General features: G+C 45.4%; 2 protein-coding genes across 2 annotated transcripts; one reads left to right on the top strand and one right to left on the bottom strand.

Annotated features, from left to right (window-relative positions):
* The first annotated feature begins 97,587 nt into the window (after positions 1–97,587).
* On the top strand, positions 97,588–194,975 carry MYOC (myocilin). Its single transcript, XM_086957593.1, has 3 exons — positions 97,588–98,499; positions 146,551–146,676; positions 192,937–194,975. The coding sequence occupies exons 1-3, from the start codon at positions 97,947–97,949 to the stop codon at positions 193,719–193,721; spliced, it is 1,464 nt and encodes a 487-aa protein (XP_086813719.1). The 5' UTR covers positions 97,588–97,946; the 3' UTR covers positions 193,722–194,975.
* A 73,972-nt stretch (positions 194,976–268,947) lies between these two features.
* Positions 268,948–576,431, bottom strand: FAM234B (family with sequence similarity 234 member B). Its single transcript, XM_086957605.1, has 13 exons — positions 576,230–576,431; positions 476,726–477,121; positions 472,926–473,021; positions 472,229–472,417; positions 467,247–467,377; positions 415,101–415,248; positions 376,244–376,385; positions 322,143–322,286; positions 312,947–313,028; positions 312,206–312,361; positions 285,541–285,652; positions 282,264–282,493; positions 268,948–269,778 (listed from the first exon to the last, which is right to left on the bottom strand). Exons 1-13 carry the CDS (start codon positions 576,264–576,266, stop codon positions 269,773–269,775), a joined length of 1,869 nt encoding a protein of 622 aa, XP_086813731.1. The 5' UTR covers positions 576,267–576,431; the 3' UTR covers positions 268,948–269,772.
* Positions 576,432–576,716: the final 285 nt, after the last annotated feature.

Below are 576,716 nucleotides of genomic sequence, written 5' to 3'. Positions count from 1 at the left end.
GCTTCCATAGACTTAGCATGTAGTATGCTGGGGCTTTTAATGTTTACATGCTCTGTACACGTGGACTCTAAAATGTAAGCTGCCAGCCCTGCTGCACTTTTTAAGCACTGGCGCTTTAATTGTGAGGCGTCCCACCATCACTGGACAATCCCTGTGACGGCGGCCACTGCCCACTACCTGAATAAACAACCAGCTGGTACAGTACTTATCATCAACTGCCCCTTCGGTACCTTCAAGGCCAGTACTCTCAATCAGTTAGCACAGTTAGTAGAGACTTGAAATTAAATTAAAAGACCATTTGTGTAGCGCGGTAGCTACCCTCAGGCGTCCTAGTGCTCAGACGTCACACTTGGTTAACAGCAATCAGAGCTAGTCAGGTTTATTAAACAGCCAGGTTTTCAACAGTTTGCGAAAAACAAGCAATTTGGGTTCCGATCTGAGTTGGAGGGGAAGGGAGTTTCAAAGCCCGGCCGCATTGTAAGGGAAGGAGTGATCTCCACATCTGGACCTCTTTATCTTAGGTATGAGGGCCAAAAAAGCCATGCTTGATCTGAGCTGTCTGGTTGGGTGGTAGGTGGTTATCAAGGGTTGGTTGATAGTAGCACCTGTCCCCCAAAAGGATCGATGCGTAATACACATTGCTTTAAACTGGATCCTTTCCCTGACTGGGAGCCAGTGTAGGTCCCTGAGTCTGGTTTTGACAGAGGAGCTACAAGGGATTTGAAGGAGGGTTCTTGCGGCACAGTTTTGAATTATTTGCAGTTTGTTTAGAGTAGTCTGGGGTGCATCCAGGTACAGAGCATTTCCAAAATCCAGACGGGACAAGATTAGCCCCTGGACCATATTCCGTCTTGCGTGGAAAGGTAGAAGGGGGAGGATTTTACGCAAGAGCATTAATAGGCCGAAGCAGTTGGCGGAAAGCCTGGCCACCTGGCAGTTAAAGTTTAAGGGCTTACCAAAACTTGACCAAAAAGGTTTTCAAAAGGTCCCCTTAGACTATGTACATGTTTGTTGCCTACTGATGTTACCTTTTTGTTTTTTAACCCATTGTTTTTATCATGTAAGAGCTCTAAATAACTGTATCTTGATTAAGAAAATCTATTACATTGTTCAATACCACTCACAAGTCACATGACTTTCCAGGGAGTGTGGCTGGAAGCCTGCAGCTGACTCAGGTCCCCAGACATACTTTTGGAAAATGTTATGGATTGTTCGAGTGGAATGACCATGGACTCCAAGCTGTCCATGAATGCCCAAGTGTATAAACTAGCAAGATCAAGCTTTGCTACTATAAAGACGCTGCAACAAATTTCCCCTCATTTAGGATTTCCACACAAGGTCCAAGCTACCATTTTCCTTGTTCTTTCCAAACTCGAATACGCCAATAGCCTCTACCACGGATCACCTTTAACCCCTTTGCCGCGGGGTGTTTTCCCCCCGCTGTGCGGAGGGGGGCACGACTAGCGCCCCATGCTGGTGCCGAGCTGAGCTCGTCATGAGGCACAGCGAGCTGCCCTCATCACGGCCGCACCCGTTTTTAAAACGTTCAGCACAGCAGGGAAATTAGCCCCGCGTGCGAACGTTCCAACGGCCGCGACGAGCTGAGCTCGTCACCAGCATGGATGGTGTTAACAACCATGAAAAGACTACAACGGATTCAGAACTCGGCTGCCAGACTACTCTTGCATATCAAACCGTGAGACCACATCTCCCGTGCCTTGAAAGCCCTGCATTGGTTACCGGTTGCAAGAAGATCCCCGTTCAAACTGCTTAGCAATACATGGAATGGGAATACTCTTCATCAGGAATAAAATCACCAAACACATTCAACAAAGGAACCTCCGCTCTAAAGGAGCATCTCGCCTCAAAATCCCACCGTACAAGAAAAAAACCATGGGCGGCACATCCTTCTCTGTTCAAGCAGCCAAACTATGGAACTCTTTACCCCCAACATAAGATCCACCAACAACCACCTTATCTTCAGAAAACTACTCAAGATTTGGCTCTTCCCCACATAAGCACCATACGCAAACAGAAATTTACAGCATATTCCTCTGTATACAAGCATCTTTTTCACTATAGATATGTACCTATCTTTGTGTATTACTTTGTATAAACATGTAAAATAATTATGTTGTTGAGAGAAAAAAAAAAATAATAATAATAATAAATAAATAAAAATCATCTTTGGTCTACATGTACATACTTCCATTGTGCATTTATGTACCTTCCATGTACTTGGATCTGTGTGTCTGTTACTTTTCTCCTGAAAAAGCATATCCAATGCACTACCCTATTTCTCATCCTGTGCCTCTATCAATATCTTTAATCTACATATACTTACCTCCTTTATGTATCTATATACTTTTAATGTAATTATGAATCTATATATTTATCACTTTCTTCTAATTTAGCATTTCCAATGCACTACCCTATTTCTCAGCCTATACTTCACTCAATATATCTTCTAGCCCAATCATCTCACTCATCTCAAACTTCTTCTACTACTCCTTCTAATGCACTACCCTATCTCTCATCCTATAAATCTATCAATATATCCTCTACATCAACTCTCTCATTTATCCCAAACCCCATACCACTACTATGATTGCCAAAATAACCCTTTCTAGACTCTCTCCTACTCTACCCCTCCTTGCATCATCTGACACCTCTTTTACTATACCGATCCCCTAAAACAAACCTTTCTAACCTCTTCCCTCTCAGTCCTCCCCTCCAAAACTCCTTCTTACTCACCCAAAAGCCTCCTCCTACTGCTAAGACCTATAAAAAACAAATCCTTCACTGTTATCCTTTCACTATCGTTTTCAATTGAAATGAACAGACTAACATGTTCACTTCTCAATTTCCATATTAAACTATACTAATATACTACCCAAAAAACTGAATAACATATCCACTACTCAAATTACTTCATATTTTTTTTACTATACTAATTTTCAACAGTAATCCTTTATGGGTTCCGGAGTGGCGTGCTACTCGCCAGAAAAGCGATTCAACACCCATCAGGGGTAACAAGTGCTATATGAATGCAAATCTTTCTTCCCCTTTTATCCCCCGCTAACCTTCTCACTCCAAGTAACTGACTAATATCCACCACTGAAATTACTTCATATTTCACCATATTAATTCACCACTAATCCTTTGTAGGCTTCCAGAATAGCGTGCGTCAACAAGCGCTATATAGATACAAACCTTTGTCCTTATTTATCCTTCTGCTATCATTCCAAATCCAATTAACTGACTAACCTATCCACCCCTTAAAATGTACTTGCATGTTTCACTATACTAATTCAACAGTAATCCTCTATGGGTCCCGGAGTAGCGTGCTACTCGCCGAAAAAGCGCTTCAACGCCTCGTCAGGGGTAGTAAGCGCTATATAAATGCAATTACAATACAATACAAATACATTATAGAAAGACAGCATGGTGGAGATGAAAGCTAGAACAGCGCCGCAAAGCTTTACTAATAGGATTACGCTAATGGTAACGTCATGCCCTGGGTTACCTGCAACAGGCATATTATAATAATAACACCTCCAATATTTCTAAAAATAGTACTAGAAATAATACAGAAGGAAGAAAACATAAAATTCCAGCGAACGTATCGCAGATAAAAACGATACTACAGCTAGTAATCTTTACAATGACACTAACAAGTAGGTGCAGCAATAAACGGTCTAAAATTAGTTTTGAAAGCTCTATTGTTTAGGTGACAACAAAAATCAAACTCGTAATAGCGATAACAAAAAGAACAACAATTATAATGACAGGGTGTTGATATAAACTGTGAAGAGGTGCAGCTTTCAAGTGGGAGAGGGTGTGGCATAACGGCCAGAGCTGCCGACCTTAGAAACGTTTTTTTAAATAAAAAAAAGAGGGGGGAAGTGTTGTGTTATTACATTAAGTGTTGCTCGCTGGAGCGGTATCGCACATGTTGAATGTGCATGATGCACAGCGACGTGCTCGCTTCACGCCATGCAAGTGCAAGCATGTCCAGGGCCTGGTGAGCTCCGCTGTTAGTTGGCTTCCTCCGCCAGGGGGCACACTGACTCACTTCAGTGTCAGCCTTTGTCGAACGTCTACAGTGGCAAGGCATGCTTCCACCTCTACAGGGAGGGCAAATTCACAGTAAATAACCAGACCAGAGCAGCATCACAAAAATATTTTAATCTCGCCTCACAGGACAGATGCATGATACCAGCGATGCCAGATAAGGGGCTGTCTCTTTGAAAGGAGTCCAGAGTTTGGAACGCTCTCTCGCTGTGCACGTGTGGGTGCCCTGCAACGTGACAAGACAGTAACATATCCCCCCCACACACACACACACACACACACCCCTGCTGTGTTTATACAGACACGCAAAGGTGTCAGACAGACACTGCCAACATTCGGCTGCCAGGTGTACACAAGCTCGAGACACTGCTGTTCTCCTTCAGATGTAGGGTGACCGGAATTTTAAATTTAAAAACGGGACATTTCACAAAAATTGAAGAAGGACTATAACTTTACGTCAAGCGAGCGCACAGAATGACAGCGCTCCTCAGCAGAGAATTACAAAACAGGGAGTAAGAACATACATAAGACGCAATTTTTAAACCCAGTAGATTGCCTATGAATTAAATTGCTTTCTTGGAACAACTGCTAACTATCCCTGCTTTGTAAAACATAAAAAAACATCTCCCCTCGTTTTTAGTCAACCCTCTCCAAAAACTGGGACATGAGCTAAATTTCTCGAAATCTACCCGGACAGCTGGGGAAAAACGGGGACCGTCCTGGCAAATCCGGGATGCCTGGTCACCCTATTCAGATGGCACGAGCGTCAGAGGCAGCCACCCCCACCCCCCACCACCTCGCGAACACACACACAAGTAAACCTGTCTCTGTGGAAACCATTAATAACCGTCCCCAGCAGCAACCGTAGCCAGTCTTTTTAAAATAGGTCCGAGTTGGTCAGTGAATACTCATTACACTTTACTGTAGTAAAGGTAGTGCCACACCGTTCACACTCATCATGGGTTGAAGGGAGAGTAGGTGTGAGCTCGCAGGCCGCGATAAGGAAACTGTGCAGCCATTCAACTATTTTAAGTCTGGCTTTATGTTTCCATTCCAAGTAGTTGCCTTTCATTTAGGTGCTTCCCTGTGAAATGGATCCAAAAAAGACAAGCGTGCGCGCCTCTCGCTGATGAGGAGAGGAGAAGGCAGCAGGGGGAGGGGAGAGAGGAGGGGGCCAGCGGCTGTTTCCCATGCGGGAGCCAGCTTTAAAACCATCGGTTAATTACTAACAGATGTTTTTAAAGCTCGCTCCCGCAAAGGAATCGCCAAACGCGCAAACGTTGCCATTAAAAGCAATGCAACGCGTGCACGTTTTTGCCTGAAAAAGGGAATGTATGGCTAAAAGTCTTTTGTTTTCTAGGCAACGCATGCGCGCTGCTAGGCAAGACCTAAAAACATTTGGCATCTCAAGCGTAAGGCATTGTGGTACACGGGTCGACTGCGCGTTGTGAGTCACACTGACTCTGCCTGTGGTGAAAACCCCAAAGATTGAGATATGCACATCGGATGTCTTTTATGGGATTGGATGGCAGAGGGCCGCACGGTGTGTCAATCTGAAATATCCTCAAGCTTCAAAAGTATTTTTGCAGGTATGTATAGCTTTCTGTGTACACTGACTCAGCCCTTCATCCTTCCGAGGTCAGTCAAACGAGCACCAATTACAATTCGATAATAATTGCTTCCACACATATATTATATGTAAAGTGCTATGGATGAGAGTGCTATATGAGTAACATATTATTAATATTGCTGCCTCGTGCTGTACAACAGAAAAGGATACAAATCCAGCACTACCTGCATATAAGTTTCATATAACACACATTGGGCCTGATTCCGATTCCGTAAAAAATGCCTTCCTAATGCCATTTGTAGACTTACCTTCCGACCGAATCGTATCTCGAGCTTTTTCCTACAAACTAGCAAGTACGATGCGTTTTCATGGAAAATTCTGACTGAACCGTCGGGTTCAATTCGTCCACTATGTCAGTACCTAACAGGCTCAGGAAACATGGAAATTGAGTTGTATGGAGGCTCAGCCTACAAAATATCTGGACACGCAAGTACGATGCATTTTTCATACGCGTCGTACAGGGCAAACGTTCCAGCACCTCGCAGCATTTGGACGTAGTGTATTTAAGCTCCGAATTTCACCATAACATGTTCAAGGGAGACGAGACGGAGTCTGTCACGTCGTGTATGTTCCAGGCTCTGTAGAATCGTTTGCGTACGTGTCTAATGGGTTGTATTAATGCTGGACTATGTGGCATCGTTCACGTACGAGTCTGTTGTGGTGAGTTGATGCTTGGCTACATGGAGTCGTTCGTGTACGAGTCTATCGCGTCAGGCTCCTTTCCGGCCTTCAATATTTTTTCCGAACTATTCAGTTGAAAATTACATGATTCGCATCGTACTTGCTCATTCGGAAGGCGTGTGTACGATTCGGTCGGAAATTCTAACGGGTCTGTGTCAGTAGAAACGATTTACTGCCGAAATCGGAATTGACCCCTTAGTGTCAGTGTTTGTCAGTGTCAGTAGTCCCACAAGATAACGTTATGGTGGAGGACCGGCCCTTTTGCTTCGGTTGTTACATGGTCGTCTTCTTTAGTCTGTAAGCACTATTTTCTTTAATGAGTTGTGAAGGAGGGCAGGAGGATCACGCATTTGGAATGCAATAGGTCTCGCATTTGGAGAGTTTCAGCTATTGGACTTGTGAATGACAATGCCTTTTATTTATGTTTTTAAAACCAAAACCTAAATAAAAGGCATTGTCATTTACAATGTCAATAGCTCAAACTCGCGTAAATGCGAGACCTAGTGCATTACAGATGCTTGTTTTTATTTTATCGCTGTTCTTTATTACATTTTTTGTTCAAAAGTACATAAACATTGAATAACTTACACAAAGCAGTACAAAGAGAGAAAAACATTTTGTTTCTGTATAAAATGTGCAGTAATAAAAAAGCAAAAAAGCCCAAAAATTCAATACCAGAATCACGATTTTAAACATTGATAAGGTGAATAATACGGCAAACACAGAAAATGTATAATCACAAGAAATATATACATTTAAGACTAAAATCCCTAGTGTTAACCCAAAGACATCAAAAGTATAAAACCTAATCGAAATCAGTGTAAGCCACTCTCAACACGCGTGGGTACTTACAGGGCCGTGGCTGGCATTAAATAACATTACTCCCTCAGCATCATGAGGATTGATGGGCTCCTTGAAGGAGGAAGTCAAAGGGCTGTACAACTTAAAACACAAATTTTGAAAAAGGCAAACACAGAATCATTGCAACTAGGTCATGTATCGTCAATGAAACTCCGGAGATAGAAGCCCTGCACATGCCAACCCAGCCTTATACATCCAACAAAAACCTTCACACCCAGGGTCAGACTGGCCTATAGGGCAATCAGAAAACAAAGGGAAGCGAACAATCAGTCTCCCATCAGAGAGGCAAGATATTTTTTTAAAGGGAAAGGACACGTCCTCCCAACACTATCAAGCATATACACAGAAGGTATCCTCACCCACAGTTTATTCATCTGGCATACCTAGTTAGTTACCGTCTGCTCACGAAATATGATGATTTCTTTCATAGGACCCTCACCCACTCTAGTAGTGGCATGTTTCAAAACCGGGATGGGCTCAGCCATATTGCATGGATCAATTTGAATTTTTTGTAGCAGCCAGGGTCATAGAGAATACAAATATCTTAAACAAACCAGATTTCCCCTTTATTACTGGTTGCTCAGGAAAAAACTAAAGGGTGGGTACAGAAAGGGGATAATGGCCCTATTACCCTATTCATCTGTTGACATGTTTCATCCCGTAGAGAGTGGCTACTAAGGGTCCTTGAGCTTTTATCAGGGCAAATTCCTGCCCTGGATGTCATAAATGGGGAACAGCCATTACAACATGGTTGTTACTACTCAATACCATTACCATGCATCCCTAACAATGTATAAGTCTTTGCAAAATTTTACCACGCATATACCTTTACCACACATGCCTTTACAATTCAAATGTCAGTATTTCACAGGTAAGTATAACCCAGTAACACTGTGGTGGAGGATCATTAGCTCCACCACCGTCCCCCAAGCCTGGGCAGACCCTGTCAGCCAATTGACCCTATACCCGCCATCCTTCCACGGCCCCAGCTCTCATACACCTCCTGCACAGTCAGAACTTATAAGTCTACTCCAGAAATTACAGCTCTCTGTCTCGTAACGTAATCAGGCCTTTAAAATTATAAAAAGTTGATTTTAATGTAAACTTACAAATATTAATGCATGGAACCTAGCCATACAATTTGCGTAGAAACTGCTTCCATTGGCCCTGCTCCTCCATCCACCTCCCACGTCTGTGCTGGAGCGCTGCTTGTCATAAGTGACCCCGTGGTAAAAACATAAAGACACCAGCAACTTAAGTAGTTGGGCACCCTGTTAAATGAAATACCAATCAAACTTCAACTTGGAGACCCTGTCTACCCACACTCAAAGTCATTGCTAAAGAGCTGGTGCTATGCACCATCACTCACCCATGTGCTGGTAAAGCTTAACAATCAGCAGGCTGCTCAGGCCCGCCTCCACTTTCTTCTGTTTTTGTCTTTTCCAACTTTGATGTACAAAACACAAACAAGACCTTCGGGATTTCTACCTAATATTGACCACCATTTGAGACCTTGCATCTGCGCCCTTGGGACCATGCTGAACAATACAGACACATGATAGACCACAGTAAGCTGGTAGCAGATGCTTGCTGGGAGAGTACTGCTTGAGGCCACTGCAGAAAGCTGCCTTATGACACCACCACAAATGACCACAAGAGAGTGCCAGATTGCACCCAACGGTCTCAAGATTGCACTTGTCACTAGATATTGAGAGCACACACAATTCATTATCATTTGAAAATTCTTTTACTGGACCTCCATGCCAGACACATAGGGGCAGATCTACAAGGAAGTGCTGCAGCATGGCAATGCAAGCCCTTTCGCTGCGTCACGCTGCGCCCTTCCCCAAGCACAGGAATGTGACATATTTACAATAATATGTTGCATTCCTATGCTCTCCCCTGCGCTGGCACACAAACTGCAGCCATGTCCCGGCGCAGGCACCCTTGCACCATGGTGCAAGAATGCCTGCGTCATGGGGAAAATGTTTTATGTGCAGGAAGGGGCAACTTCCTCTTTCAATGCGTGCTGTAGAATGCAGCATGCTTTGAAAGAGGAAAAAACGAGGAGAAATGAAAACATTTCTCCTCGTTGCGCCTCGCTACCCCTTCCTTGAGGAGGTGTAGCATTGACACGCATTTCCAGATTCATGATTCCTCGTTAATCTGGAAATGTGTCTTGTTCCATGGGTGTTGATTTGGACCTCCCACAGCAACACCCATGGAACGCCCCTTCCACGCAAAGTTCTGTGAGTGAAGGGGCCATATTTACAAAGAGAGGAAAAGTCATGCAGGGTGGCTTTTCCTTTCCTTGTAAATATGGAGAAGTGAAATTTGCCTCCAGTATGTCACAAAAAGTGATGTACTGGTGGCGCAGGGTGCTTGTAAATCTGCCCTTTTGTTATTATTTCTAATGGAATAACTGGAACCTTGTCTTAGGGGCTGGGGCAGCCTATGTGCTGTGTGCCACCTAGGCTTGTCAGTGCAGAAGAGGCATTTGGCAGTTGTGCTGTAACCAAGGTCAGAAGGATATTTGTGATAAATTGTCCCTGGGGAGGAACCAAGGGAGGCAGGGCAGCAAGAAGACCCAGGGCGTGCCACGTCTGACTTTAGCAAATCAGCTCAGCCCAATCAGTATGGGAAATATGGGAGCAGGGGATCCGGTTCCAAAACAAGGAAGCATTGAGTTCCATATGGAAGAGCGGGATAACTTCCCATATATGAACATGTGATAGTGTTCACACACCCACACCACTGCTGGGCTTTCTTTTTCTGGTTTGGAGCACGCCCCTCTATGTCAGACAAACTGTTGCTTATATACTCAACAATCTTTCTTAGTGAATCTCCCCCCAGCAGGTGCTGCGCTAGTATGGCTCCCAGTCCGACTGAGCTGGCGTCTACCGTCAGCTCAGTGCATAGCAAAGGGTCAAAGTAGGCAAGATGATCTACAGTCATTACGGGCTTTCTGATGGCTTCAAACGCCCAACTGCATTCCTGTGACCAGAGGAACTTCCGACCTTGATTTGTTAGCTCTCGGAGCGGTGTGATCACCATGGTGAAGTCCGTGATTTAGCGAGCACAGTAGCTGGCAAGCCCCATAAATTACCTTACTTTGGCGACATCTGTCAGAGGATTTGCGTTTTTCAGTGTCTCTACTTTGCTGGGATCTGGCCTCATTCCTTTCTTGGAGAAAATGTGTCCAAAGAATATCAATTCACTTCTCCCCAGCTCGCACTTGTCTGCGTTCAATGTTACTTCCGCTTGTTCCAGCTGTAGGCATACTTGAGGCAGGGCCCTATCATGTTCCTCATCTGATTGCCCAAACACTAGAATGTCATCACTATAGTTTAGGCTGTTCTTCACCGGCCTTATCACCTGCCTTATCGACTCTTGAAATATCTCTGCAGCCGATGAAATGCCAAAGCTCAGTCGCTTGTAGCAAAACAGACCCATGTGCGTCAAGAACATGGTGATGTACCTTGACTGTTGGTCCAGCTCTAGTTGATGGTACCCTTTGCACAAGTCTAACTTTGAGAATCGGCAGGCCCCAGAGAGACAGCTGATCATCTCATTTAGATGTGGCCCCGGGTGGTGTTCTCGCTTAATTGCTGTGTTCGCTACACTCATGTCCACACATATGCGGATCTTGGAGGTGTTCTTTTTTTGGAACCACCACTATTGGAGACACCCATGGCGTCAGCCCTTCTTCGGGCTCAATGATGTCCTGGGCCAGTAAACTTTTAATTTCCTCTTCAACTTGTGGTTGTAGGTGTATGGGCACCCGTCGATGATGTTGTGCTACCGGCTTGATCGCCTCATTGTTGTGCAGCGTTATTTGTTTCCCTTTCAGTTTTCCTAGGTCTTGCAGTAGGGCCGGATGTTCCTGTAGAATGTTCCGTTTCTCCGGCATGTGATATGCCATTGCTAGTAGACCCATCACCTGCGCCATGACCTTGCTTAGCAGGCATTGTGCTGGGATGTCACCTCTCAGCACATGTATCTCTGCTTGGCAGGACCTGTCCCTGTACGTAAAGTCTCTCTGAACTTCCCCATGTTCTCTACCGGCTTTTTGGAGCCCCACGTGAACACATCAACAGTGGACGATGATAGCGGTGTCCTCACTTTCATTTTCTCATATCCCGACATGCACATGGTGTTGCATGTGGTCCTGCTGTCAAGCACGAACTATGTATTATGTCGCCCTACTTCAATGTCCACGTTTGCGCTTTTCTTCATTTGATGCTTTTCCACGAGATGAATGTGCTCTGGTCTACTGTCATCCTTGGGGGCATCTGACATTAGATATAGTCGTGCCACCCTCACGGGTGCTGCCGTTTCTTCTGGCTCATCAGAGGAACTGTGATTCTCTGTTTCCATGTGTTTGGCAAACCGGCTGGTGGTGCTGGTGGTCATTCTTGGTCTTGCAACTCTGTCTTGCTCGCTTCTGAACTGCCTTGCAAAGTGGTTGTCTCTGTTGCATTTCCTGCACCTCTGGCCCATCACCGGGCATGCACCGACATGCGGAAAGTTGAGCCTGCATCTATAGCACGTTTGTTCGTTCTTCTTGGGTGTTTAGGGCGCCGGGTATTCTTTCTTCTTGCCGTTTCCCTTAATACGATTTGCTTGTTCCACTCTTTTTTCTTTCACCAGCTCCATTTCTTTGGCATGTGCCGTTGCTCTCGCTTCTGAGCGGGCCATGGTCAATATCTTCTCCAGCGTCGTTTGTTCTTTCAGAACACGTGCACGGAGCTCTACAGACTGACAGCCTTCAATGATGCGCAGTCGTATCGCTTGCTCATTGTCAAACTTATCAAACTCACAGTATGTGACCAATTTTCGCAGTCGTGTTGCAAAGTCGTCAAGGGACTCCTCTGTTCACTGACAGGCCATGTTGAAGGTGTATCTCTCAAAGTCAACGTTTCTTTGCGGGTCGAATTTCGCTGTGAGGCACTGTTTCACCCCTTTGTATGTCGCTGTTTGATCGCTGGGAAATGTAATGAGTAGGTCCTCCACTTCATCCCCTGCGATATTCAGAAACAGGTAACATGTACCGCTCGAATTGCTGAATCCACCTTTCCCACCGGATGCCAGCTTGTGGATCCGATAGGCTGAATGGCAATGGTCTGCGAAATATTGCTTGTGGACCCTTTGTGTCACTTTCTGTGTCAATCACTTCACTGACCTGCAGCTTCTGTGCAAGCCTTTTTTCTCTGTAATTGCTTTCTTTCTACAGCAGCAATGGCACTTCTGTTTCTATTTAATGTATTTGGTCCCACATTCACTTTTGCCTTTAGTTTGTTTTTTATCCCCTTAAATTACACCTTTGTGTTTATTTAGCTGTCCGTAATTTCTGTTGTTTCTGTAATTTATCAGTCTTTCTGCCTCTTTATTTATCTGTAATATGGCCTCCTGGCCTTGAATTCCACTTTTGCACTCTATTTTCTTTGCTGCCTGGCTTCAAAATGGCCACCTGGCCTTCCTCTTCCCCTATTGGCTTGATCAGCCTGTCTTTAAAATGGCCGCCAGGTCCCGCGAGACCGAGATTTCCAGACTTCTGGTACCTGACCCTTTAAATGGCCGCCAGGTCTCCCTGGCTGCTGATAGGCCGCTCCCGCGTGACTCCAAAATGGCCACCTTGTTCATGCGAGATTTGCCTTTAAATCTACGCGTGAAACGAGCTCTTTGGGACTTCGCAGGCGGCTGGGACACAGTCAAGTGCACCACTGAAAGGCACGCAATGCTCCCACTCTGAGATGGTGTAGCGCTTGCTGTCAGGCAGGTGGGGGGGCCTCTTACCCCGTTACTGCGTCTTCGCTGAGGCCAGGTGGGCTCCCGTGCTGATGCTCCAATCCTCAGCACTCGGACCAGGGTGAGCTCCTAGCTCCGTTTCTTCCTGCGACCGGGTGGGTTTCGGACATCACAACTATTCCTCTCCTGTTCTTTTCAGGCAGCAGGCGGACCAGAGTGGGCTCCTGGCCCCGTTTCTGAGTCACGAGGGACCCCGGTGCATGCATCTGGTGTCAGCTTAATATCCCACCTTGCTCATCGCCAGTTGTCATGTCTGTCCCAAGGAACCACGCAGGAATCAGGTAAGATTGCTTCATTCTTTATTTGCTTCTCTGCCCACTTGCACCTCTATCCTCGTGCCCTCTTCATCAGTATCTGCCCCTGCTCACTCCCCTGACCGAAAGTGGTGTCCAGTTCTTTCCTGCCTTGTTGTCCGGTCCAGGGTCCTAGTGCCCTTCACCCCAGACACTATAGAGCACTATACCATGTTTACAGCAGTAGACCCTGTGATATGCAGAAAAAAGGCGTTGCCGACTAGTTTGTAAAAGGCAGGAAGTGTTACCCGTTAATTCTACGCCTAGACATCGCTCATTTTGAATCCCAAGCAAGTGGTCTTAAAACATTTTTATTTCTAATCCTTATTCACGGAAATAAATCGGGTCAAATGTTCCCTGGTGAATGTTAAGTTCTGCCAGCGTAGTATTGTAGAAGATAAGTGTTGTTGTTTGTTTGGGATTAAACTTGAAAGATTGCGCAGGACAAGTATAATAATTACAGGCTCAAACCCCTGCTCTCAAACCTAAAATATAAAGTGCACCATCAATATAAATAAAAGTCTATAAACGTGCCCAACAGTGCATGCAGCTAAGGCAGCAACCCTAGAACAAGCTTCACTCACACACATTGAAGCTGCACAGCATGGTCGGGAGAAATCCAAGCTTTCCCTCAAGCAAGAAACAGGGGCACTGCAAGTTTATTTCACCGATTGGCCAAGGTATGGCATGGGGAGCAAAACCTCAGTTGTGAGGGTAGGAGCCTGCTGTGAGGACAGCCTGACCCCTGCAGTGTTATTTTGCAGTTTTATAGGACGCGGACTAGACCTGAAGTTATTGAAAGCTTTACATGAGCACCAGTTGCGTTACACAAGGACACACTCATTTTTGTAGGCTCGGGAAGATTAATTGATTTGCCCAGAATCACAGTATGTTGAGCCGACGCCGAGACTTGAACCTGGTTCCCCAGCTCCAAAGTCAGCAGCCCTGCCGTTAGTACACATCCTTTGAAGGGCCTTGAGGCCCCTGCCAGTATTTGCAGGCACAGAGGTTTTTCCTAGGATCCTCCTAGTTCCATAGGTCTATGTGGTTGTGAGGGCAGGGCAGGAACTTGCTTAGGAGTTAAGACACATCCCTGCTCTATGGGGCCTTTTTGATTCCCAAGAAGAACTCTGTCATTCTTCCAAGTTTGTCCACAGGGCATCCAGCCCCATTGACTGCTTCTTTAACCCTTTCGATGCTGATGACGAGCTCAGCTCGTCATGATGCACGGTTGAGCTGTGCTGATGACGAGCTGAGCTCGTCATGAAACCATAGCAATGATGAAATATCAGCACAGGAGGGGAAAACACCTAGCAGCCAAGGTGTTAATCCCTTGTAGCCCCTCAGCCTTCCCCGGACCACCTTCAGATGACTTTTACCACCAACCTGTGCTAGCTATTACAGATACCCTGCTGACTCTTGGAGGCCCTTAGTTGGCCGGAACTTTTCCCAAATTAATACAAAACACAGGGAGAGGGAAGTGCACCTGAAGGACAGTTGTCTCGTTTTCCCCAAACATTAGTTAAACAACGCTAAAGGAGAATCAGCACTCAAACTGATCTGCTCATCAGGCAATTGCTTGAAGTTCACAAAGGACTCATACAAACTTTGGAACATATGTACAAGGAAATGGCGTAGCGAGGGGTTGCGGCAAATTTTGCTGCGCCATTTAAAGAAAGCAGGGATGTGTCGTTTTTACAAGAATATGATGCACCCCTGTGTTTTCCCTTGTGCTGGCACTAAAAATAGCTGCCTAGTGCCAACTCATAACACCCTTGTGCTATAGTGCAAGGGTGTCTGCGTTGCAGTATTGTTTATGTGCAGGAAGGAGTCCCTTGCTACACATAAACAATAATGGTGTTTTGCTCTTTCTATATGTGCTGCAGAATGCAGCACACATTTAAAGAGCAAACACGAGGGGAAATAAAAGTATTTCTTCTTGTTGGTCGAATCGAACGCCTGCTTTTGCATGGCGTAAGTTTTTGGAGCTGCCTCAGATTTAAACATCCTTGTAAACCTGGGGTAGCATCCAAAAGCAATGGGTCTTGCGGTGGAACGCCCACAGCAACACCCATTGCATGCCCCTTTCACGCAGATACCTGCATGAAAGGGTACCATATTTACAAAGCGGCATTAAGCCATGCAAAGTGGCTTAACTCAGCTTTGTAAATGATGGTGCAGGGCATTGGTCACTGGAATTTCAAGAAAAGTGACATTCTGATGCTGCAATCCCCCTGTACATATGCCCCTTTGTGTGGCATGCTTTTATTATTGGGTCAACTAACATTACCCAGCCAGCTCTCAAAGATCCTCATCTGGTCCTCTAACACCCTCATCCACTTCAAGGAATTCTGCACTAAACTCAGGCCAGTGATAAGCTAGTCCTCAGTCGTCCTTTGAGACCCCTTCTCACTACTGAGACACCCTCAGGTGGCCCTCAGGCAGTTCTCCGGGGCCAATGACTGGCCATCAGAAACCATCGGTAGACACTTAGGGGCATACTTATGGGATTTTGGGGCAGGGCAGCAAGTCACCTTGCTGCGCTGCCCTGCATCACAGGGAAAGTACAAGAATGACCCATAGCTATCTAATTCGGTGCATTCCTGTCCGTTCCTCTTGCGATGGCGCCGATTCTGCAGCATAGCGCCAACAGGGACACCCTAACACCATTGTGCAAGGATGCTTGTGTTGTAGGCAGGATTGTTTGTGTGCAGTAAGGTCACCTTTCTGCACAAAAACAATCCATATAGGTGTGTTCCTCTTTCTTTGTGTGCTGCTATTCAAAAGAGGAGGTAAAAGCAATTTCTTTATTCCTCCAACTACGCTCCCTAACCATTCGCCTATCTTAGCAAATCCTCTTCCAATGGATCCAAATACTAAACCTAGTTCTTCGCAGGCACCTGTCTCTTCCAATTCAGTCAGCTAATGCATGATCATTATTTTTGTGATGTTAGGGACACAGCTATTAAGCTGGTTATCTATTTTTGGAAAGTATGCACAAAATTACCTTGCATGAATTACCTTGCAGACTTCGCCTTCCTTCATGAGCTGTAAATCTAACGCAAGGCTATTTTGTATGATCATAGGTCTCATAGAAAGTAATTCTCCTTACTAATAACTGTTAAAACACACGCGCTATTAGTGGCAAGTCTATCTACCAAAATCAACAGTTTGGTAATCTTAATGTCATTTAATGCAATCCCTACTGAGGGTATGAGTGCTCCAAAGATATTGCTACGGATCTGCGTAAAGTCTCACTTACTTCTGTTTATATAACGGCCAAGGTGTGAATCTAACTCAATATTGTGATAGATTCTGGGAAAGACCAAAGCTGCATAAGAACTACAATTGTGTGATAACTAGAAATTAGCTGATTTACCACATACATAATAGATATGTTTGATACCTCTAATTCAGCAAAGATTCTACCCTTCACTAGATAACTATGCTCACATTCACTCCAACCCACTATCTTGTCATTCTCATTCACGTCCTGTGTCCTTATCATGCACAAAGTTTTCTTTGTGGCAATGTCAATGCTTAATGTTGTGGGAGGCTCCTTCAAAATGTCCTTTCCCCTTCCTATAACGTGCTCTGTATTAACCTTCTTGCTCGCTTTCTCTTCATCTAGTCTTGTCCTTTTATTTAGTTCATCTACAAAGATCCTCTCATCCTTGCTAATTTTGCAAGTTAAATCATGAATGCTGTGGTTAGCAGCGCTTGAGTTAATCATGGGGGAAAAAGAATTCAGTCATATACTCACGCTGATCCCTTGCTTTAAAGGGATGATAAGCATGATTCCACAAATACATATTTGCATCAGTTACTGTCAGTACATTTTCTAAGGATTTTCCTGGACAGTGTGGAGCAGTATAGAGCAGCTTAATGAAGTTTTCCTGATAGAATAGATTAAGGAAAACAGCACATGAGAAGGAATATGAGAAAGATATATGTAAATACCAACAATCCTCTACCTTCATGATTTTCACATATTCAGCTAATGTCCAAAAATAGACATTATAGCTATATACACTTTTGGCCTAAGGAACTTCACAACTTCTTTCTTTTGTGTCAAATCAAATCCACATTCGTATGCCACTCTCTCCATCTTTGCATATGTCTCTTGTGCCACCCTCGCAACTTCCTTGCTCATGTAAAGTAACTCACTCTCATAATAGTGCCCTAGGAGGTCCATCCTACATAACGCTTTATCAATTTTATCAAATTCAGCTTTCGATTGGGTGACATTTAATCTTTACGTGGTCTGTCCCTTCCTTTGTGGGTTGAATGGTAGAGTCACAGTGGTCGAGTGACCTCCCCCACAGGGGTTGTCACAGCCTCTCCCTGGGGTGGACAATACGCTATCACACTGGACACGTCTGTGAGGTCCTGAGGAATGCTCAGAAGGGTTAGACTCTGGGTTGTGCTAACAGCAGTCACAATAGGGGACACAATCAGGGTTACTGATGAGAGTGAAATACCCTTTGCTATGGGGGTTGAGGTCTAAGCAGGAGGTGAAGCAGTCTTTGAGTAACCTGGGGGTGTGCTAAGTTCTGGACTGGTCACAGTGTTTATTTATGTCATCTGCTTGTGCTGAAGCACTTAGTGCAGTTGCCACATTTTATGGTGGAGGTATTAATCAAAGGAGATCTCCTATGAAGGCATTTTCCTCCTTGCTTTCTACTTCTGCCTCGTCCCGAGATTTCTTTTTCTCATTAGGTTTTTCCTTTCCTTTCTCCTCGCCCTTTATTAGTGGGTAAGTTCTAATTGTCTCAATCACTTGCTCCCTGCACTTCTTTTGTCTCTCATCTCCTTGGGCATTTATCCTCAAATAAGCCTTATTGCAAATGTTTGAGGCTAACTTCTTCCTATTTTCTCATTCACGATTTGTTCACAAAGATTCAGGGCCTCAAACGGTGTGGTTCAAGGCTGAGGTCTTATGTCATACATTCTCTATCTGAAATTTTTGATTCTGGGAATGTGAATAGTCCCACTCAAAGGGAATTGTAATTCTCCATCTTTGGACGTGTATTCAATACGAAAAAGGATTTCTCATTCTCTCCTTAGCCCAATTTCACACACACTCTGCACGATTCCATTCACAATCTGCCTACCAACACAAGCACATCTCCGTAAGAGGTCACCCTATCGCAGCGCAGCTTCAAAGTTCGCCAGTCAGTCTGTGCACAGCATCAAATGACGTAATAACCTGAATACTGCCAAGTTCTCCGGAACTCTTTTCGCCACATTTAGCATTCTGTCTGCTTCACCTAATCAGACACCTCTACAGTATCAAGAAGAGTAATACTTCTACACTCCACCAGGCTCTTGACCAGCTGGGAGTCACTGTAGTCAGCGTGCTCACTCCCGTGCACCAAGGAATGAACAGCCACTGTGGAATGCACTCACACAATGGAAATGTTACTTCCCTATTTAAGCTGATAGTGCCTCACAGAGCATCTCACCTTAGAAGACAGTTCAACAATTCAACAAATGTGACTGAGGTGCCTTTCTTCAACTTTATCCCGAACACATCAATTAAATCCAAAATCGAAATATATTATCAAAAATACAATAACTGCCATCCTCACAAGTCCAAGAACTAGTGCCATATGGTAATTAAATTCAAAGTCAATCCACTGGATTCCACCACAAAGCACCTACTACAAATCGCAACATATACTACCTTAAGGCTTGCTTCTCATTCCCTGACCACATAAGCATAAGTCCCTATTCAGTCAGTCAGTCAAGATTAACTTTATTTGGTTTGTCACAACCATAAAGTATACATATACAAATTACAATTAGTAAAAAAAGATAAAATTCATTTTCTTAAAATGTATTTCTATTTTTTCGGTTCTTAAAAAGTAAAATATTATTTTACAGTCCCCACTCTTAAGTTAATTCGGCCTTTGAAAGCAAAGTCTCTACTTTCTTCATAAATTTTCCCCGCGGCATATTAAAATGTTCGAACCCGCACCCATCCAGCTGGTGACAGCCTGCCTGCAGGTGCGGATCTGAAGGGCATTTAGAACTGATTTCAGCAAAGTTATTCTCTCATCTTTTATTGACTCGCACGTACACAATAGATGGCATAAGGTTTCTGTGTGGTACCCGCATAGTCTACATCTTGTTTTTTGTTGTGTGTTTTTCCAAGATCAAATCAAATCTTTAGAAAAATGGTCGCCCACTCTAAAAGCCATAAATTTCATTTTTAAAGATAGCCGAAAAAGTGCCACGAGGTAAGGTTGCGGTTTTAATCGGTTATATGAATTTAATACGGTCCATGTGTGTCGACATTTGGCCAAGGTCTTTTTGTCTTCTACCAGAGATAGAGCTTTTGCGTTTAATTTGCAAATCTTTTTAAAAGACGTTTTTTCCAGTTGGCTGTTCCAGATTTCCTCTATTTTAAGGGTTTCTAAGGATGTACGCAAATCATCACCCCAAGAGTTTGATTCGTATTGATCATATTGTTTCTTGATTTCCAGCCAACATAGGTTATTTAGTGATCCTGGTTCTGCTGATCTAAGCTTCCAGCACTATTTCGCTAAGACTGCTTTACTTTGGTATGTTTGATTTTGCAGGCCAAATTCCAATCTTATTTGTGCTGGAGCTGATCCTTTATAAAGATTAAACACTGATTTATATATTTTTGTCTGGAGTGTGTTTAAAATGTCGATTTCTTTCCCGTGCCATATTTCTAGCCCATAGGAGAGAGATGGTAATACTTGGGCTGCCATTACTTTTAGAAGATGGTCGTATGACAGGCATTGAAGTTTCTTTTGGAGTGTTCTGTAGGCGAAACTCAGTCACTGGGCTTTAGCAATGATGTTTCTTTTTTTGATGTAATATGGACATGTTTTTGCTTAGTGTGACCCCTAAGTATTTATATGATGTTGTTTCCTCAATATGTTTGTCCTTTGTATACCATTTAAATGATCGTCTACTTGAGCCCGCCAATCTCACCACTTTCGTTTTTTTGATGTTTAATTCCAGACCTTCGAAGTCAAAGTACTCCGTTAATTTAGTTATTACTCTTTGGAGGCCTATCGGTGTTTGACTTAAAACCACAATGTCGTCTGCATATTGTAAGAACTGGATGCATTCGTTAGCTAATTTTGGTGGGTGTCCGTTCACATTCTGCAGATGACTTTCTAAATCTGCCAAGTATATGTTGAAAAGGCTTGGAGAGAGCACACAGCCCTGTTTAAGGCCATTTCTTATTTTTAATTCTGCGGATATTCGTCTCCCATCACCAAGCTTTAATTTTGCCCATGTTCCGCTATATAAAGCTATTATAATGTCAATTAATTTCTGCGGCAGACCCCATGTTTCAAGTTTTTTCCACAGGCGGTCTCTTGGAACTCGGTCGAAAGCGGATTTCAAATCAATATAACACGCTAGTAGTCCGGTCTTCTTTTTACTTGCTCCTTCGATTAGCAGTGCCAGTGCTGAGAGATTAGTTGTACAACCCGTGCCTTCCATAAAACCCGTTTGGAATTTTGGTACTATTTTGTATTTATTTATCCATTGTCAAAGGTGAATCAATATACAAGATGCGAAGAGCTTTGCCTCAACGTCAATTAGGGCTATCAATCTGTAATTCCCGGGTTCCATTCTACACCCGTTTTTGTATATTGGGTGGAAGATGTTGCCCTGCCAGGACTGCGGTATCTTTTTTTCCAAATATAGATGGTTGAATAATCGTGTGAGGTACTTTGCCCAAAAATCGGGATCGTATTTGAATAGAGCGTTTGGAAGCCCATAGGGGCCTGCTGCTCCTTCCGCTTTCAGTTTTTTTTATCATGGTGGTTGTTTGTTTTACTGTTGTCAGCAAAGTTAGATCTTCTAGGTCACCATGGAAAGAATTTTCATGCTGATCATCTTATCCGTGTCCGGTTGCTGCTTCTCTCTGAACCATTCCTTTTATAGAATCTTTATGTATTTCTTTGTGGGGTTGATACCTGTGTGTGTTATACAGGCTTTCAATATAATGTAGCCATGTAGTTTCACTAATTCCAATGTTGTGCTGTCCGCCCGTTCCTTTTAATAATTTATTTATTATGCTCCAGAATTCACTACCATTTGGTAGTTTGCTCGTCCGTAGCAGATCTTCCCAAATTTTCTCCGTGTGCGATCTTTTCGCTTTTCTGCATTCCTCTTTGTATTCTATTCTCATTTTCAGTATTTCGTCATTATCTACTTCTTTTCCCAACCTCTTGTCTGCAGCTTTCATTCTTAGTTTTTTCGCGATTTCCCTTTTTTATCTCTTAATTTAGTAGTGTACCATGGATCTTTGTTAGAATCTTGTCCATATTTTACTAGTGTTTTTACCGAAATTTTTCTAGCACAAGCTTGTGTAAGTTCTCCCATTTTCTTTCGAGCGATTGGTTTCCAAAGGCCTCCATGATTTTTACTTGTTCGAACACCATTTCCATTATCTCGTTTTTTATGGGACCCCTCCATTTGAGTTTCTTCAGGTTGTATATTTCCGGAATAAAAGCTAATGATGCTATCTTCGTTTTTTCTTCGGTGTTTATACTCAATATGGTCTCTTGTGGGAAGTGATCACTTTCCGGTTGAGTTATTATTTCTAAATAATCAACCATCTTTATTAGATCTTTACTGATTAGTGTGAAGTCTAGTATGGAATTTTTCTTTCCACTCGAGAAGGTGATTCTTGCAGGTTTATCTCCCTTCATATTTCCATTTAAGATCGTTAATCCTAGTGATTCCAGCTCGTCCCTATTGATACTCACGTCGTCCTCCTCCGGGTTACCGCTTCCTTGTGCTTAGGAACTAGGATTGGGTTGGGGCAGGGTCAATTTGAATCTCGGGGAGACACTGCCCAAACCACGAAAGTACACTAATCAGTTCTATAGTTAATGAATTCATTTAATTCTGACTGGATCCAATTGGAACCATCCTCTTCTACCAGATCTGTCAGCACACAAATCCATTTTCACCTTCTTACCCTGAGTGCACCAATGCTCGTACCAAGAGCTGTGTTGTTCCTATACAGACATTGGTGCTCCCCGATTGGACCAATCTCTATCTCCTGTATAACCCAGTAATGAAATAAGTTTGTGACATTCACAATAAGAATGACACTGAATGACACACAAGGACTAAAGTTTCAAGACTTTATATTAAGAATAATTTAGGAAATACAAGAAATATATCATCAGCAAGGATAGCAGCAAAGAATACAGATCATAAGTACAAAGAACTCATTAAAGTTCAATAGTAAATCCAACATAGATTTACCTTTTAAGAGTGGGAAATTGGGGGTTCCGTCAATGAGCATAATTAAACTCCTTTTATAATACTTTGAACAAAGGATTTCTCATATTACTACACAAGCACATGGTTCTCAGTATATGCACCAATGAGGAAAGGGCAAAAAGAAACATTTTACTACAAAACTGATTTGAAGCATCTCTCATAATACTATTACATTGGATTCCGAGGTTGCCAGAGTCTATTTAGGTGATGAGGATTGTAACACTGTATACAGAGTGGTCTGGGACATCTAGGTTGTCCTGGTTAGGTACATCTTAATCCTAAAACTGGAAGGCTCTCAATTCTCCTTTAGATAATAGGCAACAACAATGTACAGATGGTGTACTGCAACATCATTTCAAAATTGTAGACAGTACACTTTTGGGTGTTAGCATCAGCTTGATTTAAAAACATCTTAGACGCTAAAGAAAAGGTAAAACAACATTCACACGAGCATCTGGTAGTTTCCGTAAAAGGGGTTGGTATTCGCCATGCCAGCATTTAGTACTGGCAGTGGGCTTCAGAGCAAAATGTTTGGCCCATCACTTATTTCTTTTTTACAAATCAAGCACTGGATCTTAGCCTTTATTTAATTTAATCTCAATTGACTGGCTGTTGGTGGGTTGGAATGGTTGGGGGTTGGATGCAGATGGGGTATGGCTGGAGTAGCCCACTGAAGGAGGGATGTGTGCTCCCAGCGCACGAAAAGTGCCCTGTGCATTGTGTATTTGGAACGAGAGGCAACTGTGGAGGTGAACAGTGCGGTTTGTGATGTGCTTGCATCTCAACTCCACTTTCAGTCCAGAGGACCTTCCTTGTTTTGACCATAATCTATTGCAGTCTATAGGGGGCTCAGCTTGAAGGATTTTTACACTAACAATCGAGTGGAAGTAGTCAGTTCCTCCTTTAGGAGACACCTCTTCTCTCTCACATGGGCAGGTGATGGACTACACCCTACCAGATGTAGACATTGACTCTCTAAAGTATTTACCATGTTCCAAAACTGACACAGCGATACCACAGAGAATCCATGTCCCTCCCCCTCCTAGGGAGACACTTGCTCTTTTCAAAAGTAGTTCACTTACACTTGGGGACCTGTTGCATACCCCGGAGCTCCAATTAAACTCTAGTGTTCAAAATCCAGGTGATTATGAGGTTATATATGAAGCCCCTGTTTTCCTACAGGCCATATTGGACTCAAAATTAAAATTCTTCTAGAAAACCACCATAAACCTCAACCATATCTTGGAATCGGCGGCTCGTCCATGGGGGGGTTTGGGTGCCGCCCACTGCTTTCTCGCCGTGCGAGAAGGCAGAAACAAATGGTAGTTATTACTGTAATAACTACCATTTGTTTCTGCCTTCTCGCACGATGAGAAAGCAGAAGTTCCTGGTTGAGATAGTGGGCGGTGTTACTCGAGGGCAGGGGGGAGCGGCTTGCCCACTGTTGTTAATACTGTCTGTTTGGGCGGCCTCGAGTAACACCTCCCACTCTCCCTGTTCTCTCTGTATGCTGCAGCATATAGAGAGAAATGACGCGGGTGGGGCGACCGGCCGCACCAATCAAAGACGCCACGGTGGAGGGGAGGGAGGCTGCCTGCAGCCTTCCTGTTGACGAGCAGCATCCTGGGAATTCGAAAGGCAGACGGTGGGAGCCGGGAGTCTGGAGTCTCAGAACTAACTTAAAGGCGGGAAGGTAAGTTTTACAATTACTTTTGTCCTGTGATTTTAAGACAATATTCTGAGGGAAATGTATTGCTGCACTTGCAATGGAAACAATAGCAAGTGTGCCCTGAAGGCATCTTTTAAAAGACTGACTTACATAATTTAATCCGTCTCATTACCGTTGACCTTTCATAACTCCTCCCTGGCCCCGGTCTGCTCCACGAATCTCAGGCTAATCAGTAACTACTAACAAATGGATAAATGATGCATGCTCAGATATCCTGTGTGGTGTCCTCGATTTATTAGTGTGGCTTATTTCGTTACCAAGCTCATTTGAGAAGGCAATTGATAAATGAAATTACAGCAGCAAATGGACTCTGTCCAAAACCTCTCTTCGCCCTACCTCATGCTTCATATCTGAATCTAGGGGGTGTGATATGACGTTTACACTTGTATTATCGCAAATGATGTTAGTTCATACCCTATCTCGCCCAACTACCTCTTTTCTGGGTGTCTTCCGTTTTCGTTTTCCAAATGAAAGCGCAGAGTCCTCTAAAACGCATTTAATTTTTTTCCCATGGTATAAAATGTATCCCATCGGAAGGTCTTGTAATAAGGTTGAATATTCAACAGTGGCCCACTGATAAATCCTGGAAGGCTTGCGCGCCAATTTATTTAATTTTGTTTTCTTTCCTGACAGCGTTGACTATTATTTATCCCGCCTCCCCGCCCATCCCCTCCGCAGCGCGACAACACCATTTCCATCCCCCTACACCCCACCTCCCTGCAATGCCGGCCGCGACTGTAAACAAAGCATGGTACACTGCACAGCTTTCCATCCTTGTGGGGCCAGCACAAAGTCTCACTCTCTCGCGCACTCTCTCTCCTCCAGTCTATAAGTGCCACTGACTAATAATGTTATTTGAAAGCATTTTGTGTATATTTCATCCCCTTGTCACTCCTTATATTTGATTGTTTTCCTGAGACGAGTTTGGTTGATATTGCTGACTACTGCACCCAACTCGTTATTTGTGATATCAGACATGTATTAGGAAGTGGGTACATATGAGGACTCATGTGAGTTGCTTTCATGAGTTGCTTAGTATGACACTAGTATCTAGCGAGAAAGATTTAAGTGGGTGCTTGGCCTCTCATGGCTAGTATGCATGGTTAGGGGTGGCTGCTATTGACTGTAGGCATTTCCAACCAGTACAGAGAACAATAGAGTGGTCAGTTCAAACTGTTGACACAATACAAAATTGGTGACACTCATACTGAACTTTTAAGCCGCACTACTTTCAAATGTCACCAGCCGCCACTGCCTGTCAGCGATACTCTTAGCGTTAATTCAGAAAGACGAAGGGGCTTCTGATCTAAAACCATCCTCACATGAACTAATATCTGTAGTAGAGTTTTCTATATGCCCTAAAATTTAAAGTGGCAAGACAACGGGACCGGCCGCCCCCTCTCCCCCCTGCTCCTTGAGACCCTCACAGGTGAGTAGCCGTGCTTTAGAAGCCCCTGGTTGATTGATTGAAAGACACAGCAGTACAGTTGGGGATTCCTTTGCGGAGGAACGAAGAGAAGGGGGTAAAAAAACAACATGAAGTTATCTACTCACTAAGGCACAGCTTCAAATTAAGCCAAAGGGAACAATTTGAAGATCATGGAAATGACCATGGTTTGTCCACTCTTCCATAAGAGAAGGGTCCTACCACACTATGCACTATATTTGATTAAAAAAAAGGGCTAAGTCTATAAAAATTGCACTTATTCAGGCAGAAAGTACAACTGGATTTACAAAAATAGAAAATGCGGACTTCGCTCTTGTGATTAGGAAAAAGGTGAAAAAGCTGAGAAGAAAGAAATTACTAAAAAGAAACTGGAGGGAAATAACTTTCATTGAACAGGCTGCAAGACGGTCGATTACAGATAACATTGTGGTATTGTTGACTTCATTAGGCATATGTGTTATAAGAAACAAGTCATTATTGCATGCAGCTTTAATTTGCTTTTGCACTGCATTCGATACGGATTGATCGGCCTTATGGGGAAAGCTGTGAGCACTGGGTATTCCGAACAGCCTATTATGGCTATTCGTTTCTCGTTACTCCTCAACATGGTGTAAAATTTTATAAGGGGGGTACTAAAGGTCTTTCTTACCCTATACCTATTCAAAATGGTCAAAAACAGGATTGTGTGCAGGCTCTATTGTTATTCTAGCAAATTGTTCACAGCAATTCCTGGATGTACAAAAACTCTCCACTGAAACCACGATCGAAGCAGCTGCACATCATCCATGCATGAGAATTATATAATGTTGTTTGACCAGACACCTATAGGTCTTCGAAGAAACCTGAGAGTGTTATGCAACTACACTTTAGGCACTGTTTTAAAGAGTAATATAACTAAGAAAAGAGTTTAGAAATATAACTGGTATCCTGACTAGAAAAGGGGGAACATAGTAAACAAATACTGCTACTTAGGTAGAACCTTTTCTAGTAACTTAAAGGATGCATGGCACTTTATAAATCTGGGCAACAATACCACAGCCCACAAAGCGCATGCCAGCATTTTTATAATTCCTTGGGGAGAGGGCATTTTGATAATTTAATCCAAATTTGTGATATTAAAAATCACCCCCACATAAATATACGCCTTGGAGGATAACCCAATAGGATCCTGGTCATTCGTAAATGTTTGTGTGGAAAATATTGGTTTAAAAAAATTGCACTTTAAGCTCTGCGGTTACAGTACAATTAGATTGATTGGAACTTAGTTTAACCGTAGCCTTTGTTCAGGCCCTCGACAATGTGATTCGATGGGGTGCAAATTGCTCCAAGCTTCTAGCTCCTCTTGGAGGTTTTTCATTAAGGAAGAGATTACTCAAGATTCTAGCAAATTATATAATCTTCAAGAAAACCTTTAACAGAGCATTGGGTTACTTGGATTGTAAATTAGTGCACAGACCCCTAGACACCTCCGATTATTTCCTAGATCCTAGTCTGTGCCATTAAGCCCCTTGCTGGATATGGGTCACTGTACATCTCTGAAATTGAATAAATCAATATGTTCTGATAACTATTTTGGCTTGGTGCAAGCTTATCTTTCCTTTTTAATTTCTCACAATTTCAGAGGATGTATTATATCCCTTTGTATAGAGAATGTTCCTTTAAATATTATAATGGTGAGATGGAGAAATAATACCTTAAAATCTCCTCTCTGTAATCTTTGTCAAAAAAGGATCCAAAATATGTTTCAGTGGCTGCACTTATGCCCTGCATTAAGAGAGTCTAGATCAAGATATTTAACTTCAATAATAAATAGATATAACACCGACACCCATCAAGCTCTGATGCACTTGCTTAGGAACCCTACTTACGAACAAATCAGTTCTAAAGTATACATTTTTTTTAATGCTTCTTATATATATTTTGAAGGAAAAAGAAATGTTTGTCAAATAAGCTTTTCTTAATCATGCACTGTTCTTAACATTTACTTCTATGATGATTTTAACTTGTTTTGTTGATGAAGATTGTTGACCTCAAAGGAGGTCAAAAACAGTTTGAAAAATAAACTGAAACTTGCCAGCGGTTGTCAAGCCTCAGGACCCAACTCGGTGTAGTCCCAGTGGGCACATAAGGTCCTTCATGCTCCATTCAACAGAAAAAGCCAAACAGCTGCACTTGGCTTTACAAATTATTCTACATGGGAATCAAGAGTCAAGTGCAGGAGGAACATACAGGGACAAGGGGGTGCAGTGGAGACTACTGCTAAAGTCTAGGGTGCACCCTACAATCTTAGAACTAAATGTCCCTTGGGCACAAAACCCAGGACCCGCTTTCATGAACCAAAACCTCTGATGTCCAAACGAAACAAAAAATGGGAAATGAAGACCAGTTCTGACATAATACACTTATAGACTAGTGAGCGTTAGTAGGCAACGCCCCCATGCATTGTTAAAAATGCCTAGACCCCATTATTATAATCAGGTATCACCAACATTTAGTAGCCTCATGGCCTGGTCATAGGAAGGTACCAACGCATGTTATAAGGCTACTGGAATAGGGCACGTTTTACCCTACATCCATCCACACAGAAAGCCACCCACACAAACAATCTGTAGTTGTGTTATTTTTGATAACATCATGATGCCAAAGTCTTTCCCTTTAGTTATATTGTTAATGTCTCTTCTGCCCAGATCTGCCTGTAAACCTGCCAGATTAAAATCTTAGTTAACACCTTATTGATTTTAGACAGATGTTGCAAAAATCTGTGTGCATCTTCAGGGTCGCTGGGTATGATTATGCAGCTGCTGCAGCCCTCTCCCTATGTGATGAAGAGCTAGGCTGCTTGCTCCTTGGATATTGATTGAGTGCTCTTGAGTCGGCTAGCACACCTGCCAACTCACACAGGGCGACCGTGTGTCACCTGATATCAGCTCCCTTCACACTGGCCCCCAGGGGATAGGTGATAGATGGCAGAGAAAAGCAGCTCTCGGAGAGGGCTTCCAGGTCATCTTTGGAGGCTCTGAACAGCTGATGCCCATTAAAGGCTGGGAAAACATCCCAGCACATGCGCAATGGTGACAGCCTCAGCAAACTTTTTGTTTTTGTTTTTTGGAGGGGGTGGTTGGTGGGGAGAGGTGACAGAAGTGCTTTTTAGGTACCCCACCTGCCAAGGCCCATCCCACTCCTCACACAATAAAATATTTTTTTAAGGTAACGGATCCGGGGTAGTAATATTAATAAAGGCCAAGAGAATGTGTTTTCCATTTTACGTTTTTTTCTGTCAACAAAACATTGTACGTTTTATTGTGCATTTGGCCTAGTAGGTCTTTGCTCACAAAAAGGATGGCAAAGGAGAAGAAAGGGGTGAATGATGATAGAAATGGACTGGTGACAGGTTTCATAATAAGGTATAATATTCAAATTCACCGTTATAAGTATTCTGTACAAAACCTCTCATGTCATCCATCCCCTTGGAAAGGCTGCAGCCAGTGAAACATACAGGGAGATGCACACAAAACGGAATAAAGTCAGAGTCTTTGAGTACCAAAGGGGAGCAACTGAGGGCCCAAGTTGGGAAAACAGGAATGCCACTCACCGGTACACAGATTAGATTCTGTGTCTGAGTTATGTGAAGAGCTCTCTACAGCTATGGTTCCCTGAGACGACTTTAATCTTGATGGGTTACCTCTGACCACCACCACCTCCTCCCAGACCTTCAAAACTGACCTCAAAGTTCTCCTCCTTCAAAGACACTTCCAAGTTTAATCCACGCCCTCTCTATTATCTGAAGGAAGGCCTTCCATTATAGAAAATTCTATTCTCCATGACTATGGAAGTGCCTTCCCAGTGTGTTCTTGTGGTTTGAGTGTCTGCCAAATATTGCAGCATTATCCTTCTACCTGTGTTTGGTACTCTTTTGTAACATGCACATGTCACTTTTCTCTTGTAACACTCTGTTTGCTACCTCTTACATTTTGTTTGCTTTAGATACTTGCACAAGTGCCACCATTGCCTACGTAACGTTTATTCTTGTGTTTGATTGAATACCATTTATTGCAGTATTATACCTCTACTTGTACTTTGTATGCCTTTGTAACTTGCACACATGTCACTTTTTACTCCTGTCATGTACCGTTTGCTACCTCTTGTATTTTGTTTGCTCCCATTTGTCACTTTTGTCTCATGCAACTTAACGTTTGCTTTTGTAATTTGTTCGCTCATAATTTTCTCCTCATGTATTATTACTGTTCCTATTGTGAAGCGCTCTGACACCTTTGGGTAAAGTCCACACTATATAAAAACGCATAAATAAATAATAAATAAATTAACAGCAGCTGGGACTTTGCGGGAACATGCCTTCACAACTTTCCAGTCGACGTTTTAAGGTATGGGAAAATTGGGCAAATGCCCACGTCTTCCGTCTTCCAAGGCGTCACATGGGAAAGGGAACTCTCTATGTCACCTGCATTTCTCAATCTCGACATATTTATCTGTCTGCCTACCTCTACATCTGACTCTGTCTCTGCCTACTCAGTGGCATTTTAAGGATCATTCAGCCCTTTGGCAAGACATAGTTCAACTGTTTTGAGTGACCCTGTTTCTGAAAGTTTAACTGTATTTCAGTATTTTCACCCTCTTAACATCATAGCTGCTGCAGCAATTCTCCTCATATGCTGACTATTATGTTTTCCCATCGTTCATGACGAGCTCAGCTCGTCATCAGCACAGCTCAACCGTGCCTCATGAGCAGCGATGGGGTTAATCAGACTCTCTAAATGAATCCAACGATCAATGTAGGCTAAAGGAAACAACTCTCGGACTCCATCCTAGTTGGTAGGGGCATGAGACAGGGATGTCCCCTGTCCCCCTCCTCTTCACTCTGGTGATGGAAACCCTGGCTGCCTGGGCTCTGCAGAGTTTATGGATTGGGACATACCCCTTACGGACACCCCATACATCATTTCGCTTTATGCTGACTAAGTTTTATTTTACCTTAAAGATGTCTCTACTGACCACTGCCCAAATGTTCGGCTTTTAACCAAGTTTGGCGATCTATTGGGCTGCGGGTCAGCTGCCACAAATCCTGCATATTTCCCTTATCCCCAGTGGTGCGACCAGTGCACTTTGACCTACCTTGATCCGGTTCTTCACCTACTTCTCCAAACCATATATGACGTAGGGGATGGCCGCAGCTAGCCAGCTGGCTCGCCAAAGCATTCATTGACTAGTCCCAGGTCTCACTGCAGACACTAAGGGATATGTAGTTTGACAGGGCCCTCCATGTGAAGAAGTGGGCCAGGGCTCTGGCCTACCCGAGGAGGGTCTCAAGTAACACCCTCCACCAACTGATTCAGCTGTATGTGCTCCACAGAGCTTAATTCTCTCCACAACATATCTCTAGGATTTCTCCAGGAGCCTGCGCCAGATACTCTTCCCCAGCTGCAGATTCACCTATGCTGGGACAGAGTATTGCACCGTCTCGAGGCGGTCACGGGTATAACGGAGGCCAATTTCTAGGAGGTCTACGCCTCAAGGGCCATATTATGGAAAGTGCCCCGGAGTGTAACTGGTATGTGTGCCCTCTTTTTTCACCACAGGGGCACTTTGATAATACAGAAAGGACCGCAGATATGTTGCCCCTGAGGTAATCTCTTTGTCGCTGAGCCAGCGCCGTATTAGAGGTACGGCGGAATGATAAAGAAGCTGTCAGGAGGTTCACTGACAGTGAGCCACCTAAAAGGTGGTGCACTGTCAGTGCCACCCCTGATAGCAGCCCTCTAGAGGGAGGAATGGCGGTCCTAGGAGCCCCCAGACTTTCCCTTACAGGCAGGGGCAGTCACTCACTGCACCCACCTGTAAGGGGATCTCTAATCCCTATTAAAAGTGCAGGCGGGTTGCCACCTGCACAGTGAAACATGGAGCGACTTCTTCAAAGCTGCTCTGTATTTCACTTGACTGTGCTGCTCCCGGACAGGATGAGTTCACGGCTGCACTCAGGGCAGTGCATTCAATGCAATAGGCGGACTTTCATTGTTAGCACCGGACTCACCTTTGGAAATGTGCTGCATTGTATAATATGGCTCCAGGTATTCTTAAACTCCTTCAGAGATGTAAGATGGCAACTCACTTTCAGTACTTGGCCCTTATACTGGCTAATCGATCCATAACAATGAAATGGAAACTTTCTTTGCCCCGTCTATAGAGGCCTGGGAATGCACCATTATCATCACGTTGGCAAGAGCCGAGGCTACGTCCCACCGCCGAGAAGAGGCAGGCGGCCTATGCCATCATCCTATGGCACACATATTGTCCCGACTGGCCAACCCTCGACCCCTACTTTACCCTCATTTTCTGCCACTAGACCTTATCCTCCCCTCTCTCTGGTTACTGCAGTACACTCCCAGTAAAATTGGAAGCAGGTAACATGGCAACACCCCCACCCTGGCCCCCTGGCCTTGATAGTTACCCTTCTCGCCCAGCCCACCTCCATGTTACTGATGACCTTATTGCTCATCTTAGTGCTCAACATTTCGCCTTAGTGCGGGCTCACCCCAACACCGCCCTTCGGCCGACCTTCCCGCCCTCCTGGTGTCCTTTCCAACCACCAGCACGCATTCTTAACTCTTTGGCAGGTCGTCCCGGTGGGTCCTCCAGAACTCACAACTTTGCACATGTTGGCCCCATCCAACTCCCTGTATCAACAGCCAGCCAGCAACTTTGCACTATACCGCCCCCATTGCAGCGATAATGTACTCCAGCTTGTCAATGTACTACGTGATCGGGGTCCTCAGCTTGAAAGCTGGGGTGTGGTTGGAACTGCACTGACCCTTCTAACGAAATGAAATAAAGTTTGTTTAATATATATATATATATATATATATATATATATATATATATATATATATATATATATATATATATATATATATATATATATATATATATATATATATATAAGTATGGTGTGGCACCACCATTTGGGCTTGAAATGGTAGAAAATGAATAATACAATTCAAGGTTGTTCCGGAAAGGGACCCTCAAAATGTGTCTAGTGCGGGACCCCAAAATCCTTAATGAGACACTGCTGCTTGGAACAGCCCTTAGGAAAGAGCCTGAGGTGCTTCGAAACTCCATCAGGCACTAGTGCTATCTCACGGCTCCAGGCCCGACTCAATTGCTCTAATACTTTTCTCACCCCTAGGTGCCTGTCCGCACCCGACCACGCAAGCTACACAGACTTCCTCTGGGCATGCTCATGTGTCCATCGGGAAAATGCCCTCACCCCTCAAGGCCAGTTCGGTATTCAGACAAAATATCGAGTTGGAAATATTGAGTTATAAATATAGTGACACAGAAAAATCGACAGCAAGAATATCGTGGTCAAGTATATTAAATTTAAGGAAAGAAATATCGATGTAATAAAAATAGAAGTCATTAATATCATTTGCAAAAATATAGTTGTTTAAAATATCGATCTTTTAAATTAGTGTTATGTATTTTAGTATATATTTTAAATGTATGTGATGTATTTTTTTAGTATAAGTATTGTTTTTGTTTTTGAATGTATGTGTTACATTTTTAGTAATTATTCATTTTATTTTAATTAAATTTTGCATTTTTTAGTTCTGTAGCAGTTTGTGGGTTTATAGGGGAATAGGGTGGGAAGTAATTTAATTATAATAAATTAATTATTATTTTTTATGTATTAATATTTTTTTATTGAGATTTTATAGTGTTAATTGTGTTTTTTGGGTAAGTTTTATATGTGAGTTGTGGGTTTTATAGGGGTATAAGTATTTGTTTTATTAATTATTAATTGGTTGTTAGTTAGTATTAATAAATGAATTGGTAATTAAGTATGGTAATTGTGTAAAAACTTTTAGGTGCGGGTTGTGGGGTTTATAGAGGTAAAGGGTGGGAAGTAATTTATTTGTAATTAAGCAATACATTTAAAAAAAATGTTATTAAGAGTTTTATTGCTTTCCATAAAGCACATATTACAACGTAACACACAAACGAAAAAAAAACTTCCAGGCAATATTGACTTTCGTCACAACATTGCGAATGACTGATAACTGACATATAAAGTACAGTACTGTATGCACATATAGGTTGGCCCATCAATACATTGATCATTACAGAGTGGCAGAGTTTAGAATATCTGGGTGGTTCCGCCAGAAGTCTGTTAGGGGTGTCCAGTAATCCCTTCGTTTTGAGCTTAGTTTCTAATCTTGTACCCAATATTGTAGTTACCTACTCCCAATATTTCCTAATTTTTACACAGTGCCATGCTAAATGGATAAAGTCAGCATTGTCCTTCCCGCACCTCTTACATCGGACGTCATCTCTTAGTCCTCATTTCTGTAATTTTGAGGGAGTATGATATGTTAGGTGCATATATTTATAATGTAACATTCTCAAGTAGCTGTTAGGAGTCAGCATTTCAGTTAGTGCACAACAATTATGCCAATCTTCTTCACCTAGCAGTGCATCCAAATGTATATTCCATCTGTCTCTAGCTTTTTCTGTATTCCCGGCTATATCGTCTTGAAATAACTTATATCGTTTGGAGATTAGATGCACATTATTTGGAATGCTAATGATCATTTGGAGTGCGAACAGTGTCAGTGGTCCATTGGGACATCCCGGGTTTAATTGTCTAATCACCCCTCTTAGTCTATGATAGGCAAATTTGAATAATAGAGACTGATTACTAATATAACTTAGATCAGTGCTGTCCAGGAACATGTTGTTATTATATAGATCCCCCATTGTATCTATTCCTACTTGTTGTAGCATATTGATACTTGCTTCCTCTTGTGCCACTGAGATAGCCGGGTGATGCCTCAAAGGCAAAGCTTGTGCACATAGCGGTGTTTTATGTGTTAACTTTCCCATGTGCTGCCACAACAAATTAGTAGTACATATGGTATTTATTTATTTTCTTGCTATATGAGGACAGTGGTGTGTAAGAATGCTACTGAGTGGTATGGAGTGTGCATCTTCATCTTCCATCACTACGTGTGTCATATACGGCACTGAATGATATCAGTAGTGGGCAAATTGCACTTGTGCACATAAAGTAGGAAATCTGGGACCACGAATCCCCATTTGGGGTAGGGTAAAGTTAGCATTTTGAGCTCGATATGTGCTTGCTTACCAGCCCAAATCAATTGTGTTACAATTGCCTTTAGCTTGTGAAATACTGGCACTGGGGGCGTGATGTGAATATTGTTAAATAAATGTACGACCTTGGGCAGTATCACCATTTTTATGATGGCCATTCTGTCCGCTAATGATAGTCATACGCGAATCCAACGTTCAACCTGATCCTCTAATTTCCATTTAGTAGTTCCATAATTTTTTGTATTACTTTGTCTGAGTCTCGATGATACCACATCCCTAGGTATTTAACAGGTGTTTCTTGCCATTCTAGTGTATTATCTATTGGATGGGGTTTAGTTATTTCTGCTAAATGGAATGATAATGGATTTGTTCCAGTTAATCTACAGACCTGAATGCCTTCCAAATTTAATATATTCCCTTAAGAGGGGTGGTAGGTTTACCTGAGGTTCACGCACATACAGGACCATATCATCCGCGTAAAGTGAGATATTTATTGGACGCTGGGAGAATTGAAGTGCTGTGGCTTTATGTTGTTGTTGGATTTTTCACGCCAGTGGTTCCAGCGCTATTGCAAACAATAGAGGTGATAATGGGCACCCTTGTCTTGTCCCACAGGTTATTTGGATCGGGTCAGGTATGTGCTTATTCATTTTGATGCATGCCACAGGTTTGGTGTACATGATCTTCAACCATCTCAATAGACTAGGGGGCATACCCATTTTAGTCAGAATAGTGAAGAGATACTCTCACTCAACCGAATTGAATGATTTGGCAGCATCAATCAATACCGCCGCCACCTCCAACTCTGGAGTAAGTTGGTGCGTTACAGCAAATAGGTAGCGTATATTGTGTGAAGTGGATCTGTTAGGTATGAAACCTGATTGGTCGGGCAATATAATGTTTGTCATTAGAGGTTGTAATCTCTTTGCAATACTTTTCGCTAATATTTTTGCATCTGTATTAATTAACGATAGTGGGCTATATGATTCGCATACATCCGAATCATTGTCCGGATTTAGAAGAGCTATTAGCAATGCTTCTCTCAGCGTAGGTGGGAGTATATGCTTATCATGAGCATCATCATACATGTCAACCAGGTAGGGACATAGGGCCCGATTCACAGAAGTAATCTGAGACAAAATCCTAAACTTACTACTTTTGGTATTCACAAAAGGCATTTAGTAGTAGTAAAGTTAGGATTTTGTCTTAAGTCTGTCTTAAGTCTGTCTTAAATTTGTCTTAAGTCTGTCTTAAGTCAAACTTGAGACAAAAGCCTAACTTTACTACTACTAAATGCCTTCTGTGAATACCAAACGTAGTACTTTTAGGATTTTGTCTCAGATTAGTTCTGTGAATCGGCCCCCTATTGTTTCTATATATTCTTTATAAAATTCACCAGTGAACCCATCTGGTCCTGGGCTTTCCCATTTGACAATGTTTTTATAGCTTCCTGTGCATCTTCTTCCATGATAGACTGTGCCAAGTATTATCTTTGGTTATACGATAGCCATGCTATAGCTATGTCCTCTGAATAATGCATGACTTCACCAGCATGAGCTGTGTCCCGGGATGTGTACATGTCACCATATCTGTCCATAAAAGCGTTTAGTATGCCTGCGGTACTTTATTGCATATTACCCTGGGAATTTCGTATTTTAATTACTGTGTGGGGTTGACGGTCTTTGCATATTTTTTGTGCCAATACACTTCCAGATCTGCCACCTTCACCATATGCTCTGGCAGTGTGCCTATTAGTTATATATTTAATTTCGCTGTCTGTATATGTCTGATATTCAGATAGTGCCTAACTAATTGTGCCTAGGATAGTTGAGTCGTGCGTAAGGTTGTATTCTTACAGTAGTTGTTTACATTTGTTTTCACATCTAATGAGTAGTTGTCATATATCTTTCAGTATCCCAGCATTTGTACTTATGCAGATCCCGCATATTGTGGCTTTAAAGGCTTCCCACAACAGGCTAGCGTCGTCTACCGAGTTTTTATTTAGACAGAAGTAGTCTTCTACAGCTTCCCTAATCGTATTGTTATATAATCGGTCCAGCAGTGCTTTGTCATTAAATCACCATATATATGGTGGTGGTAAGTAATTGGGGAGTTCTAGTGATAATAGTACTACATTATGATCCTAAAATGTCTTTGGCAAGTGTGTGACACTATGGGGCTTATTAAGATATCTGGCGGATTGGCGATGTTCCTGCAAAAAACCACAGCCCGCAGAAGAAGACCCCCTGCCACATTACCATGGCGGGGGGACCCCAGCGTACTGGAAGACCGCCCGCCGGTTTTCTGCCAGTAGGCAATCCGCCTAATTGCCTACCGGGTGAAAAAGCAGTTTATATGGTGGCGGTGTCTGGTAGACACTGGCATCCATATTAGTATGCAGGTGGGTTGTTGCCTTTCCATGGTGGCAACGCCGCCACGGAATGGCAGGCGATTTTCGCCATTGGGGGCCCGTAGCGGGCCCCAGATATTCTGGGGGGTGGGGGGGTGCACAAGTGGGGCACCTATGGTACCCCTCTTTAGTTCCATGCACAACATGGCACACGTTGTGCATGGAACTGCACGACATGCCTTCTTGGCATTGCAGCGGGCGGTGCTGGGAGCACCGCCCGCCACAATGTCAAGAATGCAGGATGCGCCCGCCAGTGTGGCAGGTGCATCCTAATGTTACCAACAGGACCCCCGCACCAATGTGGGCGGTCTCGTTCCACGTAAGGATGGCAGGCAGACAAAGTCCACCCGCCATCCTAATGACCCCCTATGTGTCCAGGTGCTGGCTACCTCTGTTGCCAGCCAATAATCAATTTGGGACCAGCTATTGTGAACTGTGGACGTGTGTGTGCTTTCAGACTGTTGTGGATGGCGCAAGGACCACACATCCACCATCCTGAATTCGGACATGCCATTGTGTATTGCTTTAACCGCTTTCCTGTGTGGTTCTGTCGTGGTACCTGACTATCCCCTCCCCAGAGTAGCTCCATGTTTTTAAATATCTTTATTGCATTTTTTATCATTTACATGAGACAAACAAATCAAACAATCACGTGGTATGCTTCCTGTAAAAAAAAAAAGAAAAATGAGCGCTACGTCATCGTGTGCATCCTTCTAGGTATTATCTCTTAGGAATCATAGCGTTATATGCATCTACATTACAGGAGTCGACGTGTTGTAGTAAACTAATACTGGTATTTAAAACCTGCACGTATTTTCACCTCTAATTGAGGGGCAGGAATTGTCCATCACATGTTCCCCAGAGTAGCTCCATGTCTGGTAATTCTCTTAATTTCCTCCATATGCTTTGGAAAATCTCTGGGTCATCTATTTTCAGACCATAGACATTAATGAGTACTATGTAATGACCTTGCAGGTATCCCGTAACAATGAGATACCTCCCCTACTCGTCTACGATAGAGTGCTCTATGATAAACTGTCCCCCTTTTTTAATTAGTAGTAATACCCCGCTCGAATAGGAAGAGTAAGATGATGCTAATATTGCTTCTGCCCATCTGCTACCAATCTTACACATATCAGTTTTTACCAAGTGGGTTTCTTGTATCATAGCGATTTCAAACTGGTGTCTGTCTAAATAAGCAATCATCTGCCGTATTTTCTTTGGATTATTGAGAACCCTAATGTCCCAGGTTAGCAGCCGGATCTGTGCAGTCCCTTTGTTACTATTCATAGCCTTGTTTTTACTCTTCCCCTGATCAATGATCAAACAACATTATTGCAGCTGTAAATGATCTTAATAACTATCACATATAGTACTGTATCTTGCACAAGATTGCCTGTTAAACCAAACTTTCCCCGTGTCCCCTCACCCACTTTAGGTTCCCAATCATGCCAAAGACATACCTGTTCTAAGAAAACATTCAACAGCATTACTGATTCTGGGAGCACCCATAGGGGGGCCGCTAGGTGTCTGAGTACTCATCCGCATGGAGGATGTGGCCAGAATCTACTTTCACATTTTGGCCTATATCCTACTCATTAACGTGGAGAAAATACTGTAGAGGAGTGCAGAGTGCCGATAAGTTCACTCTGTCTATAGTGCGCATGGAACATACATAGTATGCTTTACTGTACACATCATTTCTACTAAACAGTGCAGTAGATGTAGCTTATATTTTATATCATAACAATATTTCCAAACCAAAACGTAACTATGCAGATATACTGCATTAAGGCTGTATGAGTTTATAGAATGTGAGAGTTCCGCACACAGTAGGTAGAACAGTGTCCTGTTGTCCATGCACAGCTTTCAGCACCCCAGCCATTTGCAGCATAGCACAGATCCTACCTTACATAGTCTCCTGCATCCATCTCACTGTTGTTACATCCTGTAGGCATGTGTCCATTAGTCTCTGTTCTCTGCTCTACCCTATACCATTGCCTATCTCTTACTTCATTCAGACTGTGGAAATAATTGGGTGTGTTCCCGAGATTTCCGTCTTGTGGAGATTTTCTTTAGGTATTCTTGCACAGCTTTCGGTGTTGTAAAAATGTTTGTTTGCTCCTCATGCACGACCTTCAAGCTAGCTGGGTACAACATTGCGTAGTCGATTTCCATGTTGCGTAGCTTTTTCTTTACTGCCATGAATTCCTTTCATTCTGTTTGCACTGCTATTGTAAAGTCAGGGTAAAATAAGAAGGTGTTGCCTTGATATTTTATGCGCTGCTTATCACATGCTAATCTCAGGATCATATCGCAATCTCTATAATTCAGGATACCGGTTATAATGGGCCATGAGGGTGCACCTGGAGGAGGTTTTGTCGCCAACGAACGGTGTGCCCGTTCGACGATCAGCACGGGTGGGAATTTTTCAGCTCCAAATATATTGTGCAACATGCCTTCCACATAGGTTTCCAGTCGTCCAGTATTTGTACTTTCAGGCACGCCCATTATGCCTATATCATTGTGGCGAGACCTCACTTCTAAGTCCTCATTCTTGAAAGTCTCTAGCAGTTTCGCCATATCCGCACATTGCTTAGCTGTTGCTCCTGATTAGTCTTCCACAGCTGAAAGTCTTTGTTCTGCTGCAGCTGGGCATTCCCCTTGCTTATCAAGCTTAGCCAACAAGTTATCTACGCGGATAGTTAAGGAGTCAATCTTACCATCCCATCTGTAGCTTCCAGACTTTGTTGAATAGCTTGTAGTGTGGCTTCCATGTTTGCGTCTTCAGTGTGTGCGGTATCCAGTTCAGTGTCTGAAAGCGCGGAAGTTGCCTTATTTGTGCGGGGATTATCAAAAGAGATTTCCAGCTGTTGCTTATCGTCTTGGCTAATATGGTATGGTTCCGGCGTGCGAAGTGCATGGCAAGATATATGCTGCACAGAGTAGGTCTTGGCTCGCACGTATTCCTGCATTGTGCATCTGGTATCAAGACACAGTATACTGGGCACTGATTCACTTGGACAGCTCTGGTGGCGGGGTTGTATATACTTCTAGCTTGAAAGCCGTGTGATCACGTTGCTCTACTGTGTTTTTTTTGGTTATTTTTTGTTCAAAGTGATGGGCGCAATTTAATTTACACGCCTCCCTACGGGAAAAGTTTGTTCCTGTATATTCACAGACGCCATTTGCCGTTGCGTCCCTTGGTGCAGCGAGTCGTCAGAATCAGGGCACAGGCCCGTGCAGAGACACTCGTACTCTGATTATGCCCGGTAATACTGAGCGCTGTTATAAGAGAGGCAGTGCGTTGGACATCCTACCACATTACAGCAAGGCGCCAATCTGTGTGGTCCAGCCTGTCGTTTTAACGCTGACACCTTCTTGGATGGTATTGCGGTCAGGATAGTCAGGGCTTCACAAATGTTCCAATCTGTGCATCCGGAGTCAAGCTGGCTGAGGCTGTGCCACAATTCCTATTTTATGCTGTGGACATCCTGTCTATGAAACAAAAAAGTTGCCAGTACTGCTCCAACACTTTTATCATAGATTCAAGAGGCTGAGTTAATGATTCTCAACTTTAAATGACCACTCTTTCAGTCAAATGTATCAAAAAAGAAATTTTTTGTATAAATTTATTTTCATTTCTACTTCGCAATTTTTTAGAATTTTTTGAAATTGTTTCTTATTTCTATATGTCAACAAAAGACATTCACAATTAAGAATTTAAAGTAGCATCGAAAAAGAAGAATGAAACTTTAAGAAAAATTTGTAGGTGTGTATAATTAGATGTGGTGGGGGGTTGTGTAGGCAAAACAGGGAAGACTAACTACATGTAATTCAAACGTTCTCTCTTCAAACGCACTGCACTTCACTCAATACACAAGCATTCTAAACAATACCAAGTATGTACAAGTAGTGGGGGGAGGGGTTGGAGAAGTGTATGGAAGGATATGTGAAAAGGAAAGAAAGAGTATTATTAATAAGGCCCCTGTTAGAATATATACAATTTGAGTGGGCCTAGGGAAACTGAAATTCATATCAAATTTTTGTCAAATTTCAACACTAATTCTATAAATCAAATGCACTACATGCAAACGTCCAGTTGCAGATCAATGAATCTAGTAGCAAATAGTAATTGACAAAGTCATTACAATCCGAACAAGTGAAATATGTACAAGTGATGAAAAGGTCAAAGGTCGACACGTTTCGAATCCCATTAATCTGTGGGATTCTCCTCAGGACCGAAACAGAACTAATCTGAAAAACATAACATTGACAAAAAAGGAAAGTTCAGTCAGATCTCAACTCACAAAAGTGGCTCTCAACTTAACATTCAGCACAACATTCACACTCGTAGTACCTGTAGGGGTTTCTAGTAGGTTTCTTTAGTGAAAACTGTGGACAAAAATGAAATAAATCTGTAAGTCGCTATCTCCAAGTATATATGATGTAAAACTGTTCCAAAAAATGTCAGGTGAACTTACTGGGTCTGTTCGTTTATGCTCCTAGAACAATGGCGTCCTTATGCCGGTCTCAGTAAATGAGGAACAAAGCATCCAGTCTTGTTTTTCTGGAACAACAAAACAAGGGAGGGAGAGCTCAATAAAAGTAATCGCTCTCTTGTGGACGCTTAATACAGTCTCCGTGGTTTTTTTAACCATTAAAAGAGTACAAACGGAGGAAGGGCGTCTCCGTATGTTGCCTAGTAATTTGCCAGAGGTATGGTTACGAGTTCGGTAAACTCCGGTTTGGTAAGAAAGTGATTACGCTGCATCAGAAGATCAAGCGTGCAGATTTTAGTTGAAAAAGCCTATACGAGGGACGGAGTTCCTTCTGCGCTCTTACCGTTGTTTTTGTCTTGATACCACGGACCACTTCTGGCAATCTCCTTTGGCGCCGTGCTAATGCGTCATAGGACCGATGTTTAATAGTGTCGCAGTCGGAAAACCCATGGGATGATGGGATTTGTAGTTTTTTCTATATTTAAACTCACTTGGATTACGTTTGAACTGGGTACTCCATGGTGAATTATAAAGTAGTTGGCGCTTACTCGGATATTTAGAAAAAGATTTTAGAATTATCCTTTAATGACAATTGGAGTCTCGTGCTGGTCAAATCAAAAAATGGTAGAATTTAACGGAAGCACAAAAATGCAGTGTAACTCCGTATATAAATGGCACAGATGTCGGAGTCCCGTGGAATGATAGGGTACATAGTTTTTTTCAGTGAATCTCGTTTTGATGTATCCCTGAGTTTATGTTTGAACCGGAGGAGTGAAAAAATGTGTGTTCGTGGGTTTTCCTAGATCGCGAGTGCTCAACTCAATAACAACTTAAATTAACCAAAGCAAATACTGCAATATCGCTTTGAAATTAGTCTAAGAATGAAATGGAACATTGAATCAAAAAGTAACAAGCGTCTTTGGTGGTTGGAATAGCGAAGTCGCTGTCCTTGGAATGGAGAATGTAAGTGTGGCATTAAGGCCTACAGATTATAGAGTTCTGACATTTCATTGAGTCCATTAGTTGCAGAATTAAACTTGAGTATCAACATAGCTTCTCTCTGTTTTAATTTTGCTTCCAAGTCACCGCCTCTTTTGTCAGGGTCAATTTTGGAGATGACCGTCCATTTCATGTCGGTGTCATAATGTCCTTTGTCTAACCAATGCTGTACTAATGGTGCTGTGAGTAACTTCTTTTTAATTCTTGATTTATGTTGTGAGATTCTTTGTCGTACCTCTTGATTTGTTTTTCCAATGTATAGTTGGTTGCACGGACAAATTATCCCGTACACAACATTGCGGGTTTTACAGTTAGTGAAACTGTCATGTTTCCAAAAGGTACAGTCATGTTTGAATAGTGATCCTTCCATTGTTGATGGACAGTTGACACATGTCCCACATTTATGATGTCCTTTAATAGGTGGTAAGCCTACATAATCTCTCACTGTCGGATTTTGAGCTTTTGGTACTGTAGCCCGAACTATCTGATTGGCAATGCTCTTATCTTTTTTAAAGGCAAACAGAGGTTCACTGTTGAATTGGGGGTCCAGTTCCTTTAATAAATGCCAATTTTGATGGACGGTCTTTATTAGCCAGTTTGATGAGGGACAGTAAGTGGAGACACAAACAATTCTTAACTGTTTTTCCCGTTCTCTCTTTCTTAGCAGTTCTTCCCGTGGAGTCCACCAGGCCCTTTTCTGCGCTTGTTTCAAGAGTTTAGAAGGATAACCTCTTTGTAGTAGTCTTTCTCTCAGTGCGTTGGCGTGCTCTGTATATTCCTCTTTGAATTTTTCCAATTCTCCTAATTCGGAGGAATTGTCCCACCGGTAGATTCTGTTTAAGGCTTCTCGGGTGATTACTTGAGAAGTGAAGCGCTTTATTTCTATCAGATTTTTTCCGGTATAAAGTTGTCACCTCTTTTTGTGCTTTAGAGAGGTTTGGTTTGATGTAATTCCGCCTCTTTTTTTCTTCGGATGAAATGGCAGAGAGTACTGTTTTTTCAAAGATAGTTACTTCCTTTGGAACCTTGTATGCTGGTGGACAGAAATTAGATTTTTTCCCTAATCCTGTTGTTTCTGAGCTTGTAGTTGAGTCCGGTTCATAGATGACATTTTTTTGACCTGGACAGGAAATGAAGAGCAACTTAGCGACTTCCACGGATGGCTAAACAATAGAACCAGAGACATTCAATTTAGCATCCAGTTCTCAAAAAACCAGACTCACCTTCTTGGATGTAGAAGTCTATTGCACAAATGGCCAATTGGTGACAACTTTATACCAGAAAAAATCTGATAGAAATAAAGCGCTTCACTTCTCAAGTAATCACCCGAGAAGCCTTAAACAGAATCTACCGGTGGGACAATTCCTCCGAATTAGGAGAATTGGAAAAATTCAAAGAGGAATATACAGAGCACGCCAACGCACTGAGAGAAAGACTACTACAAAGAGGTTATCCTTCTAAACTCTTGAAACAAGCGCAGAAAAGGGCCTGGTGGACTCCACGGGAAGAACTGCTAAGAAAGAGAGAACGGGAAAAACAGTTAAGAATTGTTTGTGTCTCCACTTACTGTCCCTCATCAAACTGGCTAATAAAGACCGTCCATCAAAATTGGCATTTATTAAAGGAACTGGACCCCCAATTCAACAGTGAACCTCTGTTTGCCTTTAAAAAAGATAAGAGCATTGCCAATCAGATAGTTCGGGCTACAGTACCAAAAGCTCAAAATCCGACAGTGAGAGATTATGTAGGCTTACCACCTATTAAAGGACATCATAAATGTGGGACATGTGTCAACTGTCCATCAACAATGGAAGGATCACTATTCAAACATGACTGTACCTTTTGGAAACATGACAGTTTCACTAACTGTAAAACCCGCAATGTTGTGTACGGGATAATTTGTCCGTGCAACCAACTATACATTGGAAAAACAAATCAAGAGGTACGACAAAGAATCTCACAACATAAATCAAGAATTAAAAAGAAGTTACTCACAGCACCATTAGTACAGCATTGGTTAGACAAAGGACATTATGACACCGACTTGAAATGGATGGTCATCTCCAAAATTGACCCTGACAAAAGAGGCGGTGACATGGAAGCAAAATTAAAACAGAGAGAAGCTATGTTAATACTCAAGTTTAATTCTGCAACTAATGGACTCAATGAAATGTCAGAACTCTATAATCTGTAGGCCTTAATGCCACACTTACATGCTCCATTCCAAGGACAGCGACTTCGCTATTCCAACCACCAAAGACGCTTGTTACTTTTTGATTCAATGTTCCATTTCAATCTTAGACTAATTTCAAAGCGATATTGCAGTATTTGCTTTGGTTAATTTAAGTTGTTATTGAGTTGAGCACTCGCGATCTAGGAAAACCCACGAACACACATTTTTTCACTCCTCCGGTTCAATCATAAACTCAGGGATACATCAAAACGAGATTCACTGAAAAAAACTATGTACCCTATCATTCCACGGGACTCCGACATCTGTGCCATTTATATACGGAGTTACACTGCATTTTTGTGCTTACGTTAAATTCTACCCTTTTTTGATTTGACCAGCACGAGACTCCAATTGTCATTAAAGGATAATTCTAAAATCTTTTTCTAAATATCCGAGTAAGCGCCAACTACTTTATAATTCACCATGGAGTACCCAGTTCAAACGTAATCCAAGTGAGTTTAAATATAAAAAAAACTACAAATCCCATCATCCCATGGGTATTCCGACTGCGACACTATTAAACATCGGTCCTATGACGCATTAGCACGGCGCCAAAGGAGATTGCCAGAAGTGGTCCGTGGTATCAAGACAAAAACAACGGTAAGAGCGCAGAAGGAACTCGGTCCCTCGTATAGGCTTTTTCAACTAAAATCTGCACGCTTGATCTTCTGATGCAGCGTAATCACTTTCTTAACAAACCGGAGTTTACCGAACTCGTAACCATACCTCTGGCAAATTACTAGGCAACATACGGAGACGCCCTTCCTCCGTTTATACTGTTTAATGGTTAAAAAACCATGGAGACTGTATTAAGCGTCCACAAGAGAGCGATTACTTTTATTAAGCTCTCTCTCCCTTGTTTTGTTGTTCCAGAAAAACAAGACTGGATGCTTTGTTCCTCATTTACTGAGATCGGCATAAGGACGCCATTGTTCTAGGAGCATAAACGAACAGACCCAGTAAGTTCACCTGACATTTTTTGGAACAGTTTTACATCATATATACTTGGAGATAGCGACTTACAGATTCATTTCATTTTTGTCCACAGTTTTCACTAAAGAAACCTACTAGAAACCCCTACAGGTACTACGAGTGTGAATGTTGCGCTGAATGTTAAGTTGAGAGCCACTTTTGTGAGTTGAGATCTGACTGAACTCTCCTTTTTTGTCAATGTTATGTTTTTCAGATTAGTTCTGTTTCGGTCCTGAGGAGAATCCCACAGATTAATGGGATTCGAAACGCGTCGACCTTTGACCTTTTCATCACTTGTACATATTTCACTTGTTCGGATTGTAATGACTTTGTCAATTACTATTTGCTACTAGATTCATTGATCTGCAACTGGACCTTTGCATGTAGTGCATTTGATTTATAGAATTAGTGTTGAAATTTGACGAGAATTTGATTTGAATTTCAGTTTCCCTAGGCCCACTCAAATTGTATATATTCTAACAGGGGCCTTATTAATAATACTCTTTCTTTCCTTTTCACATATCCTTCCATACACTTCTCCAACCCCTCCCCCCACTACTTGTACATACTTGGTATTGTTTAGAATGCTTGTGTATTGAGTGAAGTGCAGTGCGTTTGAAGAGAGAACGTTTGAATTACATGTAGTTAGTCTTCCCTGTTTTGCTTACACAACCCCCCACCACATCTAATTACACACACCTACAAATTTTTCTTAAAGCTTCATTCTTCTTTTTCGATGCTACTTTAAATTCTTAATTGTGAATGTCTTCTGTTGACATATAGAAATAAGAAAACAATTTCAAAAAATTCTAAAAAATTGCGAAGTAGAAATGAAAATAAATTTATACAAAAAATTCTTTTTTGATACATTTGACTGAAAGAGTGGTCATTCAAAGTTGAGAATCATTAACTCAGCCTCTTGAATCTATGATAAAAGTGTTGGAGCAGTACAGGCAACTTTTTTGTTTCATATAGATGTGGCGTAGCCTTACTGCGCTCAAGCCGAACCCGTCTTTGTTCTCAAGGAGTGGACATCCTGTCGACACCCAACACAACACTAGATACACGTGAGTCCAGCAACCCGATCCATTAAGTGGTGATTCGGCACTGTGAGACGAGAGCAGGGTAAGTGCGGTGTGTCTATAAATCTCCCTATACGTGCACCAGGTAAATTTCCGACGTGCGGGGCTTTAGCCCTGGCGTATTTTACTGCCCTGCTCTTTATAAAGCCACTTAGCTGGTATTCAGCAAGCCTTCCGCATGTAGATTGTTCCGCTGATATCACAGGTTGTGCGCAATGACTTCCACCTCCCCGCAGGTCTTGGGAACGGTTGGGTTTTTCAGCGCCTCTGCATTCTATGCAATGTCTTGCCCCGCCATCTTGTTTCGGCCGGGAAGCACAGAGTCGCACGAGGTTCACACAGTGTTGCTCCTGATTTAGCGTGCCCTCATACCACCAACTGATTACTTGAAAGCTGATGTAATGCCATTAGGTCTCCAAGTTCGAAACATTCCTGGTATCTTCACAGATAATCCTAAGTATATAGCTAACTTCAGCTACATAGGTACCACATGCTCTAGGCATTGGCTAGTCCTGGAGATTGATATAGCAACAGAGACACTCAAATCACTTCAAGCAGAGATTGCAGACATAGAGAAACAATTAACAGAGGCAAACCCCACCACTGAAGTCAATAAACTCTTGGAACAGCTAGAAAAAACCACAGCTGACTTCTATAGAATAGAACAAAATAAAAAAGCAAACAAAGTCAAAAAGGATATTAAAGCCTACAGTACTGAAAATACTTATCCATATCTTCAAAAAGATTTTTACAGTAACAAAGCCTATTCTAACCCACAAATTAATAAACCTTGGGGACGGTACAACCGTCGCCAGAATATTGTCGGCTTTTCCGACACATCGGCTGAGTCCTCGGATAGTTCAGATCCAGGCGAAGGGTCCAGCTTGACCAACAGACGTGGCAGTGGCCACCCTAATTTTTTAGCCAGGGGCCAGCCCAACACCCCCCAACGAGGGCGAGTAAAGAAAGCTCAAAGATGGTACAATCCTCCTGGAGAACAGAAAACCAGGAACAATTTCTACCAGTGGTAACCAATACATCTACAGAGGTGATTCCCATATTTAATCTCTCTAAACATACCCTACTAAATACAGTACTCAAACTCCTTAAGAAGGGTCTATCCTGTGTGCCAACCATCCGCCCCAACTTCATGGAATTACAAACGGAATTACTGAGATTTTTCAGAACAATCCATTTAAAAGCATTCTTTCAACTACACCCAAGCCCAGTGCATGATTCCTACACGCCATTCAGACATTCTTCAACTTTCTCACCGACATCTGCAATGATACCTCCTGAGATTGTGACATTCGAGAAACTGGTACTCAATGACCTAGCCACCATGCAGAACAACAGACTGTTCACTCCCTATAACATCTCCCTACAAGAAAAAAACGCTATTGAAACATTAAAATGCAATAATAGTGTAGTTATTAAAAGTGCAGATAAGGGAGGTGGAATTGTTATTCAATAAACGGAAGCATATAAGGCAGAAATTATGCGGCAATTGAATAATACTAATCATTACCAAAGGCTCCCTGGAAATCCCACTAAACAAATCCAAGAGACTATCACGGTATTGATATCCCAAGCTTGTAGGGATGGATATTTAAGCAAAAAAGAATATAATTTTCTTAACACAAAATCCCCACTTGTACCAGTAATATATACATTGCCCAAGATACACAAAAGCCTAACAAACCCACCAGGACGACCGATTGTATCGGCCTGTGGCTGAACCATTGGGTGCCTATGTAGACTTTTTTATCAAAGATTTTGTCCCTTCCACGGCATGCTATGTTAGGGATAGCATGTTTATGATTAATCTGGTGGAACACCAAGAATTTGACCCTCTGCATGAAACACTCTGCACAAACCACAGCCTTGCTTGTTATCCAAAAGATTCTTGAGTGCCCACTTTATTCATTCTCCAATTGCTCGAACTCTGCTTGACAAGGATTTTTTTCTGTTTTGATAACACCTACTATCAGCAGATCAAGGGCACTTCCATGGGGGCTATTTTTGCCCCCAACCTGGCCATATTGTTCATGGACCAATTGGAAACAGGATCAATTTTGATGCCTTCAAATCCCTTCTTCTCTGGCATTAAAATATGGAGGCGGTATATAGACGATATTTTCCTCATTTGGAATCAAACCAATGAAACACTATACCAGTTCCTACATTGGTTGAACAATAATTGCTGTGGACTTACCTTCACCCTAACCCATGACAAATCCTCAATAGCATTCTTGGATCTCACCATTTATCACGCAGAAGGTGAGCTCCTTACACGATTGTTCCGGAAACCCACAGAGCGCAACACGCTCTTGAGCTATAAAAGTAACCACCCCAGGGCCCTCAGAGACTCATTACCATACTCTCAGTTTCTCAGGATTAGACGCAATTGCTCATGTAAAACTGACTATTTTAGAGAGGCAGCAATACTCTCTAACAAGCTCAAAGAACGAGGCTACCCCAAAAGGATAGTGAAACAAGCTTCAAAACGTGCATGGTACTGTCCACGTGAAGTCTTGCTGTCCCCCAAAGATAAGAACCAAAGTGTGAGAATTGCCTGTGTAACAACTTTCTCACCGATTTCCAATAAGATTAGGAAATCAATCTTAAAACATTGGCCCACAGTGAATGCTGGCAATATTAAAATAGAGAGACCGCTATTTGCATTCCGCAAAAACCTAAAAGACCACCTGGTACGGGCAGCCTTGCCAGTCACAACACAAGGAACCACACTTGAGACTGCTTGGGGCTTACCCCCTATCACAGGCCATGTTAAATGTGGATGTTGCAATGTGTGCGAGTACACAGTGGAGGGAAAGAAATTCACTCACAACAACACCACGGTTGAAAGACGCTCATTTTCTAATTGTAATTCATCTAATGTGGTTTATGTTATTGAATGCCCCTGCCCAAAACTCTATGTTGGGCAAACTACACAGAAAGCTAAAACCCGCATCTGCCAGCACAGGAACCGCATTAGGTGCAAAACAGCAAACGCCCCATTGGTGGACCACTACGTCGCGGCTGGACACGATGAAAATGATATGAAATGGACTATCCTGAAAGTAGTAAAACTACCCGCCAGAAGTGGCAATATTGCTCAGTTGCTCAACAGGGAGGAATTGAAGACAGTGATACAATTTGACACCACCCAGAACGGCCTGAACCGCGCGGAGGACTGGACAAGTCTACTATAATCACACGTGAGCATTTGCTGGGACTTCATATGTTCAAAGTAGATATGACATTTGTGGTTAGGACATATGACTCCAATGCTCATCAAGTTGTTCCTTGTCTATGGTAAAGAAATATTTAATACGTTTTATCCACTGGAGCTCTGTCACTGTCAGCACAACTGAACACACTCAGTATACTTTTATTACACCTCACTAAATGTATATAATGCACAAATTTCACTTGTATCCTTTCACAGCAACACCACCCCCCATGAATAGCGAAATACAGTAATTGGTCACAGTGCCAATGTATTAGTCACTTAATGCGCCCTAAGAACCCTCTCATCTTTGCAGTAAGCTGTTCCAAAATGCCGGACGATCTCGTCTGACTAATCCCAAACCTAGATGGCAGCCGAAATGGACCCTCCTTCCTTTCCATTAGCATTGTGCATGCTTTAACTAGCGTTCTGGCACCGAGGAGAGTCGTAGCTGCGATTCTGGCAGTATACAGAAGTGACACCGCTCCCCTGGCTCTCTCACCCCAGATTGATGCACCGTAGAGCTTCCTCGCCTAAAGGTAAGCGCCATCATAGCAGCTACTTGTCTTGCCACTTTAACTTAATGAAACAGCTTACAGGTTCTTTTACCCACTAAGTAACATCCTCCCCTTACCAACAGTGAACACCACCCGGTGAATTCCAACGTGGCCCCGCAGTCCCAACTGTAATGGTCTGGACCCTAACAGTAATCAGACGCTACAACCCGTCCCTACAGGTAAACCCGTGAGCTGCGTAAAGTTTCTCTCGACTTGCTTTTAATGAACCCAATTTTCATTCCGCTATCCTTCCCTCAAGGCGAGTACTAGTAAATCGACCACCCTCACTCCCAGGGGTCCCCGCTCTGCCCAACCTGGTAGGTCATACAACCTAAACCACGAAGTTAACCCCTTTTTCATGGAAAAACGTCCCACCTTTTTTTATCCCAGTACACGCAATGAATGTCACACGTATGTACACTGAATGTTCGCGCGCCGGATTGATTCAAATCACAATCAACTATGCTCTCTGGGTTTTAAAAAGAATGGACCGACAGTGACAATGTATGCAACATGTTCTGATCTACCAAGAGTAACTCATGAGGCCAAGTAAAAACCGGTTCAAATATAAGGAATGACTCAGAGCGATTTGAATGCTTATTCCACCAGTCACAGATACACCCTTGGTTGATGGTCCATTCCCTTCACGAGTGAAGCACATCAACTAGAGCACTTTAAGTCGAATCTGAATACATGTTCTGTACACTAAAAGCGTATTAGGACTTTCAGGTTTTTTAATTCAGCTATCTGCTTTTTTTCCCTTCTTTTCCTTCTTCCACTAGACTTTCAGGTTTTTTAATTCAGCTATCTGCTTTTTTTCCCTTCTTTTCCTTCTTCCACTACATACAGGTGGTTGTTCAATTATTTTAATAATTCAGGCAGGCAAATGTCGTTAAAATGTCAGTCCTGATGATGGTCCCATAAAAATTGAGCATAAGGGATCGAAACGTCGACTAATTACAGTGCCTTCACGACTTAACTACTATGTTGAATCCTGTTGTGTCTGGCACTTCATTGGCATAACTTTAATTTGACACTGAGTGAAAAGTGGCCAACAAATGCTCGTTTTGTGCCTGTAAACCCTTTCCTAATTGTTGTCTGTTTTCCCCAATATGGTACAGGGTTGTGCCTTATTACCAGTTGTCTAATTTCTTTACATTGTTTAAAATAAATATCCTGTCCGGCTGGGCAGTGATTAATATAGTCTCCTATTATGGTCAATATTTTATTCTCTTTTTTGATCTTGAAAAGCTAAGGACCTTTGTCTTCAATAGCATTGTTCACCCACGGTCCTCAGCAAACTGTTTGGGTCCCCTTGTTGTATAAAAAAACTCATACCATCAAAGCACATCTCCTGCTGGCTTACATATTCCGACGTCGATTTTTATGTTTTTGCAGGGAACATTTCAGCCAAATTCGCTATTTTTGATCGGATTTGTGTTGCAGCCATTCCACAGCGCGTCCTCTAGCACCCCCAATTAAGTAATAATTAGTTGATAATAATACATAAATAATAATTAATGTTGTTCATTTTTTATTATATTTTTTGGGGTGTGGGTTTTGGGTTTATAAAGGTAAAAGGTGGGAAGTTGTTGCTTTCTAATTACTTAATAATTAGTTGGAAATTAATATTAATTAATTAATTGACAATCAAATATGGAAATTGTTTAATTTATTTTAGGTGTGGGTTGTGGGTTTTATAGGGGTAAAAGGTGGGAAGTAATATATTTGTAATTAATTAATAATCAGTTGATTATTAATATTAATCAATTAATTGATAATTAAGTAGGGTCATTTTTTATTTGTGTGTGGGTTTTGGGTTTATGGGGGTAAAGGGTGGGGAGTAAATTAATTATACTTACTTTATAATTAGTTGTTAAATTCTATTAGTTATTTAATTGAAAATACATTTTAATTGTGTAATTATTTTTTTTACAGTTTCATTTTAGGTGTGGGTTGTGGGAATTATAGGGCGATAGGGTGGGACATTAATTTTTATGTGTTTTAATTTGTTTTTTAATTAATATTTATTTAATTTATAATTATTTTTTTTTAATGCAAAATCATTTGTGGGAAATTTTAGATGTGGGTTGTGAATTGTGTGGTGTTAAAGGGTTGGGTGTAAGTAAACAAAATGTATGTAATAATTCATGTTTTTGTTATTAAATAATTTCTAAATAAAAATATTTCTTTGTTTGAAAATAATTTTTTATGTTATTTAATATAATATTTGTAGTTTCTTTATATATATTTAACATTATAATATGGTTTTATTTTTTTAATTGTAATATTAAATATTTGTGTATTTTAATTTTAACATATTATATGTTTTATTTACTTTATTTTTTAAATATTTTTATTTTGTTGATGATATTTTGTTTGTTTTTAATTTTGGACTGAATGGAGTGGGAATAGTACATTTTACCCCTACGCAAGCCAACACTTTCCCTATTGTTACCCTGACTGGAATGGGAATAGTACATTTTATCCCTCTGCTAGCCAACACTTTCCCTACTGTTGCACTGACTGGAGTGTGATTAGTAATTTTTACCTCTCCGCTATCCATCACTTTCCCTACTGTTGCACTGACTGGAGTGGGAATAGTACATTTTGTCCATCCACTATACAACACTTTCCCTACTGTTGCACTCACTGGAGTGGGGATAGAAATGTGTATCCCTCTGTTATCCAACACTTTTCCAACTGTTGTACTCACTGGAGTGGGAATAGTAATTTTTATACCTCAGTTATCCAACTCTTTCCTTACTGTTGTATTCATTGGAGTGGAATAGTCATTTATACCCCTCTGCTATCCAACACTTTCCTTACTGTTACACTCATTGGAGTTAGAATAGTAATTTCTACCCCTCCGCAATCCAACACTTTCCCTACTGTTGCACTCATTGGAGTGGTAATAGTCATGTATACGCCTCAACAATCCAACACTTTCCCTACTGTTGCACTCATTGGAGTGGGAATATTCAATTCAATAATTTCAATTCAATAATTTATTTGATTTAGTTCTCTTACGAGAACAACAAATTATACACGATACAAATTCAATTTTTGCTAAAAGAGATTATCACATCAATATAATTTTAAAAAAGACTTTAAAAAATTGTACAGGTTAATACACACAAATTCATTGGGTGGAGCATTGGAGAGGGAAATCAACATCTGGACCGAGTTTATATTACATTTTGTTTTGATCGGGGTAATGTATCTGTTCCTAGCTGCTACCACGATCTCGCTAGGACATACAAACAGAACATGTTCTAGATCTTGCACCCCACCTTTGCATAAGTCACAGAGATTCGTCTCTCCTTGATTTGATGACCACTTAAAGGTGTATGATTTCAGCTGTAATATTCCTAGCCGTATTTGAAGTATAGCTCGCCTTACTCCATGATTTAGGTTAAAAAAGATATATGGTTGCGTTTTTTAAAAACTATTGTGTCCGCTAGCTGTTTGTACATTGAGAGCCTGGAGCAGTGTTGAATATCCAATTCCATGCTTAGCCTCGTGTTAAGTGCTTCAAGCAGAGTTTCAGCTGGGCTGGTGTCCAAGATATTAACATTTCTAGAGAGACTGATGATAATTTAAAAGCATTACTTAGGTTTTTTCCAAATATATACTTTCAATAGTCTTGCTCCAGTGTCTCTATTTTTAACAGTGCTCTAAGTGTTCCTGGGTCTGCATGAGCCAGGTTATATGCCCATCTAAGTATGTTTATGATCCCTCTGGAGTGGGAATAGTAATGTTTACCCCGCCGCAATCCAACACTTTCCCTACTGTTGTACTGACTGGAGCGGGAATATTACATTTTACCCCTATGCTCTTTATTAGTTTCCTTGGTGTTATATTGAGTGGAATTGGTGCAGTAAATATTTTCTATGTGTAATTTATAACTTTTACTGCTGTAGCATTTATTGGAGAGAGATTTGTCAATTTTATTTTTATCCAGTCTTAGGGGTCACTTACGATGTCTGTCAGAAAGCATTTTGACTGAATCGGTCCCGGAATGGTTTCCAACCGAATCAGATTCGGGGAGTCCGACCAACCCATTACGATGCTTCCGGATACGGTTCGGTCGTTCTCCCATTGACTTCACAGGTATCCAGTGTTCAGACTGAATACACAGGCTCCAATTGCAGGAAGGGGTGGTTGGGGAAAATTGGGCACCTTGTGGTCGGCACCCCTTAGTGCCTGCCACCCTGTTCATGGTCTGAAAGGAGGATTCCCTTGGGTACCCCGTCTGGCTACATAATGAAGGCTCCGGGTGAAGGGGAGCCTGCTACAGTCCGCTCCAAAGTCAGATTCCGACAGCTGATTCATGTTGGAACAACCGATTTGGAAAGGCTGTCCAAATCTGTCATCGTAATCACTCCGTTAGAAATCATTAGAGGCAATTTCCTCTTTCAATGTGTGCTGCTGAATGCAGCACATATAGAAAGAGGAAAAAATGAAGAGAAATAATGTTATTTCTCCTCGTGCCTCCCCTAAGTCACCTCTATTGAGTTTTCTCTGATGCATTCCCAGGTTTGATGAATTCCCAGGTTTACAGCATGTTGCAAATCTGGGAATAGGTCCCTATATATATAAAACATGTAGTAAATAGAGAAAATATAGTAAAATGTTTTTCTACAAATACTATGAGAAATTCTATACACAAACAATTAAAACAAATAACAATAAACAACAATATCATAAAAATTAAAAATGCACTCTAAGCAACAATAGGGAAAGCGTTGGGCTTCAAAGGGGTTAGATTTACTCCTCCCCACTCCACTCTACTCCAAGCAATAGCAAGGAAGTGTTGGCCTTGAGAAGGGCAATATTAACTATTCACACTCCAGTCTAACTAACAATAGAGAAAGTGTTTGAATTTTAGAAAATTACATATAATAATAAAACTTCACAACATTTAATGAAACTATTTAATACATAATAAAAGATAATAAATCATAGTACATAGAAAATATGAATGCTATATTATTTAAGAAAAATATATAAAAAGTGATAACAAAAATTTAAATTATAAAAAACAGAAAAAAAATTAAATCACATTAACGTACCTAAGGGGCTCATTAGGATGGCGGCGTTTGGCACATCCTCAGGTTTTGGCGGAAAATGTCCTTTTCCGCACTCCAGCTGTAGTCCTTGCGTCCGCCATATTACAATTGGCAAAGACAGCCCATTTCAAGTCCCCTGTGGAGGTTTGGAATCCGCCTGGAATTTCCTTCCGCAACGGTGGCAGCAAATAGAGAAACACCATTGTGCAGAATGCCGTCTCGACCACTTGACAAATCACGATGCCTCAAATAGCCCTTCACAATGCCAAACCAGCCAACCAGAGACGGTGGAAGCACTACTGCAGCGAGCGAAACTAGAATCCCGTCACCTCCACATGTGCCTGACCGCTATGGATCCAGCTCTTCAAGCCCTTCCGCTGCTGTACCTCATCCACTACCAGCAGATAAGACGTGGCCAACACCACAGGGACATAATTAACACATCTCCGCACACAACCACAGCACACAACTCCTGTGCCAAATACGGTTCCTGTCCACATCAGACACTCTGGTGGAGACAGGAACATATCCCCCAGTCTACTCACACATGTCCTGCCTACCAGAAATCCACACCTCTGCATCGGGGTCACCCACTAACAGCAAAATCACTGCAATGTCCCGGTCAGGTCACCGCAGCTGTGAAGACGTGGGAAAACCTGCCCACAATGTAGTAGGCAGGGCCAGCGACAGGCATGGGCAGTCTGGTCAGCTTCCCAGGGCCCCACCTTCACCCTACATGGTGGGCTGCATCAGTTGGCCACAGCCCACAGCACGCTTCACACATCCACTTCTGCACATGCTGTGTGCCCCTTTTGTGCCACCCCCCAATGCACCATTTAGCAGCCAGGTGTGGCTCAACCTCATACCTCACACATCAAAGGGAAATGTAGATTGGCTGGGAAGGTTGGGGTGAAGATGAACACCCTGCACAGAAGGTCAGGGGCTGGACAACCCTCCTTCTCACACCTACCTACCTACCACTCATGTGAATCAAGCTGATTAAAACAAGAACTGAAGACTCACACTGCATATTAACAACCACTGAACTGTTCACACTGCATGTCAAGTCCCTCAGAAAGATCCCACACTGACACTCTGCCACATACACATACCATAGGTCAGCAGCAATGTATGACAAGAAATGGACTAGCCCAAAGTGGAGTGCACAGTGCTGGAAAACCATGGAGCAAGCCACGTAGCATTTATACATGACATGCAAGAGGAGGAACAGATCACACAACTGTTAAGCCATCAAATTAGACATGGGTGGCACAATGATTGCAATTAAACCTAAATGACATCTGTGCAATAGCTCTGGGGTACAGCAGTGCAAGGTATGCATAGGCACAGGAATGGTAGGAAGTGTCAGAAACCATGTAGTGACCAGTCCCACATCTGTGTCAACTACCTTGACATGTGTATACCACCAGCACAACACACACGGCTAATTGTAACACTCCCTGACTGTCAAACCCAAGTAGGACCTTCACACATACACCTCATCTACCCATCTCACACTTGCAACACCTGTGAGAAACACACATAAAGGTGCAAATAAGATCCTGTGATTTCCCAGACAGCCAATGACACACCCTGGTGTGTATCTACAAATGTCAGACTTACACTTAAGTATGTATGAACCAATGCTGACCAAAAACCAATAGCCAAACACAAATCTCACAATCAACATCCAAAGAAGTTCAGCAAGCTCAGCCATGTGCAATCTGACCCAGACAGAACATGAATACACAACAATTTTACTCTGGCCAAATGTACAGACACCATACCCCAACCCAAACAAGAATTGCATCATTGAATGCCAATCATGAACACTAACTGGGATCAATGGGTCAAATCATCTAACACAGACATAGACACCACACCGGTTATCAAGTGAGCATGGTGTCAATGTGTACCACAAGCATGCACATGCACAATCCTGACAAGTGACAGGTCAAATATAGGAGGACATAGCACAATTGTGCACTCAAAAGAAGCTTATAATCAAGCATACACAGTGCAGCATGTGACATTCACACAAGAAATGCACACTACAAATCCAACACACAGCAGAATGTATTATAAAGCACAAACTACTCTCACACTATGTCATGCAATTAGAACATCACACACACACATGCACCTGTCAGTAGAAAGAGCCAACACAGGCTAAACACTGCATCCATCAACAACAAAAACATAATATATTCACATACCAATACATCACATAGTCAACTCTGCAGGACATCAGAGGGATGCACACCAGGCAAGTACAAGCCAACATACACTGACAGCAGTACATGCACAGTAAGCACTGTGTGAACACCAACAAAACCAGTGTCACACATATCTGAGTGCTCCACCATGGACTTCCACAACACAAATCATCACAGCACACAGATCACATCATACTCAGGAAGGGTAGCAGTACCTCAGTAGACACGCATACACCCTAGCCATCACCCACAACTGCACAACTCAGGAAACCCCAGATGCATACAACATGACTAGAGGATTGTGTTGGCCAAACATATGCACTGCACATGAGCAACCATGACTGCAATCAAGTAGAAGAATATACAACATAACTCTGAGTGGCACATTGGTCCTGTACACAGATCATCTTCCCACAATATAGTGTCACACTATGAAGTGGTGGGGATGGTCACACACTGGCAAGGTATGGAGTGGGGTGGAAGAGATGAGACTGTAGTGGTATGTACATCAGTATTGGACTAGTGAGGAGTGTACAGTGCAAACACACATAGAGGAGTAACTCACAATGTGTAGGCATCAGAAGCACCTATAAGGGATGCTATGACTCTTCATACCACATACTATACTTGTCCCATAAATGTGTCAAGTGACAGTAATGCATGAGAAAACTCACAAATAATGCCAGTATGGCTGAGCAGGTCAGCACAGTGAGCACAAACTTAAACAAGGCCTATGGCTGATCAATAAAACACAACACAGACTTTGCAGTGACACACTCTGCATACTCACAACTGACAGCAACAACAAGTAGGTGTACCCCAGGAGTGCAAGGACACACCGATACACTGCACAGTGCTCAACATACAACTCCTACATGTGCCCACAATCTGAAGCACATGACCGACAATGTAAACAAACAGGAACTCATTACCTGGATCATACATGTGTGTAGTTGGCATGTGCAGGGGCATCTACACCTCAATACTACTGACAATGACAGGCCAATCACACTGTATGACTACTCAAGTACACACATTCAAATGTTCCCATGTGACCATGAAGACAGGCCTACACAAGTTGACTACACATCAACACTGCTGTTCACACATCAAGAAAGATCCCACATATATGAGAAACCCTGCCCCCCCGCAAGTAATCCTGGGGATAGAATCCACCTCTGTTGTGGGTTGTGGGATTGCATTCTAATATGACATGTCTACAATTTAGCAAACCTGAACATAGAATGATTAGGATAAGAGTAGATCATCACAAGCAACCACCATTGCACCCTCAAGCCTCAGAGTCAAGAAAAAGAAAAGTGCCTGGGACCGGTGGCAACCTATGGAAAAGTAAACCAAGTAATTGCCAATGTGGAAGTGGCATACAGAGCATTTGCCACATGAACATATACCCATACATAAAACACTTTTCATTTAGCAAGGGCAGCGACAAAGCAGACGACAGGATAACAGTCTTTATTACATAATATCCAGATAGGCATCAAAAGTGCAAACCGTCAAGGCCATTGGCCATTACATATTCCTAGCATGCACATGTGTACATGACAGACTGCACAGGAAATGGGCATCAAAAGTAACAAACAGCAAGGCCATTGGCCAGTCCACAGTTGTAGTCCGCACATGTGTGCATGAGAAACTGCACAGGAAATGAGTATCAAAAGTAACAAACACCAAAGCCATTGGCCATTCCATATTTCTAGTCCGCATATGTGTGCATGAGAAACTGCACATGAAATGGGCATCAAAAGTAATAAACTGCAAGGCCATTGGCCAGTCCATAGTTCTAGTCCGAACATGTGTGCATGAGAAACTGCACAGGAAATGGGTATCAAAAGTAACAAACTGCAAGGCCATTGGCCAGTCCATAGTTCTAGTCCCCACATGTGTGCATGAGAAACTGCACAGGAAATGGGCATCAAAAGTAAGAAACAGCAAGGCCATTGACCAGTTTATATTTCTAGTCCGTACATGTGTGCATGAGAAACTGCACAGGAAATGGGTAGCACCGTCCACTGCCAATAAAATCACCACAGCTCAGGGGCTACATATGTGCAGTCCAGGCACCGCTGTTGGGGAAATGGTGTGGGGAGGAGGACATGGCTTAAATATTTGGCCTTAAGTTGAACTAGGAGAGGACTGATTGTCGGGCCAGTTGGAGAACTGGACCTGGGAGAGAGAGAACCGGCTGAGGTAGAGGCATCCATTGCTGTGGGAGCCTGAGGACTGCTTGGACTGGGTGGAGTGGTGGCACGGGGAGGTGGAGACATGCTGCGTGGAGGCACAGTATTTGAGGGAGAATGTAGAGGGCTGGGTTTCAACTGTTTGGGTATTCGATAGCCCACTAGTGTCTTGGCCAGAGTAGGAAGTGAGGTGAGCGCAACAGTCTCACTCTTCACCAAAGGTGTTTCAGGTGCAGGTGGCTCTACCCGTTGGGATTTGCTGGACCTGGTGGTACGCTTGAGGTGGCTTTGCCTATTCCCTTGCATCCCCTGTTGTCGAGGTAAACTCCCCACTTTACTCTCTTGTCCCTGCTTCACAGGAGTGTGGGTGGGAGTAGACGTTTTAAGCGAATCTGTCTGTGACATGTGCTTGGGCTTGGTCGTGGCAGGCACCAGGTTCACAGCAGGCAGGGCAAGTGTTTGTGGGCCTTTTGGGAGCAGGTGTGGGGATGGGATTGTCCTTGCTTGGTGGTGATTTTGATGAATGTGATGTTGATGCTTGCTTCTTGCCCTGATGCTTTTGGTTTTGCGCTCATGTGTGCCCTTTTTGTGTTGTAATGATGGTGTCTGTGGTCTGGTACGCTTTGAGTGCTGCTGTTGTGTATTGCATGTGAAGGAATTGGTGCCTGAGGGCTCTGGTATGTAGGCACTCTCGTCAGGTGGTGCCACTGGCAGGGTGGTTGCTGAAGGGACAGGAGCTGGACTGGGAGCATGTGACTGCTGAATGGCTACCGTCACTGTGGAGGACAAACACTGGACAGTACGGTGTAGGTCACCCACGTCAAAATTAACGCCCTCCATGAATGAAACTACTTGTGTCAACTTCTTGTCATGATCCTGAAAGGCATTCAGGAGAGCAGTCTGACCCACACACAGCTGGCGCAAAAGGTCAACCGCTTCCACACTGAGGGCAGCACGGGGGGCAGGAGCAGCAGTGCCTGGGGGGAAGGAGACTCTACCCTTCCTAGGGCTGTGTGCACGAACAGCACTAGTGGGAGCATCCGGGAGGGCGGGCACTGGATGAGGTCTGGCAGAAGAAATGGCAGATCTGGAACATCATGAGCCCGCCAACATCGAGGAGTCCCTGCTGTAGTCGGAAGACGTTGAGGTTGGATTTCCCGGGCGCGATTAATCCAGGGCACTCCTGTCCTCCTCTGAGGGGCTGGCCACATCAGTGTCAGTGAACTCATGTGTAGAAGTCCAAAAGCTTTCCCACTGGTGTCCGTCCTTCGTCCTTCCCTGTCCTTGGTAGATTCTGCAAGAGACAGAGACATAGGTTCACTATAGTGCTATACTCACAAACATCATATGCAAACAGAGCACAATACTTTTAAATGATACTCCCATGTTGAACTCCTCCATGTACATTCAGCATGTGCTACATTTATGCAATCATCAGAAGATGCATGGAAATGTGGTGTTGATACAGCCAAATAGCTGTCCCTGTGCCTCCCTGTAACCACACATACTATTACGTGTAAGCATACCTACGTGCCTGTAGGTGAGATAGCTAGACATCAAAACATGTTGTCTCTGTCATATATGGAGTATCTTTAAGAGAACACCGCTGAGAAATACAAAAAAAAAATCTTTTTCCAATGGCTACAAGCTCAGGATATCCACCATGTTGTGCTTTGAAGCACAATTACAGTTATACATTGGTGTCAACTGTGTAGATGTCACAATGTATCTGTTGTGCACAGCACACATCTATGAATGCACACTGCTGTTCATGGCCAGGTGATGTCTATGACGCTCATACTGCCGCATATGTCACAAGGCCGCATCTGGCAATGACAAGGCTCATGGTTTTAAACACCTGAGAAACCACATGTTGAAGAAATGCAGAACAGCTGCACTCAACACTGAGGCCACTTAGAAGCCATTGCATCACACTAGAGACATCACAGAGCTTCACACTGGCTCATGGTTGGGATTCATGCAGTCACTCACGCCCAAAGTCACAGTTCGCACAATTCTCACCCTCAACTTGCTGCTGATGGGCCCTCAAGCGCCCATCCAGCTCTGGCTGTGTTACTGCCAAGATGCGGGCCATTAGTGGTGTCATGCTCCTGCGCACCAACCTGCCACTCCGAGGGAGCACCCCCAACATCATCTCTGCCACGTTTTTGCTCAGCCGGCACATGTCATCCCACCTCTTGTGACAGTGTGTGTGCCGTAGGTTGGAGACACGCAGAGTCCGCACCTTCCGTTCAATGGCCCTCCATATCGCCTTACGCTGGTGGACCTGAGGCTGCAGGCATGGGAGGCAAGAAGAGGAAGTTTCAGTGACACTGTGTTATGTTCCAATGTGTGTCAGTACAGGAGCATTAAAATACATGGCACACTAATACATAAATGTTGAGCAGAGGCCATACAGCATGGCACGTGGTACACTTGCATCAAATATTCTCAGATACGTGTATATATGTATGAGGATGGACACGGTACATGGCCATCTCATTCACACGCAGAGTGCCAGCACAGTAACGAATGTGAAAACGACCCTCATCTGTGATGCAGTATGTGAGTGAGCATGACATACAATACATTTGAAATGATGTGTCGGGACAGACTCACTGTGTCCAACACTACACACCCATCAGTGTCCTTGCACAGTGCATGGCTACATGTATCATGGTGGTCATATTTAGGGCAATGAACTTAAATTCTCACACTCTTCTCACAAGGTGGAGTCCTGTCTTGTGCAATCCTTAGGCCTAAGATAGCTCATTGAGAAATAGGGTGGTGGACAAAACATATGTTTTACTCAGTCCATTTAGTGATGGGTCCTTGTATCATTGGGCAGTTTCTGTGCAGGCCAGAGGGACTCACACTGAGGTTAAACGTGGGCAATAGGAGAAATCACATGCATGTACAATATGAGAGGGTAAACAGTGCCTACACATGCAAGACTAAACACATAACGAAATCTATAGAAGGATGACATCTCCAAATCACCTTTATCTGATGTGTCATAGGTGAATTACCACCAAGAGAGTTACACTCAGGCATTGTACTCATGTGCATAATGCGCACATCACCATAGGGGCATTTTGAGCATGTGAAGAATTAATGGACTATGACATCACACAGCACAGGCAATGTTTGTTCTGACTTCGACTGTCTCAAGCCAGCAGTGTAACTGTATGGCAGCAAAACCACAGCATGTCACTCCCATCCTTCAGTGCAGTCATGGATCTGTGGAAACAAGGCTACACACCCCATTGACACGAAGTTGGCATGCTAGGCAGTGTAGCACACATTTACATTACCTAGTCTCAGACAAATGTGTGTTTCTTTTTGCTTAAGGAGAGCTGGAGAAATGTCCATGTTGATATCCTCCCCACATACTCAATTGCAATTCTTATTAGGCCATGTATATAGCATGCTATAGGAAAAAATGGAGTCATGGACTTTGACTTGCACTCACAGGCACACACTACTGTAGAGCAACATCATGTGAACATTCTGAGCACTCTCAAACTTTTACTCAGACACTTGCCAGTACATTTGGTGCACCATATAGCCTTGCATACTGTGAAAGGACCTCGTCCACCAGGACCTCCAGCTCCTCTGTGGTGAGGGGACGGGCCCTGATGTTCTCAGTTCTTGCCATCACTGGGTCCAGAATACAGGAACAGCAGCAGTTGGTGGTGAAGAATGGCAGGCAGCAGTGTCTGAATGCAAGTGAAATGTGTGGCTCTGTCACAGACTTTATAGGCCCCTGAGGTTGCTTCAGTGGTACTCTGCTGCTGCAATTGGTCTGCATGGTTTGCATTTTTCACTTGCATCCAATAACCGGGACCGCCGTAGCGGAACATCCCTATAGCAAGTTTCAAAATTGTATTTGCACTACCACGATTGCATTTCCCATTGGCTGCAATGGCATTGGCATAGGCGGTGTCACACCGCGGGGGCCAGGTGGTCGCTACCTCAATCGTGCATCTTTCAATTGTACCCAATGACCGGGCCCGCAGTAGCGGAGCACGCCTACCACGAGTTTCAAAATTGTATTCCACTACCGCAGTTCCCATTGGCTGCAATGCCATTGGCATTACAGTGGCACACCGCAGGGGTCAGGCGGTCACTACCGCAATCGTGCATCTTTCAATTGTACCCAATGACACGGCCCGCAGTAGCAGAGCACGTCTACCGCTGGTTTTAAAATTGTATCACGGTTCCCATTGGCTGCAATGCCATTGGCACTGGTGGTGGCACACCGCGGGGGCCAGGTGGTCACTACCTCAATCGTGCATCTTTCAATTTGATCCAATGATCAGGCCCGCGGTAGGGAAGCACGCCTACTATGGGTTTCAAAATTGTATTCCGCTACTGCAAACGTGGTTCCCATTGGCTGCATTGGCAGTGGCACACCGCGGGGGCCAGGCAGTTACTACCGCAATCGTGCATCTTTCAATTTGATCCAATGGCCAGACCCGTGGTAGTGGAGCACGCCTACTGCGGGTTTCAAAATTGTATTCCACTACCTCGATCGCGGTTCCCTTTGACTGCAATGCCATTGGCATTGGCGGTGGCACACTGCGTGGGCCAGGTGGTCACTACAGCAATCGTGCATCTTTCAATTTTATTGAATGACCGGGCCAGGGGTAGCAGAGCCCACCTACTGTGGATTTCAAAATTGTATTCCACTACCGCAGTTCCCATTGGCTGCAATGCCATTGGCGGGGGCACACCCCGGGGCCAGGCTGCCACTACTGCTGTTTGGCATTTTTCAATTGTGGACAATGACTGTGATCGTGGTGGCAGAGCATGCATACCGCACCTATGGCCACATTAAGCAATGGCAATGACCAATTCTCATCATAGAACTCTACACCTTTACAATGTATTATAGCACCTGATTGCTAAATTCGATGCTAGTGTGACATTCAACTCACTGATGACTACACATGCCATGTCAGTGCACATGATTACATGCATTGGCATGTACTTCCTCACATGTCAGAAATTATATTTGTGTGAATGTACACAAATTTGGTGTGTAATGGACTTTCATATTTGTGAACATGTCAATGTGTGAGATGGCTAATCAATCCACAGTAATGATGGACTGACCACATAATGTGCCTATTTCACTGTGTAGATTGCTGTATTCATTTTGATAGTTGAACAGCGTACACACACTGTGCTCATTGTGTAGAAAAGTTGTGCTCTGTGCAACTTAAGTAAGAAGGTGCGGCAGGTACAGCAGCTATGTAGAAGTCAGCAGTGTTGCTGTTTCAAACATGTGCTGTGTCAACTACTCCCAGAGCTGGTGACACAAGATGTAGGAGTGTACCATTTACCATTCACAAAGTCAGATTATGTTTTGGAGGTAGTCAGTATGTACATACAATAGTATGTACATACTGACCACATGTACGACTACATGAGATCAAGGTGTCTCAGCATGTGACTTGTGCTTTTATCTGTTGTTTCAGTCCAGTCATTGTTAGCGCTGTGTCAGTCAAGATGTAAGATATTTGTCACATCTCATAGGGGAATAAAATTGACATGTGTCCCCTTTCATTTTATGTAGGAGACGACCAAATGTGCATTGTCCGTTCCCAGTGCTGGTGACCATGAGAATGAGTACATCATAAGGAAATGTTGGCTGAATCGGATCGCCTTACCCTTCAAGACCTATGTGCTCAGTTGGAAGCCCATCTGAGGCCTCACAGAACCTATCCCACTGCTTTGACACCAACAGTTAAGGTGATGGCGGCCCTGCATTTCTTTGCAACTGGTTCGTTTCAATACACAGTGACTATTGCCGGTGGGATGTCAACCTATGTTTGGCATGGTGCTACGTGATGTCCAGTTCGCAATGATGAGATACAAGGACCGCTACATCCACTTCCCAATGAGACATGAATTGGCAGGTGTGAAGGGTGATTTCTATGATCTTGGACACATACCTAATGTTGTTGGCGCCATTGACTACACACATGTTGGCCTCATTCCACGACAGGCATGTGTGCATATCTACCCGAACAGGAAACATTTCCATTCCATTAATGTGCAAGTGGTATGCCAAGCTGATATGATTATCTTGCATGTATGTGCCAAATTCCCCGGGTCTGCACATGACTCCTACATGTTGCGTAGCAGCATCATCCCACAACTGATGGCTAATCTGCATTGGGAGCGTGTGTGGCTTGTTGGTGAGTACGCAGAGTCAAGTAGTGTGCTGTATGTGTGACATGCTGTTCTCAGCTACTGCTTATTTTAGTAAATTGCTCCCTGTATCTCACACCTAGGTGACTCTGCGTATCCCAACCGGCCTTGGTTTCTGAGCCCACTGAGGAATCCAAGGACCCCGGGGGAAGTTTGCTACAATGATGCACATGGGAGGACACGTTGTGTGGTGGAGCGTACCTTTGGGCTTCTGAAGCCTAGATTCCGGTGTCTGGACAAGAACGTAGGTGCACTACTCTACTCTTCCCAAAAGGTGTGGCAGAACATAGTTGCATGCTGCATGCTCCACAACCTGGCCTTGCCCAAAGATATCCCCCTGCTCCTGGACGATGATGAGCAGCAGTTGCCCCCCTGCAAACCCACACAAATGCCAGTGACGACGATAGTGGAGAAGAGGAAGGTGTTGGCCTGTGTCAACAGCTCATCATCAACTATTTCCCTTGAGTGTACGTGACATTGTACAACAGTGACATTGTCTGTTGTCTTTGATGGTAGTGGCAAGGCATAGATGATTTTTTGACTGCTGCCTGTTGGCTCTGTGCAAATGGCTGATGTGTGTGGCACAGGGTATATTTATCCAGGTACCTCATGTCTTTGTTGAAGTTTTTGCTCATTGTTATGTGTGCTGGTTTGTGTGAGTTGATGACTAGTGGTGTGTTCTAGCTGTAATGGCATCACCTGATAAGTAAATCTCACTCTCTTGTGTCTTTCTAGATCCCTTCACCCTCTCAATACCATGTCACAATCAGAGCTTGTGGTATATTGGAATCTGAGTTGACATTGTACATACTGTGATAAACATGGAGCTGACACAAAGACATAGGTGTGTAAAGAGTGTTTATTTACAATAATTATTTGTGACAGAGAAGTGATTATTTATGAAATTGTGCTAAGTGAATTTATGAGTTGTCAGTGATGTTAAATGGGAAAAATAGAGTAGTCACCACATTGGTGTAGTCAAACATGCCAACAGACTCCTGCCATCAACAATGTGGGTAAGGATAGTCAACAAACTCAATGTCAAGGGGAACACAGGTGCCATCATGTCTGGCTCAGCGACTAGCGTTTGGATGGTGTATTGCCACGTGATCCTCCCCTGATGTTTCTCGGACTTCACCTAGTGAATTTGGCAGGGGGGCCTCTGCTGCAGGCTCAGCAATGTCGGAGGAGTAATTTTGTTGCAGCTCACCCCTCTCTGTGGCTGCAACTGAGGTGGTGGGAGTATCAGCATGCGGGCCACTGGAGGGGGGTTGAGCTGTTATTTGGGCCTCATGTCTGTCCCTCAAAACACCCACAAGCTGGCCCATGAGGTTCACAATTTGCCTCATACGCATGTCCATGGACCCCGGCAGAAGGCGGAGCTCATGCACTTCTTCCGCATCCTGGCCCATCTGTCCCTGGGTCGGCTCATATGCCCCAAGGACTCTGGCAATGGTGGCCAGGGCTTCGGTCCTAGTGTCCTCCTGTATTGGTCCCCCAGTTGCCCTCCCACCTGCCCTGCTGACCCGGACCTGTGGCTTTGGCACTCAACGCACCTGCACACTCTCCCTGGCATCTTCTGATTGTGTTGTGGTGTTGGTGACCACTGAGGCAGGGAGAGTGTTGCAGGCAGCCAACGTAGGGATTCTGCATCAGAGAGTTCATGTTCCGGGGGTGAGACAGGCTCTGCAGGTTGGTGGGGTTTTCTGCTGCAGTTACTAGTGTATCTCCTGTTGAACAGAGGGCAAATGGTCATTGAAGTGCACTCTACAAGCTTGGTGTTAGACGTTTGGATGATACATGTGATGCACCAAACACTTTGCATTGCAATCACTTGGTATGGCTGCAAGATACTGAGCATCATGGCATGATGTTGCAGCACATACATTACTTGTCCATGGTGTGACATGTAAATAGAAACCATGTGTCACATTCAGATTGTGTGTTTACAAGGACATGTTGTCATCTGACAACTTGAGGCGCATTGACTTTATGTGATGCGTCTTTTGGGTTTGCTCTGCACGAAATCACTTTCAGATACGTAGAACTAGCCATTATCTTGTTATACATATGTTTTTCATATCATGTACTTTACTTTGTTTGTCCCATTGACCATGCATGTTTTGTGTTCATATGGGCACCATGGCACTTTCACATTGCATTCTGTGCTGTGCACGATTGAGCCCAGAATTTCTTAAACGTGTGATTTAGTGAGTAAAAGTAAATTTTCTGTGACAGTTACGTACGCTTAGCTGTCTGCACACTGGATGCGGCTTTTGGATCTATGCCAAGTTGGCTGACATGTGAGTGCTGGTGTGGTCATATGGCTCCATGCATTTTGAGAAGGATGGCAGGGTGCATGCACAGACTAACTACCTGTTTGGTGACACACTGGAGGGAAATAGCTACCACATGGTTATGAGTGGGAGGAGTGCTCCATCCTGCTGAAGTGTGCGAGTAAAGGGGGCCTGGTGGGAGTTGTAATGCAGGCTTCCCTCCCACAAACACCCCTCCCTGTTGAGAAGGCTGCCTCCCTGTGAAATGGAGCAGAGGAAGGGAATAGGTTACATGGCTCTTGGGTGGGGGGAGTGTTCCATCCAACTCAGGGGAGAGACAAGAGAGCTCGAGAAGGCTACCTACCTGTAAGTTAGAGCAGAGCAATTAAATGGCTGCCACATGGTTGTGGGTGTGGGGAGTCCTCCATCTTGCTGAGCTGTGGGACAAGTGGGTCTGTTGGGGGTTAGAATGCAGGCTTCGTTCCCACAAACACCCCTCCCTGTTTAGATGGCTACCTACCTGTTAGTTTGCGGAGTGCAATGGAATGGGTGGCAACTGGTTGTGGGTGTGGGGAGTGCTCCATCTTGCTGAGCTGTGCGACAAGGATGCCTGGGGAAGTTGTAGTGCAGGCTTCACACCTGCAAACACCCCTCCCTGTTAAGATGGCTACCTACCTGTTAGTTTCAGGAATACAATGGAATGGCTGCCACGTGGTTGTGGGTGTGGGGAGTGCTCCATCCTGCTGAGCTGTGGGACAAGAGGGCCTGGTAAGAGTTGTAGTGCAGGCTTCCCATCCACAAACACCCCTCCCTGTTAAGATGGCTACCTACCTGTTAGTTTGAGGAGTGCAATTGAATGGCTGCCACGTGGTTCTGGGTGCGTGGAGTGCTCCATCCTGCTGAGCTGTGGGACAAGGGGGCCTGGGGGAGTTGTAGTGCTGGCTTCCCATCCACAAACACCCCTCCCTGTTAAGATGGCTACCTACCTGTTAGGTGAAGGTGAGCAATGAAATTGCTGCCACATGGTTCTGGATGTGGGGAGTGCTCCATCCTGCTGAGCTGTGGGACAAGGGGGCCTGGGGGGAGTTGTAGTGCAGGCTTCCCACCCACAAAAACCCCTCCCTGTTAAGATGGCTACCTACCTGTGAAGTGGAGCAGAGGAAGGGAATAGGTTACACATGGCTCTTGGGTGGGGGAAGTGTTACATCCTGTTCAGGGGTGAGACAAGAGAGCATGAGAAGGCTAACTACCTGTAAGTTTAATGGGAACAATGAAATGGATGCCACATGATTGTGGGTGTCGGGAGTGCTCCATCTTGCTCAGCTGTGGGATAAGGGGGGCCTGGTGGGAGTTGTAGTGCTGGCTGCCTGTCCACATGCTGGCTGCCTCTCCACATGCCCCCATGGAAATATTGCTAGCTACCTTTGGGGTGATTCAGAGGAAGGAAATGTTGGATCTGTGAGACATGTGTTGGGAAGAGTGTGTTATACGTAAGTGCATTTGTGTTTAGGAAGTGTAGCTTTGTAGTTGTGCAAGACAGTACTTGGCAGTGTAATGGTAAACATTTGTTGGTACTTACCAGCCTCCACTCCCCCGGGTATTCCTGTGAGACTCTCTGGATGCAATATGGAAAGCACCTTCTCCTCCCATTCGGTGAATGTTAGTGGTGGAATGGGAGGGCCACCGCCCGTCCTCTGAGCCGGCTCATGGTTCTTGTTGGCATGCTCTTTCACCCTGCTCTTGAGGTCATGCCAACTTCTCTTGATGTCCTTCATGGTGCGAGGGGTATTCCCTACTCATTGACGTTGTTGACTATCCTCTCGCACATTTGATGTTTTATGGCTAATGGTGTCTGTTGGACCATGCTTCCAAACAAATGTGGTTTTACTCTGATTATCTTATCTACCATCATTGACAACTCATTGTCAGTGAATTTGGGCGTCTTCTTCTGTGACATGGTGTGTGATGTGCAAATGGGTGAAAGGTGCAGGTGTGAAGGTGGTGGTGGTGATGTGTGTGGTTGTGATGGTGTGATGTGTGCTGATTTGCCTCTTCTTTGTACTGTGGGGTTGGGACCTTCAGTTCTGGAGTTGTGCAAAGGATTCTGGGTAGGGAAGGGGCTGGTCTTATACTCAGCTATGTGGGTGGGTCAAAACGGAGTATTCCTGTCAGGTGTGTTGTGTGGGTTGACCTGGCATTTATATATTTTAGTTGCCATAGGGATGTGTCATTGATGTGTGTTAGGTGTTTTTTTAGGCTGAGCCAGATACACAGCCACACTTGTTAGCCTTGTTGTATGGTTTCTTTGGCCGCCATTACTCTTCTGGTGCAACCGGGGTGATCGGAATGCAACAGTCCTTCTGCTGGCTCTCCCATTCATCATTTTTTGCGATCGAGGTGGTGGGAAACAACTGATCGTTCTGCTGGCACCGCCATCGTATCGTAATTTAACCTCATTCCGCTGGTTGATCGGCGCTTTTTGGTCTTTCTGCAGCACATTCGACCGCCGCAGACAGATTTTCAGCTTTTCCGGAAGGTCCCGGAGTACTTTAGTGTAATCTGTCCGCCACGGTCAGATTTTTCTGGCGATTCATCCTAATCTGACTGCCGTTTTTTTCGCAGTACATACGGATGGTTAATTTCCACTACCACGGCGGTCGGACTGCATTTCCGACCGCCATCCTAATCGACCCCTAAGTGCAAAGATATTACAAAAGTTTAAAAGAAATCCAAATGTATTTAATTTAAATTAATGCTGAAAACAATTATTACAACAACTGACATAATTATTAAATTGAAAACTGAATAATAATTACAATAATTTACAGCAGTAAAATTAAACATAATCAATTATCACTTAATCAATCACATTTAAAAAAGAATCTTTAAAATAACATCATAACTTTAACATTTGCCCACCCCATACCCCTTAAAAAAATGTAAACGGTAAAAAGGATGCACAATAAATATATGAAAACCACATAAAAAAAGAAAAACATAAAAAAAGTATGGAAAAATATTCTATTAGATAATTCATGGACATAAAAAATACTATTAATTTTAAATACGTTTTAATTAATTAACATCCCACCCTATTCTTCTACAAATCAAACAACCTAGTCCCAATATATAACATGCTATTATTATTCATAAAATGTAAATATACATTAAAATTAACAAAATAAATCAAAAATATAATATACCAATTAAGCAATAAACGTAAGTAATAATCAATTAAATAATTAATTTACGATAAAAATACTTATCAAAAATGTAAATTCAGTATTATTTAATTAGCTTTCCACCCGAATCACCTGCAAACCCAACAACCTGCTCCTAAAATATGGCATACTATTAGTAATAATAGAATTTAAATATGCATTAAAATTAACAAAATAAGATGAAAATTATAATTTAACATATAAACAATTAATATAATTAATAACCAATTAACACATTTATACACAATTTCCATTACTTTAAAATTCATTATAATTCAATTACCTTCCTACCCTATTCCACTACCACCCCAACAAAATTTGTACAACTATATTAATAAAAATACTAATAAAACAACAATATTTTTTAAAACAATATGTCTTACAAAAAAACAATTTTCTTGACAACTATATTCTGTACCGCAATATTTTTGTAGGATCGATTTTTTTTAACAATATTTTATGTATCATGATATTCAAAACTCAATATTTACTTTGTTATAAAGGCTTTATTCTGCTGCTTGCCCATCCTAAGTGCTGACAAGTCATATTTCAGAATCAAGTGTTTGTCTCAATGAGCTATCTTTCTGGCATTGCACCAAGATGTTTCAAACATCAAGGATAAATAGCATTAGCATTTAGCAATGTCTAAAGATGCCCTTTAACCCTCACAGCTCACAGTATTTCAGTCAGATCACAGTGATAGAAATGCCTGATTGTGCATTCTTATACAAAAGTCAGTGGGATATCTGAGAATGCAGTTTAGTTGTCTTGGACTCCTTTTTAGGTCGAGTCTAGCGCAGCACACATTCGCTACTCTATGGGAGGCTTCTTGTGAGCACTCCAACTTCCCCTAAACTTGTCCCGGTGATTTTGGTAACTCCCACATATTTCATTGGTCATTGCGTGTGTCTTTCAAAAATGAAAGCACGCAAATGGCCAAAGGCATGTGTTTGTCCCACCTTTGGTCTAAATGTTTACTCCCAAAGTGTTTTGGTGTTGGGAGCGAGCACGTACTGTGGCATCTGCATTCTTCCCTTGGATCATGTTACTAATGAAAGACAACGTAGTCGCTTTCACTTTCGCTGGCACGTTTTTTTTTGTTTCTAAGTTTCTTGTCCTTGTTTTTTTTTACAATCTAAGCGGCGGCACAATCTAAGAATTCAATATAAGAAATCAGGTAATATTTCGGGAGTTACATAAACGTGGTCTTCAATCCCCAATGATTTGAGGGTAATTGTGCTGGGAGTGATTTCAATGCCAAATTGTGGGAAAGCCTTGTTTACATCTGACTTACCTGAGAACGTGTTTCCACGCCTCAGGAATAGGGTCTCCTGGTTACGCGGGTTGGCATCCGAGGGACGGTGAGGTGAGGCAGACTCCGACCTGCCGCAGTGCTCACAGCCCTGGCGAGCAGTAACCATGTCTGGCTATGTCGTTCTGAGGCGCAAGAACACAGACCAGTCGCCCCCTGACCCCACCGTCATGTCGGACCCGGAAGATGCCTACAACGAGTGGTGGAATGCCCTGGAGGCCCAACGGGTCATGCCGATCGGCGTCATCGACCTCACGCACAAGCATCACCCCCTACCTGTGCCAGTGTGGGGTGCTGAACCGCGACATCGAGGAGCAGGTCTTCAACGACCCCTGCCTGGTCATTCACCAGCGCAAAGTGGGTGAGTGCGGCCGAGAGTCTTTCTCCAGACTTAAGTGTTCATGAAATGATCATTTATTTGCTATATAACGCCTAATAGTAGAGTTCCCTTTTCTAAGCGCTGTATGTACTGTCTATCACTATTTTCCTCATGTAATAGTACTGATATGTTCATCTTGGAAGGCTGAGTTGCATCTCCATTTCACTGAATATCCGCAGCTTAATTGACCACGCCCTGCTGGCATGTAGTGTTACAAATGAGTGTCTTTCATGGCTGATGGCCTTGCATTTGGTGCGTAAAATCCTGTACAGCTACATTCACTGTTTAAAGTGGACGTGTGAGGTTGCCAGATACAACTTGTCACCAGGGGCAATATTTAACAACCTCATGAATTATGGGAGTTGCAGTTTTGGGGCATTTCAACTGAACCAATTAGACTAACAAACCTGAGTACAATGACTTGTGAATGAGTAGCCATGTACATGGTGTTCATGGTGACATGGGGGTAACAGCATGCAAATGTGGCTTTACTCTGAACTTTGTAGTTAGGTTTATAAATGTCATATTTTTATGTTCGTACAAATGCAAACCAGGACAAGAGTGAGGCAGCTCAGCAAGTGGCGTAATGCTTTTTAATGTGAGTTATTAAACAAATGTCAACTGCGCTGCACCGCCAAATCGGAACCAGGATGAAATGCATCTGTATGTTTTAAACATCTTTGAGAATGATGTGTATTGCTGGCTGATAAATTCACTTTTAAAGTGGAACTGTCTTTCAGCTGTAACATTAGAAGTATTCTAGTGGTGACCTTTAGCTCACAAGTGTTCTAGTATGGTGATCTTTACTCCATTCAGTGTTCTAGTGATGTCAGGGGGATTGAAATGCCTGAAGGGCATCCCCGGACAAGAGCACTGTGGAGTGGTGTGGCTCACTGGTTAGAGGCGGCAGACTCGGAAGCAGAGAGCGGCCCGGGACCAGGGTTCAATTCCCGACGCGGCAGGGTTGTGGACAAGGGTCAACGGACTTGATAATTCTCACCTCGGTGCCTACTCTAACCAGGAATCACACTTGGCAACTCTGGGCATTAAGCTTGCCTCATCTCTACAACGGCCCCCCACAGACGCCGGGGATGCCTGGTTTTACCTTGGAGATACCCAGAAGGGACCATCTCACAGGGAAAGCCAGGACGGGTTCCCCAGCGGTCTTCAGCGCCAGGAACCCCGAGATGGGGTAACAGTGCGCTTTACAAGTATCATCATTACATTACATTAGAGAGGAAACAGGGCCGGACTTGGAACGAAAACGGGCTCCGGCAAAGTGCTCGGCCGCCCCCCATCATCATGAATAATAAAGTAATATGTAGAGCGCATAGTTACTTCTAGCTAAGTGTCCCGGCGCTAGGGCCTCACTCAGCAAGAATCATGAATGATACAGCAGGCAAAATAAGAGGACACAGTCAGGCCTACCTAAGGAGCCAGGTTTTAAGATTTTTGTGGAACAATGATTCAATTTTTCCTTCTTGATATTAAAAGGAAGAGATTTCCACTACATGGCAGCTAAAAAGCAAAAAGAGCAGCCCCCAATGTTGGCTTTCTTTACAGTGGGGATCCTGTGTTTCTTAGGTTTCTTGTGGGAAAATAAGGCTTGGAAAAAGGGTGCAGGTAGCGAAGACACTTATCCACTTAGCCAAGACTGTGAAACTCATAGGGACAGGACATTGCAATAGTCCAGCCTTGACGTAACCAAAGCTTGGACTACTGTCTTCCGGGCAGCTTCAGGAAGAAGACCAAGGATATTTTTCAGAGTTTTTAGGATCTCAAAACACTTGCTTTCTAACGCTACGATCTGACTGTCAAAAGTGAGCTTAGCAGCTAGGTTCTTAACCTTAGGCTTAGGGGCAGGTTAATGACCAAGTGAGCCTGGCCTCCAGGCAAAGGACCACATTGAAGGCTACTTGCCTGAGACAAGGACCTCTGTTTTTTTGGCATTTAGTTTCAGACAATTGAGCTCATCCACTAGGCCACCTCCTACAGACAAGCCCTTTGCCCTTTACTGAGCAGCCACATTGACACCATTCTGTGGCAGGATGATGAAAAGCTGCGTATCACTGGTGTACAATACGATATTGAAACCGTAAGGCTTGCTGATGTTAGCCAGGGGGAGCATATACAGATTGAATAGAGTAGGGCTCAAGGAGGAGCCCTGAGGCACCGCCTGCTGCAGCGGGAAAACCTGAGATTTAAAAGGTTGTTGTGCCACCTAAAAGGTGCGGTTCTGCAAAAAAAAGGGAGCCATTGCAAGGCCTCGTAGCTGACATCGCAGCTCCACAACCATTTAATTAGGAGGTTGTTGGATATGGTGTTGAAGGCTGCGCTGAAGTCGAGCAACAGCAGTGCTGCACTGTCACCCCTGTCTACAATTTGGTAGATGGACTCAGAGGCCAGAAATAAGGCAGACCCTGTGCTATGAAAAGGGTGGAAAACCCACTGGGTCCTATGAAGAAGCTCCTTCACCTCAATAAAGGTCGAAAGCTGCTGGCTTACATATTCCTCTGCGACCTTGGAAAAAAACGGAAGCAGAGAAATAGGCCTATAATTTTCAGGCTTAGCTGGGTCTAAAATGTAATTTTGTTAAGACGTGGGACCACTGTAGCATGTTTTCCAGCGCTGTGGCACCTGGCCCACCTTAAAGGAGCTATTAAGTGGATCACCAAGCCCAGGTAGTGCAACTGACATTCCTCGTTCCAGGACAGTGGGAGACAGGGACAGTTCCTCAGGATCAATGGATTTTAAAAATGCCAGCCCCGAATTATCCAGGTAGACTGTTTATGACAATTTAATGAAACTGAACCTTAGACTTGAATTCCAATTATTTATTTTAGAGAAAACAAGATTATACCATTCGTTTCATGTCATCTTGTCAGGCAACACTTATTTTCAATTGACATTGGTATGTGAAAGCTTTCATATACAGACAAATTATATTACAACACAGTGAAAAACGATAAAGTAACACATTAAACGTACATAACATTTCAAAATAAGGTAAAACGTCTTAGAGTTAATATGACCAGTCCCTTATTTTCTTCATAAACACTGGGCGGACAAAAATAGTTAATCAACAGAAATAACCCAGAAGTGACAGAAGCAGTGACCTGCGAACAGTAGATCTCTTCAATACAAGAAAGAAGACGGAGGATGGAATAAAAGAAACATACCATCTATGAAGACCAACTTTCCTGCACTGTTTACCCGCACCTTCAAAAGGCAAAATATACAATGTTCAAAGATTCGTTCTCCTTTGAGCATCAATTCAACCCTCTGGTACTTCCACAATAAATTGTCAAGACCAAGTCCACGTCCTGAAGAGAACCCCCTAGCAAGAAGGGGCTCGAAACATGCTGACTCCAGCTCTTGGGAAATGGCACTTAGGGTGTGCCACAAGGGAATATCTACACCAGCACTTCCCCATACAGACAACACCCTTCAAAATCATATAATCACAGAGCGATTGACACTGGCAGGACAGTTGTAAAAACCTCTCTGTTGATGAACTATTTTTGTCCGCCCAGTGTTAACAAACAAAATAAGGGACTGGTCATATTAACTCTAAGATGTTTTATCTTAATTTGAAATGTTATACACATTTAATGTGTTACTGTATAGTTTTTCACTGTTTTGTATAATAATTTGTCTATATATGAATGCTTTATAGTGTTGATCACATACAAATGTCAAGGTGGATCACAAGGACCTAAAGAACTTCCGACCCATCTCCCTGCTCCCGTTCCCGGTGAAGGTCATCGAAAAGGCCGTCAACAAAAAACTGACCAGCTTCCTTGAAGAGAACAGCATCCTACACCTGTCCCAATCCGGATTCCGTAGCAACCACAGCACCTTCATCGCTGCCACCGACTACATCAGGATCCTGCTCGACAACAGAGAAACCGCGGCCCTCATCCTCCTGGACCTGTCAGCCGCTTTCAACACAGTCTGCCACTCCAAGCTAAAAACACGCTCCACGACGCTGGAATCCAAGAAAAGGCCTTGGACTGGACCACCACCTTCCTCACTGGGAGAACCTAGAGCGTTCGCCTCTCCCCCTTCCGCTCCAATGCCACCGAGATCATCTGCGGCGTACCCCAAGGATCATCCTTCAGCCCAACGTTGTTCAACCTATACATGGCACCGCTCGCCCAATGACACAACCTAAGCATCATCTCCTACGCTGACGACACCCATCTGATCCTCTCGCTCACCAAGGACCCCCCACATTGCCAGAACCAACCTCCATGAAGGAATGAAGGCCGTCGTCGACTGGATGAGGAGCAGCCGTCTAAAGCTAAACTCGGACAAGACGGAGGTCTTGTCCACCCCCTCAGCCAGGGACGACTCCTGGTGGCCGACGGCACTAGGAGCACCCCCTACACCCACCGACCACGCACGAAACCTGGGGGTCATCCTCGACTCCACACTCTCCATGACAAAGCAGATCAACGCCGCCTCCCCCTCCTTCTTCAACACCCTCTGCATGCATCGCAGGACCTTCAAGTGGATCCCCACCGAAACTAGAAGGATGGTCACCCAAGCCCTCGTCAGCAGTAGACTGGACTACGGCAACGCACTCTACGCAGGAGCCCCAGCCAAACTCCTGAAACAGCTCCAACGCATCCAGAACGCACGCCTGATCCTCGACATCCCACGCTGCAGCCACATCACACCCCACCTGAGAGACCTGCACTGGCTCCCCATCAACAAGAAGATAATCTTCAAGCTCCTCACCCACGCACAGAACGCACTCCACGACACCGGACCAGCGTACCTCAACAGCCGACTCAGCCTCTACACCCCATCCCGCCAGCTCCGCTCTGCAGACCGCGCCCTCGCCACCGTCCCCCGCATCCGAAGAGTGACTGCTGGCGGCAGATCATTATCCCACCTCACGGCCAAGACGTGGAAAACCCTCCCCATCTGCCTACTGCAGACCAAAGACCTCCAAACCTTCAGGAGACTCCTCAAGACCTGGCTCTTCGAACAGTAGCAGCGCGCCTCCCCAGCGCCATGAGACCCTCACGGGTATGTAGTGCGTTTACAAATGCTATGATTGATTGATTGATTGAATTGAAAATAAATGTTACCAGACAAGATGACATTAACCCCTTGCATGCTGATGACGAACCCCAGCCGTCATGCACTACGGTGCTCGTGTGCTGATGACGGCTGGGGTTCGTCATGGCCCGCCCCTGTTCATTTGTTTACAGCACAGGGGCGGAAACGGGCCAGCAGTCAAGGGGTTAAACCAATGGTATAATCGTGTTTTCTATATAAACAAATTAAAAAGAAAAAAAGTGAAATAAATCAGTACGGGCTTTGGAATTCAAGTCCAAAGTTCAGTTTCTTTAATTTGTCATAAATTATCTACCTGGATATCCTGTTTGTTGAAAACTACTAAAGGAGTCTAATCCAAGTAGTACAAGGACCCAAACCTCCTTTGATTGAACTGCCCCAAATTATCAGCAGGAGGCTTGAACCATAAATCCGGAAAGGGGGCGTCTCTAGAAGTCTCAGGAAAGGAGGAGTAGATAAAAGTCACTTTATCAAACAAGAACTGAACTAAGACATTGCAGCGCTCCTCTGAAGGCAGAACAGATGCTAAAACTCGGTCCAGAGAGGATAGAGACTTGACAATAGAGAAAATTCTCCAAATGGGTCCTTGGCTGCTTTGATCTTGATTGTGTAAACTTGCGGCAGGTAAGCTAATATAGCTGTGGTACATCTGGAAGGCCAACCAATAGTTGGCCTTGTCACTGGCTCAACATTTCTGCACCAAACATGCTCTAGGCACTTACAGTTCTTTTTTAGAGCAAGCATTTTGTCACTGAACCATTCTGCCGAAGGTTTAGGTCTTCTAGTAGTATGAACCGCCAAAGGTGCAATTTGATCAAGGGTGCCAATTATCCATCCTTCCATTTGAGAGTCAACAGTGTCTACGAGGCTATCGAAGATAGGATGATTTCCACCCAAAACCTGGTTAAATTGGCACAGGTCACCCTTGCCCATTTCCATGCCCATATCAACTGACCAGGGACAATGTGGGCAGCAGTTTGGCAATAGGGACCTGAAAAGATATCACAAAATGATCAGACCACAACAGTGGGGTGGGGGAGGGGGTGTCACCAGATAATGGTTTCTGCAAAGGGTTTTGGAGTAGCAGGTGAGTGGCGCTCAGGCAGGTAACAATTCAGGGTTCTAACAAAGGGAAGAACAAAAGCTTATGGTGCTGCCAGGTCAGAGGAAGACCCAAAACCCCTGAATGTGGAATGAGCTAATAGCCCATAGCCAGACAAACATGTATAGATCCTGGGCACACGTGTATTTTCAACAGTTAATACAAAACTGAAAATTATGATACAGTTGACACCAGTGGTTTTCTTAGGGGTTGTTTATGTAGGAATGTTCATGAGACGTGTTTCGTCAACAGGTCGATACCTGTGACTCTTCAGGGCTGGGAACAATATAATATGACAAAATCACAATTTAAAAGCAAATCACAGGGTACATCAATTTAAAATAATTATAAATCAGGTGACACAAGTGGGGTGACTACTAAAACACCACTCTTAGCGTGGACACCCTATTGAGACCTGCAGTGGAGAAAAGACCAAAAGGAAAACTGGCAACAGGGAGTAACCTGGCCTTCTTGTAAGGTCGCGAAAAGGAAAAGAAAAACACAGCAGAAAATGGTGCAATTCACTTGGAGAGCATACAAAGCGTAGTGCTTCTCAAGGAATGTGGTTGTTGACAGAAAATGTATATTCTCTTGGAGAGCATACACCTGGTATTTGGAAATTGGGAAGGTGGAAACTAAAACGGGCTCCGGAACCTCACAAAATGGTGAAGGTAAGTACCTGATAGTGCAGGGTCCAGCAGTTGCTTGTCTCGCTGAAGGAGTGAATGGGAGACCGAGCTGTGGCAGGAAGTGTGCTTTATCCAAGAGTATCGGAAAAAGGCTGGAACGCTAACTTCCGTGCAAAGGTGGTGTGCACAGGAAGCGATGTTTTCGGAAAAAGTGAGTGGCGGTCAGAATGATGAGTGCAATAATATGCGGGTGCTCAAGACAGAAAAGTAGCAAATTGAGTTGGCAGCTAGTAGTTCACATAATATAATCTGCAATCAATAAAATAAACTTCACAATCTAGTAGTCGGTAGTGGCATCTCTATGTAGTACATTACAATAGTATTGTCCACAGGGTGTAATGGCATGCAGTGGGTCAGAAAAGGGAAAAGTAAATACTAAATAGACCAGCATCATAGAACAGTGGTCGGTGGTGACATAATATGACAGTACATGGCAGCGGTGACGCATGGCTTGAGATAGTATGAAAACAAATTAATATAGAAGCAAATGGCAATATATCAAAACAGCTGTGAAGGAGCAAGAAAAACGAATGAGTGTCTGTAGAGGCATAATCACACACAAGCAGAGCCAACACATTACTGTTAATTACACAGCCAATGTGCGCAGAGCGTTACACAAGGTATACAATCCATATACATTGGTGACATTGTAATGAAACAGATACATTCAAAAGTCAGTTAGTATAGACAGAAGGGGTGGCTGAAAAGCAGATAATGTCGACATAGATATAGGATAGTACAGTCTCACTAGGGAGGTACCCAGGTGGGGAGATACCCAGAAGGCCAAACAAGAATACTCTGTGTACAATTGGATCAAAACAGAAAGCACCTAAAATAGAATACATGATGTTGTGGTATACAGAAGCATTTTAACTGCCCAGGAAGTAATGTAGTTCATGGTCAGTGTTCTGGCCAAGTTCTACAGTGTGAAAGCGCATGATCCATGTCGCCTCTAGTCGTCTGAGTCTGAGTTCACGGTTTCACCCCTTATGTTGGCTTGGGCAACGTCAATGCCATAGAAGGAGAAACTTTTGTGAGAACCTTGTGAGGGACATGAAGCTACATGTAGAGCCATAGGATATCTAGCATCCTGTTGGTGGATGGCTCTGGCATGTTCACTGATGCGTTCTTTCTGAGCCCTGATGGTACTGCCAACATATTGGTTCCGGCATGTGCATTGAAGGACATACACCACAAATTTGGTGTTACAGTTAATGTTCACTTTAATCTCGTAGTGCCTGTTGTTGTGACCATCAAACTTTTTGACTCCATTCCTACATAAACAACCCCTAAGAAAACCACCGGTGTTGACTGTACCATAATTTTCAGTTTTGTATCAACTGTTTAATATACACGTGTGCCCAGGATCTATACTTGGGTGTCAACAGATGATAACCTGGTCAGATTAGAAAAAATAGGGTCCAAAGTGTGACCCAACCTATGCATAGGGGACAAGACCAATTGAGAAAGCTGAAGAGCTTCCAAGTCTGCAACTGTAGGACAGACAGTGTCCTCAAAGTGGAGATTGAGGTCCCCAATGACAGTGAAATTGGAATAAGGCAGAACAAACGGTGACAGCGTGTCTGCTAAAGATGCCATAAAACTCGATGCCAGGCCCGGTGGTTAGTAGATCAAGAATCCTGGTATGGTGAAATGGCCCGAAAAGTTAAGAGACAAAAAGGCTGCCTCACACCCAGTAATAGCTACCTTAGTAAACGTGCACAGAACAGAATGTTTAAAAAATCATGGTCATCCCACCACCTCATCTGTAATTGCCTATCTAATCCAACAATTGCACAGTCTTGGGGAATGGCTGTAAGTACATCTAGGGTGTAGTTTTCGTAGTAGTGCTATGCATAGCTACGCGAAGTGCACTTCGCACTAGGCACGCTAAGCGTAGCTACGTGAACGGCGTAGTGCGGTAGGGGAAATGCTGTTTGCACTGATTGCACAGTGCCGTATGCTTGTCTGCACTGTGCAATCATTGCAAACGGCATCTTGCACAGTGCAAGCGGACGTTTTCTACTGCTCGAGTGGTTTTGTACTCGAGCGGCAGCTTTCTCAACGCAGACTGGTAGTTTCTCATTGCGAGTGGTCACGTATGCTCGCGACTGAGAAATCTGACCACCCCACGTTGAGAATTTGTGTGTTTTTGCACTGTGCTATGTGCAATTCTTGTAGTGCGTAGTAGCACAAAGATACGCTAGGGATAGTAGGAGGTAGAGTCAGTAGCTCTGTGGAAGAATACTGTGTGTGGGCTGATTCAGAACTGCCAGAGGTCCTGGCCCCTGGTGCCGTCCAGGTGCGGATGGGGGCAGAGGGACGCATCTGCTGCGAGCATCCGCTGCACGCTCACGCCAGTATATATAGTTGAAACACATCTCTCTACATTATAATGTGCACCTTTCAGCAATTGCTGGTGGCACTTTGGTCACTGTGGGGTGCAGTAGATGAAGAACTGCCTACTCGTGTGGATAAAGCATACCTTATACATCATGGAGGGGTGAGACCTCATCACATGGCTATACAAAGCTATCAGGGAACACACAGGAACCCCATTGACACACCTTTGATGCCTGTGGGAAGAGGACTTGGTGAGACCTCTACATGACACTGAATGGTCCGGAGGCCTAGAGTCTCCCTAATTTATTTCCAGGAACGCACATTCTAAAACATCCAATATATGATATTCCACAAAGCATATCTCATGCCTTCACAGTTGAACTGTATGTTCCCCAGGGCCAGTCTCGCCTGCCATAGTTACCAAGGCAAGACGACCAACCTTCAGCACATGCTTTGGTCATGCCCCGGTATAGCCAGCTACTGGCAAGTCATACAAGCCTCAATGGCTACTGTCACAAAACGCTCAACATCAAACTCCTGGGAGGCTACGGCCCTGGGTATCTTCCCTAGGAGGAAAAATCACAAGGTGCGAGCGTGCTTTGCCAATCTTGATATTTTGCCAGCTAAATGTCTTCTCACTGTGCACTGGAGGGCCCAACAGACGCAGACTCTTCTCCAGTGGCACAGGGGCCTGCTCCATTGGGGACAGGCAGAAAACACAGCACTAAATTGGGAAGAAGCTCAATGGATCTGTGGACGCCCCATAGCTGCATCCTGGGATGCTGTGCTTGAACAGTTCAAGGGACTGACTGATGGAGACCCCCTGCCACCCTAGCTCTTCCACCTCCCTAGCTCCTAGCAAAACTATTGGCTTACAGAGGCCCTTGCTGCTGGGTCTGCGCAGCTCACAAGCCCCTTGTACTTTGTAGACACCGCTCCAGACCCCCCTTGTGCTGAAGCGTGCCAGAGGGTGTGAAGCTCATGTGTCCGCTTCCTCCCCCTCCCCTGTCTCTTGTGATTTCCACCTCACATCTCTCTCATCTCACCTGTGCACCAACTTGCTGATCTCGCTCCTGCCCTACCTTGTCACCTCCCCTACCCCAAATTTCTCCCCAGCCACTTGTCTCCCCTACTCATTGATGGAGGTTTATTTATTTATTCATGTATCTCTTCCTACTGGCAATATTCCACTTTTACAGGACACCCTGCCAGAAGTCTAGGTTTTGTTGTTACACAATGTGAATGCACGCAGCTAAACGTCCCACTCCTCATAGTTCAAACCGAGCCACTGTACCTTCGTTTTGTTTGTGAAAAATGTCTTTCTGAACATGCTTGTCATTCTCTGCACCAACTGTCATGTAACCATGTCCCGTAAGTACCCGCTTTTTACCAATGCTGAACTGTGACTGTCGAGCGTTGTTTTCACTCCCTTCCTGTACGCTGTACCTAAAATTGTTATAAAACCTCAATACAAATTGTTTAAAAAAAGGTCACCTCTCAAAAGCTAAATTAATACATCTACACCTCCCCAAACAGTTTTTACTGTGTAAACATGGTGTAGATTAGGTTTACAAACATTAGTACACTTAGAGACACTTCACGAAAAAGATTTTAAAATATATTATTAATTACCTCAATTTGAAGTTATTTATTAAATGCACATGAAGATACCAGTCTCTTTCAGCTCCACATAGATGCACTTCTGCTGAGCACAACTTTTAAACAATTTTTTTTATACACTATTACATTTTTTCCTTTTTTCCTTGTGCGGTAACAGCAAAATTAATACATACATGCATATATATTTATCGGTGCCTTGCAAATAGTAGTAGAAAACGTGGCCAACAAACAGTACTTAGTGACTAGCCATTGGTGTCAAACATCTACAAATTAGGTTGTGTTGCATGTACATGTTAACCTTATTACTTGGTATAGTAAAATCATACATAAGTGTTTAAGTATAAACTTAACTTCCCTACAACCTAACCCCCCTCCCCTCCCTTTACTGGCTATTCCTCGGACAGGACAGATAATATGTGTCTGTCAACCTTAGTGTCTACCCTGTACCCATATTGACATATCTGTATATGCTACAAAGTGCAGCAAATCATGTTTTATAGTCATGTGGTTCTGGGGTCAATAATAATGTGATAATTGCGGGTCAGTGATGATAACAATATTATGTATCATCTACTCTGGGAGCATGCGCAGGTTCTATGGCTTTAAATGCTTCCATTAACAGGTCCCATTCCATCCATATTGGGGTCTGACGTAGGCCTCGGGTCTCTTCTCGTCTAATGGCAGAGCATTCCGCAATTCCCCAACGCATTACCTCATTGTGCCAAGTGCATACTAATGGGGCCCTCACCGATTTCCAATGCATAGTGACGGCGCGTTTGGCAATCAGTACCGCCAAATCAATAAAACAGGTTTGCCCCTTCTGTGATTTAGGGCGGCGCCGCAAGCCAAGTACGCTGCTGTCTGCTCTATAGGGACGTCGGTTGTGGTTTTCAGACTCTGGATCACCTCCGCCCAGAATTTAGCCAGTTTTGGGCATGCCCATATCATACGTAGAATGTCGGCATTTGCTAGCCTGCATCTAGGGCAGTGGTGTTCAGTGTCCGGAAACATATGTTGTAATCAGTGTGGGGTTAGGTACGCCCTATGTAATATCATACATTGCATGAACTTACATTTGGCATTGCGAGACACCTTCTTGGGGTACTCTAGTATGGTGACCCACTCCTTATCGGTTAGGTCTTTTCCTAGATCCTCAGACCAATTGTTACGGAGGACAGTGAGGGAGATCCCAGCTTGTGCCCTGGTGGCACGGTATAACCACCTAGTGAGGTGACGCCCATTACCCATGAGATAAAGTGCCTGCGTTAACTTGTGTGTTTGAGGTTCTTCTCTAGTTGGGGCCCAGTGTTTCTTAACATAAGCAAGGATTGCCACATGTGTCATATATAGGTTGCCCGAGATCCCATTTTCTCTAGTGAAATTCTCATGATCCATGAGGGTACCATTATTAAAGAGTGCCCCGACCTCAGTAACTCCTTCCACCGCCCAACAGGAAATCTTACGGGTAGTACTTAAACGTGTGAATGTAGGGATACCCAGCAGTGGTATATTAGTCGTGTATGGGACATTCCTGTGTTTATATTGTAGTGCCCTATGCCAGTATAGAAGTGTGGTGTGTAACAGTGTCGGTGCATGCTTTGGTATTTTTGTGTGGGGCAGCATTAAAGTGTGTAGAACTCCACAGGTGAGCACAACTCAAATCCATTTCTTTCTCCAACAAAGCACCAGGGACAAATTGAGCAAGCTATGGTTCTGCACCCAATCACATCACAGCATTTCTTCAATCATGTAATAAGAATGGCAACTATTGGTTGAGACTTGGCACTTTTTTTTTTCTCCCCAGATGATCTCTTGAAACTCTCACAGGATCGTAAAACACCTTGTGGCAGGATCAGTAATTTTTCATGCAGGTCCCGCAAGTGTCTCGTGGGATTAATTGAGCCTCATGTGGCTAGCCTCATTCCCTGAAGCTTGCACTCTACTCTTGTGGGATCGCAACACAATTGTAGGGAGATAGTACATGGGAAGCACTAACCTCTCCACTAAGAAGCCACTGTTGGATGATAGGTGTGCATACTGGAGTATGAGAAGGTACTACCATCTGCTTTCAAACGTCTCTCAAATGGCAACTATGCATAGTAGGGCATGTGCAGGAACTGGCCTGTCTGCCAAGACCCCTCTTTTGCATAACAAGTGTATATTTTTGATTTGATTTGAATTGAGATTTATGAAGCGCAGCAGTCACCGAAAGGCATCAAGGCGCTAGAGACCAACCATCCATATTGCGGAACATAGAGGAAGACAGAAACTCCAGCTAGATGCTAGGCTGGGAAAAGCCAGGTTTTAAGAGCTTTTCTAAAGGGGAGGAAGAGGGGGATAGATCTAAGAGCAAGGGGTAGAGAATTCCAGAGCTTACTTGCTGCCACCAAGAATGCTCTGTCTCCCCACTTCTTCTTCTTCGTTCGTGGGACAACCAGTTGCTGTTGCAGCGAAGAACGCAGAGGTCTGCTGGAAGAATGCCAATTCGACATAGTCTTCAACCTTGACGGGTAGAGAGCATGTAACGATTTATGAACCATACAAAGTAGGGTGTGTGGTGGGACTGGCCTCTTCGTTGAGACCTCTCGCTCAGATAACAGGTCTGCGTAGTAGGGTGTGTGGATGGAGTGGCTGCTCCACTGAGATCTCTGTCTCAGATTGCGTGTGTGTGTAATAGGGTGTGGGAAGTGAGACTGACCTACTGATTGAGATTTTTCTCTCAGATGATGGGTGGGTGTAGTAGTGAATGGAGACAGACTGCCCTTTCCTCTCAGACCTCTCTCTGTGATGTCTGGTGTCTATAGTACTGAGTGGGGAGATATTGACCACTCCATTGAGATCTCTCTCTCAGATAACAGGTGTGCATCGTAGGGAGTGTGGATAGACTAGCCTTTCCTTTCAGACCTCTGTCTTAGATGACGAATGTGTACTGTAAAGTGTGTTGAGAGCCTGGCGTCTCCACTGACATCTCTCTCTCAGATGACGGTGTGTGTAGTAGTAAGTGGCGAGGGACCGTACTCATGCTAACACCCCTCTCTCTGATAATAGCTGTGCATAGTAGGGTGTGGGAAGAGATTGTACTCTGGAGAAGTGTGGCTCAATGGTTAGAAGCGGCAGACCCTGAAGCAGAAGTCGGCCCGGGACCAGGGTTCAATTCCCGACGCAGCAGGGTTTGGGTCAATGTCCGCGGACTCGATAATTCTCGCCTAGGTGCCTACGCTATTCATGGGCCCCACTCTGCAACTCTGGGCAATAGCTTGCTTAATCTCCACAACGGCCCCAGCAGCGCCGGGGATGCCTGGCTTCACCTTGGGGGTGCCCTCTCACAGGGAAAACCAGGACGGGTTCCCCAGTGGTATGCAGCGCCAGGACGCCACGTAACGAGGTAACAGTGCGCTTTACAAGCATACATACATTACATTACATTCACAGCTCTTAGCAAGCCAATGGGTGTAAATACAATCTCCTGTAATACTCACCTACTCCTTTCTACTTTTTATGATCCAGCGAGAGTTGGAAAATAAGAATTAACCATTTAATCATCACTGTACTTATCTCCTACACACTTCCTCTCAAAAACTAGGACCACAATTTGTATTCCTACTAACACAGTATATTGAGAACTCATCTACTCGTTTTTACTATTCACAATCCTGCAAAAGTCCTGCGAGATAGTAAAAATTAGTTTAAAACAATATACATTTATTATCTTCACAGTAGTTATCCCTTAGACTCCTTCTCTCTAATACTAGTTGGACAGCATGCCTTTCTGCTGCCCTCATATATAGCTTTTTTACTTCATCTCCACAAAACCTCAATTTTTTCACAGTAAACAGTAATTGTGTCTATTTCATTTCTAACATTCCAACAACCAGCCAATCAGCTCAATCTTGCAGGACTCGCGGGAGCCTCACACTCCCACAAGAGCATGAAAGGTCACTGGAAAATTGGCCCCTCAACCAGTCAAAGAACACCACTTTTTATTTCACACTCTTGAGGGAGGCTTCCGAGACTCACTTGGGCCCAACTGCCAAAATATACATTAATTTTTCACCCTTAATTTCTGAAAAACTACTGAAATGGTGTACACCAAATCAAAAAAGGGAAAGCCGCAAACCAAGCTCAAGCTTCCTGATGAATTTGGTGTAATTATGTTCAGCAGTTTTTGCTAAAACCTGTCTAAAGAAGTCTATGAAAAATGCATGGGGAATTAGCATTTTGGGATTCTCGTTCTTGATCCCGCTTGATAGATCACCCTGAAACATTCCAGGGCAGAGCTGAGGTGGATGAACATTTTTTGGGAACATTTCATAAAGATTAATCAAATGGGGCCAAAGTTATTAGCAAACCAGAAATCGCTCTATGGAAAAGAGACCTAACTATAACTACCTAGTGGCCATCACCACTAGGTAAGATATCTATCTATCTATCTATCTATCTATCTATCTATCTATCTATCTATCTATCTATCTATCTATCTATCTATCTATCTATCTATCTATCTATCTATCTATCTATCTATCTATCTATCTATCTATCTATCTATCTATCTATCTATCTATCTAAAGTTGTGACCTATATTTTGGATTGTGCTTCCATAAAAATAGCTTTTTTGGTTTGCTCATAACTTTAGTGCCATTTCAAGAATCGTGACAAAACTTTACAAAAAAGTGCTCTTTTTTGCTTAGCTCCTTACTGGAAAGTTTTGGTGTGATCCGTCAATAGGGGAGGTTCCAAAATGCAATTTACCCATGCCATTTCCATAGGGATTTTTGGAACATGCTACAGCCAAAACGACTGAACGGAATAACATCAAATTTGGCATTAAGCTAGATCTTTGTCCAGAAATAGAGGATTTTTTGATTTGGTGTAGATCCAAAAATATTTGTGTATCTGGATTGTTGGTCAAAATTAAAACATTTGTGCCATTCCAAAATGAATACCCTTCCCCCCTGCTATTGTGGGGGTCGTCCTGGATGAATTATATTAGTGCCATAGTTTTTTATTGAACTATGTCCCTGGGAGCTAAACTATTTTTTTAAAAACCTTATGGGGGTGGTGTGTGCGCCTCCTCTCTGAGTGGATTCAGGTCCCAGGACCCATGCTTTGGAACCCAATTTATTTATAAAGAGGAGGGGCCTCGACTGGCTCTGGGACCCCTTTTCTTGAAGCTGAAACATAATTATAGGGGAGGGGTGCAATGCCGACCTCCTCAATCCTAGAAAGACCAGGCAGGGGAACCTAATCCCAGGGTCTAAACATAATTATAGGGGGGGGCTCCGCCCACTCCTTAAACCTTGAAAGGCCTCAGGACCCCACCCCCCGGAGCCGAAACATAATAATAGGGGGGGAGCACTTGGTCCCCCTCCTCGAGCCTAGAAAGGCCCCTGCCATCCCATCACCCCGGGGCCAGCTCAATTGTTGTGCCCAAGGAAGACCACCCCCGGGACACTATTTCCCTGCCCATGAGACCTCAGACAGGGAAAACTTTTATGCTCCCACCCAGCGGAAGCTTAAAAAATGCTACCACCAGGTGGGAGCAAATTTATTTCCTTGCCCGTGCACTTGCAGGTAGGAAAACTGCGATTTTTACGGCCAGGTGGGAGCAGAGAAAATAATTTGCTTCCGCCTAGCTGGAGTAGGCCAGCTCCTGCTGCACCCAGAATGGGTGCATACATGGACCCAGCAGTGCCACAGGGGTCCTGGGGCTCTCCCAGAAGCCCCCAACATTCTGTGTTGTGGGTGCCCCTGGTGGACACTGAGGCCCTCACCTTAGACTTGGGGATGGGTTTCCAAGGGCCAGTATTAGAATGCATGTCCCCTCTCCTTTAAAATTATTTTGGCCCAGTAGGAGGGGGTCCTTGGAGCCAATGGTGGCTTGGGGAGGGAAGCTGCATGCCCCCTCCCTAGCAAATTAAGTTAGGCCCAAGGAAAAGCGGTCCCTATGACACTATTGGCTAGGGGAGGAGGGCTCACACCTAAAATATGATTTTTAAAAAGTATGAACACTAAATGAATGGCAGAAGCTGCTCATTTATTATTCACTATTCCTTGCAAGGTTTGCCCCATAATGCCTGCAAGTTTTTTTTTAACATTTCTTTTGTCTGGTGCTGTCCCTAGCAGAGGCAGGGGCCCTACCAAGTATTTTTTTCTAATGTTGTGAGGGCTGCAGATAGTGCAGCAACCCCCAGCAACATTAAAAAAAACAATAAGTCTCATAAATCGTTAAATCCATAACCCCATGGGAGCTTCCCATATTTTTTTATCACTCCTAGCTGGAGCTCTATGCTTTTCAGCTGGAGTGCAGAGGCACCTTGTGGTAGATTCTATGGATGCAGTTTGTAGCTTCAAATTTTTTCAAAAGGATTCAAAGACGTGTTGATGTTTTTTTTTAATAGAGCTTTATTACATTTTTTATGATAATCCCTTTTTTTTAAACAGTGAATTAATGAAATATACATTTCATTATAATTATTGGCCATTTTCTGACAACGACAATACATGTGCTTTCTATATGTTGATATTACTATTATTAACTTTTATAAAGTGCATAGCTACCCCTGGAGGTTTCCTGGCGATACATGTCAGGCAAGGTAATGTATGAGGAAGCAGCTCAGAACAGCCATGTTTTCAGTTGCTTGCAAAAGATCCGTAGTGAGGTAAATTGTCTCAACTGTTCTGAGAGGGAATTCTAAACTTTAGCATAAGCAAACGACCGTCCTCCTATGCGTGCCCGTTTTACTGTTGGGACCATAGACAGGGATAAGCCACTAGAGTGCAGTGACTGGCAGGATGATATGGTTTAATAAAGTCCTTCAAATAGCAAGGACTAAGCCCAGCTTTTGCTCTGTACACATAGCACAGGGTTTTAAATGTAAACATTTCTCAGTTGGGAGCCAGTATAGCTCCCGTAGTAAACCTTTTGCCGAGGTCCCCCCTGGAAGCCTATACAGCATCATTACTGCAGAGTTTTGGACCACCTGCATCCTTCTAATGGATGATTGGTCTGCCCCCAAATAGGGCATTTTGCCATTATCCAATCTTGACATAAAAGACTGTACCACTGTCCACTGTGCTGAAAATGGAAGTAGCCGGTCAATCTTCTGCTACCATTTCAAAACAGCAAAACAAGTGGCTGCCACCTTTGTCACCTGAGGCTTCATTGATAACTTATTGTCGAGCAGGAAACCCAGGCTTTTGGCCTTCTGTGCTGGATCAGGAAGAGAGTCCAGGGACAGATTCGTTCCCATCACCAACATCTCTGTCTTCTCTTCATTTATTTTTTGTGAATAGTGGTTCATCTATTCTGCCACCTTACTCAAACAGGAGTTCAAGGCTTCTGAGTTGGGGTCTTGTGCAGATGACAAGGAAAAGATAATTTGTGTGTCATCAGCATAAGAAAATAGCATAACACCACAGCTTTCCATCAAGTCCGCTAATAGATGCACATAGATGTTAAAAAGTGCTGGGAGGAACCTTTAGGAACTCTGGAACTAAGAGCATGCTGCTCCGAAAAATCTGTGTTGGAGATCACCTGGACGACCGATCTTCTAAAAGGGATGTCAGCCAGGCAAGGGTCGTACCTTAGATGCTTAGCCCACCCAACCTCTCTATAATTAACACCATCGATGCTCATGGTATTCTCCTGCGGTGCTGAATAATTGGAAATCCCATTGTTCATGACGAGCTCAGCTCGTCATGAGTGTGTGGAGCTTTACATCATGACGAGCTGAGCTCGTCATGAGCGTCCAAGGAGTTAAAGCATGGGATACAGTGTCAAAGGCTGCGTGGAGATCGGGAAGAAGAATCAGCACAGCTGTTTCACCCTCATCTAGGAGCCGTACGATATGTTCCGAGACTCGTAGGAGGGCTGATTCCATACTGTGTCCTTCCCTGAACCCCCACGGAGAGGGATGAACAAACTCTTGGGACTCTATGAAATTATAGAGTTGTCTGTTTACATGCTTCTCCACTATTTTTGCCATAATAGAAAGTATTGAGACAGTCTGTAATTGGACCAATTCTTAGGGTCCAGGTTCTCCTTCTTTGGGTGTGACCAAACCAAGGCATGTGTCCATACCTGCAGGATCTTTCCTAGCTTAGAGATATGTTCATGAGTCCTACTACCACTTGCAAAATATCAGGCTATGAGTCCCTCGTCTTAGCTGGAGGCAGAGGATCTCCAGGCAAACCCGACCTAATTGAGGTCAATAATTCCAGAAACAAAGGCAGATCCAGATGTCCCAGCTATTCAGATTCGCCTGGGCTTATACCAAGATCTATCCTTTCTGATCCTTGATCTCCAATGGGCCATCACTAGTACTAGGTGACCCAGTGTTTTTCTCTCTGATCTTGAGATAAACTTAAATATCTGTCACCTATTCAATGAAGAAACCTGCTAATTTGTCACACTGAGCCTGGGAAAAAACTGGTGGAGCTACTATTTTTTGGAGCCGGAAAGCACTTTCACCACTCTGAAAAAGAGTGTTAGAGCAATTTTGAGCAGTGTTAATTTGGTCCATGTAGAGTGTAACACAAGCCACGATACAAAGCCCATGATAATTTCTGGGAGCGTTTTATATCTGGATTTACTCTCCTTATTTAAGCCCATCTCCAGGATCTCTCTTAGGCTGTACACCTTCACTTCTCTGCCTGTAGCTCCTTTGTAAACCAGGAAGCTGTTGGATGAAATCTAGCTAGGCGACTGACTTTAGGTGGCCAAACTATATCCAAAGCTTCCCTCAGCCAGCCATCGTCCTACGTTGGCCTAATTCTACTCCTTGATTTCGTTCCGGCAGTGTATACCTTGATAGGCTTACTTTTTATAATTTGGTGTTCTGACACTTTGACAAAGTCAGTATCTCTGCTTTACTTAAAATGACACCCCTTATATTCAGCCATGTGTACCTGCAGGAATTTGGCATCACATCCTGCGCCCAAACCGCCCCCCCCCCCCCCCCACCCCCACATGGCTTGTGCACATATCTGCCCACCACGCAGTACATTGGGCACCAGCAGGGATTAGGCACAGGGTCTGGCCTGCAATCAACCCCATGTTGCACATGGCCAGAGGTTGAAGTGACATTATAGTCAGGTAAAAATGTCAGCTAAAACATTCTGTTTTAAACCAACAAAACCATTGAAATTCCCCAGTTATAGTTATCTCAAGAAACTGTAACTCGTGCCCTAACGTAACAATAACTCACACCCTCGCCATGCACTGCTAATGACCTCACACATTATCTCATTAAATATACTGTGGCATTATTAATAACATCATTGCAATATCTGAAATGATATCATTGATGACAACATTGTGCACGGCAAGGGCACGAGAGATAAAATTGGAAAAAATTATACAACTATGTAGGGTATTTTTTTAAACCCTTGTGATTTTGCAGAAGGATAAAGGTAAACATGATGGGGTTGTTCTTGGTAAGCCACTGGGTTGCCTTACATTTCTTTACAAAGTCACACAAGGCTGTGCAAATCGCTTCTTTCTTGGGTTTGTAAATATTACGGAAGCCACAAAGCAAAGAGGCTTGATAAATTTGGGCCTACATGACCAGCATGTTTCATGGTCGTAGGCTGCAGGTGGTGAGCCTCAGCACTCATTTTTGGGAAGCAGGACTTATTTTTTAACAGCAGACTTGGACACAGAGCAAGTGAGAAAAAGGAAAAAAATAGAGCGAGAAGGAGGAAGAGAAAGATAGGAAAAATGGGCCAGATTTACTAATATTTTCATGCAAAGACAGCAAGCAGAGTTGCTGTATTGCGTGAAAGGGCGACAGCAGAAATGCACCATAGCTACAAAGATATGGCATATTTCTGCTGTCTCTTAGTGTTGGCCACTGTGTGCTGCCAAGCGCTAATGCAGGCACTCTAGCACCATGGTACAAGAGTGTCTGCGTTACAGGCAGGATTGTGTTTGTATAGGAAGGGGCACCTTCCTGCCCAAAAACAATCCTCACAGGTATTTCCCTCTTTCTATGTATGCTGCATAATGCATCATGCATAGAAAGAAGAAGTAATGAGGGAAATAAAGATATTTCTCCTCATTTCGCCTGTTTCAGGGAGGCGTAATACTGTGGCGCATAATCATGTTTACTTGTCTTAGTAAATCTGGGACGGTGTCAAAATCAAAAGGGTATTTGCAGGGGAACGCTAATTCCCCACCCATTGAACGCCTACCTAGTGCAAATAACGCAAGGCAGCGCTATCCGCTGCCTTGCATTACTTTTTGGTAAAATCCCAAGTAAAGCCATGCAAATCTGACTTATGTGGCTTTGTAAATCTCAGCTAAACTTTTTCATTGTGGCTGCGATAAACAAGTAAAAAAAGACAAGAGCAACCCATTATGTCAAAGTGAACTTGGGTATCAATGTAGCAACTGAAACATGTGTTCACATGGAACTCATATATAAACACAATCTATTTACAAAGGCATCTGTGTAGATTTAATCTACATACATAAATTTATAATAAAACAGAAATTTTTCTGTAAAAACTTGATCTTTTTTTCCTATTCAAGTGACAAAACACCAGTATCTCATTATCCCATTCGATTCAGGCGAATCAAAGTTTATTTCGAGCCACACGTTATATAAATTATATCATTTGCAATAAAATAAATGGTGAGAATATTTCAGGAAGCACCCCAAGTGGAACAAGCATTGGCAAATGCAATAGGTTTTGTGTATGTGATTAATAATTAGTTGCAAGTTGTAGCTTGGAGAGCAGTTCTCCAATATAAGTTATTGAAACTCCGTTTTTGGCTTTGTCAATGTTTTTTGCATGGCTGAAAGCAAAGTAAAAAAAAGCGCTATTGGCTTTGCCAATGCTTTTTTAGCTTTCTGTTCATTATTGTGGGCCACTTTTACTTTGATTCCCGGCTTTGCTTTTTGGCCCAGTCTGACCCTAGACCCCTACAACAACAAAACAGCTCAGCACATTTATAAACATCAAATGTGAACAATCCACAATGAGATAGATTTATGACACCATTCTTTTCGGGCCAGACGACCACGTGGAAAGGGGTGCATTTATTCACCGACACACTTCTTATTGAGCCTTTTGAATCGGTACAATTTCAGTGCTTTGATACACGTATTTTCAAATCAATTGGTCAAACACACTGGCAATGGATATGTGAAAACACTTAAGCTTACATTGTGAGCCCTGAAGAAGTCTGATTGTGGACGAAACGTGTTGGCGGTTGCAAAGAAATGGGAATAAAGGATGAATTTCAATATCAAAAGAACAAATCGACTCTTTCTTGGGAAAACAATTGTGTCATAAATCTATCTCATTGTGGATTGTTCACATTTGATATTTATAAGTGTGCTGAGCTGTTTTGTTGTATGGTACTAGAGAGACCAGATAGGTTTCTTCTGGTTTCTCTATATTGGTACCTAGGGGATTGTGTCCCAAGCTCTTTGCACCTTGTTTTGTGTTTAAACCACAGGGAGGTCAAGACTGGTGCGGGTATCTATGCTTTGATCCCCAAACTCTTACGATTGACCCTAGACCCCTTATTGTGCGTTACTCTTCTACATATAACTTGACATGCATGTGGTCATGTGCTTTAAGTGTGCCAGCGCTATTGGTATTACTGAGGGGATGCACAAGCATCTGCGCCCCCTTCTGTAATACCAAAGTGCCCTGAGGGCGCCCAAAGCAGGCACAAACGCCCGTTGCACCCCCAGGGCACTTTCTGAAATACAGCACCATGTGGTCTTAAGGGCCTACTTGGAACACAAACCAGCCTTGGCGGTCAGGCCGCTGGAGGGAGGGGGGCTGCTGAGAAACACTGCTGCTTTTGGTATTTTGGTACGGGGGGATATTGTAGCGCAGCTGCAAAACCGGCCCCCACCAGTCCAAAACCGGCTTGCACCAGTCTGAAACCGGCCCTCACCCTCACGGTCCATGGGGATAATACCCAGTGCCCGCTACCTCCAGTCCGGCCCTGGTGGTCATCTTCCAGGGCCGGGCTTCTTTGTCACATGCATTGCATTATAATTGTAAGGGTCCTCACATCCCCACAGGTCTAGGGGTAGCAATGCTAAAGAAGGTGCATGCTAAACTAGGGGAGCCTTCCTGCTTGCACCGCAGGGTCCCAATAAAAAGTCTCCGCCCGGGCACTTGTGTGTTTTTACAAATAAAGCACTGGAGAAAGTACTCCGCTGCAGTGTGTTGGAGATGTTTCATTAGCCAGCGAGAGACCAGGGAGAGTTTATTTTATTGCTTGTGCGTCTGGTGTCATATTTCCGACTGGCCTGGCTTTCTGAGAGGAATGTGGAGGCGCGGTAAAGTCTTGTTCCATCTCTGCAAACAGCAGCCTCGTGGCCTGTGCGCTCTCTTCTGTATGCAAGGCTGAGCTGCGTCTGTTAGAGCCCGCGCGCAGGCTGGAGGGGGCGCTGTCACCGTAGCTGCCGGCAGAGGGCAGACCTGGCACCCCTCTCGCAGCTCTATAAGGGCTGCCTCTCAATGCGGTCCAAGACACTGGCGGGGCAGAGCCAACAGGAGCACGATCACAGCAAAGCAATGCGAACGAGCGCCTCTGCGCAGCCACATAGCAGCACACGGGAGCTTCAACAGGCACTTAACTCTCACAGGAACACCAACACAGAGAACACTTACACTAGCGCAACTGCTAACGTGCGCACCTGCGCAGATACATACGCAGGAGCACACGGGAACTTCACGGATATTTGCATAGGAACACGCTTCCACGGGAGAACTCTCACACGAGGACACCTGCGCAGCCACATAGGAGCCCACGGGAGCTTCAACGGGCACTTAACTCACACAAGAACACCCTCACACAGCAGCACACTTCCACGAGCGCAACTGCTAACAAGCACACCTACGCAGCAACACAGGGGAGCTTCAATAGACATTTATATAGGAACACTTTAACACAGGAGCTCTCTTACAAGGGCGCAACTCCCAGGGAGCACACCTGCGCGGACACACAGGAGCACAAGGGCACTTCAACAGACAGATCCACAGGAGCACACTCACAGGCGCGCAAACGTAGAAGCACTCGGTAACTGCAACAGAAAGGCTCTTCCACCGGAGCACATAGGGGCACTGATATACAGGGGCACATGTACAAGGGACACTAGAGAGGTACGCATACTTGGAGCCAGACTTACACGGTTACTCGCTCACATAGCACCGCGAACTCCTAGGGGCACACACGGCCTTTCACCCTTACATATAGGAACACCTGTGCACACTAGATCAGAAGGGCACAGCTGCAGTGCTGAGAGGCCGTCCTCGCACAGGATGACTCTGCTCCGACCCCTGCTGCCCCTGCTGCTCTGGGCCTGCCTGGCATGTCCGGCTCTGGCCAGCACCGTGCACCTCCGCCGTGCCAACGACCGCAGCAGCGGGCGCTGCACCTACACGTTCACCGTGCCCAGCCCGCACGAGGCCAGCTGCCCTGACCCGGGCCAGGCCGGGCCCGCCGTGCAGGAGCTGCAGCGGGAGCAGAGCGCGCAGCGCGCCGAGCTGGGGGCCCTGGCCACCCGCCTGGCGCTCCTGGAGCGGCTCCTGGGCGGGCAGGGGCCCCCGCCGGAGCTGCAGCGGGAGCTGGAGGCCCTGAGGAAGGAGAAGGCCGAGGCTGAAGCGCAGGCCGCCAGGGCCGAGGCTTCCTACCGGGACCTGCTGAGGGACAAGGGCGCCCTGGAAGAGGAGAAGAGGCGGCTGGAGCGGGAGATGGCGAGCCTGGGCCGGAGCCTGGAGAGCAGCAGCCGGGAGGTGGCACAGCTCAGAAACAGCCAGTGCCCCCCCAGCCGGGAGACCCCCGTGCGGGATGGCCAGTCAGGGGGCAGCCAAGGTGAGTGCTGCTGGGCTGGCTAACTGCTCCCTCACGCACGCATTCCATTCACTGACACAGGGTGACAAGAGGGAAAGAAATGTCAGCCCTTTTTTTATGCGCAGAGGTGTAGTTATCAATAGCGCAGCAGGTGCAGTGGCACCGGAGCAGAGGGCCTTGCGCACCAATTAAAACGCTTCTTCCCTTCCAAACCTTGGGGGCAGATGTACAAGCCACTTGCGCCACCTTTGCTTCACTTGTCCCATGTTAAAAGTGACGCAAAAGTGGCGCAAGGGGCTTGTAAATCTGCCCCCAATTATTTTCCCTTGATCGCATTAAGCCCCATGGTATCTTTGCTACACAATCAATAAGAGGCGCACACGTGAATATGTGCACTTTATGCAAGCATGGATACAGGGTGAAAGAAAGAACAGACGTGTCTGGAGGTGCGTTGTGCTCAGCGAGGGTGTACAGTGTAATAGCAGGAATATGCATTTGTGAAGATGCCCCTAGTCTAAGAGAGGCTGCACTCTGGATGTCTAGCAATATTTCTCAGGAGAAGCTCTTTACTCCATGCTGGGTTAGAGGGCATTAAATGTATAGCCAGATTTCAGGATTTCCTGCAGAACACGCATAGATATTGTGCAAAAGAAAGAACATGCTTCTCTGGGGATAACCTTTATTAAGTGCAGTATTAGAGAAAGATAACCGTGTAAAATGCCTGGATTTGCACTGTAGTGGTAGACATTTTTTTAAATGTCTTTGGTCCATGCAACGATATAGAATATGATGGAAGGGCTCGAAATGACCGGTCATGTCAAGTCAAAGAAACTTTAGTTCGGCTTTATTAAAATCGGCCATAAAAGTACATAAAACAGATAACATATCATACAATTAAAAACACCTAGTAAATGCCCTTTTAAAACATTCTAGTCATCATGACATTATATCCATGTAATGGTAAAAAAAGTACATTAAAAGAAAGATTAACTGCCTCTTCCTGATATAGATTGCTTTGCAGATAAATGAGGCAACCCTAAAACGAATGACTGGAGATTCCCATGCAGACACAAGGCGCATAGCAATGTTGCAGTGCATTATGTTATGTACAATAAATAGGGATTTAAAAAATGTATTTCTTAAATCATCATAAAACTGACAAAAAACCATGACATGCAAAGTGCATTGTTTGGAACTGCTTAATTCGCCTTAAAACTGGTGATGTATTTCAGTACATGCTTGTGGACAGCGCGATGAGAGCTCCAGCTGTCTGGAGATTCCCTAAAGCCAGGGCCACTAAAATGATGTATCATGGGAGGACAACGTTATATGCAGAGTGGACGAAATTATGCGGCAAGAATAGGCAATTTATGCAGCTTAATTTGGCACATTTGGTGACAGCATTTCTGCATTATTTTGCCTTTTTTTTTTACACGTTAACACTGCCTGGCCACAGGTTCCATCACATAGTAAGAGTTTAACACTAAAATGCAGCAATATGCACTTGAAAGGTGACCAGGCAAGTTTTGCGAAGGGCCTTCCACTGTGCGGCAACATGAGTCGCTGCGTTTTTAGTAATATTTGATGAGATAACGCTATATGCCTGGAGATGCCCTTTACTTCACACCTACTTATAGCCTGATAAAAGGGTTACACCTTGCTGGAGATATGCTTTAGTCCATGCTTGTGTACAGTCTGATGGGACTGGAGACTATAAATGTCTGGAGATGTTTTCAGAACATGCCTGGGTACAGTATGATAAGATGTTCACATATGTCTGGAGATGCAGAGTCTGATAAAAGGGTTACTGATTGCTGGACTATGCTTTTGTCCATGATTTGACACAGTGTGATGGGAAGGCCACAAATATCTGGCCATGCATTTAGCACATGTCTGGGTTCAGTGTGACAAGAGGTTTAGACATGTCCGGAGAGGCCCTTTAATTCCCTCACACCTACAGTGTGATAAAATGGTTGCACAGTTCTAGAGACATCTTTTAGTCCATGCCTGGATGCAGTGTGATGGGGGTGGGGGGGGGGGGGAGTACAAATGTCTGGGGTGCACTGCATTCCATGACGTCCATTTGTCTGTGCGTACATTCGTGATTATGGAATCCATAGGAATGGCTGGAAGTGCCCCATAAAAGCAAGGAGTGGTATAGAAGATTACTATGCCATGCACGGATGGTGTGAGGTGCAAGAGAATGAGATATCTAGGAATGCTGTCCATACCACACTGTATTGTGGTGAGATGGGGGGGGGGGCACCGATGTGTGTGGGCACGCCCTTAATTGCATGTACCCATACCCTGTGATGAAACGGTCTGGGGATGCCCTCCATTCCATATAATGTGGCAGTGAAAGGGATAGAGATGCAGGGTATGCCCTTTGCTCAACCGACTGATTCAGGCAATTATACAGCTGTGGATGCCCTTGATCGGTGCACTCATTCAGTGCAGTGAGTGGAATGGACCGCCTTGTGATATTCATTATTCCCAGGGTAACTGGAACCATCCAATTTTGTGGCCACATCATTTTCCAGATAACTGTAGTTTTGACAAATTTTCTACATAATCCATCACCTGCTGCATAATTTGCAGAGTTTAACAAAAAAAGTTCCTATCCCAAATGTGTCATGTTACTAAAATACAGTGACACGTGTTTCTGCACAGAGGAAGGCCTTCCACAAGGGTTGACTAGTCACCTTTCAGTTGCTTATTGATATGTTTGGGTGTTACATGGGGTACTAATGAGGTGAAAGATTGGTCCATATGATGTTAATTTGCAAAAATGACGAAATAAATAAGTAATGCAAGTATACAATGTCCTGCATTATGCAACATTATTTCTCTCTTTCCTTATAATTTAGTTAACCTTGCCATAGTTTGCCCTTCCCTGCTGCATAATTTCAACGGCCCTGATCATTCAATGCAGTTATAGTGAGAGATGAGAGGAATGGAATTGCAGAGGGGCCCCCTTTATTTAGTGCACTGACCCTCAGAGCAGAGGGTCAAGACTATTGCAGCACACTTTATTTCATGCACTGATGCTACAGGACGAAAAGGGATAGGGGGCCCCTTGCGCCACTTTTGCATCACTTTTAACATTGGAAAAGTGAAGCAAAAGTGGTTCAAGGGGCTTGTAAATCTGCCCCCAGGTATATAGGAATGTGCTTTAGCTTATAAAACGTATAGCAGGGTAACGTGTTATATATAGTTAGGACCACTGGATTTATTCGACCCTTCAACTTTGGCGGTTTCTGTATAAATATTGATGCATCGCATTTGCTACATAGCCCACCATCTGTTGCAGAATTTGCATCTTTCAACAAATAATGGTTTTCAGCTAAAACAGATAAAACGTTTTTTTTTTTTTAAAAAGAGCCACAGTCGCTGCTGTGCAGTGGCATGCCCCCAGGTTAACTGGTCACCTGTCTGTTGATTTCTGTGGTCCAGTGTTCAACTCTTGCTAATTAGGTGATGCATTTGGAAGACAGTTTTAATGGATGTTAAATTAACAAAATAGTGAAATAGAGTGTATCACTTTGCACTGAATAATTTGCCTTTTCTCCACTGCTTATTTTAGTGAACCTTGCTCCATAATTTGGTCCCCCATTACTGCATAATTCCAGTATACCTGGTTGGATGAGACAAAATGTCACAATTATTGCTATAAAACGTATTACATTGTCCATGGTATTTGTTTATTTCATGCAGACAACTTTCTTGTAATTTGTGTGTATTATTACTTGAAATTTCAGAAAAATGATGTGAAATAACTCGTAAATCTGTTAAATGTAAAATTGTAAATTGGCACTATATTTTACTGGGTAATGCATCCTTATGCCCTTTTTGGGCGCGAGGACACATTTTCTGCCAAACAATAGCACAAAAAAAACACCAGTGCATCAAACAGCAGCTGATAATGTTGTGGTCATTCCCATTTTTTTTCTGTGGGCTTGCACAACATTTTTGCCACAAACTCTGCGTAATTATGCACATGGCATAGTTACGTAATTATGCAACTTGTCATAATTACACAATTTAGGGAATTTTACATTGAAAGCTCAATGTGAAGTTACCAAAACTACATGAGATTGCTCTGTCGTAACAGAAATGTATCTGTGGCTTAGTGTTTATAAACTGAAAGAGAGAGGCCAGGCATGTCTGAGAATGTTGGTTACTCTATCAAACAATATATTAAAACAGCAAGAAAAGAAATAGTCACAATTTCAGGTTGTATATTATACAGGATAAAGTACCCTAACTCTACATTATGAGGATTGTGAGATTCACAAAGGAGCTCTGGCTGCAAATAGAGAAGCTAGGCAACGCTCTTTTATAAAGTCACAGAACACCGAGGTGACTTGCAATATCATCTTTACAGACCACTCTGAAATTTCAGCCATTCCAGTCATGCTTCTTCTAACTTCATATTTGTTCTGGATGAACCAGTGCAAAATAAACGTGGAACCCATATATTAGAAACAAAATAAACCACTGTGTAATTTACCAAAAGAATGCGTGTAAAGACATTTAGGCAGGTTGCTTGTGTGTTTTTTTTAACATGTAGGGACAAGCAGAGTCCATGTGTCGATTGCTGACAGCCACTAGAAACAGAGAAGAGGGCATTAAAAACTTCCTCGTCAGCTAATGACTGTCAACAAGAAAGGAATGTGAAAAGTGAGCCGCTTGCTATTTTTATTTTGACTGGAATATGATTTCAGAGCTCAACTGTGATTAGTTATTAAAGGCAAACATCTGATGTCAGTGGTAGCCTGATACGAGAACATGATGGTCAGGAATTATAAATGGGTGTCTGGTATTTAATGTTTAAATAGGGGTTGGCTTGATGACTGGCTGTGCCTGTGACATGTGGGGAGGCAGGGAACTCCAAGGGGAGGCATTCCCCGGCCTGTGCTCTATTCCAAGGAGAGGCGCTCTGTAAGAAACAAGCAGTGTCCCTGTAAGAGTGAGCCTTTGAGGACTGGGGCAAGAGAAAGGGCAGCTGCTCGACCTGGAACAGGAGCTGACCCTCCCCTCTGTAGGGACACCCCTCTCCTGGTGTCCGGTATGACTTACTACTGGGAGTTCTACTGAAGCCCCTCTCACCCATGTGACTGGAATCTGTACTTGGACACAGAAAACCCCTCTTCCAGAGTGATCTGTAAATGTAATTAATCCGGATCCTCCCTAACCCTCATTGCCTGCATGGCTTGCGTTACTGTGATCTCTGCAGGGACTCTCCAGCCATCTTTCACTGAGATCTGTGTTGCAGTAACTTAAGCGTGGAGCTCCCTGCCGCATGCATTTATGGCATGTGTTGTATTCTCTGCACACACCCTCATCCATCATTCCAGCTGATCTGAGTAACTGTAATGGAATCCGGGAGCAGTTCAGCCCCCCCGGGCCTGTATGTTGCAATCTCCCCTCACCCGTCTCCCTGTAAAACCTGTGTTAAAGTAATGTAAAAAGTCACACAGGCACATGATTGAGGGGAGCTCCCTGTGGAGCTTACAGTTGCACAGGTCATACAGGCACAGAGGCTGAGAGAGTTCCCGGGTTACATTACAGTAACACAAGTCATACAGGAGCAAGGGGAGAACAAGATGCATACTTACATTACAGTAGTAGTAAATATGTATTGTGTGATTTAGATTAAAAACCAATACAATAAAATACAGTAAGTAATAAATAAGTAAGTAAATAAGTACCATGGGGCTTATTTACAATTCGCTGTTGCGTCCCTTTTTGTGACACTGCAGCGGCATAAACAATGCACCAGGTTGCGCCCTATTTAAAAAGTGATTCATCTAAGCAGATGCGTCACCTTGTAAACCCCTGCGCCACATTACACTAGCGTCAGGTATAATGTATGCAGGGTGGGCGTTCCCACGCCAAAAAGCTTTGTAGAAGTGACGTCGTGAAATCTACAAGATTTCACTGCGCCACTTCTAGGATGCCACTGTGTCAAAACTATACGCCTGCTCCAAGCAGGCGTAAGGAGTGACGCAGTATAATAAGAATAGGCCTCCCCCATGCATTGCTGGAGTTGCATCATGCTTACGACACAACTCCAGCAATGCGTGAGTTTTGCGCATACAGATATGTCAGAATTTCTAAAGCATCTGTTAATCCTTGCACCATGTTGTGCCTTATTGTAAATATGGTGCATCAATGGTGGTGCAAGAGTTTCTCTCACATGCGCAAGGAAACTAGGGCATCGCGGCTGTAATGCAGCAATGCGTCCGTTTTTTGTAAATAAGCCCCCAAGTACATTAAAAGGGATACATATTAGTGATCAACTAACAAAGAACCAATTCATAAGTAAATACATTTATCATTGTTTAATACTTTAAAATTCATTTTGATCAGTTTTAATTATTTAAACTGGTCATTTAGATCCAACCCCTTGAGTGAAAGAAATTTAGTTGTACCCCCAATTGTTTTGTTTGTGGCCCTAGAAAATCATAACATTGTTGCGTCTTTGAATGTTCTTATGCCTGCTTCGCGAAAAGCGAGTTTATGTACTTGATCCTCAAACTCTGTGCCAGTGGACAAAAACAAATGATATGGTCTATAGTTTCAAAGGACAAATTACAAAATCGACAGATTATTCTCCTATAGGCTCTCTCCAACCCTTTATTAATACAGTTGCCCCCGATAGGCGGATCATGATCACTTTCTGTTCTTTCGATGATTTGGAAATCTAGACATGTATGGAAGCTTGACACATGAATCAGCGGATAGTCAGTGATTGAACTATTTCCTGCTGACGAGAATGTGGGCATTGCAGGTTGATCAGTACTAAACCTTTCATTTAATTGTCAAAAGCCCAAGTTCTATAATAAATTATGAATATATATATCCCAGTATTAGAGATGTTATTTTTCCTAAAAACCTTATGTGGAATATGGAAAAACTCCTCTTCCTCGGCTATCTGCTAATAGGTTTTAATTATAGTCTTCTGTTAGTAGAAAGAAGCCTAGTGATGTAGCATCTCTAATGGATTCTAAATGTAATATAGGTTGATGGATTAGATGCTTATTCTTAGCAGAGGTAGTTACATTACAGTAACGTGAGTTTTACAGGCACAGGAGGAGACAGGGCTCTCATCTTTCGCAATGATCTGCGTTACTGTAATGTAACCTGGAAATCCCCTCTCCTTCTTTGCCTACACGACTCACTTGTGTTACTGTAATGTAAACATGGCACTCCCATGGTCAGTGACGGCTACCGCCCCTCTCCCTGTATGCCCACATCCACCCAGAACACAACGAAACGGAACAGGATTTGTCTTTGGAAGGCGGGGGGTCGCAAAACCCCCTGGCCGTATTTATTAAGATACAAAATAATAAAATTGTTAAACAAAATAAACAATTGTTATGCAAAAATATTCAGACACATTTAGATACATTTATATCGACAATTGTGATCGGCTAGCCTTAACAAGATTCTAATACAGCTTGTTTCCTAACCGAATCTAACATCCTCACCTGAAAATGTTTGCATACTAACATTTATGGCGATATGGCAAGGTCACTAACCGGTGTCAAGTCTTAAAAGCTGCGCCCTTACGCAGATGCGCATGCGCAGCCGGGCCCGTTAATCACCCGGTCCACCCCTGCAGCCGAGCCCGTTAATTACTTGGTCCACCTTTGCAGCCGAGCCCGTTAATTACTCGGTCCACCCTTGCAGCCGAGCCCGTTAATTACTCGGTCCACCCCTGCAGCCGAGCCCGTTAATTACTCGGCCCACCCCGTGAACTTCATTTAACCAGTGAAGGAGGGCCCTAACTTGCGTTACCAGCTGCCCCTGAAGTTCTAGGAGGGGTCAGTGACCCCTCCTCCCCCTGGGCAGACACCTCCAAAGGATGATGCCTCCCCCTAAGACCTTAAAATAGCTGCTCACCGGTCATGACCTTACCGCATGTCCAATACCCTAATAAATACGACGGCCTGTGGAAAAAAGGAACTAAAGGACAGCTACACTATCTACAACACATGTCATGACATACCATCATCAAGCTACTATGGGAAAAAAGGCCTAAACAAAACAGCAAACATTAATAATTACATTTTAACATTTCTCCCCAAAACGGGAAGCCAATACTTTAATACACAAGAGATATACACAACTCCAGTCTACATCAAACAGTCTACTGACATTTCTGCTTCAATTATACATCCTAAAAGGAAAACAACTTAATCAATAACAAAACAGGTATACGTAATGCACAACACAGCTTTGTTCCAGGGATGGTGGGTGGGGAAAATTAGGAGAGCCCGAGCGCGGGGCACGACCAGTGTGGGGGAGCGTCAGTCTACAAGAAGGGCCAACTGAGCGCTCCCCCCTCCTTTATTCCCAGGGACGTGGGGAGAGGGCGGGCCGCCCCCTCCCGTCAACCCTCGACGCCCGCCCCTTTGACCCGGAAGACTGCACCACGCCTCCGAGTCAGGGAATGGGCGTCGGCCGACCGGTGGTGTGGCGCACACCTCCCGCGTAACCATTGGGCGCCGGGAGATTACGCCCCCACACCACCGGGAGGCAAGGGGAGAGGGGATCGCCGCCCCGCCATGCGGGCGGGGGGGCCAAAGGCCCCCCTTTTTCACATGGTCAGTGACGGCTACCGCCCCTCTCCCTGTATGCCCACATCCACCCAGAACACAACGAAACGGAACAGGATTTGTCTTTGGAAGGCGGGGGGTCGCAAAACCCCCTGGCCATATTTATTAAGATACAAAATAATAAAATTGTTAAACAAAATATACAATTTTTATGCAAAAATATTCAGACACATTTAGATACATTTATATCGACAATTGTGATCGGCTAGCCTCAACAAGATTCTAATACAGCTTGTTTCCTAACCGAATCTAACATCCTCATCTGAAAATTTTTGCATACTAACATTTATAGCGATTTGGCAAGGTCGCTAACCGGTGTCAAGTCTTAAAAGCTGCGTCCTTACGCAGGTGCGCATGCGCAGCCGGGCCCGTTAATTACCCGGTCCACCCCTGCAGCTGAGCCCGTTAATTACTCGGCCCACCCTTGCAGCCGAGCCCGTTAATTACTCGGTCCACCCTTGCAGCCGAGCCCGTTAATTACTCGGTCCACCCCTGCAGCCGAGCCCGTTAATTACTCGGTCCACCCATGCAGCCGAGCCCGTTAATTACTCGGTCCACCCCGTGAACTTCATTTAACCAGTGAAGGAGGGCCCTAACTTGCGTTACCAGCTGCCCCTGAAGTTCTAGGAGGGGCCAATGACCCCTCCTCCCCCTGGGCGGACACCTCCAAAGGATGATGCCGCCCCCTAAGATCTTAAAATAGCTGCTCACCGGTCATGACCTTACCGCCACAGGCCAGCATTGTTACCCGACGATCTGGCCTCCCCCTTCCTAATCCTCAGAAAGGTCATGTTCCCCTCACAAATCCCTCCAGCCATGCTAATATATTGTTCGACCACAGAACGTTCCCTGCCTCAGTCAAGTGCACCCCGTCCCGCAGGTAGAAATGCTCGCCCCAAATACACCAGTGAGGAATCGTCTGCAACCGGGGGGCTCGAAACAACTTGTCCAACTGAGTGTTGATCCTCTTTACCGAGTGATTCAACGCCTTAACCGAGTCCCCCCCTCGCCACTGCCAACGAGGAATAAGTTGCGACCAGACTATCTTGCAACCCGCGCATGTTCTAGACAGTGGATATGATTTCATCTATCAGGATGCGTCTCCCCAGTTTGGTCAAATCATTCTCCCCTAGGTGAATTATCACCACTGACAGTCGGGCGGGTTGCTGAGACAATAGTTCCAAGAAGTAGTCCTTGAACTGCCTAATACCCAAGCCTCCCCTCCCGAAGAAGGAGACGGAGAACCCCTCTTCCTCAGCCCTTCTCATCCTATCACCTGCAAGAAATACATTTTTCGCGCGCCGAACATAAGAGTGGCCCACAATCCAAGTCACCATTGTCCGACGATCCTCTTGTTGCTTGTGTTGCGATGCTGATGCTTCCTGACGACATTCGGCAAGTTCCTCTCCCGCGTGACAGGTTCGAGAAACTGCAAAACCAAGAGATACCAAGCCTGAGTCATCTGGCCATGTCACAACATGTCAACACGTACATAGCATTTGTAACACTCAGAAGACCACCTCCCAATCCTTTGAACCTTTTCGGCTGGGAGTCCCCTTACAACTGCCTCAGTTGCCCCCCGGATTCTAAAAGAGTGGGAGCCAAATTCCGTGGGATCCAGGCCTGCTTTTGCGACCGTCGGGTCCAGGACTTTCCTAAACTGATACCTGGTCAAAGGAGTACCATCCATGTGACACAATAGTGCCCCCCCCCAGCGTACCGTCCCGCTGACTTCTAAAGGCTCTACATGCGAGACTGGGCAACAAGGGTTGGTCCGAGCCCGGTGAAGCACGTGGTATCCCCCCTTCCCTCCTGGTCGGTCTTCGATCTTTGAATCGTTACCCACATGGTATCACCATGGATCACCACACCGCCCACTTGCAGGCCGCCTATTTTGTCAACTTTGGACGCGGCTACTAGCTCGCCTAATCTTAGGGCCCCATAAAACGCTAGTGTGAACGCCGCTTTGAAAAGCAGCACCTCCCATGACGAACTACAGACACCCTGGAGTGCTAACAAGAGGGCTGTAAGCCTTACCAGCCCAATCGGCTTTCTCGAATCTGTCGAGTGTCCCTGAATGCGATGCCAGCCCCTCAACGCTTTGCGCACTACAAACGTGTTCGTAGGGTCCTTCACGCCCTTGGCCTGTGCAAAGAAGGAAACTGCCGCCCTGTGCCTGTTTGCGGCTGCCACCGAGCGCCCTTCCTTGTGCATCAGCTCTAGGTATGCAACAAAACTGTCCTCCAGTGCCCAGCTAGCCTCCCAACTATGCCCTAAGAAAGTACAGTAAGACAAGAACGCCCCTTCGTATGCTGTCTTGGTCCTGGGAGCTAAGCTAGATGCCACGAGGTACGGTAGTCTGGGGCACCAATCCGCCAGAGAGCAACCGGGAAAGGTGCTGGCGATGGGTCTGCTGCTGGAAGCTGCTCCCTGAACACCTGCATTTTGAAGCGAGAAAGGGCATCAGCTGCATTATTGAGAACACCTGGCACATGTTTGGCCCTGAAAGTCACATTCCATTTTAAACATTGTAGCACAATCTCCTTTACCAAGCGCAGTATGAATGGATACCGTGCCGCTTGCTGGTTAATGCATTCTACCACGCTCATGTTGTCCGACCAGAACACCACTGACTGTTTGATAAGGTGCTCTGGCCAGACCATCAGTGCTACCCATATCGGGAATAATTCCAGGAATCCGATGTTGGTGGTCAATCCCCACGACCCCCATTCCTCAGGCCACTTCTGGGCGACCCACTTGATGCCCAGGATGGCGCCGAAGCCCACGCTACCAGCAGCGTCTGTCCATAAACCCAACTCTGCTGATGTCGTCGGGGGGGCCCGGCCACACTACCCTGCCATTGAAATCCTCCAGCAATGCCGCCCATATCCGCATATCCTGGGGAACCTCAGCTGACAGCCTAGTGCAGTGATGTTTCTCTCTCAAACCCTTCATAGCTTGGGCAATCGACCGAGAGAAGGGGCGTGCCATTGGGATAACTCGCAATGCAAAGTTCAATTGACCCACCGTCTCCTGTAGCTGCTGCAAGGTAACCTTCTCCTTCAGGAGGCACTGGCGCAATGCCACCCTTAATTTCAATACTTTGTCTTTGGGTAACCTGAAGCACCCTTCCAATGAATCAATCTCGATACCCAAAACTCTAAACAGGTGGTCGGGCCAACCGTCTTCCCGGGCGCAAGTGGAACCCCGAAAGCCCGCATGAGCACGCAAAATTCCTGCAATGCCCAGGCACACTCCCGAGTCCCCACGCTCCCAGGAAAAGGAAGTCGTCCAAATAATGAATGACCTGTTTGTGGCCCGTGGCCTGTCTCATGACCCACTCCAGAAAAGAGCTAAAAGTCTCAAAGTACGCACAAGAGATTGAGCAACCCATAGGCATGCATTTGTCCATGTAAAACATTCCCTCAAAAGCGAAACCAAGTAAGTGGTGGTCCAAAGGATGCACCGGCAACAAACGAAAGGTGAATTCAATATCCTATTTGGCCATGAGAGTGCCCCACCCCAAACCCCCGCAATAGCTCCACTGCTTGGTCAAAGGAAGCATACTTTACACTACAAATTCCTTTGTCTATCGCAACATTCAAGGACGCCCCTCTCGGCGCCGATAAGTTGTGGATCAGTCTAAACCCGCCCTTCTCTTTCTTGGGGACTACGCCCAATGGTGAACACACAAAATCGGGCACAGGGACTTCCTGGAATGGCCCCGCTATCCTGCCCAAAGACAGTTCCTTTTGGATCTTAGCCATAACTACGGCAGGATTATGTTGTACTGATAACTGATTCCTACAGTGCGCATTGCCGGTGTATCCCCCAGCCGGGATCCGGAAACCTTGGGAGAAAACTTCCTGTAGTAAAGCAGCTGCAACGTGGTCTGGGTATCTATTCAACCATGGGATCATTGCCAGGACATTAACAGGGGGGGGGCTAACCGTGCATCCAGCGCTACTCTGGTTTCTTTCCCCCTCTCTGACTTTGGTTACCACTTTTAGATCTGCATGTTGTCTTGGGATGGGAGGTGTGACCACAGATTGCGCATGCATGTCTGAATCGACATGTGCCGGCCGGCCGGCCTTGTACACGAACGCTTATTAAAGTCCCAACACACACCCTTCCTTTCCCCGCCGCTTCCCATATTCTTCCCTGGGAACTCATTCCCCGGCGCCGCACGAAAGGGCTGCTGGGTTTTAGCGGGGAACACACTGGCTACGGTCCCGGGCTGGGCAGGGGCCGTGCTCCCTGCGAACTGTTTATGCCACGACAGCGAGTCCACCTTGTCCCATGATAACGACAAGTCGAACTCCTTCGCTTTCCTAAAATTAACATCATATTCCTTCCATACGTCCCCAGTATACTGTTTGCTCCAACCTACAATCCTGCTCTGATAGCAAGCCATTGCCGCATGCACATTTGGAGGGCGTTCAGCAGTGATAGCCGTAAGGATGGAGAAGGCCCTGATCCAATTGCGCAGAGTTTCCTCCACCCTAAACTTCGCACACTGTACTCTCCATTCACTAGGATGCATCCATTCTTTTAGCATTTTGGCATTTTCCATTTCCCTATTGTCTAATAGCAAAGAGAAAATATATATGTAATTTCCCACCCAAATCATCTCTTTCACCGCCCGAGAAACATGTTGCGCTAAATCTTCGCTCCGAGACGGGATCGTACCGTCCCCTAAAAGAGAGAGGGCTACCTCCTTACCATTACCGGACACCGGGGCCAGTCCCGCGTCGCTTCCATTCGGTCGAGAGGCATCCAAACCAGCAGAAGAAGGAGAAACAGAGGCCGCAGCCGCACTTGCAACTGTTCCCGCTCTAATCTTTTCCACCATCTCGGCTGCCTCAGCGGCATGGTCTAGTGTTGAGGGCATCATACCCCCCTTCTGCAGCCAAGGAAGTATAGCCGCTATCTGCGCCGTTAACTCGGGAGGGATCTGAGGTTCGCAATCCGGTACTGCTGCCGGCACCACCGGCGGGGGGGGGGGGGCGCCATGGGTGCCGGCACGGGAGGCAACGGAAGTGGGCCAACTGGTGCAGGCGGCGCCGGCCTGACAGGAGTGGCCCCTGCTGGCAAGGCGGGAGCCGGTGCCAAGGTAGCCGGGAGTACCGGCTCCGGGGTAGTGGGCACCGCCACAGGTGCATGAGCGGGTGCATTGCGCCTTGGTCTTTTGGACTTGCCCCTTTTAGGCGAGGAGTCGGAATCTCCCTCCAGTAAAGGCACATCAATCTGCCGCTTGGGTCTACCGCGTGGGCCTGCGATATCATCCATCCTTTCCATCATACGAGCCTCTAGGCCGTCAACCTTATTCAATCTCTTATCCATGGCATTCATTTTACGCATCATGGCCTGCAACATCAACTCCATTTTTGACCCCTTAGCACCCTTGGCTCCCGGCATTTTGACTATTGATCGATTCGCTTACAGCTCGGATTCGCAACCCGTGCGCCCTGTACCTTCACGAGACGGAGGATGCGCAGGGGGCTATGAGCACCACGCAACTGCGACCGCAACACCGGCTATTCCAAGTGTTAGGGGTGGCCAAACTCTAATGTAGACCCACCCGGCGGCCACACGAAGCGATGAAATGCAAGCCCCCCGCTTCCTCTTACTGTCGATGACTTGCGTGTCCTGTACTCTACCGATCCACCATACACCGGGTGTAAGGGGTGGCCAAACTCTAACGTAGACCCACCCGGTGGCCACACGAAGCGATGAAATGCAAGCCCCCCGCTTCCTCTTACTGTCGATGACTTGCGTGTCCTGTACTCTACCGATCCACCATACACCGGTATACCGCGTGAGCACTTCGATCTTTACGGTCAACTCTCCGTCTGTCTACTTCCAACATCGCGCTACCACACACTCCAAGCAGCAATCCTTGACCTGAAAGATAAAACAGAAAATTAGGAGGCCCGAGCGCGGGGCACGACCAGTGTGGGGGAGCGTCAGGCGACAAGAAGGGCCAACTGAGCGCTCCCCCCTCCTTTATTCCCAGGGACGCGGGGAGAGGGTGGGCCGCCCCCTCCCCTCAACCCTCGATGCCCGCCCCTTTGACCCTGAAGACTGCACCACGCCTCCGAGTCAGGGATTGGGCATCGGCCGACCGGTGATGTGGCGCACACCTCCCGCGTAACCATTGGGCGCCGGGAGATCACGCCCCCACACCACCGGGAGGCAAAGGGAGAGGGGATCGCCGCACCGCCATGCGGGCGGGGGGGCCAAAGACCCCCCCTTTTCATTCTACTTTCACCCATATGTTCATATCGCCTGTTATAATAATCTCTGTAGGTAGCCCTCTCTAAACCATGTTCAATCTCTTACTGTAGACTCTCTGGGATTCCAGGCTCATAGTTGGGTTGAAGTGAACTCCAAGGTTTTTAGCTGATAGTGTTGGGGTGAATGTGTCATGGGGAAACAAACAAGAGTTATTAAGGTCTTTTTTATAACTCCTGTATGTTTTAAGTCCAGGATAACAAGTACAGATGAAACGTTACATTTTATAAGGTCTCCCCCAAATTAATTTGTGTGTTATAATGTAAATACATTAAAAAAATCTTTTTTTAAATGGTTTTCAATGTTTTATGGATCTTTACACTTGGTTTTACAGTTTGATTACGGAAATTTAATTTCATTTTATATTGTTGATCCCTGTTGGTGTCTTAATCAATATAAATGTTTTGACTTGAGATATGAAGGTGAAGGAATGCCAATTCTTCCTGAATGTAAATGACTCCAGTTTCAGACGATTTGAGCATGAAGGAACAGATTGTCCTGCTGTGAGGGATAGCTAGGGGGCAGTCAGAGACTTTGGGCTGAAAGTGAGGAATGACATTTGGAAAGAGATGTATGCGTTGTCTGCATAGATATGATAGGAGAACCCAAATGATGAACTTCCTCCTAAAGATGTGCTCTAGAGAGAAGAGGAGCAGACCTGGCACTGAAAGCTGCGGGACTCCATCAGGTAGAGGAATAGGGGTGGACAGCAACGACCACCAGGATACTGAAAATGATCAATCAGATACATCTGCGGAGAGCGAGTTGAGTTCTTGGTTTGTGATACCCAAGGTGGTGAGCATGGCAAGGAGAGGAGAGTGATTAATGGCACTGGATGTGTCTGAGCAATGGAGAATTAATATGGAAGAGAGTTTATATTGATGAGAAGATGTGAGAAACTTGGCAGATGCTATTTTCATCCAGTTTAGAGTGTGATAGCCAGATTGAATGAGGTTGATTAGGTGATATGTGCTGAGGAATGCAGTGAGGTTATTAAATATAATGCATTCTAGGATTTCAAAGAAGAGAGGAAGTTAAGTGGCAGGTTGATAGAAGACAGCATTGCTTCATTTCTGCCATAGTTGCAGGTGATGAGCGCCAGCACTCATTCATAGTTTTCTCCTACCGGCCGCTTTTACCTGTCTGTGGTTTAAGGCCTATTGTGGACAACACCAAAAGTTCCAGTGGCTTTGAATGCAACCCAGAGTGTGTGTGTGGGGAGATACCAGGGGAGGTATTGAGAGTAAAGTATTTGTGTATCCCATTAAGAATTGCAGCTCTGTTCTCCGGGTATTTCAGTCTTTGGGGGTTTAAACGGCAGTGGTCGGAGGGCTTCGGGAGGAGTGAGGTCCTTCCTCCAAGTCAGCTCCAGATGCATATGATCAGATATAGATATATCGGAGAGCCCGACTCCAGAATGCCACGGAGGGAGTGTGTTATGGAGATATAGTCGATGCATGAGTATGAGGAGTGAACATGTGAGAAAAAAGATACAGATTAGCTCAGCACACACCTATGATCAAAAATAGTTTCAAGAAGTACAGTAATATATCATAATTAATGATTAAAGAACGAGAAAAAATCTCCCAAGTGAATCCAATGAGTCTTCAGAATACTGGAAAAAATATCCCTCCTTTATTCTTTTGTGTTATTATTCTTCAGACTTCATTTGTTAGAAACACAATACAAGATTCATAGCCGACACAACGCGTTTCATCCCAACGGAACTTCTTCAAGGCTGATTGTGTTTTTATGCAATCCACACTAACAGTTTACAACGTCAATTCTTGTCACAAATGTTTTTCTTAGTAGAATGAAAAATACACCACTCTTATAAAGTGTGGATGTTAATGTAGAAACGGGTATAGTCACCCAAAATCTTAGTGAAAGAGAAAAGCGCACCACTACTGTAAGTTGTGGGTGCTGATGTGCAATGAGAGTACGGTCACCCAAAATTAGTGCCATGACGCATAACGGCGTGGTCCGAAGTCCGAGTCTGAAGGATCATGTCAGAGAAAAAAAAGTAGTCTCTAAAATCTGGGTGAAGGATGTGCCAAATGTCTACCAGCCCTAATTCAGTGATCTCTTTTTTTAAAAAGGTGGACATCGCCATTATCCCCTGGTAAGTATTAATGGTAAGTATTAATATTTCTATCTCTGGGTCTCAAGTCTGGTAAAAGTCCTCCCTTACAGTGATGTTCCCTTTGGCATCCTGCAGCTGCTTTCCCAGTGTGGAGTGTAAGAAAGCATCTTGAGAGGTGGTTGGGGCATACAGATTAAGCATTGTCAGAGTAGTTTTCCCCCTTGGTACTGTTAGCTTTAGGAATCTGCCTGCAGGGTCTCTTGACTACTGAGAGTTTTGGTGGGAGGGGACAGAAAGAATTTGTGCAGACAGTGCTGGTGGCTCATACAATTGTGATCTTTCTTGAGTAAGTTCATTTCTTGGATAAAAATGTAATTGAGGTCATGATGGAGCAAATAACTCCAGACCTGCTGACACTCGTTAGGGGAGCTTAAACCCCGTACATTCAGTGAGAGGAGTTTAAACATACATGGGACATTAGTTATCAGTTTAGAGTCGTGTACCAGGAGAATAGGACTGCGGGAAGACTCAGCACCCCAAAAAATGATTCTAACAATGTAGGAGCGCCCCCACCAACCCAGGCACCCAGACTCAAAGGTCATAAAGAGACAAAAAGAGAGATAGAAAACCAAGGACACCAATAGGACAACGGGGTTACCCAAAGCACCTTTTCCATTAGTACACTCTTGCAAGACATTTGTCCAACAAGAGGAGCAAACCTCTGTGTGAAAACAAATAGAGCAACATTTGGGGGGGTTCAAGTTTGGTAAGATGGAGACTGTGCTTCATCGACCTCTCTCGACCTCCCAGACAGGCCCACTTGGAGAAACTAGAAGGCCCTGACGCCATAGGTGTCTCTGGAGGTCTCGATGTGGAGATTCCTAGTTCATCTTTAGGAAGTGAGGGATCACATCTGCTTTGGCGTCGTTGGAAGAGCTGGTTCTGTGCATCAAGGTCTACGTCATTGAGTTTGGGTTTGCAACTCCAGGCGACATGCCCACAATTGAATCTGAGTGATTCCTCCGGTGCCAAATCTGGGTTGAGCCTCAGCATTGCCTTCACCTCAGTCAGTGATCGAGCTACTCATTGTCTCCCAGTCCATTGGAAAACCGAACTGAAGAGATGATCCCATTGATATTTGCAATGCAGTAAGTCTCGCATTTGCAAGAGTTTGAGCTATTGGCTTTGTAAACGACAATGCCTTTTATTTATGTGTTAGGTTTTAAAACATAAATAAAAGGCATTGTCATCTACAATGCCAATAGTTTAAACTCTTACATATGCGGGATCTATTGCAAATCTTGTTTGTAAAAGCGCCCCATGCCACACTTTCACTTTAATGTCTGCCACGCCCATTTCTTTAGACACGGTTTGTCTAAAGAAAGTTGCGCGGTTGCCATTAAAGTGAAAGTGCGGTATGAGGCACTTTTACAAAAAATAGCATTTGTTAAGCAACATAGCGCGTGCAGAAGTGCAGCGCTGTGCAGGGAGCATTTTTCAAAGATAAAGTGCAGAGTTCATGTTCAGGCACCACGCTGTCAGGAAATCAGGGTGGGTTAGGGAGAGCATGAAGTGCCTGCAATAGCAGTTAGAGTAGTTTAGTTGGCTTTCTGGCTGACCTGCATCAGGGGCTGGAGGCCTCAGTTAGAGTAACTAGGGACGGTAGGTGTACAAAACCCTTTAGCTCCGAGAGAGGTGTGAGGCAAGGATGCATCCTTGCTCCTCTCCTCTTCACCTTGTACATAAACACCTTGGAGCCGGTACTCTCCGCCCTGGGCGCCGACGTCCCGCGTGCAGGAGAGACTAACATTCCAGTCCTCCTGTACGCGGATGACGCGGTCCTCCTGGCAAGAACTGGTGTTGCCCTGAACAAACTTTTGGCCTCCTTTGGGGAATTCATGACCTCATTAGACCTAAAAGTGAATACATAAAAATCCCACGTCATGATCATGGGACTAAGAGGGATAAGGAGGAAACCAATAACCATGGTCTGCACAGGAAAGGAGGTTCAGAGGGTTCCCTCTTTCACCTACCTGGGCGTCCTATTTGATGATAAAGGCACGTGGGGTCCCCAACTCAAGGCCAAATCCAATGCACTAAGTAGATCGGCAGGAGCCATCCTGAATTTTGCTAGAAAACTGGGTTCAAGACCGACGAGCGCGATCCTCAAAGTATATAATGCCAAGAGCATCGCAATCGCCAATTACGGGGCCTCAATCTGGGGATACATAGAGCCTGTCCTTATTCAAAGGGCAGAGAACAGGTTTTTAAGATCATTACTTTCTGTTCCCCAGTCCACCCCCACTTTCACTATTCACTCAGAACTGGTGGTTGGGTATGTTTCTGGCGTTATAAAATCTGCCCCTGTTATTACCTGGTTAAAAACCTGGTTAAATGAAGAGATTTCTTTAAATCATAAAATTCTAGTAGATTGCTTAAATTTGGATGGAGCACTCAAGATCCCATGGATGTTGTATGTAAAAAATATGTTAGCACAGGTAGGACGTATCAACCTTTTTAATTCCCCTATGAGTATAAAGAAAGAGGATGTTAAAACAATCAAGGACTCACTGATGAACCTTTTTATCTCAGAGCGAGAGGAAATTGAACTTAAGAAAATTACTTTGAGAAGGAATTTTACACTGAAAACTGTCCCAGGCCCAGAACCTTACCTGGTATTTGTAAATAACTCATTCCACCGCTTTCTTTTAATTAGATTTCGTTTGAATTTAATTCATTTTTTATTGGGCTCATACTATAGATGGGAGACCCCTGATAATAACAAACCTTGTGATTGTGATAACTTCTCACCCCAGGACACTTTACATTTTATTATGTTCTGTGATCACTATGATAAAATCAGAAGGAAATATCTTGTCCCCATCCTTAGAGAGGCCCGTTTCTCACAAGTGAGGCCTGCACTCTTATTCCTGCAACTTTTGCACAATGCACACGTCACTTTCCATGTTGCAAATTTTCTAGTAGCAGGAGTACGCATTAATAAGAAGCGCAGCAAAAGCAATAATGGACTGATTATAAACTAAATTTTTTTAAAAATGTAACCGTTCTAAAAAATGTAGATATAGTGATGTTTCAAATGTCTTTAAGGTACTTTTTAATCTTTTTGATTGTATACATAAACTGCTTGCGCACATGTCACTTTACATTCTGATGTTATGAATTATGAATTATTATGTATATATATTGTGTAAATATTTTCCCTGTGATCATTTTTTTTTTTTGTACGTGTAATTCTTGAAATGTATCCTGTGTCTTTTTATGATTTTTTAAAAATCGAATAAAAGTGATTGACTGACTGACTGACTGACAGTTAGAGTAAGTACATTAAAGAAAATAGTGCACACAGACTGTAGATAAAACAGACCATGTAACAACACAAGTAAAAAGTCCAGTCCTCATGAGAGGTTACAAATGCAGACAAGTGGGTACCAAGAATTGGGACTACTAAGCCTATTCATGAATCAAAAGCAACCATTTAGAAAGCACATTAACAGGAGCCAATTGAAAAGATGGGCGGAAAATGGACAGAGCTTTAAGTCCATACCTGAATACAGCATGCCTCGCAGAGCAGCTCGTGCACTGCCCAGGCTCGACCTAAAAAATACAGATTTCCCACAAAAGGATCAAACTAGTCACAGGTTTCAGATAGTTAAATACTCCACTGCTGATGGCGCACATGTGTGATGTGCTAGTCCCAAGTTCATAGCCCAATAGGAAAGAGTCAAGCCTTTAACCTTCACAGGGCGTAAACTGAGTTCGAAATAATGCTTGGGACTGGAACACAAAGCATTTTTGACAGACAATATTTGACGTAGTTGTTAATAAGTTATGGCAGTGCTTGCTCCAAACTTCTTTCACCACTATACTATGAAAAGTGGATTCTAGAGGTGGTACTGGGTGACAGGAACATTTGTGCATGTTTGTTGTGTGGTATTTTGTTGTTTTGGTGATGAGTTCATTTGTTTTTTATGCTGTTTGTTTTGTGCTGCTTTATTGCAGTGTGACTTTGTTCATTGGTACTGCAGTAGCTGTGTTGTGAGCTCTTTTGACTGTTTGTTGTGATGTACCCTGTTATGTTTTAAATGTGTTGTTATGCTGCTCTGTTAATGTTATTGGGTCATGTTTTGCTGTTCACTCCAGATATGTAAAAAATGTTACTACATTTTAAGTCAAAAGAGAAAGGTTACTTTAAAGTTCCTGTGACAGGCAACCATTTACCATTTTCTAAGGCAATAAAATAGCTCTTTGCCCCCACTTCAACTACCTAAGACATCAGTCAGCCTAAAAATGTGGCATAGACTAAGGGGCATACTTATGAGCCGGTTTGCATGCCGTTTGCACCATGCAATGTGGTACATGTGTGACACAAACATTGAATGCCATTTATGATGCCATGCTAAGCCACTTTGACTGACCCTGAGTGGCTCCATAAATCTGGAGTAAAGCAACGCAGCACAAATAGGTGCCTTGCCTTGCTCTGCACTAGGGAAGCATTCCATGCGCGTTGCATGGGTGTTTCCACGCAACTCCCATTGTTTTGACGCATTCCCAGATTTATCAGAACTGGTAAACCTGAGAATGTGCCAAAAAGATACGCCTTCCCAGGAGAGGCGTGACAAGGAGAAATATCTTGATTTCTCCTCGTTACTTCCTCTTTCAATGTGTGATGCATTCTGCAGCACACATAGAAAGAGGAATATGCCTCTCAGGATTGTTTTTGTGCAGGAAAGTGCCCCTTCCTTTCACAAAAACAATCCTGCATGCAAATGAGGCGCCCTTGTACTATTGTGAAAGGTTGACTGTGTTGGCGCTAGGCTGCTAAAAGGGCACCAATGCAGGGGAAAAGGCAGGAATGCGCGTTTTCTTCTAAATATGGCACATTTGACTTGCTGCACTGCATGGCAATCTTGTAAATCTGCCCTGAAGCCTAAACTTAGCACTCTCAGTGCTCGCTTTATGTGATACAGCCCGTTATTTTACAATGCCCTGAAACTGAAAACTGTGCTGGTAAGTGCTAAATCAAAAACAAGTTATTACCTGCCTGCTTCAAACCCTGGGTAGTTTAACCTTAGAGTGTGCCCCCAGTATAGAATATACACTTTTCCTAGTCTACTCACCTTTCTACACCTGCTAGGGTGCTAGTCGGATCCTGAATGAACTACCACACATCTCCCTCAGCAGTTCTAACTCTCTTCCGATGAGAGACTTGGTAGGTTTGCCCTAAATTTTGAAATTCTCCTGGCAAGCGATTTAGAAATGAATGAGAGACAGAGTATAAGTAGAGCTTTGGATGTTATGGTTTTTATTTTTCACATTTCTTTTGTAATTATCCACATTTATTTTTAGGTTTTTTAAAATCTGTTTTTAGCTATATTTATTTCATGTTTTGAGAAAAATTGTGCTGCAGCTAGTATTTTTACACATTTATTTAATTAGTCAATGCACTTGCATCTCCTGGTTTTAGCACTGTGTGTCTCCACAAATACCACATCAATACCTTTTAGAATTCAGCTGTCCAATCCATGTTAGGGAACTTTGTCCTTCTGTTTTTTTTTAACTCCACCACATATCAATGCAAGCAGCTATTATCCTTTCAGATACGATTAACAGCATTGAGAATCATTCAAAAAGTTGTATTCCCTTTTTATGCACACTAAAAGAAAATTGGGAAGTAGTGTAGATGGCTTTCTGCCTTTATTTAGCTGTAAACATCAGTAAAAATGGAATACTGGGGGTCATAATTATAAAGGGATTGTTGTGGGAGGGGCAGGGGTTCTTGGAGAGTAGGACCACAGGATGCCGTAGAAGAGAAAAAGAGCAAAGCTGCAAGGCAAAGAAGAAAAGACACTGCAAGAGATAGGACGCGGACTTTGAGGTGATAACAGAAGGGAGTTACCAGTAGAGAGATGGGAGGAGGTGAATGAGAAAAATAAAAACTGAGGATCGAAAGGCAGATAAGGATAAGAAGGCACTGTGTTACAGATATGAAATATTTATTTATCTGAAGGCACAGCAGGCTTGGGTTCAGAAGAGAGAACACCAAAAAGAGGAGGCATCTGCAGCATCCGTGGGCAATATCCCCTCACCAAGCAGGGGACTAGCAGTCCTTGTCCCCCAGTCCGGGTTACAGGCAGAAGTCATGAAGCACACAGTCCATCTGGCTGCTTGGCAAATGTCAAATTTTTGGGGACTCAACCTCCCCTCCTTATAGTCCTTTTTCAGACATCAAATGTGATTTAGGGTTTGAGTCTTTGAAGTTTAATGTGGGGGTTCTGCTCCTTTTGATGTGGACACTTCTCTCTTCTTTCCTCATGAAAGATGTACGTCACAGCAGGCATGACTCCAAAGCTGATTGGCCCACAACACAATTCATTGCAGTACCCAGAGTTCACACCTGGATGCCAGCCACAGTGACATGTGCATCAAATAGTGAATCCCATGCTCACAACACTACTCTTTATCCCTTATTAGCCCCATCTACCTTCCTGAGATTGTGTCCAGGCCCGTGCCTTATGACCTATCATTGAATCAAAGAGCAACCTCTTAAAGTGCAAATGAAGTCTCTCCCTTCCCTCCTGTTTGTGTCCTCACCCAGCTCACAGGAATCCAGCAATCCACAAATTTGTCTGGGGGGATAACTCTCCACCTCATATCTTCACCAGGCTGTCCTAGGCACCCCAAAATGGAACACAGGGTCCTCCATATAATGTACCATTGCAGGCACACTCTAGTCAGTGTACATTCACAGCACACTTACTATCCAGCACTAGTACCTCCATGCATTGTACCTTTGCATGTATGGATGCATCCAGTACACATACTCAATCTATGTGCACTGTTCAGCACTGACGCTTTTGCTATCTTTACCCAGGGAGTGTTACTTACAAACACACACACTGCCAGCACTCTCACTCAGCGTGTGCACGCTGCACAACACTTCACTCTTCATGTGTTGTACATCACGTAAGCACACATACATTCAGCACATGCTTTTAATGCACACACACTGCACAGCAGTACATCTTTCATGTCATGTATTCCTCACATGCATAAATACACTCAGAACACGCACTCATCGCACATGTGCTACATAGTACTGCTCTATCCCTGTACTGTGCCCTTGCCAGGCCCACATACAACCAGCATAGAGTCACTAGTCTTGTACTATGAAGTACCACACATCTACCGGACGGAGGTCAAGGGTGAAATATGCACACAGCAGCAGGCCTTTTAAAGGGTGACTGAGCCTGTAGGCTCAATCCAGTGACACAGGGTAAAAGGTCCTGTTCACTACTACTGATCACCTCACGGTATTCTGTCACCACCGTGCCTGTGCTGCCTAACTGTTGGTAAAGGCAGTTACCTTCCATCACTTTGCGGGTAGTGAGTTGGGCACCCCTCCCGATCCAACAACACCACAATCCATGGGATAGGCCTATGTCATGATGCACACGCATAATCCATGTTCGCCTATGAAAAAATAATCTGCGTTAGGGGTCCAGACAACAGTACAGTTGGGCACTCAGGCCATGGGTACACGTCTTTACCAGGCAGAGGACTTTTCACTTCTGGATGGAGGTGCCAACATATGAAGGACCAGCATTTGATCATACAAGTTGTGTAGCAGTTTCTGGGTGAAGGAAGATTCTGCCATAAAGATTTCAGGATATCTAAGTGCCCCTGGAAACTGACACCTCGAGGATCGGGCAAATGGGTACAAAGAGTTTCAGGAACAAGGGCTGTGAAGTTACATAAAATATACAGTTACAAAAGACAATCCTCCTACAATAATTGACTTGTATGGTGTTGTCCCATGGATCAGTCCCACGTGGAAGTCAAAAAGATGAATAGAGCTTTTGAGGAGGTCATTTTTTCAATGCAGAATTTTAGAGCCTGACAATCATCAGCATTTTAATACAGCCTCAGCAGTGCATATGTAGTATTGTGTTAAAGAATATTTGGGATAACAGTAACAATCTCATAATATCTTCTGAACAAAACGGGGGGGGGTGCAAAGACTCACTTTATGTATGTGAAGGGCGATGTGTTTTTCTCCAGTCAACAAGGCCTGGAGTGTATTGTTCCTCCTTGCTTATATAATAGCAATAAAATCCATCTCCAAGGACACAGTATGATCTCACGGAAGGAAGACTAGGGAATCCCCTACTCTACCAGCTTCAGAGGAGCCTGCCACTGAGTATGGTGAACTGGATCCCACTTAAACATTTATTAGTTGCTTATGGACCTTTTCTGGCTGCAGACACAATGCTTATAATTAATACTTAGGGAACACAATGAAGGAAGGTTGTGGGCATTGGACTCCCACACAATGAAGAAAAACAAAATGAGAAATATTGAGAAATAATTCAAATGGGGGAACACACAGAAAGATAAAACAATAGAAAAGCAAGGGGCATGAAAAACAAATAAACATGAGAGAAGAAAGGATAAATGGGTGGAAAAGTACTGGAGGAGGAAGAAAGGGCAACTGGAAGGAAATGTGAAAATAAAAAAAAGTAAAAATGTAGGATGGAAGAGTGAATGAATGCATAGATGGAAGGGTGAAAGGATGGATAGATGCAAGGGTGAAAGGTTGGATGGAAGAGTGAAAAGGTCGACAGGTGAAACAGTGAAGGGATGGGCGAATAGATACCTGAATGTACGCTGGGTAGATGGGTGAAAAGATGACAGTATATTGGGTTGGATGGATGGATTGAAAGATGGGGAAGGAATGAACAGATAGATGGGTGAATAGATGGACTGGTGAATGGATGGCTAGATGGATCTGAGGACATTGGAAGGATGAAAAGAACTCTTCTAAAGAAACTCGGACTTGCTTGCTTGTTGTGCTCGGTGTGATTACAAGTATGCATCAATTAAGGGTATTTTAATGTTATGGCTTCTCCCTTGATCAGAGGATGTAATTGGGTCTTATGGCTTGTTTGTGGTGAAAGGTAAACCTATTCTGGGATTCTCCTGAAGTCCCTAATAAGAGGGGGTAAGAACACATGGTCTTATCTTTTTAAACTTGCATAGGTCTCATTAAACGGTTCAATAAAAAAATCATGACAGATATATTTAAGCAAGCATCATTAGCACAGATAATATGTGAATATGTGCAGAAGTTCTTGCACGACTTGGGCCTAGAAAAATATTACCATAATCCCCCATTAATTGCAGAGCTGTCAAGAAAAAAGTTAAAAACTCAGGGGCATATTATCAAGGGGGTTTATCTCTGCTTTTTTGGCTTTAAAAGCCAAGAAAGCGGAGATAAAATTATCTCCCTATTACCAAGCTGTCGCTAACACCAGTTAGTGACAGCTAATAGGAGATAGCGACCATCTTGGGCCCCGCTTTGCATGTCAGTGATATTTATCACTAATGACATGCAAAGTGGGCGTGCCAAGATGTTAGCGACTGGAAACAGTCCCTAACATCGCTATCTCCTATTACCAACTTTTGGAGATATTCGCGCGAAGCGCGAATATCTCCAAAAGCTAACACCTGCCCTGAGCAGTTCTTAGCCATGTTATCCAATGGGAGGTGGATAACATGGCTAAGAGCATTTGCTCGATAATGCATGAATATCGCTGACTTTTCAGCGATATTCATGCATTGCGGCCGTTTTTTATCGCATTTGCGATAAACCTTGCTAATAGCAAGGTTTATCTGCGATAAAAATCGCCGATGTGCGGCGATAATTTTTGTCTCTAAACAAGTTAGAGACAAAAATTATCGCTTGTTGTTGGTAATATGCCCCTCAGTGCCTGTGTCATCTAGCGGACCTACGTTTGGCTTCTGAAGCCAACAAACCCTCGTTGCAACACTGTTTGTTGATTCAATCCTCCGTGGCCATTCAGCCCTATTTAGTTTGGAATTTGAATGGCTATGACAGGTTTCTGTTGACCCGATTCAGGTTTAACATCTTCCACCGCTTGGTTTCCTTTCCAAAAATTAACGATTGGTCAAAGTTGCTACCTCCTTGCCCCTGTGATGACATGTCAACCCAATCTTTAATTCATTTGACCCTTTTTTGTAAATTTTATACAGCACCGAGAAAAAGTTGGCTAGTTCCAATTTTAAAAGGTTTAGGTTTATGCCAATGCCGCTCTGCCTTCATGGTCCTTCAACTTATGGATTCTGATTGGTTTGCACTAAATATTGTGAATTTTTTTAATTTTGTATTCGTCATAAGAGTAACCTATAACACCAGCACCATGCACTTTCAACTCCGTTTTGATGTATATTAATTCTGTATTTTAAGATTTGTAATGGAATCATGGTGACCTTTTTAGAAAACTTTTTTAACTGTCATAACTGTAACCAGTTTATCTTTATGTACTTCTATGGTTTTTCTTAAGTGAAACCAAATAAAGTAATTTTGAATTTGAATTTGAATGTGCAGACTCCGACAACTTCCACATTATTGAGTGATCTAGCTGTTCTCAAGGGATTTGTAGAGTGCAGCAAAGCACCAGTGAGGGTCTCAAGGTGCTGGAGTTGGTAGCTCCTTCGTTGTGGGCCGTTCATCAGAACAGCCAGGTCTGAAGTCCTTTACTGAAATACGGGAGCAATGAGATGGTTCTGAGGTGCAGGGAAGGTCGTACCAAGCCCAGGCCCAGGTGTGAGAAGGAGCGTTCTCTGCTGTTGATGTGATGGATCGAGTGGGTGTCTGAGAGGAATAGGAAGGCAGATCACAGGTGTCTGGTTGGTTGGTGGATGGTCATGTGTTTGTTGATGTATGGTGGCCCTTCGCTGTGCAGGGCTTGCTATGCGTGGGTCAACATCTTGAACTGGGAGCCAGTTTAGCTTCTTGAGGTGGGGTGTGATGTGGGTTCGTCCTGGGAGGTCTAGGAACAATCTGGTCATTGAGTTTTGTATTGTATGTAGTCTCTTTAGAGGGTGTGCAGAGATTCCTACGTAGAGTGTGTTCTCATAGTCCAGCCTGCTAGTGACGAGGGCCTACATGATGGTCCTTCTGCTGTTGACTGGGAGCCATCTGAAGGTCTTGTGGCGCATGCGATGAGTGGGGAAGCAGGTGGATGAGACTGTGTTTACCTGTTCCTTCATGGATAGCTTGGTGTCCAAGATGATGCAGAGGTTGCAGGTGTGGTCTGACAGCGGGGGGAGAGCCGGGTTCCACAGGCTAACATGAGTCATTCAACGGCGACGTGGTTTTATCAAAGATGCAGACTCCTGCCTTGTTTGAGTTGAGTTTGAGACAGTTGTTCTTCATCAAGTTGGTGACGTTGATCATGCATCTGTGGAAGTTGGCTCTGGCCGTGGAGGGGTCTTCTGATAGCGAGAGGATGCACTGGGTGATGTTGGCATAGAAGATGATGTTCAATCCGATCTTATGGTGTTGGCCAGGGGGGTCATGCACATGTTAAAGAGGGTGGGGCTGAGAGGAGGAGGCAGATTCTTTGCCCTCTTCCTGTGAGGCCTCTTCCTGTGAGGTATGAGACAATCCATTTGAGGGCTTCTCCCTGGATTCCGATTTGATGGAATCTGTTGATAAGTATGTGGTGGGAGATGGTGTTGAAAGCAGCTAACAGGTCCAGATGGATGAGGACGGCAGTGTCCAGGAGAGCTCTGATGTTATTGGTGGCTGCAATTAAGGCTGTCTTGGTTCTGTGGTTGGCTCGGAATCCAGATTGATAGGTGTCCAGGAGGTGAGTTGCAGGTTGATAGCCTTTTCGAGGATCTAATCTGGAGAGTGGAGCAGAGACATGGGGCAGTTGTTCTATGGATCAGCTGGACCGGCAGCTGCTTTTTTCAACAGGATCCTCATTTCAGCATGTTTCCAGACCTCAGGGAAGGAGGACAAAGTGATGGAGCTGTTCAAGATTTGCTTGAGCTTGTTGCATATCATCTTGCTCCCAAGGTTGAAGACGTTGCGGGGGTAGGGGTCCCCGAGTACATAAAGTTCATAAGGGAGATTGTGGTCTGTGTCATGAGGGGGTCCTGCTAGGAGAGCAGGTGTACTTGGTTTGAGTTTGTGGGTGTGAGCAGGCTGATGCTGTCTGCAGCGGAGGATTGGGGTTCAAAGCTTTTGTAGATGACTGAGACCTTGTCATGAAAAAAACCTGCTAGGGTGTCGCACAGTTCTTGGAAGGGGTGATGTTGTTTCCGGTGATAGCAGGGTAGGAGAACTCCTTTACGATGGCAAAGAGTTCCTTGCTGTGGGTTGAGCTGGCATCTAAGTTGTCTGTCAGGGCATTAGTCTTTGTTAATCTAAGGAGGTGGTGGTAATGTTTGGGTGCTGTCTTGCAGGTGAAGTGATCTCCTGACTCTTTACTGGTGCGCCACATCCTTTCTAGTTGCTGGCAGTTGCATTTTGTGGATTTTAACTCTGCGATGAACCAGCTGTCTCTCCTGGCAGATCCATTGGACTTGATTGGTTTGATGAGGGCAATTTTTTTGGCACATCCTGTGATCCATTGGGAGAGGTTTGTAGCGGCCTGATCTGCGTTGGGTGTTGCTTCTGGGAGGTGGAAGTTTAGAGCATTGTTCCATTGATCTTCTGATAACTTTTTACAGTTTCTTTGCGTAGGGGAAGGGGGAGTGGGGCTGGAGTTGGTTGGTCCTGAGATGGTGAATTGGGCGCTGTAGTGGCCGATCCAAGTAAGCTGTGAGACATGCGTATGCTGGCTCTGTAGCTGTACGTGAAAATGGGGTCGAGCATGTGACCTGCAATGTGGATAGGGTCGGTGACAAGTTGCTTGAGGCTGATGTTGTTCATGCTTTCCAGGAGGTCTGTTGAGTAGGTGTCGCTGGGGTCATCATGGTAGATGTTGAGATCTCATCGTAATATGTAGTATTTAGAGTCAATAGGGATTGGGCCGATGAGGTCAGGGATTGCTTTGCAGAAGCTGGGTCATGGTCCTGGTGGTCGGTAGGTGAAGATGCTTCTGATGGTGCTTTTTTCACCGTGTGGAGTTGGAAATTGAGGTGCTCTATTATTGGGGTTGATTCATCCAAGGAGGTCGTGCAGGGGAGGGTGTCCTTGTAGTTGATGGAAATTCCACCTCCATGATTGTGGGTTCAGTCCCTGTTAATTATCTTGCAGCCTTCAGAAGTGGCGGGGAGGCAAGGTTTAGTCAGGTCTCAGTGAGGAAGATGGCATCCGGAGTGAGAGATGATTTCAGTGGTGTGTTTGCTGAGTTATTGTGTTCTGAGTAGGATGCACTGGAGTTGTGCCATGTTGGTCTTGGTTGGTGTTGGAGTTGTTCTGTTGTAGGTGTTTCTGGCATTGATGATTGCTTCGGTGTTGCAGGTGAAGCAGCAGTGCTGGCAGGATAATGGTGCTCTGGTGGTGCAGGGAGATATCTGGCAGCAGTTGATGTGCCTGGGGTTGAGAGCTTGGAGGTCTGCAGCAGTGTTGCTGTGCGGGGAGAAGAACCAGGGATCCTGGTGCTGGCTGTTGTCCGGGCACGTATGAATACAGGTGAGCTTGCCTTTGGCAAGCCTTTTGGTTGCCCGCTGTGTGCGTCTACTGCACAGCCACACTGCAGCCTCCATTAAGTATGTCCTGGGAGGGCGAAGGGGCACTGGGAGGCGACAGAAAGTGGAAAGTTAAAAAATCGGGCGGTGAGGGGGCACAGACAACAGGAGGACAAAACAGTAATAAAACGGACAAAAGAAGAATGTACAGAATAAAAGAAAGGAGACAATGAAAAAAAGGAGAAAAAAAGAACTTACCTACAGCCTGCCGCTACGCTGGTCTTCTGCTCCTCTCGTGGCTCCACTCCAGGCAAAAGCACCCACACTCCCCGCGGACAGTCCTGAAGCTGCTCTCATGCATGTGAGAAGCTTCAGGATTAGCCCGAGTACCCTCGATTTGCACTCCCTGGGAGACTGGGAGCCTGTGCTTCGCTGTCTCCAACCCAGCAACGCAGCTGGGTTGGAGACAGCTACAGTGCGCATGATGGTTTGTCCGGCCTGAGACGGCCGGTCAAACTGTCGTGCACACTGATAGTAGTGCACACCATTCCCCATTGGTGCCTGTCATTCCCCTAGCTCCGCTTCCAAGACTCAGCTGCAAAACAAAATAAAACGATAATAAACCTGAGTTTATTGTCTTGTTTTTTTTTACCCTGCTGGCAGAGGTGACACTCCTCTGCCATAGCGGAGGAGCCGCTGTTGACCGGAAAGCTTGAAATGCAGGAGTAAACTTAAAAAAAATACTATAGAAATAGAAAAACAATTGAAACGTATAAAACAAGTTTTTATCAGTGACCTTAAAATATATCATTTTTCAGTGTGGACTCTTTGTCTTCTTTAATTTTGTGATATTTCTTTGCCTTCTATGCCTTGTATTCATTATCCTTTTTCATGAGGCACCATTTATATGATAACAAAATGATGGAGAAAATTTGTGAATTAATTAAGAGAGTTCCTTTTCAGTTTGGGTGCAGTGGTTTCCAGCACCATTCAAAAAATCCTTTGCATTCCTAATGCATGAAAGTAGACCCATTGCAGGAAGTACAAAATGCATCATATATGCTTCATTCACTTCTTGCCCTTAGAAAAGAGTGCTCCCATTGCAGTGTATCATGCCACAGTGTGCATTGTTGTAAGCATGTTGAAGTGATCCAGTATATTCAAATTGATGCTTCTTCATGTTGGAATGTATTCTCCTAGCGGTGGTACTGCTACAAGCTGGAAGTATCGAGATCCACAGAGCTGCACGTTTCCCAGTTCCGTGTGTGCCTCGCTAGTCCAGTCCCGGTTTTTTCTTAGAATTTTGGGACTTATAGTCTTATCTAGCCCTGGTTTTATACTTGTTTAAATAAGACATATCTCAGAGTTCCAAACAGGGGCTGGCTTAACGAGTTATACAAGGACCTGGGGAACTCAGCAGCTATGGATCCAGTGATCAAGGTTGCAAGCATGAGTTCACCCAAGTACTGTTACTGTATCACTTACCCAAACTCTCAAAACATTCCCGGAATACTGAAAATGACTCAGTACACTGGGGGCCCCTAGATATAAATGTAGAGGGAAATGGGACTGTTGTAAAGTGCCCTTTTTGGAAGGTCAACCCCCCACGTTTTGCTGCTAGATGCAGTGGTAATTGACCTGAAATTCTGCTAGGCCCTCCTAACCAGGCACCAGCACCAGTGCTCTTTGCCCTTAAATTGTAAATGTGAATTGGTACACCCAGTTGGCAGAGTAATTTTACACCCCTGCAAGGCCCTAGTATATGGTAACAGTGGTACCCAGGGCAGGGATGTAAAGAGGGAACAGGACTCCAGCCCATATTGTGCCACCCTGAGTGGCCAGAGTGAAACCAAAGGCTGCATGCCTGCCATGTCAGCCCTGCATGAGCAGCTTGCCTGTTCAAGTTTGACACTGTACACACCATGTGTGACAGGGTCCCCTCACTGCATTTAATATATGTCAAGTCACCCCTAAGGAAGGCCTCCTATGGCCCATGAGGTAGGGTGAATTATGATATATGTGTGGAAATATATGTGCGAGCATATATTGCCCTGTGGTAGCATTCTAAAGGTAATTCTATTGCAAGTGACCGACCCTCCATATGATAACATGGCTGGACACTGGTCAACACCAGAGGTCCAGCTCCATTATGGAATGGTCACTTTCCTTAGTATTTGTGTCAAACACAGTGCTTTTTAACCCCTGACCCAATGCTGGTGTCGAGGTTTAGTAAACAAGGAGTGTACTGTTCCTATGTACACATCTAGGTCAGGAGAATGGTTAGTCACGGGGAGTGCACCTTTTGGGAGCAAGGACCCTCACACACACAGAGAACTTCTTGGTCCTGACGAAATGCCATGACTTGCTAGGGACTCCTATAGGCATGAAACATGTTTACCTTTGTACTCACACCTATTGCAGCTAAATAGACTATTATATATATTCCATGCTCAAACCACATTTTTATCATTGACAAAGGGATCCTACCATTTAAATTTAGTTATTGCTTGAATCCCCTTAGTCAATTTTTGATGCACATAACTATCACCCATTCTACACACACCTTGTCACTCACTCATGCATATCACATCGGCGGAAAAGAAAAGATCTCCCCGTAAAGAGCCCCCCAAGGGGCCCATTGAGCATTGCAGCACTGGCCCAACGAGGAGCTGCCTGATGATGAAGCATGACACGTCCGGGGTGTGTGAGGACCCTTGCTCCTAAAAGGAGCACTCCCCTCCGCTAACCAATCTCCTGACCTAGATATTTACATAGAACAGTACACTCATTGGTCACACAACTGTAAGGGGCCTGTGTGCTGGAACTTCAAAAAAGCCCCAGCCTGTCCACCCTTGTTTTGGGTGTCGAGTTTAACCAGCATGCACCTAGGTTGCACTTTATACAGTGCCCATCAAGTTAAACCAGTGTTCTCGTGCTATGGCGGGCTTTTTTGAGGGTTTGCCACCAAGAAAAAGATCTGATCTCATGCTGGGGAGTATGCGCTGCTCCCAGAGGTCAGAAGACCTGTGTGTTCAGGATGTGATACCTCCGCCCACACAGGAGGCCTAGTGAATGGAGCCATCCCGGCGGTGAGCCTCAAAGGCTTCACCATCGCTGCTGGACAAAGAAACATATCCCCCACTTGAGGACAAAGCCTCCCCCTGCCCCAGGCATAGTTTTTCACGGACAGGTGGGAAAATGAGCTATTTAGGAGGTCTACATATAAACAAGACTGGCCACACCTCTAGGGTGCTGCAGCTGAAGTAGACAGCAGAGGATGGTTTTTACAATCTTGAATTTAGTCCAAAAAGGTAGGTTCTGACTAGATTAGGTACATACACCCGCAGGATGTGGTCACTACCGGGGCGTATTGGTAGCAGGATTAGATGTCCATTAGCTACTAGTCCTCACACACATTAACACCATCTAAACTCAGGATTTAAGGGGCACCCTGAACACCAGAACCTTTGATTCGATGTGATGCCAAGAAGAGACCTGTTTCCCCGACAAGGCAGGACCCAATGAAGAGAGGCGCTAAGCTCTGCACTTGTGGCAGCCACCCTTAACCCCCTAGGTTTCGGCTTGACCAAAGCAAGAGACCGGTTCCAAAAGGAAGGCGAACCCCTCTACAGACTCCAGACTTTACAAGAACTCCCTTAGGGTAGAGGAACTAGTGCCCTGAAGTCGACGGGCACAAACAGCTAAATCCACTACGTTAAAGTACTGTCCACTGAGCCATCCGGCATGGCTGCTCGAAAGTCACTGAGCAGGTGGCTCCTGGGAACTGTAGTCCCAACCCTCCGCAAGGCTCAGCTTTCTACAAAGTTCCCCTGGCACTCTGGAGGAAGATTTCCTCAACCGCTGTACTTGCTGGTAACAAGCCTTGTTGGTGGTCAGTCCGATTATTACCTGCTTTATTTGACACTCCAAGAAAAGTGATCCACCTGGATGAGCAACCAACCACCCTTCTGGCTCCATCATAAAGATTATGCATTTGTGTTCACCCTCTCTTGGCACACCTGCCAGCACCAGTTGCTGTGGATCCTGTTCAGCACCACGGATAGTGAGTAGCACATCTGCACCTGAGTTCTCCGAGCCAGGTTGATCCGATCTGCCTGGAGACTCCTGCTTCAAGGCAAGATCCTTGCTTAGGTTCCAAAGGCTTTTGCTCAACTCGCCCCACAAGTACCTTTTTGCTAAGGTAGCCATTTAAAAATGGCGAGCCTGATTGACAGCTCCGTTTGACAGCAAAAGTGCACCTCTGAACCCCGCTCCCCTTAGCAAGGTCAAATTGGGCTAGCTGTCGTGAATTGGTCTAGGAACTCACAAGACCTTAACACTGAGTGGGTTCCGTAGAACTTACTCTCAAAATAACCAATTGCAAAACTGTGTTTTTCCCCATTGACGCAACATAAATATTTTACACTGCCAAGTACTGATTTACATAATGCTTGAAAATTGATAACTTCAGTTATCCTTTACATATCGACCTCGTTCTGGTCTCTAAAAATATATAAAAATCAGCTCTATTTTTATAAATTGGTGTTGGGTTTCTCTCGGGTCGTGTCAATTGCTTATCATCCATATTAGTGATATGAAATGCTTAACACATGTTCCTCTAAGTAGCCTGCCAGCTCTTTGCCACTCTTCCAGGACTGAGAGTAGGTGTAGGAGAGAGTACCTGTGGTCCATCTTTGTGCGTTGTGCTAGTATTACATGGTAAGGCACCTGTGCCATACCACATAATACTTTTGCCTTGCAACAGGGACCCTGAAACCAGTCAGTACTTCAAGGGCCCCACTTATCTCAACGCATAGGGAGATGGGACATTACACACATTAAATGCCAAGGACCCATAGCATTGGAAATGATTGAGCTCACTGGTGACCCCAGAGATATCAAGGTATGAGGAAACGGGACACTCCACTCATTGAACGCCAAGGATTCAGAACACTGGAAATTACTCAGTACGCTGAGGGCCCTCATATATCAATGTATAGGGAAGTGGGACACTACATCCATTGAATGCAAAGGATCAGGAACACTAGAAGGCAGTCATACATCAGGGGCCCCACTGATCTCAATGCACAGGGTAATGAGGCATTACACTCCTTGAACCTGAAGGGCCTGACTCATTCCACTCTCTATCACACCTTTCACTCCTTACCCAAAGTGATGCCATGACTCTGTGATGAACAGACACAGAAAGTACTGAGCGCTAGGGAACACTTGTGTGAAAAGCATGTACGGTGGGAATCGCAGATTCTAAAATTTACTAGGGGTAGATTTTCAAATATTTTGTGCTCGGTTAGCGTCACAAAAGTGGTGCAAGCCAGCACAAACTGTTTTTGGGGGAATTTACTTTCCCAAGTTGTGCGCTGGAAAGTACCCTAAAAGTAGCTCAAAGCAGCACAAAGCACTGCTTTGTATTACTTAGTGCCAAAGGGGCGATACATGGGTGGTACATGGATGTTCCCATGCAACCACCCTTGCCTTTTGATGCAAAACCCTATTTACAAAGAGTTGTACACAGGGTTTAGTGCCAAAAGTTAGCGCCACTTCAAAGGAGGTGCTAGCAGGAGAAATATTTTTATTTCTCCTTTCTATCCCGGCTTTGCATGTGTGCTGCATGCACTGGGCAGCACACATACAAAGTGGGAAACGCTTTTAAACGTATCTAGGCATGGAATTTGGTACAGGAAAGCTATCCTTCCTGTAGAAAACCTATGCTAGACTCACGCACACATCCTAGCGCTATGGAGTTAGGTGTGTGCTTCGCACTCGAAAGCTGAAATCAGCGCCGCCGCTAGGAAGAGGGGACGAAATTGCCATATCTCTGTAAATAGATACTTGTATAGCGCACTACTCACCCGCAAGGGTCTCAAGGCGCTTGTACGAATACCGCTGTGGAACCCATCCTGGCTTTCCCTGTGAGGCGTCCACTCCTGGGCACCCCCAAGGTGGAGGCCAGGCATCCTTAGCGTTGTGGGGACCGTTGTGGAGATTAAGCAAGCTGTTGCCCAGTTGCAGAGTGGGACTCCATGATTGGAGTAGGCACCGAGGCGAGAATTATCAGGTCCGTGGAGTTTTTGAGCCCAAGACGCGCCGAGGCGGGGAATTGAACCCTGGTCCCGGGCTAGACCTCTGCATCAGGGTCTGCTGCTCTAACCATTGTGCCACACTTCTCCACAATAAATATGGCGCTCTTCTGCTTCCTCCGTGTCATTCAACGCAGTGCATCCTCTTTGGGTGCTGTGCTGCGTTGCATGTATTTTTTGAAAATCTGGCCCCTAGATAATGTGCCTGCATCAGGTCCTTGCCTCTGGACAACACTGCCACAGGAACCTTCCCTTTCCAAACAGTAGGCCGAACTTCCAGTTACATTTCTGTGTGCGTGCCCTCCCACAAGGTGCAGAACTATTAGGATCCCTAAAAATTCTTTATTCTCCAAGGGTTAATCATGTTAAAGCGTATTCTGTCTGTAAACATTGTTTACAACTGTGGACTCCATTGCTCAATACTTGGGTTTTCATAAACCTTATCCATTATTCTTCAGATGTCTGATTATCTTGTTTTGTTAGAATAGAGACACATAGAAGCAGAATGTTGCCTTTCTAAAACATATTGGCCCTTTCTTGACATGAACTTTTTGCAAATGTGATCACTGCCCTACTTCCCCGAGGACCCACCCATCCGCAGAGTGGCCTCCTCACTGCATAGTACAGGCCTTTTGTGCGCTAGTCAACTGCTTTGTGGGAATTGTAGTCTTGTTTTATCTCCATTGAACGAATCTATTCAAAGTATCATACATGACAGCAGGGATTTGTATATTGAAAACCCATGGCTGGAAGCAGTGTTGGTGATGACATGAAGTGAGGTGGCCGCCCCACCCATCCGCCTCAAGCACGCCAAACAGCTGTGCTTCAAAGGGCCTTGAACTGTGGTTAACCCCAACGTTTGAACACGTTTACTGTTTAAATGAAGGAATGGAAGATTTGTAGGTTGAGTGACCGCAAAGGAGTTCTAGATATTAGCCCGACATACACATTCATCTGCACGGACTGCTCAGCTGCCACAGAAAAAATAACATTTTGTTTTCAAGTATTATTTCATTTGAAAAGTGTACGTGGGTAAAACAATCTCTAATGAACATAAGACCATATATTTACCTAACTAAAGAAGCTGAGAATAACATAAAATCATTCCAAGGGCTCCAATATCACCTATTTTGGGGCATTGTTTAGGGATGCATTAGTTACAAGGCCCACTCTCATAAGATCGCTGCATTCACTTTGTGATAGCAAACTACATACATCATTTTTTTGTCTTATAGTACGCGTCAGCGTGTCACGCGCTTCAACAAGGCCTATATGTTTATGCATGCCTCGTGTGCTTCAAGGGGAATTCCACACATATTTGAAATATGTGAATTCCTCTGAAAACTTATCAGGCTATGTTTTGTATTTTTTAAAGGCTAGTGAGGTTCAAAAAGCAAAGTGCTATATTGGGGTGCGGTGCCCTCGTCACGCTGCTCGTCCGCCACAACCTGCCCCTGCCTGTGTCCTGTCCTTCCCCCATCATTGTTGTTCCTTATGTTGACCGGTGCATTTTGTATCAGGTAAGCTGCACTTCTGTTGGTTGTTGCCCCGGAGCTGCTGCTCGCCATGGGGGCATATTTATGAGACGTTTGCGTCATGCTTGCATCACGCAACATGGTACATGTGTTACGCAAACCTCTACAACAGATTTATGAAGCCACGCAAAGTCACTTTGCATGACTTTGAATGGCTTAAAATCAGGCAACGCAGCGCAAATCTCTGCATTGCCTTCCTCTGTGCAAGGGAGCTGGTCCATGGGCATTGTGGTGGGTATTACCACGCTACTCCCATGGTTTGTGACTCATTCCCAGATTTACAAGGACTTGGATTGCGCCAAAAAGATACACCTCCCCAGGGGAGGCATAACAAGGAGAAATATCTTTATTTCTTCCAGTTTTTGCCTCTTTCTATGTGGCTACAGCACACATACAGCACAAAAACAACCCTGGCTACTACACAGCACCCTTGCACCTTGGTGGAAGGGTGCCTGCATTGGCGCTAGACTGCCAAAACAGTGCCAGCACAGGGGGAACGGACAAGAAAGCACCGTATTGGATAAATACTGGGCATTCCTGCCCTTTCCCTGTGATGCAGGGCAATGCAGCAAGGTGATTTGCTGCGCTGCCCTGCGCCACAGATTTCGTAAATATGGCCCATGGTATATAACTGATTTGTGTTGGGATGTATATGCTGCAAGTAAGCGTGCACTGCTGCAACCCATTTTTTGTCCCAGCGCGGTGTGTGAGCGAGGTTCACTCTTGTACCACTACTCCCCCCTCCTATTAATTCCAGTACAATGCACCGCCGCTGTTGCGTCTCTCCACGTGTTTCCTGCATGAGGGAAGCTTGCACCGCTGTTGCTGCCGGCATCGTTCCAGTGATATTTGTGTAGCGAAGCGTGCACTGCTGGAGGCCATTCTTTGTATCAGTGCTGTATGTGAGCGAAGCTTACATTGCTGCTGGCTGATGCACCTCTCCAGTGTGTTTATGACCCTTCCACTGTTGTTGTTGGGTCTGTCCACTTGTTCTCTGTAGAAAGGAAGCTTGCACTTCTGTTGCTGCCAGCACAGTACCCGATCTGCTATATATCCTGGTTTCATGTGTGTGAGGGGAGACTGCACCCCATCTGCATATGTCCTACCTGTTCTGTGGACGTGTGTGGGGTTGAGGAAGCGTGCACTGTCTCTATCAACCTGTACCTCTTGTATGTAAGATGGAAGCTTACACTGCTGCTGCCTATCTGTAGCTGCTCTGAGTGGTGTAAGTCAAAATGAAGGGGCCTCCTGCAGAATGTGATGAGGCGGCCCTGAGTCACCCATATTGCACAGATATTCATGGGCCTTAGGATGAATGGCCCCCCTGTAGGGATGCTCTCACTGTGATTGACATGTGTGGTTGGTTCTTGGAGCACCTGATCCTAGGGTAGTGGGGGGGGGGAGAGAGAGAGAGTATGTGTGTGTGTAACTTTTAATTCTACAACCACTTTTTGGACCCTTCTGTGTACATTAGTCTAGTATGAACAACTTCCTTTTCCCTACTCAAAAATCCATGACGATTGGCTTTGGCGATCCATCTAAGTGCTTCTTGCTCTGCAGTGGGTGTGGGGCTTCTGCAGGGCTGGCGTGTTCTCCCCAGCCCGCTGGCACGAGGGAGGGACGCCTCACACATACCTCCCGGCTCCAGGCACATCCCCAGCTCCCGTTTAAGCAACCACATTCTCGGTGATTGGCAGTAAACAGAAATAAGGCTGCATGGGGTGGGTGGTGTTCAGTGGCATGGGAGTATTTTTGGCTTCCTCAGTTCTCCCACATGCGTCAGCACACACACCAGGCACGAATGTAAAAGAATGAGTGACTTCCTGTGGGTATGTCAACATTTGTCCAGTTCATTAATATATCAACAGCTGAGACGGCAAGACTCCGCCCCACTGGTATTTAGTCACGTGCGTCATTACTGGAACGCTCTAGAATGGTTGGCGGTCTCTATTTGTAATTAACAGTTATTTGTTTGCTAGGGAGTTTGAGGTGCAGCTCAACTGTTGCCTTAAAGCTGCTTTAGTCTCTTAATCCTGCAGAAATGTCAAAGCAAATGTGAGATGCAGGCAGTGCCAGTAAACTGAAGGAACGTCATATTGTCTAAGAGCGTGCGTTCTGGCATAACCCCTCCCCCGCCGCTCTCCATGGCTACTGAGGGGTATATTTATTAAAATATCACGCAGCACCTTGCCCGCTGCGTGATACGGAAAAGGCAGGAATACGTTGGGGCAGATTTATGATAACTGGCGCATCCCCAGGGATGCGCCAGTTATTTTGCGCCGCAGCTCCGCCACCCATGGTGCAAAAACGGCACAGATGCGTGATGCATCTATGCCGTAAAGTTGGCGCATTGCTGAAGTTGCGTCGCAAGCGCGACGCAGCTCCAGCAAGGCTCGGGGTGCCCTTTCTGTCCAATGCTGTATCAAGCCTTACGCCTGCTTCAAGCAGGCGCAGGGTTTTGACGCAGCATTGGCCTGTATGTGACTGAGTGAAATCTTATAGATTTCACTCAGCCACTTTTGCGAGGCGCACCTGCCCCGGAACGCCCACCCTGCGCCGGAACGCCCACATGTGGCGCAGAGATTTTCAACGTGACGCATCTGTCTAGATGCGTCACGTTGTAAATTGGTTGTAGGGATGCACCACGTTTACGCCGCAGTTGCGTAAAGCAAAAGTGGCGCATTACCAACATAAATCTCCCCGTTGTATTTAACATTGTACCCTGTGCTGGCGCCAACGTGTGCACCCTAGCACCATGGTGCAAGGGGGCCTGCGTTGTAGGCGGGGTTGTTTTGTGCGGTAAGGAGCACCTTCCTGCACAAAAACAATCCTCAGAGGCATTTTCCTCTTTCCATTTGTGCTGCAGAACGCAGCACCCTTACAAAGAGGAAACAACGAGGAGAAATAAAGACATTTCTCCTTGTTGCACCTCTTGAGGGAAGGCGTACAATTTGGAAGCATTCCTTGATCTACCACCCTTGGTAAATCTGGGAATTCATCGGAATACATGGCTGGATGCGTGGGAACACCCCTGCTCCACTTATGGAACGCTCTCACCATGCAGTGTAACACGAGGCAACAACTTCAGCTGCCTTGCTTTACACTAGATTTACCAAGCCACGTAGGGACGCACAGGATGGCCTTAATTGGCTTGATAAATATCATTGTAGCTTTTGCGCCACCTTGCATGGAAATATGCCCTGAGTGCCCGACTCGAAGCATATGAGGCTAGTGACGCAAAGGGGGGTGGGGTTGAGACTCCACTTAGCCATGAGTGCTTAAGTGACATGTCCTTGAATGTCCAAGAACATCATTTGGAAGGGGGGGGTCGATCACTATTATCACCTTTAAACTAATAATGAGGAAAAGTGAGTAGATTTCTGTTTGAGAAACTAGAGCCCTGGAATGCTGGATTAAGTAACAATCATGACAACAGGAATCCTGTATTGAGTGAGATGATGTTGAAGTGCATGACAACGGGAATCACGGATTGAGTGAGATGATGTTGAAGTGCATGACAACAGGAATCCTGGATTGAGTGAGATGATGTTGAAGTGCATGACAACAGGAATCCTGGATTGAGTGAGATGATGTTGAAGTGAATGACAACAGGAATCCTGGATTGAGTGAGATGATGTTGAAGTGCATGACAACAGGAATCCTGGATTGAGTAAAATGATGTTGAAGTGCATGACAACGGGAATCCTGGATTGAGTGAGATGATGTTGAGGTGCATGACAACGGGAAACCTGGATTGAGTGAGATGATGTTGAAATGCATGACAGCAAGAATCCTGCATTAAGTGAGATGATGTTGAAGTGTATGACAACGGGAATCACAGATTGAGTGAGAAGATGTTGAAGTGCATGAAAACGGGAATCCTGGATTGAGTGAGATGATGTTGAAGTGCATGACAACAGGAATCACAGATTGAGTGAGAAGATGTTGAAGTGCATGACAATGGGAATCCTGGATTGAGTGAGATGATGTTGAAGTGCATGACAACAGGAATCTTGGATTGAGAGAGATGATGTTGGAGTGCATGACAACAGGAATCCTGGATTGAGTGAGATGATGTTGAAGTGCATGACAACGGGAATCCTGGATTGAGTGAGATGATGTTGAAGTGCACGGAAACAGGAATCCTGGATTGAGTGAGATGATGTTTAAGTGCATGACAACAGGAATCCTGGATTGAGTAAAATGACATGGAAGTGCATGACAACAGGATTCCTGGATTGAGTGAGATGATGTTGAAGTGCATGGCAACGGGAATCCTGGATTGAGAGAAATTATGTTGAAGTGCATGACAACAGGAATCCTGGATTGAGTGAGATGATGTTGAAGTGCACGGAAACAGGAATCCTGGATTGAGTGACATGATGTTAAAGTGCATGACAACGGGAATCCTGGATTGAGTGAGATGATATTGAAGTGTGACAATAGGAATCCTGGATTGAGTAAAATGATGTTTAAGTGCATGACAACAGGAATCCTGGATTGAGTAAGATGATATGGAAGTGCATGACAACAAGATTCCTGGATTGAGTGACATGATGCTGAAGTGCATGACAACGGGAATCATGGATTGAGTGAATCTCTGTTGAGATATTGCAGAAGTGGATTCTTAGAATGAGAGAGACTACTTTGAATTGTTGGAGGAGAGCAGTCTTGGAATGAGTGAGCCTGTTGAGGTGTTGGAGAATAGGCACTTTGGATGGTGTTGAACTCTATTGAAGTAATGAGAAATATAAATCTTGGATAAAGTGAGATTTTAATAAAGTTTTGGATATCAAAAATATTGCATTGACTGAGGCTTCATTAGAGTGTTGGAAGCGAGGCTCATTGGTTTAAGCCAAACACCACTTTTATTGGAGAACAGGAAACTTGATGAATGAAATTCTATTGAAGTTTTACAGATCAGGAATCTTGGGTTTAGTGAGTCGCCAGGAGAGAATTAGAGAACAGGATTTGAGTTTGGAGTGGATCTGTTGAACTTTTGATGTACAGGAATCTAGGATTAAGTGAGATTCTATTACAGTGTTTTTAAACCAAGAATGTTAGACTGAGTACAGCTTTGTTAGCGGATTGGAGACCAGGGGTCCAATTTATCAAGGTAAATCTACGGGCTGAAATTTTAACACATAGATTTACTCTTCAGCCTGAGACGGCCGACCAGACCCTCATGCGCACTGAATAGCAGTGCAGCCACTCCTCCACCAACCTGTCATCCCCCTGGCCCCGCCCCCAAGCCTCGGCTCCTAGAGCAAAAATAAAACAATAATAAACAAGAGTTCATTATCGTTTTACTTTTCACTTTTTTGGCTGCTGGCATGTGGGCGGCGCTCCTCAGCCATAGCGGAGAAGCCACCGGTGCTAGGCATGTTGGATTCAGTGAGACCGCTTGGGGTGAGACCAGTGTGTTGGATTGAGTGTGGCTCCGTCAAAGTGTTAAGACCAGGTATATTGTATTAAGTGAGTTTCCTTTGAAGTGTTGAGACCAGAAATATTGGAATCAGTCAATTAAGGTGTGTGAGGGCAGGAATGTTAGACAGAGGAACTCTCCATTGAAGTGTTTAAGACTCTATTGAAGGCTTTTTGACTGAGAATTTGCAGAAGTTTCAGAGACTAGTAATCATCTTGGAATGAGCACAACTTCATTGCAGTATTGTGGACCACTAGTCTTGGGTTGAGCGAGACTCAATTTAGGTGTTGAAGACTATAGGCCAGAGGCGCAACTAGAGCCAGTCGGGGGGGCGGGGGGGGGGGGGCTAAGAGAAAATGTCATGGGGGGGGGTGAACCTTTAATCAGTAGGCAGAGTGGAGCTGCAGGGGCTCTTAGACGGGGTGAAACAACAGCAAGGCCTAATTACCATTCAAATGGTCTTTTAAAGACCTGTGAAACGTTCGGGTGCGGCTCTGTGTGTGCCCGGGATCTGTCTCATCCCGGGCTGCCACACACGACGGGGGGGGGGGGCTGAAGCCCGGTGAGTCCAATGGGTGTTGCGCGCCTGCTATAGGCCATATTACATGCAGGGCACCTGGGGTGCAATAAACGTGTGCTCCATGTTCTATGTCCCTGTGGCATTGTTGTATTATAGAAGGGGGCACTGATACTTTAATGGCCCCTTCTGTAATACACATATTGCGTCAATGCTATCTTAAGGTGGTGTTTCCTCATTAGCATGGGGCCAAGACTTTGCTGCTGCACCGCAGCATAATATGGATGTGGTAGCTGAGGCAAAGAAAGAACCAGATGGGGCACTATCTGTGTGGCACTAGAGGTGGTACACAGTCAGTGCACCCCTGAGAGACCCCTCTGAAAGGGAACAAGGGGATCTCATGGACCCTCCAAACATCCACCTGCTGACAGGTGCAGGCACTCACTACAACCGCCCTCTGGGGATCTCCCCCGCCCCCCCCCCGCACCCGCCCCCCTCCCCCTGTTGAAAGTGCAGGGTGGGTGCTGCCTGAACTCTGACAAATAAGGGGTGGCTTGAAGCAGCGACTTTGCCTGACACTAATGGACTACCCTGAGTGGAGGCAGTGCTTAATTTTTTAAGAAATATAAGTGCCAGGGCCCTTGTCAAGAGACCACTGCAGTTTGCACCACCCATTGCCCCTGCCAGTGCCTCTAGTGACAGAACTAACACAACTACTACCCATCACACTCCACAAGTGTGACAATTCAGACTATTCCAGGTCTCCAAAGCTAATAGAATGGATTAAGTGGAGGTATTAATCATTTTAAATGTATATTGAACTAATAAGCACCTGTTGTTGTCTTCATCTGTAATTTAGACAAACATCGCCACCATGTCGAAGACTGTCATAAGTGCTGATGTTGGCAATTAAGTGCAGGTGCTGAAACTACCGGCTCAAATTAAGTGGAAAGTATTGTTTTTAATAGGGTGCACTGTCCATGTTCGCATTTGGCGTCCCTGGTTAAAGTTGCACCGCAGTGCAAACAGGAACAAGGCACCCACAAAGTAAACTAATACCCCCTGGAATGTTAGCTTGAATGAGAATAATGAATAGCATCTGCACAACAGTTCATTACATGTGCTGTCTTGTGAGCATGCCATATTCGCACAGTACAGAAACAGAAATGTGTTTCTAGTAATAATGGGCGTAATGCGTCTGCACAATGGGCGCAAACTTATGCACAATGGGCACATCCGCCTTAAGGAGGGTTCCCTTCAGTGCAAGGGCTAGTTGGCAGATGAGTTATTTTTTGCCTGTAAAAATGATTTGTATGTTATGTCTTCATGCTTGTCTACTTTTTTCGTTTAAAAAAGAACAACTTCCCCTCGTTTTCTTTCGTGAACCTTTATGTTGAAAATGTAATTACATAACACAGTATTGTTCCTACAATGTTCCATTAATTCACTTAGTAACTTGCGCCCTCTAGTGGAAAAGAAAGAACTCGCACTCCTCTGTAAGCAAGTGTACACGCTTCATTTAGCAGCCTGCAAAATGTAGCAAAGCTCCCATCTACGTCTGTCTTATTTAGTAGTTAAAAACTGGGCTGGTTATTGGCACGTGTTTTTCCTGAAATGCTAGGCTGTGCTGACGTTTCAATTATACCTCACGCAGTCACAGGGAAGTCATGAGAATGGACTTTATTAAAACCACTGTGAATTCTGGCCGCCCTGCAGAGACCCGACTGCTTAAATACATCCGATGGATGGCTAAACCTGGAGTCCCAATGCCTTTACGCAGTTCAAGCAGAGGGCAACTGAATGGACTGGAAGTAACTCAATCAGCTACTAAAAAAGAACCGCACTTTAATTGCTATTTTGAAAATAATGACCAAAACCCCTTTGCATGACTGAAAATACTACAGTAAAAAAACTATGCAACGAAGTTTGAGGGAAACTGTTTAAATGTAATGCTGGTGTAGAGAGGCAGAGGGGTACATTGCTGCCTGCTCTACCTTTGAATGCTTGCACTGTCAATGACATGTGTGATTGGTTCTTGGAGCACCTGATCCCTCCCGCTGCTGGAAGAAGCAGCTCTGATGGAACGATTGAGTCCAACCAGCGAATAACAGAGCTCCAGTGGAGGATGTGGCACATTGGCTGGTATTCACGGCCTGTTCTGCGAAATCCCGTTACCTGAGCGCGCGCGCACGTGCATTCGTGTGTAGTATAATGGCGAATTTTTCACGGAGGCATGCAGGGTATTTCTGGAGTCTGAGAGGAATTTGTACATGGTCACTCGAGCTGTTCATTCTCGAGTACTGCTATGCGGAGTAATTTATTCAAAGTTCTCTTGAACCTCTTTGTTTCGCCATTGGCCTATTGCCGCTTGCACACGACTTTCCACGGTTTGATGTTGATGGAGGTTCCCAGCCACCGAGCATCGGATCTCCCATTCTGTGCATCGCCACAAGCATATTATCTGAACTGACGATTAGGGGTTGCTGAAAACTACTGATTCACGTCACCAACTTATCCCCAGAACCATCTTAACTATGGCTCCAGCCCTCCTTGAGCCCGCGTACGGATTGCTGAATACTACCGATTCACGTCACCAATTTATCCCCAGAACCATCTTAACTATGCCTCCAGCCCCACTTGAGCCCGCGCACGGCTCTTCCCTGGAAGCACTATCCAGGATATTTTCATTGATTCAGCCTTGCAATTTAACTGTCCTGATGATGATCCTGTTATTGTTGTAAAGGATCGAAACGTCGTCGACTAATCTAAACAGTTGTCACGTTAATCGCACTTGATAAAAGAAGTCAAATTACTGTTTCTCTAAGCTTGTCAGAAATTGTGCTTAATATTCAACTAGCTACACCGTCTTGCCTGATATGTTTTCGTCCTAAATGTATTTGTCATGTGTTCATGTAGGATGCAGGATTGTGCCCCACGTTATTGCTGTGTTTTGTATTTTTGTTCGTTGTCATTTTTGATTTATTAAATTGATTGTCCGGCTGGACCCTCGCAATATAGTACCGATTCAAGTCTATATTTATCCTAATTACTTCACTGTTTCGTTTAAGAACCACTGTTCTAATACTAAGATGGAGATAACTATGTCTTGATCCAGGAATGGGAGGAGGAGGGGGGATCAGGCGTTGTCAGATTTGATTTTCTGTGGGACACCCTGGGTTGCAAACATTTTCCTCAAATTTCGGAATAACTTCCTCTGCTCTGCTGATGTGGTCTGGAGCTCTTCCACTTCTGGAAACTGACTGTAGTTGTGCACCACGACTAGGATGGTTAATTGCTCAGCAGCAGTGCAAAGTCTGCACTAAAGAGAGCCATGAATGGAATGGTGGGTCATCAGAGGGGATGGGCTATGGTGTGGCCGGTTGTCCTACTGCTTTGCACAGTAGGCAACTGGCAAAGGTCAGTTGTACCTGTGCACCTCGCTCTGGAAACCAGACCTTCATTTTATTCTCATCTTCGTTTTCACAATTCTTTTGCATGGCTTCCATCACTTGCTTGAGGCAATCATCTTTTCTAGATGTTTGCGCAATTTCAGTAATGACACAAGGATAACACGCAAAGTCCATTGTGTGATTCCAGATAAATCCTCATATTTTCTATAATTGTTCCCAAAACTCTTTTTACTTCTTGTCTGCACATGTTTCATCTTATGGCTGTGTAAACCTGAAGACTTCCCCAGGTCTTGCTCATGACTTGGCTTATATGACAATATCTGAAAAATTCGCTCAATGTGATACACTTTAGGTTATGTGCTATGGCATCTCACTGTAAGTATCTTGCTTGTTTATTAATGCAAACAGGACAATGCAACAGGAATGGCATAAGATGAAAGGGAAAGAGAGTGGTGTGTTCATGTTTGGGGTGTATTTGAGAATAAAGTGTTGAGCTCTTCTGAAATCACTTCCCGCAGAGAGATCTGCCTTCAAACTATAAAAATAAAATAGTATTTTATTCCAAGCAGCCCATTTTCAGTGGTTTCCAGACTCATCTAATGCTGCCAACCCTTTTTCACAGTATCAAAGTGGGACACGGATGGCACCGGGTACCAGGAGCTGAAGTCGGAGCTGACAGAGTTTCCTGCTGCCAGGCTGCTGCCAGAGGCCTCCTCCTCCCCCAAGAGCACCGAGGACTCTGATTCTGGTACATTTCCATTTCACTGATCTTAGCACTTCATGGATTGATGTCTCCCTACCCTTGCACGTCTGATGCATGCACTAGGATATTAATAACATGTGCAAGATCTGCCACTGGCTGGGGGAAAAAAGACTAATAGATCCAGGTTGTGAGCAGCTTTATCAGTGTCAATAGAGGTTTCACCATTGCTCTTCCTATCTTTTATGAAGTATGCAAAAGAGAAGGCTTGGGACTTATAAAGTCTGATTTTCTGTTTATTAGTTGAGTCTCATTAAATGCAATAGTTATACCCAAACAATAATTGTTATGCATTTTCTATAAAAGATCAGGCATTTGAAGCCTACAGGGTTTGCAAGTAGGTATTAGGAAGGGGCGTTTCAAGAGTGTCGCTTCCTAATAGCGAGTCGTAGGGGGCATTTATAAGTGTTCATATTTTGCTGACTTTGTGAAGGAGGCGGTAACCTATTCGCAAGGAACCCCTTTCCCTTTGTGTATATGGGTGCCAACATTTTTTAAGAGCGGGTAGTGGTCTTCTCTTCAAAAATGAAAAGGAAGCTTTTCATTTTTAAATGCATCCCATTTTCCTTTTAGGAAAACATCTGCATTTCAAAAACAAAATTCCTTTTTTAAAAAGCAACCACAGGTTTGGTGATCTGCTGACCCCAGCAGGCCACCATCTCTGTGATTACCGGCCATTCCCAATGGGTCGCAAATTGCGAACTCTGCCTTATGATTATTGATGAGGCAGGTCAATTGTGACCCCATTGGTGATCGCAAGCAGTGTCTAAAACTCTGATGTCTATAATGCATAAAATTAATATATGTAAAAATGGAATCCAAGGGTCAAAATCACAGCCAATGTTCCTTGTGCATCTCAAATCGCGCGTTCTCCAAAGCGGTCCCTCATTCGGACTCCCTTGAGCCCTTGGATTCCATTTTTACATATATTAATTATATGCATTAGAGACGTCAAAGTCATTTGAAGGACACTTTGGGTCCTGTGCAGACATACCTTGTTATTTGGAAAACTGGGATTACGAATGTGCTGATTATCTTTGTTTTTTACCTTGGCGTTTATGGAATACTTTTCAAACGTGGATCTAATTGATTATTGGACTTCTTTAAAGACACAATAGCCCTGACGAAAAAAAGGCATGAAAAAAGCAAAAACTAGAAGAAATAATGCATTTCTCCTCATTTCGCCAACTTTAGACCAAGATTTACCTGGTCTTAATTTTGGCGCTGCATCCTATGTACGCCACCCTTGTACATAGGGGGCAGCGTCAAAATGAATGGGTGTTGCGGTGAAACGCCCATCACAACACCCACTGCCCAACCCTTTCACGCTAAGCATAGGAAAGGGGGCCTTATGTACAAGGCAGCATTAAGCCACATTAAGTGGCTTAACGCTGCCTTTTACATAAGGCACAGCCCCTATCGCCACCACAACGTCAGTAAAAGTGACGTTGTGGTGGCGTTAGGGGCTTGTACATATGCCCCTATGTTGGTTTGCACTCTTTAGGTAATTATAAAAAAGTTAGAATTTTTCTGCATGTTTGTACACATTCTGAGCTACTTCGTGTTTAAAAAAAACACAAATTGATTGGTATTGAACAGATTCCAATACCTTTCTGCAACAAATATCTAACAGCTTTTTTGATGTGTTTAAAACACTAGAGATTGTATTTTTATGCTTCACAATTGCAAACATGTTCTCTCTTTCATATGAAAAAGCTGCACATCAATGGGCATATTTATGGGATTGGTGGTGCAAGGCAGCGCAGCATGTCACCTTCCTGCGCTGCCCTGCACCACAGGGAAAGGGCAGGCATGCACTGTATTTACCCAAAATGGTGCATTCCTTTCCTTTTGCCCTGTTCTGGTGCCATTTCGTGAGCCTAGTGCCTACACAGGCACCTTTGCACTATGGTTCAAAGGTGCCTGTGTTGTCGGCAGGTTTGTTTTTGTGCAGAAAGGGGCAACTTCCTACACAAAAACAATCCATAGAGGTGATACTATGTGTAGTGCAGAATGCAGCACATATAGAAAGATGAAAAACTAGGAGAAATAAATATATTTCTCCTTGTTACGCCTTACCTGGGGAGGCGTAAGATTTTGACGTATTCCCAGGTTTACGAGTCCTTGAAAATGTGTGAATGTGTCAAAAACCATGAGAGTTGCATGGGAACACCCACCGCAACACCCATGGAAGGCCTCCCTTGCGCAAGGTAAGTAAGGCAACGTAGCAATCTGCGCTGTGTTGCATTGCTCAATCATTGAGAAGCCATTCAAAGCCATGCAAGGTGGCTTGGTGTGACTTCATAAATATGACTTAGGGCTTTGCATTGTGCGTGTACCACTTTGTGGGGTGCAAGCATGGCCCTCATAAACATGCCCCCAAGGATTTAGTGGTTTGTGGGAAAGGTGATAATGTGACCATGTATTATGAGGAATAAAGAACTACCTGCCATGCTTGTTAAAAATAATGCAAGTCACCTCGGAGTTCCATGACCATATATAGGAACACAGTCCTCAACCTCGGTCCTCTATACGGCCATGGAACTCCTCTGTTGAGTTCAATATCTGAGTATGTACGGCAGAGGTTACTTTACGCCACATCTAGTCTCACATGCAGAGGGCCAGTAAAATTAGGTAGAAGAAAAATGTGCCTAAGTAAATGTATCTATCCAGAGGGACAATTTCTCTCGAAATGCAAGGGCGACACAAAATGTAAATAACATTTACCAATCCTGTGGTGCTTGGCAAACCTGCAGTAACGCAAGGCAGCACAAGTCATGGGTGGAGCATGGGTGTTCTCAGGCATCCGCCCATGGATTTTGACACATTCCCAGATTTACCATGAGTATAAAGCTGGGAATGTGTCAAAATGCTACGCTTTTCCAGGCAAAGCATAATGAGGAGAAATATCTTTATTTCTGCTAGTTTATTTCTCTTTCTACTTGTGCTGCATTCTGCAGCACATGTAACATTAGGAAAAAGCCTCAAAGGGTTGTTTTTGTGCAGGAAGGTGTCTTGCTGCATTGTATGAAATATGAATAAATCAGCCCCTTAGCCTTTAAATGGACCCATTGTTGCTTCAGTGAGCCGTGATTGGAAAGCCATACTCCAAGGTAGGAGTATTTCCTTTAGGGGTGGGCGTATAATTCCACTCCGCCAGCAGAGTTTGCAGAGTTTTGCCCAGACTGCATTCTGCTTGGAAAGCAGGTTTTTTTCTCACACGCAGCAAACCAGCTTTAAGTTGGGAAGCGCAAGCAAAAATTTACTTCCCATAGCACAACTTTTGGGCCCTAGATTACCTCCCAGCGATATTTCTCAACGCGGGCGGACACCGCAGGTCGCGACCATGTTCTTTCAGAAAGCTGCCGCTTGAGTACAAAATCTACTCAAATGAGAAAAAGAAGCAGTGCCCTCTGGCGCGCCGCATGGTGCTGTTTGCGCTGATTTTACAGCACGGAAAAGCTCCCGGCGCAAAAAAACACTGCTCGGTATGCGATACAGTGAATTTTACCCACTTGCGGAACTCCATGGAATCTCACAGTGTTTTTATTTAACTCCACAAACTTCTGTGGATTGAAACTCCATGAGTTCGGCCCACCCCAAATTTCTTTTGAGTCTCTACCAAGTGCCAACTATTCATCCTTCATTTTATAGTGCTAGACACTAGAACTGATGATTTGTTTGCATTCATTTTTAATTTTATTTATGGCATTAAGACTATGCAGTGTTCTCGGGGGTTCTGCACGGCAGTTGTTGTGCAATCTAAAATGATAGTGAGGAGAATTTGGCTTAACTGCTAAAGTGGCCGCCCTTGAAACAGGGGAACAAGCCTCTAGACTGGCGGGAAGCTCAAGCATCCTGTGATTCTGGGCAAATCACTTAATCTCCCCATGCCTAAAAAAATGTAATGCAACTGGTGCTCATGTAAAGCGCTCTGATCCCTTCAGGTTGAGACTGTGCTATATAAAGCTGCAAAAAGAAAATAGTGTCATCTGCTTATTACAAAGACTGGAGAGTGTGTGTTCCTAACATGGAGGATGATTTAGCTGGCTTTTAAAAGCTTCAGGCAAATCTAGTATAGATAGTTTAAAAAGCAGTGGGGTCTACACGCTGCCCAAATTTACCCTTCTATTAATCTTTATCTTTCTTGATGTGTGACAAATATGTGCTAGTATGATTTGTACACATGTATTCCAGTAAAAGCTGAATACCCCTCAACAGCGGCTGATGAATTGCCCATCTATTTATCTTTGACCATAACATTGAATGGTTTACCCCATCAAAGGTTCTTCAGTAATAAATAAAGGAGACAAACAAAGTACACTTCTTCATCTTCAATGTCTCATATATTATCATTGAAGAACCTAGGATATTATTTGTTATATCACTGGTATACCTGTGAAGCCATTTGTGCCACTGGGATTAGGTTAGTAGACTCAGTCCTAAATTCTACCTCCTTCAACAAAGATTTTGTGTGATACTTCACTTCCACATTAAGTAAGACTATATTCTATGGTTTGTTGGTAACACGGGATCATTAATTTTTATATAGGGTGTAATACGGATCCTTGCCAAGATGAAGGTACAATCTGAGTTCAACAGAATAAAGTTGCGAGGTCAGTGATCTAAAAGTCATTGTGCTTGTAGAGCATATCTGGAAGGGACATTAGAGCCAGGTACCCCGTCAGATGTTAAAAATTTAATTATGTTTCAAATTAAAATAGGGTCAGCGGAGGTTACAGCATGAATTGAGCCGTAAGGGGCAGTCCCACCCTGCACATGTACCAGTGTACAGCACCTCAATTTGAGCAACCAAATTCATTCTGGATGGAGTTGTGCAACTCAAATGAATAGTCGGAGTTGAGGGTATTTATGAATTGCAAGAATTTTAGTGAGGATCTGGACCTGGTAATTTCTGTTATTTTTAGTAATTCGTCCTTTTTAATAAGCCCCCTTTGCTTCCCAGACATGCTGTTTATATTGTTTTCATAGACATTTGACCTCTGTCATGTGTTCCGGATTAAAAGAGAGGCCTTTAGTTTTTCATAGGACCCTTATTTAGGGTGCTTTTCTGAGTTCTTGAATCATGATCATACGAGCACTTTTGACCTACACCACCACAAAAGGGACTAGTATCCCCCAACTAGTGGTTTGGAGAGAATAATTCCCCACAAAAGGAAAGAAACCTTCTTTATATAGACTGAGGTAGCTGCTTAAAAATCTGACCAGGCTCTTTACTGTGGATAATAACCACGTTTAAAAACTCGGGGGCATATTACCAAGGCAGGCGAAATGAAATTATCACCGCTTTTGCAGCCGTTTTCTGTCGCAAAGAAGCGATAATTTCAATCCCTATTAGCAAGCTGTCGCAAACATCAGTTAGCGACAGCTTTTAGGTGATAGTGAGCGGTTTGGGGCCCGCTTTGCATGTCAGCGATATTTATCGCTAATAACATGCAAAGTGGGCGTACCCAACCTGTTAGCGACTGAAAGCTGTCGCTAACATCGCTATCGCCTATTATCAATGCAGGCGTAGGAATTAAAATATTCATGCTAAGCTTGAATATCGCTAGATCCTAATGTCTGCTCAGACCACTTCTTAGCCTGTATATCCAATGGGAGGTGGATATTCAGGTTAAGTCCCTATTAGCGATAATGCCTGAATATCGCTGAATTTCCAGCGATATTCACGCATTTCGCCGCTATCACCGGATATTTTATCGCTGTGGAGATAAACGTTGCTAATAGCGCGTTATCTGTGCGATAAAATCCGGCGATGCGCGGCGATAAAAAAATGTTACTAAGCTTATTTAGCGAAAAATATCACAAGTTGTTGATAATATGCCCCTCAGTTCCTTCAATGTCATTTGTGTTCAGACTTTTCAGCTCATGAAGAGAATGAAATATCCTAAGGATATTCCCAATATTTAAAATGTCCTCCTTATGACTGGCCTAACTACTCCCGGCACTAAGAGTCCATTGGGGCTGCTGCTGTAGTCCCTACTTATCTGCATGTTGCCTGGCATGCCCCTGCATGCCCTTGAATCTAGCGGCATTGTGGGGACGGTTAGTGGGGCATGGATGGGCCACCTTTCACCCCTCCAACAGAAAAGTAACAGCGGTGGATGATTTACACCTGCCCAGGTGACCGGAGGCCTGTTTGGACTGCAGTCTCTCGACCTATGTGCTACTCAGTTGTCAGTTGCTGATCCTTAGATACCCCTCCAGAGCATGCTTTGAAGTTCCATCACGGAATTGAAAACACTCACTGGAGACAGCTGCCGCTGGGTTGTGAGCACTGCATTTAAGGAGCTGCCACTTGCTGCCTCTGGGGGATTAAGTGTGTCTAGATTGTAGACAGGGGCAGCTCCTACATTTCACGTGAACTACACAACTCCCCAATATGACATGGACACAGACAGGCCCACCAGGGGCACCCAACAAATAAAAATAGACCAATTCCCTGCCCAGGGTGTGGGTGGCGGCCTACAAACGGAAAATGGCAAAATTCCACAGAGCACAAATGAGCAATTAGGGGCCTAGATCCTGGCAGCTATTGAGGCTTTCAGCCTGGCGGTACAGGCAAAGGTTAAGGCCATGTTTATTGACGTAAATCTGCTCAGAACCGACCTACGCAAGGTAGCTGGGGAAACGTCCAGGACCGAATTTTCTTCCGGTTGAATATTTCCAGATATACTCAGTTTCCCTCCTTCCTGTGCTCCTCGAAACATTATGGGAGGTGCACGAGGCTGGCAAATTGCCGGTCCATATGCCTTCAGCCCATATAATCATGCTCCCCAAGCCAGGAAAAGTTTGACCCTGGCTCATACAGGCTGTTCTCCATGCTTAACGTTGACGTTAAATTGTTGGCTAAGGTATTGGCTATGCAGTTAAGTCAAGTGGTTATGCCTTTGGCCTAGGATGACCAATGCAGCATTATGCCAGGAAGGAAACCCGAGATACAGATTTGCAAGGGGTGCTAATAGTCTTAGATATAGAAAAGGCGTTCGACACCTTGTCCTGGAAGTGTCTTTGAGAGGTCCTCTGACACATGGGCTTGGATGAGGAATTTTTACCATGACTGCAGCTCGTTTATACAGCACCAACTATGAGGGTGTGCACTGGCAGGGAGGTCTCCAACGTAGTTCGCATTGAGAGAGGTACTCGGCAGGGCTGCCCACTGTCGCCGCTCCTGTTTGTACTCCAGTGGCAGCTGCAAAAACAGAGGGTGGTGGGATAGGTGGAGGGAGCGCAAGGGGGCTCAATGGTTAGAGCAGCAGACCCTGATGCAGAGGTCTAGCCTGGGACCAGGGTTCAATTCCCCGCCCCGGCGGGTCTTGGGCTCAAAAATTCCACGGACCTGATAATTCTCGCCTCGGTGCCTATTCCAATCATGGAGTCCCACTCTGCAACTCTGGGCAATAGCTTGCTTAATCTCCACAACGGCCCCCACAACGCTAAGGATACCTGGCCTCCACCTTGGGGGTGCCCAGGAGTGGACGCCTCACAGGGAAAGCCACAATGGGTTCCACAGCGGTATTCGTACAAGCGCCTTGAGACCCTTGCGGGGGAATAGTGCGCTATACAAGTATCAATTTACATTTACATTTACCGTGGGAGGAAGGGAGCACAGGAGAGGGTTGAGCGGGGGTGTTAGTAGTGATATATTAAAAAAAAAAGAACTTACCTAAAGCCACCAAGCGCCGGCCACCTTCTGAGTCGTGTTGCGCCTCCTGTCCTCTTCCTGGTCCCAGCAGCCCTTGGGATAGACTTCCATCCAATCCTCGTGCTGCAGAGCAGCGTGGGGATTGGCCTGAGCAGGCTGGAAAGACGCTCCGCTCAGACCAGGGAGTCTGTGGGGTTTCTCCAGCCCGGATGTTCAATGCAGCCGGGATGGAGAAACCTAAGTGTGAATGTGTGTTTGGCCGGCCTGAGACAGCAGGCCAAACACATATGCCCACATAAGGAATATACATAGCACTCCTCCTCAGCCCTTCCAAGCCTCGGCCCGCCCCTCCCTACAGTGCTGGCTCAGAGCATCAAATGATTAATAAAACAATGCCAGAACATCATTTTAGTATTTATTTCCTGGCTCTGAGCCAGGCAGTGGGGCAACGCTCCTCCGCCATTGCAGAAGAGCCGCTGCTGTTGCACTCTGTAGGAAGGGGGAGGCTCTAGTTGGCGCAGTGTAGCACTAGCGACAAGCAGGGACTCTCTCTTCCTCGTCAGGGCTGAGGGTTACCTTCCAGACAACCTCTGCTTACCCTCTAGGTAGTATGGCTTAAGCAGTCTTAGGCTAATCTTTGGGGCACATAGGGTTAAACATTTGCAATATCACACCATCACAACCAACCCACCACACAATGACACCAAACTGTATTTGTAAAAATATATATCTTTATATAAATTTCAAGCAGGCTTGTGAATACAGTTGTAAAACTTTCAATAGCGGTTCCAGGTTACTTAAGTTCAGGTTGCCACAGTTCTCTTTTAGCAATAAGCAATCTTTTGGGCCTTCTGCCCAGATTCAACAAGGTTCAGTGTCTCGTAGCGCCTCAATGCGCTCTCTGCGTGGGCCTCGAGGGCCAGGAGCCGTGCAAGCCTCGGTTTCAGAGGCGGCTCGCGTTGGGAGCAGGTGGCGCGGTGCGAGCTCGAGTTGCAGGACGCTCGCACCGTGAGGAGACAACACAGTACCTTTCAAATTCTTGTGGAGCGGGCGGCTTCCAGGGGAGCTGTCCCACGTCGCGTTGCTTTTCCGGGGTCGCTGTTCGCTGCGGCTCTCAGCCGGGCAGGTCACGGGTCATCCGGGGCGGCGGTGCTCTGTGGCGGCAGGGTCCTTTCCTCGTCGTTCGCTCCGACCCTGGAGGCGGCGGCTGTGTGGTGGCGGCAAGTGGCAGTACGGTCCCCAAGTGCAGGACGTACCCAGCCAAAGTGCCGGTTGCAGCTGTGCGCTCACAGCTGAGCTGTCGGGCAGGCTACCGACCAGAGGGGGGTTATCACAGGGCGGCTGTCCGTCTTCGCAGGTGGATTGACGGCTCGAAGCGCAGTCAATTCGGTAACTTGGACCGGACGGGTCCTCCTTCACTTTGCTCTCGGGCTCCCGGTGCAGTTGCGGTCACGGTGCTCGGGCCAGCGGCGGCTGGACCTCACGTTGCTCTCGCTGTTGCTTTGGGCCCCGGTCACGGTGCTCGGGGGGTTGTCGATGCCTTGGTTACGGGGAGCGTGGCAGGCTTGCCCAGCGCTCCCAGACCCCTCTGTCAGTACTGCAGCGATAAGCAGCACACACAGTCGCTTTCTTCAGGATGTAGCGCCCACTGGTCCTGGGGCGCTGGTCAGGGGGCAAGTTCAACAGCAAGCCCTTGGAGATCTTTCAGCAGAGTTTGGCACAAAGTTTCTCAAAGCAAAAGTCTTCTTGTAGTCTTTTCTTTTCTTGTCCTCTCCTTCTGCAGCAAGGCACCAGACACAGGCAAGAGTCAGCACCCTTCCTTGTCCTTCCAGGTCCTTCTCGTCGGGCAGAGTTCCTTCTGTAGCACAAACAGGATCTAAACAGGATCTAATTTACAAGGAGCAAGGCTCCTTCTTTTATACTGCATTTCTTTTGTTCTCGCAGGCCAGGGGGGCCTTTGCATAGCCACTTTCAGTCCTTGAGTACTCCGGTGGGTGTAATCCGGCTTCTGCTTTCAGTGTGAGGGGCAGGCGCATCAGACGCCCCACAGGAGGTGGAGCCAGCATTGTGCGGACAGGGGCAGCCAGAGTACCTTGTTGATGGGGCTTCGCCCTTCCTGGGCCAGGTGTCGGCTGAGTCATCAGTCGCTCCCCAGGAGGGTGGAGCCAGCATTGTGGTGGCAGAGCACAGCAAGATCCAGAGTTAAGAGCCACTCCTACCTCCCACTAAGGTGTAATCTGCGCATTCACCACCTGTCATCCCCCATCCTGTCACTCACACATCCCAGACAGTCAGATACACATACCAGCAGAGACGGGCTGAAATGGTTAGGCAAGCAAATGCTAACTTTCTAAAAGTAGCATTTGCAAACACAGTATACTAAAATAAACTTTACTAAAAGAAATATTTTGTCATCCTGAGTTCAGGCATACTAAACATGACTCTCTACCATGCTCCTTGGGCCTGCGGGGATTATAGGGTGTAATAATTCCAGCAGCCCATCCTGGCCTAAAGGAAGCAGGTAGCCTTACAATGACCCTGCCAAGAGGCCCAGGTCCAACACAACCCCCTTCCAGCCAAAACGCAGGGTAGACCAATCACCACTGTGATGGGCTTCCCTGCTTAGGGCGATAGAACATGGACCTGGCCCGCAACAGCAGGGGCACATTCCAGTTCTAAGCCAATCAGAACCTATTTTAAATCCTCTGTACATACTCTCAGGGTCCACCCAGCTACTCCATGGGGCACCCTTCTCTTCCTCTGTGGACACCACCTGTGCAGCCTCTAACCTTAACTTGCTCACAGGTGTGTCCCAACAGACAGTCATCAAATCACAGTGGCCACTGACAGTAGTCAGGGCTGAGACCCAGGCCTCATGCCTCTCAGGGCTCCCAAACCTCGGTGGCCTCAGAGAGCGGGGGGCAGTAGCCCCAGGTGCTTGGCACCCTTTGTCCACTCTCCCTCCTGTCAGGTCAGGTATGTCATCCTGGCACTGACCCACCAGCTCCAGGCCTGTACCTGGCAGCTGAACCAAAAACTGGGGTGGGCTCTCCCACACCCAGTCCTCCTCCTTGGGGCTCTGTCCCCTCCCACCTGGAGTGGTACCCCCTTCCAGAATTGTCAGGGCACCTGTGGCAGGTGATCTGCACAATTCGCCCACCAGTTCAGGGGTGCTATCCTGCAACTGGGGCACCAGGTCAGGGGGGACACCCTGCACCTGGCCCTTCAACCTAGGGTCTAGACCCTCTAGTTGAACCGGGGTCAGAGGCGAGGACTTCCTCCCTCTGCACCCCCTTCCAGATTACTGCCCACTCCCAACTGGAGTGGTACCCCTAGAAGTGAAATGGGCCAGGACACTGATTACAGTGGTCCTGCCCTCCAGGTCAGACAACACCTGAACCTGGCTCTCCAACTCAGGGACCCAACCCTGCAGTTGAACTCTTGCCTGGCGCACCAGGACTTCCCGGGGAGCACGCATGCCCCCCCTGAGGGTGGCACATAGCTCATGTGCCGTGCGACAGTCTGCCTGGCGCAGATCTCCCAACCCCTGTCCATCTGACAGTGCGGGAAGATCCCCCAGGACAGAAGTGGTGTCCCCATGGTCATTCACTGGGGACGCAGCCCTGCTGGCTGGCCCCTGACCCACTGGTTCTTCCACTGGGGACTCCTTCCCCCTCTCGCCCCTCCTTCTGGACTTCTGCACTCTCCCAACTGGAGTGGTACTGCCAGACACCAGAACTACTGGAGCTCTGTTTACAGAGCCTCCACGTTCTCTAGCCACTGGGGGATTCCCCTCAGCGGGTGACTCATCCGGACAGCCTAGGCTCCCCACCTGGTGTTCCCTTAAAGAACCATCCAGGCTCTGAGACTGAGGTTGGGTACTACCAGGACAAAACCCATTCTCACTCCTTCCCCTCAAGGACAGGACGTGAGGCCCTACACCCCTCTCATTACTACAGGACCTAGCTGGGCTACTCTGCGCCACTTCCACCACTCTGGGCTGGAAGATACCTGAGCCACTCCCCACAGGATCACACCCCAATGCCTTTCCAGACCCACTGGAATCCACCACAAGGTCTGCCTCCAATGTGAGCTCCCTGGGGTCAGAGAACTCACTCTCAAACAGGTGTTGGCATAGCTCTGGAAAACTGGGACTTAAAGTATGCTCTCCCACAATTGGATTACACAGCCCCCTAGTAGGGTTAACCAAACTATCCTTCACCTCACCATCCAGCGCCTCACACACATACTGCACACCATCCTTCTGAGACTGGCCAGACAGTAGCGGACTGTCTCTGTCACACAACCCACACTCTTCTGGGCGGTCCTTACACTCACCCACCAGGACCTCAACCATGGGGGAATCCCTCCCACCACTAGGACCATGAACTCCTACGCCAGCCACCCTATTCCCTTCAGGGTCGCTGCGCACTACTGGAGCTACCTCATGCCCTTGAACCTCCTGGGGTAAGTTAACCCCCTCCAAGTCAGGTGCCATATCTCTAGGTGCGCGCACTATGCTGTCAGCACTAGATACCTTAATGTTGCTGCCACCATCTGAGCTGGACTCCACCTCCAACTCAGCAAAGCTCAATCTCTGAGCTACACATATTTCTTGTTGCTGGGCGGAAGCCCTCCTTGCCTCAAGCCCCTCGAGCTCCATGTCAAGTTTCCTCATTCTTAAGTCATGGTCAAGCTCCATTTTCATTTCTTCCAGGGCTAACTTCTTGGTTTCAAGTTCCAGTTGGATTTTTAATTCTGCCAGCTTCCTTTCATGATCTCGGGCGGCCTGTCTGTCCGCCAGCTCCTCTGGTGACAGACCTCGGCCAGAAACACTGCTACCCAATGGGGAGGTTGCACCCCTCCACTCTGGAGTTAGGGGTCCCTCCAGCTGCTGTTCTGCATCCTCAAATTCAAAATCCTTCCCAGGGGCATTCCTTGCCTTGGCCCAGGCCCTCAGCGCCTTGTGGAACTGCTCCCTTCTGGAGAGTCCGGTCATGGAAATGTTCAAATTTTTGCAGAAGCTCTTGAGCTGTTTCCCGGTATAGTTTTCTAGTTTCTCCCAATCACAGTCAATAGAAGAAATGGATGGTGCCTTTTCCATTTTCACTGACACAGGCATGACTTCAAAAACACATGGATATCTCTTCTAGCAACACATAAATCAAAAAAAAGTCTGTGGCTAAGTTACCGGACTGTAATCACTGTGCAATGGTCAGAAGCTAAGGTATAAACACTGCAAATGTAAATTCGAGATCCTCACCGCTGCGTCCAATGTAGGAAGGGGGAGGCTCTAGTTGGCGCAGTGTAGCATTAGCGACAAGCAGGGACTCTCTCTTCCTCGTCAGGGCTGAGGGTTACCTTCCAGACAACCTCTGCTTACCCTCTAGGTAGTGTGGCTTAAGCAGTCTTAGGCTAATCTTTGGGGCACATAGGGTTAAACATTTGCAATATCACACCATCACAACCAACCCACCACACAATGACACCAAACTGTATTTGTAAAAATATATATCTTTATATAAATTTCAAGCAGGCTTGTGAATACAGTTGTAAAACTTTCAATAGCGGTTCCAGGTTACTTAAGTTCAGGTTGCCACAGTTCTCTTTTAGCAATAAGCAATCTTTTGGGCCTTCTGCCCAGATTCAACAAGGTTCAGTGTCTCGTAGCGCCTCAATGCGCTCTCTGCGTGGGCCTCGAGGGCCAGGAGCCGTGCAAGCCTCGGTTTCAGAGGCGGCTCGCGTTGGGAGCAGGTGGCGCGGTGCGAGCTCGAGTTGCAGGACGCTCGCACCGTGAGGAGACAACACAGTACCTTTCAAATTCTTGTGGAGCGGGCGGCTTCCAGGGGAGCTGTCCCACGTCGCGTTGCTTTTCCGGGGTCGCTGTTCGCTGCGGCTCTCAGCCGGGCAGGTCACGGGTCATCCGGGGCGGCGGTGCTCTGTGGCGGCAGGGTCCTTTCCTCGTCGTTCGCTCCGACCCTGGAGGCGGCGGCTGTGTGGTGGCGGCAAGTGGCAGTACGGTCCCCAAGTGCAGGACGTACCCAGCCAAAGTGCCGGTTGCAGCTGTGCGCTCACAGCTGAGCTGTCGGGCAGGCTACCGACCAGAGGGGGGTTATCACAGGGCGGCTGTCCGTCTTCGCAGGTGGATTGACGGCTCGAAGCGCAGTCAATTCGGGAACTTGGACCGGACGGGTCCTCCTTCACTTTGCTCTCGGGCTCCCGGTGCAGTTGCGGTCACGGTGCTCGGGCCAGCGGCGGCTGGACCTCACGTTGCTCTCGCTGTTGCTTTGGGCCCCGGTCACGGTGCTCGGGGGGTTGTCGATGCCTTGGTTACGGGGAGCGTGGCAGGCTTGCCCAGCGCTCCCAGACCCCTCTGTCAGTACTGCAGCGATAAGCAGCACACACAGTCGCTTTCTTCAGGATGTAGCGCCCACTGGTCCTGGGGCGCTGGTCAGGGGGCAAGTTCAACAGCAAGCCCTTGGAGATCTTTCAGCAGAGTTTGGCACAAAGTTTCTCAAAGCAAAAGTCTTCTTGTAGTCTTTTCTTTTCCTCTCCTTCTGCAGCAAGGCACCAGACACAGGCAAGAGTCAGCACCCTTCCTTGTCCTTCCAGGTCCTTCTCGTCGGGCAGAGTTCCTTCTGTAGCACAAACAGGATCTAAACAGGATCTAATTTACAAGGAGCAAGGCTCCTTCTTTTATACTGCATTTCTTTTGTTCTCGCAGGCCAGGGGGGCCTTTGCATAGCCACTTTCAGTCCTTGAGTACTCCGGTGGGTGTAATCCGGCTTCTGCTTTCAGTGTGAGGGGCAGGCGCATCAGACGCCCCACAGGAGGTGGAGCCAGCTGTGAGAAGTTGGCCTGGTATATATTGCTCACTAATTCTAGTGATCACTTTGTACCATGCCAAGCAACCCTTATGATGATGGTTGTAATTCAACCTTGTAGACCAGTTATCCTAGTGGTAACGTGGACAAAGCAGTCTTAGGCTAAACTCTGAAAGGCATGTGAAGCCAGCTGTTATACCATACACAACCCCCTTGAATACCAAATGAAAGGGACACCACACAGATATATATTGAAAATATATATTGATTTATTAACTATTACAATCCCCTGGACTCTTTATGAGCACAGAAGCACAAGCGTTAAATCACAAGACAGTTTAAAATACACAAAAGTTGCACAATATGGATGAGCCCTAGGGGCCACCTAAACCATATACTAAGAAAGTGGTATAAGAGATACCAGGAGGAAAGTGAAGAGGCCTAGGGCCTTGGGAATCGCTGGAGCTATTGGAGACTGGCAATGACTAAGTCGGGAAAGGCCCACGGGACTCGGGTGCAGTGTTCAAAGTGCACGCACTTTTCAATACCAAGTCTATGGTGTGTAAAAAGTACAAAGTTAGTTTAAGGGCACTTCCGCTGAACCTAGAGGAACAAAACTTAAGACACAGACCCTAGAGGTGTGTACCAGTGTAGGGACACCGGCTTTGCAATGTTACCTCACCCACAGGAAGTGGGTGCACAGGGTCGAAGTGGCGTTGGGTTTTGACTCGCAGGTTCTTGGCGCTTGAAGCTGAAGATGCTGCAGGCGATGTGAAGGAGAAGTGTCCGGTGGATCCAAGGGTGGATCTGAAGTGGTGAAGACCTGAAAGCAGAGGGGACAATGTTCAAAGTCACTGACCAGTGACCACCGTGGAACCAGATTGGAACCAGGCAAAGTCGGGTGCAAACAGGTGATGAGGTGTTGCTTCTCTCTGCAGCCACGTGGACACGAAGAGGTCAAGGACGTCCAGGAGTCGGTCACGAGCTGTCTCTCAAAGGCTCTAGCTGATGGCGGTGTCGGCAACTCGATTGAAGCAAACAAGCCTTGGCTAATGCAAACCACGGGGAAAGTGAAAAAGGCTTATTACTCGGACCAGCAAGGTCAGAGCGGGTACTCCTTTCTACAGGAGCGAGGGCAGGTCTGGAGCAACCAGACCCACAGTGTAAATTGTAGGTTTAGTCGCCAAGATGGCCGCTGACCACGTAACAAGCGGCCGGGATGGCGAGTCGAGTGGCACAAAGCAAAAGGGCCCCACGCAGATCGTGGAGATGCTGGAGGGCTGATCTTTGGTGCAAATGCTGCTCGGTTGTGGGGCTTCCCAAACCCCAAAGCACAGAGTCGAGGGTGCCTCGGGTGCTGCGCAGTCAGCGTCTCAGGGGTCTTTCAAGATGGCCGCTCCCACGTCTCTCAGTGCCTCCACGGGTCCCTTCTTTGCAGGGACTGTGGATCGGGCTGTGAGAAGTCTGGGAAGCTGGGTCTTGTCAGGCTCTGGGCTCGGGCTCTGGCGGGAGGCGGCGGCAAAGCAGACGTCGAGGTGCTGGGTGGTGCCTGTGTTCACAGGGTGGCCCTTCCTAAGCCACAAGGGAGATGCTCTTCAGTTTTCTATTCATCAGAAAGTCAAAGTCCAGTCGTCTTCTTAGTTTAAAGTTGATTTCAGGATGATCTGCTGTGCAATGGCACTGCTCCCTCTCTTATTCCCATCTGAGGGGTGGATCTCCTGCTAGGTCCCTCCCCTATGGGTGGGACCAGGAAGGGGGGTGGTTACACCCCCTCTCCTTTGTCCAGCTCCTCGCCAGGACTGGGGCTGGAAAGCCCCAGAACCGGTTTGGGCTGGCTTATGCACAGGGACACCTTGTGTGCCCCAGGCATGTCTCAATCTATTCAGCCCTGTCCTACCCAATACACAAAACCCTGTCTGGGGTGGTGCTCGCACCTCCCCAGGCAGGAAACCCTTTGTCCAGGCCCTCCTCGCTGGAAGGACTCCCAGCAGCAGGAGGTCAGACATGTGTCTGTGGTGGCAGCATCCATTTTGTGATGCTGAGGCTCTGTTTAACTTTAACCAGGGTTAAGGCTACACACATGTCGTGTCCCTCTAGAAGGGTGGAATGCTATCCCCGTCGCCAGAATTGGCGAGGGGATAGTATTCCAATTCGTATGACACCTTACTCGACATGTTTTGATAAAGCCAAACCAAAGATAGCATTTAACCGCGAGGATTATAATGCACTTAAGAGTATATGGTATGGCAATATCCCGGAACAGCTTAGGGAGTGGTTCCCGACAGCTGCAGACAGGCTCAGCTCATGCTAGAGCACCATCTCACATATTTCCAAGCACTCTGCCTCCAGGATTGATGAGGCCTTCCATTGGAGTGGCTGATAGGAACATATGTGTCCAGTTTAGGGTTAGGCACAGACATACTGCACCTAAGTAAGAGGTGATTACACCAACTTACCCCAGCTGAGTGATCAGCCAGTTGTGTCAAATATGGAGGCCAGGCCAGGGGTGGCACAATACATGCTGCAGCCCCTGGCAGGCCTTGGCTACACCTATGCCCTGGGTACCTATGGTACACTGTTACAGGGGCCTATAAGGTGAACCAATTCCAATTGTGTTATGCACCTAAGGTACATGGAGTCCATTTTAAGGAGAGAGCAATCAGCCTGGGGCCCTGAATAGCAGGATCCCAGGCCAACTAAGTCAAAAACCAGCTAAACACCAGGCAAAAAGTTTGGGGGTAACCATAGTCAGATATCCACCTTCCTACACCAGCATTGTGCGGACAGGGGCAGCCAGAGTACCTTGTTGATGGGGCTTCGCCCTTCCTGGGCCAGGTGTCGGCTGAGTCATCAGTCGCTCCCCAGGAGGGTGGAGCCAGCATTGTGGTGGCAGAGCACAGCAAGATCCAGAGTCAAGAGCCACTCCTACCTCCCACTAAGGTGTAATCTGCGCATTCACCACCTGTCATCCCCCAGCCCTGTCACTCACACATCCCAGACAGTCAGATACACATACCAGCAGAGACGGGCTGAAATGGTTAGGCAAGCAAATGATAACTTTCTAAAAGTAGCATTTGCAAACACAGGATACTAAAATAAACTTTACTAAAATAAATATTTTATCATCCTGAGTTCAGGCATACTAAACATGACTCTCTACCATGCTCCTTGGGCCTGCGGGGATTATAGGGTGTAATAATTCCAGCAGCCCATCCTGGCCTAAAGGAAGCAGGTAGCCTTACAATAGTGAAATACGAATTTAGTTGTAATTCACTACTAGGACATGCCCCCCACACCAGGGCTTGTCCTACCTTACACTTACAATGCACCCTGCCCTCAGGCCTACCAGAGGGGTGACTAATATGAAGTCAAGGGAAGGTTTCGGGGCTGGCAAGTGGTTGCACTTGCCCAGCCAGCATGACAGTACGAGACTGCACGCGGGTTCTGCGGTGGCAGTCCCCAGACACATCTTACGGCTGCTTCTGTGGGTGGCGCAACCAGCGCTGCAGGCCCACTAGCAGTATTGGCATTCACAAGCCCTGGCACTCCTAGTGCACTTTACTAGGGACTAACAGTAAATCCAATGAGCCAATCATGGATATCAATCACATGTACAATTTACAGTAGGGAGAGCATATGCACTTTAGCACTGGTCAGCAGTGGTAAAGTGCCCAGAGTCAATAAACCAAACAAAATAGGTCAGAGAGAGTATTGGAGGAAGGCAAAAAGTTTAGGGATGACCCTGCCAAGAGGCCCAGGTCCAACACACTCACTATGGAGTCACTAGCGATATATCTTAGAACCGAACTGCAAGAATGAGGCTTGCGGGTGAGAGCTGTGACACGTATAATGTACACTGATGACATGCTGATATCTGCAATGAATTTGGAACACACAGGGGCATATTACCAAACTACAGCGATATTTATCGCTAAGTAGGCTCAGCGGTGATAATATTATCGCCGCGGTTCACCCGTTTTTATGTTAAATGTTAAATGTTGTATACTTGTAAAGCGCACAGCTGCCCCGGCAAAGGGGCGTCCCGGCGCTGTATACCGCTGGGGAACCCATCCTGGCTTTCCCTGTGGGAGGGTCCCTACTGGGAATCCCCAAGGTGGAGCCAGGCATCCCCGGCGTTGATGGGGCCGTTGTGGAGATTAGGCAAGCTAATGCCCAGAGTTGCCGAGTGGGACCCAAGGTTAGAGTAGGCACCGAGGCAAGATTTGTCGAGTCCTCTGACCCTGGTCCATGACCCTACTGCGCCGGGAATTGAACCCTGGTCCCGAGCTGACTTCTGGTCTCGGGTCTGCCGTCTCTAACCAGTGAGCCACACCAATCCAGCTATCGCAGAGATAACTTGCTATTAGCAAGGTATATCTCTAAAACGATAAAAAGCAGGCGAAATGCCCGAATATCGCTGTATATACAGCGATATTCACACATTATCGTGACAATGCTCTTAGCCATGTTATCCAACTTCCATTGGATAACATGGCTAAGAACTGCTCTGGGCAGGCGTTAGCTTTTGGAGATATTCGCGCTTAGCGCAAATATTTCCAAAACTAAGCCATTGTTGGTAATAGGAGATAGCGATATTAGCGACTGTTTCCAGTCGCTAACATCTTGGCACGCCCACTTTGCATGTCATTAGCGATAATTATCGCTGACATGCAAATCGGGCCCCAAGATAATCTCTATCGCCTACTAGCTGTCGCTAACTGGTGTTAGCGACAGCTGGGTAATTGGGCGATCAAATTATTAGCGGGAAAAAGTCCTGATAAAGCGGCGATAATGGCCCTTGGTAATATGCCTCTGAGTGCCTTCTCTCTTGCAGCTAATGGCAGGCTTCGGAGCGGTTTCAGGTCAAGGCTGTGTTAACAACCAAAAGACAGTACTGTTCCTCCTGGCGGCACTGGCTGATGTGGATGTACCTGATTTTCCTACAATGGGGCTGCCATGGGAGACTATGGGGCATGTTTACAAGAGAATGGCCGAGCGTGGCGTTTAGCACAAAATGCTAATGCCACGCTCCGCCATTCCAAAAACGCAGGGATGCACCGTATTCACAAAGATACGGCACACCATTGCATTTTCCCTAGCGCTGGTGTTAAGTTAAGCCGCCCAGCTCCAATACAGGCACCTTTGCACCACAGTGCAAGGGTGCCTGTGTTGAGGGCATGATTGTTTATGTGCAGGAAGGTCTCCCTTCCTGCACAAAAACAATCACATATGGCCATTTGTGACTTCTATTTGTGCTGCATTGTGCAGCACACATAGAAGTTGCAAATTGGCATGTCTTTAATGATTGTTTATGTGCCGGAAGGGAGATCTTCCTGCACATAAATTATCATTCATGGCGTTTTGCTGTTTCCATGTGTACTGCACAATGCAGCACATATAGAAACAGCAAAAGCGAGTCTAAACTAAGCATTTCTTCTCATATTGCCATGTTAAGATCTGGTTTTCCCTCGTCTTAATTTTAGCGCTGCCACATACTTAAACCACCCTTGTAAATAGGGGGCAGAGTCAAAATGAATGGATGTTGCGGCAGAACGCCCACCGCAACACCCATTGCCCATCCCTTTCACGCTAAGTGTAGCCAGAAAGGGTGCCTTATTTACAAGGCGGGAAAACAACTACGGGTTGGCTCTGATCAGCAAGGCTGAGCCAGACTAACAATAAACAAAAGTGGGGTGCCAGTGCTGATATGAATAGTTTAAATAAACAATTAACCAAGCAGAACTTGAAAAATTATTCAAGAACGGGAATTACTACTTAATAGCTTTTTTATTTTCACATTTTTGAAAGAAAAAACTTATATTTTTTACATCATCCAAAAGAGCATATTCAAAAAGGACACACAAAAATAGGGAAACTGGCTACTAATCATCAGTCATTCAATTTTGCAGACATATCACAGGCATTCAAAGAGCATTCAAACCACTTGGGAAAGGGGACTACAAAAACATATAATACAGTCTTTAAAATATGTACAGTCTATACTACAAAAAGAAACAAGAAGCCACAGTCTGCGACCACAGTTTTACAATACTAACAAGGGAAAAATTTCTGTAATGTACATTCCTATACAATAAATTCGATCTTCAAAGGAAATTTTTCAAAGAAATGGTTCTCGGTAATGTACGAGCGGCAGGAAGAAGTTAATTTATTGATCCTGTCGCTCTTGCAGACACTGTGTGGCAAGAGCCTACGCGTTTCGAATCCCACTGATTCTCTTGGGATTCTCTTCAGGGCCTCGTGTAGTATCACTAAGTGAGAGCGCCAGATTTTAGGAGAACATCGGAGTGAACGGTGAAATCTGTAGTCTATATCTCATATACAGATAGTGCTGGTTATTGTCTTTTAAGTAGGAAACCAAAAGGGTGATGAATGAGTGAGGACGGCAGTGGTGGATATATCTGCCAAGCAAGGAGGGTCGTCAAAATCAGAAGTGTGAGCGAGACGGAAAATTCATCCGCAACTGGAGCGGTCAGTCAAATAACAACGCCATGTCGTTGATTCAAGGTTTAAAGACGACCGTCAGTCCGCTCGCGTACTAGTCGGCACTACCCCTGGGCGCATGCGCCCAGGGGTAGTGCCGACTAGTACGTGAGCGGACCGCTCCAGTAAAGTAAAGGTCTGCGTCAGCATACATGACGGTACTCAAATGACGTATTCACCCTCACCTGCCCCTGCCGTCTATAATTAAATAAAAGCGATCCCAATTAATTTCTATTCCTGTGATAGCTACCACACTTCCGAGCATTGGATTAATACCGACTTAGACGACAGTTGCGAATGAATATTCCGTCTCGCTCACACTTCTGATTCCGACGACCCTCCTTGCTTGGCAGATATCTCCACCACTGCCGTCCTCACTCATTCATCGCCCTTTTGGTTTCCTACTTAAAAGACAATACCCAGCACTATCTGTATATGAGATATAGACTACAGATTTCACCGTTCACTCCGATGTTCTCCTAAAATCTGGCGCTCTCACTTAGTGATACTACACGAGGCCCTGAAGAGAATCCCAAGAGAATCAGTGGGATTCGAAACGCGTAGGCTCTTGCCACACAGTGTCTGCGAGAGCGACAGGATCATTAAATTAACTTCTTCCTGCCGCTCGTACATTACCGAGAACCATTTCTTTGAAAAATTTCCTTTGAAGATCGAATTTATTGTATAGGAATGTACATTACAGAAATTTTTCCCTTGTTACTATTGTAAAACTGTGGTCGCAGACTGTGGCTTCTTGTTTCTTTTTGTAGTATAGACTGTACATATTTTAAAGACTGTATTATATGTTTTTGTAGTCCCCTTTCCCAAGTGGTTTGAATGCTCTTTGAATGCCTGTGATATGTCTGCAAAATTGAATGACTGATGATTAGTAGCCAGTTTCCCTATTTTTGTGTGTCCTTTTTGAATATGCTCTTTTGGATGATGTAAAAAATATAAGTTTTTTCTTTCAAAAATGTGAAAATAAAAAAGCTATTAAGTAGTAATTCCCATTCTTGAATATTTTTTCAAGTTCTGCTTGGTTAATTGTTTATTTAAACTATTCATATCAGCACTGGCACCCCACTTTTGTTTATTGTTATTTACAAGGCAGCATTAAGCCACGTTAAGTGGCTTAACACTGCCTTGTAAATAATGCGAAGCCTCCATCGCCACAGGAACATCAGAAAATGTGATGTTCCTGTGGCGATAGGGGCTTGTAAATATGCCCAAAGGAATTTCCACTATCTCAGAGTGCAGATAACACATGACCACCACTTGCAATATGAACTAAACAAGGGCAGAGTGATTGATGAACTTACAGCCTTAATTCGGTTCTGGACCACCCTGCCACTATCAGTCGTGGGTAGAGTAGTGTTAGGCAAAATGGACCTTGCCCCACTGCCTGCACGCAAAACTCGCTTTATATATTTCCACCCTCGATATTCCGGAGGAGCAATGGGCTGCTAGTGTCCCTGGTGTAGACAGGGAGGAGAAGCAAGGTCTGCCTTGAGATCCTTAAGGTGGGTCCTAGCCAGGGTGGTCTTGGTCTTCATAGACGGTCTACTACAGTACCCTACTCTATGGTGTGAAGATGGCAATAATTGTGGAAATAAACTGTTATCAGGCTCCACAATGGTAGGTGAGCTCCTAAGGTTACTTCTGTGCAGAAGGAGACGTCCGGCGGATACTCCCTTTGTTGTCACATAGGTGGCACAGGCATGGGAGAGGGCTGTCAGGCAGGTGTTGAGGTGGGCGGCCTATGCCAATCTACTACCGGTTTAGTGGCTGCACCCGTTTGTTCAAATACAGTACTCCATGGATGTGAAGGACCGGGTTTTAGAACCCAGCGGCGTCAGGGAGAACGCCCGATGCCTTCGAGTTCCCCTGTCTTGGCAAACAGAGACACGGGATACTTCTTGATGACGTCAAGGAGCAAAGTTTATTGGCTGCAACCAGGAACAGAGATCTACGAAGCACACACGGGTAGTTCGCTAGAGGAGACTGCACAATTTCAATGAGCGGAGCATGGTCTTTTATGCCAAAAATCAAACCTCAGGCAATATTTCAAATTAGCATTGGGTGCATACAAACTGACCAATAGCAATGTCACAATTTAAGAGTAGCGTATGACGACAATCTCAGACAATCCCATTCTCCGTTGTCCAGCCCACCAGAAATGACCAAGCACATTCCAATATCCTGTTCGATCAGGCCGGACAAACCCATCATAAAACCCTCCACCCAAATCAGTGATTATGTGGTAAAGGAAAGGCAGAAACAGATTGGAAGTGAGATAGAAAGGTGGGAGCAGTGTACCATAAACTCGGGCATGTCCTGCTCTTTGATCTTTATCAGACCAGCTGTTTAACAAGGAACTGGCTCAGCGAGGTCGGCCTCGGGCAAGGAGTCAGTTCGGCCAGGTCATTCAGAAGTCAGCTAAGGCATACGTGTCTCAAGGACTCATTCGCCCACAGTCATCGGGCCTATGTGAGGGCAACCATACAAAAGGGCTGCCGTACACAAAATGGAACCCGAAGTTTCGAACTAAATCCTTGAATACGGAGTGTTCTCATATATCGACTCATGCGAAAACACTCAGACGCGCTACACTCGTTATTTACGGTCTGCTGACACCAAAATCGTCTATTTCCGACGACCTTTATTGAACGGGTTCGGAACCTTCGAACCTCATTTGCAAACCACAGAACTACAGACCTTACATAGGCAACAAACCCAAACCCACGTCAATCTGAATCTGGATCTATTTTCATCAAATCATCGATGTGTTGCTGTAGCATCATCCTATTACTTAGTACCTTTCTCTGGACAGGTCTCCCTGCACACGAAGTAGCACAGAGGCCACAAATTGCAGGAGCACACTGTACACAGAGACAGAACATGAAAAGGATAGCTAAGACCATCCCGATGACCATCAGAATCTTCCAACCCCAAGTGGATATCAATCCCCATAACCATCCCATCAACGACCAATCTCCTCTGTCCAAATGGACAGAATCGGAGATCTTATGTAGCTTGGAAATGGCCTGGAAGACTGACGGAGCGTTGTCTGGAATGAAAATGCAGCAGCTTGATTGAATCAGCTTACAAACTCCACCTCGATCTGCTAGTATGACATCAAGAGCAACTCTATTTTGGAGGGTCATAAGTCTATCCGACTGGAGCTCAGCAGTCAAGTTACCAAGGGCACCGGCAGTTTTGACTATGGTGGACTCAACCACTCTCGTCAACTGGCGAATATTCCTACTGTTAGCCATCAGTCCCCAGAACGGCAGAAAACCCTTAAAGAAATCTCCGAACTCTTGCCCTGCAGTGTCTTCTTGACTAAAGATACCTCTAGCAACTCTCATCTTATGGTAATCTGCCGCAGCTGTAAAAGTGGGAGGTAACAGAAAGGAAACAAAACATGAGCCCGAAAAATCAGGGGGCAACCATGTATATGCTTTGTCGTAGCAGACAAAGTAGGTACCCTTAGCAGCTAAAAATGCTGGGGAAGACTGAGACGAAAATACGTAAGTCTCAGTACAAACGCTCTTCCCTAACTGAGCTCTCGGATTCTTGCCATTACCCTGCAGACAATAGCGACCCTGATGGGGCACTATCCAAATCGGTGGAGAACTCTTCGCTCGCTGGTTAACACTCAGAATAACTCCATATCCAGTAACGTTCCAACCAATGTAGGCTAGTGTCTCATCTCTCGGAATAGTCTCATACGAGCTAATCCCTCTAATCATATCGACTATACCCTTGACTAGAGCACTATTCTTCGGGTTGTCTTTCACTGAACGTTGGGGATAGACACTATGGGCATAGATAAACATCGTTCTATAAGCCCAGATCGAACCATTTAAACTAAAAGGCAGAACTAAGTAAGGAATACCCTTATCAGTCGTATGGGGCATTAAGCCACAAATCCAACAGTTTGTCGTGTTCATCACTAACTGGTGTTGGTGCAAAAGTTGGATAAAGGAATTATTTGTAAATTCCAATCGTCTAACTACCTCGTGTTCAGACAAAGGGTGAAAAGAATGAGAAGAAATAGTAGGTGGAGGTGTGGGTTGGACAGTGGGATTAAACATTACTTTAAAAGAGAATGTTACATAACCAATTATGAACGTCATCAGGCTCAATAGCAAAAACAAACATGGTATCAAAAAACTTTTCTTCGATATTATTTTACATATCTTCTCTCTAAAAATCATTGTCCGTGCAGGTCTCTCCAACTCAAATAAATCCATCCTAAACTAAATATGTTGCCCGCGGTGGTAGGTTGATTAATGCCTCTGTCAACCCAGGGCAACTCCCTTAGGCCAACCAGAACCCTCAACCTAGTGTCTCAGGCTTGCTCTCCAAAGACTTACGGCAACCGCGACCCTAGCAGCTGGAACCGGATCGCGGTTCGGAAAAAACAAAAATGAGTAGATCCTCGGTGGAGAGCTAACCTGCAAACAGAAAAAATCATAAAACTTTATTGGTCTTTATTTATTTGTCCATGACTCTCGATCACAAATTATAGTGGCTTCTTCCAGGCACTTCTTGATCTGTAAATAGGAGTTCAGGCTCAGTAGTGTTCAAGCGATTCACAGGAGGCACTGCTTCTTGTAAAATATCATTACTTTCCTTCTCAGTGTTCGTACCAATCAGACGAGCATCGCTGAATGGTAGAAATCGTGGAACAATGTCTGTTTCAGAATCTGCAAGTCCCTCCTGGACCCACTTATCATATGGTAAGGGCAAAGGTGCCCGCTTAGTATGCACTCCGTGGATCCAGTTTCACTTGCCTCGCACTCGGACCGCAGATCGTGTCGACAGAAGTACTTGATAGGGTCCCGTCCAGCGGGGCTGATCGTTCTTGCTCCGCTGAAAGTTGCGCACGAAGACCCATGAGCCAGGTTCGATAGAATGGCCTGGATCCTCTGAAGCTTGTGGAAGGCTATCATGAACCTGTTGGTGTAAAACACGCAATTTAGTCGTCAGTTAACGCAAGTAGTCAAGCAGCACTGGATATTCGAGGTCACTAAACCTCGTTGGTCTTCGTACGCCCCAAATATTCGCCGGGTGACCAAACACAACCTCATACGGACTCAATCCCATTCGCGAATGCACAGTCATTCTCGTGGACAAAAGCGCTAAAGGCAAAGCATCTGGCCACTGTAGACTAGTGCTCGCTTGGATTTTGGCCAATTTCAATTTAAGAGTACCATTATAGCACTCGACTAAACCAGCTGATTGGGGGTGATTTGCAGCATGAAATTTCTGCCGGATTCCTAGTCCCTCATACACTCTCTTCATAACTTGACCCACAAATTCACTCCCATTATCACTCCAGATAAATCTCGGCATTCCAAATCTCGGGAAAAATTCTTTTATCAAAACTTTCGCTGTGGACAAGGCAGTATTGTCCTTAAGGGGATAAGCTTCTACCCATCTAGAAAGGGAGCAAACAACCACTAAGACATATTTCAAGTTGTTACATCTTTCCATGTGGATAAAATCTAGCTGCAAAGCCTCGAACGGATACGTAGGAGGAGCAAAATGACCAGCTGGTGTAGAAGTTCCTCTACCAGGATTGTACATCAAACACACCATACAATTCTTAACCGAATTCTCTGCACATTGTGGAATACCAGGATTCTGCCAAACCGGAGCCAACAACTTGGAAATCCCTTTCACACTGATATGTGCCATTCCATGAGCCATTGTAACAACCGGAAGCACATACGCATTAGGCAACAACCATCTCTGATGCTCTGACAAATCAGTCCAACAACCATCCGAATCCAATCTACCCTTTCTTTCTCTCCATTCATTCAATTCTTCCTCTGTAGCTTCAGCTTGAATGGATTTCACACTCTCAATCGTATCTTCACACATACTCTTCTCCTGAACCCATCTCGCCGGACCCGCAACATACATTCGATTCATCACATTTCACGTAGTTTCTTTCGCAACTTCATCCGCAAACGCATTACCACGGCCTACATGATCCGTAACTTTCTTATGGGCACTGCATGTCACGATCGCTACTTGTAATGGCAAAGTAAGAGATTCGAGAAGTTCATTCACCAATTGTCCATGCTGGATCTTCGTCCCATGCGAAGTTAAAAATCCACGTTCACGCCACAAACGTCCAAAACTATGAGCCACGCCAAAGGCGTATTGGCTATCAGTATATATGGTCACTTTCATTCCTTTCGACAACACACACGCTCTCGTTAATGCAATCAACTCCTCTGCTTGTGCTGAATTATGTGGGATACGTGCAGTTTCAACAATCGTATGCAAAGTCGTAACAGCATATGCCGCAGTCGTATCACGATTCGGCAACTTAAAACACGAACCATCAACCCACAAAGTACCATCACATTCAGGAAGAGGAGTGTCCCTAAGGTCTACTCTCCCTTTCGTCTCTTCTTCAGTTCTCAGAAAACAGTCATGATGCTCTTCACTATCATCATCTGTCTCAACTGAAATCGGCAACAACGTGGCTGGATTTAACGTGTTGCATCGTTTAATGTGTACATGACTCGCTAACAACGTCAACTCATAACCCGACAACCGAGCACTAGTTAAATGCTGTGTCTTCGTACGGTTCAACAAGGTATCCACTGCATGTGGAACCATAACCACTAGCGTGTTGTCCATAACCAAACCAGCAGACTGTCGAATTGAAACAGCCGCTGCCGCCGTGGCTCTCAAGCAACTCAGCAACGCTCTAGCTACCGGATCTAAAGTCTACGAAAAGTACGCACATGGGCGTTGCTTATCGCCAAACTGCTGAGTCAGCACTGACAATGCACATCCCTCTCTCTCGTGAACATACAATGTGAAAGGCTTACTGTAGTCAGGAGTACCCAACACAGGAGCCGAACACAACGCATTGCGTAATTCAGAAAAGCTCGTTTGACATTCGTCAGTCCAAGCAATAGGATTTGGAGTATCCTTAACAGTAAGAGCTATCAAAGGCTTCGCTAGTAACGAGAAATTAGGGATCCACTGTCTACAGTACGACGTAATACCCAAAAACGCACGTACTTCTCTCTGTGTCGTAGGCACACTAATTTTCGCAATAGCTTGAATTCTTTCTGGGGTCAGTTTCCTTCCCTCCTTCGATAAGAGGTGACCTAAGTAGGTTACCTCTTATCGACAAAATTGCAACTTGGAGAGAGAAACTTTATGATGACAATCAGACAAGTGACGTAGTAACGACAAAGTGGCTTCCCTACAAATCTCTTCAGTATCAGCTGTAACTAGCAAATCATCAACGTATTGAATAAGGGCTGCACCATCAGGTAAAATCAACAGATCAAGTTGTGTCTTCAAAGCTTGACTATAGATCGATGGACTCTCACAATAGCCTTGAGGAGCGCGTTTAAAGTGGAAACTGCGACCTCCTAGAGAGAATCCAAAGATGTCCCTACTCTCTATGGCAATCGGGATGCTGAAGAAAGCATTCTTCAAGTCAATCACCGAAAACCAGGTAGCAATAGCCTGAATCAGAGTCAGCAATGCTGTAATATCAGGCACAACAGGAAATTGTGGAATAACAATTTTGTTCACTTCGCGAAGATCGATGACAAGCCTATAAACAGAAAGCTGTGAAGGATCAGTTCTCTTCAGAACAGGCAAAACAGGACTATTGCACACATTACCTCTCGTTTCCTCAATGACACCCTTATCAATCAAGTCATAAATAATCGCTAAAAGTGCGCGCTCACCATCACTTGAGATACGATATTGTGGAATGCGCGGTAACTTAGCATTCGCCTTCAGTGTCACAACATATGGGGGAATGTCCAGTAGGCCCACATCATTTGGACCAGTAGCCCACAATGAATCTGGTAACAAAGACAATTCAGATGGAAGACTATCTTTCGACAGGTACATTGGAGAGATCACTCTCTCACCCAAAATAAGATGAACTCCTGATGGAGAACAATACAATGTCGCATACAATCTCTTCAACAAATCCAATCCCAGCAAATTCTCATTACAACCTGTAGTCAAAAGAAGGGGTGCTTCAAACTTACGAGGACCAACAGAAAGAGACAATGGAGCAGAAATCGGATTCGTAACGGGGGCGCCAGAAAAACCTACAGAAACATTATCAAAGCCAGACAAAGGTGCGCCAGGGAGTTTAGAATGCATAATAGAACTCTTTGTAGCACCAGTATCTAGCAGAAAAGGCTCTGACACACCTGATGCAAACACTTCAACATAGGGTCCACTCTGATCTACTGGAACTGAAACAACTCCCTCTGTTTGTCCATGGCTGTCCTAACAGTTATCATCATTTGCTTTGTCACCTTCAACATAGTAATCATCCACATAGTATTGTGCTGTCCTACCAGACAAACTCTGCTGTTGATCAAAACTATTCATCGAGTTCTGCGGAGGCAAAGGACGTACGTTCTGTCCGCGACCTCTACCTCTAGGTGCTTGTTGAGCACCTCTACCTCGTACAGCAGAAACACCATTCGTGCGCTGTAATAAAACCGGACATCTATTCTTGTAATGGCCCTCTTCTTTACAATACGCACACTGATTAGGCCCATACGGGAAACGCTGTTGAGAAGACTCGGTCCTTTGCGAGTTTCTCGAATACTGCTGAGGTTGCTGATAATCACGCTGACTATTAACACGGAGTGGATAAGCTTGTTGTAGAAGAACTTTAGTCTTCAATTCCTTAGTCTTCTTATCCGCTTTCTCTAACTCATCCTTGCGCCTATTTTCATAGTACTGAGCCGTAGCTAAAATCTGTGCTGACGTAGAAACGGGCCAAGCACTCTCAGAATCCTTCAACTTATTGCATAGTTCGGGAAGTAGATTATGTACAAACTTGTCAACGAACAATCTCTGACCACCCTCGGTAGCCATATCCTGTCCACTATGATCTACAAAAGTTTCTTCAAAACGCGTGAAGAAATCAGACACAGTCTCGTCTTTCTTCTGTTTACATGCGGACAACTTGTCCCAATTAACACGCACTTCGCGCATCAAGGTCTTCATGAAAATAATTATCCTACCAGGAAGTTCAGTAATAGATCTTCAGGCTTGGCACCTCCAACTTGTCTGTCATTCGCAGCAACAAGATTAACCCATGTATCACCCAATTCGTGATCATGATCCGTATGCCGAATCACATTCCAGATAGGCTGTGGAACACCATTACCAAACAACATGTCTATGTCCGCTAAATTCATAACGCACGAACCCACAGTTTGAGTGAGCTCTTTATAATATCCCGCCGGACTTTTCCTCGGATCAGGTAAAGTCTGCTTAAGTGCTAGAACTTCAGCACGCTTCCAAGGAACATGTACCCATACTCGCTGAAAGTGCGCAACAACAGGTGGAACAGCATTTGCATCAGCAGGTCTCCAAACTGGAGGAACTTCACGCAACCTGACGCGCTTTTCTCCTAACTGATGTATCAGGATCCAACAATCGTTCAGAAGGAGCATTATTAGGAAACGACAATAACGTCGACACCGCTCTTTCGATGTCGAGAAGACTCACAATCGTTCGTTTCGCAAACTCGGAACGCACTCGATACAATTCTTCAGGTGCTCTACCCACTTCGTCCATCGATTGTTCATGGAGGAACACATACATCATTTCAAAAACGTATCGTTGCTTAGGTGCTTTCCATTGCTGAAAAACATCCATAATACCCTCAAGATCATACTGGGAGGTATACGTAACCCATCTACGTGCCATGTGATCCAATACTACACGCTCATTGGTATCAGGCAACTGACTACGTAATTGTCTATCCTCATGCACCGGAGACATACCCAATTGTCCCAACAAAGGAGAAAAGAAACCAGAAACAGCAGCAGTCACACGCTGCCTAGTAGAAGGAGAAGATGGAAAAATAAGGGAAGACGGAAGAACAGTAGAAGAATCCAGAGTCGGAGCAGAAGGAGCATTAAAAGCAGACGTAGAAGTAGCAGACGAAGGCAAAGTTGGCGGCCCCTGAGGAGGATGCGCCAAAGGAGCAGTAGGCAACGGAAGAGGAGCTAACTGTGGAGGAATTACGGGTGGTACAACAACCGGAGGTTGCACAGCCACAACTGGCGGCGGTGGTGCCGTAGCATTCTGCACATAAGGAGGTGGTGACATTAAAGGATCCTTCGCAAGATCTTTCTTTTCTTCCTGTTCTTTACGCGGTAAAACTGGGTAGCATCTATCTACCGCTAACTTCTTCACCCTGAGCATCTGTTCACTTTCTTGCTCTTCCTCATTATCCCTAAACGCAACAGCAGCTTGTACCATTGACATACCTCGTTCTCACTTATTCTTCTTCGCTAATGTAATTTCTTTCTGTTTGGCTTCTTTACGCCATATGCGGAAAGAGTCAAACATTGCCGGCCGGGCTTTCTTTTTGAACAATTTCGCTTCGAGATTATCTAAAATCTCAGTCTCAAAACTACCGTAACGGGGCCACTGTAGGACACCGTCTTTCCTCGTATATTTTACCCAGATCTCATTATAGCTAATAGGGCCCACACCATGCTTCACGTAAAATTCATATGTAGGAGTTCCAATTGGAGGAACCGGACACGAATCCTCTAACTGGGAATCCTTAGAACAAACACAACCAAACAATTTTCCAAGTCTGCTAAAACCAGGCATCGTGCACACTAGTCTAGCTTCAAACAACAAGGGAAATCTCAAAATGATAGTCTTGCGAATACACGAGTCCCTTGGCTTTGGGGCCTGCAGGTACCAAATCAAAGCGATCCACTAAAGGGATACCAAAAACAAACTAAGAACTAGGAGACACTCCACTCATACTTAACTGAAATGTCGATGGCGTCACCAGAAGACCCGTCAATCGTCTCGCTCTACAAACGTCTACGGCTCCAAAACAGGGCGACAGTCAGGGCAGCAGTCCTTCGTAGCCGTCGGAAAGCGGGAAACCTCGCAGCAAAGTCTTTCGGACAACGCCGACATCCAGAATTTTCACACGAAGCTTCTCACGATCTTCGGGCTTGGACCGGTACCGCTGAAGTCGCCCCACATTGGGCGCCAACTGAGAGACCGGGTTTTAGAACCCAGCGGCGTCAGGGAGAACGCCCAATGCCTTCGAGTTCCCCTGTCTTGGCAAACAGAGACACAGGATACTTCTTGATGACGTCAAGGAGCAAAGTTTATTGGCTGCAACCAGGAACAGAGATATACGAAGCACACACGGGTGGTTCGCTAGAGACTGCACAATTTCAATGAGCGGAGCATGGTCATTTATCCCAAAAATCAAACCTCAGGCAATATTTCAAATTAGCATTGGGTGCATACAAACTGACCAATAGCAATGTCACAATTTAAGAGTAGCGTATGACGACAATCTCAGACAATCCCATTCTCCGTTGTCCAGCCCACCAGAAATGACCAAGCACCTTCCAATATCCTGTTCGATCAGGCCAGACAAACCCATCATAAAACCCTCCACCCAAATCAGTGATTATGTGGTAAAGGTAAGGCAGAAACAGATTGGAAGTGAGATAGAAAGGTGGGAGCAGTGTACCATAAACTCGGGCATGTCCTGCTCTTTGATCTTTATCAGACCAGCTGCTTAACAAGGAACTGTCTCAGCGAGGTCGGCCTCGGGCAAGGAGTTAGTTCGGCCAGGTCATTCAGAAGTCAGCTAAGGCATACGTGTCTCAAGGACTCGTTCGGCCACAGTCATCGGGCCTATGTGAGTGCAACCATACAAAATGGCTGCCGTACACAAAATGGAACCCGAAGTTTTGAACTAAATCCTTGAATACGGAGTGTTCTCATATATCGACTCATGCGAAAACACTCAGACACGCTACACTCATTATTTACGGTCTGCTGACTCCAAAATCGTCTATTTCCGACGACCTTTATTGAACAGGTTAGGAACCTTCGAACCTCATTCGCAAACCACAGAACTACAGATGTCTCGAAATGGCTGGGGAGGGATTATCAGAGGGCAGGAAATCTATTTCTGAATGGTGATTTTTTGTCCCTGGAGGAGATTGGAACTTATTTTGGAATAGATCGGGACAGTTCTTACAGTATGCGAGCACATCACGCATGGTCCAAGAGATCTAGACATCATTCCCAGAAGAGCCGGGAGAATCTCATGTGTTGCCGGTGATTTTGAATACTGACTCCACAAAATGCATCATATCCTGACTAAATGTAAAAAGTGACAGACAAAAAAATATTGTACCATAACGCGCCACCTGGGATAGAGATCTAGGGCCAGATGTAGGTAGGCCGTTACCGATCGGTAACGGCCGAAAATACCGATTTTGGGCCCTTACCGATCGGTATACAGCCATCGAGATGTAGGGCAAAGAAAAAAGTCAAAATCGGAGCGAAAACCGAATCGGAATGAGTACCGAATGGAAAAGAATCCGATACGTACATACCGAAAATCGGATATGTAACGAATCTGTAACACACCGAATCGGATGCAAACACCGAATCGGTCCATGTACCGAGTCGGTAGTGACAACGATTCGGAAAATAACCGAATCGGTCTATGTACCGAATCGGTAGTGACACCGATTCGGAAATTATCCGAATCGGTCCATGTACCGAATCGGTAGACACACCGAATTGGAATAAAGCCGATTCGGTCCATGTACCGATTCGATAGATACACCGAATCGGACATGAGCCGAATCGGAGAACCTACCGATTCGTCTGAATCACCGATCGGGAAATTCCCCGATTCGGACAGATGGGGAGATGTAGGGAGGCACAGAAACACCGATTTCGGCTCAAATTCGGTAGAATTCACTCGGTATTTACCATGGATTACAATCAGGTGGTAACCAACTCCAACCCATAAAAACAGCCCCAAAATGCATTGCAACTTGCAGGATGGCAGCTTTTTATGTCATTGCGAGGCGGCTACGGCTACAGCAGGAAGGACAGAGGGAATGGCAAAGAAATGAACAGGTCTACAGACAGAGGATAACCCTGTTCATGCTCACAGAGGCAGAGATCCTACAGAGATACAGGCTGGACTCTGACACCATTCTTGAGCTCATCAGGGACCTCAAACCATTGTTGGACCACCACACCCCAAGGGCACACGCCATCCCAGCACACGTCCAGGTGCTATGCAGCCTACACCTGCTTGCGTCTGGCAGCTATCAAAGTGGAGTTGCAGCGGCAGGAGGGGTGACCCAGAGCAGCCTGTCAAGGTTCTTCCACACATTCCTTGACGCCATGATACACAGGATGGACCAATACATCTCTTTCCCTGCCAGGAAGCCAACCCACCCTACCATCAGCTGACCATCTTCCCCCCGTTAACACCCTTACAGCCTGGAACCCAATCTCCACTGAGGACCCCATCCGCCTGATGAATTCCATCCACTCTGGATCCCCCACAGACCCATGCCCTCACCACATCTTCAACAAAGCAGACTATGTCATAGCTCCGCACCTCCGAGACGTCATCAACTGCTCCTTCAATTCCGCTACCTTCCCAGAAGACTGGAAACACGCTGAACTCACCGCCCTTCTGAAAAAACCAACAGCAGACCCCACCGAACTCAAAAACTACCGCCCCATCTCGCTTCTTCCATTCCCGGCCAAAGTCATCGAGAAAGCTGTCAACAACCAGCTCGCCGCCTTCCTCGAAGCCAACAAATCACTCGACCCCTCACAATCTGGCTTCCGAGCCAAACACAGCACTGAGACCGCCCTCATCGCAGCAACAGACGACATTCGAACTCTACTGGACAATGGAGACACAGTCGCCCTCATCCTCCTCGACCTCTCTGCAGCCTTCGACACAGTCTGCCACAGCACCCTTTTACAACGCCTCAGAAACATCGGAATCCAAGGAAAGGCACTGGAATGGATCACCTCGTTCCTCACCGGAAGAACCCAGAGAGTCCGCCTCCCACCATTCAAGTCCGAGGCCTCTGAAATCATCTGCGGCGTACCACAAGGATCCTCACTCAGTCCCACCCTATTCAACGTATACATGAGCCCCATCGCGACCATCGCCCGCCAACACAACCTCAACATCATCTCTTACGCGGATGACACTCAACTGATCCTATCCCTCACCAAGGACCCCAGCACCGCCAAAACTAACCTACACGAAGGAATGAAAGAAGTCGCCGAATGGATGAAACAAAGCCGTCTGAAACTGAACTCAGACAAAACAGAAGTCCTCATCTTAGGTAAATCCCCCTCTGCATGGGACGACTCCTGGTGGCCGGAAGCCCTCGGAAATGCACCCATCCCGACAGACCACGCACGGAACCTTGGCGTCATCCTGGATTCTTCACTCTCAATGAACAGACAAGTCAGCGCCGTATCCTCTTCCTGCTTTAACATTCTTCGCATGCTCAGAAAAACATTTCGCTGGATCCCCTCCGAAACAAGGAAAACAGTCACCCACGCTCTAGTCACGAGCCGACTGGACTATGGAAACACCCTCTACGCAGGTACCACCGCTAAACTCCAGAAGAAACTACAACGAATCCAAAACGCCTCAGCCAGGCTCATATTAGACATCCCACGCAACGAACACATCTCTGGTCACCTCAAAGACCTCCACTGGCTACCCGTCAATAAGAGGATTACTTTCCGTCTGCTTACCCACGCACACAAATCACTCTACGACATCGGACCAGAATGCCTCAACTCTCGACTGTCCTTCTACACCCCCTCCCGCCAACTTCGCTCTTCCAGCCAAGCCTTCGCCACTGTACCTCGCATCAACAAGACCACCATGGGAGGCAGATCCTTCTCATACCTGGCTGCCAAAACATGGAACTCACTCCCCGCTCACCTTCGCCTCACCCAGAATCACCTAACGTTCAGAAAGCAGCTTAAAACGTGGATATTTGACAAATAATCCTCCTCCCCTTCCTAAGCGCCTTGAAACCCTCTGGGTATGTAGTGCGCTATACAAATTTTATGACTTGACTTGACTTGACTAGAACTGCTACAAACTAAAGCTGACTTCTACCAGATGGCACAATTTCCCCAAATCATTGGCTGCATAGATGGCACGCACATTCCGATTTGCCCACCAGCGGACACAGAATACATATACCGCAATCGGAAGTCTACGCACACCATCAACGTGCAGGTGATCTGCAATGCGAAGTGCACCATCACAGACCTGGTTGCAAAATTCCCAGGGAGTACCCACGACTCCTATATTTTCCAACCGAGCGGCATCTATGCACGGCTGATGGCTGGCGAATTTGGTGAAGGATACCTCCTAGGTGAGACACATCATCAGACCCCCATAACACAAAGTAGCTAGGTGTAATACATGTATGCATGTGTGTAATGTTACCCCTTTCCCTTCCAGGCGACAGTGCATATGCCCTCCGCTCATTCATACTCACCCCCTACCTCAACCCCTCCACACCCAGCCAAAGGAGGTATAACCGGGCCCACAAAAGCACAAGGAATGTCGTCGAACGGACCTTTGGCATCTGGAAAAGTAGATTCAGATGCCTGCACAAGAGTGGAGGTGCAAGGCAGTATACCCCCATCACCTGCTGCAAGATCATAGCTGTATGTGCAATGTTACACAACCTTGCGGTGAAGAAGGGCACTGAGGTGGAGTTGTCTGACTACGAGGACCATGACGACGACGAAGCTGTGCCACTAACACAGCCAGCTGGGGTGTCTACGCCAAGTGATGGCAGATACAGACGTGAGGAGATTACAGAAAACTATTTCTGAGTGAGTACAGATGCACAGACAGGTAAATGGTTGTGGTGAAAAGAAAATTTTAATACTGTTGCAACACAGTTACTGCACTGATGTGCAACAAAAAAAGGTGTAATAGCTAAGAAAACAAAAGCCTAAGGTCCAGGTTGCCTCACCCGCCCTTGCAAGCCTATTTCTTTGAGCGCTTGGCAGCCCCACTGGGGTGTCCCTCACCCCCTTCAGAATGTCCAGCGGCTTCTGCGGAGCGCCTGGTGCTCCTGCGTGGCTCTGACGCAGCGCTGGCCGGGCTGCTGCGGCTGCTGCTGTCCCCAGCATCCCCCAGGTCCAGGGCAGGATTTGCGGCAGTGTTTGAGATAATCATGGCCTCCATTGCTGTAGTGATGCGGGCCATTCCCCTTGTTATCTCGGCAGTATTTTGGGTGAGACTTGACTCCATGTTGGCACCGCGCTGACAGAGTTGTGCCGTTGCAGCTGCAAGGCGGCTTATGGAGCGGTTTTGCACCCGGGCATCCCGCCTGCGCGACAGCTCATGCTCCTCTAGTCTGCCACATAACTGGGTAATGGCAGTGGTTAGCCTGCCTAGACCTGCTGCTACCTCCTTGTTGGTATCTACAAAGGCCTTGAAACCTTTCACCATTTCCCCCATCTGCAGGTTGTGCTGCAGGAGCTGGCGTTGGCAGGCCATGATGGACTTCGCCTGCTGCCTTTGGATTTTCACCATATTCCCTTCAAGGCCCAGGAAGACACTGCCCTCCGGTGCTGGCGCTGCAGTGCTGGGAATGGCACGGCGCCGGGTACTGCTGCTGCCGGCCTGCTGAGTGGGCTGGGGTGCCACTGGTGGGGGTGTGGTGCTGGCCGGGGCCTGAGCCCCTGCTCCCAGGACAGGGTTTACTGGAGCCACAGCTATAATCGTGGCAGGAGCTGGTGTAGGTGGATGGAGGACCCTTGTCGGGGAGTTCTCTGGGGAGAACAGCAAGGGTGGTGTGCTCGGCATTTGTGGGGAGTGAAGTAAATCATAGTCAATTGCCAGGTCTCCCTCAATACCCAGCCCTATGGTGTTTTCCTCCTCCTCCTCGGCAGCCTGACTCGTGCTCGGGCCTGCGACTGCACTGGTGGTTGGTGCTGCTGCCTCTGTTGTCAGTGGTTCTCCGCCTGATGGTGCCCCTAGGTACAAAGAAGCATTTGTAAATTGAGTGCCGATGTATTACAGTCAGTACAATTAAAGCATTCCACATGTCCTTGCATCTCCTTAGAATGTGTTCCACTGTTTCCTATCTTGTGATTCTGCACTGCCATATTTTGCTAACTTCTGCTGACTACATGTACCATGATGCTTGTCTCTTGTATGTTGGTTACAGTACTGTACTGGGGTTTGGCTGTGCATTGTGTCTAATGGGGAGGTGTCTGGTAGGGTGTGTCATGATGCGCATGCTTCTTACCTGTAGCTGTAGCTCTGGCTGAGCTGTCCAGGGTCCCAATTCCGGTCACGCTCTCCCTCTCAATGGTGCTGGAGACCAGTTCCTCCAGCTCGGTGAGGGGTGGCGCCGGGTTCCTGCCTCCACCTGTGACTCCAGCTTGCCTCTGGATCTCAGCCATCTTACATTTGGTCAGGCTGCGGATATCATAGAAGCGCTTCTTCAGCTCATCAAGGGACCTGGGGGTGACACCTACAGCATTGACCTTTTGGGCGATTTCACTCCAGAGCCTCCTCTTGGTGCTGTCCGGCACATTGAGGGACAGCTTCCCAAATAGCTGCCTGTGCACCCTCACCACCTCCTCAACCAACACCTGCAGCTCGATGCTGCTGAACTTTGGCTTCCTCTTCTGGCTGGACTTCTGGCTCTCACTCTGGTTTGCCATCTTGCTCTGAACAGTTCTCTACCTCCTACTCCCACTGCTGCTAACTGTGAGTGTTCAGCTCAGGCTGGCTCTCCAGAAAGTTCTTAATTAGCTGCACCTGCCAGGGTTGCCACTCCCTGTTTGGGTGGGGGAGGGGGGATCCACCTCATTGGCTGAATCGGCTTTTACCGAATCGGCTTTTACCGATTCGGATTTTACCGAATCGGATTTTAACGATTCGGTAAAATCCGATTCGGATTTTACCAATTTGGTTTCTTCAATGCATTCCTATGGGCTTTTTGCCCATGGGTGTGTTTTCATGCCTCCGATTCGGTAATTGCCGATTCGGATTTTACCGATTCGGCTATTTCCGATTCGGTGGTAGCCGATTCGGCCATTTCCGATTCGGTGGTAGCCGATTCGGCTATTTCCAATTCGGTGGTAGCCGATTCGGTACTTTCCGATTCGGTCCGTGCCGAATCGGTACGTAGCGATTCACATTACCGATGCCGACCGATTCGGTATTATTTCGCTGTTTGTTTGCTACATCTCGTTTTCCGATTTCAGAATACCGATTCGGCCCGCCTCGGTATTTTGAATTCGGAAAATCCCTATTACCTACATCGGGCCCCAAGAGACCCCACTCACAGACAGAAAATGGAGAACACCCCTGGTGGGAGGTGGCCAGTAAAGGCGAGTTTAAACGGACACAGTTCTATTATTTATATAGGGCTACCCTAACACCGCAATGCCGACATAGATTTTAGGTGGCACACCCCACGAGTTCCAAAGTGTGGTGCTGCTGGGAGTGCACCACACTGCTGGGAGTGTGGTGTACTCCCAGCAGATTTTGGACACGTCACATGGGATTGCCCACAGCTACAGCCCTTCTGCGGTGAGATATTGCAGGAGGTGCACAGAGTGACTTAAGTGAATGCGGAGCTTACAATCCAACACTGCCTCCTGGGGCTACTGCCTCTTCCCAAGGAGGGTAAATACATCATGTACAGATTTGCTGAGCTGGGGTTGCTGCTGGCTAGAAGTCTAATAGCCATAGACCTGGGCTAGCCCAACCCTCCCATATCCCTTTCCCCTGATAAAGGCCAAATGGCTGGTTGACCTTCTGGAGTGGTCAGTAGCAGAAGAGTGCTGGCTGTGGAGTGTCCATACCGACAACAATGCGGAGCCGGATCTAGAGTTCTGGGGCAATATGATCGATAGACTGATTGACCAAAACACCGAACGAGATGACAACTTCGATGCCAACTCATCGGAGGGAGGGAAAGTCCCCCTACTCTAACTGCAGCTCAGACAAAACTGGACAGACTGAGGGAGCCCTTCGCCCTCCCCCGAGACTTCAATTGAAAATAGACAACATTAGTGACAATTGAGCTACAGCCTGCAGTAGGTCCTGGGATCTTCCATGTTCAATGTGTGAGAGATGCAGTCCTCCCTTCCCTTGATTCCACCCCGCCTTGTTCACCCCCTCTCCCTCGATGGAGATCATGTATTGGGCTCCTACTGCTTTCATACACACAGCGCAAAGATATGGGACAACGCTAATGTTGTACTCTTTCATTTTGTGCTGTATTCTGTTTTTCATAAGGTCATTGATATGCAACGTTTGGGTGGTCCCTGCAGAGACACCGCTCATGTATTTTATGATTCCATGCTATTTATATTGTATGACCTGTATTGTCTTGAACAAAAATTAAATAAAAAGATTTCCAAAAAAGATATAAAAATACAACACAAATTACTCTTTTGAATCCACATATATTAGGGTGCTGACATTATCTTTGAAAGTGATGAGGTATATGCAGTACATTACTTTCCCTAAATTATACTGAGCAAAGTGAATGAACCAGAGCTCTTTTGAATAGGTTCAGGGGTAACGGGTTCTCCCCACAAGAAAATGATGAATAAAAATGACCAAATAGTGCATTTTAAAGCAAACGTTTCACATAAATCTGTTAAAAAGCCACGAGCAATGAAAGGGCACTTGTTAAAATATATAAGTCCTTTTATGGTGTGCCAAGCGAATGAAACCTGAAGTATCACAGGAGTTGACCCACTTTTTTCAAAATTTACTATGGTGCCCCCATATGCAAAAATAATCTCAATTGTACTAGAACCCACATTTTGCAGTGGGTGCTCCCTTATGCTAACACTTACATATAATAAACAAGTTCTGGAATGTTGCAATTAATGTCACCATATACCATCTGTGACCCTTAAGTCAAGCTTTACCTCTAGTATGATATCCTTTATGACAAGAATCACATACAGGATGCTAGGTCAAGAATTTTGCCATTGGTGTCCCGTACTAAGAATTAACTTCAGTTAATCTGTTGTTCTTTTGCCAAAGACGTCCCATATATCAAGTATTATCTCTTGTTAGATTTGTGAGTCTCTAGTTGGCATAGGTAGGTACCTGTGACAAATAGAGACCCTTGCGTCTAGTCAGGGTAAGTGGGTACACTCCTAAAATAACCCCTGCTCACCCCCTTGGTAGCTTGTCACAAGCAGACAGGCTTATCTCAAAGGCAGTGTGTAAAGCATTTGTGAACAAATACAGTAATCAAGTGACAACACTAAATATGGACAACACACAAGTTGTATATTAAAAATATCTTTTATATAGATTTAACACAAGACCACAAACGACAAAAATCCACAATACTGTACTTAAAATGGTAGAATTCGCTCAGGTGTCTCTTAATGTAAATTGCGACACTTTGAGTCAATGTACCTGAAAATGATTGACGCAATACAACGAAAGTGTTGCAGGGAAGGTGATGCGTCGGTTCCTTACACGCAAGAACGGTGATGCGTTGATTCCCAAGTGCTGCGTAGGGCATGGTGATGCATTGGTTCTTCTCTGCAAGGGGAGGTGATGCGTCGGTTTTTTACTGCGCTTCTGTGGCCATGTGGCGAGCAACGCCGTGATGCAATGAAGATTTGTTGCAAAGAAATAAAGATGTCGTCTTCTTCTTGGTGCGAAACGATACGGACCGCGACAGGCCCTGTGAAAAGCTTCCCTGTGATGTGGCGGCGTCTGCTGCAACGTCTATCTTCTTCTCCGGCGATGTGCGATGCTTCAAAAACGATGCAAGCCACGACAGGCCCTGCGACACGCTTCCCGGTGATGCGGCGGCATCTGCTGCGACATCGATCCTCTTCTCCGGCAATGCGAGGCGCTTTGGGGGCCCTGCGATGACTCAGCTGTTCTTGGGGGTGCGATAGGCCCTGCAACACGTTTTCCGTGGATGCGGCGGCGTCTGCTGCGATGTCGATCCTCTTCCTCGGCTGTGCGGGGTGCTCTAACAACGATGCGAGTCATGACAGGCCCTGCGACACGCTTCCCGGTGATGCGGCGGCATCTGCTGCGACATCGATCCTCTTCTCCGGCAATGCGAGGCGCTTTGGGGGCCCTGCGATGACTCAGCTGTTCTTGGGGGTGCGATAGGCCCTGCAACACGTTTTCCGTGGATGCGGCGGCGTCTGCTGCGATGTCGATCCTCTTCCTCGGCTGTGCGGGGTGCTCTAACAACGATGCGAGTCATGACAGGCCCTGAAACACGCATCCCGGTGATGCGGCGGCGTCTGCTGCGACATCGATCCTCTTCTCCAGCGATGCGATGCGCTCTCAGAAAGTCCAACACAACTGCAGGCACTTCCAAAGAACTTCTTGGGGAGCTGGTGGGTGAAGTCTGTTGTCCCTGAGACTTCAGCAGGAAGCAAGCTCTTTTCTCAAGCCCTTGGAGATTCTTACAAGTTGATGAAAGTACACACAAAGTTCCTCTCTCCTTTCTTTGGCAGTCTGGCAACCACTGCAGGCCAATCCCCCAAGTAGCACTTCAGCTTAGGGATATTCTCTCCTCAGTCTTCTCTGGTTCCGCTCCTCAGCAAAGGTTTCTTCTTGGTTCCCAAAAGTGATCTAAAGTTCTGGGGTTTGGGTCCCCTCTTTTATACAGAGTTTCTCTTTGTTCTCTGAAGGCAGAGAGGCCTTTGCCTAGTCCAAACCAGTTCTGGTCAGTCCTGGAGCACTCTGTTTACATGACTCCTTCTTTCCTTTCACAGTGTAGGGCAGAGACATCAGACGCACCACAGGAGGTGGAGCCAGAATTGTGGAGGGAAGGCACAGTCCTATATAGGTCCCAGGTGCAACTCCTCCCACCCATCTAGATGTAGATCTCTCTTTTCAGCACTGTGCTGACTCACCCTGTCTCCTGGAATCCCTCAGCCCCTGTCACTCAAACTCCAGACAAGTAATAGACAACCTAGCAGAGGCAGTCTTGGATAGTTAGACAAGAAAATACCTACTTTCTAAAAGTGGTATTTTCAAACACAGAATGTTAAAACCAACTTCACTAAAAGATGTATTTTATCATTCGGAGTTCAGGCATACTAAACTCGAATTTCTACCTAGTTCCCTGAGTCAGTTAGGATTATAAAATTTAATAATCAAAGTGCCCATTCTGACCTATGGGGAATATGTAGCCTTGCAATAGTGAAAATGGCTGTAATTCACTATTAGGACATGTCACACACATCAGGGCTTATCCTACCTTATACTTACAATGCACCCTCCCCTTGGGCCTACCATAGGGGTGTCTGACATAAAGGGAAGGTTTAGGGGCTGGCAAGTGGGTGCACTTGCCCAGTCAACATGGCAGGCCCAGACTGCACACAGGCTCTGCAATGGCAGACCTGGGACACATTTTTACAGGCTGCTTCTATGTGTGGTACAACCAGTGCTGCAAACCCACCAGCAGCATTTGGTGTACAACCCCTGGGCACACTCAGTGCACTGTACTAGGGTCTGACAAGTAAACCAAACCAGCCAAACATGGAATCACTAAACCAGACATCAATTTCCAATAGGGAGCACTTGCACTGTGGCACTGGACAGCAGTGGCAAGTGCCCAAAGCATCTAACACCAGCAAAAACACATAAGGCAACAGCAAAAAATGGAAGGGAGACCCACGCCAAGGTGCCAGGTCTAACATCTCTAGTATGTCAGGTTATCTTGTGCTCAATCTTACACTCACTCACAGATTGTCACTCATTCTTACTGTTTGTCCGTGATTATTTGAGGCTTGCCCGTCACCAGAATGTTCCACCTCTAGGCGCCACCAAGCCTTTAGTGCCGTTATGGCGCAGATTAATGGAGTGGCTCTACCTAAACAGGACTAACCTTGATGATGAAAGCAAGACAGGCCAAGACAAGCCATCGACCCACTGAGGCATGGTGGGCTGCTTCTAATTGTCTTGCCACATGCACAACTACTCCCTTCTGACCAGGAGCGGCAAGGGCAACCCACACTCTGGCGTTGTAGCGATGTTACCAAGTGCAAAGGTAGGTTCCAGGTTGATTACTGGCTCCTTGCAAATCCCTCTGCAAGAAGTGCTTGTTGCCGGGGGTTGCAAGTGCAGCTGGAAAGCCAACCTGCTAGCGAACCTCAGGATACACTACGGTGTATAGAGGGGTCCGAATACAGTAATACTAGTCGAGATTACGAAACATTACCAGGGCACTTGGGCTGAAGTAAAAAATCACGTTTTTAAAGGTCCCTCACAGGGAATGCAATGAGAGCACAGGTAGTGGGAAGGAAACAACAAAGCAGCATACTGTGGTCGGGTACGAGCATATGAATGAGTAACAAATCCATTGCTAAATTACATCAGTCCATTGCTTCGAACAAAAACTCATTTTATGCATGCTATATATTTTGCCATATATTTTGCCAGAGGTTTAGAAATAAGCTCCCATAATCCATTGTCTAGTAATCCAGTCAGTGTTTAAATGGGCATGTACTCTCAGGTACTGATTTCTTATGCTTCTGTATTTTGAGATGGGGAGTACCAGTACATCTCAATAGCTCTGTAATACTTTCACTTGGAGAGTACCAGCAAACAGGTTCTCTGGAGTAGGGTATCTGCACGTTTTTTTCACCATCTGAAACACTGAACTCAATTATATAATTTAAGATGCCATATTCTGTGCTGCAGCCATTTTACTGACCTTGTGCTTTTGTACGACCTTGAGACATTGTCCTATAGCCATATGGGCAATGAGAACACAGACCCCTAATAATGTCTCCTACGCCTCCAGTACCATTCATAATTCACATCCAGTAATACAGGTTTCAACATCTTCCTCCTTTCAGCAGTATTTGAGAGTTATGAGGCTTCGGCTTAGCAGAGGATTATAAGAAGCATTGGCAAAGTAAATAGGTCTGACCTTATGATGATGCAATGGGTAAATGTTTTTTTGTTATTATTTCCTGAAGCTGTTATATGCAACAAATGGAAAGAAAAGAAAGCAGACTGCCACATAAATGTGGTCACCATATGCTTACAATAAAACTGTTACATTAAAGAAATTAACTTGTGTAGCTGTTTTATTAATGATGTTAAAATCCGTTTAGTGGTGCCAAAGCATTTTATCATTGCTTTTTAGGAAGACGGCAGGAAGTATCCTGTCATCATTCCCCAAAGAAACTCTAAAATTGCCCCCAAGTACAATATCACAATGTTTTATAAACACTTCATAACAGTAAGTTTAAAAAGTAGACAAGGTAAACCACCATCTAAATGGGTACCTGGAAAGCAAGCAAAAAAAAAGTAGCAATTCTTTTAAATATAATATAAAAAACTATTAAGAAGCACACTTTAAAAGAGCATTCTGACTAAAAAGAAATGAATTATTTTTATGTGGATGTGAACAACTTACTCATGCTTTCTGCAGTCACTAATGCTGCATGCTGTGATGAGTGGAAGCACAATTTAAATGAAAATTTGACAGATAAATGGATGGAGACTGCTGACCAAAAGCCCATTTAGGGCCATAATTATATTTGCCGGGCTATCTTCTGATCCATATGCAAACGTGTCTGCACAGGCATCAGAATTACGAGTTGTGTGGTAGTTATCACAGTTTTGCGGTTTTCCCTTGATAAATTCTGGCCGGTCAAACCTGCCAAAATGTATTGGAGAAAAATGCCTGGAAAAAGGTGAAACATGAAGAAATTGGTGTGTTAAATACCACTTCCGCATGTTATGCCTCATTTTCCCGTTAAAAAGTCAGAACAGGAGTGATTTACCACATGTGGTAAATAACTCATTCCAGGGTAATGTATTGACCAGGTATGGTAAATACCTCACTTATTCCGGCTAACTTGTAGTGAGAGACTTAAATATGGATATCATATATGTTTCGTTTTGGAAAATATTAATCTAGTGAGACAGCTAAACATGTCTCAAAGGCCAGACCTAAAAATACAAGTTGTTTCAAGCTACCAATACAAAGAGGACAACCAACAGTACATGTTTTAGTTAGATGTTTATTAGGTAATTTAAACAAAAATAATAATGCTAACAGGACTGGTAGGGGTAATCCAAATGTTCAAGCCCCAGGCTAAAACGATGATATACCAGTATAACGCCTTTCATCTGTAAACATAGTACCATATTTCTTAACTCAATAAACTGCATTGAATAAAGTGAAGATTTAGGATTATTTGAAAGCTCCACATGAGAATTTGTTGTGTTTTGAAGGAACAGATCCACTGTCTGTGTTTCAGAGAATGATTTTGTGAATGTGAAGCCACAGTGGTGTCATAAAAACTGAGCAGGAGGTGATGGTAAATGTTTCTATTGAGTCCCGAGGTAAAAGGATCCTATTTTTCCTTTTCTTGCAGGCTGTGGAGACTTAGTCTGGGTAGGAGAGCCTGTCAGCTTCCGCAGGGCAGAGAACATTGCTGGCAAGTACGGCGTGTGGATGAGAGACCCGGAACCCATGGCTCCCTACACATTGGACACCACCTGGAGGATCAACGCGGTGGGCACCGACATCCGGCAAGTCTATGAATACAATGACCTGGACCAGTTCATGAAGGGCTACCCCGCTAAGGTGCATGTCTTACCAAGGTCCATGGAGAGCACAGGAGCAGTTGTCTACAGAGGCTCCCTCTATTTCCAGCGCCGGAAGTCGAGGATCCTCGCCAGGTATGATCTGAGATCTGAGAGCTTACGTGTTCAAAAAGAGCTCCCAGGCGCTGGCTACCATGGACAATTCGCTTATTCATGGGGAGGGTATACAGACATTGACCTAGCCGTTGATGAGACCGGACTCTGGGCAATCTACAGCACTGACAAAGCCAAGGGTGCCATAGTCCTCTCCAAGCTGGACCCTAACACCCTGGACGTTCTGCAGACCTGGGAGACCATTCTCCGTAAACAGTCGGTTGCCAATGCATTCATGATCTGCGGCAGCTTGTACACCGTCAACAGCTACTCTTCCCCTGATGCTGTGGTCAACTTTGCCTACAATACCAACACTGGGTCCAGCAGGCAGCTAAACATCCCTTTTGAGAACCGCTACCGTTATAATAGCATGATCGACTACAATCCCACTGCGAAGAAGATCTTTGCTTGGGACAACTTCAACATGGTCATGTACGACATAAGGTTGTCCAAGATGTGAATGAATAATAATGGCACACCTCATGAACCTGGGGATTAGTAAACTCACCATCAAAACAAGGAGCAAAGAGCTGAGAGAAGAACCATAGACACCACCACCTCATTCCTGCTCTCTGTGCTTCAACAAGCAAATGACAATGCGTCCCTGATTGTATTACAGGGCTCTGGGAAGGAGAGAAGCAGTTATTGGCTAAAGTGAATGCCATCCGAATGACTTACTTTCAGGAGTCAGTCAAAGTATCAGGAATACAGTCGAGGTGTAAACAGCTTGGCCACAGTTGGCATTAGTGCAGTTTTTTCAGCATTATTACTATGTATTCAAGAAAATATTACTATTCCTTTTTATGTGTTTATTTTTTACTTTGCATTATACAATATTTCTCGCATCAAATGTTAATGCATTAGTTTGCCAACAGCCTGGATGCCCGAATGAGGGTTGGAGTTAAACTAGAAGCATTTTAATAGCATTGCTCTGGCCAAGTCCATAATGCAATGATTTTTAGATCATAGAAACAGTAATACATGCAGGTGATGGCAGCTGAGTACACTCGGCTGCCAACCTTGCTGCTGCTGAGATGAGTACATTTCAGATGGGCTCCATCTCTTCCCCTCACATGCTTTTTGGCAGATCCTATAGCATTTCCCTGTGTCTTCTTAATTTTTAACCTTGATATCTGATGTCCAATTTGCCCAAAACATTTACACCACTTATCTGCAAGTATTTTCCTAACTCTCAATGGAGTTTCATCAGCTCAAGTTTAAAGTCCTTTCTCCTGGTCAACAAACATCTTTAGACTGACCCACATTTGCACATTGATATTCCGGGGAAGGAATTCAGTACATTGACCATACCATATCACCCATATTGTCGTTATTCTGCATGCAAAATATGTTAAGGTCATATTATCAATTCAGTGGACTTTTCTCGACTCTGCATACTTTCACATCCATGTTCTTCACAACCTTGCCTTGCAGAAGCAGATGTAACACTGATGGTCTGTAGACGGTTGCCTCCACTCAAAGACAAGGCACACCATCAGTAACTTCACCAATGATACAACTAGAGGAGCCACAACTTGCTATTTCTTCATGTTAGCACCTGCTCCAGTGCATACCTGGATGCTTACCACAACCAGGTGTGCCCTACAGGCGCCAGGATGCCCGTAGGGTTGCGGCGCGCTCTATAAATGATATAAATAAATAAATAAACTGCCGTTAAGCTGTTTGCATACTTTGCAGCATTAGCTTTTGATTAACAGAGGTCTCTGTTTGGTAAATGCCAGGACTTTGCTCGCATATTGATCATATCCTATTGGTAGTTTATCGTTCAGGTCCCCACTTGAAAGCTCATGCAACTAACCTTCGTACTCACCAGTGCTGGTCTTGGGTCCCAGTTACAAGTGAAACGTTAATCCCGTTCCGGGTGAAAGGAGATTACAGGTTCCTAGGTATTACTTCAGGAAAAGCAGAGAGTTTTTAATGTATGGGCAAAGGGGGCAATTGACCAGGGCCCCCTCCTTCCAAGGGCCCGCCTGGGAAAGTGAACTTTCTCTCTATTTGACCTCTGTCTAGTCTACTTTTTTTGTCTAAACCTCTCTCCCTCTCTACCTCCGTCTGTCTATGTTATGTCATCTTAAGCATGTTTGGGGTCACAGGAAAGACATATTTCACCTGATTTTGCATGACCTTGTGAAAGATTAACAGAATTTAGCATTGTTTGGCATCATGCAGGCTTGAATTGGCAGAACATGTGTAATAAAGTTCTAAATTGTTCTGTACAGGGGCCCCCAAAATATTTTTTGCCTGGGGCCCACAAAATCCTTGAAATAACACTGTGAAAAGTATAGTTCCACCTGTCCAAGGCAGATGGAATTTATTGCTGGTAATGGGGAAAACATGCCGAGATGCACACAATCATTTTTCAATCCTCGTGTAGTTCACCCTTTTCCGAGTTAAAAACCAGTAATGGCACAGGACACCTTCCTGCACAAAAGCAATCCAGAGAGGCATTTATCTCTTTCTTGTACTTCAGAATGCAGCACACATGAAAAGAGGAAAAAACAAGTAGAAATAGGAACATTTTTCCTCGTTATGCTTGCTCTGGGCAGACGTAAGGTTTTGATGCTGCCCCAGTTTTACGTGATTAATTAAATCTGGAGTAGCGTCAAAATCCATGGGTGCTGCGTGGGAAAACCCACTGCACTGCTCCCTTGAAGCAGAGCAAGGCAACACAGCTTGCTCCAGATCTATGAGGCCATGCAAAGCCACACAGGTATGATTTAGAGGCTTGCGCCGACAGAGCATCAAAAAAAGTGATGCTCTAGCGGTGCAAGCCGCTCATAAATAAGTGCCTTAGTTCTCCTCTGTGGTGTTCACAAAGTTAGTCAGTCTAAGCGCCAGAGTCGTCACTTGGATTTTCCCCTATAGGCAAAATTACATTTTGCCAACACTATTCGCTGGCAATGGGGTGATACTTGACTATTCCAAGGGCAAAACCATTATTCCAGCCCTACAGGCTACTGATGGATTTGCATTGCCGTGACCTATGCCTGTCAAGGATATAGTTGTGGTACCTGCCGTGGTTGTAGGGACTTTTTATGTCTGGATTTAGCCAACACATTTTACTTTTACTTCAATCAATGTTGCAAAATATAATTACTTAGAGGGATTTTCAGCCACCTCCCTTCATCTATCCACATCCACAATACTGCCAGCGACTTCTATGGAAATAGGTGCTTTTTGAGACCAAAAAACATATATTTGCTTCTAACCATTTTATTTCTTTTTAATATTGGCAGAGCCCTGCTGATCCCCATTCCTGCTACAATAAAGTTTTCTAAAAAAAAAAGTAGACAGAACAAAATAAGCTTTGGCAAAACCCAAAAGATAAGTAGCCTATTGACCTATTGACCTATTGACTTTGCCAGTGCTTGTGTTCCTTAGTTTCAGCTCAACGGCCATGCGCTGCGCAGACATGGCACGAAAATGAGGCCTAATTTTTGTGAAGTGAGTAACACAATAAAAAAAAGATTACAGGGCAGTGCATGAGTTGCAGGTAATTGCCTGATCATGGTTTTCGACTTTCTCTGAAAACTCCCCACTGCTGCTCTCAGAAGAACAGATGATCACAAAGTTACCTATAATATTTTGCTGGATGTACAAAGGCAGGAAGTCGATTAATGAGCAAAGGTGGTACATTTTTAGCTGCAAAGTCGTCAAACCATTGTAGATCAAAAGTGGCATCTCCGAGTTAATGGAAACAATTTACAAACAGAAGTATTTTCCCCTTACAGTGGATTTTTCTTCTTCACCCACCAGGTCATTCATCAACAACTTCCTAACTTCCATCTTCATTCCTAGTGCCTCAATTATACTAAAGGACTTTGATGTTTCTCCTGACACTTTTTCTTAGGGTCAGTTTACGCCTTAATTTAAATTATATACAGTGGCGGCTCCTCGAGGGAGTGCTGCGGGGGCGGTGTGGGGGGGGGGCAGGGTGGGGGTTAGTCAAATCCGGCATACGGCCGAACTGAGCCCCACCGCCCCGCAGCACTACCTCGAGGAGCCGCCACTACTTAAATATCGGATCCTCGCAAGGTTTTCCACACAATAGGTTTGCAAGCAAAGCTTCCGATAACTTTCTTTTTCTAGACAAAATCATAACATATAGGGTCGATAAAATTATTGCCGCTTTAGCGGCAGCAAACTGCTGCTAAAACGGCGATAATGGGCTTGATAATATGCCCTTGTGAATTTCCATAGAAGCCCAGGTTCTGGTGTGAACCTGGGCTTCTATGGGAATTCACAAGGGCATATTATCAAGCCCCTTCGCCGTTTTAGCAGCAGTTTCCTGACGCTAAAGTGGCGATAATTTTATCGCCGTTCTTGATAATTCCTAAAACTGTGGATGTCATCCCAGATTATAAGAAGTCTAGCTGCTTGCATAATTAACATTTGGGTATAAATGACATCCACAATAAGCAAAAATGGAAGGTAAATATTTGAGTGAGGTGTCGTGTAGCATCCTTGTGCATTTTTATTTTTCAATAGAGAGAAAAACATAGGGCAGAGCAAGCAATCAGATTTGTAGGGGCCACAACCTGGGCAAAGGGAGTGGAGCCGGGGACAGCTGGAATCACTGATGGGAGGAAACTGGACACAGGGCTTAGGCTCTAAACCTGGAAATTAATAAATATCCAGATAAATGCATATTTGACCACCTGGCTCATATTTTTGGAGGGGTTGTATATTAGAATATCAAGCTCAAGAATATTATTGTGCACTTATATCTACAATACAATATTTCTTTCCAACACTTGGTCAAGAAAAGCATACCTAATGGAGTGGTGACTTTTGATTCCAACTCCATGGGTACTCACTTTGAGAACATGTGCACGTTGATAGGAGGATCTCATTGTTTTCTTAGGACATCTTTGGAGGTTTTGGGGCATTTCTATATAAGTGTATCATAGAGACCAACCCTGTCTATTTAGCAATAGAACGCAATACAAACTGATGCAAGGATGAGATAAGTGGAAAATCAAAAGTGTTACAGGGGAGAAGTGTTAAGTTACATGCCTTCATGAGGAGAGGGAAGCGGTGGGCTAAATAAGGTTGTTCCCTTTCAGTAGGGACCCAAATAATCTGATGATTATGCAGAGATGTGGTGTTGCTTAAGGAGATGATTCTTCTAGGGCCTCGTTTACAAGAAACGGACACATTGGCATCTATGTGTCAGTTTTCTTGCGCCTGCGCCAAATGTCCTTGCAACACTGTGGATGGCCTGTTTTTAAAATACAGGGCTCTATGGCAAAGGATTATGATGCATCAGAAATTCTGACACATCTGATGGCACAAAAATGATGCATTGTTGTAAAACAGATGCAACTCCAGCAATGCATCAGAACACATAGGCGAGTACCATTGTAAAAGCCCTGAGTCAGGGTCTGAGCAGGCCTACGGATTTTGACAGAGTGAAGTCGTTGAGTGACGCATTGAAATGTATATTTCACTGCACCAGTTCTACGTGGCTTTTTTGTGTGGAGCTCCTACCTACATACATTATACCTGGCGGAGATATAATGTGACACAGTGCTCTACAAACTGACAGATAGGATCCAGTGCATCAGTTTGTAGATTTGGCGCAGTGTGGCGCATTGATTGCGCCACCGCTGCGTCAAACAAAGTGACGACACAGCGGTGGCATAAGTGTCTTGTAAATGAGGCCCTTAGGGCTTCATTTACAAGAAACTGATGCATCACCATTGATGCATCAGTATCCTTGCGCCTAGGCCAAATGTCCTTGTGACACCATGGATGCCCTGTACATACACTATAGGGCTTCATTGCCCAAAGATTCACAGATGCATCAGACATTCTGACCATTCTGTTGGCGTAAAAGAGACGCATCAAAACATATAAGCGAGTCCCATTGTAATAGTCCTGCGTCATGGTCCGAGCAGGCATAAGGAATTTGACACAGTGAAGTCGTAGAGTGATGCAGTTAAATGTTGTAAATTTCACTGCGCCAGTTCTACATGGCTTTTTTGTGTGGAACGCCTACCCGCCATACATTATACCTGGCAGAGGTATAATGTGACACAGGGCTCTACAAACTGACGGATAGGATCCAATGCATCAGTTTGTAGATATGGCGCAGTGTGGCGTACTGATTGCGATACAGCTGCGTCAAAAAAAGTGACACAGTGGTGGCGCAAGGGTCTCGTAAATGAGGCCCTTAGGGCTTCATTTACTAGAAACTGATGCATCAGCATCGATGCATCAGTTTCCTTGTGCCTGCGCCAAATGTCCTTGTGACACCTTGTGACACCATGGATGCCCTGGACTTACAATATAGTGCCCAATGGCCCAAGGATTCACAGATGCGTCAGACATTCTGACACGTATGTTGGCGCAAAAGTGACGCAATGTTGGAGTTGGTTGTAAAACTGACAGCAATGCATCAGAACACATAGGTGAGTCCCATTGGAAAAGCCCTGCGTCATGGTCTGAGCAGGCATAAGGATTTTGACACAGTGAAGTTGTAGCTTGACGCAGTGAAATGTGATACAGGGCTCTACAAACTGACGGATAGGACCCACTGCGTCAGTTTGTCGATATGGCACAGTGTTGCGCATTGATTGCCACACCGCTGCGTCAAAAAAAGCGATGCAGTGGTGGCGCAAGGGGCATGTAAATGAGGCCCATAATCTTTAAGGAAGTGGAGTAGGGATGGAGGTTTTTGGATCTGGATTAGAGTGGAATTCCAGATTCTTGGAGAGCAGGATGACTGTCATCCGCTCTTCTCCTTATGGTACTTTCTGATTTCGAGGTAGGTGATGCTAATTTTGCAGATGTTGTATGCAGACCTCGATCTTGCCTGCCAGATATAGTGTGCGGCTTGCGTTCACCACCTTAAAGATGACACAGCAGATTTAAGGGAACTGTGGGTGGTCACAGGAAGCCAGTGGGCGCTCTGAGGGTTGTTTTTGGGTGGTCCAGGATTCACGTCCCTAGAGTAGTCCCTCTGTCAAGATGAGACAGTAAAGTACTAGAATATCAAGTTTTAAAAATAGTACAAAAATATTATAGGTACAAAATATTGTGAAGGAAAGTATAAATATGTACAGGCTTGCAACTTTTTAACCCTATATATCTATCTATGAATAGCTATATATATCCAAATATCTATTGTTATATACATATATATGTATATTAAGATCTAGGGCCTTACTTATGAGAAATGACGCATCGCTGCGTGAAAGCAGCAATGCGTCACTTCTCAGTGGGCACTCCTTGCGACATTCCTGATGCGTCATATTTAATGTATGACGCATCATGTCGCAAGGAGTTACAGATACGTCAGTATTTCTGATGTATCTGTAAGCGCAAAAGTGACGCATTGCTGGAATGTGTCACAAAAGTGATGCAACTCCAGTAATGCGTCCTTTCACATGGGGCAAGCCCCATGTGAAAGGCCCTGCGTCAGTCTTACGCCTGCTGTGAGGCAGGCGCAAGATTTTGACGCAACAGCGTCCTAAAAGTGACGCAGTGAAATCTCATAGATTTCACTGCGTCACTTCTACAACCCTTCCTTGCGTCAATACGCCCCCCTTGCATACATTATACCTGGCGCAGGTATAATGTGACGCAGGGGTTTACAAAGTGTCGCATCTACCTAGATGCGTCACTTTGTAAATATGGCGCAACAAGGCGCATTTTTTACACCACTGGTGCGTCACAAAAAGTGACGCACCGGCGGCGTAAAAGTGACACACAGCCTCATAAATGAGGCCTTATATATCTTCAAGGTACCTATACGTAGACTTCAGAAGAGTAAATTAATACTTACCTAACCATCAGAATATTATGGTAGCTGGTATTCTGGCTATGATCATTTTTAGCTCAACATTTTTGGCTCAATAATTGACTTACAACCAAATGGGACAGCACCAAGACATTGTCAGATAGTTCACAGTTCCAGTTCTGAGAAGAAGGCCTTAGCACAGCAGAACATCAATGGATGGCGCCCTGCTTTATGTCTAGTATGCGCTGTAGGATCAGTAGGTGATGTATGTCTCTTAAATAGATGCCCAGGCCTTTTGGCGCTGTTGATGAGTTGTAGGGTGAAGCCTTCGAGATACATCACTATGAGCCGGCCTTGCAGTGGTTGCTGTCACTGAAGACAAGCAACTATTCTCTCTTCCCTGGTTTCAGTTGTAAAACTTCCAAAAGAGTTGGAGCTAATGTGACCTCGTTTTGAGGGGTTGGCCATGCATTTACCCCAATTTCAGCAAAAATATCTGTTGCTCTCCGAACCCATCACGACCCATATATTTCAAACAAACCGCTTTCTTCTCTTTCCTATGTTCTTTCTGGGAAATCCCGGCTACTCATTTTTCACCCTGGTGGTCCATACTGGGCGACCCTGTAGGAATAATACCCAACATTGAATCCTTCCATGCCACAAGTACCGTTCCCATAGCAAACACATGGAAGAAATCTTCTGCCATCTCGAATTGTGCCTTTTTCCAAGCACACTGACTACATATTTACAGCTGCGCCTGCCAGTCAAGAACAATGAGACCTTTATATTTCTGTCTCGCCAACAAAGCACTACAAGCTCTGCATTATATTTTCTCTCTCTCTCTCTCTCTATCTATATATATATATATATATATATATATATATATATATATATATATATATATATATATATATATATATATATATATATATATATAGATATATATATATATATATATATATATATATGTATATATATATATATATATTGCCACAGCTTCTTCTCTCCACTTCTTACGGATCAAAGGACACGGCACAGCAACAGTAGTTTTTAGCGTTTTATTATTTACACACCAGTGCAAACATAACGTGCAACAAAAAAGGACGGTCTACGCGTTTCGGCTCCTGCCTTCAACTGGACCATAGAGTCCCTAGGTCTAGACCTTGTTTAAATAGTGTATTGTAAGTGTAAGTACCCTCTACCATTTCCATGGTCATCTTGACCAACCCGCCCAGCAGTATACATATGGCCTGTACATGTTAAAGATATATACACAAAGCTATGTACAATCAACGTAAAGTACTCTACTGCATGTTCATTTCTAACCACTTTAAGAAAATAAAGTATTTACAAGATATCTCATTTGTACATATTTGTGTTACAAAATTAACGTGAAGTACCCCTGAAAATAAAGAAAGAATTGAACCGGTGATTTCAATAAAGTATTAACAATTATTTACAATATGGTCCTTCTAGTAGCATGTGGTATTCATTCATACACTACGCAATATCAATTAAGGGAGTGAAGGTTATTTAGCCTAATGGGTAGGGCGGAGATTGTATGGTGATAACATAACGAGATGATAATGTGGGGATCTAGGGGAAGATTGGGTGAGATTTCTGTATTAGACAAGATTAGGTTTCTAAGTGCCTCTTTTCAACCCATTCAACTACAAAAAATATTTTTGTAAAATTAGAAAGATTCCTATGGTGAAGTACCAAAGTCATTACATCTCATTCTCATAGTTCCCTACAATCTCAATTTTTACAGAAAGCCACAATATCTCCCTCCTTAGTGAAAACATTGTGTGTATAGGACCATCAGTATTAACCGGTTCAATGTCTATATAGATTGCAACATGTACAATTTCCAGCATCAATTAGGTAAAGACATCATTCCTTTGGAAATCAGTATGATCAAATGACTACATTATCATCGGTTCTTCAGAAAGTCACAGATGTACATGCAGTTCAGCATCCAGATTATGGCCAAACGGTGCCTCCGTTCCCATACTCAATATCATTCGGGATTCTAGACGTCTTAGAAGTTGCATTTGATCTCCACCTCGTTCTGGTGTTTTACATAGTCTGATTCCCGAATATTTCAAAAGAGAGGTGTCACTTTGATGGTACTCAGTGAAGTGGGTGGCCATTGGGTAGCATGGGTCCTTGTTCTTGATCGCCCTTAGGTGTTGTAGTATCCTCAATTTCAGTTTATTTATAGTGCTCCCAATGTAATACTTGTCACAAGGACATTTGAGTCGATAGACAACACATTTGGATTCACATGTAATGTGGTCATAGATGGTTTCTTTTCTTCCATTCTGAAGTACATAGTGCTTGATGTTCTCCCCATGTTCACAGGCCTTACACTTATGACATTTCCAGAAGCCAGGTGTTGTCAGCAATCTCTTTTTCTTCTCCCTGCATACTCCCAAATGACTTTGTGTTAATATGTCTCTTAGGGAAGAGGTCTTTCTGTATGTTATGCTCGGGTTGGCTGACAGGCTTTCATTCAGGGTTTTGTCCATGCGCAAGATTGCCCAGTGTTTTTTATAGGCTTTCTTCAGTTGTGTGCTCTGGTTGTCATATTCCACAATGATTCTAGTTGGTGCACTACTCGAGTCTGTGTCATATTCTTGGTTTCTTCGCAGTCTCTTATCCTTAGGTGTCAACAATTCTTCTCTCTTCTTTAGGTGCATCCGATTTCTAGCAGAAATGATGACTTCCTTTGGGTATCCCCTTTCGAGGAATCTGAGACTCATGTTGTTTATCTCTTCTTCTAGATCCTCTATTTCAGAGCAATTCCTTTTTGCCCTCAGCATTTGTCCGTAGGGAATGCTCCATTTTAACCTAGTTGGGTGTCCACTGTTAGCATGCAGGATGCTGTTGCATGCAGTTGGCTTTCTGTGGATTTTGGAGCAAAGTTTGTTGCTTTTGATAAATACTTCTACATCCAGGAATATCAATGATTGGGAGCTTGTTGTTGATGTAAATTTTAGAGTGAATCGGTTGTTATTCAAGGTTTCTGTGAATCTTGTTAGCGATTCTTCGTCCCCATCCCAGATGACGAATAAGTCGTCTATAAAACGACACCATAGTTTAATTCTGGGTCCATCCGGATCTTCCTGGTCTTTCTTGACCACCTCAGTTTCCCATGCCCCCATCACGATGTTTGCATATGTGGGCGCAAAAGATGTCCCCATAGCTGTGCCCTGCTTTTGGAGATATGTGTCTCCCAGGAAGAGGAATGCGTTGTGTGTTAGACAATATTCGAGCATGTCCAATAACATTATTGAATGTTCCAGAAAATTTACAGACCGTGTCTTGAGGATCTCTTTTACGGCCTCAATGCCATCCTCATGGTGTATTGAGGTGTACAGTGATGTCACATCAATTGTTGTCATTTGATAAGTTGATTTCCATTCACAGGTAGATATTCTCTGCAAAAAATCCATTGTGTCCCTTAGAAAGGAGGGCTGAGTAGTCACATAGTGCATCAAGAAGATGTCAATGAATCTCGATGTTGATTCTAATAGAGAACCTATTGAGCTCACAATAGGTCTCCCTGGTGGTCTAACTAGTGACTTATGGATTTTTGGTAAGAAATATATGGTGGCCATAATCGGGTTGTTTGTTTTCAAATAGTTGTATTCATCGAAGTCAAGCAGACCCCTATCTTTCCAGTTTAATAGTTTTGCATGGTATTCATTTGTCCAGTTTTCTAGTGGATTTGTGTTCAGTTTCTCATAATGATCCTGGATGAGGAGTTGCCGATTGGCTTCTTCAATATAATCCACAACGTTCTGAATAACAAGGTTGCCCCCTTTATCAGAGGATTTTATGATTATAGAAGTGTCTTTTCTTAGGTCCATCATCGCTCTCTGCTCATCCAAGGAAAGATTTTGCTTTTCACTTTGTCCTCGTTTCATGGATCTGTCTGAGATCTTCATTATTTCCTCCACCATTAATTCTTGGAATAAGTCAACCTTATTCCCCGGGGGCAGTTGAGGACAGAATTTGGAAGCCCTTTTTAGTCCACTATTTCCACCTATGCTGGTGGGTAGACCAATGTTTTCACAGAAATCTTTTTCCATTTCCGGAGTGATGATGTTGTCTCTTTGGCTTTCAGAAGGGATCTCTTTGATAGATGTTAAGGTAATCATAGCAGTTAGGTCTTTCTGTGTAACTGTTGTTATTGTAAGACTATCCAAGGCACATGTTTTCTTGTTTTTGTTGATTTGAGTTCTCTCAGCAAAGTGTTTTTTAAGTTTCACCTTCCTGCAAAATTTATAGAGGTCGATGCGAGCATTTGGTGTATTCATTGTTTTCGTTGGGCAAAAGGAGAGACCTTTATTTAAAAGTTTTAAGTGACTGTCCGATAGTTGTTTGTTTGATAGATTCACTACTATATTAGGCACGGACATTTGCTTCTTGATCTTCAATTTTTCTTTCCTTTGCCACGTTTTGGTTTTGCTTCTTTTTCCGCCCCTTCTGATTTTTGGCTTACCGGTGGTTTCTTCGGGGGACGTTGTTCTCTTCCCCAAGTGCTGGCTCTGCCTCTTCCTCTTTGTCGCGTTATCATGTGCGCGAGTTTTATCTCCCCCTGAAAATCCAAAGGGGTTACATTGAGATCTCCTTCAACTGAGCTTATTTCCGAACTCTCCACCTCCTCTGGTGGGTCATTAGATTTATCCACGGTCTTGTCCATGCTGACGTGGCTCCTTAGTGTGTCGTATTTTCGGGCGAAGGTATAAATTCGATCATTCATATAATCAAGTCTATCTGTCATGAATTTGTTGGCCTTCCTTTTTTCTACCTCCATTTCATGTTTTGCTATCTTTTTCTCCATAGCCTCCAATGCTTCTTTGCTTTCTTCCGATATGGGCATGTCTTCGAGTTCTGCTTCCAAAGCCACTATTGTGCTTAAGATCTTTTCAAGTTTCCTCTCTGCATGGATGATCAGGATTCTCATTAATTTGTAAGAACATTCGTTTGTGTCTGTTTGCCAAAGTTTGATAAGGTCAGCGTCCAGATCATTTAAGGTAGGCATTATTAGGATCCTCAATCCTCGCGGTACTCTTTTGTATTCGATATATTTCTCCAGTGATGTTTTCTCCCACCACTTGTTTATTTCCTGAATGCGCTGAAATTGTAATTCCCGAATTATGTTGGCAACTGTTCTCTCCTTCGTTTTATCTCCCCCATCTTTCCCATCTTTCTTTGCATTGGAGGACGTTGGTATTTTGTCATCATTGAGAAGCTCACTCGCCCTCTGCTGGCGGTTCTTTGTTTTATCAGCCATGTGTTTACTTATAGCTGGGACGGGTTATTAATTGTAATCTGTTTGATACACTGTTATGCTTGTGTGGTGTGTTATTTGGTCGTAATGAGATTGGGTTGTCCTGCTCTCCTGATCCCAGGTCCTGGCCGGGCCCAATTCCACGCTTACTGTCGCTTGTCTGTGAAGCACCTCCGTGCTCACACGTTTATCCGAAAATGCTGCGTTGCCCCTTTAAGGATTTTCAATCCGTCAATCTCCCCGATGACGGTGTACTTTCGGTTTCTCCTCGCCGGGCAGTTAGTAAAGACTTATTCCCAGTGCTCTCGGGAGTTTGGACCAGGCTGTACGTTGGTGACACGGTGAGTTAATTGCGTTATATCTGGGTTCTGTCCCCTTCTTTTTCACACGCTAACAACACCGCACCAAGGCTTCCCTCGCCGGGGTTCGTTAAAGCCGAAGGGCGGTCACCTCTCACCCCACCCGAACACAACCTCCGCTGTGTCACAGAGTTAGGCGGTCTGACAACCACCACGACGCTCCACTCACCCCAGCTCCGGTCGCCTCCGTACTCTTCCGTCTGCTTTTCTTGCTTCGAGTCTCCACGGAGCAGTCCTTCCACGGATCACCTGGTCTTGCAGCAGAGGCGTCGGCCGTTATCGCAAATTGTAGTCAGCTGGATTTTGATCTCAAGATCAATTGCGGCCGCTTCACCTCGTCTCGGAGTGCCTGTGTTGCGCGTCCCAGCTTGCGCGCTCGAAATTGCCACAGCTTCTTCTCTCCACTTCTTACGGATCAAAGGACACGGCACAGCAACAGTAGTTTTTAGCGTTTTATTATTTACACACCAGTGCAAACATAACGTGCAACAAAAAAGGACGGTCTACGCGTTTCGGCTCCTGCCTTCAACTGGACCATAGAGTCCCTAGGTCTAGACCTTGTTTAAATAGTGTATTGTAAGTGTAAGTACCCTCTACCATTTCCATGGTCATCTTGACCAACCCGCCCAGCAGTATACATATGGTCTGTACATGTTAAAGATATATACACAAAGCTATGTACAATCAACGTAAAGTACTCTACTGCATGTTCATTTCTAACCACTTTAAGAAAATAAAGTATTTACAAGATATCTCATTTGTACATATTTGTGTTACAAAATTAACGTGAAGTACCCCTGAAAATAAAGAAAGAATTGAACCGGTGATTTCAATAAAGTATTAACAATTATTTACAATATGGTCCTTCTAGTAGCATGTGGTATTCATTCATACACTACGCAATATCAATTAAGGGAGTGAAGGTTATTTAGCCTAATGGGTAGGGCGGAGATTGTATGGTGATAACATAACGAGATGATAATGTGGGGGTCTAGGGGAAGATTGGGTGAGATTTCTGTATTAGACAAGATTAGGTTTCTAAGTGCCTCTTTTCAACCCATTCAACTACAAAAAATATTTTTGTAAAATTAGAAAGATTCCTATATATATATATCTTGGAATCGTCTGAACACACATAGATCCACTACCCTGGAACACGCTTCTGCCTATCTTCAGGTAAGGAAGCCTGAAGGAACCGAGACCCAGATTTACAAAGATTATGCATTTGGTTTGCATCACTTTTCTGACCCATGCCCGACAAAAAAAAGAATTTTGGTATTTATAAAACAATGTAAATGTTGATTTGTGTTGTTTTGTTAGATAAAAGAACACAACACAGCGCATTGCACATTCTTGCCTTACCCTGTGACAGGGAGGCATTCCACGGGTGGTGCATGGGCGTTCCTGTGCATCCACCCTTTGGATTTTGACACAAACCTATGTTTACTAAGGGGCAGATGTACAAGCCCCTTGCGCCTCCTTTACGCCGCCGTTGCGTCACTTTTGTGATGCAGTGGTGGCGCAAAAGATGCCCCATGGTGCGGGGTATTTACAACGTGACACATCTCCCAGATGCGTCACGTTGTAAAGCCCTGCGCCAGAAGTAGGCGTTCCATCGCAGGGGGGGGGGGCGTTCTGGCACAGGAACGCCTCCCAAAAGTGGCTTAGTGAAATCTACAAGATTTCACTCAGTCACTTTTGGGCACATGCTGCGTCAAAACCCTGCGCCTGCTTGAAGCAGGCGATAGGATTGACGCAGCATTGTGGAGATAAGAGCCCCCCAAGCCTTGCTGGAGCTGCGTCGCGTTTGCGATGCAACTCCAGCAATGCGGCGCTTTTACGACACAGATGCTTGACGCATCTGTGCCGTTTTTGCCCATTGGTGCGCCGCATTGTAAATGCGCCGCATCCAGGGTGGCGGAGCTGCGGCGCACAATTACTGGTGCGTCCCTGCTGATATGCAGGGATGCGCCAGAAATTGTAAATCTGCCCCAAAGAGTTTTAGACATGGATCTGCGCCAAAATGTTGCACCTGTCTGAGGCTGGCATAATGAAACAAAATATCTTTCTTTTTCCCGGTTATTTCCTCTATGCATTTTTGCTGCATTCTGCAGCACATATTTTCAAAGAGGAAATAGCTTCAAAGGATTGTTTTTGTGCTGGAAGGTATCCATTCCTGCACAAAAACAATCTTGACCTTACCACATACGCCATTGCACTATGGCGCAAGGGTGCTTGCTTTTGCGCTAAGCAGCCACAAGTGCGCCAGCGCAGAATTTCACCCTTTCTTTGAAGATCTGACACAGTTCTCCTCTCTCCCTTTCATGCAACAGTGCTGCAACTTCACTTGATGCGCTGAGTTGCATGAAATATTTGTAAATATGCCGCAATATGTGGAAGTGGCTTAACACCCACATATCCCTAGTCTGGAACACCTTTCTACCTATATTCAGCCAAGGAACCTAGAAAGCTAATAAAAAAAGCACAGGAAACTCATCTGTTCTACTCTGCATTGAGCATATAATGCTTCTGTTCATCTTCTGTAACTGCTCATGTGTATGTACTATGTACACTGTTAGTCCCACCTTCAATCCACCCTGTGGTGTGTCCTTCCAGTAGTGCGGGAATTATACAAAGTATATTTATGAATAAATAAATATCTGATTTTCACATCCGTACCATCCCGGGCTCAATACTGGTGGTCACAGGGAGCCTGGCACCTTCTTTTTCACATTTTTCTAGTCTCACTTTTTTCATTGGCAGGACAGTCTGGAGGCACACCAGTCTCTTGTACTTGGCTCAGCACACAGGGCTTCTGAAAGCTCCTGTTACTCAGACATGGCTGAAAGAAAAGAGCCCTCGACACCTGGATACTGCGGAGGAGGCATTCAATGTAAACACCTCATTACAATCGCCAGGCTCTTCCATTCTATAACTGTGGCTGGAGTTAACATAACCGGCCTGGGATGGCACTGGCACACACTGTGGGCCGATTCACAGAACTAATTTACGACAAAATCCTAAACTTACTACTCATGGTATTCACAGAATGCACTTACGACTGTCCTAAGTTTATGTCCGCACTCAGGCAGGATTTTCCGCACCCGGAGTGTTAACTCCACACCCGGAGCAGAATTACAGCCATCGGGCCCGTATCTCCGCTTCCTGGCCGGAATACCCACAGTGCATCAGATATAGTCAATTAACAGCAGATTGTGGGTATTCTGGCCTGGAAGCAGAGATTCCGGCCCAATGGTGGAAATTCCGCTCCGGGTGTGGAGCTTCCACTCCGAGTGTGGAGCTTACACTCCTGGTGCGGAGCTTACTCTCCGCGTGTGGAAATTCCAGCCTGAGTGCGGACGTAAACTTAGGATAGTCGTAAGTGCATTCTATGAATACCATGAGTAGTAAGTTTAGGATTTTGTCGTAAGTTAGTTCTGTGAATCGGGCCCACTATTTCTAACAGGAGGTCAATTTTTTTTTTTTTTTTAAACAATCTTTATTGCAGATTTTTGTGAACTATACATTTGACGGTGGTATTGGATCAAGCCAGGCTGACGCAATACACAGACGAAGCACCCCCATCACGACAAAAATTAACCACTGAATCTGTTTTGGCCTTTCATTGCTTGACACCCCCAGCATGATTTCTGATGTTGTGATGTTTACCTCGTAATGCGCTATCTCTGTGAGAAAGCTTGATATTTCAGCTATTAGATTAGTTAGCGAGTCACAGGAGGCAAACATGTGAATGGCATCTGCCGCTAGGAATGAGCAGCGTGGACAAGTTGTGCCTTTCCCAGTTCCCCACTTAGCTATTTTAGATGGGGTATAATACAATGAAAAATAGGTCTTATAATATTGTGCTTGAAGCCTTATGGACATAAGGCATGAAAGTGACATTTCATATGAATATGCCAAACTTTGGTTAGATAATCCAAGTTTGGTCTGCCATGCTATTATATGTTTGTTCATGTCATCTGGTAACAATATATTCATAGCCCTATAGATTACACCAATTTTTGAGGGCGTTTCCCTATATAAGTTACCTATGAAAGAACACGGTTGAAATTTGATCCGGCCACCCCCTTTCTTCAATAAAAAATCTCTCACTTGAAGAAATTTAAAAAAATCCCTATTAGGAATATTGAATTCTAACTTTAATTCGGCAAATGATTTAAATCCATTAGTCGAGAAAAAACAGCCAAGATGGGTAATCCCCAGATCATTCCATTTCTTTATATAATTGTCGTGGAAGATCTCAGGAAGATCTGAGTTCTGATGTACAGGAGTGTAATAGGAATAGCGACCTATTCCTAATAGTTTTTTAACATTCCCCCAGACTTTGCTTACATTATTGATAGTCTTAAATTTGACTTTTTTGAAATACCCGTCATTAACATGTCGCCATAGGCATCCAGTGGCCCCTTCCCCCAAAATAAGTTCTTGTGGTGTTAATATATTGCCGCTGCCTCGGTTACCAGTTATAAGACTCAAGCTATACCTTAATACTGTGGCCCAGTAGTATAACTTGAAGTTGGGGAGAGCCCAACCTCCACGTTCTCTTGAATTAGTGAGCCACCGCAATGCCCTGCGTGGTCGATTATATCCCCAGACAAATCTAGAAAACAATGTATCTATATTTTTAAATACCTGTGGGGAAAATTCTAAACAAATAGCCTGAAAAAAATATAGAAACTTAGGTAAAAACAACATCTTAATTACGTTAGTTCGACCACCAATAGTTAGATGGAGATTATTCAGTCTGGTCAGTTCTTTCTTGGTGCGTTGTATAAGTAGATCTATATTGATGCTGACAATGCACTCTATAGCAGCACAGATGCTGACCCCCAGATATTTCGCCTTTTCAGTTACTCTAAAGTCATTCATCATAATCTTGTTATTCAACACAATCTGTGTCTTACTAGCATTCAGTTTATACCCAGAGGCTTCACCAAAGAGTAGTGCTTCTGTTTCTATCACACTTATAGCATTTATAGGATCCCCTGTAACAATGGCGATGTCATCAGCATATCCTAAGCATTTTGTATCCATATCTCGTACTAGGATAGGAGGAATTAGTGCATTATTTTCCAACCTCCGGATAAATGTATCTATATAGATAGCGAATAGGAGGGGTGAGCAAGGGCACCCTTGTCTAGTCCCCCTAGTAATAGTGAAATTTTCTGACAGGATCCCATTGATCAAGACACTGGCTCTAGGGTTTACATACAACTGTTTAATAGCAGTTATAAATTTTTCACCAATACCACAGTTTGCCATTGCCGCCCACAGGAACTTCCAGGAGACCCTATCAAACGCCTTTTCTGCATCTAGCAGGATGAGTGCCATAGGGTCTCCTGTAGTTCCCGTGTAGTCAAAGAGAGAAATAACTCTTTGTACATGGTCGATAGTAGACCTTCCTGGTATAAACCCGTGTTGCCTCTTAGAGACTATTTTATGAATCAGAGGTGCCAGTCGTGATGCTAATAATTTAGAATAAATTTTGGAGTCCCCTTTTATCAGGGTAATTGGTCGATAAGATCCCATTTCCTGTTGGTTTTTAATTTTTTTTAGGAAAAACTACTATTTTCGCTGATGACCATGACCTCGGTGGGTTCCCCCCTTGCCCAATGGATTGAAAAAGTTCTAAAACAATCCCCCTGATTTGTGGCGCAAATTTTATATAAAATTCTGTGGGTATTCCATCCAAACCCGTTGCCTTACCATTAGGCATGGAATTCACTGATAATAGAATTTCTTCCCACTGTATGGGACCATCTAGTATATCTCGATCATCTGTATCCAACTGATCTTTGGTAGTTAGACCCAAATATAAATCGGGTTTGCGTCCCACGTTATCGGTTTCATTATATAAGTTCTGATAGAACTTCTGGAAAGCAGTTCCAATATCAGAAGGTTCTACTATCAGGCCTGCTACCGGATCGATGATTTCTTTTATTAAAGTACTTGACGATTCTTCCCGGGTTCGGACAGCTAATTGGTGGCCTACCCTTTCGCTTAACTCATATGTTTTCTCTTTCTTAGAGTTTGCACTTGCAATCGCCTTTTCGATTAAAATTTCCGAGATGTAGTTCTTTGCGATTGCTACCCTACTTACAGCAGAGTCTACTTCCCTGCCTTCATGTACTGCTTTGATCAGATCCTCCTCAGCATTACATAGATTCTGATCAAGAGCTGTCATTTTTCTCCTCCTTTCTTTATTAAACCGAAGAGAAAAACGCATGGTTTCGCCCCTAATACAAGCCTTCAGGGTATCCCACACTACATCCACTGCTGCAGACCCTATGTTTTCAGAGAGGAAAACCGGGATCCATGTTCTCATATATTGACAATATCCTTCATTATATAAAAGTGCCTTTTCAAACGTCCATGTATTTAGTGAGGGTTTATCTATGCCACGCGTAAGGCTGAGTACTAGTGGATTATGATCCGAGAGGATTCTTGGCAGTTTTTCTATTTGGCACCCTGATTTCGAAACGTTAGACATAAACATATAATCTAACCTTGCGTGTCTTAAATGTGGGTGAGAAAAATAGGTATACCCAGGATCCCCTGGATGTTTCGCTATCCATCCATCTACTAAACCATGTAACCCACACATATCTGTTAATGCTTGAAAAACTTTATGCTTCCTCCCACGAAATTTAACTCTGGACCCATAGACCAATCGCTAGGTAAGTGAATATTTAGATCCCCGCACACTATCAACGGGAAGGGCCAATGCACAATTTCATCCGAAACATTGATCAGCACGTCTAGATCGTCAGTAACGTTTCCATAAACGGTGCAAAGTGTTAATTTATTCTTCCCGTTATTATATCCACACTCTACTATAACATATCGTCCCGATTTATCCGCAACTGATCTTGAAAACTGCAGCCCTGCCCCTTTTGCTAAAATCGCCACCCCCTTAGTTCGTGATCCTTGTGTAGTGGCGGGGATGAGTCTATATCCAAGTGTTTGTAGTAGATGTTTTTGTGCCCCTTCGATATGTGTTTCTTGTAGACAAATAATATTGGCAGATGAAAGCTTGAGTCCCTCTGCCACTTTCTGTCTTTTCTTTACATCGTTGAGGCCACATATATTCATTGAAAGTATTTTTAATTTAGCCATACCAGTTGTTTATTATTACCAAATAATTGTTTTCTAAGTTGCGTTCTACAAAGGAGCTTCCCCCCAGCAATTTCTTTCCTTATGTTTATCTGTGTGTATCTCACACCTCCGGTAAATCCCTTTGAACCTGGTCTCCCCCCCCCCACCCCCACCCCCTTTACCTCCCCTTGAGGCATCCTGGGCCCAGTAGGATCCAGGTGTGGGAGTCCGTTTGGTCAGGGCGCCTTCGTGCACTCCCACCCCCTGCCCCGCATGGGAGTTATAGTTACTTAGAAGAGAAAAAGTCTATAAAGGCGAGAGCTTTACACCAATTGTTGATAGTCATATATTAAATCCTATTTAGTTAGTGATTAATATTTTTCTCCTCATATTGATCACAACAACATACTTTTTGTAGTACTTATGGTCCGTTCTGCATCATAAGAGAAAAAAAAAAAAAGAAATTCCATGCATATGTGGATACATCTTTTTTTCTGTTTCTTTGTTTCCTTCCCCTTCTTTCTCTCCTTTCTTCTCCTCTCTTCTTCCCATTTTTCTTCCCTTTTCTCCCTTCCTTCCCCCCTTGAACATTACTGATATCACTTTTTTGTGGTCTTGGAGATTTCTTTGAGGTAATTTTCAGCCTGTATTTCGCTGGTGAAGCTGCGGGTTGATCCCCTGAAAACTATTTTCTGTCGGGCAGGGTTCTGTAAAAATACTTTTGCACCTATCTGCTCGAAGGGAGTAAATAGCTGCCTCAACCTCCACCTCCTCTCAACAGTTGCATGGGCAAAGTCAAGTCTTACAAAAAATGCGGTACCATTAAATTCTCTCTTGCTTGTAGGACGAGCTATGTCATAAATAGTGTCTCGAAGTAAAAAAATTCCAAAAAACACCAGCATTGCCCTTGGATATTTAGATTGGTTCTGCGATTGCTTAGGTTGGGTAAGGGGGAAGCGATGGGCTCATTGAACCTCTCTCTCTAGATCCCAGTTTTGCAGTTCAGGGAGGGCTGATTTGAGAAGTTTAATTACGTACCCCCTAGGGTCATTGCCTTCGACGCCTTCCGGGAGCCCCAGGAAGCGGAGGTTGTTTCTCCTTGATCTATTCTCCTGGTCCTCGATCTTTGTCAACAGGTCCTGTATAATTCCTTCTTGTGTTTTTTCCTGTTTTTGAAGATAAATAACATCCTTCTCAAGATGATCAGTTCGTGTTTCAACTGAAACCACCCTTTCTGAGATCGCTAAACAGGTGCTTCCCACCTTGTTAACTGCCCCTTGCAGCTTTTGAATGGCTAATTGATGCTTTTGAGTGTCTGTTTTAACATCTTTATGAAGTTTCTTTATGGAGCTTAATATATCTTTCAGAGATGGCTCGGTTGCTTCACCTATTCCCTCGTGTTGAGAAATATCCCCAGTTGAATCCTCTCCACTTTCTTGAGCCAGTGTTATTTCCTTTGACTTTTTAGGTTTAAGGTTTTTTCGTATATTAATTGGCTCTGGGTTGCTTCCCTGATCAGTGGTATCTTCATAAGCCGATTTGTTTAAATTTTTATTCCTTATTTTTCTGGTCTCAAATTTTTTCCGTGGTGTAGTTCCTTGCCCTGGATCGCTATTTTTTCTAGTATCCGAATAGCCGGATATTTCCGGGGTTGATACATCTTTGTCTTGGCCTTGATTACCATCGCTTACCCCACTGGAAGTCGAGATGCCGGTTTCGTAAATGTCTGCATCAGATTCATCAGGCTCATCTAAGTGTGAGTTCTTTTCCCGGGAGTGTAATTTGTCCAAGGAAGGGTTCTGAGTTAGATGAGTGTTGATCCCTGGAGCACATTTTAGGCTTACCCTACTTGCCCCACTCTGTATCGTTGAGTCTTGATCTGTTGGTTCATAACTCACCCCTTTATTCGCCCCCACTTTAGATAATGGGCTAAAGATGTTTAAAATACTGGGCTGCGATGCAGTTGAATGTCCTGTCATTTTTGCGTTTGCTTTCAGATCCTTGATGGTTTGTAGCCGCTTTGCTTTTTTGACCATTAATTCCATCTCTTCGGTGTCTTCAAAGTCTTTCTCTTTCTCTTTCTCCTTATATCTCCCCTTGATCTTTTCTTTCTTTTTCTCTAATTCTATACCATTAGCTTTAGCAACAGTTTTAGCCACATTTTTATCACTTTTCTTGTCTTTCTTAGATTTTTCATAGTCCCCTTGTTGCTCACAGGTAGTCATGTTTTTGGATCTGCCTTTATCCTTCTCTTTATCTTTTTCTTTTTCTAGACCTTTTTTGTAGCCTTTTTCCTTTTCCTTTTCCTTCTCTTTGTCCTTTTTCCCACCTTTCGCTTTGTCCCTGTCTTTATCTTTTTCTTGTTCATTCGCATATTCATTTGCGTGTTCCTGATCTTTATTTTTTAATTCCTTGACTTTAGCCCCTCTTGTCTCTGGTCGTCTCTGGATTGGCTTTGATAGCTTTGTCGTATGCACATTATCCACCTCCAATACATCTCGTACATCTCGTGCCATTTCATTAAACTCAGCTTCTTCAATGTATTGACACCCTGTGTCTTCCACGCTGTCAGACTGAGGCATATGTTGGTCGGATACCAAGTTTAGATCGGATAGCTCCTCGAGGTCATATTGTCCAATCTCCCCCTCTCCAGTGCCCATGTCATTCATTTTTTCTGTTGCCTTTTGTTTTGCTTTTTGTTCAATTGGTACTGCCTCACCCAGCTTCGCCTTACACTCAATCGATACTGACTGCGCCTCATGTGGTGTTAATGAATTCTGCCACGCATTCGCCAGCCAAAAATTTTTTTTCAATGTGATCAGGATGCTCAGTATAACAAATGAGTCACATGTGTGCGGGCTGGGATTTAGCTGACATAGTTGATAGCATTCAATAGTGCCGCACTCAGATCTGCGTTTTCTTTTTTGTGCCTGCTGCCTATCAAGTTGTATATACTTAACGGGCCCCTTGGACCTGCATATTGAGTCCTCAATACACAAAATGCAAACCTCCCTTTCGTCCCCCCCCGCATCTGCATATGTCAGCATGTATCAGTGTAAACATGTAAGCCACACAGTACTTCAATATCGGATGCTGTGATCTGTAGTAAGGCGTAGGCGCATTGACAAGTATTAGGTGTAGATCACAGACCGTTCATCATGCCGTATAGATTACAGCTCTCATCAACGTGCCCCCCATGTAGAGCTCAGGAGTAGGAAAGCGCTCAGCCAGCGACCACACATCCCGAGGTCAATTTCTATTGTAAAGAGTATGCATCCACCTGCCATCACCTCCCTTACATCTTTAACATGATTGACCATTTTAAGGTCTGGCCTGTAGAGCTTTTAGCTGTCTGTTATTTTTTTTCAAAGACCTACTGTGGACAATACTCATTATTTCATGGGGTTTCAGGGCAGCCCATTGATTACACAACAAAAATAACGGAGTCTTTATTACTATCCCATCGATCAGGGCTTCTTAATTCGAGAATGATGATTATATGTATATATATGTAAAAGCTCAAAATCCTCCCCAATCCACGGGAAAGAAGGCAGCACTCTCGGGAATGTTGGCAAAGCGGTATTTTATTGCACAGACAGACGCGTTTCGGATAAACTTCCTTCTTCGGTGTTTAAGTGTAACGCGCTGTGCGGCGCCATCTTAATAACAGGCACAACGTCATGAAAACAAAGGAGGGACTCCCGACGTCTCGCTCAATAGCGCGTGCCATATTGCAAGTATGAAAACATTCATCACATTAGTCTCTTTTGTGCCTAAAATGGCATACGCGAGATGAAGATGTTCATACTTCCAATATGGCTCGCGCTATTGAGCGAGACGTCTGGAGTCCCTCCTTTGTTTTCATAATGTTGTGCCTGCTATTAAGATGGCGCTGCGCAGCGCATTACACTTAGACACTGAAGAAGGGAGTTTATCCGAAACGCGTCTGTCTAACCTGAAAGCTGTAATCGAATAAAGACCTGCTTTACAACAACATTTGGTGTCCGTTTCCCGTCCTTTGGAGCGCTACCGGCTGGAGTGCATCAGAGAGGTGTGGGAAATCTCTATTGGATATATATATATATATATATATATATATATATATATATATATATATATATATATATATATATATATATATACATATATATGTAAATATGGTGTCAGATCTCTCAGCCACAGTATAAAGTGTTCAATGAATTAAACGAGAGATGATATTGACAACGCTACCCCTGTGTCGGTGTCCGATTCATCAGGGAGATTCGCAAGTGGTGTATGTGTATGAGTATGTGTATGTATATATTTATAAATGTATATGTGTATATATATATATATATATATATATATATATATATATATATATATATATATATATAAAATAGAGTCAGATCTCTTAGCCACACTAGGAAGCATGCATCATAATAGGAGTTGCTCCTTTGCCAGCAATGTTTGTTCATAGACGGCTCACCAAAGCGCTTACTATGAGTGGTTTCTTACATTGGAGTACATTTCTTGACCAGCAACTGTTGTTCATAGACGGGCGCATCCATACCTCTCATAATGAGTGGTTTCTTATAATATGAATGTTCACAAAGAATACAATTGTATTGATTGAGAACTACTTGACTCCTGTACTCCGTCCTAATCCTCACTCATACAATGTTAAAAAGAGTTCCAGGATGGGGCAGTGGGCGACGGAGGACACTCCCCTAATCACGCATTTGGATTCAAGATGCTTTTCTCCTATGTTCACAGGCCTTCTGGTAAAAGTGCCTACGTCGGGACCTAAAGGGTCCTCCCACCTGGCTGTGTGGTAACCAACTACAGTCTATAGTGCGTGGTGTGGTCAACTTTAAAGTGAACCTATCAGCCAAGCGAAAACCGGAAACAGAATGTTCAAAAACTCAGGAACTTCTCCTGATCCAAAAATATCAATTGTGCAAGAGGCTTGGGGGTAAGGGTCACCAAGCTGCAGCGGCCAGTGGAGACTAATTTCATGTGGCCAGCCGCTGTTGCACCTACCTCTGTGGGAGCTAGTGGGGGTGCAGAATTAGTCACACAGCACAGATTGTTGTTAGTACAACACATCGAGAACCCTTTCCCTAATCCGTTCTGGATTAGCTACTGCCTTACTCTGTTCTTTCCTCCTCCACTTATAGAAACTACTGCCATGCACTCTTAAAGCAAGAATTAAGGTGTGAACATGTGGCAAACTAGTCCTACATTACACTTCTCCTTTAACCAATCAGTGTTTGGAGATCTGTAAAAAAAAAAAAAAACGTTAAGTAAATATAACATTACATTTTTCCAATAGGGGTGATATTATCATTAAATGTAATTGAACTCAGAAAATAGTAAATCTCCTTTGAAGCAATGGAACCATACTTCACATGTTATGTATTTTACAGTTACCTGCACTTGCTTGGAAACTTTAGCCTATTTACTCATTTTGGCGCAGGCCTTTGGTCGATGCGACGCATTATAGCACTGTCCATGCAAGGCTTTATAATAGTAAGTAAACTGACAGCTTCTATGGCGTCGTATTGCATCGTGTGAGAACCCGCACAACACTTTAGAAAATGTGGACTTAAAAAATAAATAATCAAATAGTCTTTACTAATTTCCATGAATAGAAAAATACAAAATAAATTCAAAGAATAAAGGAAAACGAAGACAGTTGAATATAAGACAATAAATCAATAAAAGGTTACAAAAGAGACCGAGTGTCTGGTTTCAGTAATTTTGCTACAAGGGCATTGCATCGGAGCATTAGAGATTTTTATAAGCATTAGGTAATGTCATGTCGGAATACAATTATCCATTGAGTGAGTACTCTGTAGAGTCCAAAGAAGGAGTGAAAAAGGGTAAAGCACAGAAAAGTAGAAGAAAGGAAGGTTTGGTACGTACTCCTATAGCGAAATTGGGTAGGGGGGTACACCCCCTTCCTGTACAGGGGAAGTGGAGTGCTCGGGGTTCTATGTTAGTGTTCTGTATTGGTAATGAGGACTTTCTTCTCCGGATTTTTTTTCTTTTTAATTGCTGTCAATCGTAACTACCACCCATAGAATAAATGCCCTTCTCATGAATTCCTCTAGTTTTATTCTCTTCCTTGTGGCGTTTTCGATTTATTCACCCGATGCCTGACGAAGCTATACTTATTTCAGAGACACAAAACTAATAGTAGCACGTGAATTTCTGCCTTTTATATAATTAGTATTTGTTTTGAAGAAATTGCTTGTCGTTATGTAAACACTTTATCTGATTCACCTGTATATTATTTTTTTGGCTGTACGTTTGGTGACGATCCGATAATAAACATCAAATGGCCCCAAAAAAAGTTCTTTCGGTAGAGTGCACACCTTTCCTGGGCAATATGAGGCTGAAGAGATGGCGACACACAATAAATCACAGTGACATCATATGTAGAGCAAAAGCCTGCTCTGACTGCCTCTCATTTTGAATCAGATGCTTTGAGGCTGCAATGCTACGGATGGCAGACAGCTTACATTCATGGACTAAATGACCTATTTACGTTTTCAAAATCGAATACACTTGCTACAATCTGGGAGTTAGAGCCTTGCTTTATCAGAACTGAAGCGTTTCTTAAATCTTGGTAGACTTTCTGATTATTAACTGGTAGGGGCTGCCCCTCCCTTGGAGCGGAGTAGCGTCACCCCACTTAAACTCCCCCCCAAACCCCATGAAAAATAAAATTGTAATTTATTACCATTTTATTTTTCATCCCAGTCCCGAGCCAAGCGTCAGGGTGGGGTCGTGGCTGAGTGACAGCAGCAGGGAGGAGGATGGGCTGTCTATGCACTTATGTTTAAAGTGCACGTCTTTTTGGCCAGCCGTCTTACGATGACCAGCCACACATGCGCACTGTAAACATCTCTAACCCTCCTGTCTTAATACTGGTGGGTTAGAGTCAGCGCAAGCCTCCAGGGCACAGCTTTCCAAACTTTTCATGATGGTGACACACTTTTTGGAGATGCATCATTTTGGGACACAGTAAGGTAGTGTAGCGAGCGAGCGAGCCAGAACCACCTAAGGGGGGTTCTCCCCCAAAAGAAAATGTTGAAATAAAAGTGGGCAAATGGTGCATTTTCAAGCAAATTTGAGAAAGCAGGAAGGTTACTAAACCAATTGTGAATCTGACCAGGCTTACACACATCTTTCTCTCTCTCTCTCTCTCTCTCTCTCTCTCTCTCTCTCTCTCTCTCTCTCTCTCTCTCTGTCTCCTTCCCTCTCTCTGTCTCTCCCACCCTCCCTCTGTCTGTCTCCCTCCCCTTTCACTCTCTCTCTCTCTCCCTCGCTATCTCTCTCTCTCTCCCTCCCTCTCCCTCTCTCTCTCCCTGTCTCCCTCTCTCTCTGTCTCCCTCCCTCTCTCTCCCTTTCCCTCCCTCTCTCTCCCTCCGTCTCCCTCCCTATGTTTCCCTCCCTCCATCTCCCGCCCACTGTCTCCCTCCCTCTGTCTCCCTCCCTCTGCCTCCCTCCCTCCTCACCTCTATCTCCCGCCCTCTGCCTCCCTCCCTCTGTCACTCTCTCTCCCTCCCTGTCTCCCTCTCTCTCTCTCTCCCTCCGTCTCCCTCTCTCTCTCTGCCTCTGTCTGTCTGTCCCTGCCTCTATCCGTCCGTCTGTCCAAGTCTGTCCCTGTCTCCCTACCTCTGCCTCCCTCTCTGTCTCTCTGTCTCTGTCTGTCTCTACCTCTATCTGTCTGTCTGTCCCTATCTCTATCTGTCCCTGTCCCTGTCTCTATCTCCATCTCTATCTGTCGCTGTCGCTATCTCTATCTGTCCCTGTCTCTATCTCTATCTCTGTCTGTCCCTGTCTCTATCTCTATCTCTGTCTGTCCTTGTCCCTATCTCTCCCTCTCTTCTGTCTCCCTCTTTTCTGTCTCCCTCTTGTCTGTCTCCCTCTGTCTGCCTCCCTCTGTCTGTCTCCCTCCCTCTGTCTGTCTCCCTCCCTCTGTCTGTCTGTCTCCCTCCCTCTCTCTGTCTGTCTCCATCCATCTCTCTGTCTCTATCCATCTGTCTCCCGCTCTCTGTCTGTCTCCCTCTCCTTCCCTCTGTCTCCCCCTGACTCCCTCCCTCTGTCTCCCTGTGCCTCCCTCCCTCTGTCTCCCTCCGTCTCTCACTCTCTCTTTCTGTCTCCCTCTCTCTGTCTCCCCCTCTCTGCCTCCCTCTCTCTGCCTCCCTCTCTCTGTCTCCCTCCTTCTCCCTCTCTTTGTCTCCCTCCCTCTCCTTCCCTCTGTCACCCGCTCTCTCTCTCCCTCTTGTCTCCCTCCCTCTTGTCTCCCTCCCTCTTCTCTGTCTCCCTCTAATCTGTTTCTCTCTTGTCTGTCTCCCTCTGTCTGTCTGTCTCCCTCTGTCTGTCTCCCTCCCTCTGTTTGTCTGTCTCCCTCTGCCTGTCTCCCTCCCTCTCTTTGTCTGTCTCCCTCTGTCTGACTCCCTCTATCTGTCTCCCTCGGTCTGTCTTCCTCTCCTTCCGTCTGTCTCCCCCTGACTCCCTCACTCTGTCTCCCTCTGTTTCCCTCTCTCTCTCTCTGTCTCCCTCCCTCTGTCACCCTCTCTCTCTCCCACTGTCTCCCTCTGTCTCCCCCCCTCTCCCTCGCTGTCTCTGTGCCTCGGTCTTTCTCAGTCTCTGCCTCTATCTGTCTGTCCCTGTGTGTCCCTGTCTCCCTCCCTCTGTGTCCCTCTCTTGGACTCTGTCTGTCTCTGCCTCTATCTGTCTGCCCCTGTCTCTGCCTCTATCTGTCTGTCTGTCCCTCTCTCTATCTCTGCCTGTCTCCCTTCACTCTCTGTCTCCCTCACTCTCTGTCTACCTCACTCTCTGTCACCCTGTCCTCCTCCCTCCTGTCTGTCTCCCTCCTGTCTGTTTCTCTCCCTCTGTCTCCCTCTCTCGGTTTCCCTCCCACTGTCACCTCACCTCAGCTTCCCAGGCACACACACCGCCGCACCTGAGCACTTCACAGGTCTTTAAAAGACTATTTACTTAATGAGGCTTTGTTGTGAATCGCCCGGCTCCCATAGAGCAGAAAGTCTAGGAATGCCTCTTAATTAGTAGCAGTTATGTGGTAAGTGCCCGTGACACACCCACCTTTTGCAGGCGACACAGTACTGTGTCGGGACACACAGTTTGGAAAGCTCTGCTCCAGGGTGTTGTGGAGTGCCAGTGAGGCTGCTCCCTCCAATCAGGGCGCTGCTCTCAGCATGAGAGCAGCACCCTGACTGGTCAGGGAGTTCCAGGCTCCAGCTTCCATTGACTGTGGAGGTCCGGAGCAGAGGATTTTGCGCTCGCCCGGTAAGTTTTTATTTATTTATTTGTGTGCCCGCCCTCCCTCTCTCGCCCCGTAAATGGCAGATGCTACTGCTAGCTGGCATCTAGGAGTAGTAGTGGACAGATTGCAAACAGAGGTTGCAAATTGGACACCGCCTTTTTGCAACTTGTCCAGCATTTTGCTGAGCAACTGATGTAATATCATAAATCAGTTAAGGAGGGGGATCACTTGTCCTGCGTAACCTGGGTATACAGGTAGATTGTATGTCCATGGTAAAAAACCCTCATGCACGTGTAAAGTTCAATCAATCAATCAATCACAGCATTTATATAGCGCACTACTCACCCGGAGGGTCTCAAGGCGCTAGGGGAGGGGGGGTCCGCTACTGCTCGAACAGCCAGGTCTTGAGCTGCTTCCTGAAGGCGAGGTGGTCCTGGGTCAGGCAGAGGTGGTTCGGGAGGGAGTTCCAAGTCTTGGCGGCCAGGTAGGAGAAGGACCTTCCTCCTGTGGTGGCTCTTCGGATGCGGGGGACGGCGGCGAGGGCGTGGCCGGTCGATCGAAGTTGGCGTGTGGGAGCGTAGAAGTTGAGGCGGCTGTTGAGGTATCCTGGGCCTTGGTTGAGTAGGGCCTTGTGTGCGTGGGTGAGGAGACGGAAGGTGATTCTCTTGTTGACCGGGAGCCAGTGCAGATCTCTCAGGTGTCCGGAGATGTGGCTGCCACGGGGGATGTCCAGGATGAGTCGTGCTGAGGCGTTCTGGATCCGCTGGAGTCTCTTCTGGAGTTTGGCGGTGGTTCCGGCGTAGAGGGAGTTGCCGTAGTCCAGACGGCTGGTGACGAGGGCCTGGGTGACCGTCTTCCTGGTCTCGGTGGGGATCCACCGGAAGATCTTACGTAGCATGCGCAGGATGTTGAAGCACGACGAGGAGACGGCGTTGACTTGTCTGGTCATGGAGAGGGAGGAGTCCAGGATGAAGCCCAGGTTGCGTGCGTGGGCTGTTGGTTTGGGTGCGCTGCCCAGGGCGGGGGGCCACCAGGAGTCGTCCCAGGCGGAGGGTGAAGATCCCAGGATGAGGACTTCCGTCTTGTCCGAGTTCAGTTTCAGGCGGCTGCTCATCATCCACTTGGCTACGTCTGTCATCCCTTCGTGTAGGTTGGCTCTGGCGGTGGCGGGGTCGTTGTTGAGGGAGAGGATCAGCTGGGTGTCGTCGGCGTAGGAGATGATGTTGAGGTTGTGTTGGCGTGCGATGGCTGCGAGGGGGCTCATGTAGACGTTGAAGAGGGTTAAGCTGAGCGAGGAGCCTTGAGGAACGCCGCAGATGACTTCGGTGGCTTCTGATCTGAACGGGGGGAGGCGGACTCTCTGTGTCCTTCCGGCGAGGAGCGAGGTGATCCATTCCAGTGCCTTCTCCTGGATTCCGACGTCGCTGAGGCACTGCACTAGGGTACGGTGGCAGACAGTGTCGAAGGCCGCGGAGAGGTCTAGGAGGATGAGGGCCGCTGTTTCTCCGTTGTCGAGCAAGGCTCGGATGTCATCGGTAGCTGCGATCAGGGCGGTCTCTGTGCTGTGGTTGGCCCGGAAGCCAGACTGCGAGAGGTCGAGGGATCCATTTGTCTCGAGGAAGGCGGCCAGCTGCTTGTTGACGGTCTTCTCGATGACTTTTGCAGGAAACGGGAGCAGCGAAATGGGGCGGTAGTTCTTGAGGTCGGTGGGGTCGGCTGATGGCTTCTTTAGAAGAGCGCTGAGTTCGGCGTGCTTCCAGCTCTCCGGGAAGGTAGCGGTGTCGAAGGAGGTGTTGATGATGTCCCGCAGGTGGGGTGCGATGACAGCGTCGGCCTTGTTGAAGACGTGGTGAGGGCAGGGGTCGGTTGGAGATCCGGAGTGGATGGAGTTCATCGTGCGGATGGTGTCTTCGGTGCTGATCGGGGTCCAGGCGCGGAGGGTGGTGGTGGGGGGCGGTGGTTCAGTCGTGGCGTGCGTCGGTTGTTCGTGTTAGCGGTATATCTTGATTCTCCGCTCCTTTACTCACGTGACTGCATAATCATTGGGTTAGTTGGTATGCAACCTCCACAAGGAGGTATTTGCCCTAGGTTAAAAGCAGTAGTGATCAGTGATAGGTGGTGGGTGTGAGATTTTAAAATACCTCGTACAGCCAGATAGTCCAATTTATTTTCCTGGATTCGAGTTAGGGGTGAGAATATACTAAGTATACATAGGTTGAATTATTAGGATTCTTACGTATTCAATTCTCGTGTTGTAAAATGGTCGACATGTTTCAGCCCTGTGTTGCCTAGATAGGTCGGTCGGGCTTTCTTCAGGACCGTGTAAGATATGTGTGGTAGAGTAACGTATTATTCCTCTACTTCATAGAGGTCAAGTTTGTGCCTGTGGATAAAAATAGTGTATGTAATTAGGGGAAGGGTAGTGGGACAGTGTTATTAAAATATAAATTAAATAGTACAAAATGCAACTATAAGAATGGCAATACTTTATCGATCACTCTCCATGCAGTCAGCTGCCACATACTCATACTGGTTTTCCACGTTTTGAATGGCATGTTATATTCTATTGATGCTTCTGGCAAAACTTCCCCTGCTCATTATCAAGCTCGATTCAATAGGATCAAATGTTATATCCAGATCCTATAGAGAGGCACCCTTCATAGTTATCTGTTCAGAAAAGGTCATTGTATTGCCCAATTCATGTCATGAAGGGTCTCACAGTATATTGTTCTAGTGGTTAACTCATATGGGGGCGCAGGTGGGTAGCCTCTATTGTTATAAGCTGTTCATCAGAGCGCCTGCTATATGTGCCAGTTCATAAACCTCTGAAGTACTTGAGGTAAATAATCGCTACGTGTTAATGTGGTTGCCACGTAATCACTGTTTGGTACTTTGCGCATTACCCATAAGTCGCCGTTCAATAATGTAATCTTAACTGTGCATATCTTTAGACTTTGGAGGCGTCCTGGTCAATCAAGTTGTCACTGGTTGCGCTTTACAAGTTAAGGGGGATTATGACTCAATAGTACTGTTGGTACCTTTCAAATTTTCAACATCAAACACGCGCTCTTTTGTGCGATTGAGTAAACGTACCTCTGCGCGTCTCAGGTTGCGCGTCTACAGATGCCAGGGAGTCGGGGGGAGAGGGCGCCTTCTGAGAACAGAACGTTCTAAAGTTAGTATATTGTAACAGTACTTATCTGTATTGGTTGCGGCTCCGACCTCCTTTTCTCGAGTTACCTCGTCGCTCACATCCTCCCACACAACTTGTGCTGACTCTGCTCTGCCTGGTCCCGGAGGTTACTTCCGGGACTCCGATATAGTCTCTTGCCCGATCTAAGGAAACTATAAAGAGACTGCAAAAACCTCCGTATTGCGGATTTGATGCTTGTCAATATCTCATAATATTTATGATATGAGGGTAATCACAATTACGGTTTTGACGTGAATGAAGTTGTAATTGTAGAGGTGACATTATCATTAGCTCAAACGGGGGTTTTGTACTCAAAATTAAAGTGACGCAGTGGTTGCTAGGTAGCGTGTGGGAATTGCGCTATGTACTTAATGGTAAATGATATATATATAAGGGCTCATAATTGTGTGTCTGAATACAGAGTGCCTTGGAAAATCTTGACTGTTCCACACTTGGTCATTGTTTAAATAATAGCTACAACAGAGGAGACCCTTGCATATAGTTATCATAGTATCTGTTGGATGATGTTCTAGGTTCAATTACGTGTTCAGGCTTAACCACGGAGAATCTTGACTATATTCCACACTTGGTCTGTTTTTAGCTAAATGTGAAGAAAGTTTTTTCCCTTGGCAAACCGTTCTTACTTGAAACAACCCTAAATGGTTGTCTCAGCCAACCCAATAGGCCCACTAGATCCCTTTACTACCTAATACACTTATACAACAGTAATGTAGTTCATTGTTTATTATTATAAAATATTCGTACAAATACAATTTTGTGTTAAAAACAGCTCATTGCGCGCCTATATTAAAATCTCATAGACAAATTCATAAAATACAATTTCGACTGCACATAAATTAAAAGCAAAAATAAAACACAATCATCAATTTACATTTGGCATTTGTTTAACTAGGAGATACAAAAAAGGAGAAACATACAGAGACATGAAACTTGTCAATAAATTTTGCACGTTTTTGAGCTTTAGCATAAACACAGTCCTGGACATATATGATTCTTTGTCTACAGGCTAGGTTTTTAATCCCTTGATCGTGCAGAAGGGCGTCGACGCGTTTCGATGGTTATTATTGATGTGTTACCATCTTTGTCAAGACTATATTAATGAGTCTCTCCAACTTATGGCACTGGTTGGTTGCCACTAGTGTAGACCTCCTGCGGATAAACATATTACCATCAGTGTCTTGCATGTATTGCATTTTACTTTTTACAAAACATCTTGCAATTGATGATTACATTACAAGCATCCTAATATACCTCATATCATAACACGTCATCGTTATCATGCTATAGGATCCTAACTGGTGATCTTTCTAATTCATGTATACTGCACATACATTTAGGTTACATCATCCTCCTTAGTGAATTAAATCCACCCCTTATTTCCCTTATGTGATCTGACCCGCTACTCTTCCATGTTATCCACATCATGCCTCCCTAATAGCAGCATCTAATTTGCTTTATTGCTATTACTGATGTGATTTTTAGATGTTTTCTTTAATCGTCGATAGGTCTAGACCCTTGTTACTGATAAGTCCTCATTTTTAAAGTTGTCTTATTACCTGTTCACATACTACAGGATTTCATGGTTATTCTGGCGTGCTCAATCAAATTTTCATCTTGGTCTGTTTGTACTGCAATATAGATACATGTTTCCATATTATCTTTACTGGTTTCTGAGATAGCGAGAAGTGGGTAGTTTATTAAAACTAATTCATTTACCATCTTATCTTCGTTCTGTCTCCTCTTATGTTAATGTTGGGAAGCTGTCCCTCTGATGCCTTTTTATCTCACTGTGCTCCCTATGAATGAGAAGAAAAGGCTTACCCTCTATTGGTATTAATAAGCTACACTTATTTTGTGTGGTAAAGCACTTTATTTTTTTCTGTTACCTTTGATTGTTAATTTTGGGCAAAAGATGGTCCACTATTCTATCTTCGGTTCAAGTTCTGCCGGGGTATTCTGTATTTGCAGGTATCTTTTGCGGAAATATCTGTAACCAAAAACACAACCTATTTATTGCTTATAACGTGTCACTAAGCTATCTATAAAATTAATGTTTTGCACGTCTTACCCCTTTCTCTGTAGTTTTGTAAGCTTTACTTTCACAGGGGCGGGTCCTTTTTTCCTTTATGCTTGTTCCTATCGAGGTAAAACAAGCAGTGCATGGGGTCAGTTTTATCTTTTATAGGAAGCTGGTGCTACCTCATTTAGCGCGATTTTACTCTGGGCAGGGGCAAGTTCTTACTGGTAAATAGCTAGGCTTAAATTTCCCGCACCCCACGTAATCCTCAGCTTGCCAACGGGCGCCGGTCGTCTCACGCCAAAAAACGAAGAGACCTTTGAGCGTTTTTCGGCTCTATTTAAACTTGCCCCTGGAGTCTGTTATTGGCGCATATACTATTATGTCAGGTGAATCTTATTTCATCATCATTGCTTCACCCGTACTAATCTACTGCGCATGTGCTAAAGTATACTGTTGCGTTCCAAACGAGTTCCAAGCCTCGCTATGAAACGCGGCCATTGTTCTATCAAGCCTCGATATGGATCGCCGTGCGTTTCATTCCAACACTCTTTTTGTCGCGCGCGCACTCACTCTATTGATGTTATCATAGTTAAAATTCTAAATACCACTAATCTTTTTACTGATTCCCACTCCTTCTAGATGGAAGAAAAAGTTTTTTTTTTCCTATTACATTTATTTCATGTAGCCATATCCGCTTAATGTAATAGGCTTATATACTGGAAGAAACTGAATATTAAGAGTTGAGTTTATTCAATAAGAGTTGATCACACGTATATTGGCTGATTCTTGATATGCTTGATACTTGTTACGCAGTACTAGAAGTGTAGTCATATTACAGAAATATTCCATTTGGGACTGGTAGAATTTCCCTGTTTTTCATTGGCTCGCCACTATTTTCATCCAGTCCTCTCTGGAATTTAGACCTTTGTTGATTGTATCCAGATATATCATAAACCACTGTTCTCGTGATTTCCGTATTGCTTCTAGGTTTCCTCCTCTTCTACTCATGCTCACCTTTTCTAAGATGAACCATGTGAGATCGTGACAGCCATGGGTCTTAATTCTATAATGGTCTGTTAAGGGAGCGGTTTCTTTTAAATTTTTGATCGCTGATCTATGCTCCAGCAATCTGACACGGAGCTCCCTCCCTGTCTCGCCCACATAGCCATAGCCACATGGGCAGATCAAGAGGTACACCACACTCTTGCTCTTACAGTTATTTATGCTTTTAGGATTCAGTATTTTGCCATTAAAATGCAGTGTCTTGCTTTCAATACAGCTTGGGCAGATTGAACTTGATCCACATTTATAGTTACCTAGCACTTTTCTGTTGCCTGTCAAGGTGGTTTGAGACAAGCATGTAGAATTTTTATAGGTGTGTACCAGTAAATTTCTAATTGTCTTGTTTCTCCTGAAGGAGAACAGTGGTTTGGGCAATGGTACTGTCAACTCGCTATTAAGAATTTTCCAATTGCAGTTGACGATATTTTTTAATTTGTTGCTCAGGCCAGAATATTGGCTCGCAAACACTATCCTATTCTCTGTTTTGTTGATTTTCTGTCTATTAATATCTAAAAGTGCATCTCTATTGTAAAATCTGGCTCGTTTTAGGGATTGTTTCATTAATTTTTTCGGGTATCCCCTTTCCCGTAATTTTTTGTCCATGATCTCAGCATGGTAGTAAAAATCATCGAGACTCGTACAGTTGCGCCTTAATCGCAAAAATTCCCCAAAAGGAATGTTGTCCTTCTGGGATCTTGGATGGTTGCTTTGATATTTGAGAAGACTGTTTTTGTCGGTTGGCTTAGTAAAAAGCTCCACCTCTAATTTGCCTCCTGAGTCTTTTAGACAGAGGACTACCAGTTACAAGCAACCGACCTCTGTAAGAAACTTGCCGAAAGGGACTACCCCAAAAAGGTGATCAAGAGCCAGGAATCAGAATCGGGAAGGCTTACTTGAAACAACCAATAAAGCCCCACAGGAAGACTTCCTGACTTGCGTAACGACATACAGTCCAGCAACTAACAATGTGAAGAAAATTGTAAACAAAAACTGGCGCATATTGACCTCTTCCAAAATATCATGGCCAAAACCAAGATTCGCCAAAAAACGTACACGTCATCTAAAAGACATTCTGGTTCACACACGACCATCACCCACGATGTCACAAAAACAGACTAACCTATGGAATCTTCCACCCATTACTGGGCACTTTCCTTGCGGATCGTGCTCAGTGTGCCATCTAACAGAACCTACAAAAGAAATACAACTTCTACCGCATTTGAAATGGACCTTGAGGACCTACACAAATTGCAACACGAGCCATGTAGTATACATGATCACATGTCCATGCGACATGCATTACATAGGCATGACGTGTAGAAAAACAAAACAAAGAATCTGCGAGCATCGCAGCAACGTGAAGTGTAAAAAATCCACGACAAAAATGGCCAGTCATTACCTTGAAAAGGGCTTCACAGTAAACGAACTAAAATGGGTTATCCTGGAAACCCTAACTGTCAAGGACCACAATGCAGAACACATCCTGTTCGAGAAAGAACAGAGATGGGTACACAGACTGGGCACAGACCGAGTAGGTCTGAATGACAACATTCCGTGGTTAAGCCTGAACAGGTAATTGTACCCAGAACATAATCCAAGAAACACTATGAGAACTAGATGCATAGGTCTCCAGTGCTGGGACAATTAGTTAACAAGCATTTGCAATGCAATAGGTCTCGCATTAGGAAAGTTTGAGCTATTGGCATTGTAAATGACACATTTCTTATTTATGTGTTGGTTTGGAAAATAGTGAATTGAATAGCTTTGTCATTTACAATGTCAATAGTTTTAACTTTCGCAAATGTGACACCTATAGCATTTGTAATGCAATATGTGTTGTATTTACGTGACTTAGATGTATTGATATTACAAATAAAAATGGCTTTTATATTTTTAATAATTAATACTTAAGTTATTGTAATTTATAATGGCAATAGCTTTTGTAAATAACTTTTGTGAAGATTATGTTCATTGTATTTTATTGTGATGAAAATCCAAGAACAGAAGTGAACTATTAACATATTTTTGTGACATTTGTAATGAAGCTTGAAACATTGAGAGAACATATTTGAACCAGTTGTTGAATGGTTGCAAAGATTGATGCGGTGGTGGCGCGGAGTGATGTTGTAGTGGCGACAAGTGATGCTGTGGCGTTCAGTGATGCTGTGGTAGCGCATAGTGATGTTGTGGTACCCCTGAGTGATGCTCTGGTGGTGCTGAGTGATGCTGTGGTGATGCGATAGATAGATAGAGTGAGTGCGATAGATAGAGGGAGGGCAATAGATAGAGGGAGGGCAATAGGTAGAGTGAGGGCGATAGATAGAGTGAGGACGATAGATAGATAGATAGATAGATAGATAGATAGATAGATAGATAGATAGATAGATAGATAGAGGGCAATGGGTAGAGTGAGGACGATAGATAGATAGATAGATAGAGTGAGGATGATAGAGAGATAGACAGATAGAAGGGTGATAGACAGGTAGATAAAGTGTATTTATGTTGCATTGAGTAGAGTGTAAGTATGAGGCATGTAATTATATGGCACTGAGTGGTAATATGGGCAGTGTATATTGTATTCAGTAGAGTGTAATTGTGTGCCGTGTAATTATGTGGCACTGAGTGGTATTTGGAGTGTATGTTGCATTGAGTTCAGTGTAATTATGTAGCGTGTAATTATGTGGCACTGAGTGGTAATATGGAGAGTGTGTGTTGCATTCAGTAGAGTGTAATTATGTGGTGTGTAATTATGTGGCACTGAGTGGTATTTGGAGTGTATGTTGCATTGAGTGCAGTGTAATTATGTGGCGTGTAATTATGTGGCACTGAGCGGTATTTGGAATGTATTTTGCATTGATTGCAGTGTAATTATGTGGCACTGAGTGGTATTTGGAGTGTATGTGGCATTGAGTGCAGAGTAATTATGTGGCGTGTAATTATGTGGCACTGAGTGGTATTTGGAGTGTATGTTGCATTGAGAGCTGTGCAATTATGTGGCACTGAGTGTTATTTGGAGTGTATGTTGCATTGAGTGCAGTGTAATTATGTGGCGTGTAATTATGTGGCACTGAGTGGTATTTGGAGTGTATGTTGCGTTGAGCGCAGTGTTATTATGAAGCATATAATTATGTGGCACTGAGTGGTATTGTGTGGAGTGTCTGTTGCATTGAGTGCAGTGTAATTATGTGGCGCGTAATTATGTGGCACTGAGTGGTATTTGGAGTATATGTTGCATTGTTTGCAGTGTAAATATGTGGCGTGTAATTATGTGGCACTGAGAGGTATTTGGAATGTACGTTGCATTGAGTGCAGAGTAATTATGTGGAGTTTAATTATGTGGCACTGAGTGGTATTTGGAGTGTATGTTGCATTCAGTGCAGTGTAATTATGTGGCGTGTATGTATGTGGCACTGAGTGGTATTTGGAGTGTATGTTGCGTTGAGCACAGTGTAATTATGTAGCATATAATTATGTGGCACTGAGTGGTATTGTGTGGAGTGTATGTTGTATTCAGTAGAGTGTAATTATGTGGTGTGTAATTATATGGCACTGAGTGGTATTTGGAGTGTATGTTGCATTGTGTAGAGTGTAAGTATGTTGCATATAACTATGTGGCACTGAGAGGTATTTGGAGTGTATGTTGCATTGAGTGCTGTGTAATTATGTAGCATATCATTATGTGGCACTGAGTGGTACTGTGTGGAGTGTGTGTTGCATTCAGTAGAGTGTAATTATGTGGTGTGTAATTATGCGGCACTGAGTGGTATTTGGAGTGTATGTTGCATTGTGTAGAGTGTAATTATGTTGCATATAACTATGTGGCTGTTAGAGGTATTTGGAGTGTATGTTGCATTGAGTGCTGTGTACTTATGTAGCATATAATTATGTGGCACTGAGTGGTATTGTGTGGAGTGTGTGTTGCATTCAGTAGAGTGTAATTATGTGGTGTTTAATTATGTGGCTCTGAGCGGAATTTGGAGTGTATGTTGCATTGAGTGCAGTGTAATTATGTGGCGCGTAACTATGTGGCACTGAGTGTTATTTGGAGTGTATATTGCATTGAGTGCAGTGTAATTATGTGGCGTGTAATTATGTGGCACTGAGTGGTATTTGGAGTGTATGTTGTGTTGAGCGCAGTGTAATTATGAAGCATATAATTATGTGGCACTGAGTGGTATTGTGTGGAGTGTCTGTTGCATTGAGTGCAGTGTAATTATGTGGTGTGTAATTATGTGGCACTGAGTGGTATTTGGAGTGTATGTTGTCTTAAGTGCAGTGTAAATATGTGGCGTGTAATTATGTGGCACTGAGTGGTATTTCGAATGTACGTTGCATTGAGTGCAGATTAATTATGTGGAGTTTAATTATGTGGCACTGAGTGGTATTTGGAGTGTATGTTGCATTGAGTGCAGTGTAATTATGTGGCGTGTAATTATGTGGCACTGAGTGGTATTTGGAGTGTATGTTGCGTTGAGTGCAGTGTAATTATGTAGCATATAATTATGTGGCACTGAGTGGTATTGTGTGGAGTGTATGTTGTATTCAGTAGAGTGTAATTATGTGGTGTGTAATTATGTGGCACTGAGTGGTATTTCAAGTGTATGTTGCATTGTGTGCAGTGTAATTATGTTGCATATAACTATGTGACACTGAGAGGTATTTGGAGTGTATGTTGCATTGAGTGCTGTGTAATTATGTAGCATATAATTATGTGGCACTGAGTGGTATTGTGTGGAGTGTGTGTAGCATTCAGTAGAGTGTAATTATGTGGTGTTTAATTATGTGGCACTGAGTGGAATTTGGAGTGTATGTTGCATTGAGTGCAGTGTAATTATGTAGCATATAATTATGTGGCACTGAGTGGTATTGGGTGGAGTGTGTTGCATTCAGTAGAGTAATTATGTAGCGTGTAACTATGTGGTACTGAGTGGTATTTGGAGTGTATGTTGCATTGAGTGCAGTGTAATTATGTGGTGTGTAACTATGTGGCACTGAGTGTTATTTGGAGGTATGTTGCATTGAGTGCAGAGTAATTATGTGGAGTTTAATTATGTGGCACTGAGTGGTATTTGGAGTGTATGTTGCATTCAGTGCAGTGTAATTATGTGGCGTGTATGTATGTGGCACTGAGTGGTATTTGGAGTGTATGTTGCGTTGAGCGCAGTGTAATTATGTAGCATATAATTATGTGGCACTGAGTGGTATTGTGTGGAGTGTATGTTGTATTCAGTAGAGTGTAATTATGTGGTGTGTAATTATGTGGCACTGAGTGGTATTTGGAGTGTATGTTGCATTGTGTAGAGTGTAATTATGTTGCATATAACTATGTGGCACTGAGAGGTATTTGGAGTTTATGTTGCATTGAGTGCTGTGTAATTATGTAGCATTTAATTATGTGGCACTGAGTGGTATTGTGTGGAGTGTGTGTTGCATTCAGAAGAGTGTAATTATGTGGTGTTTAATTATGTGGCTCGGAGTGGAATTTGGAGTGTATGTTGCATTGAGTGCAGTGTAATTATGAAGCATATAATTATGTGGCACTGAGTGGTATTGTGTGGAGTGTGTGTTGCATTCAGTAGAGTGCAATTATGTGGCGTTTAATTATGTGGCTCTGAGTGGAGTTTGGAGTGTATGTTGCATTGAGTGCAGTGTAATTATGTGGTGCGTAACTATGTGGCACTGAGTGTTATTTGGAGTGTATATTGCATTGAGTGCAGTGTAATTATGTGGCGTGTAATTATGTGGCACTGAGTGGTATTTGGAGTGTATGTTGCGTTGAGCACAGTGTAATTATGTAGCATATAATTATGTGGCACTGAGTGGTATTGTGTGGAGTGTATGTTGTATTCAGTAGAGTGTAATTATGTGGTGTGTAATTATATGGCACTGAGTGGTATTTGGAGTGTATGTTGCATTGTGTAGAGTGTAAGTATGTTGCATATAACTATGTGGCACCGAGTGGTATTTGGAGTGTATGTTGCGTTGAGTGCAGTGTAATTATGTAGCATATAATTATGTGGCACTGAGTGGTATTGTGTGGAGTGTATGTTGTATTCAGCAGAGTGTAATTATGTGGTGTGTAATTATGTGGCACTGAGTGGTATTTGAAGTGTATGTTGCATTGTGTGCAGTGTAATTATGTTGCATATAACTATGTGACACCGAGAGGTATTTGGAGTGTATGTTGCATTGAGTGCAGTGTAATTATGTAGCATATAATTATGTGGCACTGAGTGGTATTGTGTGGAGTGTGTGTTGCATTCAGTAGAGTAATTATGTGGCGTGTAATTATGTGGTACTGAGTGGTATTTGGAGTGTATGTTGCATTGAGTGCAGTGTAATTATGTGGTGTGCAACTATGTGGCACTGAGTGTTATTTGGAGGTATGTTGCATTGAGTGCAGTGTAATTATGTGGCGTGTAATTATGTGGCACTGAGTGGTATTTGGAGTGTATGTTGCGGTGAGTGCAGTGTAATTATGAAGCATATAATTATGTGGCACTGAGTGGTATTGTGTGGGGAGTGTATGTTGTATTCAGTAGAGTGTAATTATGTGGTGTGCAATTATGTGGCACTGAGTGGTATTGTTGGAGTGTATGTTGCATGAGTGCAGTGTAATTATGCAGCATATAATTATGTAGCACTAAGTGGTATTGTGTGGAGTGTCTGTTGCATTCAGTAGAGTGTAATTATGTGGTGTGTAATTATGGGGCACTGAGTGGTATTTGGAGTGTATGTTGCATTGTGTGCAGTGTAATTATGTTGCATATAACTATGTGGCACTGAGAGGTATTTGGAGTGTGTGTTGCATTGAGTGCTGTGTAAATATGTGGCGTGTAATTAGGTGGTACTGAGTGGTATTTGGAAAGTATGTTGCATTGAGTGCAGTGTAATTATGTGGCGTGTAATTATGTGGCACTGAGTGGTATTTGGAATGTATGTTGCATTGAGTGCAGTGTAATTATGTGGAGTGAAATTATGTGGCACTGAGTGGTATTTGAAGTGTATGTTGCATTGAGTGCAGTGTAATTATGTGGTGTGCAATTATGTGGCACTGAGTGGTATTTGGAGTGTATGTTCCATTGCAGAGTGTGTGAGGGTGCTGAGTGTGAGGGAATGGTGGCATGCTGCGCTTTAGATGAATATGTTTAAAAGTAAAGTGTGCCATACTGCGATTGCTACAATAGTTATTTGTGGATGCGTTAACAATTGATGTGTGCACTGATGGCTGGTGGTGTGTGTGCCTGTAGAAATGGTGCACTGATGGCTGGTGGTGTGTGTGCCTGGTGAAAGCGTGCACTGACGGCTGGTGGTGTGTGTGTGGGCCTGGCCGGTTGGCGGTGTGTGTGCCTGGTGGAAGCGTGCACTGATGGCTGGTGGTGTGTGTGCCTGGCTAAAGTGTGCACTGACGGCTGGTGGTGTGTGTGCCTGGTGAAAGCGTGCACTGATGGCTGGCGGTGTGTGTGTGCCTGGTGAAAGCGTGCACTGACGGCTGGTGGTGTGTGCCTGGTGTAAGCGTGACCCGACGACTGATGGTGTCTGTGCCCGGTGAAAGTGTGCACTGACGGCCGGTGGTGTGCATGCCTGGTGAAAACGTGCACTGATGGCTTGTGGTGTGTGTGTGCCTTTTGAAAGCATGCACTGATGGCTGGTGCTGTGTGTGTGCCTGGCCAGCTGGTGCTGTGTGTGCCTGGTGAAAGCGCGCACTGACGGCTGGTGGTGTGTGTGCCTGCTTAAAGTGTGCACTGACATCTGGTGGTGTGTGCCTGGAGGAATCGTGAGCTGACGGCTGGTGGTGTTTGTGCCCGGTGAAAGCGTGCACTGATGACTGGTGGTGTGTGTTGTGTGCCTGGTGAAAGCGTGCACTGACGGCCGGTGGTGTGTATGCCTGGTGAAAGCATGCACTGATGGCTGGCTGTGTGTGTGTGTGCCTGGTGAAAGCGTGCACTGACGGTTGGTGGTGGGTGCCTGGTGAAAGCGTTCACCGATGACTGATGGTGTCTGTGCCTGGTGAGAGTTTGCACTGACGGCCGGTGGTGTGTATGCCTGGTGAAAGCGTGCACTGATGGCTGGTGGTGTGTGCGTGTGCCTGGTGAAAGCGTGAACTGACGGCCGGTGGTGTGTGTGCCTGGTGAAAGCGTGCACTGACGGCCGGTGGTGTGTATGCCTGGTGAAAGCGTGCACTGACGGCCGGTGGTGTGTATGCCTGGTGAAAGCGTGCACTGACGGCTGGTGGTGTGTGCCTGGTGGAAGCGTGCACTGACGGCTGGTGGTGTGTGCCTGGTGGAAGCGTGCACTGACGGCCGGTGGTGTGTATGCCTGGTGAAAGCGTGCACTGATGGCTGGCAGTGTGTGTGTGTGTGCCTTGTGAAAGCGTGCACTGATGGCTGGTTGTGTGTGCCTGGTGGAAGCGTGCACTGATGACTGATGGTGTCTGTGCCTGATGAAAGTGTGCATTGATGGCCGGTGGTGTGTATGCCTGGTGAAAGCGTGCACTGGTGGTGTGTGTGTATGTGCCTGTTGAAAGCATACAATGATGGCTGGTGGTGTGTCTGTGCCTGGCCGGCTGGTGGTGTGTGTGCCTGGTGGAAGCTTGCCCTGATGGCTGGTAGTATGTGTCTCTGGTGAAAGCGTGCACTGACAGCTGGTGGTGTGTGCCTGGTGAAAGCGTGCACTGACAGCTGGTGGTGTGTGTGCCTGGTGAAAGCGTGCACTGCCGTTTGGTGGTGTGTGCCTGGTGGAAGTGTGCACTGACGGCTGGTGGTGTTTGTGCCCGGTGAAAACGTGCATGGATGACTGATGCTGTCTGGGCCTGGTGAGAGTGTACACTGACGGCCGGTGGTGCGTATGCCTGGTGAAAGCGTGCACTGATGGCTGGTGGTGTGTGTGTGCCTGGTGAAAGCGTTCACTGACGGTCGGTGGTGTGTATGCCTGGTGAAAGCGTGCACTGATGGCTGGTGGTGTGTGTGTGTGCCTGGTGAAAGCGTGCACTGACGGCTGGTGGTGTATATGCCTGGTGAATGTGTACTGATGGCTGATGGTGTCTGTGCCTGGTGAGAGTGTGCACTGACGGCCGGTGGTGTGTATGCCTGGTGAAAGCGTGCACTGATGGCTGGTGGTGTGTGTGTGCCTGGTGAAAGCGTGCACTGATGGCTGGTGGTGTGTATGCCTGGTGAATGCGTGCACCGATGGCTGATGGTGTCTGTGCCTGGTGAGAGTGTGCACTGACGGCCAGTGGTGTGTATGCCTGGTGAAAGCATGCACTGATGGCGGGTGGTGTGTGTGTGTGCCTGGTGAAAGCGTGCACGGATGGCCGGTGGTGTGTATGCATGGTGAAAGCGTGCACTGATGGCTGGTGGTGTGTGTGTGCCTGTTGAAAGCATGCAATGATGGCTGGTGGTGTTTGTGCCTGGCCGGCTGGTGGTGTGTGTGTCTGGTGGAAGCGTGCACTGATGGCTGGTAGTGTGTGTCTCTGATGAAAGCGTGAACTGACAGCTGGTGGTGTGTGCCTGGTGAAAGCGTGCACGGACGGCTGGTGGTGTGTGTGCCTGCTGAAAGCGTGCACTGCCGTTTGGTGGTGTGTGTGCCTGGTGGAAGCGTGTACTGACGGCTGGTGGTGTTTGTGCCCAGTGAAAGCGCGCACTGATGACTGATGGTGTCTGTGCCTGTTGAGAGTGTGCATTGACGGCCGGTGGTGTGTATGCCTGGTGAAAGCGTGCACTGATGGCTGGTGGTGTGTTTGTATGCCTGGTGAAAGCGTGCACTGATGGCTGGTGGTGTGTGTGTGTGCCTGGTGAAACTGTGCACTGACGGCGGTGGTGTGTATGCCTGGTGAATGTGTGCACTGATGGTGTCTGTGCCTGGTAAGAGTGTGCACTTAGGGCCGTTGGTGTGTATGCCTGATGGAAGCGTGCACTGATGGCTGGTGGTGTGTGTGTGTGCCTTGTGAACGTGTGCACTGACGGCCGGTGGTGTGTATGCCTAGTGAATGCATTCACTGATGACTGATGGTGTCTGTGCCTGGTGAGAGTGTGCACTGACGGCCGGTGGTGTGTATGCCTGGTGAAATCGTGCACTGATGGCTGGTGGTGTGTGTGTGTGTGTGCCAGGTGAAAGCGTGCACTGACGGGCGGTGGTGTGTATGCCTGGTGAAAGCATTTACTGATGTCTGGGGGTTTGTGTGTGTGTGTGTGTGTGTGTGTGCCTGGTGAAAGTGTGCACTGACGGCAGGTGGTGTGTGTGCCTGGTGAAAGCGTGCACTGACGGCCGGTGGTGTGTATGCCTGGTGAAAGCGTGCACTGATGGCTGGTGGTGTGTGTGTATGCCTGGTAAAAGTGTGCACTGATGGCTGGTGGTGTGTGTGTGTGTGTGCCTGGTGAAAGGGTGCACTGATGGCTGGTGGTGGTGTGTGTGTGTGTGTGCCTGGTGAAAGGGTGCACTGATGGCTGGTGGTGTGTGTGTGTGTGCCTGGTGAAAGCGTGCACTGATGTCTGGTGGTGTGTGTGTGTGCCTGGTGAAAGCGTGCACTGATGGCTGGTGATGTGTGTGGGCCTGGTGAAAAATGCACTGATGGCTGGTGGTGTATGTGTGCCTCTGATGGCCGGTGGTGTGTATGCCTGGTGAATGCGTGCACTGATGGCTGATGGCGTCTGTGCCTGGTGAGAGTGTGCACTGATGGCCGGTGGTGTGTATGCCTGGTTAAAGCATGCACTGATGGCGGGTGGAGTGTGTGTGTGCCTGGTGAAAGCGTGCACTGACGGCCGGTGGTGTGTATGCCTGGTGAAAGCGTGCACTGATGGCTGGTGGTGTGTGTTTGTGCCTGGTGAAAGCGTGCACTGACGCCTGGTGGTGTGTATGCCTGGTGAGCGTGCACTGATGGCTGGTGGTGTGTGTGTGTGCCTGGTGAAAGTGTGCACTGATGGCCGGTGGTGTGTATGCCTGGTGAAAGCGTGTACTGATGGCTGGCGGTGTGTGTGTGTGCCTGGTGAAAGCGTGCACTGACGGCTGGTGGTGTGTGCCTGGTGGAAGCGTGCACTGATGGCTGGTGGTGTGTGTGTGCTGGTTGAAAGCATGCAATGATGGCTGGTGGTGTGTGTGTGCCTGTCCGGCTTGTGGTGTGTGTGCCTGTTGGAAGCATGGACTGATGGCTGGTAGTGTGTGTCTCTGGTGAAAGAGTGCACTGACAGCTGGTGGTGTGTGCCTGGTGAAAGCGTGCACTGACGGCTGGTGGTGTGTGTGCCTGGTGAAAGCGTGCACTGACGGCGGTGGTGTGTATGCCTGGTGAATGCGGGCACTGATGGCTGATGGTGTCTGTGCCTGGTGAGAGTGTGCACTGAGGGCCAGTGGTGTGTATGCCTGGTGAAAGCGTGCACTGATGGCTGGTGGTGTGTGTGTGTCCCTGATGAAAGCGTGCACTGACGGCCGGTGGTGTGTATGCCTGGTGAATGCGTGCACTGATGGCTGGTGGTGTGTGTGTGTGTGTGCCTGGTGAGAGAGTGCACTGACGGCCGGTGGTGTGTATGCCTGGTGAATGCGTGCACTGATGGCTGGTGGTGTGTGTGTGTGTGTGCGCCTGGTGAAAGCGTGCACTGATGGCTGGTGGTGTGTGTGTGTGCCTGGTGAAAGGTAGAAGGAAGCGCTATGGACTGTATGTGAAATCCAAGAAAGAGTTCAGAATGCTAAGGCAGAGGGCAGCTCGGGTTACAAGCTGCCTTTGAAGAAGATCAGGCAGCACTGGGCAACCATGCCAGCATTCCAAGGAGCAGACGGTCGTTCACGTTAGAAGTGTGATGCCCTGAGGACATATGGCACTGTGAGGAGCCTGGGAGACACACGTAGACGCTAAGTGCCTGAGGAGATAAGGAGCGGAAGGAATTCCTTTGAAGTGTGATGCCGAGGCTCGGGAGAAAAGTGCGTGCACGGGCACATGCACTGTGCGTTATCCTTCTCCCAAAGCCCTTGGTTTTAAGAGTTGGTTTCAACACAATAGTTTCGAGTAATAAATTACTCGACCTAAAAAGTGACCGAGCGTGGAATACAATCATGATATTCCGTGGTTAAGCCAGAAGAAGAAATTGAACATCATCCAACAGACACTACGATAACTATGTGCAAGGGTCTCCACTGCTGGGACATTTAGCTAAAAACAGACCAAGTGTGGAATATAGTCAAGATTCTCCGTGGTTAAGCCTGAACACGTAATTGAACCTAGAACATCATCCAACAGATACTATGATAACTATATGCAAGGGTCTCCTCTGCTGTAACTATTAGTTAAACAATGACCAAGTGTGGAACACAGTCAAGATTTTCCAAGGCACTCCGTATTCAGACACACAGATATGAGCCCTTATATATATCATTTACCATTAAGAACATAGCGCAATTCCCACACGCTACCTAGCAACCACTGCGTCACTTTAATTTTGAGTACAAAACCCCCGTTTGAGCCAATGATAATGTCACCTCTACAATTACGACTTCATTCACGTCAAAACCGTAATTGTGATTACCCTCATATCATAAATATTATGAGATATTGACAGGCATCAAATCCGCAATACAGAGTTTTTTGCAGTCTCTTTATAGTTTCCCTAGATCGGGCAAGAAACTATAACGGAGTCCCGGAAGTGACCTCCACCTCCGGGACCAGGCAGAGCAGAGTCAGCACAAGTTGTGCAGGAGGACGCGAGCGACGAGGTAACTCGAGAAAAGGAGGTCGGAGCCGCAACCAATACAGATAAGTACTGTGACAATATACTAACTTTAGAACGTTCTGTTCTCAGAAGGCACCCCCTCCCCCCGACTCCCTGGCACCTGTAGACGCGCAACCTGAGACACGCAGAGAAACGTTTACTCAATCGCACAAAAGAGCGCGTGTTTGATGTTGAAAATTTGAAAGGTACCAACAGTACTATTGAGTCATAATCCCCCTTAACTTGTACCACTTGTTTGACCATGACGCCTCCAAAGTCTAAAGATATGCACAGTTAAGATAACATTATTGTTCGGCGACTTATGGGTAACGCGCAAAGTACCAAACAGTGATTATGTGGCAACCACATTAACACGTAGCGATTATTTACCTCAAGTACTTCAGAGGTTTACGAACGGGCACATATAGCAGGCGCTCTGATGAACAGCTTATAACAATAGAGGCTACACACCTGCGCCCCCATATGAGTTAACCACTAGAACAATATACTGTGAGACCCTTCATGACATGAATTGGGCAATACAATTACCTTTTCTGAACAGATATCTATGGAGGGTGCCTCTCTATAGGATCTGGATATAACATTTGATCCTATTGAATCGAGCTTGATAATGAGCAGGGGAAGTTTTGCCAGAAGCATCAATAGAATATAACATGCCATTCAAAACGTGGAAAACCAGTATGAGTATGTGGCAGCTGACTGCATGGAGAGTGATCGATAAAGTATTGCCACTCTTATAGTTGCATTTTGTACTATTGAATTTATATATTAATAACACTGTCCCACTACCCTTCCCTTAATTACATACAATATTTTTATCCACAGGCACAAACTTGACCTCTATGAAGTAGAGGACTAATACGTTACTCTACCACACATATCTTACACGGTCCTGAAGAAAGCCCGACCGACCTATCTAGGCAACACAGGGCTGAAACATGTCGACCATTTTACAACACAAGAATTGAATACGTAAGAATCCTAATAATTCAACCTACTTATACTTAGTATATTCTCACCCCTAACTCGAATCCAGGAAAATAAATTGGACTATCTGGCTGTACGAGTTATTTTAACCCCTTCCGCGCGGATGACAAAGCCAGCTCGTCATGGGCGTTACCTGCGCTGCGCGCATGGCGAGCTGGCTTTGTCACGTAACGCTGGATTTTTAAAAATCCAGCGCACAGCCGGAAAACGCGGTAGCGTGGAAGAGGTTAAAATCTCACACCCACCACCTATCACTGATCACTACTGCTTTTAACCTAGGGCCAATACCTCCTGGTGGAGGTTGCATACCAACTTACCCAATGATTATGCAGCCACGTGAGTAAAGGAGCGGAGAACAAAGATATACCGCTAACACAAACAACTTTACACATGCATGAGGGTTTTTTACCATGGGACATACAATCTACCTCTATACCCAGGTTACGCAGGACAAGTGATCCCCCCTCCTTAACTGATTTATGAGATTAGATGCCAAGGAAATTGGATGGATCACGTTTTTTCCTTCTCCCTCCCTCTTGATTCATGAGCAACTGATGTAATAAACAACTTCATTTCAAAATGTATGTTTGCACGAGGTCGCAAACCCTCCTGTCTCAATGTTACTGATAAGACAGAGTGCAACTTGCATCTCCCTGCGAATGACTTCTGAGAGATGCAAGAAAGCCTGTGAGGGACAGCAGACCTCTAGCCCTATGTTAAAAAGCGCTTCGACGCCTCGTTAGAGGTAGTAAGCGCTATGCAATTGCAATACAATAGATTCTAATTCCATGGATGTTAACACTTTTCTAAACAAGCAGTGGCAAAGTCAATAGATTTTACCTACGTGAGATCTATTTTTAGACATGTTGAACAACAACACGGGCTACTGTGCAAAATGGCTGAAAACAAAGGGGAAAAAAGCGGTATGGCACGGCCAGCGGTGACCGTGTCATGGCACCTTTTTTTTCTTTACATTATGCCACGTGGCACAGCAGCCTGCACTGCCATGCAATATGTCTAAAAAGGTATTGGCAATGCCAAATAGCTGTCGTGCATGCAAGTGCAATTTGGCTTTGGTAATGTTTTTTGTGGTGGAAGGAAGGCTGGCGGTGGAAGGGGGACCCCGGGTGGTGCAGCAACATAACGGACAGCAGGTGAAGGGTGGGAGGGGCAAGCAGCACAATGGAGGGAGAGTGGGGAAGTGCGTGGATGGTGGGAGGAAGATGGGAAGGAGCAAACAAAATCACAGACAGTGTGGGGAGGGGGGGGGGGAAGAGGGACGGACTGCAGACACATGCACAACTATAGAGGAAACAGGAGGCACTGACCAATAAGAAGCAAGGAAACAAGAGTGCCGTGGAAGCCAAGTAATGTTAAGTAATGGGTGGGTTTTAAGCTTCTTTTTCAGTTTACCAAAGATTTAGCCGGCAGTGCATGCACTGCATTAGGCGAAACCTAAAAAAAAACGCTGTATCCCTTAAAGGGATAGCTGCTCCTCTAAAAAAAAAAAAAATGTTCTTATCCAAAGAAGACATCGAGGAGCATTCAATAGTGCCCTCTGCCACTGATTGCTCACCCCTGACGTTTCCCAAAGGGAAAGAAGTACCAGCTGGCCAGCTACCCCTCTACGAATCAGTTACTACCCAAACTGGTGTATAAGTAACTCCTTAATAGTTGGTGACTACAATCGTGGTCTCAAACAGTCAATACACATTTTGTCGCTCAGAAAGAGTAGGGACCACCTCCTTCTCAACCCTTCCAATTTTTAACTTGCAATGGGCCAGAAAGGCTTTCTTTAGGAATTAATTTTCTGATTTTATGTGGGCTTTTGGAAATTGTAAAAGGATATTTTGCAGGTGAACTCACTATGATTGTGTGAAACACAGACTACGATCACATAATATCTTTGTATATCATGCCCCAAGTTCCCAGTTTGGAATCTCCTTCACTAAACTCTTCAAGACCCAAAAGTATTTTTTATATGAAGTGAATTTTATGAAAATGACTTATTTGGTGGCTTAGAAGATTTATTAAATGGTTATACAATGTGGGATGTGAAATTAACAGCAATTCAAGTTGTGTTCTGTTCAAATAAAAATATCTGAATTTTGATGAAAATCAATAGCTTTAGGTCTTACGAAATTCTCCAAAATAGCCCAACCAAATTTGCTTTCAGATCTTGCGACTATTTGCAGAATCAGCAAGTAACTTATCATTAATAGAGCTAAATTAAACACATTCAGAATGTTTGCGGCACTCAAAGGCCAACATCCTATAGCTTGTATATGAAGTGCGGTTTAAGAAAATCACTTCTCCAGTCACTTAGCGGCATTTAGAAATACGCATTAACTTTGGAAATAAACAACAGGATTTGCGTTCTGTTCAGACAAGAGCATGTAGATTTGTATGAAAATCAATGAGATTGGACCTCATGAAACGTTCCTTGTTAGAACCGGGGTCACCGATTCCGACACGGTACCTTGGCGCGAGGCAGGAAGGCACCCAAAGGCAATGTATAAAGCAGTGGTGTAGCACACACTCACACTGACTCAATAATGCGCACGCAATGAAGAGACACCACACCAGGCTGTTTTATAAAAGAAGACTCTTCATCTACTGTTGGTTCAGGTAGGTAACATAAGGTTCTCACTTAAAAAAGGGTAACCCGTTCTCATAACCTCAGATCAATGCAGATAACACGTCTCAGGCACTTGGCTACTGTATGCAACAATGCTTAGGCATAAATTCAATTCAGGGAACAATTCTGATATTCAGGGACAACATAGGCAACATTTCCTATACGCACTGTCATGAAATGCAACACTTTGTGGGTATGTATACGACATCAGTGACATCTCCTATACATGTGGATCATACAAGTAACATTTCTTAAGAATGGGGATCATATAGGGAACAGGCACAGCATTTCCTAGGTTCACATTCACTAAAGGCAATATGTGGTAGGCAAGACCGCCCCAGACAGTTCTGATGTGGGCCTGGGAGTGTTTTACAGAATTTTTCAGGCCCCAGAATCCCCTTAGGCTTCCTCTGTTGTTAAGGGGAGAGGTCTCAGTGATGTTCTGGAGCTGGGCCCCTTGCAGGTAACGGTCTGGGCCACCCTACGTCAGCTCTGGAAGACAGGGGGTTAAATAAGGTCCTCACTGCTCGTTCGGAGTCTCTCTTAGTGCGGGGCGGTCACAGGGCTCCCATTCCGCTCTAACCTGGCTCCTCGGCAGTCCTGCTATTAGTTCTCGAATCGCCTTTCTCCCGGGGTGGTATCTGGTAGATTATTGCATAGTTTTTTATACGTGAGGGATATGGCCTTGGTGAGCAATGATCCGCCAAGAAGCCTGTCCTCTAGCGGGGATGAGACTGGGATGTCCATCATGTCGGGGAGAGCTATAGTGAGGGCATGCCTAATTTGTAAGTATCTAAACACCTCCCCTTGGGATAGGTCATACATCTTCTGTAAGTCGTTGAATTTGAGAAGAGCACCCTTTTTAACCAAGTCCCCTATCATTGAGATTCCTAATACGTCCCATTTGTCGAACCCGGGATGAGTGCCAAGAAGCCCTAGTCTCTTGGTACACCAAAGGGGCGTGGCCTTGGTGAGGGTCTGCGCCCAACCCAGGCGGGAGTTCGCCAGGAGCCATATCGTCACCGTGTGAGTTGTGGGGCAACATAGCGACTCCTTCGAACCTTAGAATACAGTGCCTCCAGGTACCCCACCCTCTCCATCTGATATCTATCAAGCATGTATGCCGGGTCCAACCGGGATCTGTAAATCCAGTGGTTCACCACCACCAACTATGATGCTTAATATTAAAGACAGAGATCCAGGAGGGCAATGCCTCCATCATACCACCCTTTAGTTAACTTTTTCATGGCTACTCAAGGGGATCCACCATCCCATAGCAGTGTTCGGATTTCGTTCTCTACCATGGAGAAATAGGAGTCTGGGACCCTTTGGGGCAGTTTTGAATATTATACAGAAACCTAGGAAGGGCCAACATCTTAAAAAATGCAGCTCTCACAATCAGGGACAGAGGCAGGGAATGCCACTGTTTAACACCCGCCTGCAGTCTAGTTAGAGGGGCCACAAGATTACGGTTGTAGAAAAGATGGGGATACGGAGTTACAAAGATCCCTAAATAGCGGAAGCCTTTCATTGTGACCTCCACTGAACATACAGAGGACAGTCGCGGAGCCTGACCCCCTTAGAACAAACACGGATTTACTCCAGTTTATTTTCCAAAATTCGTAAAAATATTTAACACCCCATGAAGGGATCTGTATGGGGACGCAAGGCAGAGCAAGATATCATCTGCATATAATGTTATTCTATCCCCGTGTTCCTATGCCCATTTCAAACCCCTCACCATGATATCTTGCTGGACCCATGCAGCCAGCGGCTCTAGCATTAGAGAAAAGAGCAATGGGGAGAGATAGAAACCTGGTCTAGTTCCCCTTTTCAGCGGGAAGGATCTAGAGGTGTAGGTATTTACTCTGACCTGTCCCCGAATACCCGTGCATAATACCCTCACCCAGCCCATGAATTTGGGGCCAAAGACAATATGCCTCAAGACTTCAAATAAGTAAGGCCATTCGATGGAATCAAACGCCATCGAAGCGTCCAGAGAGAGGACCACAGCGTCCTCCTCGAGAAACTCACAGCACGCTATGACGTTATGGAGACGTCTGATGTCGAGCGCAGTGTTCCTCCTGGGCATGAGTCCCGATTGGTCTGGGTGGACCAGTGAGGAAATGACCGCTATCAGGCGTAGGGCAAGGACTTTTGCAAGGATCTTTGCCTCCGTGTTTATTACGAAAATGAGGGTAGGAGCTACAGACATCAGCGGGTTTACCCAGTTCCCTAATTACTACGATGGACACCAGTCGCTGGTCATCGGGTAGGAGACCTTTCTCGTAGCTTTCTGCAAACATGGCCCGCAGATGGGGCATCACCTGAGTGGCCGCCACTTTTAGAAATTCTATGGGGATCCCGTTGGGTCCCATCGCCTTGCCTGACTGTATCTTACTCATTGCTTGTTGGATTTCTAGATCTGTCAAGTCCCGCTCCAGTGTTTCTCTGTCGCTATCTGACAATATTGGTATGTCACTATCCTCAAGGAGTTGACAGGAGTCCTCCGTTGTGTATGAAGAGGATGAAGTGTAAACGCGTTCTAAGTGGTCCGCGAATGCATTGGCGATTTTCCTTGGATGAGTGACTGGCATCCCGTCCCCAAGAGTTAACTGGAGCACACATTTATCCCCCTTATCCCTCCTCTCTAACCACACCAACAATTTCCCGGCTCTGTCTCCCAGTTCATATAGTCTATGTGTTGTGTACCGGAGTTTGACCTGTATCTGTTCTCTTACTAGGATCTTGTATTCCTCTTGTTAGAGCTCCAGGCGGTGTCTGGTGTCCTATGAGGGGGCCATGTTGTAATCGGTTTTCAATCTATGGAGGTCGCCCTCAACCTGGACTATGTGATGTTGTCGCTTTTTGGTGTATCCTACCTTAAGGGCCACGGCTTGAACTTTTACCACTGCCTTGAATGCCTCCCATACCATTTGCGCGGAGTCCACTGAGCTACATTTTCTATAAAATAATTAGTGGTGTGTTCAAGCAGTTCCTCTTTGATGTCTGGGACTGTCAGCAACCAGGGACTCAGTACGGTGCGTGGTTGAAGCTCAAAAAGTGTGAAGTCCACTGTCATTGGGGAGTGGTCCTAGATGCCTTTCGGGAGTGACCGGGGAATTTGAAAGTGGCCAAGGGACTCTGACTGTGTTAAGAAATAATCAATGCCGTAGGAGCTCTTGTAGTAGGTGTATTGGACACCATCTGGTTGGAATGTACGCCATATGTCCACTAGACCCAGGGCCACTGAGAACTCAGCCATATGCGTGTGTGATCGTGTCAACTATCTGGGTGGATGTCTATCTCTGCTATCGTCCATAGTCATATTGAAATCCCCACCCAATATTAGCGTGCCTATGGGAAGATCTGTTAATATCCTCCCGAGATCCACCATCGCTTCTCTACCCATCGCCCGGGGAAGGTACACTGAGACCACATTTAGTATGCTTCCCTCCCATTGCACCTCTGCAAACCTGCCTCGCGGATCTGCCCATTTGCGTCTCACCATGAGTGCCACATTCTTTTTGACCAAGATACCTGTGCCCCTAGAATCAGAGGTGAAGTCCGCATGTACCAATAGCTTGTATCCCCATCCAGTGAGGGCTTTGCATTTATTACCCACCTTGTGTGTCTCCTGGAGGAACACCAGATCAGGGGCCTGCCGTTTTAGGTAATGCTGTACTATCCCCCGCTTGATTCTGTCCCCCATGCTATTCACATTCCACGTCATCACTAGAAGTGATTTGACCATATTAGCCCCTGCCATCAAGTGTGGATTGACTCGGACTGAAATATACCCTTGTTTCCAGAAGCAGTATTGCAGCCTCTGGGAGGCGAATGTCCTTCCACCCATCTCTGCCTTCCCTGAAGTGTACATAAAGTTCAACCCAGTTTACGGCCATCTCAGCTGCGACGTGACTGTCTTGAGAAATCCTGGAACCCACTCTCAGTGTACCTGTGACTTGTTATGTTAAATTTTATGTTATGTTAAATTTTTATTTATACAGCGCACGTACGCCCGTGGGCTTACGTGTGAACACAAACCCCCAAAACATCTCAACCCCTCACCCAAAAGCTGCCCACCTCCCCCCTCTCTACCACCCTGCCTGTGGATTTCAAACTACCCGCTCCCAAACTAGGCAGAGTACCTCTTTCCCCCAAAAAATACTCATGGGTATTGGCTATCAGCCCTCACTCCCTCGCCATAGTGTTTGTGTTGTTTTAAGTAAATGTTCACAGCCTGCTTTGTAACATGTCTCAGTCCCCCGACAAGTCACCCAATGTCCTTGACTCCTGCAACCACTTATCTGCGAACTGTTCCGCTTCAATCGACGTTGAGGTACATTCTATCCCTCCCTTTGCAGCCAATGAGGTGCCTTCTTCCTGTTCCTTTCCGTGTGTGGAATGGGTGGACGTGGTCCTCCATTCCGACCCCTTCTTGGACCATCGACTCTCCGCCACCCTTCCATCCAGTCCCAGGGTTCCTCCGGTGAGGAGAAGAACCACGTCTTCTACTCTGATTCTACTCGCAGCTTTGTAGGAAATAGTATCGCATATTTCACTTCACGCTGTCTGAGTTCTTGTTTGACAGCCATAAAACTGCACTGTTGAGCCTGGACCTTCGCTATATAGTCGGGAAACAATGTGACCACACTGTTGTTGATCTTAAGTGGTGGATTGGCTCTGGCTGTCTGCAGGATTGCATCTCTGTCTCTGAAATTGAAGACGCTCGCTATGAGAACACACGGAAGGACCGCCGGCTTAGGTCGACTCCCCGGCACCCTATGGGCCCTTTCAATAGAAAAGTAGCCGGACAGTCGTTTAGGCTGGAGATGTTTACTAATTAACTCTTCAACGTAGAGGTCAGCGGCAGGCCCCTCTGTGCGTTCCGGAACCCCCAAAATACGAATGTTATTCCTGCGTGCCTGCCCTTCTTAGTCGTCTAGCTGTTTGGCCATCACGGCTTGTTGGGTTTTCAGTTCGTTGACTTGCTGTTGGAGCTGGGAGGTGTCCGCCTTCAAAGCTGCTGTTGTGCCCCCAGGCTTCTAACTTTATCATCCATTTTGCGAAAGTCTGCCTGGAGGAGGGACACCTCCACATTCACTGAGTCTATGCGAACTTCCAGAGAGGTACACACCCCCAAGATGGCCTCTATAATATCATGAAGTCTGAGGTCTGCCTGATGCGAAGGGCCTCGTTTTCTGTCTGGGGCTTCCGTCAGCTCTTTATCGCGCTCCTCTCCTGCCTTTGTCCATGCAAATTTGGCAAGTTTAGCTTGGGCAGCGGCTTTAGGTCCCCTCTCACTCGCCATTCTGGCCAGGTGCGTGTCCCACGCAGGTGGCTAACTCCGGTAGTCCCCGCATCGTGCCCAGTGGAAAATAAGCGGTACAAAAGGGCAGTTCGGGCTGGACTGTTCCCATGAGGCACAGGGTCAGACTGATTTGCATATAGCCATGTCTGAACTGGGGTGGCAGAGTGGGCTAAAGAACGGTGATAGATTAAACCCAGATCTTTTGACTGGGTGTGAGTGTTTGATTGATTCAGATGCTCCGTCCATCACCACCCCCTTTTGTACCGCAGTGGAAAATAAGAGCCGTCGGCGGCCTGTCGGGTTGCCCAGGGGACGCCCCCTTTGTAGTGTCTGGGATTTATCAGCTGGTGGGAGCCCTCAGTGTGACACAGGCCTCGAGGGTGCCCTGGCCCTCACCGGCGCAGGTCCAGCCGTTTCACCAGGGTCCCCTTGTCTGCTATAAGACTTCTCAGTAGCTCGCTTCACCTCCCGGGGCTCCCTGCCTGATTCACCTCGGCCCCTGCTGTGCTGAATACCGCTTTGAACCTAGTTAGGCCTCCCACGTACTCCCACTGTGCTCCGTCAGGCCTCGCATCCCCGGGTAGTGGGAATGTGTCACACGGGGGGGTCCATGGATGGCACCCCCTCGGTTTCTCCTTTGAGATGCCCGGTTCAGCTGCTGTCCGGTTAAGTACTTCGTCGATGGAGCGTGAGGGAGGGGGGTGCCTAGATCGCTGATGAGGCCCTGCTCCTGCCGGGGCCTCAATTTTCAAATTGGCTGGATGTGTCTCCAGGCACCCCGCGCCCTCCCCGCACTCACCGCCTCTCCTTCTGCCGGAGTAGTCGCTGCAGGAAATGACCCACACTCAGCAGCGTCAGCTCAAGCTCCGGAATGTCAGAGGGCTTTCACTTCGCGTTGGCGATCAGAATCATCCAGACGCTGGGGTCCACGCTAGAACTCCGGGGCTCGGTCGGCCGATCCCAGCGCCGCCGCCATCTTGCTCCCTTTCTCGGCCGCTGGTCCTGTCTTCTTTCTGCCTTTAAGCACTTTGGAGCACTGTTATGCTTCCCGCTAGGTCTCGGAGGTGCAGGCACTCATTCCCCTTTAAAGCACTGAGTTGAGCACACGATCATTTCAGGATAGATATTGGATTTTCGGTGAGAGCTGAGGAGCCTCTCTAGTGAGCCGCCATTCGCCTCGGCTGCTGGCCTCGCCCCTGCTCTTATTATTTTTGAGCAACCAACTGACCACTACCTGTTCTGAATTTTTATTAAACCATTCCTTTCTTTGCAATTGCTTGTATTTTATCAAAACGATTTTAGTTGCATGAGAAGTAAGAAGACACACATTTTTTAAATTAACATACAAAACATGAAAAATACTTACGACGATTCACAAAATGTTTAGTGTGTGCGCGTGGGGCATACGATTCAATGCAAATCCCTCACATCACAAGTTTACTCAAATTTCACCGTGTTAAAAAAAAAAAGGGTCTAGCTGACAGTGAAGTTGCAGTTCATATCGGATACAGAATATGGATGTGCTTAGACTTAAAACAGGATGCAATGATTACAGAAACAGATGCTTGCCTCTGAGCAAACCGGAAGCATTTAAAAGAAATTCCCCCAGGCATAAACTACTAAGCGCACAGCAGTAATTTCTGTTGAGAGATTCTGGTTACCACGCAAATAGGAGTCAGAGCAGCTGTTCTGTCCTTTAATCAGAAATCGGTGACCATTAACATGAAGCCCTGATGAGAGTCCCAGTACCAGAGGACTGGGTCTTGAAACGCACCAGCACTTTTTTTCAACAAGGAGGAATTGGAGTAAACTTGTTGTGACTTGAGGGATTTGCATTGAATCGTATGCCTCATGCACACACTCTAAACATTTTCCCGTGTTTGGCCCCAAAAACAAGATAGCGATAAGAGTATTCTAGTTTCTGATATTATGATGCAAAGAAAGGAATGTTTTAGGTTTAAAGCATTTTATTAAGGCAGAACATAGGAGAAAAAGGGGACAAAGAATGGAGGGGTATGCGCTTTACAAACAAAAAAATCAAAGCAAAAGTAGTCAGAGCATGGTGATAGACAGTGGCAACAGCAGATAAAGTTCCGTTGAAGAAAGGCTTGGCATGTTCGCCACTGTCGGTGGAGCTGAAAGGCTAAAGAAAGGAAAAGCAAGAAACCGACCCTCCCTCCCTCCTTGAACCCTCCCCCCAACACCCCAACCCCCGCCCAACTTTCCCCCGTCCAGTGCTTGGGTTATCTATACGCCATGCTACCCCCCCCCCCCTCACCTCCCCCCACCCCCATGAGCCCCCGTCTCAGGTCTGTTTAGTTGGTTGGGTCTGTGGGAGGCGTTAGTCTCAGGAGTCTAAGGTATCTCGGACAGGTAAGTTCTCTAAATTCTGTGGTCAAGAGCGCATGAAAGGGTTGCCACAACTCAAATTGTTCCACGTCCCCCGCCACCATAAGCAATAGTTTTTCCATGCCCAGGACATGCCAGAGTCTGTGGAGCCAACCCGTGATGGAGGGGACTGTGGTAGTGCGCCAGTGTATCAATATGTTCTGGATCGCCGATCCCAATGCTATTGCTATTTGCCGACCTCTACGGGACTTCAGCGGGTACATTAGCCCATTCGGGAGGCCCAACAAAACATACGGCGGGAAGCGTGGCAATTCTACCTCAAAGTGAGCGTCTATCTCGTCAATGATCTCCGTCCAGTAGTCCCTCAACAACGGGCAATCCCAAAGCACATGTGTAAGAGTCCCTGTCTGCCCACAGTCCCTCCAACACGCCTTCCCAATGTTCCTTTTAATTTCATGCAGTCTCTCTGGGGTATAATACCAATACGTAGACACCTTTGTGAATGTTTCTGTGAGTCCTGTGTGGTATGCCGAGTGTCTCGCGCGGTATGCAATCTGATCCCATTCCTTATGGCTGAGCGTCCTCCCCAGCTCTCTATTCGAGCGTTCCCTGCCAGGATTATAAAAGTGAAATGGGGGGGGGGGGGGGGGGGGTTGCAGGAATTTATAGAGGTCCGTGATCAGCTTGGCGTCAGAGGTGCGGGTTATTAACCACCTCTCATACGGCTTCATCTGGCGATCTGCTGTGTCTTGTACCTGCGGCTGAAGCGCCCAATGTCTAACCTGCATGTACCTCAACCTCTCTGCCTCAGTCAATTGGAATTCCTGCTTAAGGTGCTGAAAGGGGACCACCCCCTCCGTATCATACATCTGGAAAAGGGCACGGCAGCCCGCTGCTTTCCAGTGCATGAATGCGCCCGGTTCTAGACCTGGGGAGAAATCAGGGTTCTCTGCTATCGGCGTGAAAGGCGAGGGGAACGTGGTGAGGTCGTGAACTTCATTAACAGCGTCCCACACTCTCAAGGGGACTCGCGTGACACAGGAAGCGTACAGGTTGGGGGGGGCGGTGGATCCGCCGCAAGAATGGTACCTCCTGTAAAGGACGCCCCGCCACGGCTTGGTCTTGAAAGAGCCAATGTTTGTCAGAGTCCCATTTGCTCCATTCCACGAAGTAGCGCAACTGCGCTGCCTGAAAGTATTTCTGGAGATCTGGGATGCCAAGGCCTCCCGCCTCCGGGGCCAGTGTGGAGAGAACCTTCTTCATTCTCGGCTTGCGACCCTGCCAGATGAAACGTGCAATATCTGCTTGTGTCTGTCTAATCCATCCCGTAGGCGGTTGGAGGGGCAAGGCCCGAAAGAGATACAAAATCTGGGGCAAGGACGTCATCTTGACCGCAGCTATTCTGCCAAGCCAAGACAACATCCCTTTACCCCAGTGGGCCAACTCCTCCTTGATTTTCCTGCCCAGAGATGCGTAATTGGCCGTCACCATTGCTGGTAACGTTGGTGCTAACAGAATCCCCAGGTAAGGTACCAGGGATGACGACCACTGCATAGGAAAAAGCCTCTGCAGGTCTCTTCTTGTATCCACTGCCAGGGACACATCCAGGGCCGCTGACTTGCCCATGTTCATCTTGAAGCCCGCCACTTTCGAGAAATCATCCAGCTCCTTAATGCATGCAGGGAGGGCCCGCATCTGGTCATCCAGGGTCAATAGGACATCGTCCGCATAGAGACTAACCGTATGGACATATCGTCCCATCTTAACCCCTATCGCATCCGGGTTCTGGCGAATCCTCTGGGCAAACGGCTCCATGTATAGGGCAAAGAGAAGTGGGGAAAGCGGGCACCCTTGTCTAGTACCCCTTTCTATCTCGAAGCTGCGTGAGCTACAGCCATTAACTCTAACTGTAGCCGATGGGGACTTGTAGCAATTAAAAATCATCGAACAGAACTTCTCTCCGATACCCATCTTCCGGAGCACCTGTTCAAGATAGGGCCAATGAACGCGATCAAATGCTTTCTCCGCGTCCACCGCCAGCAACATTCTTTCTCCTGGAATCCGTGAGGCCTTCTCCAAGACGTGCACCACTCTCTTGGTATTATCAACTGTTTGTCGACCTGGGACAAAACCAGCCTGATCAGCCTCTACCAGGCCCGGCAGATGTAGAGCCAGTCTGGACGCCAGAATCCCCGTATATAGCTTTAGGTCAACATTCAGGAGGGAGATTGGCCTGTACGAGCCACAGAGGGTCCGGTCCTCCCCTGGTTTCGGAATGACCGAGACCGTTGCTCTCAGTAGGTCCGGCAGAATAGCCCCCGGTGCAGAGAAGGAGTTGAAGAGGCGGGCAAGGATAGGTGCCACAACCGGGCAAAAGATCTTATAAAACAGGGACGTATAACCGTCCGGGCCCGGGGCCTTCCCATGCTTGAGCCTGGAGATGGCGGCTATCACCTCCTCTACGTGAATATTACGTTCCAGGTACTCCGCTTGTGCCGGGTCCAGGGCCGGGAGGGTCACCGACTCCAGGTAGTCCGCTGTATCTTGCGGCAAAGGGGGCTCCCCTGTGTAGAGGTCTTCATAGAACCTACGGAACACCTCCGCTACCGCTGCGTCCTCAGAGACCGCCACCCCATCAGAATCCAACAGTTCCTTAACCAAGTTACGCTGATGCGCCACACGAAAGGAATGTTTTAATACAAATTCCATTCAAACAGAAAAGATAGTGGTCTGTTTGGTGCTCAAAAATAATAAGAGCATAACGTCAAATGGAGCCAGGTTCCTCTTTTTGTATTCACTTTTATAAAGTTGGCATTTTCTTAATTTACCATTCTGTACCTTCTGCCTCTGAATACACGTCTGGAGTGTGCGACAGCTGGGCCGAGTGCATTCCCTCTAGACAGCCACACACAATGGGAGCTAAGGTGTCCCGTGATAGGCCTTAATGGCCCATTAACTGGCTCAATGGAGGGGAGGGGAGAGCTAAGCGAAGCCCCACTTGCCCCTGAATAGGCTGTGCTCTGCCTCCACACAATAGGCCTAACAAACCTGTATGCTCACTCCAGCCAGCTTGGAGCCAGGGGAGGAAGGGGGTTCCCTGCACTTCAAAGCCACTGTCTAGAAGTGTTTCCCACCTCCCTGAACCAGGACACCAAAGTATAATTACTGGACCTCAGATACCGCCCCCTCAGTACACTTCTGGACCTGTGGATACTCTGCTAGGAAGAAGGATAGCTGTGCTGTTACAAGAACTGCCACTCTGCTGGACTGCTGCTTTGCTCTTGTCTGGGAGTGGGAAGGAGTGGACCTGCATTCTCTCCAACCTAGAACAAAAGTGACTCCAAGAGCTTGCTGGCTTGCCTCCTGATCTGAAGTCTCAGGGACATCAAAGACTTCCAACCATCCTGCTCCTGTATCTGGACTCTGGCATCTATGAGTCTGCACTGCCAAATGGCAAATGGTACCGCCCCCGTCCTGGACCCTTGGAAGTTGGCCTAAGGTGCTCTGCCCTCTGTGGTACTCATTGGACCTGCTGCAAAGCAACGCCACACCATGCCATGCAGACCACGCACCAGGACTTAGGTCCTTAAGGGTCCCTTTAGCTGGCCTGTGCTCCATCGCTGTCTGCTTGAAATTGTGAATTTGACCTGGTCCGGCACGACCAGATAGCACATAAAACCGCAAAGTGCAAATTGTGGTTATGTGCACAATGTTAATTCCCTCTACCCCACTCTAATCTACTCTGCACCACTGCACTATAATCGGAAACAATCTACTCTATACACTCCACTCAACTCTGTACCACTGGACTCTATGCTACTATACTCAAAACCACTGCACGCTACGCCACTCTACTCTGCTCCACTGAACTTTATGCCAATTCACTCTATTCCACTCTACACCACTGCTGTCTTTGCCACCCTGTGCCACTGCAGTCTTTGCCACTCTATGCCACTGCAGACTTTGCCACTCTATGCCAATATAGTCTTCACCACTCTATTCCACTGCAGTTTTCAGCACTTTATTCCACTATATGCCACTGCAGGCTTTGCCACTCTATGCCAATGCAGTCTTCACCACTCTACTTTGCACCACTCTGATCTACTGTGCAACACTGCACTGACACTGCACTCTATGCACTTCCCTCTGTCTCTCTACTCTGTACCACTCTACTGTATACCAGTGCGATCTATCTCACTCTGTGCCACTCCACCATGGAGCACTGCACTTTATGCTATTACTTTATACCACTTCTCTCTACTCTGCACCACTCCACTCTTACACAATCTACTCCACGCCACTGCACTCTACTCTGCGCCACACTACACCACTGCACTCTACGCCATTTCACTCTACACTACTTTTCTAAAAAACAATGCACCCTACACCACTGTACCTACGCCAACTACTTTGCACCACTGCACTTTACACCACTATACTCTCCATTTTACTCAATTCCACTGCACGCTATTTCACTCTTCACCATAGTGCTCTATGTCAGTGCACTCTATGCAGTACTGTACTCTGTCACTGCACTCTGAACCACTCATTGCCACTGCACTCTATGCTTCTACTGCACCACTCTACTCTATACCTATGCCACTCTGCATCACTCCAGTCTATGACACTAATCTCTAACCTGCACCACTCCACTCTATGCACTTAACTCTGCTCTCTCCGCCACTGAACTCTACATCCCTCTACTCTACATCACTCCACTCTACGCCACTGTGCTTTAAGCCAAACCACTCTAAGCCACCCTAATCTACTGTGCACCACTGCACTCTACACCACTTCCCTCAACTCAATCTATTCTATGTCACTGTAGTCTACGCCACTCTATTCCACTCTGCTCCACTTGTCGCGACTCTATTCTACACCACTTTACTCAAAACCAATACCTTCTACCTCATTCTACTCTACACTCCACTATACACCATTGCACTCTACAACTCTTTACTCTGCAGCACTGCACTCTCTGCCACTGAACTCTACTGTATGTCACTGCACTCTACTCTGCAACACTCTATGCAACTCTTTGCCATGGTAATCTACTGTGCATCACTGTACTCTACGCCACTTCGCTCTATGCCTCTTTACTCTGCACCATTCTACTCTTCGTCACTGCACTCTACACCACTCGAATCTACGCCACTCCACTCTGCAACCCTGCACTGTACGCCACTAGTTTATACTACTCCAGGCTACCATGCACCACTCCACTCTACACCACTTCATTCTACTCTGAAACAATCTACTCTACACCACTGCACTCTATGTAACAGCACTCTACGACACTGCGCCTCTCTAGTGTACACCACTCTACTTTATGCCATGGCACTCTGCCCTGCACCACTATACTCTAAACTGGACCACTCCACTCTAAAACAATCTACTCTACATCACCACACTCTGCCACTCTACTACACTGCATTCTATGCCTCTGCAGTGTACTTATGCCACTGTACACTAACCCACCGCACTCTACAACACTTTACCCAGAACCAATGCACCCTACGCCATTTACTGTGCACCCCTGCATTTTATGCCTTCATAGTCTAGAAAATGCTACTATATTTCACTGCACTCTACACCATTGCACTCTACATCACTGCACTCTACACTACTCTAATCTACTCTACACCACTGTACTCTACGTTACTGCTGTGCACCACTCTATGACCCTGCACTCTGCATGACTGCACTCTATGCTACTTTACTCTGCACCACTCAACACTACGCCACTGCACTCTACCCTGCACCGCTCCAGTCTATTCCACTTCACTCTTTGTCACTGCAATCTAGTCTGCACTGCTCTACTTTATGCCACTGCACTTTACGCAAATGCACTCTACACCACTGTACTTTACGTCACTTCACTCTATGTCACTCTACTACACTCTATGATGGTCTACTCCATTAAACTCTGCTCAACTCTATGCCACTACACTCTACAGCACTCTTTTCCAATCTATGTCATTCTATGACACTACTCCACTCTACGACTCTACGCAGCTCTCTCTATGCAAATTTACTCCACTATATTATATGACACACTACTCCACTCTATGACAATCTACTCTGCTCTACACCACTCTACGCAACACCATCTACACCACTCCACAATATATGCCACTCCACTCTACTCAACTGACATTGTACTCTGCTCTACACCACTCACCACAATGGCACTCTACTGCCTTCATGACACAACACTGTATGCTACTCTATGACACTGCTATCCTCGCCACTCAACTCTAATTTACAACACTCCACGCAACTCTCCTTTACCCCACTAACATTTAACCATGCTGAACAGCAGCCACTCTGGTGTACAACATTGCTAAAACAGATTGGCAAAGCCAATAGCACTTGAATAGGCTAGACCTATGGGCTTTGACAATGCTTGTTGTCATTGGCATGGATCTGTGTTGGAGACTCCGCATTTGTGGTTGCCGATCTGGCTCACCATATGGAATCTTATCCAGCTTGGCCTGCGGGGAGTCGTCATTTAATTTTTCAAGGCCCCTCGTCACTTGCTGTTACTTTGCATTAGCAAATCACATTTAACGCACAATCTCAAGGCCAGATGCATCTGTATCCTGCTCCTAGGAGAAAGAACTGCACTTAGTAAAAACAAAATGTGGGCTCCCCAATACTGGAGTTCCTACAAGCAATGTTTCTCTGGATATGGGAACGTCAATGCGGACCACTGCAGCCACATCTGATGGGCTCTGCTTATGCAATGGGGCAACACAATATATGCAGTGGCAGCTCCTCTGCTACGGCGGAGGAGCCTCGCCCCACTGCTCAAAAGGAAAAATAAAATGATAAAGAAGTTTCATTATTATCATTTTATTTTTGCTATTGCAGTCAGTGGGTCTGTTTCATGCAGGGTGGGCTAAGCTGGCCAGAGCAGGAGGGAGGAGTGGCAGCACTCTCAGTGTGCATGACTGTTTGGCCAGCCGAATTGGCCCGGCTAAACAGTCATGCGCACTTTGCATGCTCCCCACCAGGCTATGCATTAAAACCTGGTGAGGAGCATGCATAGGCTCCCTGTCCCAGTCTGAATACCGAACCACAGCACTCAGATCAAAGACAACGCTGCATTGCAGTGTTGTGATTGGCTTGGGGTAATTGTGAGCCCAGGTGCTTCCTGCAGCCGGGACTGAAGACAGGAAGAAGGAAGATGAATAGGACGGAGAAGAGGCGGCGGCCAGCCGTTCTCAGGTAATTGCTTTTTTTTCTCCATTCTCTCCCCCAGCCCACCACCCCCGTCCAGTAGCAGCCGATACTGAATATATTGAGAGATCAGAATCTCAATCACAAAACCTGTTCATATTACTCATTTACTTGTTATTCATACTCTAAAATAGATTAATTTTTCGCTGCAGGCTGACAAATTTGGAGATGCCTCCCACATTGGCGAGAGAAATCTCTGACCACTCCCCACAGATGGTGAAAACATGTACTTGGGAGGAACAAGCAAGACCGGGCTCTTGGTATCTGCTAGGATGAGAAATGGCAGACAGGATACGGAAAGGAATGATGGAATATTAACACTGGCAAGAGTACAGCGACCGTGTGGACAGCGTACACATCTGTCTTTTGGGCCTCTTAACCCCTTAAGTGCTGCCTCGGTGCATTGGCCGACGGCAGCACTACCTCCCCAGTGCTGCGCACGACCATTGGACGTCCATTCAGCACTAGTTCCAATGGACAGCGCAGCACTGGGGAGAGATGTTTAATAGCATCTATGAGGTTAATACTGGCAGAAGTGGAGAAGGAGACAAAAATTAGGAAGAAATACATAGCCAATGGATCTTCACGAAAGTGTAGCAAGTTTCACAAATGGGCTGATGTCAGGTATGTTAACAGTGGCAATAGAGGGAAGCTGCAGACTGGCATGCTAGTTATGATCCAGTAAGCTGTGAAAGAGAGGGAAGATTTTGCATCGTACCCACTGCTAAATAGCTAAACGAAGAAACCATAAAAAAATCCTAGGCATTGGCGTAGCTAAATGGTGGGGTGGGTGGGGGGGGGATTAGTCGTCCGCCCTGGGTGACCCTGTTTTTGGTGGTGGTGGAGGTGAGCAAAACGTGTCCGTCGACTACCACCATCCCCCTCCCCCCCCCCCCCCCCCCCCCCCAAGGACAAGTCGTCCGTCAGACCCCATCCCCCCGAACAGGTCGTCCATTAGCCTCCACCACACCCCGCTCTAACCTGCACCTGGTAGCAAACGTTGGGGCTGACCCAGGTGGCAGTACGTCTAGCTACACCACTGACCCTAGTGAACAGATGAATGCGATTACATACACTGATACAATCGGTTCAGGCTGGACATATGCCTAGCAGGTTGGCCAGGTTCAACCTGCATAGGTTATAGAATAACCTGCCCTGGGCAGGGAGTGTTAAGGAGCCCGGGACAACAGTATCACTGGATGCAGACAAGGCCTTAGACTACATTGAGTATTCCTTTATGTTCCCCTTCCTACAGAATAGGGGCTTCGGCCCTACCTTTTTCTTGTAGCTGAAATTACTAAATAACGAACCATAGGCCTATGTACGCCTAAATGATACTAGGTTGAGGGTGTTTCCCATATGCAGAGGAACCAGACAGGGGTGTCCGCTGTCACCAACACATGAGGACGCCAACCTTTTCGGTAATAAGAGCTACTATGGAAAGGTCATAGCTACAATGCCCCTGGCACCAAAGTAATAACTTAGTAAAAGTTTCCAGACATTAACTCATGAGTTCTGAAATTGCACTCATTTTCATCTCAAATGCTCACTATTTAATGTTGGCATGCTTATATTAATTCAACTAAGCAAGACCTTCTAGTTTAGCAGGCTGGTACACAGGGTTGCTACATGCAGGTAGCTGGAGAGCGAGCAGTAGCTCACAAGCTACTTGTTGGAGAATCCTACATTAGAGTGACACTGTAGAGTTACACAAGTGACATCAAGTTGTTCATTAGGTGTAGGAAAGTAGGATCTGCTTCTTATGGTTACACCCACTTCTTGCTTGATGTCTCACTGTTTTGACTAGTCTGGCTGGGATCCTGCTAATCAGGACACCAGCCTATCTGCTTCCTCCCTTAAATTGACATACATGTACTTTGGTACACTCCAGATTAGATCCTGGGGTAACCTTATCTGTCCCTAGTATATGGTACACCATGTACCCAAGGCATAGGTACCCCAGAGACCTCCCATGGGCTGAAGCATGTATTATGCCACCCATGAGAGACCATGCAAAATGGAACTCTAGGTCTGCTACTGCAGCCCGTGTAAGATGGCGTTTGCACAACTTACTTTAGATATAGGTTCACTATATCTAATGGTCACTACACTTAAAACTTATAAATCACCCCTATAGCAGGCCTTATCAATCCTGAAGGGAGGGTGCTGAGTTTTATGAGAGAGGGTGCCCCTGCATGAGCAGTGCCTCTATGCAGCCAGCGGAGACCATTCTCCCGGGTTGCCTGTGACTCAGTCGGACATATAGGTAGAGGTGCATTATAACCTCACGGTAAATGCTATCTCGAAAACGGCTGCATAAAAACATATTGTGCTTGGTATCAAACACCTTGGAATCATACTGGTGTGGAAGGTATGATTCCACCCTTCTGAAGCGATCTTCGTGGGGTCACCGGTTTACCCGGTGCCAGCCTTCTCGACCCGGACAGCACAAAATGGATGCTCTCAGCCAGAGACACACTTCTGCCCTCCCGCTGCTGAGCCACACTCGAGCAGAGGAAGGCAGCACAATAGGCATCCTGTCACGGGGAGGTGTGATCACCTCCCAGACAGGGTTTGGTGTATTGGGGCTGGGTGAGTGCACTCAGAGTGCCTGAAAGTCTGCACTGGGGCACATTTTGTGTACCTGTGAATAATCCAGCTGAAACCAGTTCTGGGAGTCATTAGCTCCTGCTCTGGCGTTAAACTGGACAAAGGACATGGGGGTAGACACTCCTCTGTCCTGTCCCTCCCCTAGGGGGTCCCCTGAATCTGTCCAACCCTCTCCCTTGGGTATAAAATGGGTTACCTGATTACAGGACATTAGATTTTACGTGGACAAGATTCCACAAGAGGAAACCACTGACCTTCGACCATCTGAAAAGCTTGTACTTTGCTCTACCTCAACTGGGCTTGACTTCGTCCCCCTTTCCATCCAAAGCCGAGTTGGTGCCGTGATTCCATACAGACTCCGTGCAGGACCCGTGGAGCACCTAAGACAACAGAAGAACCTCCCTTGGAGTGAAGGAGTCACTCCCCTTCTTCGCAGGAACCTAGAGCGCAACTGACCGGAAGCAACACAGGAGGTCCCTGTGGTCGATCTGTCCTCTCACCGAGTTTGAGGCCCTGTGCACCACGTCCATTTGCAAGTGCATATGCTTGTTAGCGATTCCTGAGCTTGTGCATTGGACTCTGTGTAGTCCTGACCCTGATTAGTATTTGCACCAAAGAACTCCGGCCTCCTTGCACGGAGTGCTCCATGGGCTGATGCTTTGCAATCTTGCTCGAGGTCCCCTCGCGACTCCTGGTCCTTCGGCCTGTGGGTCCCCCTGAGGGTCATCTTGATTGTTCTTGGGCTTCCCTATTGCTTGGGACTCTCTATTGCTTGGTAAGTCCCCAGGGCCTTGCTGGTCCACACCGTAACCTATTTGTCCTTCCTGCGTGGGTTGCTGTTGCCAAGGCTTGTTGGTGCCCCCGCCGGACACTGACCCATCAGCACTCCACATCCTTCGTGGGACTGCTTACCTCCGGCTGGTCGTCCTCGACGCCTCCGGGACCTCGTGGTTGCAGAGTCAAGCATCCCTTCTTTGCACCTGAAGCACCCAACATCGGTGGGCATTCGTCTACCGAGCCCCTGGTCCCTCTGAATTGACCCAGACTCTGTCCCCTCTGCTTTCAGGTTCTTTCCATCCAGAATCCAGGCTTGGATGACACCGGACCCTTTTCACCTACACAGCAGCAGTGCTTCTTCACTTCCTTCCATAGAGAACGACAAGAGTTTCCGACGCTACTTCAGACCTATGCACCCGACTTCCCTTGGATAGGTAACTCTGATACTACGGTATTTCACGGGTGGGGTGGCCCGTTAAACTCTTAAGTTTCAAAGGATTTGTTCAAAGTCCTCCTAGAAGGGTCCTTAAACTTTACCTTTGCAACCGCAACATTCCCATAGAGTTGTACGGAGCACGCTGTCGTTTTTCCTCACTGTACCTGTCCTCCGTGGGTCTCCTGTGTCATCACCTTGGGTGGTTCCTTGGGGTCCCAGTGATTCTACGTGCTCTAGGCACTGTGTCTAGTCCAGTCGTGATTGTTATACCACTATTTTAGTATATGGTTCAGTCTCCCCCTGGAGCCCGCTGTGTATTGCGCTACTTACAACGATTCTATTTATCCAGTATTGTGTGCTTTGTATTCTATCCTCGTCTAGAGGATAGTAGAGAGTGTTATATTAATAAATACATATTTTTATATAACTACTTTGTGGTTCTCCTTCATTTAGTCATTCAGGAGGTGATATTCTGGCAAAACAAGCTGCTTTACATTCCTTCAAGAATAAGCCTGAAGGCTGCTCTCCATAGCTACCACAAGGAAAGCTTTCAATAAGGTTATCTTTGACCTCATACATCATAAGGGTCGTGTGGATTGGTACAGGGTGCCCACTTTAATTAGTAGACAGCATATACCAAGACACATTCTTACATTAAAGTGACACGCAAATAATGTTAAAGCAACACTCAAGTGACACTAGATTGGCACACGAGTCAAACTCAAGTGAAACTAGTGATACTCGAGTAATAGCATTGACACTAGAGTGACACAAATGATTTTAGAGTGACACTACAGTGAAACTAGAGTGACATTCAAATGATTCTAGAATGCCCCTCAAGTGACACTCTAGCAAGAACAGAGTGACACATAAGTGACAACTAGAGTAACAATCCAGTGGGATGCAACTGATTCTAGAGCGAAACTTGATTGGCACTACAGTGACATCGGTGTGACACTTGAGTATCAGTGACTGTCAAATTATTTTAGTGTGATTACTGTCTTTGCATGTGGTTGTTACAGTTTAGAATTGCAGTTTTGACCTGCCTGTGATTGCATAGGTTATCACCTGTTTTGTGTTTTAAACTTGTGGCGTTCCCTGCCCATGATTGCTTGCATTTAACGTGTTGGATTGTGGGATTTGCAGTCCAACCTCTGTAGTTTGTCCCTCTCATTCCTTGGTGACAAATCTGTTTTCCCTCAAAATTTCTCCTTTGCTCTGTGCTAAGACCTGTGTGTTAAAACAGTGCACCCCCAGCCACCATTTTTGTGTTCACAAACCCTATTTCTCATCCTGTGCCTTTATCAATATATTTAATCTAAATATACTTACTTCCTTTATCTATCTATATACTTTCAATGTACTTATGGATCTATATATGTATCACTTTCTTCTACTTTAGCATTTCCAATGCAATAGCCTATTTCTCAGCCTATACTTCGCTCAATATATCTTCTAGCCCAACCTTCTGACTCATCTCAAACTTATTTCTACTACTCCTTACAATGCACTACCCTATCTCTCATCCTATACATCTATCAATATATCCTCTACATCCACTCTCTCATTTATCCCAAACCCCATACCACTACTATGATCACCAAAATAGCCCTTTCTAGACTCTCTCCTGCTCTACCCCCTCCTTGCATCATCTGACACCCTTTTACTACACTGATCCCCTAATACAAACCTTTCTAAACTCTCCCCTCTGACTCCTTCCCTCCAAAACTCCTTTTTACTCATCCAAAAGCCTCTTCCTACTACTAAGACCTAAAAAAAATCCTTCACTCTTTTATCACTCCACTATCCTTTTCAATCAAAATTAACAGACTAACATGTTCACTTCTCAAATTCCATATTCAACTATACTAATATACTGCCCAAATAACTGAATAACATATCTACTACTCAAATTTCTTCATATTTGTACAATACTAATTTTCAACACTAATCCTTTATGGGTTCCGGAGTGGCATGCTACTCGCCAGAAAAGCGATTCAACACCCATCAGGGGTAACAAGTGCTATATGAATGCAAATCTTTCTTCCCTTTTATCCCTCCGCTATCCTTCTCACTCCAAGTAACAGACTAATATCCACCACTGAAATTACCTCATATTTCACCATATTGATTCACCACTAATCCTTTATAGGCTTCCTGAATGCGTAAACAAGTGATAAATAAATACAAACCTTTGTCCTCCTCTATCCTTCTGCTATCATTCCAAATCCAAATAACTGACTAACCTATCCACCACTTAAAAAGTACTTGCATGTTTCACTATACTAATTCAACACTAATCCTCTATGGGTCCTGGAGTAGCGTGCTACCTGCTGAAAAAGTGCTTCAACGCCTCGTCAGGGGTAGTAAGCGCTATATAAATGCAATTACAATACAATACAATACTCTAGTGTTACTAGAATGTCACTCTGAAATTACTGAGTGTCACTCAAGTGTCATTCTAGAAATATTCGAGTGCCGCTCGTGTCAATCGAGTGGCACCCTAGAATTATTCGAGTTTCACTCTGGTGTCATCAGAGTCCTACTATAGTATCACCTGAGTGTCACTATAATCACCTGAGTTTATCGCTAGTGTTATTTGAGAGACACTCTAGAGTCACTTGAGTGTTACTCTAGGGGCACTTGAGTGTCACTAAAATTATTCAAGGGCCATTCTAGTGTCACTGCAATGTCATTCTAGTTTTACTTAAGTGTCACCCTAACATCATTCCAGTGACACTATAGTGTCAATTGAGTATCAGTCTGGCATCATTTGTCCCTTGAGTGAAACTACAGTGTCACTTGAGCTCCATCCTAGAACAATTTGAGAGACACCCAAGTGAAACTAGAGTGACACTAGACTGACACTCGGTTGATTCTAGGTTGACTCCCAAGTGGAGTTACTAAGTGACACAACAGTGACACTAGAGTCAGAATACATGAATACTGGAGTGACACTAACGATACTAGAGTGACACCCAAATGATGCCAAAGTAACACTAGAGAAAAACATTGGAATCCAGAGTGACACTCGAGTCGTACTAGAGACACATTCAAATGATTCTAGAGTGACTCTCAAAAGATTCTACAAAGACATTCTGGAGTGCCATGGGATTCTATAGTAACACTCGAGTGACAAAAATTATTCTAGTGTGACACATGCGACACTTCAAGGATTCCAGTTTGACACAAACGATTCTTGAATGACATTTCAGTGACACAAATGATTCTAGAGCACATGAGTGACACTTGAGTGTTACTAGAGTGACGCTTAGCCTACCCCTTTAAGAGAGTCAGTGTGTCTCACTATGGCCTCTAAGTGTCTGCACCTATGAGTATATGTCCCTGCGGGGCACCTCTGCGTGTGAGACTCTTACTAGGAGTTTGGAATTCTGAGTCAGTAATGAATAGTATGCGAAATGGTGCCCCTGTGTGTGCTTCTAAGTATGTTTCTGCACCTCTGACTATGTGGGGTATATGCCTCTACTATTAATGTGTGCGTGCACCTTTGAGTCAGTGGGCAACAGTATGCTCCGATAAATGTCTTGGAATACGTACTGGCATTATGAGTGCTTCAGTGCATGTCCTAGTGTATGTATCTGTACTTATGAGTACATCAGTTTGTGTGCCTCTGAGTGGAAGTCCCCAACTATGGGTTTGTGAGTGGGTTGGGGTCACTGGTGGTTTGCGAGTGCATGTCCCTTTTATTGCCCAGTTCTGTACCATCTTGCAACACCTGACTTGAGTTGTGCCATACAGTGCCCTTTCTAAATACTAAATAAGGTTTCCAGCATCCAGGAAATGTGCAGAATACTGCACACTAGTCTGACATTTGGAGCAGTGTGAGGAGATGTGGACTATTGGCTAGAGCTACACACAACAAAATATTACATGAGATCTGGTACAGGTACAACACTTCAGCGTCAACGCTCGTGTTCTACTGCGATCAGGAAGGACCTCTTCCAGAAATGTTTCCCATCGTTTATTATTGATGGAATATATTTGATCTTCATGGACTAGTCCTAAAACACAGAATATCTGACCAGTGTAATATACATAAATGTCATTAGCAGCTGTAGATATGCCAGTCTTCTTATAAGGTAGCACTTGAGGAGGTAGTCAGAATGGCTAGTAATGACTTCATGTTAGATGCCAGCCCCTGGTCATATGAACGATGAAAATTCCTGCAACTTAGTTTGTTCCCCGCTGACCTTGTGGTACGCTGAATGTCAGGAGTGACTGGAATGTGGAGCACTGTGATTTATAGTAGGTGCCCCATGGGTTGTCATTTGTGCTTGAAGCTTCAGCATAGGTTGGGCTAAGCCTATTGTAACCTTTACTCCTGGTAAAGTGCAGCGACACAACTGAGAAACTCACTGCTTGTACCTAAACTTAGACAAAGGTTCCTTGAACCTACTATACAGGAATAAATCTCGCCCACTTGAACCAATAGCGTCTAGACTCAATCATTACTCCATATAACAAAAGACACACCGTACTTGACATACTGAACTGGTAATATTTCATGGTTAATAAAGGAGAGACACATCATCACCCACATCAATTACCAGTTATACAAATCAACAGGCGTTGATGGGATCCACAGGCACCAACGGGTTCCAATCTGCAGGTCGATACAGATTCAAATTTCAACAAGAGGTAAACATATGTGGAACACTGGGTAATGCATGTTATACAGATCTAAACTCAAGACAGGTCTGACCATGACAATATCTTTTGGAATATTATCAAATGAGATGGGAGACTCTCGAACTTCATAATGCATTACATATTGGATTGTGATCATGATTAAGTGTCCGCACTTGAAAGGGGAGGAGGAGGAGGAGGGGGGGGGGGGGGCTTTTCATCTGCCCTCAATTTCAATGTAGTTTTTTTTGTTGGGAAGGTCCATTAGGGGAGAAACTCAATTGCAGTCGTCTTCTTTCCCTTGGCAGGTGAACAGAATGTCCAGTGTATTCAGACAACAAAAATAGAGTTGTGCAAACATATGGTATCAAGTCCTCCATTGTGCAAGCACCAGTCAATAACTTAAATGTAAACATGAAGTAAAAATGTAGGATCAGTTCCTATAGCCAAGATTTAAAAAACATGCCGCAGGGTCCTGGTCAGGCAGATCAGACAACACAATGCGTGAAGGTCTTCGCAGCTTTTTCTCCCGGCTGTCACCTCCATCCTGCAATTCACACGTCAAGCGACATTCAGAGAGGGACACATCTGGTTCAACTCAAAATACTCTAGCTCTGGATCCGCCCACGTCTCCTTTCAGAGTCCAATTTTTTGGGATTCCATGTGCAAATTGCAGTCTAGAACTGGGGGGAAAAATACGCACAGAATTGGTAATTTCAGTGGAAGAGCATGACAAAAGTGTTGCAAAACAAGTGCAGGTAGTATTTGGAGAGGTACAATGCTGTATGCACTGACACCAGCTGGTGTGATGTAACAAGCCCTGGATTAGACAAACCGCGACGACTTCATCATTTTTGGAATTTGGCTTTTTACTCTAATACCCACCTGTACAATAACACATGTTTGCCACACGTGGAGTTAAACCTTCAAATATACTAAATATTATTCAGATCATGGCTCGTGAGTACGTGTGAAACTAAACTCCCCTTGCATTGCTTTGGACGCATTTCCTTCAAAGGCAGACTTTCTACTCGAGTCTGGTCTTCATTTTAAACGTCGTATATTAGAGATCCAGGGGCTGCAAGTGTTTTGAAGGGGGCGTGGGAAATCTTAAATCTCTTTCCACTTATTTTTACATTTCTGGAAATATATGCAAATTCATGTGAACTGGGGTCTGCGAGTTTCTCCAGTGAAAATTTCACATAAGGGAGCACCTCATTTATTAAAAAAAAAAAAAAAAGCCATGTGAGATACAGGCATGACACCTGTTCAAGCAGAAAATCCCTTAAGCAAGACATTTTACGTACACATTGGTCTACTCCAACTGAAAATAACACGGAATTGTGTAATACGGATTTTCTTGAAATGTTAGAATTTCGTAGGGCTAACAAAAAGGTTTCCCTCGGCATAGTGTTCTGCACGTATAGAGAAGAGAGCAGATTCAAATTTCAATCTACCGCAATCTCCTGGAAAAGGCACTCCAGAACCCAGAGATAAAAGGTAACACTGTTGGCCCTATATTCTCTTGGTGGCAGTTGACACTGATTTTGTTACACTGAAGACAGATAATAAGATTTGTACTTTTTTTAATCCAATGCTTCACAAACATCATTTTCTCTCATCTATAATTATGGATTGGCTGCCTTTAATTTCCATCTAACACTGGCATTACCTCCACTGTTGGCACACGTTTGAATCTTTCCCCACCCATCTCAATTACTTTTCAATGTGATTAGCTTTGATTACTGTCTGCAGATGGTGTGCAAGCAAACTGTTACTTACCCTCTAAGCATCTGTTGCTACTACTGCAGATTCACAGTCTCTGGATACTTCTATAAATGTCCATCAATTTCCAGCGCATTTGAAGGTGGATTTATCATTCCTGCATTAGCATCCATTCAGAATCCTAGTTGTGAGTGTGAAATTATTTGCCATTACCAATTCAGCTTGCTCATTTATAACATTGATCCTGAACTCATAGCCTATAGATTTCACTTTTTGGAAAACACCGTGCTTCACAAGTATGGTTTGTTGATAATGTAAGGGCCAGTGCCAAGGTTGCTGGCAATGCTTAAATCAACTCTAATTTATAATCTATTACTTTTTTAGTGTATGAACCCGATTTCCATGGCGTACAGATACATGAGAGGAACCAAGGTTTAAGCCATTCTATTTATAAATATTCATAGCATGTGTGGCTGCTCTGCTTACTCCTGCCATCTAGTGTTGGTCTCCGACATTACAAGTTGTTTTTATTCTAAGAAGTCTTTTAAGTCATAGGATGTCTTGTGACGTCTCCATTAGATGGTAATGTGCATAGGTACGGACATATTGTTAGACTGCTTTTTTGCAAAGCAGGTGAGCATAAGTAAGGAGTGGAAAGTGGCATCAATATGGCAGCCATTCACATAATGTGTATAAGGAGTAAATATTATGAAATAAATGAAATCTGCAGCAAACACTGGCTTCTGGTGAGACAGGTAGGGGCATGTGACTCTACTGCACTACACACTATAAGCAGATGTTTACAGGTTATGCTATTTTATGCAGATTTGGAAGCACTTTCATCACCCAAGAGCTATGCAAGTGCTGGAGGAGAGGATTTGGTTGATCGGGCTCCTAGTTGAAGAGCCAGATCTTCAGTTTCTTGCGTAGGGATGGGTAGGTCTTGATGTGGTGTGGAAGGTCATTCCAGGATTTGGTGTCGGTGTAGAAGGAGCATCCTCCTGATTTGCTTATGTGGATGTGGGGTACTTACATGAGGTAGAGGAGTGTGGCTGTGTGCAGTTGCTTGGTGGGTTGGAAGTTGAGGCGGTGGCTGAGGTGGCAGGCCTGACGTTGTGGGGGGGAGGGCTTTATATGCGTAGGTGAGCAGTTTGAATTGGCTTGGTATCTAGTATAGCTCTCTGAGGTGGGACATGGATATGTGCGCTGCGGGTATGTTGAGGAGGAGTCTGGCATTGACATTCTGGGTGGTTTTCAGTCATTGTATGGGTTGATTCGTAATGCAGGCGTAGAGTATGTTGCCATTGTCTAGTCCGCTGGTGATGGGTGACTATGCGTCTGGTGTCAGTGGTGAGCCAATTGAAAATTTTGCAAAGCATCCGCAGAATGAAGTAGCAGGAGGAGGTGACCGCATTCACTTGTTTGTTCATAATGAGTCTGCCGACCAAAATGATGTAGAGGTTTTTGCCTTGGTCAGTGGGGGTGAGCATAGGTGCCCAGGTCCGTTGGCCACCAGAAGGATTCCCATGGACAGCTCTTGTTCCCGAAGATCAGAACTTCTGTTTAATCCATGTCAATTTTTACGCAGTTCTGGTAAGTCCAGTTTGCAACATCTGACATGCAGGTGGTGAAGTTAATCCTGTTGGTGTGGTTGTGGTCTGTGAGGGAGAGTATGAGCTGGGTGTCGTCTGCGTAGGAGACCATGTTGCTTCCTTGGGATCTTATGATGTGGGTGAGTGACGCATGTAGACGTTGAAGAGGGTAGGGCTCAGCAAGGATCTTTGAGGGACTCCACAGATGACATTATTGATTTCAGAAGTGTAGTGTGGAAGCCTGACTCGCAAGGTCCTGTCGAAGAGAAAAAGAGGCCAGCCATGTCAGGGCAGGTCCATATATTCTGGAGTTGTGGAACCTTGTGATGAGGGTGCTGTGAGAGAGGTGCTGTGAGAGATGGTGCCGAAGGCTGTGGAGAGGTCGCGTAGTAAGAGTGCTACAATTTTCCCTTTGTCCACGATAGTCCGGATGTCGTCAGTTGCTGCGATTAGAGAGGTTTCTGTGCTGTGGATTCCAGACTGTGAGATGTCTAGTAGGTGGCGTTGTTCAAGATGGTTGGAGAGTTGTTTGTTGATAGCTTTCTCCACGTCTTTAAATAAGAAGGACAAGAGTGAGATAGGTCTGTAATTGCTGAGCTCTTTTTGGTCTGCCGTCTTTTTTATATTGTTTTTTTCTTTTTTTAGAGGAGGTGTGATTTTTGTGGGTTTCCAGTTGCCCGGGAAGGTTCCAATTTGGATGGGGGTGTTGATGATGGTGGTGCCGTGGGAGCTGATCAGAGTTCCTCCTAGGTTGTAGATATGGGGGGGGGGGCAAGGGTTGGTGGGGCCGGGAGTGGATTGTTCTCATGATTTTGATTGTGTCTTGTGGGGTGAGAGGTTATCAGTTTGTGATCTGGTGGTCCGATTTGGTGGAGGTGGGGATCTGGTTGCGCTTGATGGCTACCTAGGTGCAAGTTAAGGCTGTCCGCGATAGAACAACCCAGTTGGATGTTCGGCCTCTGAACTTAGTTTCTGAAATGAAAGTCAAAAGTCTTCATTGAGGCAAGGCAGCAGGCTGTGGCCGAAGAGGGCTTATATCCTTGGTGGTCCGTTAGGGAAAGTCTGGGTGAAACCACTGGCTTTTGGCAGGAAAGCTTCAAGCTGGAAAATTTTGAATTTTGCGCCCAGGGAAGGTCCCTTGCCTACGAAATTAATTTCGTGCCTTCGCCAGGTAACGTTTTCTACCTTCATACTTAGCTATTTTTTGGAGGTTGAATTCTTCCAGGGGGGTAAGATACTTTTATTGAGACTCTAAACAGCTTTCACATCATAAGAGTTCACATGGTACCCACTGCATTGCAGATTCATAGTCATATACTGCAGTGCTGGATAATGGCCATTCCCTGTAGATCCATGTTCTTTTAAAGATACTCAGTGCAGAGCAGATAGACGGTCATTCTCTGCAGGAAGGACACTCATTGAAGTGCAGATTGATGGGCAATGGCTGTGCTGCAGGACATTGGGCAGTCATTATACAACAGCAAAAGTCTCCAACCCTTTCAGCAATAAGAGCTACTTATGTTCAATGGAAATCATTCTGAGATTATATCAGTGATGTAATAGTGACTACATTAGATAGGACTACATTAGGTGTCACCCTATGCAAGATTATCAGCAGTTACTACTTCAGTGCAAGGTTGCCAGCAGTAATGTTTTAGGCGGCGCTGTCAATTTCAAATACCTCTACATTGGTAAGAAAATAAGTTACTTACACCTGTAACTGTAGCTTTCCAGTATTGGTATCCTTCATAGACTCACATGTTTGAATCATTCCCCGAAGTGGGAGTAACACGGTATTTATAAAAGTAGTATAGGTCATACATACCCCAGAAGGGCTAAAAACATTCACTTCATTAACTTACCTCCACCATTACAGAAAAACCAAACTCCAGCCAATCAGGTGACAGCAACTTCGAGAACACTCTGCACAGAGGCTACAATCCCTCAGATTTTCAAGCACTAGCGCTATAATGAACATGGAGGGAGAAGGTGAGTCTCCTGGAGGAGGAGAGATGATGACATGTGACTCTAAAAGATGCCAATACTGGAGAACTAGTTACCGGTAAGTAATTTATTTTCTTCTCCGGTATTGGATCTTTCATAGACTTACAAGCATGGATCAGAATAGCTAGAAGTAAGCAAACCAGCATCATAATTATGAATACAATACAGCGGATGGTGGGATACTAAAAGAAATAAAGACTCACCTTATTGGAATGGATGACGAAGGACCGCCTGTCCCACTGCTGCATCTCTCTGTACTGATGAATTCAGACAGTAGTGCTGTGTAAATGTGTGTCTGCTCTTCCAAGTTGCCATGCTACAGATGTTCTGAAGAGACACCAGCAAAGAGAGCAACTGAAGTTGACACACTTCTTGTAGAGTGCGCTCGAACCCTGTATGAAAGAATTTTTCCTTCCTTCCGATGACAAAACTGGATAGCAGGAACAATCCAACAATCAATACTGCATTTGGAAAGCAGATATTCTTCGAGGCTTACCATAAGCCACTACCAACTGGTCAGATTTTCTAAAGTGCTGCATCAGATGCAAATTGAATTTTAGACATCTTTTAACGTCTAATGAGTGTTGCATTGTTTCCGTAACGGTCTGCGGATTTGAAAATAAAGTTTTGAGTACAATAGGCTCATTAAGATGAAAGTCTGTCTGCACCTTCGGAATGAATTTGGGTTTGGTCTCGAATATAACTATGTTCCTCTGAATTGTAAAAAGGATTCTTCAACTGTGAATACTTGAATTTCACTTATACTCCTGACAGACGTTAAGGCTAGTAATGTCACTTTTCAGGAGACACATTTTAGATCAGCCTTCTAAATGGGCTCAAAGGGAGCCTTCATCAACTGTAAAAGGACCAAATTAGGCTGCCAAGATTGACGAGATTGCTTTGCAGGAGGAAAGACTCGGAAAAGCCCTTGATGAAACTCTTTGATTAGTCTATTTGACCACAGAGAATATGAACCAGATGAACTCCTAAACCTGGATATAGCAGTTGAGTGCACTTTAATTGAAGTATGAGCCAAGCCCGCTTTGGCTAGAAGTAGCAAATAAGACAGAACATGTTCTGGTGGAGCTGAAAGAGGATGAATCAGTGACTTTTAGCACCACAAACAAAAGCGTTTCAACTTGAACTTATAAGGCTTGTTAATGGAATCGGCTCTAGCAAGAATTTCTTTACAGGTCTTGTGGGATATTGATGCTTGCAAATTGTTGAAACGTGAGTTATTAGTAGTGGTAAATATATATATTTACCACTGGCAATAAGGCCACTAACACAGTCTAGTGCTCAGAATAGGTCTCATGCTCAACCATTGGTAGCTTGGCAGCGAGCAGGCAGCCTTAATTTCAGGTATGTAAAGCACTTAAAAACAATTCAGCAAATATTTAATACACTACACCCAATAAAAATCCACCACCAATTTATGAAAATAGGAAATGTTTTTATCATTATAAATGACAACAAAATAACAAAAATTCAATGTACAGAAACCAGAGATATCAATTTTTAAAGATTTAGCACTATCTAGCATGTAGAAACCTATAGCACCTAGTGGGACATCTGGTTGTGCTAGACCGGGACAAAGTCAAAGTGACAGACATGGAGCTCTGCACAGCTACCCATTGCGGTAGGACTCGGTCAAAGATTTTACCTCCGGACTTTTTCTGCCGGGGTCCCTCTAGGGTCTTCATCAGTCCAGGCTTGGTGACTGGCTTGCTTTCCAGTGAGCTTCCGGTCAAACTCTGGAATTCGGACCTATGGCACTTTTCAGCAGGACAAACCATTAATCCAGGCCGGCTCACAGTTGAAGGTAGGCGGCTTGACGCTCGCGGTAGAGCCAGTCAAGTTGTTTACCTTCGAACTTAGAAACTTTCCTGGAGCTTTTTCTGCCAGGGTCCCTCGATGCTCTTCATCAATCTGGGTTCGGTAAGAGCTTGCCTGCTTGCTTTCCAGGGAGCACCCGGTCAAACTCTGGAGGTCAGTTCTCCAGAGCTTTTCAGCTGGACGAACCAGCAGGACAAGCTGGCTCGCTGTTGAGGGTTGCCGGCTTGGCTCTTACGGTTGAGTAGGTCCACTTATGGAGCTTTTTTCCAAAGTTGCTCCAAACTTCTGGGACTTCGTCCTGAAGTTTTTCTGGGGTCCCAAAGTGTCCAAAACACAATCCAAGGGTCTGTAAGCTGCAAGATGGTCCTTGGAAGTGTGGGACTTCAGTTCCCACCATCCGCTTGGACAAAACCCTTACAAATCCACTGGACGCACTCCAGGCTGTGGATTCTTGGTGGTGATTTTCCAGATGAGCTCTGTTAACCTGTAGCTTGCAGGGAGTTCACTCTTTAGTTCTCTTGAAGACAGTTAGAGCCACAGGGCTGTAGTTCCAGTTGTGCAGCAGGCGCCCTCAGAGTTCAGGGCCTGGTTGGTGCAAATCAAAGTTCCAGCATGGACCCATCTTCTCTTATCTACAAGCAGAAATTCTGAGAGGCTCTGCCCCCTCGGATACTTAATCAGTCTCTCTGGGTCAAACCGGAGGCACTTCTGTCCATTGAGGTGCATGGAAACACCCCAGAGCATGACTGCTTCCTACAAAGTGTGGCACAATTGTCTCTCAGAGAGCACTATTCTTCCAAAATGCAATATGGCTGAAAGCTTAGCAGAGGAACAAGAACTAGTTGAACCAACCACCAGCATGGCTCATTTCCATAGCTCTCCTCCCTTTGGCATCTGCAAATTCCTCCTTTAAGCCTGCCATCTGGCTGGGTTTATAGGGGATGGTGTAGATGGACCTGGCTGTCTCTGCCTGTCCCCTTCTGCCTTTAAAGCTGATGCTTCAGGACTCCTCTCCCCTGCTCTGGCATTGCTGTGTAGCAGAGTCCTCTTACAAGAGCTAGCCTTTCTCCTTGGCTGCCACTTTTCACTTCATCAAAGCAGTCTGGCTAATCCTCTTAAGTATGACCAATCAGCCACAATCAGGCTGAATCTTGGCTTACAGACAAAAAAAGTCTTACAACTTATTTTCTGTATATTTTTGGATAGATTCAACAATTCTCCTAAGACCTTGAATTATATTTTCCAGTAACCTCTAGTGGTAGGTATAAGTTCATAAACTATTCCAATGTTAACCTATGTGACTGGAAATCTACAATAAGGGTAGTGGAATGTGCCATTTCTCTATCCCCAGGACATATAAAACATCTTTTATAACAACCCTCCTTATAAGTATCAAGGACGCTGGATCCGGATGAAGTATCTGGTTGAAGTTCATTCAGCATCAAGTTGGAATTGGCTTCAGGTGAATATGTGGTTTCTTTGAGAGCAGGATCAGTTTTGCGAATCAATACTGCCTGAGAGACTTCAGAATTATCCTGCATGGTTCTTGCTTCATTTTGTTGATAGTTCGCTGGATTAATGGGATCGGTGGAAAAGCACAAGCAAAGATCCCCCTTCACCTTATTGAAAATGCATTGCTCCACGCACCCGGTTGTGGATCCCAACTTGCATAAAACCGGCATTTTTGATTTCAATAAGTTGCAAACAGATCCACCTTTCGTTCCCCCTAAAGCTGGAGGACATTGTTCAGGGCATCTTGGTTGAGCTCTCACTCGTGCAACTGTTCCTGGCCCTACTTAAAGGTGCTTGCTATAACTTTCTTTATTCAAGGAATGGGCTCTGCTTTCAATTGCACCTGATGTTTTTGTGCCCTCTTCCAAATCTTCTGAGCTTCTTGAGACAGCGGCTGAGGTCTTACGCCTTCTTGCTGGTTGATGCATAGTGGTGGTACTGCATGTGCATATTAGCACAGCCGCTCTCTTGATTCTGGGGAGGAAGGCCTACAGACTCAATGCAACTGCCTTGAGCTCCAACAGACTTATGTGAAGATCTGTGGTGTGGAGCCCATTTCCCCTTGATTTGTTAAACCTGAAGGTGTGCACCCCATCCCTCTAGGGAGGCATCGGTCATCACCCCAAAATCAGCTATTTGAGGCAGGAAGGTCAATCATATGGAAAGGTGGATGTTTTGAGTACACCAAGGAAGAGTCCTTCATGGTTGGAGGGATTTGGATAATGTCCTCGAAAGAGTCATGAGTTTGTAGCCATTGTATGTCCAACTCCTACTGTAGTGGTCACATTTGGAGCTGGCAAGGTGGTACTAGAGGAATGCATGATGACATCATGCCTAGAAGGGGTTTGAATAGGCAAACTGAAATGGACTTTCTTTGAATCGACCTTTCAACTAATAGCCTTAGCCTGGTTTGTCTGTCTTCTGTGAGATATGCTTTGCCCCTGAATGGTGTCTACAATGGCTCCCAAAAAAACGTATTCATCTTTGATGGACGAAGTGATGATTTTGTGGGTTTAGAATTATGCCTGTGTTCCTGAATAGAGTTAGACAGGCCGTTGTCCCTTTGATCGCTTCCTGGCATGCAGGGACTTTTATCAACCAATTGTGGAGGTATGGAAATATTTGATCATCTTTCTGCCTTACGAGACCTGCCACTGGAGCTAGACATTTTGTGAAAATGCAGGGAGCTGATTTGAGTTCTTATGGGAGGACTTTGAACTGATAATGAATTCAGGCTACTTTGAATCTTAAGAATTGTCAATGCTTTCGGTGAATGAGAAAATGTGCATCTTGAAGGTCGAGGTCCGTCATGTAGGAATAAAACCCCTTTCCCCTCTGATTGTGTGGTAATCTTTCTATCGCACCCTTGTTGAGCATGGTAAATAATTCCCTTTGAAGATGAACAGGGGATGACCCTGTCTGAGGAGTAGGAGGTGGTCTCTTTGTAAATTCCTTGTATAGTCATAGGAGACTTGATCTAAAACCCACTTGTCCATTGTGATTAACTTCCAATGAGACATTTTGTTATTTGGCCCCCCAACTGCTTATGGTGCATACTTGTGAGAAACCAACAAGGTCACTGTTTCCTACTTGTGTCTCTATCCTGAGAAGCTTGGTTCCTCTTTGCAGTTTGCTTGCTGTAAGCCGCTGGCAGTGGTTGTCTGTAATGTTGTTGAAGGCATTCGCCTCATCTGTAGTGAACACAGCGATTTTGTAGTGTCTGTTTTTATGGATTGTGCACCTCATCAATGTGTCTTCCAAATAATGCCTCTCCATCGGAAGTCATGTCTAGAATTTTACTCTGAACAATGGGTCTGAAGGAAGCAGCTGTAAGCTATTCCTGCCTGCAAAGAACAGTAGCACCTGCCAATTAATGAAAGCCTGTGGAGGCGATAGCCATAGCACAATCAATTTCTGATGACGTTGGTTTGCCTTCTTGTACAATCTTTTTTGCCTCTGATCTTCTATCCTCTAGTAATCAATCTATGTAAGGAGAAATGTTGTCTGCGAGTTAGCTCTTTTCCTAGCGTTTGAGACTACTCATGAGTCTAAAGGCAACTGGCCTTTAATGTATGCTGGGTCAGTTGGAGCAGCCTTATACTTCTTTTCTAGTCTGGGGTTAATTACCCTGGCTCTGACAGGGTCTTTGAATACCTCTGGTGCATGTTTTACCACTCCTTTAAGTATTGGTAATGTGGTTGTGGTTTTATGTGATGACAGTAATGTATCCATAAGGAAGTCTTCCTCTACTGGATCTGTGTGTAAAAGCACCCCATGAAAGGAGGCTACCCTATGAATAAGCTGCGTAAACCCTATAGTGTCATCTGGAGGAGATGGCCTAGAAGGGTATGCATCATCTTGCGGCAGATCTGGTGCATCTGGCCCGTTAAATTCTTCCCAGGGATCATCTGATGGCCCAGGAATAATGTCTGGGCCATCTGTGTCATCTATGTGTTGCTCACTTTCTACCCCTTGTGAATAATTATCCTCATCATCATCATCCTCTGGTGCAGGGCTGTGCGCGGTGGATGGTGAGTGTGCAGGGGAAATGTTGAGTTGTATCTCTGGCAGTGGTGAAGGAATTCTTATGGGGGAAGTTTGAGCATCTTTTTTGAGAGGAACTGGAGGTGGCTTGGGAGAGTCCATTTTCCTATTTTCAGGCACTGTAATTATATGTTCAGTATTTGGATGAATACGAAGAGTCTTTTGTTTTGGATCTGGGCGGAAAACCTCTTCTGAGGAACTATCGTTTTTCGGCGCCGATTTGCCTTGCTTGTGGCCGAATGGATTAGAAGGTTTTGCTGTGTCTATTGCAGTCTTTGGAGTTGATCTTGGTTTTGGTTCCGAGGACTTGGTATTCTGCCTCTTTTTTGGCTCGTGACTTTTCGGATCCGGATTTTGGTGCCGAGGTGGACTTTGGGTCGACTTTTTTCGGAGCTGGACTTCGGTTCGATAGGCATGGGAACTGTTTTCGGTGCTCAGCTTGTTTTCGGCTCGACTGGCTTCGGTACCGAGCATTGCTTTGGTGCCAGAGTTATTTTTGGTTTGAGGACCTTCTGCTTGTCGGGACCGTCAGACTGACTCAAGCCCGAGTCGCCTGAAAGCTTTTTTGGATTCTTCGTTGCCGGGCCGGAAGGTGGGGCGTCGGAAGTTTTTGGTCGGTGTGCACCTGTACCTGGAGGTGCAGGTGGAACCGAAGCCTGTCCAGGTATGGGGGTGTGAACAGGGTCGACGCTTGTACTCCCAACCTGTTGACCAGCTGGTAGAAGATAGTCATCTTCTGATTGTCCTTCAGCTCCAGAAACTGAATCCTCTGCTTCAGAAACAATGTCGTCCTGCTGGTGTTCTTCGGACTCTAGATTGATTGGAGCCACGTCTATGATGAGATCTGGTGTTGATGAAGAGGACTGCACCATGGCTCTTCGAGCTCAACGGTCTCTGATGGTTTTCTTGGACCGGAACGAAGCGCAGGCCTGGCAATCTCGACTCTCGTGCTCTGGGGACAAGCACAGATTGCAAACCTCATGTAGATCAGTGTGGGGGAATTTGTGTCCACACTGAGGGCACTTCTTGAAGGGTGTTCTTTCCATGAGCCAAAGGCCCAATGGCGCAGTTGGGCCAGACGAACGCTGGAATCGATAAGCGCAAGCCTTTCCTCGACGCGGGTAACTGGAAATACTATCAAAGACGAAACCAATGGAATGCCCATGCGCACTACGCTCTACAGGAGGAGTCATCTGCCAAACAAAGACTCTTCCATGACAACAACAAAGAGTAGTCATCCGGGCCCACCACCAGATGGCGATCTATGCACTAGTGTGTGGTCTGCAGCCCATATGCCTCGAACATAAATTAATGAAGTGAATATTTTTTAGCCGTCCTCGGCTATGTATGATCTATAATGCTTTTAAATATACTGTGGGACTCCCACTTCGACAACGGGGAAAGATTTAAGCATATGAATATATGAAATATTCAATACAGGAGAATACATAATAATCATAGCTGCAGCTTTCCAGTGCTAAGTATAATACACGTAGTCTACAAGAGAAAATGTCAAAATCTGGGAAGACAAATATATCCATTACTACCCTCCAACACCCGCCACTAAGAATATCTGTGGCCCTCCGTCCATTAAACCCTCATCCCCACAAAGTTTAGAAGGACAGTGTCTCTTGAAAAGTTCAGACACTAGGCTCCTTCCCAGACATCCTGATCTTCAGGTTCTGAAAACTGGTCTTTCTTCCCATCACTCTTAAAACATTTCACTATAATACACCTTACACCAAACAACGCCCCAAAAGAAACAAAAGTCTCGCTCTCGCTACTCATGTCCCTTGTCACTTACCCACAACAAAACATAATATTTGTTACAGTAGAGGTCAAGGGTAAATTGACTGCAGTGCAAGGTTATGGTCCTGATTCATACCTAAGCTGAGTGAGTGCCACTTCCTCATCCAACGACATATATACAGGGCTACAAGTAATGGCACACTCACCTTCTGCTGCTGGCTCACAAATTTCAGTCTTGACAGGATTCTTCTCACTTCCACTGGCTTGATTTTCGGTGGTACTGCTCCAAGGGACACCACATTGCTGTTTGCCATGGCCCATCGTAGGCCCAGCTTGCTGACCGCCAAAGGTCTATAGGAGTCCCTGGAGTTCCCTTGTGCAGAGTCTGCTGCCACTGTGATATAGAAGGCATCCTTCTGAGGGTCACTGACTCCAACTAGTTGCAAAAAACAAGAAAGTCGAACAATGTTACTTTGATGACGAGATTGCAATAATATGAAAGGTTAAAAAATGAACTGCACCCATTTACAAAAAAACAGAAATTAAACAATGGCACATCTTTTCACCACAAAGCTAAAATATCCTGAAACAAAACCATTATCTGTTGGTTTGTGTCTAATAAAAATCAAGAGGAGCCCTCTTGTACCTATAGACTACTGAAGAAAAGAGCTTCATAGATTGTTAATGAATATACTGTTATTTTAATGTGCATTTCTTTTATATTGAGCAATTCAGATATCGGACTACTTGAGAGGGGATCTGCATGTGTTCCTCCTCTGTCTGCAGACTTCTGGCTACCTATCAAGGTGTTCTACGTAGGACAGTTGGGCACCATATTACGGTTGCTACACGCCTAAGAAGACAGGTTAGCTGGGTAGCATGAATGGTGCTGACTGGAGGATGCAGGCTATGAAATTAATGCACACGTTATTTACCTTTGGTAATCCTGTTTCTGGTAGTGACTACTTAGTGGCGGACACCTCACCTTTTGAATATTCTCCAGGCATCAGACCGGATCTGGAAATTTTTCAGCAACACCTCTGCGTGCCGGTAAGTGGCTGTTTCGCTACTGAAATGATGTTTGGAGCTTTTATATATGTGCAACTCCCCTGCGCTGACATCAGTTGCTTTCAAGATTGTCCATGCCCCCAGAAGCAGAGCCCCAAAAGCAAATTGAAGTGACCAGTGTGCAGATTCCTCGACTTGGGATCTTATCAATGGATAGAGTCGAATCAAAGAATGGGGAGGATGGGAGGATCAGTGAGCAATGTATGGCTAGAGTCTCTACTAGAACTAGTATTACTGAAGGTAAGTAACTTGTTCTTCTGATAGAGACTTCTAGCTGTAGAAGCCTCACCTTTGGAATAGATAGCAAAGCAATGCCTCTTTGGAGGCAGGTCTGTGAATGGATTCAAACAACACAGTCCTGCAGGACCAAGCTGGCAAAATACCCCACTCAGGGGACCTCATAGTCCTTTGTGAACTTATGGAGGGACACCCACTAGTCAACTGGCAAATGTCAAGGACATGAATTCGGCATACCAATGCAGTGAAAGCAGCTTTAGACCTGGTAGAATGAGCAGGCAGTTCTTCCGGATGCTACATTTTGGCTAATGCATACTAGATCTTAATACAGAGCACAGTTAAGCGTGAGATGGCTCTCTTCGGCACTGCTTTCCTTTTCTTTGCGCAAGAGAACCCCACAAAGAGCTGAATGTCCACCCAGTGTTCTTTGGTATGATCTATGTAAAAGCTCTCTTGGGGTCCAAGGGATGGAATTTCTTCTCCTCCTTGGAGGGGTGAGGTGGAGCATAGAATGCTGTAGGGAGATTGTTTGACCAACATGGAGAGGCTTCACAACGATGGTAAGAAAGATGCTCACATTTGTAGAAGCAGTTTGTCTCGGAAGAAGGTGGTGTATGGCAGGTTGACCATGAAATCTTGGAGCTCAATTACCTGCAGTGTCAATATAATGGCGACGTGGAACACTGCCTTGAGGGTGACAAGCAGCCAGGGGCAGCTGTGAAGTGGATTGAAGGGAGTGCACATCAGGAACATAAGGACCAAGTTAAAGTCCCACAATGGCATGATAAAGGGAGAGGGTGGAAAGAGAGGTTATAACCCTTTTAAAAATCGCATAACAACTGGAAATTTAAACACCAAAGGCTGGTCCGGCAAGTGCAAAAATGGGAAAGGTACCCTTAAACAGTGCTCAGAGCAAAGCCATGTTTGGCTAGGGACAAAACAAACAACAAAACACCAGATAGCTGAGCCTGAAGAGGGTCCATCGATTGAGTGCCGCACCAAGCCACAAATTTATCCCAACACAGGTGTATAACGTTTTAATTGAGGGATTCCAGGCTGCTAAGATGACAGCAAACACCTATGAGCGGTGACAGTTGAACACTTTCAACCATCCTCCAATCTCCAAGCATGAAGGTGGAGACTGTAAAGGCTCTGTGCTGTACCAGGTCCTGCAGCTGCGACAGCAGATGCTCCTGGAGGGGCAGCCTGACCGGAAGATAGACTAGGTTAAGAAAAGTTGTGGGAATGGCTCCACGTTAGGAGACTGGGACAAAGAGCAAGAGGCACCTTGATGTCCACATGACTTTCCCTTATTAGTGGCAGGAGGAAGGGGATTCGCGCTTCAACTGTTTATACTTTGTTTTAGACTTACCCAATGACCTCTCTCAATAACAGCCTTGGGAGAGGGAACAGGTCTGTATACTCAACTTTCACTGAAATCAACTCTTATGTGCCTTCCGACGTGTTCAGTGATGTAGAGTTTGCCTTCACCGTCCCGGACAGCCTTGAGGTTCATTCTGGAACAGTTGTCGCAAGACTTTAAGTCATGTGATGTACCAAGCCCCCAGAAATATAACTGTTGTGTGGGTCTATCACAGATATCTGTTTGTGATAGTCCCTGCAAGGCTTAAATCCAGTAGTTTTCAGAGGGTACAAATTCCATTGCACAATGTAAGGGAATTTCCAACCACAAGCAGCCTGTCAAACAGAAAAGCTGAAAGAGAGAGCTCTGGCTCCACGTGCGAAGGTAAAAAAAGAAATAAAGTGACATCAGAGCACAGGTAAGGAGATTATATGTGCGCCCGACATCGCATCTGGGGCAGGACAAAGTTAATGCAGGTGAACTATGACAACTAATGATGCACAAGGGAATCGCAGAAAAAAATCCCTATTTCCAGTCTGGTGTCTGAATTTATTCACAAGGTGAGAATTCTGCAGTTTGAATAAAAAAATCTGAAAACTGTCAAAGATTACATAATTGAAGATACATTGCTACTCATGGGGACATGAACTAACAATAGTCAGGAGAACAACAAAGAACCAGTGCTAAACCACATTATATATTATTCTGGTAAGAAAGCCCAGGTTGTTCAGTTACACTAAGAATTTCTCCAGGGTTTTCAATTATGGGAGCGTCTGTCATTGGATTACTTTTTATCACTCCCTGGACATACTCACCAGCTGTTGTGGTCACTGCTGCTGTAGTATTGAAAAGGTCCAAAAGCACAGAAGGATAGTTGGGGTGCAGAAGATAAAGATGATAGCAAGGCCGCTCATCAGTTCCTGAAAACTAAGGAAAATACTTCAGGTAAGTATGAGACTTTTAATGAATGTCAAGGAGCTTTGATCGTGGGTTCCTCCTCTTCCCTAAGGTCTCAATACATGAATATGAGACATGGAGGGAACAAACACATCCAGTATACAGTACAAAAGCCTACCTATTCACTGGACAAGAGTAATACAGGTGTGCACTTGGTAGAGGATAATATCTGGGACTTTGTCACGGTATCTGCACCAGTTCTACTCTACAACAAAAACAGTAGCAAACTGTGCCCTAACATATCCGATATTTTCTATTTACTTTTCTCAGTCATTCACGGCACCAGTATTGTATAAAGGATCACACACATTTAGCATGAGAACTTTGTGATCAATACTAATATATAGTAGCATACATCAGCTGGTTAAATGGAGGTCCCTTCCTAAGGTAAAAAGACAAACCGTGCCCCTGCTTAACCTATAGCTATTTCATTAATATTCCTACATATTTATATTATGTAGAACATGGTTATTTAATTGTGGCTCATCCATGGTATTTCTCACTCTTCATAGGCATTTGCGCACATTTAAAATAAACAGCCTGTAGAGTTCCCTGCCAAAAGTCATAGATGGGGTTACAAATTAATGTAAACAGGTAAGAAACCAAGCATAGCTTGAAGCACAGCACTTTTACGATGTTATTAAAAAAAAATGTTTGGCAACGTGCTTCTCCGGTTAAAACAGAAAAATTGTATTTACCCTGTACGCATTTCTTCATAGCATGTAGTGCTGTAGATTCACATACTCCTGTCATCTAGTTATGGGATCTGATATTTGCAGGTTTTTTATTTTCAAAAAAATCTTGAGTCCCAGGATACACTGTAACTCCTCCCTCTATGGACAATGTACACTGGCACAAACTCCATGTTAGATGGTTTTCCTCAAAGTAGGTGAGTGTATGTATGGATTGGCGAGTGAAGGTACCATGATGACCATGAGTATTGTGAGTGTAAGAAAGTAAGTGACAAGAGGAGAGATCTGCAGCAGAGAAGATTCCGGGGAGGTGAGTGGGATGCTTACAGCAAAATAATATTTTCCGTTCATAGCATGTGTGGCTGTAAATACACATGCTGTGCATAGACCTTAAAGCCGTACCCTCTATCTGCCTCTGGATGATACAAATGTTGAACAACGTTCTTAGCATTGTCTGGCAAACAATAGCTTGTTTAAGGTTCTAGGATATCCACACAATAATGTTTAGTGAATATGTGGCAGGTTGACCAGGTGGCCGATTTGATTAGGTCAGCTAACAGTATATTGCCCAAAAAGGCCATGATTGTGCTTTTTTGCGATTAGAAGCCTTCACCAACAGAAGATCCTCCCAGTGACTACGAATATATTCAGGATCCATGTTACAAGCTTTTGGTCTTACATGTTAGGTTGACCTCCAGAACTCTAATCTATGATATAGGCTGATGTCGCTTTCATAATAAGAAAAACACTGCTTAATTGTCGTATCGTGGTCGTGTCCAGCTAACTTTGAAGAAACAGAATCTGTTGTTTGTCACATAAAACAATCATTCTTAGAAAGCCTTGAGGAAGTCACTGGATGTGACGAAACACGTGTCGGCTGTTCACACGCATCTTGATCAAGACTGTATAACTTCGAACATTCTTTACAAATAGTTCCCCATCTATATGTTCTTTGGACTAAAATTGTGATTTTTTCTAATATTCGTTTAAATTAAAAGGAACGTCTGGATGAAGTCTACTTATAAAGGTTATATATGAGAAGGGGTATCACTTTAGAGTGCTGGGGTACTTGTATGTTATACTGTATCGCATAGTGACTGTTTGCAGGATCTGTGTATTTATGCACCTAAAGTAGTAGGGTGTATTTGTCACCCCTAGTGGCACCCCAACCAATTGTTTTATTGTTGTTTGTGACCAGGAAAGTTAAAGATATTGTTTTTACTGCCCAGTCTGATTATACACTTTTTCTGAGGTGTGATCCAACATTACTACCGCCTTTTGTATTTTATCAGCCAGATAATGCCTGGGTTCATCTTTCCAATTGTTGAGGGATCCCACCATGTTACGCCCTGTCAGAAAGACCTTTTGAAGTTATAACCACCATCACAATCTTATAGCCTCTAGACAGAGGACAGAGGGCACAGGACCGACTTCGCCCTGTGTGATGCAGTACTACTTGGCAGTGTTGTTTGTCAGCACCTGATTCGAACTGCCCATGATGGAAGGGAGAAAGCCCTTGAGGGAAAGATAGATATCATGCAGCTCCAAAAGATGGATTTGATTGTCCTGTTTCATGTGAAACCGAAGGCCTCTGCTTCACATCATCCAGGAGACCTCTTCATTGAAGGGTGGGTGCATCCATCACCACCAGCACCTTCGGAAGAGGAAGGGAAAATGTTCTGTGGCACATCACACTGGCATCAGACATGGACTACGGAAGGCCCTGGACTACCTGGTCAGAAATCCAAATTGCATCAATGAGGCATCTCAACTTCAGGAAAATGTTCCACTGAAGGGCCATGTGTGCCAATGAGCAAAGGCACCAGAAGGATGCAAGATGTTGGAAAACTAAGTGGTTTCAGACTCCTCAAGACTAGACCAGTAACAGCAGTTCTTGACTGAAACTTCAGGATCATAGTTACTTTTCTTTGGTAACGGTCTTTCTTGGAGAGATTCAATCGAACTGCAGATTCCTCACTTTTTAATATTCCTCAGTGTTGGAAATTGCCTATTCTAGGGTGCTTTCCCTCAACTTTTTGCTTTTGTCCCTCCTGGTTTTCCTCTGATCTATGTGTTAGCCTTAGGATGTTGAGCGCTTTTGACACTGCCATTCAGTGACAAAGCGCTGTGCTTGACAAACAAGTTACTAACCTTCGGTAACAATGCATCTGGAAGAGACATATGTTAGTTGTAGATTCTTTACCTTAGAATTTCCCCCAGGCGTCAGTCTGGATCTGGAGATTTTTTCTTCAGCAGTACCTCTTCACATCATTAAGTGGCGTTGGCGGCCTCCACGTCCATTGTCAGCATCGTGGGTGCCAGGATGACATTGTGGGACCTACATAGACGCCACTCATGTATGCAGACGTCAGTTCATAAGACGACTTTACATGACAGAAGTGCAGAGCCATGAAAGACACTGACCACTGGTGCGTCAAAACTAGGGCCCTTTAAGGGAGTCCCTATCCCCAGAAATCAGTTCACAGAGCTGGGAGGATGGTGGGGCGGGAAGTAATCTACAACGAACATGTCTCTACCAGATACATTGTTACCGAAGGTAAGTAACTTGTTCATCTAATAGAGACTGTTTGTTGTAGATTTCTTACCTTAGAATAGATACCCCAACCAACACCATCCTCGGAGGAGGATATGCGAACCAAGATCGTACTAGAAAATCCTGGAGTACCAAACTGGAAAAGTACCCTTCTCTCTGGACTTGGCTGTCCAGGCAGTAGTGTCTGGTAAAGGTGTGCAAGTATTCCCACGTTGCTGCCTGACAGATGTCAAAGACCTGGACTCGACGTGCTAATGCTGTGGTTGCTGCCATTGCTCTGGTGGCATGAGCATGAAACCCCACAGGAGGGTCCTTTTGCGCCAAAGCATAGCATTTTTTAATGCAAAAGACAACCCATCGGGAGATTGTCTGTTTTTGAGCAGCCCGACCTTTCTTGGCACCCACATAGCCAATGAAGAGTTGATCATCCACCTGGAAGTCTTTTGTGTTATCAAGAGAAAAAGACAATGCACGTTTTGGGTCCAGAGGGTGAAGTCTCTCCTCCTTCTTGGAGGTATGTTGGGGGGATAAAAGGTGGGCAGATAGATTGTACCACGTGAAAAGGTGTGAGCACCATAGGAAGGATTGATGGCTTCGTCCGGAGTACCATTTTATCCGGATAGACAGATAGAAAAGGGGGCTTAGTAAATAAAGCCTGCTACTCGCTCACACTGCGAGCAGAGGTGATGGCGACACGAAAGGCAGTTTTGAGAGTTGGCAACCTGAGGGGACAGTTATGAAGAGGCTCGAAGGGAGCACAGATAAGAAAGGAGAGAACCAGATTTAAGTCCCAATGGGGCATAACAAAAGGGGATGGAGGGAACAGATGAATAAGGCCCTTAAAGAATCTGTTAACAATAGGAGAACTGGATAAAGAAGGCTGATCTGGCGGCCGAAGAAAAGCAGAGGTGGCTGCAAGATATCCTGTAAGAGTGCCTAAAGCAGATCCCTGCTGGGCCAAGGAAAGAATGTACAAAAGGACATCAGAAAGAGCAGCAGAGACGGGGTCAACAGCCTTTGGTTTGTACCATGCCACAAATGTATTTCACCTACAGGCGTTTATCGTTTAGTGGAGGGACGCCTGGCACAGACTTCGGGTGGAAGGTCGAAAGCGGTCAACTGCCGCTGCTCAATCTTCATGCAAGGAGCTGGAGACTGGACAGGTTTGGGTGAAGAACCCTCCACAGCTGCTGCAACAGAACATAGTCTAAAAGGGGCCATTCTGATTGGAGGATCGATGGCTAAGCTCAGAAGGTTGAGCCTGGTTGCACTTTATCTTCTTGAGCACTCTGGGCAGAAGTGGTACAGGCGGAAAGGTGTACAGGAGGCCGAAGCACCACTCACAATGAAAAGCATCGCAGAGCGCTGCCTTAGAAACTCCAACGTGCAAAACTGCTGACATTGCGTGTCCTCTTCAAATGTGAACAGGTCTAACCAAGGCTCTCCCCACCGCTGAAAGAGAAACTGTGCCATCTCCGGATGGAGACATCATTTGAGATCGACTAGGCATCGACGGTTGAGTTCATCCGCCCTTGCGCTTAGGGAGCCTGCCAGGTGTTGACCCACCAGTGTTATGTTCTGATGTTCCAGAGGCAGAGAGCCTCTTCACAAAGGGTTCACAACCCCACCCGGTCCTGTTTGTTGCAGCACCACATGACCGTGGTGGTGGCGTCGGTGAACACCTGCACCACTTTTCCCATGAGAGAGGGATGGAACGTTTTCAGTGCCAGTTTGATCACTGAAGCTCCAAAAGGTTCATATTGAGGTTGGATTCCGCCAGAGACCAGACGCATCTGATATTCGCCTCTCTCAGGGGGCCGCCCAATCCCAGAAGTTACTCATCCGTCACCACTGTTAGATCTGGTTAGTAAGGGAGAGGGATCTGCTTCTGACCCAATCTTGGTTTGTTCAAAGTTCCCTTCGAGATCTGGATGTAGTCGGATGTTGCACCCACTGGAACTACAGGTCTCACTGCAGAGCCTACATATGTCATCTGGCATGATCCATCAGCAGGATGCAGAAGGCCATGAGGTCCAGCATCCTCAGTCATTCTCACTGAAATCTGGGATAGAGGCTGAAACATTGGTATCATAGCCCGAATATCCCAGACTCGATGCCCTGATGAAAGGAAGCGCCTGAGAGGGAGTCGGGTGTGACTTTGGCACGTTGATAGTGAACCCCAGCGAATGCAGGAGGTCAGCTGTATTCTGGAAGTGGGAGACGACAACTTGGGGTGAGCCTGCCTTTAAAAAACACTCATTGAGATAGGGGAAAACTAGAATGACTGGGTCCCATGTCCGCGATCGCGCTGAGGCAGGACAGCTTGCTTGACTCTGTGGCTAGGCTTCACAGGACGAGGTTGGGCGGCCCTTCCGTAGCCATGAAAGGCAGACTGAGGTGGACATGAGGTAGCCGTGATGCCCAAAGATCTGGCCGTAGCTCTAGAATCCTTCAAGAGCTCAAGCGCTGAGTCTGCCTTGTCACCAAAAAGGCGATTGCCATCAAAGGGCATGTCCATCAAGGAAGACTGGACATCCCAGAGAAGCCAAAAATCCTCAACCAGGTGTAGCGTCTAACAGTTAACGACATGGCAATCATTCTGCCAAGTGAGTCAGTGGTATCCAGTCCACATTGTATGGTGAATTTGGATGCGTCTCTTCCGTCTGCAACTGCTTGAGAGAGAATGGGCCGGACTGCCTTCGAGCACTGGAACAGCACCTGCGCAACCGTATCCCAGATAGTATGAGATAGTATGAGAGTATCAGCCCAACAGGCATGTGGTATACACCAACTGCAATGCCAAGATGGAGGAAAAGATCATCATCTTCGCAAGGTTGTCCAGCTTATTGGATTCCTCTATCTGGGGGGAGAAGAAGGTAATGCAGCTTTTGATGACGAGACTTGGACTACCAAGCTCTCATGGGAGGGGTGTTGGGTCAGGAACGCTGGGTCACCCGGAGTGGGGCGGTGGGGGCGGGCAACCGTCCTAACCACAGGAGCCCATGTGCTGGGCTTGGACCAAGTGCCCAGAAGGACGTCCGTGTGGGCTTCATTAAACAGCAAAAGGGGTTCAGAAGAGGAAGCCGAAGGCAGAAGCACCTCTGTCAGGAGGTTCTGACTGCCACTGCATGGAGCTTAAGACTGGGGTTCTCGGTTACCCTCCACACCACCATAGCATAGGACGCTGCCTCCTCCGTAGCCATGATAGGGGGAGGAATCAAGCAGGTGTCAGGGGACAAGTCCAGACTACTGGCATCACCCAGGTCGATATTCCAGTCCAGTTCCTCAAGCTGGTTAATTAAAGGGTACAGCGGCCCCTCCCTGTCCTCCTCACCTTCTGGCCGGAGTAGGAGGCTGGATTACTATATGGTGCTCACTTATGTAAGTTTAGCACCCTGCACTAATCCAGACAACCCGTATGGTGATTTTAGTGGTCATAGACAACCTTAGAAAGCTCTCTAAGTGGTAGCTGTGGAGAACAGCTTTCAGGCTTAGCCCAGGGGTGTAAAGCAACTTATTTTACCAGAACATAATCTTATTGGTGTATTTTAAGTGAAAACGAACCACACAGTGTATATATAAAAATATGTCTTTATTATAAGACACTCCCTAAAAGATACAAATATCTCCAACCCGGAGATATACACAATGCACACAAGACTTTGCAAATAAAACCGGTAAGTAGCATGAAATACAATGGTCACCAGGGGGGAACCAAACCATATACTAAGATAGTGGGATGCGAGCCATGACACGGGTCATGACTATACCCGGGAGACCTAGAAGTGCAGGGGACCCAAGGAACCACCCAAGGTAAGTAACCAGGAACCCCACGGAGGTCGTGTGCAGAGTGGGAACGCAACTGTGTGCTCAATTCAAGTCAATGGGTGAGTCGTGTTGCAATTTTAAAGAAGAAGGACCCTTCCCAGTGGACACTGAAGAATCCCCGTTAAAGACAGAAGGTTGGAGAGCCAGCCCACCCGTGGATACCCTAGGAACCAGCATACCTACACCAGGGTAGCCGGGTGCATAGGTGCGAAGTGGCGTTGGAAACCGCCATCAACCTCAATGGAGGACTTCAGAAAGATGCCGCTGGCGAAAGAGGTAAAAATGTCCGGTGGTACCCAAAGGTGGATTCAAGATAAGAAGTACCTGCTTGCAGAGGGGACAGAGTCTATGCTACTAAGGAGTGACCTGGAGGCATGGAAGACAAATGCCCTCCGATGTCAGGTGTTGCAGGAAAGTGACCTTGGAGCTGCAGCTGTGTGGACCAGGCGACGCTGTGGAAGACCAGAGGCCGTTCACCAACTGTCCCACATCGGATGTCGAGAGTTGAGGGGTCAGTGTTTGCATGGAGCACCAACAAGCCTTGGAAACTAAAAACATGGCAAGCGAAAAGGGTGCAGTGTCAGGACCAGCAAGGTCCTGGTGACTCACAGCAAGCAGGGGAGTCGGAGCAGGCCCCGAGCAATCAACGGAGCCCACTGAAGGAAAAGAAAACCCTCAAGAGGACCCACAGGCCGGAGGCACAGGAGTTGCAAGAGGACCTCGTGTAGCTCACCAAAGATGCACGCTCATTATGCAAGAGATGCGGTGAGGATGAAGATCTTGTTCACAGGAGATGCTTGAGGGGGTGGCTATTTGGAGCCCGAAGCCTTTGCAATGACAAGTCGACGCCGTGCACAGTGGTTCAGTTCCTGCAGTTCCGACGAGGGATACTGGCCTCAAACTTGGTGAGAAGACAGTGCAGGGCTTGAGGGAGTGGTAGAACGACCACCTGGGTTGCTTAGCCTTTCGGAGTCTGTGGGAGCCCAGGATCAGCAGACTGGTCAGCTGCGTTGCGGAGCCTGCACATGCAGGGAAGTGACTCCTTCACTTCAACGGGAGATACCTTCGGTGTCTTGGATGTCCACAGACCTGGCAAGGATCCTGTATGGAGCACAGACACAGACTTTGCAGCAGACCTACAGGACAACGAGATCTGGAGCAGCAGGAGTCTCCCAGTTACAGTCTCGGTGACCAGAGCAAAGTCCAGAGTGCCCAGACGGTCAAAGATGAAGTGGGGTTTTGATATGAATTTTGTTCCACGACGAATCAGGGACCCACCCACAGGTAAGCCCTTAAGTACTGTAAGGTAACGGTTGGGACGATTCAGGTGTCCCTCCCAGGGGAGGTATCAGACAGTGGGGAGGATACTCCTATGTCCTTTGTCCAGGTTCACACCAGAATGGGAGCCAAAGGCTCGCTGAGCTGGTTTGAACTGGGAGTATGCAAGGAGGGCACCAAATGTTCCCTTCAAGCAAACTGAGTGGAGCTGGTGAGCACCCCCACCCTGAGACAAGATACCTATTGTCCAGCCTTCCTCAGCTCGAGCTTGGCTCAGCAGCAGGAGGGCAGAATCGTGTCTAGTCGGCAGCACCCATAGTTTGCTGTCCGGGTCTAAAAGAATGCTACCGGGAGGGCCGAGGATCTCTCGGAGGACTTTTAAAGAGCATGGTATCATACCTCCCACACCGTTTACGGTGTTGGGCTATGATTCCAACATCATTCATACCAAACACGCCAGGGTTCGGTACAGGCAGTTTAGAGTCAGTCATCGCGTAATGTCGCATGGCCACTCTATGTATCATAATGGCTGATGCACTTACAACCCAGGAGAATGGACTCCGTGAATTGTAGGGGTGTCCTACTCAAGCAGGGGCACCCTAACACTTCGAACAGAGTACCCTGATTTCAGGATTGAAAGGCCTGCTTTAGGGGTGACACAGGCTTTAAGTGCAGTGACCTCGGATATAAGTAAACTTGTATCTGTCGTAAGAGGTGCTAGCACCAGCTTGCACAGACTGCAATGGCAGGTCTGTAGTGACAACTTTGAGTGGTCTCCCATGGGTGGCATAATGCATGCTTCAGTACAAGGGGGACCCCTGGTGCACCTATGCCCTGGGTACCGCAGTACCATATACTAGGGACTTATAAGGGTACACCAGTAGCCAACCTGGGATGTACCCAAGTCTCACCATAACCAATGTAGGGGAGAAACCACAGAGACTGGGGTCCAGATTAGCAGGATCCCAGTCCGACTAGTCAGAAATATAATAACACCAGGCAAAACGTGGGGTTAACCATAGAAGCAGATCCTGATTTCCTACAGAGAGCCATAATATAACACATGGACGAAAGTCCCTTCCAGGGTCAGAATCGACGTCGGTCCGGCTCCGTGTTCACTTCGGGGATGAGGATGGGGTTGGCGTCGACTGCAGCAGCGTTGTTGTAGGGGACCAGGAAGGTCAAGTAATTTCGACAGGTGGCGATCTGAATCCAGGCCTGGATCCACGGGGACCAGACAGTGCCAGAGCCAAAGGTGGCGAAGTCTTAAAGACCCAGACTGACTCGGCAGGGCCCGAAGTCGTGTCGGCGGTGCCGGGCTGCCCAAAGATGAGGTACAAGACTTCATGGAACTTCTGGGTCTGGGCAGGAGACGTCCTGATGTACAACGTAACAATTTGCATACAAGTTTGCTCGTAAACATCAGCGGCCCGCACCTGGGGTGCTGGAACGTGAATAGTCTGAGGAGTGCTGGGGAGGTTTGTCGAGTCCAAAGGGTCTGTGCTTGCAACCAGAAACATGTGCTAGCTTGCAACCCATAGTGTGTGGTGTCTGAGGGCTGTTGGAGAATATTTGCAGAGTCTGCGGGACCTGAACTGGAATCCTAGACTGTATTCAACCTGCAGATCATGAGGATGACAGTGTCTGAAATCTCTGCCTCCATGCAAGCTCGCGAGATCCCTCTCCCGGTCCCACGTCACAAGGTACTCGCTTGTTGAGAATATCGTGACTGGACCCGAGGGGTCTCATTGTGCCTTGTGTGCACCTATGGCTGGCTGCCTGGAGCAAATGCAGTTTACACCTCCGCCTGAGGAGAAACATTAATCCAATTTGGAAGCATGTGAGCTTCTAGTGTGCCAGTCTTTTGCCTACAGTGAGGACAGTAATCCCGCATGCATGAAGGTGCTCCTGTGTGCCTGAAGACCTAATCTGGAGGGACGAAACCAAGTAACTGTTTCCTTCTGCATTAAGAGGTCTACACAAACTAATCAAAGTGTCACCAGCGGATGCAATGTGTATTGTTGACTTGGGAAGTTTGAGGGGCTGGGCCTTGAGGCACAGTTAAAACCTATGAGTTTTTGACCAGTACAACTTTACGGCGCATGCAAATTTGGGAATGCCATGTTTAAAGCTAATGTGGTAGCAGGAAAGTGGCATATCTCCGAACAGCATGCATATATGGTTCTGCTGCTTTTGATGTGGAAAGGATTGCTTGGATCGTGAACACCTCGTAGGAGTTCGAAAATGGGATTATTGTGCTTACGAGGCTGAGGGGATAACGGGGCAAGTGAATACCTGTATAATACATTCTGCTGCTAATGGGAGAGTTCGACAATTGCATATAACTGTAAATTATATATTCAATGTGTATGTCATTTTGATTTCTATGCATGTATAATACATTCTGCTGCTAATGGGAGAGTTCGACAATTGCATATAACTGTAAATTATATATTCAATGCGTATGTCATTTTGATTTCTATGCATGTGTAATATAAAGACCAGTGTATTATATATTTGGTGTGGAGTTTTTTTTGTAGTGTACTCCGTGAATTTCGAGGGTGGGGTTGTACCAATACTTTACACTACGACCTCGAGGATACGCCTGACTGCTCTGTGCCAAGCTACCCAAGGGTGAGCACAGGACATCACAGAAGTGTATCATACTCATTTTATCTAGGACAGTGTATTCCGTCTGGCTTCGATGTGTCCCCGCCAGCCAGAAACCGGTAGGTCTTACACTCAGGCATCAAATGGATCTGGAAAGTGTTCAGCAGTACCTCTGGGCACTGGCAGGTGGAGCAGTGTGGCTCTGCACCTACATCGTTTCGCTCCGGAAATGATGTGGAGGGCCCATATAAGCGCTACTTCCACTCGCTGACGTCAGTTGCTTTCAAGAGGGTGCGTGCCCCCCAGACAGAGAGCCTCAAAGGGCAAACTGAAGTGGGATATTATTAATGAATAAAGACCAATTACAGAATATGGAGGCTGTGAGGGTTGGTGTGGAATCTGCAGCTAGATACAGTCTCTATCAGGAAGAGCATTACTGGAGGTAAGTAACTTGTTCTTCTGATAGAGACTTCTAGCCACAGATTCCTCACCTTTTGAATAGATACCAAAGCAGCAGCGCCTATTTGGAGGCAGATCTGTGAATGGACTCAAACAAGAAAGTCCTCCAGGATGAGCAGGCAAAACGCCCCTCTTGGTGAACCTGAGAATAGTGATTTGTGAATGTATGGCAATATAACAACTTGGCAAATGTCTAAGACAGTGACCCATTTGCTAATGAAGTGGTAGGAGCTGGGGGCGTGGCTTGGACGCCGATCGGGATGGCGGCGTGAGCTCGTAGCTCCGCGCGGATTCCCGCTAATTCTCCTGTTTTTCGGGACCCCAGGCGACCCGGAGAAGACGTTCCTACCCTCTGAAGTGTAGGGGGACAGCTGGACATAATCGGTTAATTGCTGGGGGACTGCTGGCCCCGAGGAGATCGAGGAAGAGGCGGCCGAGGTGTAGACCAGGGTGTGAAGAAAATGGCGGCGAGGAGATCGGATGGTCCCGAACTACAGCCTTGAGTCCGGCTGTCGCCAAGCAGAAAGAGACCCTGCACCCGACTGCCCGACGCACTGGGATTGGCGGCGCGAAGCCTTGAGACCGGGGGACGCTGCCCGATTCACCCAGGGGACCCGGGGCCCTCGTCGGCCGCCGTCCCGTGACTCATCCTCCCCCCACCGGACTAGTGGGGGTGACGGACCGGAGCTCGTCCGCCTGGTCATTGCTCCTGAGACCATTGGCGGTGACATTGTGCTGCCTGATGCCCGGTGCTCGGCACGGGCCCACGAGAGCGCCCCACAGAAAGGGTGGCCGGACTTGTGACGCAGCGCCCTGACATGGCGGCGATCGGAGGGCCGACGCCCGGGAGCCGCGAAGGGGACTCGGCGACATCGACCCGGTTGAGTGAGAGTCCCTCCCCGGAGCTTGACCAAGAACAGCGGCTGAACCGGCGCTTGGATGCCATCCTTGAGGCGATCACCTCCACCAAGGAGGCGTTACATAACGACATAGCCCAAGTGGCCACGGGCCTGGGGCTGCTACGTGCGGATCACGCGAAGCTGGCGGATCGGGTCAAGGATCATGACCAACTGTTGCTGGACCTGAAGCCCTCGGTGGTGACCGCGGAGCACAGGATTACAGACATTTTGGCCCGGCTGGACACTCTGGAACGGAGGGCGGAGGATGCCGAGGGCCGCAATAGGCGGAACAACGTGCGGGTCGTAGGCCTGCCGGAACGGATTGAGGGGGAGGATGCGGTGGCCTACATGGAGAACTGGTTCCGCACTGTGGTGGCGCCGGAGGGGCTTACTCCATTTTTCACTCTGGAGCGAGCCCACCGGGTGCCCGCTCGCCCGCCGGGGCTTGGCCGCCCCCCCCCGTCCAATGGTGGTGCGGCTCCTCCATTACAAAGACCGAGACCTTCTCATCCAGCGGGCCAGGATGTCGGGCCCTTACGGGGTGGAGAACAGCAAGGTGACGATATTTCCGGACTACACGCAGGCGGTCCAGAAGGACAGGGCATCGTTCCTTGCTGTGAAGAAGGAGCTCAGGGAGGAAGGCATTCAGTACTCCTTGCTCTACCCGGCCAAGCTGCGGATTATCATGGATGGCACCACACACTTTTTCCATACTCCGGACGAAGTTTGGCACTGGCTTGAGTTGTACAGAGCGGGGACGGACAGGACACACCAAAGTAGGCGAGACCAGCCCAAGCAGCCCCGGGTGCGGCAGTCACAACGTATCAGGTCCCGCAACAGGCGCCAGCGGGAGAAGCGGGAGGCCCAAATGGCGGCGGAGAAGAGGGACGCACTCGCGGCGACGGCGGCCATTACAGGGTCGCAACAGAATAGTGAGCGAGCCGAAACGGACTCGGGAGGAGAGGGCAGCAGAACAGGAGAGGAACTTTCGGAGGCAGAGAGCCAGAAGGGGCCGACAGTGACCCCACAGACTTCGGATAATATTATCTGCGGCTAAGACAGACTTTGGTCTTGATCGGGACTTCATGGTAGGGTGATATCCTGTTGCTGGAGGGCGGGTTGCCGGGTGGGGGAGCGGAGTGTATCTGAGGGGATGAAGGGCGGACGCGGGCTCCGCTGGCTGGGGTCGGCGGCGACTCACCCCCCCTAGGCCCTTAAGGCCGACTGTGGTGGAGACCACAGGGTAAGTGTGCGAGCAGTTGGTTCAAGGTTTGGATGGGGGCGGCCATTGGGTTCGTATGCTCTGTCCTGGGGAGTGGGGGTTGGGGAAAGTTTCAGTTTTGGGGTTGTTGGGGGGGGGGCAACTGCATTGGGGGGGTCATGGACCGTTGGAGTGTGAATTGGACTGTACGGACTTGGAATGGGGACATTACCTAATTTGAAATGCCTAACGTGGAATGTCCGGGGGCTGCGGACTATGGTGAAACGTCACAAAGTGCATGCATACCTGGTACGCAGGGGGGTTCAGATAGCTATGCTCCAGGAGACTCACCTCACTAAAAAAGAGTGCGCTGCCTTGCAGAAAAGATGGCGGGGCCAGGTTTTTGGCACCACTTATTCAGCGTATGCCAGGGGGGTTTTGATCTGGGTGAGGGCGGGGATCCCCTTCCAGGTCCTGAATCAGGTAATAGATCCGGATGGCAGGTTCGTAGCGGTGGAGGGGAGACTGTATGGACGGGATGTGGTTTTATGTTGTGTTTATGCACCTAACACTGACCAAGGCCGATACTTTGATGGCCTCTCGGGGTCCTTGGCTTCTTTCCTAGCGGGTCCGATAGTATTAGGGGGGGACTTCAATTCAATTACGGATGTGGCTCTGGATAGGTCCCATCCCCCCCTAGTAGACTCTCCTGTGCGCAGGCTGGCCGCGCACAGGAAGGACTGGCAAGACCGGTGGGGGTTGCTGGATGTCTGGAGGGAGAGGCACAGGGGAACCAGGGATTACTCCTTTTACTCCGCCTTACATGATTTACATGTTAGGATTGATTCGGTGCTTTGTGGGGGCTCCCTAGCACCATTGATCACCCATGCTGAGTACCTTGCTAGGACGATATCTGATCATAACCCCCTGTTGGTGCATATTCAATGGCAGAGGGAGCGCTCAGTAATTCCAACATGGCGGCTTCGGCCGGAGACGCTAGAGGATTCTGTGTTCGACGATGCGGTCCGGCAGGGCATTGATAGTTATTTCGGTGTGAACGATGGAACGGCGACGAGCAGGTCTGTTGAATGGGATGCAATGAAAGTGGTGGTGAGAGGGGTGTGCCTGGGTAAGTTCTCGAATGCTCGAACGACTGTGCTGAATGACCTAATGAAAGCGGAGGAGACTTTGAGGGACCTGGAACGCCGCAGGCCAACTAGGCCAGATTTACAGGCCCAGTTACTGGACGCGAAGGAAGTGGTGGCCGCGGAGGCGGAACGTTTGAGATGCTATGATTACAGGCAGTACATGATTAGGGCGCACGCAGAAAGGGACAAGGTGGGTACCCTCTTGGCCAGATTAGCTAGCCCGGAACTTAGGGGTTGCCCGATCCTCAGCATTATTGACGCACAGGGAGAGATGGTGTACTCTCAGGCAGCTGTAGTGGACCGCTTTCGGGGTTACTATGAGGAATTGTACCGGAGTCAGCTGGGAGTGGGGGTGCAGGACATCGTGGAGTACCTGGAGGAGAGGCCGCTTTCGGTCTTGGACGAGGGCGACGCGAAGGACCTGGGTAGCCCGATCACGCTAACGGAAATTCGAGTGGCTATCAAACATATGGCCCGTAACAAGACACCAGGGGTGGACGGACTCCCAATCGAGTTCTATCAGCACTATGCAGACGCTCTGGCGCCCAGGCTGCTGGTGGTATATACGGAGGCCTTCGAGAAGGGGGTGTTGCCTGCCTCCATGCGGGAGGCCTTGATAGTACCACTCCTCAAGCCTGGCCGGGATGCCGCGGACGTGAGGTCTTATCGCCCACTGTCCATGCTGACGGTGGATTACAAGATCCTGAGTCGCATCCTAGCCACTAGACTGGCCCCGCACATGACGGGCCTGGTGCACAGGGACCAGGCCGGGTTTATACCCACGAGGAGCACGGCGATGAATATCCGCCGCCTAGTGGGAATAATGGACGCCATCTTGGAAGGGGAGGGGTCGCCAGCGGTACTGTCCGTGGATATTGAGAAGGCCTTCGATAGTTTGGAATGGCCTTTCCTGGATGGAGTGCTGGAGCGGTTTGGCATGGGCGATGGGTTTAGGAGGTGGACGAGGGTCTTGTATAACTCGGCGACGGCGAGGGTACGATTGGGCGGCCTGGTATCCGCCGCGTATCCGGTGGGCAGGGGTACACGGCAGGGATGCTCTCTTTCCCCTCTATTGTTTGCCCTGGCGATGGAACCCTTGGCGGTCCATGCGAGGTCCGGTGACCGTTACGCGGGAGTAGTGGGGGATGGGCAATGGCATTATATATCGCTTTATGCGGATGACCTGCTCCTGTACCTAGCAGACACCTCGGGGGCATTGGTCGGAGCGATGGCTCTGCTGTCTGAGTTCGGCCGATTGTCGGGCCTTAGGGTCAATTGGGCAAAGACCTGCGTGTTTCCGCTGAGAGCGGGATCGCCAGCCCCTAGCAGCGACCTGGGTGTGACGTGGGAGCCCTCTTGCATCGTCTACTTGGGTGTCCGCATCTACCACTCGGCCGCCGACCTCCTGGAGGGCAACATTGGCCGTTGTGTCCGGTCACTGCGGGGTAGCTTGTCTTTCTGGTCGACCCTACCGCTGACAGTCCTGGGCAGGATAGCATTGTTGAAAATGGTGGCGCTCCCGCGCTTCCTTTATTATTTCCGAACGCTACCGGTTTGGATTCCCCAGGGGGTGTTTAGGGACCTGCGGTCAATGATTATTGGCTTTCTGTGGGGGCATGGTCGTCGCAGGGTAGCCTTGAGCACGCTCCTTCGCCCCAAGCTGGAGGGGGGCATGGCTGTACCCGATCTTGAGCTATACTATTTAGCGGCGCAGTTGCAGGTCCTAACGCAGAACGTAGCCAGGGTGTTCCGGGGGCCGGAGGAGGACCGGGGTCGGGGGATACAGCGCCACGTGCTGTCGTACATCATTATGCAGCAACGGCTCGAAATACGGGCCCTCACCATGGAGGAGCGGACGCTCCGGCTGTGCTGGCAGAGGAGCCTTCGGAGAGCGAGAACATCGCGGCCTTATGCCCCGGAGATCCCGATCGGGATGCTGACAGCTTTGCCGCACGGAGGGGACTGGTCCCCGCTGATGGATTGGGAGGACGCGGGGTTGCAGGTGGTGGGTGACTTGTATATAGATGGGGCGTTGACACCGTTCGACGTGCTCCGGGACCAGTTCGGGCTGCCTGAAGGGGGCTTCCTACTGCACGCGGCTATAGTGGCTGCCGTGCAAAAGCACTGGAAGGAGGGGCTCCTGGAACCCGCGACAACTATGGCATGCCAATATGTGGTGATGGCGGCTGGTACATTCAAAGCTGTGACGTGCCTCCACAACAGGATGCTGAACGATGGGCTGGAACCACTCCATGGGCTCAAGGCTAAGTGGGAGGAGAGCGTTGGCCGGCCCATACCGGATACGGCATGGGGCCATATCCTGCGACGCACGTGGAAGGGCACTAGGAATGCGCGCTTTCAGCAGGTCCATTTTTATGTGCTCCATAGGGCCTACCTAACTCCAGAAAAACTACAGCGGCACTTTAGGGTGCCGGATGCCTGTTGCCCCCGGTGCTCGTCCCTAGGGGCGGACATGGACCACTTGTTTTGGGGGTGTCCGCAGCTGGGAACTTATTGGGCGGAGGTAGGGGACCTCCTGAATGAAGTGACAGACAGGGAGGTAGACTTCGACATGGCGACGTGTCTATTGCTCTGGTTCCCACATACTAAGCACACCAAGGTGACCAGTAAATTTATAGATTTGGGTCTGATATTGGCTCAAAGGGAAATATCGTGGCACTGGAAGGCCAGGGGGGGTCCCTCACTGCGTAGGTGGAAGAATGAGTTACTGCGATGGTCTGACTGCGAGAGCGTGCTCCGGATGAAGCAAGCAGTGAAGTTGGGGAATGAGAAGGCTCTGGATGCAGCGCGTGCGTGGGAGTTAGTGGTACAGGCTCTGCGGGATGCTTTGGTTGAGGTTGAAGACGGCGAGGACTAAGCCGCTGGACACCGCGGGGCGACCACAGGAGTATGACATCACGTATTGTAGTGGAACCATCCAGTTCAGTAGAGCGAAGCACGCACCTTAGCAGTTGCCAGGGGGGGGGGGGGGGGCGTTGGGGGGGTTAGTTGTAGGGGGGGTTGGGGAGGGCCGGAAGCCGTTGGAGGGTTGCTGGTGGAGGCCTGGATCTACTGGAACTGGGGGTATTGAGTGGCGGGCGGATTGAGTGGTTGGAACGGCCTGGCACGAAGGCCCGAATAGCCTGGAGCAGGCCCCGATGGGGCCGATTACGTTGATACCTCGGAGTTGGCTGAAGGGACTGTTGTTGCGGGTGGGGGGGTAAAAGCAGATACTTAAAACGACCTTTCGCCAGGGTCCCAATGGGACGTACACTGTGTTGTGCTCCTCCGGAGCGATCTGATATGCCGCCCGGCCTCCGGGATGCGGGCTGAATGGCTGTGTACAATTGTGAACTGTTACTAGTGGGAGGGGCCCACAAATGTACTGGCTGATTACTTTTTTCCTGCTGTTTATAACTCTGCAATAAAAATATATTTTAAAAAAAAAAGTGGTAGGAGCTTTGGTCCTGATAGAATAAGCACGCAGTGCTTCCTACGACTGCTTTTTAACCAATGCATAGCAGATCTTAATGCAGGGCACAATCTAGCGAAAGGTGGTCCTCTTCTGCATAGGCTTCAATTTCTTCACTCTAGAGAACCCCACAAAGAGCGGTTTGTCTACCTACTGTTGTTTTGGTATGATCAATGTAGAAGCAGAGCTCTCTTTCGTGGTCCAAGTGATGCAGTCTCTCTTTCTTGGAAGGGTAAGACAGAGCAGAGAATGCAGGCACGGTGATACATTGATGGACGTGGAACAGAGTTACAACTTTTGGTAAGAGATGTTCACATCTGCAGAACCAATTTTCTGGGAATAAAATGGTGTAAGGCGGTTTGACACAGAGAACTTGAAGCTGACTCACCCATCATGTCGATGTAAGGGCGACAAAGACAGTCTTGAGGGTACGGAGACCTACAGAGCAGCTGTGAAGCAGCCTGAATGAAGTGCACATCTACAACATATGAATCAAGTTAAGGACACACAGCAGCATGACAAAAGGAGAGGGAAGAAACAAATGAAGATAAAATGGTTACCTTAATAAAAAAAAATAAGCGCAACTGGCATATAGAATCTACAAAAAGATACATTAAAATATCTTTAAGTGTTTAGAAGTAAGCATATCAGTCAAATTACTCCCTTCTTGATACAGTACAAGATAGTTAGCTTTTTTGCTATTTCAGTGTTATATGGGCAAAGGTAGGGATTCAGACTTATGTTTGGGAGGAGTACCAGTATAATACGTTCGTACACATTCAATTTCGGAAGATTCTGCTACATTTGACTACAGTGACAAGAAATCTATCGATAGTGCGACACATAATATCTATCTGTAACAGCTGCAAATACCATAATGCCTCTTTACATTTCCGAATATTTGAGCTTCGTGGTAAAGGTTACAAAATATGGGTTTGTTGTTCTCTATACAACTCACAAAAAAAGCACAAGTGGAGTTGTGACTACTGAGTTTTTTAATTGCATGGGCAGGGAACAAGATAATGACTATTATAAACATTTGAGGAATATGATACAAGGAAGTGAGACAATCCCACCCTAAATCTTATGAGATAAAATCTTTACGGGGGATTTTAAGCAGTTATGGCTCAGTTGCGGAGGCTGTACACAATGAAAGATAAGTTGCTACAGACTACTTCTTAGTTTCAACCTCCCACCTCTTTCCTACTATCAATTTCAATAGGTTGTCTTTTACAGTGGTTTTATGTGTGTGATTGATTGCTGATGGGTTGTCAAACAAATCCCCTTTACCTATGAGGAGAAGATCTTCTCTAATATTGGTTAGCCCTTTGATTTTATGTACCCTGACCAGTTTAAGACAATCAGTAATTACGGCTTGAGTCATAGCAGCTTCTGGCCTAGTCCATACTGACAACCATAACAATGTGGGTGCCAGCCTCAGAGCATCCCCCAAATGCTGAATACCAAGTTCTTCATGCACTAAAATAGATGGAATGTGGTTGGAGGGTGACAATGTTCTATGAAGGAATCGGTTTTCACTGACTTGAAATTGAAGGTTATCAATGAATCCCCCACACCGTAAGGGACTATAGGCATGGGTATAGCTTTATTTATGGTAATTGCAGCTTTAGAGGGCATAGACACTAACCTTGTGGCAAATTTAAACAGGGAAGTAATAGCTTGTTCGTACTGGGTTACTCTGACACTCCTCAGGTGCCCAAACTGGAGACTTAAAGAATTCTGAACAGTGAATCACAAAAAGGCCAAAATAGTCTAAAGGTAACCTTTAACTGTGTCCTGAGCAAGGCCTTTTGGGGTTAGGGACACCACAAATAAAACATCAGATAGTTTGGCCTGGAAGGGGTCAATCTGGAAATAGGATGACTTAGGCACGGTTGGTCCTGATCGTCCTGAGAACTTGGAGTACAAGTTGTATTGGCAGGAAGGCAAGCAGGAGTCCAGCGTTCTACTGGAGTCGTGGAGCGAGAGATGCCTTCCTTGGAAGCTCAAACGCATAGAATTGCTGACATTGTGTGTTCCTGGCAGTGGAAAACAAATAGAGCCAATGCTCTCCCATTCGTTGGAACTGACACTCGTACTCCGCTAGCCACCAAAGGCTGGGCTGTCGAACCTGACATTCAACAATCCAGCTAGGTGGTTCATCACCAGGAAAATTCCTTGGTGGTCCAGCCACTCCCAAAGGCGTAAGGCATCCTGCCACAGGCTCTGTGACCCCCCACCGGTTTGTTGCAGTACTACATGGCATTAGTGTTGCCTGTGAACACCTGTACCAGGCTCCCCTTGATGGACGGAAGGATGGTTTTCAGTGCAAAGCAGATGGTCCTACGCTCCAGAAGGATGTTATGGAACAGAGACTCCACCAGAGGCCTCGGATTGCTACCTCTCCTGGATGGACACCCCAACGTGTAATTGTCACGCATCAGTCACCACTGTCAGCTCTGGGTGATAGGAAGAGGGGTCTGCTGCTGGGCCAATCGCAGCTCAGTAACCTCAACTGCAGGTCTTTTGCAGTCTCCTCCGAGATCTGAAAGTGGTCGTAGAGGTTGCGCAGCTTGTTGATCGTACCGGACTCAGAGCACTCGATAACAGAACTAGATTGATGATAAAATAAGTGAGGACTGGAGCATTAGGACAATTTTGTGACCGCGTCTACGCAAAGCGAGAACATGCCAGGGTTTATATGACCTTATATTTCATGTCATAGGAAGAAACAAACAATACAAACAGGTATTGATGATACCCTCTATCAAGTGAGGAGCAATACTGATAACAACTTGGCTAATAATATTCATTTGAATTGAGACAGTGTAATGGGTTCTCACCAACATCAGTGCGCATCATCGAGCATTGGTGCCCTTAGGAGACTCTCATAATTGCATTTTTCATATACCCGAACCACTTGCCTAAAGTTAGCAAATTCTGATGGTCCTGAGGAAGGTGGTCATAACGTGGCTAATACCACTTAAATGTGCGTCCACCTGTCTGTGTATGCACCCAGCCCACAACATGGACACAGAGACTTAAACATCTTTGTCCCTTATTTGAACAGTTTGTGTATGTGTTCTTGGGTGGGTTGAAAGTGTGGATGGTACGGAAGAGTATGAGTGTGGATGAGAGAGGTACTATAAAAATTTGGTGAATTGATAGGGGTTTCATTGAGAAAATTGTACTCTGTGTGCAAAAATGTTCATGGCATTTGTCTATTTATAAAAGGTATAATACATATGTCAAAAAAAGGAAAAATTATCAATTATATATATGTTTTTTAACTTTTTTGATATCAATAATGAAATAAATTAAAAACATAGTGGGAGGTTTTTGATAGGCTGTTTGGTTTGATTGTCCCCCCTTTCTCCCAGACCTAAAATTGATTAACTAAAGGGGGTTCCCTTCTTTAGGAGTGGTCGTAGAGGTCCTTTCGATATTTGCCCAATGAGACTTCAGGTCCTACTGCAGAACCCACATATGGCATCTGTCATGCTCAACCAGCAGGATGCCATCAAGCCCAGCAGTCTCAGATTCAACCTCACTAAAATACAAGACCGAGGTTTAAAGATTGGGATCACAGCCCCAATGTACTGGACTCTTTTCTGGAGAAAGGGTACAAAACTGAACCATATCAAGAATGGCTCCAATGAGGGGTATCGTCTGAGAAAGAGTCAGGTGTGACTTTGGTACATTGAAAGTGAACCCAAAGAGGATAGGAGGCTTGCTGTAATCTGAAGGTGGTTGACAACTGCCTGGACGAGCCCCCCTTCAACAGCCAGTTGTTGAGATAGAGGAAAGAATGGTACCCCTGAGCTCTGAAGGTGTGCTGCTAACACTGCCATCACTTTTGTGAACACATGATGGATTCTGGCAAAACCAAAGAGGAGCTCAGCAAACTGAAAATGCTCCTGTCCCACTACAAACCACAGGTAGCGCCACTGGGACAGCAGGAAGATATATGGAAATAGGCACCCTTCAGGTCCAATGCAAACATTCGGTCTCCATTATCAAGGCCAGATAGAACCTGGGCCAGGTGAGCATTTAGAATTTTTTCTTCCTGAGGCAGGCATTGAGAGAATGCAGGTCTAAAGTAAGATGAAGACATCCTTCCATTTTGGGTACCAAAAAGTAGTAGGAATAATAACCATGTCCTACTTATGGGGCTACAAAAGGGGGTGGTAATGGACGGAGCATCTGAACCAATCAAACACTCACACCCAGTCAAAAGATCTGGGTTTAATCCATCACCGTTCTTTAGCCCACTCTGCCACCCCAGTTCAGACATGGCTATATGCAAATCAGTCTGACCCTGTGCCTCATGGGAACAGTCCAGTCCAAACTGCCAAGCCATGCCTTCCCTGGACCGGAAACAAGCTTCCGAGGACCGGTTTCTGGCATTCCAGCCGTCTTCAGCCCGGCTTGCTTGAATCCAGTGGCAAAGTGAGGAAGGGACTCACGTCTGAGCATACCCTGCCACACTTATGGCGGCCAAAAGCGGTACAAAAGGGGGTGGTAATGGGCGGAGCATCTGAACCAATCAAACACTCACACCCAGTCAAAAGATCTGGGTTTAATCCATCACCGTTCTTTAGCCCACTCTGCCACCCCAGGAAGGTTACATCTGCAGAGATTGACCCCACCGTTGTCTGCACATTGAGGGCGGCCATTATATCCTCCAATGTCACTTTGGGTGTCCCCGCTTCCTCCAAAGCTTTATCTGTGCGCCCAGTACGCTCTGGCAGTGGGGGAAAGTCTTTGCTGTATGCATATTTGTCTAGCTTACCCTGCTGGGTCGCACAGCTCCCTTTACCACTCATCCTCGACTGGGCTAGTGCTCCCTTTCGTCACTGCTCCGTACCGTGGGCCGGATGGTTGCTAGGAGGTCACTGGAGATCGGTCCCTGGCGTATCACGCAACCCCGCAGTCCACTATCCCCTACTCTTCACAGACTTGACCACCAATGAGGGGGGCCCACCACGGCCCGCTCGACGCAATCCACTCCTGCAACTGCCTATCCATAGGGGGGGACCACTCCTGCGGCTCAGCGCGGGGGCCTCCACCACTCTACAGGCAGACTCGCACGCCAGCATATTTATGTAGTGTTGGGCACCCACCGCCTCCTCGGCTCACTGCCGGATTCAGGCGCCAGATGTCTTGTACCTGCGTGTTGGTTATTTACCCTCGGTGTTGCCAGTCGAGGTCTGGACAGGCTCTCTCACCACAGGAGCCCCAGCAAACGACAGTTCAGCCGGAGCAGTTCTTAAGAAAATCCCCCCAGGCGCTTCACCAGGGGCGCCACGCGCAGCCCAGGGCACAGGCCGCAAAAGTTCTGACTGAGCCGACGCAACAGTACCGGAGCAATCTCTCGTCCTCCGTCGTTGTTGTCCGTTGGATTACGGCGCGGCCGTCGGGCACAATCTGCTCTTCCCCAGTGCCAGGCCAGGGACAAATCGCAGGCGTCAGCAAACCCACCGGGCGTCCTCGCGAGCGTCCAGCCGCCGGCACCCCTCAGAAGCTGTAATTCAGTTCCCGGCTGAAGCCGCCCGCGCAGGCCCTCCTCCACGGCCCGGCTCTCACGGTGTTCTAAGCGGCGGGGAGACGTCGGAGCCAGCTCAATCTGTTCCGCTAACCCTCGGCTGCATACTGGTGTCCTCTGGGTATAGTTTTAAGTGTCGGGTTAATATGCGGATTTTAGGGGAGACAACCTCACCCTCGGAGCTCCGTTAGATTGCGGCCATCTTGCGTGGCAGTAAGCCACACCCCCCAAGTGTCATCATTTTTAAGTTCACTTTCTTGAGAACAGAATTCGGAGACCTAAGGTGGAGAATCAGTTTCATACCCACTGTTCAACTTAGGGACCAAAAGTACAGAGCGTTGCAACCCAGCCATCTGTCAGGCTGGCATGAGTTTGACAAGCAACATCAGCATTTCTTTGGACAGCTTGCTGGAGTGATCCACCATTGTCTCAGCATAAACTGGAGGAACGTGAGGGAAAAACCCAGAAAGGGAAGGGAGTAGTCAAACTGAACAATTTGTCAGACCCACTAGTACGATATGATAGAGTGCCAATAAGGCAGGCAGTGCTGAATCCTGCCAGTCACCAGACTAAATGGCTGGAAGGTAAACTAAAGAGGTTCTGTGGCGGATAAGAAGTGCTACTCCAGTTGTTACCTTGTTCTTTGGCATGACCCCTGCCACCACAAAAAGTCTGCATGGGTTGTTGCACAGATTGAGAGAGTTGTCACGAGTGAGACACGCAGCCCCTCAAGTAGCCTCAACTTTCTGCATTTCTCAAGAAAGTAAAGAGCAGGCGGAAGTAACCCCAATAAACAAGCAGTAGTTTTAAATCTCTTTGCAGTTGTATTAGCCTTCCTGCAAAAAAACCTTAGATGCATTACATGGCATGTCCATCAAAGAGGCCTGGATGTCCTCAGACAAACCTGAAGAGTGCAACCAGTCATGTCAGACTAGTGCTCATTATACCAGTAACAGAATCTGTAGATTCCAATTGAGAACCCAGAATGTAGATCATACTTGCAACATTCTAACTTTTTTGTAGTCTTTGAGCAATGGCGTTGCAAATATCATCGGCATGACTGCCAACACCTCATGAGCCACATCCCAAAGGGCATGTGTGCAACAATCCAGACGACAAATGGCATCCACTAGCGCAAAGCCAAACTGGCAGAAGAAACTATTTTTTTATCCAAAACATTACTTTTTTTTAGATTACCTCTCTGATGGATTGGTCATAAAAAAATGACTCATGGAGGCCTGCACCACATTGCTCTCTGGAGTCAAATGCTGTGCCAAGGTCTTGAGATGGGGAGACTTACTGTAAGAGCAGAGAATGATTGTGACCAAGTTGCCAAAATTGGGTCATTCAGGGCTTCACTGAAAGGCAGAAAGGGCTCCGGTAGCAGCCCAGGGTGCATCATTTCTATAAGGATGCCTTGTTTGCTCAATTTGGACTCCTAATTCCAGGATTACTACAGGCCAGTCAACCATTAGCGCTAAAGAGGCATGTTCCTATGCAGGAGGCCCCAGGGAAAATTCAAAGCACACTTTGGAGATGTAACCAAGCCACTGGCGAAATTGCAAATAAAATGCCAGCATCGGCCTATCTATGAGGAGTGTGCAAATTTTCTGCCTTCTCGTCATCCATATCATTTTCCATGTTGGAGGCCTCGTGTATCATCCAAAACTGGATATAAAAATTCCAGAGGCAGAGAGACTGGAGGGAAGCTACCTTCATCTCGAGTACTAGCTTTGGTGATGATGTCTCATCATAGGATGAATTGTTGCCAATGACGATTCCATACTCAAATCTGCATCCAGGACAGATCAGATACCAAGACCACTGGAGCTGGTTTGGGCACCGACTAAGGATCAAGCAGTGAGGCATGCTGTAGAGGAGTCGAGGCATGGTCGAGTGCCAGTCAGTGAGCAGGCTGACCTCATCCAGGGTCAGTTGGTGCCAGGGAAGGGCCTACCAACAGAAGCCCAACTGAAGGCCCTGATGGATTTGTGGGGCCAGAGGGAGCTGAAACCATGATTTGAAGCATGGCATCCTTGAAGGTCTCAAGCTGCTGCTGATGGCTCAAGGAACATCACCTCCAGATTCATCATAGGGTCAGAGTCAGACGCTGAAGTTGGAGTCTGAAGTTAAAAGCGTCAACTGTGTGATTTCTTCCTAGATCAGAGGCATCTTGTCAAAGAACTTCAGAAGCACTACTTGTGTTTCTTATTCAATTTGTTCCTGGACTTGTCTTTCAGTTTTGACTTTGACCTACCTGGCGATGGGGACCTCAATAAAGATCAGGCCCGCTTCCTATGTTCTGCGATGTAGAACTTGGGCTTGTTCTCAGATTGCCTTCGGACGCATCGGGGAACATTTGTTGTGGAACTTGGAGTCATGGACTCAGGACACCATAATAAGAAATCATACAGATCCTCAACAGACATCCACTTCTGCCATGAACAGTGTATCCTGTCATATATGTGGGCGACATCTCTGAAAACTGCCAAAACAGGGTTTTTTATGTGCAGTAAAAATAAATAGATAATAAAAAAAAATCAATAGGAGCGGTGCAGCAGAAACACACCTTTGTGCTCCAAAAAATAGGAATTCACGTCAGCACACCGGGGTAGTACTTTGATGCAGCGCTGAGCCATCATGTCCAGAGGAAGATCTGAGAGAAGTCGCAACTGACGCTGATGGTGCTGTTGGCATGCAGGAGCTATTACAATAGTTTCGAGCTCCAGGCTGGTGCCTGCGAGGGTCACTAAGTGAGGCACCTGTGGTTAGAAGTATCCATCTGAAAACAGTGCCCCCATTGCATGTCAAAGCCCAAGTGTGAAATGTGAACTCACAGAACCGTTGGAAGCCAGATGAGGATCCTCTCCCCAGTAAAGAAAGATTGATTTCATGTCTGCAGTTAAAACAGATGCTGCTTTTGACTCGTGCTTTTGCCAAGGTACGGTGACATTCCAGATAGATATTCCAGTTTTACCATTAATGACCAAAACCTGAAAAAGAGCAGAAAGCTTGTGTTATTGTTAGTTATCATATATTCAATTAAACGTCAGAGAAAGACACATAGCTCATCCATGTCTGCAGCAAACAAAAGTGGCATGTCCTAAAAACTAGGGCTAGCCTAGTGAATCCTTGATTCAAGGATTATAAGCGAGATATTGAATATCTGGGTGAACGCCTGTGGGAACGGGCTCTGGTGGTTGGCCTTTGGGAGGGAGCTATTTGGATTTATCCTTCAGGCACGTGATCCTCAAAAGTCCTTCCATTTGGGCCCACATCAACTTGCATAGTTGCATTTGCAATCTGTTATATTCAGTAAATAAAAACGAAAGGTACATAAATACTAAGGGGCGTATGACAAAAATGCTAGAATGCTGATCTTTCTGTGGCACCTGCCTCCAAGCGTTGGAAAAAGAACATGGACACAAGAGCAGGCCTGGAAACATGGTAACTGGGACAACACTGCATCTGACTCAGAAATTGGCAGTTGTTTTAGCAAAGCCCAAAACTCTCAGGTGTCCCTCACATGAGAAATATTTAGATCAACATGCCATTAAGGTCCAGACTACAATCCTCACGTTTTTCATTCTGTTGCCACTCTGCATCTGCAGCATAAAATCCAGACTTCGGTCTTCATTGAAGTAACCAGGAGTTGGATCACTGCAAGAAGGAAGGTGAAGAGAAACAAAAGACATTTTATTTTCAATATTTTTTCTACTATGTTTTAAACAAACGACTGCTGACAATGTTGTAACTAGCTTTTTCTGGTTTTCTGTTCTAATGGATTTGGTCTTTCTCAGTGAGGACTTGCATTGCATATTGTTATTGTTATCTGAGGTTTGTATAGCGCCAAATCACCGTCAGGTCTCTAGGCGCTTCTGACAGATGCAGTAACAACAGTTGAATAAGTGAACAGAAGGTACGGATGTAACAACCTTGGTCAGCTGGAACAAAAAGCTTCCCTAAACAAAAGCGTTTTCAATGACTTCCTGAAGTGGAGAAGGTTAGTTTCTTTGCGGAGGGGCTCCGGTAATTTGTTCCACATCTGTGGGACTTGGACAGAAAAGGATCTCCCGCCCTTGGTTGCCATTTTGAAACGAGGACAAGACAACAGCTGGGAGTTGGAAGACCTCAACGCTCAATTGGGCTTATAGACCTCAAGCCGTTCTTTTATATAGGCAGGCGCGTGTCCATAGATTGCCTTATGGGTGATGCATAAGCTTTTGAATTCCACCCTTTGCTTTATGGGAAGCCAGTGTAGCCTGTGCAGTAATGGGGAGGCATGGGTCTGTCTGGGTGATCTAAAAAGTAGTCGCGCTGCATTGTTCAAAATAACCTGCAGGCGGTTGATCAAATTTTTTGGCAAACCTAGGTAGAGTGCGTTCCCATAATCAATCCTTGAGATTATTGTTGCCGAAACAATGGTTCTGGGCATATTTAGGGAAAGTAGGGGAACTAGCTTGCGCAGCTGCCTAATTAAGTTGGTGCAAGTTCCAACAACAGAAGATACTTGGCTGGCCATTGTCAGCTCATGGTCGATCTTAATACCAAGGCTTTTTACGTTAGGGCATGGTTACGGGGTGGGGCCAAGCTCTTGGGGCCAGAACAAATCACCCCAGGGCGAGGCAGCAGTTGAGACCACTAGAACCTCCGTTTTTTCGGGATTTATTTTCTACAAATTTGCCGTCATCCAGCTCACCGTAAACCTGAGTATATTCTGGGCCTGGGTCTGGGCAGATGTCGTGTTGTCAATACTCAGCAACGGCTGAGTATCATCGGCATAGTTAAAAATTCTGCAGCCCATACATGCCAGGGAGTCTATCAGTGGTTGTAGATAAAGGTTAAATAAGAGTGGTGACAATGCAGAGCCCTGCGGGACTCCACACTCAAGAACACCCACCTCAGATATACAATCCGCTAATTGAATCCTCTGGGTCCTCCCTGACAGAAACGATTTTAGCCATTGAAATGCCAGGTCCTTTATCCCAAACGCGGCCAGTCTGTCCAGGAGCAGGGCATGGCTGACAGTATCAAACGCCGCTGAAAGGTCTAAAAGTATCAGGGCACTTGGTTTTTTACTGTCGGCCATGCATCTGAGCTCATCCAGCACCGAGAGCATTACTAACTCGGTGCTGTGATGTGCACGGAACCCCGCTTGACGCTGCTGGAGTAATGGTGTGACTCCAGGAACGAAGACAGGGATTTCAGCAGATGTTGTTCCAGGAACTTGGACAGAAAAGGTAGCTGGGATATTGGCCTATAGTTTTTCAGAATAGCCGGGTCCGCCCCAGGCTTTTTCATCAGGGGCATGACGCGTGCCTGTTTAAAGCTAGCTGGTAAAAAAACGGTGTCTAGTGAGTTGTTTAAGAGGCCGATGATATGGTCCTCTAGAACAGGGAGTGCCAAACGAAAAATTTTGGGGGGGCAGGGGTCTGCAGGGGAGCCTGACTTGGTTGTATTCATAAGCTGCACAAGAATTGTAGAATCTATACCTGGAAACCTAGTGATGGTGGATCTCGGAGGGGCTTGAGGGACCTGTAGTGCAAAGGAAATATTAAGAGTGTCCTTCTTAATAGCTGACAAAATGGTTGCCACTTTCTACTCTGAACATGTGCTTCACTGACAAAATATTGATCCTTTTTAGGTCGAGCATTCGAGACCTCTTGTATATACTTTAGTATATACTTATATATTAGTATATACTTATATGTGTATGTACTTTGTGGGCTCTGGAGATCAGCACTAGGACTTGTCTGCTTCCGCTTAGGGACTTTTCTTCTGTCCAACTGCCTCTATTTAACTGTCTTAAAAGAAAAGGACCAGTAGAGGTCAGTAAAATACCAGAACTGCTTTCTGCTGAGGGACTTTCTTTTTTAATTTTTTTGGCAACTACTTCTATTTAACTTTCTTGATAGAAAACGACCAGCAGGGGTCAGTAAAATACCAGAATCACTTTAGCATTCTCTAGATTTCAGTCCATAGAAATGGTCTTCCACGAGCACCCGTAGACAATAATATTTTATTCAAATCTTGTATTTTCAGTGATATGACCACCGAAGGTCCTGATTTTATATTAAAAACAGGCAATATTTCTCTCCATGTGTTCCCATACCTGGCGTGTCACTCAGTTTTGTGCTTACTTTCACTCTATGTTAAAGAACGATGGATATTTCAGCACCCAGGCTAATGTGCTGCATAGCTAAATACATATAAGGTCCCAAAGGCGAGACCGATTGCATTGCAAATGCTGGTTATCTAATATGGCTGTGCAAGCTTAATTAATCACTAGACAGAATATGAATCTCTAGAATGCAAGAATGGGAAAAGGAGCAGTTTCTTTATAAGTGCAGCTACCAGTAGGATGACGCTGTAGTAAGTATATTGGTTTGTATATTACCATTGTAAAAGGCAGCTCTTACTTTAATGCTAATCAGAACTAAGAGCTGACCACAGAAAACTGAAAAATGTGTGTAAACAGAGCCGCAAAATGTGTGCTAACTAGCAATGATGGACTGATGACTGGATAGTGGCCATGTGAGTGCTCAAAAGGGAACTGGTGAACAAGTTACTTACCTTTGGCAATGCCTTCATTAGTGCAATCTCGGTCTGCAGATTTCTCACCTTTCGAATAATCCCATGTAGTAGAATGGATTTAGAAATGTATAAGCAATAGCTCTCACGCACTGCCAGGTGACATCACATGGCTATGCAGCAACATTGCACAAACCTGGAACTGCCAGAGCACAGTTGCCTAAAGGTGCCACTCCTCGGGCACTGTCATTTGCTGCATGGTGACAGTGTGCCGATTTCTAACTTGGGACTATTTAAGAATGAGCAGATGTCCACTCCATAGAACAAGGAGACAAAAGGGTGATGAAGAATCGGTTGTTAGAGTACCCACCAGAAGGAAAATGCTACTTACCCAGTATGAATCTGTTCTTGGCATATAGAGATGTAGAGCCATATGCTTTAGCATAGATCGCCATCTGGTTTTGGGTCTGGAGGTTTGCACATTGTTTTTGTTCAAAGAAGTCTTTGCAGTCACAAGGTAGGATACTCCTCCTTTCGGTGATAGTGAGCATGGGCATCGACTCCATCAACAGATTGTTTTGCTGTTAGAGTGATGATGGAGTTAGTAAGAGTAGAAAAAGATGTCCATGTATAGTGTATTGAAGTAAGATCATACTGCAACAGAAAAGGTACCCGGGGAGGTGGGTGGGCGCATATGGCTCTACAGCTCTATATGCCAAGAACAGATGCATACTGGGTAAGTAGCAGTTTCCGTTTGAGGCATATGAGCTGTAGATCATATGCTTTAGCATAGACCATACAGCAGTTACTCCCAAGCCGTGGCTAACCTGTATCTGTTGCAGTGGTCTGAAATAGTGCTCTTAAAACAGCTTGTTGTCTTGTTAACACATCTACACAATAGTGTTTTGTGAATGTGTGTGGTGTAGACCAAGTTGCAGCTTTGCAAATATCATCTAAGGGTATGTTCCCTAAGAATGCCATGAAAGCCCCAAATTTGCATATAAAGTGTGCTCCAGGCGGAATTATTAATGTGCGTTTAGCTTTAATGTAGCATATTTGTACGCACTTAACTATCCACCATGCAATATCTGCTTTTGATATAGGGTTGCCTTTATGCGGGGGTGAACAAGCAACAAAGAGTTGTTTGGTTTTCCTAAAAGATTTAGTTCTTTCAATATAATAAAGTAATGAACTCTTAACATCTAATGTGTGTAAAGCAGGTTCTACCGTGGAGTCTGGTTGAGGAAAAACCACGGGTAACTCAACAGACTGGTTGAGATGAAATGGAGAAACGACTTTGGGTAAAAATGTGGGGTTTGTCCCAAGAACCACTTTATTTTGGTCAATTTGTAAAAATGGTTCTTGTACGTGTAGTGCCTGGAGCTCACCAACTCTCCTGAGAGATGTGATGGCTATGAGGAAGGCTACCTTCCACGTCAGAAATTGTAGTTCACATTTGTGCAAGGGCTCAAATGGTAGGCCCATGAGTCTTGCAAGGACTATGTTAAGATTCCACACAGGAGAAGGTGGAAGTCTAGGAGAAATGATGCTCTCGAGTCCTTCCATACAGGCTTTGATAGCGGGGACACGAAACAAGGACAAGTGTTGTCTGTTTTTTAGGTAAGCCGCTATTGCAGCAAGAAGCAGTCTTGTTGATGTATATGCTAAGTTACCCCGCTGTAGGTGTTACAGATAGGAAATGATGTTTTGAATTGAAGCATCAAGCTGATTGATTTAATTGTTATTACAATAATTTACAAATCTTTTCCATTTTGCTGCATAGCATGCTCTTGTGGTAGAGCATCTAGCCTCTTTAATGACGTTCATGCAGTCTGGCGGGAGATTAAAGTAGCCAAACTCAATGATTTCAGGTTCCAGATCGCAAGGTTGAGTTGACTGGTATCTGGGTGCCTTATCTCTCCATGGTTCTGAGTGAGAAGTTTGGGGGAGAGGTGTAGTTTTTGATGAGGAACTACTGATAGTTCCAGCAGGGTTGTGAACCAGGGTTGTCTAGCCCATGTGGGAGCTACTAGGATCATTGTGAGGGAATGTTGCTTGAGCTTCCGAACAAGTAATGAAATTAGCGGGAGAGGTGCAAAAGCGTAAGCAAATATCCCTGACCACGCGAAGTTTAGGCATTGTGCTTTGAGGTGTGTGGCAAGCAGCTCTATGTCTGGGTAGCCCTACATTTGAAAAAAAATGAGAGAAGAACTTGATGGTGTAGTTCCCATTTGTGGATCTGTTGTTTTTGATGACTGAGCAGATCTGCAATTTGATTGCTTACTCCAGGGAGATGTTCTGCAAGGAGATATATTTTTTGAGGTATGGCCCATCTCCATATGCTTTGAGGTAGGTGTGAAAGCTGTAGAGAATGTGTCTCCCCCTGTTTTTGTATGTAGTACATTGCCGTGATGTTGTCTGTACGAACTAAGACAGATTTGCCAGCTAGATGTATCTGAAAAGCTTTCAATGCTAGAAATATTGCTAGCAGCTCCAGATGGTTTATATGGAGTTGTTTTTGATGTAGAGTCCACATGCCCTGAATTGTATGTTTTTGAAGATGAGCTCCCCAACCAGAGAGGGATGCGTCTGCTGTGAGCACTATCCGTGGAACCGGGTCGATGAATGGCTGCTTTTTGGAAAGGTTTTGTGTATTCCACCACTGCAGAGAGCGATGAGTGCGGCCGTCCACCAACACCAGATCGGTTAACTGACCTTGAGCCTGGTTCTACTGACGTGCTAAGCATTCCTGTAGGGGACACATTTGAAGTCTTGCGTAAGGAACAATTAGAATGCAAGATGCCATCATTCCGATCCACTGTATAAACATTTGGGCTGGTAGTGAGTGCTGCGCTTAAAATGGTAAAATTAGGGTTTGCATGTTGGGTATTCTGACTGGGTTGGGGTACGCTAGAACTTTGCAAGTGTCTATTGTGGCTCCTTGCTACGCTTGCATGTTGGAGGGTTGAAGATGAGATTTGGTGAGATTGACAGTGAATCCCAAGTCGTGAAGCAGCTGAACTGTTTTTTGATTGTTGTGTATGCAGCTGTGTTGCAACTTGGCTTTTATTAACCAGTCGTCTAAGTAATGGAAGACGTGAATATGTTGTCTTCTTAAATGAGCGGCGACTACTGATAGACATTTCGTGAAGACTCTTGGTGCTGTATTTATCCTGAATGGGAGGACTTTGAATTGGTAATATCCACCAAGAAACTGAGATATTTCCTGTGAGCTGGATGAATGGGAATATGGAAGTAGGCATCCTTTAAATCTAGAGTGGAAAGAAAGTAGCTTTGCTGAAGCAATGAGAGCACCTGTTGAAGGGTGATCATGTGGAAGTGGTGCGATTGAATGTAGAGTATGGGCCTGTGGGAGCAGTCTTTTTTGGGAATCAAAAAGTATAGGGAGTACACTCCCGTTCCTTGATGACGTAATGGGACTGGTTCTATTGCATGTTTGTCTAACAGAGAGAGGACCTCTTGTTTTAACAGAGTGAGATGTTCTGGTGACATTGCACATTCTCTCTGAAGGATTGTTGGTGGAGTGCTGGTAAGTTCCAGGCAATAACCATGTTGGATAATTTGTATTACCCACTTGTCTGAGGTGATTGAATGTCATACAGGTAGGAACTGTGAGAGACGTCCCCCAACAGGAGTGGAATGATCGGGGGTAATGGAGGGAAGTCACTGTTTATTGGCAGGGGAAGTGCGGGTGAAGTTACCTCTGCCTCTTCCCTTGTTATTATTTCCTCTGTAACCTCCTCGAAAATAGCCTCTGGAAGAGTTAGATTGGCTGTGCCCTTTCTAAGTGGAGGAGGGATTTTCTGACGACAATGTTTTTGAGCCACCCCTGTAAAAGGATCGACGAAAAGAACCCCTGCTAAAAGGTAATTATTGGGCTCCCATGGATTTTGCAGTTTCAGTGTCTTTCTTCATTTTTTCTAATGAAGTATCTACTGTTGGTCCGAAAAGATGTTCTTTATCAAAGGGCTGATTAAGTATGGAGGATTTTACCTCCTGCTTGAATCCAGAGATTAAAGCCAATCGTGTCTCCGCAGCAGTATGCTAGTATTGATAGCACGAGAAGCTGTGTCCGCCGCATCTAGGGCACATGTTATGCAAGTGTTGGTGATGAGCTTCCCTACCTGAATGAGGTAGTTATCTTTAGTTTCATACTCCTCTGGCAAATGTTGCACAAGTTTTTAAGACTCATCGTTATGGGCCCTGTTGTAGCGTGCTAACAAAGCCTGACCATTGGCAACACACCAATAATTAGCAGTCTGTGAAGCTACTCTCTTGATAGAGGCATCAATAAGTTTAGACTCCTTATCAGGAGGAGGGGTGTCGCCTGTAGTTTGAGAGTAAGCTCTCTTGCAGGTGTCAGATACAACAAGAGAGTCTAAAGGTAACTGACCTCTTATGTATAGAGGGTCTGTAGGAGTGGGCTTGTATTTTTTATTCCCCTCTCGGTGTCAGTATCCTGGCTCTAACTGGGTCTTTGAATACCTCGTCAGTATTTTTTAACATGCCCTTCAACATGGGTAAAGTGCTAGTAGACCTTTGTGAGATTGTGAATGTTTCTACAAGGAAATCCTCTTCTAGAGGGTCTGAATGTAGCACCACACCGTGAATTTGGCAGCCCTGTTGATAAGTTGTGCAAAGCCAATGTTGTCATCAGGTAGGGAAGGTCTGGAGGGATACAGGTCAGGGTCATTAGGTTGATCTGAAGCCTTATAATCATCGCAGGGATCAGTGTCATGTGGTACGTCCGGATCTTGTGGGGTATGATGATAGTAATCCCCATTCCCGAAACCGTCATCCTGTGAGTAGGTGACATTGGAGGTGGTGAATTGATGGTGTAATGTGTAAATTGGGTATAGGAGGAGGAGAGGGAGGTATGTAAGGGGGAGAAGGGTTAGTACCCATATCTCTTTTTTCTTCTTAGTTATAGGGGCGTCTCCTGAGAGGTCTAACTTCCGTTTTTTAGGAAGAGTGCCCATAAGGTGTCCAGTTTCCGGATCAATTCTAAGTCTTTTTTGCTTTAGATCCAGAGGTGTGTCTTCAGATGGAAGTTCCTTGGAAGGAGTATCTTTCTCTTTAGGAGTGGATTTCGGCATCGAAGATTTGGGCTCAGTGCTGAGTGTTTGGAATCAGAATGCGTAGTTTTACCCAGTTTAGGCTGTGGAGTCTTCGGAGTGGCATGTTTCGGCTCTAAACTTGTTGGCATGGAGGGTGTTGGCTCTGAGCTTTTAGGTGTGGAGTGTTTGAGCTCCAAGGCTTTATGCTTGGGCGATTTTGGTTCTGAGTCTTTTGTTTCGGAGGGTTTCTGCTCAGAGGTTTTCGGTGTCGAAGGTGTCTTTGGTGCTGACGGTGTGGGAAGTGGCACATGTTTCTCCTTATGTTTCGGGGCCGAAGGTGTTCATTTGGTACCGGAATGGGGCCGGCTCGAGCCGGAAGGCTTGTGTTTATGTTTCATAGCTGGGCTGGAGGGCTACTAAACTAGTGAGCCCCAATCACCTCCCAGTTGTCTCACAATGAACTTACCAGGTTGCATATAAAAAAAACTCTGGTTGGCTATCAAAACCCCTCCTCCCCCTCAACACCTCCCGGTGCATATCAATGAACCACTAATCCTTATTCAATCAAAGAATGGCCGCTAGTCAACGAGCACCTGGTTGTTCATCTACAGACCCCCTGGATGTTGGCCAGTAGACTTCTGGATACCCGCAAACAGAGCCCAGGCTGCCCGATAATAGATCTACGATACTCTACCAATGAACCTCTGGTTGCCAGTCAATGAACATATGGGTTGTTTGCCAATGACAAAGAATAGTGTACTATGTTTAGGTTAACCATAGATACACTAATCATAGGGTGCTTAAATGCACCAAGACCAGGAGTGTCAGCGAGAGGCACACAACAACTCATAACTAATACCGAATACTAATACTAAAATTACCACAAGTAGCGAAAAGTAACAGGTGGTGACTTCTACCAAGGATGCTTGCCAATGACACCATGCAGTCTGCCTGAAAATCACGGACCTTTGTAGTTGATGCTCAATTAAATCATAGTTGTTTTTTTCAATAAACAAATGGTATATTGTCAATTAACCCATGACAACCATTAACTAATTAAACAAGTAATAATTTTTGAGAAATAAACATTCAGGATAAAAAAGGTGATGGTAAAAAAATTGTTTTTGGAGAATCTGCATAAAATAAGTAAGGAAGCCACAGGTACCTTTGAATGTTCTTCATGTTCAGGGTCCAACGCGGCTCTAAATCCTGTCCACTCAGAAGTGAGAGGCCATGCTTGGTCGTAATCAGGAGGTCACTGCAGTTTTTATCCAGGGCAGGTACCAACTGTAGAAACTCCACTCCGCCACTAAAAGACAGGCCGGCAAAAGAAAAATTGTGATCCACATAGACAAAAAAACTTGCAATATACAGTCAGTTGACACCAATAAAACACAGCCACATGTCCTGCTCTGTTGCGTTTTTATTTCAGTAATCATATTTTATTGGTTATATCTTGTACGCCTGTGTAGAAATAGTTTTGTTGAGGTATGTAACAACTGGGTACATTTTCTGATACAATATGAAAAGTGGGTGATGGAATAATTTAATTACTAGACATTTTCCTGTCTTACAACTGTGAGATCCCGCTCTGCCTACAGGTTCTAAATTACAATTATTGGTATCCAATGATACAGAATATAGAGTTCTGCAGTGCTCTGATTTGTGCCCAGAACGGATTTCCAACGCCTCTTTAGTGTACAGTGCAGTTCATTTAAGATTAAATAATCAATTCACTTTCCAGAAAAAATCTTTATCATTTCTCTGAACCTCATCATGTTTTACATAGACTACAAATCAGATATACACTCTTTTTACAAGTATTTATTTATTTATTTAGGAGTTTTATATAGCGCTAGCTGGACCCAAGTAATAAATAAATTCTGAGCAAGTATGCAGTACAGGTTATAGAGAAACATGTGGATCAGGCCGAGAGTAGGACGAAGAAAGGCGCAGTAGCGCAGGGAGGGCAAGGAGGATGCGGTTCGAACAAGGCGCCCCCCAAAGGTTGCTTAGTTCACACCGGACGTGAGTCCAGAAAGATTTTCTTGGTCCGAGTCAATGTTTCTGGTCAAAATATAAGGATAGAAGAGGTGCAGGATGGAGTGCATCCTTGGCTTCTATCGGTTCGTTCAAGAGCGGTCGAGGAAAAGGATTTTGAGCAGATTTTTGAATTTGGGAAACGAGGGTATCGTTCTGATGTGGGGAGGATTTGGGGGGGGAGTGGGGGATGGAGTTCCAGATTTTGGGGGCGTTTCCGGCAAACGATTTTGTCGCGTTTTTCTGCTTGCGAGATTTCAGTGGGATGAGTAGCAGAGTTTTGGAGCTCCTTAGGAGTCTGGACTGGCCGGCCTTTTTGAGTTTGGCAGCCTGGTATTCCGGTTTGCCTGTGTGCAGGGCTTTGTGGGTGAGGCAGGCTGCTCTGAAGCTGTCTCTCAGTTCAATTAGGAGCCATTTGAGTTCTTTGAGTGCAGGGGAGATGTGATCAAATTTCTTAGTACCAGTGACCATTCTGGCTGCTGCATTTAACGTTGTTTTCAGGGGGGCGAGGTGAGATTTAGAAGTCCCCGTCAGGGCTGCAATCCCGTAATCAATTCTGGAGAGCACTAGTGCTTGGGTGGCTTGTTGCAGGTCTTTGGGTGGGAGGTAGGGTTTCATTTTGTACAGTAATTTCAGATTGACGAAGGCACTTTTTGCGGATATTCAGATATGTTTTTTCATGTTTAGTTTCGGGTCTAAGGTGATACCAAGAGATTTTACTGACTCCGCTAGGATGAGGTTGCCATTGAGGGCATCGATAGCTTTGAGCCATTCTGCGATATGTGGGTTTTCGTCTTTATTGGAGATGAGGAGTATTTCCGTTTTCTTTTGATTGAGTTTTAGGTGATTATTTGAGAGCCAGTCTTGTACCTCCCTGAGTGTGACATTGAGTCTCTGGATGTCAGCAATGGAGGAGGTTTCCAGGTAGAGTTGTGTGTCAACCGCATATAGGTGGAAAGTGATGTGAGATTTCCTGAGTAGGGAGGTAAGGGGTTCGATGTAGATGTTGAAAAGCTGAGGGGAGAGCACTGATCCTTGTGGAACACCTCTGTTAACGGGGTGGAGCTCGGATTTGAAGCTTAATTTTTATTCTTTGTGAGTGGTTGTGGAGAAAGGAAGAGAACCAGTGGAGTATTGTCTTTTCTAAACCTGCCCTTTCTTTTAGAGTCTTAATGAGCAGTTTGTGGTCGACTGTATCGAATGCAGCTGATAGGTCTAGGAGGATGAGAAGGCAGCATTGATCTGAGTCCAGTGATTTGTGAAGATCGTCTATGACATTAAGGATTGCAGTTTCAGTGCTGCAGCCCTTTCTGAAGCCAGATTGGTGGGGGTCTAGGAGATTGATGTTGTCCAGGTGTTGGGTTAGCTGAGGGAGTACACATCTTTCCAGGATTTTGGACAGAAGCGGTAGGTCAGATACCGGTCTAAAGTTGTTAAGATAATCAGTGTCTAGCCCAGTCTTTTTCAGTAGTGGTGTGACTAGGCCAACTTTGAGGCAATCCGGAACGACTCCTGAGCTCAGTGAGCTGTTGATGATCTTGCACCATAGCAGAGCTAGGACGAGCTTTATGTCCTTGGTCACTTGAGGGGGAAGTTGATCCAGGGCGTGGGATGAGGGTTTAGCCTTGGAGATTAGGTTGATAATCTCAGCTTCCTGAATGGGAGTGAAGGAGGACCATTGTTTTGGGGGGTTTAAGGGGGCTCCGTTATTTGATTCAGACACCTGGATCACGGCGGAGGAGATGAGATTTGGGCCAAACGCGAGGTCAATCTTGGCAATTTTGTCGTTGAAAAAGATGGCGAATTTTTCACAACGTTCATCAGATGCCTTAATTGAGGTTGTCACTGGCTTAGAGGTTTGAGACCTGATGATATTGAAGAGTTCTTTGGGCCGGTTTTTGTGGTGTCTAATGCCGAGCAGAAGAATGATGTCTTTTTGTTCTTAATGTGCCTTTTGTAGTTCCTGCTGGCTGCTTGGAGTTGGTCGCGATGCTGGGTGGTGGGATTATTCCTCCAGATTCTTTCTGAGGCTCTTAGAGGTCTTCTTTCTTCATTTATGTCGGTGGAAAACCATGATCTGGATGGAATGCTCTTGGATTTTTTTTAGTTTCAGAGGTGCAAGGCTATCTAGGGTGAGTGACATATTGGAGTGGTAAAGAGAGGTAAGTTCAATAGTTGAGAGGTTATATGTGCTGTTAGGGAGGAGCGAGCTTATTTTTTCTTCTAATGTCGCTCGGGAGATTTGAGCTGTGTTCCTAATCCATTTGGGGGGGGTCCTGTAAAGGGGGTTGAGCTGGGATCGTTTGGTTAATGCCGAAAAGGATGAGGTGATGGTCGGACCAGTCGATGGGAAGAATATGGTCAACGGTGATTGCCTTGCTTTCGGCGATGATTGCGTCTAGGGTTGCTCCTCTGTGGTTAGTTTCTTCTGAGCAGTGTTGGGTCAAATTGTTTTCTAGTAGGAGGTTGTTCAAGGATTGAATGAGTGGGTTTTTAGATTCGTTCCATCTTAGATTGAGGTCACCTAGAATTATATTGTTTGAGTTACCGAGAGCACAGTGTGCAATTAAGTCAGAGAGGTGTTCTCCGAATTTAGAGGAATTGCCAGGGGGGTGGTAAAGGAGATGGCAGGTTTCTGGCCTGTTTTCACATGTCTTAATATAGACTGAAAGACATTCAAAAGTGTTATATAGGCAGGATGGAATTTCCGAGATGGAGATGGTGTTCTTGTGAATGATAACTATACCCCCTCCCCTCTGCTCTGGTCGGTCTTTGTTGATCATAGTGAATCCCCGAGGTACCAGCATGTCCATGATGGGGCAAGAAAGATTGCTGAGCCAGGTCTCTGTGATGAATGAGATGTCTATATCATGGGAGAGGATGGCTTCAGCTAGTTCGGTTGCGTGTTTGGAGGCCGATCTGCAGTTTAGGAGCATGCAGTTAATGGGGGATCCATCTATGTTCAGTTTCATATTAGACGGGGCTCTGGGAAGAGAGGTTAGGTGGGCTGGAAGTCTAGGGATTTTTGGAGGAAGTTGATCTCTCCCGACTCCTGTGATTACTTGGATCGAGGATTTGGGGGAGGAGTTAGGTGGAGAGTCATAGGATGAGGTTAGGTGTTCCGCTTCTCGATAGGAAAGTGGTGTTTTTGCTCTTCTGGGTCTATCAGAGCGAGTTGAGTTTCTGTTGGTCAGAGGCCAGGGTGGGGCCTGGGCCCCATTCGAGGATGGAGCCTTGGCGTGCTTTGGATGGGTGGGAGTAGGGGGAGCTATGGGCGGCTGGGTGGGCTTTCGAATCGCGGCCAGGTTGGATAAGGATTTGTTCAGGCCTTGGATGAGGGTTTCGAGCTGAGTTTCCAGGAGGTTTAGACGTTGATTTGTGATAGCTACGAAGGGAGGAGAGGAGACTGAGGCAGCGTTACTGGGGGGCGAGGGGGGAGGGTTGGTGACATGATGGCTATTGGGGGGGGAAGGTGTCTGGGATGGATCTGGAAGGAGTCCTGAGCTGGGGTAGTACTGGCTCATGATGGGGGTTAGGCCTCCATTGGCCTGGGGGTATGGGGGAGCTGGGGGGAGAATGGCCTTGGGGTGCAGCTCGCTCCTGGTTGGCAGGTTGGGATGTGCGGAGGGGAAGGGGTGGGGGTGTCGTCTTCCCGTGGGGAGGGGATTTAGGTACGGAGGTGTAGCATTGTGGGCGGTATCCTGGGAGGGCGGGGATGGGGATCTCAAGGGGGGCGCCTTTTTTAACGTTAGGATGAGGGTGTCAAAATCCTTGAGGTTATCATTGTTAGCTTGTATCAGGACTGTGCCATTTGAGTAAATGGTTAAGGAGATATTGCTATTCAGCATCTGGTGATTCGAGAGAGAGGACGTCAGTTTGCGGCTATGGGCTGTGATGGTGGTTTTGGTGATGTGAAGATGTGTGTTGAGGATGCTGAACCAGGTGTGAGGTCTTTCCGTGTGGAAGATGAGGTCCGTTTTGATCTGCCGTCTAGATGGGCAGTGGAAGGAGTCTACAACAAGTGTTTCAGGGTGCTGCCTGATCAGTCTATGTTTGAAATGTCTCTTTGCTTTGCCAGAGAGGTAAGGAGGGAAGGAGATCGCAAATGAGTTTGGACCGTGTGGTGTAAGATGCTTCGGTGATCGAGGGGCGATAGCCATATGCGAGGCCAGTGGCATTATGTCAAGGTTAAGAGAGGTGGTGGAAGTTTCAAAGGTGTGAAGGGGAGACTGACGAGTGAAGGGGGGGGTGAAGGGGAGAGTGCTAACTAGTCTAGGGGAGTTGAGGAGCTCAAGGGTAGGTGTCTAATGTGTGTATAACTATAACCTATGGCAATTGCAATACTGAAACGGGATGTCCACAACGTTTGTGGCAGAGTATCCCATTCGCCAACATCTTAACAAGGCCCCTACTGTTCTGACTCAATGGAACGGCCCTTTAGAATAAGGGTCATTATTTTTGGGAGTTGCTAAAGCGTGTTGCGTTATGGAGAGCTTATCCACCTAGAGTGGCAAAGCAAAAGTTGGATTTACGTCAGCTGCTAAGTCGCATGAGTGGTGCAGTTCTAGTTATATGTAATAAAATAGGTCAGAAGGAAAATTAAGGAGAGACATTTATTCTGGATGATTCAATGGGCTTTAAATCAAACATTGTGCTTCTCATGCGTTGAGGTAAGGTGATGTTTATGTACATCTATAGAGGTTTTTGCTATCTCTAAAACACAGTAGAGAGAAACATGCAATACATTTACATTTTAAGGGACAAGTCTGACAGTCAATCCTCAGAATTAAGAGATTTTAAACATAAACGAATGTTAGATTTTATTAGCAATGTTTTTTGCTAACAAGAACCCACAACCTCTTTAACTGTGTCTGTCTCTGTGGTGTTACAACCATAAAAGCATACATAAGTACACATAAAAGTCAATAAAATGCATGAAATACATTAAACAAACAGAGAGGGGGAGGTGAACCTCTATTCCTTTCATTTTTATTGAAAGTTCATTAACCCATACATGAATACCTCACCTTGGGTCGAGTGTTTCCTCAAAATTGACAAACACATAAAATCCACGTTGCTCACAGTTTAAGAAAACTGCATGCTGCGCCGTGAACGTACAGCAGCGCAAAGATGAGGAAAAAGAAATTTTACATGACCAATGTGTCCCCTGCGTGTACCCCAACGTTTAGTGTATGTGCATGTCACCCATGCATTTTCCCTCTATGGCCTGCAATAATAATGCCTCTGCATTTGCGTCCTACATTAGGATGTCAGTTACCAAGTATTCCATGAAAGAAACGTTAATTCTGCACTGAGGCCCATGTGTCTGCATTGTGCACTTTTAAAACCGAGATGAACCCATTTTGTGGCTCAGCCTGAGCCAGTCTCCGAATTAGGGTTTCAGGCCTCCAGACACTCTGAGAGCTGCAGCTACGTATCCCTGACCTCGCATACTTTTGGCTCAGCCGAGAGAGGCCCAGCACGGGGTGCCAAGACAGTATTTTGCACAACAGTTATCTGCTTGCTCTGAATCACATTCCTGCCTGGTGAAGGAGGTAAACAGAACCCGTCTGCAGAGATAGGGCCTAGCCTTTCTCTCACCGTTTAAGTGATTTACAGAGCTCGCGTCCATAGAAAGCTCAAGGCCCCCACGCAATGAAAGGAGAAATATATGCCCACACTGGCTCTTGGTGATGAGTGACCTTTGCTTCAGATAATACATCCCCGGACTTAAGATATCAGATAATGCCAGACGTGCTGGTCGCCCTGACACTGAAGGCCTCCCTACCAGACCGAAAGTCGGCCCCCCCCAGTTACACGTCAATTGCACGTCATGATCAAGTTGCGCACACAAGTAGGGCAAAGTTCCAGCTGGCCATGCAACCCCCTCCATGCATCCACCCACCTATGACTCACCTATGACTCCTCAAGTGAACGCCCACATGTACGCCCTCATGCACGCCCACATGCTCTTATCTCTCTTTCTCTTGCTCTGCCTGGAGCGCTCCTTCCTATGTACGAATTGAATGTATAAATATTATACTCTGTGAATAACGATTAGAAGACCCTTCCTGAACCTTAGTGGTGATGGAACCGATTCTCCCCTAACTCGAGTTATTGAAATAAAGCCCTTTTGAATCGGACACCACGGATTCTGCCTCTCATTTTATGCATGACCCTTTATTTATTTATAGAAATTATGACAGGGTAATACTTTATTTACCACAAAGAAATAAGCTAACACAAGCACACGTCTCTTCATCTGCTAGTTACTGAAGATAATAGGCTAGTGAGCAATGTCTTATATTTTTAAGTTTCTTGACTGGTATTAGGAAGTTTTTGGAAACCTTTACAATGTGCAATACTGATAAAAAACTGTTTGAAATTATAACAGAAAGCAAAATACTGGAACATTATAGAAGAACCAGATAAAAAAAAAAAAAAAAAAATGCATGATTGCAAAATGATCAAACAAGTGCCTACGAGAGCGGACAGCAAATTAACTACGTCTGACGACATTAATAAAGTTCAGTGCTTAAGAATAGCAGCTATTTGTTCATTAAAAATAAGTAACGTTAACAATATTAAGCACCAATGTTGCAAAAAGCGCCTTGAGACCCTCCGGGTGAGTGGTGCGCTATATAAATGTTTTTTTTGTTTTTTGAAAGCTGCAAACTGGCTATAGATGGCACCTTCGCAAAGACACTTCAGAGCAATAAGTAATAACACAAGAGATAGCTTTCAGCGTCGTTTCCAAGGGGTAGAGGTTTAAAAGGTGCAGGTACATGGCAGGAGTGCCGGCCGGGCGGAGGCGCATTATCCAAGAGGCATAATAGGTGGTATTGCAAAACCACCAAGTAGGTTACGTAAGCCCCTAAACATTTTGTATGCAAGGAGGACACATTTAGTCAGCCAGATGTTTAAAGCGGTGTTGCCTGGATTAAGCGCTGCTATGATGCCCTGCCGGCAAATTCAAACTCCCGGACTATTCCACTCACCCGGGAGTCTAGTTTTACGCTCATCAAAAAGGGCGTGGCAAAGGCACAGGACAAGCTTAAAGGATTCACCACTCTGGCCAGAGACCCTGCATTTGATCCCCTGCATTGGACAGCGCCAGCGAGCTAGGTGCTTCAAAAATACACACACTGGGTCCAGCCTGTGAGCCACGAATCTTGGCTTCAGATGACTGGAATATGGGCAGGTCGAGGTATGGGGAGGGGGGTGCAGGCTGAAATTAGTTGATAACTGCCCATGTTTGCTTGGGTTTGGCTAGATTTGCTCTGTCTGAATGGTAGGATCAAAGACAAACATGTCTTTTAATACTCAGTTTAATGCTGATTGACTCGGATTTTTGTCCCAAAGTTCGTTCACAGTCAATACCTGCTCACAGTCCTTTAAGAATGGACAGGCTTATCCACCAAGCCCACTGGTGCTGATATCGGTCCAAAACAGGGCCTCAAGAGAACCACCACTGGCCCCCGCAGCTTGTGGCACAGATTTAGAAAAGCTACGGCACCCAGAGCTCATTGGTCAGGAAGGCCAAGTTCCAACCTGATCTAAGTGTCAGATGAAGACTTCGGCAGTAGCAGAACGCATTTGTAAATCCATGTGAACTGCTTATTCAGTAAACTTCTACTTGCCCTTTAGGATTTTGATATCACAATTTTATGTGGGAGACACCTTTCCTCACATGAATTCCAATAGGGGGGGGGCTTGGCCCTAGTAATAAACGTGATAGTTTAAATAGTAAGTCAAAGGGCCACAGCCTTTACTGCTGTTTCTTTCTGATGCCTTGTGAAGGAACCCTTGGTTCAATGTGTACCCGCCCAAATACTTGTATAAATGACCCGCAACATTTTTGTTGCTATTATATGTCCAGTCACCTCCTGGTACCTTTATCCACCGAATTAAACAAATCAAACTAATAAAGCATGTACACAGAGGCTTAGGCTTGCCCCGACAATGTGAGGTCGAAGACCAGTTCGGACACCCAGAGGGGCAAACCAAGTGTGCCCTCATCGAGACAGTGGATTACCGTACCCGTCCTGGCTGTATCATGTAAGAAGATTGTGGCAGCATATGGCGTTTTTGATATATAGATTGACCACATATGCCTCTGTATTAGTGAGAGTGTGGTCAACTGTCTCCTCTCGCGTAAAGTTATGTTGTTATATGAAACAGAAAGATGGAGACAGACAGAACACCGAGCCTTCGATACCGGAGTATTAGTAATACTCTGTGTGTCTAATCCCGGAGCCAGTGGCATCCATCATGGATAATCCTGATTTGTCCCAGCACAAAAGGGCGACTGACGACAGCTTCCCCAGACAGTGAAAGTGTATTGCCTGTATTCCGGTGGCCAGAAGGATGGTAATCCAGTCAATGAAGTGAAGAGAATAGAGACAGAGATATCTTTAGAAATTCTGGGACAGCTTTGTTAGAAAGGGGCTGAAGATTGGTTCTTTCCTGAGCACTGCCAATTGTTTGGTAGTAGGGGCGAGGGGGAAGACCGCAGTTCTTCTTGTTATAGGTGAAGACGCTTCTAGGTCAGGCCTTCCCTTTTGTCTTTCCCTGATTAGAGATTCAAGACAGCTGATGACAGCCAAAGGAAACATGTTCTTGCTCCAATTTGCCCATGAATCGAGTACATCTTGCTTGGCATCAGAGACATTGCTACCTACTGAGAGAAGCGCCTTGTTACACAAAGGTTATGACGAGAGAGCAACCAGGAAATGACATCTGAAAAGGAACCAACCCAAACAGGTTCTGAAGCATTAGACACAACCCAGTTCCACTGTCTGGAAAATGTGTATAAATGTGGGATTCAAACCACCCGCATTCTTCCACTTCAAAATTCTTTATGACCACTGAAGTGAGTGTTTGGCAGAGTTTTTGAAGGACAGCGCTATCACCTGAGCTGGTGTATACCTGACAGCTCCTCTCCCCTAGACCAGGAGATATTAGCTGAAGTCTGCACTTTCTGCTGGAGGAGCTGGTGGTCTAGTCACTGGAACTCTGGCCCCTGCTGGGAGAGGGGAGTTGTCTGCATGGCCCTGCAGAAGGAGAAACTGTCAAGGAGGCAAAGTAAAGTGTGCTTCCGGCATGAGGAATGCCCATGCATCTGGTCCGGCAAAATCCTGTTCTGAAGGCAAGCTACTGTGCATGCTGAAGACACTGGCTGTGTCCTAACTTCACTCCATGACCACTGCAGAACCAACAACTAGGTAAAGTGGGCCTCTGCCTGCAGTCAGATTAGTGAAACTGTGATGCTTACCCAAGACTCAAGCGTGAAGGCTTGAGACCTTTTTGCCCACATCAATAACAGTTCTAAAAAGAAGCATTTACAATGCAACGGTTTCGCCTTTGCAAAGTTTGAGCTATTGGCATTGTAAATGACAAACTTTTTATTTATGTGTTGGTTTTGAAAACAGATAAATAAATGGCATTGTCATTTACAATGGCAATAGCTTAATCTCTCGCAAATGCGGGACCTATTGCATTTTTAATGCAATAGGTCAATTATTTACGCAAGGTTGTGCTATTGACATTGCAAATAATTCGTTTTATTTAGGTTTCAAAAACCAAAACATAAATAAAAGGTCTCACACTGCTGTCTCTCTCACACTGCTGACTCTGCCTTGAACACACCCATTGCTGTCTCTCTCACACACACTGCTGTTTCTCGCACACTGCTGTTTCTCACACACTGCTGTTTCTCACACATTGCTGTATTTCTTACACACACTGCTGTCTCTCATACACACTGTCTCTCACACTGCAGGTGTGGGTTGTTTCCAGCCCATCCCGGCTCTCACAGGCACCGCCTCCGGGGATTGATAAACATGCAGGGACGCGCCTGCTTCGTGGGAGAGCAGACCAGCAGGATGTGCTAGCGCTGAGAAGCCATGTGACGAAGGATGCGCCTACCATGTAATCAAAGGTCGAAGTGCATTATAAAGTACGGGAACTGTGGGGGGGGGGTGCAGGGTCAAAGGGGTGGGTAAAAACACAAACTACTGGGACCCTGGTGCAAAAAAAGGACAGTCTTGGCCCTCTTTTAGAGCACTAGATCCAGGAAAAAGGAAAGTACACCATCTGGACTCGAAATGTGACAATCTTGTCTAATTGTATTTGCGTTTTTTTCATCAAAGTGTCCTCCACAAACGAGGACATTTATTCCCAGCACTTTTTATTGCCCCCTATTTCATGCTAATTCACCTTGCTCTTCTGTTACCCCATAGCGCCCTAAAGCAGCTTTAGAATACCAAAAGTGTTGAGTCAAGCTTAATGTTTGCAGAAGGCCCTGTGCGACCAAGGACACTGTGTTCCAATACCAGGCTTTTCTATTACAGGTCCTTGTTTTGAGATGGTTTAGTTTAATTAAATGAAAAAAAACTGAAAGGAACTAGGACTACAGCTCCCAGAGTTCACAAAATTCTTAACTGAAAGCCTAGGATTAAAGTAACACATCCTTGGTGTAGGAGTTCTCTTTGTGCCTTGGGCAATCATCCAGACACAATTGTGCCAGAATGTGCATGTCCAGAAGGAAAAATGGAGTTTGCAGTAGTCACTGCTGCACTTTACATTCCCGAAGCATAGAGCAGCAATAAGGCAAGCAAAGCGTGGTGCACACCTCGAATATAGAGTGGTATGTTTTAAACACACGAATACCAAGGCATCTTGGCGCTGGGAGTGAAGCAGCGCGGTTTCCCCCGAAGTATACTGCGTAACCCCTCTTTCGAGCCTAATACCGCTGGCAACTTGAGAATTAAATGCAGCGTGCCAATGACAGTAGACGTCACTGATATCAACAGAAGGTGCTCATTTTGGCAATCTCGTAGAGATTAAATGCGGAGTCAGGTGCTAGAAACCGTAAACATATTAAATAGGGAGAATGGAGGGACACGCTGTCCCCGGGTGCCTAGTTTTCTAGCGCCAGACCTCGCTTTGAAAGCGAGCGTGGTTTGGTGCTTTAGTTCATTACAGTTTGAAGTGCTTCGAGGCACCCTTCCCAGACTTTAGGAGACGATGTTGTTAACAATGAAAATCGCCTGCGGCTATGCTCCCTTTGGGATTACAGTTTACTGTTGCAGGTTTTGGTCCAATCGAAGACTAACACTAGGAACATAAAATCCTACCAGTGCCAGGGTCGTCTACTCGCTTAGCATGAACCCACTGAGCTATTTGTGCCCTCTGACTTTGCAAGAGTCACTTCCTGCCTTGTTTGAATCATAGACGTCAGGGGCTCTATACTATAGCACTCATCCTTGCTGTGCCTTACTCACACTGCTACCATATCCGGCCACGAGGAGCGGGCATTATCTGCGCTGCCGGCCGCAGGATCGGGCAGCTCCAGTGTTTCAGATGTAAGGAAGCCCGCAGTGCTGCCAGAAAGCTTGGTGGGTTAATGCCCGCTCTGTACTGCTCTAATTTAACCCACACGATTGATTTCGAATTTGCAGTGACATGTTTCCATCTGAGGTCGACAACACACGAACCAGCGAGTCTAATGATATTAAGGCACAAGTCAACATGGAGGGACAGCTCAGTGTGAAGAGAGCCTGCTGCACGTGCTTAGAGCTCAGCCTTTCATCTTTTCGGCGCAGCATCCAATTTGAAATACCGGCTGTTTTATCATACTGGGACTCATCAGAGGTGCTGAAGGGCGGCAGTGTATCTCGTCGTTTTTTCAGTGCTGCGGCAAGACTGGGGGCTTCTGCCCTTCAGCTGGAACTGGGGGGCGGGGAGAACGGTCACTGCCACTTCAGGCAAAAGAGACAAACTCTTTATGTACAGCTGCAGGTCAAAGATTAAAATAAAAAAAAACACCTACAGTGGTAAAATGAACCACTGCGGACAGGCTTTGTTTTTTTAGCGAGAGAAGGGGTATCCTTTGAAAATAAGGGGGAAAAAGTTTCTATTAGATTCTGCATCAATACTCTGCATCACCACAATAAGGATCAAGGGCTTTTGGATATGTTATCCCAATGAGTATAGCACCTTCTGCCAATTTGCATGACATCGTAGCGCTTTGATGGAGTCTACTGTAACAGTATTCACTGTAACCTGGAAGGTATCTATTTTGGCGCTGCCGCACCCTAAACAAATCTTCCTTTCTCTCCCCATCTTTCCCCAGCACCCCTCCCCTAAAGACAGCGACCCAGCCGTAAGCATGGGCGGAAAATCCGTTCCGCTCGCGGATTTTGCGGATTTTCGGGAAATCCGCAATCCGCGAGATTTGCGGATTTCCCGCAAAATCCGCAAATTCGCACGCAGCGGATTTTTTTGGCGGCGCGCGGCGTTGGTGATACAATTTTTGCGGCGCGCGGCGTTTATCATCGTTTGCCGAGTTGTTTTTTTCGATAGTTTGCGAGTGCTGCGCCATTTTGGATCTTGCTGTGTGATCCCGCGGGAATTTGCGAGCGCGATTACGTCATCGCGGCTTGCCAGCGATAGTTTGTCAACGCGAGTACGGCGAGATCACGTCTCGCGGTACTTCGCAATTGCGAGATTTGAGATGCGGCGAGCGAAAATATAAATTTGCAATTCTGCACAAGAAATCCACCAGCAAGCAGCATAAACCTTCTAGAAATGATGATTTTTATGTGAATAACTCCTTAGTTTGACATTTGCCTGCACTTTTTTAGCGAGGAGTCCATTTTGGGGAGGGGGGCAGGGGGGTGGGAGGAAGGAAGTGCCCCATAGTCTTCAACTTCCTGTTCCTGTTCAGCAGGCTCCTCCCAGTGCTTTGTCCATCTCCTGGTCACTTTTCATTCGGATGTGGACCTGGAAGGATTACTTTTTGTGGATGCTGCTGGATCTTTGGATTTGAGGCCTTTTTGACTTTCTTTGGATCACTGTTGGATTAGAAATTTTACAAGTAAGTTTGTTTGGGGCATTACAGTTGCTGCAACTAAAATTTTGGGATTTTCGATTTTTGGGCTGTTTTGGGGCCTTTTCCCCAGGGGTACTCAGTGGTGGGTGGACTGATTCTTTCTGTGGGTTGTCTTGAACTTAAACATCATGGAGGCCATAGATGAATTGGGATTGTGCTGATTTTTCTGTGTTTTTCGATTTTTTTTTTTTGTAAAATTTTGTGTTTTTCGATTTTTGACCTGTTGTTGGGGCCTTGACCAGGGGTAGTGAGTGGTGCATGGGCCTAGTCTTTCTGTGGGCTGTCTTGAATTTAAACATCATGGAGGCCATGGATGGAATGGGATTGTGCTGATTTTGCAGTGTTTTTCGATTTTTGGGCCTGTACTTGTGGCCTTTTCACCAGGGGTATTTGAGTCTAGCATGGGCCTAGTCTTTCTGTGGGCTGTCTTGAATTTAAACATCATGGAGGCCATGGATGGAATGGGATTGTGCTGATTTTGCAGTGTTTTTCGATTTTTGGGCCTGTACTTGTGGCCTTTTCACCAGGGGTATTTGAGTCTAGCATGGGCCTAGTCTTTCTGTGGGCTGTCTTGAATTTAAACATCATGGAGGCCATGGATGGAATGGGATTGTGCTGATTTTGCAGTGTTTTTCGATTTTTGGGGGTGTTCATGGGGAGGGACATGCCATGTGGCTGGTGGCCATTTTGAGTGCAGCTACAGGCACTGGCCATGTGCTGGCAGGCAAGTGGCCATTTTGAATGCAGGCTTTGTTGTTAGGCCTCCAACCATTTTGCCTACTTTTCAACCTTTATTTATGCCCAGGGGTAGTGAGTCTTGCATGGGCCTAGTATTTCTGTGGGTTGTCTTGAATTTAAACATCATGGAGGCCATGGATTGAATGGGATTGTGCTGATTTTGCAGTGTTTTTCGATTTTTGGGCCTGTACTTGTGGCCTTTTCACCAGGGGTATTTGAGTCTAGCATGGGCCTAGTCTTTCTGTGGGCTGTCTTGAATTTAAACATCATGGAGGCCATGGATGGAATGGGATTGTGCTGATTTTGCAGTGTTTTTCGATTTTTGGGGGTGTTCATGGGGAGGGACATGCCATGTGGCTGGTGGCCATTTTGAGTGCAGCTACAGGCACTGGCCATGTGCTGGCAGGCAAGTGGCCATTTTGAATGCAGGCTTTGTTGTTAGGCCTCCAACCATTTTGCCTACTTTTCAACCTTTATTTATGCCCAGGGGTAGTGAGTCTTGCATGGGCCTAGTATTTCTGTGGGTTGTCTTGAATTTAAACATCATGGAGGCCATGGATTGAATGGGATTGTGCTGATTTTGCAGTGTTTTTCGATTTTTGGGCCTGTACTTGTGGCCTTTTCACCAGGGGTATTTGAGTCTAGCATGGGCCTAGTCTTTCTGTGGGCTGTCTTGAATTTAAACATCATGGAGGCCATGGATGGAATGGGATTGTGCTGATTTTGCAGTGTTTTTCGATTTTTGGGCCTGTACTTGTGGCCTTTTCACCAGGGGTATTTGAGTCTAGCATGGGCCTAGTCTTTCTGTGGGCTGTCTTGAATTTAAACATCATGGAGGCCATGGATGGAATGGGATTGTGCTGATTTTGCAGTGTTTTTCGATTTTTGGGCCTGTACTTGTGGCCTTTTCACCAGGGGTATTTGAGTCTAGCATGGGCCTAGTCTTTCTGTGGGCTGTCTTGAATTTAAACATCATGGAGGCCATGGATGGAATGGGATTGTGCTGATTTTGCAGTGTTTTTCGATTTTTGGGGGTGTTCATGGGGAGGGACATGCCATGTGGCTGGTGGCCATTTTGAGTGCAGCTACAGGCACTGGCCATGTGCTGGCAGGCAAGTGGCCATTTTGAATGCAGGCTTTGTTGTTAGGCCTCCAACCATTTTGCCTACTTTTCAACCTTTATTTATGCCCAGGGGTAGTGAGTCTTGCATGGGCCTAGTATTTCTGTGGGTTGTCTTGAATTTAAACATCATGGAGGCCATGGATTGAATGGGATTGTGCTGATTTTGCAGTGTTTTTCGATTTTTGGGCCTGTACTTGTGGCCTTTTCACCAGGGGTATTTCAGTCTAGCATGGGCCTAGTCTTTCTGTGGGCTGTCTTGAATTTAAACATCATGGAGGCCATGGATGGAATAGGATTGTGCTGATTTTGCAGTGTTTTTCGATTTTTGGGCCTGTACTTGTGGCCTTTTCACCAGGGGTATTTGAGTCTAGCATGGGCCTAGTCTTTCTGTGGGCTGTCTTGAATTTAAACATCATGGAGGCCATGGATGGAATAGGATTGTGCTGATTTTGCAGTGTTTTTCGATTTTTGGGCCTGTACTTGTGGCCTTTTCACCAGGGGTATTTGAGTCTAGCATGGGCCTAGTCTTTCTGTGGGCTGTCTTGAATTTAAACATCATGGAGGCCATGGATGGAATGGGATTGTGCTGATTTTGCAGTGTTTTTCGATTTTTGGGGGTGTTCATGGGGAGGGACATGCCATGTGGCTGGTGGCCATTTTGAGTGCAGCTACAGGCACTGGCCATGTGCTGGCAGGCAAGTGGCCATTTTGAATGCAGGCTTTGTTGTTAGGCCTCCAACCATTTTGCCTACTTTTCAACCTTTATTTATGCCCAGGGGTAGTGAGTCTTGCATGGGCCTAGTATTTCTGTGGGTTGTCTTGAATTTAAACATCATGGAGGCCATGGATTGAATGGGATTGTGCTGATTTTGCAGTGTTTTTCGATTTTTGGGCCTGTACTTGTGGCCTTTTCACCAGGGGTATTTGAGTCTAGCATGGGCCTAGTCTTTCTGTGGGTTGTCTTGAATTTAAACATTATGGAGGGCATGGATGGATTGGGATTGTGCTGATTTTGCAGTGTTTTTCGATTTTTTTGTGCTCTATAACTGAACTGATGTTCCTCTGTCTTCCATTTTTTTAGGTGCACAAGACTCAAGAGAACCACCAGTGCCAGGAAGAAGTCCTGCAGCGGTGTGTGTGTGCAGCATAACGTCACGCGACGTCACGTCTGGCCTCAGACAACTCTACAATTCGTGCAACTGCGGCCTGCTGTCTGACCTGCTCTGAAGAAGATGGCCCCGCCCCCAAAGAAAGTTCTCCGTAGCTCCTCTAGCAAGAAAGTTGCTAGTAAGGAGCAGAAGAAGCAAGTTACCAAGGAGGCTGGTGTGCCACCCGCCACTTTTTTTGGGAGCAAAAAAAAAAGTACGCCTGCAGCAGCAGGATCTGCTGGGGACCAACCTGAGAGCAGCACCCCTGCTCCATTGGGTTCAGTGCCTCCACCACCACGCCAACTTAAGTCAAAGCCCTTGAGTGCTTCAGAGGCAGTCAGTGTACTTCTCCAATCACCATCGACCAGTGATGTTGGCTCATCGCAAGAAAGTAGCAGCAATGTCCCTGAATCAACACAGGTTGTTGTAACTCATCTGACAAGTGTTGAACAACCACAGCCGCAACAACAACACCATGTGCAAGTACACGCCCAAGTACATGTGGAAGGAGAGGCAGCAAAAGGAGATGCGCAAGCAAAGGTGCATGGACGTTCACAAGTGCCCACAATAGTTGTTCCTCCCGAAGTAGGGGCACATTTGGAAATCGACAATGAAGCTGAGGTATCATTGGAAGCCACTCCTCCTGATGATCATTCATTGTCTTCCACATCCCTAGCAAGGAAAAGATCAAGGGGGGTGTCTACATCTTCTTCAAGCCCACCTCGTTCTGGTGCAAGTGATCTGTCTTGGGAACCACAACTGCGGTCTGACAGTGAGGCAGAGGCACACCATGATCTGACACCGGTACCTAAGCGTAAAAGGAAGGTCGTCCAAAAACTCAAACCTATGGAGTGTGATGAGGCTCAACAAGAAGTGACAGATACTGCTGGTGATGAAGCCTCTCACGATGACGACGAGCCAGTCATCACAAAGGTCACTGCAGCCCCACCGGGCATGCAGCAAAGAGACATTTTGACCCTATCCCGAGAAGCTGCTGAGCGTGATGATGATGTCGGCGAGGAGGCAATGGAAATGGAATCATTAGATTTGGAGTTAAGTAGTACACCAAAACCTACCGCTTCCATATTTCTTCGCAAGAAGGTACCCAACTCGTCCTCGACCTCAATTCGTGGTGGTGAAAGTGCAAAACGTACTGAAGTTCGGCAATCCACATCCTCCACTTCATCTGTCATTAGCAGCAGGACCACCACCACCAGTATCGCCGCCTCCTCCGGCCCCCGAAGACATTTCAAGTCTCCAGTTTGGGACTTCTTTAGTGTTTGCCCAAAAAAGGAAAACGTAGCCATTTGTAGCCTTTGTAAGCTTCGATTTAGTCGTGGTAAGCTTGGTTCTAACTATGGTACCGGAGGCCAGAGAGGTCATCTTGAGAGAAGGCACGCTGTCGAATGGTTTCCGCACCTAGAGGCGGTCAAGAAAGCCGGAATTGCACGTAATGAAAACGTTGATTTGTCATCTGCTGATGACGAGGAGGTAGAAGAAGACGATTCAAACACTTCACTTACACCCAGTTCCCATGTCAGCAGCACACCCCATGGGAGCCACACTAAGAGTGTGGGAGAGAGTGAGACATCAATGCGGAAAAGTTCATCAGCGAGCGTAACTGGGTCGAAGAGATCATCATCATCCCGTAAATCATTGGTCCAGGGCAACATTAAAAAGATGTTGTTTACAGAAGCGCAATATGAACGCAACCACCCAATGACCCGTCTGTATAACACTAAGCTGGCTAAAATGCTAGCTCTGGACCTTCTCCCTTTTTCTTTTGTAGAAGGGGTTGGTTTTCTAGAATTAGTGACAGCGCTCTGCCCTAAATGGAAGGTTCCTAGCCGGTTCTATTTTGCCCGAGTTGCGGTTCCAGCACTACATGAAGATGTTCTGAAGGTGATTGGGGCAGCTTTGCAGAAGAGTGCTGTTCACACTATACATCTGACAACAGACATGTGGACCAGTGGCGCAGGCGCTGATTACATGTGCATCACTGCACACTGGGTCTCTTTTTCAGGGGCTAAAGCAAAGCTAAACTCAGGTGTTGACACTAACATTGTTTTTAAAGGTGCTCGGAAACATGCAACACTAGCCATGTTTGGTTTGGAGAAACGTCACACAGCAGAAAACATTTTGGATGTCTTTAACACAAAGGTCCTTAACTGTCTGTCCCCACTAAAACGCAAGGTTGGTTATGTTTCCACGGACAATGGCTCCAATATAGTTAAGGCCATGAGGGACGGTTACTATTTCAGAGTGCCGTGTTTGGCGCACTGTATAAACCTGGTTGTCCAAAAATTCTTGGGTAATAAACGCAGTGCAGCGTACAGTGTATTGGAGAACTGCCGAAAAATTTGCAAGCATTTCAGGCATTCTTTTAAGGCCCGCAAGCAGCTGAGGAGCATGCTATATCAATGTCAAATGCCAGTGAAAGCACTCATCCAGGAGGTGGTAACACGTTGGAACTCAACCTTCTACATGCTTGAGCGTCTGTATGAGCAGTATACGCAACTCGATCAATATTTCTTGAAAGAGGGTATAGAGGAGCTGAGGATGGGTGGGCCGCAATGGAACATAGTTGAAAGCCTAACACGCATGCTTCGTCCTTTTGAGGTCTTCACACGTGCAGTCAGCAAGGAGGACTCTAATTTGGGAAAAGCTATCCCATTGTTGTACATGCTGGAGGACCAACTGAAGGAGGTGTGTTCTGTGTTTCGAAAAGATGACAAAAAGAAAGACTCTTTGCTTCTGGCTGAGCAATTATTAGAGCTCCTACAAGGTGATGAACGTCTTAAAAAGATCCACTCAGAACAGCATTACATTTGTGCTACTATTCTGGATCCACGCTACAAAAAGGCGCTGGCAGGCAGAGCATTCTTTCCTTTTGCTGATGAAGATGTTACAAAGTACAAACGTTGGCTAGCCTTGTCAGCCAAGAAGTTTGAAACAGAACGGCTGGAAATTGAAGGAAATGGCAGTACATCAGCAGGCCATCCCCAGTCAAAACAATCCACTTCTGCACCTGTGGCTGTGGCACAAGTGACCTCTCAGCCGTTAAAGACACCGGCAACCGGATCATCTGCACGAAAGACAACAGAAACATTGGAGGCTGAAGAGGATTGGCTAGCTCTGCGTGGGTTTGGTTCTCAAAAGGTCAGAGGCACAGCAAGAGCTACGCAAAGTGGAGGAACCTTGGAGGAGGACCTTGAGTCGATGGTGAAGGACTATCTGAATGACTCCACAGAGGTCTATGTTAATTCTGACCCATTGGCGTATTGGCATGGGAAAAAAGAATTGTGGCCACAGCTCACCAACCTGGCTTTAAACTACTTGTCTTGCCCACTCGCAAGTGTGTCTTCTGAACGGGTTTTCAGTGCGGCTGGTGGGATTGTAACTCCCAAACGGAGCCGCCTCTCGCCCAAAAATGTGGAGAGGTTAACAATGATCAAGATGAATCAGCACCTCATACCACCAGATATAAGAGTACGAGAGAGCGTGCCGGATGAAGAGGAGGTGGCCAGCACCATAGATGAGGGAATTTCTACTCTGTCAGGTGGCACTGACCTCACCCTGGCTGAATTCGCAGAGTATGATGACGAAGCCTTATTCTTATTCCTGGACCGTGATACCGACTTCGAGCCCTGAAAATGAGACAACGAATCAATAACTTTCTTTTTCATCCTTATTCACTTTTATTCCTGTGCGTCTGTCTTTCTTTGTTGTGCACAGTTAATATAATTCAAACTTTAATCAGATAATCACAAAAACAAGCCCATCAGCAGAACTGTCTTCACTTGTTTGCTAATTTATTTGAAGGTGCCGCAGTCTGCATTCCTCAGGTTCACAAGTTCAGAAGAACATGCTCCTCTATCCTCCTCCTCCAGACTCCTATTTCCATCAAAGCAGAGGGCTGGTTTACGCCCAATGAAGAAAGACTCAGCACTTGTGGGGGTGTTGTTCTACCTCTTTGCAGGTGAGTTGACGGGTCTGGGGCCATTGCTGGGAAGCACTAAAAGTGGTTTGTGCCAAATCCGAGGCGGAAAATTTTTTGTGTTTTTGATGACTTGCTTGCCTTTGAGGTGCTCTTAGGGGGGGGTCCGTCTGTTTGTGGGTGAGTTTCGTGGTCTGAGAGCATTGCTGGGACACTCTAATCTTGATTGCATTTGCTTTTCAGGAAATCCGTCGTGCCAACCCCGACTTATGGCCTAGCTACGCAGCGCGTTTGGACCGAAGGCCCAGAAATATTGCAAGTATGAGATTTTGCTTTTGGCCTGTTTGGGGGTGTTATGCTTCTTGGCGGGTGGGTTGCCGGGTCTTGGGGCATTCCTGGGAAGGTCTAATACCGGGTAGAAGTGGTTGGGACAAAATCCAGGCCGATTTTTTTTTGGGCTATTTCTGACATTTTGCTCTATGTAGCGTTTTCGGGGGCCTGTTTGGGGGGCTTCCTGGTGTTTGTGGGTGAGTTTCGTGGTCTGGGAGCACTGCTGGGACACTCTAATCTTGATTGCATTTGCTTTTCAGGAAATCCGTCGTGCCAACCCCGACTTATGGCCTAGCTACGCAGCGCGTTTGGACCGAAGGCCCAGAAATATTGCAAGTATGAGATTTTGCTTTTGGCCTGTTTGGGGGTGTTATGCTTCTTGGCGGGTGGGTTGCCGGGTCTTGGGGCATTCCTGGGAAGGTCTAATACCGGGTAGAAGTGGTTGGGACAAAATCCAGGCCGATTTTTTTTTGGGCTATTTCTGACATTTTGCTCTATGTAGCGTTTTCGGGGGCCTGTTTGGGGGGCTTCCTGGTGTTTGCGGGTGAGTTTCGTGGTCTGGGAGCACTGCTGGGACACTCTAATCTTGATTGCATTTGCTTTTCAGGAAATCCGTCGTGCCAACCCCGACTTATGGCCTAGCTACGCAGCGCGTTTGGACCGAAGGCCCAGAAATATTGCAAGTATGAGATTTTGCTTTTGGCCTGTTTGGGGGTGTTATGCTTCTTGGCGGGTGGGTTGCCGGGTCTTGGGGCATTCCTGGGAAGGTCTAATACCGGGTAGAAGTGGTTGGGACAAAATCCAGGCCGATTTTTTTTTGGGCTATTTCTGACATTTTGCTCTATGTAGCGTTTTCGGGGGCCTGTTTGGGGGGCTTCCTGGTGTTTGTGGGTGAGTTTCGTGGTGTGGGAGCACTGCTGGCTATATATACTTTACTTTGCAAGAGGTTTGAAGCAAATCCATGGTGGCTGAGGGGACTTAGGGCCTAGCTGCAGAGCGCGCGCGGAGTGATTTGGGAAATTTGTGAAAAAGTGACTAAGTCCCCATTTTTGTACTTTTGCTCTTTGGCTGTTTGGGGGTCTTCTACTCGTTTTCTCCTGGGTTGACGGCTCTGGGGCCATTGCTGGGAAGCTCTAATACCGGATAAAAGTGTTTTGGACCAAATCCCAGGCGGAATTTTTTTTGTGTTTTTGATGACTTGCTTGCCTTTGAGGTGCTCTTAGGGGGGGTTCCGTCTGTTTGCGGGTGAGTTTCGTGGTCTGGGAGCACTGCTGGGACACTCTAATCTTGATTGCATTTGCTTTTCAGGAAATCCGTCGTGCCAACCCCGACTTATGGCCTAGCTACGCAGCGCGTTTGGACCGAAGGCCCAGAAATATTGCAAGTATGAGATTTTGCTTTTGGCCTGTTTGGGGGTGTTATGCTTCTTGGCGGGTGGGTTGCCGGGTCTTGGGGCATTCCTGGGAAGGTCTAATACCGGGTAGAAGTGGTTGGGACAAAATCCAGGCCGATTTTTTTTTGGGCTATTTCTGACATTTTGCTCTATGTAGCGTTTTCGGGGGCCTGTTTGGGGGGCTTCCTGGTGTTTGCGGGTGAGTTTCGTGGTCTGGGAGCACTGCTGGGACACTCTAATCTTGATTGCATTTGCTTTTCAGGAAATCCGTCGTGCCAACCCCGACTTATGGCCTAGCTACGCAGCGCGTTTGGACCGAAGGCCCAGAAATATTGCAAGTATGAGATTTTGCTTTTGGCCTGTTTGGGGGTGTTATGCTTCTTGGCGGGTGGGTTGCCGGGTCTTGGGGCATTCCTGGGAAGGTCTAATACCGGGTAGAAGTGGTTGGGACAAAATCCGCGCGGAAAAGCCTTTAGTTTTGGCACTTTTTGTAACTTAGGGTTCGTTAGGGTTAGCCCTAGCAGCAGGATTGCATGTGTTTCGGGGTGTTCTAGATTTTTCAAACTGAGTTCTGGGGTCTTAGAGCACTCGTGAGAATGTGTAATTTTGGTTGCAAGTCATTTGAAGAAAATCCATGGTGGGAAAGGGGGGATTTGGCATAGTTAAAGAAAGCCTTTGCCACTATTCTTAACTTAGGGTTCGTTAGGGTTAGCAGTATTTCTATTGCATGTGTTTGAGTGGGGGGGATTTCGAGTCTTGGAGCGATGCTGGCTATGGCTACTTTTGCTTGGTTGCTTGCAAGTGGTTTGAATGCAATCCACGGTGGGTAATGGGTAATTAGGGTACTTCGGCCTACTTTTACTTTCAAAGTAAGTTTTGTCACCAGTTTTCTGCTAGGCCTCGTTTTTTGAGATTTGATTGGGGGTCTTCTACATTTTTGCGACTGGCTTTAGTAAGGGTCTGGGTGGGAGCACTGCTAGGAAGATCTAATTTTGTTCTAAAACACAGTTTACAGTACACCTAGCTTGAGGGGCAAGATCCGATACATTAATTTGCCCATACTTATTTATCCTTCAAAAGGTGACTCAGAGTACGCACTTTCAAAAACATTGTACTGTCTACTAGGAAAAACAAATTGTGACTTTTTGCACTCCACAGCCTACATACCTTATATTTATTTATCAGTGGTGTTGTAATATTATATCACTTCCTGTTTTTCGTTGAATAATTACAGGCCGGGTTTCAGTCTCTGCAATGGGGAAAAAAGGATGGAGTCAGGCTTCACAGTAGCGAGCCACAATTCAGCATCAGGCAGGCAGTGGACAGGGTGTCTTCTGGTGACCAACATCGATGGACGAAGCGTCGGCTGCAATGGAGGAGTGCCGCTAATAGGAGGATTTTTTTTCTGCGGGCAACTTACTTACCACTTCCAACAGGACCACTACAACCACATAGATACAGTATCCCTTGCCTTTTTCTCTGACTGTGACTGCATTTCTTGGCTCTCTCTCTGCTTCTACATTGATCCCTTAACACATCACTTAGTCCACTCCACTATCACATCTGCACCACACATAGTCATTTGTAAGTGCTCCTACGTAATTCGCAAGTCGCAGCACGCCCCAGGCCGTAGAGGACTGGGATGGCCCCAATGATGAAGCATGTCACCAAGGGGCAACCCTGGTGAGTGAGGGGACACCTAGAAAAAAAGCAATTTCTCCTTTTCTATCTACTATACCTTCTGTCAGGTTACGCAGCCCCTAAGCGCCTACCGTACTATGAAACTACATTTCCCATGAGTAGGCGGGAGACTTGCAGACTATTTAGTGAGACTATATGAGAGTACCCTTGTATGTTAGGACAGCACTTCACTGATGCCTGTCTTGTCTTCTGTTACAGGTATCCTTTCCCTGCTGACCCTACCTTTACCCATCCCACATTTTTTATTTTAGTTTGTTATTTTTCTCCCCCGCCTAATGCCTCGAACACCCTGTGTTTACACTTCTGGGTGTTGGTGACATTTGGAGGTGGAACCATATTTGCATCGACTGGATCACGGGGAGTAAACCTGACACCTTCCAGACCAACCCCATTGAGTGTTGTTGTGAATGGATTTATAGTGACCAGCAAGGCTCTCAGGTATCTGGCTACAGAGACCTTATGTTGAATATAGTTATCAATATTTCCACCCACGCCCTGTACTGTCGCATTCTTTCTTCCACAGTTGTCGAAAGTACTAATTACTTTTAACTGACATGCATGCAGTTACAGTAGTGTATGCACTTTCAAAGATTGATGGATAGGTTTGTACCCAAAGATTTGTTTATGTTCACAATTGTTCGTCCATGCTGTGCTACTTTTTCTTGTCTCCCAAAACCTTTCCCAAAAACCCCCGTACCCATCCATTTTTCAAACCCTAACCCTCTTCCCCCGGGCTGTGTGGTTTTGATTGATGTGTGACTAAATTACAGCAATAAATCCACACACTTGCTGGGGAGGATAAGGTGATAGCAACAGGCTGGTGAAGAAATCCGAGGATATATTCTTACTCTGCTTGACAAAGACCCATGGCTAATGTCAAAGAACTTCAACCGAATTAGTTATACTTTAACATTTGTTAGGCTACAACGTGGCACTGTTCTAGTGTACTTCTGTCACCTGCTATATTCTGTATTGTACCTTTGTATTGCTCAGGAGGACAAACCAGATTTCATTGTCTTTTTTTCATAGGCAAGCAACTGCCACTGTGTCACACCACTAGTACCACCGCTATGAGGAAATTTTATCCGCCCAGGATTGCCAACCTTATTTGCTGTTTCCCGTGGAGCCAGCCCTGGGCCTAGCCCTACTTGCAAACAGAAATTACAGGTAAGATAGGCGTTTGGTTGGAGGTAGTATAATGGAGTATTAGGAGAGACGAGAGATTTGATTGACGGTAGTACTACTAAAGTCCTAGGACTATTCAGGAAAACAAACTTACTGTTATGTTAAACCCCCACCCACCAGACTCAAAAGCAGTAAAAAACAGGTATGGTCAGATAAAGTTTCAAAAAGTATATTTTTATAGCCCTAACAAAAGAATCTCCCGCAAGACCCTCCCTAACCCCAACGATTGTCCTTCAAAAGTCCCCAAAAATCACAACTCCCAATTCCCACCCCCCAAAAGTCTCTAAAAAAGGGGCAAGGGACACTATGGCAGGGTGCTGTTGGAATTAGCAGCCAGGGCATCATGCTCCTTGCGGAGGGTGGCAAGTTCGAAGCGGAGGCCCTCCACCACGTTCTTATAATTATGGACCTCCTGCTCCAGGTAGGACAGTCTGAGGGATAAGCGGCGCCGGTGTGCCTTGCAAATCCTGTGAGGGGCAGCTGCTTTCTTTGCTGCTGGGCGGTGGCGTTTGGCTTTGGTAGCCCGGCTCCGTACCGCTGGAGCACTGCGCTGGCTGGCAGCCCGCACGGAGGAGGAGGCAGCTGTCCCAGTGGACGTTGTTGTTGTTCCAGACTGCGTCTCCTCCTCCTCCAGGGCCACCAGCCGCCGATATTCAGCAACAGTGGCATCCAGCCTCCGTTGCCGGGCCATTCGAGCCAGCTCCTTCCTCCTTGATGGTGTCTTGGATTTGGAAGGAGCAACTACATGAAAAAAGAAAGACATAGTCTGTAACCAATGCTCCTTAAGATTAACACAAAATGATTGAGCAGAAAGTTGTCACAGTACAAGTAGCAAATTGAAAGCACAGTGCATAACTATTGAGGACAGTATCTATGTAACCTCCGACTTCTTCATCCTTGCTCTAACATTAGTGGGAGTTTAAGGAACAAATTCTACGAGCACTATGGACTTCTATTACAGTCGACTATGACAGTACACCACTCTTATTCTTCTTCTTCTCTCTTGTTTAGGAAAATTGGTACGTTATCTTATGCAAGCCGGCATAATGCCAGCGCAGTGAACTTGCACCCGAGAAAAACAGACGCACACCATGGTGAGTGAGACAGACTTGCGTTACTGTACCGGTCCAGTACATGCAGGTGGTGAAGCTCTTACTTTTCTATTACGGGTGGCACTGAGAATACTCTGTTAAAAGGGCTACTGCTTAATTAATTTAGCTTTCACCCTACAGTGCAAATGAGTATTAGAAAAGGAAAATGAAGAAGCTAAATTATCTGATTATCTATCACTTCACATGGGATGTATTTGATGACATATGGGATGACTTTAGGTGCTTTGCTTATTATTGAGTGAACAGTGATACCCCCACACATGAATGACGTACTACTACTAAACTAAAGTTATTAAGGGAGGTAGGGAGTGCCCACCGTAATAACTGGATATATGCTGTGCTTGCAGTTGCAATACAAACTACTGCTACTATTCATGGTAGTCTTTGGACAACGTTACAACTTCTTTTCCTTGCCTTTCCTACACTGGAACGGACGTGCGGGTGCGGTGTTACATGCTCTTCAAAGTAACACTTAGTTCATCCAGTGACCGTCTACTCTCTCTAGATTCACATATGCTATCTAAGAGTCAGATAGTACCATGAATGATCCAGGCATCCATCCATTCAAAGTATATTGCACACATACAGTTTCTGTCTCACCCACCCAGGCTGTTCTCCTTCCACCCATCCTTGCTTCATCATTCACCCAGCCATGCACCATACCATTTTCTTACCTTCCCAGCCACCTCGGGGACCAAGCAAACACATATCATTCTTCTTTGCCAGTCATCATTACATTTCTCGTGCTTCCACACTTACTTACACCCTTCTTTCGCTTTTCGTTCATCCCATCCATCAAGTTCACCTCAGATCTGATTGGGATTCTTCTCGCCAAAAACTTCACAGCTAAGTCGAAGTACATTTAGAGGAGGCTACTACCTGCTTTTTTTATAATACACCCGTGCAGAAAGCACACTCTGCAGTCTTCAATCTCAATGACTAAGGAATGTATAGCTTACCTCTGCCCGCCACCACCGTGTGAACCCTCACAGGCATGTCCTTTTCCGGCACTTGCACCGCCTCCTCCCCAGAGTTGTCCTCCTCGTCCAATGCCACCACCTCCGCGCTGGCCCCGTCTCCAGATGTTCCACCTACAAAGTACATTTAATAATGTTAGAATACACCACTCACTACTATATAATATTTGGTCTAGGAGGAAGAAAGAAATGTGAAAAAAAGTGTACAATTTAATAATTTTTGACTGTGTACTCTAGAGTAAAAATGTCCCTTTTTCCAGGGAAGGCTGTTGTCTTGCTGCACTTTTTGGCACAACTGATGAATGTTTGCTTTTTACTTTTTAACACGCACCACTTTTTCTCCTAACAGACAGAACCTTGACTTCTAAGAACACGAGCAGGATCAAGTTCAAACCAGGTGAGAGCTCGGCTCGACCACAAGAAATGTGTCCAATTAATCGTCAGCACTAAGCACTTTTCCATTTTCAGTTACACGTTCACTTTTATGACAAACTTGAATTTAATAAATGTGTTTACTTTTAATAAAGCTTTTAAACTTAAATAGACTCTGTGGTTTTTGGTCCTCCAGACTAGAGTGGATGAGCTAAAGGTTTTCGAATTTTTGCAAGCATGAGTCCGTGCCTCTGCCATCGGTGACTTTGGGAGCTAAATGACTCTGCCACACTATCTAGTCAGTAAGGAGATTGGGGGTTCAACTACAAAGTCTGTTATCACTGAGGTATGTGGAAAGTCTAACAGTTACAGCTCCTATTATAATTGATAAGCTAAGCAATGCATTATTTAGTGTCCATAGTTCTGTTTGTGCAGATTTGTCCCTGCAACAGTAGTAGAATGGATTGTCCTATCCAAACCAAAAGTAAAGTAGTATCTTATTATTTCTTGGTGGTGGTCATTCACCTTTTTATTGTTGGCAATGGTCAAAGCATAAACATTTAGAATACTTGAAAAGACATTATGGACAATCCCAGAGGACTACACTCAGTGCATAGAGCTATTGCTGACTAGAATGGGAGTCCAATGGAAATGCCAAATGTGCAATCTTAGTTAGCTACACAGACAGACTAATAAGAATAATCTAGTAATACCACACGGAGTCATAGGGATAAGAATTTAGATCCTGTCTACAAGAAGATCAAAGACGATTTAGAAAAAATCGAATGAGGAACGCTAGGAAAAAATAAGTACTCTATATTAAAATTAAAACTTACTGGGGCCAGCAAAGGAGCCCTCGACTGCCTGGTCCTGGCCTGCATCGACAACAGCACCCTCCTCCTCCTCCTCCTGTGTCCTCCTCTTGCCCCTGGGGGAAGCTGATGTACAACATGAAAGAAAGAAAAACAGAAAACATGGATGATATTTATTTCTCAACCAAATCAAACATTTAAAAAAGAACTAACAAAGTAACAAAATATTTTTGCGAAATAGCAAATAGGGAACGACTCCACGGGATATATTATTGACCAATCTCATGTGGTCGACTACGTCATTACTTTAGTATTGCTTGATTTGCGGACCGTCGAATTGGAAACTACCCTATGTAACTCACTAAACAAAGTACTAAAAAGGTTTGCCTAGGATTGGCAGGCAGCAGTCCGCAGCACGCAAAGTGACAGCCAAAGTCCATCGTGATTGAAGATCAGCGACAACACTAAAGTTTCCTACTACATTCACCAGTCATTAAAATACTCAAACTATTAATCCACCACCACTATTTCTTCTTATCGCCATGTGTACAAAGGAAGGACTGGACTGAGTCTGTAGGGGCTGATTTATAAGGCCCTTGCGGCTCTTTTGCTCCATTGTTGCGTGACTTTTGTGACGCAGCGACAGCACAAAAGAGGCGCAATGGTGCGGCGTATATTAACAACGTGACGCATCTGGGAGATGCATCACGTTGTAAAGCCCTGCGCCAATAGGGGTGTTCCGGCGCAAGGGAGGGCGTTCCTGCGCAGGAACGCATCCTAAAAGTGGCTGAGGGAAATCTACAAGATTTCAATCAGTCACTTTGAGGACAATGATGCGTGACTCAAACCCTGCGCCTGCTTGAAGCAGACGTACGGCTTGACGCAGCATTGGGGAGATAGGGCACCCCAGAGAATTGATGGAGCTGCACCATCGTTGCGACGCAACTCCAGCAATGCGCCACCTTTACGGCACAGATGCATAACGCTTTGGTGACGTTTTGGGCCCATGGCGCGCCGCATTGTAATACGGCGCACCATGGGTGATGGTGGCGTGACGCACAATTACTGGCGCATCCCTGCAACTTTGCAGGGATGCGCCGGTAATTAAAAATCTGAACCTTAGTGTGTAGCATTGCGCAGTTCTTTCAACTACACTCATACATAATTTCACAGGCCAATGAAATGAACACAAAATCTAAAACAAATAAGCATAGTAGCAACACTACTGAGAAGGAGAGCAGTGTACCTGAAATGCACAGAAGATTTTGAAATAAAATGTACCTACAATGTAATGAGCAGCATTATTGCTCTTGGTAAAAAACAAAAATTTGCAATATAATAACACAGCAGGAGAAAACATAGTAGTAAAGACATAGCTACTACTACTCACCAAGCCCGGGGATCTCAAGGCCAAGGAGGTCGAGCAGATCTCGCTCACGGGTCAGGACATCCGTCCAGCGGTGGGTGGCCTGGTTGTAGGTGCGCCAGACCCGAGAGTGGTGGTAAATGGCCTGGCACACCTTCTCCCACCGCTTCCGGCGCTCCCGGGCCCCGTACCCGGCACTGATCCTGCCGCCTCCCATGATGGTCCTGGGGAGGCGGCGCTGAACATAAAAAATGAGTTGGGCCACCTCCTCCGGGGTAAAGATCTCCCGTGGCATCACTAGCTCCCCCCTCAAACGCCCGCACGGGAGCCGGACACGGGGTGCGGGACCCTTCCCCTTCTCGGGATGCTTCCCGGCTCCCTTCACCATGGTCTGGGCGGAAAGGAATAAAGAAAATAGAATAGGGAAGAGAAGAAAAGAAAAGAGTTTACAAAAGTAGTTTAAAATTAACCAAAAGTAGCAGTAAACACAAAAATATAGGGCTAGAAAAATAGAGGGATAGATAATAAGTAAAATAGATAAAAAAAAACTTCAAACAAGCAAAGGATGGCAGAGATTGACAGAGGATACAAAGACCATGCCCAGAACCATAGCAATGAATGAGAAACAAGATGGCCGCGCCCGTTCACGACCACGCGGGTAAGTTCGCGCGAGATTTTCCTTGCGAACACGCGCGAGACTGTACTGGCAAACCGCGGACTTTGCGAGATTACACTTCGCGCCCGGAAACGGAAATACGTCAGGCAAACAAGATGGCTGCGCCCTTGAACGACCGCGAGGGTAACTTCGCGTCTTGCGCTACGAGCGGCTCGCAAAAACGCACAAAACCTTGCCAACTAACACGCCGCAAAAAAAACAAATTGCATATTCGCACGAATTTGCGGCTTCCGAATCCGATCTTGCGCGTGTTCGCACCCCGCGAACCCCGCGAAATTGCAGAAAAACGAGTTTTTCAAAAGTGAAAGCACTCGGCAGGGGCAAGAGTTCAAACTCCTCATTAGTAACAATTCCCGGTAGTGCTTCCTGACTGGGGCCCCTCCAGAATTCAGTTGCTAGTTGCAACAATTGTATGACCCTGCTCTGACCCTCACAGCAGGCTCATACAATAGCTACAAGTAGGCCACAAAGAAGGTCCTGGGGAAAAAAAATGCACTGCAACAGAAAGCAAAATTACAGATAAGGAAGCAGGTGCCAGACTGGAATTTTAAAACAGTGACACATTAATAAACTAACCCCAAATTAATTCATCTGAGTTGAAGCAGGGATGGTGTGCTTGCTTTTCCCCCCCATAATCTACAGTAATGATGAACCAGAGGGTGGCATTGATGTAACAGAGGGTTGCAGTGGTGAAACAGAGGGTGCTGGGAACCTGTGATGATGAACCAGACGTAGAAACAACATAATTCGCGACCGTTGCGCGACGAAATGTAAGTTCGCAATTGCGAACTGGTACGAAACCCTCGCGAACTGGCAGAAATCCTTGCGAACACAAAAAAAAAAAAAAATCCGCAAATTCGCAAGAATTCGCGGATTTTGCGGATTGCGAGTTCGCAAATCCGCAAATTCGCGAACGCGAGATCCGCAAAATTCGCCCATGCTTACCCAGCCGTAGCTGTCCAGCGAGATAGCACAGCCCGCCCTCCCTCCCCAGCCGTGCTCTCGGCGCTAGAATTGTTCATTGCCTCGAAGCGGACAGAACCGCCGGGTCTGCATGGAGCCGGGCTGTTCTGCCCCGCTGCTATTTCTGCCCAGAGAGTAGATTCTGTAAAGGGCAACAGTGGTGCCAACAACCCCGACCGTACATACAGCGCCCACCACAGTCCCAGGCACCCCCACTTATCTCCCATGCTAGATGGAGTAATGTGTGAGCAAAGACAGTTCCCAACAGGTATTATGCGAAGACAGTTTTAGAAATGTATGCAACATGCATTACAAAGAAAGGAAAACCAAGGAGTCAAATGCTTTTCAGAAAGGGTAATCTTATTTTCAAAAGCAAAAGGAAAAAACTTTCAAGGGTCAATACAGTTAAAGCAGCACTGTACAGAGTGGATCTTGTGACAACCCGGTGACACTTGGTGCAAGTGCTATATACAATCAGTGACAAGTGAGTGTGCAAGTGTTAAAAACAACAGCAAAGGCGACGCATTAGCCAGGGTATAAACATCAAATAATGGCTCCAACAGAGACAAGTTGCAATCACTTGAAACACAATTATTTATATGGGAGCACAAGACGTGATATGCGTCGTAAAATTCAAGCTGTCTAGTCGACGGCGTTTCGATCCCCTTTAGTCGGGATCGTCATCAGGACGGGGTTGTCGATGGGAACAGTGCTGTGGACAGAAAGGGCAGTTTGAGCGCGGGGTCTGGGGTTGGCGTACGGAAAAGGGAAGGGGAGGTGCAAAGGTGCTTGATCCGGTCTATATTACGGACTAAGAGGTGTCATGATGTGGGGGGGGGGTGAGGGCCGGAATGGGCCGGGGGGTAGTGACATAGGGAGTGGCTAGGGTACTGCAGGATATGGGGTAGAAGCCGCTAAAACTCAGTCAGCCTAGGTGGCCATTAAGTTAGTGAATAGGGTCGCCGCATATGGAAAGTAGGAAACTCACACTTAAGCTCAGGCAGGAAGGCGTAGTTGAAATCCTGTTTTAGAAACTCAATGGTCCAAAGTTACTGGGGAGCAAGTGGTAGACAGAGTTTTAGAGAGAGGCTAAACATATTGGCTAAGACTAGAAACCACGGTAACTGTAATTACCTGATTGTTTCTTCCGTCTGGGCAGCGAGTAATACTGGCAACGCCTAAGGGGGGGAGAAATGAAAAGTACTCAGAGTGAGCCCAGTTCGATATCAAGAGACCGCCACAAGTGTCTCGGTATAAAGGAGCGCTCGACGGGCGTTGGAAAGTATCTCTTACCTGACTTAATCAGGGCTGTAGGTCGTAACCGGGGCTCTGCTGTCAAGCGGGCTGCAGGCACTGAATGCGCTAGCTACCTGCGGCCGTGTTAATACTCCATATAAATCAGGAAGTAAACGGCTGGGGGCGGAGTCACGTGACTCCCGGGGGCGGAGAGGGGGAGTGTCCGGTGGAGATACCGGAGTGGTATTGGCTTATGGGAGGGCTGGGGATGAAGTCCTAACGACATTGAAGGAGGACTATAGGGTGTGTAGGAAGGTTGCCTTGGTGATAATCGAAAAGTTGAATCAGCACTAAGTCAGACCGGACAAGCATGACGCGGTAGGAGCGTGTTAGGTGGAAGTGAGCACCGCTCAGGTATTGAACGGAGACGGGCAGGTTGCGAACACAGTTACACTGTTACCATTAGAATTGTCCCATGGATCGTAGTGAATGACATTTCAGATTACGAATGTGTACACTGGGCATTTTTCCATGGTGCATTTAGGATAGCGCGGGTCACCCAGATGTCAAGCCATTTTAGTAGGGCTTATTCATGGCATAGAGATTCTGGGGTAAAACAGATGATTCAACACATGAAGGTATGAGTCTGGTATAAAACCGGGTGGTTAAATACATGGCGATTGTCTATATAGTGGGACAATTGACTAGGACCTCATCCGAGGTTAAATGATACTGGCATTTACAGTGGACTTCAAGGCATTTTTATATCATACAAAAAGCATCGACATCACATTTCTTTGCAATAATAGCGAGGTAGTCAGAAGAGGAATAGATATACAGTTGGAGGGATGGACAGAGGAATTAGATGGAGATGGTGTTTGTCCACTCATCAAGGGTATTTAACCCCTGGTTTACAGAGTCAACTCGTGCAATCCATTTGCATTCTGCTCTGTTGAGTAGGGCTGCCATGTTACCCCCCCTGATAGGCAGTGTTGGTTTTTCAATGACCAACCATCTTAGGTCAGTGTCCGTATGTGATTTTTCCAAGAAATGTGCGACCAGCGGAGCCGTAAGTACTTTGCAGTTAATTCTGCTTTTGTGCTGTATTATCCGTTGTTTGACCATTTGGGTGGTCTGGCCAATATAGATTAGTTCGCATGGACAACGGATAGCATAGATGACGTTTTGGGTCTTACAGTTTGAGTGGTGGGAAAGTTGATGAGTCTGTCCATTGTAAACAAATTCCTTGGTGTTGTAGGTTAGTTCGCAGACGCTGCATGATTGGCATTTGAAGTGTCCAATTACAGGGGTCATTCCCTATGCAGCAGTGATGGTATGTTTGTCCGTTGTGGCAGTTGGCCATGTGATGGCTCGAACAAGATGGTTGGCAATATTATTACCTCTTTGGTATGAGAAAAGCGGTGGTTCATGAAATTGTTCATCAAATCGTAGCACTGCCCAATTTTTCTTGATTATTTTAGCTACTCTGTTGCTGTCTGGGCTAAAAACAGAGACAAAAGGAATTCTGTTCATGGATTTTCTGTTTTGGTTCGGCACTAGTAAATCCTCGCGATGGTTATACCAAGCGCGTTTCTTCGCTTGGTTAATCAGGCGTCGTGGGTATCCCCTGTTTATGAGTTTTATGGCCAGGATGTCTGCCTCTCTAAAATAGTCCTTGCGCCATTTACAATTGCGCCGAATTCGGAAAAATTGGCCGAATGGAAGTCCATCTCGTAAGCCCCTTGGGTGATTACTAGAGTAGTGCAGTAGGGTATTTCGTTCTGTTGGCTTGCGGAAGAGCGATGTTCCAAGTTTGCCTTCTTCTGCGTGTATAATGACATCCAGGAATGGTAGATCATTTGATTTGGTCTCACTTGTGAATTTAAGATGTTCTTGTGAGGAATTTAGCCAGGTCATGAAGGGTTGTAAAGAATCGGCTGTTCCATTCCAAATCAATAAAATGTCATCTATATATCGACGCCACAAATGGATTTGGGGTCGAAACGGGTTGATGGAATTCAGAATCAATGATTTTTCCAGATTGTGAACATATAGGATGGCAAAGTTTGGGGCAAAGCAAGCGCCCATAGATACTCCCTTGATTTGGAGGTAGTATATGTTTTTATACATAAAGTAGTTGTTTTGTAATGCCACTCTCAGAAGGTCCATGATAAAGTCAGTAGGGATCTTTGAAGGTTGGGGTCTGGAAATTAGTAGATTTTTGATTACCTCGAGCCCTTCATGATGGGGGATGTTGGTATAAAGGGACTCGATGTCCAGGCTGGCCATGGTTTGGATGTCCAGTTCGAAAGGTTGATCTTCTATGGTATTGATCAAATCCATGGTGTCGCGTATGTAGGTATCGGTAATGGGTACAAATTCCTTAATGACTGCATCCAGATACTTCCCCAGAGGTTCCAAGATTGAACCACAACCTGATACGATGGGACGTCCAGGTGGGTTATTGGCGTCTTTATGGATCTTTGGGAGGACATATAGGACCGGGGTCCGGGGAAGGGGGTTGTTCAAGAACTCAAATTCCTTCTTGGTGATGATATTATTGTCTCTGGCTGTAGTGGTAATACAGAGAATCTTCTGTCTGATATCTGCCATAGGGTCTTTAGAAAGAACCCGATAGTGTTCGTGGTTGGTAAGCTGTCCTTCAACTTCTTTGTCATACTGTGTATTATTTAGAACGACAATTCCACCACCCTTGTCTGCGGGCTTGATGACAATCTCCGAGTTATTTTGCAGGGTATTCAGGGCTTCTTTTTCTGTAAAGGGTAGATTGTACGGAATGAACCGTGGGGTAGTTTTAAGATCCATTACTTCCTTGAGGACGAGCCGCTCAAATGTTAGAATTTCAGGTGTCATCTGGCTGGACAGTGGGTTGAAGGTAGATGGAAGCCTAAATGGAGAGATTTGATTTGTTCCGGTGTCTGGTTTGTCAGCAAAGAAATATTTTAGTCGTATCCTTCTGAAGAATTTAAGAAGGTTCGATTGTAGTTCCAAGAAGTTGGTTCTGACTGTTGGCACAAATGAAAGACCACGTGAAAGAAGTCCAGTTTCTTCTGGGGTCAGGGTATGGTCTGATAGATTGAAAATGGGGATGGACATAGCAGTGGTGGTTACTTCCTGATTGTTAATTACTGTGGTTGTCCCCACTGATAGTACCGGTTGCGAGTTTGGCGGTAGCCTGGAACTGGAGGTTGGTATTGTTTGGCTCTGGTTTGGCGGTTCTGTGGTGGTGGTGGATGTTGTCCGCGTCCGCGGCCTCGTCCTAAAAAACCAGGGGGTAGTAGTGGCTGTGGTCCAGAAGTTGTTGCCTCTGCGTCCTCAGCAGAGCTATTGGAAGAGACAGAAAAAGTGACTCGTTGGTTGTTTCTGTACCGTCCCCAGTTCTGTGTTCTTGGAGGGTTTTGTTGGGTGTTGTAAAATTCCTCGTTCAGATAAGGATATGTATTTTCAACCTTATAGTTTTTTATATCCTTCTCTACTTTGTTGACCTTCTTATTGATTTCGAATGTATTAAAGGTGGCGATGGTGCTGTTGATTTTATCCAAAAGGCTTTTGGCATCGGTGAGGGTTGTATCGGCTTGAATAAGTTTTTCCAGTTCTTCAATTTCTTTCAGTTCCAAGCGACTATGTTCTATGGCTGTGTCTATCCCTAGGACCATCCAGTGGCGAGAGCACGTAGTCGCTAGATGGCTAAAGCTGGTCCTGAATTTTATGTCTTGGGTAAAGATCGCCGGGGTGTTACGAATTTGGAGCCCCAGGGGAATGACACCTGAGCGTAGATAATCCGTAAGCATCCGGGCATGCAAGTCGGTCCTGATCTGTTTTTTCTTCAGCTTTTCGAGTTTGTCCAAGAGGACACGGGAGGTATTTGGGGTAGTGGAAGTTGTCGCAGACTGGGGCGTGCCCGACAATAATGAGGGACCGGTCAGTCTTGACTGGATGTATTCCTCTGAGTAGGTGAGGGACTCCTTGGACATCGTGTGTAGGCCAAAAGGTAATACACAGATGAATACCCAATTGAATGAGGTATATTAAATGAGGTACACAGAGATACCACTCTCGCAGCTATAGCTGCTCCTAATATGTGTAAGAACAACAGGAGAAGACCCATAAACCTCGTTGGGATGGGTGTATCTACGCCTTCCTGCCTGAGCTTAAGTGTGAGTTTCCTACTTTCCATATGCGGCGACCCTATTCACTAACTTAACGGCCATCTAGGCTGACTGAGTTTTAGCGGCTTCTACCCCATATCCTGCAGTACCCTAGCCACTCCCTATGTCACTACCCCCCGGCCCATTCCGGCCCTCACCCCCCCCACAGTCCGTAATATAGACCAGATCAAGCACCTGTGCACCTCCCCTTCCCTTTTCCGTACGCCAACCCCAGACCCCGCGCTCAAACTGCCCTTTCTGTCCACAGCACTGTTCCCATCGACAACCCCGTCCTGATGACGATCCCGACTAAAGGGGATCGAAACGCCGTCGACTAGACAGCTTGAATTCTACGACGCATATCACGTCTTGTGCTCCCATATAAATAATTGTGTTTCAAGTGATTGCAACTTGTCTCTGTTGGAGCCATTATTTGATGTTTATACCCTGGCTAATGCGTCGCCTTTGCTGTTGTTTTTAACACTTGCACACTCACTTGTCACTGATTGTATATAGCACTTGCACCAAGTGTCACCGGGTTGTCACAAGATCCATTCTGTACAGTGCTGCTTTAACTGTATTGACCCTTGAAAGTTTTTTCCTTTTGCTTTTGAAAATAAGATTACCCTTTCTGAAAAGCATTTGACTCCTTGGTTTTCCTTTCTTTGTAATGCATGTTGCATACATTTCTAAAACTGTCTTCGCATAATACCTGTTGGGAACTGTCTTTGCTCACATGATACACCCATCCCAACGAGGTTTATGGGTCTTCTCCTGTTGTTCTTACAGATGGAGTAATGTAGCAATATTCCAGCCTTGGGCTGGCCCTTCAGAAACTAATGCCTCTTGGGAGTTGCAGTATGAGTTCAATTCACGAGCATTTCTCAGGCTGGGATACCAGACCCTACAGTGTGTAAAAGCATTACTAGTAGAAGTGAAAGCACAGCACCCTTGGACTACAAGTCACAGCGGAGCTTGACAGACATGTAGCAGTCGGGCCAGCTAATCCCGTCCAATCCCTTTTTTCCTTACTTAAAATGCACGATTGTGATGAAAACACTACATTCCCTATCAAACAGCCCTCTGTTGAACAGGACTTCATTGCACGCAATCCAAGTCCGGATTAAAAATGAATGCTCTTATTTACGCCCACTACAGCATACACAGAGTGCGATTCCTAGTTTGTTTGCCCCGGGCTGCGCCCTCGGGGCGGCACTTTCTACGGTTCACGGGAGTCACGAGGGGGGGGGCGAACAAAGACACGGACAGCGGGAGGGGGGACGGACAGTGGGATACAACCATGCGGGACCAGGACGATCGAACAAATGATGAAAAACAGCCATGTTAAAAAAAAAAAAAAAGGAGTACACGCCCACAGTGGACAAGTCTTCATGACGTTGCGAAAAGCCTAAAAATCGCCGGAACGCACACGAATCTGCTCCGGCTATGACGGACAGATCTCTGTTCCAATGGCTAGCCTCCATTTATGGAGCTAGCCAATGGAACAGAGAGGCGGTGACCAAGCCACATACTGTTCTCATTAGATTTCGCCTGCGCGAAAGGCTGCTTGCGCAGCTTTCGACAGGCGAAACCTAACAAGCAAACTGATTGCCCTTCTGAATCTGTGGGCTAGCAGGAGTAAGTGTTAAGTAATCTGCCAGAGTGCAAATCATGCCTCTGCCACAGAATACTGGGTACTATAATTGCGAGAGATGACTGGATGGGAGAGAGAACTTGGGAAGGTGGGGGGAGGAAGCAATGTCATTGAATTAGTTAGCAAAGAATGTGTTGGCCTTTACCCTAGATCACACATTGGACCCAATTTCAAATGCTAGTGTCTCAGCCCCTCAGACACATCTCTGCCTTTCAAAATACACTCTCAGTTTGAAGTTTTTCTTATAAAACATTTAAACCTTCAAAGAGGTTCACATATGCATGTTTATAATTATATAGTATAGATGAACAGAAATTTATTGCTCAATACAAAGTTAGGAAATGTTTTGTAAAACAAGAAATTTCATTTTCTGGGGAGTTTAGGAATAAGAGAGCCTTATCAACGGTAAAATGACCAAAGGTCGCCATCTCAGGCTGAGGGCATGTTGTGGCAAGTTTTGTCTGGACCTTCTGAGTGTCCCAGTATGTCGAGTCATTTTTGTCGTGTTACAGTGTCCCCGTCCCCAAGGGTGTATCTCCCATGTACTGCCCGAACAAGGCATTCTCGGTCCCGAGTGTTGTGATGCGTCAGCGTATTGCAATCCGCGGAAGTGGTCACTGGGCAGGGTCCAGTAAGGTCCATTGTGGAGTCAATATTCAATACTTTTATTCAACGAGATAAACACTGAACTGAATCCCATGAGAAAAGGGATAGAAGATTGTGCAAAATGCAAAACTAAAACCAATCGGAAGTTAACACTGGCAAGTACAGGTGTGCATGGTTTTCCATTAGCGGTGTGAGTCATCTGATATGACAGTCTATCATCTCGGTGAGAGAGGGGGGTTGGGGGGGAGGAACAGCTCCAAATTCGCCTCTCATAGGGCAACGCAAGTATGTCCGTGTGAGCGCCTGTCGGCTAGGATCATCTCCTCGCGAGTGTACAATTGCAGGGATGTCATGTGAGGGGGGGGGGGGGGGGGGGGGGGGGCTCCCGCCGTGGAGATGGACAATACGATCGATAGGTACCCGCAGAGGCAGGGGGTAAGGCCAATTGAGCTTATGGCGGTATTTACCGCATAACTGGGCCTCTCAGATATGGGACGGGAGCTGCGAGGCTTAGGATCTGACTTTACGTATTTCTCTAGTGTGCATGGCAGTCTCTCCCTAACAGACTACTTTTTAACATACACGGCCTCGGTGAGTAATTTTAGGCAGCCACGGACATATCCTCGAGGTATTTCAGATGACTCCCCAGTGGGAGTGGACTTCACTCACAGGGAAAAGCAGTAGCGTTGCGCCATTGTCATAAACCTATGGCGCTGAAAATTCTGGATATCAGGAAAGAGCTTGGGCTGCAGACTGGATATTTCCTAGAGGAAAACTTGGGGTCGGTGGTTTTAAAAGGTTATGCGTTGTCACTGAAAGTGAAATATATTTTAAAACGGCGTGAGATTCTGGTGCAGCTGGAGGAAGCCCTTCGAGAGCTTGAGGCGGCTCACATGCTAAGTCCTTCAGAGGAGACACTACATTGCTTGACACTAAAGCAGGAAGAATACAAGCTTAAGGCACGGGAACACATGTTGGCTAAACAGGTAGCTACCCAACACAGGTTATACGAGATTGGTGACAGGGCAGGAAAGACGCTTGCGTGGTTAGAGAGGAAGGAGCAGGGTGCGCGGTGGGTGCCCCGATTAATGATGCCAAGTGGTGCGGTTCTTCACTGCCCCGGCGAAATAGCGGAGGCGTTTGCTGACTACTTTGAGACAGTGTATTCACCCTCAACGACATATACAGCAGAGGAGTCGCGTCAATTATTGGCAGAAAGTGACGTACTGACTCTTTCAGACATGGACAGGGAGCTACTGGACACGGATCTAACCACTGAGAAGATCCAGAAGGCCATCAGCCAAATTAAGTCTGGGAAGGCGATGGGACCCAACGGTACCCCGATGGAGTTCCTCAAGGCTATGGCCTCCCAGTTGGTCCCACACCTGCGGCCAATGTATCATCAAAGCTGGGAGAAGGGGGTTCTACCGCCTGATCAGCGGCTAGCCACTATCATGGTCATTTCACAAAGCCGGTAGGCCGGTGGAAGATTGTCGCTCTTATAGGCCGATCTCCTTGATCAATGTCAAGGCGAAGGTTTTGGCGAAGGTCCTCGCCACGCGGCTTGGAACAGTGATATCCTCTCTAGTGCACCCAGATCAGTATGGCTTTATGCCTGGAAGAAACACACCTCTTAATATCCGCCGGCTCCATAATGTGCTGGCATGTCGGCAATATTTGAAGGAGGATGCAGTCATACTGTCACTTGATGCCTCCATGGCATTCGATTCGATTGAATGGCCATATCTTTTTGAAGTCCTGGTGAGAGCAGGGTTAGGCCCTAAGTTTATACGGTGGGTGAGGCTGCTGTATACCGATATCCTTGGGCAGCTTCGAGTAAACAACTATACGTCTCGACCGTTCACCCTACGAAGAGGCACCAGGCAATGGTGCCCTCTGTCGCCGTTGCTATTCTCCCTCATGCTGGAGCCCTTGGCAGCATGGATTCGGCGTGACGTAATGGTAAATGGTCTGCGGTGGTCACAAGAGTGTGAAGATAGGATATCTCCTTATGCGGACGATATACTGCTATATCTTGCATATCCGTACAGATCCATACACATGGTTCTTAACATTTTTACGAATTTCGGGAAGTATTCAGGATACGCAATTAAGTGGAGCAAGTCCCTGCTGTATGTGCTTCATGGACAGGCCCTCCGCCTCCCGAGAGATTGTGCGCTGGTGGTCTCAGAGGACAGTTTTAAGTACTTAGGAGTCTTCGTCACGCCAGACCCGGCTCTCTTTTACAGCCGCAATTTGGCGCCCCCGCTGGCTAGGCTGCGTGCTGATGTTAAGCATTGGAGGTCATTGTCTCTGTCCCTGGTGGGCGTGCTGCCCTTTTTAAGATGTTGGCCCTTCCCTGATTCTTGTACATTCTCCAAAACTGCCCACATAAGATTCCGGATATCTACTTTGTTGCATTAGAAGGGGAGTTGCGCACACTACTATGGGATGGTAAGGCCCCGAGGATTGCGCTTCAGAAATTAATGAAGGGATGGTATGATGGAGGTATCGCGCTGCCTGATATACAGTTGTATTATTGGGCCTCGCAATTGGTGACTGTAAATAGGTGGCGATACGCCCCGTCAGATGACCCGGCATGTGCTTTGGACAGGTATCAGATGGATACCCAAAGTGCACAAACCCCAGAGACCACCACCTGGGAGACCAATTATATCTGGTCTGGGCTCCCTTCTGGAGCCTCTGTCTGCCTTTGTGGACCATTTTTTGAGGCCTCTGGTTTCAACCATGCCCACCTACCTCAAAGATACTACTGATGTGTTACGAGCCTTACCTGAGATTGAGTACAACATCGAGACAGACTACATCGTCTCCTTTGACGTGGAGTCTTTATACACGTCAATACCCCAGGATGAGACTCTGGATACCATCTGTAATATCTTAAGCCAAACCGAGTTGGATTTCATAACACCGGTCTCTTTCATCATGGCCTTGGCCAAATTGGCCATGAAAGACAATTTTTTCAGATATGAGGACACGGTGTACCTGCAAACGTCAGGGACCAGTATGGGCAGCATTTTCGCCCCTAGCCTGGCGAATCTGTATGTCCATACTTTAGAGCAACAACATGTCCTCACGCCAACTAATCCCTTCCACCCTTACATTAAGTGGTGGAAGAGGTATATAGATGATATTTTGGTGATTTGGAGAGGAGACCGGGACTCTATCCTTCTGTTTCACCAGTGGTTGAACCTGCAGAACCAATTTTTGAGGTTTACTGTGGAGATCAACAAAGAATGTATCTCCTTCTTAGATCTATCTATCTATGCCACTGAGTAGGGGCTACAAAGTGAGCTATTCCATAAGCCGATGGCCAGGAACTCTCTCCTGCTATATCAGAGCCAGCACCCCAAAGCGCTCATAGATAATTTGCCCTTAGGGCAATTTCTCTGAATTAGGCGCAATTGCTCAGAGGGAGAGTCTTTTTCTAAACATGCCACTGAGTTATGTCACCAACTAGCAGAGAGACGTTATCCAAAGAAACTGATCAAACGGTCTCTGAAACGGGCCTCCAACAATAATCGGTCGAGCCTACTAGATCCTCCGATGCCCAAACCTCCATCAGAACGTATTACTTTTGTTAGTACTTTTAAAACAAAGTCTAACACTATACAACAAATAGTGAGGTGCCATTGGAAGCTCTTGAATGCTGGCAATAACAAAATCGAGCCTCCGCTATTCGCCTTCAAGAGATCAACTAGCCTCCGCGACAAATTAGTCCATACGCGACCTAAAGATACGTCTACCAGATCCATTGGCATTCTTTGGGATCTTCCAGCTGTAACAGGGCACCATCCCGGTGGTGCTTGCTCAGCGTGTCCCCAGACTGCTCGTTCCCTCGAGGTGGACATTGGCACTAGCCGCCCATGGGTGCAGAAACAGTTCACCAACTGCAACAGCTCTAATTTGATTTACCTCCTCACATGCCCCTGCAAGAAAAACTATGTGGGGATGACCACCAGGAAGGTACGCACCAGAATACTTGAGCACAAAAGTGTGTTCAGGTGCAAAAAAACTGTATCAAAACTGTCAAAACATTTCCTTGAGTACAATCACCAGGAAACTGATTTCACCTGGACAGTCTTAGAGAAACCTTACGTTGCACCACACATTGCTGACATTTCCAAGTTTCTTTTCTTCAAAGAACAGAAATGGGTCTACAGATTGACCACGGATGTTAGTGGATTAAATGATGAGCTACCCTGGACAGCCTTGAGCTAAAGTAGTTATTTTCTACTTTCCGCTCACGTCAGGTTGTCTACTCCTCCGTGCACAGGGCGATAGAGTGTTACGCAGCTTACATCATCAGTTCTTTGAGATGTCCGAGATCTGCATCGTGGTTCGCACGCTACTGAATAGTCTAGATACCCTCTGTCCTTCAACATACAGGACTGCACTTTTACCCGTCATTATATACACCATCACACTCCAATTTGACTGGGTTGTTTATAAAGTACAACCGATACAGTTTCATCACGAGACAGAGGTTGCCTTCTGCCCTTGATAATCGTTAGGTTCCAAGACAAGTTCTCTCTGTCTCTTACTTATAATTTCGAGGATCGGTTCCTGACCGGTTGACACTATCCGATCGGTATTGTGGGATTGTGAGACATTTGCTACTCTTAATAATCAGACTTTTGCTTTTTCTTAGTACGTTCACCACGTAGAAGCGTGTGAGCACGTATATCTTGTTCCCCTTTTATTCCCGTTCCCGATTCATACAGGCGCTGTATTGGAAATACCTTACGAACTACGATTTCTTGCGCAATGACGCGTTTTTGTAGTTCTCCGTGTCGCTCTCGTGAGAGAGCGTGTTCAGACGGTACCGACATTGAGCATTTTCTGTAACCACGCAAGTGACAACAGCGCTATGGAGGCAATCTAAATGACAATATTACTACTCGTGAACAAGGTACGTTTACCTATTGACACTTTGGCGGACATGTGTAATAGGAAGCGCTTACTACGAGGCAAGACACGCCCACATTTAAACCCTCATAAGCGGCCGACCTGCCTGCCGGCGTTGCCTCCCTCTGAGCTCAGTTGGAAGCTACGAGGCAACGACGGACAGGTGAGGCAAGAGCTTTCCTCTCCCCTTTCTTTAGTCACTCCTATCAACATGTAAAAGCAAATACTTAAGGTGACTTGTTACTAAATATCTACAGAGAGGGTCTCCTGTTTACTCTTTATTTAAGACATCTCTGTTAACAAGGCAATGGGGCATAGTACCTGTATTGTCCAAGAACAAGCAGTGAACAGCCGGAGATGGCTCGGTCTGACTGTTTCGGTGAGGGGGCTTGTTTGTTCCACAGTTAGAGACTGGTTTTATGCTCGAAAAGGTACAAAGACTATACGGGTATCAGTGCAGGTAGTCAGGAGGTAGACTAGGCTATTCAAACCCTATGCTTCCCCTTTATCCCTTTCTTTACCTTTTCTAGAGCGGGGCCTCATATTATCCAGAGCAAGGTTCCAGGAGAGGTGAGGTTTGCTCCCTGTATAATACAGGTTAGTACATAGTAGGTAATATTTTGCAGTAACCTTAATATGGGTTAGTGACTTACAGGCATTCTTACTGCTGGGATTCATGTAAAATATTTCTGTTTGTTTTTATGAACAGATAAAATCGACACTGATTGATACAGAGGATTGAAAGAAACTTCATTATAACACAGTGGTATCCTTTGATTGATTTAGTAACTTTTCACATTTGCAGATACGCAGTAGCAAACGTTAAGAACTGTGGCCCTGATGAAAGCCGCGGGGATTTGGTTCCCCTTAGGCTGAAACATGTTGGCCGAATTTATGCAGTTATATGCTTAAAACTGCACCTTTGCACTGTTCTTGTTGGTTTTATTACGGGAGTGATCAAGTTATATTAAAGTTTTGTATTGATCTACTATCCTTTTTTAATCCCACTACACTTTATTATTTTGCACTGCACCGGACTCCATCACGATCTCTTTGCTCACATGGCCTTCACTACATTTGGAGATAAGACCCAGACAAACCTAGGTTATGGACTAGTCTCAATGATCATGGGACACACCATTCCTATCTGGATGACCAAATGAGAAAACATGATCTACATCTGACGTTGATGGACATCCAACTTCTCTCTGTATGGGTCTATTCTATATTTGAAGTGAATCCCAACATACGGTTTGCTCTGTTTGGCACTCTATGAGCAAGCTAAATGTTTATAGCCTTAGCAACGCCCACTGACTTGGTTAGCAGTGTGCGTTTTGTCCTCTGGGGCACATTAGGCCCAGCTTCAGACCCCCAGAGTGTGTTTTTTGTTTCTTACATTGAATAGAAGGGGGACTTCACCCTGGGTAGGTCATTAATATTTACCCTCTGACCCTTCTTCCCCGTTGTGTTTAACATCAGATGGATCGCTCAGGTTATCTTCGGGCTCTTTATTCCCACACTAGGATGCAGCACTATATAGGCCCTACCCAACATACGGTACAGATCTGGAGAATAGCTCATTCTCGGATGGGCTGGGCAGGAGTGCTTACTAAAGTGACACCACTGTGGTCTTTGCAGAAACTTGGCATGCTCTCCCACCATCCGGGGTTCGACAAATGGTATATGATTGGTATCTCGACAGTCCAAGACCTGGTCAAAAAGGGAAAGATTCTCAGATTTGAGGAGTTACAAAAGGCCTACCGTTTAGCCACGGGTGAGCTCTTTCGGTATCCACAAATCCGGCATGCTTTGCAGGAGGCCTTCCCCAGCAGTGAGGACATACCGGAATCGTCACCCCTTGAAGATCGCCTGCTGGATGGGCAGTTGCAGTCCAAGGCGATCTCCCTGACCTATAAAAAAACTAGTAATAATATGCCGGATTCCTTCGGGAAGCTCAAGGAGCGTTGGGAAGGGGTCCTTGGGCCGATTGAAGAGGAGGATTGGAGACAGGCGCTGATGTCATCTAGAGAGGCTGCCATCACACTTAGATTCCGACTAATCCAGCTTCGTATCCTACATCGCTCATATCTGACTGGGACGACGCTAGCAAAAATTGGGTCTTGACAAGACGACCTGTGTTTGAAGGGTTGCCGACAGTCGGCCACCTTTTTTCATATGGTTTGGGAATGCCCGCTGGTGCGGATACTATGGGATAGGACCACGGCGCATCTACAATCTGCACTTGGGAAAACGCTCACCCTGACGCCCCGCTTGGGCTTGCTTAATATATGGGAGGCTACGAACCTAACTGAGACGGAGCAGCAGTTCGCGACACTGGGCTTTACACTGATTAAGCAGGAGATAGCGAGAGGCTGGGGCGAAGTGACACCGCTGGCAGTGGCGCTCTGGTAGAAAGAGCTCAATAGATGTATGGTAGCAGAGAAAGAAGTATTTATAGCTAGGGGGTGCCCGAAGAAGTGGGATAGGAAATGGTCCAGGTGGAATTCATATAGGGGGGAGGTATGTGTATCACCTGTGGTGGAATTGGAAATTAGGAGACGAAGGGACGGGGACTTCACTGATTAAGGCATATGTTATCTTGGCCTCGGTCCCAAGTACGGTGCTATATGTGATCTGCAAATGTTCTGTGTAAGCAATGGCTGTGTTGTCCGTCATGCAACTTTTCAATAAAAATATTTGTAAAAAAATACAAAATACTTGAAGCAGTGTACTGGTATTTTTAGGTCAAGCCTAGCAGCGCTCATGCGCTGCTCTGTGAGGCCTGGTGTAGTCTCTGTGAATTTTGGCTACGCCCATCTCTTGTAATTCGTTCCTTTTAGTGCCTCTTAATATCTTCCTGTTCTATGGTCCCTTTGTTGTTTTTTTCCCGCCTTTAAGGTGATTGTTTCCGCTCGGATGACTGACCCAGTTACATGGATCAGTTTACTTTTCGCCACTTGTTCACGTTTGCTGCACTACTTTTTGTTTTCTTTCAGCTCGCTCGCCGTCCCCACACCACCTACTGCCCATTGTTGCCTTTCATGCTTTTGTCGTCACCTCCGCCAGTTTGCATCTGTGGGATTAACGAGACAAAGCTCCACCCACCTTGTGACTCCTTCCCCATTTCTTTGCAGTTTTATAAAAAAGCAAACTCGACTGAAGGCATCCGAGTGCTTTACACGAGCACCAGTTGTGTTACAGACTGACATTCATTTTAGGCATGGGGTGGGTTTAAGTGATTTGCCCAAAATATTAGGAAGTTAGAGCCTCCCTCCACACTTAAAACTGGTTCCCCAGCTTTAAAGTCAGCCATCCTAGCCAATAACCACACCCTTTACATTCATTGTCAATCTTCCATTTGATCTGCTTGGGTGCACGGAAGAAGACCCTCTTCTCTGGTTTTTGGCAAGAGAGCGTCTTGACTCTCGTGTAAGGGGTTTGCTGTAAATGCACCTGATGACAACCCCTACCTCTTAAGGAGCACTGCCCAGTAATCAGAATTGGTATTTTAGGAGGGTTTATGTAGCATCTAAATGACCCTTTCCTCCCAGGCAGCTTCCAGGCTCCTGAACTCCCTCTCTTAACTCTACAGGGTCCTGCCCTCAGGCTTCTCGCCTCCTTCCTCCATCAAAGGGAGCAGAGAGTAAAACTGGGTGATTTTCTGTCCCCTCCCACACCTGTGCAATGTGGGGTCCCCCAGGGGTCTTCGTTAAGCCCCACCCTTTTTAATATCTATGTGGCCCCACTTGCCAGGGTAGTGAGATACTATGGGTTCGAGGTGTTGTCCTATGCTGACGACTCCCAAATTATGGTCTCTTTGACACAGCCAGTGAATGACTCCGCCCTCAAGTTAAGAACTTGCATGGAGGCAGTGTCTCACTGGATGGTTCAAAACTACTTAAAGCTCAACGGAGAAAAGACCGAAGTCTTGATCTTTGGAGGTGGCAAGGACATTTGGACCAAAGACTGGTGGCCGGAATCCCTTGGGGACTGCCCGCTTCCTCCGCACTCGGCTAGGAACTTGGGGGTCCTGTTTGATACCACCCTTTCCTTTGACCGTCAGGTCAGTAGGACTGTGTTCACCTGTTGTGGTATCATCAGGATCCTCAAAAAGATAGGCTCTTATCTTTCTCCAGATGCGAGGAAACAGGCTACAGTAGCTCTGGTCTCATCGAGATTAGACTACTGTACTGCATTGTACGTAGGCATGAACAAGAGCTCTGTCCATCGTCTTCAGATGGTCCAGAATGCCGCAGTGAGGCTGGTCCTCAATCTTCCCAGGTTATAGTCTGCTTCCCTGGCCAGGAAAGACCTCCATTGGCTGCCCGTGCAGGCGAGGATTTCGTTCAAACTTCTTTACCTCGCCCATGGGGCCGTCTATGGCTCAGGGTCAGACGGCGTTAGGTTCCTCCTTGTTCTCTACCTTCCCAGTAGAGCCCTTCGATCTTCCACCAAAAATCTTCTTTAAGTGCCAAGATTTGTCAAATCCAGATGGGGAGGCAAAGCTTTTTCCACCGCTGTTCCTAAGCTTTGGAACTCCCTCCCCCCTGATCTGGTGGGTCAGTCTTCTCTGGCACTTTTCCGTAAGGACTTGAAAACCTGGCTTTTCCTAGGCCATGGACCAGACGATGCTAAGACATGTCACCTCAGATTTGTTTTGTCTGGCGCCTTGATGCCCTTGGGCTAGGTTGCGCTATATAAATTTCCTTTATTATTATAAATATTATTATTATTACAGCTGACTACGCCTGGACGCTGTTAGTATGCATTTACAATGCGCACCTCGCATTTACGGGGCACTTCCCCTCTTTCAATCTTCTCCCTTCCGTTGCATCTTCCTTCCTTCTTTACGGATTTGCACTTCCTGCTGTAAAGAATCCTAAAACTAAGAGAGGTGCATGAACCAGCACTTACCGCCGGGACCTTGGTACTTAGTGGGCCGCTGCTGGCACCTTCTGTGGCCCACGTACCTTTAAGTGAACATTTTTGCAATGTCCCAGCAGGCCTTCTGTACTTTCCTGGGGTATGGTCAAGTTTCAGTGCTCCCCAGTAGTTATTGACATCATGCTAACGGGGTACCACTGGGCATTCTTTCTAGGGATACTATATTTCACTTTAGTTTGTGTCAATAACTCCTCAGATCTAACAAACAGTGCCTTACGGGCGTAAAAAAAGTGGCAAGGGAAAGGCGGTTTCTAAAATGTGCCATAGTGTGACGCTCAACCGTAGGTTTGTGTGTCTAGGAGTTTTTTAATTTACTGGCTGTCAATTATTGTTAGCTCCTTAAGATGAAGTGCTATTACAAGAGTAAAATGTGACACGAAAAATTACAAAAAAACACATACTGTAAATAGCTAACACTCTTATAAGGTTCCAAAGGTGAGACCTATTGGCTATGCCAATGCTTGTTTAAAATAGTTTCTACTCTCCTATATTCTAGAAGTGAACGGGCCAAGAAGCAATACCTGACAATAGATGAAGATTTGATTGAATATAGTTTTTGATGCATGAGCTTCGAGATTTGTTGGGCGTGTAGCATGGCAGGTAATCATGCCTTGGATAGGTTTTAGATGTGGCTTGAATTATGCAACAGTCAATATTTTTACAGAAACAATATTTTGAATAAATGTTTTTGTTATCTGATGCTGTGGTTTAAGCCCTAGTGAAATAGCATGCCATCAAATTATCCAGTCGCCATTTCGAACTGATTCAATCACTACAAAAGATGTGGTAATAAAAATGATTTAAGGTAAGTTTTGGTTATATATGCGCATGAATGATAACTTTTTTTGGATGCTTTAAAATAAGTTTCTGACAAGTGTTTTTGGACCCATCAGTATTTCAAAATGAAATAAGGCATTTTTTTTTTACTGTTTAAAAAGTACATAAATATGTTGGCTGGGCCAGCCTTTCCCGAAGAGTGGGTGCACATAGATTAACCAAAACGTCCACTGTTTACATTACAAACAGGACTATGAATTTGTGAATGTCAAGTTCAGTAAAAAAAAAAAAAAATCTTCATTCAGTTTACATTAAACCATAAAAGACATTAGAAACATAAAACACAGACAAAGCTAAGAATAAACAAATTTAAATTCAGCGAATTAGGAATACACAAAAATGTGGGTAAAATCAGGGAACTCGGTGCATTCAGAGGCAATCAGTGCAGTTTGTTCTTTCCCCAGATACGTATGCCAAAGAAAAATAAATCAGTAAAAGTTGGCTATACATATGTAAAAAACTGTTCATTTCCCCACCCTCTTCCTTTGGTTAGTTGCAGCAGTCAGAAATTCTCAAATAGCTTGGCAGACAACATCAGAGTGGAACAGCTACAAATACCCCATAGCCTCCTTGCATTTACTTATCGGCAATTTTCTTAAAATTGGCTTTAACATATGTCTGCGTTGGGTAGTATACAACTCCCAGACAAAAAAATAGATGTACTTGTGATTGTAAAGCTAGGGAAATGCAAGGGCATGGAATCAGATATTTGCTCGTCTAAACGTTAGAGGGATCGGACACCAAGTAGTGGGCCATTCCAAGCCGGAATCTTATTAAGTAAAACCTTTGCCTAAGTGGTGCCATGTACATAAACTCGTATAGGGAATGTGTCAGCCCAGTGGTGACTTTTTAATGCAATATGCAATTTGATTTATATCTAGCGATTGATAGATAGATAGATAGATAGATAGATAGATAGATAGATAGATAGATAGATAGATAGATGAGGCAAATAACATCTTAGATCTTTTTTAAGTTGTTCATTGCTTAACAGAGCCTAATTTCTGATGTTTAAGTCTTTCCTTGGACCGAATTGCTTTGTTTTACACATTTGGCAGTTGAATATCACTCATAAGCACCCTGAAACCATGGAAATGTCACACATAAGCAATCTGAAACTTGGCAGCTAAATTTGCTTGGACTAACATTAATGCTTTTTGACCTACAAAGCTCTCAGGTTGCCTTGTCAAGCTTTGCTGTTGAAAGAAGCTTAACATAAGTGTTCTGCGGTTAAGATACGGCTCCCCTCCTGCGTACCCTCTTGTTTGGGTCTGCACAAGCAGGAAGAGTTGAGGCGACTCTGATGGGGCGCGTTCGCAGTGTTTTTTTTCTTTTTTTCTCACACTGATCCTCCACATGATCGCAGGCCTGGGAAGTGTGGTGATACGCATGTGCCACTAGAGGCATGTGTACTCTTCTCTAGAGCAGCGCATCTCGCTGGCAGGCAACACTTCCTCGCACAAGTTGGAACGTCCCTGCAGGTTATGCATTTTCTTCCTTTAGTTTTAGCCATTCTTACTATCTTAACAATGCAGTTCTTATCTTAGTATTAGATATTTTTCTACACAATGTTTGCCTAATGTATCCAGGGGTGTGGCTAAGGATAGGCACAAACGCCTGTGAGCAGACTTACTCATTTATTAAACTTTGACTGTTTTTTGAGGTCTTACGCTTGTATGAGTAAAACTCAATTAGTCGGAATTCTGATTGATTACTCTTGAGTTTATTAAATTCTTTTTCTGACAAAAGATATTCATCACTGTCCAACACGTGTTTCACAACAAGTCGCTTGCTCAGGGCCATATAGTGTACATTTCATAATTGTCAAAAGGTTGCTAAAATGTGGATGAAGAGGATATATTTCCAATATGTTTGTCATAAATTGTGAGGATAAATAAGAATCTGTGTATACACTAGTAGTATTCATCCGAAAAGCCCAATTCATTATTGCAGCACGATTGCCGCAAAACAGGATTGGAGGGGGCTGTGAACCATACCTGTAATTATGAAATGTGCGTAAAGATGGGATATGGGATACAACAGTAATTGAAATTTCACCTGGACCCACTGCATCAAAGGATCTAGCTTTTTGGCTGAACTCAATCATTTCAGCAGATGGGGGCATATTCACTATTTATATGAAAGCAAGCAGCCTCACCAATCAGCGATTGAGCAAAGGTGTTAGTGTTTGGAACAGATAATTTAGATATATATTGCACCCACAATTCATTGCTAATTATAATTGGGGTGGCATTAATTCTAGTGAAACTGGCCTCAGCAATCAATTTCAAGAAACATCTAAAGTTCTTGGAAACAGCAGCCACCCTGTAGACAATCCATTATTGGTAAGTATACGTTTTTTTTGTAAGGACTCTTTGGCTGTTCTTTTGTTTTTCAGGAAGCTAAATATTTGGCCGTTATAGTAAGGTAGTACTGAAATTGGTGACTGATCAGCCAATTTATTTTCCTGGTGAGATTTTGTTCGAGCCAGTGGAACTTTTTCAAGGATTTAATCTTTAAACAATTAGATCCTAACTTTTTCTCATGCAAGAAAGACTTCATATGCAGCTTGAACTTTATAAAAGGATTTACATTAGGACACGCCACAGCAATAGCCTTTATTAGCTTTACACTTAAGGGCTCTACTTTCCCAACATCTCAGTAAGTACGTTCATTATCCATTACCTCCATTCAGATTCCATAAACTTGTTTTTACTAGCGACAAATCAATATAAAAAGATGCAATTTTATGGTCACTCCGAGAATTATCTACAACATGGAAACTGAACGAAGCTCAAATGTAAAATAAAATAACAATCAAGTGTAGAGGAGCCCTGAATACATCTGTGGGCATAATGTGCTGGAATATCACCATTAACTCTACAATAATTGATAATTATACAATCATTGTCTCTCAAAATTACCCCATTTCTTCAGGTAAGTCAATGTCTGCATTACAGAGACTGACCGACAAAGGCTTTCCCTCCTTTTCCTAATCATACAAGTAACTCAGTGTCATTAATGGAGAAGGTACTTGGACGACAGAACATCCATATTATGGAAAATCCAGGACACATGTCATAAAAACAGAAGGGTTTGGTTTCAGCTGTTGCTGTTTCTCTGCTCTCTCACGGAGCTAGAAGTAGGAGTCTTACTCTGTTGGCGCTCTACAGTGTCACTGATCTATCCTTCCGGGATGGTCACCCCCCATGACAATGCCACCGTTGGTTAGGAGGAATGGTCGTCCCTGTTCTGATGTGCCTCTCATGTCACATCGGATATTCTGCGATCAATGCTGCTTTTGAGTCTTCCCTCACTCAGCAGGCAGTGGTACAATGTGCAAGTAATCAACATTCTTGCACTGTTTTATTGGCTAACAAAGCTCAAAGTCTGGGAATAATGCCCACTTGAAGGGTCTTAATGCATTTCTTTAGAAAACTCCAAAACCCAGTTAGTCTGTGGAGCTGCACAACAGTACCCAATGCACTTGAGGATTTGCTAGCATTACACTGAAGGTGCAGTAGGAGATGGTTTACTAGTAGGTAGTTCAATAATAGTCAATGCACATGTTTTTCAAAAGGTCTAAATATGTTCCTATGGCATTCACAAATAAATATACACTGAGCCTGAGCATCATATGATTCAACTTTCCAAGGCGCATAGCCTTTCTGACAACTATGCACTTTATCTAATTCACAACTTCGCAATATTTGAGTTTACACACACACACACACATGCACGCACACAGTGAACAACTGTGTGCAATTCCTCATGTACAACTCCCATACTTCTGTGCACATCGACAGTTTGAACAAAACCCCCAGCTGAGAGAGAGAAAGAGAGAGAGAGTGTGTGTGTGCGTGTGTGTGTGCGTGTGTGTGCGTGTGCGTGTGTGTGTGTGGGTGTGTGTGTGTGTGTTAGTTATTCTTAGCAATGGAAATAGCTGTTCAATACAAGGGTGGGGCGTGAACAGAATGGGAACTTGGAAGTGTCCAGACGATGCCCTCTACCATCAAAAGCTTTTATGGCTTCATCATAGAAAGTGTCTGAATTAACAGCTTACCGTTGATATGGCCCTACTTCTGCTTACGGGAGCCGCCATACTGTAAAGAGGGCACTATACCTGTAAATATTAATCGATTCAGAAACATTGCCAAATCTCCTCTTCTCCCAGTCCTGGTCTTGCGTCGTCAGCACAGGTGGAATAGCATCCCGATTTTTGGCTTGTGCATAGATATCTCTGACAGCAACAGCCTGGACATTTCCTAAACAGGACAAAACACAAAAACAAAATATCTTGGTGCTTGTAACACAGCAAACGGGTGCACACAGAGCCAGTGGAGACAACATTGGTTACAACTTTTAGAAAGGTAGCGGGTGCAGTCACAAGTTCACATAGGGATTCAGCTTCAAAGGCATAGAATATATTCCGACTGAGTAAGATATATACATATATATCAGGGTGCTGGAGCGATTCGGTCATTGAGACCAAGGTTCAGGTCGGACACAGGCTGATGTTCCACAGTGGCAAGAGATTACTGACTTGACATCACACCAAAATCACAGCACTTTGATTACGCTTCAGACAGGAGACTTCCCAACCTGAGAAAAAATCCAGAGCAGTGGCAGGTCTCAAAGATAAAAAAACATAAAAGCCTCAGATAGCACGACTTGAGAACACACCACTGAGATGATAAAGGCTTTTCTTCATAGCGTGGGTATGGATGCCCTGACTAGGGCTCAGAGACCTAATTGAGAAGGGAATGGTCTCACCAGGGGTGGCAGAGCGAATCAGATTAAGGCTTCAAATAGAATAGGATCCAACTTGGAAGAAAAGTTATACAAGATGTTGGGCTCAGTGTCACTGACAGGGCACAAACCTCCATATTCATATTTAGGGGGTCGCGCTGACTTGACACCATAAAGACTGAAGTGGAAGGCTTTAGAGACTCTGAGAGGATGAAACGCTGAGGCAAATGATGAGCTGCCTAGAGAAAATAGTGATATTTGGAGGTGGGCCCTGCTTCACTGACGTGGGTGTTCCAACTACATCTTCAGATTGGTAAGTGAACTTAAAATGAGGGAGAGAGGGTGGCACGTCCGAACACTGTAGTGAAGCAGAAAACCTCAGCTGATTATCCAGACAGCAGACATGCTAACTTGAAACCAGAGAAGGAAGTTTTCTGGAGTACGGCTATAGAGACAGAGAATACCCAGATTCCGCCGGAAAAGGTGTGCGACCGTGCCTTTTGACGGTCTCTTGTCTGATATAGAACTTTCCCCCACTGAGCTTGAAACTATGACAGCACAACATAGGTGCTTCATGTTTTAATGATGTCCGTCATGCAAGCAAAATGCTTTGCTGGCAAAAGGGTGCATCCTTTGTCTAACATTACCCAAAGTTGAGAAGGTCTACTACCCTCTTTTAAACCAGAAAACTGTGAGGCTGAAGGATGGGGGTAACCCGATTTGAGCACAGGTGTAGCGGCCTTTTTACCTCTAACTCGGCAGGGAAAGTAACCTACAACACCCATTATTTATTTTTACTTATTTATTTAAACAGTTTTATTTAGCGATGGCAAGACCCAAGGGTATCAGAGCGCTTTACGGGAGAAGGACAAGATCGAATAATATAATAATAAGCTCAAACAGAAAAGGAAAGGCAAGATATGAAAACAAAAAAGTAAAGGACAATAGATATAAATCAAAGGTATAGGCAGTAAACATTAAGAACCAATCAGGGCATTGGATGACTGTGTAAGTGGGATAGGCCAGAGTCGAAGGGAGAGGGAATAGGGGTAAGGTGGGGATTAGGGAGGGAGAAAGAAGAGGAGAGAACAAGAAGGGGAATGAGGTGAGTGCAAGTGCACAGGAGGAAAGAGGTAGATGTGGGGAGCTAAGCAGGGGTGGTGGGTCAGGTAAGAAGCAGAGAGGAAACATGGTAGCATAAGTGGCAGGTTAGGAAACACCTGGGAGGTAAACAGGACCCCAATATTTGAGAAGGTGTCGTTTGAGATCTTTTTTGAAGATGAAGTATGAGGGGTTGCAACATAGATCTTTGGGGAGAGAGTTCCAAATGTTGGGAGCATTACAGGAGAAAGAGCGTGCTTGGGTCGATTTCTTTTTAACCAAGGGAGGGACCAGTATGAGGGAATTGGAGCTTCTCAATTCTCTGGTGCAGCCGGCTTTGTGAAGTTTTTGGGAGAGATACAGCGGGGTTTGAGGATGCAAGGCTTTATGTGTAATGCAGGTGTTCTTGTAGAGGGGTCTGCCATCCAGGGGAAGCCATTGGAGATCCTTGAGGATGGGAGAGATGTGATCCCGCCTCTTAGAATCAGAGATAAACCAGGCCGCGCGGTGAAGGGCTGACTTGATTGGGGCTAGGTGGACTTTAGGTGTACCTAAGAGCAAAGCGTTGCCGTAGTCGAGTCTGGAGAGTACTACTGATTGAACAACAGATTTAAAGTTATCAACAGGGATGAAGGGTTTGATTTTTTTTGAGGTGAAGAATTGAAAAGAGAGCTCCTTTGGAAGCGTTTTTTATGTGAGGGGAAAGGCTGATGTTTTGGTCAATGCTAATTCCGAGAGATTTGACTGAGCTAGAGATGGAAAGGGAGCAGTTGAGAGCATTAAGGTCAGAAAGCCAGTGTTGAATGGGGAGCCGGTTATTTTTAGGGGCAAAGAGAATGACTTCAGTTTTTTTAGGGTTGAGTTTCCGGTGATTGTGATGGAACCATAGATGAATCTTAGTCAGGGTGTTGTTGAGGTGCAGGATGTCTGAATGGGATTTGATTTTACAGTAAAGTTGGGTATCATCTGCATAGAGGTGGTAGTTGACACCTGCTTTCTTTAGAATGAGGGTGAAGGCCTCCGTGAAGTGGTTAAATAGAGAAGGAGAGAGAATAGACCCCTGGGGAACATCCAGGCATAGGTTTAGAGAAGCAACTGCTGATTTTGATTTGTTGGGATCTGTGCTGGAAGAAGGAAGTGAACCATTCAAGAACGGGACCATTGAGGCCAAACCGGGGTAGAGTGGTTGACAGTATCGAAGGCAGCAGAAAGGATGAGAAGGGAAGCCTCCCCCTTGTCGAGGGAGTGATGGATGTCATCAACAATGTTGAGCATTGCAGTTTCAGTGCTACAACCCTTTCGGAAACCTGACTGTAATACATCCAGAAGTCAAAATGAGCCAATGTGTGTCAAGTTGGAGCAGGACGCATTTTTCAAGGGCTTTAGAGAGAAGAGGTAGATTAGAGATGGGGCGTAGATTGTTAAGGTCGTTAGGGTCAGCTGTAGCATTTTTAAGGATGGGTGAGATTTGGCCGAACAGGAAGGAAACAGGGACACAACCCGTAGCCAGGGAGGAGTTGATGATGGCAGTCCAATAAGGAGTGATGATATGCTTTAGGTCTTGAATGATGGTGCTTCCTTGTGAGCCTGATATCCAAATACTATCTGTCCATGGTCCCACATATATGCCTGGTGGGTTGGGAATAGACATTACCATCTTGCCACCCAGAACAATGCCCAGTAACTGAATCAAAGCCCCCCTCTCTGGAAACAATATATTTTGTGCAGGACTTTACCTATCAATAAGGGACATTTGAAGAGAGATTCTGTTTCATCAGGCTGTGAGGGGTGGAGGCAGGGTGGTGAACAGGCGGACAAGATCCGGTTTGGCCCAGGTGCCCATTAAGGTATCTGTTAGGGCCTCTTTGAATGGGAGGAGTGGTGCTGAAGAAGCCTTCTCAGACTGCAGGACTTCTATGAGAACATTAGCTTTTACCTTTACTGAACCCAGTTGGAGGTCAAGAACATCCACAGCCCTCCTAATGGCTGCATATATAAGGAAAAACAATGGTTCCTGTGGATTGATAAGATACCTTTGTAATAAAGGAGGCAACATTGCAATATTTCAGAGGATAACTCAATGACAGAGGGCGAAAGAACCACTAACACAGGAGAATCCATGTAACATTTTTATACAATTTTAGACTAAAAGCAATATAAACATAATTTGAAAATCGAAAAAACATTAGTGCATTGTGTCCCAAGTGAGAACGAGAACCCAAAGTTAAGTGACAGTGTGAATTTCTATATACAAGGTTTCCACAATTTTTTAAGTCGACCATTAACAAGAATAACTCTATGTATACAGCAGCAATATGCAATGACATGTGCTGTGTAATGGTTCACTTCTTCTGTGTGTCGACTGCGTTTCGACCCTATAGTCAGTGTAGGGTCTCTTCAGGACTAGCGATGAAGGGACATCTGAGGATGTAACTGGGCAGTCTCGTAAATTGTGTGCCACACGTGGAAAAATAGAAGGGGAGCTATAATTAATAGAGGTATTGTCTATGTCCGAGAGAAAGTCCCTCACTTTCTGCAGAAAAAACGATTGAAAAGTGTTGCAGTTGATAGAATCACCAGCTGGTTTCTGCTCTGACTTTTGGCTGAGTTCCTTCAGGATTCTGAAGGTCTCTTTCTGTCTGTTTGCCGCTGTAGTGATTCTAGTCTCATAATATTCAGCTTTAGTGGTCATGATGCATTTTTTGTATGAGTTGAGTAGGGTCTTGTAATTTTGTAACAGCCTGAAAGTGCAAGAAGAGCAAGCGCTAGTGCAGGTACGTTTAAAAGAACTAAAATGCGGCACAATAAAATCAATTAGCAAGAATTTAAAAGAAGTTTTCCCAATTTTCACAATGCGATCGCGTGTGAGGTCAGGCAGCCGCCTACTCACCGCAATCCCTTCAGCGCACTCTGACACATCGGTCTTGGGTCGTGGTCACACGCCGTGCGGATACATCACCAACATGATGCGATGACAGGAACCGCAGGCCTTGAAACCGGGCATCCTTCGTGCACCTTCAGAGTCGAAGACTCAAAAAAGAAGTCGACGAAAGTCGAGAAAAGGTTAGTCAAAAAATGACTGAGATATCGCTCTTTCCGGATCTGCGCTGGTTGGCGTGGAAAAAGAAAGAACCGACGTCAACCCGCGAGGGCGGTGTAAGTAGCTTCCACAACGTCATCCCAGCGACCATGACGACAGACGGGGAGCCGACCAACACCACCTTCCGACGCAAAGAGGTGCTGCTGACAAACAAACTTTCCGGAGCCAGTCTGACGTCTGGGGGTAGTTCTAAGGTAAGGAATCTAGAACTAACGTGTTTCTTTCGGATGTCCGGTTTATCTATATTTGTAGCATGGTTACGTATTTGCATGCATTTAAATCAAATGGTGGCACATTGTGTAGATCTATGGCCTGCAGGGTTGCAAACAGTTGCTTATAAACAGACTAATCGTGACAATAACTCCTTGTATGATCCACCATGCATGTATTCTAAATATAATAATCTCACGCTCTAAGGAGGGTTAAAAACACTCTCTGAATGTAAAAGGAATTTCCTGAGCAACATGTCTGCACTTAATAACCAGCTCTGGTCAGGAAGCTCCTGCCCGGGCTTCCAAATGTCAGCACCATAAAATCTCTGTCTCTGCTTACAGTGTGGAAGGGTTGGGCAAGCCCCCTCACTCCCCCTTTATTTCTTCGCCTGTCACTTCCCCGTTGCCCAGGAAGAACAAACTGCTGGGGTGACAAAGGAAGGGCGCACGGTAAAAGGGGATGGGTGCTCCTGGGATCATATCCTGTGACTCTTATGCAAATCACTTAATCTCTCAGGTGCTAAATTGTTATACAGATATGTTTCAAAAGTAAAAGGCAAAACTTCATGGAAAAATAGGTCCACCATAGCGGATTTTAACAGTATGGGGGATGCTGGCTGCAGTGGCTACCAGCATATCTTCCCATAGGAAGATGATAGGACATAAACGCCTAGTATCCCTGAACTCAGAATTTAATAACACACCTTTTAGGAAAGGTTTATTTTTGAATCCTGTGTTTGAGAACAGCACTTTTAGAAAGTGGCTGTTCTCTTGTCTGCCCTTTCTGTGTGCCTTGGCCTGTTTGTGTATTGACTGTCTGGTTTGAAGGTGACAGGGGCTGGGGATTACTGAGTCAGCCCTAGGCTGAATGACTGCATTGCAACTTGAGTGGTGGGAGGAGATAGCACCTGGGCCTGAATAGGGCTGTGCCTGCCTTCCACAATGCTGGCTCCACCTCCTGCTGTGCGGCTGACGACCCTGCCCCTCACTCAGAAAGGAAAGGAGGAGCCAGGAAAACAAAGTGCTCAAGGAACACCCAGAACTGATTCAGACCGTGCTCAGGGCACACTTACACAAAGAGAACAAAGACTTTTAGGGGTATAAGTACAGGACAAAGTGCTCAAGGAACACCCAAAACTGGTTTAGACCGGGCTCAGGTCCCACTTACACAAAGAGAACAAAGACTTTTAGGGGTATTACACAAAGAGAACAAAGACTTTTAGGGGTATAAGTACAGGACAAAGTGCTCAAGGAACACCCAAAACTGGTTTAGACCGGGCTCAGGTCCCACATACACAAAGAGAACAAAGACTTTTAGGGGTATAAGTACAGGACCCCTGACAACAGGAAATTAGATCATCCTGGAATCGAGAAGGAACCTCTGCCAAGGAGAAAGCTGAAACTGAAGAAGGAAGATTGTCCTACTGTTGCTATGCTGGATTGCCCTGCTGTTGCTTTGCTGCCAAGGAGAGGGGAAGGACTTTGCTTTGTGCTGTGTCCTCTTGCTTGAAGGAATCTCCAAGGGCGTGAGAAAAGCTGGCTCCCTGTTTTGAAGTCCCAGGAACATAGGGACTTCACCCTCAGCTTCCCCTGAGCTGTACTGAGAGAGTTCTGTCCTTCCTGGAGTGTGGGGCCCATGTGTTGTGCCTCTGGAAGTTGTACCTGTGTTGGGAAGCTGGAAACCAAGCTTTAAAGACTTTGCTACAGAAAAGTTATTGCATCGCTCGCTGCGGAGCGCATCCCCGACAGTGCGAGGAAATTCCCGCCGCTACGAAGGCCGAGATCGCCGCAGCGCCTGTTGCCGCTGCCAGAGCTGTCGCATCCTTCATTTGCAGGACGCACCAGACCGGTGCGGGAAGACTAACATCGCTGCGAGTGTCGTCGCAGAGCCTGTCGTTGCTGGGTGAGATCGCCGCACCGCTTGCTTGCGGACCGCATCACGTCACTGCAAACATTGTCGCAGAGCCATCGCATCGAGGAGCTGCGAGAGAGAACGTTCCGCTGGATTGCGCATCGTTGCTCGGAGATCGCCGCATCCCCTACGAGATCATCGCATCGTACCTTTGCGAGAACAAACTTCCTACAGAACCCACGCACCAGAATCCATACAAGTGGCCTTCCTCCCCATACAGACCAGATTCGTCGCAACATGCCCACTTTTGTCGCATCGCCTCCCCAAGGTCTCAGGAGCAACGCATCGCTCGTTTTCCACCGCACCAGCTTCTGGAACTTTGTCGCAACTAATGGTACTGTTGGCTAAACGTTTCGCAACTGTGAACTTTTCACGCAACAGTGGATTATTTTTATCGCAACCTTAATAACTCTTTCGCAACCATATTCTTGAGCTGTGTATGTTGGATTTTTGTCATTTTGGTCTTGTGTAGTTTAAATTAAATACCTTTATTTTTCTAAAATGTTGTGGAGTCAGTTTGTGGTGTTTTCACTGTGTTACTGTGAGTGTTAGTACAAATACTTTACACATTGCCTTCTGATTAGCCTTGACTGCTCGTGCCAAGCCTTCTGATTAGCCTTGACTGCTCGTGCCAAGCTACCTAGAGGGAGAGCAGGGGTTATCTCAGAGGGTTTCCTCCATACCCTGACTAGAAGCAAGGGTCCCTATTTGGACAGTGGTACCTACCCCTGCCAACTAGAGACCCCCAGTTCTAACAGGGTAAGACTGTAGCCAGCAGACAAGCTTGTTACATATAGCGATGGCCTAATAGAAAATCCAAGTCTTGATACAGCTGTGTAAGGAAATGCCCCTTTTTGAATGATAACCACCAAGTTTTTGGACTGATGATGCTGGTTTTTAGACTATGAACAGACCTCTGTGCCAGTGCTTTTGACCCTTAAAAGGTATATGTTTGATTGGGTCACTAGTATATACTATTAGGGGTACTCAAGGCCTGTAAGTTAAAGAGTCTTGGGTGGACTGCAGCACTTACTTGCCACCACAAGCGTGAAAAAGCTAAGTATGTTTCCAAGCCGGCATTGTTGGCTGGCAGAGCAACTTTAAACTGCTAACTCAACTTTGCCATTTATAGTGAACGGTAAAGCCCAAACCTTCACTTTTAATATTTATAAAAGTCACCCCTAAGGCAGACCTACTGTGCCCCAAATGCAGAGTGTATTATATTAAAAGGTTTGACATGCAGTTTTTAACTTTACAAGTTATTGTTTTGACTGTGGCAAGGCCAGCACCTCCATTGGAGAGAACAGAGTTACACGCTTACAACTAAGCAGTGCTAACTTCTGAATGGCACTACTTCATACGATCCTTCAAGGTATCAAAAGAATTGTTTCATTAAATCCGACTTGAAGCTAAAGACACATTTAATTTAACTTTTGCACATGTGGTAAGTAGCCACTTTGATGCCCAAAGTTTTCCAGGGACTGTTTAGGATTACTGGCTACGAGACAGCCTTCTGCCTTCCTGGGGAGGGAGGTGTGAACGACTCTCAGGAAAGAACACAAAGGACCTTCTGTTGGCAGAGGTGTGACTTCTCCCTAGCAGGAAGGCCAAAACGGTGTGGAGCTCAAAAGTCAACCTTCAAAGGGGAAGCCGATTTTGAAGGGCAAATGGTGGACACACAATAGACAAGTGCTGCACGTTTGTTTTTGCAGACAGGTTAGCATCGAGGACGTAGCAGGGAAGGCCATTGTCAAACCTTTTTCAGTGCAGCCTCCACACAGCCACACCTTGGGGGGGGGGGGGGGGGGGGGGTGCTCCACAAACCAGGAGAGAAGTCCTGCTGTCTTGGGAGTGGGCAGAATAGTGCATTATGGGATAACTAGAGGTCATACTTCAGAGGAAGTCATCACTAGGTGGGAAAGGACCTGACAGCCTTAGTAGAAGCCACATCCCCCTGAGGGCACTAACTGGGCATAGAAATGGCACCCAGACTTCAGATCAAGTCTGTACTTACGAATGAACTGAAGAAGGTCTGCCCTACTGTTCCCTGGACTCAGCAAAGGCTGCACTAAGACCACACAGCACCCGCTGCTCCTTGGGCTAGCAAAGAGGACTATGTCTGTGGTGCCCTGCTTGTGGAAGTCATCCCGAGCCTTTAGACAGAAGAAGTGACTTCTAGAGTCAACTCAACTGCACTTTATTCAGTTACCATAACCCTCAAAGCATGCATAAAAATAATAATTCAAGGCCACAATAACAAAAACACACTATGCATATGCATTAGGCATTATATAAAATGGACAGTTAGCTGTCCGACGCCAAAAACTTTATACAGGGACAAAAATTAAAAACCACATTAATAAAAGACACAAAACATTACTCAAAAATAAACAGATAGTGCTTCCTGCTTCCTGTGTGACAGTAACCACTGTTGCCCTATATGTGCAAACTCACCTGTAGGAGCTAAAAACACTAAAATATATCATGCTACTTAAAACAGTGTAACTATGCCCAGTTAGTCAAACAAACCAGAAGAAATTGACATACGGCTGCACAAAGTGCAAAAACCTTAAAATACAAGTAATACAATTGCCTGGATAGGTAAAGATAGCAATACAGATTTGTAAAGTGCAAAAAGGCATATTAATACCTGAACAAACATCGCTATGCGGGTACCAGGGTGAATCTAATAGCTTCTGCCCCAGTTATTAATACAGTGGCAATGTAAGGAGCTCATTCTGCGTGTGTAGGACATTTAATAAGAAACGGCTCACAGCAAATACTATCAGGCCGGAGGTGTCAGTTTTTAAAATCTTGCAAGCAACTACATAACAGGTAACCCCCAGGTCCAAACACACAGGACGTATCCACTTGTGGCGGATACCAGGATATGCTGGTCAGGAGAACAAAATATGTTTCTCTGACTCAGGAACCGTGCCACAAGCTGGACACAGACCAGAGATCTGTCCTTTGCACCATATGTTTGTGAGCCCTTTAACAGGAAAATTGCCCAATCAAAAGCGAGCATACAGGCTTTTAGATAATGGAGGTGCAATAGTATCTGAGAACAGCACAAAGTGTGGGTTAGTCTTTGTGAGAAGTTGGCCTGATATGTGATGTCCACTATTCTAGTGGGCACCCTGTATCAGTCCAAACAACCCTTATGGTGATGGTTGTAAAGTCAACCTTATAGACCAGCTATCCTAGTGGTAGCATGGACAAATCAGTCTTAGGCCAAAACTTCAGAGAGCATGTGAAGCCAGCTGTTTTACCATATGTAACCCCTTGAATACCAAATGAAAGGACACCACACAGGTTATATATAAAATATATATGTATTTATTACTAACACAACCCCTCTACACTCTTTATGAGGTCAGAGGCACAAGCACATAACAAGATACTTAATTATCATACAATAAGTTGCACAAAATACAGTCGAGCCCTAGGGGCGTTCCAAACCATATACTAAAAAAGTGGTATAAGAACCACGTCACGAACAAGGAGTAGGCCTAGGGCCCAGGGAATCGCTCGGGCTACACTGAACTACCAAAGGTTAGGAAGCAGGAGGCCCACGGGAAGCGTGTGCAGTGTCTTAACACACACACGCGAGTTACCATAGGGATACAATGGGAACGTAAGAGTTAGAAACTAGTTGATTTAGGACACTTCCGGATGGACTAGGAGAAAGCTACTCAAAAATCGGACACTTGGATAGTCAATACCCGCAGGAGCACCGGAGTACTCGCATTACCTCACCCACAGGAGCTGGGTGCATAGGTGTCAAGTTGTATCTGGTTTCGTCGCTGAATCCTATGGAGACCTGTGAAAAGATGCAGTAGGCGACCAGGAGAGAAGTGTCCGGTTGAATCCAAGGGCGGATCGAGGATGAAGAGTACCTGAAAGCAGAGGGGACAGAGTCTGGGTCACTAGCCAGTGACCAGGAAGGAACCAGGAAGGACGCGGACGACACCCAGCTAGTGGTCTCATTGGCGCAGGAGGTCGGCACGCCAATGTCAGGCGGACTCAGAGAGTGCCTAGTGGAGGTAAAGAGATGGATGTCTTCTTCATCTCTCAAACTGAATGGAGATAAAACGGAGCTGATGCTCCTGGGCCCCTCCGACCCCAGTTTCTTCAACTCGCTGTGGCCCCCCTGTCTAGGCACCCCTCCTACACCAAAGGACAATATCAAGAGCCTCTGGGTGTGGCTGGACAGATCACTTTCATTCAACATCCAGGCTACTAAACTCTCGGCTACCTGTTTTGGCCTTCTTAGAATGTTAAAAAAAAATCTCCCCATTCTACCTTTGGAAGCTAAGCAGGTAGTCATTCAGGGTCTGATACAGTCCCGCCTTGATTTTAACAACGTTCTTTATCTCGGTGCTCCAGATTACACCCTACGCAGACTTCAGACAGTGCAGAACTGTGCGGCCCGCACGCTGCTCCAGCTTCCTCGCAGGCAATCAGTGAGAGCTGGTCTGATCAGCCTACATTGGCTGCCAGTGCGTCAGCGAATCCTCTTCAAGGCCATGTGCATCGCCCATCAGGCCTTCTGGGACACAGGTCCTATGATCACCCGCGATTTAGTCACCCATTACCACCCAAGCAGAAACCTCCGCTCAAGCCAGGCCTTTATGGCCTCTGCCCCAGGAATAAAAAAGACCAGGTCGGGCGGCAGGACGTTCACCCACAATGCATCCAAGACCTGGAACACCCTTCCCCTTCATCTCAGAGCTAACCTCAATCCCTCCTCGTTCCGCAAGCAGTTAAAAACATTCCTATTTCACTCCCCGCAGTAATTTCTTTTTCTGTTCAGCCATCCCACCAGGCCACCTCTGTCGGTTCCTCAGCGCTTGGACGCCCCCGGGCAACAATTCGCGCTCTATAAATTTACCAAATACAAAATACAGGAACCAGGTGATGTCGTGAAGCAACCAGGTGATGTCGTGAAGCAATCAGGTGATGTCGTGAAGCTTGTCTCTGCAGCCACGTGGACAAGGAGGCGTCGATGATGACCAGGAGCTGGATACGGACTGTCCCACGAAGGATCTCGCTGTTGGCGGGGTCGGCTTCCGGATTGGAGTCAACAAGCCTTGGCAAAGGCAACCCATGCAGGAATCGAAGATGGCTTCTGTTGCAGACCAGCAAGGTCTGGGCGGCTTCTCCTTTTCAGGGAAGCAGGGGCCAGCCTGGAGCAACCAGGCAAGCGGTGTAAATTCAAAGGTTCGTCGTCACAGAGGCCACTAGCCAACGGGCAAGTGACCGGACAGACGCGTTGAGCACAAAAGTACCATCAGGCCCCAAGCGGCACTCGTGGAGTGTGGAGGGCTGCGCGTCGGTGCAGAAGGTGCTCGGGGCTGGGGCTTCTCAATCCCCAATGCACAACTTCGAGGGTGCCTCAGAAGCTGCCCAAGTAGCAATGAGCAAGTTTTCCAAGATGGCCGGTCCCACGTCTCTCGTCGACTCCACGGGTCTCAGCTTTGCTGTGGCTGTGGATTGTGGTTAAAGAAGTCTGGAAGTCCAGTTCTTGTCGGGCTCTGTGCTCGGGCTCCGGTGGGAGCGTCGACGACAAAGCAAACCGCAGATCGCTGGATGGTGCCTGTTTGCACAGGGTGGTCACTCCTTGACCACAAGGGAGATTCTTCAGTCTTCTAGTTGCAGTAGAATGTCGAAGGTCCAGAGTTTCATTTCAAGTTTCAGTTCAGGATAAATCTAAAGTCTCTAGACTCAGCTCCTAGCTTTATACGAATTAAAGGGGTTGGATTACCTGCTAGGTCCCTCCTATGGGTGGGACCAGGGAAGGGGGTGGTTACACCCCTTTCCATTTGTCCAGTTTCGCGCCAGAGCTGGGGCTGGAATGCCCCAGCAACTGGTTTCAACCGGACTATGCATGGAGCACCTTGTGTGCCCCAGGCAGTGTCTCATTTCATTCAGCCCTCCCTGCCCCAATACACTATGGCCTGTCTGGGGTGGTGCTAGCACCTCCAAAGGCAGGAAACCTATTGTCCAAGCCTCCCTCGCTGGAAGGACCAACAGCAGGATGTCAGACTTGTGTCTGTGGCAGCAGCAGCATCCATTTTGTGATGCTGAGGCTCTGGTTAACTTTAACCGGGATTACCAGGAACAACATGTCTTCTCCCTCTAGAAGGGTGGAACGCTACCCCCGCCGCCAGAACTGGAGAGGGGGTAGTATTCCGAAGCGTATGACACCTTACATGACATGTTTTGATAAAGCCAAACCAAAGTTAGCATTAACCGCGAGGATAATAATGCACTTAAGAGTATATGGTATGGCTATATCATAGAACAGTTATAAGGACATGGTCCCGAAAGCTGCAGACAGGCTCAGCTCATGCTAGAGCCTCATCTCACATAAAACCAAGCACTCTGCCTTCAGGATTGTTAAGGCCTGACATAGGAGTGACTTACAGGTGCATATGTTTCTATATATAAGGTTAGATATAGGAATACTATATCTAAGCAAGGGGTGATTACACGACCTTGCCCAAGCTGAGTGATCAGCCAGTTGTGTCAATGTGGATGGCCAGCCAGGGGTGGCATAATACATGCTGCTGCCCCTGGAAGGCCTTGAATGCACCTATGCCCTGGGTACCTAAGGTACACTATCCAGGGGCTCACAAAGGAGACCCAATTCCCAATTGGATATGTACCTATAGTACATGGTATGAATTTAGAGAGAGAACAGCTGGGCTGTGGGTCTGATCAGCAGGCCCACAGCCACACTAAAGTCGAAAAACCAGTAAAGCAAAGCAAAAAGTGGGGGTGACCATAGGAAGCAGACCCTACTCTCCTACAGTCTTAAACTCAGGAAATTGATTAATTAAATGCCTTCTTTATTCTATTCATAACATTGTACACAGACAAATGCCCAGTATTGGGTATCTTGGGCCAAGAACTCAGCCTTACAAATGCTTTCTGGGTTATCCCATGGTTTAGCTAAGCTTAACTTCAAGAGCCAACTCGATACAAACTTAAGCCAGGTTAAATTCAGCGCATTGGTCTTACCTTGTAATTCCCTAAGAGAATCCCTATACTCGGTCAACTCTGCTGTGGACCACATATGTATCCAATGAGTCAGGGGCTTTGGTTTCACCATATCAGAAATTCTGTTGGTTCCTACATTTAAAAAAAAGGGGTAATAAAGGAAGTACTAATCTGAACTGAAATAAGATTTCTGAGAAAATTGCTCTCTGCTGTGTCTAGTTTCTGAAGATCAACATAACACCCATAGTTCTGTGTCATGAAGGGCAGCACTTTGCACCTTGGCACAGTAGACTTCAAGAGCGGGAGATATTTAACAAAAGAAAGTTCTATTGTGCATGCATAAGCTTGCTTTAGATCTAAGTTGAACTAGCAAATAACTCTTGTTGAGTTGGAGGTCCAACCTAAACTTATCAGACAGATTTACCCCCAGATATTTAAAACATTAGACCCCTTCCAAAAGTTCATTACCTGCCCTTGCAGCACATTTTCTGACAGATCCAGCCCCTACTGCCATAAACTTTGTTTTTGATGAGTTCAACCAAGTCCTCTAACTCTACAAAACCTGACTAAGTCAACAACTAGTTTAGGAGGCCCACAGGAGTCTTGAAAATAAGGAGTTAGTTGTTGGCAAACAGAAGAATTGGGACCTTTTTGCCGTTTAAAACAGGCAAGCCGTTGAGGCATACCATTAGCTCGTTAACTACATCATTAATGTACAGTGTGAATAGAGTGGGAGCTAGAAACCACCCCTGGCGTACACAGTGCAGAATAGGGATGCCATTTGTTAGTTCACCTTTGTCGCCCCTTCGCACTTAAGCATAATTTCTCTCATGCAATCTGGCGATAAGATTAATCACATTTCCAGGAACTCCCATCTCACCTAGAACCCTCCATAGTTTCCCCTGTGGAACAAGATCAAATGCATCTAGTGTGAAATTAAGGGACATTAAGCTCTATTATCATTTGTTAGACCTGGCATCTTTTGGCGTGATTCCCCTGTCTTTTTTGCTTTCTGACCTCCTGGTTTTGACTCTGTTTTTGCTGGCTTAGTGTCCCTGCACACTTTCTCACTGCTGTTTAGTGTTAAAGTGCAAGTGCTCCTTTTGTAAATTTGATTTCGGATTGGTGTTTCCATGATTGTCATATTTGATTTACTGGTAAGTACCTAGTAAAGTGCACTGGGAGTGCCAGGGATTGTAAATGAAATGCTACTAGTAGGCCTGCAGCACTGATTGTGTCACCCACAGAAGTAGCCCGGTAAAGGTATTTCAGACCTGCCACTGCAGTGTCTGCGCACAGTTTTTACTGCCATATCGACTTGGCAAGTGCACCCACTCACCAAGCCCTAACCTTTCTTTTATTACATGCAAGTCACCCCTAAAGTACACCCAAGGTACCCCTATGGGCAGGGTGCAGTGATTGTGAAAGTTAAGACATGCCCTGGTGTGTGTGACATGTCTTGATAGTGAACTACGGTGCAATTCATTTTTCACTGTTGGTTTGTTCTTCACTGTTGAAAGGCTATCTGTCCCATAGGATGGAATGGGTCATACTCTAACATTTTACAAGCATATCTTTCCATTGGGACAATATAGAGAAATGGGGTCTAGAATGTCTGAACTCAGAATGTAGAAATGCATCTTTTAGTAAAGATGATTTTTATGTTATGTGTTTGAAAATACCAATTTTAAAAAGTAGGTCTTTTTTTGCTTAGCCATCTTGTGAGCCTCTGCTGGGTTATGGATTGACTATCTGGCTTTGGAGTGACAGGGGCTTGCTATGTGCATTCTCTTCAGACAGCCACCAGGGTGTTAGAGGTGCGTCCTGCCTTTACTGGATGAGTCAGACTGGGCTGAATAGACCTGGGCCACATTTAGAGTAGTGGAAGGAGATTTCCTTGCACCTGAATGGGCTTGGTCTGCTTTGGCCAATGCTGTCTCCAGCTCCTGCTGGGAAGCTGCGGCAGAGAGGACCAAACTGGTTTGGTCTAAACACAGACACTCTCTGCCCAAGAGAAGAAAGAGAAATGCAGTATGAATATTGGGGCCCAGGCCCCAGAACTTTAAGACTGGCTTGGATTAAGGAACCAGCCAAGAAGAAAAGCTGAAAGAACTGCCAATGGAGTACTGCCTCTTTGCGTGTTATTGCTTTGCTGGGTTGGCCTGCAGTCGCTGCTTCTGCCTTGGGAATTGAAAGGACTGGACTGATCTTTACGATCTTCAAGGGCTTGAAATAGAGCTTGCCTACTGTTCACAAAATCTCAGGGACAGCAAAGACTTCACTTAACTCTGGGTACAGCCTCTGAAACCATGAGTTTCAGTTGCCACAGAGGGGGAAAGCAGCCGACACAGTCACCGATGCCGCTGCAGGCTCCATGTCCTGAAGGCACCACAGAGGGCACTGCCACACTTCACATCACAGCCCTGGTCTCACAGATGACTGCCGCTGCCACAAGCCGCTGCTTGCACTGCGATCTATGGGCACCACACTCCGCACCGCCTTTGTTCGCTCTTGCTGCCCTGGTCTGACCGACCGCGACACCCTGGACCGCACCTGGGTTTGGAGGCACCTCTCGCAAGTTACATGACGCACCGCCCCATCCCACACTGCAGTCTGGGCATCCAGCTCCCATCAACCGGGACTGTCGCACTTGACCGGTCAGCACCACCATGAGAAAGTCTCATTCTTGCCAACGCCACTGGATGATCGTCACCGAGCCGCTGCTTGCACAGCGACTTTAGGGCACCAAAAGCTGCACTGCTACACTACACATCGCAAGAGCGACTGTTGCCATGATTAGCCCACATCGACTCAGTCGACCGGAACCAAAGGTACTGTTTACAAGTCTACTGACACTAACGCCGGTCTTTACCGAGGCAGTCAGCCGGAACTGTTGGATTCTGTTGTTTTCAGCATCTCAATAGCACCAGGCGGAGCTACCGACTTCAAAGAACAGCATACTTGCAAAGTACCTATTTTTGATTACTATATGTTGGTCTTTTATCGTTTTGGTCTTGTTTGCACAGATAAATATTGGTTATTTTTCTAAAACTGGTGCGGTGTCCTTCTGTAGTGTTCACACTGTATTACTGTTGGTTTAGTGCAAATGCTTCACACACAGCCTCTGAGATAAGCCTGACTGCTCGCTTGTTCCAAGCTACCAAGGGGGTGAGCGGGGGTTATTTTAGGAGCGTATACCCCCTTATCCTGACTAGAAGGAAGGGCCCTAATTTGGACAAAGGTGCAAACCATTGCCAAGTCGAGATCCCTATTTCCAACATCATTTGATTCAACAGCATGTAAAAGATATTGCCAATGATTTTCCTCTCAATCATTCTTAGCTCTCATAAGTGCTGTTTTGTAATCCTGCCTGGCCTCTAAAATCTCTTATTTCGTTTTTTCAAAGGGCGGCACCCAATAACCCAGGGACCTGGGTAGAATAGAAATTAAAGGCACAAATGGTCCTCATGGTAAAGTGAAGCCTTGACTTCCACTGCAGAAGTTTCTTAAATAACCCTTCTTACAAGTAAGGATTATTTATACAATTAATGCATTTTATTATTCTTTCAGCTAGTTATCTCAAAATCAAGTAATATCAAATATTGTATAAATGTGCTCCAATGGCACAGTAAAAACTGATAAGGTAAACAAATAGTGCACTGGTGCTATATACAATACTGAATACATGTGACTGAAAGGGATAATGAGATTTTAATGAAGGCACTTGTTTTGCAAGTGCCAAGATCCACATTTATATTAAAAATAGTCCACATTTGAAAATTGTCGACGTTTCAAACCGCAAGGCCAAATGAATTAGAATAAAGTCATCATCAGGACAGAAGATTGAAATAAAAACCAGAAGAACTGTGGCAGTAGTCCCACAATTCCAACGAGTATTTAACTCAATGAATGTGTCAATCCTCCAGCTAGTACTGAAAATAACCGGTCACGAGGTAAGTGTCTGAATAAGCTGGATAGGGAATTGTGGATGTATCAAATTACCCACGTGTTCAATAATAGAAGTGGCGTCTGTAAACATTCAAGACAACCAGATGCCGAAAAAATGCAGTTGGAGGGATCAGGATTGATCTGCAGAGTATAGCATGCCTGGCTGGGGACTCCTGCCAGGCGTGTTACCCTGTACATGTAGTGTGTTTATTACAAGGTGAGGTCTCACAACCACAAAATATAATGAACTGCTTTCCCCCACAGGGTGTTACCTTGCAATGACTATCATGTACAGTTCTGGTTGGGTCCCTGAAAATGGAAAGCATGTGTCTTAATCTGCTCCGCATAACTCCGGCCTCCAATGGCCTCTTAAAACATTTGTATCTGAACCATGTAGAGGGTTCATACCATCAGAACACGGGAGCTTATGCAGAAAATTTGTGAAACTCAAACCATACCCCTCTTTGGAATTGCACATAGAGGAAATTCTACCGTACCAGGCCAAAACACTTTTATAAAATTCAATTTCGGTACTTTGGGACTTAAGAGTTTCATGTGCAAGTGGAAAACTTGTGTGGCCAATAATGTGTGCAATGTGTGTTTTAATAATGCAACTGAAAATATTGAGCATGTTTTATTCTTCTGCCTGGCACATCAGTATGCCAGACGGAAACTGATTCATCCTTTATGTCTTAGGGATTATTTGCTCGCTTTGAGAGTTTAGAAATCTGACACAGCTACTCAGACCGTGTTTTGCATAAGCAGATTTCTGCTTGGTGTTTGGATACAAAGAAAGGGGTTGGGGATCGATTTCAACAAACTGGTATTTAAGAAGCATTTTGTACTTGTGTACCACAAGTTCTGATTGTGTTAATTCTGCATTTTAAATGATTATGATATTTGTTGTATAGGTCATGTGTTTGAATTGTACGATATTGTATCCAATGTTTTTTTTATTGTGTGTGTTTTTAGGGTAATACCCCAAAATAAACATATTTGAATGAATGAATGAATGAACATGCCTTCAGTCTGGGTCAAGCTGACGTCGGTTATGGTCTGGGGTCTGAGTCGGTACTCGAATTCACCTCCAGCATCGGCACTAGTATCGGTGAAGGACGGACCAGAATGGGTTTCAGAGATGGGTTTAGGTCTACACTGGAGTTGATGCTGAACCCATGAAGGGTGCAATGGGTCAGGTGGCGCAGAGGACAGATCGAATGGGGGTAATCAGTCTGAGGGCAACTGTGCATCCTTGAGCACCATAGGGAGCCTGGTAAATCATGTACGGTATGGCCTTTTTGACGTCACCGATGTCCCAGGGAACTTGAGACACATCGGGATCAGCTGTGGGATGAGCTCCTCAATCTGAGGTCGGGAGAGAGATCGGCTGGCACCTGGAATTTCTTATGGTGTCCGGCCCTGAACACTACAATCTATCACAAAGATCTAAGATTAGTGATAAAGAGCCTGTGGCAAAATAAAGGCCTAGCACAAAACATTCCAGTCCCCAAATTAGAGGTGCTATATAATCATACAGCACAATAAAGGGAGGATCTTGAAGGACATGGGAGTAGTGACCATCTCAGTTAACAAGGTAAAAACTACAGCAGTGCGCCTCGTACAGGCCTGTAGCCATCAAAAACAGAGAGCTCATATTCATATTCTACTACAAAAAATGTGAATACTGAATAGAGCACCTGCCTCTCAGCTTGGTCCATGCAGATCAGCGTGGGTTTATATCTTCCAGGCGCAAACACAACATTCAGAAGACTGTCAACCTGGTCAAGAAGGTACAGAAAAAAGGGCTACTGGCGAATCTGGTGTCCCTTGACGCAGAAAAAAAAAGACACTGACGCAGTGGATTGATCCTTCCCGAGACTTGTCATGGAAAGGGTGAGCTTCCACTATGAGGGGATGCTCTTGGAAAGGGATATGCAACAGGGTTGCCCGATGTCCCCTCTCCTTGTTTGCTTTAAGTATAGAACCTTTGGCAGATCAAATATGCAAGGAAAAAGGTGCAGCTGGCATCTCTTTTAGGGCAGATGAATATATACTCTTACTATGTGCTGACGACATCCTCCTCATGTTGCGGACGCTGGAGACCTTGCTGCAAGCAGTGGAAGAGCAGTTAAAATGCTCTGAGCAGATATCAGGGTGAAAGATTAGTATGGATAAATCAGAGGTGTTAAATCTTAATCTCCTGAGTCAAGAGGCACAAGTCTTGAGGGACAAATTATCATTCAAGGGAACCTCAAACAAACACAATATTTAGGGATAGCAATTACACCCTGTACTGACGGTCTTTATGAGGTTAATTACCCATATATACTCCTCGAGGTTAAAAAAGATCTTACTAAATGGCAGAATCTAATACTCTCATGGTGGGCCGGGTCAGCACAAAAAACATGAATGATTTCTTACCTGTAATCCTTGCTCCCTTTCAGTGGAATAACCATTGACATCAAAAACACTGAATTGTCCCCGCCCCTGTGAGGAGACATTTGCACAATTTACACCCACTGGCCGTACTTCGGAAAGACCAGGAGACATTTGACACAAACGTTAGGTTTTGCAGCCTTAAAACAAGCTGTAATGCCAATCTTAATGTATTAGTTGAAAAACTATAAGGAAAACAGAAGTCAAACCCTTAAAAGCCACTTAATTAAAATTACCTTTCAAAAACATCCTTAATAAACACTTTTTGCTAATTTTTAGAGTAAGAGATAGGATAATATATATCAATCTAGAGGTATAGGCTGCAGCATTGAAAACAATGAGAATTGGACACTGCTCCTCCAAGGACCACTTGATCTCCAGCGTCCCAACATGCCCTGCAGATGGCAGTTTACTCAGTTCTTATTGACGAGCAAATTAAGGGTATATAATTATTTCTACCTTTATCTCTTTCCTTGGAGAGGAGGGAGGGTTGCTTTTTATTTCAGTGGAGATTCCCCTGAAAGAGAAATAGGATTACCTGTAATAAACCATTCCTTCTCTTTCAGGAGATCTCCATTGATAACCATAAGCACTGAATAGATTAGCCAGCTCATCGCCAAGAATTCTGCGAGGAAGGAGATAAAAAATGTTTTTTAAAAAAGAATTGTAGTCGGGCAAATACATTTTTCAGTGAGGATAGCCCTACTTGAGCATCAGCCTTAGCATCCAAATCAAGACAATGTCTTGTAAAGGTGTGAACCGATCTCCAAGTTGCACCTTTGCAAATCTCTGCAAATGGGCTGTTTCGAAGTTACGTAGCAGTGGCTGTCTTGCCCCTTGAGGAATAGGCTCTGGGTTTACTAGGTACGATTTGTTAGCTTTCTGATAACAAAGGGTTATGCAGGAGACAATTCATCTTAACAGGGATTATTTAGAAGTGCAAATCTAGTCCGTAAAAAAACACTGTTTACAAAAAGTTGTTTTTACTTTGTTAAAAACGTGGTTCTATCAAGAAAGAACGCCAAAACACTCCTAACAAACATCAAGAGTATAGAGAGTTCTCTCTGCAGGAGATGGAGGATTCTGAAAAAATGTAAAGAAATGTAAAACGTGATTAACATGGAAATCTGACACTACTTTGAAGTGGAATTTAGGATAGGTCCTCATCACTTCAGTGTTGCTATAGAACACTGTGTAGGGTTTATGTGAACATAGAGACTGTATCCCCCTTATTCTACTAATGAATGTGATGGTTACCAAGAAGGAAGCTTTCCACGATAAGTGTTGTAGAGAAGCCTTGTGAATGGGTACAAAGGAAGGACTCATAAGGCAAGAAAGGACAATATTAAACTCCCATGGAAGAGAAGTCCCCTGAGTGGAGGACATATATTTAATGCCTTCCAAGAAACCCTTAACTATAGGCATTCGAAAAAATAACATTTGTGAAGGATATTTTCCGTAAGCTGTGACTGCTGCAAGATGAACTCTAGTAGACGAAAATTTGTAATTTTGCTTTAGCCAGATTGAGGAGATATGGAAGAACAGCCTCTTCCTGACAAGTAAGAGGATTAAAATAGTTTCGTGAACACCTGATGCAAAATCTCTTCCACTTGAAAAAATAAGAGGTTCTAGTGGATGGTCGTTAGGTTTCTCTCAGCACATCCATGCATTCTTAAGGAAGGTTTAGATGACTTTCTTTTATGAGTTCACGAGCCATGCAACCAAGTCCAGCAAGTGTAGGTTGAGATGTTGAATCTGGCCTCCGAACTTGTGAAGAAGATCCAGCCTGCACAACAGCTTCCTGTATGGGCAATCAGAGAGGAATGAGATTTGTAGACCACCACTGTCGGGCCACTCCAGAGCAATGAGAATCATTCTGAGCCTGAGAATGTGTTGGTTGATCCAGTATGGTGATTGGAGATGTTGGTCTGGACAGCAAATAGGCTTTGGAATACTCAGAGGTAGACTGATGAAACCCTGTGAGGTTTCATGCTTGAAAGCCACTCCGCCATCTTAGTTAAGGAGATTGACTGATGTCTCGACATAGATCGACTTCGGTCCATGTTGCAACGTTGAAGTCCTCGACGTTGTAAGGTGTCTCAACATCAAGGTTCCTTTCGACATGGACTGTCCTCTCTTCCTTGAAGCCATATGTGTTCTTGACGTTGACCCAGCCCTTGATAGCGAACAAGTAGGTAATGTACTTCTTCTCAATTTCTCTGTCCTAGACATCGAACAGTAGCATTCTTCCCCCCAGATTCTCTCTTTTTGGGTCTCCCTCTGTGGGAGTACTCAAAGTGTGACTTGTGAGCATTGGTAGAGGGATCAGTCTCTCCTTGTCCCCTCAGAAGTCTCCCCAGCCAGGGAATCCTGTTTGTGGTGCTCCACTTGGCCATGAAGGCAAATTTTCTCGTTCTCCCTCAAAGTGTGCCTGGAAAGGTTCTTGCAGTAGTGGCACATCTATGGGTCGTGAGAATCCAGTAAACAAAGGATACAGAGTCTGTGCTGGTCTGTTTTTGCCATTATTCTACCACATTCTCTGCAGTTTGAAAAAAAGAGATGATATTATGTGAAAAACCTAGATTTCTAGTAAAGAAATCATCTAAAAGTACTCTACGCCCTAAAGGACATTGAGTGAATCATTTTTGGAAAGGGTACAGTTGAAAACCTTTGGTGAAAAACGTTTAAAAAGGCAGAGCTCTGTTCCAGGATCCTGTTAGCAGGGGCCGTAAACAAGAATTGAGTAAACTGCCACTTGCAGGACATGCTGTAACACTGGAGGCCAAGAGGCTTTTAAAGGTGCAGTGCTCTATTTACATTGTTTTCAATGCTGCAGCCTATACAGCTATGTTGCTATCTATTATCCTATCTCTCTTTAAAAGGAAGTAAAAGGTTTGTGAAGGATGGTTTTAAAAGGTCACTTTTAATTTTACTTAAATGGCTGTTAAATGTTTGACTCCTTTTTTGCCTTCTAGTTTTTAAAGTAATGCATTAAGACTGGCAATCTAGCCTGTTTCAAGGCTGCAAAATTTAAAAATGTTGTCACATATGCATCCTGGCCTTTCTGAAGTAATATTCAGTGGATGTGACTTTGAAAGAGCTGCTACAGAGTCCCTGCAGGTGATGTCCAATCCAATTCCAATCTTTATTCGATCAAATATAAATGATCATAAAAGCACAAATAAAAGAAAACAATTTCATAAATGAAGAGAAAGAGTCCCTGCACGTGAGAGGGACTATTCAGTGCTTATGATTTCAATAGAGATTTCACAGAGAAAATGAATATACTTCCAATAAAGGTACAGCATGCTTTCTTTAACCATCTGTGCTGATTGATTGATAGGCATTCACACCTAGGGTACAACTAAAATTACTGCAGAAAAAGGGATGGTAAGGGGTACGGCACTTCCAGATTTTAAAATGTATTACTGTGCAGCCCAACTTTCAGTTTTAACAGAATGGTCTAAAGCAGAAACTGATATGGGCCTTAATAGACCATGCAATAGATCACTGCAGGACTTGTTATGGCCACAAAAGCAGGCTGGGCCATCAAATGCCTACTTATCCACTCCGGTGGGCACAGATCTATACTTTTGAGACATAGCAGAAGAGAGATTTATCCTCATCACCTTCACCTGACCTGACCATATATTCCAATACACTACAGCTCCAGATTCAACTCAGCCTTAAAGAAAGGCTCATTTAGAAACTGGAAGCAGAGCGGCTGTCAGACAATATTTGATTTGCTTCAGAGGGGCACATTACAATCCTTTAATCAATGTAAAACCACCTTCGACCTGAAGGAAACAGAGAGGCTGCATTACGTGCAGCACTGATACTGGGTTATGCAAACTGAGGTAAAAGATGTAGCGAATAGAGACAATACTCAGTTAGAGAAGATGACAGGCAAGCTCCTCACCACAAACGGGGAGGGCCCTAACATTTATAGGCTACTAAAGGTAGCTACTCAAACAGAACATACTGAAGGTGATGTGACAAACACTTGAATACCCACATTTGGCAAAAACAGTGGGAGCTTCTATGATGGGTGTTAGAAATGGGTTTACCAATTCTACAGGGGGTAGCATGGAGCAGAGCGGGCAGGCCAAACTTCAGTGGCCATGTGTAAAGTATCCACGCAGCATCCACAGACGACACACCAGTCACACTACAAAAAAACACAACACCGCTTCTGGTTGGCAAAAGAATAAGTTTTGTATTATCTCCAACCTGCAAAGGTAAAACACAACAATAGCAGTAATCACAAGGGGGCGCCAACTGGCGCCAGAGCAAAGTATGCCAGGGGGATTATTTACAAGGAAAAATGGGAGAAGTAAGAAAAAGGGTTAAGGAAGTTCATTAGTGTCCAGCTGAAATAAAAAGAATATTATCATTGACATGAAACCGTAGCAGAATACGTGAGGGAAAGAAATACTAATGCTGAAACCAAAGGTCAATATCGCAGGGCCAACACAGGTATTAATCCCTAGCATCACCTGGGTAGAAGGCTGTAGCGTAAAATAAATCATTAGGCGTGAAGACCCCCTCATGCATGGCATCAGCATACAAGCAATCAATAGGCGCAAAATATTAACCTCATTGGTAAGGAGTAGTTTCTGTCCTGTAACTCCAGTTCTGTAGTAGGGGTATCTCTGTTATAGTCATAATCTAGTGAATAGTCCCGCCCATGTGCGCGGACCCCGGAGCAATCAAAAATAATCTCTTAAGTTGTCAAAAAATGCAGAACTGCACAGACACTTAAGAGAGAATTTAAAGTCAGATAATGCAGCCTATATCCACAGGCTACACTGTCCAGTACTTCTACTAGAAATTCCACCAAAAACCCACAACAGCACAGCCTGTCCAGATTTCTCCACAGAGAAAAACTTTCCTTTTTCAGCAAAACACTCTGAAATGATAGAGAGGAAGGAATGGACAAACAAGCCCCATAGGCTGCCATTATCTGGCTCAAAACAGGATACTGTGCCTTTAAGAGAACCTTCCAGAGCGCTCTCAGTATCGCAGAATGCACAGCAGGTCCCTCTTACTTTCAGTTCTTTTTGAAGGCGTAACACGCCAGACCTGTAGCATTCCGTACATAATATCTTTCTCCACCGGGGAGGAGGGAGGGCGCTTATGACCATAACAGAGATATCCTTACTACAGAACTGGAGTTACAGGACAGAAACTACTCCTTCTGTAGTAGGGGATCTCTGTGTATAGTCATAATCTAGTGAATAGAATGGCAAGCCCATCCCCACATCAAAGCGGCGGTGGAGAGAATAGAATTAACACCACTACTGTGCGAACAGATTTCGCAGCGAAGCCTGCCCAACCTGAGCGTCTGTCCTGGCATCAGTGACCAGACAGTAACGCTTATCAAGGTATGGACCGACTTCCAAGTGGTCGCCTTGCAGATTTCTGCAATAGGAACATTACGAAGCAAAGCAGAAGTGGCAGCTTTGCCCCTGGTGGAATGAGCCTTAGGTTTACCCCCTAAGGTCTTATTAGCCTTCTGGTAACACAATTGTATACAGGACACAATCCACCTCGAGATGGACTGTTATGAGGTAGCAAGACCGGTCCCGACTGATCCAGAATTAATAAACAATTGGTCTGACCTACAAATATCTTTGGTTTATCCAGATAAAATTTCAACACCCTACTAACATCCAGGGAATGCAGAGGCCTTTCCGCTGGAGATGAAGGATTCTGAAAAAACGTAGGTAAAGTTATGGTCTGGTTAACATGGAAATCAGAGATAACTTTAGGAAGAAAGATAGGGAGAGTACGCAGAACAACCTTAGCAGCATGAAATACAGCATAAGGTTCTTGGCAACACAACGCATGAATTTCACTCACCCTGCGGGCCGATGTGATGGCCACGAGGAACGCAGCCTTCCAGGACAGGTGCTGCAACGAAGCCTTATGAATAGGTTCAAAAGGCTCCTTCATCAATCTGGACAGCACCACATTCAAGACCCATGAAGGCAAAGGAAGCCGGACAGGAGGGAACACTTTCTTCAAGCCTTCCAAAAAGTCCATGATCACAGGGATCTGCAAGAAGGAAGTCTGTGAAGGGCATTTCCTCTCGGCAGTCAGCGCAGCAAGATGAACCTTAATATAATGAACCTTAAGGCCAGACTGCGCCAAATATAGAAGATACGGAAGGATGACATCTTCCTTACACGTCATTGGATCATAGTTCTTGGACTTGCACCAGATGCAGAATCCCTTCCACTTGTAAGCATAGGAAGTCCTAGTGGAAGGTCGCTTAGCCTCCTTCAGTATGTCCATACAATCTCATGGTAGATTCCAATGGCCATACTGCACTCTCTCAGGAGCCATGCCGCCAAACTCAAAGACGAAAGGTTGGGGTGCAACATCTGCCCCCCAAACTTCATAAGAAGGTCCGGGCTGCACGACAGCTGTATGTGCGGAAGGAGAGACCGGTGAAGCAGGTCCGTGAACCACCACTGCCTGGGCCATTCCGGGGCCAACAGGTTCATCCGTGCCCTGGGCTGGGACAGCTTGATGAGCACCGCCGGAATCAGGGGAATGGGCGGAAAAGCGCACAGAAAGCTGTTCGATCAGTCGATCCATAGCGCATTCCCCATCGTCCCCTGCTGGCAGTACCTAGAGGCGAAGTCTCGGTATTTGCTGTTTTCAGCGGTGGCAAACAGATCTACGTCTGGAGTCCCCCACCTTGCGAAGACTTCTCCTAGTACTTCGTCGTTCATGACCCATTCGTGGTTTTCCTGAATAGATCTGCTCAGCGCTTCCGCCTGAACATTCTGCACACCTGGCTAATGAGACTCCATTATTGTCACTCCTCTGGCTAACAGCCAGTGCCAGATCACCTGCGCTTCCGGTGACAGTGTGCGTGATCTCGCGCCCCCCTGCTTGTCGAGGTAAAATATCGTGGTCGTATTGTCCGACCGCACAAGCAAGGAGTCAGTCTGGAAGGACAGATGAAAGGCCTTCCGTGCCAAGTGAATAGCTCTGAATTCCAGGAAACTGATGCGAGAAGTGGACTCTGTCGGAGGCCATGCTCCCTGGATCTGTAGATGGTCTGAATGCGCTCCCCAGCCCAGGAGAGATGCATCCGTAACGATAGTCCGAGTAGGGAAGTCCCTGTGGAAAGGAACCCCTCTGAGGATATTCTCTGCTGAGCACCACCATCTCCGGGACAGTTGGGCGTGAAGAAATAACTGAATCCGGTCGTCCCAACACCCTTACTTCTGGTTCCAGTGGTCATCCAAACCGTCCTGTAGCGGCCACATGTGTAGGCGCGCATGCGAACTGAGGAAGGTACAAGAGGCCATCGATCCCCGTAGAGAAGACATCGTCCTTACTGTTGTAGATGGAGTAGCTAAGAGAGCCTGAGCCTTCCAAAGGATGGATAAGCGTCTCTCCTCCGAGGGAGACACGCTAGCAGACATCGTATTGGATGCTACCGAGTACTGCAGGCACTGTACCGGGATCGGGACAGACTTGGACAGATCTATGTGCAACCCCAGACGGTCCAGCAGGACAGTCGTCCTGTTGAAGTGCAATCGTGCTTTCTGGAAGTTGGAGGCTTAGAGCAACTAATCGTCCAGGTATGGGTAGACAAACACCTTGTTCTGTCTCAGGTGCGCTGCTATCACAGCCATGCATGTCGAAATAATCCTGGGTGCAGACTTCAATCCCCACGGTAGTACGGTTTACTAATAGCGATTGGTGCCGACGAGGAAGCGCAGGAATTTCCGATGTTTCCAAGGAATGGGCACCTGGAGGTACGCATCCTGCAGGCCTATAGTGCACAGCCATCCTCCTCTTTGTAGCTTAGGATAAATACGGCACAAAGACCGCAACCCTCCGTTTGCTTAACGCAAAACCAGAATGGGCCTGAACTCGATCTGGTCCTTCTCTCGCCCCCAAAAGCACCATGACTACAGACCTTCTCTTAGAGACCGAAGGACGTATTATCTCCCTGCTTCCCAACAGGGTAACGGCCTCTGCTCGGAACTCGCGCAGCTGGAACTGCGAGTGAACCGGTGGAATTGCTGGAGGAGGGCTGACAACAAAGACCGTCTAGACCCGGCCGGCCTTTGTTCGCCGAGGAGCATCAAGCTCTCCCGCGTATGCGCCCAATATACTTGTGAATTATTAAATGGCGGCCCGGGACCACAGACAAATTCTGGGAGGAAAAGACGCCACTAGAAAGGGCGGAAGGCCTTAAGCCGTTCTCCACGCCCCAAACTTACAGCCTTCAAAAATCTCCGATTTTCATGCGGGCCACTCACTACCCTCATGGCAGCCCAAGGGGTGCCCAAAGAACGGGAGAGTAGAAGCACACCGCTGAGCCGCAGGCTGCAGAGACGTCAGACGAATAAAAGTATGGCAACGTAGGACAAATCCACCATACCTGGGGGTCGGCAGGAGAGAAAAAACTCCGCTCCGACACCGATGTTTAGATCTGAAACTATCAGGCCCTTTAGACTATCTCTTGTAAGGCCTCCCTCCTGTCTCTCAGCAGGGGAACCACAAATCGGTGGAGAAACAGCCCCACACAGGGGTCTTACCACAACGGCCCAGCAACAGCGGGCCACAGCATGCTGTCTGCATGCCGCCACCCCTGTGACCAAGTCAGGAGTACGGTCGAAGCCAGAACCTCCTGGCAGGTGGTAGTGGACGAAAGTTAAGTACCGCCAACCAGTTAAGAGGAGGAGAGAGCCTCCCCGTACTCATGGAAGAAGCCTCCCTGGCATCAAGGCACGGGGGGTTCGCAGACCGAGGGGCCAAAGGCCCATAGAGAATTCCGAAGCAACCCCGGTGGTCACACCAGTGGTGGCAGAGCAGGAGGCGACCCACGCTGAATAGGTATGTGAATACTCAAAACTAAGCAAAAGGGCCAACGTCCCCCGCTTACATGTGGTAAGTAGCCACAGACTCCCCATCAGAAGGGTTCCTCGACGCTGATCAACTGAACGGCGTCGTGAGTGGACGTTGCCGAGAACACAAAGTCCCCTCCTACGAAGAGAGGCTCACCATTGAGCGAGGCCTGGAACAAGGCCCAAGAGTCTAGCGCCGGCAAGAATTCCGCGGCTGTAACCCATGACATCGACCTTACTACGACGTCACCATCACTAAGACAGTGACTGTCTCTACGACATTGACATTAAGCAGCACTGCACCGAGACGCCGAGCCATCCATAACGATGACGTCTGGCCTAAAGGAAGATAGTGGAGCCTAAGCGACCAACGCCCCAAAAGGAGCATCACTGCTCCTCTACGTCGAGCCTCACTGCTCCTCTACGTCGAGCCTCACTGCTCCATGACGTCGACCCTCACTGCTCCATGACGTCGAGCCTCACTGCTCCATGACGTCGAGCCTCACTGCTCCATGACGTCGAGCCTCACTGCTCCATGACGTCGAGCCTCACTGCTCCATGACGTCGAGCCTCACTGCTCCATGACGTCGAGCCTCACTGCTCTATGACGTCGAGCCTCACTTCCCCATGACGTCGAGCCTCACTGCCCCATGACGTCGAGCATCACTGCCCCATGACGTCGAGCATCACTGCTCCATGACGTCGAGCATCACTGCTCCATGACGTCTAGCATCACTGCTCCATGACGTCGAGCATCACTGCTCCATAACGTCGAGCATCACTGCTCCATGACGTCGAGCATCACTGCTACATGACGTCGAGCATCACTGATCCATGACGTCAAGGCACTCCATGACGTCGAGCATCACTGCTCCATGACGTCGAGGCACTCCATGACGTCGAGGCACTCCATGACGTCGAGCATCACTGCTCCATGACGTCGAGGCACTCCATGACGTCGCTGATCGGAACCGCGTCATAGCTCAGACGTGCTTCTACTGGGGAGAACCCCAGAGGTCACAGCATAAGGACCGATAGAGGACCTACCCTCTCCTTACCCAGAGGCTGAAGATGCCTTCAAACTCCCCTGCTCCAAACCTGGGAACCGAAGCCTCCTAGAAAGGAAATTACAGAGAAGACAGGTGTCAAAAGACACAGGCAAACACAGAATATAAACCCTGTGAGCTTCAGCTTTGGTCCTTAATTCAGCTGCAGACAAAGCACTTGTCAGACAGTACCAAGACAAGAAGACTGCAGAAATTCTGCCAAAAAACACAGCAGAATGTAGCTAAAGACCAAAGACGTCGAGTGAAGCTGCAAAAACACAAAATTATCACAAAAATTGAATAAAACAAGCTCAAAAAAGAAGAGCTAATGCTCCAGGGTCCTGCTAGCAGGAGCCGGAAAAAAGAACTGAAAGTAAGAGGGACCTGCTATGCATTCTGGGATACTGAGAGAGTTCTGGAAGGTTCTCTTAAAGGCACAGTATTCTGTTTTGAGCCACATAATGGCAGCCTATGGGGCTTGTCTGTCCATTCCTTCCTCTCTATCATTCCAGAGGGTTTTGCTGAAAAAGGAAAGTTTTTCTCTGTGGAGAAATCTGGACAGGCTGTGCTGTTGTGGGTTTTTGGTGGAATTTCTAGTAGAAGTACTGGACAGTGTAGCCTGTGGATATAGGCTGCATTATCGGTCTTTAAATTCTCTCTTAAGTGTCTGTGCAGTTCTGCATTTTTTGACAACTTAAGAGATTATTTTTGATTGCTCCGGGGTCCGCGCACATGGGCGGGACTATTCACTAGATTATGACTATACACAGAGATCCCCTACTACAGAACATCAGTCTGCAGATAACAGCCCTCTGCATAAAGATAAACATTAGTCATGGAAGCCCCTTGTGGATAAACTCCTTAGGCCAGCAACACTGTGCAAATATGAATGGCATCAACAGCGTTAACAACAGGAGGTAAATCTGAAACCTGTCAGGCCTAAAACACCTTTAACAAGGGACCTCAACATCAGCACCTGGGGCATATATCTCCCTATACCTCAGGGGTGTAATGAAGATGAACCTGGGGGCATACAACCACTAGGCTTAATTCAGGGCATAGGGCATCCTCCTCTATGCGAGTACACCATTTAATACATCAACCCTAGGCATCTGTTCTATTGATGCCCAGCTCAGGAGCCTCAGTTCCTTTCGGGCCGCTTCAGTTTACCAGGGGCCAACGGGCCCAACTACAGTCTCCAGGGGGCAGGACGGCCTCAGTGGCAGCCAAACACTAGTCCCGGGGGTAATGAGGGGTAGGCTCCCTCCTTGAACAACTCGGCATACAGGCGCCACAGCTCCTTGAGGGCACAATCCTCCCAACACGGCGCTCAGCAGGTACAGCGCTTAAGAGTACACAGCGGCGCTTTGGGGGCAGTCACAACAGTGCTGACAGCGCTCAGGCCAGCAGCAGGCAGTACAGTTCAGGCAGTTTAAGACCACCCAGGGCTTCTGCAGCACAGCGCTTCCACGATTATAGCGCTTAGCAGGCACTCAGCAATTCAGTTCTTTAACAGGCCAGCGCTTCCCAGATTATAGCGCTTGGCAGGCAATCAGCAGGGTAGTCTTGGTCACAGCGCTCTTGGGACACAAGCAGTGTTCTGCAGGACAGCACTTCCAGGCACACAGCGCAAGGGGGGCGGACAGTCCCAGCAGCAAGCCCCGGGGGGATCCAAGTCTTCTTCCCTTTTAGGCGCTTCGTGGCGCAGGGTCCCGGCAGCTTCAGGGACATGTAGTCTACATGTCATTTGGAGAGAGCGATTGATTCGAACAACACCGATTGAACTAAGGCTGGAATAATTCATTTAAACAACGAGCTAACTCCGCCTGCCGGCCTGAATTGGGTTCAGTGCCCGAGCGCTCCCTGCTCTGCGCATCTCAGACTCAGTCCTTCATTTCTGCGCCAATAATGTGAGCTGCCTCCCTATTTGAACGCTCTCCGAAGGCACACGCCCTCAGTCCTGTTCTGCATATACTGCAGGGCTGACTGTGAACTACACTATACCTACACTACGGCAATCTTTGTGCCCCCGTGCAGAATCTTTCCCCCAGTCCCTGTCCTGAAGAGAACCTAGAACATCCAGGTTCGAAACGCGTTGACACTACCACCCTGTGGCAACAATAAAGGGTGCCGCTAGGATATAAACTACATCACAATTTTGGACCCTAGTGCTGCAACCCCATAGAAACATCACACCACCGGCTTTTGTAGACAGGCAGGCTTGGTTTTTCGATCTCAAACCCGCTTGTCTTCTGGTTTTTTAGTTCCTAGGACTGGTGCTTGTTCTTTGTTTATGTATTTTTTGCACTGTACATATCTGAAATTCAATTGTACCATTATATATTCTAATGTTTTTTTGGTGTGTTCAATCAATTCTGCTTAATTCACTGTTGCAAATTTGTAAGTGTGTATGTTTGTAGATACTGTATATATGAACCTTTTGATCTGACAGTGGTTCTGTTTGTGCCTGTTTTTCTTAAATAGTGTGTGGAAATTATGTGGAAAAGAAAATAAATTTGTTTTGGAATACAAATCCAGTGGTCACACGGTACATATTGGCTGTGTGATTGGGAAATGGGTATGTGAATAATCCTGTCCAGCCACCTTGCTCTGTTTTTCCTCCTCCCACACGGCAGCCTGACCTCCTGAAGTGGGGCTTTACAAGCCCTTGGGGCAGTAGGGGGGTCCTAGATGGGTGCAGGGTCCAGCACACAGGCCCAAGCGGCTCTATCCCCTGGCAGCAGGTCCCCTCACATTCCTGTCCCCGCTCTGTCTCAGCACATGACAACTCTACTGCTCTACCTATACCAGAAAGGCTGGAAGCTTCTAGAAAGTCCCTCCAAATGCTGGGATTGCTGGGAACCAGACAACTAGACCGCTAACCCACCTCCTACAGGTGAACTAGTTCTAACTGGCTCAGGGGGAGGAGTAGAGCACCCTGGGTGCCAGGCTTTCCCTCCAAATGCAGGGGTGGCTGGGTACCTAACAACTAGACTGCTAACCTCCTGCAGTCAGGTGGCACAACGCATAGCCTTGGCAGCCATTTTAAATGCATAACACAAATGCAGCATTTCACCAGGGTACATGTTTACAATGGGGGAAAATAAATGTACACACCATTGCATTGCATTTAACATTAACATGGCGTCTCACACCACACATTACCTATTCGGTAACCTTCACCATGGGGGAGACATCTCAAATTAGGGGGGCGAAAAGCGAACATTTTTGTGGGAAAAGGGCCAAGTCCAACAATGGGATATACATTAGAGCTCTATTAGCTTGAAGAACAAAGAAATACATTCAAAGCTAGTTTACGACTGGCACTACATCCCAATGAAGGTGCATAGGATGTACAGCACTGCATCAAATGCCTGCTGGAGGAAGTGTGGACAACTGGAATCCACTGTACGTACATCCTGCTAATGCCCTAAACGAATGCTGTTCTGGAAGGTAATAGGGGACACTTTGAAGGAATATTCTGGGGTTTCACATTTCCATTTTGCCTAAAGACATTACTATTAGAATTTGGGCCAGGCATTTGCAAGCATATGGCTAGAGAAGACTGGTTTGCAGCACTACAATGCTCGAGGAGCAGCAAAGCTGGCTATGGAATTAAATGGAAAAAAATATCCAATCCATGATTGAACAGTGATATCAGCCACTATAGAACCCTTGCCATGGAGAAACATATTAGCAATTTGGAGGGGATTCACTTTCAGTTTGAAAGCCAGGGGGAAGCACTGCCTGGCCGTCGCTTAGGGTGCTCCCATGCACCTACTGTCCTGCGGTGGAAGGGGGTGGGTATATACTCTTGAATGAGACTGGAGATAAGAAGGCAGCGAGTTCTGGGGCTGGGGTGGAGCGGGGGTAGGAGAATCGGTGTATGATTCCTGGGGTAGAGATGTGTTATACTTGAAATGTTAAATACGTTTGCCTTGTTAATGTCAGGGGAAGTATGGAGGACTTTTAGAATCTGTATTATTCTGTGTGAAATATTAGCATACAAAGTTATGCTTTTCCACAACTGGCTAAAATATCACAAGCTGTACCCCAACTTAAAAGATTAATATGCTCTCTACAAAAAAGTGTTTGCATTTCATGGTACGGAACAATAAAGTTAAGGTAGCATGTATTGCCAGGATTCCTCCCATTTCTCTTTGGAAAAGCCATTCCTGGTTTATTCCATCCATTGCCGAACAGAGACTCTGGGAGGTCAGAGACATACCGAACTCACACACATCCAACAAAAGGGTGCAAAACCCTATTAAAATGTCCACTGTGAACCCCTATTCTTAGCTCCACCCTGCCACATTTCGCCTATTCTCAATGCACCTGAATCCTGTTACTCATCGGCTTTCCCATTAAAGCGCAAAGGCCTACTACTGATGGCTATCAACAGTAATGCTACCTGAGCTACATTAGCATGTGGGAAGATGTACACTACAAAACTAGAAAAATGATTGGGCACATTTACTACATTTTGCTTTCTTTTCTGTATACAACAGGGTTATGAACTGTCTACTGTGGATCTACATTTTGACTGGGCACAGTCCTTTACATATATTCTTGGCCTTAATCATTCAAAGGTCTGTTGTATCCATTTTAAACCGCATCTCTGCTGCAAAGTACAATCAAAAGATATGGGACAGATCGGGTGTTTTCATTTATAGATTAATCAAACCTTCTGATTTGCACCTATGAAAGTGAAATATGAATTGACTAGTAGAAAAAAACTGCAAGATATTATCGCAAAGCAGAGGTTTTCCTAATCCTAAAGATCCAATATAACCAATTCATACAAAAATACTCAATGTGCCACAAATTGGCGAGTTATCCATGTATGGGTCCATGTATGTGATTTACGCCACTCTTTTGATTCTGAGATTTGAACAAAAACGAATTCATAATCACTGCTCATGTAATTAAGCAAGGAACTTTTAAATCTAGTAACCAAGCTCTGTTCTGCAATTCCATGCCAGAACAGAGGTGACGATTATGCTTTACTTTCTTCGCCATGAAAACTTGTATTTCATTAGCTAAAAAAGTCAGTCTCTGCAAACATGTGCCAAAAGCAAGGAGAGCTCCCCCCCACCCCCTACACACAATGGCCACTAACTCAGATGTCCAAGTGAAGGAGGGGCTTCACAGCATATGATTGGGCAATGCCATGCATTGCAGCAACTCGAGTTAGAATTTCAAATCCTATGGCTGGCCTTGACAATTTGCCTGACCCGATGGCTATAGTTTGGGCTATGTGAGTTAACAAGAGAGCTGGCCTCACTTGCAAGCTAGATAATGCGGTATTTCTAGTTTATTTGAAGATCGCTGCTGCTCAGGTCTCTAAAAGCTAAGAGATGAAAGAATACCAACCCCCACTCAGTTCACAAGTGGGTACATTATGACAATGGAGGATTTAAGCTTTTGCAAAAAATTGGATTTCAACAAGTGCTGAACTTGAGACTATTCAGAACATATAGTTCGAAAAAAGTGTGGTAGGAGACTGCAATTCTTGCAGAATAAAGAGCTAACCTCTATTTTGAGAACAAGCCTTGTTTTAAGAATTCACCCCCTATTTTTGTGGATTGATTAAGCTGTTTCTTTTTTAACTCTGTGCAGTGGGACAGTGCTAACCATGCCCCAGTGCTCTGGTCCCTAAAATATGTCGAAATTGGCTAAATCCTAACTGGTATATTTAACTTTTCTATAAAGTTATATAATATGGTGCCCTGAAATGCACCCGTGGCATTGAAAGTTAAATGTCACCTACAGACCACAGCACTACTGTGCCATCCACTAGTATGCCAAAACAAACAAGACTCCAGGCCTACCTCTATAGCCTGGCAGCTGCAGTTTCTGCAACCAGGGCTATCACAATAAACCTTTTTGACAGGAGAAAAATCTCCCTTTCAAAGCTGAAAAATTCCTCTTCTATGTAGACCTTGTAGCCCAAAAGCTAGGGTGTATGGTATCTAAAAGTAGTACTTACATAGATTTGAAATTAACGTGTCCTTACAATGACTAGCCCTCAAAAGCTATTTTCACTCCCAAAAGAAACACTGTGAAGCAAGATTTAATATTAAAACTTTTATCTCAAGCTAGGGGTCAAGGACTGTTTTTAATATTTACTAAAGCCAAACTTAATGGTGAAGTTGGAGTTTTAATAAATATTAAGGAAAGGAGATTTTTGGAAAGAAAACTTTGTCCTGAAAGAAGCCCCTGGAGGATAATTTGCATTAGCCTCTGTCACCCAGCTGGCAAATGGCCTCTGTTGAGGTGTGAAAACTGCTCCTTGAGCAGAGAAAATGGCCTAGTTGTGGGGAGGTATTTTGTTCCTCTGGCAGGAAGACCAGTTAGGCAGTGTCCAGAAACTTAATTCATTTCAAAGGGGCCTCCCCTGTCATACACGGGTATCTCACCGGTTTGGGTTCACCAAGAAGAAGGAGACTGCTCATTGTACTGGCCACACCTCTGGGTGGGCACGCAGGCTCTGCACCCGGGGAGAAGGGTTTCTCCTTCTTGCTCCATCTTAGACTGAATGGGTGAGGTGCACCCAGGGACTGAATGCAGTAGGGCACACAGGAATGATATTATTTAATGTTGACAGGCAGACTATACAAGCCTTTCCCTACTTAGCATCACATGGGTAGGGCCTCTAAAGACCAATCAAAATGAATCAGTTCTTTAAAGATAAGGGCACACGCCACAGCTTAGAGTGGATTACAGATGCACAGGAAAGCTTGTGAACCAAGGTAATCTTAACACAGCAAGAGACTGTGGATGTGGGAAATGGTTATCAGGCGTTCATTTAAGAATATCAATGCATAGATTCTGTAGGGTAGGGGCAGGGAGGCCGGGAGCGGAAACTCCCACATAGAAATAACGAAGTAGTTCTGCACTAGGAGTTTTAATAATTCAGGGGATGTAAAAACATAATCACCCTTTCTGGACTTGTGGCCTTTTAAATCAATCCAAGGATTCAGATGTAAAACAAATTTAAACTGCATGAAGAGGTAAGAGATCTGGGAATTCTGTACACCCTTTCACTACAGTGCTACACAATCAAGAGAACACTTGCAAGTGTGCTTCCCAAGCCCAAAAACCCGAAAGACTATCACTCAGGCCCTCGTCGCCAGCCGCCTCGACTACAGCAATGTGCTCTATGCCGGCACATTCACCCAGCTCCTCAGAGGAGTCCAGTTCATACAGAATGCTGCAGCCAGACTTATCCTGAACCTCCCCAAACAAACCTACACCGCCTCTCACCTGAGACCTCCAATGGCTCCCCATCTAGAAGAGATGCCAGTTCAAGACCTTCAAACGCATGCCTACAAAGCCCTCCATGACCTAGGACGTGCCTACATCAACCATCAACTCAACTTCCACTAAACCTCTATATACTTGAGCTCCTCTTCACTCGTCCTTACACCCCCTCGCATCCTTCTCAGCCGCAGCGGTAGCCAGTCCTTCTCCTACATCACTGCCAAGACCTGGAATGGCCTTCGCCTCCAGCTCCGTACAGCCCCCTCGCTGGCAGACTTCAAAGAGGCTCAAGACTTGGCCCTTCGACTGAGACACAGTGCCCAGATACCCCTATGGGTGACAGTTTTGCACTTCACAAATGCTGTTTGATTAATGCACAGTACACTTATTCAACACTTCGGAGAGAGGACTAAAACCCTACAGCTACTCAGTACAAAAAAATTTGAACAAAGGTCTCTAATCTTAAAAATGATAACTTTTAGAGGTGAAGTTTACTTTTCAATTATTAAAACTGGGGAAATGTGTCCTACAAAACAATCAAAGTTTAACAATGACTGCCCATAGGGTTGCAGCTCCTCTAATACGCTGCCCACACAAAAAGCGAATGTCCAGTGCTTGCTTCCATTCCATTTGGTTCCAGAGTAAATATTTTAAAAAATCATTTGCTAGAGATTTTTAATGGATATATGTTGGTACAAGTCAAATTCAAGCCATTACCAATACCAGTAAGTAGGTCTTCATAACCCTTCCTACACAACTCACATGAGAGATCACCTTATCTTTTATAATTGCAAAATTTCTCCTAAGATGTATTACTGTATGCATTTCTCTTGCAACAGCGAGAGCAAATCCATGACGGTCGAGGGCTCATAGATAGTCCTAGTATTGTAGCCTACATATAGTGTTTCATCCCACTATGTGAGGCTTGCTAGACCATTTTCAGACATATAGTCAGCTCTATTGTAGGGGAGTGCGCTATCGCCAGAGTGTTTAATTTGCTGTGACCAGAACTGGGAAATGTTTTGGTGTTGTGCGTGAATCCTAGTCTGAACAAACCTGTTTTTTGAAAGGTCATGTCAATGTTGCGACTAAAATATTACCAGCTATTTCAGTTGAGAAGGTAAGTGTATTATATATTAATTAACAACTTAGACCCTGAAGAGAACACCCTTGAACCACCTCATGAGGGAGAACATTTTACTTTGAAACCTCAAAGGAGCTTAACAATACCAATACTTTCTGGTTTTGAACTGAAAGGATAATGTAGCCACTACACCATGATCATCATCATCATCACACTTGGCGAAATAGCTCATACGTTTGGTTTCTTACCTAATCCAAACAGTACATAGTAGGCACCCCGGCTAGTGACATAGATTTGTGGTCCAACCAATTTGCCATCACCCAAAACGCTGTACTTCACCAGGCCACCAAGAGTCTTTCCGGTTCCGCCCGAGACCAACAGGAAGCTGAAATCTGGCTAGAAGCGAATAGAAAATAACATTTTTGAAAAAAAAGTCAGTCTTTGATCTACAAGGTGCACAATGTTTGAGCTACTACATTCAGCAAGAAAATAAATAATTGGCACTGTAGGAGCATCCAAGTGAAAAGGATAACACTAGGAAATCACACATCTTTTCCATAGATATAGTCGCTTAAGAGAATATAAACACACAGATTCTTCATAATAGGAGAAGCCACAATGGCAGATTTTCCTGCATGCACTAATATGTTCGAGGAATATGTCCAAAGACACCCGTTCAGCAAACATAGAATGACACATTTACAGAAAACAGGACAAAAGAGGTAGAAAATCATGCTCAACAGTTACATCAGTGCTTTCATTACAAAATCTTCTGTATAACTTTTAACCTCTTGTAGGACTCCTGCATCCAGGAAAGAATACTGTTAACTGTTCCCTACGATTTAGAAACACGAGAAGGAACCACTGTGGCCCCACATAAATTGACTTCATAAATTGATCACATAATGGATTCTGAAATTTAAGTCTTTCACCTATCTGTACAAAGTTTCAAGCGTTACCTCTTCTGCTGAATGCTCCTGACTGCTGCATGTTTAATTATATGAAATGTTTGCTAGTGGGTGTGTTACGCCTGGCTGGGTCTTCACGCTCCCCAATCACATGCATTGGGAAAGCCAATAGGTCTCACCATTTTGATGTATTGGCTTTCCCATATTGTTTGGCTGATACTGCAAAAAAAGTGATGGAAGGAATGTTTGAATTAAACTCAGCCATTGGAATTCCATTCATTACATTTTTGTATTTTCATTGCAATGGGTATGCCCAAATGTGGGTGCTCTGCTCATTGTGCAAATGGAAACAAGTTGTAGCCGACTGAAGAGGTCCAACTAGTCCCAACATTTTCTTGAGTTGCTTGAGTTTTTTGGTTCACAGAGGATCTTGCTTGCTGTTCTGGAGGTCTGTTCCTATTGGAGTGTGATCAAGGCTGGTTTGCATGTGGCTTGGACTAACTTGAGATGGAATAGTGGGCAAAGAAACAATAGCCTGGGATGATGCTTGAGTAATTGCCAGTGGCTGAGATTAATTCAAAAATCCATCAATCACTCTTTTTGCATTTTCCTTGTGATGCCCTATGTGTGACTTGTATACCCAGAATTGAGCCCCATGCTCACTGCGCCACTGGAACTATGATTACTTTTTGACGATGCATCACCAGGAAAAGAAAGAAATGTGCACACTATTCTGTAAATCTGGCAATGAGTGATGACAAATGAGTACATTGGTCACCACACAGCTTGAACTAAAAAAATACTTTAAAGTCTGCGAGGAGTAGGGGAGCAATGCAGGAGCGGGTGTGAGAAGCAACAGGCAGAGGGAGTAGCAGACGAGCTTGAGGTCGAGTGGTGGAGGGATGGATTAAAAAATAAATTTTAAAAAAAGCAGGCGTGAGTGTTGGTCCCTCCTAAATGTACGGAGGAGGGAAAACATGGAGTGCGTAGCGTGGGGAAGCAGCACACAAGTAAGAAAGCGGGGAAAGCAACAATGAGCCTGGGGGAGGAGAAATCAACAGAGCGCACATGGGCATATATTTGAGGGAGGGGAGCACACAAGAGACAGATCAAGAAAACACACACTCGCGTGGAGTGCTAAATGAAAAAGACGATTAGTTCTCTAAATAGGAGTAGCGGATGGGTAAAAGCAATCCAGTCAAAACGATGGTAAAGAAACCATGCACCACAGGAGGGACAAACACACAAAGAGGAACAACGCGAGTCCCTTGCTCATTGCACCATCAGGATTCAAGCAAGCCGGGCCGAAGACGGCTGAAATGCCAGAAACCGGTCCCCGGAAGCTTGTTTCCTTCCCAGTGAAAGACTTTGCTTGGTAGTTTGGTTTGCCCTGTTCCCATGATGCACTGGGCCAGGGACAGACTAATTTGCATATAGCCAGGTTCTGAGCTGGGATGGTGCAGTGAGCTAAAAAACGGTGTTGGATTAAGCCCTGATCTCTTGACTGGGTGAGAGTATTCTGCTTAATTCAGAAACTCTGTCCATCACCACCCCCTGTTGTTTAATTATTTTGTCCACCATAAGCGTGGAAGGGTATACTCAGACGTGAGTCCCTTGCTCATTGCACCATCAGGATTCAAGCAAGCCGGGCCGAAGACGGCTGAAATGCCAGAAACCGATCCCCGGAAGCTTGTTTCCTTCCCAGTGAAAGAATTGGCTTGGTAGTTTGGTTTGCCCTGTTCCCATGATGCACTGGGCCAGGGACAGACTAATTTGCATATAGCCAGGTTCTGAGCTGGGATGGTACAGTGAGCTAAAAAACGGTGTTGGATTAAGCCCTGATCTCTTGACTGGGTGAGAGTATTCTGCTTAATTCAGAAACTCTGTCCATCACCACCCCCTGTTGTTTAATTATTAAGTCTGCCATGACGGCGCTGGTGAGAGGTGTTCCCTTTTTTTGAACATTTGATGCACAGCTACAATCAGCAATGCTTCATATTAATATGCGGTTCCCGGAGTGCTATCCTAATTAGGAGCAGACTGAAGAGGCGTCGCCTTGATGAGAGTGTGACAACAGGCTACCCTCGTCCCCGAGAGAAACCATGAAGCAACGCTAAAACTTTTTTTTATACAAGCAGTGATTGAAGCCTAACTAGGTAGTAAATGTATATTTTCTAATTTTTTTGCATGGCAATAGTGTGCTCGAATTGAGAAATATTAGGAGTAGAACCAGGGAACTGGATTCCCTAACGTCCTGAAGAAAAGGCAATCAGGGGTACAGCTTGAAACATGTTGACCTTCAGGAAATCAGTATCATAATCATAATCATAATCTGCTTTTTTCCTAAATCTCCCACTATACTTTTGGTATACCTACTAGCCCGGTATTTTTAAACTACACCCACATCATCACCACCCCCACTCCCTCCTCATTAAAGACCATCTTTTATCATTGTATAAGAAAGTAGTGCTCCCACGCATTTAGTAGGTCGCACCATGCCCCTATCCGTAGATGATCGGGATGGACCCAATGATAAAGCATGCCACCAACGGGTAACCCTGGTGGGTGAGGGTTTTACTACCAGGACATGCCACACAACAAAGGCACATGTCCTACCTTTTACCCACAGATCCTGCCTATAGTGCTACCCAGGGCCTATCTTAGGGGTGACCTTTATGTAGTAAAAGGGGAGATTCAAATTTGGCAAACACTTTGAATGCCATGTCACTGTGATGGCAAACTGCACACACAGGCCCTAGAGCGGCAGAGGCCTAAGACAGGTTTGAAAGTCTACTTCTGTGGGTGGCGCAAGCAGCGTTGCAGGCCCACTAGTAGCATTTAATTTACTAGCCCTGGGGATAGAGGATACCACTGTACAAGGGACTTACAGCTAAATTAAACATACCAAGCAGGTGTAGCCCAATCTTACCAAGTTTACAGGAGAGAGCACACGCACTTCAGCACTGATCAGCAGTGGTAAAGTGCTCAGTCAGACAACCAATAAAAACCGGTCAGAAAAAAATATAGGAAGGAAGGCAAAAAGTTTGGCGATAACCCTGCAAAAAGGGCCAGATCCAACAATGTTACAGCCCCAGGATCACCAGCTTCAGCTATCATTCCTGATACCTACATGTCAAACTAAAGCTCGAAACTTGTGGTGCCGGAGGAAGACTTGACATTTTGCAACATCATCCGTACAAACCATGGTTTGGACTGCATTAAAAACGTACTGAGCAGTGATCAATCTTTCCCCCAATGTGGAGCGTTCACTAGAACAGTGCACACTGCACAGAACACAAAGTGCATTGATCAATTGTCAAAACTTTCCCACAGAAAGACAGCCTCAAATAAACAAAGGACTCCCACAAGCTTGGTAAAACGCAATGCCTGGAGGACCTGGTGAAAGCTTCAAGCAAATAGATGACTCCATAGGCACGGCCTAATAATGTAAATAAACTTAATTCACAGTGTGAACTGCATTAGCAGATGGCCCAAGGCTTCCTACGTCATGAAGAATCATTTAGACCCGATAGCTAATAGTATACATTTTAATCCCTCAGCAGAATTCGCCATTTTAACTATTTAAAGTAGAAATGGTCCCAGTAGGAATGGGCCCTGAAGAGACAGTAATAGTACATTTATTAGTTCAGTTCTTTCTTGGTGCCTCGAGGCAAAGAACAGGACAGCAACATTGGTTTGCAATAACTGAGCACTCCACAATATTTATCTCATGTCCTAAGGAGAAAATAATCGTATAGCAGATCTTTGCCATTTGGCTGAAGAACACAGCAACAGGGTGTGTTAATGCCCATCTATAAACGTTAACTGTTACAATAAAAACCTTAACGAGGTGCAAACATATCTTCATCCATGCACATCTTCGACATGGGGGTGGTGGGCTGGACCACTGCTAAGAAAGATTTAAGTGCTGGGAATTTAGACAGGCTGGGAGGAGAGAGAAATAATAACAAGTTACCTGAAAGAGCAAATTTAATGAAAGGGTTTGATGAATAGAGTTTGGAACAGGAAAGAAGGAAGCAATAATTGACAAATTAAATGAATGAGGGATAGAAGTGAATAAGACTTTCCGGTATAAGTACTGGAAAACACTATCCCTGTGATTTTGTAAGGAGCAAAAAAACAAACACTGATAACCATTTTTTTTTTTAGAATTATTGAAATCATTGGAAAACATTGAAACAAATCCCACTGGAATTCACAACATACTGAAAACAGGAAAGCCTAAGTGTATTTCATGAACGTAGCATGCATGACATGTTGAGCACTAGCAGTGCTCTCGTACTGATAAATTCATCTACGAGTAACAACGTTCAAGGAGAAAAAGGAAAAATAATTCAAGGAGGAAACATAATGGAAATAATGATGCAGATCAGAACTGCTCACTTAAGAAAGGATGCTGGCTCTGCAACTTTAAAGTTTTAATGAGTCCCACTGTTTCAGAATACAAAGCAATGTCATATGGGCCATTCATTTTAATGGTAAGGTCAGAGTAATGGTATAATATCTATTTCCAGCTATCCTGCCGGTTTAACAGGAGGCACAAGGATTATTTAGGATGCCAAAGAAGATACCCATAAAGAAGAACTAACAGGAAACTCGGTCATCTCCATCTTAAAATCTTCCTTCACTTATATAAACTTTAAAATCAAACAGCAAGTGTGACATGACTAAAAGGAGGCTGTGTCATACCTGAATGCATCCCAGAATAAGATACATATATAGATGTAATCTTCCGAAGGGGCTTCTATAAGGGAGGATGACTATGAAAGGGCAGCGATTAACAAAACTATCTGATTTATAGATTTCAGTCTATACAGGATGTGTTTTTAAGAAAACCTTATTATGATGAAATACTGCAATACAGTGCGAGCATGAGGACTAGATCTCCTTCCACCTCTCCAACATGGCATCCCACTCTCACTGGCATAAGTAAAGGTTACCAGAATCCCTGCTGCTACAAGAGAAGATGAAAGTTGGACTTTTGCAAACGTTTTTAAAGCAGACCCGTTCGTTTTAAAACATCATATCCAGTTCTCAGTAAGGAGAGGGCCTCCTAACTTTATGGGAAATATTTTGAATAGCTTCTAAAACATGTCACTATTAATGGGAAAGGAAAACAAAGGATACCCATCCGCATTGTTGGTAGGATCCAATCTTGACAAGTTGACACATTATGCTAGATCTAGCCACTAAAGGAAGGAATGATAGCACCGTCTCTTCCTGGCACATACTCAGCTCAATCTTTTACCTAAGAGTTCAGATGTAAAAACACTTTCATGTATTCAGACTCCATTAAGATATTAATGTGGTCTTGCCGAAGCGTGAAATATCGGTCATGGCAGTGTGTAGGAGTCGCAAGGAGACATTCAGTGAAATAAGAGTGTAGTAAACCTCACCAATAACCTAGACAGGACATGCAGACTATACATAATCTTATGCATGGTTTTTCACAACAGGAGTGTAAAGCCTATGAACCACCATTGGTGTGACTCGTCCACAGAAATTATCTTCATTCTCTGCTGTCTGAGTTTCAACAGGATCATTGGCAGAATCAGAATTAATGAAAAATAACTTTCTGTAAAGGGGCATTTTCCAGGAATTTGGTTCTAGCCACCTGGATGCAAAGCCCTCTTTTGTATTTCTTGGTGTTGGAAGTATGCCCATTTGTGTGGCTCCACACTGGCGGAATCGGTCTGTGAGCTGGCTGGAACTGTTCTATCAAGAACTACTGCTTAGCTCACCTGTTTTTATGTTCTGCAGTTCTGGAAGGTGCATCCCCACCGCTGGCCACACTGCTTGTTGATAGTCCACCATTGTAATTTCACTATTAACTGAGACAAGTGTTCTTTCCCACAAGGAACTCGTTTCAAAGGGTGATTTTCCCAAAAAGACCAAAAACGTGACACAAGAACAGGACAACTGGAGTTATGCCGCCATGGTGGATGGAATGGCTTGGTTGACTGAATCACAAAAAAAGGCAAATTATGCAGCATAATACAGTACACTCTGTGGAGGCATTATTTTGCTATTTTGTATGTATGCATGTGGCATGGGAATAGAGGGAACCTAACCAAAAGCTCAGCAGACCGCTGTACTAGGTGAAGGCATGCATACAGTCAACGAGTGATAGGAGAGGTAGCTGGTCTGTAGATTGATAATGCATGGTTATGTAGTGTTCTTTAAAGAGGTGCAGTTTCAGCTATTTCCAAAATTGGATCAGTGTAAAACGGCAGTCCCAATGGTTAAGGGGATGTTGTTCCACATCCTGAGTTGCACTTTTTAGTCTCCAATCTCATAATGCCATTTTAATACTCATTCATACTGTATGAGCAATTGTTTCACCTAATTAGTGCCAGTTTACCATCTAGAGTACAACAATCGACAACTGATAGTCAAGCAGGTAACCTTTGCATAGGGGTTTCCAATGCGTAGTATCCTGTTTGGCACTTTTTGAAACTTTTGATACGTTTGATCCAAAAAAAAAAAAAAAAAAATTCAAATTTGCAAATCTGTAGCAAATTGTTGATTAAGCTACACGTGGTGATTCTATGATGATGCAGAAAATACAGCAGCTGAAGAATCGTATAACATCAGTAGCCCACCAAAAGAACAGTTTAAGTACTACTGATTCTAGAGACATTACTGTTAAGTTCTCAAATGTATAATAACAAAAAGTTCCCTCATCACTAAAAAGAAAGCGTAGGGGTACAGAAGGCTGAAAATATTTTTTTTGCTCTCTTGTCAATCCCCAAATCCACCCAACTTTTGCCATTCATCAGGAGCTGGGGATGGGATATGTGTCTGATTTGGTGAGTTTGGCCCCCCTGGTTTGTTGGATAAAAACTTGGCTGAACCCTGAACTTACGTTGAATCACCAGATTTTAAGGGATTGTGTTGCCTTAGACAAAGCTAGTGAAATACAGTGGCTGTCATATATTAAGGCAATGTTTTTTAAACTTGGGTGCCCAGACATTTATTACGCCCCAGGTGGAATTATGAAAGCTGACATAAAGTGGGTTAAAACAAATTTTTTAAGCTTAATGGGACAGGAACGGGAGGGCGAGGAAATAAAACAAGCATTTACAATGCAATAGGTCTCGCAGCATTAAATTTTGAGTTATTGGCATTGTGTATGACAATGCGTTGCATACATTTTTTAGCAAACTTTGAATTGGTGAGCAGTGAGAGTGTGTACAAGAGTATGCTGTTCTTGAAAGCAGTGTGGTAGAGAGTGCAGGAATTTGGGTGTCCTGAGGAATGTGGATGATGCACCTCACGCACGGGGCTGACACAGTTATCATTCACACAGCTCTGATGATGCACCTTACGCACGGGCTCACAGTTGTTTTTCACACAGCTCTGATGATGCACCTCACGCACGGGGCTGACACATTTATTATTTACACAGCTCTGATGATGCACCTCAGGCACGGGCTCACAGCTGTTATTATTCACACAGCTCTGATGATGCACCTTAGGCACGGGCTCACAGCTGTTATTCACACAGCTCTGATGATGCACCTCACGCACGGGGCTGACGCAGTTATTATTCACACAGCTCTGATGATGCACCTTAGGCACAGGCTCACAGCTGTTATTATTCACACAGCTCTGATGATGCACCTCACGCAAGGGGCTGACACAATTATTATTTACACAGCTCTGATGATGCACCTTAGGCACGGGCTCACAGCTGTTATTATTTACACAGCTCTGATGATGCACCTCACGCACGGGCTCACAGTTGTTTTTCACACAGCTCTGATGATGCACCTCACGCACGGGGCTGACAGTTATTATTTACACAGCTCTGATGATGCACCTCAGGCATGGGCTCACAGCTGTTATTATTCACACAGCTCTGATGATGTGCTCACAGCTGTTATTATTCACACAGCTCTGATGATGCACCTCACGCACGGGGTTGACGCAGTTATCATTCACACAGCTCTGAGGATGCACCTTAGGCACGGGCTCACAGCTGTTATTATTCACACAGCTCTGATGATGCACCTCACGCACGGGGCTGACGCAGTTATTATTTAAACAGCTCTGATGCACCTTAGGAACGGGCTCACAGCTGTTATTATTTACACAGCTCTGATGATGCACCTCCGGCACGGGCTCACAGCTGTTATTATTCACACAGCTCTGATGATGCACCTCACGCACGGGCTCACAGCTGTTACAGTGCTTCTTTCTTTTTACTGGGGGCAACCTGGCTGGATAAATGCAGCGAAGTTTCTCAATGTAAAGACTTTGCTGCCTCAGATGCATGTTTACTTTGTTTCACTGTCTCAGAAATGTCCATTTTAGTGGTTAAAAGGCTACCTAAACAAGAGCAAAGAAAATACACACAAAAAAAAAACTGAAGCCCCCAGAAGCCAACAACCTGGCTGGATAAATGCAGAGAAGTTTCTCAATGTAAAGACTTTGCTGCCTCAGCTGCATGTTTACTTTGTTTCACTGTCTCGGAAATGTCCCTTTAAGTGGTTAAAAGGCTACCTAAACAAGAGCAAAGAAAATACACAACACAAAAAAAAAAACTTAAGCCCCCCGAAGCCCGCTTACGGTTGGTGCTGTGGTGCACGTGACGAAATCTACAGTGGGGCGGGACTTCCGTTTCCTTCTGGAAGCTTTCGCCCACGGAGTGGCTGGCCAGGAGAGGAGCAGTCAGGAGAGGAGCAGTGGTGACGCGGGGCTACCATGCCCAAGGGAGAGCCCTGCGGTGGCGGCTGAAGTAAGGAGTTGCGCCGATGAGGTGAGTGGGGCTTAGTTGTAGTGGGGGGGCGGTGGGGGAGGGGGGGTGTCTGTGTGCGCTGGTGTGTGCGCGCGCTCTTTTGTGTGTGTGGCGGGGGGTGGTGGTGTGTGTCTCTGTATGTGTGCGCTCGTGTGTATGCGTGCAGGTATGTGCGCTAGTGTGTGTGTGCGTGCGTGTATGTCTCTGCGTGTGTGCCTGTGTGTGCGTGTGCGCGCGTCTCTGTGTGGGTGTGCGTGTGACTAGCCTGCCGGAATCGGAGCGCGTGGTTGTGCCCGCCACCCGCTCCGATCCCTCTCTTGACGATGCGCAAGGCCAGGTCTTGTCTCCTGAAAAGCGAAGCCAGTGACAATAGGTCCTTGGCGAGACCGCGCTTTCACGCGGTTAACGCCACGAGACCTAAAAACCTCTGCTTAGCGCACAATATTTATTAATCTTATCTCCATCTATAGAGCCTTACTTAAGAATCGTGACAAAGCCCTTCTACCGTGCGTTACTGACCAGATTTCGTTTCAACCTGATTCATTGGTCATAGAGCAACTTTTTAGGTTGGAGTAAACCAGAGGACTCAGCCCCGTGTAATTGTGATAGTTGCTCAATTCAGGACACTATGCACTTTATATTATTCTGTGATTTTTATAATGACAACAGAAAGAAGTTTTTAATTCCACTTCTGAGAGGCAAGGGTTTTTTACTGGTCAGACCAGCCTTAATGTACCTTCAATTATTGGATAATCCTTGGAATATTTTTAATATTGCTAGTTTTCTGGTAGCTGCTATATGGATTAGGAAAAAAAGATTCCCAGCGATGATTGAATAATGAATTTTACCGGAAACCTAAAATATTATGAAATTGTACTATCGGAGATATTTCTCCTATTTTAAAATAATGTGTCTTTTTTTATTTTCACCCAAATGTATTTTATTGTTTTGTGTCTTGTATGTGTACTTTTATGATTTTAATTATTCGAATAAAGTGGTTTTGACTGACTGACAAGAAAGCGTATGTTAAAAATTCAAATTCTGCTCCTTTATTAAATATGCAAACTTGCCTGAGGCGGCGATGGAGGGGGGTAATTTGTGACATACCGTAGAAGGTATATATATAACAATCTTGATTCATAGAATTTTAGAGAAAATTAAATTTATGAAAGTAGGGCCATTCATGATTCGGTGTTTGCAAACCTATATTTTTTATCACAAATGTAGTTTTCTGGCGCAATATCTCGGGCACCTAACCCAGAAGGGAAAGTAGACTATTGACCTCGAGCCAAGGATGTGGAACTATTGCAGAAGTTGGGAACAAAGACTGATAGCAGGCAGTGGAGATGGAGCTAAAGAACAAGCCACTACCTTTTGTAATACCTTATCTGGTAGAGACTATCTAGCTGCAGACTCCTTACTTTAGAATTAACCCAAGGAATCGGACTGGATCCGGAAAACGTACGCTGTGCCTATATAGGCGTCACCCCAGCACGCTGACGTCAGTTTCTTTTTATGACTTTCCACACGAGGAGTGCAGAGCCATGAAGAACACAGACTACTGGCGTGGAAAACCGAGGCTCTGAAAGGGAAATAACTGGTCCCTAGAAATCAGTTTGCAGAGCAGGGAGGATGGGTGGGTCAGTAAGGAATCAGCAACTAGACAGAGTCTCTATCAGGTAAGGAGTTATCGAAGGTAAGTATCTTCTTCATCTGATTAAATCTTCTAGCCGCAGATTCCTTACCTTAGAATAGATACCAAAGCAATACCTCCCCGGAGGTGGGTCAGCAAAAACATTTTCTACCAAAAAGTTCTGCAGGACCGAACGGGCAAAGTGTCCATCCCAACAGACCTGACTGTCTGGGCAGTAGTGTTTGATGAACATGTGCAAGGAAGCCCACTTTGCTGCCTGGCAGATGCCCAGGACCAGGACTATGCGTGCTAATGCAGTGATTGAAGCCTTCGATCTGGTGAAAAGAGCATGCAAGACCTTAGGGGGTTGCTTCTTGGCCAATGCGTAACAGATTTTAATACAGAATACGATCCATCAGGAGATGGTCTGCTTCTGCATGGCGTTTTCCCTTTCCGCTCCGACATACCCTACGAAGAGTTGATCGTCCACCCGGAACTCTTTCATGCAGTCACGGTAGAAGGACAATGATCTTTTTTGGGTCAAGATAGTGAAGTCACTCGTCTTCCATGGAGGGATATGGTGGAGCATAAAAAGTAGGCAGAGTGATTGACTGGCCTACATGAAAGGGAGAGACGACTTTCGGTAGAAAGGAAGCTCTAGTTCATAGAACCAGCTTGTCTGTGTAGATGTTCAGGTGTGGAGGCTTGGATGTCAAAGCCTGAAGCTCGCTGACCCTTCAGGCAGATCTTATGGCCACCAGGAGGGCCGTCATGATGGTAAGGAGCCTGAGAGGATAGTTGTGCAAGGGCTCAAAGGGAGCGCATATCAGGAATTTTAGGATGATATTAAGGTTCCACTGAGGCAAAATAAAGGGAGAAGGAGGATACATATGTTTCAAACCTTTCAAGAACCTATGTAAAACGGGGGATTTGAAGAGGGATGGCTGGTCAGGCAACCGCAGAAAGGCTGAAATAGCAGAAAGATAACCTTTAAATAGCCCAGAGCAAAGCCCTGCTGGGTGAGCTAAAGAATAAAGAGAAGTACTGAGAAAGCGAAGCAGAAAGGGTGGCAACCTGCTTTTCTGCACACCATGCCAAACACGTGCCCCAACGGCAGGCGTATATTGTTTTGGTGGAGGGATGCCTGGCTGCCAGAAAAACATTGCAGACTTCAGGCAGAAGGTCGAAGGCTGTCAACTATCGCCGTTCCACAAGGAGGCAGACTGTTGACGGGTTTGGGTGGAGAACCCGGCCCTGCTGCTGCAACAGAAGATCCTCCCAAAGGGCAAGCGTGATCGGAGGACTGATGGCCATGCTCAACAGCTCGGGATGCTAACATGTCTGAGCCCAGTTTGGAGCCACAAGAATGACTTGGGCCCGGTTGCTCCTGGTCTTGTTGAGAACTCTGGGCAGGAGTGGTATGGGCAGAAAGGCGTACAGGAGGCGTGAACACCACTCAAGACAAAAAACATCTTCAAGCGAGAGATGTCTTGGGAAATCTGCACAAATGCTAACATTGCACGTTTTAGGAGGTAGCGAATAGATCTAACCAAGGTTCTCCCCACCACTGAAAGAGACCTATCGCCACCTCCGGATGAGGACACCATTCGTGATCCGCAGGCCATTGTTGGCTGAGTTTGTCTGCACTGGCGTTAGGAAAACCCAGCAGGTGTTGAACCCCCAGGGAAATGCCCTGACATTTCAGCCATTTCCAGAGACACAGGGCATCTTGACAAAGAGTCCACAAACTCACCCAGTCCTGCTTGTTGCAGAACCACATGGTGGTGGTGTTGTCCTTGAACACTTGCAGTAGCCTTCCCTTGATGGAGGGTAAAAAGGCTTTTAATGCCAGTTGGTTTACCCAGGGCTTCAGCAGGTTGATGTGGAGTCTGGATTCAGCCAGAGACCAGAGGCCTCTGATCTCCACCTCTACCAGATGGCTGCCCCATCTCAGGGTGATGCATCTGTCACCACTGTAAGATCTGGTTGGGGAAGGAAGAGGGGTCTGTCGTTGACGCAATTGCAATTTGCTAACCACCACTGCAGATCTCTTGCAGTTCCCTCTGAGATCTGAACCTTGTCGGTGAGATTCCCCTGATTCTGCGCACACTGGAACTTCAGGTGCCACTGCAGAGCCCACATATGCCAGGGGGCATGTGTCACAAGCAGGATGCAGTAGGCCATGAGGCACAATAGCCTCTGAATTCGCGCACCGAAATCCACGATAGAGGACGAAACAATGGTATCATAACCTGAATATGCTGGACTTACAGTTTGGAAGGACAGACTCAAAACTGCACCATGTCCGGAACAGCTTTGATGAAAGGGAGCTTCTGAGAGGGAGCCAAGTGTCACTTCGGCATGTTGATAGTGAACCCCAGCAAATGCAGGTGGTCCGAAGTAGTTTGGCGACGACAACCTGGGGCGAGCCCGCCTTCAACAGACAGTCATCAAGATAGGGGAATACTGGGAACCCTGAATTTCACAGATGAGTTGCAACCACCACCATCACCTTGGTGTACACCCAAGGGGCACTGGTAAGGCCAAAAGGGAGCACAGAAAACTGAAAGCACTTGTAGTCTGCCGTGAACCTCAGGTAACGCCTGTGGGCAGACAGGATGAAAATGTGGAAATATGCACCCTGCAAATCCAACGCTACCATCAGGTCTCCCGGATCCAGGACAGACAAGACCTGAGCGAGTGCAAGCATTCTAAATTTCTCCTTCTTGGGCAGGTAATTGAGAGGGTTCATGTGTAGTATAGGACTGAGGCCTCCATCTTTCTTTGGCACAAGGAAGTAGCAGGAATAACAACTAAAACTTACTTCTGGCATTGGCACCCTCTCAATGTCTCCCTTAGCCAAGAGAGCCGTCACTTTCTAGGGGAGCAAAGAAAAACGGTACTCTGTCAAGATGGTACTCTGTCATCCAGTTGCATGCAGGTGGCATGGGTGAAGGGGTAGTCTTGAAAGGGAGGGAGTAGCCCCTCCGGACACTCTGCAGAACCCATTGGCCTGGTGTTACAGACCACTAATGGTGCAGGTGATGGCAGATCCTGCCCATGATGATAAGGGGCCGACTGTAAGGGCATAGAGGCGGCAGCTGCTGGGGGATGGGGTGTGGGGTTGGTGTATGGACTGGCCAGACCTCTGGCTACCCGACCAATGAGGTCTGTGGTACCGCATCCTCGGCCATGAACAAGCTAGAAAGCTTGTGTACTACAGTACCTGGGTGGGAACAGACATGACTGGACGCCCCTTCCATGGCTCGAAAAAGGAGTGAAAGGCGGATTGGGGATGGCACGGGCCATGGAAAGGCCCATGGCCTTAGCCATGCTGTTTTTAAAGTGCTCCAGCACAGAAGCTGCCTTGCCTCTGAACAAACGGGCGCCATCAAAGGGCATGTGTGTATGGGTATGTAAGTGGGTGTGTGAGGTGATATGGGTGTGTGACACCCATGGGGTCAAGGTACCTCTACTCTGACCTGTTTAATAATTTTCCAGAAAAAGTTTAAGTCGCAGGGACCATTCCCCAAAACTTAAAATGGCATCCGCAACCTCCTGGTCAGGTTATGGTCTGACAATGGGAGCATTGCTTGTGGCGAGTGACTCGGCTGATCCACTGCGGAGGATCTGCGGAGGGTCTGCATACCTAGATATACAATTTAGTTTTTCCCTTTAATAATTCTGCAACTACTGACCATATTTACACCAAAACACTAAACAGGATCTTTCTGGACCAAGAGCGACCTCTTTGCCAAATTTGGTGTAATTTCGTCCAGTAGTTAAGGCTGTAGTCCTGTATAAAAGCCAATGGGAAATTGCTTGGGAACGCAAACCCTCCCCCCCACTTTTTCTCAGCTCCCGCTTGACTGATCGCTCCAAAACCTACTATGTCACTTTTTTGGGAATATTTCGTGAAAATTGATCAAAAGGCATCAAAGTTATAAGCAAGTCAAAAATGCTTTTCCTGTGGAAACTAGGTGCTAACTATAACTACCTACTGGCAACTGCCATGAGGTAATAAATAAAAAAATATACATCTATATATCTATATCAAAGAAGTGACTCAAACAAATGGACTCAACAAAAAATATGTTTCCACAACACCGTTTCAGCTTCCGCCTTCCTCGGGTAGTACAAGATTGTTTGCTAAGTGGCCGCACGGCTGATAATATTGGATTTTCTAAAAGCATCACGAGTGAAGATTCCATCTGAAATGTGGATTCAATGCAGGCCGGAGAGAGAAAGAGAGAGACACAGACAGAAAGACAGACACACACACCTATCCCCGGGGAAACTAAAGATTTGTTTGCATATTTTTGCACAAATTATGGAGTTTCTTGGGTGGGTTTTGTTTAGCACTGAATAAATCCAATTTTATGGAGAAATCGTCTGTGGAGAATTTCTGAGGAGCCCGGTGCTGCTGTGTCACAGAGCTGTGTATGCAATGCTTGAAGGTATACACATACACACACATATATATATATATATATATATATATATATATATATATATATATATATATATATATATATATATATATATATATACATATATACACACACACACACACAGATATCTATATATACACACACACACGCATATATATATATATATATATATATATATATATATATATATATATATATATATATATATATATATATATATATATATATCCTACTGGCGGTCGACAGTAGGTAGTTATAGTTAGGATCTACTTTCCATAGGAAATCCGCAACATTCTATTGGGAATAACTTTGGCGCCGGTGGACGAATCTTCGCGAATTTCTCAAAGTTCGTGGCCCGCTCCTTCCCTGAAAATGTGGAGGGGATTCGTCAAGCGGGGGCCGAGATAAAAGGGGGGGTCTCAAAACATGTTTTACCCAATGTTAATTTCCATAGGGCGGTCGAACTCACTTTTAGCCCGAACGGCTGAATGGATTTCCACCAAACTTGGCAAAATTGTAGGGACTGGTACCCCGATGTGCCTTTGCTATGTCTCAAGATATATGCTCCAGTGGTTTTTATGAAAATTAACTTTGAAAAAATATATATTGGGCTACATTGGGCTATATATATGTTAGAGCCCAAATGTAGCCCAATGTAGCCCAAAGATGGCCACCAGAGACAAAAAACCAAATGTAGCCCAAATATCAGCCAAATGTAGCCCAACAATTTGCTATTAAAAAACCTATGAAATTTACTGAAAAAACCATAGGTTTCACACATGTTATAGTTAGGAATTAGCATTTAAAAAACCTTTGAAATTCACTGAAAAAACCATAGGTTTCACACACGTTGTAGTTAGGAATTAGCATTTAAAAAACCTTTGAAATTCACTGAAAAAAACATAGGTTTCACACACGTTATAGTTAGGAATTAGCATTTAAAAAACCTTTGAAATTCACTGAAAAAACCATAGGTTTCACACTAGTTATAGTTCGGAATTAGCATTTAAAAAACCTATTAAATTCACTGAAAAAACCATAGGTTTCACACCAGTTATAGTTAACTGGAAATTTTACTGACATAAAACCATTGAAATTCCCACGTTATAGTTAGTTGGACTCACTATAACTTGCGCACCTGCAATGCACTGCTGATGACGTCACATATTACATCACTCATGACATGGTCAGTGACATCACTCATGACATCACTGATGACACCATAACCGCTTTTAGAGTTTCCATCTCTGTTTTCATACATCGCATTTCGTCACCACATGCAAACCAAACCGTGTAGTGGCTGAAAAGGGTAGAATTAAAATTCTCTGCTGCACTTCTGGCTTAAGACTTGTCAGCCTAATCAAGTGCAGATGACATGACAATAATTGTGTGTCGCCAAGTCAAAAAAATCTGCTTCTGCTCCAATTACTTAGTTAGAGACCAACATACCTTCAATGAGGACTTCCTGAAAAACCTGTCTGTCGCTCTACTTTGGGTAGACTTCAATAATACTTTTGAAGAGAATTCCAGAGGGATCAATCTTATCCCTCCAAACCGGCTGTAGCATTTTCTGCTTTTATTGTGGATGCGGTTTCCCACATTTCTCTACCCAAAGAATCTATTTTCTTGTTCCCTTTGTCTGGTGGTACAGAATATGAAGAAACAATTGCCTGGTCGGTTTGAGTAAACCTGGGACCAATAAAAGCAAGGGCCTTAAAGAGGTTTTATAATGTAAGGCTTCAGATATGACCTAGGTTGAGGTAGTGGTGGTGACCATTAAAATATTCAACCTTTATATCACCTCCTACTAGAGCGCCATTAAAGGTAGTGAGATCATCTACATGTGAGACTCTTGATGGAGGAGTATCGAAAGAGTTGGAGAATTATCACTAATAAATAAAACTCAAATAGTCATCCAGGATGGAGTCTCCTATGGCAAGATTGAGCTTTCCTTGTAGATCTTCTGCTAGACCTTCTGAAATAAGAAGAAAAACCTTGTTTTAGGCATTTTCTTAGACCTTGTTCTAGATCTAGAATGTATATGATGCTACCTCCTAGGAGATCTTGACTTCTTGGAGGTGGACTCTTGTCTGATTGATGCCCTGATGGAGGAATTGGAGATTAAGCTGATGCCCTTGGTAATCTATTTGATGACCAAGGACCTGGCACAAATGTGGTTGAAATGAAATGTACCATCTCAGGAGTATTCCTAAATGATGAGTAGGTACGCGAGTACTCAGCACCAGGAGTACCTGCTTATTCTTTATTCAAACTTTTAAGCAATCAAGGTGAAATGTGTGTTGATGGGAATTGAGATATTGAAGATGGTCTCAATGTTGACAGTTGATGCTTCGATGTTGACTGAAGAAGTAATCATGTCAATGGGGGAGCTTTCAACATTGATAACACTTTGGACAGTGGTCGTTGAGGATCTTTCCACGTTGAATGTTTCCAGAGGTCGAATGTTGTTTCAATGTAGAAGGTGTTCAAGTGGGCAACTTGCCTGTTTGAGGTCATACTTGTCGACGTCAAACTGGAGCGGTGCCTCTTTCTCTCATGACTCCTCTAGAGGCAAATCCAAGGAGAGGAGTCCTTGTAGCAAAAAGTGAGCACTCTGGTGGAAGAATAACCTTCCCTATGGCCTCCTGACGATCCAGCAGCTCTCTCCTGCTGTTTTTCTTGAAGTCCATGCAGCCTGACTTTTGCTCTTTTAAAGTTCTTCTAAAGAGTTCCACACAGTGCTTGCATGATCTGCATGAGGATTCTCAGGATGACAATGAATGTAGACCATGTGTGGGTATGTTTGGGTATTCTTTTTAAGACAAGGACACTTCAAAAAATGTGAAGGTATTCTGTGAGAAAAATAAATATTTTCATGTCAGAAAAAGGTGTAAAAATATTTTAGATCTATAAAGACATTGAGTGAAACACTCAGTATGAAGTTTTGTAAAGATGTCTTCTCTCTTTCTAGCCCAAAAAAGGCAGAACTCAGTCCCAAGGGAGCTGGAAAAATGAACTGACTCAATTGACACCAGTGGGGTATGATGGGATGCTGGGTGTGTTGTTCTTAAAGGCACAGTGCCCGTTTTGGTCCCCAAGCTTTCTTTTGCAGCCTTTTGGCCTATTCTGTCCTTCATTCCCTTTTCATTTTTCCTTTCAAAAAAAGTTTGTGAAAGATTTTCTATGGTCACATATTTTCCAGTTATTTATAATAATAATTGGTGGTTTTTTTTTAAATGGAAGTAAAATGAATTTCGGCCTTCTTAAGCCTTTTTATAGGCTTCAAATATTTGCTTATATGAATGTATATATGTTTTTAAGTTCTCAGGATCCCCACGTGCAGGTGGGACTATTCAATGCTTTGGACTATTGATGAGGATCTCCTAAAGAGAACCAATAAAGAAATCCTGATATAAGAGGCCTCAATCTTGTGAAGGGCAACATTCTGGAAGGGCCAGCACCGAGTAGCAGGAGGGAGTTGTTGAGAGAGTTGGGGTTGCGGGATACATAGTAGATTCAACACCCTCAATATACAAGACTTTACATACCATTAAGCCTTAAATTGCACATATTGGAGATTGGATGACTTCCTTATGCTCCCCAGTCAGTGACTAGGGTAATTCGCTCAGAGATTAAGACCATAGCACGCTCAGATAATTTCCCTTTTAAAATTGTGCTACATCTTGCCGATTGTCCAAGTTCAATAAATCATTAGAGACTAAGAGATACCATTAATAAACAAGCATTGGCATATCCAAATAGGTCTCGCCTTTGGGACCTTATAAGTATTTGGTTATCCAGCACAATATCCTTGGTGCAACAACATCAACTGTTACATGGCTAAACACTTATAAGGTCCCAAAGGCGAGAACTATTGCCTATGCCAATGCTGGTTTTATTTGAGATTCACGCGCCCCCCCCCCCCCATATGCTCACTAACTAAGGTACGAGCCTGGGAGGGGGTAAGGAGAGTGCCAATATCAGTGTGGAACAGTCACTGGCATAGGACGTAAGTCGGTGAAACATCATATTATCATTCTGGAGATATAAATAGATGAAGTAAGAAAATGAAGGTCTATGAAATAACACCCTTTTCTGTTCCCACAGGTAAAATATTAAAGCCAACAGAAATTTACGGGGCTGTGCTTTGTGATTTCTCGTCTGAACTTTGAACAACTTAAAAATTAGTCAGCAACTCTAGAAAGTACGGAGTTAATCACGCGCATACCTCATTACAGAGACCGTAGACAAGCAGCCCCCCCTCCTGTGCCCCTTGAATAATTCAACACTCCTTATAAATGACGTGTCATTCTTGTGGCGTGAAGGAGATCCGATTCCACGAATCCGCAGCAGGCTCTGAGCAGATCACTCAATCTGTGTCTGCAGAGACTCGTTTATGTAAAGGGGAGCACCACAGACGCCAGGCACCCGAGCTGCCTGCTGCGTGCACGCGCATCACTTGGTGAGAAGTGTCGGCTAACTATGCACTCCACACTGCTAGGAAAGAGCCGGTCACTGGTGAAATATGCAGCGTACCCATTTGCAAATGGATTGAGAAGAAACAAAGGAGCAAAAAAAGATTGATGGGAGAAAAGAAAAAGATAAATAAAGTCAAAGAAACAAAAGAAACCCAATAAAGGAAATAAAGAGGCAAAAAATCAAAAACATAGAATGTAATAGACAGCTAGGTGGGAATAGGTAGGGGGAGTAAATCAAATAGAGTTGGAATCAAGAGTAAAAGTGAACAAAGAAATAGAAAGTGAGAGGCAAATACAAGTCAAGCAAAATAAAACAAAGCAGGATGAATGGGTGAGTGGATTTTAAAAAAGAGGAAGATCACGCAGCCGGGAAAGTTAATTGTTGTGAGAGAGAGGGGGAGCAGGAGGTGATCCCGCGAGTGGTGCGTGTGTGCACGCGCAGTCTGCTCGCTCCCGCAAGGTGGATGCCGCCACAAGCACGAGTGTGTGCTTGAAAATGAGCAGAGCGAAGGCTAAAGGCCCTCTGCGCTGCATAGGCGAGACCTAAAAATAGCACAATGAGAGGGAAATATAGGAGGTGATACGCCAACAACCAGCTGAGAACGATAAGAGCAACATTAGCACACACTGGAAGGCCCTTAAGGCAGTTACCAGAGGTTCAATGATCAGTACCTCAGCCAGAACAAAGAATCAAGCGAGAAAAGAGAAGAGCTTGACGCAAAGGTGAGGATAATGCAAGTAATTCATATAAGGATATTGGGCTGCTAAAATGTTGTGAAATCTTGCAGCCATCAAATCATAACTCAAAATGATAGATATGGGCAAGGGGGAGTATGCCACTTCCCAGGCTAAACAAAAGCCCTATGTAGGAAACAAAGCAAGCAAGGTGCTTCTGTGCAAGTTGAGAGCTAAGGTAGTCAAAGTAAGGGCATCCGAAATGACGGGACAGCATGGACAATTACCAAAGAATACCTAGGTATAATACAAGAATTGAGGAATTTTTAGAGAATCCTCTACACAGTCAAATGTAAGCCCCCCCAAATAAGAAAATACTTATCACAGGCCTAAATCTCAAAACTCACAGAAACGCAGACCCTTTAGTTCGTCCAATTATGTTGGAAGTGATCTCAGCCAATGCTGCACTCCAAATTAACAAGTCACCTTGCCTGGAATGCTTTACACCACACCTTTACAAGATGTTCTGCCTTAGACTGGCCCCACTTTCAACTTGTCTGATTAACTAGTTGCAAAATCTTGTGCATTGAACAAGTCCAGGCTAGAAGCTATGATGACATTGATCCCCGAACCTGTGAAAAGACTGCACAGTATGCTCCATGTATAGACCAATAGTTCTCCTCAAAGCATAAGCTAAACAATTCACAGGGATCCTAGTTTGCCCTGACCAATCAGGTGTATTGTTTGACCTGCTGCAGAAAGATCTTTTTTGTCTAGTGGAAGTTTTGACTCATCATAACGTAGCAGAGGTCAAAATGCCCAATGCAAAACATCTGAACCATGCATAGCATAGATTGCATGCAATGTAATAGATCTCTGTGTTACTGCTTCTGTCAGAGAGCCCCTTTTGTAACTTGCAGTTTATAAGTTTCAATCCTAATATAGAAAAGTGAGCTATTAACTATCAAAGAGCTGCATGCAAACTGCAAGGTATAGATTAGAGCAATATGAATTTCCCTCCCAGTCTCTTATTATCCTAATGCTGCAAAAAGGGTTAATTTGGGTACAAATCAAGTCTTATTAGTAAAGTCAACCTCTAACCATGGTGTTACATTTTTAATTCCCAGTGTTTGCTTTTTCAGACCAAGAACTTTTAAACTATACTGTCTACCAGTATGAATGACTTGACTCGTACAACTTGTAGTCCTCCGTCTGATGTAACATTTCCTATACATTGATTTACACACTATAATTCAGTGTCTCCATTTAATGTGCATGCAAAGTAAAGTGGGGTGAGGTAGATTGGGGTGGAGTGGGGTAGACTGGGTGGATTGGATTGTAATAGATTGGGTTGGAGTGGTTTAGAGTAGTGTGGGGTAAGTGGTGTGGAGGGGAGTGGAGTGTCGTGGCATGTTGTGGAGTGTCTTGGAGTGGAGTAGCATGTTGTACAGTGGAGTGGCATAGAATGGAGTGGTGTGGAGGGGTGGAAGGGCATAGAGCGAAGTAGAGTGGTGTAAAGTGGAGTATGCATGGCATGGTAGTGCACTACCCATACAGACAACACATTTTCAATTGAAATGAGCATTACATTTATACCTAAATATGGTAAAACTCCACACAAACGATAATGTGTGCATAGGTCATCACCTAGTGTATTGCTGTGTTTTGATCATATTCAAATATTTGTTTCCAGCACACTTTAGGATTACAAAAATTAATTGCTTCATTTGTACGGATAATAATCTATTTTGAGTGCTAAAAAAAAATCCTACACCCTCTCCTCTTACATGGATGCTCAGCAGGATTGTCGCATACATTCTCTCACTTTGAAGTTAGAGAAAGAAAAGTAAACACCAAGCCCCCTCTGAAGAGAGAGCTAGACATTTGACCTCTGTCTTTGAATGCACAGCAAATGTCACAAGGGAAGACCAAGATGTAAAGGCCTGTTTACAGAAAGTGAGTTTGTGGAAGAATACAGTAATCTAGGTTTGGGCAACGGGAAGGACGAACTCAAGCTGGACAGCCTAAAGCAAATAAAGCCAGCAAATAGAAATCATGAAAATGTGAGTTACAAACCCAAAAACCAATGGTAAGGTAGGGCAGAATACCTTCCTAGGTCAGATTTCTGAATGTCTCCAGAATGTCTTTAGCAAACCAGACAGCGCCAGGCTTTCAGCTAAAAAAACGAAAGCTGGCAGGAAAATGACACATTGATGCAGGTAGGCAGGGACCCAGTTCAGTGACAGACCAGGGGATGACAGGAATTGGCAACATTGCTACAAGTGGGTAGGAAAGTAGTGCAGTCACAGATCAGGAGGTGGCAGAAATGGAAAACCTTGGTGCAAGGGGGCAGGGAAGTAAAAAACTTGCTGGGGTAGAGAATAACAACAGCAGTGAAAGTGGCTGGGAAGGGCGTGTGGTTAGCACTGAGCACTGAGTTAGGCTACCTTAAAGCAATTCATGTTACAACTCCGGGTTTAGTTTATGGATTAAAGCTTATTCACAAGATGCAATCCTTTTATGCAAAACCGACTAACATCAGAGTGGGTGAGGAAAGAGCATATTTGTAAGAGACAAGCTTGAATGTCACCTCAATGGCACAGTAGCCCACTTTATCTTAAACTATATTTCAAGAATTCACTGATCCCAGACATGGTAAATTGATGTCCCAGAAACTAAGATGCCGCAACAAGTTTTAAATTCCTGTTTAAGTCACCCTGGTATTTGTCAGTATTAGTTAACGCATGGAAAGGATTCAAAATTAGTTTCTCTTGAATTTTTGTAAGTGAAAGAATGACAAATGTATAAACTGAAGTATCCCAGGTGCCCACACTTCAGGCATGGGACTTGCGTCAGCATTGGGAGCCGTCACATATTGCTGAAGCAAGGTTATTTAAAATGTTCATGCTCTTGAGAAGACAGTAGTTTAGGGGTAAGTGTATTACCTTCAATGACTATTGAAAGTGCGCGCACACGTTACAGGGAACAGTGCTTGGGATTGATGCAATCTTTGCAAGCTGACCAAAAGTGTATACTGTCTAATATCCAGCTATTGTATGATCACAATAGTCTGTGATGTATATGGAACATATCCCCAAAAATAGATGTTTGCAAACTCCTACGCATTTGCCATCTAATTATTTTATGTAGCCAATGAATGATCGCCCTTGTTATAAAAGAGGGAGCCATATTAGTTTTTGGGAATGTTGAGAGCTCCTCTGAAGACAATAATTTGGCAGAGGTCCTAAATGGCTGGCGTAGACCTTCTGCATCACCATTTCACAACATACTTTTTTACTAACAGTTTCATTAACAACATTGTACATTCAGTAGGTGGAATGTACCAATAGCATTATGGCCCTTCTTTCTTGGGCGATCCAGTTTATAAAAGTTATTTTACTCATTAATGGTCCTCACAGCAGCAGCAGATCTTTAACAACTACAGTCTTTCTAGGGCCACTATGTCCCGGATAATTAAAATTAAATCCCTAGAGTTCTGGAACTGGTACGTGTCTCTCGGTCACACAGTATTTAGAACTCAGAGATGTCTTGGAATATTGCAATGAATATATTTATTCAGCTTTCCTGGCCTTCTTATACAGTTTGGGAACTAACAGGTGACATTTATGTTTAAAGTGTGTGCATTCAATCAATATACTTTAGGCACCCTCAAGTCTTCCACATCATGTGACCCAGCTATAGCCTTTATACACCACTTTCAGACTTACACACCCCTATATCTAGAAGCTATAAAAATAAAACGCACTCCAAAATATGATCGGCAAATCACAGGGTTAAAAGTATTTACCGTATTTTCAGTAGGGTCAGTTTACATGTTAATGAAAAGCGTCTAACATTTTAGCATTGATTTGTGGAAAGACGGTTGATTGTTCATTTACTTGCATTGCACTCCATTGATTTTTGATGAGGGGAGCGTACATACAGACCCAGGAGTCTCAAAAGCCAGTTGCATTATTTTAAAAGTACATTACTAAATTTTAAAGCATACCCTCCCATTCTTAGCGTCTGTTATTAAATGCATGCGATGTGCACTGGCCGACTCATAGAAGACGGGTCTTTCTTATGACCACCACAACACCCTAATCTTAATTGGATCACCTAAGCGGTTATGAAAAAACCGACATGTTTATGTACCTACCTACTTTCCTCTGGAACTGATGTTTTTAAAATGTGGTTGGAGACTATGCTGCACTTTGCTACAGTCTTGTTAAATGCAAATATACGTTCATGAATGTGGATGTTTGTTTACATGCAGCAGTTCTCTTTTTAATAGATCGAGGTTAATTGCCGCTCGTGGCGGGCACTGTGATTAACCTGAAAACTTTAACAAAGGCACGCAATCACCCCGCAGCCCCGATCTATTTAGAAAGAAATGCAAGGGGGCGTGGCTTGAGCACCGACTGAGATGGTGCCCATCTGATGGAGGGGGACTACGGAGGGTTTTAATGAAGATTTGGCCGACGGAACCTCCACTACGTCCACAGGTGTCTTCATTGTGCTGCAGTAAGCCCGCATTCGTGTGGAACTTTATTCCGGATATTCGGCGTGCTTTGTGAGGAGCCTGCGACCGCGATCTTGTGCTCGTCGTAATGCATCACCTCACATAGCAGTCAACACTTCAGAGAAATACCGCGTTTTTAGAAATGCTACAGTAAAAAAAAAAGAAAGAAAAAAAAAGGGCACCTTTATTATTTATTAGCCCTAAAATACACATTCCTTCTATTTTCTGCTTTCCTATACAGCTCCATCAAGGAATGAATCGTGACAGCTATTTTTCAGTTAACTTGTATAACAGCTCCTCTCCATATTGTGGTATTTAGAAAGGAATGTCTGCTACACGGAACAAAACCTTCTGTTTTGCTTCAAGTATTCACTTCAGCTTTTAGAAAGTTGCTCTGGCATGTTAGTTAATCTTTCTCACTTCTTGTGGTTCTTTCAAGCATTTACCTACTGCTGCAATTCTCTTCATATAAATGCCATGTTTTCTTGAAAATATTTTATTTTTCATATCTTGGATGAGAGTGACTGAAATCTTGTGATTTTTTCTAGCGTTTACCCACTGCTGTAGTTTCTCTTCCCATGAATCCCATTTTTTCAAGAAAATGCCTTATTTCTGAATAATTTGGAAGAAGATTTATTTTTCTATTTGCTGCTTATTTCATATTAAAATCATCTCTGCGTTATTCCTTTTATCTTGTGGTCGACAATAACTGTTTTTCACATTTGCCGGAAGATATTTTATAATTTGGCTACTCATTTTTTATACAGTGTTCCTATTTCTGCTGTGTTCATTCCGGAATATCCGCACTTTCCATTAGAACATTTCTACATCTTCCTCTACAAACACTTGCCTGCCTTTGTCTTTCATGTCTGTGGGGAGAACCAGAGGGGGACACCAGAGGGGGACAAGGCAACATTTCATCCAGTTTTTCTACCTCCTGTTCAAAATTTTCTACGCCGACTCTCTCCAACCCATTTTCTGTCCTACAAGATTACATGGAAGACCCCACGCATACAAATATGCCTCATTTTTCCTAAGCTCCGTCTACCATGTCCTCTCCTATACCTCTTTCCGGACCTCCTTCTACACAAGTCAATATTAAGGCTACACCTAAAAGCAAATCCTTCATTGTCACTATCCTCAAACAGGATCCTCCTCCACCTACTATCTTTCCTCCACCTCCGTCAATAGAACTGCATCTAGATGAAATACGTGTTCTTAAGCCATATATGAAATAAATAAATACTCATCTACAAAGTTTGGAGGATAATTGGTCCTCACTTTAAAATAAGCTTACTTCTGTGAAGGTCAAATCGAGTCGTTGCAGGTCTCTTCACGACAAATCTCCCCTATGAAAGCTGAAATATTAAAACTTCAGAAGCAGATTGAAAACCTTGAAAATCGAAGTAGATGTAATAAACTACGTATTTATGGCCTATACGAAGGGTTGGAGGGACCCAACCCTATAGGCTTCTTCCAATCTTTCATTCCACAATTGCTTCATATTCCAGATTCTCCCCTTTTGAACATACAAAGAGCTCACAGATTGGGTCGTCCTTCCTCCGCTTCTTCAGCTCAACTTAAACCAAGAGGTGTTCTTCTTTATTTCTTGGAATATACTGACTTTTTGAAAGTTTTGCAGGCTGTCAAAGTCAAGCGTTGCATCGCCTGGCAAGGTTATAATTATTTTTCTCACAGGATTACGCCATAACTACTGAAGATACAAGGAAAAGTTGTCTTGCGATGCAACCAGCACTACAAGATTTAAATGCCAGATTCGGTTTGATACACCCTTGCCTTTTCAAAGTAACTTATAAAACTAAAACAACCACATATGAAGATCCAGTTTTACTTCAACGTTTTCTTTAATACTGCAGAGAAGAATCTATGGATTTTGCAGGAACATCTTCCTCTTGAGAACGTTATTATTTTTTCGATGTCAAGTTGTATCCATGTATTTTTCTTATGCCTTCCTTGTCCACGATATTTGAATTAAGTTTCGCCTTTTTTCAGGTGTCGTTTTTCCCTCCTGTTTTTACCCACCGTTGTTCTTTATCATCTAAATTATTTCATGTTTTTTCCTGAGTACGTTTCTTATCATTTTGAGGTTATGCTTGTAGCTATGTATTTATTTCTTGTTTTCCCTGTTCATGCCAAATGAGCTAATTTTGTCTTTTTCTATTATCCTTCTTTTTAAGTGTTATCTCCCTCCGGTTGTTATCCTTCACTGTCTAATATTGTCTAGAATATTTCCTTCCTCGTGGTCTCCCCCGGAGGTGTTAAGCTGGTTCGTCTTCTCGTCCTGTTGCCTCAACATCCTCCACCAATGTTTGAGTCTCTGGTACGTTTTGAAGTTCTTCTCTTTCCTTTTTCCCATATTTTCTCTTCTTTCTTTCTTCCTTACTCCCCTTTTCTTTTTTCTTCATCTGATTCCAACTCAACATCACTCTTTCTTCTTCTTTTATATCCTAATTCAATCTTTATCTCACTATCATCTTCTTTTCTTCCTTTTTATTCCAACTCAAAAACTGATTACTGTTCTTTTCTTTTTAATTATTACAGTTTGTTTATTGCATTTGTATTCATGCTGTAATATTGTAAATGTTCTTTTTTACAGTTGATTAATGACCTTACGTGATCTCTTGGAACGTTAAAGGTTTGGATACACCTATTAAAAGGCAAAGGGTACACTCCCATTTATCTAATCTTAAATCAGATATTGTTTTTCTACAAGAATCACATTTAATAGTTTCAGAAGTTCTTAAGCTTAAGAGACAATGGGTAGGACATGTTTTTTCTTCCCCGAGGCACTAGTAAATGAAATCGTACCGTAATTCTAATTCATAAAAAGCTTAAAGTTTCTTTTTTTCCCTCAAGACTTAGATGATGATGGTCGAGGGTTACTTATTCACCTCAAAATTAATGATGTACCTATTACTTTATTTAACATATATGCACCTACCAATCCAGACAACAATTTCTAACCACACATCTCCTTTCTTTTGATGTCTATTGATACTCCATATATTATTTTCAGTGGAGATTGTAATCAAATTGTTGACCCCTACATTGACCGCACACCTAAAACACCTTTTGTTTCTTCACCAATGAACCAGCAATTCACCAATCTCATTGATCACAGATCCCTCGTTGACTCTTGGAGACTTTGCCATCCACAACTCCATGAATATAGTTTCTTTTCCCCCACTCACCTTTCACAATCACAAACAGATTATCCATTTATCTCAAAAGCACTAACTCAATCTATTTTACATGCAGACATTGGATACATTTTGATCTCTGATCATGCTCCAGTAATATTAGACCTAGAACTACTCCCCATCACTGCTTCTAAGAAGAGGTGGTGTTTTAATACTTCATTATTAGCTGAACAATCTTTCACTTCCTCCTTTGAAGATGTCCATTACTGAATTTTTCCAACATAATCTACTTTCTGTTTCATCCTTTTCTATTGTTTGGGACTCTTTTAAAGCTTCTGCCAGGGACTTTATTATTTCTTATGTTGCTAAAAAGAGGCATCAACATTCTCATAAAGCGAATGAAATTCTTAAATCCATTAAATTACTTGAATTCCTTTATATATTAACTAATTCTATAGCTGATCTTAATAATCTAATCACAGAAAAATTTAAATATAATAAATTATCCATAGAAAACACTTCTGCCTATCTTTTTAGGGGTAGTGTGTGTTACTATGGTGGTCAAACAAGGCGGGCAAGCTTCTTGCTTCATACCTCAGAATTAAAAAGGACCGCCCTGCCCCAGTCACTAAACATCTTGAGATTTTAGAGGAGTTCAAAAAATATTATACTTCTCTGTATACTCCTGAATCTCCTACAGATCCCCTAGATATACAAAACTATCTTGCTACCTTACAAAAACAATTTTCCACAGAAATGAATTTTTCTTCACTGGAACAAGATATCTCCATAAAAGATATTTCTCAAGCCCTAAAACTTCTAAATATCGGAAAAGCACCCGGACCAGATGGATTCCCTGAGGAATTCTATTCCCATTTTTCTAAAGCCCTTCTTCCCTATCTCCTCTCTTTGTTTTCATATTTTAACTCCTCTAATGCCTCCTCCGGCACTTTTCAAGGTGCTCTTATTTGCCTAATTCCTAGGGATGGGAAAGACCCTCATCTCTGTAAAAATTATAGACCGATATCTTTAGTTAACTCTGATTTTTAAAATATTCGCTAAAAGTCTTGCTCTCCGGTTAGAGCTTGTCCTACAATCTATTATTTGTAAAGAACAATCTGGCTTTATTAAAGGACAGAATATCTCGGACAATACCCGGACCTTCTTTAATGTATTACATAAAGCTAACAAATATCCCCATTCTCTTGCAGCCATCTCTTTGGATGCAGAGAAAGCCTTTGAACGAATGGATTGGTCTTTTATTTTTCATACATTATCCTGGTTCGGTTTTGGTCCCAAATTTATTTCTTATATTTCTTTTTTATACACTTCACCCAAAGCTACCATTTTTACTAATGGTTCGTTATCTGACTCCTTTATGTTGCAACAAGGTGTTCACCAAGGCTGTCTCCTTTCCTATCTCCTTTTCATTTTAGCTTTAGAACGATTTCTAGCTAAAATCAAGCAAAACTCTGAAATACATGGTTTCCAGCATGATAAACTACATGTTAAAATGAGTGTATATGCAGATGACATTCTCGTGTTTTTATCTAAGTCGCAACTCTCTGTTCTAGCCTTTACAGCGGAAGTCAAGACTTTCTCTTTACCTTGTGGTTACAAACTAAACCACGATAAATGTGAAATTCTACCCTTGAATATCTTTTGTTTTAAACAAGATGTTCGCTCTACTAATTTTTCATGGAATCCACAAAATATTACATATTTAGGTCTTTGGTTTGCTCCTTCTATTAAGAAAACACTTTCCCTAAATATGACTCGTCTCTTCTCTACTCTTTCTACTTTTACTCCTAAATGGCATTGTTTACACTTATCCTGGTGGGGCAGACTTGATACCATTAAAATGATGCTGGCTCCTATTATTTTTTACATGATCTCAGCTATTCCTCTCCATCTTCATGCATACCTTTTCTAAACAATTAATTCTATTCTATCAATATTTTTATGGAACAAAAAAAAACATGCATGTCCATAATTAAGCTAAAACGCTCTAAATCTCAGGGTGGGGTTATTTTCTAGATTTTCAACTTTACCATAATGCCTTCCTTCTTAAGCAACTCCCTAAGTCATTAACAGATTCTACTCCTAATCCCCCTCCCGTAAGGAAGGACTTAGAACATTCTTTTCTATCCCCTTTTTCCCTTGATGAATCCCTCACTTTTACTCATAAATCTCATATTCTATCTTCACCTATACATAATACTAACCACAAACCTTTTTATTCCTTTATGTTTTCACACCTCTCCGCTAAGGACCAATGTCTTAATTCATCTATTTGGCATAATACATTTCTTAAAATTAACAATAAACCCATTTTTTGGAGACTTGGTGAGACAGAGGTTTACTTTGGATCCATCAGCTATACTCAAACAACTCTTTTCTTACCTTCTCCGATGCACAATCTCTTTATCAATTACCAAAATCCTCCTCTGTCAAATTTAATCAGTTAATCAAACATTTAACAGATTCTATGTCTCTTCTATCATTTATACCACACCCTTTATAACCTCAACGCAACATTCTTACCATTTTAAGTGGCCAAGCTACTGCATCATCCAGTTACAAATTCCTTACTACACCTATCGTACACAGATCTAAGACCCACATGGAGCTCCAATGGAAAACGGATTTTCATTGCTCATGGCCTACTATTTTTTGGGATAAATTATGGTTGAAACTCCGCCAGATCAGCCAGCACTACTCAAACACTTTTTTTCATATATAATAGTCTTCGGTTTACACCACTATCATTACATACATTTCAACCCACATTCTCTTCAGATTGCTGGTCTTGTAATGCTTCTCACGCTGATTTAGTTCATACGCTTTTTTCATGTCCCTACACTCATCTGTTTTGGTTGAAAGTGATGGAGCAAGGATTCGCACGTAAAGCGCCTTGCTCACATTCAAGAACCTCGTTTAACTTGTAATATTATTAAACAACCTGTTTGTCATTAATATTGCGCTTTTACATTACACGCGGGTGTCCCAGAGATGCTTGCCTATGTGTCTATTAATCGTAATGAGGCTTGCATACTACAGAATGGCTGCTTCGCAGAAAACCAGTCTGCGCATACGTCGGTCATACCCATGTGATGTGACGCACTCGCAGTTCTGGAGGGATTTTTCGCTCATGCGCATTTACAGCTGAAATGGCCGCTTGTCTTTAACCATGCACTCCGCTTGCTCCTGCTGCTTTGCCCAGCTGTCTATTTCTGGCTAAAATCCTAATGCTATAGATATTATAAAGTAAGGGATGTAGTGCAGCTATTCATGGTGTACAGTGTATTCATTTTTTCTGTGTTTCTAATTTGTTTTCCCTTACTTTTCATGTACCGCGTATCTGTGGGCCTGGGAGTGGGGAGTCGCTCCATCTTTGAAACCCATTACACCCCAATCATGTGATGAGGGAGAATTCAAACTGCGCAGAAGCAAAACCCCGCCAGCTGGCTGCCGAAGCTGAGATGCTCATGAGAAACTGAACTATGACCCAGCGAGAGGAGCCGAGCTACACCTGAACTTGAAACAAATTGATACTTCACTGTGTGTCCTATTGTATTCCTTGCTGCTTAGGGCATGGGAACTGGAATGTAAGTGGTGGGTACTGAAATATAAATATTAATCATGTGAACCCAGAATTTTAGGTGGTGACAATGACCTAACCACCTCTCCTGACCAATCCAATGTTGGGGATCCTATCACTTGCAACATTTGTGGGTGGTCTAGTGACCCGAAATTAGTATAACTAGCCTAGTTTTAGCTAGAGAAATTGTCCGACTTGTCCGAGTAGCAGACCTGTCACCGACCCTACAAGCTCTATAGGTGAATTGATACAGAGAGCTGCGGAGCACTCTGTCCGAAATTTCCACAAACTCCAAGGGGTGGAATAGTCGCAAGTACTGGCGAAGCACTTTGCTGGGAGATTCGAGAACCCAATCGGGGTTATTGGCGGATTCCGTGCAGAGAGGGAGTAGCGCAGGCGTTGCATCCGATCCTGCAGGTGTTGGTCGTGCCCTTTGATGAGCCCAGTCCTGGTCCAAATCCTGAGGGGTATCCTGTCCTGACTATCCATGAGCTGTACCTGCTCGCCTACTGGCATCCTAAATCCTTGAGGGTCCTTGTCCTAGCCTTTTCCCAAACTGACCCGTGGCCAGGGTTAGTCCTCATTCCTGTCCTAGGTAAATATATCTGTGGGTGTTCGTCTAGCTATATTCTTCCTCTCCTCCTTTAATAAAGCATTCTTGCCCGTATTATTTCCTCTGCCTTTTCCAAATTTACATGTTATTGTTTATTAGTTATGTTCCATTTTTCCCTTTACCTGTAGGACTTTATTGAAACTGTTTTACTTAATTAGTGTGATCTAAATTCACATGTGTTAGAATCTAGGTTTGAATTAGCAGTTAGACTAAGATCTGTTGAATCACTTGTGGGACTTTAGCAAAATTCACGGACTAATGTGTTATAAACTCACCTATCCTAGTATAAGCCTGAATTAAATAGTATGTTCCTTGTTACCCTTACCCTGTAGTTTTTCCACTCGCACTCAATGGTGCTTGCCCTCATTCACAGTTATACCATAGTTATAATCCTGATTATTGATATTCTAATCTGTATTAGTCTCATTCTTATGTCATTCTGATTTTAAACTTCTATATATAAAAATCCTTAAAACCCTTCAGGTGTCTGTGGTCATTATATAAGGTATATGGTATGATTAAATGTATAAAGTATTGTGGTTAGTCTTATCTTCTGTCCACTGATAGCTCCTGATCCGTCAGGAAATAGGTACCTGTGGTAAGTCAGGTATTCTGGTAATAGTGGTAAAGTAAACACATAGAATTACTGATGATGTCATGTAAAATCGCCCGATTCACAAAAATACTGTCATAAACACGTCATGGGCCCAAGTGCGTGAAATCTGGTGAAAATAAAGAGTCGGGCGACCTGCGCGCTCTATCAAAAGTATGGTCTAAAATTAATACCATTTGCCATACCAGTTTCACTTTCTCCCCTGAAGCTGTATTTCTAGGCCCATTATCTGATACTTGGCAAACCCTTTCTCATAACATGCACATTGTAGATTTATTGATTGCTATTGCTTTCCAGCAAATAACAAAAAATTGGAAACAAACTACACAACTTTCATTTCAATCTTGGTGGTACAGTGCATGTTAAAACCATCGACTAGATCATGCCTATGTTTCTCCTTTGTCATTACTCCTGAAAAGAGAATGCATGTGGTCTCCTGTGACTATTTTCTTAGACGTTTCTGCACGAACAACTACCCGTCATCACCCATTTCGGAAGAAGTTCCCAAACGACCATGAATTGTTAAACAATCATATACTAGTGTTTTACATCTGTAATTATATATTTTCTCTTTCACTTTAAATTGATATCATATTTCTGAGTTACAGCAATCTCCTGCTTTCCTTATTTGATGCCTTTTTTAAAGTGTATTAAGCTTTGTTACTTTCATATGTATCTATTTAATTATAATAGTGGTGTCTCCTTTACCCTTGTTTCTCCTTTCCCTCCCCCCACCTTTCCCTTTTCGCTTTCTCTCGTACACTCTATAACAATAGTTCTGTATGCAACTATTTATGATTCATTACTTCTTGTTTCCGCATTGCGTAATTTTTAATTCAGTTAATGTTTTAATTGTCACTCAATATCTATTGATTGCTTATACTTGGTTGCATTTTTCCAAAAATAAAATTTATGTTTAAAACTTAAAAAAAGAAATGAAATGCAGCACGTTTACAACATTGCGTGTGCTTTTTAGGTTAATCTTCCTTGTTTGCAGACTTGCTGTATTGTTTTGTTAGTAAAGCGCGGCTGCGGGGGAGACTGTGCTTTTATTTAAAAGTATTCATGTTAATTGCAGCCCCTTCACGATCTGCGAATAAGATGAATACTTAAACAAAAAAACACAATCTGTCCCGCAGCCGGGCTTTACTAACAAAACAATACAGCAACGAAGGCAGATGAACCTGAAAATACACGCAGTGTTTTTAAACTTGCTGTAGTCTTGTGTTACTAAAGAGCGGCTGTGGCAGATTGCGTGCTTTTGTTTAAGTATTCATGTTCATCACAGCTCGTGAAGGGGGCTGTAATTAACATGAATACTTAAATAAAAGCACACAATCTGCCCGGCAGCCGTGCTTTACTAACAAAATAATACAGCAAGTCTGCAAACAGTGCGTGTGCTTCAGGTCAGTCTAAAAGCACACGCGGTATTTGCTTTCAGAAGGTCTTTGGTGACAGGACAGGTCTTGCTGCTGTGGTTAGATTACTGTTACCTCGGACATAAACGTGTGCATTATGTGAAGCTGCTGTGAATTCTGCACACTTACTTTCCAGTGCCATCCAGTGGATTTTTAAGGAATGTACATGCTGAATAAAAGTTCATTGAGATGATTGGTAGTGGAATTGCATTAGGAGCAACCCCTCGGGTACTGGACAATATGCTGGCTCTAGAAGGCGGCCTTTTGCAGTTGTGCCGATTTGCTCATCTGCAGCATCCAAAGGAGAAACCCCTTAGTGGCTTGTGGACGCCCCCTAGCAGACTGCTGGAGCTGCGCGAGGAGAGGTTTCTAATTCTTAGATCACCTTTCCAATGCCGAATCAAAAGTACAGCAAGTGCCCACATCTTAAGAGACCAACTTACCTGCCGCTCGGAGTGATTTCTTCATGGTGGTCACTTTCGCCGCCCTCCGCAACCAGGAAATGCTAGGTTATCGTGCCTCTCACATTTTAAAAGCGGCGGCGCAAGTACTCTTGAGGGATGTGCTGTGTGTGCGCGCGCTTCACACATGGCACTGCGCACTCGGGGGAACAGAGGTGTGTGTGTGTGCGCACCTTACTGGGAACAGTGCTTACAAGTTACCTTCACCATCGACCACCCATAAATCTATCAAACTGAATGCAAGCAGACAATTAACACAACTTACTCACTGGCACACACATTCAGCTTTTTCCCCGGCTCAGGACTCCTGTGATTTTGGATCCCGGCTCGGCCAGCTACAGATGCTTCCTTCCGGTGCATCGCATGTGGAACACAGGGTTCCACAGGCATGTCATTATTTCCTGACCCAATGTCAGCCTAACTTTCCCTCGATCCTCCGGCTGGTCATTGGACTCCCCCGGATAACCCATACGGACACTATTCCTACTCAGATCCTTGAGACTCAGGGATCCAATTCCTACTCAGGTCTATGAGACACAGGCTCTCTCAGGCATTTAAATAACCTCTTGTGCTGATGATGATCCCCCCACTTTTCAGCATGGATAGAAACATCATATACATCCACACCGTGACTCCAAATGTATGATAATCTATGTGGAGCACAAGTTTTGCGCAGTGTGACTGTTGTATATATGTAGTCCTAATGTCACATTTAGAAGTGAATGCCTGAGGTCTGGAAATATGCTGATTTCCATACTCTGCTGATTTCCATACTCTGCTACGTTACCCGCTAGACTGTTAATGAATTCTTCCCTTTACTGTATGTTTAATAAACAATCCTTTCCATGTGGATACACTAACACAGCGCTAATTCGCAGTTCTGTACTTATACTTTCATGTTCTTTGGTAGGGACCTTTGTCTCCAGTAAAAATACAGCAGACCATTAACAGCATTCAAAAAAAGCTTTGGCGCAAAATAAGGTGATACGCGCCTTCCTTTTCTCTTATATAAACAATCAGTACATTTTTTCAGGCCCAGATACAACTTTCGGTCAGAAGAGGTAGGAAAGTGATAAAAGAAGAGACTTTACAAGCAAAGAATGGGAAAAGATATTTCACAGAGCATTTACCATCTTCAGAAGTGCCTCTGGCAAGTACTCAGCAGTGAAAATAACGAATATGCTACTTACCAGTATGCATCTGTTCTTGGCATGTAGGGCTGCGGACATTCATATCTGTGCATAGATCGCCGCCTAGTGTTGGGTCCGGATGATTGCACATTGTTGTCCTGGAAGAGTCTTCGAAGTATCACGAGATAGGTGGCTCCTCCCCTGGACTACAGTGCGCATGGGCATCGACTCCATCCTCAGATTGTTTTTAGCCATTGTGGCCAAGATAGAGTGAAACTCAGTGAATGATGACCATGCTAGAAGTATGTGTAAATTCTGCAGCTGCTACAGGCGCCGGAGAGGAGGGCGGGCGATATGAATGTCAGCAGGCCTACATGCCAAGAACAGATGCATACTGGTAAGTAGCATATTCGGTTTGAGGCATGTGGGCTGCTGAATTCATATCTGTGCATAGAATACATAGCAGTCCCTCCATTAGCGGTGGCCGCCTGTGCCAGCTGCACCAGTTTGAAAAAGTGTTTTGAGAACAGCCTGCCCTACAGCTGCCTGCTGTTTGGAGTGCACATCAACACAGTAATGCTTTGTAAATGTGTGTGTGGTAGACCATGTGGCTGCTCTACATATGTCTTCCAAAGGAATGTTTCCAAGGAATGCCATAGAGGCCCCTAACTTCCTGGTGGAGTGGGCCCTTGGCGGAATGGTAAGAGTGCGTTTTGCTTTTATATAGCAGATCTGGATACATTTAACGATCCACCTAGCAATACCAGCCTTAGAAATAGGGTTACCTTTGTGGTGTGGTGCAAAGGCGACAAAGAGTTGTTTCGTTTTCCTAAAATCCTTGGTCCTATCGATGTAATAGATCAGGGCCCGTTTAACGTCAAGGGTATGGAGCATCCGCTCCGCCAGTGACTCTGGATTTTGAAAGAAAACAGGTAATTCGATTGTTTGGTTGATGTGAAACTGAGACACAACCTTGGGTAGAAACTTAGGGTTGGTGCGCAGCACTACCCTGTTGGAATGGATCTGAATAAAAGGCTCTTGGATAGTGAGGGCTTGCAACTCACTAACCCCTTGTAGCGATGTAATTGCTATGAGGAAAGCCACTTTCCACGTTAAGAACTGAATCTCGCAGGAATGCAGTGGTTCAAAGGGAGGACCCATCAGCCTGGTAAGGACCACATTGAGGTTCCACTCAGGAGCTGGTGGAGTCCGTGGTGGAATGACTCGTTTGAGCCCTTCCAGAAAAGCTTTAATGGCAGGCACCCTGAAGAGGGAGAGGTGCTGCCTATTTTGTAGGTAAGCGGCCATTGCAGATAGGTGAATGCGAATGGAACCATAGGCCAAATTACACTTGTACAGATGGAAAAGGTAACAGGTGATGTTCTGAATAGAAGAATCCAGCGGGTTAATATTGTGGTCTGCACAATAAATGACAAACCGCTTCCATTTTGCCGCATAGCATGCTCTAGTGGTGGGCTTTCTTGCCTCCCGAATGATGTCCATACAGTCAGAAGGCAAATGCAGGTAGCCAAACTCTAAGACTTCAGGAGCCAGATCGCCAGGTTGAGCTGTTGCGGATCTGGGTGCTGAATGTCGCCATGGCTCTGTGTCAGAAGGCGGGGTGTGAGATGTAGCCTCTGATGCGGTACCACTGACAGTTCTTGAAACGTGGTGTACCATGGTTGGCGAGCCCACGTTGGAGCAACCAGGATGAGAGTCATCGAGTGCTGCCTGAGCTTGTGTGCCACCAGCGGTATCAGAGGTGCTGGGGGAAAGCGTACGCAAATTTGCCTGACCAGTTCATCCATATCGCATTGCCCTGCGACAGTGGGTGTGGGAACCTGGCCGCGAAGCTTTGGCATTTTGCGTTCTCCTTTGTGGCGAACAGGTCTATCTCTGGATGAGCCCACTGTTGGAAGTACGGTTGGAGTACTGATGGATGTATCTCCCACTCGTGCATTTGGTGGCTGTGTCTGCTGAGCAGGTCCGCCATCTGATTGTCCTTGCCCGGGAGGTGCTCTGCCATGAGGAAGATGTTCCTCTGAATGGCCCACTTCCACATGCTCTGAGCCAGATGAGACAGCTGCGGAGAGTGGGTTCCTCCCTGCTTTTGAATGTAGTACATTGCTGTCATGTTGTCCGTCCGGATCAACACGACCTTGTTGCACAGATGTACCTTGAATGCTTTTAGTGCCATGAAGATTGCCATCAGTTCCAGAACATTGATGTGCATCTTCCCCTGTTGCTGTGTCCATAGTCCCTGCACAGTGTAATGGAGTACGTGCGCTCCCCATCCCTGGAGAGAAGCGATCGTCGTCAGGATAATCTGTGGCACAGGCTCCTGGAACGGTCGGCCCTTGCAAAGGTTTCGTGGATTCCACCAATGCAGAGAGTTGTATGCTCGACCGCTCACCAACACTAGGTCTTTCAACTGGTTGTGAGCCTGAGTCCTCTGACGTGCGAAGCACTCCTGAAGCGGACGCATATGTAGTCTCGCGTGCGGGACAATGGAAATGCAGGAGGCCATCATGCCTATCAACTGCATGAACACTCTTGCTGGAAGCGAGTGTTGAGGTCTGAACGTTTTCATCAGCGATTGGATGCTGGTCACTCTCACTGAATTCGGCTGTGCTGTGGCCGCCAGAGTGTCTATGGTCGCACCCAGATACTGCCGTAAGTGGGCGGGCTGAAGGTGGGATTTTGGGTAATTCAGTGAGAATCCCAGATCGTGCAGAAGGTGAATGGTGTGGGACACGTGGGCGGCACACTGCTGGGCTGAATTTGCTTGGATAAGCCAGTCATCCAGATAGGGGTAGACGTGAATGTTTTGTCTTCTGAGATGTGCCGCCACTGTCGTCAGGCATTTTGTGAACACCCTGGGTGCCGTGGTGACCCCGAAAGGCAAAACCCTGAATTGGTAGTGCTGGTTTTGGATGGTGAACCTGAGGTATTTCCTGTGTGAAGGATGCAGTGGAATATGAAAGTACGCATCCTTCAGGTCCAAAGTTGCGAGAAAGTCCCCCTGTTGGAGCAGTGGGAGCACTTGCTGCAGAGTTAGCATATGGAAGTGCTCCGACAGGATGTACAAGTTGAGGGGCCTGAGGTCCAAGATGGGCCTGAGGAATCCGTCCTTTTTTGGAATCAGGAAGTACAGAGAGTAAACTCCTGTGCCTCTTTCCTGTATGGGCACGAGCTCTATTGCCCCTTTTTGCAGCATGACATTGACCTCCTGCTGCAATAAGTGCAAGTGCTCGTCCGACATAGGACGGTGCCTTGGGGGTATGTTGGGGGAGTGGATGTTAACTCCAGACAATAACCAAATTGGATAAGCTTTCTGACCCACCTGTCCGTGGTGATGGACTTCCACACGGGCAGGAACTGCTGGAGTCTCCCCCGACCGGTGTTGTGTGGTCGGGGGGCAGTGATGGTGCATCACTGTTTGTTGGCGGTAGAGGACCTGGAGCTGTTGTTGCCACGTCCTCTGCCTTTGGCGCTGTTGCCGCGGTAGCCACCTCGACTCTTGTTGGCATAAGTAGTCTGGGTGTTGCCCTTGTAGAACTGCGCGGATTGTGAAAGCTGACCCCTTGAGGTGCCTCTGGCATTGGAGCGACGAAAGGACCCACCCCGAAACTGCTGGGACTGCAAGGCAACCATTGATTTAGCAGTATCAGTGTCTTTCTTCATTTTTTCTAGGGTGGTGTCAACCTTCGGGCCAAACAGGTGATCTGGGTTGACTGTTTGGTTCAGTATGGTGGTTTGGATGTCTGGCTTGAAGCCAGAGATTCTGAGCCAGGCATGTCTCCGGAGCATAACACTGGTGTTAATGGCCCGCGCAGCGGTGTCAGCTGCGTCCAGAGCGCACTTAATGGAGGCGTTAGAGATGAGCTTCCCCTCCTGAATTAGCATCTCGGCCCCTTCCTTATATTGATCAGGTAGGTGTTGCAAAAGGGTCTCTAGGGTATCGTAGTGTGCCCTGTCATAACGCGCCAATAGCGCCTGTGTGTTTGAGATGCGTCATATGTTGGCTGCTTGTGCTGCTACCCTCTTCCCAGAAGCCTCAAAGACCTTGGATTCTTTGTCTGGGGGAGGAGCATCACCCGTAGTCTGCGAATTGGCCCTCTTTCGGGCATTGGAGACGACCAGGGAGTCCAGAGGCAACTGTCCTTTAATATAAGTTGGATCAGTAGGAGCAGCCTTGTACTTTTTGTCAATCCTTCGGTTGACGACTCTCGCTCTGGTGGGTTCTTTGAAGACCTCAGTAGCGTGCTTCAAAACTCCTTTACGCATTGGCAGTGTTTTTACAGTCTTTTCAGACACTGAAAAGGTGTCAAATAGGAAGTCTACGTCCACAGGGTCAGCATGCAGCTGGACATTGTGATTGGCCGCTGCCCGTTCAATAAGAGCATTGAAAGCAGCAGAGTCCTCAGTAGGTGAAGTTTTATCAGATAACAGTTGAGGGTCCTGCCCTGAATGTGGTTCCCCAGGCTCACCACTTGCAGACCAGGGTTCAGTGACATCCTCCTGGTCTGTGTATACTGGATAGCTATATTCGTCCTCGTCCTCGCCCTCAGCAGCGTCCACGTCTGAGTAAATGGGTGAGACGGCGTGAGCATGTGGTGATAAGGGCTCCACCAAGGCTGGCGTACCAGCAGAGTCCATCTTCCTCTTTAGGGGGATTTTGTTTCTTCGGGTCATCTGGCCGTTTTTTTTGGGTCTCCAAGAGACTTCTTGGGGTCGTCGACAGCCTTCTTGTGGTCTCCCCGACTCTTGCCGGCGTCGACCGTCTTCGGCGCCGATGCGCCTGCGTCGGAGCCCTTCACCTTTGTCTTTGACGCGGCAGCCTTAGGCTCGGCCAACTTGACTTGGCCCTTGGGCTCGACAGCCATCTTAGGTTTCTTCGGCGCCGAGGCCTCCGAAGTCTTCGATCCGACCAATGGGATGCGGACTTTCGGTTTCGATATCTGCCCATGCGCAGTATCTGCCGTTGAGATCATGGGTTTCACTTTCGGTTTTACTTTCACCGGGAGTGACTGAGTACCAATGTCCGTGGCCGGGCCCGCAGGCGGGGCCGAGGAACTTAAATCAAGGTCTTGGGTAAGGCCTGAAGGCGATCCCTCGACCTGGGCCTTATTGAGTGGCATGTCCCCAGAGTCAGTTTGAGGAAGCTCCTCGTCCGAGCTATCCTCCATGGCCCCTAGGGCCCCGTCGTCGTCTCCTACCTCCTCGACGACTTCTTCGCTTTCGAAAGTTTCGGCTTCAGCGTCGTAGTCTTCCTCGACATCCGACGCGGGGTTTGATTCTGAGACGTCCTGGATATCTTCATCCTCGACCTCCCCAGCATCGAAAATGTCCGTAGGCGCCGGTGCAGAATGCTGGGCCTCCAGGCGCGCAGCTCGACGGAGCTTGAGTGTCTTCTTGGACCGGAATCTCGAACAGGCCATACACTTGGCCTCATCGTGGTCCGGCGACAGGCACTTGTTGCACACCGGGTGGACGTCGATGTGTGGGTACTTCGAGTTACACACCGGACATCTTTTGAATGGACTTTGGTCCATGATAAATGGTCGATGAGTCTGGAGCGTCCACAAGGCCTTCCGCGCCGAAAGCACGCGGAAGTATAGAGCTCGGCTCGGAGCCGAGGAAAGTAGTTAAGCCGAACGCAAGACAATACAGACGTAAGACTAGAGACCTTTTGGTCTCAAGCAAAGTTTTTTTCTATCGATTCCGACAAGAGGGAACCGAACACATCCGAACCCAATGGCGGAAAAAAACAATCTGAGGAGTCGATGCCCATGCGCACTGTAGTCCAGGGGAGGAGCCACCTATCTCGTGATACTTCGAAGACTCTTCCAGGACAACAATATGCAATCATCCGGACCCAACACTAGGCGGCGATCTATGCACAGATATGAATTCAGCAGCCCACATGCCTCGAACCCACGTATTGGTACATAACCCAGCAAAAATACATAGATGGGATCCAGGGATATTGAAGGAGTGCTAGAATAGGTGCAGCAGGCCAGGTACAGTGACTTCACCTACTATGACATAGTGCAAAACAAACAGGAAACTGGGGAACAATTCTGTATTACATAGACACAACTTTGAAAGCCAGATCCTTAGATTTTAGCTCACGTCATCCTGGGTCTCCCCATAAACAAATGTATTTCTTGCACTGACTGAACGGCAGACAATTGACTTTACTACTTTGTGCAGAAAAACAGGTTACCACCTCACTTTGGGGCTCTGATAGGACCAACTATCACTTTGCTTGGTCGTGCTGCATATGCGAGCTGCTGGGTATGGAGAAAATAACTATTACAATTAAACACAGCAGCGACAGCTACAAAAAACCTATGGGCACTGTTTATTAATTTTCTCGCTGGGGAATTTTGAAGGCTTTCCTGCAATAGACACTTAAAAGTCTTATGATGACAATGCATAATCATTGATCAGGGTAGTTGATCCACTGGAAATCAATAGGGAAGGATTATTTCTGCCCCCCTGGCAGATACAGGCACAGAAGGGCAGCTCTTCCTCTCTCCCGCATGAAGGAATAGATCTCAACAGTTAAGCAGAAGCAGTTAAAATATACAGGCTTTACCTTCCCACTGGCCAGTGTATATGATATCGCAGTTTTTTTCATAATAATACAAAAAAAATCATGTATACATTCGTTTGAGGGAACAGAATGATTATTCAAAGTTGAAATGTGTTGTGCATCAATTCAGTTGGTCTGGCAAGCCAACATAAGACATTTGAGAGCATTACTCATATTTCATTGGACTGCTCTCTTCTGGGGCCCAGAGAAAGCACAATTCTAACTAAAGACAATACAATGCCAAGGGTAACCGTGCAGGATTAAGTTTAGTGAGCCAGATGTAATACTGATGCTTTGAGACATGAACCAAAAATTGTTATAAAACAAAGCCAGTACATAAATTAACTTCAGTTCACATGAAATGACCTCATTACATGATTAAACCGGAGTCCTAGGGACCCATTGGTGTTCCAGGAAGCCGGACTCCACTACAAAAAGGAAATACATAAAAGGAAGAATGAGTTGCAACGGAGGCATGGGGGAACTTAGTACAAGCTGCAGAGACAAAGGACAGTACATTGATTTGTAGAACTATGAAGGCCTCACTGTTCTCCAAGGGACTAGGACCTGCCTTGGAACCCTCAGTCACTCCTGCACAAGGGGTGGACGTTTTTGGTCCAGTTTTTTCATATACCAGAGAAGCAGGAGAAGGAATTAGGACTCCGGTGGTAATTCTGTCAACAGTTATGGTTTTAACCTTAGAGGAGGTAGTTAGAGAAATGGATAAAAGCCCTAAGGGTTAGGCCCCCTGCCTGATGAGATCCCAATAGACACATACAACTCTGAACTTGCCCTTTGGGCCCCACTCATGACCAAGGTGCTGTATGTTGTGGAGGGAGGTTAAATTTTGAATTTAACTCTGCACATTCATACTCACTTCCGGTGCGAGGAGGTCAGCGCTCTAGTGCCCCAACCACCTCTATTTAAACCGGATGTCACAAGCGATGCGCAGCGCGCGTGTTATCACTCTGACATGGTGACTGATGGATTTTAAGTTCTGTTTTTAGCATTTCTATAACATTTTCGTGTTGCTTAAGTTGATTTTTAAAATAATATTGCTGTTCATCCATTTAGACCTGCATTCGACTCCCCGGTCCACTGCGAGCGCAGCTCGTTTGTTGTGGAGGGATGTTACATTTTTTAATTTAACTCTGCACATTCATACTTCCGGTGCGAGGAGGTCAGCGCTCTAGTGCCCCAACCACCTCTATTTAAACCGGATGTCACAAGCGACGTGCAGCGTGCGTGTTATCACTCTGACATGGTGACTGATGGATTTTAAGTTCTGTTTTTAGCATTTCTATAACATTTTCGTGTTGCTTAAGTTGATTTTTAAAATAATATTGCTGTTCATCCATTTAGACCTGCATTCGACTCCCCGGTCCACTGCGAGCGCAGCTCGTTTGTTGTGGAGGGATGTTACATTTTTTAATTTAACTCTGCACATTCATACTTCCGGTGCGAGGAGGTTGGCGCTCTAGTGCCCCAACCACCTCGATTTAAACCATATGTCACAAGCGACACGCAGTGGACGCGCGCAGCGGGCGTGCCAAAGGCAAGCCCGTCTGCGCCTGGATGGCGCCAGAAGCCAGGACCCCTGGTCAAACCATCCCAGACCTGGGCATTGTAAGTAAGACCAAACACTACACTGGACAAGAGCTGCTCGATTTTAGAATTAGTAATACTCTCCACTACCAACGCAATCTCTTACCACTAGTTGAAGGTCCTTTTGAGTGTAGACTAGGTCAGTATCAGAGTAACGCTGACGAAGCAGGGCCGACTCTCGTAACATCAGATTATCCTTCATTAAGCAAGGTTCCTCCCTGTACAAAGCCTGCCCCTTCTCCGTGGCATGAATCCTATAAATGGAACCCAGAGGACATGGAATAATATGTTATGTAACGCTTGCTCTTTGCCCAGACATTCTATTGAAATTTGGGACTTAATTTCTTCTACGCAGCCTGAGCTTGGGTTCTTAACTGAAACCTGGCTAAAGCCCCATTCCACACCCTCTGTCGCTCTTGCTATACCGGAATGCTATAAGCTTATCAGGATGGACAGACCAACTAAAATGGGGGGGGGGGGGGGGGGATTGCTATCGCTCATAAAGACAGCATTATTGTTTCTTAATTGAATGAGTGTTGTAGTATAAAGATGGAAGTTCTTATTTTTCGAATTGATTTTTCACCCCAAGTCAGTTGGAAGGGGGCTTTAGTCTATCGCCCCCTAGGTCCTTTAGCAGATTTCTCACTTTTACTTACTGAATTAATAGCTCCTTATGTACTTGCAGGTAATAACTTCCTATTATTAGGTGATTTTAACATCCATAGCGAATGTACCACCAATGCTAGCCACTAGCCTTTCTGGATGACCTAGCACTCTTAGACCTAAACAAACAGAATGAAGGTCCCACTCATACTGCCGGCAATACGCTGGATATTATTTTGTCTAACTCCCCCAATGTACGGTGTGAGTCACCACTACAACTAACATGGACTGACCATGCTTCAATTGAATTTTCCATTAAGGGCCATGAAGATGAACACATGGGTCAACATTTGGACACCTTTATGACTCGTAGGCAATGGCAAAAGGTCTCTCCAGAGGGTTTTCAAGCCTCTCTCGAAGTACCAATACATAATTCCTCAGACAATTTAGTAGAAGCCTTAAACCAAATAAAACCTGGCACTAACTCAGACCATTGACCACCTTGCACCTCTGAAACGTTCTCCCATTCACTCTAAACGCCCGCAAGCTGCCTGGTTCTCCCCTCAGTTACATATAAAAAAAACTGTAGGAAATAAGAGAGGAAATGGCATATTACCCACGAGGAAAGTGACAAAACCCAGTTTCTAATGTCTTTGTCAAGTTACCATAGTAGCATCTAGACAGCAGGTAAAAATCACATCTCCACCCAACTGCTCCGAAGGTTCTATACAACATTCTGCAGTCATTTATAAAACCTAAGGCCTGTGAGAACGTTGAAGTACTGTAACAAACACTATGCAATGATATTGTATTATATTTCTCACAAAAAATAGAACTAATTTATGGAAAAATTGTTTCTTCAGGAAACCCACATCTGATTCTCATGACCACAGAAATTCCAGAATCAATTCCTCCCATGCTGCTTGAAAAATGTCCCCCACTAACTACAGCAGATGTAAAAGCTTTAATGCATAAAATGAAATCTGGTTCGCCCTGCGATTTGATTTCTGCTAGAGTAGTCAGCACCCTAATCCCTCAACTATATCCATTGATTGAACATCTTCTCAATTTGTCAATAAAGAAAGGTTTTGTTCCATAGGAGTGTAAAGCTGCACAGATAATGCCGATTCGTAGGAACACCAAGGTCCCTCTGACTGATCTGACCAATCTTCGTCCCATTTCACTCCTACCATTTCTGAGTAAATTAGTATAGAGATATGTCAACAAACATCTCTCAAATCATGTCGAACTCTCAGGCTGCTTAGATTCCTCCCAGTCAAGCTTTAGGCCCAAACATAGCACCAAATCAGCCCTGCTAGTAGTCACGGATAACATCAGAATGACTCTAGACAAGGCCACTCTATGATTCTGGTGCTATTGGACCTATCTGGCGTGTTCAACACGGTTTTCCATCAAATATTTCTCAGAAGGTTGAGGGAAATTGGACTAAGAAACTCCGCCTTTCAGTGGATGTCAAGCTTTTTATCTGGTCGATCTCAGACGGATAAACCTAGGCCCATATCGTTCGGCACCCATGGAACTGTCCAAGGGAGTACCACGGGACTTTTGCATGAGTCCTACTTTACTCAATATGTATGTGGCTCCCTTGGCCAATGTTCTAGGAAAATATGGGTTTATTTCAATATCATATGCCGACGATACACAGCTACTCTTCCCTTTCGATGAATTCACTCCCACTGTACAAAAGACCTTCTCTTTGGGTATGAGTGCCATCTCACATTGGATGAAGAATATCTTCCTCCAATGTAATGTTGGGAAAACTGAGATTTTACTTTTCGGAGAGGCCCCCATATTATGGTCACCCATTTGGTGGCGTTACAACATTGGGATTCCTCCCTATCCTAAAGCCTCAGTCCGATTAGACCACACCCTTACTTTTAAGGAACATATTGGTCAGACAGTGGGTACCTATTTCTATACTTTGAGCCTACTTCGACGAGTTTTTCCTTTGCTTCCGCACTCTGTTCGGAGGACTTTGACTCAGGCACTCATATTGAGTTGCCTGAACTATTGTAACGGTCTGCTGCTCTCCCCCAATAAAACCTCGATTAGAAAACTTCAGGTGGTTCAGAATACAGCAGCTGACTGGTCCTGAATATGCCTCCCAGATCAGCTTCCCACCCTCTTCTTTTGAAACGCCACTGGTTACCTATACACCAACGGATACAATTTAAAGTCTGTTGCACCATCCACAAGGAACTGTTTAATCTTGGCCCCAGGTATCTGCAGGAAAAATTCACCTTTTATCAACCCTTAAGGTCCCTACTATCTAGCGCCAAACACTTGCTGAAGGTCCCCCGAATCAGGAGAGCAAGGCTAGGAGGAAAGGCTCTTTCATATCTTGGCCCGCAATACTGCAATGAACTTCCCCTACACTTAAAAGAATGCTTGAACCATCTTCATTTTAGAAAGTTACTTAAAACCACTCTGTTTCGCTTTTAAGTTCTACAGTTTCCGAGTATGTAAATGATACGCGTCCAAAGCGCAGAGATACTCCTCAGAGTCGATTCTGGCGCTATACAAAACCTAAAATAAAATAAACAAATAAATAAATAGGTGCAGGAGCAAGACACATACCCTCATCTTGGGCCACCTCGATGATTATTCCAATTTTCAAGAAGAGATCAAGGAGTGACCTAAAATGTTACAGACCCATCTCTCTTTTTGACACTTCAGTCAAACTATTGGTGGAGGGTCTTGCTAGAGAGATTGGAAGTTTGAGATGATAGAAAATACATTTTAACAAACACCCAATATGGGTTCAGGAAATGCCTGGGGATGGTTGAGCAGTTGCTTAACCTAAACCTACTGAGGAAGAAATACACCCTGGCCAAGAGGGCTCCCTGCACATGTTCATTATACATTTAGGCTGTGCATTCGAACTGGCTAGTCACAACAAACTATAGGTATGCATGGAACGATTGTGGGCATCCAAATAAATAATCTGGCTCTTTGCATACATGTATAGTAATTTAACCTCCAAAGTTCGCTTTGGGACAAATGGAGAACTAACTCCGTCTTTTAATATACGGAGAAGGATTCAGCAAGGATACGTGCTGGCGCCCTTCCTCTTCTCCCGTCTCCCGATCTATAAATGGGGTAGATGACACACTCCAGTCGAAAGATGCAGATACCCCTAGAGTCTGTAAGCAGCAAATACCTATATATGTATATGTCAACGATGTGGCCATCATGGCGTTAACCCAGAAAATCATGCAAAACTTGATCAACTCCTTTACAGACTACATGGAAGGGAACAATTTGAAAATTACACTGAATCAAAGGGGAGAGGGAGGACTAGGTAAGCCAGTCTGAATCCCCGCTTTTATATATCAAAAATCAAGAAAGACTAGCTAGGTTTTTTATAGGGAAGACTCAATGGAGTACGTGTGTCAAGGAAAACCAGTAGGTTTTTTGAAAGCCCTCACCCACCAACCTAGTTGGTGGCATGCTTCATCATCGGGCCCACCACAGTGGCACCTAACGTGCCCCGGGTGTGCTTCGACGCCAGATTACTGCGGAGCTGGTATATTTACTGAGTGTGCAGTGTGGTGAGTGTGAAGGTGAAGATTAAAAAGCCATACAAAAATCCCAGTACCCGAGGGTAAAAAACTATTTTAATAAACTGGGTCTCTGTTGGCAAATTAAAAGGCAGACGGACACGGTGGAGTATGGATTATGACCTCCAGTGTCCTGTGTGGTCTACATGTTTCAGCCTGGCCTTTCTTAATTTAAACAGGCTTTCCTCAGGACCAAGTGAGTATGTGTGAAGTTAAAAAGGTTAATTTACAGTGAGTGTTTTTTGTTTTTATGTGTAGCACGCACTAAGGTGCTATATGGGTGAGAAGGGGATTCCCTCTCGCTTTGCTACATATAACATAAAGGGGGGACAGACAGACGTACAGGGTAGAGTCATATTAGCATATTATTGCAAAAAACAGTCGTCATTCCACCGTCTTATAAGGTGAGTGAGCGAACTATGCATGGCTAAAGTGTGGTCTTGTCAGTGGCAAGACTCATGTGATAGTTATCTAGAAGCCGGTTGTTGTGGTGAGCTAGAAAACGGGAATACCAATGTGAGGTTCAGGTGAGCTAGAAAACGGGAATACCAATGTGAGGTTCAGGTGAGCTAGAAAACGGGAATACCAATGTGAGGTTCACATTGGTATTCCCGTTTTCTAGCTCACCACAACAACCGGCTTCTAGATAACTATCACATGAGTCTTGCCACTGACAAGACCACACTTTAGCCATGCATAGTTCGCTCACTCACCTTATAAGACGGTGGAATGACGACTGTTTTTTGCAATAATATGCTAATATGACTCTACCCTGTACGTCTGTCTGTCCCCCCTTTATGTTATATGTAGCAAAGCGAGAGGGAATCCCCTTCTCACCCATATAGCACCTTAGTGCGTGCTACACATAAAAACAAAAAACACTCACTGTAAATTAACCTTTTTAACTTCACACATACTCACTTGGTCCTGAGGAAAGCCTGTTTAAATTAAGAAAGGCCAGGCTGAAACATGTAGACCACACAGGACACTGGAGGTCATAATCCATACTCCACCGTGTCCGTCTGCCTTTTAATTTGCCAACAGAGACCCAGTTTATTAAAATAGTTTTTTACCCTCGGGTACTGGGATTTTTGTATGGCTTTTTAATCTTCACCTTCACACTCACCACACTGCACACTCAGTAAATATACCAGCTCCGCAGTAATCTGGCGTCGAAGCACACCCGGGGCACGTTAGGTGCCACTGTGGTGGGCCCGATGATGAAGCATGCCACCAACTAGGTTGGTGGGTGAGGGCTTTCAAAAAACCTACTGGTTTTCCTTGACACACGTACTCCATTGAGTCTTCCCTATAAAAAACCTAGCTAGTCTTTCTTGATTTTTGACAATTTGAAAATTAACATAGCGAAAACTTACCATGAGTTGTGGCCAAACAAGGGTAAGAACTAATACCTTTTACATCAAGGGGAATAAAATACAAAGTTCAAAAACTTTGAATTAGCTAGGAATACAGTTCTCTTCAAAAGGGGACTGGAAACATGCATTTCTAACATGTCTAGAAATAATGAAGACTTCCAAGCTAGGTTCTAAGCTGATCAGAGAGCTGATGATCATAAAACATGCTAAATCGGTCTCAGCTGTAACGTAAGGAGCTGGCGTTTGGTGTGTGTTGAACAATACATACACAGGAACAGAAGTTCCTTAGTAGACTCTTAGCGGCACCCCAATCAATACCGGACACCATATTTCATACCGAGCTGGGAGTTGGATTTATACTAAACATGTTAGAAACTAAGTCTGGGCGGTGAACTCCGCTCGCAGAGTTTTCTGCACTCTCTGTTATGCAGAGCTCGCAGAGTTCCAAAATTGACCTCCTGGCGAGATTTTCCTCATTTGCGATCGTCAACATCAAGTTGGCGAGCGCGAGCATGGAAAAGCAATCTCCCGGCGAGATTTTTCAAAGCGAGCAGTCAGATTTCTCATTGCGAGTGGTCACGTAAGCTCGCTCGCACTGATAAACCGTCCATTTGTGTTGAGAAAGCTGCAGCTCAAGTAGAAGTCTACTCAAGCGGCAGTAAGGAAGCAGCCCCAGCTTGCGCTTTGCATGGTGCCGATTGCGATAATTGCACAGTACAGACAAGCCCCTGGCAGTGAAAATCATTGTGAAAGGCAATTCTCTAACGCACTATGCCACTTGCAGAGCTCCGTGAAAAGTGGCAGAGGTTTTTTTTTACACTTCACAGAGTTCTACTCCGCGAACTCCGCCCAGTAAAAACCCCTTTATTATGGCATTTTATACGGTCTAAAGAAGAGACTCATTTTACTAGATTAATGATAAAAGACTGCATAGGATTTGACAAGGCATGTAAAATCTCTTGGCTAAGGCATTTCAAGAACACTCGGAAGGGGCCTGGACAGACAGAGAGGGGTTCCTGGGTATATCTGGAAGACATAATTGTTCACTCCAAAAAGGACCTTAAGGAGTATATAGTTAAAGCTTGTTAAGGGAAAAAGATCCTGTCTGATCACCATAAGACATATGTGGGTTGATACTTGGCATTGAATGGCCAGTCTGGATGTAAATCATACATTAAACTAACACATAAAATCTACCAGATAGCTCTTAACCAGTTTTCGTTTCCTCATTATTCATCGCAAGGGTTGATTTCCAAAGAAGAAAAGTGGGGCACTAACCCCCGGAAAATGCCCCTGCATTGATAGAACCAAAAAGTCGCCCCAGCACATAGCACTTTTCTGCAAATTTTACCTGCCACGTAGAAAGCAAAATCTTAAAACTCATTTTTTTTTTATTAAAGAAAGAATTATTAACCATCGGGAGACCTTTCAATATTTGTACGACCTAAAGGATGTGACAGTTTGCTATCATGTAGCCATGTTCTTTTCATAGGTGCTTCATACTAGGGAAACACTGATCAGTGTAGAAAACGAAAAAAACTAGTGGATGTACTGTATCAGATAACAATATGTTGTAGCGGTTGCATTGTCATAATGAGTTGTGTCTAGTGTTTTACAACCTGAAAAATGGCTTATTTTAATATGACATTTTTACTGTCTAGTGTATTACAACCTGAAAAATGGCTTAAACCTTTACTGTATATTTTTATTATTCAGATTTTAAAATGTAATGTTTTGATGTGATGCATATGTAATTTATTTTGTTATAAACAGAATAACGTTTCTGAAATGAAAACTACAGTTCTCTGTCTCCCACTGTTACTTCCTCCCCTGCTCACACATTCCCAAATTACCTTTGCGACAATAATTTGCCCCACTCTTTGTTAAGACAACTTCATTAGCTTTCTATTTTCTCACGACTGTCCACACATTTCTATGACTTATTTATAAATGGTTCAGAAGTCTCCCTGTGGATTACTTTTGTGTGCCTCATTAACGCTAGTCACTAACCTGACAATAGAGCATTTTACACAGTCCTACTGTATTAGAACCACCTCAGACTCTACTGGACCATTTTGAAACAAAAAAATTCATTATATGAAGTTAATTGGATTTATTAAGATTCTAATTTTATGAACTTTTAGGACAGCAATGTAATTTACATAGGCTGCACCTCTACAACCCCAGGAAGTCTAGACAATACCTGTTTTTCACCAATCATCAACACAAGGAGATCACTCGTCTCATCTCCGTCAAGGTCTGGGAGTATGAATGCCGGAGCGGTCATCTTCACATTGGGAATGTGAGCCAGAGACATGGTCCAGATGGTCTTTCCTGGAAGAAATTAGGCAAATGAACATTCATGGGACATCATATTCACTCAATAATGGTAGCTAAGAAGGCTACTGTTAGGCTGGCAAAGAGTTACAAGTTAACAGTTTTTTATCCATTTATTTGTACAATGTCCCACGGTTCTGTTCAGCACCAACACATTATCAGTAAATGAAAAATAGGTCTTTGACCAGATTGTTTCCAGGATATTACTGCATTTTTCTTTGCTTACTCCTATTAAGGATTAAAGATGCAAATGGAAAACAGCATTCCTGACACATCAAGCGGGATAATCAATCTTAAAATATCTGGGATAATATATTAATCCTATCTTATTTATCGGTTTTAAACTAACAATGAAACTGAACATGCGTAACTAAAAGTGGGGTATTATCGGATCTTTGACCTTTTTTTAAATATTGTTTAGAACTTCAGACATTAGTTGATGAGTTGGATTTTTACATGTACCCCAGTTTGGAGACGCGTATAAGCTCTCCAGGTGGAAATCTGTGTAGTCTTTCATGACTGTGCCCCGATTGTGTATGATGTGTGCGAGTATGGTGTGGGGATATGAAAGGATAGATCCATCCTATTTATATGTATGTAACCCCTGGTGCTCAGGATGTTCCATATGGTGTAGTGGTAGTCACAGCTGCAGTCTCCCTTTCCTCTATCTGCCCCTCTGTGTGGCTCCCAAAACCTCAGCCCAGCCCCTTAACATGACCAAAACCACTGAAAAGTGTAGCAACAAGTAAGAAATTCTATAACCTTCAAAGGAGTTCAAAGGATCATCTAATTTTATATTCTCTGTACCAAGCCATTAGCTTGTCAACCTGTGGCTTAAGCAAAGCAAAACCACAGTTACAGACTGTGGGCCAAAATCTTGCCGAAGCTTTACACCTACATAAAGTTATGGGCTGACCCTCGTGTTCAGCTCTGACCAAGAAGCCAGGACTCGGATTCAGACTTGGACAGCAATGCCATTGGTGTCCGAGTGTAAAGGAGAATGGAAGATAACCTTGATAGCTAGTGGCCAAGCAACAATCATACATAATGGAAATGCACTTTTAAATGATTGTTTCTATTGAAACATTTGAGCCCAATAATAAATTTTAGTAGTAAATTTGCTGGAATTTTGCTGATTCTGACCTCACCATCTGACTTGAAAGAACTCTGTACAGAAATGCTGACATCAGGGGGCAGGCATGTTTGATGTAGTCTAACACAAAAAAGCACCATACAGACCTTTCACACAACAACTGACTTAGTAACCATTAAGTTCCTTTGCGAAAGATGGCAGCAAACCAGTGCTTTGAGTGAGTGAGGCTCTAGGGCCTTTTAAGTGCGGAGAGCAAACTTGTCAGACATGTCAGGTATGCAGCTTAGTGGCTAAGTAGGCCTCTTCAAGACAGACCCCCCCTTAAGTGTGTTGCTGATGTCCGCTCTCATGTGATCCCACTATCGACAATTCTAATCTTCCTATGCTCCCTGCTTACTCAAACAGTACGGCACTAGCGCTTATATATCTAGACTTCGAGATAGTGCTTTAGAATGCCAAGAAGGATGGAGAGGATTCAGTAAAAGAAGCTTAACCACTTCGAAGCTAATGACGAACTGGGCTCGTCATGGCGCTTACCTGCTGTGCGCGGATGACAAGGCCAGCTCGTCATGAATAATGGTGATTTTGGTTCTTCAGCGCAGGACGGGAAAACGCCTAGCAGCCATGTGGTTAAATGCGGGAGGCCATGGGACAGGCAACTCAATGTATCAGTTACGGACTTCAAAAGCAGAACCTGCATCAGTTTGGAGCTTTGCACTTCAGCAATAGTACTCCTCCCGCCCCTCTTCCCTCCAACCCCTACAGGATTTACTTCTATAATTATTTCTAACTCCCTCCGAGAAGGTTCTAGAAAGGAAATCCAATAATGAACAACATGGAATCTGAGAGTAGGGCGGTATTCCTGAACATAACCAATTATCAGAGTTAAGTTGAGTGTTATATAAAGGAATCATAGAGCCTTTTAATTGCAGGTAGGAGCAAGGGAGAGGTGGGATGAAACATGCAGGGAGGGGGAGGCAATATGGACAACAGAGGGTGTATGGAAAAAAGCCCCTGGAGGCGGCCAGCAGTATCCGCATCATACCGCTTTTCTTTTTGTTTAAGGAGGGAGGGTGGAGGCAAACAGCAACCTGGATGAGAGAGAAAGGGTGGGGGCAAACAACAACACAGACTAGAGAGGAAGGGTGGAGGGCAAGCAGCAACACAGACTAGAGAGGAAGGGTGGAGGGCAAGCAGCAACATGCGCTAGAGGATGAAGGAAAGGACCAAGGTTGGTGGGCAGCTGCCGGAACATATAGGTGAGGGGGTAAGAGTACACGAGGAAACTAGCTGATAAAGGCACACTCTGGTATAGTGCTCAAACACTAAGCGCCCAAAAAAGAAAAATGGAAGGATACAAGCAAAGCGTCCATGCACCAGGGAGGTTCAAACACACAGAGGAAGGAAACCTACATCAGCTGACCAACAAGAAGCAAGCAAATGAGAGGGACAATGAAGCCAACCAATGGCAAGGAATGGGAAGCCTCTAACCCCACGGTCAGAAAATAAAAGGTCTCAAAGAGACCATATATGCGCTGTCTAGACGAAACCTAAAAAGTACTCCTTGAAAAGCAAGCAGTAGAAACTGGGATACCAGTCTGTCAGAGATTGTATAGAGGCAAAGCTACACGGCTGGGACAAACAAGATTGACAAGTTGGGATACAAATAAAAAGCAGGCAAATGAGTGATCAGGAAAAGCCAACCAGTGGTAAGCAACAGGCGGTCTTCACGTCCAATGTTTTGCTAAGATAATTAGTCTCACAACAGGCTGTGCATGTACTGTCTAGTAGGCTCCACCTAAAAAGGGCAGTGTAGTGTTGGTTTAGGAAGGCCATAGAAGATGTAGGCCATTTCAGAAGCTAATGTGTGAAAGACTCATGCTGCACAGCATGAAGGCAAACAAGCAATACAGGCACAGCCCACTATGCTGTTTACAACAAATACTTGAAAATTGCAGCATAGTAGGTACATAAATATAGATAACAAGGCCTTAGAGAAAGGTTATTTCCAACATCACTGAGATCGAATAATGGGGTATGGAGAAGGTTACGTTGCTGGAATCATTATAAACCTTAAAAGATATTTTGACATGGAAGCAGCTGATCAAGCATCAGTGAATATAGAGACATGTCCAAAACTAAACAGATGCACAAACCATGTAAGTTATCAACTACTGAATTAAAATAGGAAGCAAGCATGAAGTTGTCTTTCTAATGTACTAGTACCCGGTTCAGAGGAGTCTCTGTAAGTGCGGCTTGTAATCGATTAGAGCTCGGGTTGCGAGTCTACAGACCAAGGCTTTCAGGTACAACCAGGGCTGTTCACACCAGCTGGCTCTTTAATAGCCAAAGCATAACAAGCCTCTAATTTCATGTCTCAGACCCTTGTTTATAACATGATGGCGATCCCTAAAGTCCGGCTAGATTAAATATTGTGTACATCTGATTGCTACAGTGGTTTACTCATTGTACTCATTGTTAGAAGGGGCTCCTTTCTATTTACCTTTTATGCGCAATAATGATGGTTTCTTCTGTTTTACGCAGAACTACTGCCTTCTGCAAATAACTACCTGCTGGTTTAAAATATGCAAAGAAGAGAAAGATAAATAAGAAGTCTAAGGTAAATGATTTAACCTTAAAAAATGAGACTAGTGAATAAAAGGTAAATAGAAAGGAGCCCCTTGTAACAATTGTTTTATGCCACATACCCTTACAGAAATCGCCATTGCTGTTTAAATACAATTGCCCTGATGAGTTTCCTGGTACTTCGTGCCCAGGAACAGAAACGCATCGGTAGATAAATATACAGAGGACTACAGAATACTTTAAACTTGTGATTAGAGAGAAAAGTCTTCTTTTTCACAAAAATCCAACTTGCCCTGTATAAGATTGAATATCGAATATAGACATTAAAGAGTCTTAAGGATCATAATGAAAAGCACATCACCAATAGCGATATATGTATTGGATGTCTTTTTTGTTAAAATGTTTTTCATGTGAAAAGTGTTTGTGATATATGTTGTACTGCACATTTATGTCTTATTTAAGTTTGCTTGATAAATTGTTTTGAGAACAAGAATGTATTGATATGACAGGATGTACTTCTTTTTTCAGATTGAAAGAAACAACTAAGAATAAAAAATAGTGATAATAAAAATGTGAAAATAAATACACCGGTTGAAACTGAAATCAATGGGTTTGGCTATTTAGCAAAGACATTCAGCTTTCAAAAAATGCGAGACACAGGCACATTTTTCTTTAACAAGTTAATTACAATTTAGGCAGCCGGAAGTGAAACCTGCCGATCATTCTGCATGGATTCAGACGGGCTCAAGAAACCAGTAAACCGGTCTGTAATCTATATGGACAGCGTTTTACGCCGTCCGGATTAATCTGCTCGGTTTCCGGCAGGCTCTCCATGCCGGGATTTCCATGTTGCACATGCTCCCATAGAGAAATGTGAATATGCGACCACACACGTAATTAGGCGGATGGGACTGCCAACCAGAGGTTGTTCGGACCCATATCCACGACGGTGTCTGGAGGCCACAAATCCCCCCGACATCGTAATAAGCCCCTTAATGCTTATGAATATTAAAGAACATCTCTTAATGGGACACAAAGGACTGAGGAAAGAATCAAGGCTTTTAGGATAACACAGCCTATAGGTGCAATGTTATGCACAAGTAGAGCAAATTGCACAGCAGTACTAAACAAACTTATGCTTCAAAAACATGTCCGCTCAGATGCCTCACCTGAAGATGCACTCAGAAGACGAAGAAATTTGGATGATCCAGTCAGAAGGCAGGTTGGCTTATCATGGCTAGCCAACAAAAGCCTTCCACAGTGAATACTGTGGAGCACCTCATGAATCTGGTTGGTCCACAAAATGCTACCATTAACGCCGGATAGGGATAGCACAGTCACTAGAGGTCTGGATGAACCTGCATCAAAAGAGGAAAAAAGGTGTAAAGTGCCCATAGTATTTAGTGGTAGTCAGAGCCACCCAAGAAAACAGAGGATCAGAAAGACTCAAGGGAAGAGGAGATTGTGCAGATACTTCAGTCTAGCAACACAGGATTAGGCACAGCCGATGTGCAAATGCTGGAGTCTGCACTGCTTACTTTTTCAGGGTAGAAACTGCTGGCAGCATACTAGTTACAACACCATGGGAATCTGCTAATGATACATGGATATTCTTGAGACTAGAGGTCCCACTTAAATGGAGTTTGAGAAGGTTCTCCATAGATTGCATTAAAATGAATTGAGACACACACAAAGACCGAAGGCTCATTGCTTCCCACTTGCTTAGGAAGAGGGGCTGCTCAGCAGGATTCAACAGGAGTGGGAGGCAAGCTTTAGTGTGGCTCCTATGGTCACCCAGTGGCAAGTCTGAGGTATGCAAATGTCATTAACATAGCAAAGACACATGAGGAAACAGGTCTACATTACCTTGGGTGGAGTCATTCCTGAATGGGCTGAAGGATAGCAGAATATCTGGCACACCATCGTTGTTCACATCAAAAATTTCAAGGGGAGAAGTCACGCCTGCAAAACCATGAAAGGTTTGTTAGGTATCGTCACTTACTGATCTTCTCACATATTCACACAGTGTGTGAGAAGACTCTCCACCCTCTGAAACAGAAAGCCCTCTACTACCACAACAATAAAATATTAGGATTTACTCTCCTGTAGGACCACAGCTTTCGCCTCTCTTCATGATAGCTTCCACATTACCAAGCCTCTACAAGAAAGCATCCGGATGCCAGACGTAGATATTTACCACATCATACGTAAATCTCCAAAGGGATCTTTACCAAACAGTAACCATATTTTTCAGAAATGATTTTCCCTAAGCAGGATACATTGAGAAAGAATGAGTCAAGAACAGCTAGTTTTACTAGTTTAACAGATGGGATGCCTCCATTTTTTAAACACATATGAATGTATTGGTAAGTGACTCCTCGCAGAAAAGGGAGGAGCATGAGCACGGCTGGCCTACATTTAGCTTCTAAACTTCCTCCACTGTAACTCACTTCAAGAGTCCTCAAGGCAAGCCTATTGCTTGATGAGTTAGGAGTATAAATTAGTTCTAAAGCATCATGTGCTACTAAAAGGCAAAGAGTAAATACTGCCTCACACAGCCCCTCACACAATATGAATGTTTCTATTTGTTGCCGGTTATGTATAGATATGTATATGAAACAACCGATCCTAAGATCCAAGGTTCAATATTGTGTATTTTAAGTACCCCATCGGCTCACTATGCTGGGTACTATAAAATTATTCAATATGATGGTCTGGCTAATATTTAAATAAGTACATTGTAGCACACTTTAACTTTCTATTCAAACTACATGAGTTTCACAGTGGGAAGAGGTCACTCACATTAACCTAGTGGGAAACAGCCATAGCAACGTAGCCATTACAACATAGCGATTACAACGCAGGTACCATTACCATGCATAACCTTTACAACGCAGGTTTTTATGAGTATGCATTTACAAACAATTTCCATCTAAAGGCATGAATGGTAAAAGCATAAGCATGATAAAGATTTTATAAGTAAATAGAAGTATTTTGCAAGTAAGCCTTATGTATTTAAATAGGAAAGGATTTTAGGGTGTAGGGTTTTTTTTGGTGGCAAGGGTCATAGTAGTGTTTTGCGATGGCAATGTTATTTTTTTAGGATGACGGGCTTATGGAGAGAGAGAGAGGGAGAGAGATAGGGAGAGAGAGGGAGAGAGAGGGAGAGAGAGAGGGAGAGGGAGAGGGAGAGGGAGAGGGAGAGATCAAAGATAACCTGTCTTGAACATCTGTTTTTGAAACTTAAAATTACTATTTAAATGCATTACTGTCTATGTCAGAGGCATAGCTTCTACTTAGGAGTGTTCATTAAAAGTAAATAGTGGCAAATTTATGGGCCTAGTGCATTGCTCCTAACTAAACTAGATAATTCACATTACATGACCTGCAGCCCTGAATATTAACCCAGGTTTGCATGTCCATACATACCATTTACTTCCTCCAGTGCCTTTATACGTCCCCATCCTTTCGAAATGCCTCCACAGGTGTATTGTTCTTTCCAGCAACCCACGGTCAAGGCATGTTATATTTTCAGGACTGCTTATACTTGGACTGTACGCTAAATAGTAAAACATCCCACTTCAGCTGGGATTTAAAATGGAGAGCCGGGAGGAGAGGACAGAAAAGAGCTCAAGTGACCATACTTGTTTAACTTCCTTTTTCCAGCCCCAAGACTTTTAATCGGAATGGAATAGTGAGAGGAAGGACAGAAGGGTCAGGGGAGTCCCGCCATCTAAAAATGTCCCCAGTCCTCTAACGCTATTAGGACTGACATAGACACCTGTTTCCTTCAGCTTAGGACCCCTTCATAATGAATAAACTTCATGGAATAAGATATCTATGCCTCAAGCCTGGATTATTGCTTACATTGCCTCTTTCTACAGTATAGAAAAGAACAATGTAAGTAATAATCCAGGCTTGAGGCATAGGAACTTCATCCATGAAGTTTATTCCATGTGAAGAGGCCCCCGTATCATTATGCATTCCCCGCTCAGCCTGCCAGTCATCAACTGCCTTCCCTTAGAATTAAACCATCTCCTGATTCTGTATGCGGAACCAGTTCATCTACGTAACACCACTAGTCAGTGTGACCGATGCAGAAATGCCGCACAGTAAGGGTATAAAGTAATACCTTAATACAGAAGTATATATTAAATCAACAGTTACTAACATGCCCATACCTCAGCCTACAACAATAAGTTGTGTATCTGTGCTCAAGGGTGTCAGGATGTGATGCCGCACGTCTGTCACTCCTGATACCTATGTAGATATTTTGGGGAAGCAAGGGTCTGGACAGCCAAACAGTAGTCTACACTGGTTAGAATCTCTTTCTTCACCACTGTACTATTCCATTGGTATAATATCAATTTGCCTGGTGTAGGGAGGCCATTGAAGTTTCAGGGTCTAATGTGTCCCTAATGTCCCACCTCCCAGTATGTTGGCATCACAACGCTCTCCCCTTCTGCTGCAGCGGTTTCAGTATCTCATATAGGTTTGTCAAACTACTCAGAGGATGCTGCACGAGGCATACTAATACACACTTGGCAGGACTCCGATACCCGCAAGCTTTAAGAAGCATTGTGGTAGTGTGGACATTGGTCCCACACCTCAAGTTGAAAGGGCTGTGGAATTAGCTAGCTAGGGCAAAGGCTTACTTGCTGATGAGGAGGAGGGTAGCTTCTAACTTTGAACATTCTTACTTGGAGTCTAACCAAGTAAGTCTTGTTGTAAAATGAAAAAATGCCAGAACTGTGTGACAACAAAGGATGCAAGAGAAGCAATTCATACAGAAAGAATGGATAGGCTATTATGGCAAGAGCTAAAGGAACATTAGACACAGGCAGGAAAAAATTAATGTCTTCAAACATGCAGATTTATAATAGTAACTAATGGAAGCTAGAAGAAAATACATGGGGTCATTTGTAGACCGAAAGAGGTAACAGAAAATACCAAGAACAGAAATGTAAAACTGTGCTGCAACTAAAAGAGAAAATTAGAAATAAACTTAAAAATAAGGAGTAAATTATTACAAAGGATCAGGAACAACTGGAGATTTGGCAATTGAACAAAGTCCTAATTTGCACTGGCTCTTTCAGGCTGAGGAACGTTCTTATACGTTAAATGACAGAATAAGTATTCCAGGGAGCACTAATGAAAATATCTTAAGTATGATCCCGATTAAGTGGGTGGGGGTAGGGTTCCTAACAATGTCAACAAGTGGGCAAGGAGAGGTGGGGGGTTAGGGGGGGGCAACATGGAGAACATACAATCACTTAAAAAAAAGTTACCAGGAAAATATAGGTTTACTGAAAACTAAAGCACAAAAAACATTTTTAGAGATAACACACAAAACAAGACACAGCCCAGCCGAAATAGCAACAATAGTAACATTATCAACATGGACAAGATGCCCCAACCAACTAAAGGGCTAGAGAAACTGATGCAAACACATTAGCTAATAGTATTGTCAAAGGTGTGCATATGTAGTCACAGAAAAAAACAGTTCCCAACTATTTGCAGTCACAGAGCTCCCAAGTGGAAATTTGAAGAAACAATTATGATCGAGAAGATCCCATTTACCAAACATTAAGACCATCATAAGACAACCAAGCACTTGCTGTCAATGTCAGTAGCAGTCACTGCTTACATTGTTAATATTCCTGTACCTGTTCCTTGTCCTAGGCGGAGGCTCCAGGTGTTGAGCAGGTCTTTCTGAGGACACGGGATGAGGAATGCACACAGCAAAACGAGCACCATTGCAATAACAACAGTGAGCAAGAAGGCAGCTGTCCGCAAACATGGCACTATAGAGGGGGCCACCTTTTCTTCTGGATTTAAACCACTGATCATGGAACGGCCTTCGGCAGTATCTTTTGCTATCCGCTGTTTAAATTTCTGCTGACCTACTTCAATATCAGAATCTGGATCCAGCCCTTCCTCCAGCCCACTCTTGCAAGTTCGGAGTCCATTTTTCTGAATGTTGATCACCAAGTCATCTTCACTCTCGTCACTGTCTGCCTGAGTAAGCGGATCATATTCTCCAAGGTCATGACTCTTCTTCCCTGATGAGATAAAAAGGTACAAACATTCCTCATTGTAGAAGTAAACAAAGGCACAAGAGCAACGCCACAACTCTTTAGATGCCAACATAGTGAAGTTATCCCCAAATAGGATACTTTTAAAACACATTGCAGGTTCTGACGGCACACACCTTTGCTAGCCAGCAGTGCCTTTATTAGGGAAAAATACAATCCATGCCAGGTATTCTGACATTTGTGGTGTTTATAATTCCTGGTCTACCACTTTTGCATCCAGGAAAAGGTGGAGGAGCATACATTTAGTGGATTCTACAATCATGGTATGCCTTTTTGCGTCACAATACTAGCCCACTCACGTTAAAAATGTATATGTATGTCATCCCCATTAGAAATTCTCTGGAAAAAATATCCAAAATATTTTTCAGAACTAAGGTGCTGGCATGATGTTCCTTCAATCAATTTTGGTACAATCCCAGATGAAATGAAGTAAACCCCCAGAGAGCTCAGACAATACAATATGTTGAAGACTTGGATTATTTTCATCTCACGCTGTGAATTGTGTCTATGTTTATTTTGTTTATAAAGATCATCTTTCAGCCCACTGAGGTATTGTGCTGCAAAAAAACAATTCAAAACACATTCACATTGAAGCTCTCACCTATCAACCTCAAGTACAAGGAAAAGCCAGGTCTTAAGCCACTTCCTAAATCTAAGGTGGTCTCTGATATGGAGTACATCTGACAGAAGGTTCCAATTTTGCGCAGCTATGACCAAAAAGACTGGCTGCCTATCGTCTTCCCTCGAAACTAAATAATCATTAGATTCAGATGAAAGGCCAATCTCAGAGTTCAGTAAGGTGAGTACAATTTGAAATTAAAGACCCAAGGGCGAACTATTGGATGAATGAATAGTCTTGAGAACCAGGCAAAGTGACAATTTACTCCTTTACAAGCAGTCAATGCAATTGTGAAGAAACTGGAGAAATGTGGAAGCTGTATTGGACATTGCTAGCTAACTTTGCTGCAAAGGTTTACACCATCTGTAATATCTTATTATGAAATGCAGGTAAACCTAAATAGAGTTGAAATAGTCCATCAATGAGGATATAAAGGCAGTTAGAATTGTAATTTTCTGGGACAACGTAAACGGGGAAAGCACTCCATAAGGCTGTGCATTAGGAAGAAGCAGGTCTTAACCACCACTGCCACTTGTTCAGTTAAGATCTGTGCAGCATTGATCTTTATGCCTAGGTTTTTCCCCTGGGACCAATGATGTAGTGGGACGTAAGCAGGGAGGCCAAAAACAGTCTTGGACTGGTCCTTCTAATTTTGTGGGAGCCAGGATTTCAGTTTGGGATCAATTTAACTTTAAGAAAAATGTAATTCATAAAGTGTTCTGCACTAACTATGCGCTAATTCGAGATCGCTCTGTAATCACCCTTCTCAAAGCTAGGTATTATCTAGGTATCATCCCCATAGAAAAAGGGTTTAGGCCAAAACACCCAAAAATAGGTGGGCCAAAGTGGTTCTATTCAAATTTCAAAGGAGGAGAAAGAATGGAACCCAGAAGGACACCAGAGGAGCACTTCCTAAGAGAGAATTGAAAAGTAGCTTGTTTTACGCCAAATGAACGGTTGGTTAAGTAGTCCTTAAGCCAGCTCAAGATTATGCATCTAATACCGAAACCCTCAAGTCTGGAAAGAAGAATGGAATGGTTTACGGTGACAAATGCTGCTGTTAAGTTCAGCAAAATTAAAGCCATAGGTGCATATAAATCCATGTCAACTCGCCAATAGTCTAAGATCGTCCAGGACTAAAACAATAATGAGTTCACTACTTTGGCCTGTTCAAAGCAGCATGCAAAATATTGTGGGTCGTGTAACAAAGCTAAAAAGCTGTTGAAAGACCGCCCTTTCCAGCACTTTAGTAAGGAAAGGTGGTTTGAAGGCTGGTCGATGGTTGTGAAAAGCATCAGGATACAATCTTGGCTTTTACTGCAGTTAAAAACCAATGCTATTTTAAATTGTACGTGCAACAAGCACTCTCTCAGTGATGCTTTTACAACAACTCTAGCCCAATTCATATTAACCAGTGGATATTCTTTATACAGGATGGTTGGCAGTAAGTCTGTCGGAGAGGCCAAGGCTCTGCACTGCGACAGCAGAAACAAAAATGAGTAATTTCCGAAAATACAGTTTAGGATGTTCTAATGTCTTAACCCCTTCCATGCTGATGACGAACCCCAGCCGTCATGCACTACGGTGCTCGTGTACTGATGACGGCTGGGGTTCGTCACGGCCTGCCCCTGTTCGTGCTGTTTACAGCACACCAGGGGAATCGCGGCCGCATGGAAGGGGTTAAATTATTTGGCAGGGAAAAATCTGCGATCTGATTACAATTCTTGTTTGAGTAAATGTTGAACTCGTGTGAGAGGATTTTTTGGGCTTTTAATTACAGAGAATAGTGTCAGAGAGAAGTTTGGGCCTTTTAAAATGTATTAGGTTAGAATTTGGATTAGGCTGCTTTGATTTCTTGTTTATATTTTTGTTGGCCTTGGACCATTTGTTTTTAATGCCAAGGGCACAATCTTGCCTATACCTTCGTTCTAGGGTTCCCTGGGCTGATTTCCTAGTTTTTAATTTGAATGCGTATCAGAAATGTGAAGATTTATTAGGTCTTTGACAATTTGTCAATTGCCAATTGGCGCATAATGATCGGGGAACAGTTCAGAGCAGTGGGTCTTAAGTTGTGGTCAGGGGACTCAAAGGTTGGCAAAGTCTACTGAAAGGGTGTGAAACTGCTTAGAAAATTAAATAATATTAATAGATTAATAATATTTATATAAATAAAGAAGTAAAGGTGAAAATTTGAAACGTTCTGTAAATGTGAAGGAATTTGAAATTGGATGCACAATGTTAAGTTTGAATCCTTAGATCAATTAGTAAGTGCAGTGCAAGTGCATCAACTGAATATAGTATGGACAATAAGTGGCCTCAGTAGAATTTAAAAAAGCGCCAACCATCTCCAATTTCTTTTTTTATCACATTTCTCAAAATTTGTTTGTGAATTAAATAAAATATCAATTGTGTATTTCTTTCATTAATGCTTGTTTCTGTATATTTTGTGTTTTCCTCTGCAGTTCAAATTATCAACAAGCCTTTTGCAATGCAATAGGTCTCGCATTAGGAAAGTTTGAGCTATTGGTATTGTAAATGACAATTTTTTTATTTATGTGTTGGTTTTGAAAAAAAGCGAAATTAATAGCTTTGTCATTTACAATGCCAATAGTTTTAACTTTCGCAAATGTGACACCTATAGCATTTGTAATGCAATATGTGTTGTATTTACGTGACTTAGATGTATTGATATTACAAATAACAATGGATTTTTTTTAAAATAATTAATACTTAAATAAAAGTTATTGTAATTTATAATGGCAACAGCTTAAACTTTTGTAAATAACTTTTGTGAAGATTATGTTCAGTGTATTTTATAGTGATGAAAATCCAAGAACAGAAGTGAAATATTAACATCTGACATTTGTAATAAAGCTTGAAACATTGAGAGAACATATTTGAACCAGTTGTTGTTGAATGGTTGCACGGATTGATGTTGTGGTGGCGACGAGTGATGTTGTGGTGGCGACGAGTGATGTTGTGGTGGCGACGAGTGATGTTGTGGTGGCGACGAGTGATGTTGTGGTGGCCACGAGTGATGTTGTGGTGGCGACGAGTGATGTTGTGGCGTTCAGAGATGCTGTGGTAGCGCATAGTGATGTTGTGGTGCCCCTGAGTGATGCTGAGTGATGGTGTGGTGATGTGATAGATAGAGGGAGGGCGATAGACAGAGTGAGGGGCGATAGACAGACAGACAGAGTGAGGGGCGATAGACAGACAGACAGAGTGAGGGGCGATAAACAGACAGACAGAGTGAGGGGCGATAGACAGACAGACAGAGTGAGGGGCGATAGACAGACAGACAGAGTGAGGGGCGATAGACAGACAGACAGAGTGAGGGGCGATAGACAAATAGACAGAGGGAGGGCGTCAGAGGGAGGGCGTCAGAGGGAGGGCGTCAGAGGGAGGGCGTCAGAGGGAGGGCGTCAGAGGGAGGGCGTCAGAGGGAGGGCGTCAGAGGGAGGGCGTCAGAGGGAGGGCGTCAGAGGGAGGGCGTCAGAGGGAGGGCGATGGATAGATGGAGTGTAATTATGTGGCGTGTAATTATGTAGCACTGAGTGGCATTTGGAAATATATGTTGCGTTGAGCACATTGTAATTATGTAGCATATAATTATGTGACACTGATTGGTATTATGAGGAGTGTATGTTGTATTTAGTAGAGTGTAATTGTGTGACGTGTAATTATGGACACTGAGTGGTATTGGTTGAAGTGTATATTGCATTGTAATTATGTAGCATATAATTATGAGGCACTGAGTGGTATTGTGTGGAGTGTGTGTTGCATTCAGTAGAGTGTAATTATGTATTGTGTAATTATGTGGCGCTGAGTGGTATTTGGAGTGTATGTTGCGTTGAGCGCAGTGTAATTAGGTAGCATATAATTATGTGGCACTGAGTGGTATTGTGTGGAGTGTATGTTGTATTCAGTAGAGTGTAATTGTGTGGTGTGTAATTATGTGTCACTTAGACGTATTGTGTGGAGTGTGTTGCATTGAGTGGAGTGTAATTATGTGGCACTGAGTGGTATTTGGAGTGTATGTTGTATTGAGTAGAGTGTAATTATATTGCGTGTAATTATGTAGCACTGAATGGTATTAAGAGGAGTGTATGTTGTATTCAGTAGAGTGTAATTGTGTGGCGTGTAATTATGTGGCACTAAGTGGTATTGTTTTGAGTGTATGTTGCATTGAGTGCAGTGTAATTATGTAGCATATAAATATGTGGCACCGAGTGGTATTGTGTGGCGTGTGTGTTGCATTCAGTAGAGTGTAATTATGTGGTGTGTAATTATGTGGCATTGAGTGGTATTTGGAGTGTATGTTGCTTTGAGTGCAGTGTAATTATGTTGCATATAACTATGTGGCACTGAGTGGTATTTGGAGTGTATGTTGCATTGAGCGCGGTGTAATTCTGTAGCATATAATTATATGGCACAGGGAAGCAATGTCAGTCCGTAATGCCCCCAAAGGAGTGTGCCAATAGGATTTCCATACACCCATGTACCTTAAAAGTAATACATAAAAATCAGACAAGGATAGGGTGCAACAGCTTAAATGTACAAGCTTAAACCCGGAAGAAAAATGTGTAAAGGAAGAGCAATGGAAATTGCAAAAGAGATTCAACGGTTGTGTTTGAGGGATGCTCTCTCTGAAGGATGGCTCAGTGAGGCAAACATCGATGCAGCGCTATGAAGACCACAGTTTGAATCCCGAAAAAAACGGCTCAACCGTCCCCCTTCTGAAGGTGGTGAACTGAAAACACATTACTAGAGTGACAGTAACATACGTTATTTACAGCACTTAGAAAAACAGTAGTTGTTACACAGAATGCCTAATTGATCCTTGCTGATATTTATACGTCCTGGTACTTACCAACTCGGGTACTTCCGAGCCACCTACATAAAGAGCGTCGTCCTAACCGAATTTCACGCACAACTGTATGTTGTGTCCTATCATTTTAAGAACATTCAAGCATTTAATTGCCTGTTTTTAATTGATACACGAAGACTAGATTCAGTTAAGAACAACAAACTAGAGAAAGCCAGCACTCAACACACAGTAGAGACTCCATTTGTAGATAGCATACGATACACAGCCTTGAAGAAATCAAGGTGGCAAAACAAACACACGAGGCTGCTTCAATTGTACAGTATGGGAACAGAGAACTGTAATAACTGCGAACACAGCAAGAACTGTCCTCGATCGCAGCCCTTATCCGGCCTATTTATTTGGAACGCATCAGAACACAGCCGAAAATAACGCCGATGTTTATTCCCATCACGGGAAGCAACTTTCGGATACCTGGCGGCAAAATCGCTTCTGTCCCATCCTGCTCCCACACATACACCCGACACTGCAGGATACTTTAAAGCCGTCGTGCCCAGCTCTGTCTTTACGAGGAGTGTCTTAATAACTTATAAAATCCCTATATGGTTTTGGTAATGTATTATACTATGATGGGAGGGTGAGGCTTAATAAGAGGTAGAATGTGTAAATAATTACAGCTAATCGCTAATTGGTGGCAGGGCCAGTGCTGCATTAAGGCGAGTGCCGACAACCCCATTACTGCACCATTACAAATCGCCACAAGAGAGCGCCAAATTGCAACAAATGGCACCAACAGGCCTTGCTTCTAGGCGAGGTAGCACTCGAATGGCAAAAGGTTATTTAATCTGGTGCTTAAGATCCTTCCACTGGAGCAGGGTTGCAGGTCTAAGACAGTAGTGGTGTCTTTAGAGTCTTGTCTGGGTGAGCTTTCCCGCAGCAGCAGCAGTGTCACGCAGCAAAGTTTGCATTGTGAAAATGAAAGCGCGCATTGCGTGCTGCAAATGCAAACCAAAAATGATAGGTCTCACATTTACGTGAGTTTGAGCTATTGCCATTGCAAATGACAATGCCTTTTATTTTTGTTTTTAAAAACATAAATAAAAGGCATTGTCATTTACAATGCCAATAGCTTAAACTCACGTAAGTGCGAGAACTATTGCATTGCAAAGTGCTTGTTTGTTGCTGAAACCGTAATTCTGCCTTCCTGTCCCAGCTTAGAGAGCAGCTAAGGAATGAGCTTCCCAGAGATAAGCAACTGATTTATGAGGTCTTTGAGCTCCGCATGAAGGCCCCTTGATGTTTACAATCCCTTATCCTTGCACTGAAAGGGGGGTTTTATGGCCTTCACAGTCGCCTGCCAGAAGCTTCTTAGATGCTAGCTGTGCACTGGCAGAGCTGTGGAGGTGTTTATCCAAGTACTAGAATATCTGTATATGCCGCTGATCAGGAGAGAGGTTCAATGGCAGAGCTCCGCAGGGGGCGGGGCGGTCAGGATATGAGCGATTATAAGGCGTTAGGGCAATGACGTATCGTGACCTGAAGTTTGAGGGTGGGAGGGCTAGTTTTGGAGAATGCGGCAGTGTAGAGCAGGGAAGAAATGAGGCTGTAGCAGATAAAAGATAAATACACGGGCATGCAAGCAAATTCCAGGAGAATGGCGGAGAAGTGGGAGGATGTGGTGGGAGACGAGGAAGGAGAAAGCGAGGGGGGCGAGGAGGAGGCAGATGGCGAGAGGCGAGTACAGGCACAGCTGGCGACGAGAGTCGCCCGAGGGCGAGATGGCGCACAAACGCGAGTGGTGAGGTTTCTAGACCTCACGAGTCCTTGGATGTAATCTGACAGCCCGGTGGGTTCTGGGAGCTGTAGCGATCATTTCTTTAATGGCACCAAGTGGACTACAGCGCATCATGACAATCTTTTACAACAGGTTAAAGTCAGGACTTAAATGCCAGGCCCCCAGTGCCTTGAGACTCTCATGGGTGATTAGTTTGCACTTTACAAATACCGGGCTCATGTAGAGGAAGGTGGCACCCGCAGGGTGGGATTGCTGCACGGTGAGGCGAGGGGGGCTGCGGTTCGCTTTAGGGGCTTGGTAGGGGTATTAAGCACTATGCATGCATTCTGCACAACCATGAGGGAAGTGGGTAGAAGGTGCCAGTGAGAAAAAGATTGAAGTGGAGGTTTGACAGGCGTGCAATTGGCGAGCTGACTGTGGGGGACGGTTGGGGTGGGAGGGTGACGATCAGAAGTGGAAAGAAAGGGGTCAAACTAGCAGAGTGATTAGAAAGAAAGGGGGGGGCGGACGGAGATGATGAGACCAAATGGGACTGGGAAGCGAAGATTGTGATTCTGGACAGATGGAAATAGGGTGAGGTGCAAGAGAATAGGACGTGCACAGAGGCGCTGATGGGGTGGGTGGCAAATGAGACCTAGAGCTAGAAAGTGATGTGGTGTATTGAACGTGCATAGCAGGCAAATGGGAGGACAGAGGCGTGAGACGGAGGTATGGCGAGAAGGGGGTGGGGCAGCAGGCGGCGAGGCGGGGACAGGTAGAGAGTCACTCGGGGAGAAGGCGAGTTAAGAGGATGGAACAATGGGGGCAGAGAGCCAGGGAGAGGGCGGAGAAGGAGAAAAAGAGAAAACTCCCGCTTGGATATCCGTTAAAAGGAGAGGAATGAGCAGGAGAGAGTGAGCTAAGGAGGTGGAAGAAACGTCTGCAGGGGAACAGAGACAGGAGAGAGATGCACAGAGACAAAGGTGATGAGAGGAAAAGGCGAACGGGGAAGGCAGAATCGCACATGGGAAGAGAAGCAACCGAGAGCGGGGGACATGGGTGGGACATTCAAGAGAGAAAGGTGAGACTAAAAGCAAAAGGCAGAGAAGTAGCGAAGGAGAGAAACCGAGGGAGTGACAGGAGAGAGCTGGTGTGTGAGATGGACAGAAGAACACACAGTGATGGAAAGAGGCAGAAAAATGGGTAGAACATGAGAGTGAAAGCAGCAAAGAAGGCGGGTAGCAACGATGATGAGTAGAAACAAGCTCTCGGCATTGCTGTGGCGGGGGCAGGGAAGCGGGAGCGCATTCCTTTGAAGTCTGATGGGGGGGGGGGCGGGGGAGCGACTTGGGAGCGGATTCCTTTGAAGTCTGATGCCAAGGCTCAGACAAATGGTGGTGTGAGTTGCTTCCTTTGTAGTATGATGCGGAGGCATGGTGTGGGATGGGGCTGGCGATGATGTGCACGCGCCTGCCTCACACGCCTGCCTCACATGAACTGTACGCGATCCGCAGTTTGGTAGACTTTTTTGAACCGCTTACTATAATCTCGCCTATTCAATCCCTAACGGGATAGAATAGACAAGACCTAAAAATTAGGGGTGGGCGGCCAGCTATGCTCCGTGCACGGAGTGTGCGTAGAGCCGCCTACTCCGCATTTTGCGGAGCGGGCGGAGCCAGGCGGCACTACGCACGCTCCGCAGACGGAGCGTAGCTGGCCGCCACCCGCCTCCCTCCCGCCCTCCCTAAATACTTTAAATTAAAGGAATCAAATAATTTAAAACGCACTTACCTTGCCCGCCGCTGCCCGCCGCGTCCCCGGTGCTCGCTATCTTCCGTCTTCTTTACTAATGCGCATGCGCGGGCGGCCGCGCATGCGCATTTTCTCATGAGAAATGCGCATGCGCGGCCGCCCGCGCATGCGCATTAGTAAAGAAGACGGAAGACGGAAGATAGCGAGCCCCGGGGACGCGGCGGGCAGCGGCGGGCAAGGTAAGTGCGTTTTAAATTATTTGACTCCTTTAATTTAAAGTATTTAGGGAGGGCGGGAGGGAGGCGGGTGGCGGGGCTGGCGGCCAGTGGTGTTTGCGGAGTGGGGCTACGCGGAGTGCGGAGGTGGGCGTAGTTTCTCGCCCACTTCGCGTAGCTCCGCGAAGCCCCACTCCGCCAACTCCGCCCAGGGTTACTAAAAATGCTTAGTCAGGGGTCCCTGGCTTCCAATAATGACTCAATGAGGGTCCCTGGATTCCAAAAATAATTCAGTGGGGACTCCAGGTTCCAGTAATGATTAAGTGGGGGTCCAGAGAAGTCAAAATGTAGGAACCATTGGCTTAAACAATTAAATCCCTGCATGGCTCTGCATGGGAATAGTGCAACATAGGAAGTGGGGGGGGGGGGTGGGGGGGGAAGATTGGGGGAATTTACCCCTAAGGACCTCCCTGAAAAATGTTCCATCCAAGATGAGCGCTGAGATCTGTGCTAGTGTCCTTCATAGATGGAAGGAACCCCATAATGATCCATCAAGAGGAGCAGGTGATTTAAAGGAGCTGGCTCAGGCGAGACCTAAAAATGAATAAGGATGATGTCATATAAAGTTCTAATCAATTATCATGTCTGGGCCTTTGCAGCATCTTAAAAAGTGAACAGATGTCTGGTATGTTTTTCTGGGAATGATGGCAACCCTACCTAGGGGAAGAACCACTGAGAGCACGGTGACGCCAAAAAAGACGCAAAAAAAGAGAATAGCTGTGTCAAGATGGTTGTCTGTTTCCATTGCTATTTCTATGTCCACAAACTAGAGCTTCTCTTAGGCAAAGTCAATAATTTTGTATTACCTATTGTTAAGATATCTATAAACATAATTTTCCTGAGCAAATCATGTAATATTGCCCTGCTGGTACTCTAAAACTATAGCTAAATAATTTGAGCTCTGACATAGCCGTATGAGGATTCTAACTCGAATGTGCAGTTTTCCTAGGATGCTTATAAACCCCGATTTTAGTGTAATGTATTATATTTTACACTCATGTTAAACCGTTATGATATATCTTATTGTACTATTTTTACTTGATACTTTTTACCAATTAAAGTAATTTGAACTCATGTGATATTTGTACAGTACATAGTCAAGTGTTAAGCCTTTAATAGACACTATTACTGTTTAGTGTACAATTGCAACAAACTTCTTAAGTCTCAGATAAGCAGTTTTTCAGTACGCTAGTACTTAAGAACCATGGATTCCAATACACAGTACTAACAGAGATTGAGGCAAGCTTAAACAAGATCAGACCCCTAAATAATTTTCTCATATTCCCAGATAAACTTTTCAAATATTCAAGAAATACTATAACTTTAACACTTTATAGAAAAAACAAATTTTTGTAATAACAATACGTCAACCCATCAAAAGGCATACAAAACCACTAGCTGATTTACACACTCAACACTGCCAGCTTTGTTAACTATAGTGCTGCCTTTGATGGCATAGACCGCAACATATTGTGGGCAAAGCTTTTAAGGTGGGGGATACCAAGGAAACTTCTGGCAGCCATTATGTTTTTTTTTTTTTTTTTTACTTTCTTTATTGTTTTATCACAAGCAAAAAACGAATTCAGGTTACAATTCTGGCAGCGGTTACTATGATATCCTTAATCATATCATTATGCAATTGACGGAAATAAAAAAAAAACACATTACATTGCATCACATCGCTGTTACATTCCTTTATCTATCAGATCATCCGATTATATACAGTCATCCCTGTGGGCATCTCCTACTGGAGTACTCAATAACACTTGACAGGTACATTGGTCTGTTGGAACTAGCTGCCCATATACGTAATAGGTAAGTTATCTGTTCAACAGCATATTGCATTCAGTACACAGCTAGGATTTGTAACTCTGCGCAACACGCCCCTTTGACCTGCATACACTATATTCGGAATCATTTGTAGAGAAACTGTTCTCTATGGTGCAGCCAGTTAGGGTACACATAGGTGTGCCAACAGGTTAACACGTTAGTGGTTTCCAAATATCTCTGGGTCTAGAGGCACTGGGCAGCAATTCAGCATAGTTGGTAAGTTGTTCCTGACAGTAAATCATGTTGTCAAGCCAGGTCTTGAACTTGGGCGCCCTTCCTCTGCCCCACCTACAGGCTACTCGTCTTTTGGCCATGAGCAGCGCCACGGCTACATATTTGCGATGCGTTACTTGCACATGTTTAACATACCCCAGCAAGGCCATCAATGACGCAGGCTCAATGTGAGTATTTGTCATCAGTGTTAAGGCCTCGAAGACATGCCTCCAAAAGTCACTCACCCCAGGGCAATCCCAGGCCAGGTGCAGGAAGTCAGCGTGCGGAGCATGACACCTGTCACATCTGTCTGTGTCACGCAGCGGATATCTGTGCATCCGGGCATTCTGGCAGCCATTATGTCCCTCCATACTGGTACATGGGTCCGCACTAAGCACACACTCGCACCTGTCAAGATCTTTACGAAAAAGGGTTAAAACAGGGCTGTGTGATTGCGCCAACACTGTTTAACCTATACACTGCGGACCTGGGAACTCTCAAAAAACAATATTTTTCCACCTAAATTGGGTCACCGTAGAATACCTATTATGCAATACGCGGATGACCTGGTCATCCTGGGCCAAACCAGAATAGACATGAAATGGGCATTGGAGACTCCTCATTTATACAACTCAGAAAATAATCTCCAAACTCATGCAAATAAAACCAAGATATTAGTTTTTGGTCATAAACCAAAAAAATCCTTGCTGGGCTGGAACATCATACCACTAAGAATTGGAACTGCAAATAAGAATACCTACTTGGGTGTACAATTCTCAGATACTGGCAGAACAACATCCCAGGCCAAATCATTGCAGACAAAATCTGCTAAGGTCACACATTCTCTATGCAATATACATCAGAATCTTGTGAGCCATTCAACTGAGGGTATCCGAAGAGTAATTCAAGCCAAGCTATTTTCAACAATTAGCTATGGCCATCTGGCCTTTCGGGCCTATTGTTAAATTGAGCACCTATATATTATGGCTTTTAGGAAGGTCTTTAGGCTACCATTTTCGACAAGGCGTACACTGATCAGACTGGAGTTTAACTTAACATCAATGGACACAGAATGCAAACAAGCATTTACAATGCAATAGTCTCGGCATTGTTAAAGTTAGAGCTATTGGCATTGCTCATGACATTATTTTTATTTATGTTTTTGTTTTTAAAACATAAATAAATTGCATTGTCATTTACAATGCCAATAGCGTAATCGCTCGCAAATGCGAGACCTATTGCATTTGCACTCACACAGAGCCACATACACAAAGCCACCCACCCGCACATAGAGAGCCACCCACACAGAGTCATTCACATAGAGCCACCCACCCACACACAGAGCCACCCAAACACAGAGACACCCACACACACACAGAGCTACCCACACACACAGAGCCACCCACACACACAGAGCCACCTACAAAAAAGCTACCCACAGAGCCACCCACATACACAGAGCCACACACACAGACAGAGCCACCCACACACACAGAGCCACACACACAGAGCCACCCACACACAGACAGACCCACCCACACACAGACAGACCCACCCACACACAGACAGACCCACCCACACACAGTTCGAGCCACCCACAATACACAGCCACCCACACAGAGCCACCCACACACAGAGGCACCCACACACACAAGCGAGTGGAGGGGGGTGTTAAAGTTGGCAGAGGGCACAGAAAGGACAGCGGTGACTGGCACCTACGCTCCAGGCGAGTGTGGCAGATGCTAGGGTTGGCAGAGTGCACAGAAAGGACAGGGGTGACTGGCACAAGTGGTAGAGGGAGGATGCTAGTGTTGGAAGAGGGCATGTGGGACTCGGCCTGGTGACTCTGCCAGCGGCCAGCCCCCTTCGGCCTCCCTCGTGCCACAGTTGGCAGGCACACACTCTCCTTTCGTCCTCATCCACTCCGGATCACCGACCGACCCCTGCCCTCACCACGTCTTCAACAAGGCCGACGCTGTCATCGCACCCCACCTGCGAGACATCATCAACACATCCTTCGACACCACCATCTTCCCTGAGAGCTGGAAACACGCCAAACTCAGCGCTCTACTCAAGAAACCAACAGCGGACCCCACCGACCTCAAGAATTACCGCCCCATCTCGCTCCTCCCGTTTCCAGCCAAAGTCATCGAGAAGACCGTCAACAAGCAGATGGCCGCTTTCCTCGAGACGAACGGATCCCTCGACCCCTCACAGTCCGGCTTCCGAGCCAACCACAGCACCGAGACCGCCCTCATCACCGCCACCGATGACATCCGAGCCCTGATGGACAATGGAGAAACAGCGGCCCTCATCCTCCTAGACCTCTCCGCGGCATTCAACACGGTCTGCCACCGCACCCTAGTACGGCGCCTCAGCAACATCGGAATCCAGGACAAGGCGCTGGAATGGATCATCTCCTTCCTCGACGGAAGAACACAGAGAGTCCGCCTACCACCGTACAAGTCAGAGGCCTCCGAAGTCATCTGCGGCGTCCCCCAAGGATCATCTCTGAGCCCCACCCTCTTCAACGTCTACATGAGCCCCCTCGCGGCCATCGTACGCAAACACAACCTCAGCATAATCTCCTACGCCGACGACACCCAGCTGATCCTCTCCCTGACCAACGACCCCGCCGCCGCCAGAGCCAACCTGCACGAAGGGATGAAAGAGGTAGCCGAGCGGATGACGACCAGCCGCCTGAAACTGAACTCGGACAAGACGGAGGTCCTCATGCTGGGCTCCTCTCCCTCCGCCTGGGACGACTCCTGGTGGCCTCCCGCCTTGGGCACCGCACCCAAACCGACAGACCATGCACGCAACCTGGGCTTCATCCTGGACCCCTCCCTCTCCATGACCAGGCAAGTCAACAACGTCTCCTCGGCGTGCTTCAACATCCTACGCATGCTACGGAAGATCTTCTGGTGGATCCCCACCGAGACCAGGAAGACCGTCACCCAGGCCCTCGTCACCAGCCGACTGGACTACGGCAACGCCCTCTACGCCGGTACCACCGCCAAGCTCCAGAAGAGACTCCAGCGGATCCAGAACGCCTCAGCCAGACTCATCCTCGACATCCCACGAACCAGCCACATCTCCGGACATCTGAGAGACCTTCACTGGCTCCCCGTCAACAAAAGAATCACCTTCCGCCTCCTCACCCACGCACACAAAGCCCTACACGACCAAGGCCCGAGCTACCTCAACAGCCGAGTCAACTTCTACGCTCCCAAACGCCACCTCCGATCAGCCAACCACGCCCTCGCCGCCGTCCCCCGCATCCGAAGAGCGACTACAGGAGGAAGGTCCTTCTCCTACCTGGCCGCCAAGACCTGGAACTCCCTCCCTCCCGACCTGCGCCTGACCCAAGACCACCTCTCCTTCAGGAAGAAGCTGAAGACCTGGCTGTTCGAGCAGTAGCGGCACCCCCCCCCCCCCCCCCCCCCCAGCGCCTTGAGACCCTACGGGTATGTAGCGCGCTTTGTAAGTGTCACTGATTGATTGATTGATTGATCCCACGGCGGCGCCCTCAGCGGTGACAGTGTTAACGCGCAGAGGCCAGAAGGAAAGGCCTGGAAAGCCGAGCCCGGGCGTGTTGCGGCCCAAAGGGCCCTGCTTTATTTATAACCACAGGAACATTTGAAATATATGTGAACGCTGCTTACTCGCACCCCCGCCTGCTGCTGCGCTCCAGACCGCAGCACTGGACCCAAAACAACAAACACACCAGCAGAGCTGCAGCAGTTCGCGGGCACACCTATGCACGAGTCCTGGCACCGTGTGCACACCTATCCACAAGTACAAGCACAGCGTGCACACCTAAGCATGAGTAGGGGCACCGTGTGCACTGTAGGAGCCCGTGTGCACTGTAGGAGCCTGCGTGCACACCTCTGGGGACTTCACCCGTGGACTTCCGGCCTCGAGGTAAGGAAGGCTTGGTAAATCTACAACAAAGTTTTAAGGTGGCAGCGCGTTGCAGATTTTAAGACCACCACCTGCACGTTTCGGAACCTCCTTAAGTTACTTGTGGCTGAGACGAGCGACACTGCACACTGATTGAAGCAACACGTGGGGCGCCTTGAAGTTACGATTCTGCTTACTAGGCGCTTCAGGGCTTTAGATGCTGTTTCCCGACTAGCTGCTGGTACAATGCCTTGCGTAAGGGTATCAGAGATTTTAGATTCCTCACAAAATTAAAATGGCTTCGTCAATCGCAAGTACAATTGCAATCATTAAACAAGGTTTGTGCAGAAAATGCCCCCGGAATCCCGCTGCGGCCGCACCGGAAGTCAGGCAAGGGCGCCTGTGACGGGGGCGGGGCCTGGTCCGGACCGGAAGAGGAGGCAGGCGGAGTCAATGCGTCTCGCGGCCCGGGGCTCCTGTGTGCGGCGGAGAGCCCCGGAGCCGCCAGCAGGAGGTTGCGCGAGATTGGCCCGGTAAGTTCCAAAGGGCTGGGGGGGCTTGGTGCACTCGTGTGTGTATGTATGTGTGCGACGGTGACGGTGGGGGCGGGGGGGCTCGGTGCACTTGTGTGTGTGTGTGTGCGAGCCTGTGTGTATGGGGGGGGGGGTGTCTCTGTATGTATGTGCGTGCGTGTGCCCTTGTGTGTGTGTGTTTCTGTTTATGTGCATGCGTGTGTTGTATTGGAGCTGCGCGCATTGCAAGAAACTTGCAACAGCGCTCGTACTTGTGCGCGTGCAAGTTTGAAATCGCCTCAAAGGAAATGCGCGCGGCCAGGATTGTCTCCTGGAAAGCAGACCCGGCGACAATAGGTTCTCGGCGAGAACGCGCTTCCGCGCGCTTAGCCGAGACCTAAAAAGACATAGTGAAGCTGAACCACTGTGTGAACAAGGCTAGCCCGGGCACTATGAGGGAAGCACTCCAAATACTCTTCACAGGTCAAACCAATCGATGGGCTAGGTACCTTGCTTCAGCTGATAAAACACTATGCCTGACAGCTGATCATACAACGATATTAAATCTGTCAACAGTTAGCCTAAAAATCTGTTAAATAAACAGGGAAAGATCATCTCAAGGCACCAGGACATATATACGATCAGAGTTATCTGTGGCGCAGAGGGTCTTGCAAAATCACATGAAGCCACTCTATGCCAACCATACCTGAAAGCCGGCCTGAGCAGACAAGCTCTTCAAAATGTCTTGAAGACCAGGCTGCTAACTCTACCAATAAAGGACTATAGGGCACATTGGACAACCATGCCAACTGGAAATAGAGGATGTCGACTGTGTCAATACCACACAAAATCAGCAGAGCATGTCATCTGATGTTGTCCAGCATTGATAAGCCAGAGGCGCAAATACTTAAGGGCAATGTTCAACATAAATAAAGTAAGAACAGGCAAGGAAGCCTTAACGCACATATATACCACAACAGTACCAATGGAGCTGGCACGTGCCGGGAATTTTTTTGCCACTGTTGGAAAGATCTTATGTCAAACGCAAAGTACGGAAAAATGACTGCATAATAACAATCTACATGCCGACTGTCGATGAGCATCCACAGCATCAATAGTGACCCTGTGCCAATTCCAGTGGTCAAGAACAGTGCCATTCTTGTTGACCAAACAATAAATAAAGCATCTTATGGCCATCGGTGATCTGGAACTAAGCCTGATAAGTTAAGATGAACTGACACTAGGGCTCTGACCGTCCAACCCGATGTATATGTCTCTAGATGTTTTTTTCTTCTCTTTTAACTCTCTCTGCATTTTAAATGCTTTTCTTTTTATCAACTTACTGTTTTAACTATGATAGTAATATGCATTGCTTTTGTAAATGATTTTAGGTAATCATACAATAAAAAGTATTCATTCATTCACTGCCAGCTAGGGAAATACATTTTAGAAAAATTTGAAATATTCTCAGAACAAAAGTAATCAATATCCCACAATGAATCACATTTACCCTGTAGATTTACAACAGTGAAACACTGGACTTCAGTATAAGCATTTTCAAAAACACAAAGGAAAGATTCCACCTTATTGTCGTTTTAACATCCTTTTCACTCCATGAAAGCTCATGAGGATTAAAACCCACATGTCCCCAAATACATGCAAATGCAGTGAGCCCTCCACGTCCCAAAAAAAAAGAAGTCAGGTCTTCTCTACACTTAGAACTCAAGGAGGACCAGCTCCTATAAAAACCCAGGTTCAGAGAAGGTCCCACAAATATTATATGCCATGAGATTAAAGAAGTAGTAACTTCTAAAGCAGAGGTGGTTATTGTGTCGACAAATGAAACCAAAAGTCACCTACTTTGAGAATAGCAAACCTTTAGACACGAACAATATAAAAATGCCCTGTGGTAGAAGCACAAGTGACCCCATCCGCTACCACTTGAGAAAGGAGGCCCACTCCAGGACTAATGCAAGCGAAAGATAAAAAAAAAAAATTGAAAAAAAAAGGGAAAGAAACAGACATGCCTCAGAAAATTAAACAAAACCACCCTAGTGCTGAAGTAAAAGCAGCCTGCCTACAACCTCCGAGATGAAAAAACTCACCACAGAAACCATCAATGAAAGTCGAGAAGAAATATACCAAGACATCTCCCCTCCCCATCCTGGAGGTTAACCAACCACAATATGTCTTAGTTTCCACTCTGCACACAAGCTGACGGGTTTTACTGGTGACTTGGGTCAATGGATAGATAAGGTGTTGAGTCTAAGACATCGGTGTGGCTTACACATATGATCAGTCTTTTAACCTACCAGGAACTACAAATAAAGATGCAACTTTCTACACTTGCCCAATGTTACTACAAGGGATTAGCCAAAGTACGAAATGCATTCATTCTTAAGGAAGAGTACATATGATAAAAACAAAATATGGGAAGAGAGAATTTTTTTTTAAAAAGTAGACCACGATAACTGGGGTCTGCAACTCTAAACTAAAGGCACAATACTAGTATTATTTGTTCCGGTAATTGAGCAGCATGCAAACGCACACCTGACAACATGTGTGAACCCACAGGGAACAATCTTATACAAAATGGGAAAAAAATGTGGGGACAAAATGTGAATGCGGGGAAGGGGAAGGGGAGAAATTAGCATGAGAGATAGTGGTACACAGAAAGTTATCATTGCTTTTGAGAAGAAAACATTTTTCTAAAATACTGGAGAGGGCTAGCTTTGAAAGCATGTGGTAAATTTGTGCCTAAGTACTTTTCTGATATCTCACGTTTTTGCTGGTTTGTGGAACTGTTTGAGAGTGGTGCTATTACCCAACTTAAAAGTTCTCATTTTAATGTGCCACAAAAGAAAAGTGACTAAAATCAATTCGGGAGGGATTCAACCCTACACAGGTTTCAGGAGCAAGGGCCTAACCTACAGTAATTTAAAAGTGCTTGTATGAATAAATATTTACATATTCAGGCATTTTATTTCAGTGAGCAGAGTACATGTACATACTGGAAATGTTTGCACTCAGCAGTGTGTTCCGTTTGTTGTATAATTTTCATTAGCAAATGGCAGTGAATGGCTTTTATGTGAAAAGGTTCAAAAAAAGGAAAACAAGTCTTCTACAACACTACACCACAAAGACACCTTAGCAACCAAAAAAGACCAAAATAGGTGAAAGTGCTACTTCTGCTAATAAATATCACAGAGAACTTGTTAGTAAACTGTTGGTAGCCAGAAGCAGATGAGTAGGGGGTAGTTTGTAAAAACGTCTCTGTTTCGATTAACTATAGGTACTTTCAATATTCTCAGTTCATTAAAAAACATACAAAGACAATAGTAAGTCAAAAAGAGAATAATCGAAGCTGGCAAAATCAAGGGTAGTGCCTAACTTCCCAAACGTTTTCGATCCGTGCTTTCCTTGGGTTGCGGCTCCCAATTATGTTAAAAAAAATTGCAGCCTTGGAAGTACTTCTATTTTTCTCTCTGTAAATAATTGGGATTGAAACCGATAAAGCTTTTATGATCGTATGGCTTCCCTCTTGCCTGCAGCCCCCATAGTGGCAGCAGTGTGCACATTCACGATGCATGTGCTAGCTAGGCCCTTCTCTGCAGCCTTTGGTGGACACTGTGTGCCAGTGGTGTTCCTACACAACAAGCTGAAAAAATGCCAGGACTGCTACTAATCTTCAATTTTCAAAGGGCATATTGAAAATCCAACAATACGCCTACTACTCCTTTTTATGTCTAGACTAAATCATTTTCTTGTTATTTTATTATTTGTATCACAAAATTATACAATCTTTTTCAATTATTGTTGGATTTTTAATATGCCCTTTGAGAAATGAAAATTGAAGATTGGTAGCAGTACTGGCATTTTTCGGTCGAGGACCGGAAATGCTGGCTTGCCAGCATTTCCGGGAGGAGATCGTATGCTGTGTAGTAGACAGTTTAGTCCCGCCTCTCAGCTCCGTTCGCTTTCATTGGCTGGCTTCCTAAACAGAGGCCAGCCATTGGAAGAGAAGTGAGTCATTCCAAACAAGCCCCGTCTTTTTCGGATTCGGGGGCGTCATTTTTGCTGTTCTTTAGCTCGTGACGTCGTCCGTCACTCAGGACAGCAAAACACGCCCCCGAATTCGAAAAATTCCGGAAGCTTGAGTCTGCCATTTCTGCCCGACCGCCAGACGAGACAGACCCTCCGTTGTCCCGATGCTGCATCCTGCCTCGGTTTCCTTCCTTCCGCCTTTCCTCTCTCAGCCTCCTCCTCTCCCTGCGCTCTTTCCTCCGCCGGACCCACATCCCTTCCTCCGCTTATGCCCACCCAGACCAGTCCCGCAGCTCTGCGCCTCTCCAGGCACGAGAGACCCTTTAGCACAGCCCGTGACCCGTGTTGGTCAAGGCGCTACTTGTGCAGGGGCTCCGTGAACCGGCTCTTCAGCCGTGTCTTTTTCCTGCCCCCCGCTGGAAGTGGAGTCCGGGGAGCAAACACTGTTCAGTGACAGTCCGGTCACTTGCAAGCAGCTGTCTAACTGGGGTTCCGAAAACACATTCCAGGTAAGGGGACTGGGGCTGTGATTTGAGACATCGCGCCCAAAGGAAAGATCCGCTAGTATGAGACACCAGACTGCCTTGTGAGGAAGCGCCCCCCCCCTTTCCTCTGTCCGCAGCTCTCCTTAGTCACGCCTCTCGCCCCCTTCCCTCTGCCCGCAGCCCTCCTCCGTCCCGCTCTCGTTTAGGACTTATTATTTCTGCTTCACAATGTCATTGTTGCTGTTTCGCAACTTGCTTTGCCATCCCCTCGCTCTTCTCCTGTGTCGTTCCTCGCCTTTTATTGCCCCGTCCCCCACGTCGTCGCTCAGCAGTTGTTGTTCGTTCCCTGTCCTCCTCCCACATAGTTGCTTGCTTGTTTTAATTGCCCCGTCCCTACTGTAGCAAAGCTTGACCTTTCGGGCTGGATTAACTGAGCATGATTTTATTTAAGGCAGTCCGTGAAAGTTTCAAACAAGAACAACCAGATGCACTTTTCATTTTTTTTCCACTAAATCGCTTTACTGCTGCCCTTAGTTATCGACATTAGCTTACTATTCAAGTCAGTATAAGGTGCTGTTTAGGATTCTCTGCTTTTTTAAAAGAGCTGTGTGGAAAGTAAAAACGATATCTCTCTTTGGCACATCTCAAACATAACACGAAGATCAATCCCATTCCTGTATAAAGCCTGCTAGCTGGTAACACACATGCACTGCCTCCATGCACTAAAAGAAACCAACAACATTGCTACCTCATTCAGTTCACAAGTACCTTAAGAAGAAGAGATAGAAGGGCCATATTCAACTGAAGGATAAAACGTCTAAGATTAGTTGTGCAGATGGCAACAGCACATATGGAAACTTCATATACATGTTTTGCCCCCATACAGCATACTGTGAGGTTCCCACCACAACCAGTTACATTTACAGGCAGAAAACGGACTAAAGCAGGGCCACTTCATCCGATGACATCCTAAATGATGAGACGTTCAGAGGGAGCGTTGCGAAGGCTTGAACAACAGTTCAAACAAGGGGTTCATTTCCAGCTTTTCAAGCCCCTGGCTACAAAGGGTTATAACGATTTTATTTCTGGGCAAAATTGAAGGTTAGGTCCACATAATCGAGCGTAATTTCTAGGATAAAGAAGAACCTGGATTATGTTTTCACTCAATTTTACAACTCTCATTTTTTTTTTCATGTATGCATGTTTTTACTTCTTTGGTTGTTAGGTAGGGATTTGTCATGCTCAAACGTTTTGCGAGCACAAAAATCTACTAAACCTTCGAGTTTTGCAGCAATGGTATGACTGAAAAGCCAGAAGCTGGCAGCAGTGACTGGGGATTGGAAAACACTAAAACTGTGGTAAAGCCAATAGGTCTCAAGTAGGCGAGAGTTATTGACTTTGTCAAAGTTTTGTTTAGCCATGTTGTACAGCGGTGCACCTGCTGTGCACCATGACTGAAGGTAAAGGAAAAGAAAGTGCTGTGGTGCAACCAGCGCTAACTGCCTCATACTAATTGTTTTACTGATGTAAGAAGGCTCTCACCCCTTCTCTAAGCGAAGCTAGATTTTTTTTTTTGAATTCATGTACTATTGACTGTAAAATTATGCAAAGTATTACCTAATGCCTACATAACTTTACAATTTTGGGTTCAAAACATTAAACGCCTCTTAGATTACAGATTAATACTTCAGTAGGCATATAATGAAATGAGCTATTAGTCACTTTGTAATTTGCTTGTGAATAGTTTTCAAAATGTGCTGGCGGGTCACCTTCGCATTCGACTTTTATACAGCTGCACCAAACAACCTAGAAGACAAGCATATATGGACTGGAATTATTTGGAAAATACAATTGATTGTCAGAGGTAACCATCTATTTCAGAGAAAATACTTCTTGTAAAACATAATAAATCGATGTTTGCTTCATTTTATAATGCTCTTCTGGTCTTTACAAGTTGTGTAAATAATTGGTGTTCGTATCACCAAATATGATGGTACCAATTTAGTAAACTGGGAAGGAGTTGGCCCTTCGGAAATTGAACTCCTGATTTACAGATCACAGAATATAACAGCGATGAGCATTTAATTCAGAGACCAACAAAATAATATGTAAACTACATCATAGCATATTCCTGTGTAAACAGCAGAGTAGTACAAAATGATTGAGCCACAATCTTCGAAATTTAGTGAGGGGCCACCAAAATTTCATTTAGCGTGGTTGCTTCACCTGTACACAAGACTTGAGCCAAGTGTGGGGCCTCTGATTGGTGGGCACTGCTTGTGTTATTGTAGGCACTGTTTGTGTTATGCTCATGTTTGTAAGGTTAAGTAGGTCCAGTTCGAAGTATTTTAATTTTTTGAGAAGCATTACCTGAAACTTGAGGACATGTTAACTCCTCATGGACATTAATTCTACAAATAGTGTAATCTTTTCAGCAAGATTATTTTAGTTTCTCACAAATACTGCATCATTTAAATGCTGTATGGGCCAAAATCATAGAATCGATGATTGCAGCATAGCCTTCAAGGTTTGTTTCCAACCCCAAACTGAACGTCGAATAATTTTAGTAGCATCTTGATCTGGCATGGCATTTTCAGCTCTACATAGCACTCAATCCTATGCAAATTTAAGTCATTGATTTACATGGTACAAGATCCAGTGTAAACCCTAGGGATCTGGCATCAGTGGTAGTTTTTATCCTTTAAGCTCCTTAGTCACAAGTCAGTCTCGGGACTAGGGCTACTGTTAGGGCTGTTTGGTAAAGTTCAAAGTTTGGATACAGGTTTGTTATAAGAATACACACTTTGAAATGCCATGTCCCTTTACATACTAGATACAGGCATAATTTATATATTTGGTCACAATAATATACACGTTCCTCTATACACAAAATGAAACCGTGATTGTAACAGTCCTGCACCCTGTAGAACTTCCAAAGCGAATTGCCGCATTTAAACCACAGAAAAACTACTTTTCTATCAACACCAGTTTTAGAGGATAATATTTATTTCCTATGGTCGCCGCACCCCGGCTCAGCCAGCACTGTATTATGGTTTTATACAGGGACCTCTAGTAACATACTGCGATTCTGCACCCTATTCACATCGCCCAGGAGCCTGGCTCTGTATATGCGAAAGCTGGGAATTATCAGCAGCTGAGCACACAAGTGGCTATTGTGTCTCTTATTAGCTATCGAGGCTTAGGTTTGATTAAGCGTTGTTACAAGTGCTTATTCGAAAACACAGGGTGTCTCTTTCACACGATTTAAAGCCAGCAATTAAGCCACGATATAACGTGCCGTATGTTAAAGTCGTTTTAAAGCGTTACAAATGTGCAAGCACTATGCATACAACTAGGCTACGGGTGCATCAGTTAACGACAACATAACATCGCATGCTTTAAAAGTAGCAAACTAAAGTGCACTTAACCTACGCCCAATGTTACGTATTTAGAAATGATCATGCGGGATACTACTACTACAAAGCACTGCAATAGTCTGCGATATTTTGCCTAATAGAACTGACTGCTACACTGCACATTTGTCAACGCAGCGCTAGAGCACGGCTCTACATGGACCTCTAGTCACAGACTGCGACACTGCACCCCGGTTCAGCCAGCGCTAGAGAACGGCTCTAGAGGGACTTCTAGTAACAGACTGCGATTGTGTGGTTGTGTGTGTGGCTCTGTGTGGATAGCTTTTTTTTTGTAGGTGGTTCTATGTGTGGGTGGCTGTTTGTGTGAGGCTGGATCTGTGTGTGTGGGTGGCTCTATGTGAATGACTGTGTGGGTGGCTCTGTATGTGTGTGTGTGAGGCTCTGTGTGGGTGTAAATGCAATAGGTCATGCATATGCGAGCGATTAAGCTATTGACGTTGTAAATAACAATGCCATTTATTTAACGATTAAGCTATTGGCAATGTAAATGACAATGCTATTTATTTATGATTTAAAAAAAAAAATGTCATGAGCAATGCCAATAGCTCTACCTTTAATAATGCCGAGACCATTGCATTGTAAATGCTTGTTTCAGTTTGCAGTGTATATGAGGTTTGGCCTTACTGCAGAGATTCCAAACCCAGTGGTGGTAATAGCTTGTTTTGCAGATAGTTATCTGCGAGGTTGCTCTTGTAGCGGCGACTAGTTGAAGTGTTTTGTGATAGAGTTTCTGAGAGGCGTGTGGATATTAGTAAAGGAAAAGAAGTTGTAAAAACGGGGACCAGTCTTTTCAGCTATAGGATTCGAAAAACACAGTTTAACTGCAGGGAATTCACCAATCTGTTATATTTTTTACCAAAGCTGCTGTACTACAACGAAAAGATTCGTTTTTGATTATTGTAATGTATATAGTGTGTGTAATTGTTGAATGGGGAATGGAAGAGATAGGAAGTATGAAATAAGGATGTGGAGTGTGAATCCGTTTGAGTCACCCCAGGCTAGTTTTAACGGTGCACCGGGGTGCCGCGACCCCTAACCCCGGGTTTCTTAAGGGACAAACTGTTTAATTTGAGATATAAATATAATGTATTTACTGGAAAAAACACAAAGAAGTGGCGTTGGCTAGCACTCCACTTACAAAACCAGAGAAGGTCAGCAGTTATAGTTATCTGAGCCAAGAGAGCAACAGCCATTGGGCTGAAAGTGCTATAGCCCATCCCCTCCACCCTCGTCGGCTTCCACGGGCTGGGCGGGACTGGACTGCCGGGTTGGTTGGACGTCAGCCTCACGTGAAGTATGGCAACGGTCCTCTTTAGTCCCTAAAAGCTTGACGAAGCTTCATTTATTTCGCATTGCTTTGGTGTTATTCCTTCTCATCACTCTCGACCTGTTCAGTCTCCGTGCATGTTAACCATATGCAAATGAGATGAAAGACAACATATACAGCATGGGTGCCCTGCACCCTCTGTGTACAACAAAAAGCGACTCATTTAAGCTCACATCGGACTGTAAAAAGATAATAAAGTGATAACACAGAAAGTAATGGAGAACAAGTTTGCCTTTGAAAGTAAATAATAAATATGACATGAGAAGTTTCTTTTCTGTTGCTGTGAAGAGGTTCATAACACAATATATAGAAAGTAGCTATAATTAGCACTAAAAAGGTGAATATCTGCCAGAGCAACTTTTGCATAAAACTCAACTTATAGTTGTTATATAAAAAAAATTATGAAACTGAAGCTTATAAACAGAGATGGGTAATGATAGCTGAGCGGGATAATGTATCCACTCCAGAGCCCTAGCTGCGGGTTCAAATCCTTGTACCACTCAGCCTTTAAGCCTTCAGAGATTAACAAAATTAGTACCATTGACTTGCAAAACAATTAACATCGGTTTGTCAGTAGTACCAATAGAAGTACTCCGGGTGAACGCACACAATTAACGAGCATTGGCATAGCCAATAGGTCTAATAATGAATGGTTGGTGGTATTGCACTCCAATGTTCCAATTAGAAATCACTTTAACGGTATGTGTGCTGCCCTAGATTGGTGCCTGCTAAACACCCATGAACTATGTATATAGCCTAAGATCGCGAGATCATAAGGACTCTAGTGCGCACCAACTGCAGAATAAATATCTCAAATTATATCATTTGCCTTGTTTTTTAATTCAAACATTTTTTGTAGTTATTTCATTATCACTTCAAACGAATATAGCTTAATTCATTGCAAAATTTACACAGTTCATGCCTTTGACATTACATATTTGTTCAACAATATAAACACAACACAGTTTTAGTTCGTAACCCAATGCATTTCGGGGTTTGCACCCCTTCGTCAGGGGCCTAACTAACTGGTTGGTATTTGAATCCTGTGTGATAAAAACTTCTTTGTTGATTCTTTATTTCTGGATGGCGAGAGCCTGTTAGTTGTATCGGCGTTGTATCGGCGTCTGTCTTCGTGGTACCACGAAGACAGACGCCGATACAACGCGTCTTTTTCTTAAACTCCCGAGTGAAAATGCGGATATTAGCGAGATCCTGAAGAATTAAAACAAGGCTCGCAGATCCTCCCAACGTTACAGCTTAACGCTCATTTACTAACAGGCTCTCGCCATCCAGAAATAAAGAATCAACAAAGAAGTTTTTATCACACAGGATTCAAATACCAACCAGTTAGTTAGGCCCCTGACGAAGGGGTGCAAACCCCGAAATGCATTGGGTTACGAACTAAAACTGTGTTGTGTTTATATTGTTGAACAAATATGTAATGTCAAAGGCATGAACTGTGTAAATTTTGCAATGAATTAAGCTATATTCGTTTGAAGTGATAATGAAATAACTACAAAAAATGTTTGAATTAAAAAACAAGGCAAATGATATAATTTGAGATATTTATTCTGCAGTTGGTGCGCACTAGAGTCCTTATGATCTCGCGATCTTAGGCTATATACATAGCCAATAGGTCTAGCATTTGGGGCCTTATAAGTGTTTAGCCACGCGACAGTTGGTGTTGCACCAAGGATATCCTGCTGTATAACTAAATACTTATACTGTCCAAAAAGCGAGACCTATTTGCTATGCCAATGCTTGTTCTCTCTTGGTAACACTTTTACTGATGTCATTGAAATTAGTTTTTGATGTATACGAACATATGATATTGTTCTTTGTACTACTCTATTTTAAATCTATCAATAAATGCCCCAAATAAAAACAGAAACACATTAGAGTTGTCTGATGAAGACCCCACTGTAGCAGTCAGAAATTGGCTAAGATAAGGAATGTAATACACTGCAGCTCCAAATTCCTAGCACTGGCTCGAGTCCTACTTCTAGCAGGAACACTTCCCTCTAGAGTGGCACCACAGAACCAATGTCACGAGAAGCAGTGTGCCACAGGACTCAAGCTCTGCACCACTGACGAGGCCTTCCTAGTCCAACACCAGTCTGGGATTGCCTGTATTCCCATTTGGAGAGGACCAGGGCCGGTGGTTTGGGCTGGAGTGTTCTTATTGGAGCAGGACGAAGGCTGATCTACATATGGCTGGGTTCTATCTAGTGTGATATAGTGAGTGAGAAAAGATGGGCAGAAATGCAGCTGAGAACAATTCAAGCTTTCATTCCTTCTCTTTGTTGTATTACACAATCAGAGACACAGGCAAGGAAAGTGGCCTCTGTTGGGAGCAAAGGAGCCAGCCTCGTCAAGGTCAAATACACAAAAATTCAAAAAATACACTACAGTGTGTCTGACAGGCAGATGGATCGCACACTCTGTCTCGGGCTTTGTAAAGTGCCTACGCGCCCCAGAAGGAGGGTGGCAGGCTCGCCCCGGGCACATCTGTAGACGAGGCAACAGAATAAGTTTGTGAAGTGGTGAACACAGGAGTGAATAAACATGCCAGGGAGAACATCCAAAAGGGAAAAGCTAGAAATTAATATGTAAAATCAATAATAGACACAGGAGGTTGGCGGATCTCGAAAGAGAATGCGGTTTCTTTGATCCTAGTAAATAATTTCCCGCTATTATTAAAGCTGGCACAGGGAGAGGAGCTGCCAACCCAGGCAGCACAAATATTTCGCCTCCTAAAACACATGCAGAGGCCCAGCTGCGGGGCCTTGCAGCCCAAGGCCAGGGAGAGCCATGCAGAGCCCCCTTAACACCGGGTAAATGTCGCCGAACCGCACAAGCTGGGTCCGGGAGGCGATAGAACGGCTGCAGAAGGGCATGATGAGAATATAGGGATGTGGGAGAGGGAAAAGAGGTGGCGCAAAGGACAAAGGCAACAAGAGAAAGCGAAGGAGGAACAGGGCAAATGGGACAAATGGTAACTGCAGAATAGGAAATAGGGCAGAATGGAGGGGAAAAAAGCATTGGCCGCGCAGCCATCGGCGCTGCGAAAGTGAAAGTAATTGCAGCTGTAAGGGTGCCGGCGAGATGGCGCCTGTGCTCTTAAGCGTGCACCCGCGCGCGTAACCACTCGCTGGTGGCCGGAGAAAGCCCTTGAAAAAGCCAGTTAGTAAATGTGTCGCTGACAGCGCATGCACCCTGGATCAGCGAGACCAAAAAAATGCCTCACACATCTATATTAACGCGTAATACTCACTTACAGATAAGCTTCCTCAACGAATTGCCGCTAAGGCAAAAGTGCAATGTCCCTCTGCACAATATTTCCTTGGTGATTTAACTTCCTCTCCAATGGGTGGACACTACGCAACTATACATGTGGTCTTTTTTTAGGCAAACGTTGATATTTAACTGCACGCACAATGGTGTCTATTTTCACCCTCTCCACTACACCCTACACTTATGCGCAGCAGCACTTGCCACATCTTGCTTTCAGCATATGGTTCTAAACTCTCACACCTCACTCAAGATGTCCACTATGGAAATATTTGACACTAAACAACCCAACCGTTGGTACACACGCAAGCATTACTGAGAGTATGGTCAATGGACAGTGCCTCTGTTATTTAAACAGGAAAGGTTTGATTGATTTCTGAAAGACCAGATCATTTTTGCTTCATCTGAAGGAGAACGGAGGCTCATTCCAAAATTTAGGGTCATCAAAGTGGAATGACTATCCCCCACTGCAAGGCTGGTTTATTCGGAAACCAGAAGAAGAGGATGATCCATGATGGTATATTATTGTAGCAGATTTCATGAGAGAGGAAGAGGGTATTAAACCTGATCATTTGGTCCAAGGACAGCCAGCGAAGCCTACACTTTCAAATCATCACAGGATACATTTTCGTTAGTTTCCAGAACAATCTTACCTCATAATTCTGGATATTCTGGGGCCTAGCAGGGAGACCTTAATTCAGGGAATAAAAGTAGCCAACCTGGCTGTAAAGCATAAGCATAACTGTAGCACAACAACCACTTGCAAGGAATGGTAGAATGTTCCTATTTGCCTTCAGTAACCCAAAGCAGGGGTTGGCAACAAAGGATATATTAGGGGCGAAGGAACAGATTTTCATGAAGAATCACACTAATTGATTTGATCTTTGCCACGGGATGGGTGGTTCACCCATGGAAGAAGGAAGTACACAGCTGCTCTGGTGAAGTTTTACTACTGAAAAGTAAGAGCTCTGACTTGTCGGTGGCAATGGTTACGAAGTTTTGGAACATCCATGGCTGGACAGTGTCCAAAAAAGCATTTAAGTTGGATCAAAGATCTGGTGCCTTTTGGTTCAGCTGAACCATGATCTATGGGTCATTTATATATGAAAATGCTTGGCATCCAAATGAGTAGCTGAGGTGTAGCAGAGGTTTAAACTAGATTAAATTGCAGCAAGGAAAAGTGGGAGCCTTATAGTATACCACAGTTAATCACAACACATGGCAACAAAAAGGTAGTCAACCACAACACTTGAGAGCCCCATCACTAAGGATCTAAAACAATTGCAGATCATACTTTCAAAGCACTATTTTAAAGATTTTTCCAGGCCTCCTGCCGCCTCCAACAACATCGCCCTCTCACAAGACCTTTGCAACAAGCTCTTGGATTTCTTCAGTAACAAAATCACCTACATGTACAGCAACTTTGATCCTCAACCAAGGCGCAGCACTGTTGCATCTCAACTTCCCATCACGGTTGAATAACAAACCCGTATTCGTGGCTTGTCCTCACCACCAACAAAATGACTGGCACCATGACTATCCACTTGGGGCCTCCTTCTGACCCTTGCCCCCACCATGCCTTCACCAAAGCACTCCTACTGATCAGTGAAGCACTAACACCCATCCTCAATGCCTCCATCCACTCATTCCCAGACACCAGGAACAAGCCACAATCATGGCCCTGCCCAAGAAACTATCTACTGACCCATACTCCCAACTATAGCCCATTTCCCTCCTACCATATATGACAAAGGTCTTAGACAGACTATCCAACTGATACCTCACCAACCACCTCAGCAACCAGCATCTGCTAGTTATCCAACAGGTTGTCCATGCACAGTTGTTTATCTCCCATCTTTTCTAAAACATTTCCTAAGCCTTGTAGAAGTGGTATCAGGACAGAAGTTCTTTTACATCAGATGGATCCAAATTACATTTTTGTCAATAGTGTGGTAAATGCATATTGGTTGTATGAGGCCTAAACCATACCAGAAAGATGTGAAGTATGAGTTCAAAATGTTCAGTGATATTTCTTGATAGTGCATGAGCAAGGGATTGGAGCACAGCAGGGGTAAGGAGGGTCATCAGGGGAACACAACTTAGCAGAGGATAAGAGTCACGTTTTCCTCTGCTAGCAACCTGAAGGTGGACCAGTCTAAATGAGGGTACTGCATGATCCTTTCAACTTGAAGAAAAATCCTATTGAAATACACTTGAGGTTCCATCAGTAAAACATGTGTAAACATTTCAAAGAATTAAGTTGTAGATGAGTTACTGTTCATGCACCGTAACAAATATTTTCACAGCTACTACTACTAGTTTATATTTTACAGCTGCCACTATTCATGGGTATGTACAAGTTCGTGTATCTATTCTTTGCTGTGGGGGAACAATACATACTCACACTTTGCGTTGTTTTACAGCCAACAACTTTCCAAATGGGGGTTGCATTTAAGGTTGTTTGAGGACCTTAGCATATCAAAATCAAGAATATTTTAAGTTAACTGGAACTTCGGGTTATCACGTAATAACAGGATGTACACTTTCAGCATTCTATGGGTTTGGGAGCATAGTAATGAGGCGCCTTGTCCCCAACAGCAAGACAATTCCCTTTTGAAGTAACATCCTGTCCTACGAATACTGTAAATGTATTGTATGCTGATAAAAGCCTAACTATCCCAAATATCTCGAAAAGATGTTTTACACCCTATTCAATTGCCCTCAATGTGATTATAAAGAACGTTTTGCTAATGTCTGTCCCAGAAGCTGAATCACAAAATTCTGCATCAAATTATGGATTATTAAAATCAAACAATTAACAGTGGAGGGAGAGTAATAGTGACTCCAACTTTGATGATAGCTCCGCCACCAACCCCTCAAAATATAACCCCACCCACCCCCCCAAAGCTTGGGTCTAGTTGCGCCCCTGATCTGATCTAACTATAACTTGCATCACCGCAATGCACTGCTTATGACCTCACATAATACATCACTCATGACCTGGACATTGACATAACTGATGACATCATCCAGTGATTGTGAGTGTTTTTAAAAGTTTCAGAGTGTTAAAGATACAAAAAAAGTTAAGAGTATAGGTTGTGTACTACTAATGAATGATACTATTTGAAAAACATTATGTGAGTAGCCTGTGTGTATCCATGTGTGAGAAGGTGTCTGAGTGGGTGTATGGGTCAGTGAGTGGGTGTATGGGTCAGTGAGTGGCTGTGTCAGTACCTTTATGGAAGAGTGTGTGGATGTTTAAGTAGCTGTATGAGAGAGAGATCGAGAGAGAGAGATTGAGAGAGAGATTGAGAGAGATTGAGAGAGAGAGATTGAGAGAGAGAGAGAGAGAGAGAGAGAGAGAGAGAGAGAGAGAGAGAGAGAGAGAGTGTGTGTGTGTGCGTCTGGGCTTGTTATTGACTATCGGTGAGTGGGTAGGTGAGTCAGGGACGGTATGGCTGAGTGAGAGTATGAGTGGCTGTATGCATAAGTGAGTGGATGAATGAGTAGCTGTATCGGTGGGTGGATGTGTGAGGGGCTGCAACGGTGAGCAAGTATGTGAGTGGCTGTATGTGTGAGAGACTGTGACTGTATGGGTGGGTGGGTGTGAGTGGTTATATGGGTGTGCAAATTGTTGTCAATGACTGTATGGCTGAGTGGCTGAGTGAGTGGCTGTCAGCAAATTCCCAAAATAAAATGGTAGATGGAATGCTGAAGCTTCAAACACTCGCACCCAGTCACAGATCTGTGTTTAATCCATCGTTATTTTGCTCCGCATGCCACCGCAGTTTGGACCCAATCATATGCAAATCAGCCTTTACCTTGCTGTCCATGGGAACAGTCCAGCCCGACCTGACATGCCATGCCATGTCTTCCCTGGACCAGATTCAAACACTCACCCCCAATCACTGGGTTTAATCCATCGTTATTTTGCTTGGCACATCACCCCAGTTTGGACCCAGCCATATGCAAATCAGTCTGGACCCTGCTCCCCATGGGAAGAGTCTAACCCGAACTGCCAAGCCAGGTCCCCGTCTGGACCGGAAACAAAAAAATCCAGTTCGAGGATGCCAAATCTGATGTAATTCCATCTACCAGTTTGGGCTGTGGTCATGTTTAAAATTCCTATGGGAATGAACACGGTGAAAACACTTTTTGGGACCCCCCCCCCCACTTTTTCTCAGCCCCCCACTCCAAGAATCACCCGAAACTTCCCAGACAGCAGCGAAAGTGAGAGTCTAATTGTTTGGGGAAAGTTTGTGAAGATTCGTCAACTGGCGCCAAAGATATAGCCCAGTCAAAAAAGGCTGTTCTTATGGAATCATAGTCCTAACTATAATACCTATTGGCGATAGCCAGTAGGGAATATAAATATATATATTACCTTGTGGCGGTCACCAGTAGGTAGTTATAGTTAGGACCTATTATCCATAGGAAATCCGCAACATTCTATTTGGAATAACTTTGGCGCCGATTGACGAATCTTAGCGACATTTTCAAAACTGGCGGCCCGCTCAGGTCCACTCCTATCCTGAAAGTCTCGGGGTGATTCGTCAAGCGGGGGCAGAGAAAAAACGGGGGTCCCAAAACGTGTTTTCCCCATGCAATGTTTCATAGGAAGCGTTAATCACGGCTACAGCCCGAACTGCTGAACGGAAATACACCAAATTTGGCAAAGAGGTGGTCCTTGGTTCAGACTCGTACCTTTTGCTTAAATGGTGTAAATCCGTTTAGTAGTTCCCGAGAAAATTAAACGTAAAATCATAGATATATCTATGGCAGTACAGGATCCGTGCACCCTGCCGTGCACGAGCTGTATTCTAATTGGCTGTCATCACTCCAAATCAGGAAGTGTTGGCAGCCATCTTGTGCCTAAAAAAATGCGTAAAACGCAAAAAGGGGGCAGGGTAGAGCTCAGGGGGGTCCCACAAGGACCCCCAAGGCCCCATTAAATTTTTTTATTAAAAAAGGCAAAATCCGCGCTGAGTGCGTGGATCCTGCCGCTCAAAAAAAAAAAACGAAGCGCAGGCTCCCGTGCTTCAATGCTAAGTAGCCGGGGGGGGGGGGGCAAATCACAGGGGCATGTTAAAAATAAAGAGTGGGGGTTGCCAATCCACCCCCGAAACTGGCCCGGGGACCGCCACCCCCCTGGGCAAAGTATGAATGATTGTGAGGGGCACTGGGCCCGCAGCCCCTGGGACCGCCACACCCCGGGGCTTAATAGGTTAATGTGGGGGGGGCCTCTGAAGCTCCTGCGAGCCGCGGGGACCGCCACCCCCCCGGGGCTGGACTTTATGAACATAACTGGGGCACACTGCCCCCCCGCAGCCCCGGGGACCACCACCCCCCGGGGCTTTGTAAAACATGGGAGGGGGGCCGTGCGGTCACCCTCCTGGAGCCTTGTTGTGGCCCTGGGGACCGCTACCCCCCAGGGCCGGCTCCTGCAGTGTCCAGGGGTGCCCACCCCCAGGACACTTTAGTTTGCTATGGCAGGGCGGGAGAAAGAGAGAGCAGGAAACCTGCTCTCTCTTCCAAATAGCAAAGCAAATTTATTTTCCACAGGGGGAGCTGCATCTTAGCAGCTCCCCGTGTGGAAAAGCAATCCCTGCTCCCGCAGGAGGCGGGGAGCCGGTGGGACCGTGGGGGGATTGGGGACCCCCCCACGGTCCCCAAGGGAGAGGGCCAGCCCGAGGTATGGGGTCCCCGGGGCTCCAAGTGGCCCGGGAGCGGGTGCGTGGCCCCCCTCCCCAAAATGATTTTTTTTTTTTAAAAAATTTAAAAAAAAAAAGCGGGACCTGGGGGATGGGGTCCCCGGGCCATAAATGGCCTAAGGAGGGGGGCAAGGCAGCCCCTCTCCTACATGGGAAAAAACAAAGGCCATGCCCCGGGGTATGGGGTCCCCAGGGCCGATTATGACTTCGGGAGGGGGGCCACGCGGCCCCCTTCACAAATGTATAATTTAAAAAAATTAATTAGGGGCAGGCCCTGGGGGATGGGATCCCCAGGGCCAAAATATTAGGAAAATAAGGGGGGGGGGGGACACAGCCCCCCTTCTTAAACCAAAAAAAAAAAAGAAAAAGAAAAAAAGACCGGCATCGCGCCGGAGGCCACGCCCCCTTCTTGTAGCACTCTGCAAACGCGCCCCCTGGTGCGTTTGAAGAGGGAGGATGAATTCCCCTTGAAAACTGGGGGTCCCTGGGGGCCAACTAGCCCACGAGAAACCTCCAGTATGCGCCAAGGGGTGCGTTGCAGGGAGGTGTTCTGAGGCCACACCCCTTTTTACACCTCTCTGCAATACAGCTCTGTGGCGCTTACTGGAGGTAGCTGGTGGGCTGGTTGCACCCCAGGGACCCTACGTATTCAAGGGGAGTTAATCCCCCAACTTAAAACTCGCCACGGGCGCGTTTGAACAGTGGGGAAGGGACCTGAGTTCACATGTGTGCAAACACATCCTGTTGTGGCGCAGTTTAAGTTGGGGAATTAATTCCTTGTCAATCCTAAGGGTCCCTGGGGGACAACTAGCCCACCAGGTACCTCCAGTAAGCGCCACGGAGCTGCGTTGCAGAGTGTTGTAAACAGGGGCATGGCCTCTGAACACCTCTCTGCAACGCAGCCCCCTGGCGCATACTAGAGGTACATGGTGGGCTAGTTGGCCCCCAGGGACCCACAGGATTGAGGAGGAATTCATTCTCTAACTTAAAACGCGCCACAGGGCGTGTTTGTAGACATGTCACCTCAGGCCACGCTCCCTTCATCACTGTGCAAACGTGCCCCGTGGCGCGTTTTAAGTTGGGGAATTAATTCTCTTTGAATACTGAGGGTCTCTGAGGGCCAACTAGCCCAACAGGTATCTGCAGTATGCGCCAGGGAGCTGCGTTGCAGACAGGTGTTCAGAGACCACACCCCTTTTTACACCTCTCTGGAATGCAGTTCTGTGGTGCTTACTGGAGTTACCTAGTGGGCTAGTTTGACCCTAGGGACCCTTAGAATTCAAAGGGACTTAATGTCTCAACATAGAGCGGTCACAGGGCGCGTTTACACAGTGGGGAAGGGAGGGGCCTGAGGTGATGTGTGCAAACACGCCCTGTGGCGCGTTTTAAGTTGGGAAAATAATTCCCCTTCAATCCTGAGGGACCCTGGGGACCAACTAGCCCACCAGGTGCTTACAAGAAGCGCCACTGCGCTGCGTTGCAGAGAGGTGGTGCAGGCCGTGCCCCTTTTTACACCTCTCTGCAATGCCGCTTACTTGAGATACCTAGTTGGTTAATTTGCCCCTAAGGACCCTCAGGATTCAAGGGGACTTAACCTCCCAAGTTAAACCGCCACAGGGCGTGTTTACACAGTGAGGAAGGAAAGGGACGTGCCTGAGGTGACGTGCGCAAACACGCCCTATGGCGCGTTTTACGTTGGGAAAATTATTCCCCTTCAATCCTGAGAGCCCCAGGGGGCTATCTAGCACACCAGGTGCTTCCAGTAAGCGCCACTGTGCTGCGATGCAGAGAGGTGGTCCAGGCTGTGCCACGTTTTACACCTCTCTGCAACACAGCTCTATGGCGCTTACTGGAGGAACCTAGTGAGCTAGTTGGACTCTAGGGATCCTCAGGATTCAAATGAACTTAATCTCCAAAATTAAAACGGCCACAGGGCGGGTTTCCACAGTGGTGAAGGGAGGGGACGGGGCTGAGGTGACGTGTGCAAACATGCCCTGTGGCACGTTTTAAGTTGGGGAAAAAATTCTCCTTCAATCCTGAGGGACCGTGGGGGCCAACTAGCCCACCAGGTGCTTTCAGTAAGCGCCACTGCGCTGCGTTGCAGAGAGGTGGTCTAGGCCATGCCCTTTTTAACATCTCTCTGCTATGCAGCTCTGTTGTGCTTATTGGATGTACCTAGTGGGCTAGTTGGACTCTAGGGACCCTCTGGATTGAAGGGGAATTATTTTCCCAACTTAAAACGCGCCACAGGGCGTGTTTGCACAGTGGTGAAGGGAGGAGATGGTGTAGGAAAGTGGCTCTTTATATACTGGACTGAAGTACAATCAGCCAAACTACAAATTCCGATTTACTCACCTGTTATCAGGAGAGACCTCAGTGCTGCATCTTTGAGCCCAGTACTGATCCTGAAAAGTAATTCTAACCGTACTTACCAGTAACTTGTATTTCCTTCCATAGGAATCCATTGTCTTGTTTTCACCAGAAAAGTTTCTGTCGATTCTCACAAACTACAAATATTCCATAAAAATGGCCGTATGACTTAAGTGCATTCTTTCAACTGTTTACAGGAGATGCACCAGTGCTGGATCCAGGATCCACCACTGAGTAAGAAAAATTAAAGATAACACTACTTACCTGCTGAGTGAATTTCCTCCCATAGGATAACAATGGTAATTCTATGTGAAAAAGTTTCTAAGTTCAACTTTTAAAATACAAAATTATTCCTTAAAAATCACTACTGTAACCAAAACGCTTTCACTCAACTGTTTACAAGAGATGTCCCAGGACTGAATCTAGGATCCAGTCCTGTGGTTAGAAAAGTAATCCATAAAGTGACTAATTGCATTTAACTAGAAAATCACATTGAGCTCAATGTTGCATTGTGTTTGAGATTGTGCTGCCCATTGCAACAACTGTAACTACTGTACTTAAAGGTCTATTGCCTATTAGCACAGTATTTAAACTAACGTAATTCATTCTGAGAAAGTATACTTTGTAATGTAATTATAATGTAATTTTGAAAATGAAATATCTAAAAATAAATAGTTAAAATAAATGTAGAGTACATCAGTCTAAAAAAAAATATATAACAATTAATACATAAAAAACATAGGTGTCAGACATGTTTTAGTTAGGAATTAGCATTTAAAAAACCTTGGAAATTCACTGAAAAAAACATAGGTTTCAGGGGCGTTATAGTTAGTGGGACATTTCACTCGTACAAAACCATATAAATTCCCCCGTTCTAGTTAGTTCAGCTAAATATAACTCGCGTGCCCGCAATGCACTGCTGATGACGCCACATATTACATCACTCATGACATGGTCAGTGACATCACTGATGACATCTCAAATGAAATCACTGATGACATCATCCAGTGAATGTGGGTTTTTCTGAAAATTAAATATGTTTTATATATCTGTATCTCAAGGTCGATGGAAAAATAAATGGGTATATAAGTGTCTAAATGGATGATTTTTTGTAAAATTGATTGTATAACTGACTGATAAAGTGCATCTTAGTGAATACATGGGTTAGCAAGTAATATTTAAACATGTACATATCTGCATCAGTCTCTCACTTTGTGTATAAGTGGCTGCATGGGTTGGTGAGTAGCTACATGAGTGTCTATATAGGTTATTCATTGGTTTTTGAGTATCAATATGAGTGTCTGAGTGTCTGTATGGTTCGGTGGGGGGTATTACATAGTGCATGGTTGCATGAATGAGTGACTCACTGTGTGTGTTGAAGACAACAGGTGTGCAGAACTGTATGGGTGGATGAGTGTGTATGGGTGTTAGTGAGTGAATGACTGTCTCAATAGTGTCTTTATGAGTAACTACATATGTTAGAAGGCCAGGACTGGCGGCAGAAGATTTTCCATAAACGTTGCAACTTTGTGGAACTCCCTTCCGTTATTCCTACGCTCTGAAACGAGTACTTTACGTTTCCGTAAACTTTTAAAGACCCACCTGTTCTCTGCCTAATGCCTCTGTCTTTTGTTATGGTGCCTCTTTCTGGAAGAGCGCGGGGATGCCCAAGGGTAACCAGGCGCGATATAAAACTCAGTAATAATAATAATAATAATAATAATAATAAGTGAACATATGTGAGAGTGAGATATTGGAAGAGTTTATGTATAAATTAGTATGTGTTTCTATAAGTGATTGCCTAAGAGAGTAAGTATGTGTAAGTTTCTGTAGAGGTAAGTGTGGTGGGTGGTGTGTGTGTATAACTGTATATGCAAGTAAATGGATGTTTGATACTTTGTTTACATGTGTTTGCATGTGTGACTATGTGTGTGAGTAACTTTATGGATGAGTGTCAGTGTGTAACAGGATGTATAGGTGTATGAGTACATATGATGAGTGAGTACAGGTATGAGTGACTGTATAGCACTGTTGGTGAATGAGTGGATGTGGGTGTAGATCTTGGAATTACTGAATAGGTGTGTTGTAAGTGGTATTGATATGTCCATTGTTTTGAAAATGTTACTTTCTATTTTTGAGTGTGTGTACCAAAGGTTATATTAGGGTGAGAGGAGGTCTGCCACTCTATCACAAGGATGATGTCATCAGTGATGTCATGAGTGATGTCACTGACCATGTTATGAGTGATATAATATGTGACATTATCATCAGTGCATTGCGGGTGCGTGAGTTATAGTTAGTTGAACTAACTATAACAAGGGAATTTCTATAGTTTTGTACGAGTGACATGTCCAACTAACTATAACGCCCCTGAAACCTATGGTTTTTTCAGTGAAATATATATATATATATATATAGAAGTCCAAACCTGACGTTTTTGGCGGTGCAAAGCAGGCACTGACTCCGTGGGGTCTTATTCAGGAAAAAGTTTTTATTTTTTGCAAAAGATAAAGATTCGACGCGTTTCGACCGCTATACCGCCTTGATCACAACAGTGAATGCTGGTGAAATAGGGCCTTATATACAAACAAACACGTTGCTGATTGGTTAGAGTGGTCGTATTTTAGACACCATGGTAACCATTAAAGTCATGGCTACCAAAACATTGCATCATTTCTACACATCGAACTTTGTGTTTCACCAATGTGTAAATAACATACTGAATAATAATTATTTTAACTCGTACATGGATTGTGTAACAGTTAAAGCACATTGCTATTTTCACAACCCCGTATCTTCCTTGTTATTAGAAGAATTGTATATGTTTGGTGGCACCTGTATAAATCATGTATGAATACAAATTCACATAGCATTATAACACTTGTATGATTGTGTAAAGTGTAGATGTTAAATATTACAATGTATAGTTATATATTGGCATAATGCCTTGAACCTGTTCAAAGAAAGGGGAGTGGGAGTACAGCCCAAGTGGGCATTTTAAAGTACCAAAATCAGACATTAAGTGATAAGGTTGAACACATGTCACTGCATCACTACATAATGCCTTATCTAAACAGTTCAAAAGGAATACAGCCCAAGTGGGCAATTTGAAGAACCAAAAACAACATTAATTGATAACGTTAGTTCATGACAATGCATCCTTAAATACCTGTCTGATTCTTGTCATACATTGTTGCTATTTCCACATACAACAGGGTCCACCATATATGTTGCTTATTCTAAATTATACGTGCACCAACCACCTATTATCTCATTGTGTTAAATATCTGCATAACAGATTTTCTTTAAAAAGCCTGTGTTTGTAGCTCAGTATTAAGGCTATTGTATCCAACTGTTACGAAGGGTGTGTGCTTGGGTCAGATGGGGCAACTAAATGACAATAATACAATTTTTTACAATTTTTTCTTCATTTTTCTCTTCTTATAAATGTACATTAAGTGCTTCATCTGCGTTAAGGCCATGAGGGGCCTTTGTATTTAGGAGGATGATGTAACGTGATTCGAGTCTCCTAAGGGCAAGTAATCTATTCCCCCCTCTTGTACTCTTCTTTACGTAATCCACGACAAAGTATCTTATGTTGTTGGCATCTCCTCCATGGTCTTTATTGATGTGTCTGGCCACTGGATACGTGGGGTCATCGTTACTAATTGCTCTAAGGTGTTGTAACACCCGTACATGGACAGGATGAATGGTACTACCCACGTATTGTTTTTTACAGCTACACTGCAAGACGTAGACTGCATAGTCCATCTTGCATGAGTAATTCTCACGAATTTCCAGTGGCTGTTTCCTGTGTGGCACATCTAATTTGGTCATATTAAGGCCATATTGGCACGCTTTGCACTTAATGCACTTAAAAAAAACTTTGCTACTTTTTAGCCATGGTGTATTTTTCTTTTTCAAGGATGGAGTATATACAAAAATTTCATCTTTCATGCTTTTCGCCTTTCTGAAAGTGACCTGAGGGACTTTGTTGCATATACTGCCAATCACTGGGTCATTGCGTACTATTGGCCAGTGCCTGTAGATGATCTTTCTTAGTTGTTTATGGTAGGCATTGTACCCTGTGATCAAACGAGGAATGTTCGTGCTTTGTCTGGACTTTGGTGCATTGGGTACATGTTTGAACAGTAGATCTTTCCTATTGTTGGTGTCACTTTTTCTTGCTGCTGTTTCAAGTGTCTGCTCAGTATACCCTCTGCTGGACAGTCTGCTAAATAAATTAACCTTAGACTCTTCATATGTTTCTTCTGTGCTACAATTTATATATATATATATATATATATATACATACACATATATATATATATATATATATATATATATATACACACATACATATATACACACACACACACACACACACACGCATTATTAAAAAACAAGCATTGGCTAAGGCAATTGGATCTATATAGGCGCTGGTAATGTTAATGCATTTGTGTAAGGCGCTGGGGCTGGTTTTATTGCTATACGGGTTCTCAGCAGAAGAATGGACCCATAGCTGGTGTTGGCCTACATGTCACCACTGTGCATCCAATTGTGTTCATCAGTGTTATTAGTATAAAGTCAGCACACTAGTTGTTTTCACAACCCTTCCTTGATGTCTTACTTGCATGTGCATGACCCAGTTAATTCTACAGTAGACAACGGCGATTCACTTTGCGTTGCAGGAATCGTTCTAGTGCACCCACTGCAGGAATATCCCCAGCACTGGAAGAATTTGCTATAAAGCATGCATAGCAAATGTCACACGAGTCGCATGTTATTGACCGCACACTAATCCTGCCATCCGAAATCCATTAGAATTGCCTTCGTTTACTGTACTGCCAAATTCAAATGGCTTAGAAAAGAGATCACTCCAAATGTTCCAGAATGTTAGTAATGTTGATGCACAGCTTTCCGTATGTGGTGCGCTTCCTTCGCAGATGCCATTTCTGTGATGTAAATTAAGGAGTTTCATGTTAAGTTTTTTCTTCCACGTTATATGTGTAAAACAACTTTATTTTGCTGCTAGAGTTAAAACAGTAAACAAGAGGAGTCATAATCTGTGCCTCCATGTCTTTAATAGAATGTAAACCTCCTGTCACTTTAGTGTAGCAGACTTTCATTGAAAAGCACCTAAGGTGTAAGGCAATGTATCTTGGAATACCACTCATTAAGGTCATTACTCTGGTGCTAGTCAAATAGAAGCATATGATTCAGTGTGCCTAAGGTGACCATAGTCTTCCTATGCAGAGCCCAAATCTCACCACTCTCTGCTGTGAGACCAGCTAACTGATCCCACCCATCCATTTGGGGGCTGGTGTGCATGCAATTGGTGGCAGACATACCCCCCCACCTCCACAAATGAGCACAATATGGTGTCTTGCATCAGTTCACTGCCACTACAGTACAGCAGAAAGGGGAGAAAACACACAAAAGGTCTTTACTCGAAACAGTGGTTTTATCCACCATGATGGGAAAAAACACACATAAGTAAAGAGATAACTCATACTGAATCATTGCCCCCTAATATCTTGTTACTTTGAGTCCCACTGCCCTCTCTTCGTTCTTCTGACCTAGACCTGGTAGCTATCTTTGTTCAAATCCCATGACCATCCTCTTCTTTTTTTAACCCGGCTGTCAATGGTAAACAATTAAGAGAGCTTTGAGAATGGCAACGGAGTTTTAAGGATCAAAACTAATTACTGGAAGCCAGAATGAACCCACTTTTAATCCCACACAGGGCCAGCATGTGAAATGGGCCCAATAGAAACAATCTTTTCAGTGAGCGTGATTTTTTTCTTTTTTTTGTAGGCCAATTGATTTTCACCAAGCATTTTTGTTCCATTTTGTACAGGTCCAGTTCAGATAAAAGTTGGTTGTTTTGACACATCTTTTCAAGATATCGTCTGAGAATGTGCAATGTGTACTGTCCTCCCCAGAGTCGGTGCATACAAATGATTACGTTACTCTCAGAGATTGGTATTACACGTCTTTATTCCTCAGCGTATAATCGTTAGCTGAACATTCTATGTCATTAATTCTATCAAACCCACCCATGCACTTTTATCACTGTTCTATGGAGTCCATCAGTAACCAAGAGGGTCTCTAACTCATAAGACACTACATCTTCCCCTTTGTTAAATAAAAAGTACAAATAATACATATATACATCATAACTCTTCAATAAGCTGGGGCAGCTCCTCTGTTATAGTGGAGGAGCATCGCCCCACTGCTGACATGCAGCAGATGAAAAATAAAATGATAATAAAAATAATTTTATCATCATTTTATTTTTCACTGTTTAAGCAGAGTCTGCCAGGTCTGTGACGGGGGCATCCAATGTCAGCAGAAGCCAGGGAGGAGTGGTGGGCACTGCGAGTGTGCATGTCAGTTTGGCCTGCCATCTTTGGACGGCCAAACCGACACGAGCACTTGCATGTCTCCAACCTGAGCTGTGTTGCACAGCCGGGTGAAGTAAGGCACCGGCTCCCAGCCCCTAACTGAGTCCTAAACCAGCCTGCTCAGACCAATCCTGGTGCTTCTCTCATGCTGGGTAAAAGCATGAGAGCAGCTTCGGGATTGGATGGGGAGTCTGGGAGCCTGTACCCATGAGGTCTGCAGTGCATGGAGTAGAGGAGCACCAAGGTGCAGTGCGGGAGCCGAGGATCACCGAGGCGGCGGCGAAAGGTAAGTGTACATATATTTTTACTTTAATTATTTCCCCTTCCTACGCAGCCCCAAAACCAAGTCGTACTGGCAGCAGCCACGACTGTCAATAAGTCGATTTGGTGCTCGAATCAATCGCCCAGATCTTGTTATGTGAGGCTGCGGAGGTACAGGAGAAGTGTCCATGCCTGGCACTGGCAACAGAGACACAGGTGCAGTTGTTGTGCTTGCAGGATTCTCAGGTGGAGAAGTCTCACTTGTGACACCTGGAGTTGGTGAATGTCACAACAGGTACTTGAAATGCAAAGGATCTTGTGTAATGGATTTTCCAATTCACCATGTGCCCTTTACTAGTCACAACCCTCAAAGGGGCAGCATCAAAAGGAACACCAGACTAGCATTTTTGTTTCCGTCTGACAAGGACTCGGTCTTCTTCTGTAAAGACTGTTTCTCGCACATCAGTGTTTGTCTACATAGGTCTTCATTTTGTGCGTGTTACGTAAATCTGTTCGACGAAGTTCATCAATCAATCAATCTTTATGGGGTCTATTGTGGCAACTTGTTCTTCATGGCTCTCCCATGGTTGCAGGACTTTCACCTGTAGTAGAATGGGGAGTCGACCGGCATGCACGAAGAGCAGAATAAAGACCGGATTTGAGTTCAAACTTTTCCAGTGTAGCAGGCTGAATGGTCTTATTAGGGTGCTCAAAAAAACGTTCAACAACGCAGTTTGCTTGAGGCAAAAGAGGGGTACTTTTCTGATGCTTGACCAGGGGTGGCTACACCATGAGAGCAGAGGGGCATCGCCCCACTTAACCCCTTCACTGCGTGGCTGTTTTCCCCCGCTGTGCTGGGGGTTGGGGCGCACACAGCGCCCCGGTGCTCATGACTAGGTCAGCTCGTCATGAGCCACGGCGCTCCGGTGCTCATGACGAGCTGAGCTCGTCATGACCACGCCCGCTCCAATGGAACGCTCAGCACAGCAGGGGAATCAGCCCAGCATGCGAGTGTTCCATTTAACGGGCGCGGTCATGACGAGCTCAGCTCGTCATGAGCACCGGAGCACCGTGGCTCATGATGAGCTGACCTCGTTATGAGCACAGGAGGGGTTAAATGCCCCCCAAACCTCAGAGATAAAAAATAAAATGGTAATTCATTACCATTTTATTTTTCATCTGCCTGTGCACTGTTTAAAGTGCGTGTGTCTTTTTGGCCGGCCATCTTGCAACGGGCAGCCAGACATGTGCACTGTAATCCTCTCAAACCAACTCTCTTAACACAGCAGGGTTGAGAGCAAGGGCATACCTCCAGTGCGCCGAGAGAGGCTGCTCCCTCCAAATCAGGGCACTGCTCTCCTACTGGTTAACAGCATGTGAGCAGCGCCGGGATTGGTCACGGGAAGAAGAGGTCGGTCCGGAGCAAAGAGGATGTGTAAGGTAAGTGGATTTGTATTTTTATTTTCCAATAGCCCGCCCGCCGCCCTCATAGATGCCACCTGCCACTGTGCCTGACATTCAAATGAGTAAGAAAGTCTTTGACTTTTCGACCGTCGAAAGATGGGCCGCTGTCGGACTTCAAAATTAAAGGAATGCCCCATTGTGAAAAAATACCATCTAGCCTTTCAATTTCTTTTTGCTGAGTGATCGAAGAGCGGTCTTCTATCAAGAGAAAACGAGAATACTCATCAATGACTAGGGTTAAAAGATGTCCAATGTCAAGGGGCCCAAGAAGTCAACAGATATTTTCACCTACACATGCTTTGGAAGATCAGACATGTTGTTTGGAAGATCAGACATGTTCAGTAGATGCTGGGTTGTTTTATGAGATAAACAGTTTCACAAATGACAGGCCTTTAATCCCCTTTCGACTCTTTTATCAAGATGAGGAAACCAAACTCTGTCTCAGGAGAGCTCGCTTATTGGCGGCAATTGCACAATGTCCCTCATGGGCCACTTCAATGAATTGCTGTCTCAAGACTCCCTGGTATGACAATTCTCGAACCCTGAAGATGATACCTTCTTGTGTAACGGAAAGTCAATCTTTCACATTTTGGAAATTCTGATTTTCACTTAGGTTGAGTGTGCAGTTTCCAATACTGATGTGCAAAAATGTCTTTGAGTATTAGCATATCACTGTCTGTGCCCATGGCAGCACTGAAAAGTTCCACTGATATAGCGGCAGGTGTACTGGACTTTACAACAAGTTTAATGTAGGCTTCGGGCGTTTGGAAGTGGCACTAGGACACTGTACTGGCACTCGTGAAAAGAAGTCAGCAGGGTTTTCATCTTTCCCTGGTCAGTGTACAATAGTGTAGTCTTAATCCTGCAATCACAATCCCCACCTCTTACAATGAGGGAACATCTTGGATTTAAGATTGCCAAAGATGTTAATCAACACTTGATGGTCTATGACAAGAGTGAAATGCTTTCCATATAGAAACACATGGAAATGTTTACATGCCAACAGCACAGCTAGGCTTTCTTTTCTCAGTTGTGAATAGGCATGTTCAGTTTGCGAAAAACTTCTGCTAGCATAAGACACAACAAGCCTTCAAGCACTTGGATGTCAACTGTGTTGGGCAAGAATCGTTCCTAACCCTACTGAGCTTGTGCCAACAACTTCTTTATGTAGCTTTGGATCAAAGTAGGCCATTTCAGTGGTGTTTTCAATTGCATGCTTGATTTTCTTTATGCTTTGTTCACATTTAGTGACCATTGAAATTAAGCATTTCGTTTTGTTAAATCTCTTAAAGGGGTACTTACTGTGGTAAAATCACATATGTACCCAGAGCATTAGCTGGCCAGGCAGAGAAAAGAGCATAACATGGTAACGTCTTGTGGGGGATTGGTGGCTGACAAAGCCTGTACTTTAGCCAGACCTGGAGTCATTCCCCCATTGGAGAAAATAGGACCAAAGAATTTGGGTTTTGTTTTGTTGAACTCACATTTATCTGTATTCAGAGCGAGACCTGTGTAAGCGCTTTATCATATACCTTTTGTGTGTTCCCAAAGACCATTATATCATCACTGTAATTGAAAGCATGCATGACAGGCTGAATTATGTGGCGAAAGACATCTTGAAACAGTTCTGCACCTGATGACATGCCAAAACCTAATCTTTTAGATCTAAACAAACCAACGTGGGTAGAAAAGGTAGTATTGCACCTGCAATTTTCTTTTGCACCATTCAGCTGTGTGATCATATCGGCAGTTTACCTTCATGTGGGAAAGAAAATTCGCATCTGAAGCTCAGTTTCTTTTTCCTTGGAGACATCCCTTTGTGACCTGCAACCTTGCGTCTCTGCTTACTTTTCATGTTCAGTGCTGACTCACTCTGGGCTCCATGTCAACAGCTTGTCGTTCTGAACGTTCTTGAAACCATGATTACTCGCTCAGACTGAGGGTTTCTCTCAGCCGTCGTCATCTCATTAAATTGGAAAGGCAACCATCTAGGACTCTGAGAGGTATGGCTTCTTCATCATTGAACTTACAATGTTTGATGAGGGTATCAAGTCTTTCGACAAACTTGTTGATTGTTTCACCAGCTTTCTTCCATTTTAGGTTAAAAATGTATCTTTTGTAATCGAAATTCAGCATTGACTTGAACTTGATATTCAGTGCCTCTTTAATTTGGCACTATGAGACTTTATCAGTATGTGGTCTTTTCTTTTTTACTTCCTTCACTCTTCATGTGCAAGATTTTTGAGATATTTGATCATCTTTTGATTATCTGCTTCTTCCAATGAGTCGATGAAATCATCAAAAGTTTTGATTCAGGCTGGCCAACTGGAGCCAATATTCTGCTTTTTGGTGGTATCGAATGAAAGCAGTGGTTTCAGGAAAACAGCAGTGTTATAACCAGTTATGGAACTTACTGAGGTTGAGAGTATGTGCTGTGCGGACAGCGTTTGATGAACATCAAATTCTGTACCTTCTGGAAGTACGGGCTCGGTTCTTTGAACTCAGGTCGTCAGGCCCATTCTCCGATGTGCACCGCCTTCATTCTCTTTTACAGTAACTTCTTGTTTTGTCTCTTGCATGTGTTTGTCACCATTTTCAGTCTTCTGCATTGTACCTCTGTATCTAGCTACTTAAACCCAGCATTAACTGCAGAGATGGGTACCTATTGCTAAACTTCAGAAGGTATTGACAGACTAGTGGACAAGATCCCGGAAAGACTGTGCTATTTGCAACATATAGCTTGGATGTGGGTAACTTTGACACAGTTGCAAGGGGACATTCCGGGGCATGAAAAGAGAAGTCACTCTATGCCTTTTCAACCTTACAATTAGGCATTAGGTACAGAGGTAACAAACTTGTCACATCTGTGTAACATAGATGTCACATTTGATTTATTCGATGAACGAGGACTAGAATTACTATATACCTACTAGAGTTGTCAATATAAGAAGCCGGAGCTTCTTGTTTGCAAAATGTGCTGGTTAAGAAGAACCAACACTGGGTACTTTTCTGGAGTACAGTTACTGGAGCTGAACATGTTTACAGGTTTTAACAATTATCAAAGTACTGCAATCGGATATTTACTCTGATCTCCAAGCTTGCTTGGACTAAACCCAGCGAGCCTCGGGAAGCACATAACTTTCATAATTAGGCACGTTCATCTTACATAGATATTAGGAAAACAGTCACGAATGGGTGCATTGTGTCTCTTAAGAGCAGCAGCTCTGCCAGAACACATATCTGATTCAGCTTTCCACTTCATTTCAACCTGATGAAATTTCAGCGACCAAAGAATGTACTTTTTTTAGCTTATAAAAAAACACGACTACCCCAAGAACTTGAACTATTCTGCACATTATTTTAATTAGACAAATTCTAAATTGTACAGAAGACAAATTATACCTGTGCTGGGCCTGCTATTATCTGAAGGTCTTACTTAACCTCTTATTTGAAATGGCAAGTGTTAGGGAAACTAGCAACCTTACAATCAATATCAGGTGCTGGAAAATAAAAGCCACATTTTGGTAATGGCTTCTGAGCCTATTAAACAAGCATTGGCTAAGCAAACAGGCCTCGCCTATGCAAGAGCTATTGGCTTTGGCAAGCTGTTTTAGCCATGCTGTACACCAATGTGGATGCTGTTCAGCATGGCTAAATGTTAGTAGAGTGGGGTGGGGTCAAGTAGATTAGAGTGGGTAGATTGGAGTAGAATAGTATGGAGTAGATTAGAGTGGAGAAGATTTGTGTACAATGGGGTTGGGGGTACAGTGGGGTAGAATTGAGTGGGGTCGCTTGGGCTAGATTGGCGTGGGGTATATTGGAATGGGGTAGATTGGTAGATTAGAGTGGGGAGTTGGGTAGATTATTGGGGTTGATTGAATTGGGGTAGTTTGGGGTGCAGTGGGGTAGACTGGAGCACATTGGGGTAGATGAGAGTGGGGTAGATTCGAGTGATGTAGATCGGGATAGACTAGGGTAGAGTGGAGTGGGATATTTTGGGGTAGACTGGAGTGGCATAAGGTAGACTGGGGAAGAGTGGAGTAGGGTGGAGTGGGGTAGATTGGGTAGAATGGAATGAGTGGGGGTAAATTGGGGTAGGGTAGTTTGGGGTGGGGTACGTTAAATTGGACTGGAGTGGGGTGTATTTGAGTGGCGTGTGGTAGATTAGAGGGAAGTGGAGTGGGGTAAATTGGGTAGAGTGGAATAGACTGTGGTAGATTAGAGTAGAGTGGGGTAGAATGGGTGGATTGGAGTGGAGTGGATTGTGGTGGGGTAGACTGGAGTGAGGTGGATTGGAGAGGAGTGAGTTAGACTGGGTGGATTGGAGTGTGGTAGACTGGAGTGTGGTAGATTGTGGTGCAGTGGCGTAGATTCGAATGGGTGGGGTAGATTGGAGTGGAGCTGGATAGACTACAGTGGATTTGGGAGTGGAGTGGGGCAAATTGGAATGGAGTGGGGTGAATTAGACTGCGTAGACTGCAGTGGGGTACAGTGAAGTGAGGTGGATTGGGGTGGAATGGAGTAGACTGGGTCGGTTGAAGCAGGGTAGGGCAGATTTGAGTGGAGTACAGTAGATTGGGGTGGAGTGAGGCAGATTGGGTTAGATTGAGTAGAGTAGAGAAGATTTGAGTGGAGCAGATTGGAGTGGGGTACACTGGGATAGAGTGGAGTGGGGTAATTTGTAGTTGAGTGGGGTGGATTGGATTGTAGTGGAGTTGATTGGGGTAGATTGAAGTGGGTAGACTGAAGATGGGTGGTTTGGAGTCGGTGGGATATGTTGTGAGGGGTAGATTGGGTGGATTATGTATGTTAGAAAGGCGTGGGGTAGACTAGGGTAGTTTGGAGTGGAGTGGGGTGGATTGGGGCAGATTGTAGCAAAGAAGAGTGGGGTAAATAAGGGTACATTGGAGTGGAGTGGGGTAGACGAGAGTGGGGTGTGTGGAGTGGAGGGGTGTTACAGGGGAGTATTGTGTCAAGGAGCGAGTGGCGTAGATTTGAGTCGGGTGCTGTCCAATGGCGTGGCGTGGCGTGGCGTGGCCTGTCGTAGAATGGAGTGGCGGCATCGCAGAATGGAGTGGCGTGTCAGATTGGAAGGGCATAGAGTGGAGAGGAGTGGCATAGCTTGGAGTATGCTTGGTGTGGCTTGGGATAGAGTTCTGTGGATTGGAGTGGGGCAGACTGAAGTGAGGTAAATTGGAGTTGGATGGAGAGGGGTAGACTCTGGTAGATTGGAATGGACTGGAGTAGAGTGGGGTAGAGTGGAGTGAGGTAGACTAGAGTGGAGCAGGGTATAATGGAGTGGGGAAGAGTGGAGAGGGGTAGATTGGAATGGAGTAGACTGGAGTGGGGTAGACTAAAGTGGAGTGGGGTAGACTGGAGTGGAGAGGTGTAAAGACTGGAGTGGAAAGGTGTAAAGACTGGAGTGGAGAGGTGTAAAGACTGGAGTGGAGAGGTGTATACAGGAGTGGAGAGGGGCAGACTGGAGTGGAATTAAATGGGGGTAGAGTGGGGTGGAATGGGGCAGAGAGGGGTAGAGTGGAATGGGGCAGAGAGGGGTAGAGTGGAATGGGGCAGAGAGGGGTGGAGTGGAATGGGGCAGAGTGAGGTGGAGTGGAATGGGGCAGAGAGAGGTGGGGGAGGGTAGATTGGTGTGGGGTAGTTTAGAGTGGGGTGGGGTTGATTGGGTTAGATTGAGTGAAGTGGGGTAGATTGGAGCGGGGTGGAGTGGGTCAGATTGGAGTGGGGCATACTGTAGGTGAGTGGGGTACATTGGATCGTGGTGGATTTGATGTGGTAAATTGTAGTTGGGTAGACTGGGGTAGATTGGAGTGGGTGGGGCGGGGTAGATTGGGGGGGTAAATTGGGATTGGTAGAATTGGGTCGAGCAGAGTGAGGAATACTGTAGTGGAGTGGGGTATATTGGACCATAGTGAAATAGACTGGGGTAGATTGTAGTGGAGTGGGGTAGATAGGGTTATGGTGGGGTAGATTGGGGTGGGTAAACTGGGGTGAGGTAGATTGGAGTGAAGTAGACTGAAGTGGAGTAGATTGGGTAGATTGTAGCAAAGCGGGTGGGGTAGATCAGGGTACATTGGATTGGAGTGGGGTATAGTGGAGTGGGTAAGTGGCGTGGTGTGGATTGGGGTAGAGATGAATGGCGTGTTGTGTTGTGGAGTGAGTAGTTTAGATGGGAGAGGCATGAAGTCGGGTGGCATGGCGTGTCGTAACGTGTCTTAGAGAGGAATGTCGTAGAATGGAGTTGCGTGGCATAGAGTGGAAGGGCATGGAGTGGAGTGCTGTGGAGTATGCATGGTGTGGTAGCGCACTGACATCAAAGACAACACATTTTCAATTGAAATTACTATTACTTTTGTATTGATGTGTTTTGATGGTATTCAAATATATTCTTGCAATTCTGAAGTGTAGTTGCAACAAATAAGTGCTTCATGTGTTCAAATTCTGGTATATTCAGAAACATCAGCATAGTTCTTTTTTTTGCGTGGTAGGGAAACAAGCATTTGCAATGCAATAGGTCTCGCATTAGGAAAGTTTGAGCTATTGGTATTATAAATGACAAATATTTTATTTATTTGTTGGTTTTGAAAATAGCGAAATTAATAGCTTTGTCATTTACAATGGCAATAGTTTTAACTTTCGCAAATGTGACACCTATCGCATTTGTAATGCAATATGTGTTGTATTTACGTGACTTAGATGTATTGATATTACAAATAACAATGGCTTTTAATTTTTTTAAATAATTAATACTTAATAAAAGTTATTGTAATTTATAATGGCAATAGCTTTAACTTTTGTAAATAACTTTTGTGGAGATTATGTTTATTGTATTTTATTGTGACGAAAATCTAAGAACAGAAGTGAAATATTAACATCTTTTTGTGATATTTGGCATCAGTAAGTAGGCCATAAGGCATTTGGGCATAAGTATAGGTCAATACCTGGACAGACTTGCTGAAGGAAATCTGGAAAGGGTTAAGAAAGGAAGTAGATAAATTGATGGGCAAGTGGCAGATTCTGCTTTTGTCTAGCTATTGTCGGGTCAATCTTATAAAGATGTCAATCTTGCTTAAGTTTACTTATGTATTTGATAATATCCCACTCTCCTTTAAAAGAAAACTTTTGATAAGGTCCACTCCAAGGGAGAATAACCTTGTTCATGTGGGCCTCTAAGGGCTTTAGGTTATGTTGGAAGAAGTTTCGGTGAAGGCTAGATAATGATGGCTTAGCGCTCGCTGATCTCTAGCTCTACTGCTGGCCATTTCAAATGGAGGATGCTGTTTTCGCGCACAGATGAGTCATGTGTGGGGATACTATATAGAACTACGCTATAAAGCTACACGAAAGAGGGTTTTCTTCATAAATTTGGGTCTCGCAAACTTCAAAAAATAAAAAGTAAGACTGAAGTGTTTAAGGTCTGCTGCCAGATTATAGTTCAATTTCAGGTTTCTGCTAGGAATACCATATTATAATGAGATGTCACTGGTTTGGGAAGGTAAGTCCAACTTTGATATTTTTTGGGGAACTGGGGAAATGGCAGAGAGGATTTTTAACCATTCCATTCTAGACAAATTGCTGATCCTTTTGGCAAGGAGAGAGATATGTCGGAGGTGGACTCAGCAGGGGTCGCCTACATAGCTAGATTGGTGATCAGTAGTTTACGTATACAAGTTGGATAAAAGTCTGAGAGTAATATAGGTCACTCCTGCAGACTTTTCATCAAGGTTGTGTTTGAAAGAGTGCTTAAAGAAAAGAATGCCCAATGATTATACAGATACTGTTGATGACTGTACAATGGTTCCCCCTCCTGCATAGAGTGTACTGGCTCTTGACTAAAATCCCTGTGAGCATCAGAGATTTCAACAGCTTGGGTATATGCTCACTTGAAGTGATATGAAGAAAAATAAAAAAATAAAAAGGAATGTAGACAATGTGTAGGCACTGCCAAAGAGTGCTCCATGTCAGAAAATGACACCAGGACAAGGTCAGCATATTTTCCTTGTTGCCGGACATCACCTATGGCTCAGAAACAGCTGCCAGAACCAGGATCCCTCTATTTAAGACTGTTCCAGACAGTATGTGTTTTTCTAAATTAACGTTTGCTGCTGGTTCCCATTTACTCATTTGTTGGTTATCCTTTTTATAATTTGGAGGATATTTTACTCAACACACAGTGATTTCATAAGGTTTATTTTACACCTTGCCTCTCCCCCATCTCCTAAAATAACCCTTCCCTTTACCTCTACCTACCCATGAGATTTAAATTCACCCTTACCTCTCTTTACCTCTACCCATCCCTGAACCCTCAAGTCACCCTCACTTCTTTTATTTCAGTCCACCCATTCCTCAAGTCACCCTCATCTCTCTTTACCTCTACTCACCCCTGAACCCTCAAGTCAACCTCACTTCTCCTTACCTTTACCCTCCCTTGAACCCTGGAGTCATTGCTGCCCCCTTTTACCTCTACCCACCTCTGAATCCTCAAGTTACCCTCACCTCCCTTTACCTCTAACCACTCCTAAACTCCCATATCATCCTCAATTCCCTTTACCTCTACCCACCTCTAAACCCTTAAGTCACTCTCACCTTCCTTGACCTCTAACCACCCATGAACCCTCGAGTCGCATTCACTTCCCTTTACCTCTACCCACCCCTGAACCTTGCAGTCACCTTTACCTTTACCCACCCCTGAACCTTCCAGCCACGCTCACCTTCCATTATCTTTACCCACCAGATCCCTCAAGTCTCCCTCCCTTCACCTCTAACAACCCCTGAACCCTCAAGTTACCCTCACCTCTCTTTACCTCTACTTATCTCTGAACTCTAAAGTCATACTTAACTCTTTTTACCTCTACCCCTCCCTCAATTCAAAAAAGTTGTTGGCCCCTCAAAGTAATTTTTGTGCTTTTACCCCCCCTCAAACAACGTTGGGGTAGGTAGTAGCTGTAATTGTATTGTTGTGCAATAAATATAGGAAATGAAATGGATAGCACCTGGGCAGTGATGGAGACAGGATATGCAGTCTCCAAAGGCCATCGCGGAACAGTCCCAGACCTGTGGAATTGACTCTCATATATGTTAAATATGGATACTCATTCCACCCTACATAACCAATTAGAGAGCTCTTCTAAAACAATGAGACTAGAAACACCTTGGCAAAGATCACCCAAATACACTAAACTCAATATTTTTGCCTCCTGGAATATAGCGGGGGTTCACAGATTGAAGTCTGAGGACAATAAAATGAATCAAGTTATATAATCTCATTTGCTGCCAAGAAACCTTGTCCACAGATCCAGAGCCATTCAATAGGTTCCCTCAGTCTCATGCACCAGCAGCGAGAGGTGGGAAAAGGGGTAGTCCAAGCAGAGGGTTGGCCACTTACATTTCAACACCACTGGATAGAAGTATCCCTAAAATTCCAAGCGAAGCACCTACTGTGTAAGCTATAAAGTTACTACCAAGACTTCTGTTGGCATGCTCTATTGCTAAGTTTTTGGGTCGGATGTCGGCACTAAGATCAAGCATGTCCTCCGCCCCCACCCCCCATTCCCCCACGCCCGCCCCTTCCAAGTTTGTGACTCTGGTTCCTCTAATGTGCCTTACTCTGTCTGGCAGATCATCTACAGCCTTGTGTAATGATTGATATTTAAAAATATTAGTTGCGGCGACCTTGATGTGATGTTGGTTCCCACCTAAACAAAGGGCGTGCCCGTGTTGCACGATGTGTTGTCTAGGCCTCTACTTTGAAGATACTTGTGCGTGTAACTGTCATAATTCATCTTATGCCCCCCCCCCCCCCCCCCCAATTCCACATCCATGCACCAGTTCTGTTTTAAGTAAATGGAGAATGCAGTTGGTTTTATTGCAGATAGAGTATTCTCTGTGGAAATTAGGTGACAGATTGTGGCCCGCTAACCAGCGTATTGATTGTACGCAGCAATGCTTTTGCTCTCGTACAAGGAAGAGCCTGCATGTTTTTTATGGAACGTCTTATATATTTTTTACCATATTGTATGTATTTATTGTTAAAGTTTGCGTTTATAACAAAAGTTGTCGAAATAAAGCTGATTGATGATGGCTATAAAGTTAGAGCCTAGGAACTGCACAGCAGAACGACGCGGGCTTATTTTACAAAATATAAATACCTGTCAGTCACAGAAATTATAGTAACAAGTGCTAATCCAGAGATCATTTCTACTCACAATGTTAATTTAAATTTACTTCATGGTAAACTGGTTAATAACATATGACGACCAAGATTCAATCTGGGGCATTCGGAAGGCAACATCACAGCCTCAGAATAGATCATCACAGGGAAATGATTTTCTTAATGCTCTGCATAGCTTTGGCCTGAGCTGTCCAACAGAAATCCTAGAAGATATACACAATTTCTAATTTTAGGGCAACGGTTTTGGACTACACTTTTGTCAGTCTCACCATGTTTCAAAATGTAAAGGACTTCAAATTAGTTGACAGTTTCAAAAGTGGTCATTTTGTTCAATAAGCAAATTTGTCGGCTAATTGGGGTAGGGCACATAAAGGAATCTCTCTGTGAGCCCTTAGGCATCCAAAAAATGATCAGGTCAAAATGGGGCCAACTTATGTGGACAACCTGCAAGCAAGATGCACTGGTGGTCGAATCACCCAACTCTTTTCATTTACCAAACATTAAGCTTGTAGTACTATGTAGTACTATGGTCTGTTGTTACATCCTCACTTCTTAATATTGATAGCTTCATGGTTTTAGGATTCAATGGAAGCCCACTGCAAGTAAGCTCAAAGAGTTTTGCCTCCAAATGATCTTAGATGAAAAAAAGAAGGCGCTAAGGAAACTCAAGTGACAAACGAGAGGACGTAGTGCAAGAACATTGATTGTCTTCCCTTAGAACCTTGAAATATATAAGTGCTTCAGAAAGGCCCATAAAAAGCTGGTTTGGGTAATAAAGCGTAAATCAAAAGACAAAGAGTTAATTACATTGCTGTCCATATGCAAGTCTGTGGACACATACATTTTGGGCCTATGTAGTAAATTGTCTTGGCAGTTAGCCCTTCTCCGATGCAGTAAACAACATACCAGCCATTCAGAGGGAAAAGTAGGTTTCACTGCCACAGCAGAAGCAAGACCACGTTTTTATCAGACCAGTGGTCTTTGAGCACAGTTGAGGAGCACACAATTTCATGGTGTTCACTAAAAATCAATATCTACATGTATAATGAAAGCCAGATGAGATGGCACACCATGCCCAAATGGGTTAGGAGCTTCAATTTACAAATCAGACAGCGAATACTAATCTGGATGGTTGCCCCCTCTAGCCAGTGCTTCTCACTTTTAATTTGAATCCTACCACACAGCACAACGGATTGGTTTGCTAACAACATCTAGCGAAGATTCAAAAATCTTCCCTGGGAATGCATTTTGCCCGGTGCTTATCATTGGATTTGTGGTTTCTAACTCACATTTTCTAGCTTTCTATTTGCTCAGAATCAGATTCTTTATTTCCTGCATAGTTACTTAAAACCATTGCAATATTATTACATAAAACACAAAAATAAATTAACAAATTCATCAGTGTGTGTATCTAGTTAAAACAAAATATAAAACCCCTTGTTGGGAACATCTTTGCCAGTAAAAAGTCCGAGTTAGTTGTAGGCATTATGTGACACTTTGAGTGTCTTAATACTATGAATTACAGATATGTGTTATTTTAGTCCAGCCATGGGTTGCTTTGCAGGTCATCATGATTGTTTTGGTGCAGTTATCTCCGCTTGTTGTGAGGGTTAACCCTTTACTTCTGGCAGTATGACCTTATTATGGTCTAGTTAGGAACATATGCTTTTTAGCATTGTGCAGCCCAAGCCTTGTTCAGTTTCCGCTAACTTGGGCAATTTTAGGTTCAGCCAGCATAAGGAATTTGACCAATCTACAATTTAGTTGTATATTTCCTGGATTTAAGCATGCCAACACCGCTTGTCTCCTGTTCCGAATGCCTTTCTGTCTGAAGGGTTCTTTAAGAAGCTGATTCCGTGCTTGGCGCAGGTCCTTGCATAAGCAGATTAAGGGTAATATGTCACCTCGTTTGGTGTTGTACAACCTGCACGACTCATGTGCTAGTGGCCTTTGCCATGGTGGAAGGTGCTGTGCGCATGGAAGGATTCCCATCCTGTGCCTCGAAAAGTTCATTTTTATGGATTTCGAGTAGCCCTGGTTGAAATACAATTGTGGAGCAGTGTTTTATAGGAGTTAAGGGTCATCCAGGCATGCGATCTGTTTGAGAAGGTTGCTTTGTCTTCCACCAAAGAGATTTGTTTTAAGTATTTCCAGACCAGTTTTTTTAAATTGGGATAGCTGATTTGTGCATTCTAAAGTTCTGGGAGTTGGGTAGATTCTACAGGCTAGTTGTAGGTAGCTTCTGGCTTGGGAATGCTCCCTGTGCTGTATATCCTGCCACAGCACATAGTTTTGCGTATTTGTCGTGGCACTTTTGATCCTGTGCAAGCAGATGATGTACGCACCATGCCTAGCTAGATCTTGCAGTAGGAGACCAAACTCCAGCCTTATTTGAGCAGGTGATGTGTAGGATGGAAGGCTGAACAAGATTCTAAAGGCCTTGACCTGTGTGCTTTCCAACTCTTTTGCAGCTCTTCTCCGCATTGCCTCGCTGCCATAGGTAATTGAGGGGCGTAATTTGGCCCGGACTTCTTTCAAAAGCGGAGTAAGGGTAGGCCCCATCAGTTTACTTGCAAGATTTTTCATTGTTAAGGCAATCAGCAAACCTTTTCTTCTGCCTTCCTCTTTCTGATGCCTAAACGTCCCATCCTTGTCGAATGCCACTCCAAGGTATTTGTATTCTTGAACTGCGACAAGTTTTGTGCCGCTGAGGAACCAGCTTTTTTGGAGGTTCTTTTTATAGTTTATTGACATTGTACGTGTCTTGCTCAAGTTTATTTTTAGGTTGTTTTCTGAGGCGTAGCTCTGCATTGCCGTTAGTAGACGCTGGAGACCAACATGCGTATGACTGAGCAAAGCTACGTCTTCAGCATACATGAGATTTGACAGTGTTTGCCCTCCAATCCTTGGTGAGTGGGAATCGCAGGCATTAAGCGCCTTTGGAAGGTCAGCCATAAACAGATCAAACAGGGTTGGGGCAAGCACGCAGCCCTCTTTCAGACCCTTTGTTATAGGAACCTTTGCGGAGATGTTTGTGCCGCCACCTACTTTCTCCTGCAACCAGGTATCCATGTGCAGACGTTTTAGCATGTTTAAAGTGTGCTGAGATATGTCCCATAGTGCCAGTTTCCCCCACAATCTGCCCCTGTGAACGTTATCAAAGGCAGTGCTGAAGTCAATATAACATAAATGTAAAGGTATTTTTGAGGCTTTGGCTGCATCGATTATTAGCGAGATTGTGAGGATGTTTGTAGATGTACTGGCCATTTTGCGGAAGCCGGTGTGATTCAGCGGTATCATAGAATTCATCTCCGCCCAGTTTGTCAGCTCCTCTAGTACAGTGCCCGAGAAGTATTTTGCTTCATTGTCTATTAAAGCTACTAAGCGATAGTTATTAGCCTCAGCTTAATCACCTTTTTTGTGGATTGGCACTATAGCGGAGCCTTTCCATGATTCCGGTATTCTATTTAACCGCTGATTTCCCAAAAATAAAAGATGCAGGATGTCTGCCCAGTCCTTGCACTTCCCTTTAAACAGGGCTGGTGGGATTCCGTTCGGACCCAGGCCCCTTCCTTCCTCCCTTTGGCTATTAGCTTCTTGATTAAGAGGGGCTGAGAGCAGTTGTCTGAGGTGAGAGCTCTGTTTTCTTTGAGCAGCGGCTCCTGATTCCTCATCTCCGATTTACTTGCTCCATCTTGTTCTCCAGATGTCCTGCTTTCGGCCATTAGCGTTCCAGCACTATCGGTCTGATTGTTGAAGTGGGTGGTAAGGAAATTTACCCAGTTTGCTTCTGAAATGTGTGACCCAATACCCTTATGGTATGGGTGAATAATCCTGTTCACCGTCTTCCAGAAGCGGGAACTATTATTACTGTTTGTGTTGTATAAATGTTTCGCCCAAAACACGTTCTCAAGGTTGCTGTTGATGTTCCATTTCAGACTTTTTAATTTTGCCCTTTGGTTATACAAGGAGGTTTGTGCAGTGGCGTTCTCTGGGGATCTTCTCAGCCTGTGCAGTGTTGCATTTATTGATTTTTTGGCTTGTTTCAGCTGCTGTTTCTGGTCCTTCGAGATTTGATTTTTCTCCCAAGCTTTCTGGGAGTTGTTTTTTGTTTCTACATATTGATCTAAAAGCTTGTCCGTAAACTGTTCCCAGTAGTCAATTTTGTCTTCTGGATTAAATTTTGGCTAAGTAAAGAGTTGAATTGCTGCTTCGGCCTTAGAGTTTGTATTAATTGTTGTGCATTTTATCCTTTTTAAGTTGGACATGGAGATGCGCCCAGATTTGCATCTGTGCTGATAGGTCTTGCTACGGTCGCTGTTATTTGAAATTCCTGTGGGCGATGGTCGCTATCGCCCTTATACGCTGTTCGGTACCCAAGTATGTATGGGAAGAGAGCAAGGCTTACAAAGGTATAGTCCAGTATGGAGCTTGTTGTAAGAGAATAGTAAGAGTCAACTGGTGGAGTGTCGTCCAAGAATCTTCCATTTAAGGCTTGCAGATTTAGATGTTCTAGTTCTGCAAGTAGGCAACTATTGTATTGCTTCTTCCTTATATTCGCTGGATGACTTTGTATAGTGATATTGTGAATTTCATTTTTTATAGTTACTTCCTCTCCTTGTGACAAACCTACCAGATACTGGTTTAGGTCCCCTGTCAAAATGAAATTCGGATTTTCCATCACTGTTGCGAACTTTGCTACTTGATTTACAAGTTCAGTAGAGTCTTTCACTTTCCGTTTAGGGTGAACATATGAGTTAATCAGGCACACTTCCAATTCTTCGTCCTCTGTGAGGATTGATATTGTGACTGCTAATTTGTGTTTGACGTTGAGTCCGTAAGTGTTGGTGAGGGTATGCTTGTTGAGGAGAGATAGGTTGCTAACCCAGCAGAGCAATGGCTGAATCTGCCCATCCTTTTGCTGGGCTTGCAAAGCAAATATAACCCTCAATGTGCTGAGGAGCCGAGAGCCAGGTTTCCTTTAAAAAGATTATGTCAAAATGTGTAACGTATTGCAGTAAGTCGGAGTCCTCAATTTCTGTTGCTAAGCCATTTATATTCCATGAGCATAATCTAAGAAGGTGTTCCTTTGTTCTGCTGCGGCTTTGAACTTGCTGATCGCGATTTCTATTTGCTGGCTTTATTAGTTTTAGGCTGTCCATGGTGAGTTTGTCCCTCCCAAGGAGCAAAACCATTTCACACGAGCTCCCCTTGCATTCTTCCACAGTGCTCCTTTCTAAACCGCACCATTACTCAGAAATGAAGCTTTGTTTTATCTTTCTGTCTTTATGTTTGTCTTTTGGAATTTTGGTCACCTGGACTTTTGGTCTTTTGGTATTTGGTTCTCTTAGAGCTGGTGCACTGATACTACATTCTGTGTCTGCAGGTGCAGCATCTGGCCTTTATATGGTCTTTAGGTCGAAGGTTTGCTAACAACATCTAGCGAAGATTCAAAAATCTTCCCTGGGAATGCATTTTGCCCGGTGCTTATCATTGGATTTGTGGTTTCTAACTCACATTTTCTAGCTTTCTATTTGCTCAGAATCAGATTCTTTATTTCCTGCATAGTTACTTAAAACCATTGCAATACCATTACATAAAACACAAAAATAAATTAACAAATTCATCAGTGTGTGTATCTAGTTAAAACAAAATATAAAACCCCTTGTTGGGAACATCTTTACCAGTAAAAAGTCTGAGTTAGTTGTAGGCATTATGTGACACTTTGAGTGTCTTACTACTATGAATTACAGATACCTGTTATTTTAGTCCAGCCATGGGTTGCTTTGCAGGTCATCATGATTGTTTTGGTCCAGTTATCTCCGCTTGTTGTGAGGGTTAACCCTTCTTCTGGCAGTATGATCTTATTATGGTCTAGTTGGGCACATATGCTTTTTAGCATTGTGCAGCCCAAGCCTTGTTCAGTTTCCGCTAACGTGGGCATTTTTTGTTCAGCCAGCATAAGGAATTTGACCAATCTACAATTTAGTTGTGAATTTCCTGGATTTAAACATGCCAACACCGCTTGTCTCCTGGTCCGAATGCCTTTCTGTCTGAAGGGTTCTTTAAGAAGCTGATTCAGTGCAATATGTCACCTTGTTTGGTGTTGCACAACCTGCACGACTCATGTGCTAGTGGCCTTTGCCATGGTGGAAGGTGCTGTGCGCATGGAAGGATTCCCATCCTGTGCCTCAAAAAGTTCATTTTTATGGACTTCGAGTAGCCCTGGTTGAAATACAATTGTGGAGCCAGTATTTTATAGGAGTTAAGGGTCATTCAGGCATGTGATCTGTTTGGGAAGGTTGCTTTGTCTTCCACCAAAGAGATTTCTTTTAAGTATTTCCAGACCAGTTTTTTTTTTATTGGGATAGCCGATTTGTGCATTCCAAAGTTCGTTGAGTTGGGTAGATTCTAGGGCTAGTTGTAGGTAGCTTCTGGCTTGGGAATGCTCCCTGTGCTGTATATCCTGCCACAGCAGATAGTTTAGCGTATTTGTCGTGGCACTTCTGATCATGTGCAAGCAGATGATGTACGCACCATGCCTAGCTAGATCTTGCAGTAGGAGACCAAACTCCAGCCTTATTTGAGCAGGTGATTTGTAGGATGGAAGGCTAAACAAGATTCTATAGGCCTTGACCTGTGTGCTTTCCAACTCTTTTGCATCTCTTCCCCGCATTGCCTCACTGCCATAGGTAATTGAGGGGAGTAATTTGGCCCGGACTACTTTCAAAAGCGGAGTCAGGGTAGGCCCTATCAGTTTACTTGCAAGATTTTTCATTGTTAAGGCAATTAGCAAACCTTTCCTTCTAGCTTCCTCTTTCTGATGTATAGAAACGTCCCATCCATGTCGAATGTCACTCCAAGGTATTTGTATTCTTGAACTGGGACAAGTTTGGTGCCGCCGAGGAACCAGCTTTTTTGGAGGTTCTTTTTATAGTTTATTGACATTGTCCGTGTCTTGCTCAAGTTTATTTTTAGGTTGTTTTCTGAGGCGTAGTTCTGCATTGCCGTCAGTAGACGCTAGAGACCAACGTGCGTATGGCTGAGCAAAATTACGTCATCAGCATACTTGAGATTTGACAGTGTTTGCCCTCCAATCCTTGGTGAGTGGGAATTGCAGACGTTGAGCGCCTTTGGAAGGTCAGACATAAACAGATTAAACAGGGTCGGGGCAAGCACGCAGCCCTGTTTCAGACCCTTTGTTGTGGGAACCTTTGTGGAGATGTGTGTGCCGCCACCTACTTTTTCCTGCACCCTGGTAACCGTGTGCAGACGTTTTCGCATGTTTAAAGTGTGCTGAGGCATGCCCCATAGTGCCTGTTCCGCCACAATCTGCCCCTGTCAACGTTATTGAAGGCAGCGCTGAAGTCAATATAACATAAATGTAAAGGTATTTTTGAGGCTTTGGCTGCATCGATTATTAGCGATATTGTGAGGATGTTTGTGGATGTACTGGCCATTTTGCGGAAGCCGGTCTGATTCTGCGGTTTTATAGAATTCATCTCCGCCCAGTTTGTCAGCTCCTCTAGTACAGTGCCCGAGAAGTATTTTGCTTCATTGTCTATTAAAGCTATTAAGCAATAGTTATTGGCCTCAGCTTTATCACCTTTTTTGTGGATTGGCACTATAGCTGAGCCTTTCCATGATTCCGGTATTCTATTTAGCCGCCGAGCTTCCAAAAATAAAAGATGCAGGATGTCTGCACATTCCCTGCACTTCGCTTTAAACAGGGCTGGTGGGATTCCTTTCGGACCCGGGCCCCTTCCTTCCTCCCTTTGGCTATCAGCTTCTTGATTAAGAGGGGCTGAGAGAAGTTGTCTGAGGTGAGAGCTCTGTTTTCTTTGAGCAGCGGCTCCTTATTCCTCATCTCCGATTTACTTGCTCCATCTTGTTCTCCAGATGTCCTGCTTTCGGCCATTAGCGTTCCAGCACTATCGGTCTGATTGTTGAAGTGGGTGGTAAGGAAATTTACCCAGTTTACTTCCGAAATGTGTGACCCAATACCCTTATGGTATGGGTGAATAATCCTGTGCACCGTCTTCCAAAAGCGGGCACTATTATTACTGTTTGTGTTGTATAAAAGTTTTGCCCAAAACACGTTCTCAAGGTTGCTGTTGATGTCCCATTTCAGACTTTTTAATTTTGCTGTTTGGTTATTCAAGGAGGTTCGTGCAGTGGCGTTCTCTGGGGATCTTCTCAGCCTGCGCAGTGTTGCATTTATTGATTTTATGGCTTGTTTCAGCTGCTGTCTCTGGTCCTTCGAGATTTTATTTTTCTCCCATGCTTTCTGGGAGTTGTTTTTTGTTTCTGCATATTGATCTACAAGCTTGTCCGTGAACTGTTCCTAGTAATCAATTTTGTCTTCCGGGCTAAATGTTAGCGAATTAAAGAGTTGAATTGCAGCTTCGGCCTTGGAGTTTGTAATATTTGTTGTGCATTGTATCCTTCTTAAGTTGGACATGGAGATGCGCCATAGATTTGCATCTGTGCTGATAGGTCTTGCTACGGTCGCTGTTATTTGAAATTCTTGTGAGCGATGGTCGCTATCGCCCTCATCCCAGATTCTGTATTCAAGTATGTATGGGAAGAGAGCAAGGTTTACAAAAGGTAGAGTCCAGTATGGAGCTTGTTGTAAGCGAATAGTAAGAGTCAACTGGTGGAGTGTCGTCCAAGAATCTTCCATTTAAGGCTTGCAGATTTAGATGTTCTAGTTCTGCAAGTAGGCAACTATTGCAGTGCTTCTTCCTTATATTCGCTGGATGACTTTGTATAGTGATATTGTGAATTCCATTTTGTATAGCTACTTCCTCTCCTTGTGACGAACCTATAAGATACTGGTTTAGGTCCCCTGTCAAAATGAAATTCGGATTTTCCATCACTGTTGCAAACTTTGCTACTTGATTTACAAGTTCAGTAGAGTCTTTCACTTTCCGTTTAGGGTGAACATATGAGTTAATCAGACACACTTCCAATTCTTCGTCCTCTGTGGGGATTGATATTGTGACTGCTAATATTATGTTTGACGTTGAGTCCGTAAGAATTGGTGAGGGTATGCTTGTTGAGGAGACATAGGTTGCCAACCCACCAGAGCAATGGTCGAATCTGCCCATCCTTTTGCTGGGCTCGCAAAGCAAATGTAACCCTCAATGTGACGAGGAGCCGAGAGCCAGGTTTCCTGTAAAAAGATTATGTCACAATTTGTGACGTATTGCAGTAAGTCTGGATCCTAATTTTTGTTGCTAAGCCATTTATATTCCATGAGCATAATCTAAGGTGTTCCTTTGTTCTGCGGTGGCTTTGAACTTGCTGATCGCGATTTCTATTTGCTGGCTTTATTAGTTTTAGGCTGTCCATGGTGAGTTTGTCCCTCCCAAGGAGCAAAACCATTTCACACCAGCTCCACTTGCATTCTTCCACAGTGCTCCTTTCTAAACCGCACCATCACTCAGAAAAGAAGCTCTGTTTTATCTTTCTGTCTTTAGGTTTGTCTTTTGGAATTTTGGTCTCCTGTACTTTTGGTCTTTGGTTCTCTTAGAGCTGGTGCACTGATGCTACATTCTGTGTCTGCAGGTGCAGCATCTGACCTTTATATGGTCTTTAGGTCAAAGCAGAAGGTTTGCTAACAACATCTTGGGGACATTCAGAAAGAGGACCTAGGAATGCATTCCGTTCGCTGCTGACCATTGGCTTTGTGGTTTGTAACTCACATTTTCTATCTATTTGATGACTTTATTTGTTTTAGGCTGTCCAGCTTGAGTTAGTCCCTCCCATTACCCAAACCTTGTTTACTGTACTCTTCCCGAACTTGCTTTCTGTAAACAGGCATTTGAATGTTGTTCTTATCTTGTCACATTTGCTGTCCATTCAAAGACCTGGGCTGGACTAGAGTAGAACTAAGAGGACTAAGAGGCCCGACATGGCACACATCCCTGTGTGCCTTGTCTACAAGCCACTACCCTGGTATAGGTAACCCACCCCTCTAGCTGGTTGCATTATATCAGTGGTGAGGGTCCAGGTGCATGAGCCCTGTACCCTACAGTGTTTAGGCCATTTCTTAGACACTATATGCAGTAATGCCATTAAGAGTATATGGTGCTGGGAGTCTGTCATTACGAACTTCACAGCACCATACTGGCTTTACTGGAAACAGGGAAGTTTGGTATCAAACTTCTCTGCAAAATAAACCCACACGGATGCTAGTATGGGATTTAATGCAAAATGCACTCCAAGAGCATCTTAGTCATGCCCCCTGAATAAACGACCTAACGCTAGTGTCCTGGCTGAGTGGCTGATGGCCAGCTGCCACCACCAGACATGTTTCTGGACCCCTGGGTTAAGAACCTGCTGCTCTCGGGGGCCTGAAACAATGCACATCCTGGGACGAGGTGCCAAGCCTCCTCCCCCAGGAATGGCGGGGTTCACGAAAGGGAATCTTCTAAGGCTTGCCGACTTTGTGAGCTTCCCCAGGCCTTTTGCTGCTTCCAGCAACTGGCTCCCACTGAGAATCATCGGGAAAACCAAGTGAGGAAGGGAGGTGTGCCCACCTTTGCCAACCCCATCCCTCATGTGAGGGAGGCGAGGTGAAGCACAACTCTCAGTCCCCACCATCTTGCAGATGGGGGGACCCAGCCAACCAGAGAGGCATATGCCCCTCCCACTGGAGGTTGGTATAATTGGAGGTGTACCAACCACAAGGAAGGGACCCATTGGTCCCGACTGGTACCTTCCTGTAACGCCCCTAAATTTTGTATATAGGAACAACCCTGAATCTTGCCTCCTCACACAAGATCCGACAAGAAGAGATAAGAAGAAGGACTGAAGAAGCTGTGCTGAACTAATAAGAGGAGGAGGCCCACTGACCTGGCCCCAGCCCTACCGGCCTGTCCCCACCTTGAACCTGCTCCAGCGAAATCCCAGTGTGTCCTGCAGCCAGCTGCCCCCAAGAACCCGGAGGACCTGCCCTGCCTTCCCAGACCAAGACTTTGTCTCCTGTGAGCACCGGATTTGCTCATCCACAGACTCTGGCTCCGCCCAAATCCGCGTGTCTGCCCGACTCTGCACCCAATGCCCATTGCCTGAGTGGCCCAACACCACGAGGAGGTCTCACTGGCGATCCGAACCTGAGATCCAGTGATCGCCGACCTGCCTCGAATCTCCAAACATCACATGCAGCCACTTTCTGGAGGATCCCCCCCCCCTCTCCCCCCTCCCCCTTCCCCCCTCCGACTGCAACTGGAGCTGGTAAGAAAACCCGATGCCTAAAGAACCCCCGGCACCAGACGTCCCACGGCCTTGGGTGGTCCAACCGATGGTGTCCCAGCATCCCAACTTACCTCTCCAATCAGTGGTCACCTCCAAAAGATCTTCGTCCCCGAGCCTGCAGTATTTGTTGCAACCGGAGAATCCCCATTGAAACCAACAGGGCACCCGATGCCAAAACAGCACCCAGCCGCCCCGGTGGCGCTGTGGATGCACCTTGGGTGATAACTCGGATCCCCCTTTGCCCTGAGCCTAACACCAGGAGCTTTTCTCCCACAACTTTGTGGCCTGCCCATGAGCAGCCATCCACTGGAGGCCCCCCATCCCCAATGGATAACATTGGGCCTCAGCACTTTGCAACTTTGCACCTGGCCGCCCTAGTGCCACTTAGGGTGCTTGAAGAGTGCATCCTTGACCCTGGGGAACTCTGGTGCTAACCCCAGAATACCAACTCCCACAACAAAGTACTTACCTGTAAACCAATAACGTAATTTCCTCCCATAGGACTGCATTGACTGCTTTCCCTTGAAAAATCTTTAGTGTGGAGTTGGTTTGTATGACAACTTGAAACGCGCAACTACCTCACTAATATCTACCTCTAAGGGTCGTCCGCAGTCTCCCCCACCACGGAACGATGACCTATGCACACAGGAGACTCGGGCGTTCGACAACAATCTACCTCAATGTAACCAGAGGGCTATTGCTTAACAGAGCAAGAAGGGAAGCAAAGGGGTACCAACGACGGAGAACTGACTATGCAACAACCATATCCCCTAAGGCCTCCCAAGCAAGAACCTTGGGGACAAAATGCGGAGCAAGGGAACTTTGCCGTCGCACACCCATTTAGCAAGTAAGGGGGGGAGGGGGTGGGGGTCAGGGGTGTTGGGGGGGAGGCTTTCGGTGCAAATACATAGGTTGTTTCTCTTTCTCTTTCCCTCTCTCTATCTCCTTTCTCTACCTCTCCACTTGTACTCTCAGACTAGGAGGGAGCATAGGCAGCTACCGACATGCAGGGACAGTCAACACCACCACACATGTGAGGGCAATAGGGAACACGCCGCACAAAACTATGACATCTACAAGAATGAACCAGCCGTATCGCGAGATACACAACACATAAAATGACACCAAACCAACACAGCCACCTTTTCCGCTGATATCAAAGTAGTATCCCTGAATGTGAAGGGTCTCAACCACCCAGTGAAGAGAAGGAAAGTCCGTGAATACCTGTCAAAGCTCAAAAGCGACATATACGTCCTACAAGAGAAAACTAGAAGCGGAGGACATAGGCCGCCCCAAGGCAAGCTGGATAAGCAAAGTCATAGGCTCACCCGCACAAAATAAAAAGAACGGAGTTATTACAGTAATCAGCAAGAAATCAAAGCTAGTACTGAGAAACTCACAGGCTGACGAAGAGGGCAGAGTCCTAGTGACCAGTCTAGCAAGAGGGGAAGAATCAATGCATGTAGCCAACATCTACGGTCCCAACACAGAAGACAGACTCTTCTGGGACAGGGTTGGGGAGCAATTGAACACCTTACCACTAGAAGAACTCCTAATAGTAGCAGGCGATATGAACCAGGTCCTAGTCCCAGCCATAGATAGACACCCACACAGACCGAGCCAACAATCACAAAGAGGGAACATCCTGGGGAATCTGTGCACGAAACTCAGACTCAAAGACCCCTGGAGACTTCAGAACCCGGATGGCAGAGAGTACCCCTTCTACTCAAACCCACACAACTCCTACAGCAGAATCAACTACATTCTAATAGCGGATTCACACACTCACCTTATTGACCAAACAGAAATAGGCCCAAGAACCATCTCTGACCACTCACACATCAGCCTGATGCCGACGGGTAAACACAATGAAAGACCAACACGCAGGTGGAGGTTTGACAATGACCTGCTCAAGAACACCAGCCAAGGCAGAAATAGAGGCTGCTATAAAAGAATACCTAGTACTTAACGATACCCCCGATATGGACAGAAACCCCCTATGGGATGCCCTGAAGGCCACAATCAGGGGCAAAATAATCTGCATCAAAGGCAGACTCAACAGAATGAGGAATAAAAAGATTGAGGACCTAGAAAAGGAAATCAAAAACCTGGAGGCAGGACTTATAGCCAACCTAACAGATAGAAATACCCTCACAACACTGACGAAAAAGAAGTACGAGCTAAACAGAATTCTTAGTGAAAGGGCTGGAACTTGGATAAACAAATACAAAGCCATAAATCTATGCACCGCCAACAAAGCAGGGAAGGCACTAGTGCCTAGATGCATCAACCTTTTTAGGAAGTGCAAACGGTGCGATTCGCAAAAATCGGCCTTTTGCACTTCCTAAAATGGTTTTTGGGATGCATCAAGCATTTTTGGAAAATCGCTTTTTTTTGCGAGTTCCAAAAATGCGATTGCTTTTAAGGAATCGCAAATTTGCGATTCCTTAAATGCAATGCATCATTCTCAAAACATTTGCGATTTTCCAAATTGCAAATGCAAATTACCACGAAGTTGAACTTTGTGGTAATTTGCAAAACTGTTTAAAAACGCACAAAAATGCATTTTTTAAACTGTTAAGTTACAGACACACATGTCCTTAGGACATGCGTGTATGTAACTTACATGTAAAAGTGCATTTCATAGATGCAGGGGGGGTCCTTTGGACCCCCCTCTCCACCCTTGAGAGGCTTTGTTGAATTCCGATTTCAAATTGCGAATTTGCAATTCCCATTCATTCCTATGGGCATTTCAGCCCATAGGAATGAATGGGAATTGCGAATTCGCTATTTGAAACTCGCAATTTTATTGCGATCCGGTAAAAATTGCGATTTTTACCGAATCTCAATAAAATAGCGAAATTACTGATGCATTGCCATTTGCGATTCCTTATTTGCGATTCCTTATTTTTCGCAAATAAGGAATCGCAAATGACAACGTTGATGCATCTAGGGGTAGCATCCTACATCAAGAGCAAGCAGAAACAACACTCGATAGCAGCAGTCACAGATAACAAAAACAAATCACAGACAGCAAACAAGGAGATACTCAATGTCTTTAAAGACTTCTATGAGCAGCTCTACAAAACAGACACCACCTTAGGCAGTGACGGAGGTAAGGCACTCCTTGACAATATAACAATGCCAGCACTCACTGACGACCAGCGTGAAACACTGGATTCAGATATTACAGGCGACGAAATAGAAAGGGCAGTAGGCAGCCTCAAAGATAACAAAGCCCCAGGCCCAGAAGTTTCACAGCGGTTTCACAAGCAATTCCTACCCATACTTAAGCCCATGATGACTGACGTGTTCTCAAACTGCGTCCAACAAGGCCACATGACACCAACAATGGCAGAAGCTAACATCATAGTAATACCCAAAGAAGGGAAAGACATGCAACACCCCAAGAACAGACCAATCTCCCTCATAAACGTGGACTGCAAAATATATGCGAAAATTTGAGTGACCAGACTCAATGCACAACTACCCAAACTCATACACTGCTCACAGGTAGTCTACCTCAAAAACAGAATGTCCCACCACAACACTAGACTGTTCTGCCACATAATCAACCATGCCTCTAAAAGCGACAACGCCGCAGTCATGATAGCCTTAGACGCAGAGAAGGCTTTTGACAGAGTGTCCTGGCCATTCCTGGACCAGTGCATGCAGAAATTTGGCCTGGGACCTAACTACAGGAAGATGGTACTTGCACTCTACAGCGAGCCCAAAGCACGCGTTGTAGTAAACAGAGGGACATCAGAACTACTCACCTTAGAACGCGGCACTAGACAGGGGTGCCCGCTATCACCGGCCCTCTTCCTACTGGCGATAGAACCACTGCTCAATATGATAAGAACGAACAAAGACATAACAGGAATTCCAATGGGGGGAGAGGCGGTGAAGCTAGCAGCCTATGCTGACGATAAAGGCCCTCATGGACACCATAGAGCAGTATGCACACGTATCAGGATACAAACTAAACAGAGAAAAATCAGAAAGCAAACCTCTGAACGTACACACCACGAAGAGTGTAGTGGGAGAATCAGGGCTAACATGGCAGAAAAAATCCATAAAGTACCTGGGCCTGCTCTTCGAGAGAGATCTCAAGTACACATTAGACCAGAACGAACAGGCGATACTACGCAAACTGAAAGAGAGAGTAGAAGGGTGGTCACCCAAATTCACCACATGGTGGGGGAGAGTGGAGATAGTCAAAATGATGCTCACACCGATAGTGAACTATATGCTCAACATGCTCCCGCTGATTAACACAGTGGATTTCCACAAAAAGCTAGATAAGCTAATCAATAACTTCCTATGGAAGGACAAAAAACCCAGAATTAGCCTGCAAAAACTCAGGCTAGCTAAGGACATGGGGGCCTAAATATAACAAATTTCAAAACCTTCCAAACTGCATGCATAGCGAAACTGGGCTGTACTGGGTCACCCCCAAACAAGACTACACCCCAGCATGGCTTTCACTAGAGAGGAGACTACTAGAGGGAATGGAGCCCATCGCCCTCCTCACAGCAACCAAACACCCCGCAATCAAGCACAACCCCTTACTGAGGAACACCAGGACGGCCCTCCTCAAGATAGACAGGATGTTGGACACAAGCGTGAGAAACACTCAGTGGGAGTCTATATGGCACAACCCCAAGATCAAATATAGGAACAGAACACTAGACATGCACTCCTGGTACAAGCACGGAATCTCCACAGCTAGTCAACTACACACCCAAGGCACACACACCACCTTTGACTCACTCAGGAACGAAAACAAACTAGACAGCATTGAGCTATACAACTTCCTTAAGATCAAAGTAGCGATTAGCAAGGCAGACCTCAACAAACAAACACCTTCAATACTGCAGTATGCTACCAACCTGAATAGAACAGGACACCAGGTAGCATACCTCTGCAAAGCCCTGTGCCCAAGATCCACCAAACTTAACAATAAAGCCACGGCCTACTGGGAAACACTAATGGAGAGGGAACTCAGTGAGAAAGAAAAGTCTGCCCTCTGGATATCCACCTCGAGAAAGAAAGTAACGGCCACCCTAAACCAAACCAAATTCTGGCTGTTACACAAAACATACTGGACCCCCGCCCGCCTAGCCTCCGTAGGGATCCGCGAAAATGACACATGCTGGAACTGTAACAGACAGAAAGGCGATCTATCACACCTGATCTTTCACTGCCCCAAGGTTAAAAAATTCTGGCGCAAGATAGGCGAACAAATAAACGACATAACAGGCACCCCACTCCAGCGCGAGTTTCACAGCTTAGCCACAGGCTTTGTGACCCAAAAAATCAAATCCAGAGAGGACAAGGACCTGATTGACCTACTATTGACAGCAGCGGTCAAGACAGTACTGAACAACTAGAAAGACACGGGGAAAGCTTCTTTCAAAACCTGGTTCAACTGGGTCACCTTTCTAAGGGGGGCAGATACCATAACGGCCAACCACACACCGAAAACATACACAAAGTGTGAAATGTGGCACTCTCTGGACAACTACCTGTCCTCGCACAAGCCGCCGTAAACATTGTAGTGAGTGAAGCTCCTGCAGGGGTCATAATCCGGCCTAGAATAGTAACGCATGCCCTCCAGAACCACAACCAACTAAACTCTCCCTATACCTCCCACCTTTTGCTCCTTCACTTTCTCCTTTCCTGCCACTGTGGGGGTGGACAAATCAATGGCCGCGAAAGGGACAATCTCACTGGCCACACAAATGTATACACAGCCTGACCGCAGATGCGGGGAGGGCGGGGAAAATGGGGCAGAGAGCCGAGATGTAACCCACAATATGACACGAACAACAGGACGCAATGCCAAGACTTCGCAGCCAGTCAGCCAGTCAGAAATGCCAAAGCCAATATTATGTTATGTGATATTGTTACCTCGGTGCCCCCGCCACACCTTCCCCCCCCCCGGGGCGTCTTTTTTCTGAATCTCGTCCATTGCTACCCATGTAAGTGTAATGCAACGTTTATATAAAATTTCAATAAAGAATTTACTGAAATAAAAAAAATTTTAAAAGAAACACTACAAATATACAAAAACTGTATTACTTACCTTTTGTCTAGGAGAAGTCCCAGTGTGATATCTAGGCGTATTACACTGGTTAGCAAAAGTAACTGAAAAAGTAATCCAAGAAGTAACATGCAGAGTAATCTGTAAAGTAATGGAAAATAAATTTTGAATTGTTGACTTACCTGCAAATCAACCAAGTACATTTGAGCCTGCATTCAACTGTAATTCACTGCATAAGAACTTGCAAAGTAGTATTTCACTTAACCTGCATCAAGATTGACTTGGTTCTAGAAATAAAATAACTAAATAATATATTTATACAAACAAAATTGGTCTGAGTTCAGTCTTTGAGTGTGTGACATCATTTCTTGCCTGAGTTGGTATAATAAATGCTTAACATTACCCTCTGATAAAGCCTTACTGCTCGCTCCGCTCACACTACCACAAATAGAGAGTAAGGTATTATCTACTTTTACCTCGGCCTACCTTTGCGGTTCCACTGGACTCTGTGAAGACTATACCTTACTTTAGTATTAGTATATACAGAGCTAGCTTCCTACAACTCTACTCTGCAACACTGCACTCTCTGACACTCAATTCTGCACTTCTGCACTCTACATCACTGCATTCTATGCCACTCAACTGCACTACTGCACTCTACGCCACTCCAAGCAACTGCACCCTCCATCACTGTACTCTGCTCCACCGCATTGTATGCCACTGAATTCTAAGCCACTGTACGTCATTGCACGCGGTCACTAAACTCTGCAACGCTCTACACCAATGCACTCTACACCAGTGAACTCTATGCCGATGCACTCTACACCACTCTATTCAACACCACTCTAAGCCACTGCACTATATGTCACCATACTGTGCAACACTCTACGCCAATGTATTCCATGCCAGTCCACTCTATGCTTCGCACCCTACTATACGTCGCTGCATTCTGCGCCACTGCACTGCTATGAAACACTCAAATCTACGCCACTGCATTCTATGACGCTGCATTGTATACTGCTGCACTCTACGCCAATATACTCAGTAACACTCTACGCCAATGCACTCTACACCAGTCTACTGCACGCCACTCCACTCCATTCTATGCCACTCCAATTCATGACACTCTTTGCCACTCCACTCTACAACACTCCACACCACTCTCCTCTATGCCACTAACTTTTAGCCATGCTGAACAGCAGCCACATTGCTGTACAACATCGCTAAAATACATCGGCAAAGCCAATAGCTCTTGCCTAGGTGAGACCTATTGCCTTTTCCAATGCTTAATAGAGCCAGCTCCCAGCCTCATTGAAAGGTTCAATTCTTAGTCCATTACACAAAAAAGGAATGGGATCTGACCCTTCCAAGAACCGAGTGGCTGCACTGCTCAAGAATGAAGCTAACGTATGCTAATGTGCTTCTGAAAGACTTTATAGCGTGGGAAGAAGAAAAAGATCTTATCCCTGGTACTGGACGTGATTCCGGGTAACAATGGGACTATTACAAACATGAGGACACTCTCTACACATGTGAACAAGTTCAGGTCGACTTGCACTCGAAGTCTCTATGCCTGTTTTATGTAGTTCAAGGCGGAGACCGAAACAAGTTGTGGAATCAACTCTCTTTATGTAAGAGAATCGAACAGACACCTAAAAACCATACAGGCTTTGGATATGGACACCTGGATTCAGGTCAAGCTTGGGGAGAATTTCTTTAAAGAAAGTTTTCAATAACAGGGGTCTTAAGCAGGGATGTCTTAACCCCTACTCTACTTAACTTAGATGTTTCAGGCACAGCCAAAGCCAAATATAACTCAACAGCATGCCCCCCTAAACTGGAGGGGTTTCAATACAAATACTGGTGTATGAAGATGGTACTGTCCTGTTTGACAGGCATGGGCCTGCAGCACACTCTTAGAGGTTTATAAAGTTACTGTATTAACAATAATCATTTGGTAGTGAATCGTCAAAAATCGAATGTGCTATTTTTTGGCAGAAAGAAACCAGGGAAAACCAAATAGATCACAAATAATGATCAGACTGTGAAGGTGGATGCTTATAAATATTTAGGGGTGCGGTTCCAAAACACGGGAAGCTGTTCAAAACTGCAGGCCGTTCTTAAAGCAGAGGTAATGTTTGCCCTGCTGAAAATGGTCAATAAATTGTCAGGCTCATCATTAAAGCCCCTATTTGAGGCTATTAAAGCAAAATATCTGCCATCACTATCCTGGGCTGGGAGGTTTTCCAAGCCTCTATCAATATGAGGAGAAACACTATACAGTGCGACTAATTTATGCAAATGTTTGCACTCAAATCTGCTACCTCATAGACTCAAATATGCCTAGAACTCAATTAAATGAAACAAGTCTCTGCAGCAAGCTTCCTGAGTCTTAAATTGCTGGCATTGGCGTAAGGCAGCAAAGCAAGATGTTTACATTTTTTATTTGTGGGCTGACAAGAGCAAGAGGCACATGAGTAATCAAGAGCACAAATTGCCTTTATAAGGCATTAGAGTGGTTAGAAATCCAAGGCATATGGAACTCTTTTTTATTGTATCCCCAGCGCAATTTAAATGCATTTTAAAAAGCAATGTGAGTATTTTAATCACGAAAGCAAAATTTCTATCACACTAAAGCACTGTGGGGCATATGTATCAAATACCGTTATTGCGATTCTCAAATAACGATTTTTAGAGAATCGCCATTTGTGAATCGCAAAAAGGGATGTCATAAAAAATTCACAAATATTTTGCGGTTCCTTGGCATCCCTTAATTGCGATTGGCAAATTGCGAATCTCAATTAAGGAATACCTTCCCATTTATTCGCAAATTGAGAATGCAATTTCAAGGGTGCCAGGGTGTCCAAAGGGCACCCTGTTGCACCCCTGAAATATGTATGTGTACACATGTGGCGCTAAGGGCATGTATGTGCGCCACATGGCACTTCGAAAAATGCAAAAAAGTGAATTTTTCAAGGAAATCGCAAACTTGAAGTTGGTGGTAATTTGCGATTTCTTAAGGCCACATTGCACTTTTTCTGTGCTTCATACATTGCATTTAAGGAATCACAATCTGAGATTCCTTAAATGCAATCGCAAAATAGAGAATCGCACATTTAGCTATTCTCGAATTTGCGATGCCCTTTTAGAATGATACATCCTAAATGGCCTTTTCCCATTTGCAAATGGGCCGATTAGGTGAATCTGCCCGTTTGCGAACGGGAAAAGGGCTCGATACATATGCCCCTGTGACACTTATCTAGCGCCTAATGCTCCGGGTAAGTTTTAACCTTGTTTCACAGGATCAGTGCTGCTAAGCATAAAAAGAAGAATGCCAGACTCAGATTAGGCCTGCTTACTAACGGGGAAATAAAACAGCAACGAAGAGGTATTAGGTTCACATTTCACTACAAGTTCAGATTATAAAACTGAATCTGTGTCACACATTATATGCTGCTGTAAAAGCATCAGTTCTAATCGAACCTTTTTTTTATTTTAATTACAGGATTTTGTCGCTTAGGCTCCGACCAGGCATTTAAAGACTGCTTAAACCCAATATGTGCAGCTCCGTAAAGTTTTTAATTAGTACTTGCCTAACTGAAAGCTGCTTCGAAAGCTATCATTTGAATAGTTACAACTATTTTGTGTAACTAGAATTGTATGGCCAGAACCAAACAGAATATATATTTAAAAGGGTAGCTGCTAAAAGCAACAACATTATTTAACATAGTTTAAGAAGATGTGGCTCACAAATGAAATCTATTTAAATGATGTTTTATATAATAAGTGCATTTTAACGCTTCATTTTATTTAGTGCAGCACTTAATCGTATGTGCTCATGGCGATTTGCAATGGGTTCTATTAACTCTGCAATAAATATCTGATTTAACTTTAAAAAAAATTTTTTTAAAAACCACAAAAAGTATGTTACTTAAAAAAAAACCACTTACCTGAGAGGTAAAGTACTGCGTGCCTTGTGCCCAGGCAAGATGGCCACATAGCCCCGTGGCTCCGCCGCAGCACGGAGAGAGCCTAGGTCCTACTACGAACTTTGCTGGAAATCCTTATTTCCCCCATTACCCCTGAATCAATATGTGGCGTGCATCACCCACATCTGACTTTGACGGATCTCCGGCCGCCTTCTCCGCCTGAAACTCCTGCCGATGCTCCCGACTTCCTACGCCGGCTCGGAGTGATACAGTGCAATAAAACCACCTTCGACTTCTCTCACTCGCACATACAGCTGCCTGAACCTCGCTGTCTCCTCTGTTCACTGGGGTCCTCGCCCCTGTGTCATCCACCTCCTCCAATTATTACCAGGAAGGTCTGTATTGGGTGGGTTGGGAAATGTTTTTTTTCTAGGTCCCTCTACCCCTACTAATATTTTCTTTCTCTTCCCCCTCTACCAGACTGCTGCCTTCTGACTCCACAGGTGTCCGTGAGCTGAGCAGGCCTCGAAAAATCTTTAAAATGTTGCTAGACCCGTTTGTCTAGTGACTCGAATACTCTACCTACATGGAATGCACTCGACTCATGAACTTGATAAAAAAAACTTTAGCAGCTCCCCTGGTGTGAGATAGCACCGGTTGGGGAAGAAGATAGCTTCCACCAGACAACTCTCCTCTGGGTGGAAAGTGGAGATCCAAACAGAAGTCAAGCGGTGGAGAGAGCATTTCGTTTAGAAAATTCCAGGAGCCTTGCTAGCCCGGGGCTGCCAATTAATTCACCCTGAGCTCTGCAATTTGGTGGATGAGGGAGGGGCAGCAGTTTGTTGTTGAAGGTGAGAACATTTCTTGGCCAGGCCTGTTCTTGTGTAGGGCCCTAATTGTGGGTTCAGGAAGGACAAGGTGCGGAGATTTCACACTTCATTGTACTGATGTTGTGGGTGCTCCTGACTGGAGGCAGCTTCTGTGCTCTCTGCTGTGATAACCATAGGTCTACACAAAGGCTACGTCTGGGGGCAGCATAAAGAGGACACTCTAAGCTGGACCTGCAGCAGGAGATAGCGGATGTGAGATTGAACAAGCACATGCACAAGCAGCTATTTAAACCGAAAAGCCGAGAAGTGACCAACATGCACTTTTCAAATACATAAACAAATTAAATCGGTACTTGGGTAGCTTATTATTGGTGCAACCACCATCATCATACGCTGCTGTTTAGTTTTCAAGCTTTTAAATGGTCTGTGTGTTTGAAACAAAGCGCAGCCGCTTGTGCTCGTTTCCTACGACTGTAAAAAGCCCTGGGCATTGAAAGCAATCTGTCCCTGAGAGGTTCTGAAAGGCCTGATTTTGGATTTTACGCCTTTTGTCTTCAAGAGAACCCTGGCTCAATATCTCTCTCCCTCTATAAAAAAATGTTTTTAAAAATAAAGAAACCACACACATACACACAATTCAATGACAATTGCAGCAAACCACACGCAGACTGACATGCACAGACGCAATACAGAGTGATGTACACATTGTACAGCACACTCACAAATGAGGTGTACATTCTTGCAAATGAACACAGACATACATGTAGATGCAGAGGAATCAGAGAAATGAGTGGGCTAGGTTCCCACAAACACACCCAAACGTGCAGTGTCCTGGATGACAGGCCCAGCACAGCAACACAAATTGCACTTCATGCTGCACCTCAACCAAAAGCTGATGGCAAAGGGGGGAGGGAATACAAAAGGCATCTGTCTGAATAATAATGGGCCTCGTTAATGTGGCTGGCCTAAACTTAGCCTTGAAAAATGGACTTCCATTTTGGATAGTTCCAAACCCTTTACTAATACTGATCCCGTATTAGCTAATGACCACTTCAATAACTGGATCGAAGGGACTTTAGTCCAGGTTCTCCCTAAGAAGAACATCCAGATAAACTTAGGACCCAACAAAGCAGGCTGGTACACGCCTAATCTTCGCGAGTTAAAGCAACTGTGTAAGAGAGCTGAGAGAATTTGGAGGAAAGAATTTTACATCCTTAAGAAAAAGCAATACAGGGACACCATTAGAACCTATAAAAGTGAAATCAAAAGGCGCAAGCTCATTACTTTAGTGAAAAAAATCTCTGCCGCAGTCAACTCCCCCCAGGAGACTTTTCGCATTGTTATAAAACCCATGAATGCTTCAATCTCCTTGGACTCCCAGGAAGTTACAGACCACTGATCCAATGAACTCGCAGATTACTTTCACAATAACATTTTAACTATTTTCTGCCGGTTCCCCAATTCCCCGCTCATACCTCCCTCAAAGGAAATAAAGGTACGGAGGAGAGAACATTCCCTTGAAGCGTTCCCGCCCTTGGACATAGAAACCTTCCAAACTATTTTGCACTGGATAAGAGTGGATCACCTAGAGATCCTGCCCCCCTTATTATCCTGAAATCTGTAGCTGCCTTAGTAGGCCCCACTGTTATAGAAATGATCAACGCTTCGCTTTCCTCTGGGGTGGTCCCTCCGATTTGGAAAAAAGCTTTGGTAAAAGCCCTGCTGAAAAAAACCAAACTTAGACCCCGACTGCCTCTGCAACTATCGCCTATCTTGCTCCTCCCAGGGGTGAGTAAAATCACAGAAAAGCATGTCAATCTGGTGCCCTCGAGATACCTCGAAAGGGAGAACTCCCTTCATGCATCCCAAGCCAGGTTTTGTTCGGGACATGGGATGGAAACTGCCTTATTAGCAGTCGTCGAGGACTCCAGAAGGATCCTCGATGCAGGAAGTTCTCAGGCCGTGCTACTCTTAGACCTTAGCGCGGCCTTTGATACTGTTAATCACTGTATCCTAGTCCACCGACTTCAGGACTTGGGTATTACTGGAGTTGTCCTTGACTGGCTGCGATCCTTCCTGGAGGACAGATATTTCCAAGTAGCCAAGGGTGAGGCCATATCAACTCCATGGCCTCTCCATTGTGGGGTTCCTCAGGGGTCGTCCTTGAGCCCCACTCTTTTTAATGTTTATATGGCCCCTCTAGCTGATATTGTTCTTCCTTTTGGGGTACAAATTGTCACCTATGCCGATGACACAACTAGACGTGTCTCTGAACGACACCAACAAAGCATCTACTTGCCTCTGCCCATGCCTCGAAGAAGTGATGAGATGGATGAATAATTTCCATCTTAAACTAAATGGGGACAACACTGAGCTCATGCTCCTTGGTAATCCTTCGCTTGCTGAAATAGCCTCCACCTGGCCTAAATGTATGGGCTCTATGCCCGCCCCTAAATCAGAGATCAAGAGCCTTGGTGTCTGGCTTGACTCCGAGCTCGGTTTTAAAATTCAAACCAGAAAGGTTGTTGCCTCTTGCTTTGGCATTCTAAGAATGCTGCGCATAGTGCTTCATCTGTTACCCGCTCAGGTCAGAAAGCTTGTAGTCCAATCGCTTATTTTATCCCGCTTGCACTAAGGAAATGCCTTTTACCTTGGCGCCCCTAGACTGGTGCTGACCAAACTTCAAACAGTGCAGAACTGTGCTGCTAGGATTCTTATGGGAATTCATAGCTGCCAAACAGCAAGGCCAGCCTTAAAGGCTCTCCACTGGCTCCCAGTTCTGGAAAGAGTCCAGATAAAGCCCCTGTGTATTACTCACAGGCTGATAGGAGGGAAAGGACCTGCTATTATTTCATCCTTGGTCCAGCCCTACCGAGCTAATAGGGCCCTTCGCTCTAATGACCTTCATCTGGCCTATGTCCCCAGAATCAAGAGGGCTCGAAGTGGAGGCCGCTTTTTTTTTCTTACAACGCCACTAAGCTGTGGAATTCACTCCCTCTGCAGCTACGAACGGAACGCAACCATATGACTTTCCGCAAGATGCTTAAAACTTGGCTTTTCCCCAAACGATCTCACCTCAGCTTTATTCAACTTTGCCCACAGCGCTGGGATGCACTCGGGTAACCACGCGATCACCACCGACCAGCTCACCACCTCCCTGAGCCAAAACCCACCCACCAACTCCACGGACCCCAACGAAGCAGCCAGCAACCTCACACAGTGGATCACTGACTGCGCCGATGCCCTCGCACCACTGAAGAACCCCCCCAAGCAACCCTGACAGCAAAAAAGCCTCTTGGTTCACCAGCGATCTCAAAGACTCCAAGAAGTCCTGCCGTGCCCTCGAGAAAGCCTGGCGCCACGACCAATCAGCGGAAAACATGACATCCCTCAAGAACGCCATCCGCAAACACCACCAGCTGATCCGCTCCACCAAACGGTCATCCTTCAAAGAACGTCTGGACAACAACGCCCACAACAGCAAGGAACTCTTCACCATCGTGAAAGAGCTCTCCAACCCCAACGCCAGCAACAACTACATCATGCCATCACAAGACCTCTGCAACTCCCTCGCCACGTTCTTCCACCGCAAGATCGCAGATATACACGACAGCTTCGGCCCTCTGACCACAGACCCTACCACCGAACCAGCGCCCCCCACCACCACCCTCCGCACCTGGACCCCCGTCAGCACGGAAGACACCACCCACACGATGAACACTATCCACTCCGGCTCCCCAACCGACCCCTGTCCGCACCACATCTTCAACAAAGTGGACTCCATCATCGCACCCCAACTCCGAGACATCATCAACAACTCCCTCGCATCCGCCACCTTTCCGGAGAGCTGGAAGCACGCAGAGATCAACGCCCTCCTGAAGAAGCGCACCGCAGACCCCACCGACCTCAAGAACTTCCGCCCCATCTCGCTCCTCCCCTTCCCTGCAAAAGTCATCGAGAAAACAGTCAAGCAGCTGACCGCCTTCCTCGAGACGAACGGCTCCCCCGACCCATCACAGTCCGGATTCCGAGCGAACCACAGCACCGAGACGCCCTCATCGCAGCAACCAACGACATCAGGACCCTGCTGGACAGCGGGGAAACCACCGCCCTCATCCTCCTCAACCTATCGGCTGCTTTCGACACGGTCTGCCACCGCACCCTGACAACCCGTCTCCACCACGCCGGAATCCAAGGAAAGGCCCTGGAATGGATCACCTCCTTCCTCTCCGACAGAACACAAAGAGTCCGTCTCCCGCCCTTCCGCGCAGCAGCCACCAAGATCATCTGCGGCGTACCCCAAGGCTCCTCGCTCAGCCCCACCCTCTTCAATGTCTACATGAGCCCCCTCCCAGCCATCGCACGCAAGCACAACCTCAACATCATCTCCTACGCCGACGATACCCAACTAATTCTCTCCCTCACCAACGACCCCACCACCGCCAAGGCCAGCTTCCAGGAAGGAATGAAAGACGTCGCAGAATGGATGAAGCTCAGCCGGCTGAAACTGAACTCAGACAAGATGGAAGTCCTCATCCTCGGCTCATCCATCTCCGCCTGGGACGACTCCTGGTCGCCCCTGGCTCTGGGCACCCCCCTCCAAGCCCACGCACTCAACCTGGGTTTCATCCTCGACTCCTCCCTCACGATGACCAGGCAAGTCAACGCCGTCGCCTCCTCCTGCTTCAACACCCTCCGCATGCTCCGAAAGATCTTCCGCTGGATCCCCACTGGAACCAGGAAGACGGTCACCCAGGCCCTCGTCACCAGCCGGCTGGACTACGGGAACGCTGTCTATGCTGGGACCACTGCCAAACTTCAGAAAAGACTCCAGCGCATACAAAACGCATCCGCACGCCTCATCCTGGACATCCCCAGACACAGCTACATCTCCGCTTACCTGAGAGACCTACACTGGCTCCCCATCAGCAAAAGGATCACGTTCAGACTCCTCACCCACGCACACAAAGCTCTCCACAACACATGTCCCGAATACCTCAACAACCGCCTCTCGTTCTACACACCCACCGGCCAGCTCCGCTCCGTCAGCTGTGCCCTCGCCACCGTTCCACGGATCCGCAGAACCACCAACGGAGGAAGATCCTTCACCTACCTAGCGGCCAAGACGTGGAATACCCTCCCCACCCACCTACGACTGACCCAGGATCATCTCACCTTCAGGAAGCACCTCAAGACCTGGCTTTTCGAGCAGTAGCGGACCCCCCCATCCAAGCGATTTGGGACCCTCGCGGGTGGGTAATGCGCTCTATAAATTTCGTGATTGATTGATTGATTGATCATTTATTATATTTTGTATCTCTTACCAGAACGAGTTCAGCAACTTGCAGTGAACTAGCATATGGCATTGTCAGGTCTCCACAGGCACGGTCATAAGCTAGTTACTTCAAGATGCGGAAAGAGATACACAATATAATAAATGGAATCTTTAAGACAGAGATCTTCCTCAACTTCCATGCAGTAACAGTAAGACCCTAGTCCCACACCCTCGCTCTAAACCTAAACACCACAAACATAAGTCCCTTCGATCTCCTACTAACAATGGGAGTAAAAAGCATTCTCTGTATTAGAAATCATTCCAAAACCTAACCAACCTACATGGTGGGCATGGGTCTGCTTCGCATAAGCTCTGAAACAAGCTAGACCCATATATCCAAATGATTAAACCTCCCTGAGCATAGTTCTAATATCCCCTCGTTTCTACTCTACCTCAACATGATCAAAGAAGGTACTCCACCCCACCCTCCATCTCTCCTTCTATTTTCACTGGGGCAGTCTTTCCATTCCTCCCTCCTTTCTCGCCCTCTCCTCTCACTTACCCCTTCGTTTCTCTTCTATTTGAGTTTGCAATCAACAATACTCCACTTTAAACAGTTGCCTCGTTGCTATGCTCATGCATCTTGTATGTATCCTGCTTTAAAACGGAAAAAGGTCTCATGCTTTAAGAATTGGATCCAATGCTATTGTTTATCACCCTTCTCTCAATCCCTGTATCCTTAAAAATTAACAACATATTTTGGAATGAAAAAAGGACTGCGTGGTAAAGGTGCAAATACTTACCTGTGTGGTACTTGCCTGCATTATAAAGGTTGTTTTCCCTCAGGCAGGACACATCCCTGCAACTTCCTTAAACACTCTCTTTCCCTCATCTTAGTGCCCCTAATTGTTTTGAGGGCACAGTCAGTTGTTTTATGCCTTTTAGTGTGTTTGGAGGGGACCTTTGCCTCTTTGAAAGTTTAACCCCACCAGACACCCATAATTTAGGTCATACCTGAGACCGCGCTGTCACTTGCAAGACATTTATTTACTTACAGGGGGCTTAGAGCCCATCCATTGTTACCATGGGTTGGCTTCATCTTGAAACATTTCCTTGGTTCTCTTTTATCAGGGAGTGCCTGCTTCACTTCTTTTACATGTGTTTGTCCCTTCCTTGGAGTATGGACCAAGTACTGCTTCCCTTGCTCACTGTCCTTCGACTGCGCATCACTTTTAGAGGATCTTCTCCTTTTACATACACCCACTTCCATCTAGCCCCCCCTCCAGCATTGTTGCTTACCTAGCCCCCCACCTTTCTCCTACGTTGCTGCTTGTTCGGGGCGCCCAACTCCCATTGTAGCTTTCCTCATCCATCACCAGCCCCTCCCCCTTTGTTACTTGCCCACTCTTATCTCACCCAAAAGAAAAGCATCAAAAAGTTACAGTAACAGGTTAGATGCTATGAAGATGCAACCCGCACTGTGATCCCTGCTCTGTGTGGCCTTTTTGGTGCTGTCTTCATGTGGGGCCAAACACAGCAAACTTTAGCTTAGAGGTAAGATAATTCAACTTTTTTGTGAAGGCAGAATAGAACCTCATACTAAGAAACAGATTACTGTCCCTTGTGGTCTGCGCTAGCTGCGTGATAGCGTTTGGTTTTGCTGCTAACTTTCAGCCGTGCTGCACAGTAACCGTGCTGCTGTACAACATGGCTAAAAGAAACTGACAAAGCCAAGAGTTCTCTACATAGGTAAGGCTTACTGGCTATGCCTTTGCTGGTTTGGCTAGTTAGCAAAGCCCTGTCTCTAGTAGAAAAGCATCAGATTTCAAGCATTACAGTATACACTCTTAAAAAGTAAAAAGCCCAGCAAGCAAGAGAGATCAGGAAAAACATAACACGAACTGCTTATTTGCATATAATTGTCTCATGTATGGCCTGCATTGTAGCGCAGAGTAGTTACCATAGGCTGAGATTGATTCCAACAATTCAACCTTTACTTTATAACTTATTCCTGATTCTGTTTTCCTGGGTGGGACACCCTAGGTGCAATGGTAATTCTCATTGTCCCATAGGACACAAGCTACACCCTCCTGAAGAGGCTTATTTAGCAGACCCCAACCCCCAGGATACTGCGACATGGATTAAGAAATTTTGTGGCACACTATTGTGTTTTTGTTGTATTTTTGCAGCACCTTATTTTAATCACTGTTAGAAGTTACGTCTTAATATACAAGCATTTGCAATGCAATAGGTCTCGCATTCACATGAGTTTTAGCTATTGGCATTGTAAATGACAATGCCTTTTATTTAAGTTTTTGCAATCCAAATAGCTTAAACTCACGTAAATGTGAGGCCCAGTGCATATTCATTCAGCCACACCTGCCTAGATAAGTCAGTTTTCCCCTGAAAGAAATTCGGCCTTTATTGGATTTAGGCACAACTACTTTTGAGACAACCTGTCCGCCTGATGTACAATGCTGCAGATGTCCCTTTAGATGCGAGAGCATCAAAAACAAGTAAAAACCTCATGCAACCCAACCCATTACCAAAATTCAACAGAGCTTTGTAGTTTGTATACAAAAGACAGAAGGAGATTTAGTAATTTCCATAAAACTTGCCGAAAGCACCCAAACTCGACTACAGATTTTCAAAGGAACAGAAGTTCCTAAGAGAAGCGAACACAAAGGAAAGTGTTTTGCGCCACACCATGCCACTATACTCCAATCTATCCTACGACACACTGCTCCACTCTACATAAAACCGCTCAACTCTACATAAAACCACTCCACTCTATGCCTCTCCACTCTTACACTCTATGCTACTCTAATCTGTGCTGCTTGACTGTACAACACTCTACGCCATTCTATTCTACACTACTCAACTCTATGCCACGCTACTCTACAACAACCTGCTTTACACATCATAGCTCTACAACACTCTACTCCTCTCTATGCTCTTCCACTCTGACACTCTTCTCACTCAACGACACTCCACAACACTCCATACAATTCCACGCTCTCAACTGTACTCTGCACCACTCTACAACTTACTACGCCACTCTATAACACTCCACTCCACTCAATCTACAGCTAGCTATTTATTTTTACAAACATGGGGGGATTAAGTAATTTGTTTAGTAATTTGTTATCTCCCACTACATACGAGTGCATCTGCATGCCAGCTCTTCTCCAACCGGTGCTCTTCTCACATCGTCGCTTTCAAACACTCATCTGTCAAGAACAGGCACTAATCTAGAGCGCCTTAATACACTGCACCTCTCCTCTTGAAAAGAGAAGCAGGCGCTCTGATATATTTTGTTGACACCTGTCATTTTGTGGCCATGCTGCCGTACTGGTATCCTACGAAAGATACAGGTTTGGTTTCTGTTGGCATCAGCTTGCTGAGTTCAATAAAAGCCAGCAACAAAGTCGTAATTCGCCCATGCATATTGTGCATGTGGCTCTCAGTGGGAAGGGATGGGTCCGAGTGTTTGTGCAAGTGTAGGGCTGGACCTTCCATAGGAGGTGCTAAATTACAAGCAAAGTGCCAAATAACAGCATTTTAAACAAGCACGGAACTGCACCACAGAGGAGCGGGCGCGCGCACTAGAGGAGCGGGGGCAAGAAGACACGCTGCGATGAGGTAGGAGATGTGTGTGTGTAAGCGCCGGGGGTTCTGTGTGTGCCTGTGTGTATGCTCGGCAGGGGGGGGGGTTCTGTATGTGTGTTGTGCATGTGTTGTGAAGAGCCTGCCGGAATCGGAGCGCGTGTTCATGCGCGCGACCTGATCCGATTCCGGCAGGCTGCGTGCGCGTAACACCTCACCTAGCAGTCTCTGGACAGCTGAGACCTCGGGTGGCTGCGGTCTCCTCTCTGGGCTCCGGCAGAGGTCGGCTCCTTGTTTTGGCCGCGGGTGTGGTGAAGCAGCTGTCAGCCTGCGGGTGTCCCCAGCACTCGTGGTCCGCAATTTGCTGGTCTGCCCGCTCTGGAGTCTGTTGTTCGTCCTCTTCCCCGGGCGGGCGCTGCACCGGGGCGGAGCCTAGTGGCGGAGTACCGCCCTACACGGACTCCGAGGAAAGCCGGTCCTAACGCTGCTGCGGGCCCCGACGATGAGAGAACCCTGAACCGCAACTCCCCCCGCTCCGCTCCCCACCCTGCGGATAATTAGAACAAGCACGGAACTGCACCACAGAGGAGCCGGCGCGCACACCAGAGGAGCGGGGGCAAGGGAGCGAGAAGACACGCTGAGATGAGGTAGGAGATGTGTGTGTGTGTAAGCGCCGGGGGTTCTGTGTGTGCGTGTGTGTATGCTCGGCGGGGGGGTTCTGTATGCGTGTGTATGCGCGGCGGGGGGGTTGGGCAGTATGTGTGTTGTGCATGTGTTGTGAAGAGCCTGCCGGAATCGGAGCGCGTGTTCATGCACGCGACCTGATCCGATTCCGGCAGGCTGCGTGCACGTAACAGTCTCTTGTCCGCTCTGCCTAGTCCTTGAAATCAAAAAAGGACTGAAACGATTACAATAGACTCGCTTTGCAACAGCAGGGGCTTTCGCCCCTGCAATCGCAGGTGGGAGACCTAAAAAGGGAATCTGCAGGAAAAAGCTAAGTATGGTCCCCGAATCACAATAGCATTCTGCAAGTCACCCGTGATCTAATGTTATCCTCAAAGATTTAATAACAAAGCATTAACCGTTGATGTTAGAAAGAGATACCCATCTAGTCTCTGAATTGCATGGCATGAGACAAAAACAAACAAGAAGTTTGGTCTCTAACCCAGCTTCCTGCTTGATCAAAATGTGTGATCTTAGGCAAACACTTGATTTTACTTAGTCTCCTTTTTGAAACTACTACTTTTTTGACCCTGCTAGTGTGTGGCAGCCCTATGCTAACCACGATGAGGCTCGCCAAATGGCATTGGTGAACGTTCAAAGCGATGAATTGGGTGTCAAGTGTCTCAGGTACCCCCACCCTGTTGCTCCCCATAAACTGGAAAATACATATACACGTTAGGGATGTCAGGGAGAAGCTGTGGGGATCAGATCACAAAGAGCCATTGCCACGGTTGCTCTGGGTGGAAATGCAATGAGTGAGTGATGGGCAGGATGAGCAGTGTGCCCGAGTGCCAGGTGTACCTGCTAAAGTGCAGGGTACCTGAATGAGCGCAGATTTGGGGTGTGCCTGTGTGACTGCAACATGACTAGAGTACCCGAGTTACAGATCTTTCCCGTATATGTGCAGGTAGAGCTGAGTGCACTGTGTGTACAGAGTGAGGCCTGTTCGGATGAGGGATGAGAGGAATGCTTGTGAGTTCAGGGTAAACGGTGTGCTTATTCAGTCCAGCGGGATGATGTGCCCTTCCGAGTAATAAGCAGTGTGCCTCTCTTAGAGGGTGAACAATATGTAGGGTGAGTGGTGTGTCTGTATGAGAGGAGATGAGTGGTCTACCCGAGAGACTGGAGGTAGGGTGACCAACCATCCGTAAATTTCAAGGACCGTCCGTAATTTGGATCTTATGGCTGTGAGGATCCCTTTCACTGACACATTTTGACCGTAATTTTGGGCCTTGAAGGGAGAAGAGCTGTTCCCCTGTGAGAGGCCTCAGCTCTCTGATGGGGCCGGTAAACAACGTTTACCACAAATCTTTTTCCCGCGCAGGGAATAACAACACGGTCGTTACAACGACCTCGTTGTGATTCCGCTTACCATTACTCCGTAAATCGGAACAACGACTTGCGGAGGAGGGAGGGAGGAGGGGGCTAGGGGTTGGATTTAAAATCCAACACCTTACCTATTGTCCGCACAGACTGGAGTTGGAATAGTAAATTATACTATTCCAACATCAAGCGCCCCCATCCGCAAGTCGTTGCTCCGACTTGCGGAGTAATGGTATGCGGAATCACAACACTGTTGTTGTAACAACCGCGTTGTGATTCCCTGCAGAAGACTGCGGGATAACAACATACATTCGATGGGGTCTCGATCTAGGGCAGGGCATTCTGTTAGGGTTAGATGGAAGAAATGTACAAAAACGCCCATGCTGCTATGTGCCAGTTCATGAAATGAAGCCGGGGATAGAATTTAAAAAGAAGAGGTTATAGTTCTTAAACAGTCTCATCATTTCAGAGCTGAATAATTTTTAATACTATATACAACAAAGCCACAGTAGCTGCTTTTTTATTTATTTTATGTAACTAACATCCATTGACAAAGCCAATAGTCATGGCTTGTTGTAGATCTAATGTTACTGGATGCAATGATAGAAACAGCAAAATACCAGTTGGGCAGCGCATTATGCTCAGCACATTTTTAGCTTAGGTGTTTTAAGCCACACTCTTAATTACCTCAGACACGCCCCTTGGAGAGACCTTCAGTTTTTTTCATCCCACTTAAAGCCCTGGAAACTACACCAATGTCACAGTCACCTCACGTCCTGGCACTATGCATCATGCATGACTCATGAATTCCAAGTTTTCAGATTGCCTATATGCAGGGGCATAGTGAACATTCTCCCACCCCACCCATCCCTTGCTTTAGGAACTACAGTAAGGGTGAAGTTCTTTATGAGCCTCTTCTGTCTGCAAATCAGTAGACAAAGGCTCAGCTCATAATTAATGTGAAATGGTGGGTAAGTGAATAAGTGAAGAAATTGGTAAATGACTGGGTGGATTAGTGAAAGGATGAATGGATGAGTGAAAGGGTGAATGGATGGATAATAAGAGAAAGGATGGATGGATGTGTGAGTGGAAGAATGGATGAGGGTAAATATATGGGTGGAAGGGTAGATAGATGGGTAAAAGGGTGGATTGATCAGTAAAAGGATGGATGGATGAGTGAAAGGGTTGATGGATGAGAAATGATGAATGAAGTGATGAACTGATAAGTGAAAGGGTGACTGAATGGATAGATAGATGAGTAAAAGGGTGGGTGTAAGGATGGACGAGTGAGTGAAAGGGAGGGTAGATGGACAAAAGGATGGATAGATGAGTGAAAGGATTGATGGATGAGTGAAAGGATGAATGAGTGATAGGTTCAAAGGATGGATTAATGAGTGGATGAGTAAATGGATGAGTGAGTGGATGGGTGAAGGGTGGTTGGAAGGATGGGTGGCTAAGTGAAAGGGGAATGGAGAGACAAAAGGGAGGATGAATGGATGGATGAGTGAAAGCATGGATGAATGATTGGCAGAATGGATGGACGAACGGGTGCCTGGATGAGTGAAAAGAAGAATGTAAAGATGGATGAGTGAAAGAATGCATACATGAGTGAAAGGGGAGGGGGGAGAGCTGGGAGAAGGGATGGATGGATGAGTGACTGGGTGGATGGATGAGTAAGTGAAAGGATGGCTTGGGTGAAAGGGTAAATGGTTGGATGGATGAGTGAATGAATGGATGGATGGATGGATGGATGGGTGGAAGAGTCGACGGATGAGTTAAAGGATGGATTGGGTGAAAGGGTGGATGGAGGGATGGATGAGTGAAATGATGGATGGAAGAATAGACAATGGATAGGGTTGCAAATGGTTGAAAGGGTTTGGATATGGATAGGAACACAGATGGAAGGACAGAACGAATGGTGAAAGACTGAATGGTGGATGAAAGAATTAATAGTACATTTGAAATGGTGGAAGTCAGGGGTTTGATGGAAGGATGAATGGCTAGATCCTTGGACAAGAGAGCTCTTCTGGGGAGGGTTGTGATGACTTACTTTGCTTCCTTGGTGCCACAAGAGCTTTAGTTCAAAGCGGGAGGTAATTACATTTTTTGGCTACTCCCTTGCCTATGTATTACTATTATGTATTTGCTGTGTGCTTATGTGTGGGATCCATACATCATGCATGTCATTGAGTGACACCCAACTGCTACTTGAATGTTACACTAGTAATTGTTAATATTTGCATGCTTTGTTTTAGGTGTAAAGTTTTAGGGAGAGCCTCATAGTGCCATGAGCAGTGCTTGAGATGTATATTGTGTTTGTAACAATAGGCAAGGTGTAAAAAATAAACTATGTAATAGTGTATTGACAGTGCCTTCTTTAAGAAAGCTTCAGGGAAAAGCACCTTTGTGACTTCCGTCAGCTAGTGCAACTCTCTGCGAAGCACCCATAAGCAAAGTCAGATCCCATATTTTAAGTTCCAATTGCTGAAACACCCTTAATGCGTTCCCTAATGTGGGTTCATCACAGCAATACTCCCTTTAGTTCACTTATGCGTGCCGCTTTACATCTCACAATGGCACTCAGATCTTTTGATGCTAGTAACAAAGTCTATCAGAGCTGATCTTCCTGACCACTTCTCTCAGTAAACTTGCCTGCTCAGGATCATGAGTTGTAAACAAAATATCAGACTGGACAACCCAGTGCAGTAACAATATAAATAGATTATCATCATATGAAATACCACAAAAAGACCTGCACAGTTGCTCAAAGCTGCGTGCATTCCGAAAAACAGTGAAGTGCACAATTGTCTCTACCTAACATAAACTTATTTTGACTTGTACTTAAGTGGTTGCTTATTTACTTTTATACTATTGCGGAACTTCCTCTGACGTGTCTGTAAAACGTACCTTTTATCCTGAAGTTATGTCCTGAATTTTGACCCTTTGTCCTGAATATATCCCGAAGTTTTAGAAACAAAGCAAAGGCGGAAGTGTTCCCAAAAGGGAAATGTCTGCACAACACCTTACACAAACGTTATTCTTTATCTTTATGTTAAGTACACATTGTATTAAAAGAAGAAAAGTGATTATGTAGGGTGCTATAACCCTCAAGGCACCTACCACCTAAAGATGCCGTCAGTGCACACTATACAGTGTGTCACAAAAGCCAAATAAAGTAAAGAGGATAGCACTCCTATAAAGTAACAATTATAAGGTTTGGAGCAAAATTAAGTAGCCCCCAGTAAGTGAGACTCTAATATTTGTAGAGTAAACACAAAGAAAACAAGTTATGAAGTAACATTCAATGGCAATGATAGAGTTCTGGAATATAGTCCACTTGTGTTTGTTTTCAATCTTTATTCTTGTGATTCCAAAGCACAGATTATTCCAGCAGGATAAAACATCACCAACACGTGTTTCGTCCTACACAAGGACTTTTTCAAGGCGGAAAATCAGGTGAGCTAAGTCGTCCAATGGATGTCCAGAATGAAGTGATAGGCCACAGTTGGTAGAAAAGAATAGAAATTCTAAATGTAAATGGTAGAGATTAACAAAGTATGGTAACTTTCAGCAACTTTCGGTCCAAAGAAACAGTATCAAAGGTCACATAAGACCCGGCTAGTACGCAAGCTGCACAATAAAGCAGAAGTTGTATGCTGGTCAGGTTCTCATAGCTGAACACACGAGCATGGACCGTAAAGGATTCAATAAAGTAAAACGACAACCATGGTAAGTTGGGACGCCTAAGTATAGGACCGTTACATGACCTCAAGTAAACAGTATCTGGAGCGCTGACCAGCATACAACTTCTGCTTTATTGTGCAGCTTTCTATTCTTTTCTACCAACTGTGGCCTATCACTTCATTATGGACATCCATTGGACGACTTAGCTCACCTGATTTTCCGCCTTGAAAAAGTCCTTGTGTAGGACGAAACACGTGTTGGTGATGTTTTATCCTGCTGGAATAATCTGTGCTTTGGAATCACAAGAATAAAGATTGAAAACAAACACAAGTGGACTATATTCCAGAACTCTATCATTGCCATTGAATGTTACTTCATAACTTGTTTTCTTTGTGTTTACTCTACAAATATTAGAGTCTCACTTACTGGGGGCTACTTAATTTTGCTCCAAACCTTATAATTGTTACTTTATAGGAGTGCTATCCTCTTTACTTTATATCCCGAAGTTTTATCCTGAACTTTGACCCTTTGTCCTGAATATTTACACTTACCGTCCTGAATTTGCACCCACGCCAGTTTGTCCCCCTACATTGCAGCCCATAAAAGTCTGATCTATTTCCTTCGACAAAGCTTGTTTTGGTGATAATGTCTAAGCTGAAGAATGACTGGCTTAAAACTGATGCACATCTGGGCACCACACACATTGCTCTAAATGTATTAGGTTTGTATTTCAGGGGCATGCTTACTCTAAGATCCTCACTAAAAGGTATCACTAAATCAAGGGTAATACCACAAGCATGTAATTATGTCACTGTAGGATAGATAGATAGATAGATAGATAGATAGATAGATAGATAGATAGATAGATAGATAGATAGATAGATAGATAGAACCACATAATACAGGGTATTATCAAATTTAGGCTACCTAGCCCATAAATGAGGACTAAGCAGGAGAGATGGTTTGACAATAGATTTACAGATTAAACCAAAGAGTAGTTACATGAACTTTTTGTACATGGCAAACTTCGTATTTTTCAGTGATATAATGTAGTTTGGTCACATTTCAGAAAATATTTAAAAGCAAATGTATGGCAATTGGGACACGCAAATGTGCAACCATTAAGAAAACGCACATATGTAACGTTTTGAGGCAATCTAAGTGAAGGGTTAACTAGTTGGCAATTATATGCTTTTGAAGCCCTCAGAGCACAAAACACCACCCACGCTTACTTTTGTCAGAAATACTTTCTTTAAATTCTTTTTACAGTTGCATACAGCAGGGATTTGCCCCAAGGGAATTGCAGCACTTTACAGGAGCACCACATTATATTGCACAAGGGCAGATTAATATGTTTTCTTTAGGGAGAGGGAAATTAAGTGATTTGTTGCAGATCATAGGACGATGTGAAGAAGTCGGTACTTGAACCTTGTTCCCCAGTTCAAAGGGCAATTTTGGTCGTTCTACCACGTGATCTACCTTTCACCTAATAACAAACAACTGGTGGTTGTTTGCATTGTATATGTGCAGGAGGATATCCTTTATAGTTACCAAGATATGATTAACTAAATGATGGTCTCGCCTTTGGGGCCTTATAAGTGTTTAGCCAGAGCTATTAACTTTGCCAATGTCTTTAAGCTGTGCTGTAGAGAAGTGTGGCTGCTGTGCAGCATGCTGAACATTTTAAATAAAAAAAGTGTCTGAAGCATTTTTGTTACCTTATATATGACCAAGGCATTATGTACAACTGAACGGCCATATTAAAAAAAGTATTTACAATGAAAAATTTCCTCCGTTTTCTTTTGTTCTTGCAATGCTGGCAACTTGTTTCTGCCTATTACAATGGTTGTTTGTAAAAGCTTTTTTTGAGGGGGCATAAACAATTGGAGGGGTAAGGTTGAGAACTAGTACCTATATTATAACACTAGCGGCGCCAGACACTAGGGGAGAATCAACAGATGCCAGATTCCGAGAGCAGGCTAAGGTGATGCTGAGTGATGCTTAGGTGGTAGTGGCGGTGTGGGTGGTGACTGGTGCGGAGACAATGCTGAGGTGCTGCTGAATGATACTCAGATCTTTCAGAGTAATGATGATGTGGTGGTGTATTAGTGAAAAGGCGATGCGGAGTGATACTGATGTGGTGCTCGGTGATGCTGTGGTGGTGCTGGGTGATGCTGTGGTGGCGCTAAGTGATGCTGTGGTGGCGCTAAGTGATACTGTGGTGGCGCTAAGTGATGCTGTGGTGGCCCCGAGTGATGCTGGGGTGGCCCCGAGTGATGCTGGGGGTGGCCCCGAGTGATGCTGGGGGTGGCCCCGAGTGATGCTGGGGGTGGCCCCGAGTGATGCTGGGGGTGGCCCCGAGTGATGCTGGGGGTGGCCCCGAGTGATGCTGGGGGTGGCCCCGAGTGATGCTGGGGGTGGCCCCGAGTGATGCTGGGGGTGGCCCCGAGTGATGCTGGGGGTGGCCCGAGTGATGCTGGGGTGGGGCAGAGTAATATTGTTGTGGCCCTGCGTGATGCTGGGGTAGCCCCGAGTGATGCTGGGGGTGGCCCCGAGTGATGCCGTGGTGGCGCAGAGTAATATGTTGTGGCCCTGAGTGATGCTGTGGTGGGCCCGAGTGATGCTGTGGTGGGCCCGAGTGATGCTGGGGTGGGCCCGAGTGATGCTGGGGTGGGCCCGAGTGATGCTGGGGTGGGCCCGAGTGATGCTGGGGTGGGCCCGAGTGATGCTGGGGTGGGCCCGAGTGATGCTGGGGTGGCCCCGAGTGATGCTGGGGGTGGCCCCGAGTGATGCTGGGGGTGGCCCCGAGTGATGCTGGCGGTGGCCCCGAGTGATGCTGGCGGTGGCCCCGAGTGATGCTGGCGGTGGCCCCGAGTGATGCTGGGGGTGGCCCCGAGTGATGCTGGGGGTGGCCCCGAGTGATGCTGGGGGTGGCCCCGAGTGATGCTGGGGGTGGCCCCGAGTGATGCTGGGGGTGGCCCCGAGTGATGCTGGGGGTGGCCCCGAGTGATGCTGGGGGTGGCCCCGAGTGATGCTGGGGGTGGCCCCGAGTGATGCTGGGGGTGGCCCCGAGTGATGCTGGGGGTGGCCCCGAGTGATGCTGGGAGTGGCCCCTAGTGATGCTGGGAGTGCCCCTAGTGATGCTGGGGGTGGCCCGAGTGATGCCGGGGTGGCGCAGAGTAATATTGTTGTGGCCCTGCGTGAGGCTGGGGTGGCCCCGAGTGATGCTGGGGGTGGCCCCGAGTGATGCCGTGGTGGCGCAGAGTAATATTGTTGTGGCCCTGAGTGATGCTGTGGTGTGCCCGAGTGATGCTGTGGTGTGCCCGAGTGATGCTGTGGTGTGCCCGAGTGATGCCGTGGTGGCGCAGAGTAATATTGTTGTGGCCCTGAGTGATGCTGGGGTGGGCCCGAGTGATGCTGGGGTGGGCCCGAGTGATGCTGGGGTGGCCCCGAGTGATGCTGGGGTGGCCCCGAGTGATGCTGGGGTGGCCCCGAGTGATGCTGGGGTGGCCTCGAGTGATGCTGGGGTGGCCTCGAGTGATGCTGGGGGTGGGCCAGAGTGATGCTGTGGTGGCGCAGAGTAATATTGTTGTGGCCCCGAGTAATATTGTTGTGGCCCCGAGTGATGCTGGGGTGGGCCCGAGTGATGCTGGGGTGGGCCCGAGTGATGCTGGGGTGGGCCCGAGTGATGCTGGGGTGGGCCCGAGTGATGCTGGGGTGGGCCCGAGTGATGCTGGGGTGGGCCCGAGTGATGCTGGGGTGGGCCCGAGTGATGCTGGGGGTGGCCCCGAGTGATGCTGGGGGTGGCCCCGAGTGATGCTGGGGGTGGCCCCGAGTGATGCTGGGGGTGGCCCCGAGTGATGCTGGGGGTGGCCCCGAGTGATGCTGGGAGTGGCCCCTAGTGATGCTGGGGGTGGCCCGAGTGATGCCGGGGTGGCGCAGAGTAATATTGTTGTGGCCCTGCGTGAGGCTGGGGTGGCCCCGAGTGATGCTGGGGGTGGCCCCGAGTGATGCTGGGGGTGGCCCCGAGTGATGCCGTGGTGGCGCAGAGTAATATTGTTGTGACCCTGAGTGATGCTGTGGTGTGCCCGAGTGATGCTGGGGTGGGCCCGAGTGATGCTGGGGTGGGCCCGAGTGATGCTGGGGTGGGCCCGAGTGATGCTGGGGTGGGCCCGAGTGATGCTGGGGTGGGCCCGAGTGATGCTGGGGTGGGCCCGAGTGATGCTGGGGTGGGCCCGAGTGATGCTGGGGTGGGCCCGAGTGATGCTGGGGTGGGCCCGAGTGATGCTGGGGTGGGCCCGGGTGATGCTGGGGTGGGCCCGGGTGATGCTGGGGTGGGCCCGGGTGATGCTGGGGTGGGCCCGAGTGATGCTGGGGTGGGCCCGAGTGATGCTGGGGTGGGCCCGAGTGATGCTGGGGTGGGCCCCGAGTGATGCTGGGGTGGGCCCCGAGTGATGCTGGGGTGGGCCCCGAGTGATGCTGGGGTGGGCCCCGAGTGATGCTGGGGTGGGCCCCGAGTGATGCTGGGGTGGCCCCGAGTGATGCTGGGGTGGCCCCGAGTGATGCTGGGGTGGGGCCCCGAGTGATGCTGGGGTGGGGCCCCGAGTGATGCTGGGGTGGCCCCCCGAGTGATGCTGGGGTGGCCCCCCGAGTGATGCTGGGGTGGGGCCCCGAGTGATGCTGGGGTGGCCCCGAGTGATGCTGGGGTGGCCCCGAGTGATGCCGTGGTGGCGCAGAGTAATATTGTTGTGGCCCTGAGTGATGCTGGGGTGGCCCCGAGTGATGCTGGGGTGGCCCCGAGTGATGCTGGGGTGGCCCCGAGTGATGCTGGGGTGCCGCCGAGTGATGCTGGGGTGGCGCCGAGTGATGCTGGGGGTGGCCCGAGTGATGCCGTGGTGGCGCAGAGTAATATTGTTGTGGCCCTGAGTGATGCTGGGGTGGCCCCGAGTGATGCTGGGGTGGCCCGAGTGATGCTGGGGTGGTCCCGAGTGATGCTGGGGTGGTCCCGAGTGATGCTGAGGTGGCCTCGAGTGATGCTGGGGTGGCCCCGAGTGATGCTGGGGTGGCCCGAGTGATGCTGGGGTGGCCCGAGTGATGCTGGGGTGGCCCGAGTGATGCTGGGGTGGCCCCGAGTGATGCTGGGGTGGCGCCGAGTGATGCTGGGGGTGGCCCGAGTGATGCCGTGGTGGCGCAGAGTAATATTGTTGTGGCCCTGAGTGATGCTGGGGTGGCCAGAGTGATGCTGGGGTGGCCCCGAGTGATGCTGGGGTGGCCCCGAGTGATGCTGGGGTGGTCCCGAGTGATGCTGGGGTGGCCCCGAGTGATGCTGGGGTGGCCCCGAGTGATGCTGGGGTGGCCCCGAGTGATGCTGGGGTGGCCCCGAGTGATGCTGGGGTGGCCCCGAGTGATGCTGGGGTGGGCCCGAGTGATGCTGGGGTGGCTCCGAGTGATGCTGGGGTGGCCTCGAGTGATGCTGGGGTGGCCCCGGGTGATGCTGGGGTGGCCCCAGGTGATGCTGGGGTGGCCCTAAGGTGATGCTGGGGTGGCCCCAGGTGATGCTGGGGTGGCCCGAGTGATGCTGGGGGTGGCCCCGAGTGATGCTGGGGGTGGCCCCGAGTGATGCTGGGGGTGGCCCCGAGTGATGCTGGGGGTGGCCCCGAGTGATGCTTTGGGTGGCCCCGAGTGATGCTGGGGGTGGCCAGAGTGATGCTGGGGTGGCGCAGAGTAATATTGTTCTGGCCCCGAGTGATGCTGGGGTGGCCCCGAGTGATGCCGTGGTGGCCCAGAGTAATATTGTTGTGGCCCTGAGTGATGCTGTGGTGGCCCTGAGTGATGCTGTGGTGGCCCCGAGTGATGCTGTGGTGGCCCCGAGTGATGCTGTGGTGGCCCCGAGTGATGCTGTGGTGGCCCCGAGTGAGGCTGTGGTGGCCCCGAGTGAGGCTGTGGTGGCCCCGAGTGAGGCTGTGGTGGCCCCGAGTGATGCTGGGGTGGCCCTGAGTGATGTTCAGAGAACAAGCAAGCCAGGTATGGCACAGCGGCGAATCTAATCCAAATCGAACTGGATTCTTGAAAGTAATTATTCAAGAACTATTAATATTGTTTCTCAGTCTTTTTGGGTGAATCACAAAAATTTTACTTTTCACAGCAAAAATAGATTTTATTTTAGCATTGTTGCAAAGCAATTTTTGTCGGTTTCTGGAAATGAAATAATCTAATAATGTTAATGTTTCTGTGCTCGTACATATAATTTAGAGAGTAGGTTAGACAAATTACGTTCTCTACAGGACTTGTAGATTTTTGTTGCATTTTGGCCCTTTGACAAGTAGACAACCCACGCCCCTGATGTGATCTGTGCACGAATTCAACCAGGTCTATGAGATACATACATCAAAATACGCAGAAGGTGATGAAAATAATGCTTGCAATGTGTCTAACCGCTGGCAATCGCTCCTTAGCATTTCAACACCTCAGTTTGGGCCCAGCCTTATGCAACTTCTGCTCCAGTGGTAACAGTCCAGGTCTTCCCTGAAGTAAAACACAAGCACCCCGAAACCGGTTTCACCCTGATAGGCGCTCATCAGTCAGGAGTAGCTTGGTTCCAATGGCACAGTGAGCATGGAAACCATATCTGGACATACCCTTGACACTTAAGGCGGTCCATCAAAAACACAGAAAAGGTTATGCAAGGAAAGCTTGCAGTTTGTCTAACCACTAGTTTTGTGTGTTATTAAAGAGGCTAAGAAATAACTAAAAATGTATCTAGGCCAAATCGAAAAAAATATATAAATTGTACTACATCAAATGTGAAATGTGACTAACCCCCTTAAAATGCCACGGGAAAAAAACAAAGTAAATATTTTCTCTGAGCAGACAACTACATACATTAACTGAATGCCTGGGGCTAAAGCTCAGGGCATGGAAGCTGCAAGGTAAGCCTCACACGTGAATTGCAAACACTAAACAAACACTTGGGGACCCTCCAGGGCCAACTGAGTAATGCTAATCCAGACCAGCGCACCCAACATTCAAATCTATTATCATCACTCTATCCCTACGCTAAACTCAACTAAACACACAAGAAACCAGGAGCACAACCTAAACAGAACTACTGCACAAAGAAAATAAAAATATTAATGTACTATTAACCTCTTGGGTTCCGGAGTAGGGTGCTACTCGCCACAAAGAGCTTCAACACCTCATCAGGGGCAGTAAACTCTATACAAATACAATTTCAGCTTAACCTGTGCTGTGCCAGGATCAGCATGCATACCCATCTGTACGTTGGTTAGTCGTCTGCCCGGGTAACTGTATGCATAAATCCATAATGCGAGCGAGCAGTGTACAAATGATTCATCCATTTGGCATAGGCACTGTTTGTTATATACGGTTCTTACTTCGCAGCTCCATAGAGGACGACACTGGTGAGGGCAGCACATTCCTTTAAACCCAGCCCCACAAAACAATGGGGCGTCCTTGCAGCAAAATGATTTTTTCATGACAGTAGGTGGTCCGCCTCCTGCACACCCCGCTGCCCTTTGTGGCAAAGGGGCATTTAGGTGGCAAGGAACGTGTTTAATAATGCAACCTGCACACCTCTGCCACATTCAGTGGCGTCACAGTCCCCCACCTTCCTCGGAACCTGGTGATGCTCGGCGCCAGAAACCTCCTCTGAACCCAGATCTCACACTATCCCCTAACGGTCCCTTACCTGGCAGCTTTAACGCCCTGGACAGCACCGTAGCCATTGCTGGTTTTTGGCGAGACGCTCAGGCTGCTGGGAACTGCAGTTCTTTCGAGGGGCGAATAGGGGCACAACGCCTCATTTGTTGCAGACTGGGAGATGCAGCAGCAGTAGCCCTTCACCCCCGGGATCCACTGACAACTGTCGCCCACGCAGGCGCTTGAGGAACAAGCACAAGTGTTTGTCAGAAACTGAAAAAACAAAAAACCCAAAACAAAGCCGGCCCTAAAACGAAAGGATTGGGTTACAAATGTGCATGCGCTCGCTCTCACTGCTATTGTCTATTCTTCACTCTTCAACAGTTGTGAAAGTGGTAACGAGCACACCGCTTCTTCACTCTTGAACAGTGCTCAAAGCGATTGTTACATTTTTCACTATTAAGCAGTGCTCAAAGCGATAAACAAGGACTGGCAAATCCAAAAAATGTCATTTTGTTATTTCTTTACTTTTTATT

This window comes from Lissotriton vulgaris, chromosome 1_1 (genome assembly GCF_964263255.1).
Source record: "Lissotriton vulgaris chromosome 1_1, aLisVul1.2, whole genome shotgun sequence".
Lineage (NCBI taxonomy): Eukaryota > Metazoa > Chordata > Amphibia > Caudata > Salamandridae > Lissotriton > Lissotriton vulgaris.
Note: the sequence above shows the minus strand (reverse complement) of the source record. Positions and strands in the feature narration are given on the sequence as shown.

Coding starts and splice junctions, on each gene's coding strand:
- MYOC (XM_086957593.1), top strand. CDS start 97,947: ATGACTCTGCTCCGACCCCTGCTGCCCCTGCTGCTCTGGGCCTGCCTG. Junction 98,500..146,550: donor CCAGTCAGGGGGCAGCCAAG/GTGAGTGCTGCT, acceptor CCTTTTTCACAG/TATCAAAGTGGGACACGGAT. Junction 146,677..192,936: donor CACCGAGGACTCTGATTCTG/GTACATTTCCAT, acceptor CTTTTCTTGCAG/GCTGTGGAGACTTAGTCTGG.
- FAM234B (XM_086957605.1), bottom strand. CDS start 576,266: ATGGCTACGGTGCTGTCCAGGGCGTTAAAGCTGCCAG. Junction 322,287..376,243: donor GAATCGATTAATATTTACAG/GTATAGTGCCCT, acceptor CCTGTCTTTTAG/TGGCGGAGTGGAGTTTCTAC. Junction 285,653..312,205: donor ATCTGGCTTCCAACGGTTCT/GTGAGTTCACAT, acceptor TATTTTCCTTAG/TTTTCAGGAACTGATGAGCG.